Genomic DNA, 576,716 nt, shown 5'->3' on the forward strand with positions numbered 1-576,716 from the left:
GCAAGATGTCTTGGATCTGATCATACAACTTCTCGACTTCATCGTCATATTTTCTATCTGCAGTCGGGGCATAGATTTGAAGTATGTTAGTTTTAAATGGTTGAGTATTTATTTGGAGTAATATTATTCTATCCGACACTGGTACGAAATTGGTCACATATTTACTCAGTTCTGATGTTACTAATATACCTACACCATTTTTGTGATGCGGATCTTCTGTGCTGTTACCGGAATAATATAATACACTTCCGTCCTTTTTACAAGTTCCTGACTCTGGCCATCTCATTTCGCTGATTCCCAGTAGGTCTATTTTCATTCTTTTCATTTCTTGAATTGCGTTGTCAAGTTTCCCAGCCGCAAATAGACTTCTAACATTCCATGTGCACATTCTAAAATTAGATTTCTTTATTTTTAGGATTTCTTCACGAGGTTTTCGCATGTTTACGACCGGAGAGGCCTCGTGGTATAAACATGTTTCTCCTCTCCTGCCGAATCTTGGCCTCCGCTTTCCATGATTAGTAACGGTTTGCAATTGAAGTGTCAATTCTATGGTGATTTTCCTGGGGGTGCTCTATTAGCCGTTAATGCAGTGGTTCCCCTTTGCCTTCTGCATTCTTATGCCGTTGACCATTATTTGTTGATTCATCCGTCTTCGGGGCCGATTTCTCAACCCCAGGACAAAAGAGTGCCCTACCACTCACCAACTCATCCGCCCTAAGCCGTTGGTCAGTAAGTGGGGGATTGCTTATAATATCTATGCTTACAAGTGTGAAATTTGTTCTAAGAAATTTAGTCGCGATGAAAATTTGAAAAATCATTTAAGAATACACGCAATGGTGAAACGCCTTACACCTGCAAAATTTGTTGTAAACAGTTTACTAAAGCAAGAAATTTAAAAAATTATTTGAGATTGCACACAGGAGAAAATCCTTAATTAAAAGTGCGAAATTTGTGCTGAGCAATTTAGTGAAGCAGGGCTTTTGAAAGTCATTTGAGAAAGCACACGGGAGAAAAGCCTTACAAGTGTGATATTTGTTATAGTCGAGAAAAGAGAAAGAAAAAGTGATAAAGTGTTTTTAATAATATATCTACTGTTACTATCGGAACGAGTAGATAAATTTTGAACATCTTTACCAGATTAAAATACAATAATATTGCATAGGTACAGCTAATTTTCTTTTGACTCTACAACCCAATGAGACCAATTTAAAAGTTCTGTAAAAAATTTATCATATTTGGATATATTATGTACTTTTATATTATATAATTATTCATGCAACTGGCAGCATGTTGGGAGGTGTTCAAAAATGGTTCACAGCGCAAGTTTAAACAGTTTTACAATACATATTAATTATTTACCATTAGCCATGTGATGTATGTTGCCTATCTTACAGTATCTATTAGTTGAAAAGTGAAATTATTCACGGAACTATTATTATTTGTCATTTGTCAAGTTTAAAATTTGTTTCCATGTCAATGAGTCGTGACCATTTGACATTTGGTGATATAGAATAGAGATTGAAGGTGTTTTTGTTGTGTTTTTGATATCAATCAATTTTAAATTGCCGAGTTATCAGCAAGCGACATAAGACTAACTCATTTCGCTGTTAAGGTAAGCCTATTTTGTAAAGTATACTATTTAAATTTACGCGGATTGTCAAATCATTTTTGTTCAAATTTAAGTCTTAAAACCCTTCCAATATGATACAAGTTTCAAGGGTTTTTGATATTATGTTCCTAGTGAATGGCTTTAATTTAATTTCTTGGAACATAAACAGGATTAGCACAAGGTGATCTTCTATCCAAGATCCCATTCTACTCTCGGCTGGAGAGTGAAATAAGGAGTGGTATAAACAGAAAAGATATTACAATAAGTCAGTTATTCCTTGGATTATAATAACTGGTATAAACAAGGCTACATGTCATGAAGAATGCAGAAGAATTATGGCTATAGTATAATAACTGTAATTCAAAAACTATGGAAATTACAATTAAATTGCTATTGATAACATATCTACCTACATACATACATAATATGTAATCAAAAACCTCTTATACCCATAGGTGTCGAGGTGTACAAGATCTCTTAAATTTTTTCTACAAATTTCTACCATTTCAATTTCATTTCTTCCGCTTTAGGCTTAGTGATTTCGTTCCTACTTCTTGTCTAATGTCTTCGTTTCTTCTTTTGTCTGTCCTAACACCCAGCACTTTCCTCAAATATTTCATTTCACTTATTTGCAGTCGCTTTGTTTTCTTTTCGTCGAGTACCCAGTTTTCTGCCCCATAGGTTTGTACACTGTTTGGTATTGGGACCGTGCAAGTTCGGCAAAGCGACCTCTATTTCTACGCTCTGTACTTTTATTCGCACTTTTAATTATATTGGCCAATTATATTAGTCCTGGTTGCTGGATAATTGTCAAGACCATAGTCCAAAAAAATAATAAGAAGAAAAAATAAGATGCAGGTTATGTTTAGCAAACGTAAACAATTGTATGTAGTAAATAAAATCAGTTATTAAAATGCAGTACTGCAAGCAAAATACAATTAATTAAATTTACCTTTATATAATAATTGCATATCATATCAATATTGTGGAGCAATATATAATTTTTCTGCGTCAATGACAGAAGGTATGAAATATACGTCAATTTGACAATTTCAATTGACAATATGAATTATTTAAGATAGATGCAATATTTCTCCGCGACTCGCGCACTGTCGTTTCTCGTTTCCTTTCCAAGTACTTGCACGCCACGAATAGGACCATTTTTGTTTTTGTTGTTTCTTTTCTGTTCAAGAACTTAACTCTAAATACTTGTATACTTCTATCTATTCGATTCTATTTTCTTCAATATGTTTATTTTTGTTTTGTTTTTTGTTACTACCATCACTTTAGTTTTCTCAGTGTTAAGTTGTATGATTTTAATTCTTCTGCTCACATTGTCATGTTCTTTTGAAGGTCTTTTTCTGTTTTTGTTATAAGCACGCTACTGCTTGCTTCTACTTTGACTACTGATGTTTCTGTATCCTGCAATATATTTTTTTGTTTTTGGCCAGCAAGCTTTTATTACTTCATCCATCATGCTTATAAACAATAATGTGCTCAATACACAACCCTGTCTGACTCCATCGTTATTTTTAAAGATTTTTTAGGTTCAGTTTCTTGTTCTGTTATTGATAACATGAACAGTTAATACTTCTATTCATGATTAGAGTAAAGTCAAAAAAGTTACATAGTTAATGTGTGTAAGTGTAGTTTTCCTGATATCTCACCGAAAAGTAATGAACTTGCTTTACTTTATCATATCCGGATATGTCATTTATATAATGTCTGTCCAATACGAACTACATTAGTTCCATCTTTGTTGGCTGGCTACAAATATTTGAGAGTACACTCATCGGGGCAGTTTCAGCATGTAAGAAGATGTTCCATATTTTGTATTTCTCCACAGCCACAGTTCCCATCATCTTGGTGCATTTCCCCCCATTTTGCCTTCTTTGATTTTCCTGGAGCTACCCCTGTTCTTATGCTATTCATAGTTTTCCACTTTATAAAGCCTAGAGATTGGTCAGTCCATTGAACCTGGCAAAAAGGAAAATATTTGGGCTGTTCATCCTAATCCCGCATTACTCCAAGGAATATTTTCCAAGATTTTAGCTGCTTTAGTGATATTCAAGCTCTGTATAGGGCATGACACTCTTCTACAAACTCCAGTTTGGTTTTTTTCTTATAAAAGACAGTTGGTTTAAACCAGTTTGGTTTTTTCTTAAAAAAACCAGTTGGTTTATACCTTGGTTTAAACCAAGGTTTAACCTGCCAACCCTGTTCATGGGTATTCTTTCATTTTTCCGACTGTACATTTTACTAAGTTGGACAGACTGAAAAAAATAATTTCGTCTTGTTTTAAAAATTTAATGTCACCAAAAAAAACTCAATTCAAACAAAAAAAAAATATATAATTCTTTCAAACAAAGTTCAATAATTTATTTAAATATCTTGCAAAACGGCCATCTTGCAAAAGTTATCTGTCATCACTGTCATGAAATTATTATGACGTCTAAAATTTAAAAAGTTCTTAAATTGTAAATTGCAAGTAAGTGTTAAAACCAATATCAAATTATTGTAGAAAGTGAAATTGTAGGTAATAGTTATTTATGTAACAAGTCAGTAAAGTTACTCTTTATCGAACGAGTTTGATATTCTGATATCGGACGAGTTCGATAAAGGGTCTTTACTGACGTGGTGCATACAAAATTTTATCGCCAATCATAAAAAACATTAACACTTACTTAATTACATCCTAATGAAAAAAGAGTGTGTGTACTTGGTACACACGTAAGACGTTATACTTCTATTATTATAATTTCAATGAAATAAATATATTTTAAACAGTTTAATCGTATTTTTATTTAAATATTAAACCAATTTTAACACTTAAAATAAAATATAAAAAATTAAAAATACCGTTAATAGTTACGTTATTGTTTATAAAGTGTAGTAGCCTTCCGCAGCGCAGTTTTTCTTTTCCCTTGATGAATAGTGGAAAATCTAAGTAAATATATTTGCTAACAAATTATCATCAATATCTGTCACCGTCCTATATATAATCGAATTAACAAAAACACCATTTCATAATATTTTTGCATTAATACAAAACTTAAAAGATAGAATTTTATTAATTTTAGACGAAATAAAAATTCCGTATGACAGTAATGACGATGACAGAATGCTTTTGCATGATGGTCGATTTCGATGTTTAATCGATAGTTGTTCAAGTAATAAATATTGAATAAGTACCTAATTACTAAATCTGCAAAGTTTCCATTTATGTTTTATGAATATAATTGCAAAATACTACAGAATTTCACTTTCTGACATAAATTTAATCAATAATAACGTAAATTTTGTATAATATTTTTAATAATTAAAGTAAATAAATTTTAAGTTCACTCAAATAAATAATCGATTACTGCCATCGACCGCTTACATTCAATCTCAGTTCATTTGATTAATCGCGGCAGGTAAAGTAAAATTCTTCTTTCAGTACAATAATGTGTTACTTTACTGCCGCAAATGGCGTCAAATGAGTACAATAATGAATGACTTTAGTGACGGTTGGCGATAAAATATATTTTAGCATTATCCAAGTTGTCAAGCTTTCAGTAGGTACTTCTTTTTCCAGTTTTTCATTCAGGGATTATTAAAATTAAAGATGATTAATTTCATGAAATAAGATAATCAAATTAAAAATTAATTTATAATTAATGAAGATAATCAAATGACTTAATGAAGATAATCAAATTAAAAAAATTGTGTAATATTATAATAAGATTTTAAATAAGTGACAGATTTTTATTCAATTTATTTTATAGATTTAATATTATTTTTAAACAATTACAGAGCCCAAACCCTTACGTAGTAAACTTTAAAGTGCGAATCTTCGGAATTCAAATTCCAAGTTGATTTCCAATCAAATTATGTTGGCGATAAAATTTTGTATGCACCACGTCAGTAAAGACTCTGTCGACCTGTCTGCTACTCGCCTCGCTCGCTACGCTCGCTCTTCTCGTAATATCAAGACTCGTTCGATAAGAGTCACTTTACTGACTTGGTACATAATTAACTATTTCTACTATTCATTAATATTTTTCTGAAAAAAATTGGTTGTAAATTGATGTAATTTGTGTATTTTGTACTTCCTTGTAAAATGAGTTTCTTGTTTGAAATATTTTTCTTATTTTTATAAATACTTTGATAAAAGAGATGTTTTAAATTCTAGATAGAAGAAAAATCTTAAGATAAACCGCTCTCTATTATTCAAAACTATTTTTGTTTAACTGTTTTGTAGACGTCATTAGATAATATATATTTGTAGACTGATTTGTAAAGGAAAAACATAAGATAAGAAGTACGTAATTTCGCGTCTGTTGTATTTTGTTACTAGATCAAAGATTTTGTAAACATTCGCGCTAAAACATTCCAATTCTTCACGATTTTTAGACATTTACTACGGTTGCCTACTCCGACTGTGGTGGGGAGACTTAAATGTTCGACTTACGTCACAAGAGTACGCAAGCCCATTTTCAAATTTGTTACAGTAATGATCTTCGATCTTTGAATGTGTATTATTTGTGTTATTATTTATCTTATATAAATCCTAGTTTAGTTTATATTTTTGTATTTGAAATTTTGGGTGTTGTTTCACGTAAAAAAATTATTTTGAATTATTCATGAAAAGATATTTATTGTATTTGTACATCGTACCTATTGTAGCAGCTTAAATCACCGCCGCCTACGAAAACTATAACTCTGAAAAATGCCGTTAAGAGTAGAACTTTCAATGAACGCCGCGAAAAATATTATTTTCGGTTATATGGTTGTGAACATTATAATCCCTAATAAAGTGTTAGCAAAAAAATTTATTTTTTGAGGAGAATCAGCAAAAAACATCATTTGGGTTTGTGGGTCCACGAAAATTATAATTACTAAAAAGTTCTCAGAAATAATTGTTTTCGTCGGCAGAAACAGAAACAGAAAGGGAAATAATTGTTTTCGTCAGCATGTATTATGAACTAAATCTTTTCGTTATAAATATTTTGGGAGTTATAATCTTCGCGGACACGCATACAGGGTGAGTCATGAGGAACTGTACATACTCCTACCTCGTATAGAGGCCCCTATGGGAAATAACAAATGACCATTAAAAAGTGTCTGCTCCCATTGTTTAATAATATACAGGGCGAGTTTCGCATTTTGACAGAAATTTGTATTCGTCATAATTTTTGAACGGTCAGATCGATGTGTCTCTTATTTTGGTCAATCGTTACACTATTGCCACCTAATCAACTGATTTATTCAAACTAGAAAAAAATCAGGTCCGGCTTTAAAAAAGTTAGTTCGTTTGGGTCTTAGAAAAAATTTCACCCTGTATAAGCTTTTTGAAAACTCTAATATGAATTTTACAAATTAGAGAAATAGGCAATTAAAATAAAATATTTATTTTTTTCCGCACACGATTGCTTAATTTTTTATAAAAAATCAAATTTGATTATGAATTAAAAGTTTGGTAAAGTCAACCATAGATTTAACAAAATTAACTTTTATTGCCAAAATTAATTTTTTTTGAACAAATATTTAATTTATGTTACCACCAATCAACTGATTTATTCAAACAAGAAAAAAATCAGGCCCGGATTTAAAAAATAAGTTCGTTTTGGTCTTAGAAAAAATTTCACCCTGTATACGCTTTTTGAAAACTCTAATATGATTTTTACAAATTAGACAAGTAGGAAATTAAAATGGCATATTTATTTTTTCCCCACACGATTACTTAATTTTTTATAAAAAAAAAATCAAATTTGACTCTGAATAATTAAAAGTTTGGTAAAGTGAACCATAGATTAAAAAAAAATAACTTTTATTACAAAAATGAATTTTTTTTGAACAAATATTTAATTTATGTTACCACCAATCAACTGATTTATTCAAACAAGAAAAAAATCATTCCCGGATTTAAAAAATAAGTTCGTTTTGGTCTTAGAAAAAATTTCACCCTGTATACACTTTTTGAAAACTCTAATATAAATTTTACAAATAAGACAAATAGGCAATTAAAATGGCATATTTATTTTTTCCCCACACGATTACTTATTTTTTTATTAAAAAATCAAATTTGACTATGTATGCATAAAAAGTTTGGCAAAGGTTTTGCATAGATTTAAAAAAATTAACTTTTTTTACAAAAATTAATTTACAAAAACAACGTTTTTCTTAAAATTAAAAGTTTTACTATTTTTTTTTCGTCTAGATCTAAAACTTCCCGTAACACTTCTTTTGGACTCTATAGTTTAACATAGACGTGATCAAATTGATAAATTTTAAATTTTTCCACCTAATTTTTGCGATTTACAAGTTTGCAACTTTTACAAGAAGGAGACTGAAAGTCTACAACAATTTTCATAGTCTTCACAATGGTAAGAGGTATGTGCTGTAAAAATTTCAGAAAAAAAATTAAAATGGAACAGAGTTGTAGCGAGTTAAACCGTGAGTTCATTTTTTTTTTCAATTTTAGGTTAAAATTCCGATTTTGACAAATTTGATTTTTTAATAAAAAAATAAGTAATCGTGTGGGGAAAAAAATAAATATGCCATTTTAATTGCCTATTTGTCTCATTTGTAAAATTCATATTAGAGTTTTCAAAAAGCGTATACAGGGTGAAATTTTTTCTAAGACCAAAACGAACTAATTTTTTAAATCCGGACCTGATTTTTCTCTAGTTTGAATAAATCAGTTGATTGGATAGTAACATAAATTACTTATTTGTGCAAAAAAATTAATTTTTGTAATAAAAGTTATTTTTTTTTAAATCTATGGTTCACTTTACCAAACTTTTAATTCATAGTGAAATTTGATTTTTTTTATAAAAAATTAAGTAATCGTGTGCGGAAAAAAATAAATATGCCATTTTAATTGCCTATTTGTCTAATTTGTAAAATTCGTATTAGAGTTTTCAAAAAGCATATACAGGGTGAAATTTTTTCTAAGACCCAAACGAACTAATTTTTTTAAAGCCGGACCTGATTTTTTTCTAGTTTAATGAATTAGTTGATTAGGTGGTAATAGTCTAACGATTGGCCAAAATAAGAGACACATCGATCTGACCGTTCAAAAATTATGACGAATACAAGTTTCTGTCAAAATGCGAAACTCGCCCTGTATATTATTAAACAATGGGATCAGACACTTTTTAATGGTCATTTGTTATTCCCCATAGGAGCCTCTATACGAGGTAGGAGTATGTACAGTTCCTCATGACTCACCCTGTATAAAAAACAATTGCATCGCCAACACTTATCAAAGAGTTACTTTTTTCACTGGAAATGTATTAGGAATCACATTAATCATAGGTACCAGCGAAATAAGAACATATATTTATAAGGTAGGTTAAAACGTTAAAATTTCAGTATATATTAACGTAATAATAATGTTGATGAGATTTTAGAATGCTAGGTAATGTAATGTAATGCCAAGTAATTCTAATTCACATAATCCTAGCTGACCTCTAAGGACGGTATGTATTCAATAGTTGATCCAGTATTGGTGGAAATTCAGTATAAGCGACAAATTTTCAGTGTAGAGTGGAGATAGAAGTCCTAGATTTCCGTAAATATTGCATTGACCGTTGGGTAAACGTGAACAACCGATCCTGATTAATTTTAAGTAGCAAGCCACCAAAATATCAAGAGTTTTCCACACTTAGGTATTATATGTATTCACTAAACGTCTTTATTTCACAAATATGTTTACTATTTTCCATACATCAAAGACATAAAAATACCGATTAATCGCATTAAGATTCAAATTACTGTACCCTCGTGACGTAATCGCGGGCTTAATGTTCATTGGTTAGTCGGAGTAGGCAACCGTAGTAAATGTCTAAGAACCGTGTCAATTCTTACTTTTGTTCCAGCGTCCACCTTTGAGAATGGCGGAAAGTAGTAATGGGGAATTAAGTGATGAAGATATTATTATTAATGATCAAGATGGTCTTCCAAATGTACATCCCAACCTAATAGCCGAAGCTGAGATTGATAGCCCAGAACAACATTCTGATGACGAATTCGAGGATTTGCCGTCGTCTCTTATTGTTACAAATATACATGACTCAGTTTTTACCACCCCAGGTAAGATATGATTATTTATTATCTACTTTTTTAAAAATACATTTTTTAAAATTCAACAAGACTTATGCGCAGCTAATTCAAAATTCATTTTTTGATGAAAATTATCAGTTTGTGCCATACGTATACCTATTATACAGTGCGGTGGAATAAGTGTTGCCCCCCCCCCCCCTGTTAACTTGTTTATTTTAAGATATAAGCAAAACGCTCAGACCGGTCGATTTTTAAACTAACCATAGTATATTATAGCATCAACGTTTCGAACTTTACGCGTTCCCTCTTCAGGTGGCAGCCATAACTTTGATTTTTTTAAACGGGAAAGTACATCATGTGACCCCTCATTTAAAAGCTCTTAAAATACTGATTTCAAAAATGTATATTACGTTAATCCTGTTTGAGAGCGTAGGCGCAAAATTTCGGTCGAATTCTTTCTAAATGCAATCATTTTTTTCGAATCCTGAAAAAACTAATAAATATTTTTGAAAAATTTAAACGCAGAATGAAATATTACAGTATTCTCGATGGTCCAAAGTCCCTGAGAACTCCTATAATGTTTATTTTAATAAGTCACAGTGGTGAAAAAAAGAGAAAATTTAGTGTGATTTTTAATTTCAACTATATCATTCAAAAGAAACTTTTTGTTTATTCTAAGGGACTGTCAGCCTTCCGTAATAATCTAATCTTTCATTCTGCGTTTAGATTTTTCAAAAATACTTATTAGTTTTCTCAGAATTCAAAAAAAATGCGTTTAAAAAGTGTTTGACCGAAATTTTGCGCCTACGATCTCAAAAAGGATTCAAGTATTATACATTTTTGAAATCAGTATTTCAAAATCTGTTAAATGAGGTGTCACATGATGTACTTTACCATTTAAAAAAATCAAAGTTATGGCTGTCACCTGAAGAGGTATCGCGTAAAGTTAGAAACGTTGATGCTATAATATACTATGGTTAGTTTAAAAATCGACCTGTCCGAGAGTTTTGCTTATACAGTACAACCTGCCATATCCGGACCTGTCATATCCGGACCTCCCCATATCCGGACGGTTCTGCGCCGTCCGGATCTACCGAAATCTACCGAGAAAGGCAGTCCTGCTGTTGGACAACGCACTAAAAGAAGAACTAAAAGATGGCGGAATAATGTATTATAGAATCTAAAAAACGTTTCTATCGACGAAAGTTATTGACGGCGTTGATTACTGGAATGTATGAAGGAGAAAACGTTTCAGATACTATAAAAGAAGTAGTGGTCTTGATATCCGGATTTTTTCATATCCGGATCGGTCTGTTGACACATTGATCCGGATATGGCAGGTTTTACTGTATTCTTAAAATAAACAAGTTAACATGGGGGGGGGGTAACACTTATTCCACCGCACTGTATATGTGTATATGTAGGTGAAGGTCAAATTATATACTACTACTACATGTCGGTTTATAATAGACTACAGGCCCATGTCCAAAAAATGGATGGGTCATAATATGAACCACCACCCAGATAGCACAAGTACGTTTTATGGACATCCAATGGACGTACATCTGTGTACATTGGAGCGTCCAATGGACGTCCCGCTAAGGTACAATGGACATCCGATGGACGTCCAACGAATGTCCAGAGTTCACAAAATTGGACGTCCATAGAACGTCCGCTACAAACGTACATTGTGCGTTGTATTGAAGCTTTCAGTGTACACCTTATGTACATTCAATGTACGTCTTATGGACATTTGTAGGGCACTTTTCAGAAAGAAATCTAGTATCCATAATTTTGTGAATACATAGCAAAAAGCCTTTATAGGAAATAGTTCCTTATAATACTAAACTTATACTTAAAAATATTACACAAAAGACCTTTTTATTTCTCTTTACTATAACTTCATTATAATATATACTTTATTATAGGAACTAGGAACTTCATTAATGCACGACTGCACTTGCACGATAAACAGAAAACACAAATATATCACAGGATGTATTTTCATAAAGACGAGATTCAGATAATGACGCCCTAGGAAGCATGCACATTAAAAGAGGTTTAATCTCTGTTCTGTTTCTGTTCCAAACTATTTTTAGAGTCAGTACTGTTGTTGTATATTACAAGCGCGTTTGCCATTCTGTGAATTATCATAAATAAACCATCCTTCAGTATTCCACAACAATTAACAGCGATAATCCCCTAAAAGTACCTGCCTAATACTACCTTTCACGACCGATAGCGCGAAGAGCGACAACGTTGTCAAGAAGATTCCCATTTAGTTTGTATTGGGACTTAATATAATAGTCGCGTTTTGTGTAAAATATCCATGGACCACAAATGGATGTCCAATGTACGTTGAAATCAAACGTCCAATGGACGTCCCGTAATGTACGTACATAGTACGTCCAGTTTTGGTCCATGGACGTTTGGACGTTAAATGTACGTTATATGGACGTACATCGGACGTTGTGTGCTATATGGGCAGGTGACGTATATAGGACGATATAAGAGCATAAAATAATAAGGTTCAGCACTATGCCGTCACTTGTAAGCTGTCCAACTGAGTGCTGGTGAGAGTTATTCAAAAGTACAGGCAGAGTGAGTACATTTTGGTCATATATTTTTGTACGGCATTTTTACCATCGATAGATCCATGAAAAATAATAAAAAAGCGCGCAGTGCCGCAAATAAATGGTGCGCTACAAAGTTGGTAATTTTTTTTTATTTTCTGACAATTTCCAGGGTAAATTTGGTCATTTCATTCTGTACGGCATCAGTTTCATACTGTTTCAATACAGCTGCTAATCCATTATTCCGCAACGCCGTAAAAAATCATGCGATAAAGGCAAAATCGAGGGTTGCAATCCCCTCGCTTTCCTTGGTGATTAATTTATTTTGAAAGTATTTTATGCATAGATAATATTTTTTTACATGCCGTACATTTGCCGTAAAGGTTTGTAGGGGAAAAACTCAAGGAAAAGTTCATAGAACGAAATGTAAGAAAAATCCATATAACGAAATGTAAGGTGAAATTCATGACGATATTTTTTATACGCATTTAGATAGTTTATTAATTTGTACTTAATGCAATAATTTATAAAAAGTTAATTCCGTACAAATCTGAAAGTTCATATTGATAAAAAAGTAATAGTAAAAGTAACAGTATAGTTGTTTTATTTATTCACATCATTACAATGAAACAAATCAATTATATGCATGTATGAATAATGTTTGAAGTATATATTAAACCAAAAAGTATACAAAACTGTTGACACTGGGATTTACAATTTCAATTCTTGGATATTATATACATACCCTTTCACTTCAGTTAGACGTCATAATAATTTTATCATATTATCAATTGTTCTCTTCAAAAATATGTTAATACCGTACAGTATGACAGTATCAGATGACCATAAAGTAGTAAACCCTTAAAATGGTAGCGTCATTTTCATCAGCCTAAAAGATATGATCTGCATTAAAATGTACGGCATCATTTTTTCCTAATTTATTTATCTTAATACTATTTAAAACAAGGGAAAATGTAGAAAATTGCTATATTTTATTAATCTATGAATATTTAAACTTTTGCAATAATTTAAAAAATTTCTGTTTTTGTATTTCTTTATAATTTTTTTAGAACAGTTTCTTTTGAACGGCAATACTATATACCATTTGTATTTTACAATATCATGTTAAAAATAGTTAATGATTTTACAGCTTTATAAATCAAGTATACCATGAAATTAAGATAATTATTAATATACATTCAAATGAACAATAATTTTTTGACGGCATTATTTTTAATAGTACTTTTGAGTACATACTAGATATTGTTTTGGAACTGAAGCCGTACTTTTTCAAATCACCCCCCGGACCACGGAAAGAGAGGGGATTACAACCCTCGATTTTCCCCTTGTCGCATGATTTTTGTACGGCGTTGCGGAATAATGGACTAGCAGCTGTATTGAAACAGTATGAAACTGATGCCGTACAGAATGAAATGACCAAATTTACCCTGGAAATTGTCAGAAAATCAAAAAAATTACAAACTTTGCGCACTATTTTTTTACGGCACTGTGTGCTTTCTTATTGTTTTTCATTGATCTATCCATGGTAAAAATGCCGTACAAAAATATATGACCAAAATGTACTCACTCTACCTGCACTTTTGAATTCTCACCAGCACTCAGTTGGACAGTTTACAAGTGACGGCATACTACTGAATCTTATTATTCTATGTTCTTATATCGTCCTATATATGTCATTTGGTGGTTCATATGACCCATCCATTTTTTGGACATGGGCTTTTAGTCTATAACGTTTTCCGAATTCAAATCGCCACTTTGTCCGATTGCTCCATAGTTCCTCTTCTATGTTTCTTTCTCTCATCTCTTTATTTATTCCTTCCCTTTAACTTGTTCTCGGTGTACCTCGTTTCCTCTTTCCTTTTGGTTGCCATTTTAGTATTTTCTTTATTATTCGTTGTTCATGTATTCTTTGTATGTTTGTTTGATTCCCATTATTTCTCTAATGCGTTCGTTGGTAATCCTTTCTCTTCTAGGTCTTTGTTGATTCTGATTTCATAAATCTATGAAACTTTCACCATTGTTGTTCGTGGTGTCTTCAACGTATTTTTCTACTATTTCATCAACATCGTTTCCTTCCTAATCTAATGTTAATATCCTTCATTAATACTTATTTATTACTTATTTTACCCCCGAAACGGAGTGAAACTCACCCCCAGGGTAAAAGCACACATCGGCACAATATCACTTATTAATTTTGTTTGACATGTTATATGCGCGCATGTCAAATTTCATGTCATTCCAAGTGGTTTTTTAAAATTTAGAGCAAAAACCGTGAGTAAACGTACTATAAACCATTATTTTTGCAATAATTTATTAATAACAAAGTCGGAACGTGGTTTAAGCTTTCACAACTAGTGACAATCGATTTAGCTTATAAAAATACTATGAAAAAGACTACAAACTTGCTGTAGATAACGCATTTCGAGCTTTTCGGCGAATAAACAATTATTTTGTTATTAACAAAATAAGAACACATTTTGAGTAATTGCGACTAGTCGCATTCGATTCAGCGGCCAAAAATACACCAGAGAAGACCTATCAATTTATTTACAGGGCTTCTAATAATTCCTGAAAAACACCTAATTTTACCATAATTTGTTAATAACAATTAAACGCACCACATTTGGGCTTCCAGACCACTTCCATTGGATTCAGCGACCCAGAAAACCTATAATACCACCATCAAATCGCGGCGACCTAAAAGTGTACACGGGACCTCCTATGTTGCGACTAGACTATTATTGCGTATACGCTAATAACTGTTAATTTAATTTCATGGATATATTAGATAGTAAATATGTGTCTTTTCTTTAATATTAATCTTTATAACTTCCCAAGTTGTTATGAACTCTCTTAGTCTTCTGTGAATCATCAAAGAAATTCCCTTTGAGCTATACATTTTTTTGTAACTCCACTGATCAAATTATATACACAAACCCGTTTTAGTTTTTACAAAACTTTTTTCTTTTCAAAATATTTTTAAGGTTTCAACTTTTTTCTAAATATTTTTAAGGTTTTTCAAGATGCAGTTAATTGTACTTTAGAAACTGATGAATTGTTACATTATTACCAATAGACCAGGGCGCATCTGTAAAAATATTAGTACATTTGGACGTTGAGGGGTGACTCAAATTTTTTTGAAGAAATTGCTTGAAAATAACTTAAATAATAATATTTGAGTTATCCTCCCTTTCAAAAAGGTCCGGAACATTGTTTAAATAATCAAAATGTCAAAAAATGAAGTAAAAATTCGATTTTTTTCTTGGTTTTTTGATTATAACTTTAAAAATGTTCATTTCCGAGAAAAGTTGGACAGACATAAAAGTTGCGTAATTAAATTTCCTACAATATAGAATTGGTTGAGAATTTAAAAAATAGTCACCCTTGTTGCAAAATAGCAATAATTGCGAAAGAAAACATACAAAAACAAGTATTCGCATTTTACGTTTTTCAACCATTTATGCTACACTTAGGACCCTCAAATTTCACCCAGAAAAACTTTATGATACAGTAAACAATACTGCACATTTCATTAAGATCGGTTCAATAGATTTTGCAAAATAAATTTTGCAATCCAGCTTTCGCAACAAAAAAAAAATTCATTTTTTCAAAATTTTACAGGACTGAAAATAAAGCAGATAGCAAGTTGAAATTTTTGTTGCGTATAGAAGTGTACTGTACCTTTCATTTGCAATTTGCAAAATTAAAATCGATTAACTACCACGGCGTCAGGATTTTTTTTAAATAAACATTAATTATTGGTGCTACGCGCAGGACAGCGGATAGTTTGCTCTGATTGGGCATTCCAATGACCTTTGATAATGATTGATACATTTTACTTTTTATTACATTTCGATATAAATAAATAAATTTGTTTATTGCAAAATAAAAACACATACTCTATCCTTTGAAATAACACTTTTCTTAGCAAAAACTTTCTTTGTTCATATATTTTAACTTAGAGAATAAAAGTTTATTATTTTTAAACATATGCCATTGTTTAAACAATATGTCACAAACAATAATAAAATTAGTTTGATTTTTGTGGAATTAAAATATTAAAATACAACAAAATATAGAGTAAGAAAATAATATATTAGATAAAGATTGGAGGAAATTTTGGTGGAAATCAACTTGTGTGAATCGAACACGGCTGTCCTGCGCGTAGCACCAAAAATTATTGTTTATTTAAAAAATTTCCTGACGCCGTGGTAATTAATCGATTTTAATTTTGCAAAATTGCAAATGAAAGGCACACTTCTATAAGCAAAAAAAATTCAACTTGCTATCTGCTTTATTTTCAGTCCTGCAACATTTAAAAAAAATGAATTTTTTTGCGAAAGCTGGATTGCAAAATTTATTTTGCAAAATCTATTAAGCCGATCTTAATGAAATTTACAGTGTTGTTTTACTATATCATATAGTTTTTCTGGGTAAAATATGAAGGTCCTAAGTGTAGCATAAATGGTTGAAAAACGTAAAATGCGAATACTTGTTTTTGTATGGTTTATTTTCGCAATTATTGCTATTTCGCAACAAAGGTGACTATTTTTTAAATTTTTAAACAATTCTATATTGTAGGAAATTTAATTACGCAACTTTTATGTCAGTACAACTTTTCTCAGAAATAAATAGTTTCAAAGTTATAATCAAAAAACCAATAAAAAAATCGAATTTTTCCTTCATATTTTAAAATTTTGATTATTTAAACAATGTTCCGGACCATTTTGAGTGGGAGGATAACTCAAATATTATTATTTGAGTTATTTTCAAGCAATTTCTGCAAAAAAATTTGAGTCACCTCTCAACGTCCATCTCAAAACAGATGCGCCCTGGACTACAATGTTTTATGAGTTTTATTAACTTTTCCATTAACTGTTTTTAGACAAAAAGCGTGATTTAGAAGAGTTATTTAAAAAGTACGACCCAGATGTAACCTTCCAATGGTTGCGAAGTTTCCGAAGATTACGGGTGAACTTCAAAACTCCCTACGCAGCCGCCAGTGCGAGAATTGAACTTCACCAGTACAAAATCAACGAGTCAGTTATAACCTGTTATTTTGCTCAACCGGTCACACCGGTGAAAAATCCGAATTTGCAACCGCCAGCTCCTTACAAACAGTTCCTAATTTCACCACCCGCATCACCGCCGTTAGATTGGGAGCCCCGCGCCGAAGGAGAACCCATCATCAACCACGACTTGCTGGCTGCGCTAGCTACCCTCACTCCTGGTGCCACTCATGAATTGCATCCTTCGTCTCCAGGACAACCAGCTATAGTCGTCCATACGGCGTTGGGGGCTGCTGCAGCGGCGGCGACCGGCGCCAAACCTAGAAATACAGCTATTCCTGATCGAAGTTAAAGATCGGGATGTCAATAGGTAAATGGAGTTATATTGATACAAGATAAATTTATTTATTTTACTAAAGACTAAAAGTTGATCTGATAACGATTAGAGAAATTGTGGCACCAATTTATTTATGGTTCAGTTTGAATTGAGTGTCATCTATTTATTTTTATTTTGAGAGTTGTAATATTATTACTAAAAATTTCTTTAGTAATGAATATCAGCGTAAGAATAAAATATGCTAAAGTGACATGCTCAATTACTAAGCCTATCGTTTTATTTATTGCGTCTGGGCAATTTATAGAATTTAATTGGATTTATAGATGACCGAGTTTTATAAATGTTTTCCAGTATACGCGGTGTAGCTGTAAAATACCGAAATAGTATTTTAAAATATTATATTTTTATATTCATCTTCAGTCATGCATAAATATTTATACATATAGTTGTTCCATTTTATCTTTTTCCACGCGTCACGAATCATGTTCAAACAAGTTCAATCAAAACATAAAGTGAAACGTACGTCGATGTGTGGTATCATTAATACATAATGTCAGTGGTAATAATTAGGAAATGGCGATTATCCCGTGGACGTATTTTATAAAGTTATTTTATTGAAGTGTTTAATCTTTTTTCGCTATTGAGAAAATTGATCGACTCAACATTAAATAGCATTAACATAGAGATAAATGGTGCAGGATGCTGCAGTTAATACTCAATGGAAAGATCGACGGAAAAAGAGGAATTGGTCGAAAGAAATATTCATGGCTCCGAAACCTTCGTCAATGGACTGGCTTATCAGCAGATCAATTGTTACATGCCGCACAAGATCGAGAACGATATCGGCAAATTGTTATGGAAGCTACCCACGCCTAAAAATTTGGGCACGGTACTTAAGGAAGAAGAAGAGATAAATATAGAATGGTAATAATAGTATCCGGCTCGAAGGACCATGAATAAAATCGGCTCGGCTCAACTTCTATCGCCGATAGTGAACACCAAATTAAAGATGATAGAACTTTATTTAACACGACACTTATAGCCCGGGAGCAATACAAAAGTAATAATCTACTTGCTCTTACTGTCTTACACTGATTGGATGAATGATAACAATGATAATGATGATCGAGACTACATCTTGTCTCTATCAAGTGAATCGAAAGAATAAATAATTGGTCACATCTTAACTCTACGAAGTGATTCGAATGAATGATTATTAATGTACGCTTTTCTCGGTGACAGTATTTTTCTGGGTCAACCCCACGTGCCGAATATAATTACAAAATATTGAAGAACAAAGAAATTGTATTCGATCATCAAACTTAATGTGCCATGTCCAAATATATTGTTTATGATTTGCAATAGTAACTAAATTAGCAGCCCACACATGTTTTAATATAATAACACATTGCTTTAGTATCATATACAGAGTGATAAAAACATTGTTTAATATCAGATATGAAAATTTAGTATTTGATATTAAACACAAAGTAAAACGAAAAGTTATATCAACGACATGCCATGTTGTTTATCCTTGTTTGTTTAACTCATTGTGGTTTCTATGGACAAGCAGCTTAATTTTGCGATACTCGTTTCTGTGAGTAAAAAAGAAACTAATCTAAAAAGTAATTCGTGAATAATTTCATGCATGGAAAAATTAGAGTGGAAATACTATTAAGCATATTTAACTTATTAGCATACTTAACTCATTTTTAGAAAATTTGATAAAGTCGGTTCGCTGAACTCAGACAAAACTGGCTAGTGATTCTAGTAGGTATTTTTTTTTGTTTTTGACCAATTTTGCCAAAACTGGCAAAATTACTAATTATTTAGTAATTATTAACTATTTAGTAATTATTTTATACTTATTACTAGGGAGCGGATTTATATGCGATGAATTTTGATGAAATATGCTCATATAGATGCAGTAAAAAATTACGAAATATGCGCAAGATATGCACAAAAATTCAAAAAATGCGCATTTCGAGAAACTACAAATTTTCTGTTCTATTCTAATCTAGGGGGTTCTTTTATAGGGGGAGAGGCAATCTTATTTATTATCTTTCAAATAAAATCATTATTTTTTATATAATATGCAATTTATTCACATTTTTTACAAAAACTGATACCAATAGTTACCTATTTAAAATTAAATAACAATATCACTATATATACATCTTCGATTATAATTCACTACAATGAGTTTTTCCAAATTTTTTACGAGGAAACATTTTCTTTGATCAGATAAAATATTTTTATAACTTGAAAAACTCCTTTCAAGATCAACAGAAGTAATTGGGGCGTATTTAAAATAACTTGTTAAAGCTGAAAATTCTGCACCATACCGAAATCAATTTCAAAATTTCCATTAAAAATTTCGCACATGCCCTCCAAAGTTTTAAAGCCGTTTAAAGACGGGATCTGATCTAAAGCATGAATATTTCAATTTCCGTTAGAAAATCGTAAAACTATGGTTAAAGGTGTAATTTCTCTTAACAATAAGGGATTTAAAAGAATCACCATAATTATAGGTACCTACTAAATTGGGATACAAATTGTACTAAATATAATAAAAGTAAATAAAATTCGGATTTCCCGGCAATCCTTCTTTCCATCCTTCATCATTTTAACATCCTACAATCATTTTATAACGGCGTACTATAAGCACTATGAATACTTTGTGTAAAGATCAAGCATTTTCTAAGAAAAAATGAAAAGGCAGTGAATAAGCCGTCTCTCTTCAGGTAGTTCTCGAATTGATAGAACAGCCAGTGCGGGGAAATATTTTGTGTCGAATTAAAAAATTTAAATTTTTTTTGGACTTAAACGTTTTTAAATAGGCACAAAATATGCATGTTTCTTTAAAAATATGCAAAATTTAGTAAAGTTCTCAAATATGCGAAATATGCATGCAATATGCATTTAGCATAAAATCGGCTCCCTACTTATTACTTACTAAAATCACTAGCCAGTTGTGTCTGCGGTTAGCGAACCGACTAATCCACGTTTTAATCTTTCAAAAAGTTGTTTTTTTATTTTTTTTTTCTTCGAAATTCTGGCGTTTCGATTAGTCAACTACGTACCAATGTAAAATTAGGATCGTAGACATTAAAAAAACGAATTTATTAAAAAGGTTATTATTTAAAAAATTATTATGTTACTAGACTTTCAAATAGTCGTCTTCTAAATTATTCGTCATGTAACTTATTGGATATGGATATAGGACCTTCGTCCAGGCAGTCAGCTAATGAATGCAGATTGGTAAATCACATGTGCTGATTGAATGTACGCTTTTCCAATTGCACATGTGCTGATTGAATGTACGCTTTTCCAATTGAAACGCATCTTTGGTCAGAGTCAGGTTAGCCTTGGAAACAATTGTAATAACTCAACTGACGATGTGCAATGTTAGTTATGTTAGTCAGGGTTTTCAACCATTGCAAATTAATGCGTGATTGTAAACAGTGTAATGGGAACTCATATTTTGCGTATCCAACTGTCAAGGAATGGTGTCGAAAATTTAAGGGTGGAAGAGAGGAGACGAATACTAAGCTGTTACCAGGTGAATTGAGTACTGCATCAATAGACAGCCTAACAAATAATAAAAGTGCCGGAGAAAGCGGAGTTCCAGCAGAGATATTAAAGGTAGGAGGAAATATACTGCAGCAAAAATAGCTGGACTCATAAAGAAAATATGGGACAACGAATAAATACCGGAGCAATGGAACACAGCACTCATCTGCCCAATTCACAAGAAAGGTGATAAGACCATATTTGAAAATTACAGAGGAATCGCACTGTTAGAAGTGGTGTATAAGGTATTAGCAAACATTATAAAACTAGATTGAAAGCTTATGAATCAGAGATAAAAGGAGAATACCAGGCTGGTTTCAGACAGGGAAGAGGAACAACCGATCAATTTTTTTTGCTAAAGTTACTACAAAACAATAGTTATGAACAAAATCTAGGCTTACATATGCTCTTTATCGATTTTAAACAGGCTTACGACTCAGTCTCACGAAACGGGCTATACGAAGCAATAAGAGCACAAGGAATATCAGAGAAACTGATTAGTTAAAATGACGTTAACCAACACAGTCAATAAAGTCATGATAGAAGGCAGTTTTTCAAATCAGTTTAACGTCAACAGAGGATTAAAACAAGGGGACCCCCTGTCAACAGACTTACTCAATCTAGTACTAGAAAATATAATTAGAAGAGCCAATATCCAGACAAGCGGCACGATTCTTAACAGAAGACAACAGTGTATAGGTTTTGCAGATGACTTGGTGTTTCTGACTCGTTCAAGAATAGAACTTCAAAAAATGTTCAAGCAATTTGAAGAAGAAGCAAAAAAAATATGGCCTGACTATAAACCAAAGAAAAACCAAGTATATGGAAATGAGAGGAGAAAATGCTGAAGAAAATAAGTGGATTACTCTAAGTACAAATGACAAAGATTATAAATTTGAGAAGGTAACTGAATTTGAGTACCTTGGAGTCACAGTTACAAATAGAGGAGACGAAGAGAGAGAGATAGATAAAAGGTAGCAAAGTAGTAGGTTCATTAAACGCACTGTTGAAGGCAAAAAACGTGTCCAGGGCAGCCAAGATCCTAGCGTATGAAACAATAGTGAGACCAACGGTGCTGTATGCATGTGAAACTTGGACAATGAACCAGAAAGTAGAAAAGAAGCTAGAGATTTGGGAGAGAAAATATTGGGAAAACTTTTTGGTGGTATAAAGGAGGCTAATGGGGAATGGCGCAGAAGAACAAACCTTGAGATAATGGAGATGTATAAGAAACCTAAAATAACTCAGAAAATCAAGGCACAGAGAGTTAGATGGTTGGGCCATGTTTTACGAATGCCACAAGAAAGAAACGTCGTAAGAGTTTTATCAGCAGGAGAACAAGGGAAGAAAAGAAGAGGGAGACCACGAAGGAAGTGGTTTGATGCCGTCCGGACTGACCTAGAAGAAACGGGTACAAGAGACTGGAGTGGACAAGTACCGGACCGCAAAAAGTGGAAGGAGAAAATCGTCGAATTTCAATCATTGCAATTTCAGACAATGTTTGTGAGACTATATCTCTCTCCATAGTATGGTACATAAACTAGGTTACAGCAAAGCTTGTGTGCAATGGCGATGAAACTTGGTGTATTCCATTAAATGTATTATTTTGTACCATCTAATATGCTGTCATCGATGCAATGGAAATGCGCAAATTCTCCGCCACCAAGGAATTTTAAATTTCAACCTTCTGCAAACAATGGGGTCATTATTTTACACGACAATGCTTGTCCCCATGTTACCAAAATGGTGAAAGAAAATCTATAACGAAATAAATGGATGGTATTAAACCATCCACCCTATCGTCCTGATTTATCGTTTTGCGATTTTCACATATTTGTGCAACTGAAAAAAAAAACCGTTAAAAGATAGTAGTTTTCAGACGGATGAAGAAGTACAAAACGCCATAAAATAATTCTTTGAGCAACAGCCAAAAGAATGCTTTAAGCAAGGTATACATCGTCTAATGAAACGATGTGTATGATGAGTCGTATTTTGGAATCACATGGAACGTAAAAAAATGAAAAAAATTTAATTCTGAGAGTAAGGGCTTTTTGCATAATAACGGGGGTATCCTCTATCTTAGAAAATATAGAAAATTCTTCACGCACGCAAAACTCATTCTGCATAACCAGTTTTGCATGTTTAAGATAACACATTCAGCAAAACGAGTCAAAAACATAGAACTTCGAAACTTAGTCACATTAAACAAATGTGCTAAGCCCACTTCTTTCGTTGTCATGTTGCCACACAATTGAAAAGTTCTGTAATGGTAGGGGAGCCCAATCGGGGGTTTTTGCAGTTACTCTACCATATATGGACTCTTAATACAGGGGAGTTCGGTAAGGGGGTCCGAAAAAAAATCTATTATTAGAAAAACTCCAAATCGTCAGCTTAAGAAAGGTTAAGATAAGGTAAGCCAAGGGCCTTTAAGGGTCTGTAGTGCTGTTATAAGGTCAGAAAAACTGAACAATATGTGTTTTTTCAAAAATCTATCAAATGATACCAAACACGACCCCCACGGAAAGATGTGGGGGGTAACTTTATAATTTTAAATAGGAACCGGGCGATATTTCGCGAAATGAACTTCAGATCCAAAAACTGAAAAATACGTGTTCAATATGTTTTTAAAATCTATCGAGTGACATCAAACACGACCACCCACGGAGGTGGGTGGTTATCTTAAATTTTAAATAGGAGCACATGTTTTTTATTGCAGATTTGGATTCCTTACGTAAAAATAAGTAACTTTTATTTGAAACATTTTTTCGAATTATGGATAGATGGCGCTATAATCGAAAAAATGATTGTTGTAAATGGAAAATTAAATTAAAAAATGGAAAGTTCCTACTAAAATGGAAAGCACAACTTAACTTTTTTTGGTTTTAGGACCTAATCTTCACAACCCAATAGATACCCATAACGCCCGAGTAACTGCAGATTTAGCATACTTGCCTGCCCTACTATAACTTCTATACTAAATTTACCATCAATTTACAATGTATATACATTGTAAATCCCAAATAATGATTTCCAAAGTTTCTACATTGTAAATTATGATTCGGGAGTGCTCCTAGTAGCATTTAACGTGTCTTGGTTTGTTTATTTCTACTGCATATTGAATGTAAATTTAGTATACTAAGCAGTTTTTACGCATTTTTTATTTAATGTATGTTACAATTCCAAAATAAGATGTGCTTGAAATGTCAGTAGGGGTCCAAAACCTACTTATAATTAAGATAAGTAGGCTTTGGTAGTATAATAACAAATTTGTTTATTTATTTTTCTATAAAGTAACGACAATACATTAACGGTATTAAAGAAAAACTTATTATTATTAACGTTTTGGTTAATAATTCCAGAAGAAAAGCTGTATTCCGATTTATCTTGTATCACTTAGCCGAATACCATATGTGTTTAAAGTGTTGTGTTATTTCTAAATATTGAAATGTTTATTTCAAATCAATTGTTAATAAATGGAAAGTGATCCAATATATCAAAATTTATGTATATATTAAATATTTTCTAAGCTAAAATGAAAAGTACCGATATAGATCAATGCGTAGCTATATAGTGAGTGAGTCAGTCTACTGGGCGTGTTTAGTTGAGACTTTAATTTAACTTATAGTCCATTCACTTACGGTAAAATATTGCAAAACCTCTACATTTTAAAGAACCGCTTGGATTGTCATCAAATTTGAGATACACATAGCTAACATGTCAAAGAAAAAAAGTTATACTCAGCCCTATTCTGTAACTTTTAACAAATCGAACAGAAATGACACAAGTCGAATCGTAATTACCCGAAATCGGAATGTTTGGTATCTATCGCGTTATTTTCGTGTTTGGATTGGCATTCTGTAACTCCCATCCGAATCAGTGTAAATCGAAAACGCCAACTTCTGTTTGACGCATTCAGAAAGTGGTGGCAACCCACACTGAAAAGTGAAATTAGTGTTCTGTGATATGTTTGTTACTGGTGCGGGAACACGCTAAATATAATTCTATTAGTGACGTCACGTTGCCTAGCAACCGTCGATTCTCCCATTATGAAATTCTATTTTGTGACGTCAGCAAAATAGAATTCTATTTGGCGTGCTCTGGGCCCTGGATCTAAACTGAAATATGACATCGTTGCCATATCCTCAATTTTTTCATACTATCACATTACTTAGGTCCGGTTTCACCAACAACGAATAAATCAATGAATAGCTATTCGTCGATTAAAATTGATTAGACGTTTATATTTATATTTTGTTTCAATATAATTTTGATAATTCAAAGTAAAACTGGCCAATTTACTTTAAAAATATTTACAGCGAGATTATCTTGCCAATTTATTCGAAGAGTAAGTATTTATTTGATAAATAACTAAAATAAGTCTTGTGACGTTAGTAAAATCTAGAAATGTCAGTTTATTGGCCGAATAACTTTATTCATAGAATAAAAAACTATTTGTCGTTGGTGAAACCGGCCAATAAAGTTGCATTAAAAAATAGTTTTAAAACACCAAAAAAACAGTTTTGAAAAGTAAATATGTAGCGTAAAGTGTAAATCAATGTAAATACTGGTTACAAAAAGATCAAAAGAGATCAAAATGGGTTTAAAATTAAAGGTAATTAAAATTGTTATAAAAAAAAAGATAAACTGATAAATAAAAAAGATAAATGAAGATAAGATGTATAAATGTTTTTAAATCAAATATAATTTAAATTGATGTTATTAAATTATTATTATTAATTAATTAATTATATGCAATTAATTATATGCAAAAAAATAATAATATGCAATCTTAAGATTTGATTCCAGCTAAAATAACTGCTAAACAACTTTTCCCAAAAATGGCCTTTTTCTATAATTTGTTCAGACAAATTTTTATATAATGTTCAGACTATAAGCGTTGATTGATAAATGTACAAGTATACTGGTATACACGTTCTTATACAATATTATTCTTGTACATTATACCATTGATGCAACTTTTGTTCTATAGCGTTTTTTTACTAAGTTGATACTTTTCGAGTTATTTGCGAGTAAATATTTTAATTTTTTCAACACAAAAACCACGTTCTAGACGGTTTTTCGAAAATAACTCGAACATTATTTTATAGAAAAAAAATCTTAGCAAAAATATAGATTATAAAAAAGTGAAAAAAAAGTTGTGTATATAAGGTCTCTAGACAAAGTAAAAGCACACTTGTAGCTAATGAAAAATAGTGTCATATTCGTCAAATTCCAAATCGAATATTTCAACGTGAAATAACCAAAAAATTAAAAACTTATATGTAATTAAAAATCTTTTTTAAAGTTTTTAATAAAAGCTTAATTTTGTTTTTTAAAAAAGATTCTAGCTTCAAAAGTAAGCAACTTATGCTCAAAATAAAGTTGGTCCCCTCTTTTTTGGTAAAAAATCGTGAAAATCACCCCCTAATTAGCATTTCAAATAAAATTAATTGTTACCGCTTCACTTCAAAAGCCATAAGTAATCGCTAAACAATAATTAATAGTTCAATTTTTAATTTATTTTAGTACATTTGCGTCAAATCTATTAAAATGTGTAACTTAAATTATCAGGTCAACTAAACATACCAACAGTAGACTGATACTAGAGCAGCACTTGTATAAAATAAACTGTCATGATGCTAACTTGAGAAACTTCTCACAATTTCATCTAGACAAACTAATAACGACTGTTAGCATGTACTCATATCTTGAAAGATATTGGTGAATATCTTAAAATGTCCAATTTTCCTTATTTTCGATCTTAAGTTAGTTTCAAATGTGATTAGTTTTGGGGAAAACGTAGTTTGGACTTAAAAATGTTTAAGATTTGCTTGTGATCAACAATAATTTTTATTGAAATTAACAATATAAAAAAGTAATGTTAGACTCGGTTCTCCTCACCATCATCTGACGGCACCACAGTATAAAGAGGGACAGTAAAACCACTCCTCTGTCGGCACTTTGATCTCAAGAAGTAATACCGGCAGTACGCAATTGATAATTCACCAGTGGTGGATGCGGGTTTTCCCTGTTAAAACCCGTACGTTTCTATGCGACTAGCAATGCGAGAGTGGGGCAAAAGCGGCTAAGAACATTGCGCGGTCGCCATGCGCGACTACAGATTTTACTTCTAATTTTTTGGAAAGAGGTTCTACTGTCCCTCTTTATACTGTGACGGCACTATGGCCCTTGCAGGTAGAGATGTTGAAAAAGTATCTATTCGTTACAAAGTACTCGTTACTTACGAATACCGAAAGTAACGATTACTATACAGAGAGGCAAATCGTTACTTTGATTACTCTGATTACTTCGTACCAATCGTATCAGAGCGAGTAACAACTATTGTATCTACTTTGATTACTTTGATTACTCTGATTTGTTCGTAGCAATCGTATCAGAGCGAGTAACGCCTATTGTATCTACAACCAGTACACTTGATTACTTTCTACCAATCGTATCCCAGCGAGTAACGGACGGGACCGGTATTTTACGAGTGTTATCGAATATCGTTATCGGTATGAAGCGTTTTAAGGGTGTAAGGGTGAGGAGAAGATAGAAGATGAAACAGAGGGAGGTATAATGGTATACGTAAAATATATACGTAAAACATGTATGTCATTAACAAAGATGGAATGCGAGAACCCTATATTTTTATCTAGATCTATATCTATACCTATACAAAATACCTATCTACTGAGAAATACGATTCTCGATATGATTACCGGTACTCAAATACAAAAGTAATCATAGTAATCAAATCATTTTTATCCCTTAAACAGATCGGTGAAGGTCGTTGTTATTTCGGAATACCTATACAAAATACCTACCTACTGAGAAATACGATTGTCGATATGATTAGCGGTACCTACTAGAATACAAAAGTAATCGTAGTAATCAAAGTAGCGAATACTGTAAATGATTACTTTATACAAAAGTAACGATTTGTAACGAATACTCGAAAGTAACTATAATCAACATCACTACTTGCAGGACAGGGGTCCAGTCAACTATATTCATCCAATCACCTCTGTTCTAGACTTATCATCATCCTCTTCTTTAACTCCCGGAGATTTTTACGTCATCTATCTACCTAATTCTTTGTCGGTTTCGTAAACGCCCTCTGGTATTTGCTGATATATTCCTTTTTGCCTCTTCTGGCTTGAAATTTGCGCTCGAGATATTCCAAGCATCTCATTCTAGCTGTTTTCAGCTCTGTCGTAAGACTTGGTTCTCCATAAATCTGGTTGACTTCACAAATTATTAGTACGTATTTGCCAGTTAACTCGGTCACGCAGCACCATAAATTCATCAGTTAATTTGGCTCTCTAAGGGCCGGTTGTTCGAACGCTAATCAAAAATAATCATTATCAAATATTTAATTACTGTCACCAACTGTCAATGCCAACTTTGATTGGGTTGCTGAAAACATAATTATTGATTACAATTATGAAATTAGTTAATCAATTATGTTAATAATTGTTATGTTAATTGATTAACTAATCTCATAATTATAATAATTATGTTTTCAGCAACCCAATCAAAGTTGACATTGACAGTTGGTGACAGTATCATTGTTGATTGGCGTTCGAACAACTGGCCCTTAGCAGTTTAACTCTGATGCGTCTCGTTTCGTTAAGACTCACGTTTTCCGACTATAAGAAACTAATCTTAGTATTCTTATTCTTCCTCTTTGTAAACAATTCTGCTTGTTAATTGACAGAGTAATATCTCTATGGAAAGTTGTCATTCTATCTTTTGCACGGTCTGTCGATACTACGAATTGGTCGATTTTAACCATAAGGGTCTCCCCATTCTTCATTGTCCGTGCTCCATTCTTTTTTCTGTTTAATGCCCACTCGTTTATACACTGTGCCTACGTTACATTTTCTTAGCACATTTATCTCCGCATTTTCCAGTAGCATCTATCTTGAGAATGTGTCGGGTTTTGTTTCTGACCCTGTCAAATGCTTTCTTAAGGCCCACAAAACATAAATATGCCGGTTTGTTGTATTCTAGCGATTTCTCTTGAACCTGCGTCATTATAAATATATGCATCGGTGTATATGCATAGTATAAATATATGCATAGCGTCGGTGCATGATCTTCCCAACCGAAAACCTTGTTCTTCTTGCTAATGATATAATTTCATTATTTGTTTGTTATCACTTTGGTTGTTAATTTTAATGTTGTGGTTAGTAAGTTAATTCCTATGTAATTCTCCGGGTCCGATTTGTCTCCTTTTTTGAAAAGGGGTATTAGGATGTCCATCAGTCCATCTCCATTCTTGTGGTATTCTGTATTATTCTATTATTTTTTGTATTAGTTTTAGTAGGTATAGTATTTTTACTACAAAAACGATATTACGTAGGTCAAAATTTTTGACGTAAGAGAACTGTCAAAACATTAGAATGTGACTTTTGATTATTGCCATGTTTATTATAAACATTATATTATAAAATGAAAAGTCACATTCTAATGTTTTGACAGTTCTCTTACGTCAAAAATTTTGACCTACGTAATATCGCTTTTGTAGTAAAAATACTATAGTTGTTTATTCAGATCTTGTCCTCCATACGTTAGGAGTTCGTTCGATATTCTGTCCTCTCCTGGAGATTTTCTATATTTTAATTTTCTTAATGCTTCCTTTGTCTCTCGTTCTTGGATGTTTATTTCTTCCTTGTTGAATATGCGTGGCATTATTGTTTATAAACCTTCTAAACTTTCTGCAAAAACTAATGTGTCCTTAACATATCTAATGCTATTGATCCTCCTCAGTCGTTTCCTCATTGCTGAGTGTCGTGAGTCCCTATAATACGAGCAACTATCTCTTTCCATCGGCTTCTGTCCTGAGCTTCCCTCATGGATTCAGAGAATGTTTTTCCACTGGCTTTCTGTACTTGATCCGTCCATCGAGTAGGTGAGCGACCTCTACTTCTGCGCCCTTCAACGTGTCCCGAAATTATAAGTCTCTCAAGATTATCATCACTTCTTCTTGCAATATGGCCGAAAAATTTTAAGACGGTGGAGAGGCAAATAGAGGAAAGTCCAGTCTGAACATTAAGCTCTTGGAGGATTGAGTGATTTGTTCTGTGTTCCGCCCATGAGATCCAAAGCATTCTTCTCCAGCACCACATTTCAAAGGCGTCAATCCTTTTTCTGTCGTCCGATTTCATTGTCCATGTTTCGGATCCGTAATTAAATGTGGGAAAAATTAAGGCACGTACTAATCTTATTTTGGTGTTCTTCGACAAGGAGCGATCTTTCCAGATTTTCGATAATCGACTCATAGCGTTTTTGGCCATGCCTATTCTCCTACGTATTTCTGTTTCACAAGATCCTGTATTACTGATGTAGGATCCTAGATAATTGAACTCGTTAACCACTTCAAACTGGTGCAAGGCTCCTGTTGTCTGAAGTGAATTTGAATAATCTATCATAATTTTTGTTTTTTATTGATCTTGAGACCACATCTATTGCTTTCGGCTTCCACTAGCTGCAGCAGGCTGGACATTTCTTCTTCGGATGCGGTTATTAATGTTGTATCATCTGCATATCTGAGATTTGAGATCTTCTTTCCTGCGATAGAAATACCGTCATTCCATTTGTCGAGTGCTTTTCTCATATATTTCCCATAGAAATTAAAAAGACTTGGAGATAGAATACATCCTTGTCGGACTCCTCTACCTATTTTAAAAGGATCGGACTTATGGTTTTCAATTCGTATTCTGGTTTCACTGTTCTCATATAGGCTTTTCACCAGAGCTCACAGATGATCAGGAACCCCCATCTCATCTAGAACTTTCCACAAAACTGTCCAGTTTACACAGTCAAATGCCTTCTGATAATCTAGAAAGCAGATGATCATCGGAATTTTGAATTCTCGTGCTTTCTCAATGAGTTGTCGCATATTAAGAATTTGCTCCCTTGTGCCTTTACCCTTCACGAAGCCTGCCTGTTCTTGTGGTATTTGTCTATCCAGGTATGTCTGCATGCGACACTTGATGATTCTCAACAGAATTTTACTTGGGTGTGAAATTAGTGAAATGGTTCGGTAGTTACTACATTTTGTGGTTACGCCTTTCTTATGAATGGGAGTAAATAGTGCGGTACACCAATCACTGGGCCATTTGCCGATTCTCCATACATGATTGCACAGTCTCCACATTAATTGGAGACCATGTTCACCCATGTTCTGTAAAAGTTCTGCCGTGATGTCATCGCAACCAGGTGATTTATTTCTTTTAAGGTGTTTTATGGCTTCATCGACTTCAGAACTTAGAATATCTGGTTCTAGGATTGTTGTTGAGACTTGCAGTGCTGTTATATGATTAATGTTAGTTTCAGCTTTGTAGAGTTCTGTGCAGTATTTCTTCCAAATCTCCAGAACCGCATCCATATCGCTTACCATATTACCTGTCTCATCCTCTATAGCGTAATTTCTGGGTTTGAATTCCCGAGCCAGTAACTTTACTTTCTGAAAGAGATCTCTTGTTTCATTTCGATGTAAGTGGATTTCTACTTCCTGGCAAATGTTAGACACATATTTGTCTTTATCTTTCCGGCAATTTCTTCGGATTTCTCTGGATAAGCTTCGATAGTCGTTTAAATCAAAACTGCCAACTTTAAGTTGCCTTCTTTGTTCTATAATTTCCATGTTTGGTCACTGATCCATGGTTTACGACTGTTGTTTTTTATGGGTTGGCGACTTTGCTTAGCTGTATCTAATATATCTCTTTTAAAACCTCCCCAGAAAGTCTCGATATATCTATGGGGGTAGTACTTGTCTCAGTTAGCACTGGGTTTATTCTTTCTTTGAAAGTTAAATGTTCAGTCTCTGTAAACCTGGGAGTTCTAGGAGTGGGCTTGTGTTTGTTTCTAAAACGTATTCGGAATACAGCTACAAGGAGTTGGTGGTCGCTTCCACAATCTGCACTATGTGCACAATGCACAATGCTATTGATACACTCTGTTAATAACAAACAAGGACAGCATGCACCTTGTCTCACTCCTATATCTATCGAAATTGCCTCTCTCAACAGATCATCTAGTTTAATACGGTTAGTTTTGGTGTAGTAGATATTATAAATGATTCTTATTATTCATTTAAACGCCTTCCTGTCGTTGATAAAAGAAATATATATGACGCAGTTGACATCCATGCATTTCTGAAACAGTTCACATATATCTTAAACATTAGTCAGTCTAAACTAAATATTTATATGAAAAATTATGTAGACATTTTTAGACAAACTAAAACATCCAATCCATTGGAATGTAAACTGGCACTCTTAGCACTCAATTCTAACAAATAATAATCGAAATTTTTAAAACTGCCTATTATAACGAATGTGGTTAGCACTTTAAAAAGCAAGACTAAAACGCTAGAGGTAAGGTTTAGAATCACATAGAAATCGAGTATTTCTTTGATAATTATCCGCTTAATTACTGAAACTTTGCGACATAATATTTATAATAAATAAAGTATTTTATTGAAATATGACTTACTCAATTCTATGGCTCAACATAGTTGGGCCCAAAAATAAAATTTCATTGAAATTTACTGTACAAGTGACTATTTGCTGTAGCCACAATGTACTAGAGAATGTTATTAGGACGGTTTGAAGAATTCAAACTATATAAATATGTGTTTTGGTCGTGCTTGCAATAATTAAATAATATCAGTCCTTATGATTTATGGTTTTGATGGGTAGTGGTTATTCGTATCATTCTATTAACGTTCGGACTGTACATAGTGATTGCACCAACGCATCGGAAGAGCCTACTTCACTGAACCATCTTGTTTGTCTAGGACTAGCGGTTTAGGCCCACAACAATATCTAATTTCACATTTCTTCCCTTGAAATCTAGTCCCTTAAAAGACTTGTGACCTCGCAATAGCACTTACGTGTACTTAATACAATTAACAGCGCAAATTCACCTTTCCATTGATAGTTAAAATGATTCTAACAATGTTAATTATCATAGTTAATACATTAATTCAATTGGTGTAGAATGTAGAAAATGGGGCGGCCAATAGAGCCTGATACACTGCGACCTTTGCAGATCTATTGTGTTTCCCCCTTCTTTTAAAGCACTTCATCTATAGTCTAGCCGCTGAAAAGATGGACTGATCACGTGAACGGCACACACGCTTACATGTTCCTTTCCCGATGTCACCACTTTTCCCACGTTTACACCGCTAAACAAAACCGAATTTTAAGCTTTGCCTAACGAAATTCACCATCGGAAGTGCAAAACACAAATAGTGACGGTGTAAACAGTTCTTAAAAGGTCTGGCTTCGAACGACCGGTCGGTGCTTGCACGCGACCTTGGATTCCATCTTTTAAGCGACTCCAGTATAGCTGGTCCTCTTAATGAGACTCAACAACCTTGATAGTGGCCTTTTCATGTAGCCTGGTGCTTCCGGTTTTCCTCCCCGAGTTCTAGAAACCGCACTCGTGCGAGACCTTCGCAACGACACAGAACGTGTAGAGCGGTTTCCTCTTCTTCCAGTCAGAACCGACAGGTGTCCTCTTCTGTCAGGCCTATGAGACTCAAGTGTCTTTGAGTCTACAGTGTCCAGTCAGCAGACCCACTATCATTCTGACAGTGCTGCGAGTGCTCGAAAGTAAGTCTGCTGTAAATTTAGCCGAATGTCCTTTGATGAACTGTTTGGCCTGTCTCTGTCCTGGGGAGTTGTTCCACCATTCAAGAGACTTCTGTTGCATCCATTTGTGTATAGCTGCAATTTTTATCGTATTTGCGATTCCAAAGAAGGGTTCCGGACCAACCAGTGGCGTAGATGCGCCTTCTCGGGCCAATTCATCGGCCTTCTCGTTGCCACGATGACCCTTATGTCCCGGCACCCAGGAAAGTATCAACCTGTTTCGACTTACTACCTGCGAGAGGACATTTAAACAGTTCCATACCAGCCATGAATCGACCAGTACCGAAATGAGAGCCTTTAGAGCCACTTGACTATCCGAATAGATCACGATGGAGTCGTTATCTAGATTTCGGCTGATTAGTTCAATAGCGCACCTTTGTATTGCAGCTACTTCGGCTTGAAATACGGTCGCGTATGTTCCTAGACATACCCGGACTTCCATCCTTGGTTTTATGTCACTTGATGTAACAAAGGTTTGGTTTTAAATAGGAGTTAGAGAGATCGCTTTACAGCGTCAATCACTTCACGGTACGTGATTTAGTGTCGTTTACCAAGGAATCCGTATAACACTAGGTTCTTGTCACCCTCTCTTCCTCCCTCGATCTCTCAAGATCACGTCACTTTTTATCATCATCATCATCATCAGTAGCTCGACAACCCTTTTTGGGTCCTGGCTTGTTCCAGGATTTTCCGCCATTCTGTTCTGTTCCTTGCTTTGTTGTTCCAGCTGGTAATCTTAAGTGTTTTCAGATCTTGTTCCATGTATCTAAGTTTGGGTCTTCCCTTTGATCTTCTCCCTACTGGTGTCTGCCTCATTATATGTTTTGGTGTTTCAGTCTCCAACATTCGTTCAACATAGCCCATCCAGCGCACACGTCAGATCTTTATGGATGTTATGACGTCGGGTTCGTTGTATGCTGCGTGTAGTTCAAAATTATATCTTCTGCGCCATACGTCATTTTCTTTGGCCCCCTTATATATGTGTCTAAGGATTTTTCGTTCAAATGTACCTTTGACTTTTGACTCTCTATCACGTGACTTATAGCAAACGTAAAAATGCGGAAAATTATTAAAACATTCTATATAATAACATTTTGACAAATTTAAACAAAGTTTACCACTTAGTAACATATTCTCTAGTTAAAATGAGTGAAAAATAATTTCGACCACGAATCAAGTAATCTGTTAACCGAGGTACACAGTACCAAGAGGCGCCGCTAGGAGAACACTCCAGTCGCAGATTACTTATATGAAACGTTGTCATTTTGTACTCTATCACAGTGTATGGTATGACAAGAAAGAAAATAATCGTTTCGTTTTCATTCAATTCGAGTCTCTTGCCATCCCCTGACACCTGATGTTTCGGAATCTATTCCTTGTCAAAGAGGCTTTGCAAGAAGACTGTAAAGAATTGTTGTAATGCTACAACCATCATAGACGAAGTACATTCAAACCTCGATATTTGTTGACTTATAACATAACATGAATAACTATAATTGGCGGTTATACATACCTTCTCAACAAATTTCTCTTAATTTTTTGATAACCATTTCCGGAGTGGAAATCGAAACGTCAAGTATTTTTCTAAGTAAAATATGCAATGGATCGTGATAGTCGTGACGTCAAATCAATGTTGACTACTCTGGAAAAGTTTCCAAACAAAGCAAAAATTCACACGTGGTGTTTGTTTTGGTTTTTATAATTGGAATATATTGCTTGTAAGATGTTTAATTTTTACAAAATGGTAATGTGTTGGGTACCCGTGATTGTAATCAATGCTCATAGTATATTTCCCACCATATTTCCATATAGGACTGGTTAAGAACCTGAAGAAACGCAGTAAGTACTATGTAGTGTGTAAATCCTTGATTTTGTGTAAGGACATTTATAAAATTAAAAGCAATATGATTGATATGACTAACAAGGATTGTGTCTTTAGAAAAAATGTGCAGATGATTGTTAAAACAAAATAAAATTAAAAATGATTACACAAATCACATGTATATACAATTCACAGACGTCAAACTTTTGCTTTGTTCTAAAACTTTTTTGACGTTTTGACGTCACACTATCACCGTCCCTTTGAAAATTCGAGGATATAATAACGCAAATATTCACTTGGTACATTATAATTTCATTAAAATAAAATTTATGAGTGCTATTTAATTTTAGGAAAGTATTATTTTTGCTAGTTTTTTTTAATTACGAAAAATATGCATTTTTAAAAATAATACTTTTTGAGCAGCTGTAACTACATATAAACATGAATATTAAAGTTCGAAACTCGAAACATATTTTTTTTATATTAAGTAATAAACAGACATACAATTTTGATAAGGGTTTGATGATTGCATATTTTGTAAATTAATAATAGTTCAATTCCATATTTACGCAATAATCGTAGTACAAAAATCTTAATAGGATTAACAGGCTAACAATCATATCACATAAATAACTTAGGTAAATGACTGAAAAGGTTGTACAACATGATTAACCGATAAATATTTGGTTAAAAAATTAATATACAACACTAATACTTTCAAGAAGAAGGTGCATTACTCTGTTATATCAAATCTACAATCAAATGCAAGCAGGAGTACAAACATTGACTTATAGTCCAGGGTAATAAGGTTTTTTCCATGACACTTGAACAGCCAGGGTACTGAAGCGTTTTTTCGACAGGTAATACCTATAAGAGCAAATTGTAACTATTTCCTGCGTAGGATCTGGCGACCATTTTTATTTATAAACAATTAAGTGTCATAAAATGGCATTTTTCACATTTTTTTTTCAAATCAATGGAAAACAGGGAAACTTATGGTTTTTTTAGTACAAATATCTTCGAGATTATGGAAAATGCTTTAAAATGACGTATTACAGAGTTTGATATACTCATTTAGTGTCAATATAATTGCGAAAAAAGGTCGGAATTACAAAAAAAATTATTTTCGCAATAACTGTTGTAAAAACTAGTGTACAACTTTGAAATTTTTGTCAAATAAGGGTTCTTTGGTGCTTAATATGTGATAAAAATTTCAAAGCGATTCATTCAATTGTTTAAATTTTATACAAATTGTTTATCCCAGAGAGCATTTTTTTTGCAATAACATAAGTCAGAAGAAAATGACGTTAGAACCATTCCACAGGTGTCAAATGAAAGAGCATGAGCTGTGTTTTCAACTTGGTTTAAAAAAGTGAATAAAAAATGCACTTATTAGTAATAAATAATTATGCAAAAGTATCTTAATATTTCCTTATAAACTTTTTATTTTGTTATATAAGAAATTATACATATTTATTACAATTGTTTATCAATTATGATATGGATAACATTACTTGGTAGTTGTGCACTTAAAACAGGGTACAAAGGTTAATTTTTTTGGAAAAAGTTATTCAAAAAGTTTATAAAGAAAAATTGACGATACATTTGCATAATTATTTAATACTAATATATGCATTTTTTATTCACTTTTTTAAACCATGTTGAAAATGTAGCTCATGCTCTTTCATTTGACACCTGTGGAATGGTTCTAAGGTAATTTTTTCTGACTTATGTTATTGCAAAAAAATGCTCTCTGGATAAACAATTTGAATAAAATTTAAACAATTGAATGAATTGCTTTGAAATTTTTATCACATATTAAGCACCAAAGAACCCTCATTTGACAAAAAATTCAAAGCTGTACACTAATTCTTACAACAGTTATTGAGAAAATATTTTTTTGCAATTCCGACCTTTTTTCGCAATTATCTTAACAATAAATTAGTATATCAAACTTTGTAACACGTCATTTTAAAGCTTTTTCCATAATCTCGAAGATATTTGTACTAAAAACATCATAAGTTTCACTGTTTTCCGTGGATTTGAAAAAATGGGGAATGTGCCATTTTTTGACAGTTAATTGTTTATAAATAAAAATTGCCGCCAGATCCTACGCAGGAAATAGTTATAATTTGTTCCTATAGGTATTACCTGTCGAAAAAACGCTTCAGTACCCTGGCTGCTGAAGTGTCACCAACAGGGTATATTTTTGTCTTATTACCCTGGCCTATTACGTTATTCCAGTCCAGTGTTATCATTCAACGTAATTTAAATATCTAAGTTGATTGCTATTTGGTTTTGTAATGGACAAAAGAATAAAACATGTATGTCAAGATAAATATTATAGAATGTCGACAAAGTTCTTAGAGGAGGCCGGTACAGAATCCTTCAGCTTATCATGAAAGGAAAAATTGAGTTCCACATAGGAATTGGAAGGAAGCAGATGGCGCATGGCGTGGCTCAAGAACATTCGCGATTGAACAGGAAGAGGCATTAGCTGAAGACCGTGAACACGCAACAATGTAATTGTCATATTACTCGTATGCACGCCAATGGTGAATATAAAATTCTTAATTGTATGCCAAAAAATGCGCAATAACTACCTCTTAAAACCTACCAAATTTCATTTGCATATCTCAACCAGTTTTAGAGCAATAAATAAATCGTCAGTTTGTAAGAAAAAATTCAACATCCCGTATCTCGGAAACGAAGCATTTGCGGACCTATGTTTATAAAGCAAACGGTCATTATTTTTGCATGCAGAATTACTCCTTAAAGTTTGTCGCACTTATTTAGAAACACCCTGTTTTGATGAAGAACGTTGCTAGTTGTTAAAGTACCTAACTTTTTTTATTATCGTACATAAGCGAATGAATCAAAAAGCATAATGTTAAGAAAGCCTAAGGCTACAGTCGAGTTTTAATTTCAATATTTTATATACCCAGAATATTCCACAGGGTGTTCCAAACTTTGAGGAAAAAACACACAATCATTGTTACACCCGGTACACAATGACACTTATCTGTTTAGCAACAATATTATTATATCGATATTCTTGAAGAATAAAGCTATAACATAATAAAAAATTAACTAAAATCGGACAACAGGTTTAGGAAATACAAGACATCAAAAATGTCCCATTTTAAGATGGTGCGTTAATTTTGATGCTTAGTGTATTTCTCGAGAGGTAGACTGCCAGCTATCTCTCCATCTTTTTGGTGGTCTCCCCGGTAGACACTTGCCTGCTGGTTTTACTTCTAGCGCAATTCTTGGTAGTCTGTGCTCCTCCATTCTTTTTACATGACTGAACCATTATCTTCGTCTTTGCCTACCTCATCTGACTACATCTTGCACGCCACATTGTCCCCTGATGATGTTGTTTCGTATTCTATCTCTTCTTGTCTTCCCTGCTGTTGCTCTTAGTGTCTTCATTTCGGCTGTTCGTAGCATGCTGTTGGTTTTATTGGTGTCTTCTCTTGATTCAATGCCATAGGTCATAACAGGTCTGATGCAAGTTTTATAAATTCTAACTTTGCTGTCCATTCTCATATATGGGTTATTCCAGACCACATCTAGTTAGGAGAGTTAGTTAGGAGAAAATACAATACTTCCATTCACTCACGTATAATGCCATCTAAGCAAAAAAAAATTGTTATCGGAATAATAACAAACAATGTCAATACATGACATATACCTACAAACTGATGCAAGAATCTTGAAAATCGGAGTAAAAATAATATAGTAAATTGTCAAACTTAATCAAAGATTTTTAGTGGCTGGATTTTGTGCCGGTGAGTGTATGTAGTATGCGTTGAATCTCCTCCATATTTTTGACTAACCCTTTCACTCTGAATTTAATGAAGATTTAATATTATTTCCATGTCTTTACTTTAACATGAGAAACAATTTACTAGAATAAACACAAATATCCACACTGTAACGAAACACATAAAATGGAGCAATTGCAATATGGAAACAAGAAAAGTTAAAATATGCGAAAGGTATGCAATATGAAAGACTTGTATGAAAATGAGACGCAATATAGATAGAATGGAAAAAACCCAAATATGAAGAGAAGGTGCCTTTCTAAACAATGGCAAAATGAACACTGTGTCAACGTATAAGATAAAAGTAATCCTTGAGTCTTTACAAACCAACATATAAAAAGTAAAAGAAGGGTTAAAATATGCATATCAAAAATATTGTAATATCCCAATATTTACGTCATACCCTATTTGATCAGCAGAAACAGAAAGGAACTAACTCAATAACAAATTGCATTTAATTTTAGTGAATTAACCAAATGATTTTCTTGGTTTGGCATTCTCGACTTCAAACAGAAATTAAAAGCATTTCTATTGTCAAATGTATTTATAACACACCAGAGAGAATACGTAGGTACTCCATTTTCAGAGCACGGAGCAACATTTTGAGTGCTCTGTTATTTTTGTTTAAAAGTTTGTGCTCCGGCTACACCACGACATGTTTCACCCTAAGGTGGCACATCAGATAGTGATATATGTAAGATAGAACAGGCAAGCATCTCACCAATAGTACTCGGGTATCTCACAGAGGAAATACGGCTCAGGGACCTGCTTTTGAGTTTATTTTTGATCTGTCTGATAAGCGTCAACTAGTGCGAAAAATGTATAATTCAATGTGGCCGGATCACGAATTACAAAAATGTAATTCGTCAATTTAATGGAAAATTAGGAGTATATTCTAGTTATCTCGGAATGGGACGTTTCGATGCCGCCGGTTCATCGCCGGCCGTTTCGATGCCGCCGGTTCATCGCCGTCATATCTCGCATTTCCTAGAATTCCTAATTAATACTAAAAATAACTAATAATTGTAACTGTCGAAAATTCGGAAATATATCAGATAGCGATTAATTGACTGGCGATGAATCGGCCGGCATCGGCATCGAACTGGCGGCATCGAAACGGCGGCGATGAAACGTCCTATAGGCTATTGATTATATTCAAAATAAGATAGCTAAAAGGAACTACAACGTTAACGGGGTTTTATTATTTCATTTGGTCAATGGACATCTATATATGAAAAAACCGCGGAGTGCTACCATTTAAAGGGGTGCGTTTTTGAGAAATGGGTGAATTAGTCCCTGGGCACAGGTTACATTAGGGTAAGTTCTATGCATTTTTGGTACAAACATACCTACATAAAAATTGTTCCTGGTTAAATTTCCTATCTAAATATCACTTTTTAAAGTCAATGATACTTTTTTTTACAAAAATATATTCAAAAGAAAAAGCACAAAGAAACCCAAAAGAAAGAAACTTTGTTTTTTGTCCCATAACTTTTGTCCACGAGGATATAGGTATAGACGTTGCTTAACAGAAAAAAAAACTACATATTTCTTCTTTAAAATGTTGTTTAGTAGAGGTCATTAGTATTTGTAGTTTTCGAAATATGATTTTTTAAAGTGCGCCACTTACAGCAATTTTGTGCAATTTTCCTTGTTATTTCACAAATATTGTTCTGTAACTTTTTTCTACGTAACTTTAGGTATATGCAATGGTACACGTAATAGAAATAGAAATCAATTAGCTTTAAAATGGTCTACTGTATAACGTTGTACTACTTTTTTTTTAAGAGATTATTATTCTACAAAGTTTTATACTTTTAACGATTTTTTATAATATAATATAAAAATAAAATTATATTATTATATGCTATATTATATTATATATTATATAATAACTAATATAAAAAAATATTATTTTTTACATTTTTTACGATTATTTTTGAAATTTCTCATTATAACTTTTTTTCTTCTACATTTAGGTATATATTATATAATAAAAAAAGCTTACTTTTTTTTACTTTAAAATGGTGTATTACAAAAAATTCTAGGATTATTTTTGAATAAGATATTATTTTTCAAAATGTAATAAGTACTTGCAACGATTTTTGATTTTAGGATTATTTTTTAAATTTCTCATTATAACTTTTTTTTTCTTGTACATGAATATACTATACATTGCTCAATAAAGAGGGCTTACTTTCTGTTCTTTAAAATGGTGTATCATCTATATTTAAATAATGGAAACCGAGTGATTCTTTGATATTTTTTTACCTGTATTATTTAAAATTATTTCTTTTACAAAAATTACATAAACAGTTAGTCTTATAAAACATCACTTTAGTTAAAATTATTTAAACGTTGACATTTAAAAAATTTCAAAATCAAAGTCCATCTCTTTGTTAGCATTAGCTTCAATATCTTCCTCTGACACCTCAGTTATCTTAGAGTCCCACAATTAGTACCTATGCACATGCACCCTTTGCAGAATATTGAAAAACGAATTCCTATCTTCCTACAACCGCAGATTTTTGTACATCCTTTCGTACATTTACATGCTATTTTTTCAAGCAAAGCTTGTGGTGCAGGAGCTTTGACAGTAAATATTGGAATTAATCCATATTTTGAAGTTTGCCCGGCCGAGTCAAGTGGATCCAAAGTGTTACCTATAAAAAATAAGATTCCATACATTCCATAATACCACAAGTTGCGTAGAAAAAAGTTACAGAACAATATTTGCGAAATAACAAGGAAAATTGCACAAAATTGCTGTGAGTGGCGCACTTTAAAAAATCATATTTCGAAAACTACAAATACTAATTACCTCTACTAAACAACATTTTAAAGAAGAAATATGTAGTTTTTTTCTGTTAAGCAACGTCTATACCTATATCCTCGTGGACAAAAGTTATGGGACAAAAAACAAAGTTTCTTTCTTTTGGGTTTCTTTGTGCTGTTTCTTTTGAATATATTTTTGTAAAAAAAGTATCTTTGACTTTAAAAAGTTATATTTAGGTAGGAAATTTAACCAGGAACAATTTGTATGTAGACGTGTTTGTACCAAAAGTGCATAGAACTCACCCCAATGTAACCTGTGCCCAGGGACTAATTCACCCATTTCTCAAAAACGCACCCCTTTAAATGGTAGCACTCCGCGGTTTTTTCATACATAGAGATTCATTGACCCTATGAAATAATAAAACCCCGTTAACGTTGTAATTCCTTTCTATAGTGCATAATCAATAGCCTACTAGACCCAGTTATCTTATTTTTTTATTATTGTACTATTTGCCATTGACATGACTCACACATAAGATTTTTACAATATTATTACACCTGTTGGGTCAGATAGAGTAGTTATACATATTATGTGGACGGCAAAATTTCGAGGTGTTTTTTTAATATCCATTGACCACAATTCGACAGTCTAAATAAGAGAACCTTAGGTAAATCCAGTAGTAATAATCGATAAAAGCGTAGCAGTGGCCTTATGTTCCGCATATACATATAAGATCCTTTTCTTTTGGGAATGTTAAAAAGAGACATTCATTAGTTTACAATATTTTATGATATCTTTACGTGATGATAGGTTCCTTTTTGCTTACTGCTGTGTACTTTCTTACAACATATGCAATTTATCATCAGATTATTACAAATTTTTAAAACCGTATAATAATACAAAAAATTGTATTGTTTCTAGATTAGTTCATTTACATCATTTATATTTATTTAAATCATTGCATATTTTTCGTACGTGGGTTCTCATTAGGTGAATCAACCGCTTTTTTGTGATATAGTTTTAGACAAATTAATGTAGAATTATTATTTATTTTCGTTCTATGAGAACATGACTCAATTGTAAATATGACTAGTTATCTAAGTGAGCCTAATTTACAGAATTTTTGTTTTAATGAACACAACCAGAGTAGACAGTGTGAACCACTTTATTTTCTTTATGAATAAAATATTTGAATGTGTTTGATTACCAGATTTTAGTCAATATAGTGTAACGAATAAGAATATTTCGGACCTACTCAGTATAACGGTTCCACCTCGGCAGCATGTTCACGAAGCATCTGCTAGATGCGAGGGGCGAGGAGTTCCAGAAAGTATTAAGCATCAAGCATCAACTAGAGTTGGACGGACGACTCTCGACTTTTCTCGCGCCGGCGTAATCGTACTTTCTGGAACTTCTCTCGTCCCTCGCATCTAGCCGGTGCTTCGAGAACACGCTGCCGGGTTGGAACCATTATACGGGGTGGGTCCGAAATAATCTTATTCGTTACAATAGCAAACATTGCTAAGTTGGGTTACAAGTTTTTTCATAGTTTGCTAGTTCCAAAAATTGTATAGTTTTCCAACCTTTCATGAAGAAATTATGAGATACTGAATGAAAGCAATACATTATCAAAATTAATATCATTAAATTTTGTGGTAAGGTTGCGCGTGGTAAGGTTCTTTTCAATGTAGCTAAGGGAGAATAAAACACATCTTTACTGAACGGATCCACAGTTTATTCTACTTTTTAAATTCTGTTCTTTAATCGAATGCAGAAATGCATTGTTTGCAGTCACACAAGTCGCAACTCGTGTCTCAGAATTAGGACACTTCTCATGTACACAATAATTATAGAATTACTAAATATTACACACAACGCAATCTGACCCAATTAAATATTATATAATATTTGATATTATTTAAAATTAATTAACCTTTCTAATATAATATATAAAAATCTTAATAATTACTCTCATCAGTCACAAAGGCTCAAAGTGTCGACAGAGTAGATTAATGCGAATATACAGCAGCAGAATTAGATTCAGTTCATCTCGTATTACCGTCTTGGTTAGATAGAGGCTAAGACCACAGTTCACAGAGATGTATTCGTATCACACAATCTTGGGGTTTGTTAGAACCAGTGTCTTCATCCCAGGACAAAGACTACTACCGTTGAATCATAACTTAGAAGGAGCGAAACCCTATGCATCATTTTGTTCCGGTGTCATCTGCCTGCAGAGTGGCGCACCTAGTGTAATTTTGTGGAACTAACACTTATTTTACGTGGCCCGTATTCAAAATTTTAACGCAGCAGTAGCTAACGGATTGCTGCATCTATTTGAGAGCATACTCCCAGTGGATAAAGAGCAGCGCGAAATTTACCTGAATGCCCGCACATTCCCGGACCCACAAAACTGTTAGCGACAGCTACATCTCGAACTCATCAAGTCGTACATAAATGCCCATGTGGTTGAATGTGTTCGTGTATATTTATCAATCAACGGTACTACTTTTCCCTCCCTTAACTATTTGAAAAGAAAACAAGCCTATGCAAATAATATGAATAGATAATGGGCTATAGATAGATACGTAATGAGCAGTAGATGAACTGCTATTAATTTATACATTAAAAAGTATTTTTGGAATTTGCAGAGAATGAAAAATGTTGTCTGTCTCTTATTTACATGATAGCTCTAAGTTTATAACTCAAATATTAGAGCAAAGATTCTTGAACTCTACTATTTGATTACTTACGTATATTTTATAGGTTATGGATAAAATACCAGTTATTTTAGGTTTGCTGAACAATCCATTGTCATCGTTTACTTACATTATAAAAACGAGAATTTAAATATATAAATGAAAGGTTTTGAAAACAAAATAACAAAAAGAATAAATACAAAGTTTAGTTTTACTTTACTGTCATTTTTTTATTTGTTAATGGAAACATTTTTTTATTTATTTCTTGTGCTAATATTCTGTAATTAGTGCAATACTTGTTTTTTTATTTATTTAAAACAATGTTAAGTTCATCTTTTGTTTTATTTTTTTAATACCTTCCTTTCCCCGTCGTTAGGCACTACGAGCCAGCGGTTAGCTGTTTTCCCTCATTTCTACGAGACAGCTATTGGTGTATCAAGCACCGTTTAAATGTGATTTTACAACTTTTAAAAGGGTTATCGATGAGTCAGGCAAGGAGGTATATTCAGTCCACTACTGTTTATCTGTGTAATTGACGAAGTAATTAAAAAGTGCTGGCCAAAAACAAAAAAAAACATAGGATACAGACACCTACAACAAACCCACATAACAATTTCATGTTCTTAGTAGATTCATAGAACATACTTTTCAGAAGAAGTATATGCTGAGAATATGCGTAGTTACCATTACGAATGTGCAGAGCAGATGCTGAGTATATACTACATTACAGTACTTGAACGTTCTATTTATATACTTAGAATGTACTACCGCAGTTCTTTTCAGTATATACATACCAAGAATATACTTTTTAGAATATTCCAAGGAAGTGCTATAAACCTTCTATTTATATATTTAGAATATACTACTGCACATCTTTTGTAGTATGTGGGAAGAATATACTTTAAGATTATTCCAAGCAAATGCTATATTGCTCAGAAGTATGTTTTCAGCATCACCTAATCTCATCCTAGGTTCTACCAACTATCATATTTACATATTCAAATTGCATACGAGAATGTAATTAGTACATTTTACAATATTACTTAAAAAGTAAGTAGGTACATATAAATTTTAGTTATTTATATACTTAAATATTATATAGGTAAGTATATAATATAATAATATACTTACTTAAATTATATTTAGGTATTATGTGCATATCAAAATAAACATGCTGAATTTATAAATATAATACCTAAATATAAATATATAATATTTAATGAAACTAAACTATAACTAAAATTTATATATTTTGTACTTAACTACTATTTAAGTAATATACAGCGTGTCTACTTGAGTTGGAAACATATGGGAAACTTTTTTATTATTAATTTTACGAAAAAAAGTTATTCTTTATAAAAAGTTCTGCATGCCCCAAAACCTAAGATTCAATTATCAGATATCAAATTTTCTCAACATTATACGAGCTATGTCAAAAAATATGAATTTCGGCTAAGGGTAAAGTACCTTTATTTCTCTCAATATCGAAAATTCTTATTATGAAAAGTTGTTTGGAAATAAAAACCAAGTTTAAATATGTAATTACATGCTTCTAATTGGAAAAAAATATTTTCCAAATTTTTCTCAAATTTATTGATAGGTACTAACTTCGTTTTTATTCATTACACATACGATAACTCTTTTATTATTACTTTTACGAAAAAAAGGTATTCTTTATAAAAATCTCTGTATGTCCTAAGACAGAAGATTCAACCAACAGATATGACATTTTATTAATTTTATACGAGTTATGTCAAAAAATATGAATTTCACTCAAGAGTAAAGTACCTTTATTTTTCACAATATTGAAAACGGTTATTAAAAAAGTTGTTTAGAATTAAAAACTATGTGTCAATATGCAATTACATCCTTCTAATTGAAATACTGTGAAATATAAAGGTGCTATAATATTGAGCGAATTTCATATTTTTTGACACACCCGTATAAAATTAATAAAAGTTGATATATCATGGTTGTGTCTTAGATTTTAGACCATGCAAAGTTTTTTATGAAGAATAACTTTTTTTCGTAAAATGAATAATAAACGAGTTATGATATTTGTAATAATTAAAAACGATGTTGGGTATCCATAAATTTGAGAAAAATATTTTTTTTCAATAAGAAGCATGTAATTGCATATTTCATCTTAGTTTTTAATTCCAAACAACTTTTTATCATAAGAATTTTCGATATTGAGAGAAATAAAGGTACTTTACCCTTAGCCGAAATTCATATTTTTTGACATACCTCGTATAATATTGAGAAAATTTGATATCTGATAATTGAATCTTAGGTTTTGGGGCATGCAGAACTTTTTATAAAGAATAACTTTTTTTCGTAAAATTAATAATAAAAAAGTTTCCCATATGTTTCCAACTCAAGTAGACACGCTGTATATTGAGTTACCAAAATGAATTTAATATTTTCAAGCACCACAAACAAAATAAAGATATTATGTATGTTCCTAGTCCTATAGTTCCTAGTATACTTTGTCGTTCGTCTTCCGCCTAAGAGCATCAAGCATAGATTGGATACAGATACAAATGCAAATAATGCCTGTGCCCGTTTAATGTTTGTGTTTTCATTTTCATAAAACCTTTGTTATTTCCTACGCAGGTAGAATGAGAAGGGTCATTTCCGTTTGCATTATTCCGATCTTTTACGATCTGGTGATGGTGTATTCTTTCCAAACTTTAAATTCCAACGATGAAAAAATACTCATGGTAAAATCAAAATGAAAACAATTTTTTTTTCTTTAATACCAATTAATTTTTAAACTTTTTTACCATACTTACAATTAAACCAATTTTGAGAAATGAATTCGTCTGGGATACCTATGCACATACATAAATTTTATTAATTAATATAAAAATAATAAGTTGATAATCTTCAAGGCTAACATTCTTCCTGTACATACATATTTTTTTGTGATATTTTAAAAGTACATACGTACAAGTATGTGTTAAGCACTTACGTTTAAAGTATATTCGATGAAGGTATAATCCAAGAATGTACTTTTACGAATATTCTGAGATACTACGTACACGAATGTGCTCAGTATGTTCGGTACGAGAATATTATTCTTTAAAGTATATGCAAAGCACATGAAATTTGGAATGTTTTTTATGGTACATGCTACGCTTGTACTACGCATGTACTAAAAAGAATATACTCTGTCGAATGTTGGTAGTATATGCTTTGAACATGATGCGAACATTATTGTTATGTGGGAACAACCTGTGTATTTGCAGACAATATTATTATTGTGACAAAGACTGAAAAAGCTCTGGAACAACTTAATAATAAATATGGAAAAAACCAAAGTGATGGCAATATCCAACAAAGAAGTTAAGGCAACAAATTAGAACAGGTAAAGTTCTACAAGCAAACTAAGAGAGTCATTAATATTTAGCTCAGCGGGGTGCTATTCTTCAAACTGTGAAATTCTATCAACAAGGGATCTACCTATTTTATGAAATGTTTTAAGTATACATTTCCATAAACAGTATTAGTATTAATAATACATTGTGAAGTAAAAAGAGATGAAGCTAGGAGAGGTGGAAACTATCGATAGGAACCTATAAATTTACATTAGGGTCAGTAAGGGTAATTGGAAACTACTCCCTACCGCTACAAATGAAATATTGCAACAATATCACATACACCGAATTACAATTCCATCTTTGCTTATTGTGTGGTATGTTATTCATTTGTTTACAAGCCAAGTGTTAAAACAGTGACAATATTTTACAAATTTTATCTCCCTGTATTAGGTACGTATAGTGATTATATCATTTATAGCTACTACAAGAATATTTATATTGCCTACAATTTTATTTACTACAAGGAGTAAGTACAGTACATGTTCATAATTACCCCCTTAAATATTGGCATGGGGTAAATGAAAACACCTGCTAGGGATAAATGGAAACAATGTGAGGTAAACGGAAATAAATTTTTTATGTTAAGGTTACAGGTCTTGCCATTTTTAAAATGTACATACCGAAGAGAGAAACAACGAAATAATTTAAAAATGAGGTGGCAGGCGTTAAAACAAAAAAAAAAATAACATATAGGGAGGCTGATGCTTATTACAGTATTCCACATTGCGTTATTTAGAACTGCATAAAGGGTACATAGAAACATACCAACTGATCAGATGGAACTAGTGTGTCTACTGAATGGTCAGCCACTTTAAAGCTTGAGATGGTTGTTTACTTTTACCCCCTTTTTTAGTTTTTTTCTTCAAATTTTTGGGGTAAACGGAAACTTTGAATATCTTATTTTTTTGTGACTTTTTCTTACTAGTTTTAAAGACATTCTACTGTAGACTTATCGTATAATAGCCAAAAGCTTTAATTTTATTATAATATGAAACAGTATATTTTTAAATAAATTTCAAATGCTTAGATGGCATGATATTTCAAATAGGTTCATTCCTCTCACATAACATCCACGTGGGTTAGAGTCCGGTGTTGCCCTGGGTAATATCCAGGAATATTTGCAACATCCAACTATTTTAAAATGTAGTATAATATAAGATCTTATAACTTTTAAAGGGTTTTACCCATAACTTTTTGGTGGCTCACGCATGCATGCTATTGGCTTAACACTGATGATGGATTACTTGTTAATCCGAAAACGTTTTGTTCTGTGACATAACCCTTATTGGGGTCTTTTAAATGTACCTTTTATGGTATACAGCCAGCTACAAGAATTTTATTTTCCTCGTGGATTTTTATTTCAAATAGTGTTTCCTATTACCCTGACTGACCCTACATAGTTTCCCACCTTTAGACGTATCGAACGGGTATGGTAACTGTCATACACGTCTAAATGTTTACACGTTTATACGTTTATATCAATAATTTACACCTCTACTAGTTTCATCTCTTTTTATTTCACAATGTATGTTTTCCATCTTTTGATATTTTGCCGGTTATTAGAGCGCTCATCACTGTATACCCATTCGTAATCATATGGGTATCATGCGTGCTCCTTATGGATCATGATATCAAGATCTACATTCAGGTTAAAAAAAATCGATCCACTGAAAATTTGGCCATTTGTGATGTCTCGAATTTCCTAAACATGTTGTCCGATTTAAGTGATTTTTTTACCATGTTATAGCCTTATTCATTAACAATATCGCTGTAATAATATTGTTGCTAGACAGGTAAACTGTCATTGTATACCGGGTGTACGAATCAAACTGTGTTTTTTTTTGCAAAGTTGGCATCACCATGTGGACTATTCTAGCGTTTATAAAATACTGAACTGAAATTAAAAATCAACTATAGCCTCAGGTTTTCTTAACATTCTGTTTTTAGATTCATTCGCTTATGTTGGATAATAAAAAAGTTAGGTACTTTAACAACTAGCCATGTTGTTCATCAGTACAGGGTGTTTCTAAATAAGTGCGACAAACTTTAAAGGGTAATTTTACATAAGAAAATAATGAAAGTTTGATTTATAATCATATGTCCGCAAACGCTTCGTTTCCGAGATACGGGATGTTCAATTTTTTTTTTACAAACTGACGATTTATTTATTGCTTAAAACCAGTTAAGATATGCAAATCAAATTTGGTGTGTTTTAAGACGTATTTATTGCACATTTTTTGACATATAATTAAGAATTTTATATTCACCATTGGCGTGCATACGGGTAATATAATCGGTCATAATACCCGTTTGCGCGCTAATGGTGAATATTAAATTTTTAATTTTTTGTCAAGAAATGTGCAATAACTACGTCTTAAAAACCACCAAATTTGATTTGCATACCTCAACTGGTTTTGAAGCAATAAATATATCGTCAGTTTGTAAAAAATTGAACAACCCGTATCTCGGAAACGTAGCGTTTGCGGACATATGATTATAAAGCAAACTGTCATTATTTTCATGTGTAAAATTACCCCTTAAAGTTTGCAGGAACTTATTTCGAAACACCCTCCTACTGATGACGAACATGGCCAGTTGTTAAAGTACCTAACTTTTTTATTATCCAACATAAGCGAATGAATCTAAAAACATAATGTTAAGAAAATCTGAGGCTATAGTTGGTTTTTAATTCCAGTATTTTATAAACGCTAGAATAGTCCACAGGGTGATGCAACTTTGAGAAAAAAACACAGTTTGTTTCGTACACCCGTTATACAATGACAGTTTACCTGTCTAGCAACAACATTATTACAGCGATAATGTTAATGAATAAGGCTATAACTTGGTAAAAAATCACTAAAATCTGACAACAGGTGTAGGAAATTCGAGACATAAAAAATGACCAAATTTTCAGTGGATCGATTTTTTTGCACCCGAGTATATATCTTGACGATAATAATGAGAATTTGCAGTATAACTCTGTATAACGGTTGCAGTAGTACTGAAAGTGTAGAAGAGTAGTCAAAAAATAAAGAAATTGACTTTATAGTAATTCAAGAACTTTTGGAAACGATCACAATATGAAAGAATCTTGAGTTGAATTCAAAATATCTGAAACGTAGCTAAGAAAACAAGTTATATATAACAGTTTAAAAAAATTTTGCTGTAATAATAATTGTGAAAACTATAGAGCTATCAATCTATTGAATAAGATCCATAAAATATATTTCAAAATAAACTAAATCATTTATGAAAACCATTTTTGAAGAAAAACAGTTAAACACAGTTCTTATAAAGGCGGATGTAGGTATGTACTCAATATATACAATGTTAAAAGATTTGCACAAGTACTAGCAAGAAAAAATTTATGGGAAAAATCAACTTAACAATTAAAGTATTCCTCTTAAAATCAATACACGTTTGCATTGTAACAAAACCATTTGTCGAACTATTTATGCCAATTCAGTGTTTCTTCCTTCGATTTCAGCGTAGTTTATTTTTGATTCTTGGTAATGCAAAGAAATCACACGGTGCCACGTCAGGACTGTTTGGAGGATGGCCCACAAACTCAACGTTGTTCGCCTTCAAATACTTGAATGTTATACGAAACGTGTAAGAGCTTGAAATCACTTCCTCTGTCGATCCATCGTTGAGAATATGTCAATAGAATGATTTCTAATAGGTAGCTAATGGGAAATGAGAAATCGTAAAGAAACACAGAAATATTCAAAAATAAATGATTTATTATATTGTTATATTGACATATAAAAATATACCTATATCATTTGTTTACAAGGCATCTACAAAATGGAATCTAGGTATCTAATACTACGGCAGTACAGAGTCTTCGGGTATTTTTTAAAATAATAGTTTAATAAACATATACAGCTATATAGATAGGCACCATATTCAAAAATCACTATTCATTTAAATTCATTAAAATATTCACTACTTAAAGTTATAGAAGTAACGGAACAACCATTTAAACCTATAAGTTTCAAATTTGAGAAAAATTCTGTTAATAATAATAAATAAAACATTAATAATAAATAAAAAAGGTTACAGAAACCAAGAAGAATTTGGCTTTAACGGGGGTTTTGGTACTCTGGAAGCTATTTTCTGCTTCTAAGTATCCATATAAAGATGCAGAGACATGATGTGGGATGTATTTATGTGTTTAATAGATTTTTCAAAGGCGTTAGATAAGATAAAGCACGAAAAACTTACAAATCTTATAAAAGATGTAAAGGACCCCGCAGAAACCTTATGGGCTATGGCTCTCTGTCAAATGCTTTGAAACTTTGGATTTTTGTAGTCCTTGATGTGTAGTGTGTAGATCAAAAGACTCAATGGGCGCGTAGCTCCAAAAAATCATGGTTTTAAGATATAAGCCTCTGAAGTTATAAGTACAGTGAGGACGTTTGAGTTGGAATAAATTCATTTTCTCGAGAATGGTCGATTTTTATTTTTAAATTATAATTTTTTTACATATATATCATACTAGTGACAGTGACGTCATCCATCTGGGTGTGATGACGCAATCGATGATCTCTTAAATAAGAATAGGGGTCGTGTGATAGCTCATTTGAAAGGTTATTAAATTATCTATTCAATAATATAAACATTAACAATATTATTTACAGGGTGTCCAAAAAATTTTTTGAATTAAATTAATTGAGACAAAAAGAAGAATGTACTTATATCATTTATTTAATTCGAAATACATTTTACTGTTGTCCGAAACCAGAAAAAAATGTTTATTTGATAAATAAATGTTGTTTTTCGCTTAAATTCAATATTAACCCTTAAACGCCTAACCTTTTTTAGGTTCCATGTACGCCCCAGGGTGGGTAAAAAATGTCCACCTCGAAAATAGCTAATATATTTATTGAGAGTTGTTGGAAATGGATTAAAACTTAAGAATCTTATGCTTAATAAACACAAAATCTTCTAAAATATTAATATAAACAATTTACAAACCTTACAACAAAATTACAATGTACATCAAAATTAACATATCAGTAAAAGCCAGTAATTCAGAAAAGTCGATTTTCTCCACATTCTTCCTTTCAACCTTCTCATTTGGCGGATAATTAGTCATGTAGATTATGTAATTATACGTCGATAATTATATGGATTATCTTCCTACCAACGAGAAATTATATACATAGAAACCTTTAGTAACAAGTTTTACCAAGGGTGTACTTTTTATGCCCACCCATATTTAACTCTAGATGCTACTTTTATTTTCAAAAATATCGGTAGAACAAAAATAACATTCGATAAAGGGCAGTCTTTTTAACAATAAATAATTTTTAAAAAAATTTTAAACACGTAATAAATATGTTACATGGGAATAGGCACTAGGTGCACATTTTTTACCTACCCTTGGGCGTTTAAGGGTTAAAGCTGCCACCCACCTGCCTCTTAGCAGTTTGAACATTTAATTTAAGCGAAAGAGGTCGTGTGATAGCTCATTTGAATAGCTCATTTGAAAGGTTATTTAATTCTCTATTCACTAATAGAAACATTAACATAATTATTTATACAGGGTGTCCAAATTTTTTTTTGAATTAAATTAATTGAGACAAAAAGAAGAATGTATATAATTAATTTAATTCAAAATACATTTTACTGCTGTTAGAAAATAGAAAAAAATGTTAATTTGAAAAATAAACATGCTTTTCGCTTAAATTAAATGTTCAAACTGCTAAGAGGCAGGTGGGTGGCAGCTTTAATATTGAATTTAAGCGAAAAAAATATTTATGTATCAAATAATCATTTTATTCTGTTTTCGGTAAACAGTAACATGTATTTCGAATTAAATAAATTATATACATTCTTCTTTTTGTCTCAATTAATTTAATTAAAAAAAATTTTGGGCACCCTGTATAAATAATTATGTTAATGTTTATACTATTAAATAGAGAATTGAATAACCTTTCACATGAGCTATCACACGAACCCTATTCTTATTTAAAAAGATCATCGATTGTGTCATCACGTCTAGATGGATGACGTCACTAGTATGATATATATGTGAAAAAATTATAATTTAAAAATAAAAATCGACCCGATTTGTAATTTATCTCCAGAGTCGCCCATTCTCGAGAAAATGAATTTATTCCAACTCAAACGTCCTCACTGTACCTATAACTTCAGAGAGATCTTAAAACCATGATTTTTTGGAGCTACGCGCTCATTGAGTCTTTTGTTGTACACATCAAGGACTACCAGAACCCAAAGTTTCAGAGCATTTGACAGAGAGCCATTTCCCATGAGGTTTCTGGGGGGTCCTTTAAAAGATATCCGAATCATAACAAGGTATTGGCACCAATTGGCAAAAATGAGAATCAATAAAGAGGAGTTGATAACATGAAGGTTTAAAGAACTGCAGGATCTACTACAAAGAGTGAGTGAAGTATCTGGAACTTACTAATTAAAACTCAAAATGGATGGTATGGGAAAAATAGAACATCTTCAGAAAATTTAATGAGACACCTATAAAATATGTAGAGAAGTTTACATACCCAGGAACAAGAACAACTCTCCACAATGAATGGAACATGACAGCGTAGATTATTTCTACGTAGGGATATTTCCCTACGATTAAAAATCCGATTATTCAAATGCTACGTATTCATAGTTCTACTATATGGGGTGGAAGCATGGACACTGAAAGTACAAGTAATGGAAAAACTCTTCTCGAGTAAAATTCCCCGAAATGGGCGAAATGGTAATATATGTAGGTATAGAAGAATTATCCGAATAGCTTGAAGAGATTATACAGGGTGTCCCGAAAAGATAGGTCATAAATTATACCACACATTCTGGGGTCAAAAATAGTTCGATTGAACCTAACTTACTTTAGTACAAATGTGCTCATAAAAAAAGTTACAGCCCATTGAAGTTACAAAATGAAAATCGATTTTTTTCAATATCGAAAACTATTATAGATTTTTTATTGAAAATGGACATCATCATTCTTATGGCAGGGGGTATCATTATGGGGTATCATTCTTATGGCAGGAACATCTTAAAACAAAATTATAGTGAAATTTGACCACCCCATAAAAATTTTGTGGGGGTTTTGTTCCCTTAAACCTCCCAAACTTTTGTGTACGTTTCAATTAATTCATTATTGTGGTACCATTAGTTAAAGACAACATTTTTAAACTTTTTTTGCCTCTGAGTATTTTTTCGACAAGCCAGTTTTTATCGAGATGCGGCTTCTTTTTAATATATTTACATAAAAGTTGTATGGGGGTTTTGTTCTTTGAAACCCCCCAAATGTTTGTGTACGTTCCAATTAAACTATTATTAATTGTGGTACCATAACTTTTTTTGCCTCTTAGTCTTTTTTTGATAAGTCACCTTTTATCGAAATGTGACTTCTTTTTCAAAATATACCTATTAATGTAAATTATAAATAAATTTTCAGATTATTAACAAGCCTCTATAATCGAACTTAACCATATACAAATATGTGGTGGATTCGACAAATATTCAAAATATCTCGATAAACACTGTCTTATCGAAAAAGTACTAAGAGGCAAAAAAGTTTTAAAAACATTGTGTTTAACTAACGGTGCCACAATAATAGTTTAATCGGAACGTACACAAAAGTTTGGGGGGTTTAAGGGAACAAAACCACCATAAAATTTTTATTTTCGATACATGAAAAAAAATCGATTTTCATTTTTTAACTTCAAAGAGAACTACTGGAAAAAATCGAAATCTTTTTTTGGCTGCTTGAAGAGCAGCCACGGAACAAGACACACAGACGCCCTACGGACGTCGGTGTAGTGCCGGATTAACCGCATTCCGGCTAAAACCTACCACCACTGCTTACATAAACCTAACTATATTATCGCTGTAATTTTAATTTCTATTGGTCAGAATCTCTATGAACGAAATAATATAATAAATACTAGATATTAACAATAATTTATTCGGAAGTGTTGACCATATACAGGATGGTGCAAATGTTTGGAATAAATTCGTTATTTTGTAAACCAACAGCTTTCAGGATAAATCCCGAGACAAGTCTAACTTTTTTTGTGCGCACTATATATTAGTGGAGTCACTGAAGGTGGATATGAGCTATTACCTCCGATTTTGTTGAACATCCATCGATTTGCATGAAAATTGGTGAGTGGTTAGAGGATATCTCTAGGAACAAAGGTGACATGGTGCCAACTTGCGCTTTTACCCTGGGGGTGGATGCCACCCCTTCTTGGGGGTGAAAATTAGTTTATTAAAAATAATACCATAAGTCGATAGAGGGACAAATTATAAGCAAAATTTGTTATATAAAGTTATTAAAATAAATCAACACTTTTTGAGTTATTAAAGACCAAAGATTTTATTTTTTCGTAAAAAAATGCATGTTTTAAATCGGGTTTTCACGTATAAATCAAAAACTATAAGCTTTTACAAAAAAGTTATTATTACTGAAATTGAAGATAATAAAAAATTGAATATATTCCTCACATATAGAACTAAACTAATGTTAGTTCAAACTGAGTTATTGGCAATTGAATGTGTATTTTTTTCGACGAGTACTCAAATCTAAGTATTCAAGCTTAAATAACGGGAAAACGATGCAATGTATAAAATATTCCTGCTAAACATTTGTCAAAGTACTTTGTAATACCTATCAAATGAGCTTCAGAACAAGGTAATAGCGTCAAAATTAAGCAAGTTATAATGAAAATAAAAGAACCGTTTCGATTTTTTAAAATAAAATTCATAAACGAAAATAAAAGAACATACGCCAATTCCACAAAAATTAAAATTTATAGTAATCCTTACAAGAACTTCTTTATATTAGCATAAATAATGTTTTCGATAATTTTGACCGATTTAGACACCTTGAGGTATCCTCTAATTACTCACCAATTTTCATGAAAATCGATGGAGGTGAAAACCTTCAATGACTGCACTACATTGTATATAGGTAAGTGAGGTTCAATTAACCTATTTTTGACCCCAGAATCTGTGGTATAATTTATGACCAATATTTTCGGGACACCCTATAAGAGTATAACGAATAGGAAAGTACTGTAAAGAATGAGTAAACAACAGAAAATTGCATTTACAGTGACAAAACGAGAACTTGAATACTTCGGTCATGTCATAGGACACAGTAAATTCCGCCTCAAGCAACTCATCCTCCATGGAAAACTAGATGGAAGGAGGGGTCGGGGTAGAGGAAGAAATTCTTGGATGCAAAACATACGCCAACAAGATACGAACTGCAGGAGAAGAAGTTCCATTAGACCGGGAACATTTCCCAAGCAATCATAAAGAACTTGATAATAATCTTACCCAGAAGCATGCCAGTATTTTTGAAAGCTCAGTTAGGTTCATTGAGCTCAGTATGGTTCATTACATGTTATAGGTAATTAAGATACCTACTGAGAACAGTATATGGCCCGGTGCTGGAGGAAGACGGCACATGGAGAATCAGGAGAAACGACGAAGTAATGAAGGGTATGATATTGTAAGATTTGTGAAAAGTCAAAGACTATCATGTCCAGAGACAAGAAGATGCAAAAACAACAAAGAAAAGAATATATTACAATGGAAGATAAAAAAAAACGGAAGGCCCAGAACGAGATGGCTGGATGACGTGGAAGAAGACCTAGTACCGTGAATACAGGGTGTAACAAAAATACAGGTCATAAATTAGATCACATATTCTGGGACCAAAAATAGTTCGAATGAACCTAACTTACCTTAGTACAAATATGCACATAAAAAAAGTTACAGCCCTTTGAAGTTACAAAATGAAAATAGATTTTTTCGAGTATATTGAAAACTGTTAGAGATTTTTTATTGAAAATGGACATGTGGCATTCTTATACAAGGAGCATCTTAAAGAAAAATTATGGTCAAATTTGTGCACCCCATAAAAATTTTATGGGGGTTTTCTTCCCTTAAACCCTCCCAAACTTTTGTGTACGTTCCAATTAAATTATTGTTGTGATACCATTAATTAAATTCAATATTTTTAAAACTTTTTTGCCTCTTAGTATTTTTTCGATAAGGCAGTTTTTATCGAGCTGCGAGTTCGTTTTTAATATGTTTACATAAAAATTTTATGGGGGTATTGTACCTTTAAACCCCCAAATGTTTGTGTACGTTCCAATTAAACTATTACTGCGGTACCATTAATTAAACAGAGTGTTTTTAAAATTTTTTGCCTCTTTGTATTGTTTCGATATGGCACCTTTTATGGAGATGTAGCTTCTTTTTTGATATGGTTCAAAATATACCTAAAATGTAAATCATAAATAAATTTTCATGTTATTACCAAGTCTCCATAACCGTACTTAACCATATACAAATATGTGGTGGATTTGACAAATATTCAAAATATCTCGATAAAAACTGACTTTTCGAAAAAGTACTAAGAGGTAAAAAAGTTTTTAAAACATTGTGTTTAACTAATGGTACTAGAATAATAATTAAATTGGAACGTACATAAAAGTTTGGGGGGATTTAAAGGAACAAAACCCCCATAAAATTTTATGGAGTGTCCAAATTTCACTATATTTTTTTCTTAAGATACTACTGCCATAAGAATGCTACGTGTCCATTTTCAATAAAAAATCTCTAATAGTTTTCGATATATTGGAAAAAATCGATTTTCATTTTGTAACTTCAAAGGGCTGTAACTATTTTTATGTGCACATTTGTACTAAAGTAAGTTAGGTTAAATCGAACTGTTTTTGGTCCCAGAATATGTGGCTAAATTTATGACCTGTATTTTTGTTACACCCTGTATAAGACAATGAAGACAAGAGAGATTTGAATGGAAGGACATAGCCAGACAGGCAAAGACCCATCCAGGGTTACGATGCCATAAGAAGAAGAAGAAGAAATTTGTTATAATTGGATTTTTTATTTGCTTAATTTTTTTAACTTTAAACCTCATTTAGATCATCATAATATCAAATTAACTAAAATTTGCTACATCATAAATAGAGTGCCAATATTTTTGTCTAACCGGGATTTGTACAAAAATAGCTTATGTTAATTGTGGTGAGTCGGACCTTGGATTTTTATAAAAACGCAATATCAGCTATACAGGGTGTTTCATTAATAATTGTCCATATAGTAACTGGAGAAACCTTAGCACAAAATAGGAAAATTTAACCTAAAACACTTAAATAAAATGTGGTTCCTTCCTGAGTTACAGAGTGTTTTATCTAAAAATTTAAAAACTATTTTTGCTCAGTATTTTACAACTATTCGAAGTATCCTTTTCATACTTAACAGAAAGTGTGACTACTAGACACCCTACTAAATTATGATAAACAAACGTTTCTAGCTACTACTAGAGGCGTACGACAGGGGATGGTGTATGGTTGACCCTTCTCAACTTCGACGCCACTAGAGAAATTGCTATTTTAGTGCCACTTTTAGATTCTTCAATACTTTTTACGTAAATAATACACTCTTCATTGGTAACGATAAAGTCATTAGTTTTCGAGATATTTGAAGTTAAATATGAAACTGCACAGTTATTTTGATTAATTTATGTTTATGATAATATGATTCATATGATTAAAATTTAAAAATTATTTGTACCCAGTACTTTAAAACTATTTGGCGTATCCTTATTATACTTGGCAGAAAGTGTAGGTACTGTACACCCTACTAAATTAAGATAAATAAACGTTTCTAGCTACTACCAGAGGCGTACGACAGGGGATAGTGGCTGGTTGACCCTTCCCAAATTCTACGCCACTGACGAAATTGCTATTTTAGTGTAATTTTTTGATTTTGCAATACTTTTTATGTACATAATATACTCTTCATTCGTAACGATAAAATGATTAGTTTTCGAGATATTTGAAATTAAAAATGAAGCGATACAATACACTGATCAAAATAACCGTGTCATTTCATTTTCAACTTCAAAGATCTCGAAAATTAATAACTTTATCGTTACGAATGAAGAGTATATTATTTTTATAGAAAGTATTGGAGAATCCAAAAATGGAACTAAAATAGCAATTTCGCCAGTGGCGTAGAATTTGGAAAGGGTCAACCATTCACTTTCCCCCGTTGTACGCCTCTGGTAATAGCCAGAAACGTTTGTTTAACATAATTTATTAGTTTGTACAGCACCTATACTTTCTGCCAAGTATGAAAAGGATACGTAGAATAGTTTTAAAATGCTGAGCAACAATAGTTTTTAAATTTTTAGATAAAACACCCTGTAACTCAGTAAGGAATCACATTTTATTTAAGTGTTTTATGTTAAATCTTCGTATTTTGTGCTAAGGTTTCTCCAGTTACTATATGGACAATTATTAATGAAACACCCTGTATACGTTGTCCGAAGCATTAGTCACATTAACTCTACTTTCGTAACGGACAATTTTCTATTTTTTATGATTTAAGTAACGCACGGTAAGCTCTACGGCCCCAACTATATTTTAAGACGTTTATAATAAAAAATTAATAAACACAAATAACACAATTAATACGCTTATAATCTAAATAAACACAATAAACATAAACTTAATTTTAGTTTTTACATCGGTTTTACACAAAAAATGCTTACGTTAAAAATTAAAAATTAGACGCACCTATAAAAATAATAGATTCAAAATTTTTTGGCTTCTTTTCGGAATAGCTGCTATTGCAAAAAATAGATTCAATATTTCACTACAGAAGTATAAAACCTTTACGTTTATTCAATGTTCAAAAATATTCATTCACGTGCTGTAATATTATAAAAAATTATTGTCTCCCATTCAGTATAATTTTTAATGTATCGGCACTATAATTTCTATGTTCAATGCATCTTACAACATATTTTGTGCCCATTTTTGTTGTATTTGTTCAATGCATCTTACAACATATTTTGTGCCCATATTTGTTGTATTGTCATGTGCCTGAAAATTGCCTAGCAGTGCTCGGGCGCCTAAAACCAGTCCTTGATGGCCAGAAAATATACCTGGTAGAGAATACGACCTGCAACATTTAATCTCGCGTAAACAACTCTCTATCAGCAGTCTGGTATTCGAAACCTTTCTATTTGTTCTGGAAGACCCATGAAAACACTCTCGAACGGCCAATACTGTATAGTGTATACCTACATACAAGAACTTTGTTCTGTAGTCAGTCGTATAAATAAATGTCAAGAGCTATAACCTCGATGTAAAAGTGATAAAATAAATTATACAAAGTAATAAGAGATAAATTATACGTATTAGTTTTAATACCTATATGTTTTAGTGTACTATAAATTATTGTAAATAATAAAAGCAATACAAATTAAGTTTTAAAAAATATAAATAAAGTATAGAAAAGAGTTCTATAGCGGTACGCTTTAATTACTATTTTTGCTAATTTTATTTTCTTAATTTTTAATAACTTTTCTCAAAACGAAATAATATGGGTCATAAAAATTCACATGTAATATACAAACCAGATGCTAAGAAGGACACGGTTTTACGAAACGAAATGTATCCGTAACCATATGTTTTTGGTGTGTTCAGTTTAATAAACTGAATTCCCCATAAATTAATTACCTTATCAGACCTTATGTCAATAACTCACTTTGGACATGCTCGAAAACGTTTCCTAAAACTGCAGAAATGTTTCAACTTTTAAACGCAAGATCTAAATAATTTATTGCCTTTATGGTCAGATGGTAGAAACACAAACAGATTAGCGTCTGTGGTTTCTTTCAGTCACTCAGTCGGTTACACACCCCAGCAGCCATCGGTCGCTTGCTGGGTCGAAACAATAACAAACCCTCTTACGAGATGTATAAGCAAAACACATTTTTTTACCAAAAATAAATAAGTATATGATTGACAACTGTTTGCGTTTTAATTAATATTATATTATATAATTGTTTCCGTCAACACACACACACACACACACACACCTACCGGAACAGTTCAGTATCAACAGGTATGTATATTTCTTCGTGTAGTTGTGTTACACCATATTTTAATAATTCCACTGCTATTATCATCTTCTGCTGACTTTGCGCTTTATAATAATTTATTCTCTTTTTGAACTTTTCTATTCTTAAGTTTCACCATTTTTTCACTGATATACAGTCGGAAAAATGAAAGAATACCCATGAACGATCACATCAATCACTTATTTTGTATTTTCTGTCTTTTTCTTTAACAAACATTTGTTATTTATAGAAAAACAGCAAATACAAAATAAGTGATTGATGTGATCGTTCATGGGTTCATTTTTTCGACTGTATATAATATTTATTCATAATATTCTTTCCATATTCTAGCCGCACTTATCCATGCTCTATTTCAGCTTCTCAATTCAGGTTCTGTAGTTCTCTTGTTTTAATCCGTTGATTGTCTTGACTTTTTTTTATAAAATTGTTCTATTATAGAATTTTTCGTCCGTCCCAGTATTTTGTAACTTCATTTATTAAGTCGTTTTCCACTTTATTTGTTGCATCTTTTTCACAATTTTTTATTGTACTCTAATCTGAATTGTTTATGCATTTTTTTAATTTTTATATTTTGTTCTCAAATTTCTCTCTCACATTTTCTTTTATTTCTGTCCTTGCTTCATCTTCTGCTTCTTTATTTTCTTTTTATTTTTGCTCACCCTGTGCATTATCTTTTTCTTTCGCTTTGATTATCACTTTTTCTTTTTCTTCTCCTAGTAGTTCTCGAGTACTGTTGTGTTCTTCTGTTTGATCTAGTCTCACTCCATTTGTACCGGTTAGTACCTCTATTTTTCTGAAAGCGTAATATGTTGGTAGACTATGAGAAGTGATAGTATGTTTCCAACGATGATTTTCACATTTATTATTATTACTACGCTGTATAACAAAATAATAATTTCAATTCGTAACGAGTGTTTCCATTAATTATCGAAAATGAAACGAATTGATTATAGCAGTAAACAAAGTGATAAAACTGTAATGGAAATTTTCAGCCCATACTATGCGATAAAATGATGGAATCAATTATCAAGGGGTGGCCTATGTCCAAATATGTTTAGAGCTGCGATAGATACCTAAAATAATTTATCCAATTGATGTTCTGGTTTTGAGTATATATTTTCTAGTGGATATTAAGTCTATTATTGTTTATATTAATAACCAAAAACAAATGAAATTAATGAAAACAGTATGAAAAATCTAATAAATTACATACATATTAAAGCGAATTCAGTTTGAATTTTTAAACATTGAATAAACTACAAAAAATAAAAGTGTAATAAAATTTTTGTTTTCGTTTAAATAATATCTAGTACTTCGATTTTAAATTTCCTAACAAGCATATTCTTAACACTTGTGTTAAAAAACGTTTACAAGAACATTTTAACTATAAATTATAATAAACATTTAGCACAGCTAAAAACCACTTCATCGAAGTGCTTGCATTTGTTCCGTTTCAGTCTTCGAAGGCTTTCGCAGTGACCTGTCTCGTTTCTCGCCACATAGACTCGAGAAGGTAGTATCTCCAACTCCGAATTCTTCTCCCTCCTGTAACGTTTGCGGCATGGGTTTGTTTAACGTTTCTGGGAGGAACATCACCAAAAATCCTGATATCAACGACACCACAGAAAAGATCATGGCAGGTATTTTGGGATCGAAAGAATCTAGGAGACTCATTAATGGAATTGCAGCACCTGCGCCTCTGGCGCACATAGCACCCAAGCCCATGACGAAGCTCCTTACCATAGTAGGGAACAGTTCAGCCGAGAAATTGTAGATTATGGCGAAGGAACTGGCAATTAAGAACTTTCCAGTAAACATAAACGTCATGGATGCAGCTCCGGCTGTTACGTTGGCTGCTATTATACAACATATTGCTCCTAAGATCATTTCTACTGCAGTCAGAGTTCTTCTTCCTAACCTAAAAATACAAATTATTTGTAGTTTAAAATAATTGCTGCAAACACTATAAAAACTTAAATGTCGGTCTGTTTACTTAGCCCAAAAAAATAACACGGCAATTGGCGGCAATAATGTAGCGCTGGAAAACTACATGATTTTGTTTTGTTTCTAAATAGAAGTCTATTGGAGCTAAATCTACAAATCTATAGGCTATTTGAAATATATTAGGTTTAAAATGCAACTCCGCTTGAATTAGTTTTGTATAGATTTATTAGCAACAGAACTATTGCTGGTTGCAAGCCCGGATAAAAGGGAAAATAACCTACAGCCAGATTAACACCCTACTGATAGACTATATGCCCATATAGCTTACAGAAATAGGATTATATTATCCCAAATGCAAGAATGTAAATTTGTCTCTGAAAAAGTAGTTAAACAATATGTCAAACAGAGTACAATAAGGTTGTGTCTTTGTTGTATTTGTCCCATGCCAACTCAAAATTGCCAGTAAACTAAAAAAGAAGTAGAAGAATAAGATTATGTAATGGTCGGCAGTTGCTCATGAGAGCAAAAAGTTTATGTTTTTGTTGTATTTGTCCCATGTCAACTCAAAATTGCCAGTAAATTAAAAAAGAAGTAGAAAAATAAGATTGTGTAGTGGTCGGCAGTTGCCCCTGAGAGAAAAAAGTTTAATGTCGATAGTTTAGTTGTTGTATTTGTCCCATGCCAACTCAATATTTATACTAAACCAAAGAAGAAAAAGAAGATTGTGTATTGATAGGCAGTTGTCCCTAACGTGAAATTTTTTTATCTTGCTATGTTTGTCCCACACCAACCAAAATTGCCAGTTAACTAAAGAAGAAGAAGAAGATGAAGCAAATTGTACAATGTACTAATTGAATCGCTTATTGTATAAAGGGAATAAGTCCACTTCTGTACGAAATTAAAGTGAGATATACATTTTGTTATACCAACGTCGACGAATCGATGATTCTATAAAGGAAATTTGGGACATCTGGGATATTAGTGCACCCTAATATGTCTGTCTAGAGTTTGGCATTCGATCCGACCATCACTTGTAACACCGTTGCCGTATCCTCTATTTTTTCATACTATCACGTTACAATTTTTTGTGATATACACGAGCGAGACACCCTCAAAAAAGCGCTTAGTTTTCGAGATACTGACCACGGAGGGGTGAATGGCTAATTTTATTCTACTTTATATTTTCGAGGGTGCTGAAAACGAAAATGAGGTTTATTTTGAATTTTATGTGGGGGAACATTGTCAAAATCGCAATTTTAACCTAAAAATAAAAAAAAAATTAAATCACGTTTTTTGCGTTTACCACGCTACAACTCTGTTCCACTTTAATATTTTTTTCTGAAATTTTTACAGTATATAGCTCTAACATTTCTGAAGGCAAAGGTACCTGCTTCAAGTTTTTATTCTTATCATGATAAAGGTTATGAATTTTTCAAAAAAAAGGTGCGGCTTTGTGCATTGCAAAGTTTAATCGCAAAAGTTGTGTGATGAAGTTTAAAATTCAGCTTCTTAATCACGTTTATTTGAAAGTAGAGAGTACAAAGAAGTTTTCTGGTAAGTTTTAGATCAAAATGTTTTATAGAAAAAAAAATAGTGCAACTTTTAATGTCGACATTATAAATCCCCAATATAACGCTTATTTTTTGAGGGACAGACAATCTAGGTCTAATTTCTCACCTTTAGTACTATCCTTGGATTATAAGCTTTCATTTGACACCTCATTTGTCATTCTAACTAGTATAATGACGGAGAAGTAAACGTTCTTATTCTATTATTCTTGTAGGTACATTTAACATTGACTGAAATTATGAAAGAAATGGCATGGCAACACTGTGACGCACAAACATAAGATTCAGCTGTGCGTTTCATAGGGTGCACTAATATCCAAGATGTCCGGAAATTTGTATCTCTCACCATACGCGAAATATCGCACGATAAAATACAGTGCGTCCATAAAGTAACGCATAAATTCGTTATTTCGTAAATCGGCGACTTTAAAAGGAAAAATCCCGAAACAGGTCGATTTTTATTTTTAAATTACGATTTTTTGGCATATATATCATGCTAGTGACGTCATCCATTTGGGCGTGATGACGTAATCGATGATTTTTTAAATGGAAATAGGGGTCACGTGATAGCTCATTTGAAAGGGTATTCAATTCTGTATCCAATAATATAAACATTAACATAATTATTTATACAGGGTGTTCAAAAAATTTGTTTCTGTGTTTCGGGATTTTTCCTTAAGGTGATACAGTAGCGATCAACAGGTAGCAAAAACTCGTTCCAAGATTGCGGCTGTAATTTTGAATATTTTTTCGAGATATTTGGCACACGTATTCGTAATATAATAAAGAATGGCGGTACAGAGCCCAATTTGAAAAATATATTAATATGTGGAAATTACTCTGTAATTAAATACAATATTAAAAAAAAAACGAGCCTGTACCGCCATTAAGAAGAACAAAAAAATACACTTTCTTTAAATAAACTTTTTTATCCGATGCCTAGATTTTGTGTCATTTTGGAACTACTAAAATTTTTTATTTCATTAGTAGTTCCAAAATGACACAAAATCTAGGCATCGGATAAAAAAGTTCATTTGAAGAAAGTGTATTTTTTTGTTCTTCTTAATGGCGGTACAGGCTCGTTTTTTTAATAATGTATTTATTACAGAGTAATTTCCACATATTAATATATTTTTCAAATTAGGCTCTGTACCGTCATTCTTTATTATATTACGAATACGTGTGCCAAATATCTCGAAAAAATATTCAAAATTACAGCCGCAATCTTGGAACGCGTTTTCGCTACCTGTTGATCACTACTGTTTCCTCTTAATATCGCCGGTTTACGAAATAATGAATTTATGCGTTACTGTATGGACGCACTGTATTTGTTGAGCGTATAAAGAGAACTAGTCCGGGACTGATTACCTTTATACAATACTTCGTGTGGCGCCACCATCCACCATCGTTTGTGGCATTTTGTTTACAGAGTCGTTTATTTTATTACTTCGGTTAGCTTTCGTTAGTTGGTCTTACGATGTATTTTAGGTCTTGTGTGTAATAATAAACCTTTTTTTATAAATAAATTAATAATTTAACTGTAGAAAAGCAGCACTATTTCGTCTTTTGTTCATTATTTGTATGAAGGAATCAAGTCCCAGGGCATTCACCAGTCTCATTTTGATATTTTGAGAGATAGATCTGTCTTTCCAAAGTTTAGTTAGGCGATTCATCGCATTTTTTGCCATACCAATACGCCTCCGAACTTCTGCTTCACAGTTACCATCGTTAGTTATACTAGACCCGAGATAGACAAAGGTGTTTACTATCTGGTATTCCTGTAACATGTTAGTCAGTTGAATAGGGTCGAATCTGTCGACCACCATTATTTTTGTCTTAGCTTTATTGATTTTCAGACCAACTTTATTGCTTTCGTACTCAACTCTTCGCAGAACATCAACCATTTCTTGCTCGTTTGCTGCTATAAGTGTAGTGTCATCAGCAAATCTTAAATTGGAGATTTTCCTACCAGCTACTCTTACTCCACCGGCCCATCCTTCTAAAACCATCCTCATGACATGTTCACCATAAATGTTAAATAAGTCAGGTGACAACACGCATCCTTGTCTAACACCTCTCTCGGTCTTGAATTGGTTTGAGAACTTCTGATCTAGTCGTACTGTCGCTATATTAGACTGGTACAGATTTTTAATAAGTGTCACCAGATGCATTGGTGCACCCATTTCTATTAAAATTGACCAGAGATTTATCCAGCTTACACAATTAAATGCTTTTTGGTAGTCAACGAAGCATATAATCATAGGTACTTGAAATTCTCTAGACTTTTCAATGAGTTGTCTCAGGTTCAGCATTTGTTTCTTTGTACCTTTACACTTTACAAACCCCGCTTGTTCCTGAGGTATTTGGTAATGTAGATAGGTTTTTAATCTGTTTTTGATGATATTCAACAAGAATTTACTAGCATGTATTATTAGTGACAGTGTGCGGTAGTTTTCACATCTGGTAGTAGTTCCTTTTTTGTGTAGTGGGATATAAATTGAGCTACACCAATCAGATGGCCATTTTCCTGAATTCAAAACAGCGACACAGATAGAATGGATGATATGTAATCCATTGTCACCTAGTAACTGTAGTATTTCACATGGTATTGAATCAATGCCTGGGGATTTAGTTCTCTTTAGTGATTTAATTGCATCTTTGACTTCAGCGAGTAAGACAGTAGGTTCTCTAGGGTAGTCAGAAGGCCACTGATTTTCTGCTGATACCTCGTTATTTTTATATAGCTCGCCACAGTAGTTTCGCCATGTTTCCAATATTTCATCGGTATCGGTCTTTAAATTACCTTCCTTATCTATTACAGACCACGTTTGAGGTTTAAATTCTCTGGTAAGTAGTTTGATCTTCTGGAATTAGTCCCTCGGTTCATTTCGACAGCCATGTTCCTCTATCTCTCTGCATATTTGAGAGATGTAATCAGCTTTATCTTTGCGGCACTGTTTTTCATTTCTCTCAATAACGCTCTGTATTCATCGTTTGTTCTGTCTCTAGTTTTATGTTCTTTTCTGCGTTGAATCACAGTCCACGTATTATCGGATATCCATGGCTTACGGCCAGTGGAAACCGCTGCCTCACAGTCTTTTGCATCCTCGATTACCTTATCTTTGAGATAGATCCAAGTGCTCTCAGGGTCACTATCTACTTGGTCTAAAGAAAGAGCTTCTTCTAGGTTTTGCTGGAAGTAATTGATTTTTGATGGATTTAGAGACATGACTTTTCTCTGGGGTCTTCTTTTGGGGACTTTAAAACGAAGTTGAACGTTCAATACCAGGAGTTGATGATCGCTTTCACAGTCTGCGCCAGGATATGTTTTACAGTTGATGGACGACGACTTCCATCTTGATCTTATTAGGATGTAGTCCATTTGATTCCTTGTTCGTCCATTTGGGATGCGCCATGTGTATAATCTCCGTGGATGATGTTGATATAACGTGTTTGTAATTGTAAGATGTTGTTCTACACAGAACTCCACTAGACGGTCGCCATTCTCATTTCTCTGTCCCTGTCTATTTTTGCCCAGCACTCCTTCAATATTTTCATTAGATGACCCCGCTCTGGTCATTATGAGTGATTTTAATGCCTGTTTTAGCGATGGAATTTTTTTTCTGGAAAGCCGTCCGTGCATTCACCCCGGTCGCACTGCAGCTTTTCAGCTTATTGTGCTTTCTTCCATTTGTTCTTATGACACCCAATCCAATATGGTAGTGCTTTTCACTAGCCTGTAAAGGTCCATTAGGTTAGTGCTATATACTGTCGGACTTGGTTTGCAGTCTCCATATATTGTTTGTCTCTTGCGGTCCAGCGATGGCATAGTATTTACCAGAGAGAATATAACGACGTAACGAAATGTGGGACTTCTGTAGCACAAATTCAATAAATAATAATAATAATAATACTTTCTGCCATAAAGAACAATACAAATATACTGTTGAACACAGTAGATGACAAATAAATATGATGCGACTAAATGTGCAAATACGAATGAAAACATATGACAGAACTAAAAAACATCAATACACCAAAAAAAGTTAATAGCCTGCAGGATGCTTCAACAGAGTATTTATTTCAAAAAGGATAACGTAAATAAGCAGAAAGCTAGGTAAAAATTAAACCAAATATCTGAGATTTAGCTGAAGAAGTTTTTGGCGAAAAAATGATTGTTTTCAGGGAAAAACACTTCATGGTTCTGCACAAAAGTAAACAAAACAGCTTATCTGCAATACATGCCAACTAAGACACAACAAAGAATACGATATATGACACAACAAGTATAAGAAGACAAAAAATCACTGGCAATGTTTTTCAAAACAAATGGAGCATTATTTTTGAAAAGAGAGTATGAAACTTTATAAGAGACATAAATTGACTATTTAACCTTCGGATGACCAAGCGGGGGAAATTGTGACCCCAGCGTTTGTTTTTCTTTAATAAATTCAAAAGTATTTTCAATTTTTAACTCATTATTTTTTTATTTGACTTTAATATCATTCTAGATGTCCTCATATTTTGAAATAAAAAAAATTCCCTATATTTTACGAATAAAAAATATATTTTGAAGTTGATGTTTAGTAAAATAGCGTCTATTATGTGTAATTACAAGTAGTTTTACGCTAATGACGTCGACTTTGTAAAGTAACAAGACACTTACTCAACATACACACTACACATGACACTAATACTCATGTTGTGACTGGTTGAATGACATAGAGTCCATGCTAAAAAAAAATTAAAAATTAAAAAAAACACTGTATTTTTTTGTTAATTGTCATTTTTGACCTGGGGTCATTCCCCCCCCCTTGGTCATCCGTGTAACAAAAAAAGGTTGGTCATCAGAAGGTTAAAGAAACTTTATACATATGGACAATAAATGGCCCTAGAACCAGAAGCAACAGAAAAAACAAGCCAAGAAATTAATATAGGTAGGTACATAGCGAAAAATCACGAAACGCAAAAGAAAAACTGCAAGAATTTACTAAAAAAATAAGCATATAAAACAGTAAAATACCGCAAGCATGGAGGAATAGCGAACCAATTTATCAATACAAAGAAAATGACCAGACACCAGACAAATAATACTCTGACACTCACAACTAAAATTGGGCAAAACTGAATAAGCCAGAGGCAGATGAATAACGAGGTTTTCTTACTGGTAGATGATATACAGCGACATGATCATTCATAAATCCATTCGCCATAAAATAAATTACCGAGAAATCATAACAATATAACGTTTCATGCCGGATCCACAGGAAGAAATCATTCGAACGGATAAAACTCTAAGATTTAATTCATCTTTTGTATACATAATAGAGAAATTCTCTTAAATAGCATAATAACTATTGAAAACATCTTCCAAAACAATAATTTATTGAGCTGTTAAGAAATCAAATCAAGAAATTGTAAAGCTAGTCTAAGACCAATAATGGCATATGCATTAGAAACCACACTGGATACAGCCAGAACCTACAGACTATTGGATTCGGCTGAGATGAGAACACTGAGAACAATTGCAGGAAATGAGTAATGTAATATGAGAACGAAATATATAATATATTATAATAAAGGGTTATACCTTTATTATAATATATTATAAAGAATATATTATAAATATATATATATATATATATATACAGGGTGGTTCACCTTATTCGCCTCGGTCTCTGTACGGAAAACCACTTGATATTTTAAAAAAAATTCTTCATAGAAATATACAGGGCCTTTAATACTACAACCTAAAAATAATGTGAATTATACAGGGTGCTCCAAAAAAGAGTGGTATATCAAAGTTATATTTTTTCTTATGGAATGCACTATATCTGATGACATTACTGAATTGACCTTAAAAAATAAGCTATACTTTTATAAGGGTTCCCTATACCTAAATACAGGGTGTTTTGATTTATTTCGATTTTTATGAAAATGTAAGGTTTTAGAAAAAAATAAATATCTACGAATCTAAGAATCAGTAACAAATTCCTTCTTGGATCTTAATAATAGACTATTTAGCATACTTAAACAGATGCTTACTGCAACAAAATTTCTTACAGGGTGGTCAAAATATGAGATTGTTTTATTAACAAATTCAAGCTGTAATAACTTACTTATTTTAAATAGAACACCCTGTATCTTACTAGTCTATCGCGTAGAAAATTTACTTAGCTTTCAATTTATATCAGGGTTTCCTATACCTATCTTTTACAGGGTGGTCAAAATATTAGATTGTTCTATTAACAAATTCAAGCTGTAATAACTTACTTATTTTAAATGGAACACCCTGTATCTTACTAATCTATCGCGTATAAAATTTACTTTGCTTTCAATTCTTATTAGGGTTACCTATGCCTATCTCCCTTCATTTTTGAAATATTTAAAGATTTCCTAATTTGTAAGCTTTAAAAATTAGAATTAAGTACCTATGTCGTGGTGATGTACAACACATCACCAACACCGGCAATATATGTACTTAAATATCTTAGTCAAGATACTTTCGTTAATAGATAAAATTCATATTTTTATCATTTAATCACACAGAGTGTTCTTATTTTAAATGGCATACTCGATATTCTATTCTTTATAATGGAAGATATTTAAAATCTCTTCAATTCCATGTAAACATTCTCAATGCACATGTTATTCTGTAAATGTTAATTCCCATGTTATTCTGTAAATACCCATTTTTACATATTTTTGTACAATAGGCTCGTTTTCGTCATAGTAGCCATTGCATTTAATTGTCTGTAATTGCGATTCAAAGATTCAAACAAAAAGTGGTGTTCTTAAATTTATTTAATAACCATTGGTTTAAGATATGGAAAATACTTATACGGAATGAAATATAATTTAAGTATCTTCCAGAATGCGGCATCTAATATAGGGTATGCAGTTTAATATAAACATATTATTCAATGTCACATGTAGGCCAAAATCAACTAAAATAATACAACACTCTGTGTAATTACATGATAACAATGAAAATTTTATTATTGACAGTATCATGTCTAAGTATATTGCCGGTGTTGGTGATGTGTTGTACATAATATGTAACCACGACATATTTACTTAATTCTAATTTTTAAAGCTTGCAAATTAGGAAATCTTTAAATATTTAACAAATGAAGGGAGATAGGTATAGGGAACCCTAATAAGAATTGAAAGCTAAATAAATTGTCTACGCGATAGGCTCGTAAGATACAGGGTGTTCTATTTAAAATAAGTAAGTTATTGCAGCTTGAATTTGTTAATAGAACAATCTAATATTTTGACCACCCTGTAAAAAGATAGGTGTAGGAAACCCTAATACAAATTGAAAGAAAAGTATATTTTCTACGCGATAGACTAGTAAGATATAGGGTGTTCTATTTAAATTAAGTAAGTTATTACAGCTTGAATTTGTTAATAGAACAATCTCATATTTTGACCACCCTGTAAGAAATTTTGTTGCAGTAAGCATCTGTTTAAGTATGCTAAATAGTCTATTATTAAGATCCAAGAAGGAATTTGTTACTGATACTTAGATTCGTAGATATTTATTTTTTTCTAAAACCTTACATTTTCATAAAAATCGAAATAAATCAAAACACCCTGTATTTAGGTATAGGGAACCCTTATAAAAGTATAGCTTATTTTTTAAGGTCAATTCAGTAATGCCATCAGATATAGGGCATTCCATAAGAAAAAATATAACTTTGATATACCACTCTTTTTTGGAGCACCCTGTATAATTCATATTATTTTTAGATTGTAGTATTAATGGCCCTGTATATTACTGTGAAGAAATTTTTTTAAAATATCAAGTGGTTTTCCGTACAGACACCGAGGCGAATAAGATGAACCACCCTGTATATATAAATACCAAATAAATAAAAATTTAAATAAATGGTAAAAAACAGCACACATCGTTTCTATCCTGGTTACGAGTTGGTGTTCAATAGGATGATACAGCGCTGTTTTTTACCATTTATTTAAATTTTTATTTATTTGGTATTTACATCTTAGCGTTAGGCAGCGCTCTCTGCCGAACCCAGAATGTACGCATCGTTCTATACGGTACAAGAGATAGCAGGAATCTTCTCTTTTTGAGATGACCTGCGGCACTGCCATCAGAGTAGATGGCGCTCTTGTACTGCCTCACTGAAATTGTGAATTTACCCTGACACGTCGAGTCTATTCTGGTTACGAATTCGTGTTCTCCTCGGATGGCTGATGAGTGACGAGAGTCCGAAACAGCGCTGTATCATCCTATTGAACACCAACTCGTAACCAGGATAGAAACGATGTGTGCTGTTTTTTACCATTTATTTAAATTTTTATTTATTTGGTATTTACATCTTAGCGTTAGGCAGCGCTCTCTGCCGAACCCAGAATGTACGCATATATATATATATATATATATATATATATATATATATATATAATGATGTTGGATAATCGAGTACAAATATAAAAATAAATAAGCAAAATCATTGGCTAATACTCGTAAAGTGAATGTGAATTTAGTTGGAAATACTTATATAAAATGATGAAGGGTCATCATTCCATACATTTCTGTGCAACTATATACACCGGTGTTTCGGCCTATTTGGGCTTCGTCAGTATAGTGTAGCAAGTTAAAAAAGTTGTTTGTTAACTTATTAAATGACCCTTCATCATTTTATATATTTCCAACTAAATTCACATTCACTTTACGAGTATTAGCCAATGATTTTGCTTATTTATTTTTATATATATATATATATATATATATATATATATATATATATACAATAAAAAAATATATTATAATTATATTATAAAAAAAAGTTTTCGACCAATGCGCGCTACCGGTGATGACATATGGTGCAGAAACATTATCGCTCACAAAGAAAAACGCACAAAAACTAAGAATAGCGCAGAGAAGAATGGAGCGATCAATGATAGAGGTCACTTTGCGAGACAGGATTAGAAACGAAGATCTACGAGCTAAGACCAAAGTCATAGACGTCATTGAAAGAAGCTGTAACTTAAAATGGAAATGGGCTGGACACGTTGCCAGAATGAAGGACGGAAGATGGACTCGCAAACTAGTTGAATGGAGACCAAGAGCCGATAAACGTAGCAGAGGAAGACCACCAATACGATGGCAAGACGACTTACGAAAGACAACAAAAAACTGGATACAAAAAGCACAAGATAGAACACTTTGGAGACAAACAGGGGAGGCCTATGTCCAGCAGTGGATTGAGAGAGGCTAATGATGATGATGATGAATACCTATTAGTACAAAAAATTGAATACTAACAAATTAGAATGGAGGAAAACGGAGTAGCTAAAATAGTAAGAAGAAATTCATTCTCAACACTAACCAAAATTATTAACAGTCAAAATGAAAATATTGTTACAAAACCAAGTAAGTAATCCAAACAAGCTTTTTTGAACACATACATTGAACACCTTCATAGTGCAGCCGATATGTGAAACAATTGTGCATTTAATGATAGAAGTATATAATTTGGACCACATATTCTACACATATAAAGGTTCAAATTTAGATACGAGGCCATCTCATATTTTGTCTTTTACAAAAATGGCGGACATTAAAAATGGCGACTATACATATGTGATTAATAGCACGATAACTTTTGAACGAGACGTCAGATTTTAACCAAATTTGGTATATAGGTTCCTTTTTTGATGCATAAGATCGAGGCCTTGAGCGGTAAGAATCGCTTTACCAAAAGTTGTGTTTTCCTGGTTTTTATGTAAAAATATATTGTTTTTTTTTTCAATTATTTCACTCTGTATGTATTCATTTTTCAAAAAGTTAATACTGCCGTTGAAAAGGGCGTTAAAATATTTTTTAGGAAATATTTTGAACTTTTTAGTTATGTTAATTACCATTGAATAAATCGTATACATAAAAAAGAACCGATATACCAAATTTTGTTGAAATCGGACTTTTCGTTCAAAAGTTATCGTGCTATTAGTCACATATGTATAGTCGCCATTTTGAATGCCCGCCATTTTTGTAAAAGGCAAAATCTGAGATGGCCTCATATCTAAATTTTAACCTTTGTATGTGTAGTATATGTGGTCCAAATTGTATGCTTCTACCATTAAATCCACAAAAATTCTTATAATATTTGCACGAATCTGCCGCACATAGGTACATGTGAAGATAAGTTATGTATTTATTACAAGGTAATTAACATAACTAAAAAGTTTAAAATATTTCCTAAAAAATATTTTAACGCTCTTTTCAATGCTGGTATTACCTTTTTAAAAAATTAATATATACAGGGTGAAAGAACTGAAAAAAAAACATATTTTTAGATAAAAAATCAGGAAAAACACAACTTCTGATAAACCGATTCTTCCGGTTCAGGGGCTCGATCTTATACATAAAAAAAAGAACCCATATACCAAATTTGGCCGAAGTCGGACTTTTCGTTTAAAAGTTATCGTGCTATTAGTCACATATGTATCGTCGCCATTTTTGTAAAAGGTAAAATCTGAGATGGCCGCGTATCCAATTTTGAACCTTTATATGTGTAGTATATGTGGTCCAAATTATATGCTTCTATCATTAAATGCACAATTCTTATAATATTTGCACGAATCTGCCGCACTATCAGTAGTTCAAACATACATATGAGACATGTACCGCCTCTATCACAGCAAACATAAAACTAAAATTTAAGATTAATTATTTAGAAAATTTGAAACTTTTCTTAAATTTAAAGTATTTAAAAGTATTTCTTACCTATCCATCAAATAAACAGTCAGTATATAACTCGGTATTTCAACAAGTCCCATAATGAACATATTAATGAAAGGATTCCCTTCCATAGAGTTGGTAGTTAGGGACAATCCATAGTAGACTAAGCTATTAGCGAACCAGCATAGTAGAACATTAAAGGTCTTTTTTCTTAGATTCGGTGTTCTGAATAGATCTCCGATGCTTCCAGATTCTTCACTAGTTCTTACTTCACTCATACCCTTGCTAACGAATTCCGCTGTATCTAGACTGATTGGTGAACCGTTCATTTTAAGTGCTTTCTTCACTATTTCGACAGATTCTCTAATTCTTCCGTTGCTCCATAACCACCTGTAAAAGATTTTATGTTTATGCGAATATAATATTTTATGTATAAAATCATGACTTTGGTACAAGAAGTTCGCTTTAAAAATGAAAATTGCGGAATGTGATGCATATTGTAGAGTCCCCTTCGTCTTCTTTATTCGTCGTTTCCTTGCCTTATAAATGGCAAAAGGCAGAGATTAAGGATGTTACCAGAAAGTGGTTCCACGAGGGTCGCCCCCAAAAACCGATGCCTAACTTCACGCGGAACTTTGATAATATGAGAATTATAAAAAAAATGCATTGAAATCCAGATCGCGTAATTTTTTTAGCATTATAAAGTGAGTACAAAGACATATATATTTTTTTGTAATTCCATCTTCAATTTACCCTACACTTCTCGTAGCCTATATCGATAAGAGTCGTATTTATTTTGGACGGCGCGGCGCCCGTTCCACGAGAAGTTTCAGATTTATTTGGTTTCGCTTCGATCCAGAAGTGTTCATGTAGCCCCACTGAAGACGTCTGGAGAGACAGAAATGTAGGTCTGGGGATGGCGCATCACCTCTGAACCGAATTGAATCATTAGCTGTTTTTTACTTTTTTTGAAGTTTTATATTTTTTTAAGTTATTCTATACTCACCTTGGTGATTCATCCATAAGCCAGATATGTCCAACTAAAAGTAAAGCATGGCAACCATAAATGATTTGTAGAATTTGCCTATCTTTTATTAAGGCTCCCCATCCGGCAACTAGCATAATTCCTACAGCAAAAACTGCTTGGAATGCGACTCCACACATCGATCGTTTGCTTGGACCAACTAACTCCATTGTAAGTACAAAGCCTAAAGTAGAAAAGTATTAAAGTACTAGAAAATTGGAATACATAAACAATAATCAAGCGAAATTGATACTACGAGGGTCATTCGTAAAAAAAGGTTCCCTAGGCCGCTAAGAAAGAGTGCGACGTGCTGAGAGAAATCTGGCAACATTGCCTTACACATCAACTCTCTCTCTCTCTCTCTCTCTCTCTCTCTCTCTCTCTCTCTCTCTCACACACACCACCACTTTTGCCTCGCCGCATTGCTCAGTGTCGGTCTGGCAGCCTTCGAAGATAGAAGTTCCGGTCGCCGTTACCGCCAATGTTAAATTTATGATGCTATGATACGTTTTTTACATGCAAAATGGATTTCACTTATTGACATTTATCGACATTTAATTAAAGTTTATGGGTGAAAGTATCTACATATCTTTTCAACGCTGACGGAGGGGCAGCGCCGAAAAATCTTTTAATTTTCTAAAGCTAGTTATTTCACAGTTGATTACTGTGATTGTATAGAGAAACATACTGCGGTCGGTCAAGCGAAACGTAGAACAGGGGTTACTGACAGCTTGTCAAAGTTGCTTACCTGCGGAGGTAATTAAATCCATTTACTAAGGCCGAAAATCAGTACACACATTCTAAATTGAATATAAATAAAAGTTATTATAGTCGGTCAGCTGTATAACGGGACAGAGTCGGTCGATCGGCCCCAATGAATGTACAGGGATATTAACTATATTTTGACCCCCTTGTAAACTGCTTTATTTACAGGATTAGAAAAAAATGTAAAATACAAAAGTTATTCGATTTTTTAATTATGGTTTTTTGACATATATATCGTACTAGTGACGTCATCCATCTGGGCGTGATGATGTAATCGACTATGTTTTTAAATGAGAATAGGGGTCGGGTCGTGTGCTAGCTCATTTGAAAGGTTATTCAATTCTCTATGCAGTAATATAAACATTAAGATCAGTATTTATACAGCGTGTCCAAAACAAACTTTTGAATTATTAATTAAACAATTAATTTAATTAAAAATAATTTTTTTGGACACCCTGTGTAAACAATCATGTTAATATTTATATTACTCAATAGGGAATTGAAGAACCTTTTAAATGAGCTAGCACTCGACCCATATTCTCATTTAAAAAAATTGTCGATTACGTCATCACGCCCACATGGATGACGTCACTAGTACGATATATATGTCAAAAAATCATAATTTAAAAATTGAATAAGTTTTGTATTTTACATTTTTTTCTAATTCTGTAAATAAAGCAGTTTAGAGGGCGGTCAAAATATAGTGAATAACCCTGTACATCCATTGGGACCGACCGACCGGCTCTGTCCCGTCATACAGCTGACCGACTATAATAACTTTTATTTATATTCAATTTAGAATGTGTGTACTGATTTTCAGCCTTAGTAAATGGATTTAATTACCTCCGCAGGTAAGCAACTTTGACAAGCTGTCAGTACCACCTATTCTACGTTTCGCTTGACCGACCGCAGTATGTTTCTCTACACAATCACAGTAATCAACTGTGAAATAACTAGCTTTAGAAAATTCAGAGAAATTTTTCAGCGCTGCCTCGATTAATATTTCCTTAGAATAACCAAAAAGTTTCTTTTGGATGAGATATTTGAAATTAGAAGTCATACTAATTTTTTTTGTTTCACGCCTGTAACTTATTAAAATAAACATTCTAGAAGTTTTCAGAGACTTTCGGCCCTCGGTAATGAAGTATAGTAACCTTTGATTCTGCGTTTAAATGGTTCAAAAATACTTACTAGTTTTCTCAGGTTTCGAAAAAAATGAATACATTTAAAACATAATATTGAACATTTTGACAGGCGACATTTTGCGCCTGTGCCCTTAATTATAGTCAGAAAAAATTAGATCAGGTACCCCTTGCTTGTTACCATATTGTTAACATACTAAGTTACATATTAGTCTGGACAGATTATCGGAGAACAGGCCATTTTTGGGAAAAGCTATTTACCAGCAATTTTATTGCTGGAATCGAATCTTAATAATGCCGGTTTTTCCAACAAAATCTTTAATTATCAACTAAAATTTTAGATAAGTAATTGTTTATTAATAATTAAATAACTTGGTAGCATAAAAGCTCTTTTCGTATAGATTATAATTCCAGAAGCAGATGGAAATTGAATGAAAAGTTTAGCAACAATTGAATTGTTAATTAAAAATTTACGGTCGCTATAATAACCACAATAATTATGATACATAAGAATAACTATGATTCTTGTATAAAAAGACACTGTACTTAACAGAATTGAAATTGGACTATTTAAGCGGCCTCAGGAATATTGTAAAATTATTAACAATTTTTTGGCTTATAAACAAATAGAATATCTCGGGAAATATTAAATTAAATTAAATCACGAAAACGGTAATGGAAAAAAGCGACAGGACAGGCACTTCTTTTAAAAGAAAAACGTTTAATTGTGATGAGTGGTTCCTGAGATACAACCGGTCAAAGTTGACCGGCATTTACGGCAAAGATATAAACAATAGGAGAAAATGTAATCCTAAAGTTTAAAATTGATATACGTTAAAAAAAAGCAGTTTCTCGGCTTCCCATGGAGCAATTTTGTTCATTCTTTGTTTGTTCCCAAGTAACTCAAGTTGCTTGTAAACTCAAGTAAATGTCAAAGTTGCTTTTGTTTTGTTATAATAAATTAATTTATTTATTATAACAAAATTTTTAATTTGTTTAAATAGAGATTGTTTAAATAATTATACAGCTTTCAAATAAGAATATTTGTGTTTTTAACGTTAAAAGGTACACTTACAGTAAGTCTATCTAAAAAAAGTCTACAACTGGAAAAATATGTAGTTTTCTTTTCTTATAAGTAAAATAATCTCTTATAACAAAACAAAAGCAAGTTTGACATTTAGTAATGCGTTAGTTTAGATGGCTCTACTCGAGTTACTTGGGAACAAAAAAAGAATGAAGAAAACTGCTCCACGGGAAGCCGAGAAAATGCATTTATTTAACGTATACCCATTTTAAACTTTGGGATTACATTTTCTCCAACCTAATTTTTGATTGGAATTTTGCTATTTTTGGAAATATATATGTTATCATTATTTTAAAGATATGAAAATTGGTGTGAAGAAAGAGGATAAAAATAAAAAGGTGAGGGTTCGAAAATTATTATCCTATTGTTTATATCATTGCCGTAAATGCTGGTCAACTTTAACCGGTTGTATCTCAGGAATCACTCACCACAATTAAACGTTTTTTCTTTTAAACGAAGCGTCTTGCCGCTTTTTTTCCAATACCGTTTTTATGATTTAATTTAATTTAATATTTTTCGAGATATTCTATTTGTTTATAAGCCAAAAAATTGTTTATAATTTTAAAATATTCCTGAGGCCACCTAATTGTCCAATTTCAATTCTGTAAAGTACATTCGATAGGTACAGTGTCTTTTTATACAAGAATCATAGTTATTCTTATGTATCGTAATTATTGTGGTCATTATAGCGACCGTAAATTTTTAATTAACAATTCAATTGTTGCTAAACTGTTCATTCAATTTCTATCGGCTTCTGGAATTATAATCTATATGAAAAGAGCTTTTATGCTACCAAGTTATTTAATTATTAATAAACAATTACTTATCTAAAATTTTAGTTGATAATTAAAGATTTTGCTGGAAAAACTGACATTTTCCGGGAATTATTTTCGTCGAAGTAAATCCAGAAAAACACGTCTCTATGCAGAATTTAATTACGGTGAATTTTTATTTGGGTGTTTTTGGTGTAAAGTTAAAATCTTTGGAGTTATAGAGCAAAAACTGAAAAAAAACACGATTTTCGGGCACCATTTTGTTTATAAAAAAAGTAGCACACTATCTGCGGACTTTGCTTACCTATATTATTAATATATACAATAATAAAATTCTATTCCAGCAATAAAATTTGCTGGTAAATAACTTTTCCTTGTATATTGCTAATTAGCCCAGAGTATATTCAATATAGGCTTGGATCCCGCGTACCAAAAAAAGTTGATTAATAGCAGGCTGAAAATTTGTTAATAGCTTACTTAACGGTGTCTCGTCGAACAAACTTTGATGTATGGAAACACTGGAACAGGGGAAGTTTTAATTGTGGAACAGGTTAAAAATTTGGAACGTCAGACTACGAAATCGTCCCATGTATTTTGCCGGATAGAACTTCCAATTGATTTGTTACTCTTTCATTAAACTCTCATGCAAAAATCAGACTGGTATTTATCACCAACTGGGCATTTTAATAAGTCCGACACGTAGAACATGTCAAATGACAGGTGATAAATAGCAGTCTGATTTTTGCATGAGAGTTTAATGAAAGGATAACAAATCAATTCTAAGTTCTGTCGGACAAAATACATGGAACGTTTTCGTAGTCTGACGTTCCAAATTTTTAACCTGTTCCACAATTAAAAATTCCCCTGTTCCAGTGTTCCCATACATCAAAGTTTGTCCGACTAGACACCGGTAAGCTATTAACAAACTTTCAGCTTGCTATTAATCAACTTTTTTTGGTACGCAGGATCCAGGCCTAATAATTTTTATCCATTAAACAGATCGGTGCAGATCAACGTTATATAGCATTTTATACCGTCTTATACTATACAAAATTGTATATGAATACATTTTGATTTACGTGTATTGTAATTTTATTTGATTAGACTTTTGTATGAGAACAATAAAGCAATCACTAAATTACAAAATAAAATTGTAACGGTCACGTTACGAAAGTAGCTCTTTAATAATTATTATTATTATTTTCCCTCGGTCTCTCATTTAAATTCTCGTATAGGACCACTGAGGTGACGTCATACCTCGGTGATGGAACGTACTCCACCTATCGAGAATGATTTCGTTTTCTGAGAGAGTTTGACGTTTACCTTGGCGGAGAAGCGCCTCTCGTTCTTTACTTGACTGTTGGCTGTTGTGTCGAATAGAGGTACCATATAGAATGGCGGATGATTTCATCCAACTTATTTTATAACATCAAGCAATTTAAAGTAAAGTAAAAAGTTACCACCAAGGATTGTCTGGAGTGAGGAGACATGTGGGTGACAACTCCTGTTGGAGTCTAAATAGGAATCCTTCGCCATTTGGGAGAAACCCTACCATGAAGTCATAGACCTTATTTGACCACCTAGAGAAACCACTACAGCCACAGTCAAGTCATCATGGGAGTATGTCTAATTGGGAGCAAGCTATGGGAGCGTTCCAGCTCAGTTTTCGTCTTGGCACCTGGGCCTACAGGAGTCATGGGTCGCACCATCCTGGTGCATCATTTTCTAGGATGCAACCGCAACCTTTTTAGGAATCATTGGGATTCGTTTGGAAACAATTAGTGTGTTTTAGTAACTATTGTTTTTTTTATATTTCAGACTATCTGTTAAATACACTATGTTTTTTCCAGATTTAGGTTACCTCTGGTTTTTTTTTGACATATTTGTATATTAGATTATTTGGTTCCCAAACTTTGTATCTACGGTAACTTCTTGTGCACAGGAATAAGCGTAGAGAAAATTAGGTTTTTAATACTTTATTATTGCTTTGATATTGGTTTATGTAATTCGGGTAAATTTATATTTTAATATTACTAGCTTGTTTCCCAACTATTTTACTGTTATTTGCTTTATTCCATTTGTTCGGTTAATTTATGTCATCGTCGGTATTTATCTCAACTTCATTTCTATTTCATTCCTTATACTTAACTTTATTTATTCATTACTGTATTTTCCCTTAGTGAGGCTTGGGCCTATTTATTTGTAGTATTTTCATCTTTGTCAGTTTCCTTTAGTTGTACGTAGCAGGCGTACTATAACCATTTGGTAGAAGACTTATGTAATTTTGTACCCTATATGTTATTGAAAGGTACTTATACCTGTAATTTTGTAACAGGTAACATTGTTGTTATCTTAGGTTGAACATAACTTTTGCAAACTTTTGTCATGTTAGAGTCACATAATATGAACTTGTTTAACTCAGAGATTGTTAAAAATCTGGTAGTTCATTTTAATAAATGTTTATTTATTTTGTATATCATTTATTTTTATTACTCCTTTATGTTCATTATTACAGGTTTAATATATTTAATATTTGACAGCAGTGTAAGATACCTGGGAGAATGATCGAAGATCATTTTCATGGCGCCCATGATTTGTTAGATTTATTTATTTTGTTCGTCTTTAGCAATTATCCATCTTCATTCAGTTTCAGTACATTATTCTTATTTTATTATTTCATCTTTTAGTCATCATTACTATCTATATAGAGCTACTGTTCTTCGACAGGCATGCAAACGAGCCGTATCCATCCTTGAGTGTCAAGTGGTTTTCTTGCATCTCTTGCTAGCCAACTCTATTCAGTTTGCCTCTGTCTCTTCCCACTTCTACTTCTATCCCTTCTAATCCCCATTTCTTCAGTACTACTGAAAAGTAGTAAATTTTTTTCCTACTGCAGCTTCTCAACGTAGAAGCCACTTCACCCTTTTCTTTACACACCCCACATTCTCTTCTTTTCAGCCACAACTATTTAGTTACCTAGTTAGTTTTTCTTTTCCTTACTTCTGTTGGAGTATATCACTCCAACAGAAGTTCATTTTGTTATAAAATGTCTATTCATCGCGGTGTTTTCGGGGTAAACTTAGAAAAGCTACAAAATAAGGCTACATATTTGCTATACCGCTATTTAACCTATTTAGCGAATATGTACCTAATGAGAGTGGTTTTTTGATGAGTCTTAAGACAATTTATAGATGGAATTATGGTGTCTAATCGACGGTTTGACACAATGTTTATCGCCCAAATTGAAGGTAAACGTACACTGATACTTCACAAATTAATCAAAGTCAGTGAAGAATATAGATTATTAATTAATATACCCAAGACAAAAACATTGATAATTATCAACAAAGCCAACAAGAGAATAATGTGTACTTAAACTGTAATCGATAATGTTATATATCTGGATAATTCCATCAAGAACAAAATAACTGTAAACCGAAAAATCAACAACGTATTCAGATGTGCAGAATAGTTTTATCCATTTTGGAAAACTACAAATATACTTAACGAAAATACTAAGATTAATCTAGTAACAACTTTTGTTTCCCTTTTACATATTTATACACATATGCACCCAAAACTGCATCGTTAGAACGCCCGTTAAAAACGACACATTTGGGCATGGTGTTTGAAGAAGAATTCTTGGAATAATTGGGATAGCTAGAAATACAAGTACATCAGTTAATGATGAGGTGAACAACATACGAGGCTCTATGGCTTCGTATTAAGTTCGGATAAAATAAATCCTGAAGTTAAATAAATAAAATTGAACAAAATCTCCAGATCCCGCTGATCATCCTGACCTGATTATATGTGAATAGAGATGTCAGAGATGTATCTTTTGAAACGAAGCTACGGTAGATAGTAAATTAAAAGAGTGAGAAACAAGCAAATATTAAATTAAAGGTTATAAGATCTAGGTTATAAGAAACTAGGAAGAAATGGAGGAAGACAGAAGACACCTAACCTAACAGTTATATAAAAATGGAATAGAGTAAGTAGCACGGCTGATATGATAGGGATATTAAATGACAATGTAGAAAATGTTGCTTGTAGCCTATAAGAGAACTTGATGATCTTAAAGAAAATTTTCGTCAAAATCCATATTGTTCAAAAATAGATTGCTGTACTTCTTATGAGTTGTAACTCTTATGAGTTGTAACTCTTATGAGTTGTAACTTCATAATATAACAAGACATGAAGCGTCATTTGCAATTTACAGCAGTCAGAATGGAAAGAAATTTTCAAATGGGACCCCAGAAGAGTAGAAATGCCATTAACAATGATAAAATCGTATGAATTAAAAACTTCTTTGACGGAGATTACACTATAAATGACCAAAACCATAAGATATTAATAATCACTTACTTTTAAAAATAGACTTCACCCTAATGCTTCTAAAACCAAAGTAGCCAACTTCCACCTAAACAACAATCTGCCGTCAAGAATACTTCAGGTGCATTTTGATAATACACGATTCAACCACAATAAACATCCAAAATATCTAAGCGTGACTTTGGACAAACCATTAGGCTTTAGAGAACATTTAAGTACACTTTCCGAGCAGAAAAAACTACAAATATCATTCAGAAGCTCTGCGGCACAACATGGTGCATCGGCATCCACACTCAGGTCCTCAGGCTTAGCTTTTTGTTTATTTTGTTGCTGAATATTGCGCACCAATATGAATAAACAGTGACCACGTTCAAAAGATTGATGTCCCGCTAAATAACACCACGAGAATAATCTCTAGAGTAATCAAATCTACACCAACCCATTGGCTACCAGTGCTGAGCGACATTCCACCATACACCTTCGCCAACTCAATCTGTTAACTAAAGAATATAACAAGATCATTAGCAACACGGCGCAGCCGATTCATAACTATATAGAAGATGCCAAAGTCGACTGCGTTCCAGAAAATCTCCAGTACAAACCGCAGAATCGGCTGCAGCCACCGGATTAAACATGATCACCAAATGGATCCATGCATGGTCGGAAGCTCAACCAAATACAGTTATACCTTGCATCACAGAGACACCTCCTGGATTTGACCTACCACGTAACACCTGGTGCACACTTAACCGCATCAGAACTCAACATGGTCGATGTGCGTATATGTTGCACAGATGGGGTAAGTACCATCACCGTCATGCATCTGCGGCGAGGTTCAATCTATCAAGCATACAACGGAGGAGTGCCACCAGTTGTTTATTGTAATCTTACAAATGTGTAAAACGCTAAATAAATAATTACTTACCTGGTATATAAGCGCCAGCCGATCCAAAAATACCATATAAATATCTAAGAACTAAAAAGGATATGTATTCAGGGGTGAAGGCTACACTAACACCCAATATTAATTGCAAAATAGCCGACCAACAGAAAATTGGCTTTCTACCGTATTTGTCTGCCATTTTTCCTAATACCACAGCACCTGTAAATACTCCTATCATGTAAATAGATTGCGCTAAGGCTCCCATCCACCTAAAAATAATGTATTTCTGTATAAGTTTTAATGTTTTTAAACAAAAAAAAAGACAATAACCAGACAAACATTTCGTACTATAAGTTTTTTTACTTATACAAGGTGTCCCAAAAGTAGCGGAACGGTCGAATATTTCGCTTACTAAACATCGGATCGAAAAACTGAAAAACACGTTTTCAATCATTTTTAAAACTCTATCCAATGGCATCAAATACGATCCCCCACTCCACCGCTTAGAGGTGGGGGGGGGGGGGCAACTTTAAAATCTTAAATAGAAACCCCTAGTTTTCATTGCAGATTTGGATTCCTTATGTAAAAGTAAGCAAATTTATTCGAAACATTTTTTCGATTTGTGGATAGATGGCGCTATAATCGGAAAACACCGTTTATCGTGATACCCAGGGTCGTAACAGAGGCCCCCGCAGCGTAAAGCTTGCGGGGGGGGGGGGGGCAATTGAGCAAGGGCCCCATCTTGTCGTCCGATATTATGTAAAAATCTGTTATAGGTATTATATGATTTTACTTTGTGTGTTTAAATTTAAAAACGTAAATTTCTAAATAGGCGTATTCGGCAAGTGAATTATCTCATATCTAGAAACTTAATCCTTTCCGGTTTCACGAACTTTTATGGGTGACGACAATAAACTATAATGCTTTTTACGTGACTATTGAAAGATTTGAGAATTGTGATTTGCCGAATTTTAGAACAATATTTCTAAATCTAGAAATGGGTTTTCTCTTTAATCTTTACCTACGTTTAGTATTTCGATACAATTATCCAGAGGCGTAACAGAGGCCCCCGCAGCATGAAGCTTACGGGGAGCCCCAATATGTCAAGGGCCCCATCTTGTTGTCTAATACATATATGTAAAAATGTGTTGTTATATTATTTGTATACATACGTTTTTTAAGCAGTGCAGTATTGAAAATGAAGTTGTCCATCCGAATTAATAAAATTTTAGATATATTCGCTGATAGTAGATAGTGGACGAAGAAAGTTGTTCATCTCATAGAATAATACTAATGTAATAATTTATTAATTTTTGTTCCACTTCAAAGTTGGATTTATGCCGTTGATTGCTTTTACTTCGTGGAGTGACACCACTGCGTGGGGTGAAAAACATACGTTTAAAATAAGTCCGGAAATGTATAAATTGACTAACTATAAGCAACTTTTGTTTTATAGAGTTTCTTTATCTATGTTAATACTTTTCAAGTCATTTGCGAGTGAAAATGTTTATTTTTCAACAAAAAAACAACATTTTCAGACGGGTTTTTCGCAAATAGCTCAAAAATAAGTATTTATCCAATTAAATATTAGATATCGAAAAAATATTTGTAGCAAAAATGTAGCTTATAAGATAAAAAAATGTGTACTTATTCATGAAGTCTATTGACATAGTAAAAGCACAGTTAAAGCTCATGAAAAATTATTCTTATTCGTCCAATTCCAAATCGAATATTTCAACCTGAAATAACCAAAAAATGAAACAATTTTCGGGAAAAACTCATAAAAACTTTTTTAAATGTTTCAAAAAAAAGCTTTATTTTTATTTTTTTATAAAAGTTTCTAGCACTTTTTAGTTACACAACAACTTTAAAAGTTTACACTTTTTTGGTAAAAAAAATCGTGAAAATCTGCCCTTACTTCGCACCCCAAATAAAATTTATCATTAGCGCTTTACCATTTACTTTAAATATTTATTGTTTATACAATGATTTGTAAGGTTGACCGGTTCGAAGTTCTTATTTTTGAAAAAATTTGGTTTCATAGTAAAAAAAAAGTTTTTTATTTTGAAAAATGCCTTTTTTTCAAAATAACTTAAAAAATATTAGTGATACGAAAAATCTCAAAGTAAAGAAATGTAGGTCTTGCTTTTATAAATATTTTGGCTTTATTTTGTTTTTCTGTAAGACAAAAATTGGTTAAGATCTGGCTGTTTCAAATTTGCATATACACGTGATTAGTGACTCGTTCAAGCCCTTTCAACTAGAATCCTTTTAAAAATAAGCACTTTGAACCAGTGAAACTTACAGGTCATATAAAAAAGTTAAGTAATTTGTAAGGCCATAATGATTAGTTTCATTTGGGGTGCTAAATAGGGGGAGGTTTTCACAATTTTTTTACCAAAAAATGGGATTAACTGTATTTTGAGCGTAACTGGCTTAGTTTTGATGCTAGAAACTTTTGTAAAAAATAAAGCCGCTTTTAAACACCATAAAAAAATTCTAATGAGTTTCCCCGAAAAGTATTTCATTTTTTGGTTATTCACGTTGAAATATTCGATTTGGAATTTGACGAATAAGAAAAACTTTTCATGAGCTACAACTTTTCTTTTACTGAGTCGACAGACTTCATTTTGTTTCATTTTTTATCAGCTAGATACGTTTTTGCCTTTTTGCTAACAATATTCTTTTCGATCGAATACTTACTCTTTGAACTATTTGCGAAAACTCGCCTAAAAACGTGGTTTTTTTGTTGAACAATAAACAGTCTCACTCATAAATAACTCGAAAAGTCTTGAGTTGACCAATTCGGTGATGACACTGAAAATTACACGGTTGTAAATTTTACGTTGATTTACTTGGCTGTAACACATATAGGTATTTGTTACACATGTCGCATTTAGTAATTTTTTAAAGGGGTCCCATTTCCAATTCTGCGGGGGCCCCGACGGAGTTTGTTACGCCACTGGTGATACCATAGATAAATTATAGAAACGGTCTAATATCTCGAGAAATACACTTCCAAATGAAAAACCTGAAAATACGTGTTTAATATTTTTCAAAAAACCTATCGAACTACACTAAATATGACCCTCCACCCCACCCCCTAGAGGTTGGGTAAGGGGTAACTTTAAAATATTAAATAGTATCCTCCATTTTTTATTACAGATTTGGATTCGTCATGAAAAATTAAGAAACGTTTATTCGAAACATTTTTTAGAATTGTTGACAGATGGCGCTAAAACTGGAAAAAGACGATTTAGTTAGCGGTATAAAACGGGACACTATTTAGCATCTATTGGCCTGTACCTATCCACTTTTTAAATTAACACATCTAAAAAAGGAAGTGAATTGTTGTTTTCGTTTTCGATTTTGAATTTGATTTATTCTTCTTTCGACGATTTGATTTTTCTTCGTATAAAAATAAGATTTAACTTACGACATTCCACAAGAAAACAGTTTCAAAACATCGTATATCTATTCTAAGTATTCCCTGATTTGTGTATTTATTCATACTGGTTCCCTATGCTTAGAATAATACTAAGTTCATTAAAAATGTATATCTAAACATTTTCAATAATATCTTGTTGGAACTTTTACCACGCTGAGAATATGAGTTGTGAATTATTTAAAATTCTCTCATCTTAATTTCCTGGGCATCCTGTTTGATTTATAAAGGACATCGCACACATCTTATGGAAAATATAATGTCACTCAAATTCAATAAAATTTATACGAATAGATTCGTTTTAAATTAACGGTCAAATCTTATCATTGCGACAACTCTTAATTATGATTAATTACGGCGCAAATTGCAATTAAAGTTTATCGAAATCACATTTTTTGAGTCAGTAAAACTGTCAGTTACAATCACTATTGCTCTGGGTGCTATTCAAAAGAGCTTAAACCCCGCTGGGCCTAAGCGGATTAGTGAAACTAATCCGCTGATTTATGGAGTACCGACAATTTGGGTATTATAAAATATTTTTTCTCTCTCTAACTTATGTACGTATCCATTTGATTTCAGATTTATTTATATCAATTTCTGCTCTTATTATTGAAAATATGGAGTTGGCGCAATGATAAGATTTGACCGTTAATTTAAAACGAATCTATTCGTATAAATTTTATTGAATTTGAGTGGCATTATATTTTCCATAAGATGTGTGCGATGTCCTTTTCCCTATGCTTAGAATAATACTAAGTTCATAAAAAATGTATATCTAAACATTTTCAATAATATCTTGTTGGAACTTTTACCACGCTGAGCAGATGAGTTGTGAATTATTTAAAATTCTCTCATCTTAATTTCCTGGGCATCCTGTTTGATTTATAATTTTTGGAAATCTCGGGAGGTTGTAACCAAAGAAAATATTCCACCTGTTGTCAATCTGATGGTATGGGAACGATATTTATTGTCATTTTCTGTGCTACTTCGATTGATAATTTACTTTGTTTATTAAGTTCATGTTTCTTCTAGGATTTGTTTGTTTTGTTACTTTGGATACATTTTAATGACACGCAAAAAACGATGTTATGTTTTATATCATCAAGTCATGAGAATCGCAGATGATAATTTATGGTTTATTTTATATGACGAAATAAAAAATACATCATCTGATGTGTTACATGATTTTACCCCGGTTGTATATCACTTTTTGTGTAAAAATAAATAAATCGAGAAAATTCGACTTACTTAATGAATTTTAATTTTTAATAAAATCTTTTACTCTGGTAAAGATTCTTCATACTTTGTTTATTAGTTTTTCTTTAAATTTTTTAAATTTGTTTGTTAGATCTACGTATTGTTCAATATTCTACTGTTTTTTACTTATATGCAAATTGGCCCATTCCATCCTTGAATTTTCTAGTGGTCACTCTCGTGTATTAAGCCTATTTTAAAATCACTTCATTATTAATTCATTACATCTCTTACAGCCTTTTGCTGTATCCTTCTCCTAATTTTTGATACATTGATGCCCAATCAGGAAGAATCCTTCTAATAGTTTTGTTACAACTTGCTTGTTATTCCCGGGTTCACTGACTCTTGAGTACACATTCATTAAAATATTTAATTTTTTTCGAAATATAATAATAGAATTTTTTTTAAAAGTGGTACAGGATATGCAACCAAAATTTACAGAACACCAAACCACACCAAAGAGTCATATTTAAATTGCCTTCCAAACCACAACCTAAATATCAAAAAGGGAGTTATCAAATGAGACATATCAAAAACAGAGACTTGACAAATCACAGATATGTAAGCATGCCTGGGACAATGGGTACAATGGAAAGATTCATCAATAATCAGGCGATAAAGAGACATGAATAATAAACAAATTAAAGAAGCAACTCTCATACTCATACTACTTAACGAAGAAAAATGTGTAGCAAACCCATCAGCAGAATGTAACTGGCTCAGGTTGCCTATACTAAAAGAGGAAGTCAGCAACAAGAATATACTAATATTAACGAATTAATAAAAAGACTGAGACACATCATCTACAATTATACATATGTAATACATATAAAATACACACTACATAGACATAGAGGGTGCGCCAAACATCTGGTTTTCTTTGATTACGGCTAAACTATGGGATATACAAAAAAATGTTTTTAATAAAACTAATGTATATCAAAACCGTCTATAATCTAAAATTATTTTAGATTATACAGTGTGAGTCAGAACGACGGTATGAACCAAAGTTGTATTTTTTTAAATGGAACACCCTATATATTAAATCATTTTTGAATATAGTTTTTAAAAATATGAAAAATGTGAATAAGGTCTTATAGGCCTAAAGTTAATAATTTTCGAAATATGTATTTACATTTTTATTGAGAAAAATGGTAATATTTATAGGGCTGTGGATTATGTTTCCAAAGTAATAAAAATTTAAGTGGTAGGTCAAAGTTTTTATAATATAGTGTCATTTTTAAATAATTTAATATCTTTTACTTATAGCCATAACATATACAGTGTGATCACTATTTGCAAATTCAAAATTTTCTCATTTTTTTTAATGGAGCACCCTGTATATTAGTATTGCATTTTGTAGTAAATATTACAACCTTTTTTTGGTATGAGGTTGTTTGTACCGGGTGTCCCAATAAGAATGGCTCTCGGCCATATCTCAGGAACCGTTTATAGTAGAGCTTTGAAATAAAAAATTTTATAACAAAAGTTGCCTCAGGAAAAGCCTGGAAATTATTTTCATAATTGTGTGTCCACCGCTAGAGGGCGTAATTGAATATCAAAAATAAAAAAATCTAAATTTTACAAAATTTTCCTAATGAAGGGGCACTGGAAATCCGATTATTGTATTCTTCATCAAATTCTGCGCATATTTGATTTAACAAGTTTAACTCTACCTTTGCAAATAAGAGGTGGGGGTGAGTGGGAACCTTGTTATGAAAAAATGGCTGTAAGTCCGGTTCTGCTAAATCAAATTTTGAAAACTGGGTCTTGTTGAAGACAGATCTTTTTCTTCAATGTAAGCGTGATAATTTTGAACCATCCTAATAAGTAATAAGCCAGCTGGGAGGCGTTATTTAATTTTTTTTTCAGAAATCTAGTTTTCTTTGGAAAATATTAAATACAAACATGCATTTTTAATACCATATTACAAAATTAGACAAAATTAGCAACCGAATAGCGAAAACCGCATGTTAATACCTTTTTTCTATCTCGAGATATCTTACAAAACGTGTAAATTTAAAAACATACCTGTTACTGTCACCGGTAAACGAAATTCATTAAAATTAGTGTGCTATGGAAACAACAAAGAAACATTTTCCAGCTGTCAACGTATATTAGGTCTTTTCAACGCTTCTCATTTGTTTCGAGCCTCGTTCATATCTCGAATATTAATATTATACACGGATTATACGGCATATGACAGAGGCTCGAAACAAATGAGAAGCGTTGAAAAGCCCTATTACAAAGAAATAAAAACAACTATTTAGTGATGACATAAACGTTCAAATTTTTGCCCATCATTTTCGTTGCAAACATTTACTCTTTCAAGAGTAGATTGAACAGCAGTCTCAATTTCTGCTCTCGATATGCTTTGAATGGCGTTTAGTATTCTCTGGATAAAGGCGGGTTGACATTACTAGTGAATAACGAACGTGGCTCACGCTTACGTATTTTGCCCGTGCTATTGTTAGATATTTAATTATCTATTTTCAAACTCGAGCAGTACATTTGCATAAATGCAATGCATAGATACAAATGTACTGCTCGAGTTTGAAAATAGATAATAAAATATCTAACAATAGCACGGGCAAAATACGTAAGCGTGAGCCACGTTCGTTATTCACTAGTAATGTCAACCCGCCTTAAGGGCGAGTTGACATTACTAGTGAATAACGAACGTGGCTCACGCTTACGTATTTTGCCCGTGCTATTGTAGAAATTTTATTATCTATTTTCAAACTCGAGCAGTACATTTGTATTTATGCATTGCATACAAATACAAATGTACTGCTCGAGTTTGAAAAGAGATAATAAAATATCTACAATAGCACGGGCAAAATAAGTAAGCGTGAGCCACGTTCGTTGTTCACTAGTAATGTCAACCCGCCTTATTGTATTCTAGAGTAGTGTATGATGGGCAACAATTTGAATATTTAGGTCGTCACTAAGTAGTTCTTTTTTTCTGTGATATATTTAATTTTAATAGTATTGTTTCTCTTTATATTGTTGTTTTAATTAATTATATTTTTATACGTTGACATCTGGAAAATGTTATTTTGTTTTTTTTCCACAGCACACTACTTTTCATTAACTTAGTTTACCGGTGATAGTAACAGTTATGTATAAAATTTACACGTTTCTCGAGATATCTTGAGATAGGAAAAAGGTATCGACATGCGGTTTTCGCTATTCTATTGCTAATTTAATCTAATTTTATAAAGTATGATTAAAAGTGCATACTTGTATTTAATATTTTCCAAAGTAAACTAGATTTCTGAAGAAAATTAAATAACGCCTCCCAGCTGGCTTATTACTTATTAGGATGGTTCACAATTATCACGCTTACATTGAAGAAAAAGATCTCTCTTCAATAAGACCCAGTTTTCAAAATTTGATTTAGCAGAACCGGACTTACAGTCATTTTTTCATAACAAGGTTCCCACTCACCCCCACCTCTTATTTGCAAAGGTAGAGTTAAACTTGTTAAATCAAATATGCGCAGAATTTGATGAAGAATACAATAATCGGATTTCCAGTGCCCCTTCATTAGGAAAATTTTGTAAAATTTAGATTTTTTTATTTTTGATATTCAATTACGCCCTCTAGCGGTGGACCCACAATTATGAAAATAATTTCCAGGCTTTTCCTGAGGCAACTTTTGTTATAAAATTTTTTATTTCAAAGCTCTACTATAAACGGTTCCTGAGATATGGCCGAGAGCCATTCTTATTGGGACACCCGGTACATAGCATGTTTGGTTTTGTAAATATTTAAAAAAGAACTATAGATTTTACGTTTCGCGGATATTTTATATCCGCGATTATTTCATTCATGAGATTCTGACCAATAGAAAGCTACAGAAATCAAAATTAAAGTGATAATTTTTGATAATATCCCGTCGTCAAGTATATTACGTCAGATGTCCTTCGTTGCTACGAAAAAATACATTCAGTGACATTAATGACAATTAATGTTTTAAAAGTTATAAAAGTTATGACTTTCAACCGTCAAATATTTATAACAACTGTGTGTTTATTTGTACTAATTTGTACTTACATAAAAAAATTACAATAAATTTTTGGTTTTGAACAGTTTTATTCATGAAATAATCGCAGCAAATTGCACTCGATCTCTAAAATTATTATCGAATTGTTGCCCTCGTGACACTTTAAAACTGTCAAAGTGTCACTCGGGAAAAATTCAATCATTTTAGAACTCTTGTGCAATTACTACTGACAATTTTAGTTCAATTTTTTTGCAAAAAAAATATATTCAGATTTTAGAAATATACACTAAAATATCAAAGATAAAAATAAAAACGTAATTATAGATTAAAATAAAACGTACGTAAGTGCAACTTAATGGAATTTAATAACTTTAAAATTATGATACAAACAATTTGTTACTATACTAATAAGTAATTATGATGGATAAATTAATTATTACATTAAACAACCAATTTTAAAATATACCCTATAAATTTTTCTACCCTAGTAACTTTATTGTACCCAATTTTGTTAGTTAAATTGTATTTACGAGTAAGATCAGTTAATAACTTTTTAATTTACCTACATCTAAGAACGCATAAAGTATGCTTTGAAACAAATGAAGGTTATAGAAGTATATTATGAAGTAAATAGTATTTATGTAGTCGTGTCACAAAAGCTGGTAATAATTTCTAATGGTTTAGCCCAAAACAAATGTCATATCCATCAATTGTTCGGTTGAAAAATTAAAATGTAAAATATAAACAATTGTTACAAAAATTTCATCTGCAAAAGTATTACCAGCTTTTGTGACATCAGTTAATACTAGTAGCGATCAACAGGTAGCCAAAACGCGTTCCAAGATTGCGGCTGTAATTTTGAATATTTTTTCGAGATATTTGGCACACGTATTCGTAATGTAATAAAGAATGGCGGTACAGAGCCCAATTTGAAAAATATATTAATATGTGAAAATTACTCTGTAATTAAATACAATATTAAAAAAACGAGCCTATACCGCCATTAAGAAGAACAAAAAAATACACTTTCTTCAAATAAACTTTTTTATCCGATGCCTAGATTTTGTGTCATTTCGGAACTACTAAAATTTTTTATTTCATTAGTAGTTCCAAAATGACACAAAATCTAGGCATCGGAGAAAAAAGTTTATTTGTAGAAAGTGTATTTTTTTGTTCTTCTTAATGGCGGTACAGGCTCGTTTTTTTAATATTGGATTTAATTACAAAGTAATTTCCACATATTAATATATTTTTCAAATTGGGCTCTGTACCGCCATTCTTTATTATATTACGAATACGTTTGCCAAATATCTCGAAAAAATATTCAAAATTACAGCCGTAATCTTGGAACGCGTTTTGGCTACCTGTTGATCGCTACTGTACCACCTTAATAAATAATTTGGCTAATACATCTAACATCCATTTGTTTCATAGCATACTTTATAATTATGTACATATAAGTAAATTTAAAAGGTAAAAAAATTTAAAGTTTAACTGATCTTACTCGTAAATACAATACAACTAACAATTAATTTGGTACAGAAAAGTTGTTGTGGTAGAAAAATTACTAGGGCAGATATCAAATTTGGTTGTTTATCTAATTTAGTAACTAATTTATGCATTCATTAGTATGGTAAAATTGTTATAAAATGAGTTAGGTGAGCTAACTAAATGACCATCAACGATTAAGAATTTATTCTTAATTACATGACAATAGGAAAACATTTTACTTGAATATGACTTGTATAACTGACATTATTATATTTTCTTGACATTGACATTACATAACTTCAATTGTCAATACTGTCAAATACATAAAGTGGCAACCATAGAGCAATATCCACTTTCAATATTGTATATTCTAACACTCTCCCTCAATATGAAAAGTAGATAAGCTAAACATTAGACCGTAACAAAACAAACATTATTCTAAATTTAAATGCTGGCAAATTAACTGCAATTTCTTTGAATTCAACGACTTGGTCAACATATCAGCCACCATTTCATTCGTCGACATATATTTTAATTTAATATCATTGTTAGCTACTTTTTCACGAATAAAATGATACTTGACATGAATATGTTTAGTTCTCTTATGGTATACTTGATTTTCCGATAACTTTATGGCACTTTGATTATCATTAAATATAACCATCGGAAAACCTTCAAACAAAAACTTACAATTCACATTGTTTTCAAATATTTCTCTACATAAACACGTTAAATATAACGATTCTTTTGCTGCCTCAGTTATGCCAATATATTCAGCTTCAGTTGAACTTAAAGCCACGGTTCTTTGCTTTTGACATTCCCATGAAATAGGACCACTAGCCAATGAAAAAATATATCCATAAAACGACTTTCTATCTGAACTGTTATTGGCCCAATCTGAGTCAACAAAGCCACTTAAAGAAACATTCGACTTTCTGTAATTAATTCCTACAGTTCTTGTACCTTTCAGGTATCTTAAAACACGCTTGGCTGCTAACCAATGTTCTTTCGTATGATTCTTATTAAACTGGCTAAGATAAGTAACAGAGAAAGCTATGTCAGGCCTTGAACAAACTGCTAAATACATTAACGAACCAATCAACTCCTGATAAGGACATTCATAAAAAATTCCTTCACTCGAAAGCTTAACATTAGGTTCTAAAGGAGTATTTACAATGCTACAATCAGTCATTTCAAATCGTTTGAGTATTTTATCAATATACTGTTCTTGACTTAATTTCAATTCAAACTCTGACCTACCTCTCTCCATCTTCATACCCAAACAATGTGTAATTGGACCCAAATCCTTAATACGAAAGTTTCTATCTAATTCATTTGTCAAAACTTTAACCTCATCACGATTATTGTAAAAAACAAAGAAATCATCTACATAAAGTGCTACAATAAGAATTGAATTCTCACTATTTTTAACAAAAATACATGGTTCAATTTCACATTGCTTAAAATTCAGCTTTAACAAAATTTGGTATGCCTTTTTATACCACAGTCTCGAAGACTGTTTGAGACCATATATAGCTCTCCTGAGCAGGCAGACTTTATTTTCCGAGTCTGGTTCATTAAAACCTTCAGGTTGAGCCATATATATGGTTTCATCAATTTCACCATTCAGGAACGCAGTCTCCACATCTAAATGAACTGTATCTAGATTTAATTCAACAGCCATCGCTAACAAAAGCCTAAAATTACTAAAACGAATGACTGGAGAATACGTTTCTGAATAGCCAACCCCATATTTTTGGGTAAAACCCTTTGCCACTAACCTTGCCCTGTACCTTACTACGTCACCCTTTTCATTTTTCTTTATTTTAAACACCCATTTATTCTGAACAATATTTGTATTTGCAGGTTTATCAACCAATTCCCAAGCATTATTCATTATGAGAGCTGTCAATTCATTCTGAATGGCTAATTTCCATTCATGGCTGTAACTACTTGACAGTGCCTCAGAAAGGCTTGTAGGCTCAAATTCATTTGACATAGTAAGCATGGCAAGATCAGGTACATTTTCCAGGTCTTTATTTAACAAAAAATCATTAAACAATTTTGGTATGTTTCTAACACGCGTAGGGTAACGCCTAAATTCTTCAACACTATCACTATTTCTTTCTTCTCTATTCACTTCTCGATTTTCACTCGCACTTTCTACACTTTCAGTATTCTCAGATTGCACAATTTCATTCATACCAGTTTTCACTTCTTCGGAGTTTTCATGTACACCAAAACATTCCGACTGATTCTGGTTCACTGATTCGGCTTTAACCTCAAAAATTCGCAAATTACATGTAACCTCAGGTTTAAATCGTACGTCGTGGCTCGATACAATTCTTCTTTCAGATGGAATCCATATTCTAAAACCATCCCTGTCATTCACGTAACCAACTAAATAACCATGTATCGCCTTGTCATCAAATTTACTGCGAAAATTTTTGTTTACGTGAACATAACATTCAGTGCCAAATATTCTTAAATGTTTCAAACTCCCAACTGGCTTTCCATACCACAATTCATAGGGACTTTTATTCTCAATTGATGATTTTCCTGTGTGATTCAGAAGATACACTGCAGTATTACATGCTTTTTCCCAAAATTCTTTGGACAACTTGCATGGGTTTAACATGGAACGAGCACACTCTACAATGGTACGGTTTTCCCTTTCAGCAACACCATTCTGCTGAGGTGTATAGGGTGGAGTGATACAATGCTCTATACCTCTACTCGCAAGAAGTTCAGATACATTTCTATTGTCAAACTCTCTCCCTCCATCACATCTCAGTTGCTTTACAACATGGCCATTTGTGTTTGCTTCATTTAAAAATTTTTCTAAGAAGGTACATACTTCACTTTTGTGTTTCATAAAGAAAACTTTCCGAAACTTACTAAAGTCATCTTTAAAACATACGTAATAACGTGCTTTTCCCAGTGATTCTATAGACATGGGTCCATTCACATCTGCATGGATCTGTTCACCAGTGACTTGTGGCCGATTGATCCTAGTTTTAAATGGCAATCTATGCATTTTTCCAATTGCACATCCATCGCAAAAGCTTTCTTTGCACCCATCAATGTCTATATTCATTTTCTTCAAGACCTTCTTTACGTGTTGCTTATGCTGATGACCAAATCTTTCATGATACACTTGTAACATATCTGTTGACTCTACTAAATTTGCTTGAATGGGATTGGTCGGTTTCACAACACGTATATCAAGTACATACAGGCCATTACTGAAGTACCCAGTCATTACAGATTTAAGAGTAATTTTATTATGTAGATTTACACTTTTTTCGTCGAGTACTGTAACGAAACCCCTTTGTGCAGCAGCTTTCACAGAAAACAAATGAGCACTTGCTTCAGGAACATAAAAAACATTATTCAATTCAGCATATTTCCATTTATTATTCAGATGCCTTTGAATTTTCACCGTTCCTTTTCCATGTGCTAACATACATACCTACATCCTTCTTACCAAGTGATATCTTTTCAGGTTCAGCAAACTCTGTATAAGATGAGAAATATTGCTTTTCTGTAGTGATATGATTTGTGGCTCCACTGTCACAATACCATTTCCCAGCTTCAACACAATTGTTAGATGATGCACTTAAAACAACAGACAAAAAAGCAGCATCAATACTTTCATTCTCATCTAAATTCTCAGCAGATTTTTTCAATGGACACTCTCTCGCCCAATGGCCTAATTTCTTGCATCTGTGACAAGAAAATTTTTCTTTTGCACGATGTACATTTTTCTTTGACTTTGTAGTAGTTGCACATTGGCTCTGTTTGTATTTTTCTGTCGGGCTAGTGCGTGCAACATACGCAAAAGATTCTGTGGTACTTTGGTCACGTAATTCAATGGCACACAATTTCTCAATCAATAAATTCAAAGTTTGATTCTCTGATGGTATCGTGTCCCACAAATCTTTGAAATTATCAAAGTCCTTACCCAAAGTTGATAAGATCCGACCATTTAACATTCTTTCGGATAAAACATTTTCATCATGCTTCAGCAATTCATCATTCAAATCTACAAACAGTTTCTGCAACTTCGCAACATGTGTGCTAATATCTTCTTTTTCATCACGTTGGACTCTAAAAAAGGCTTCAATTAACATGTTTAACCGTTGCGTACTGCTACGTTCAAATCGCGCACGTAATTTGTCCCATATTTCACTAGCATGAGAACATGTCAACACCAGCTCGGAAACAGTTTTTCCTAGCGTACCTGCTAACAAACTTGCCGCTTTTGCATCGTCTTTTAACCATTGTTGATGCTTCTCTACTTCCAATGAAGTTGAATTTCCAGCAACCTCGGGACACTTACACGTACCGTTCACAATGTCTTCAAGTGCATACGCTCGTAATAACATCGAAAACGTGCCATTTCCATTTTGCCCAGTCTTCAGGACCCTCAAGTTTATCGACTTGAATTTTATAATCGTTATTGCTGGTCGCCATATTTTTTCACCTGTTCACAGTTCACGTGAATTGGGCCCGTAACCTGTTATAAAATGAGTTAGGTGAGCTAACTAAATGACCATCAACGATTAAGAATTTATTCTTAATTACATGACAATAGGAAAACATTTTACTTGAATATGACTTGTATAACTGACATTATTATATTTTCTTGACATTGACATTACATAACTTCAATTGTCAATACTGTCAAATACATAAAGTGGCAACCATAGAGCAATATCCACTTTCAATATTGTATATTCTAACAAAAATATTTTTTGTAAAATAATCTTAAGTTATTAAATCCAATTGAATTGTACTAGTATACGATTTATTTTAATCTTGAATTACGTTTTAATTTTCATATTTGATATTTTGATGTATGTTTCTAAAACCAGATTATATTTATTTTTTTGCAACAAAATTTTTTAATAAAAATTCCGCAAAAACTTAAAATCTATAGTTTTTTTTTAAATATCTACAAAACAAAACATGCTAGGTACATACAACCTTTCCTTTGGTATAAGGTTTTTGCTACAAAAGGCAATACTAATTGAACAGGGTGTCCCATTAAAAAAAATGAGAAAATTTTGTATTTGCAAATAGTGATCACACTGTATATTTTATGGCTATATGTCAAATATGTTCATTTATTTAAAAATAACAGTATACTAAAAAAACTTTGACAAGTCATTTAAATTTTTATTACTTTGAAAGCCTAATTTACAGCCCTTTGAATATTCCCATTTTTCTCAATACAAGTGTAAATCAAAAATGAATAACCATTTTCAATGGCTTGCAAATTGTAGAAGCCTCGGAGGTGTAACCAGAGAAGGTTCCTATTGTTTTCATTCTGGTGGGATGTAGAATAGCAGTATGTTGTTTTATATGCATTAGAGTGAAAACTTAGTCTTTTTACAAGTGTAAATATTACAAAAGTTGTTATCTTTAGGCCTACAATACCTTATATAAATTATTAATATTTTAAAAAAATATATTTAAAAATATAGGGTGTTCCATTTATAAAACACAACTTTGGTTCGTACCGTCGTTTTGACTCACCCTGTATAATCGAAAATAATTTTAAATTATAGACGACTTCGATATACATTAATTTTGTTTAAAACATTTTTTGTATATCCCATAATTTAGCCGTAATCAAAGAAAACCAGATATTTGGCGCACCCTGTATAATACATAAACACAAAATGCACAAACGCATAATAAGAAAACAAATAATACACACACACAAAATAATCTCAATTTGATAGATATCATTCTGAGGGTAATAGCTGCACCCTCAGAATTTTTAACTAGAAGCATAGCTATTTGCCTACAAAATACAAAATCGAGGCCAAAGTAAGTCACCAATAAGTTTGAAAAGCATAACCGCTAAAGCAACTTTCGTTTATAACGAATAAAAACGAGTTTTTGAAATAATCTTTTTTGAAAACGATTTCCGTAGTGGGAATCGAAACGTCAAACATCAGTATGTAATTTTCAATACGACCAATTGTGGCTTAATCCCATATATTGTAAATATGATATTTAACAATTTATGCAAGGTACAGTAACAACAACAGGGTGCAACTTTCATAGTAAAGTAATGGAAGAATAAAAATATTGAATTAAACGTAGAATTACAGATTTAAAACGTAAAATTAAATATATATTCCTTATATATTTGTATGTCACCGATTTTCCTTATACGTCCTAAATTTTCCACGAGGAAAAAGTTTTCCTGTAGTTGGCTGTTTACCATATCCCTATACAGGGCTACATCACAGAACAGAACTAGTTTTCGATCGGATAACCGATCATCATCAGTGTTTACCTAAAATGTGTATAACCTGATAAGATAATGCAAAGTATTTAAAATTTTGACTATGATTTTAAAAAGTTGTGAAATTAAAACATCCATGTTGAATTTCACATTTCATGAGTAACCTATAACTTTTTAAAATCATAGTCAAAATTTTAAATACTTTGCATTATCTTATCAGGTTATACACATTTTAGGTAAACACTGATGATGATCGGTCATTCGATCGAAAACTAGTTTTGTTCTGTGATGTAACCCTGTATAGGTATTTTAACAAATATACCTTTTATAAAGGATTTTATAGTTTTTTTTCCTAAATTTTGTTCTTTTTCTTGAATTTTTGGTTCATGTTTTATATCTTCTTATTCTTCTATTGGCATCATAACCTTCGATGGGTCTGTGCCTATCTGGCTGTTCTCCTTAATTGTCTTACATTCATAGTTGTCAGTTCGTGTTCCACATCATCCGACTATCTGGGTTTGGTTCTTTTTTTTTTCATGTTCCTATCAGCTTCCATTGTAATCTTTTCATTGTTGATTTTGTATCTTCTTGTCTCTGGACGTGCCCCAGCAATGACAGTCTCTGACTTTTAACAAATCTTAAAATAGGTGTCCCTCATTAATTTCATTAATCTCGTCGTTTCTCCTGATTCTCCGTGTGCCGTCTTCCTTTTGCACCGGACCGTACACATTTTTCAGTATATTTCTCTCGAACGTCTTGAGTTGCACATCACCTTTTTTGTCATTACCCAGGTCACACAATCATAGGTTACTCTTCATCACCATCTTCTTCTTATGCAATCCACTAATGGATGTTCGCGATCACGTTTGACCATTTTTCTCTATCCCTTGCAGTATGTATTAGATCTCCTATGTTTTTTAGTCCTGTTTTCTTCATGCCCACTCCCCTTCTTCCTTCGATTTTTTCCTTCAATTAAGGTTTGCAGAAACTGATATCTTTCATTTCTAATTATGTGTCCCAGGTATGCCGTTTTTCTCTGTTTAATTGTGCACACCAGTTGTCGTTCATTCTTCTCAGGATTTCTTCATTTGTTATTCTTGCGGTCCAGGGAACTTTAAGGACTCGTCGATAGATCCACATCTCAAATGCCTCTAGCTTATTCATTGTGTTTATTTTTAAAGTCCATCCTTCCATGCCATATAGGAGCACCGACCATATATAGCATTTTGTGAATCTTAGTCTTAGGTTTAGGTCAAAGTCAGAGTTCGTAAAGACGTTTCTGAATTTCATGAATGCACTTCTGGCTCTTTCTATCCGACATTTAATTTCCATATCCGACATCCAGTCTTCACATAGCCAGGTTCCCAGGTACTTAAACTCTCTTACGCGCTCTACATATTGGTTGTTATATGTTAGTCTTGCATTTTGATGTTGACATAATTGACGGCTGATTATAAGGAACTTTGTCTTTTTTATGTTGATGCTAAGTCCCATGTTCTCGCTATGCTCTCCAATTTTATAAGAAGGTTTTGGAGGTCTTCTATATTGTCTGCTATTAAGACCGAGTCATCCGCATATCGTATATTATTGACCCAGGTACCATTTACTTTGATGCCGCTTTCGCATTCCTCAAGAGCTTCCTGGAAGATACTTTCTGAATATAGATTGAACAGTAGTGGGGAGAGAATGCATCCCTGTCTTACACCTCTGAGAATTTTTTGAGCTTGCGTTGTTTCATTATCCACCTTGACGACAGCTGTTTGATTCCAGTAAAGAGCCTCTATGCAACGAATGTCTTTTTGATCTATGTCGAGTTGTTTTAGTATATGTACGAGTTTATGATGTTGTACTCGATCGAAGGCTTTTTCATAATCTATAAAGCACATCATTACATCTTTCCTTTGATCGTAGCAGTTCTGAGCTAGCACTTGGGTTGCAACTAGTGCTTCCCTGGTACCCAGGCCTTTTCGAAATCCAAATTGTGAGCAACCAATAACCTTATCGCATTTTGTGGAGATTCTGTAGTGAAGAACTTTGAGGAATATTTTTAAAGAATGGCTCATCAGACTTATCAGTCGGTGCTCTTGACACTTTGTTGCGTTGTTCTTTTTTGGCAAAGGGATAAAGGTAGATACAAGCCATTGGACAGGGAATTTTCCTTTTTTATAGATTTGGTTGAAAAATCTTTGGAGTATCGTAATTCCCTCTTCATCTATCAATCTGAGTAACTCAACAGGAATTTGATCAGGTCCAACTGCTTTCCCGTCTTTCGAGGTATTTACTGCTCTATTAATTTCTTCAATTGTGATCTCGGGACCAGATAGGTTGTTAATATCTATCACTTGTTCCTGAACGACTTCTATCTCAGGCCTCTCGTCTGCAAAGAGATTTTTGATGTATTTTTCCCATATGAGTTTCCTCTCACTATCATCTTGTGCCATTTTTTCTTGTTCATTTTCTAAGTTAGAAAACTTCTTTTTTCTGTATATTCCAGCTACCTCCTTTAGTTTCTTATGTAGATTGTGGTCATCATGTTGTTTTTGTAACTGTTCCATTTCCTCACACTGTTTCTTTAGCCACTTATTTTTTGCCGTTCTTATCTCTCTTCTTATGCGTTGTTGTTGTTCTCGATATTTGTCTCGGTTCCCTTGGTTTTTATGTTTTCTTCTTTCTTCGAACATTGCCAGGATTTCGTCAGTCATCCAACTTTTCTTTTGTATTTTTTGTTTATAACCTAATTCTTTTTTAACTGTATCCGTCATTGTTTCCTCTATGGCTCTTCATGTGTTATTCAAATTAACTTCTCTTTCTAGTTCTACTTTTGTATTCTTTGTTAGTTCTTTGTTTAATTTCATACTTAATTCTCTTCTGGTATTCTCATCTTTAAGTTTAGCATAGTCTATTGTTGGTTCTGGTTTAGGTCTCCTCATATTAGTGGTTTTTATTTTTATTTCTGCTAAGAGAAGGACATGGTCTGATGGAACATCGGCGCCAGAGTATGTACAAGTTCTAGTTATTGATGATCCAAATATTTTGTTAACCATTATGTAATCGATCTGGTTTCTAACTATACTCTCGGGGCGATCCGCTGGGGCTTTCCATGTATATAAGCGTCTAGGTGGTAGCTTGAACCAGGTATTAGATATTTTCATATCTTTCTCTTGGCAAAATTGATATAGTCGTTCGCCTCGGTCATTTCTCTCTCCCAGGCCGTACGGGCCTATTAAATCGTCGTCTCTACCTCTCCCTATCTTGGCATTAAAGTCGCCCATTATGAGGTTTACTTCATGTCTCTTCACGTTACTAATTGGCATTAAAGTCGCCCATTATGAGGTTTACTTAATGTCTCTTCACGTTACTAAGCAGTTGTTTAAGTTTTGCGTAGAACCATCATTGGCTCTATAACCCATGCTTGATCTTGGCCTGTTCCAGAAACAGCTTCCATTCCTTCCTATCCTTCGTCTTGGTTTTCCAATTTAGTACTCTTAATACTCGAAAGTTGTTTTCTACCTGGTCCTTAAATATAATAAATAGTATTCTGGGCCTGCCTCTTCTCCTCACTACATCTGATCTTTTGTTTAAATGCGTTTCGACAGCTATATCTCATTAATTCTCTCTAAGTGACCTAGCCACCAGAGCCTATTTATTTTGATGGTTCTACCAATACTAGCTGTTCGTCAGAACAGCAGAAACGAAATTATCAGACTCAAGGGAAAAATGGCAAACTAACATCCAATAGAGAGGAAATGCTAGAGATAGTGGAAGACTTCTATAAAACACTATATACAAATAAACTTAAACCCGACAGAACATACAGAACAAAAAATTATGAATCAAGGTTCAGAGGATATTCCCGAGATAACAACGGCTGAAATCTATCATGCTTTAAAGAAAATGGAAAAATAACAAAGCACCAGGAGAGGATGGAGTAGTGGCACACCCGCTAAAAATCGTAGGCTCTGCTCTCATCAGGGCAATCAAACACATTTTCAATATATGCTTAGAAAACCACGCCATACCAGCTGAATGGAATAATTCTATAACGCTCCTCATACATAAGAAAGGAAATGAAACAGACCTCGAAAACTATAGGCCAATTAGTCTTCTAAACCACCTGTATAAATTGTTTGCTCGAATAATCACTGCCAGAATTGAGAACAAGCTAGAAACATGCCAACCGAGAGAAAAGGCAGGTTTCCGCCCTGGGTATGGTACAAATGACCATCTAACTTGCCTAAAGGTCCTAATCGGAAAACTGTGGAGTACAACCGGCCGCTAGTTCTAGTATTTGTTGACTACAAAAAAAGCCTTTAACACTATCGAAATTGTAGACATCTTAAGAGCTTTGAGACCTTGTAGAATCGACTACCGATATTCCAACATTATTCAACATATATATGCAAATGCCACAACAGCAATAAACCTCTATACCCAAACTCAAAAAATAAAACTAAAAAGGGGAGTTAGACAAGGAGACAACATGTCACCAAAACTATTCAATGCCGTAATGCAGTATGCATTCCAGATGTTAGAATGGGAAACAGAGGTTTGAATGTCGATGGCGAAAGGCTAAACCACCTCTACGATTTGCAGATGATATAGTTTTAATAACCGACGACTTAAAGGAAGCCTACGAAATGCTGCAAGAACTACAACGAGTTTCTCAAAAAGTAGGGTTGGAAATAAAATTTGGGAAAACTAAAATGATGACCAATTTAGTACCTAGCGGACCACTGACACTAGAAAACTGCCATATCCAAACAGTTCACAAATATATCTATCTGGGCCACGAAATACAAATAAGTAGAGACAACCAAACATGCGAATTATCTAGAAGAATAGCTTTAGGATGGGCAGCGTATGGCAAACTAAGTGGCGTGTTCAAGGAAAACATACCAATAAAGCTAAAAAGAAAAGCATTTAACCAGTGCGTACTTCCGGTGCTTACTTATGGAGCTGAAACACTGACATTGACTAAAACGTCAATAAGAAAATTACAAGTAGCACAACGAAAAATGGAAAGATCCATGCTTGCCCTAACTTTGAGAGACAGAATACGAAATGATGAGTTACGGCGAAGAACTGGAGTGGAAGACATCATAAAGCGCATTACGAAGTTGAAGTGGAAATGGTCAGGACACGTCGCAAGACAGAGAGACAACAGATGGACAAGGAAGATCTTAGAGTGGCGGCCAAGGGCGGACAAACGAAGTCGTGGAAGACCACCTACCAGATGGACCGACGATATTAAGAGAATAGCGACAAACTGGATTGCAGCTGCCCAGGACAGAGAAGGGTGGAGACATCTTGAGGAGGCCTATGTCCGGCAGTGGACAAATTTGGCTGTGTGATGATGATGATGACCAATACTAGGCTCATTATAAAGGCGGTAAAGCTCAAAATAGCGTCTACGCCATCATAGGTTACTATACTAAATTTACAATCAAGATGCAGTAGAACTAAACAAACCAAGACACGTCAAATGCTACTAGGTGCACTACCGAATCATAATTTACAATGTATATACAAACTAGTTTGGCCTAGGCCAAACTAGTCTATCCTGATATAATAAAAACTCACACTTCAGGATAAACTAGTACGGCCTAGTCTAAACCAATTTAGCCGAGTTGAAAGTAATTTAGCGAACATGTAAGGACTTTTACATGCGGGGAATTCCCAAATCACGTCCCAACAGGGATGGCAAAAAAATTATACATCGATATATTGGATCATATTATGATACATCGAAAGAAGATATGGATACATGCTATAAAGCAATATATTCTTGTATAATTAAATAATATAAAAAATAAATAAAATGATGAGGTTTTCTCCAAAAATTCAAAGAAAAGGTACACTTGCGAATAAAATCAAGTACGAATTAATATTGTTTTCACCAATTTTGAAAAAATGTGAAAACGTTGAATTATCCACGTCCGTCTGTCCGTCTGTATGTATGTCCGTTAACTCAACTCCTCCGTCATTATACCAGATAGAATTGTAACCTTTCAATCAGCCGATTGAACGCTACACCAAGCTCCGCTTGGTATTTGTCCCTCGTACTATATATTTCTACAAGCGACCCTACTATCGTCAAATGAATTTCTTTAATTCTTTTAAGGTATTTAAACCGATACAATTTTGAAAAAATGTGAAAACGTTGAATTATCTACGTCCGTCTGTCCGTCCGTCCGTCTGCCTGTCTGTCCGTGAACTCAACTCCTCCGTCATTATACCAGGTAGAATGACAAATGAGGTGTCAAATGAAAGCTTATAATCCAAGGATGGTACTAAAGGTGAGAAATTTTACCTAGGCTGTCTGTCCGTCCGACCGCTAATATAACTCAATATTATTGTTTGTTTGTTACAAATAATTATAATTTTAATAAAAATTATTATTTTTCCAAGAACAAAGTATTTTATTCAATTTATTATTTATATTAAGCCGTAGGTACTAGTTCGCTGAATTACTTTCTTCTTCTTGGCTTTTTCCCATTATGAGTTTGCCGTTTTCGTCTTCCATAGCACTCTATTCTCACAGTCGCCATCTCTGAGGTCTCTATCTATCATAGCATTTCCTATGTGAGTTTTCCATCTCACAGCATGTCTTCCTCTCCGTCTTTATCCCCGCGGGTCCTAGTCCAGTAATATTTTCGGCCACCTGTGCTCCGGCATTCTTTGTATATGCCCGTACCATTTCAGGGCTCTACTTTTACTGCCACAACTTTTTTGTAATTGAGCATTCTATTTCTATTCTGTTTCATATTTCCTCTGTTCTTTTTATCCTACCTGGTGTAGACACCTTCTCATAAACTCCAATTCAACTGTTCGTATTTTATCTCGTATTATTGTTGTCACTGGCCATTCTTCCGCTCTTAATATTCAGCACTATGCCCTAAAAATTCCTTTTTTGTTTTCTTTAGTTAGAGTGTTCTTCCATATCACTCCATGGAGTAATGGAGTGCTTTCGTGGCTTGTCTTCCCTGTACTATTTTCATTTATATATCTTTCATACAAGTGTCATCTCGGTTTATCATTTACCCTAAATACTTAAAAGTCTTACAACTCTTAATAATGTCTTCTAAACTTACGTTTAAATCAGCAACCAATCTGTAATCAATTACTTTCGACTAGATTAAATTGGTTTAGACCTAGGCTAAACTAGTTTATCCTGATATAAAAACATACACTTCAGGATAAACATATATATATATATATGTAATGAAACTACATATTATACTTTCATCATTTTAATATTGCTGTGCTCCAAGATGTCATCTCAAATTGGAATTTCAAATTGGAACGCAGTCAGCCAACGTTAGAAATTCGGAACACACTCCTGGCCTGCCGAACCGTCACTAGCTGAGAAGAGATTGGATTGACAGACGTCGTCATTTATGAAATGTCAAGCATTTATGAAACTTTTATTTTCACTTATTTGTAGAAATAATCATAGATTGGGAATATTGACATTAAATGTCGTTTCTTTATTCTAGGTAAATATTGTAAATGTTGTATTAAAACATGTTTTAATAAAATACTTTATTCTAGAGCAACACAGCTGTCCTTATTCCTATTTTTCAAAAAAATTAAATGAAGTTCAAAAAAGAAAAAAGGCCATATACTTGGAGTGTTTGGCCATTAAAGAATGTGTTAGGTATTGGCAACATTACTTAATTGGTAAGAAATTTACTGTTTTTTCTGATCATAAACCATTAGAAAATATTAATATAAAATCTAGGACTGATGAGGAACTAGGAGATCTAACATATTATTTATCACAATATGATTTTGATGTTAAATATTGTCCTGGGAAACATAACTTAGAAGCTGATTGCCTTAGCAGAAATCCTGTCCTAGGCCCAGATAAAAATACTGAGGAACAGTTAAAAATTGTAAATTCAATAACTATCCAAGATATACTGGAAGATCAAGAAAAAAATATAGACATACAGGAAAATAAGTATAAATTAATAAATAAACATAATGTTTATTTACATATATATATATATATATATATATATATATATATATATATATATATATATATATATTTTTTTTTTCTTTTTTATATAGGATATATATAGGATATATATATATATATATATATAATCGGTTCATGGGGTGTAATGCTAGTTCGCCTCCATGTGGTGCACCCTGGGTAACGCTAAATGAACTAGCAAAAATTTGGCGGCAGACGAACGAAAAACAAAAACAATATCCTGCCAACATCACAGATCACAAACAGAAATCTTATCTATACGTAAACATACGATGGGAACAAATAAAGGTTCTTCTCAGAACCAACTGACTAGAGATCTCGGACCGTGTATCCGAGTCTGTCACCTTAACATCGAGGGCATAAGCCAGGCAAAATGCCAAGTGTTGCAAAAAATCCTACACGATAACGACATTGACCTGGTTGCCATACAAGAGACCCATACTGAAGACAAAGTCCAGCTTGATTTAAGGGGAAAGATACCTGGCTACGATTTACTGGGAGCCACCTATGATAAACATTACGGCGTCGCAACCTACATTCGCTGCAATATAGAAAATGGTTTCCTACTTTCTGCTTCCAATGAAAATAATATACATGAAGTAGTCACCAAGATTGGAGATATTACCGTAGTTAACATATACAAACCTCCAGCCACTACATGGAACCCAGAAGTGCTAAAGACTCATCCACATCCTACTATATACATCGGCGACTTCAACAGCCACCACGAAATGTGGAAGTACACCACGAATGATGAAAATGGGGAGGCACTAGTAGAATGGTCCGAAGAGCAAAACACATACCTAGTTTTTGATGCCAAAGACAGAGGAACATTTAAATCAGCTGCATGGAGAAAAGAATATAACCCAGACCTATGTTTTGTCTCAAAAGATACCAATGACAGACCACTAACAACTGCGAGAAGTGTCTTTGCAGACTTCCCACATACTCAACATCGTCCGGTGCTTATCACCATCGGAATATCAATTCCAATAATTAGATCATATCTAGACCCAGGTGGAATCTTAGAAAAGCAAACTGGAAGAAGTTCTCTGAACAACTAGACCGGACCTTGAGCTGGGTCCCTCCAACCAGCAAACATTATGAGAGGTTTGTGGGCGCAGTAATAAGCACTGCCAAGAAAACCATCCCTAGGGGGTATCGCAAAGAATATGTGCCTGGATGGACTGAAACATGTGAAGACTTATACACGAAGTTTCTCGAAAGTGGTGACCGAGAAATAGCCGATGAGCTTTTACACAACATCGATACAGCTAGACGCCAAAAATGGATAAAGACTGTCGAAAACCTTGACTTCAAAAAATCAAGCCGGCAGGCATGGTCCTTGTTGCGGAAAATTGGAGGAGCTAACCAGCTGGAATCCAGAGAGTCTAAAATGTCTCCTAACAAGGTTGCCTCCCATATAGTATCTCTATCCAGAGCTCCACGAGATCGAATACATACTACCAACGTGAAAAGAGACTTAAGGGCATTAAAACAAATGAACAGAACGAACTCCGAATATTCAGCAAGAATACTTATTTCTGAAATCACACATGCGCTGAAAGAAATGAAATCAGGTAAAGCACCTGGCTTTGATGGTATCCATCCAGAGTTCTTGATACACAGTGGTGCATACACGAAACAGTGGCTTGCAATGTTCTTTAATGATATACTTCAGTCAGGTAACATTCCTTTCTCACTTAAGCGAACAAAGATAATTGCAATTCCGAAACCGGGCAAATCAAACGATAAGCCAGAAAACTACCGCCCCATAGCTCTACTCAGCATGGTATATAAACTATTAGAAAAGCTTCTCCTCAACAGAATTAGTCACAGGATACTAGAAAATGTCCCCATTGAACAAGCTGGCTTCCGCCCTCATCGAAGCTGTACGGACCAAGTGCTGTCATTAACAACTTTTATAGAAGCTAGTTTTCAAAATAAACAAAAGACAGCAACAGTATTAATAGATCTAACAGCAGCATATGATACTGTTTGGAGACAGGGATTAATATATAAACTGGCCCGCATTATCCCCTGCAGAAAGATAATTAACCTCATTGACAACATGCTGACCAACAGAGCCTTCCAGGTTATAATGGGAAAGGAGACGAGTAGACAGATGAAACTTAACAATGGTCTTCCACAGGGTTCTCTCATTGCCCCTTTACTTTTCAGCCTCTATATTGCTGACATGCCTGAAACCGAATCTCGGAAGTTTGGATATGCTGACGACTGGACCCTTGCAACAAGCCACCAATCTTTAGAAACTACAGAAATCACTCTCACGAATGACTTATCCATCCTCAGCGAATACCTTAAGAAATGGAGACTACAGCCAAGTACTACAAAAACTGAAGTATCAGCTTTTCATCTAAACAACAAGTTGGCAAACAGAGAATTGCGAGTGTATTTTAATAACAAGCTGTTAAAACACAATAAATACCCGAAATACCTTGGGGTTACTCTAGACAGAACGCTCACATTCAGAGAACACCTGACGAAAACAGCAGCAAAATTGAAAACACGCAACAATATAATACAGAAACTCTGCGGCACTACATGGGGGTCCACAGCATCAACATTAAGATCCTCTGCTCTTGGCCTGATATATCCGGTGGCAGAATACTGTGCTCCAGTGTGGCTAAATAGCAGGCATACCCACCTGGTCGACACCCAACTAAACCGTACTATGCGTATGATAACAGGCACAATTAAGCCCACCCCTACAATGTGGCTACCTACCCTTAGTAATATAGCACCACCCAACCTACGCCGCGAACATGCATTGGTTAAAGAATATAACAAAATAATGGACAGTCGCCAGCTTCTAGTCCACAACGACATCCCCGATATTCTTGGAAACCGTCTCCGATCCAGGTTACCCCCTCTACAATCTGCTCAAGCGCTGCAGCAATCCAACTTGGACTTAAATACCCGATGGAGAGAAGATTGGGAAAGTAGGACCGATCCGCATTACCATAGTCTACCGGACATTATAGGGAAACCTGGCGAATTTGAACGTCCCCGTAAGATTTGGGCAGCCCTTAATCGAATTCGAACAAACTGTGGAAGATGCGCCGACTCCCTCCACAGATGGGGTAAACTCCCCTCGCCTTCTTGTGACTGCGGCGCTGCAAGACAGACGATCAGTCACATTGTTCAGGACTGCCCACGCAGAGCATACACAGGCGACCCTATAGACTTTGTAATGGCAACCGAAGGGTCAATCGAATATATAAAAAAATTGGGCATCTGTTTGTGATGCATTGTATAATGCATAAATCTGAATATATTCTGTGATATACTTAAGCCATACGCTAAATAAATAAAATCGGTTCATAACGTTCTACGACGTCTTCCGATTCCCAATCGCCATTGCTCTCGATCGTAGCACATGTCTTCGTTCAAGCCTCTTTCTCTGATTTCCCTATGGATTCCTTCTATCCAGCTTTTCCTAGGTCTTCCTCTTTTCCGCCGTCCTTTTGGTGCCCATCGTAGCACTTGCTTGGGTAATCTGTCTTCTTCCATACGTTGTACGTGGCCAAACCATCTTAGTTGCTTTGTTTTTATATCGTCCATTATTGTATGCTTTACATCCATTATCTCCAATATTCTTGTATTTCTGTTTTTTTGTATTCTTGATATACCAGCAGATCTTCTCCAGAAGTCCATTTCAGTTGTTCTGAGCATATTTTCGGATTTTTCTTTAAGTGGCCAAACTTCGCTGCTGTATGTTATAATGCTCTTAACAATGCTGTTATAGATGTTACGTTTATTTTCTTTGGAGATACTTTGGTCCCATAGGATTTTGTTCAATAATGCGATAGCTTTCCTTCCTTGTGTGCACCTTTCTTGGATATTCTTGTCCAACGTTCCATCTTGTGTAATTTTAAGACCCAAGTATTGGGATTAAACCCAAGGATAAACTAGTTTGGCCTAAAGTGTGCGTCTTTATATCAGGATAAACTAGTTTGGCCTAGGCCAAACTAGTTTGGTCAAAACGGCAAACAGCTGTATGTTTTCAAAAAACTTTTGATAGTGTGTAAAAAATATTTTATTATCAGCTAAGTACTTTCGACACATAACGTGCCATCATCAGAGCTTCGTTCTCTTATAAAACCTTCATAGAAGAGCAATTGCTAAACGACACAATAAAAACATGGATACTGGGCAAAAGCCACAGATATAGGGTATAATAACCCTTTAAAGTGAATAAAATCACATCTAAATTCTTTTATTAATTAATAAGACAACATGACTGAGTCAAACCATTTTAAAAATGGTTTTCTAAGAAGGTTTTATAAGAGGACGAAGCTCTGATGATGGCACGTTATGTGTCGAAAGTACTTAGCTGATAATAAAATATTTTTTACACACTATCAAAAGTTTTTTGAAAACATACACCTGTTTGCCGTTTTGACCAATTTAGAAGTGTGTACAAGTCTTGCAGTATTTTCCAATTCAAACTAGTTTGGCCTGAAGTGTGTGTATTTATCCTAGGCCAAACTAGTTTATCCTGATATAAATACACACACTTCAGGATAAACTAGTTTGGCCTAGGATAAACTAGTTTGGCCTACGCGCGATAGGACAAACTAGTTTGGCCTAGGTCATACTAGTTTAAACTAACGCGCTTAGGACAAACTAGTTTGGACTAGGCCAAACTAGTTTGTCCTGAAATCAGGTTTGGCCGGTAACATATACATTGTAAATCCCAAATCATGATTTCCAAAGTTTATTCTGTAAATTCTGATTCGGGAGTGCTCCTAGTAGCATTTAACTGTCTTGGTTTGTTTATTTCTACTGCATCTTGATTGTAAATTTAGTATAGGGGTCTAAAAATGTTCTGTAGAAAAATATTTTGATTCTTTTGTCGAATACTTTCGATGTTATCAATCTTTTATTAGCATAGTATGCACGATTCCCACTGGAAGTACGTGCATTAATTTAGCTACTTACGGAATTCTTTTGATTGATTTCTGTGCCCAGATGTGTGAAGGTATTCAAACGTTTGATGGTATGTATAGGTGGTGTCTATTGCGATATTCTTTTCATTGTCAGGTGTTCTTTTGACGGTCATGTATTTGGTATTTTATTGTTTACTTTATGTTATATATCTTGCTAGTCCTTTATCCACGATCAAGCTTGTGGAGAAAACTGTGTTCCTGTTGTATCCTCCCGTTCGTAATTCCAGCTCATTATAGGTATATTACTTATAGACCAGTAAGGATCTGCGAAAAAACGTCTATTTTTGGATGTGAGAGGTGGCATTCGGATTTTTGCAGATAAAGTTAGGTGACACCTTCAGTAATAATAATTGACTTATGCTCCTTCTCAAATATGCCCGGAACATTAATAAAAAAATTAAAATATTTAAAAATTTCGAAAAACATCGATTTTTTTTCTGCTTTCTTTGCTTATAACTTTAAAACGATTAGTTTTGGAACAAAGTCGTAGAGAAATAAAATAAAGATAATTGAATTTTGTATGATATACGACTGGTAAAAAATGTCTTAAGGTATTACCTTTTCTGCAATATAGCAATAAATACAAAATAAGGGGGCGAAATAAGTCTGTTGTTATTCAATATTTTTTAACCACTTTGGTGGCACTCAGAACCTTAGTAATTCGCTTATGAAATTCTTTGTAACATACTTAAATCGTGTACCAAATTTCATTAAAATCGACCTAATAAATTTTGCATAATAAATTTGCAATCTAAATGTTGTTAAAAAAGTTCAAATTTTTTAAAATCTTTCTGAATAAAAAGTAGACCATTTAGAAGTTGGCTAATTTTTTTACATACAAAGAGGTGCTCTACCTATCTAATACACTTTACAGAATTAAAATCGGATTGTTTAAGGGGCCCCAGCAATGTTTTAAATTTATAAACAATTTTTTGGCTTATAAACAAATAGCTTTGTTTAATAATAAAAAAATTAATTTTTAGCAATGCAAATAATTAAAACCGGTATAATTTGACTTAAACTTTCAAATGCTGTCAGCAGAATTGCTATTTTATTTTTTAATCAAACGTTATTCGCGTTCAAAAATGGCAATTTCTCGATTTTTTGAAAGTTCCACCGCGTTTATCTCGAAAACTATGCATCCTACGAAAAAACTTGTAGGAACATTTTTTGCTTAGAATTACCCAAGAAATACAAAAAAATGTTTTATTTTGCGAAAAATCGATTTTATGTAATTCCTCAAGTTATTTGTTTATAACAATCTTATCGACATCCGGATCAACTGTTACCCAAAAAATTCGTGTTCTACGGGTCAAAATACATAAAAAACTTGGGTAAGTCCATCTAAATAAAGGAGCCCGTAGCACCCCCTCCTGGCCACAGCACTAATTTGTTTATAAGCCAAAAAATTGTTTATAAATTTAAAACATTGCTGAGGCTGCTTAAATAATCCGATTTCAATTCTGTAAAGTGCATTAGATAGGTGGAGTACTTCTTTATATGTAAAAAAATTGACAAATCTTTGTTTGTTCTAGTTTTTGTTGTGCAAGATTTTAAAAAATTTAAATTTTTTAAAAAAAGTTTAGATTGCAAAATTATTATGCAAAATCTAGTAAGTCAATTTTAATGAAATTTGATGTACGGTTTTAGCACATTACAAAAATTTTCTAAGCGAATTAGGAAGGTTCCAAGTGTAACCTAAGTGATGGAAAATAATTGAATAAGGACAGGCTTGTTTTGCCCCCTTCACATCTGATAGAAAATTTAATTATCTTTGTTTCATTCCTGTAGGACTTTGTTCTAAAATGGATAGTTTTTAAGTTATAAGCAAAAAAAGTAGAAAAAAAAACGAAATTTTTTGAAATTTTTAAATATTTAATTTTTTTTGTTAATGTTCCGGGCATATTTGAGAAGGAGCATAAATCAATTATTATTAACGAAGTTATCACCTAACTTTATCCGCAAAAATCTGAATGCCACCTCTCACATCCACCTAAAAACAGATCCTTATTGGTCTATTATTGAAAATAAAATGGAAGCAAAAACATCGAATAAAATTTTATGTAAGTAGGTATTTCAAGTTGCTATGCTAAAAATGTTCCTTGCTTAGTACAACAGATACTTCAATGTTAAGCGTAGGTACATTAACTACGAATAATCAGTTTAAAAAAGTGAAACAATGATATAACAAAGATGCATTCTTCTTTTTTAACATAAAAATAAATATTTTAATTACTTTTTTACTTATTTTCAAGGCTCTTGTAAGAGGTGGGAGTTTTTAAAATAATATATTTTGTACGCTATTTTTAAAACTTATGTTCACGTGTATTACAAAACATGCGCCAATTTCAAGTAAATGAATGTTAATGCATGTTTAAATTACTTCTGGCATTCAGTCAAATTAGTAATGTAATACCTGATTATTCATATCCTCAACAAATCGTTTGTCTGTGTTTTTAATTTTTATAGAAATATACTTACTGCCAGTTTACAGGAATCGCTAATTTATTAACTGTTACATGTAAAAGCGACACAATGGTAATAGGTTCTTTGATGTTGGAAACTTTGCAAGAAAATTTAACTTCAATAGTCTTCAAATGTCTTTTTCTAAAACTTTTCTGTAAGATGTAACTTTTTAAGTTAAACGTTTTCAGCACCATCATCATCATCATTGGTGCTACAGTCCTAGTTGAGTCTCGACCTTTCTAAGCCTATTTCTCCATATTCTTTGCAGCTTGATGCCAGTTTGTCATACCGATTTTCCTGACATTTTCATCCTATTCATCCACTTATTCTTTTGGCTTCAATTATGTCTATAGATCAATTTCCATTTCTCTCCAAATATATTCGTTCAATAGAGACCAACAATGGAGACCAAGAACAAAAAATAAGAGAAGTAGAGGAAGCCCTCAAACCTTAACAAATTTTTGTTTTAGAGACTTGACGGCAGTCAAGATAAGGCCGGGGAAGGGAAGGGTGTCAAGAGCGATTACGTTCGCATCGGCGTACCTTCCATATGATGCACCTGGTTCTCCTCCAACTAAGGAAGTGGAGCAGCTGGTAAGAGACTGCAGGGGATCCAGAACCCAGCTGATCATCGGCTGTGATGCTAATGCACATCATACAACGTGGGGAAGTACGAATACGAATGTAAGAGGTGAATCTATACTCGAATTTGTCATGGAAAACGAGCTGAACATAATAAATTCAGGTAATAAACCGACTTTTGTGACTAGGGCTCGAAAGGAGGTCATAGACATAACGATAGCCACCAACTACGTTAGCAATAAAATTACAAATTGGCGTGTGTCTGATGATGCGAGTTGCTCGGATCACAGACACATACAATTTGAAGTAGGGGAAAAACATGTACCCTAGAAACCTATCGTAACCCTAGGAAAACTAACTGGGAGGCTTATAAAGCAGACCTGGAATATAGTTTAAAACAGACTAAGGATACGATAAGAAATACAACAGACCTCGAAATGGTTGTGGAGCAGCTGCAAGACACAATCATCTCGGTGTATAATGACAACTGTCCTTCAATCAATAAGGAATCCAACAGGAAAGTGCCCTGGTGGAATGAGGGACTTAAAGAATTAAGAAGGAAAGTTCGTAAAAAATTCAACAACGCAATGAACAAGAATATCAGTTGGGATGAATACAGAAAGGCCCTAACTGAGTACAATAAAACTCTGAGGAAGCAGAAAAGAGAATCATGGAGAAGGTACTGTGAGGATATAGAAAGAACTCCAGAATACGCCAGACTCCATAAGATTCTCTCAAAAGGACCTCAGAGCCCGATATATACTCTCCAAACAGAAAACGGAGAGTACACAGAAACAGGGGAAGGAACTATTAGAGAACTGCTGAAAGTCCACTTCCCCGGTTCCCAAGTTACAGACTTAACTTTGGAGAACTGCCAGAAATCAGAACTAGATACCCCTCTGTGGGAATCCAAGGAGAAATGGCAGGCAGCAAAGAAAGTAGTAACTGGGGAAAAAGTAAAATGGGCATTACACTCATTCGAACCTTATAAATCGCCAGGATTAGATGGGATTTATCCAGTACTGTTGCAGAAGGGATCCGACCTTCTGGCAAATAGAATATGTACAGTGCTTCGGAGCAGTTTGGCTCTAGGATATATTCCAAAGGCATGGAGAATGATCAGAGTAACTTTTATACCAAAACCTGGAAAAACTGGACAGGATGGGGCAAAGTCTCTGAGACCAATAAGTCTTATGTCTTTTCTGCTTAAGACGCTAGAAAAACTGCTAGATAGGCATATACGGGATGGCGTATTGGAAAACAGACCGATACATAAGAACCAGTATGCATATAGAGCAGGAATGTCAACAGAGACAGCATTACATCAGCTTGTATAAAAAGCTGAATATGCTCTCAAGCACAAAGAGGTACTATTAGCGACCTTTTTGGACATAAAAGGAGCGTTCAATAACATATCCTTAGAAACAATCTCAAGAGCATCGAGGAGAAAAGGGATCGATGAAATTTGTTGCAAGTGGATAGACCACATGCTACAACAGAGACTCGTATATACGTCCATTCTAGGGGAGAGCATTATCGCCCAGGTCCGACGAGGGTGTCCGCAGGGAGGTGTTCTGTCCCCGCTAATATGGAACCTTGTCATGGACGATTTGCTTGAGTCCCTGGAATTGAGCGGCCATGAAACCCTGGGCTATGCAGACGACTTGGTAGTCCTTGCTCAGGGAAAATTCCAAAACATAGTAAGGGAACGCATGCAACAGGCCCTTAATATTGTCACCAAATGGACTGAGGAAGAAGGGCTGAGAGTCAGTCCTTCCAAAACAGTCACAATTGCGTTCACCAGAAGAAGGAAGCTGGAGGACTTAGGGCCTCTGATCCTTAATGGTGAACAATTGGAGCTGTCTAAAGAGGTAAAGTATCTAGGGGTTATACTGGACCCAGAACTTACCTGGAACCGACAGCTTGAAAGAGTAATTAAAAGAGCGGAGGCGACATTAATGCTGACCAGACGCACACATGGAAAAACATGGGGACTCTGTCCGAAAATGGCGTACTGGACATATACAACGATAGTGAGACCCATGATAACATATGCATCCTTGGTATGGTGGACAAAGATGCAGCAAAGAACCGCTATAAACAAGATAAGCAGGATACAAAGACTTGCATGCTTGGGAATAACGGGAGCAATAAAAACAACACCGACGGCGGCACTGGAAACCCTGTTAGACCTACCCCCTCTTGATATATTTATCAAAGGGGAAGCGAGGATGGGAGCATACAGGCTGCAAGGAAAACCAAGGGATAAATACGAGAACCTTGGGCATAATCAGATTTGGAACCATGGTGGGGTAAGTATATCTGATACATACACTGACCACATGGTACCAAAATACACATTTAATAGGAACTTCGGAATAGAAATCAATGACCGAAGGGAATGGAACAGCATCAGTAGCAAAATCAGGGGAACGATCTGGTATACAGACGGATCAAAAACCGATGAAGGCACTGGAGCCGGTATTTTTAGTGAAACAGAGAATGTAGGACTCAGTTTCTCACTAGGAACATACACAACTGTGTTTCAAGCGGAAATGTACGCAATTCTGCAGTGTGTCGCAATGAACAACTTGAGGGCCTATGAAAATAGACGGATCAATATACTCACAGACAGCCAAGCATCACTGAAGGCACTAATGAGCCCGAAAGTGACGTCAAGGCTGGTATGGGAATGCCGGCAAGAACTGGAAGAACTGGCCGAAAGAAATAGTGTAACTCTATTCTGGGTGCCAGGACACACCGGGATAGACGGTAATGAGAAAGCAGATGAGCTGGCAAGGAACGGTTCATCAACTTTATATTTTGGCCCAGAACCTGCTCTAGGAGTACCTAAAACAATAATTAGGGGACAAGTCAGGGAATGGGTCAAAAACAAACACAAAGAATACTGGGGGAACGTACCTGGTCAGCGACACGGGAGGCCCTTAATAAGGGAACCCTCAAAACGTAGAGCTGAGGAACTAATAAAATTACATAGGAGTCAGCTCCGCATAATTACAGGTCTTCTCACGGGTCACTGTGCCCTAAAAGGACACCTGAATAGAATTGGGCTGTACGAAGGGAACCTTAACTGCAGACTGTGCAATAGGGGAACTGAAACAGCACATCATGTACTGTACGAGTGTGAGGCTTTGGATCACAAAAGGCAGGCTATTTATGGACAACCAAAATTAAGTCCAGCAGAATATGCCACCCAACCCATGCTAGGGATGTACAATTTGGTACGTGGAACCAAGCTTGTGGATTGGGTGACATAAAAGGTAGGATGGTTGGCACAATAAGCCCATGAGGCTGCAGTGCCATCGGAGGCATATGTCAGACGACCTCCAAAAAAAAAAAAGCCCTCAAACCAGATAGACTGATGACATCAAGCGACTGGCTGGTCACGAATGGATGCAAAAAACCAATGAACAGAAATGAATGGAGTAGCTATTGATGATGGTGATAGTATGAAAAAATATTAGCCATGGTACTCCGTCAAAATAGCCCCGTCAAAAAAGCTCCGACAAAATAGCCCCGACATAATATCCCGCACACAAAATAGCTCCGACAAAATAGTCTGCAGACAAAATAGCCGCGGAATAATAGCCCGCCGACAAAATAGCCCCGACAAAATAGCCCCGACCAAATAGCCCCGACCAAATAGCCCCGACAAAAAAGCTCCCTTCAGAATTCATCATGAAATAATCCCTTAAAAATACATTTTTTCGGAAATGGTAATTATCCTCTATTCACATCTTAACTAAATCTTAACCACATTAAATAAAAATGGCCTTTTCAGAGAACTCAAGTCCTGTCTTCTCTGCCTCTTGGAAGTTTGAACAGTTAATTTAAGCGAAAATCAATGTTTATTGGTGATATAAACATTTTTTTCTGTTTTCGGGCAACAGTAAAAATTACATACATTCTTCTTTTTTTGTCAAATAATTTAAATTAAAAAAAAGTTTTTTGACACCTTGTATAAATAATTATGTAATTGTTTATATTACTAAATAGAGAATTAAATAACCATTAAAATGAGCTAGCACACGACCCCTCTTCTCATTAAAAAAAAATCATCGATTACGTCATCACGCCCAGATGGATGACGTCACTAGTATGACATATATAACAGATTATCGTAATTTAAAATGGATGACGTCACTAGTATGACATATATAACAGAATATCGTAATTTAAAAATAAAAATCGATCTATTTCAGGATTTTTCCTTAACGTGGGCTTTTTTGACCGGGCTTTAGCTTAGGCCTTCGACAAAGTTTGGCATGAAGGTTTAGTCTACAAACTCAAAATTCTTATGCCTAAACAATATTCAGAAATTTTACAATCATATATATCTGACAGATATTTCAGAATTAAGCAAGAAGACGTGTACACTGATCTAAAAGAAATCAGAGCAGGAGTCCCTCAAGGAAGCGTATTAGGTCCTGTTCTCTACCTGTTATATACATAGGATATACCTGAAATGGAAAATGATACTATAGCCATATTTGCAGATGACACCGCTATCTTAGCAGTAGGTGATACCAGCGAAGAAGCAGCAGAAAAATTACAGTTGGCAATAAATAAAATACACAACTGGACTAAAAAATGTAAAATCAAATTAAATGAATCTAAATCTATTCATGTCAATTTTACAAATAAAAAAATCGAAAACATTCCAATTAGAATAAATGATGCCCAAATACCATATGCATCTTCTGCAAAATATTTAGGTATCACACTTGATACCAGCTTCGCTGGAAAGTCCACATTAAAAAAAAAAGGGAAGAATTAGGTATCCGTTACAAAAAAATGTATTGGCTGATGGGAAGAAACTCTGCATTGTCCACATATAACAAAATACTTCTATACAAACAAATACTTAGACCAGTATGGATGTATGGTTGCCAACTCTGGGGCTGTGCCAATTCAAGTAATATTCAGATTATCCAGAGATTCCAGAATAAAGTATTACGGAACATCGTTGACGTTCCTTGGTATATCCGAAATGTCGACCTCCACAAGGATCTTGAGATGGAAGATGTAGACAAAGTTATCAAGAAGATGGCAGGTAGTCACGAACGTCTCCATAGTCATGTAAACATCGAGGCTATCCAGCTCCTCGATAATACTGGGCTAGAAAGAAGACTCAAACGAAGAAAACCATTTGAGTTAGTGTAAAGTGTTAGTGTAAAAGCAGAGCATAGTGTTGTATTGTGTGTTAGTTTTAGTTTTAAAATTTCATACTTGTTAAAAAAAATAAGAGGACACCATAGGGTTAAGATCTTAGATTATGTATCATTTAGTAATATAAGTTAAAGAAGAACTGATACTTGGTCAACTGATGACCAGATTTCAGTAGTCTAAACACAGCTTGTGTTTAATAAAAAAAATATTTTACTTACCTTCTATCACAGATAAACTCCCATTCGATGGCTCTTGAAGTGCCATAATAGGTATGATCGTAGACGAAAGAACTACACTTATACGGCACATTTGTCGTGCTGTTTATCAAAGAACATTTGTCGAATTTTCCAACAGCAGGGTCCAGCAAAGGAAAATGTTTTGTCATTTCTGTGAAGTTCAATTTTGTATATGTTTGGTTTACGTCGTATCCGGGAATTTCACACCTACAAACAAATTTTTATGTCTTTAATTATTAAGGATCAATCTAGATTAATACAAATTTACTTTCAAAAATTATATCTAATTGAATATTTTCACAGCCAACCTTATAAAATTTCACGTAATTTTTGTTGCAATTAATGTTTGGCTTAAAAAATCAGAATGTTTTGGGTCAAGAATGAGAGAATAACTCACAAATTATAGCACTAAGGATCTAAATTATTAAGGATCAATCTAGATTAATACAAATTTACTTTCAAAAATTATATCTAATTGAATATTTTCACGGCCAACCTTATAAAATTTCACGTAATTTTTGTTGCAATTAATGTTTGGCTTAAAAAATCAGAATGTTTTGGGCAGAATGAGAGAATAACTCACAAATTATAGCACTTAGGTATAGGGAATGCTGAGAAATAAAATAGTAGGTACCATAAAAATATCACTTTATTACAATACTGAAATACAGGATGTTCCATATAAGAAAACTTAGAAAATACTCATTCCGAGTATATTAATAATTTTTAATAATAGTAGATTATATCAAAAATTGTCCCGAATAAAGTACGTGCCTCCTAGCGGCGGGATACGGGCAACAATACATTGGCATATAGGGCAGTCCTTACAGTAGGGATCCTGGCCTATACAGAAAAATGCAGGCGGGTGTGGGGTAATCATGCACTTTGGCTGCATTGGTGGTGTATTGGCTAAACGTGCAGGGCAGGGTATGGTGCTGATAGAAAAGGCATTCAGGCATCAAATATCCAAACAAAATCTTTTCAGGCCATAATAATGAAAAGACCTTCTCCAATGATCTAAAAAAAACTTATACTGAAATGATGGCATCTCCTGAGGTAAAATGTGCCGGAAGTAAATGAGCCTCCGTTCGGATTTCCGGGTGAGGACTATCTCAGGGGGAACACCATTGCAGGTTAGAAAAATCAGGATAGGGTCGTGGAATCTTGGTAGTCTTACAGGTAAGAGTCTGGAGTTAGTGTATGCGCTCAAACGAAGGAGAGTTCAAATTGCTTGCATTCAAGAAACTAGGTGGAAAGGACAAAGGGCAAAAGAACTAGGTGAAGGATACAAATTGTGGTATGCAGGGAATAGTAACACTAGAAATGGAGTTAGTATAATTGCTGATAGTGAAATGAAAGACAACGTAGTGGAAGTTGTAAGAACGAGTGATAGAATGTCAGTGAAATTTGTAATTGATAAAGAGGTATTAAATGTTGTTTGTGTATGCTCCTCAAACAGGTCTGGATGAAAATGAAAGAAGAGCTTTCTATGACCAATTAGGAGACGTCCTGAGTGATATTCCGTCAGAGGAGAAAGTTATAATAGGAAGTGATTTCAATGCACATCTGGGCCAAGCCAAGGCAGGATACGAAGCAATACATGGGGATTAGGCTTTGGAACTACAAATGAAGCTGGAGATGATATGGTTGAATTAGCAACAGCACTAGATATGGCGATTGTTAACACATTCTTTAAAAAGAGAGAAACTCAACTTATTACGTACAAAAGTGGAGAACATCAATCCCAAATAGACTATTTCATGATAAGGAAAGAAGACATACGTGAATGTAAGGACTGCAAGGTAATAGTTAGTGAGACAGTAAGCCAACAACATAAGCTGCTTGTTCTGGACATCGAAGTAAAAAGTGAAACTAAACCAAAATATCGGAGAGGACCACAAAAAATCAAGTGATGGATGCTAAAAGATGAGAAAGAAGGTCTATTCAGGGAAAGAATAGTAGAGAAAATATGTTGGAACATGAAAGGAAGCCCTACTACAATTTGGAGAAAAAAAAATGGCCAGTAGTATTAGAGAAACTGCTATTGAAATACTGGGGAAAGCGTCAGGAAAAAAGTTCGAGGATAAAGAGACTTGGTGGTGGTCAAACGAAGCTTAAGAAAAAATAAAAGAGAAGGGAAAATTATATAAAAAGTGGCAAGAAACCAGATCCAACACAGATCTTCAAAACTATATGGTTACGAAAAAGGAAGCGAAAGTAGCAGTAGCAAAAGCTAAAGCAGAAGCGTATTCAAACCTATACGATCAACTTGATACCAGGGAAGGCGAAACGAAGATATATAAAATAGCCAAACAGAGAGCAAAGAAAGCAAAAGATTTTAATCAGATTAGATGTATCCGAGATGAAAATAATAAAATACTAGTTCACGAAAAGGATGTCAAAAACAGATGGAGAAAGTACTTTGACAGCTTATTAAATGAAGAATTTGACAGACAGCCTGTGGAGTCAACGGAGACAGTAGCAGCAATGGTCACCAAAATAACAAACGAGGAAGTGGCTCAAGCGCTTCAAAAAATAAAGAAAGGAAAAGCAGTAGGACCAGATGATATTCCTGGGGAAGTATGGAAATCATTGGAAGAGACAGGAACAAGGTGGTTAGCAGGTTTATTTAATAGAATTATGGAAGTTGGACAAATGCCAGACGAATGGAGAAGCAGTATACTAGTACCTGTCTACAAAAACAAGGGAGATATACAGCAGTGTACAAACTACAGGGCTATCAAACTGCTTAGACACACCATGAAAATATGGGAGAGAGTAATTGATAGACGGATACGAGAAGAGACCGACATATCCGAGAATAAATTTGGCTTTATGCAGGGCAGATCAACAACAGACGCAATTTTCATTATAAGGCAGTTGATGGAAAAATACAGGAGTAAAGAAACAAACGCTCATATGGTATTCATTGATCTTGAGAAAGCATATGATAGAGTTCCTCGAGAGATTCTGTGGTGGGCACTCAATAAGAAAAGAGTCCCTGGTGCATATGTAAAGATTGTGAGGGATATGTATGAGGGAGTAACGACTACTTTTAGGACAGGTGTGGGAGCGACTGATAAATTTCATGTGAAAGTAGGATTGCACCAAGGCTCGGTGCTGAGTCCGTATTTATTCTCATTAGTTTTGGACCAGATAACAGCGAAACTACAGGGTAACATTCCATGGTGCTTAATGTATGCTGATCATGTCGTGTTAGTAGGAAATAGTGAAAGAGACTTGGAACAAAAACTGGAACAGTGGACACGAGCTCTGGAGGAAAAAGGTTTAAAACTTAGTAGGACAAAGACAGAGTATTTGGAATGTTCATTTAAAGATGGAGGTACTACAAATAAAATGGTATCTTTGGATGGTGAACTGATTGTAAAAAGCAATAGTTTTAAGTACCTGGGATCGGTATTACAGAGTAATGGAGAAATAGATGGAGATGCATGCAGTAGAATTTGGGCAGGATGGATGAAGTGAAAGGAAGCGAGTGGTGTGTTGTGTGACAGAAAAGTTCCAATGAAGCTGAAAGGAAAATTCTATAAAGCAGCCATAAGACCGGCTATGATGTACGGAACTGAATGTTGGGCAGTGAAAAAGAAAGAGGAACAACAAATGCATGTGGCAGAGATGAGAGTGCTTAGATGGATGAGTGGAGTGACAAGAAATGATAAAATTAAAAATGAGTATATTAGGGGAAGTCTAGGTGTGGCACCAATTGATGCCAAAATGAGAGCATAGGTTGAGATGGTTTGGTCATGTTCAACGTCGAGACGTTAATCATCCAATACGAAGAGTAGCTGAAGTGCAGATTCCTGGAAGGAGTAGGAGAGGAAGACCAAAGAAAACGTGGGAGGAGACGATTAGGCAGGACATGTTGGGGTAAAGGGGATTAATATTGATATGACCCAGGATAGAATTGTGTGGAAAAATGCAATTAGGAAAGCCGACCCCGCATAGGGATAAGGCAAGGAGAATGATGATGATTAAAAATCACTTGAACATAAATAGAACTTTTGATTTCAAATCAGTACAATTCTAGGTTGTCCCATCCTACAGGGTGTGAATGTTGCTATGAAATTTATAAAAAAAGGTAATTATCTTTTAAACTACCCTGTATAATATTACAACACCTCATATTTTAAGAAAGAAGACGTCGAGGAGAATCCAAAAATTTAAAAATATACAGAATGTCACCTTAAAAAAAAACGAAATTATAAGCAACTTCCCGTATAACCGGAAGTAGAAAATAGATGAAAGTATTTTAAATAAATTCTTCACTCTTCAAAAACCCCTTAATTCCAATTTTCATGATTCAGTTACTTTTAGTTCTCGAGATATTTCTGATTGGCCTTTTTTTCTGCCTCACCCTGTGTATTTTATTTAGTTTGATAATAATTACTCTAAATTAAGTATTAATATTATAGTTTTCCACTGTCTTTAATTGTTTTAATTGCTGGTGAAATTAAAAAAAGAGGTTTTCTAATGATCCATAATTTATCGTATCTAGTAATTATGGGTATTATCTGAGTTCAAATGTGAAAATACCTAGAAATATTGTAACGTTATAAACATCACGCGTTTGTTATTTTTCTTCTAATAATTATTATTTTATTCCAATTTATTTTGATTTTATTCATCTATCAACTTTTTATTTTATTTTATTATTTTTCTTTGAAGAATAAATAGCGCTCAATTTTTATTAAATAAATATTCCCTTTAATCATTCTCTTCTCTGGATACTCTCTTCTATTTACAATTATTTACAACTAATAAAATATAATTTTACTTCATAAACCTATTAGTCCAGGGCGGATCTGTTTTGAGATGGACGTTGAGAGGTGACTCAAATTTTTTGCAGAAATTGCTTGAAAATAGATCAAATAATAATATTTGAGTTATCCTCCCTCTCAAAAAGGTCCGGAACAATGTTTAAATAATCAAAATGTCAAGAATTGAAGAAAAAATTTGATTTTTTTCTTCGTTTTTTAATTATAACTTTAAAAGTATTCATTTCCGAGAAAAGATGTACTGACATAAAAGTTGCGTAATTCAATTTACTACAATATAAAATTGGTTAAAAATTTAAAAAATAGCCACCCTAGTTGCAAAATAGCTATAATTGCGAAAAAACCATACAAAAACAAGTATTGGCATTTTACGTTTTTCAACCATTTATGCTAGACTTTGGACCTTCATATTTCACCCAGAAAAACTGTATGACACAGTAAAACAATACTGTAAATTTCATTAAGATCGGTTCAATAGATTTGGCAAAATAAATTTAGCAATACAGCTTTCGCAAAAAAAATTCATTTTTTCAAAATATTACAGGACTGAAAATAAAGCAGATAGCAAGTTGAATTTTTTTTTGCTTATAGAAGTGTACTGTACCTTTCATTTGCAATTTTCAAAATTAAAATCGATTAATTACCACTGCGTCAGAAAATTTTTGAAATAAACACTAATTTTTGGTGCTACGCGCAGGACAGCGGTGTTCGATTCACGCAGGTTGATTTCCACCAAAATTTCTTCCAATCTTTATCTAATATATTATTTTTTTACTCTATATTTTGTTGTATTTTAATTTTTTAATTCCACAAAAATCAAACTAATTTTATTATTGTCTGTGAAATATTGTTTAAAAAATTGCATATGTTTAAAAATAATAAACTTTTATTATTTAAGTTAAAATATATGAACAAAGAAAGTTTTTTCTAATAAAAGTGTTATTTCAAAGGATAGAGTATGTGTTTTTATTTTGCAATAAACAAATTTATTTATTTATATCGAAATGTCATAAAAATTAAAATGTATCAACCATTATTAAAGGTCATTGGAATGCCCAATCAGAGCAACCTATCCGCTATCCTGCGCGTAGCACCAATAATTAATGTTTATTTAAAAAAATTCCTGACGCTGTGATGTTAAGCGATTTTAATTTTGCAAAATTGCGAATGAAAGGTACGGTACACTTCTATATGCAAAAAAATTTTCAACTTGCTATCTGCTTTATTTTCAGTCCTGTAACATTTTGAAAAAATGAATTTTTTTTACGAAAGCTGGATTGCAATATTTATTTTGCAAAATCTATTGAACCGATCTTAATGAAATTTACAGTATTGTTTTACTGTATCATAAAATTTTTCAGGGTGGAATATGAAGGTCCTAAGTGTAGCATAAATGGTTGAAAAACGTAAAATGCGAATACTTGTTTTTGTATGTTTTTTTTTTCACAATTATTGCTATTTTGCAACAAGGGTGACTATTTCTTAAATTTTTAACCAATTCTATATTGTAGTAAATTTAATTTCGCAACTTTTATGTCAGTGCAACTTTTCTCGGAAATGAATACTTTTAAAGTTATGATCAAAAAACCAAGAAAAAAATCGAATTTTTCCTTAATTTTTTGACATTTTGATTATTTAAACAATGTTCCGGACCTTTTTGAGAGGGAGGATAACTCAAATATTGTTATTTGATATATTTTCAAACAATTTCTGCAAAAAAATTTGAGTCACCTCTCAACGTCCAAATGTACTAATATTTTTACAGATCCGCCCTGGTCTATATTTTTATTAGTCGAATCTTCAATAGTTTCTTCTTTATATTGGATATTGTCTTGTCCCCTTCTTTGTTGGGACACACCAACTACCCAACTACCAATACATCATGGCCAGAGAGCCTACAACCTACAAAACTTCCTACATGCTATCAGGACGGATCAACATCCACATGTGAAATCTACATACCTACAGCAATACTTAGTAATACAACCTATATGAAGAATGCATTCAGCCTTTTCTTCAGAAGAGACTATTAAATATTTATTTTTATCATAAGTATCATTGTTAATCCCGGACAAAGCTCTCGGGGAGGCTTTGTCCAGGAGTGGATGCAAACAGGCCGAAGAAGAAGATCACTGTTAATTTTATTGTAAAGCTTAGGCAAGATTTGCTTTTTATTAATATTATTAAATTTAATTTTTTTACATTTAATAAATATGATTTTAATAGTAGAATCGTTTATTTGTCCCTGCCAAATTTCTTATTCTACAGTTTGCATTAAGTGAAGACGTCCCTACACCTGAGAAACGGAATGGGACGTTTCGATGCCGCCGGTTCATCGCCGGCCGTTTCGATACCGCCGGTTCATCGCCAGTCCATTTCATCGCCGTCATATCTCGCAATTCCTAGAACTCCTAATTAATACTAAAAATAACTAATAATTGTATATATATAACACCGGTTTATAGCGTCCTGCGCCTTCCGGTTCCTATTCTCCAGCCGCGTCGATCTGTCCAATCTCCTGGTCGGAGATCTCTCTCAGACATGGCTTTCTGGATTCCACTTATCCAGGTTGTTTTCGGTCTGCCCCTTTTCCTTCTTTCCGGGGGTTGCCATTCCATTATTAGCTTTGGGAGTCGATGTTCCTCCATTCTTTGTACATGGCCATACCAACAAAGTTGTTTTTGTTGGACTTCTTCAATTATGTTTGTTTTTCTATTCATAACATCTCGTACCCGTTCATTCGTTATATGTGAGACTCTGGAGATGCAGGCCGATCTTCGCCAGAAGTCCATTTCCAGTGCAAGCAACTTCTGTTCTGTTCGCTTATTCAGTTGCCAGGTTTCACATCCATACAGTACCACGCTTTTAAAGATGCTATTATAAAGCTGTGTTTTCTTTTCTTTTGATATGGTTTTTGACCAAAGTAGCAAGTTCAAAGCTCCTATTACCTTCTTTCCTTTCATAATTCTTTCCTCTATTTCGAATTCTGTCCTTCCACTTTGTTGGATTCTCGTTCCAAGGTATACATAATCAGAGCTTGGCTCGATAACCATATCATCCTCTAGATGTAACTCACTTTTCTGTCCTCCTATACACATATATTTGGTTTTCTTCATATTAACGTATAGGCCCCATTTTTTGTATTCTCGAAACAGCCGGTTTGTCATAAATATTAGATCACCTTTATCCTGGGCAATCACCACCTGATCGTCAGCAAAATGCAGTGTGTATAATGTTGAGTCGTCGTTTAGCTGTATCCCCATTCCAGAACACGATTTGCGCCATTTATGCAAGACCTCATTTATATAGATTTTAAACAGTGTTGGCGATAAGCTGCATCCCTGTCGTAGTCCCTTATTCACCATGAAGCTATCGGATAATCTGCTGTTGATTTTTATGTTTGCTTGGATATTGTTATAGAATTGTTGCACTGCTTTTATTAAAGTTATATTAATAGGGGATTTTTCCAGGACTTGCCATAATTTACAAAGTGGTACGGTATCATATGCCTTAGTTAGATCAACGAATAGTAGATGTATTTCTCTGTCTCTGGCTACTTTTTTTTCATTGAGTTGGTTGAGCGTGAAGATGTGGTCGATACAGGATCTTCCTGCTCGGAATCCTGCTTGTTGTTCGATCTCTATAGGTATAGGTGCATATTCATTTTCTATTTGAGCTTTTAAAGTTTTCCCATATAATCTGCTAAAGGTGCTGGTTACAGTAATACAGCGATAGTTCTTGCAGTCTTCCTTGTTACCCTTTTTGTGTATTGGAGTTATCCATCCTGTTTTCCAATTTTCTGGTATAATCCCACTAATAATTGCCACTAATAATTGTAACTGTCGAAAATTCGGAAATATATCAGATAGCGATTAATTGACTGGCGATGAATCGGCCGGCATCGGCATCGAACTGGCGGCATCGAAACGGCGGCGATGAAACGTCCTAGACCCCTGAGAAAGGGCTAGTCGGAGACGTAACAATAAAATTGAAATCGCAAGTGTGTTTTTATGGGCAGGGGACGATTGCGCCGATGGTACCTTCTATAATCCGGTTTCGATAAAGGGCTCATAAAGGCTCATTTATTTTACGACGGGACGTGGATGGCACATGCCGTAGAACAATAGACGGCGCACGTCCCCGTTGTCCTCCGTTCCGTTGTGCTATAAACTAGCCAATGCTTTTCATAATATCACACGATTCTGGTGCTGGTTACAGTAATACAGCGATAGTTCTTGCAGTCTTCCTTGTTACCCTTTTTGTGTATTGGGGTTATCCATCCTGTTTTCCAATTTTCTGGTATAATCCCACTAATAATTGCCACTAATAATTGTAACTGTCGAAAATTCGGAAATATATCAGATAGCGATTAATTGACTGGCGATGAATCGGCCGGCATCGGCATCGAACTGGCGGCATCGAAACGGCGGCGATGAAACGTCCTAGACCCCTGAGAAAGGGCTAGTCGGAGACGTAACAATAAAATTGAAATCGCAAGTGTGTTTTTATGGGCAGGGGACGATTGCGCCGATGGTACCTTCTATAATCCGGTTTCGATAAAGGGCTCATAAAGGCTCATTTATTTTACGACGGGACGTGGATGGCACATGCCGTAGAACAATAGACGGCGCACGTCCCCGTTGTCCTCCGTTCCGTTGTGCTATAAACTAGCCAATGCTTTTCATAATATCACACGATTCTTCAACTTGCCCCGTAAGACCGCCATGCCGTCCACGTCCCGTTGTAAGATAAATCAGCCTTTAAGCCATGGGCACGATTGCGCCGGTTTCAGATTTAAATCTCACAGCACAATCATTATTAGGTAGTCACGTATACCTTTAATCTAATTAATTAGTTGTATTTATCTCAAAGAATAAAAAAAATTGAAATACATTTTTATATTTTAGTTCCATTTTTAATTATACAGGGTGTAACAAAAATACAGGTCATAAATTGAATCACATATTCTGGGAACAAAAATAGTCCGATTGAACCTAACTTACCTTAGTACAAATGTGCACATAAAAAAAGTTACAGCCCTTTGAAGTTACAAAATTAAAATCGATTTTTTCTAATATGTCGAAAACTATTAGAGATCTTTTATTGAAAATAGACATGTGGCATTCTTATGGTAGTAGTATCTTGAGAAAAAATTATAGTGAAATTTGGACAACCCATAAAAATTTTATGGGGGTTTTGTTCCTTTAAACCCCCCAAACTTTTGTGTACGTTCCAATTTAATTATTATTGTAGTACCATTAGTTAAACACAATATTTTAAAAACTTTTTTGCCTCTTAGTACTTTTTCTAAAAGTCGGTTTTTATCGAGATATTTTGAATATTTTTCAAATCCACCACATATTTGTATATGGCTAAGTACGATTATGGAGACTAGGTAATAATATGAAAATTTATTTATGATTTACATTTTTAGGTATATTTTGAACCATATTAAAAAAATAGTAATATTCTTTTTCTCATGATCATCTTTCAGTGCGTCAAAGTTTTTCGATTTCTTTCTAACGTTTTAAATTGTATATGACAGAAAAAGAGGCACGTCGGTGATTACTTTGGTAATTATTTCTAGTTCGGTGATTATTCTAGTTGTTGATAGATGGCGCCGTAATAAAAAAATATTTTTTTTTAATTAGATAATAATATTACAAATATAATCTGTATAATTTATAAGACTATACAAATCAAAGAAAAAACCATTTTATAAATGAAAGAAACATATTTGATTTGTTTTTATTCCAAATTGAAAATAAAATGTGACAACTGTCAGATTTAACTAAAATGTCATGTTAGAACAAATGTCATAAATGTGTATTATCACGGACTTACCCTTTTTCCTATCATTTGTTACGCACTGAAAAATGATCATGAAAAGGACAATATCTCGATAAAAAGTGCCTTCTCGAAAAAATACAAAGAGGCAAAGAAGTTTTAAAAACACTGTGTTTAACTAATGGTACCGCAGTAAAAGTTTAATTGGAACATACACAAACATTTGGGGGGTTTAAAGGAACAAAACCCCCATAAAATTTTTATGTAAACATATTAAAAAAGAAGCCGCAACTCGATAAAAACTGAATTATCGAAAAAATACTTAGAGGCAAAAAAGTTTTAGAAATATTGAATTTAACTAATGGTATCACAATAATAATTTAATTGGAACGTAAACAAAAGTTTGGGGGGTTTAAGGGAACAAAACCCCCATAAAATTTTTATGGGGTGCACAAATTTCACTATAATTCTTTTTTAAGATGTTCCTGCCATAAGAATGCCACATGTCCATTTTCAATAAAAAATCTTTAATAGTTTTCGATATATTCGAAAAAAATCGATTTTCATTTTGTAACTTCAAAGGGCTGTAACTTTTTTTATGTGCATATTTGTACTAAGGTAAATTAGGTTCATTCGAACTATTTTTGGTCTCAGAATATGTGATTTAATTTATGACCTGTATTTTCGTTACACCCTGTATAACATAACGTAATTCGTCTATTATTGCATTAAAGTGAGACGGTACAGTGACACAAGGAAGACATTAAGATATTACGTCATCATGGGAGATGGCGCAATCATACCCACGGATTAGGGACCATTTGAGTTAGTTCGGCGCAATCGCGCCCTCAGCTGAACATACCTCAGTTAAAATTGGCACAATCGTCCCATACAGCCTTTTACAATACCGTTGTAGTAGTCATTAAAACAATTTGATTTTTATTGTCCAATTTTGCATTAAAAAATATATAAAAAAAATTCATTTTTTTTTCTGCATTAGGACTTAAGTTTAACTTTTAAACTTATCTAAGAGATCCCGATTTCCCTCTGCTATCAAGAAGATAAATGTTAATCTGCTTATCAATTTGAAACTGTAATACTATGACTCTCACCTATGATCTGGAACTGCTGCAACTGTGACCAATGTTAACATATTCAGACCAGCTGTTAATGCAGACAAAATATGTAAGGTGAACTGCCATGCTTGGTATTTTCCGAAGTCACCTGCAAAACAAAGACAAATATTAAAATCGGAACTTTTTGTACTTATTGTTTTGTCATACGAATGTTATTTGTAATGTTTACAATGATTTGAATTATTAAATTCGGATAAAATCTGTATTAAATCATGAATATTTGGTAATTTATGATGATTTTAGAAGTGCGTTAACACAACATAACACTGCAGCTGATCAACTTCATTCTACTGAAAACAGTAGAATGAATTATTTAAGAAAGAAATACAGCGTAGGGTAAAAAATGAAACGAAACATTTTGTATTATTTAGATGAGACCTGGTTGATACTCATGACACCATGACAAAAAAGTTGGATCAATAATAATAAAAAATGTTTAAATGCAATACCTTCCAACAAAGGACAAATGGTTAGTATTTTATATTGGGTTGTGTCTTAAGTTAAAGATGCAGCTTTAACGCAAAGTATGATAAACGCAAAGAAAATCACCCCAACGCATTGGCTCAACAGACGTTCCGTCCAGCGTAGATTAAGATAAGAAGATTTACGTGATCTGCCGGTTAGAAGTTCGAATCTCAGTACTGTTCGATAGTGGAGTGTTGTGTAGTAGTTTCCCAAACCCCATCTTACCTAGATAAGTACAAGAAAACTGTCACTGGACAGTTTTCCTAAATGTTTTGTTACTGTCATTAACATTTGCTTATTGTAAAATTTACCGATTGCAATTATCCATTTTTGATGTGCATTGCATAAATTTAAACTGGTTTTCGAATATTTATGTTGTTTCACGTTTCCGTCTGTTATTCTCTTCTATTTTTTCATGGTATGACTAAGTAGTTTTATGACCCATAATTTGTATATAAATGAACATAACGTTAATGAATTAAATACATTTGAAAATAATACACCTATACCACAATAAAAATCATTTACACTTGCATTTAATGCTCGTTTCTAATTAACCAATTGTCTTTAGTAATGCATTTTTATGCAGAATACTGCATAAAGTAGGGTTTCTGCATAAAGTATGGTACTGGTTTCGGAGTCAGACAGCCAGCGCCGAGTCGGTGTGCGAATTACCACTCATACTTAGGTGTCTGCGCACAGGTGCCCTTTGGAGAGGCTCGTCTAAATACGAAGGATTATTCGCAAACCGACTAGGCGCTGCACAGTGGTTCCAAATGCCGAAAACGTAGTCATGAACCTTTAAAAGCGTTTATTGTTCATGCACTTCGGAATTATTTTCGTTTGTAAGGGTTTTTGGCATCGCTGATTACGAATCTGACATTATTTTTTCTGAAAAACAAAATGGCGGATTCAACATGGCGGAAAGAAATCGAAAATATCAATCAAAACGCAATTTTTTTTATTAAATTTGGTAGTTTAAGGTCCCTGATTACAAATCTAACATTACTTTTTTTAAAAACAAAATGGTGGATCCAATATGGCCGAAATAAATTCTAAAATTTTATTTTAAACGCATATTTATTTAAAATTTTATATTATAAGGGTATTTTAAAATTGATGATTACCAATACATTTTGTTTATGAAGTACAGTATCCAGAAACTATTACTTATGTACAATCGCCCAAACATACTCAACAATCGCCAGAATCATGTAATATGCCTCATTTCCCACTTTTATATTCAAACAACTGCGAGCAATGCATAGGCAGTTATAGGCAGCTAAATTAAAGTGATTCTGTATCTTCTTACTATATACTTTAAGATTAATAAAAATTAGTCGCAGAATTATGCAGAATTTTGTACTTTTTGAATGTATCTTTATTAAAGTTTAATTATTTCAAGTATATTTTCACTCTTTATGCATTAACAAATTTAAGATATTTATTGTTACTAAATCTTAAGTTAACTTACATCTTACATTACTACATACTTGAAAAAGAAGAATCTGCTTTACACCGATAAAATTGATAAACTATAAAACGTTTTACAGCTTTTTCAATATAAGCGTTCTTTTCAGTTTCTCTGCCGGCCAAAATACTCTCGTACATGGCTCACTTGTTCCTGAGCTATGAGCCACAATATATCCAGTCTGATCCTTATACGTGCGTATTACGACTCTACGATAGTATGAGAAAACAAATGTAAACATGAAAACCCCTAGATAGGGACATTTTTCTTCGTCTCATGACCACGTTTTCAGCATTTGGAACCACTGTGCGCTGGTCTTTGAAGTCAGCGCCGAGTCTGTGTGCGAATAATACTTCGTTTTTAAACGACGTATATCCCATAGAGTCTTACCATCGATTTTTCGAAGGGTTTTCATCTCCGCTGTTTCGTGTCATTCATTGGCATATTGTGTCATTCATATTGTCATTCATATTGTGTCATATTGTGTCATTCAGGCAACCTGCGCCTCTGTTTGCTCTATTCACTTGATCTTCCACTTCTGTTTCGAGCTTTCCGTAGCTAGATAGTGTGATGCCTAGATATTTAACTCTATCACTTGTTCTATTATCTGACCTTCCAGCTCCAATTTATATCTTATTGGATTTGCTGTTATAACCATGCATTTTGTCTTTTTTGAGTAAATTAACATGTTAAATTTTCTGGCGGTTATGTTAAATTGGTGCAGCATACGTAGTAAATCATCTTCACTTTGAGAGATTAGTATTGCATCGTCTGCATAGCAGATTATTTTCAGTTGTTTTTCTCCCATTTGGTATCCTTTTTTCGCTCTTACATTTGCACCTTACAAGCGTGCACCTTGGACGAACCATTTGGGTAGGTGCAAGGTCCACGCTGGGTTCAGAGTCAGCCAGCGCCAAATCGGTGTACGAATTTATCATTTATATTTAGTTGTCAGCGCGCAGGTGCACTTAACAATAGGTACACCAGCGCTATAATAATTATTATAGCGTAATAATTATAATTATATTAAGAAAAATAATCCTCCGTATTTAGGCGGGCCTGTCCAAAGTAGTATGGTCATTGGAGGAGTATAACGAAGGAGAAAATTGGTCAAGTGGAATAGTAGAAAAAGTAATTTAATCAAATGATCACTCCAATTTTCCGAAAATTCAAGAATATTCGAAAAAACGTATTGTACATATACTCAGTGACATTAGAAGTGTTACACCCAGAAGGAATCATTTCTGGAACTTAATTTTTTGGCAACATCATAATTTTCATCAAGAATGAAACGATAACATTGGCAAGAATTTTATTGACATGTAATCAAAAAAAAATAGTAATGTGTTTGGCGACCCCCTAGCTGAATACACTCCTGTACAAGTCTAGGCATTGACAAAATGAGATGATCGGTGTCTGCTTGTGGCACCTCGTTCCAAGCAACTTGAGTTTCATGGATTAACTGTACCAGAGTCTGTGGAGGATGGTGCAAAGTGGACAGTCTCCTCCCCATCATATTTCACACATATTCGATATGATTTATACCCAGTGAACAGGGTAGCCACAGCAAAAAATTATCCCCAGCTTCTTGGAGAAAGTCCATGGTTCGACGAGCAACATGGGGACGCGCGTTGTCTTCCTGAAAAAAGGCGTTTCGACAGCCGTCTAGACAAGGCAGTAAAGTGGTTTGTAAGATGTCATCAACATAACGCGCATCTGTCATACTGCCTCGAATAAACAAAAGTGGTAATTGGCTACCATAGGCAATAACCCCCCAAACCATTACTCCATTTGTCCTGTGTAGATGTCTCTCAACAGCAAGTCCGATATCTCGTCGCTCTGCACGGCGGCGTCTTACCATCTTACGACCATCATGCATACCTAAACAAAACCGCGATTCACCGCTGAATGCTGCATTATGCCATTCAGCCACCCAATGCTGCCGTTCTCAGCACCAATTCAAACGTTGATGACAGTGATCCGCAGCCAAAGGAAGCACTCGTCGTGAGCGGAATGAAACCAGTCCAAAGGCTCGAATGCTACGGTATAGGGTACGTTTATTAGGGTACGTTACATTGGTCATCGATTTGACGCGTAGCAGCAAAACGGTCTCGCAGAGCCAGGAGTCTAAAGCGCCTATCTTGACGCCCTGTGGTACGCCTCGGTTGACCAGTTGGTCTTCTTCCTGTTCCTCTACCTTCGTTTGTCCACACACGACACACTTGTACAACTGTCATTGCCGTACAATTAACAAGACGACCAATTTCGCGATACGACAAACCCATATCTCTATAGGCAATAATTCTACCCCTGTCAAAAACGCTAAAATGGTGGTAATTTGCCTCGAACTCGAGGCAAATTCTTACACTGAATACAATTAAACTGAGGAATAATAACTAAAAATTTATGTACCAACAGGTCTTCCTACATTGGTCTTTTCACAAAAAAATTTAAAGATAAAACTTTATTTTTACAAAAACTATAAAAGATAAAACAGTGATATTGTTATCATAGCATGCTTTAAATACAGTGCGTCCATAAAGTAACGCATAAATTCGTTATTTCGTAAACCGGCAACTTTAAGTAAATATCCCGAAACAGGTCGATTTTTATTTTTAAATTACGATGTTTTGGCATATATATCATACTAGTGACGTCATCCACCTGAGCGTGATGACGTAATCAGTAATCTTTTTAAATGAGAATAGGGGTCATGTGACAGCTCATTTAAAAGGGTATTCAATTCTCTATTCAATAATATAAACATTGACATAGTTATTTATACAGGGTATTCAAAAAAACATTTTTTCAATTGAAATAATTGAAACAAAAAGAAGAATGTATGTAATTTATTTAATTTAAAATACATATTACTACTGTCAAAAAACCGAAAAAAAAATTTATTTGACAAATAAAAATTGATTTTCGTTTAAAAAAATGTTCAAACTGCCAAGAGGTAGGTGGGTGGCAGCTTTAACATTAAATTTAAGCGAAAAACAATATTTATTTGTCAAATAAACATATTTTTCCTGTTTTCTGACAACAGTAAAAAGTTTAAATTACATACTTGAATTAAATAAATTATATACATTCCTCTTTTTTTTCTCAATTATTTTAATTAAAAAAATGTTTTTTTGAACACCTTGTATAAATAATTTTGTTAATGTTTATATTACTGAATAGGGAATTGAATACCCATCCAAATGAGCTATCACGTGACCCCTATTCTCATTTAAACATCGATTACGTCATCATTCCCAGATTGATGACGTCACTAGTATGACGGAATTCCAAAAAATCGGAATTTAAATACAAAAATGGACCTGTTTCGGGATTTTTCCTTAAAGTCGCCGGTTTACGAAATAATGAATTTATGCGTTACTTTATGGACGCAATGTTATTATTATTATTATAAATCAAATAAGGGCAGAGGAGCGAGCTCCTATTATGCCCAAAAACAAAGAGAAATATCATTTTACAACTAACACAAATTAAGAATAAAGTTAAAAATTAACAAACATCAAATAAAAATATTGAAACAATAAAACAATGTCGCCCTAAAACAATTCAATCCTGTAAAGCTCCCATAATGTTCAAAACAAAGAAAAATATCGTTATAAAACTAATAAAATTTTTAAAGATTACAATTTCAAACAAAATTTTGAAACAATAAATAATGCCGTCCTAAAATTATTCAGTCTTGCAAAGAAAATAAAGAATTATCAAGTCTATTTTTAAAAATGTTAACACTAGTTGCCGATATGGTGTCTTCATCTAAGTTATTCCAGATGTTAAATATTCTGTTTGGTAAAAAGTTCATTCTGGATCTTGTTGTCGTCTGTTCCCTCTTTAATTTATATCGATGACCTCTTAATCGTTCGTCTAGATTTAGCGTAAATATTGTGTTAAGGTTTCCAAAATTATATTTTAAAATACGGAAGGATATAATTAGGTCACCTCGAAGACGTCAATGTTCAAATGTTGTTAGATGAGCCAAGGATAGTCTGTCTTCATAATTAGGTCTTACACGGCCAAATGCCAGTCTTGTGGCTTTACGTTGAACATTTTCAAGTAAGACTTTATCACGGTTAAGATCTGGACTCCACACTGGTCCTGCAAACTCAAGAATAGGTCTGACGTATATAGAGTAAAGTTTACTCATTGAGGTTAGAGATATTCGTGTAAAACATTTGCGGATTAGAAACAGTTTAGAATTTGCACGTTTACACACGGACACTATATGGTCAGACCAATTTAAGTTACTGTTAACTATCACTCCAAGATCTTTGTGGGAGGTTACTGACTCTATGGGATGCCCATTAATAAAGTACGGTAGTAATGGGTTATTTTTGCCAATATGTAGTATGACGCATTTTTCAATATTCAGTGGAAGTAACCACTCTGAGGACCATTTGAATATTGCGTCAAGGTCGGTTTGAAGAACATGTTGGTCAATAATTGGATTCACATATAATTTAGTATCATCTGCGTAAATGGAAACCTTACTGGATACAACAAGAGGAAGATCACTAGTGTATATACAAAATAGTAGTGGTCCAAGTACTGATCCTTGTGGAACTCCACTCTTGACTGGTTTGTCCAGTGAATAAGCTTCCCCAACACGAACTCGGAAGTACCTGTCTGATAGAAAATTTTGAATCCAAAAGTTTAACTTTCCGCGGATACCATAGTGATCCAATTTTGCTAGTAATCGACGTTTGGGAACACGATCGAAAGCTTTGGAGAAATCTAAATAGACTACATCAACAGGATGTCGATTGTTTAAAGATGAAGACCAGTCACTTATACAATGAAGTAAGTTTGTGATCGTTGAACGACCCTTGATAAAACCATGCTGCTGGTGAGGGATGACATTTTCTTGAAGGAGGAATTCAGACATAGCTTCAGAAATAATGGATTCCATGACCTTGCCGACAATAGGAACTAGGCTGATTGGACGATAATTATTGCAGTCAAGTTTATTTCCTTTCTTGAATATAGGAGTAACCGAAGCCAATTTCCATGACGAGGGAAGAGAACCCTGATTAAAAGAAGTATTCATTTTAAAGGATATAGGTATGGCTACAGACTCTGCACACTGTTTAAGGAAAAAGGAAGTTAGTCCATCTAATCCAGGTGATGAATTATTGCGTAGTTTCGACAAATGTTGTTTAATAACATCTGGAGTGAAAGAGATATTATCAAGAGTTGTAAGGAGACGTGGACTCATTATTTGAGGAATGGTGTCATTTGGTTCGTCTGTAAAAACCTGAGAAAAAAATAAGGATAAACATTCCGAAGATTCATTATTAGAAGAACATATGGACCCATCATCTTTTTGAAGTAATGGTATGGAGACTTTAGAAGATAAAGATGTGCGAATGTACCGATAATTTTTTTTACTGTTACCACTAGATATGATAGATTCTTCATATTCTGTTCTTAGTTTTAGCAACGATTGTTTGACTCTGTTAGAAAAATTACGGTGAGCGAGAAAATCATACAGGGAACCAGTAAGTTTATACGTTCGCCAAAGCTTTCGTTTATGTCGAATTAAGCGGATAGCTGAGAGGTTAATCCAAGGTTTTAATCGATTTTTGTATATTTGTCGTTCAGTTGTATTATCAGAAATTGTTTTAATAGCAGTATGAAGAAAAGAGTCCCACATTGACGATGGATCTGGGTGATTAAGAAAAATAGATTGCCAGTCTATCTGGGACAAAACAAAATTAACAGTAAAGAAATCAGTAGTGGCATACGTTACGAGATTATTTTTGCAAAGTGGTGTTAGATTAAATTGATTGTGAGCAGTAATAAGTGAGTGGTCAGAAATACCCACAGGAGAGGACACATCAAGTGTAGAAACTAATTGATCATCATTTGTAAAAAATAAGTCTAAAATTGAAGGATGATTATTAACTCTAAACCTTGTAGGTTCAGTTATTAGTTGGATTAAGTTTGAGTTCATGACAAAGTTTTTAAACAAATTTTGGGAGTTAATAGTGTCAGTTTTGGAAATAATGGGCCAGCTAATCTCAGGAAAATTGAAATCTCCAACGACAATGAGATTTTCAAGGGATGATAATTCCTCAAGTTTGTCAATAAGCATATTGTCCTCAGTAAGTACTGTATCCGGAGGTCGGTATATGCGACTATATTAAATGTAAAAGAATTGTTAGTAACAAGTAAATGGATAATTTCTATACCTGGCAAGTCTATTGTTTTATTAGTTATTGAAAAAATATTAGTAATTTCATTTGCTAAATAGATGCATACTCCTCCCCCCCGACGAGTACCTCTGTCTCTGCGAAATATAGTAAAATTATCAATGTTTACAATAGTATCGGGGATTGAAGAATTAAGCCATGTTTCTGTTAGGAGAATAATATGAGGATTTAAAAGTTGAACAGTACTTATAAATTCATTAAATTTGGATAAAAGAGAGTTTAGATTTGTATACATAAGAAGCCAATCTGTAAATTTTGGTGCAAGAGAATTATGAACGAAATGTCACGATCTTTGGACTGCCATTCATATATTTAATCGTAAGGTCATTTTCTCCATTACTTTTACGGGTTTCAAGTTCAGTTCGAATTTCCTTTAATCGAAGTTGCTGCATAGGTGTCTTGTCATCAATAAAGGAATAAGTTTCGGTGGATTTGTTTTCTAAAAGTTTATTTTTGTTACGAAGAATTTGTCGAGTGTGGTGTTCAGAACCCATTATCACCTTTATCATGCGAGGATAACGTCCATTTTGACTGGGTTTACCTACTCTATAAAATGTTACAGGGCTTTCTAGACATCCGATAACTTTCAGGGCCAAATTAATTTTATTTTTATCATGATCTTTCTTACTCTGTGCGTCTCCTGTAGTTTCAGGAACGCCCCTAATCAAAAAAATTTTTGAACGTGACATGCGGTCAGTGGCTTCATTGACAATGCTGTCAGTAAATTCAGGTTTTGCAATCGAATCAAGTGTATTTAATTTATTATTTAGTTGAGATAATTTAGTATCGAAATCTTCAATTTTCTTGTTAATATTCGTTGTAAACTCCACTAGAAGACTCTTGATTTCAGCAATACTTCCAATGCTTGAACTACATGCATTACAAAGTATACATATACCACGTACTTTCTGTCTTGTTACTCGATCATCAATCGACAAATCTGTACAAGAGATATGTATTGGTTTCTTACAGCCATCACACTGGAGTTTTCCATCGGAGCTGGAAGTTAGTTTAGAACAATTTGCACAGAATGATGTATTGGGAATGTTTCACTTTGTGTTATATAATGTATAGTCATTTTGCTGCCAAAAAATTAAGTTCCAGAAACGATGCATTCTGGGTGTAACACTTCTAATGTCACTGAGTATATTTAACAGTTTACCAGAACAAATAAAAACACATTTAAAAATTGTTGTGTTATTAACCTTGCTAGCGATGTGAAATTGAGTAGCAAATCACCTTCGCGTGCATTTAATTTATGGAATGGTAAATATGTTTGGGTTGGTGTAACTCTGAGAAGGTAAATGTGTAGATTAGGGTACCATAAATTTTACTTAATATTTTCCGCTACCTACACTCGATTTAGGAAATTTTCTAAAATTGTGTATAAAAATAATCTGTTGAATTTCATTATTTTACGAATTGTAGTAGATACCAGTAGAGACCATAAAATGAATATAAAAAAGACCAACTACTTGATAACAAAGAAAACAAATACAAACAAACAAACATTTGGGAAATGTACCTACCGATAGAAAGAATTGATAAATACAAATACCAAGGAACCTGGATTTCAGACAATAATGATCAAACAACAGAAATAAGGGCCAGCATAGAAATACAAAGAAATGCGTTTATAAAAATGAAAACAATTCTCAGCAACAGGGACCTTAGATTAGAACTGAGACTAAGAGCTCTGAGATGATACGTGTTTTCGATAGTATGGACTTGAAAGCTGGACATTGAAGCAAGAACACATAAATAAGGTACAGGCCTTTGTAAATGTGGTGTTATAGGAAGATTAGGGATGGACTCGAGGCGAGCCGAGCCAAGCTTTTGAGAATTCGAGCCGAGCTCGAGATAGAAGCTCGACTTGAAGTTCGAGCTGCAAGTTGAGCTCGTGGCTCGTGTCGGCTCGCCTCGAATATTTCGAGCCAAGCCGAGCCAATTTTATTCCAGGAAAAAATTCCATATTTTACGGACACACTGTATATTGAAAATACATGTCATATTTGTAGTTTAAATTACTTATTCTCAAACAAAAGTATCAGTCGTACAATATTTCAGTAGAATACAGTAAAACACTCCCTGGTGGAGTTGGTATATTTTAATAAAAAATTAAAATATTTAAAAATCCAAAAGGATTACGTTCAAAACGTTTTCGGACTTATCAGTCCATCATCAGTGAACTCCCTGTCCTTGCAAAATAGCCACAATGCCAAACACTGGTTAGTTTAAATGTTCCAACTACATAGCAAAAATTATAAAATAGTTTGGCTTAAAGTGGATGCCAATGGATTACTTCCAGCAACATGATGCTCTACTGCTCTACGTTAAAATATTTTTTGATAATAGTCTTCATTGAGCTACGTTTAGTCTGTCAAATCTATTCAAATCTTTTCATCTTTTCATAAAAACGATCCTGAAGTACCTAACATTAACATGATATTCACAAACGTTATATCAACGTTCAGAAATCACTCAATACGTTTTGTCACATGACACATAAACATTTGAGGCATACGAATTTAAGTACTGTTTATTTTGCCGCATACCGTATTAAACAGAGTCGGTGCCAACCTATCTCCCTGTTTTAGCCCTTTAGCTATCTGGAATGGATCTGTCAATTCATTTTGAACTCGTACTTGCGCTTCTGTGTGAGTCGTGGTGGCTTGAACTAACTTTACCAATTTCCTTGGTAATTATACCAAAGTCTTGCATAATTACATATATATTTTATCTCTATGTATGTTATCAAAGGCTTGTCGAAGATCTACAAAGATTTGGTAGATAGGCATACCTATTTATGTCGTGCTCCCAGGCTTTAACTAATATTTGTTTCACGTTAAACAGTTGGTCAATAGTAGAACGCCTTGTATATTATTACAGAAAATATAAGTTACAAAGATAACGTTGGAATAGCAAAGTTTGTCAAAAAACATATAAACGAACTTTTAACAAAATTGTCAACGTTAAGACTAACATTAGGGGGACTTTTCCACAAGATTGTATTTAGTAGTCTTTTATCATTCGCTCTCTGTACACGTCCTGCCCATATTATACGATTTGTCTTGATGTATCGTAAAATGTTCGTCTCTATAGTGCTTGGAGTTCTTGATTGCATCTTTGTCTCTAGTCTCCTGTTATTTCGTCTCTACAAGGCCCAAAGATCGCCCGGAAGATCTTTGGTTCTAATAATAATAATATTTTGTTGCTTTGAGCGCAATTTTAATTTAAGTAGCGTCGTTAGGCAGTAATACTCCCTATTCCCTGATATGGTCTTTGCTGCTACATCTTTTTCATAACTGTTTTGGACGTTGTATTCATTGTATTTATTTGAATTTCATTAATTTAAATTGTATTTGTTTGTTTATTTTTTAATCTTTGTTATTTTACTACTCGACTAAAACTTTTTCTCAATCGAGAAACTATTTGTAATTTAATTAGTATCTAGAAATCACAAAATCTGTACAATCCTTGTACGTTCATTACTGACCCAGAATGATGAAATCAGTTCAAGTTAATATAAAACTGAATCAATTTCTACTAACAATAGCCATGTAGATACAAATTTACAATGATTTTTTAATATTAAATTAGAAAGTAAGCCTAGTTACCTAGACCGTTACTTGTTCAGTTTAAACTTGACACGTTTTTATGCAACTATGTTAACTCGCATTCATTGCTATGGTTATAATTAGATGGTAATGAATTATGTACTTCAAAAACTTTGTTTCCATTACCATTCAAAATACTGAATGTGAAAGCAAAACAATGTTATACAGGAAAACATAAAAAATGTAAAAAAAATTTTATTTTATATTTTGGTCTTGGTTTGGAATCTTTAGCCACTTAATTACATATAAATATTAGTGTTCATTCATTCATACCAGGGAAGCACTAGTTGCAACCCAAGTGCTAGCTCAGAACTGCTACAATCAAAGGAAAGATGTAATGATGTGCTTTATAGATTATGAAAAAGCCTTCGATTGAGTACAACATCATAAACTCGTACATATACTAAAACAACTCGACATAGATCAAAAAGACATTCGTTGCATAGAAGCTCTTTACTGGAATCAAATAGCTGTCGTCGAGGTGGATAATGAAACAACGCAAGCCCAAAAAATTCTCAGAGGTGTAAGACAGGGATGCATTCTCTCCCCACTACTGTTCAATTTATATTCAGAAAGTATCTTCCAGGGAACTCTTGAGGAATGCGAAAGCGGCATCAAAGTAAATGGTACCTGTATCAATAATATACGATATGCGGATGACTCAGTCTTAATAGCAGACAATATAAATAGAAGACCTCCAAAATTTTCTTAATAAAATTGGAGAACATAGCGAGAACATGGGACGAAGTTCCATATAATCAGCCGTCAATTATGTCAACATTAAAATGCAAGACTAGTATATTTATAACAATCAAGATGTAGGGCGCGTAAGAAAATTTAAGTATCTGGGAACCTGGCTATGTGAAGACTGGATGTCGGATATGGAAATTAAATGTCGGATAGAAAGGGCCAGAAGTGCATTCATGAAATTCAGAGACGTCTTTACAAACTCTGACTTTGACCTGAACCTAAGAATAAGATTCACGAAATGCTATATATGGTTGGTGCTCCTATATGACATGGAAGGTTGGACTTTAAAAATGAACACAATGGATAAGGCATTTGAGATGTGGACTTATCGACAAATCCTTAAGTTTCCTGGACCACACGAATAACAAATGAAGAAATCCTGAGAAGAATTGGTACAGAACGACAACTGATATGCACAATTAAACAGAGAAAAACGGCATACCTGGGGCACGTAATTAGAAACAAAAGGTACCAGTTTCTGCAAACCTTAATTGAAGGGAAGATCGAAGGAAGAAGGGAGTGGGCAGGAAGAAAATGTCATGGCTCCGTAATGTCAAACAATGGACTGGCTACATAACATAGGAGACCTAATACATACTGCAAGGGATAGAGAAAAATGGTCAAACGTGATCGCGAAGATCCATTATTGGATTGCATAAGAAGAAGAAGAAGTTCATTCATACAGGATTGTACATGGATGACAGTTTTCACACTCAAGGGTTCGTCAGAACGACTTATTCATAACACACAAAACATAAACCACGGTTAGGTACGTAGGTAACATATAGATACATATAATATGTACAAAGGAAATGTCCATTCGCGATGTTAAGTCACAACGACGACCTCTCGTGAATTTCGGCTGAACTAGCTTTGAGGGTGTCTTTAATGTCAAACGCTGAGCGCACATGCATTTGAAATAAGTAGGTAATATTCATTATTTATTTTTACATGTCTCTTTTATAAATTTTATATACAACATCAACGACAACTTTTACTGAAAGATGAAGATTCCATGTTAATAATTTTATATTGCCCAATAATTAATTTAAAACATAAAAAAAATAAATAATGAATATTACGTACTTGTTTCAAATGCATGTGCGCTCAGCGTTTGGCATTGAAAATACCCTGAAAGCTAGTTCCACCGAAAATCACGAGAGGTCGTCATTGTGACTTAACATCGCGAATTCAAACTATCAATTTTTCATTCATACCTTTATGATTATTAAGATTACAAGGAGAATTTATTAACATAAGATTCAGTAAAGGAAGATGGAGCTGGAATGCATATGTTACGGTTGATGCTGGGTCTAGATAGAATACTAGAAGGGACCGGATCAGGAACGACTTAATTAGTCGTTCGGCCCAGTTCCATTTCAGGGTGGCAATTCGGGAAATTACATCGGTAACTCCTGTTCTTCGTCTTAAGTCTTCATTTCTAACTCGGTCACGAAGCGATATACTCAGCATTGACCTTTCCATTTTCCTCTGGGCTATTTGCAGCATTTTAGAAGTTGTAGCTGTTAATGTCAAAGTTTTGGCACCATAAGTCATCACAGGTAACACACATTGGTCAAATGTTTTACGTTTTAAAGAAATTGATATATCGCTTTTAAAGATGTCTTTGAGTTTTCCATATGCTGCTCATGCTAGGTTTATTCTTCTTCGTAGTTCGCATGTTTGGTTGTCTCTTGTGATCTTTATTTCGTGTCCAAGGTATATATATATATATATATATATATGTATTTTTCCACTAGCTCTACTTCGTTGTCTCCAATATTGATATTTCCGCTAGGTACTAGGTTTGTCATGAATTTTGTTTTGGAGATGTTTATTTTAAGACTTACACTGGCACACACACTAACTGAAGTTCATGTAGCATTGTACATATCTCCTTGAGGTTGTCAGAGAATAAAACTTTGTCGTCTGCGAATTTCAAATTTGTTAATCTTCTACCGTCAATATTCAGGCCTCGCTCTTCCCAGTTAAGTTTTTTACAAGCATATTCTAATACTGCGGTAAACAGTTTAGGCGATAAGGTATCGCCCTGTCGGACTCCTCTGCCGATTGAGATATGGTCCGTGTTTTTATGTGGTTTCACCGACATAGTTGAGTTCTTGTATGTATTGTAAATTAACCTTGTGTATCGGTAGTCAATGCGGCATGCTTGTAGTGCTTCCAGAACTTTGTCAAATTCTACCATGTCAATGACTTTATGGAAATCTACAAAAGCCAAAACGAGTGGTCGATTGTATTCGATAGGCTTTTCTATTACCGTTTTAATGCTCTGTAGGTGATCATTCGTTCCAAATCCGGTACTCTTCTTAAAAAAATTCAAGAACAAAGACTGCAATGGTTTGGACACGTTAGACGTAGAGGACTCCTTGGATGAACAAAACGTATGTATTAGAATTAATGACATGATCATAAATAACCTGAGATACGCTGATGATTCAGTCCTTTTAGCCAAATCACATGAAGACCTACAGATAATGCTTAATAAAGTGACCGCAGTAAGTGAAGAATATGGACTATCGCTCAACATAAATATGCAAGACGGAATATATGATAATAACAAAGACAACTCCGGATGTTCGTGAGATATATATATATATATATATATATATATATATATACAGAATCAGCATATTGAAAGAGTAAGAGAATTCAGATACCTATGTATAACCATTACTGAAAGCAATTACAGGTCTCAAGAAATACGAATCAGAATCGAACAGGCTAGAAGCACATTTGCAAGAATGAAGAGGCTCCTCTACTGTCGGAACTGAAACTTTGAGTTAAAAATACGACTGTTGAGGTGCTATGTGCTATCCGTATTATACTACGGGATGGAAGCGTGGACACTGAAGAAAAATGACGTGAGGAGACTGGAAGCATTCGAGATGTGGATGTCCCGAAGAATACTGAAGATCTCATGTGTAGATAGAATAATCAACGTAGAGGTAATGAGACGTATGTATAAGGAAAGTACTTCTAACAATTAAGAGAAGAAAACTGAGATGCATGGAACATGTGATGAGTGGAGATAAATATCTAATACTCCAGGTCATTATGCAAGAAAAAATCCAGGGAAAAAGATCCTTAGAAAGGAGACGTAACTCATGGCTGAAGAACCTTAGGGAATGGTTTGGATGTAGTAACAACAAATTATTTAGAGCCGTGGTCTCAAAAGTAAAAAATCGATCTGATGATTGCCAACCTTCGAAGCGGAGACGGCACTTATGCCTGGTTGCACCAACAGATCTTAAGCTCCAGCTTAGCTAAGCTCTACTTATAGATGGGGCCTCCTTGAGTATCACTTACGTTGCACCATAATTTTAGATTCTTACCTTATTATCAATCATATAATATATTATTATATTATGGTATTCTTATTGTAATATGTTATAATTATATTATATTAATTCTTGTGATATTCTCGACTTAAGTTTAAGATCTGTTGGTGCAACCGGGCATTAGAGAAGAAGACGTAGAAATGAAAAATATGTGGGACGAAGAATAGAGCTGTTAGAAGTTGATGGAAGGAGAGGTAGAGGAAAATCAAAAAGACGGAAGGACTGTGTGGCAGGGTACTTGAGAGAGAAAGCCTTAGGTAAAGAATATATGATGGACATAAATGAGTGGCGAGGAAGAGTAAGGAACAGCGACCTCTGAAAAGGGAAAAGCTGAGGAAGAAGAAGAAAGAAGAAGACGTGTCCCGATAACGTTGGATAAGGAAATATTTGCCTGCCAGATATTCTCTGCATAATGAGAGTGGGTTTTCACTGTTTTCAGAGGCTAGAACTAGTGTGCCTTCATTTAGAGTACTTTTCATCAACACTGCCACATTTTTCAAAGCTTTTCTTACGGTTTTAACTATTTATAATGGGAAATAAGCCACAATATTATTAAAAAAAAAAGAATGCGTGTGTACTTTGTACGCACGTACAGTTGAGTCCGCGAGTCTTTACCCGTGCGTCATTAATACCTGGCGAGATAAAACACATACTTTTTATTTAGCATCATTCTCTTCCACGCATGAAATTAATGACAAACCAGCTGCCGCCTGTTATTACGTAAAAACACATGTTATTTTTATGATCGATCTAGACTCAGTGCATTAAAAAGAGATAGGTACAAAGAAAGAAGATTGGGGATGTTTTCACATATTTTAAGTACAATTTCTGACGTTTTGGTTTGTTTACTTTTGTGGCTGTCAGTTTGTTGAATTTTTTGCTGTTATTTTGTCGAATTTTTGCATTTTGAAGTTTTTTATAGTATACAAACAGTTGTTTTCACAACTAATTTTATATTGGAGTTAAAAATTTTGTAATAAGTTTATGTTATTTTACGATAAATTTTGACAACGTACAAAGCTAACCTCATTGTTGACACAGTTGAATGCTTGTGTTTAAGGTTACGCCAAAGTGAATAAAATAACAAAAAGAAAATATGTTATTGAATTCTTTTATAAATTGTTTCTTTATTTATTAATCAATGATAATAAAATAATTTATTAAGCTACTTCAAATGTAGCTGTAATTATGCACCAAAATTTTAAAGCAAAACTTAAATTTGACATTCTATTTATTTGATAACGTCAAATTTTATACTATAACCCGTGATCGGAATAATATCCACTTGCCGTTGCGTTTAGTAAATTTCCGACTTATTTCGTATGCTTTAAATGATGACGCACGGGTAAAGACTCGCGGACTCAACTGTAAGAAGTTATACTTCTATTATAATATAATTTCAACGAAATAAATATACCTACTTAACAGTTACAATACAAAAAATTAACAATAATTACCAAAAATGAACCAAAACTTAATGCCAAGTATTAAAAAAAAAAGAAAAAAGTATGAATCGTCCGGGATTTGAACCCGCAATCTCGCGATTTTTTGATCTCTGGCCCAATGCTCTACCAACAAGGCCATCAAGCCGCATGCTACTTACCTTTCAGATATACATAATTATACATCACGGTGACAAGTGAAATATAAAAATAGATGTTTTATTCTTTTACGCCCAAGGAAGACAAATCCAAAGACACAAAATTATAATAAAAAACCTTTTAAACCACCTTTTTCAAATTGCGCAAGTTGTATTATTAATATTAATGTTAATAAATGAAATATAAATATTTTGACGTTTCACAATTTGACAATTCACTTTTAACTGCAGTGCCTTAAAAATTTTAAAGCACTAGTGCCTTAAAGTAGCATTTTTAACGCTCCTATGGAGTCCTAAAAATTGCATTTTTAACACGTTTGTAGAAAAATATATTTAAAAACACTAATATATTCTTTCCACACCTTTTCTGGACTGATACATACATAAATTAAAACATTTTAAAGTATAACTTCAAAAATATAATATGAAAACTATTTAAAAAGGCAGTATAACTATTAACTAACCTTTGTTTGTTGTTTCTCTTCCCACAAATTTTAAAACGCAACAACCATACATAACCAAACCGTCAACCGTCCAAACCACAGCTGCGCTACAGCTGCCATATTGGATAATTTTTGACATGTCATTTGAACATCCAATCAGAACAAAGTTATAATGCGCATGCGCCCGGATCGTAGGATTTAACATATAAAAATTCACCCTCATATCGCGCGTAAAGAAGTATAACTTCAAAAATGTTTTTTATTAACGTTTCGACGCCCAAATCGGGTGCCGTTGTCAAAATACAAAATACTACTAGTAGTATTCAGTAGTATTTTGTATTTTTGTTGTCAAAATACAAAATACTACTAGTAGTATTCAGTAGTATTTTGTATTTTGACAACGGCACCCGATTAGGGCGTCGAAACGTTAATAAAAATCATTTTTTAATAATATGGTGGCTTATTTCCCATTATAATTAGTTAAAATTGTAAAGATGCCACAAGAAAATAGCTTCAGAACAACATTTACTTACGGTAGGGGAGCAAAGTATGCTAAATCTGCAGTCACTCGAGCGCTTTGGGGACCTAATGGATTGTGAAGAGTAGGTCATAAAACCAAAAAAAGTTAAGTAAAGTTTTTCATTTTAGTGGGGACTTGTCCATTTTTAGTTTAATTTTCCATTTCTAACAATCGTTTTTTTAGATTATAGCGCCATCTATCTATAATTCGAAAAAATATCTCAAATAAAAGTTACTTATTTTTAGGTAAGGAATCTAAATCTGCAATAAAAAATGGGGGCTCCCATTTAAGATTTTAAAGTAACCCCCCCCCCCATACCACTTCTGCGGGGGTTGTGTTTGGTGCCATTCGATAAATTTTTCAAAAATATTAAATAAGTGTATCTTTCAGTTTTTCGATCTGATGTTCATTTCGCGAAATATCGCGGGATTTGTATTTAAAATATTAAATTTACCCCCACCCCTCTCCGTGGGAAGTCATGTTTGGTATTATTCGATAGATTTTTGAAAAATATTGAGTACGTATTTTTTACTTTTTCGATATGTCATTCATTTCCTTACGCCCCGTTCAAATCGTCAGATTTTTTAAATATACACTGTTTTGCATGTATTTCACTTACCTTATCTTACTCTGACGATTTCGAGTTTTTCTAAGAATATATTTTTTTTCGACCCCCCCCCCCCTCCCGCTTAACGAACTACCATGCATTAAGAGCCAATATATTATGGTAGAGGTACATTTTCAGGTTACAAGGTTTCTCCCCATGTAATAATCTGACGCGCTCGAGTAACTGCAAAAATCCCCGCTTTGGCTCCCCTACCATTACGTAAATTAGTTACGCTAGTTGACCCAAACAACCGTAATCAAATAATGAAATTTGGAAGTGGTTATTTTTTAATAATTATTATTATTGTATTATTATGTTATACCATCTGGTCTGGTAGGTGGTTCCGGTACTTATTAAAACACTGTTGTCGAGTTTTTTATTTGTCCTATTACGCCAGTCAATGGGAGCAAGAATAGGATAGTACCTTCGAATTCTATCCTACTGCATGGATTTTAATAAAATGTTGGGAATAGCCTCTACTTATCTCTCTGTTCAAAATCTACCCTATGCCGATGTGTGCTTTTATCTTGGGGGTGGTTCCCACCCCTTCTTAGGGGTGGAAAATTTTTTGGTTACAATAACCACGGAAGTCGCTAGAGAACCTAATTCTAAGCAAAAACTGTTCTATAATATTTTTTTAAACTCGATACTTTTTGAGTTATTCGCAGTTGAAATTGGCCATTTTCATTGAAAAATGACACCTTTGCGGACGGTTTTTTGCGAATACCCTAAAAACTATGCATCTAACGAAAAAACTATATAATATTTTTGTAGCTCATGAAAAAGCAAAGAGATTCGTTCTTTCATAAATCTTCTACTTATAATACAAAAAGAGATATGGTAGGTGAGAAGAGTTTGTTTTTTTGGTGTATGCTCAAATCGGTGTACTTAAAAAAAGATAACTTGAAATAACAGAGAAACGGTGGATTTTACGTGTATAATGATACTAATACCTTTTGTAGTGCTTGAAAATACCTTTAAAACGAGCAATATTAAATGTCGATCACATTCAAACTATGCGAGATATGCTGCAAAAAAGTTGAAAAGTTGAAGTATTTTAAGAAAAAATGAGAAGTATATCTAACCCCTCATCCATCAGAATTTAAATGCATCGGCTTCCTTCTACAATACTTTTTATTATAGTGTTGTTTTTATGTTTAAAAAGTTGGACGGGTTTAAAATGAATGGTTTTTGAAAATAAAAAATATGAAAAAAAAATTTTAAGAAACGCTTTTCTTTAGTTACGAGTGACTCAAATTAAAAATATTATAAAAAAATCAATTAAAAAGCAAAAAATAAAAAAAAATTGAAAAAATCTAACACGTTCGTCAAAGAAAAGCGTGGCGCATCTTCAACGAATAAACGGTTTTCGCCCCACGCTTTTCTTTAACGAATGTGTTAGATTTTTTCATTTTTTTTTTATTTTTTGCTTTTTCATTGATTTTTTTTATAATATTTTTAATTTTAGTCACTCGTAACTAAAGAAAAGCATTTCTTAAAAAATTTTTTTTCATATTTTTTTATTTTTTACTTTTTAGTCTTACACTTTTCAAACATTACAATATATCGTCATGTTTCTTAAAATATGTATAAAACATATTATGATGTACTAACATGAAAAGTAGTCGGAATCGGCAAAAAATTTGAAACTTTATTGTTTATTAATGAAGCATAACGTAAACAATTAACGTAAAAAGTGCAATTATGTATAGTTCATATCATTAGCTACAACGCGTAAAAGTTTCAAGTTTTTACATTGTAAAAAACAAGAGAATTTAAGCATTTTCCATTAAAATCGTTTTTTTTTATTTAAACAATTAATAAACATAAAAAAAATTTATTGATTATTCGTGTATTGTTCCCGCGAATGCATATGTCTGCAAATTTTCATTCATTTGCATTGGAGAAAAGGCACTCAAATTAACGGCTAAAGATTTGACACAAACTATTGAACTAAATAAAAGCGTTTAAAAAATAGGATCAAATTATAGAGCGCATTTTTAAATTTTCTTAAAAATCTTCTTTTCCTCCATGTACTAACTTGTAGTAACTTGAAAATGATAAGAGATACAGTAATGAAAAATAAAAACAAAATTTTTATCTAAAAAGACCCTACATTTTGTGCAGTATCTTTTTTTCGTATCTCTTATCATTTTCGAGTTACATGTAGAAAAAGGAAGATTTTTAAGAAAATTTAAAAATGCGCTCTATAATTTGATTTTATTTTTTTCAAAAATCATTCATTTTATACCCGTCCAACTTTTTGAACATAGAAATAACACTATAGTAAAAAGTATTATAGAAAGAAAAACGATGTATTTAAATTCTGCCGGATGAGGGGTTAAATATACTTCTCATTTTTTTCTTAAAATACGTTAGTCACCAATTTTTTGCAGCATATCTCGCTCAGTTTGAATGTAATTGACATTTAATGTTGCTCATTTTAAAGGTCTTTTCAATCACTACAAAAGGTATTAGTACCATTATACACGTAAAATCTACCGTTTTTCTGTTATTTCAGGTTAAATACACCGATTTGAGCATGCACCAAAAAGACAAACTCTTCTCACCTACCATATCTCTTTTTGTATTATAACTAGAAGATTTATGAAAGAACGAATCTCTTTGCTTTTTTATGATCTACAATAATATTATATATAATTTTTTCGTTAGATGCACAGTTTTTAGGGTATTCGCAAAAAACCGTCCGCAAAGGTGTCATTTTTCAATGAAAATGGTCACTTTTCAACCACGCATAACTCAAAAATTATTGAGTTTTCAAAAAAAAAATTATAGAATAGTTTTTGCTTAGAATTAGATTCTCTAGCCATTTCCGTGGCTATTTCAACCAAAAAATTTTCCACCCCCGAGAAGGGCTAGGAGCCACCCCCACGATAAAAGCACACATCGGCATAGGGTAGACTTTGTTTCTCGATCTATTCCCTACTTACTGTGAAAATATCCAGTAAATCGATGTAGTAGGATGGAATTCGGAGCCAAATACCCTCATTGACTGCCCTATATTGTTTATTGCGGCATGGAAACTTGTTTAATGATATGAAAAATACAAATAATCAAATATTTGAATTGGACAAACAATGCAGGATAGAAAATAATACTATTCAATGAAAATATTTGTTACACTTAATGAGCTAGGAAATGGGCCATAGTTCGTTTAGTAGAATTTTGTGTAAAATATGTTTATCTTTGTATTTTCTCTATGCAGGATCGGCTTACTAGATGAGGTCTATTTGATTTGAGGTTTATATCAAACGGAAGTAAATATATGTACATAGTCTATACTTTATTTTTAGGGCAGTAATATGAAAGGTGTTCAGTCTGATTCTGAATTATATGAGCCATAAAAGTCATCTTAACTATGGATAGGACTGGCAGAAGGACGACGAAAAGTAGACCAATTTATCGAACTAAAAAGTGACCACCAACTATTCTACAAAGGAGATGAAAATCAAGCAGTAGGCGGCATAGACTTACTTATTAATAAAAAAGGATCACATAGTATAAGGCTATATCGAGAAGAGATTAATCAGTAGACATCCAAATTTAACCAACGTTATACAGACATACAGACATGTAGACTTTCAATTGTTAATAAGATAAGCGCAAAGCAGAGAAGAATTTCCAGAGGTCATCGCCAATCTTCGCTAGAAGGGGGCATCCAAAGAAGAAGAGTGAGTGTAGAATTATTCAGGCCTATGCCCTGACATCAGATCATATAGATGATGAAGTAGAGCAATTCTACGAAGCAATTAATGAAGCGATGATGGGAATCAAAGCAAAATACGTAATCTTAATGGGCGATTTCAATGAACAAATACCTAAAGAAGAAAACCTAAATAAAATTTAGGACCTTACGGCCCCTATGGAATTTGAAAAAGAAATAAAAACACAAATACTAGTAAATTATGCAAAAAAAAACAACATGTATATAATCAATATATTCTTTAAAAAGCCAGAAAACAAAAGATCGATCTGGCAAAGCCCAAGTGAAAAAAAATAATGAAATATACTATACAGGGTATTTGGTAAAGAATGATCCATAGCTTAACCTTAGATTCCTGAGCTTAAAATAGGTCGATTTAAGCTAACTTACCTTAGTACGAAAGTTGATAATAACCGAAATACAGGGTGTCACAGTTAAACTTTTATTTTATTTATTCTTGAATATTTCCTGAAAGGTATGAGCTAACAATACGAAATTTTATAATCGGGGATTTTTGGGACGACAAATCTAAATTCGCCACAAAAAATAATGTATTACCCAGAGGGCGCCATATACGTCTATCAGTGCTCATTTAATACGTTCAGTTTTTTCCCCACTCTACATACTTTTTGAATCAAAATTTTTATTCTCTTAATATTTTTACTTAAAAAAGATATACTACATTCATCTCGCTAAACTCAATGGTTTTCGAAATAAACGCATTTTAAATCTGCGATGCAACATAATAAAGTTGTTTGCATAATAATATCATTGTAGTTCTACCCGAAAGAAAAAGCTTAAAGCCATAATAATTTCCAAAAATGTATCGCAAATTTCTTCTAATGGAATTTGCGATGCAATAACATAAATATGAGAACTTGCACAATTATTATGGATTTAAGTTTATTTTTCGGGTGTAACTATTATTATCCAAAAAATATTATGCATCGCAGATTTAAAATGCGTTTATTTCGAAAACGGTTAAGTTTAGCAAGATGAATGTAGAATGGGGAATAAAAAAATTGAACGTATTACATAAGCGCTCAAAGACGTGTGTGGCGCCATCTAGGTAATACATAATTTTTGGTGACGAATTTAGATTTCTCATCCCAAAAAAACCCATGCTTACCAAATTGGCAAATTTCATGTTATTAGCTTATGCATGTCAGGAAATATTTAAAACTAAATAAAATAAAAGTCTAACTTTGACACCCTGTATTTCGGTTATCATCAACTTGCGTATTAAGGTAAGTTAGCTTAAATCGACGTATTTTAAGATCAGAAATCTAAGGTTAAGCTATGGCCCATTCCTTACCAAACACTCTGTATATTATGCAACTACAAAAAAACGTAACATTAGATATAGTAGTGCTTTACTTTCCTTTCTTTTAATTTCAAACATTTTATTAAGAGCGCAGGCGAAAAATTTCGGGCAAATGCTTTTTAAATGCATTAACTTTTTTCGAATCCTGGGAAAACTAATAAGTATTTTCAACGCAGAATAAAAGATTACATTATCACAAAGGGCCGAAAGTCACTGAAAACTTCTGTAATGTTTATTTTAATAAGTTACAGGGGTGAAAAGAAAAAGAGAAAATTTAGTGTGATATTTAATTTCAAATATCTCATTCAAAAGAGACTTTTTATTTATTCTAAGGGACTTTCGGTTCTCGGTAACAATGTAATCTTTCATTCTGCGTTTAAAATTTTCAAAAACATTTATGTGCTAGTTTTCTCAAGATTCGCAAAAAAAGAATGCATTAAAAAGCATTGGTCCGAAATTTTGCGCCTATGCTCTTAATATAGAATACTTTTAGATAAAAAATATTCATTATAATTGTGTTTTATGTCCAATAACCAAACGAAATTGCTTTACTTTTTGCTTTTGAGTTTGATTACGATGCGGTTTTTAGTGATTGTACTTTCTACTCTTCATTGTTTTTACTTGTAAGACATTAACCCCAGACCTCGCATTGGTTTGGCAGAAATAATTATTATGTAAAAATATTACTCTAGTCCATTGAAATGTTACATTTAGGGTTGCATTTCTTAGAGCAGTCAATTTTATTTTTTTAATTTGTAGTGGGGTTCAGTAGAAGCTTAAGTTCAAGTTTTTGGGGTCGCCACCCTTGTCCCCTGGCCGCCATCTTGGAAAAAGTGGTGTTTTGCGCTGTACGGGCGAACAAAAATAAGAGAACATTTTGTAAGAAGTTTTCTTTTGGAGGTTATAGCTTTTTTTCGTTCATTTTACAATAAAATAACATCATAGCGATTTTATAGAGGATTTTTCAACGAACAATTTCCACTACAATGAACAAGTTGTTTAATTTTACTTATTTATCTAGGTTTTACAGCACTCCAAACTTGACCAGATTCTCGAATTCTCATAGGAATACAATAAAAACAAAACCTTGGGCTTAGTTTCCTACCTATATATTTATTTATTATGATTTTAACATTCCTATGCTATGCTATTATTAAGCTATTTTTGACCCTTTTCCCGGCCACCTATGAGGTAGGGTCTGGAGGCGCGTTTTTTGTGTGGTAGGTATCCCCAATAGGCATAATCCACGGACAATTTCTAGACAAAATAATATTATTTATTAATATATGTTGAAAAAGATCTATCATAGTTATTATTTTTTCATTTTTTTCGATGGTCCAGGCTGCGAGTCAAGATCTGAATCAGTATCCGAGGTGAATTTTTGTGGTATAATGAGAGTTAGAGTTGGCAATTCATCTACCAATTCATTTTCTACAATAATTAATGTTGATATGTCCACGATGTTGCTGCAACTTTCACCACCACAATAGAGGCACACTGCTGAACATTTGAGGTCTGCTTTTCGGCAACTACATGCACTTCCAGTTTCCACTGCATCTGCTAAAGATGAATTTCATAAGCTCGGGGGTACCTACTGGAGGCTTGGAAGTTTGGATTGTTATCCAAAATTTTCCATGCTTCTTCCGGCCGCAATTTCTGGATCACAATGTTTACCGAGCCATGAATGAATCTGGTGATACACTCGGAGTCTGTGGAAACGGGCTGCATCTTGTGTTGGAGGAAGTAAGAAGAGATTAAATGCATTTTTTGTCACTGTTTTATCGGATCGTTTGTATCTCAGGGTTTCCAGAGAATCGTCTTTATTTCCGCCATATAAAGAGACGAAAAACGTTCGCCGACAACAGTGAGTAAAGATGGATCGACTTTCCCACTGACAAATAATTTTCCCTAGAGGTTTCTTACAAATAAAATAACCACCACTCATGATGCGCTTTTACAAAAAACACAAAATGCATATCTAATCACAAAAATATAAATATTACCCACAAGACTCTCAATAGTATTATCTATAAAACTCAAAATACTTTTCACAATTTTTAATACGACTGCACGTGTCCAAATAGGTAGCACAACTGTAAGAATAAGTTAAGTAGAGGGGGACCGACTGCTGTGCCACCTAGGATAAAAAATAATAATAATAAAAGTAATAGCAGGCAGATATTCTGTCCGGTACGGAAGAAAAATGACGTAACTGCAAATTTTGTCAATTCCTGTTTATTGCGCAATTAACTTCTAAAGTAGTATGTAAAGATGATACAAAAAGACCGAACTGTAAAAATATGCTGAGCCACTATATAGGGTGGTTGCGTCGTTACTGAAATACGCGCTATGTTAGACCTTGTTTCTTTGATGACGCAACTGGTAGGTAGGGTTGAAAATGGGGAGACTAAATTAAGATAATGAAATTCGAACCAATATCGATGAAAATAAAAGCCATCGTTGTCAAAAAACAAACACCATACCGATGCTCCTGAACGATTACTCTTCATTTAATCCCTATTTTAAATATTTAAAAATCGTTTTTTTGCTCTTTTGTGAATTTGTCCTCAAACAACTTCTTGGGCCTTTTTTATATAGCTTAGGGTTCTAAGTTTTATAGCGGGGAGAAAGGTCAAAAATAGATTAATAATAGCATAGGAATGTTAAAATCATAATAAATTGTATGAATAAAAAAATATTAAGATAGAAAATTAAGACTAACGTTTTGTTTTTATTGTATCCCTATGAGCATTCGAGAATCTGGTCAAGTTTGGAGCGCTATAAAACCTAGATAAATAAATAGAATTAAACACCTTTATAGTGGAAATTGTTCGCTGAAAAACCCTTTAAAAAATTGCTATAATGGTATTTTATTGTAAAATGAACTGAAAAAAAGTTATAACTTCCAAAAGGAAGCTTGTTAGAAAATGTTTACTTATTTTTGTTTATATCTTTTTTGTTGGTCACTTGACGATAAAAAGTAATGGAAACATTAATCGTAGAAAATTTAATTTCTTACATTTTATGTTTTATTAGATTTTCCGTAGGGTTGGTAATTTACGAGAAATAGCGCGAAACCCCTTTTCACCCCTTTTCCAAGATGGCGGCCGGGAGGCAAGGGTGACGACCCCAAAAACTTGACCTTAAGCTTCTACTGATTCCCCTACACATTAAAAAAATAAAATTGACTCCTCTAACAAATGCAAGGTATGGCCTAAAAAATGTAACATTTCAATGGACTACTCAGAATATTTTATTTTGTATTTTGTGTAGTCTACTGAAATGAACTCATTGTGTGACATAATAATAATAATGAAAGTTAGAAAAGAAAATTAAAGTTATTAGCAAATATTTGTTCTTTGTTCTTTGTAAACACTTGTTCTTTGTCTCTTTGCCACTGTGCCCAGAAAAATTTTGTATTAGATTTTAAACATACCTTCCGACTAGCTAGACATCTGAAATTTTTAGAATAGCTCAGAACTCGATGACAATGCAATATTGAACAGCTTTTACATGAATGCATTGAATTTGATTTTTAATTTTAAGCCATTTTAAATGCAAATAATGCAATGACCTTCAGATCCCGTTGTAAAGTACGTTAGTCAATAGCGGATATAGCTCAGTGGTAGAGCGTTCGACTGCAGATTGAGAGGTCCCCGGTTTAAACCCGGGTGTTCCATATTTGTTTTTATTTTTTTTAGTTTACTTTAATTAGCATGTTAATATTTCATATTTTATTAAGTTAATATAAGATTAGCTATATTAAGATACATCACAATTATTATTCTATCGAAACGTGTTTAATTAATTTTTTACCATTTTAAACATTCTCTGTGATTTAAATGGGTTTAAAATCGATTAAAAAATTCTTTCATGACATAGGAATTAAAACAACCAAATAGTGTATAATTTTATATTATATGAGTGTCTCCTATAAATAATAAAAACGTGATACTATAAAACGTTCTTTTTTATAAAAGTGTAGTTTTTTAGAAAATTATCACCGATCTCAATAAATTAAACTCATTGATTAAAGAATCAATAATTATACCAGGGTTAGAGTAAATGGGAAACTAACCGAAAATTTTGAGGGTCAAGGGCATGAGGCAAGGCTGCATACTAACATATTAAGTAGTGATGTTGAAAAAGTAACTATTCGTTACAAAGTACTCGTTACTTACGAATACTGAGAGTAAAGATTACTATATAGAGAGGCAAATCGTTACTTTGATTACTCTGATTACTTCGTTACTTCGTACCAATCGTATCAGAGCGAGTAACGACTATTGTATCTACTTTGATTACTCTGATTACTTCGTTACAAAATGCAAAATTAACAAAAGTAGATAATTATAGTAATCAAATCATTTTTACCCTTAAACAGATCGGTGAAGGTCGTTGTTATATCGGAATACCTATACAAAATACCTACCTAGTGAGAAATACGATTCTCGATATGATTACCGGTACTCAAATACAAAAGTAGCAAAAGTAATCATATTAATCAAAGTAACGAATACTGTAAATGATTACTTTATACAAAAGTAACGATTTGTAACGAATACTCGAAAGTAACTATAATCAACATCACTAATATTAAGCCCAATTCTATTTAAAATAATGCGGAAAGCTACTGAGGACTGGAACGGTGGCGTCACTATTGACAGGAAGATTTCGTCGCCTTAGTACTATAACTTGATAACTCCAAAATTAACATTTTTGAGATAACTAGTTCACAAAATGTATTTTATTTGTCTCCATATTTTGTAAAAACTTGATAATTCGCTTCAAACGGGTTAAATATTTATTTATGATTGACGAAAGTTGATAAAACTCAAATGCCCCTAATATTCAGTGCTAAAACTTGACAAGATAAGTTATCAAGTCATTGTTTAATCGAAATAATCGTGAATACGACATACACTGAATGCTACAACTAGCTAACTCCAGTTATCTAGTTGTAGCACGTGTTTTTCTGAAACCATTGAGCTTACCACGTAATTGCTATCTGTTTATTCAGTTCATGTTAATGCAAAAATTCGGGAATTGTTAGCAGATCTGGCAACCCCCATGGCAAAGGGCTAATTTTCACCAAAATAATGCTTAAAATATTAGTTTTGTTAAAAAGTTCACTTAGATGCAACTTGGCACGACATGCGACATTACCAAATGTTAACATTATGGTAGTGCTAAAAGTTGATAACTTTAATTTTTCATGTTATTTTCCATATTGGAAAACAAACTTGCACCGTATTCCTAAACAGGTCAGTAGCCAAAAAGTTAAGGAACAGTATTTTAGAGCTGCAGAGTGGATTCCGTATTTACCAACATCATGGTAGCAGCACAAATATCTTTAAAATCTTTAAACCCGTTTATCTCGGAACTACTAAAGCAAGAAACCCATTATGAACGGCCGGCACGGCACAGCCCGGCCCGGCACAGGACAGTCCAAATTCATTTGTATAGTTTTAAATGCAACGTAACCCATTATGAGCGGCCGGCTCGGCCCGGCACAGGCCAGCACGCAAACGGAACGGCCAGAATTCTCAGAGGAGAATAAAATCCGTTGAAGTCGAACGGCCTGAACGGCCATTCGGCGCCAGTGCGTCATAATTGTTGGTATAAGCAGATATATTGTTGATTTTTTAATTGAAAGCGCGTTGTCTCTTTTGAAATAAAATAATATGGAAGAACTTTTCATTGAGAGTGTCAGAGAATACCCATTTTTGTATGATGCATCGGACTCAAGTTATCATGATAGTAAGAAAAAGGACAATACATGGGTACAAATATCCGAAAATTGTGATCAATGGACAGGTACGTACATTATCTTTTAACCATGAATTCGTTTTTTAACATGATGCATATTCATTAAAATTGTGTAGTTTATGTCTTTTAAAAACTTTTATCTTATGATAGTTTTTAAAATATATGATCATTTTTCCGATGCCGTGCCGTGCCGGCCGTTACAAATGGGTTTTTGGACGTGCCGGCCTGTGCTGTGCCGTGCCGGGCTGTGCCGTGCCGGGCGTTCATAATGGGTTTCTTGCTTAATTTCGAGTTATTAAGTTATACATAGAATTAAGGCGACGATTTGCAACTTACGCTGGTTCGACGTTTAACTGATTCACTTGCAATAACGGATTGTAGAAGTAAGCTTAACGATGGCTTAATGATAGATTAATGATTAAAATAAACAGAGAAAAAAAGGAGAATCACAATAATTAGCAGAGTAACAACAATCAAAATCATCTAACGATAGTAAACAATATCGCTGTTGTAGATAAATTTGTGTGTCCGGTCTCTTTAATAACTGACAAGGGAAGATGTAGTAAAGAAATAAAGCGCCGCGCGCCGATCAGCAACTACAAAAATCTCTATGAGATAATTGACAAAAATTTGGAAAAGCCATGAAATAACTAGCCATACTGTGATATACTGGGTTTAGGTTATTTGTATTTCGCGAGGAAAACTGCTCATTTTGACATCAGTGACCATCCCACTTCAAATTGTAACATATATCGCTCTCTTGTATGTTACTTCTATTCAGCAATAAAACTAGTTCGTTAAATGTCCGGCTTTTATTTGAAGTAGTAACGTCTCGAGCACGTGTGTGTGTCAGCAGAATAGTTAGCGTTGATACATTACACATACAAAAAAAATGAGACTGGTAAGAAGTCCAATTTTTTTCAGTTTTCACTTATGCATCGGAATGCTGGATCCTCATGGAAGAAGATAAAAAGATTACAGATGTATTTGAAATGTACTGCTGGAGACGAATGCTGAGGATGTCATGGGTAGCACGAAGAAGTAATGAATTTATACTGAACCAGCTAGACATAAAGAAAAGACTAAGAACACAAATATTATAACAAACAATTTTGGGCACGAAGAAATGGTCTAGAAAAATTTATAATTCAGGGAAAGGCAGAAGGCAAAAGAAGTCGAGATAGATCTCCCACACAATATACGGACAATACTGTTGCTACTATTTATTGGAGCTCCATTGTCAGAATGTGCTAGAATGCAGTGTTGCCAGATGAACATTTTTCGTAACAGTAGAATAGGACATAAAAAAACAGGAGAAAACAGGAGATTTTAATAATTTCAAATAAAACAATAAAATGTAGTTAAATTGAACAAAATAACTATCTTATGTCTATTTTTCAAGGCCATTAATTAAGTAATTAATTATTTAATTAACTAAGCAGTAATTAATAGAAGTGAAGCAAGACAGTCCATGACTAGTTTCTGACTGATTCGCATGCGCAGTTCCGTTTTCAAGCGCTTGAAAACGGAACTGCGCATGCGAATCAGTCAGAAACCAGTGATGGACTGTCTCCATGAACAAAGTTTAAATTCAGGTTTCACAAATGTTTAAACTTATTGTCTGATAACGCTAGATAATCTTTCAAATTTAATACCAACATACCATATTCTAGTGGAAAATATAACAGAAGATTTGAGATTGAAAACAGAAGAACAGGAGAAGAAGTATGAAAACAGTAGATCTCCTGCTAAAACAGGAGATCTGGTAACACTGCTAGAATGGGATAAGATAGAGAGAAGTGGAGGAACATTGGAAAAATCAGCTAATAGCTTCATATCACGATACCTGCATCATATCAATAACTGACAGTGACAAAAAAATAAATTTATTAATGTATGCACAGATCCCTTAATACGATTCTGTACCTTCAGTAACCAATGCGTTATAATAGATAATCCACATTTTTTATCATATACCTATTTATAGATACTCTAATATTTTATGTAAATAATATGATATTATGTAAATATGCCCGACGTTCTGAATGCACAAAGATATTTAAAAAATAAAAGAAATGATTGTCCACTCGCGTACCATGTGAACTATTGAGCCAATGAAGTGAACTTTCCAATGGTTTATCAGTCAATAATAATTAAGATTAAAAATAGGCTTTTTAAATAAATTCGTTCCAATTATGAATATATAATATCTAATAGTCTAATATACGATATAAGGTTGATCTGCACCGATCTGTTTAATGGATAAATATTATTTTCCGCAAATCGCCAGGAAATTTTGACATTCCTGTCAAAATTTCTTGAAGAAAAAGTCAGGACTTCCTTACTGTAAGGAAATGATATTTCCGTACAGTTGTTAGTGTTCTACATAAATGATAGAAAATTATTAATAATCCATAAAACGTCTGTATGCATTTTCGTACTTTTCTTTTGATTTCTTTGGCAATAATTCTAATGAAGCAGTATTCACTGCCTCAACCAGCTCTGGAGGAGTCCCAGGAATGGAAATTTCATCATCACTTATCATTTTACTTTCGAGAACACCAGCAATTAAATTTATAAGCGTCAAGTTTGACAATTCAACCTCAATACGTTTCCATAGTAACCCAAGTGATTTTATTAGGAATTTCAAAGCACCATTTATTTGAGAATAAAATTATCGCGTTTTTTTTTAAATCAATCAATATCTGTCGAATTTTAAACGATTTGCGGAAAAATAGTATGTTTACCTCGTAGGAAAAGCCACATTCCTGGACTCTGTGTTGCTAAGTCTCGGCTTGCGCCTCGACTTAGCAATCTTCACAGTCGTCCAGGAATGTTAAGCTTTTCCTACCCGGTAAACAATGTACTATTGATATGTAATTTAATATGTTAACAATTATAAAAAACAAGGGGTGCCCGATCTAATTTTGTTCTGTTCTGACTATAATTAATTAATAATTAAAAAATTACTTCTTTTTATAGATTTAAAGAACAATTCGGCCAGAGCAGATATTATTTTAGATTTTTTGGATTATTCTAAACAAAAAAGGTCTTTTGTAATTTTTCGAGTTGATCGTTTTCGAGTTATAAACAATTTAAAAATGAAAAAAGAACGAAAGATGACGATTTGCAAGGCTTAAAAACATAAGTAAAATTTTTTGAAATTGCGAAGTACCTAAATTGAAGTTTAAACCTTATTCGTCAGTTTTTGTTAAGTATTTTGGACTTATTATTAACCTTCCTCATTAACGATTAAAAAAATATATTTTTGAATAAAATATGGCAAAAATTCTTATGGGTACCTGATTGAAGAAGGTTTGAACTTGAAGATACTTGATGATTACAAAAATAATATTTTTTGCTTGTGTTTTTGACCTCTGAAAATTGTGATCTTTCATCCTATTTTCAGTTTTAAATTGTTATAACTCGAAAACGATCAACTTAAGAGAAAGATTATTACAAAAGACCTTTTTTATTTAAAATGATCCAAAAAAATCCGAAATAATATCAACCCGGGTCGATTTTTTTTTAATTTATAAAAAAGTCATTTTCTAATATTATTAATTAATTATAGTCAGAACATAATTATATCGGGCACCCCTTGCTTTTCATAATTGTTAACATACTAAATTACATTGTCAATATTTATTCAATAAACAGATCGGTGCAGATCGACCTTATATTGGATTCTTTACATTCGTCCTAATCATGAATATACTATAATATTTATCTAATACTCTAATGAAATTAAAAATATACCAACGTTCACGAAGCCAACGATTGTTAGAATTTAAAATTTCATAAATAGTCTGGTCTACTACCTTGAGAAAGTTTAAAGAAGGCTCGTCTGAAATAGCCAATAATAAGTCGGTTAGGTACATTTCCAACTACGATGTTGCCACTTGTTTCGAGAATTCGGTAATGGTCTGATATTAATAAAATTAGTAGTTTTTTGAAAATGAAAGACAGTTAGAGGCGATGCACAATCTCCAGACAGCTGTTTCTGTCTTAAGACGTCCTCAGTGGAGCTGCGTACACACCTCTGAATCAAAACGAAACCAAGCTGCCTATTTAAGTGGAATTTCAAAAAGTTTAAAATCCACTTTTAGAACGCTAGAGCGACGACATCTCTTAAAGAAATGAGAAAAGTCCCAGATACAAAATTGATTATTAAAATAATAATAATAATTATTAAAATCTGAAACTTTTCTAATTGGAACCCCTTTCTGGTAACATCCTTAATATCTGTCTACAATTTATAAGACAAGAGACGACGAATAAAGGTAGCGAAAGAGACTCTACAATATGCAGTCGCATTCCGCGTTCATTCATCTAGGAAAAAAGGTCCGAGAGAAAGTTCCTAATACTCAAAATCTGAGTAAAGATAAAAGTGAAAATGAAAGAGTTTATGTTTCCTTTCGATTCAGAGGCGATACACAATCTCCAGATAGCTGTTTCAGTGTGCACGCAGCTCCACTGAGGACGTCGTAAGACAGAAACAGCTGTTTGGAGATTGTGTCGCCTCTGAATCGAAAGGAAACATAAATAGACCAGTAAGGATCTGTTTTTAGGTGGATGTGTGAGGTTTCATTCAGATTTTTACGGATAAAGTTAGGTGATAACTTCGTTAATAATAATTGATTTATGCTCCTTCTCAAATATGCCCGGTTAATAAAAAAAATAAAATATTAATTTAAAAATTTCAAAAAATTTCGATTTTTTTCTACTTTTTTTGATTATAACTTAAAAACTATTCATTTTAGAACAAAGTCCTATAAAGATAAAACAAAGATAATTAAATTTTCTATCACATGCGATTGGTTAACAATGTCTTAATTTATCACCCTTGCTTCAAAATAGCAATAAATATAAAATAAGGGGACAAAACAAGCCTGTCTTTATTCAATGATTTTCCATCACTTAGGCTACACTTGGAACCTTCCTAATCCGCTTAGAAAATTTTTGTAATGTGCTAAAACCGTACACCAAATTTCATTAAAATTGACTTAATAGATTTTGCATAACAATTTTGCAATCTAAACAAAAACTAGAAAATACAAAGATTTGTCAATTTTTTTACATATAAAGAAGTATTCCACCTATCTAATGCACTTTACAGAATTGAAATCGGATTATTTAAGCAGCCTCAGCAACGTTTTAAAGTTATAAACAATTTTTTGGCTTATAAACAAATTAGTGCTGTGGCCAGGAGGGGGTGATACGGGCTCCTTTATTTAGATGGACTTACCCAAGTTTTTTTATGTATTTTGACCCGTAGAACACGAATTTTTTGGGTAACAGTTGATCCGGATGTCGATAAGATTGTTATAAACAAAGAAGGAATTATATAAAATCGATTTTTTGCAAAATAAAACATTTTTTTGTTTTTCTTGGGTAATTCTAAGCAAAAAATGTTCTTACAAGTTTTTTCGTAGGATGCATAGTTTTCGAGATAAACGCGGTGGAACTTTCAAAAAATCGAGCAATTGTAATTTTTGAACGCGAATAACGTTTGATTAAAAAATAAAATAGCAATTCTGCTGACAACATTTGAAAGTTTAAGTCAAATTATACCGGTTTTAATTATTTGCATTGCTAAAAATTAATTTTTTTATTATTAAACAAAGCTATTTGTTTATAAGCCAAAAACTTGTTTATAATTTTAAAATATTGCTGAGGCCCCTTAAATAATCCGATTTTAATTCTGTAAAGTGTATTAGATAGGTAGAGCACCTCTTTATATGTAAAAAAATTAGCCAACTTCTAAATGGTTTACTTTTTGTTCAGAAAGATTTTTAAAAATTTGAACTTTTTTAAAAACATTTAGATTGCAAATTTATTATGCAAAATTTATTAGGTCGATTTTAATGAAATTAGGTACACGATTTAAACTATGTTACAAAGAATCTCCTAAGCGAATTACTAAGGTTTTAAGTGCCACCAAAGTGGTTAAAAAATATTGAATAACAACAGACTTATTTTGCCCCCTTATTTTGTATTTATTGCTATATTGCAGAAAAGGTAATACTTTAAGACATTTTTTACCAGTCGTATATCATACAAAATTCAATTATCTTTATTTTATTTCTCTACGATTTTGTTCCAAAACGAATCGTTTTAAAGTTATAAGCAGAGGAAGCAGAAAAAATCGATGTTTTTTGAAATTTTTAAATATTTTAATTTTTTTATTAATGTTACGGGCATATTTGAGAAGGAGCATAAGTCAATTATTATTACTGAAGGCGTCACCTAACTTTATCTGCAAAAATCCGAATGCCACCTCTCACATCCAAAAATAGACGTTTTTCGCAGATCCTTACTGGTCTAAAACTGTATTTCATTTTTACTTTTATCTTTACTCATATTTTGAGTATTAGGAATTTTCTTTCGAACCTTTTTTCCTAGACGAATGAAAGCGGAATGTGACTGCATATTGTAGAGTGCTTTTCGCTTTCTTTATTAGTCGTCTCTTGTCTTATAAATTGTAAAAATCAGAGATTAAGGATGTTACTAGAAAGGAGTTCCAATAAGGAAAGTTTCAGATTGAAATAATTACTTATTATTATTTTAATAATGAATTTTGTATCTGGGACTTTTCTCTTTTCTAGTAGTTTTTTATTTTATAGTTTATTGAAAACAGAAAATTAGGTAACTTTTGTATGGTGATAAGACTTCATTTGCTTTTAATTTGCTTTTAATGTGTTAGCTCAAAGATGCATGGACATGAATGTGGATGTGCATGTTTGTTACGTTGCCTTTGAGAAAGCTTTTGACAAAAAAGACATGAAAAATTAGTCCAAATTCTAAAGACAAAAAACATAGTCAAAAGGGACTTACGAATAATAACAAACCTTTACTGGAACCAAAGAGCACAAATTGTAATAGATAACGAACCCAGTCCAGAAATTGAAATCAGGAGAGGAGTTAGGCAGGGATGTATTATTTAGGCAGGGATCCATTACTCTTTAATGCATATAGTGAAGCCATTTTTGAAGAAGCATTGCTACCTCAAAGTGAAGGAATCATAATTAACGGAAGATCTATTAACAACATAAGATATGCAGATGACACCGTGATTATGGCAAGCTCTGCTGAACAACTCTAACTACTACTAACCAAAACAAACAATTTCTGTGAAGAATATGGACTAAAAATGAATATAAAAAAGACCAATTACATGATAATAACTAAGAAAACAAACATACAAACAAGCATACATTTGGGAAATGTACCGATAGAAAGGGTTGATAAATACAAATACCTAGGAACCTGGATTTCAGAGAAAAATGATCAAACAACAGAAATAAGGACCAGGATAGAAATAGCAAGAAATGCGTTTGTAAAAATGAAAACAGTTCTCTGCAACAAAGACCTTAGCTTAGAACTGAGAGTAAGAGCTTTGAAATGCTACGTGTTCTCGATATGGACTTGAAAGGTGGACATTAAAGCAAGAACACAAAAATAAGCTATAATCATTTGAAATGTGGTGTTACAGAAGGATGCTTAGAATAGCATGGACACAGAAGAAAACGAACACGGAAGTATTGCGAGAAATGGGTAAAGAATGCGAAATAATAAACACAATAAAAATAAGAAAGTTACAATATCTGGGACACGTAATGAGGGGACCGCGATGCTAAGACTGATAATACAGGGAAAGATAAGAGGCGGAAGGAGTATAGGAAGGAGAGTGTCATGGTTGAAGAATTTGTTTAAATGCAGTTCTATAGAACTCTTTAGAGCAGCGGTAGATAGAGTAAAGATAGTGATGATGATATCCAACCTCCGATTAGGAGACGGCACTTGAAAAAGAAGACTGCATTAAAAATTCATTAAACACGTGATAATTTCTGTTAGAAAATCTGTATATTTTTCACGAATCCTATTTAAAATTATAATGAACAAAAACATTCTAAGAAACAAGAACTATTCCAATTCTGGGGAGATAATGAGATGAGCATTAAGTACAAGCAAGTGTTATAAATCTGGGTGACTTGGCATCGAGGCTTGAACTTGAACGATACTGTCAAAATACGTTCCCTATTAAAATATAAAAATTTAGTGTAACAAAGTGAAAAATAAACTAATACAAACAAACTATAGTGAATTTAGACAGACGACAGTGCTCCCGATAAAAATAGTTCGTCAAAATTCAGCAGAAACTAGTGAGTAAGCATTGCAAAAAGCATAATAACCTCTCAAACAATTAATAAACAACAAACAACAGACAAAAACATTCCGATAAGAGGTGAAGTTCCGTCGAAAATAAAAGCGACGTTGCCGGCTATTGAAAAATTTCTGCAATAAAGCCGAAACATTAATACGAAAATCTATATCTGAGTAAAACTTTAAAGTGCTGAGAAGGGTTGACGCTCCGCCAAGTCGATTGGGCTGACCCCCTTACCGCGGTACAATGGAGCAGATATTAGAAAAATTAGAGAGAATGGATGAAAGAAATGTAAGAATCGAAAGCAAAATAGATAAAATGCAAGTAAACCTGGATAAATTAAATAAAGAAAACGAGCAGTTGAAAGCAGATAACCAAGCAATGAGAACTAAAATCACGGAACAAGAAGTTAGAATTGAATTACTGGAAAGACAAGCCAGAAGAAAAAACATAATAATACAGGGGGTCGAAGAAAAAAAAACAGAAAGCGAACAAGAGATGATAAATAAGATAAAGGGGATAATGAAAAAAATCGACGTACAACCAAACCTAGATGAAGAACTGGTAGAGATGAGAAGAATAGGTAGACAAGGTGATCCCCAAAATGTACCCAGACCCATCTTATTAGAAATGAAAAAGGAATCTACGAGAATGGAAATTCTGAAGGCTGCTAAAAACCTAAGAGGAACTAAAATATATATCAATGAGGACTTCCCGAAAAAAATACTACAAGAAAGGAAGCATCTTCTCCAGCACATGAAAATGGTACGCCAGGAAGGACACACAGCCGCACTAAAATACAACAAATTATGGATAAATGGTGAACTGTTCTCACTGGAGCAACTAGAAGGCATGGATGTAAATTACTGGAGGAAACCTGAAGAGAAGAAGAGTAACGCTAGGACAATAAACGACAGATCCCCCCTATCTGATGATATAGATCCACGCGGAAAATTGATAAAAATGACGTCAAAAAACTAACAAAACATATAACAAAAGACGGCGACAGTATAACGGAGTTGGCAATGAATACGGACATGAAAATATTTTGTAAGAAAAGACGCAAAAACAAAACAAAAACAAATAAAATAAAAGACAAAAACAGGAAAATAAGAATAGGAACGTGGAACATTAAAACACTTCTAAGACCAGACAAAATGGAAGAGTTGGCAAAAGAAATGACAAAATACAGGATGGAAATACTAGCGCTACAAGAAATAAGGTGGGCAGGAGAAGGGATGATCAATAGAAGAAACCACACAATGTACTACGCAGGAGAAAGCAAACAGGGTCGCAATGGAACCGCCTTTCTAGTTAGTAATAGCGTAAGAGACAAGATTATTAACTTTAAAGCGGTTGATGGAAGAATATCATATATAAGAATGAAAAATAAACAAGCAAATTTAACATTTGTTAATATATACGCACCTACAGAGAATGCTCCCGAAGAAGAAAAGAATGAATTCTATGAGAAACTTGAAGAATTGTACGAAGAAATACCAAAGAACGACATACTAATCCTATTAGGAGACTTTAACGTAAAGATAGGGAAAGAAGACACGAACAAAGAAATCGCAGGAAAAGAAACGATGCATCAAAATACGAACAACAATGGCAGGAGAATATGTAATCTAGCAGCAGCAACCAATACTTTTATTATTAGCACCCAATTCAAGCACAAAAAAGAGCACAAAGTAACGTGGCTAATACCTGGAACGACAGACGGAAACCAAATAGACCACATCCTAATTTCAAAAAAATGGAGAACAATTGTACAGAATGTGAGGTCCTACAGGGGAGCCAATGCTGATTCGGATCACATTTTGGTGATAGGCGACATGAAATTGAAGATACTTAAAGACAAAAACGACAGAAAGAAAAGAAAGAGGTGGAATAGGTCAAAACTAAACAGAGATAATGCAAACAGAAAATTCTGCACTAAGTTGGAAGAAAAACTACTAGTCCTAAAACCATCGGACATAGATGAAACATGGGAAGACATAAAAGATAGTATTTTAACAGCAGCAGAGGAGACGATAGGACTAATGAACGACAATAAAAGAAAAGATTGGTACGACGAAGAATGCGAGCAAGCTAGTAAAGGCAAGGACCAAGCAAGACACAGGTGGTTGGCCACAGGGAAACAAGAAGATCTCCTACACTATAAAGAGAAAAAGAAAGAGTCAGACAAATGTTGCAGAACTAAAAAGAAGAAATGGATTGAAGACTTACTGCTGGAACTCGAAGCTAATAGTAACGATAATGCAAGACTATATAAACACATAAAAGCACAGAATAAGAAGAAGATTCCGGCAAATATTGGAAAAAAGGAATGGGAAACACACTATAGAGAATTGTTCAAAAAGAAAGGCGATGCTGAAAATGCAGAAAATTAAGAACAAACAGTAAATAGGAATGAAGAACAATCAGAGCCTCCCTCATACAACGAAGCATTGGCGACCATAAACAGATTAAAGACAAGGAAAGCAGCAGGACCAGACGACATTATAAATGAGTTCTTCAAGAAAGGGGGAGAGGAACTAGCCCACAGAATCCACAAGCTGATAGAACGAATATGGGAAGAAGAACGCATGCCGAACGACTGGAATTGCGGTCTGATAACACCAATCCCTAAAAAAGGTGACAAGACGAAATGCAGTAACTACAGGGGAATCACGCTATTAAATACAATGTACAAAATATGAACTAATTTGATCAGACAAAGAATAGAAAAAGAAACGAGAACAAAAATAGGTGAATACCAACATGGATTCAGAGAAGGTAAGTCAACAATAGATGCAATACACATTGTAACGCAAATCGTCGAAAAAAGTTACGAGCATGGAATAGATCTACATATACTGTTTATTGACTACAAGCAAGCCTTTGACAGTGTAATAAGGGAGAAGCTAATTAATGATATGAAGCAACTAGGCATTCAAGAAAAACTAGTAAGTCTCACGAAAATGACGATGAAGGAATCCAAAGCACGAATCTTAACAAGGGAAGGCCCGTCAGATGAAGTACAAATGGAGGTAGGTGTCAGACAGGTAGACTCCCTATCAACAACATTATTTAACATTGCCATAGAGGGTGCAGTAAGAGCAGCCAAAATTAGGGGAACAATTATCGAATCTTCAGCCCAACTGATAGCGTATGCAGACGATATTGCACTGGTTACTAGAGATTTAAAAACCATGCAGAATATAATATTAATACTAGATAAAGAAGCAAAGAAGAGAGGGCTAGTAATAAACCAAAGCAAAACGAAATACCTCAAGTGCTCAAGAGAGAATACGAACATCGAGAAAGAAATTAAGCTTGGAGCATATACATTTGAAAGAGTACACCGTTTCAAATATCTGGGAGTGATGGTGAATGGCAGAAATGATAGAACGGATGAAATAAATGAACGCATCCTGCTGGGTAATAAAACCTATTGGAACTACCAAAAATTCTTGAAAGAAAAACACATTAGTAAGACAACCAAATTAAAAATTTACAAGACTGCAATCAGGCCAGTGATCACCTATGGTGCAGACACGATGTGCCTAACACAAAAAGATGAAATGAGATTAGAAATCTTAGAGAGAAAGATAATTCGACGAATAATGGGACCGGTGAGGATAAGTGTAGGCGAATTTAGAAGATTAACAAATGAAGAAATTAAAGAAGTCATCCAGGGTGAAGACATAATCAAGTTCGTGAAGGCGCAGAGGCTCAGGTGGCTGGGACACACAGAAAGAGCTAACCCAGACTCTACGCTAAAGCGAGTAACTGGCTGGAGACCAACAACAGGGAGACCAAAGGGAAGACCCAAAGCAAGATGGAGAGATCAAGTCTTAGGAGACATAAAGAAGCTGAGAATCTACAATTGGAAGGAGCGTTGTAAGGACCGGAAAGAATGGAGAAAAGTTGTAGACAAAGCCAAGTCACACACGCTGCTATAATAATAAAAGACAACAGCGGACTGATTCTCCGCAACAAATGAATCAGAGAGCCCAAAAGGGCGGCAAACACTCCGCCAGGAGTGAATAAGCCATGATGATGATGATAGTGTTATAGTGAAGTGTTATAAATGGCCCATACACTTATTTTAAAAAGTGAAAGATCTATTTAACCCTTTTCTTGGCAAACCGATATATAACTGTGAAAATTGTGTTTTCTTTCTATTAATGCCCTTCTAGAATTATTTAAAAATTTATGAAATAAATATTTCACCTTTAATTTATTCGTAAGTACCAAATTTGAATTTGTTACAAATTGCATGGACCATGCATTTTCTAAGGTTTGAACCGATTTCTCAGAACAAAGTTAAAATTTCTTTTATCTGAGTTCAAGGGAGTGCTCCCGCGTCACAACACCCCCTCACCCCATTAAATTTTAGGAAAATAAAATTTTTTAAAAATAAAAAAATTGTTTGTAATTTTAAAATAGAATTATTTATTTATAAAATATAGATATTATATTCTAAATAAAATCCTTTTAATTTAGGTAACCCCTTATTTGTGATGATTTGCGTATAAACAGTTTCCTTTGTCATTCAGACAAAGTCGCCTACCCCTTCACATTTTGTGCACTAAAAGGAAGTAGTGCCAGACTTACAAAACATAGAAATAATTTTGTCTACCCTTTTTTTAAACCTATCTATCTGCAAAATAAATAAAATTGCGTAAAAATATTGCAGAGATAAAAAAATTAAAAATCTACATTGAGAAAAAAATATAACCGTAACTTGGCAATGTAACAAATTTGTTACAAATGTTTGACGACGGTTTTTGATAGTTCAATCAACAAAAAAACAACTAAAACGTACACGCTCTATTTATAGGATAATTGAACAATATAAAACACTCATCAAATAATAAAAAACACCCTATTTTTTATAAAAAAATTAAAAGTTTGTAAAAAGAGTGGAGAACCTTCTCGAAAATGCAACAGATGACAGATGGCATCAATTACAAGTTGTCAGAAATCGGTAATAATAAAAATATAAGTTAACTATTACCATCTACGGACAGTTTTATGTTATTAGTACAAAATGTAAGTAACAGAATGCATCTCAAGTCACATTGCCAAGAAGAGGGTTAAAGAATATTCATCTTTCACCCTGTCCGATTATCGAACATTGGCGATTATACTGGCAATCAGGGCCGCGTTTAGGTCAGATGACGTCCTAGGCAATTCTCTAGTAGCCGCCCTTCAAACATGTACCATTTTTGCGAAAAAAAAAATACAAGCGGAATTTTTTATTTAAATAAGAATGTTAGGTTCTTCAAATAATGTTTGGAAATGTGTTAAAAATATTCTTTATTTTATATCAGGCGTAATATTACATATTACTATTATAAGTATGTTTGAGCGTTTTGACCTGTGCCCAATGCATGCGTTTTAATGCATGATACGTAGAAATTGCCTGTTTGTAGGCGCGCCTACTCGTTCGATTTTAAATGAGAGATGCATTGAAAACATTACTCAAGCACTATGTGTTTATAGCTTTGTTTAATATTAAAAAAATTAATTTTTAGCAATGCAAATGATCAAAGCCGGTATAATTTGACATTAACTTTCAAATGCGGTAAGCAGAATTGCTATTTAATTTTTTAATCAAAAGTTATTCGTCATTACCGGTCCCCGACGGTCGGTAACGCACCGTATTCACGTCAGGCTACCGGTCCCTGAGGACCGGTAATGCACATTTCCGTGGTTTACATATTTTGGGATCGCAGTCAACCTGTTAAAACAACAGTTATATTCATGAAATAATCTTACCGAATTACTCTCGAGCTCAAATTATCGATTTGTTTTGCCCTCATGACACTTTGACATAATTTAAAATAAATTAAAACGGTCAAAGTGTCACTCGGGATACAAATTGATAATTTTAGAGCTCTCGTGTAATTACTACTGATAATTGGTTGAAATAGGGCTTTTCATCGATTGTCATTTGTTTCGAGCTTCTGTCATGTGTCACATAATATTAATATATCTACGTCATACGTCTTTGGTTTGTATCATTGGTATATATAATAATGTATGACGTAGATATATTAATATTATGTGACATATGACAGAAGCTCGAAACAAATGCCTGTGAATGAAAAGCCCTATAGAATTATCTTGAAATAATATTTAAAAGTCAAATCAGTAGACAATAGGTGCGTTCGCGGGTACAGTTGACAAATTGTCGCCGACAATTTCTTACCTCACTTAATATAAATAATACCGTTAATAGATAAATATACAAGGTATATTAACTTTTAATTAATATTAATAACTAATTATTAAATTATACTAGGTAAATATACTTTGTATATTTATCTATTAACGATATTATATATCATTTTAAAGTGCGCATGCGTTTTGCTGCTAATTTGTCGCCGACTAGTCGCCGACAGGCTCCCGCGAACGCACTTAATGACAATGGTTTTGAATCGTCGTCATGGAAACCAATATCGTCGTCATGGTAACCAATTTTATTGAAAGTTTGGTTTTGAAAATCTTGTCATTATGTGTATTAATTTGTCTGGTTTCACTTCTAAATAAAAATTGATATAACTCTATTTGTTGTGGCTTTTTTCCAAACGTACGGATCTAGAAAAAATATTGTTACTAACTAATGCCGAAAGTGTCTTTCCGCACTAGTTAGGAAAATAACTATTTTGCGGAACGGTAGCTGCATCATTTTTGGTTAACGGTTTAAAACATTTTTCAATGCAATTTTTTATGGATAGATGCCAATAAAGGCCCAGTGACTCGCGGGCCGGTGGGACAGTCCGGGCCTGCCAGCATAATATACGATTTGTGTTGATCTATCAACCTAATAAAATTTTTCGCACTCACGGGGTATTTTATAAATACAATTTCCTGTTCTGTACTGTTTATTGTTAGATTTAAACCCAGACAGATGCCAGATATTATTATTATGATCAGAAAGAATTTCGTATAAACTGTTTAAACTGTTGTTGTTTTTCCTTATCTATCTTTCAAGTTAATGTTTATACAGTCTATTTATTTAGGCTGAAGCTGAAGTATAATCGACTTTTTTATACAAATAATAAATTTTAATCAACTTTTTTTGTTAAACATGGATTTTATTGGTACTTAATGAGTAATTTTGGTTCCATTACACTAGGATTTTTTGATACCGTTTTTATTCAACATTGATTGATTAATTGGAGTGGTTTAGATAATATGTAGGTACCTATGTGCTGGTTTTCAAAGAGTATAAAAACGAACACAAATATTAATACCTCATTCCCTTTGCCATCCTATAATCTGTTTTTATTTAGCTTATGCTATTTTGACACACATTTATGTGATTACAATAAACAAGTTGAATTAAAATTCATCATCATCATCGTCATCATCATCCAGGTTCTTCTCTTGACCACTGCAGGACATAAGCCCCCTCATCACCTATCCAGGTAGTTCTGTCTTGTGCTAATTGCATCCATCTACCATCTATTCTTTTATGTCGTCTGTCCAGCGTGTTGGTGGTCTACCTCTGCTACTCTTGTCCATGCAAGGTCTCCATTCTAACAGTCTTTTTGTCCATCTGTCATCCTGCAGTCTCGCTATATGTCCGGCGAAACTCCATTTTAATCTGGTAATTCTTTCTATATCTTGCACACCCGTTCTTTGGATTATTTCTAAATTTCTCACTATTATATTAGTATTAGTATTATTAGTATTAGTATTATATGGATCTTTGCAATAGCAAGTCCAATCCGCAAGTCTTATTCCGTAATATTCAGAAAGTACATTAGGTGTCCCTTAACGCAATCATAGATTATTTAGACTGTTTCAACAATTAATATAACGGAGTATTTGAGGCATTACGACAATTACTTACTTAGAAAATATTATTTACAATATTTGTAAACAGACGAGACGTAACGAAATTTTTGGTGGCATTTCCGCAAAACCTTTTGAGCGTATTATGCTGGTAATTATTTTTACTACAAAAACGTTATTACGTAGGTCAAAATTTTTGACGTAAGAGAACTGTCAAAACATTAGAATGTGACTTTTCATTATTGCCGTGTTTATAATAAACATAGCAATAATGAAAAGTCACATTCTAATGTTTTGACAGTTCTCTTACGTCAAAAATTTTGACCTACGTAATAACGTTTTTGTAGTAAAAATACTATAGTTGAACAGGCCTGGTTAAAAATATAGCATAAAATAACATAAAATGATTTATTTGGAAATACTTACGACAAAACAATAATACTGAATGTTGTAGAATATTTCGAGGATATACCAGCAGAACGCACTAAGTCAATTTTTTTAGTTATTCAACTATTAATGCAGACGTATATAAAAAGGTATGCTCTATATACTGCAAAGACACATTAAGTCGTACTTATTATAATAACAGAAAAAATTTTAATACTAAGTCAGTTTGATTGTTTCATTTACTAGCAGAATGCATTAAGTACTCTTAATGCAGTCTGCTTGTACTATTTTTGCGAAAACCGAACATACAACACTATATTAACTTTGACTTAGAACATTCTGGTTGTACAATCTGTATACCTATCGTTAGGTTTAATCAAAAGGTTAATGCATGAAAAAGAAAAACCTTTTTAAGAGAAAGTAAATAGATTTTAAGTACAGCATCTAGAGACTTGCAACTTTTTGCATTGTGTTCAGGATGATCGGGAAAATGTATCCAATAGAAAAATGAATGGAAATGTATAATTGCATTTTAAACTGCATAAATTGTATCCAAAAGTGCATAGACATGTCAAGATAATTAAGGGCCAGATTTTGTCACTCGGGGGCTTTTGGGGTCGCTGAATACGAATTCGCCATCAACACCGACCCTCGGGGTACCTAGGGCGCAGTGTCACTGCTAAGACACATCATCTTCTAGAGTTTAGAGGGTTTTCGGCATTAAATTGATGCAAATAGATTACTCAGGAAGTCTTTGGGTGTGCTGAAGACGAATACACCTTCAGAACGGACAGCTGGTGTCTATGGTCACGCCATCTTCGAAGTTTCGAGGGATTTCGGCACTTGATACAAGCAAATAGATTACTAGGCGGTTTTTGGGGTCACTTAATACGAATACGCCATCAGAGACGAATCCGGACCACCTGGTGACCAAGGTCACTGCTAAGGCATGTTACCTTATCGTTTTTGGAGGGTGTTTGTTCATCGGGGGTCGGTTCTGATGTCGTATTCTTATTCAGCGGTCCAAAAAATCCTCGAAAAATCGTTTGCATCAATTTGCGGAGAACCCACGAAACTCCAGATCATGTGCCATAGCAGTGAGCCTGGGCACCATGTGCTCCGGTGGTCGGTTCTGATGGCGTTAACGACAAAAGAACCATCGAGTGACAAAAACTGACCCTCAATACACTTATTTGGATATGTTTATGCACCTTTGGATGCATTCTTTGCACTTTTAAAATGCAAGTATGCATTTTCATCCATTTTTCTATTGTAGATTTTTTTCTGACATCATCTTGAACACAATTCAAAAAGTTACAAGTTTCTATATGCAGTATTTAAAAATCCTAAATGCCCTGGTCTAGATAAAGAAGACTAATCATCTATTTGCTTTTACTCTGGGCTAATTAGCAAAATTCATGGAAAAGTTATTTACCAGCAATTTTATTGCTGGAATCGAATTATAAGATCCTATATATTAATAATATAGGTATGCAAAGTCCGCAGATAGTGTGCTACTTTTTTTATAAACAAAATGGCGCCGACAAATCGTATTTTTTTCAATTATTGCTCTATAACTCCGAAGATTTTAACTTTACAACAAAAACACCCAAATAAAAATTCACCGCAATTAAATTCTGCATAGAGATATGTTTTTCACGATTTGCTCCGACGAAAATTTTCCTCGGAAAATGCGGGTTTTCCTAACAAAAACTATAATTTTCAAATAAAGTTTTAGGTAAGTAATTATTAATCAATAATTAAATAACTTAGTGACATCAAAGATTTCTTGGTATAGATTGTAATTCCAAAAGCCGGTGAAAATTAAACGAATATTTTAGCAACAATTAAATTGTTAATTAACAATTTACGATCGCAATAATAACCAAAATAATCATGATACATTGATCAAACTTATAAAGATTATAAAGATGAGATGCTTGTTTAATATTTTATCGACAAAATATAAATTTTTCTTTTTTTTGCATAATCTTTAAATTTTGAAAAAAAAAAATAGTTATAATACGTGGGTCTAATTAGTAAAGTACAAAGAAAGGTTATTTACCAGCAATTTTATTGCTTTAATCGAATTATAAGATCTTATATATTATTAATATAGGTATGCAAAGTCCACAGATAGTGTGCTACTTTTTTTATAAACAAAATGGCGCCGACCAATCGTATTTTTTTCAATTATTGCTCTATAACTCCCAAGATTTTAACTTTACACCAAAAATACTCAAATAAAAATTCACCCCAATTTAATTCTACATAGAGACATGTTTTTCCCGATTTGCTGCGACGAAAATTTTCCTCGGAAAACGTGGGTTTTCCCAACAAAATCTCGAATTTTCAAATAAATTTTTTGGGCCAGTAATTATTTATCAATAATTATATAGCTTGGTGAAATAAAAGCTTTCTTGGTATAGATTATAAATTCAGAAGCCGGTTAAAATGAAACGAATATTTTAGCAACAATTCAATTGTTAATTAACAATTTACAGTCGCAATAACAACCAAAGTAATCACGAGACATTGATCAAACTTAGAAAGATTATAAAGGTGTGATGCCTATTTAATATTTTGTCGACAAAATATAAATTTTTCATTTTTTTGCATGATCTTTAAATGTTTAAAAAAAATTGTTATAAACAAATTATCATTTCTTAGAAATTGTTTATTATATTCTAATTTTAAAAAATACTTAAAATGCGTATTTCATAGGTCTTGAAAATGAATGCTTTAAAAAATTTTTCCAACCATTTGCAAAAAAGTTAGAAAACAGCAAAATAAATATACGATATCTCCATTGTTTATAATTTGTTTTAATTGTTTCAAAGCTTAAAAGTGAGTCTATGGTACAATCTAATTACTCACAAAGAATGTCAAAAATTAGTGCAATGCTTATATTTTAATCAAAGATTAAAAATACTTTTTTTTGTAATTTTTAGCGCGAAAGTAGGCTTGATACAGAGCCGGAGATAAAATGTTCACTCGAAGCGACTGACACGCTTAAACTCGCGCGAGTTGTGTATGTGGGCGGGTAGCTACGGTACTGTATTATTCTACTTTCGCGCGTGTAAATTACAAAAAAATATATTTATAATCTTTAATTAACATATAACCATTAAGCTGAAAATCGATATTGTTTTATAAATAATTAGCTTGTACTTTAAACTCACTTCTACTCTTTGAAAGAATTTAAAAAAATTATTAACACCGTAGTAATAGTATGTTTATTTTGCTGTTTCATAACTTTTTTGCAAATGATTGCAAAAAAGTTTTAAAGCATTCATTTTCAAGATATTTGAAATGCGTATTTTAGCTATTTTTTAAAATTATAATATAATAAAAACTTTCTGAAAAACGTTAATTTGTTTATAACTATTTTTTTCAAAACATTTAAAGATTATGCAAAAAAATAAAAAATTTATATTTTGTCAACAAAATGTTAAACAGGCATCTCATCTTTATAAGATTTCAAAGTTTGATCAGTGCATCATAATTGTTTTGGTTATTATTGCGACCGTAAATTATTAATTAACAATTGAAGGGCTGAGTGGATGAAGGAGGTATGTAACATTTTTACAAAAATCTAGTTATTCTCGTAGATGAAGGAGGTATGTGTTAATATGTTTTGTGGAACTAACAGTAGCACTCTAAGAGCCATATTAAGAGAAATACTAATGTCCAGAAGGAGGTATGTATCAACAACTACTTATATTTGTAGTGGATGAAGGAGGTATGAAACATAAATAGCACATACCTCCTTCTTCCACTAGTGTCCTGATCAAGTTCTGTAACATACCGCCTTCATGCACGTAACAGCTAGCTGTGAATGAGCTGTTCACCATTTGACAAAAACGATTGTTGTGATTAACACGTGTTTTGCGAATTTAAGTTGTGTTAAGTAATATTGCTCACATTGATAATTGAAATGACTTCAAGGGGAAAGATAATGTTACAGTTAGCTTTAAATGATAATATTTTAACTGCCAGCGAGAGTATTGACAAAAATATAATACAAACCATGAAAAATGAGAATTCTAACCTACAAATGCCAATTTCATCAACAAGTAGTGACTATTCTACAGGCAAGAATGAAGTTCGCCAAGAAGAATGTAGGTATCTTTTTTATAAAATATGAAATTCACGTAGGAATATTTTGTTATATTCAATGGTACCTATTTTTTATTGTTATAGGGAAAGTGCCATATACTTTCACAATGTGTCCAAGTGTTAACTTGGAGGTAAACAGTTCTGCTCTGACTTCAAATGTATAGTTTAATATCTTTTGTTTTTTTAATCAAACAGATATTCGAAATTACAAGTAATACTACAGTTTTCCTTATGTAAAAACTGACATTAATTAAAATTAAAAAATCTAACAAAATATTTCCAACTGTTATTATTATGAATATGGAAATTAACAAATTTGGCAAAAGTTTTATGTCATGACTTGGTCAACTGTTTTGTTATGATTATTATGTAATTTGTCATAGCAAGACACGACTTATAATGTGCTAAGGGTAGATTAAGGGCCTTATAACTACTTCAGTAAATTGACTATATCTTTTGTTTTTCAGATGATGGAGAAGACAATAACTACGATTCAAGTTGCGATACCTTATTCGGGGATAACTCTAGTGATGAATACGTGCCAGATCCGGAAGATTACATCAACTCATCATCAGACAACGAGATTGATAATGAGATGGTAGATGCACAGAGTAATAATGAACCGATGGAAGAAGAGAATGATATACTAATGGAGGATAATAACATACTAGTAAGTCAGGCAAAATCTAATGAAAATATTGTTGGACAAAATGAAAAAGAGCATATATTGCCTACAGTCCATCGCAAAAAGAAACATTTCCAACCAAAAATAAAAGTAAGTAGAAAAAGGCAACGAAATGTTGATGAATGGAAGAAACGAAATGCTACACTCTGCAGGCAAAGAGGAGAGGCCTACACAAATTATAAAGGTGAGTTGAAACCTGCTAAGAATATTGTCAAAGGTACTAATTTATGCCCCGAAAAGTGTCGCCGACAGTGTTCCCAGGTATTTACAATTGAAGACAGGGAAAAAATTTTGTCATCGTGGTACAAACTGGATATAAATGCTAAAAACTCTTTTCTGTATAATAGTATCAAAATAATCCCCACACACCGACAAAGAACTGGAGCTTTAAAACACAAGACCGCCTCATTCCAATATAACGTAACATACGGGGCAAAACAAACTATTACATGTAAACGAGCTTTTGTTTCGTTATACAACATTAGCATGAAGAAGGTTGACTTAATCCAAAAGCAAATTAAGATGGGTTTAGCTGCTCCTCTACCAGACAAAAGAGGAAAACACTCAAATAGACCCAATAAAATTCAAGATGATGTTGTAGCTTATATAATCCAGCATATTTCAAGTTTCCCTTCAGAATTATCTCATTATTCAAGAAACTGCAATATCCATAAGAAATATCTGTCTCCGCTTTTATCGCTTCCTATTATGCATAAACTTTATATTGATACATGTAATGCAGACAAAGTCCAAAATCGATTTAAAGTTAAAGAATGCACGTACCGCAATATTTTTGACAATGAATTCAACTTATCGTTTGGACACCCGAAAAGTGACACTTGCAGCACTTGCGATTCTGGTGCTGCAAATGAGGAACATATTGAAAATTATAAAGCAGCGTTTGAGGCTCAGAATATCGACAGGGAACTAGCCAAAAATTCAGATGGTGTTGCATATATGACATTCGACCTCCAACAAACGATGCCGTTGCCTAGACTCAGTACTTCTAAAGCATTTTACCTCCGCCAAATGTGGTTCTATAATTTAGGCATACATATTATAACTAAAGAAGTTGATAAAACCATTTTTTGTACATGGACTGAAGACCAAGCATGCAGGGGTAGTAGTGAGATCGCTAGTTGTCTTTTAAGAACCATTGAAGTTGAGCTGGCACTTAAACAAAAAAATCATTTAATTATTTGGACAGATTCGTGTGCAGGGCAGAACAAAAATTTCCTAATTGTGTGTGTTTATGAGTATCTTATACAAAAAGGAATATTCCAAATAATCGACCATAAGTTTCCTGAAGTAGGTCATTCCTACTTGGATTCAGACCGGGATTTTGGCCGAATTGAAAAAAGATTAAGGAAACATCAAACTATTTGTACTCCACAACAATACCGTGAAATTATTGCATCTGCCAATAAAAAGAATAATATGGTTATTGATATGCAACATCATTTCAAAGACACCGAGAACCTTCTAAATAAAATGCAACTGATGAATAGAAAAAAAGATGTTCTAAATGAAAAAGTATATTTCCGTGATGGCATTAAATGGATCCGTGTAGATACCTATGGGTCCTACCTCTTCAAGGAGAGTTTCGATTATGGTACTCCTTTTAAAAAAGTCAATATTTTTAAAAATTTGAAAAAGCCCTCCACACTTTCCGAAGATTTTGACATTCCAAGACTTTTCAGGAAAACCGGTGCACTATCAAAAGAGAAAATTGATAACTTAACACAACAACTTCCCTTCGTTCCAGAACAACACAGGTGGTTCTATGAGCTTATTTTCCGTGAAAATAATGAATAAACTTAAGGGGTGACAATTTTCGATATCCTTGGTGTTATTAAAATATGTATACGTATTAAAAATAAATATTATTTTGAATATCTACACAACAGTATTTTCAATTGTATGCATATAACCTGTTTTATCCTTTAGACAAAAATGAAATATACAAAATATTTGTGGAAGAACGAGGTATGTACACAACATCTTTTTTTTTTGTCTGGTTAGCAGATATTTAAACATTTTCTCAACTTCCATATTAATTTCACCACTCATGAGAACAGTATGATTATTTAAGCATTTGAAAACCAATAACTACAAAAAAGTTCTACAATGAAAACTTTGGGGTCAAATATCTCAAAACTTACTTTTTGTTACATACCTCCTTCATCCACTCAGCCCTTCAATTGAATTGTTGCTAAAATATTCGTTTAATTTTCACCAGCTTCTGGAACTATAATCTAAACCAAGAAGGCTTTTATGTCACCAAATTATTTAATTATTGGTAAATAATTACTTATCTAAAATTTTATTTGAAAATTAAAGATTTTGTTGGGAAAACCCGCATTTTCCGAGGAAAATTTTCGTCGGAGCAGATCGAGAAAAACACGTCTCTATGCAGAATTTAATCACGGTGAATTTTTATTTGAGTGTTTTTGTTGTAAAGTTAAAATCTTCGGAGTTATAGAGCAATAATTGAAAAAAACACGATTTTCGGGCGCCATTTTCTTTATAAAAAAAGTAGCACACTATCTGACTTTGCATACCTATATTATTAATATATAGGATCTTATAATTCGATTCCACCAATAAAATTGCTGGTAAATAACTTTTCCCAAAAATGGCCTATTCTCCGATAATCAGCCCAGACTATTTTTATATTTTTTGTATCTAGTAATTAAATTTCTGAAAATTTCTATTGTTTTTTTTTTATTTTTATTTTTCAAGAGGATTTTTTAATGTCGAAATTCTAGTTGTCTAAGATTATAGGATAAAACATTATAGTGGTAAAATTGATGCAACTAAAATTAACATTAAAATGGGATTAGTTGTGTGTCTACTTGTGTAAAATAGTAACATTACGAACAAGCAGAATGCACTAAGTCAGTTCATTATTTATTAAAAAAATAATTACTAATTAACCAAAAACAATAACTGTTGTTGTAATTTGTAATATACCATATTCTTTAAAATACCATTACTATTTCTATACAAGTAATAGAATTAAACTAAAAGTAATACTTTTTGTTTAATTTTGATTTATATTTAAAAAATTTAAAAATTTTACTAAAACTTGATTTTCTCAAAACAGTGATTTTTGACTTAGTGCAATCTGCTCGTATACCCTCGATTTGGTAAAATAAAAGCAATATAGACAAAATGAAACGTATCTGCTTTTGGACACGTTACACCTGTCGTTGTTGTATGTAAGATTTTATTACAGTCCTTACGTATTATATAGTCTAAGAGCTAGTGAACCCTCCGACTAACGGTCGTCCTGTAAGGCTAGAAATTTTTCTAGTGATAATTCATAGCACACCAAGGCTAAAAACCATGACCTGGCAGGCATCAGCGGTGCACGTGTATCTACCAGGTGCATCGAAAAGTGCAAATTTAGGGGGTAAAATAAACTTTCTCCTGTAAGGTTTAAATTTAAGTATGTGTTTGAGTAAGTCATTTAGAAGAAATGTGTACAATGACAGGCGATTCTGAAGAGCATAAGACCTTGCCAGGCGAGGGGAAAGATTAGGGGTTTTTCCTAAAATTATTCTTTTTGCATCGAACAATTCTTTTTAGATTTTTTGAATCATTTCAAACTGAAAAGGTCTTTAGTGATTTTTCTCTTAAGTTAATAGTTTTTGTTATATAAGCGATTGAAAATTTTGAAAATTACGAAATCAGCCATTTTCAACCCTAAATCGGACATTTATCTAAAAATTTCAAAGTTGCCAAGGTAGGTAGATATTCTTTAAACATTGATTGATGAAATCTCAAAGAGTTTTTTGCAATACAATATCGGAAACGCCTTTGTTTTTTAATTGCTAATCAAGCGGGCGCGACACTGTAGTATAAGTAAGGACGTTTGAGTTGGCATAAATTCATTATCTTGAGAATGGGCAAATTTCAAGAGAAATCCTCAGACAGGTCGATTTTTATTTTTAAATTAGGACTTTCTGGCATATATATAATACTAGTGACGTCATCCATATGAGCGTGATGACGTAATCGATGATTTTTTTAAATGAGAGTAGGGGTTGTGTGATGGCTCATTTGAAAGGTTATTTAATTCTCTATTCACTAATATAAACATTAATATAATTATTTATACACTTGATTAAATTGATTGATTGAACTTTGATTAAATTTGACAAATAGAAGAAACATTTTTTTTGTACACCCTGTATAAATAATTATGTTAATGTTTATATTGGTGAATAGAGAATTAAATGGCCTTTCAAATGAGCTATCACACAACCCCTACTCTCATTTAAAAAATCATCGATTACGTCATCACGCTCAGATGGATGACGTCACTAGTATTATATATATGCCAAAAAGTCCTAATTTAAAAATAAAAATCGACTTGTCTGAGGATTTCTCTTGAAATTTGCCCATTCTCGAGATAATGAATTTATGCCAACTCAAACGTCCTCATACTACAGTGTCGCGCCCGCTTGATTAGCAATTAAAAAACAAAGGCGTTTCCGATATTGTATTGCAAAAAACTCTTTGGGATTTCATCAATCAATATTTAAAGAATATCTACCTACCTTGGCAACTTTGAAATTTTTAAATAAATGTCCGATTTAGGGTTAAAAATGGCTGATTTCGTAATTTTCAAAATTTTCAATCGCTTATATAACAAAAACTATTAGCTTAAGAGAAAAATCACTAAAGACCTTTTCAGTTTGGAATGATTCAAAAAACCTAAAAAAAATTGTTCGATGCAAATTTTAGGAAAAACCCCTAATCTTTCCCCTCGCCTGGCAAGGTCTTATGCTCTTCAGAATCGCCTGTCATTGTACACATTTCTTCTAAATGACTTACTCAAACACGTACTTAAATTTAAACCTTACAGGAGAAAGTTTATTTTACCCCCTAAATTTGCACTTTTCGATTCACCTGGTGCACGGCACGGTTCACACGTGCACGGCTGATTCCTGCCAGGTCATGGTTTTTAGCCTTGGTGTGCTATGAATTATCACTAGACAAATTGCTAGCCTTACAGGACGACCGTTAGTAGAACACGTCGGAGAGTTCACTAGCTCTTAGACTAATATGAGCCTTATTACAATTCAGAGTATTGTTAATGAATGTATTTAAAATTTTTCTAGATCGCCTTAGGCCAAAATTTCAACCCGAACGTAACTAATAATATTGCAAAACGATTTTATCTGTAAAAAATAATTATATAATTTTGATACACTATATTATAATTAGAAAAATTATCTGTGAGAATTTATTTACTTATTTTAATCATAATTAAAGATAATTAAATGCTACTTTTAGAAAATTGAAGATTATGATTACAAAAGTTATATCATTATTAGTCCTGTCGCCAGGGGGGGTACAACGGCCTCCTTAATTCAGATGGACTTACCCAAGTTTTTTTTATATATTTTGACCCGCAGAATACGAATTTTTTGGGTAACAGTTGATCCGGATGTCGATAAGATTGTTATAGACAAAGAACTTGAGGAATTACATAACAGCGATTTCTCGCAAAACAAAACATCTTTTTGTATTTTTTGGGTCATTTTAAGCAAAAAATATTCCTACAAGTTTTTTCGTAGAATGCATAGTTTTCGAGATAACCGCGGTTAAACTTTCAAAAAATCGAAAAATTGTAAATTTTAAACCCGAATAACTTTTGATTAAAAAATAAAGTAGCAATTCTGCTTACCGCATTTGAAAGTTTAAGTCAAATTATATCGGTTTTGATTATTTGCATTGCTAAAAATTTATTATTTTATTGTTAAACAAAGCTGTAAACTGTAGTAAACACCTAGTATGTGAGTGATGTTTTCTATGATTTCTCATTTAAAATCGAACGAGTAGGTAGAGTAGCTACAAGTGCAAGCGAGGCAATTTCTACGTAGCATGCGGTAAAACGCATGTATTAGGCACGGGAAACCTATGTGTTTATAGATTAGTTTAACAATAAAAAAATTAATTTTTAGCAATGCAAATAATCAAAGCCGATATAATTTGACTTAAACTTTCAAATGCGGTAAGCAGAATTGCTACTTTATTTTTTAATCAAAAGTTATTCGGGTTCAAAAATTGCAATTTTTCGATTTTTTGAAAGTTCAACCGCGATTATCTCGAAAACTATGCATTCTACGAAAAAACTTGTAGGAATATTTTTTGCTTAAAATGACCCAAAAAATACAAAAATATGTTTTGTTTTGCGAGAAATCACTGTTATGTAATTCCTCAAGTTCTTTGTCTATAACAATCTTATCGACATCCGGATCAACTGTTACCCAAAAAATTCGTATTCTACGGGTCAAAATATATAAAAAAAACTTGGGTAAGTCCATCTGAATTAAGGAGGCCGTTGTACCCCCCCTGGCGACAGGACTATATGTATAATTTATGGATAAGCTGCCGATATAGAAAAAAATTAATATCAAAAAAAATTAATATCAAAAAAAATTATTCTTACAATTTATACGATATTGATGGTGGGTATTAACCATTATACAGGGTGTTTTAAAAAGGTATGTCATAAATTAAATCACGCATTCCGGGGACAAAAATAAATTGATTAAATCCAACTTACCTTAGTACAAAAGTGTACACAAAAAAAGTTAGAGCCCTTTGAAGTTACAAAATGAAAATCGATTTTTTTCAATATATCGAAAACTATTGGAGATTTTTTATTGAAAATGGATATGTATGATTCTTATGGCAGGAACATCTTGAAATAAAATTATAGTGAAATTTGTCAACCCCATAAAAATTTTATGGGGGTTTTGTTCCCTCAAACCCCCCAAACTGTTGTGTACATTCCAATTAATTCATTATTGTGGTACCATTAGTTTAACCAACGTTTTTAAAACTTTTTGCTTCTTAGTATTTTTTCGATAAGCCAATTTTTATCGAGATGCGGCTTCTTTTTTAATATGTTTCCATAAAAATTCTATGGGGGTTTTGTTCCTTTAAACCCCCCAAATGTTCGTGTATGTTCCAATTAAACTATTATTGTGGTACCATCAGGTAAACACAGTGTTTTTAAAACTTTTTTGCCTCTTGTCCTTTTCTTGATGAGTCACCTTTCATCAAGATGAGGCCTCCTCTTCAAAATATACATACCTAAAAATGTAAATTATAAATAAATTTTCAGATTATTAACAGGTATATCATAGGTACTTAACCATAATATACAAATATGTGATGGATTCGACAAATATTCAAAATATCTCGATAAACACTGGCTTATCGAAAAAGTACTAAGAGGCAAAAAGGTTTTAAAAACATTGTGTTTAACTAATGGTGCCACAATAATAATTTAATTGGAACGTACACAAAAGTTTGGGGGGGGGGGGGTTTAATGGAGCAAAACCCTCATAAAATTTTTATGGGGTGCACAAATTTCACTTTAATTTTTTTTTAAATGTTGCTGCCATAAGAATGCCACATGTCCATTTTCAATGAAAAATCTCTAAGAGATTTCGATATATGAAAAAAAAAATCGATTTTCATTTTGTAACTTCAAAGGGCTGTAACTTTTTTTGTGTACACTTTTGTACAAAGGTAAGTTGGATTCAATCAATTTATTTTTGTCCCCGGAATCCGTGATTTAATTTATGACATACCTTTTTGAAACACCCTGTATTATGATGCTCTTTATCTTTCGCCTACTAATTGATTGTATCCTTCCACGTTTTTTTTTGCTACTGCTTCTTGTTACTACTAGGCTATCTCAAAATATTTTAGATCTGGTTTGTTCTTTCTTTTTTTTCTTCTCTATTCCTAGTCTTTTTTCAGCGTCGCAGAATAAAATGTCACTTTGTGCGTCACCTCAAGCTAATGTTAGATTATGTCTTTACCAGTTTTTGTTTGGTATTGGTTTGGAATATAGTTTCTATGAAGATAATAGAACATGATTCTTCTTCTTCTTAAAGTGCCCTCTTCTCAATAGAGATTGGATACTACTATAATTGCAAACACTTTTGTCTGACTTCAGCTGTTATTATTATGTACCTGTTAAAAATAACATGAATATAGAAAATAATAGAAAAATAAAATTTTGATACTGAACATTTCTATTTCAAGTTAAAAGATGTTGTCAAACCAAACACAATAAATACCTTAACGACATGGGCGCAAAATGTCGCCTGTCAAAATGTTCAATGTGTTTTAAATGTATTCATTTTTTTTTTCGAATCATGAGAAAACTCATAAGTATTTTTGAAAAATTTAAACGCCGAGTGAAATATTACGTTATTATCGAGGGCCGAAAGTCACTGAAAACTTCTATAATGTTTATTTTAATAAGTTACAGGGGTGAAAAAAAGAGAATATTTAGTGTGACTTTTAATTGTCGAGGACCGAAAGTCCCTGAAAACTTCTATAATGTTAATTTTAATAAGTTACAGGGGTGAAAAAAAGACAATATTTAGTGTGACTTTTAATTTTAAATATCTGATTCAAAAGAAACTTTTTGGTTATTCAGGACTTTCGGCCCCTCGGTAATAATGTAATCTCTCATTCTGGGTTTAATTATTTCAAAAATACTTAGTTTTCTCAGGATTTGAAAAAAATTAAATACATTTAAAACATGTTGAACATTTTGACAGGCGACATTTGCGCCTATGCCCTTAAATATGTACATAAAAAGACAATAAATACGAATTTTTAAAAAATGCTGAGCAGACGGCCGGATTTTATTTTTTGTTAACACTCAAAATCGACCATAGGAAGCATTTGTGATAATTTGTTATTTGTTAGCCTTTGGTTAATTCGATATTTTCTTTAAATTTACACGATTTTATAAAATATAGTAGTCTTAACCGTAGTCAAGTTAACATCTTTCTTGACGACATTGAAAGCAAATATGGTGAATTCATATTTTATGCGGAAATAAGGTAGGTTAGTCAAGCAAATGGACTGAATAAGTAGATTATAGAAATAAATAATTCTAATTAGTAATGGGACTTAGCCTTGTCATAGGCTAAGATAGGTCATGTGACTTGAATAAAATCAGACTCCGATGCAAATAAAGTCTATTAAAAGTGTAATTAAAGTCAAGCAATTACATTCGCATTCACTAACATAAGAACAAAATATTTTCTGATAATCTTTGTTTCTCATTTAGTCTAGTCGGTATATGGGCAAAAAAATTATTTAGTTTATTTAGCTTAGACGAGATCTGTTGAAAATTTTCGTTCTAACAATATTTTTGAATTTTTCAAAACTTTTAGTAGGAGTCAATTTGAATTCTAGTTATAAACAACCTTACGAAGACATTTCTACAAACATTTCTACTCTAGAGAAGGGAAATGACTGGGCTACATGCCAAAAGCACGCAGGCTCATAAGTGTAGATTTTATACCCAAACCTGGCAAAACCCGTCAAGAAAAAGCTAAGTTGGTGAAGCCGATAAGTTTGATGTCATATTTGTACTGAAGACTCTAGAAAAACTGCTCGATACACAAAACAGGAATGGTTGGGTACATTTCTCGATATAGCGGGATCATTTGACAACATCTCCTACAAAGCAATCACAAGAGCCATCCGCCTTAAAGAATAAACGAAACAACATACAGGTAAATCGACTGTAGGTTGCCTAGCCTACAGGTAGCCTGTGGCTGTGCGCAGGAGGCAGTCTTATTTTCCTCTCATGCAGAATCTGACCATGAGTGGCTGGAGTCATGACAAATTTAATTGCACGATGATGAGATAGAATTCAATAGGCTCCGACCGCAGTTAAAGAAAGAACTTCATATGTAAGGCTTACCATGAGTTCCAGAAGTCCAAAATCATGAAATTTATCAGGAGAAGGAGAAATTTAGAGAGATTAAGTCTTTTAAACCAGAATGGTCTAAATCTGGTGAATGAATTAAAGTACCTTAGGGTAATGGTAGACTCGAGGCTTACTTGGAATCAGCATAAAAAACGAGTAATCACGAGAGCAGTGACCACTTAAATGGTTAGAAAGTCACACATGAAAAATGTGGGGTTTAAAACCAAACATATTATATTGGATTATAACATGGGAGTAAAATCAACAATAACATAAGCATCAGTGGTATGCTGGCCAAAAGTGCAGCCAAAAAATACCATCCTCACATTAAGCAAAGGTGCACAAACTTGCTTACCTTGGAATTACAGGAGCTATTAACAGTATGTGGTATGACGACCTCACTAGACCCGCCTCTGTACATAATTTTAAGGGGACCGGAGAGAATGGGATATTATAGATTGCGAGAAAGCAATTTGGGATGAAAATAAATATTGAAAAAACAGAAGCTTTAGTAATATCGAAAACTCAAGAAAATATAAATGTAAAGCTGAATAATGAGACCATTACACAAGTAGAGGACTTCACGTATCTAGGATCAACAATGATTGGGCAAGGAAATATAGAACCAGAAATAAACAGCAGGGTAATGAGTGCAACAAAATTATACTATGCACTAAATAATAGTTTTATTAGGAAGAAAGAAGTAAGCCTGAAAACAAAAATGAAAGTATTTCAAACTGTATACGAGCCGGTGCTACTCTACGGTAGTGAAACGTGGACAGTGAACGACAACATCCGTAGTAAAATTCAAGCATGCGAAATGCGATATTTACGTGCGGTATCCGGGGTGACCAGACGTGATCGTATAAGAAATGAAGACATACGTGAAAGGTGCGGTGTTGGAAGGACCTTAGACAGACTTGAAACGAAACAGTTATCGTGGTTCGGACATATGGCGAGAATGAGTGAAGGTAGAACTGTAAAGAGGGTATGGAAAGCGGCATCTGACAACAAACGACGAAGAAGCAGGCCAGCAAGAACGTGGAACGCAAATATTGGAAAGGCTTGCATAAAAAGAAATATTGGGTGGAGAGAAGCAGAAAGACTAGCTACTGACCGAAAGGCATGGAGACGTTTGATTTCTACACTTACCTCGACACCGTAAGATACAAGAGGACGGCTTAAGTAAGTAAGTAAGATTGCGAGAAAGCCTGAGCAACATAATGAAACGATTCAGAATCATGAATCAAATTCGGGATACCATATGGATGATCACTTCTTGTCATCTGGTAGCCAGATATAGGCCTAAAGTACCTCTACAAAGAAAATTAAATTGGCACGTTTTGATGGAGGGGCTATCCCCATCACCATAACTTTAAAATAGGCTCTCCTAGTTGTAGGCTATTGATTATGTATATTAGAAAGGAACTACAACGTTAACGGGGTTTTATTGTTTCGTATAGTCAATGGACCTCTCAGTATGAAAAAACCGCGGAGTGGTACCATTTAAAGGGGTGCGTTTTTGAGAAAAGGGTGAATTAGTCCCTAGGCACAGGGCGAATTAGGGTGAGTTATATGCACATTTGGTGCAAACATGTCTACAGGAAAATTGTTTCAGGTTAGATTTACTATAGAAATATCACACTTTAAAGTCCAAAATATTTTTTTTACAAATATATATTCAAAAGAAAAGCAAGAAAAAAACACGAAAGTTAGCAATTTTGTTTTTTATCCCAAAACTTTTTTCAATGGGGATATAGGTATAGGCATTGCTTCACAGAAAAAAAACTTACATCCTTTTCCTTTAAAGTGACGTTTGGTATAAGTCCCTATGATTTATAGTTTTCAAATTATGATTTCTTAAAGTTCGCCACTCACAGCGATTTTGGGACATTTTCCTTGTTACTTCGCAAACATCATTGTTCTGTAACTTTTTTCTATGCAGCTTTAGGTATATGTAATGTTTATACATTTAATAGGAAGAAAAATAAATTATCTTTAAAATGGTCTATCGTAAAAGGCCGTGTGACTATTTTTAAGCAAGATGGTTGATGGTTTTTCAAAGTTGTATACTTTTAATCATTTTTGATATATTTTACGATTATTTTTAAATTTCTCATTATAACTTTTTTATTGTATATTTAGGTATATATATTGTGCAATAAAATAGAAAACTTATTTTATTTACGTTAAAACTGTATATTGTAAAAAACTCTAGGACCATTTTTAAACCAGATATTATGCTTTTTCAAAATGTCACATACACATGCAATAGATCCCACTAAGCAGGAACCATATGGAAAACTTTTTTATTATTAACTTTATGAAAAAAAGTTATTCTTTATAAAATTCTCTGCATAGTCAAAAACCTAAGATGCAATCACCAGATATAAGCTTTTGTCAATAATGTACGAGGTATGTTAAAAAATATGAATTTCGCTCAAGAGTAAAGTAGCTGTATATTTCAAAATATCGAAAAGTGTTATTAAGAAAAGTTATTTGGAATTAAAAATTATGTTATAATATGACATTATATTCTTCTAATTGAGAAAAATTAAAAATTTTAAAATTTTTCTCAAATTACGGATACCCTTGGATATCCTACGGATATCTTGTTTAAAAATAGTCCTAGAATTTTTTGTAATAAACCATTTTAAAGTACAGAAAATATACTTTTTTATTTCACAATGTATATACCTGAATGTACAAGAAAAAAAGTCATAATGAAAAATTAAAAAAAAAAATCATAAAAAATATCAAAAATCATAAAAGTATAAAATCTTGAAAAAGCGCAACTTGCTTAAAGATAGCCGTAAAACATTATACAATAGACCATTTTAAAGGTAATTGACTTCTCTTTCTACTAATTGTACCATTGTATATACCTAGTAATGTGTAGAAAAAAGTTACAGAACAATGTTTGCGAAATAATGGGGAAACTGGCCCAAAAATGCTTTAAGCGGCGAACTTTGAAAAATCCTATTTTGGAAACTATAAATCCTAGAGACCTCTACCAAACGTCATTTTACCGAGGAAGGATGGTAGCTATTTTTCGTTAAAGCAATGCCTATACCTTTATTCCTGTGGAAAAAAGTTATGGGGCAAAAAACAAAATTGCTTTCTTTTGTGTTTTTTTCTTGTTATTCTTTTGAGTATATTTTTGTAAAAAAAATATTTTTGGCTTTAAAATGTGATATTTCGATAAAGTTTAACCTGAAACAATTATCCTGTAGACGTGTTTGTACTAAAGTGCATAGAACTCACCCTAATTCACCCTGTGCCTAGGGACTAATTCACACCTTTCTCAAAAACTCACTCATTTAAATGGTAGCACTCCGCGGGTTTTTCAAATTTAGAGGTCCATTGACCATATGAGATAATAAAATCCCATTAACGTTGTATGTAGTTCCTTTTAGCTCTGTTATTTTGAACATAATCAATAGCCTATTGGCCCATTTTCATTTTTTAAATTGCGTTTGAAAGATTGATCCTTTATATGGAAAAATAATTTTGCCCAGCTAAGGTGAATATTTTTTTGCAAACTTGCAATTTTTTGTGGGCACTGGATTGCAAAATTATTATGCAAAAAACTATTAAACTGATCTCAACGAAATTAAGCACATGTTCCAGCCGTATTTTAAACTTTTCTTGGCCAAAAATGAAGTCTTTACGTTATAATATACCTAAAGGGGTCGAGAATATTTAAAGAAAAACCTCAACTTTTTGCCTTTTTCCGCAATTCTTGTTATTTTTTAAACAGTAAACATTAAATTTTCAAAAATGAATAACCATTTTCAATTTCGTTGCAAAACGAAAATACAGCCGAACCATATTCCAGTCCAATCAGAGAGTGCTGCAAGCACCTCTACCGGTTTCGAAACTTATTAGTCTCTCATCAGGAGGCACATATGCTGCTCTACCTGATCCAACCAAAACAAACCCCAGCGTGCAGTCCCGAATTGCAACGAACGAAATGGCATAGATGCCCTAGCGGCAACTGCTAGCAAAAGACTAAGTTTTCACTCTAATGGCATATAACATATCCCACCAGAATGAAAACAATGGGAACCTTCTCTGGTTACACCTCCGAGGCTTCTACAATTTGCAAGCCATACGGATGCTGAGACTAAGGAAGATGAGGGAATTCTACAATTTACAATTCACGTCACATCTGCTCAGCGCGGTAAAGTTCCAACGAGACTGGTTCCCTTCATACTCCACACAGAGTAAATGTAAATCAAAAATGAATAACCATTTTCAATTTCGTTGCAAAACGAAAATACAGCCGAACCATATTCCAGTCCAATCAGAGAGTGCTGCAAGCACCTCTACCGGTTTCGAAACTTATTAGTCTCTCATCAGGAGGCACATATGCTGCTCTCCCTGATCCAACCAAAACAAACCCCAGCGTGCAGTCCCGAATTGCAACGAACGAAATGGCCTAGATGCCCTAGCGGCAACTGCTAGCAAAAGACTAAGTTTTCACTCTAATGGCATATAACATATCCCACCAGAATGAAAACAATGGGAACCTTCTCTGGTTACACCTCCGAGGCTTCTACAATTTGCAAGCCATACGGATGCTGAGACTAAGGAAGATGAGGGAATTCTACAATTTACAATTCACGTCACATCTGCTCAGCGCGGTAAAGTTCCAACGAGACTGGTTCCCTTCATACTCCACACAGAGTAAATGTAAATCAAAAATGAATAACCATTTTCAGTTTCGTTGCAAAACGAAAATACAGCCGAACCATATTCCAGTCCAATCAGAGAGTGCTGCAAGCACCTCTACCGGTTTCGAAACTTATTAGTCTCTCATCAGGAGGCACATATGCTGCTCTCCCTGATCCAACCAAAACAAACCCCAGCGTGCAGTCCCGAATTGCAACGAACGAAATGGCATAGATGCCCTAGCGGCAACTGATAGCTTTTCATTCTGGTGGGATATGTTATATGCCATTAGAGTGAAAACTTAGTCTTTTGCTAGCAGTTGCCGCTAGGGCATCTATGCCATTTCGTTCGTTGCAATTCGGGACTGCACGCTGGGGTTTGTTTTGGTTGGATCAGGGAGAGCAGCATATGTGCCTCCTGATGAGAGACTAATAAGTTTCGAAACCGGTAGAGGTGCTTGCAGCACTCTCTGATTGGACTGGAATATGGTTCGGCTGTATTTTCGTTTTGCAACGAAATTGAAAATGGTTATTCATTTTTGATTTACATTTACTCTGTGTGGAGTATGAAGGGAACCAGTCTCGTTGGAACTTTACCGCGCTGAGCAGATGTGACGTGAATTGTAAATTGTAGAATTCCCTCATCTTCCTTAGTCTCAGCATCCGTATGGCTTGCAAATTGTAGAAGCCTCGGAGGTGTAACCAGAGAAGGTTCCCATTGTTTTCATTCTGGTGGGATATGTTATATGCCATTAGAGTGAAAACTTATTCTTTTGCTAGCAGTTGCCGCTAGGGCATCTATGCCATTTCGTTCGTTGCAATTCGGGACTGCACGCTGGGGTTTGTTTTGGTTGGATCAGGGAGAGCAGCATATGTGCCTCCTGATGAGAGACTAATAAGTTTCGAAACCGGTAGAGGTGCTTGCAGCACTCTCTGATTGGACTGGATTATGGTTCGGCTGTATTTTCGTTTTGCAACGAAATTGAAAATGGTTATTCATTTTTGATTTACATTTACTCTGTGTGGAGTATGAAGGGAACCAGTCTCGTTGGAACTTTACCGCGCTGAGCAGATGTGACGTGAATTGTAAATTGTAGAATTCCCTCATCTTCCTTAGTCTCAGCATCCGTATGGCTTGCAAATTGCAGAAGCCTCGGAGGTGTAACCAGAGAAGGTTCCCATTGTTTTCATTCTGGTGGGATATGTTATATGCCATTAGAGTGAAAACTTAGTCTTTTTTTTATTAAATTTTCAATTTCTAGCTAGTCAAATATTATGTAAAATTGAAAAACGAAACTTGTATGTTGTATGTATATTTTTTTTTTGTTGGAGCAATATCTGTCGAGTTATAGACGAACATATGGGGGCAAAAAGCAAAATTTTCATTTTTTGATTATTATTGATACAAGGTACATCTTGAACAGAGGCGGCTTTACCTATTGTGCAGGGTGTGCGGTGCACCGTTAAAACGATTAATGAATAATAACATTGGCAATTAGGCGCAATTTATAGATTGCCGCCCGCCCGTCTGTCCGTCCAACGCTCCAATGGACGGGCGGCAATCTTTTGATTCGTTTGAAGACATATCGACAATGATTTCGAAATAGGTTGTGGAACCTATAAAGGTCAAATTGCTTGGGACTTGCCGGGCATTTCAAAGGCGTTTGTACACGTGTCGCGGGGTAATTTTGCGAAATAAGCGTTGACGGAATGGATTATGTATTATATTTAAGTTAACATGTAAATATAAAGTGAAGCGGCTTTTCTTTTGATTAAAATTATTTAAAAGGAAGATTTTCTTTTATTACTACCACAATTATTGCGACTTTCAGCGGAGTCAGAGCTTCTTAAAAATTATCCGTATTAACAATTTGTTGTTGGTTTTTTTAGTAATACTGAAAATACGTAGTTCATCGTAGATTAGATTCGGGTAGGTTATTCTGACGCTGTGAATACCTATTGGCTCCCGACATCATTTATATTGCATTATTTGCATCTGGATTTTGTGTACATTATAAGCGTACATAACACCCTCTGTACTCTATGTACTAGTACTAGGTAGGTACCTATTCGACTATTCCATTTTGACTGCGCGACTACCAAATAGTCCTCGGGCCTACATATAAAATTATTATTTATGACCAAACCGTCGAAACTTTTTGTACTTGTTATTTGGGTGGAGTCGGACAAATTTGGAGCTTGGCGCATTATGGTAATGGGGCGTTTGTCAAGCTGTCACGAAGTTGTTAATTTTATGCAAGAAAAAAATTTATAACCACATTGGTCATTTTATTTTAATCAATGGTTTTTATCATATAAACAGCGAAAACAATTTTGTCGGACAAAAATATTGGGCCACATGACGCGTCGGACACGCTAAATATGTCAAATTTATGAAAATAATAAATTTTTTACCACATGGCTAATTTTAAGAGAATCTACCATAAAACATTTTTACAATAATGTGGTAACCTTGTTCCTGGAATTTTTTTATTTACAACCATTTTTCTCACAAAAATAGGAGGTTATAAGTAATTATATTCTAAATAAAAAAATCAGTGTCCGACAAAAATATTGGGGCAAATCCACAGTCGGACAAAAAATTTAATTTTTATTAGTAAACTATACTTTTAAACTATGCTGTGTTCGTGCATCCTTTATCTTCACAACCATTTTCCCGACAAAAGTAGTAGGTTACAAGTAATTATATTCTTAAACAAAAAATGTAATTGTCTGACAAAAATGTTGGGGCAAACATACAGAAAACCTCATTCTTTTAGGATATCGACGCCCCTTAAGAGGAGGCATTGTCAAAAAAAATTTAAAACAGTTTTTCTCGGTTACTTTTGAATCTATTTAGCTGAATATTGGTACACACACTAAGTACAACATTTAAAAGAGCGTGACGTGGAGTTGTACCCAAAATTTTCCAAAAAAATTTTAGACAAGAGGGAAAATTTTGGAAAAATTTTGATCTGAAAATTTGTGTACATACTCCTTGAACAATGACGAACATCGTTCTGTAGTTTCTTTTCTCGAATTTTCAAAAATAATTCCGACAAAAAGGAAAATTTCGGAAAATTTTTTGAAAATTTTGGACCCATTATTTTTGTCCGACAATTTACACATGTAAAAAAACAGTAGACAATAAAAATGACATCTGTTGTACTAAATAAAAAAATTCCAGGAAATTGACATCTTCGGAGCATTCGACTGCGAATTATGCCCCGTGCAAATTGTCCGACAAGGTTATCACTTTATTGTAAAAATGTTTTATGGTAGATTGTGTTAAAATTAGCCATGTTCTAATAAATTTATTATTTTCCGACGCGTCATATGGCCCAATATTTTTGTCCGACAAAATTTTTTTCGCTGTTTATATTATGATAAAAACCATTGATTACAATAAAATGACCAATGTGGTTATAAATTTTTTTCTTGCATAAAATTGATAACTTCGTGACAGCTTGACAGACAAACGCCCCACTACCATAATGCGCCAAGCTCCAAATTTGTCCGACTCCACCCAAATAACAAGTACAAAAAGTTTCGACGGTGTGGTCATTAATAATAATTCTATATGTGAGCCCAAGGACTAAAAGGGCGCCAGGGCATCAACTGTACACGGGCGCTACATGGGCTAGAGCCGCCTCTGTTCTTGAAGTGAATATAACGTCTATCTAATTCCAAACAAAATCTGGCTTAATCACTATGATTTGGTTAAGATTTAGAAACTATTTTTGAATAACGACTTACACTGGAATCATTTTTCTGATTAGCTCTATTAGTCCAGGAACCGAAGCATTTCACCTCGCAATTTTTACAGAATGGATCGATTTGCTTGAAAATTTGAAAATAAGTAGTGGATAGTTCAAGGATCAAAATCTATATGATGCCGAAAGGCGCTTTTACCATGGGGGCGGTTGCCACCCCATCTTAGGGGTGGAAATTTTTTATTATATTTTGACTGCAAAAGTTGATAAAAATATTCATTCTAAGCAAAAAATGTTCTATACATTTTTTTGATAAAATTAATACTTTTCGATTTATTCGCTATCGAAAGTGTTAGTTTTATACAGAGAAAATCGATGTTTTTTGATATTATACTCATTTACCATTTACTCAATTTTTGCCGTAGAAAAAATTTTTTCAAACCAAGTTCTTGGGAATTAAATAACCTACAATTTCATATAAAAACATTTTTTCGTATATCTGATGCTAATGTTTCTATTCTGAAGAAAATGGCATTTTTTGCCAAACTACAAAAAGTCGTTATTCGCTTTTAACTCCAGTTTTTTTAAAACTAATCATTCTAAGCCAGTCAAACTTCTAAAATTTATTAATAATACATAAATAAAGAAGAATGAATAAGGCCAATGACTAAAAGCAAGGCTAACTTACATTATTATGCTTCCAATTGGATTTCTTTTTTTTTTTTCTCAAAAAAATATATTGATTTTTTAACCGTAACCTTTTTAATTTTTATCTTAGAAAGTTTAGTAAAAAATAGTTTTGTAGGTTTTTACAAGATCTATAAGACTATTAATATTAAATTCTTTTAAAATCCTCAGTCGCAAAAAGTGGTGACTTTGAAAAGGTTGGTAAAGGTGATTTTTGCATGTTATTACAAGATTTAATTGTCAATAGCTCACTCAATTTTTACCGTAGAAAATATTTTTGCAAACCAAGTTCTTGGGAAGCAAATAGGCTACAATTTTATATTTAAATATTTTTTCGTATCTATGATGATAATCTTTCTATTCTGAAGAAAAGGAAATTTTTTACCACACTTCAAAAATTCGATATTTGCTTTTGACTCCATTTTTTTAAAAACTAATCATTCTAAACCAGTTAAACTTCTAAAACCTATTAATAATACATAAGTAAAGAAGACGAAATAAGGTCAATGACTAATTTTATTCAGGGTGGTGATTAGGGGTTTGCTTTCAATCACTTTTTCGCTGAAAAATATAGGGTCTGACATTCTTTTCATTATAAGCCACTTAATTTTTGAGCTAAAGACTTTGTTTTATTTCTGGAGATAGATATTTTTAAATACTTCAAATTAGTTTAAACAAGTTATCCTCGAAAAATGCATAGTTTTCCCGTCTTTTGACTTTGAAACTACAATATTTAGCATTTGACGAAGAAGAGCTAACATATAATAAAGTATAGCTCGATTACTATTGGTCTTAAAGAAAATTTAAAAAAACGGTTTTGTTTATTTTTTCAAAAGGTACATTTTTGTTAAGCAAAGTTGTTTTGACAAAACGAAAACTTTTTGAGTTATTTGCAGAAAACTGATTAAAAACATTAATTCTTTTAATATAAAACTAACACTTTCGATAGCGAATAAATCGAAAACTATTAATTTTATCAAAAATACGTATAGAACATTTTTTGCTTAGAATGAATGTTTTTACCAACTTTTACGGTCAAAATATAATAAAAAATGCCCACCCACCAGATGAGGTGGCAACCACCCCCATGGTAAAAGCGCCTTTCGGAATAATATAGATTTTGATCCTTGGACTATCCACTACTTATTTTCAAATTTTCAAGCAAATCGATCCATTCTGTAAAAATTGCGAGGTTTTGTCCTATTTTAAGCTTCATTACTTGGACTATATACAATATACGTAATTTTTTTCAAATTAAACAATTTTTGTAGCAATATGTTTTCAGATACTAGTACTTATCTACTACTACTTCGTCACTTAATTAGTACAATGATGTAAAAATAGTTAAAACAACGTTTCCATTACGTAAAATTTCCGAAAACGTAAACACAATATTTTTATTTCAATATATTTTTGGTTAAATGTGACCTACAAGCATGTGCTCGTGGCACAAAAAAACGAGGAATTTTGGCAAAAGTTATTTATGGGGCATAACAAATCAAGTTGGTATAAGCAATTGTTAAAATTCGATTTTGAGGTGATGTAGGTCTAGTGCACGATAAGCTAGACAAGGATTTATGAAGTTTTTATTATTATTTGCACTTGTACTCTGGGAGAAAAACAACGTAAAAAAATCTGCTATGCAGACGATGCAATACTAATCTCTCAAAGTGAAGATGAAAGATGATTTACAACGTATACTGCCCCAATTTAATATAACCGGCAGAAAATTTAACATGATCATTTCCTTAAAAAAGAGAAACAAAATGCTTTGTAATAACAGAAAATCTACAATGGAAAATCAAGTAAACAGAGCAAACAGAGTTGCAGGTTGTCTGAATGAAACAATATGGAGAAATAAAAATGGAAAAGATATGAATGACAGAATTTACAAAACATTCATCAAACCAATAATGACAGACGAGGCAGAAACACGACCTGGCATACAGAGGATAAAAGTAATGCTAGAAACAGCAGAAATGAAATGAAAACTCTTCGACAAATCGATGGTAAGACACCATGAGACAGAGCTAGAAGTACAGATGTTAAAATAATATCGAAATCCTACAAATATTCCAGTCCAAAGTACTTAGGATTATCGTAAATGCTCCATGGTATGTATGTAGCGTATGGAACTATAGTCGATTCGCTAATATGAGACACAACTGTCTCTATACCTATACTGCAATCACAACAAAAATGCACTATATAGAATTAAACAAACCAAGACGCGTTGAATATTCGAGGAGCACTCCCAAATCAAGGTTTGGGAGTGCTTCTCGTGCTTGTTTAGTTCTAGTGCATCGTTATTGTGATTGTAGTGTAGACAGTTGTGTCTCATATTAGCGAATCTACTATAACAGTGTTATTGCTCGTAATCTTAAAATGGAATCTGTAAAAGAAGAAATATCCTACTTCTCCCAGACGTATCACGAACGCATAGAAAATCACCCCAACGCATTGGTTCAATTCCTAATGAGACGTCCCGAAAATTAAGATAAGGAATTCATCTTCCATGTGATCTTCTTGTCAGATTTTCGAACCTTAATTCTGTTCTATTGTGTAGAGTTGAGTAGTAGTTAAGTTTCCCAAACCAAACCCTTGATAACTAAAAGGAAACTGTACTTTACAGTATTCCTAAATGTTTTGTTACTGTCATTAATATTTGCCTATTTTGCTTGCAAATTAAATGGGATGTTTATTCCAAAAAAAAAAGATTTGTGTTTTGTTTTTATAATTGTGATAAATTTCGTCTTTTTAACGTTCAGTTTTAGTTCACTTTTCTCTTTATCATCTAGTACCCGATCCAGAAGTGTATGTAATTATTGTCAATTAGTATTGTCCTATTAGTCCAAGAGGCAGCGCTGAAAAATTTCTCTGAATTTACCAAAGCTATATTCCGTTCGCAATTTGTTAAGAGCACGAAATGAGGGTCAATGCCATAAAACGGCCGTAAGTGTCGTAAAATCATAGGCGGAGGTTCCTGAGGTATTTATTAATGTGTTTAAAATCAAAATGTTTATCAATATTCTATTTTGAATAAAATAACGTTTTTAATAATTATTTACTTAGCAAAAAAAAATTAAAACGTTCAACGCTAATGTTTGATAATTTAACCCTTACAAATTTTGTAAATAAGATTATCTTTAGAGATCTCTTTGCATATTTCAATACTAAACCAGAGAACAATAACCACAGAGAAGCGACACGACCGTACTTAAAACGTGTAGTGTTTTTGTAGACGCATGCGCGAACCTGGTTGCTTTAAGTGTTCCCAACACATGCTAATTCCAGCTAATTCTGTCGCTCTGGTTGTTTTACGATAGTCCGTAGGCGTGTATGGTGAATACTCGACTTAACAAGTTTGTTTGAGAATTTATATAATAATTTTAATAGTTGAAATGTCTGGTTACTCGTGTGTGGTTCGCGGATGTTCCTCTGCGACAGGAAGAGGAATAAGTTTATTTAGATTTCCTAAGAATAATAACAGGTAATTGTTATTGCTTTGTAATTTATACATATTAGTTATTAGGTTTGTAATAGTCTTAATTTGACTTGATTAAATATTATTGATAATAAATCATGACGAAAGTGATTCATTTTCTTGTATACATTACCACTAAGTAATGCATAAAAAAACTAAACTTCGTTCTGCCAAGCAACGGATATTTCAAAAAATAATAAATTTGGTGTCAGTGTTTGTATTTCATAACAGACGCAAGTCTGCAAAGGGCCAACCAGGTCAAAACAGATGTTGTCCGGGTGTCGTCGCATTCCAAGATATCCTATTTTTACGAAATAAAAATATATAAAGAGTTCTATATACACGACAATTTCTGATCTGATTTAAAGGACGCAAAAAAATACTATTCAAACTAAAAATTGTTGGAGACATAATTGGGGCGATAATTTTGAAAAACTTAAAAGTATAGCAGAACAAGACTTCAAAATTGCAAAAACACGGTTGCAAATTAACAAACTTACATTAAATTATGAAAAAATTAAATACTTATCTACCTTCTGCAGTGCAGTATACAAAAATATTGCTAACTTTTAATTCGTTAAATATAACAAAGATTAAATATATCGATCGGAGTATACATCTAAATCGTATTGTATATGATTTGTTAACATTTTGTTTTTTGAATGTACCTGATATCTTTAGAAACAAAGAAAATAGACGATTTTGTAGTTTAACATGTCTTTTGTGGATGCAAAGGTACAAAGGTATACATCGATATTATATTGTAGTCTTGTGTTTTATATTTCACAACGTATTATATTTTCCGTTTTTTGCGTTATTTTTTCGGGTATTAGCGCACTTATCACCGAATATTATAGTACAGGTCCCCGTGCGTGACAAGCTTTAGGTTCTTGACGTTCGGCAATATTTGTACTGCTTAGAGCTATTTAATATATTAAAACTATTATTATTACTATTATTTAAAATACAGAGATAAAATTCAACTTCAAGAAAAATTGTCAAATTATGAAACATGGAGAGAATTAAATGTAAAATGTCTTCATACTTTTGCTCCAAAGATATCAGAGAACAACGAATCAATATAAAGTCCATATCCAAATATATAGTCCATGAAATTTAAAAATATCGTTCTATCTAAAAATCTATAAATTCTTTGTTTAACATTTGTAGTGCCCAAGCATGGATAAAAGCTTGTAACAGACAAGATTTGCTATTTAAAATGGATTCACTATATAATAGTTATAGGATTTGTGAACTGCACTTTGAAGACAAGCTTATTTTAAAAGGAAATACAAGAAAAACATTAGTCCCTGACGCAGTACCTACAATATTTCCATGCAATATAAGCAATATAATTGACCACGGTGAAGATATTCAAGAACCACCAAAAAAGATTATCGTTTTAGGTTTGTGTACATTTCAGTTCAAAATAGTATATTGTACAACAAGTGAGAAAAAACACATATTTCTCACGAGCGCAGAAGTTTGTTGGCACGAGCCGATGGGGAGTGCCGCAAAAAAAGCGAGGGAGAAATAAACTTGCGTGCATAGAAATCCGCCCATTGAAAAATTTGGTCATTTTTGATATCTCGTATTTCCTAAACCTGTTGGCCAATTTAAGTGATTTCTCAATATGTTGTAGCTTGATTCTTAAACAATACCGCTGTAATCATATTATTGCTAAACAGGTAAATTTTCATTGTATACCGGCTGTACGAATCAAACTCTGTTTTTTTTTCTCAAAGTCGCATCACCCTGTGGAATATTCTAGCATATATAAAATACTAAAATTAACACCAAACTACAGCCTCAGGTTTTCTTAACATTCTGTTTTTTTATTCACTCGCTTATGTTGGATAATAAAAAAGTTAGGTACTTCAACAAGTAGACATGTTCTTCATCAATACAACTTTAAGGGGTAATTCTGCATGAAAAAATAATGACAGTTTGCTTTATAAACATATGTCCGCAAATGTTTCATTTCGGAGATAGAGGGTGTTGATTTTTTTTACAAACTGACGATTTATTTATTGTTTTAAAACCTGTTGAGATATGCAAATGAAATTTGGTTGGTTTTAAAAGGTACTTATTGCACATTTTTTGACATACAATTAAGAATTTAATATTCACCATTGGCGCGCATACATATTGTATGCACGCATATCTCGACCGGTCTTCAAACAATAAATAAATCGTTAGTTCGTAAAAAAATGCAACACCCCCTATCTCGGAATCGAAACATTTGCGGACATACCTACTTTTATAAAGCAAACTGTCATTATTTTTTCATGCAGAATTTTTCCTTAGAGTTTATCGGACTTATTTAGAAACACTCTGTATTGATGAAGAACATGTATAGTTGTTAAAGTACCTAACTTTTTTATTATCCAACATAAGCGAATTATTAAAAAGCAGAATGTTAAGAAAAACTGAGGCTATAGTTGGGTTTTAATTTCAGTGTTTTATAAATGCTAGAATATTCCACAGGGTGATGCGAAATTTGAGAAAAAAAAGATCAAAAATGATCAAATATTTAGGTGGGCGGATTTCTATGCACGCAAATTTATGTCATTTTCTCACGTGTTGTACACTGTATTTTTTCTATGGATGCGTTGTTATCAAGAGTTCAAACTTCAAAATAATTTAGGTGCTTTTAGGTATATTATATGCCTAAATTGAAATAAAATACATATACATATATCATCATCATTCTCTTTGCCTTATCCCTATGCGGGGCCGGCTTCCCTAATTGCATTTCTCCACACAATTCTATCTTGGGTCATATCAATGTTAATCCCCTTTACCAACATGTCCTGCCTTATCGTCTCCCCCCAGGTCTTCTTTGGTCTTCCTCTCCTACTCCTTCCAGGAATCTGCACTTCAGCTATTCTTCGTATTTGGTGATTAACGTCTCAACGTTGAACATGACCAAACCATCCTAACCTATGCTCTCTCATTTTGGCATCAATTGGTGCCACACCTAGACTTCCCCTAATATACTCATTTCTAATTTTATCAGAAGACGAAAGACTAAGTTTTCACTCTAATGGCATATAGCATATCCCACCAGAATGAAAACAATGGGAACCTTCTCTGGTTACACCTCCGAGGCTTCTACAATTTGCAAGCCATACGGATGCTGAGACTAAGGAAGATGAGGGAATTCTACAATTTACAATTCACGTCCCATCTGCTCTGCGCGGTAAAGTTCCAACGAGACTGGTTCCCTTCATACTCCACACAGAGTAAATGTAAATCAAAAATGAATAACCATTTTCAATTTCGTTGCAAAACGAAAATACAGCCGAACCATATTCCAGTCCAATCAGAGAGTGCTGCAAGCACCTCTACCGGTTTTGCAACGAAATTGAAAATGGTTTTGATTTACATTTACTCTGTGTGGAGTATGAATGGAACCAGTCTCGTTGGAACTTTACCGCGCTGAGCAGATGGGACGTGAATTGTAAATTGTAGAATTCCCTCATCTTCCTTAGTCTCAGCATCCGTATGGCTTGCAAATTGTAGAAGCCTCGGAGGTGTAACCAGAGAAGGTTCCCATTGTTTTCATTCTGGTGGGATATGCTATATGCCATTAGAGTGAAAACTTAGTCTTTTGCTAGCAGTTGTCGCTAGGGCATCTATGCCATTTCGTTCGTTGCAATTCGGGACTGCACGCTGGGGTTTGTTTTGGTTGGATCGGGGAGAGCAGCATATGTGCCTCCTGATGAGAGACTAATAAGTTTCGAAACCGGTAGAGGTGCTTGCAGCACTCTCTGATTGGACTGGAATATGGTTCGGCTGTATTTTCGTTTTGCAACGAAATTGAAAATGGTTATTCATTTTTCTAATTTTATCCTTCTTTGTCACTCCACTCATCCATCTAAGCTTTCTCATTTCCGCCACATGCATTTATTGTTCCTCTTTCTTTTTCACTGCCCAACATTCAGTTCCGTGCATCATAACCGGTCTTATGGCTGTTTTATAGAATTTTCCCTTCAACTTCATTGGAATTTTTCTGTCACACAACACACCACTCGCTTCTTTCCACTTCATCCATCCAGCCCTAATTCTAATGCATGCATCTCCATCTATTTCTCCATTACTCTGTAATAACGATCCTAGGTACTTAAAACTATTGCTTTTCACAATCATTTCACCATCCAAAGATACTATTTTATTTGTAGTAACTCCATCTTTAAATGAACATTCCAAATACTCTGTTTTTGTCCTACTAAGTTTTAAACCTTTTTCCTCCAGAGCTTGTCTCCACTGTTCCAGTTTTTGTTCTAACTCTCTTTCACTATTTCCTATTAACACTACATCATCAGCATACATTAGGCACCATGGAATACTACCCTGTAGTTTCGATGTTATCTGGTAGGTACTGAGAGGAGTTGCACATTATATGGTATCCATAGAAAAATCATATTTTTCTAAAGCAATATTTTATGATATATTTTTCATGCTAAGGTTTTTTTAGAGAATATTATTGTTTCCCGATCCACCGCAGAATTGAAAGAAAGAGATAAGTTTATTTCAAATGCTGAATGTTCACCTGCTATTATTCAAGGTAACTATATAATTTGACATAGGTGAAGTTGAAGTTAGATTGAATTCAACTTAGTTACAAGAGGTTGTAATACCAGACAATAATTTATTAATTAATCTAGACATAGTAAAAATTATTACAATATTTTACAATTATTTTTTGGCAATAACCTCTCAACTGTAATGGATTCAATAATGCGTACATTTCACAAACGATAAAAAATAGACCGTCGTTAAATCAACGTATGTTTTAGGCCCAAGTTCGAGTACATATGGTGATACATTATTGTTACCTACAGCTGCCACACAGACAGACAAAAATTTAAGCAATAGATCACCGCGAAAAGAAAAACTGAGACTGAAGATAAGACGTTTGCAAAGAAACAGAACCAAGTTGTTTGTGAAGCAAACACATAATAATTCCCGTAGAGATTTTTTTAAAATGTGTGACAAATTTTTGGATAAACCATTAGCAGAAATTGTAAAATCACATGTAACTCAAAAAGGAAAAAAACCAACGTCTCGGAGATACAGTCAAGACATGAAGCAGTTTGCCTTGGGATTGTATTTTTTAAGTCCAAGAGCCTATAAATACATTAGCAGTTTATTAACCCTTCCAACAAAAAGAAGCCTACAAAGAATTACGCAAAACATCCCGTGTAAGCCAGGTTTAGATAATGATAAAATTTTTAAAGCTCTTCAACTAAAGACCAAAACCATGCTAGATCAGGATAAGCATTGCCTACTCTGCATCGATGAGATGGCTATAAAGTCAAATCTTTATTTTGACCTAGGTTATGATGAAATAGTCGGATATGAAGACACTGGGGATGCAAAAGAGTATTCTTTATGTAAAAATGTTTTAGTAATCATGATCAAAGGTATTTATTCATCCTGGAAACAACCTGTTGCATTTTTTTTTGTTGGAACGCAGTTAAAAGCAAATAGTTTAGTACCTATTATTGAAAAATGTTTGTTAAAATTAAGTGATGTAGGTTTGTATGTTGACGGCATTGCAAGTGACATGGGTTCAAACTTCGTACAATTAACAAACATATTAGGAGTTTCTCCTGACAATCCAGAATTTGAATTGAATGGAAAACCGCTTGTTTACATTTTTGACCCATGTCACTTGATTAAAGCGACTAGAAATAATTTTCTTAAACACACTTTTAATTTTAAAGGTAAACAAACATCTTGGATGTTCGTTAGAGGCTTTTATCACCAAGATAAAAAACAATTCTATAGGTGTGCACCTAAACTAACAGATTCACATGTCAATCCCACAAGTTTCCAAAAAATGAAGGTGGCTTTAGCTACACAAATTTTTAGTCAAACAGTAGCTTGTGGAATGAATACATACATGTCACTGAATGCACTTCCAGCAGACGCTATAGGTACGATAGAGGCGATACAATTCTTTGATAAACTTTTTGATTTATTAAATTCATCTTCACTGAGGCATCAAAATAAATTTAAGAATGTGTTTGATGGATCTCAATTTCAAATAGATTTTCTCGAGGAAGCGCTTGCATTGTTGAAAGATATTAAAGTATTTAAAACAGACGGTAAAGAGATAACAAATAAATTAAAATTTATTAAATGTTGGAGAATAACTATTAACAGTTTGTTAAAATTATGGGGAAATCTTACAAAACAAAATTTCAAATATTTGAAAACTCGACGTCTTAATACCGACTGTATTGAAAATTTTTTTGGCAGTGTTAGACAGCAGAGTGGAAATAATGTAAACCCGACTGCCATTGAATTTAAAAGAGCATTTCGTAAGCTGTTCTGTCAAAATTTTTTCCATTCAGAAGCAATGAATTGTAAGGATGATTTAAGTGAATTGTTGCTAAATATAAAATCTACAGACATAACTAAATTCATACACAAAGAAGACAAAGGTGTCAAGTGTCAAAAAGCACTAGTGCTTCCTGACAATGACTACAGAAAAGAAAATTTGTGTGTTGTGAATGCATTCAGTTATGTTTGTGGATATTTATTGAAGAAATGCCTTGAAATTCACTACTGCAATACTTGCAAAAAATTTGCAATAGCAAGTCAAGAATTGGATACCAGTAATTTATTTATTCATTTCAAGGCATTCCACAAGGAAGAAAATATTATTGGTCATTTATACTCACCACCAAAAAATTTTATTGAATTTGTTTATATGCTAGAATGTCATTTTAATGCTAAATTCGAAACTATTTCCCGAGACCAGGGTGTATCAAATAAAATATTTTCTTCAATGCAGGAAATAAACTTTGATCATCCTTGTAAAAAATTTCCGAATTTGTACTTAAAAAAATTATTTATAAGATTGAAAATTTTTTATAAAGTTAAATCCATTAACAATGAACTTAAAAGTAAAAATAAAAAAGAAAAAGTAGACAGAAAGAGAAAAATATTAGAACATGTATAATTAAAATTTGTAAGTTCATATTCACCAATACATATTTGTACCTGACTTTAAGCTCTTCCATTGTATCTTTGCACATGCATGAAATTATTCACGCATTACTTTTTATAGTAGGTCTATTTTTTACTCAATCCATACTTCATGAATGTAAATATGTTTGACAGTACAAAGCCCTTGAAAATTGAATGGGTGTTGGGTTTTGGCTTGACACAATTACCGACCTGTTGCCTGATACATCCAAAAAACTTTTCTAAACAATCTTTATTTATGCATGTTGTTTTTAAATACATTAAGTCCAGCTTTGAAAACTTTTCCCAGAGCTTTATATCACTACTTAATTTTTATTTTTATATTTATAACTTTTTTCTGAAAGCTTTATAACACTCCTTAATATTTATAATAATTTTTATTTTCAAACATTTATGAAATTTAATTTTTTTGAGATATCTTGATTATCCGAATTAATTATTTTAAGTTCACTCAAGAACTGCAAACTATCATTTTAAAAATTAATTTGAAATTTTTATCCATAAAAAACAATTTTTGTATTTATTGAGGTTTCGTAAAGAATTTGAATTTAAAATATCAAACAAATTGTCGAACCTTTCTATGACCTCAATAATTATTATACCAAATGCATCTGCAGGAACAGCGCCTAAAGTCATGTATATGTTCATTCAACAAGCTACGCTGTGTCTAAAAAGTTAAGCAGCCAACTTAAATCTCATCTTCTCAAAATTGGAAGGGTGTAAATGAGCATCTGTCAAGTTAGGGGAGCATCTAGAAAATTAAGTTTTGTCTTGTGCATAAAAATACTTTTTAATGTCATCTTCCCATCTCATCTGGGGTCGTCCTCTTGCTCTCTTTCCTGTCCATGGCCTCCATTGTTGTATCGTGATATTCCATATAATGTACGTTTGTCTGGCGTTATGACCTATGAAACTCCATTATAGCCTGGCTATGTGTTGTCCTGCGTCTTTGACTTTTGTGGTATTTCTTATCCAATTTTTTGTTTTTTAATTTTACTCCTAACATTTCTCTCTCCATGGCTCTTTTTGTCTTCTCATTATTGTATCCATGTTTGCTTTGGTCAAGGTCCATGTTTGGAATGCATATCTGAGAATTGGGAGTAAACTACATAATTTAGCTAATTCTAAAATGTTTGATCCCATATCACTTGAAATTGCTTCAACATTCAAGTTAATGCTTGATAATTTGATAACACAATCTTCAATAATAGGTTTAAGATCTCTTGATTGCACTTGCGATAAAACAGAAAAAAGCCAAAGGCTGCTTTCATAGAAAATATAAGCCTTTGGACATAATGACCAAAGCATTTGGACATATTGATGGATTTGGGACATGAGAGATGGAAAAAAATCATTTCATCACTATTTCATCGTTACCTATCTGTCATAAAATAGGTTAGATTTGAGGGACATTATTTCATCGATACATAAAATAAACCTGGCATACATAACAGATTTTCTCTTTGAAGACTTATTTTTTTAAGAAGTGTCAGTAGTTTGCACAGGTAATTATAGGCTCAAGGGCTAAAAAATATAGTGTTAAAGTAAATTGTTTTATTTCTGCTGAATACCTATGTGAAATACGATTTTTTCTCTTTAAGTTTACATGTGATTTAATTAGTTCATTTAATTAATAGATTGTTAAGAAACATATCACACATTTTTAAACGCTTTTATTTACTTCAATAGTTTGCATCAAATCTTTAGACGTTAATTTGACTGACTTTTCTTCAATGCAAATGAATGAAAATTTGCAGACATATGCATTCGCGGGAACAATACACGAATAGTCAATAAAATTTTTTTTATGTTTATTAATTGTTTAAATAAAAAAAACGATTTTAATGGAAAATGCTTAAATTCTCTTGTTTTTTACAATGTAGAAACTTCAAACTTTTACGGATTGTACCTAATGATATATGAACTACATAATTTTACTTTTTACGTTAATTGTTTACGTTATGCTTCATAAATAAACAATAGAGATTAAATTTTTTTGCCGATTCCGACTAATTTTCATGTTTGTTAATCATATGTTTTATACATATTTTGAAAATGTTTGAAATGTGTAAGACTATGTGTGTTTTATAATGTTTGAAAAGTGTAAGAATAAAAAGTAAAAAATAAAAAAATATGCAAAAAATATAGCACTACAATTCTAAAGCCTCAAGAAGGTGACATAGATCATTTTTATTCACAGTCTAAGACTCGACACCATACAGTAAGACCGAGAACACGTAGCAGCGAAGTAGCCGGATTCGCAATGCTAATTTTAGATCTCTTGCCAATGATTCTTAAAACCTCGATCAATATAAAATATTTACCACGATCAAATGCCTTTTAGAAGTCAATAAAAATAAAAAAAAACAGTAGATATGGGTATAACAGTATGCCAACGAAAATATGTAATCCGCTATTCTGTTGGCAGCTATTTTGGATTTTCTATAATGAACTCTTTATTAGTAGTCAGGCCCTTTCATTTGATACCCATATTGAAGTAGTTGTGAAATTAAATAATATGTAATCCACCATTTTTTTGGCGGCCCTTTTGGATTTTCTATAACGAACTCTTTATTAATAGTCAATCCCTTTCATTTGATACCCATATTGAAGTAGTTGTGAAAAAATATGTAATCCGCCATTTTATAGCGGTGGACATCTTGGATTTACAATGACACTGAATGTATGTAGTGTATGTAATGTTACAAATCGGTGTAATTGTAACGATTCATATAAGACTTTTTTGATTATTGTTTAGATTGTCGCATATTTATATTTATAGAAATATACTCTTACAGTACTTCTTGGGTTTTTATTCGTTTTCTCCGATATTCGACTTAAAAGGAAAAATGTACTTTTGATAGGTTTCCAAGACAAGAACAATATTGACATTCAATTTCAACATAAAGTTTCTTGTTATCGATCACGAACATTTGTCACCCAAAGAGAATTGGAACTTTCAGAGTTTGTGACATTTCCGTGACCGTTACAATGGCTGTGTTTTTTTTTCGATAACCTATATTAAAAAATATAATTTATTAGGAAATACCTCGACGAACAAATTATATCTTGTATCAGCCCAAGCCAAAAACAAGCAGTGAATGTCACACTTACCGTAATAAATAGATATATTTTATTATTGGTCTTTCAATGCCAAAATCAGGATAAACAAAAAGGTATTTTCATTTATGGTTCCAATCCATATGATTTTCAGTAGTAATTGCACAAGAGCTCTGAAATTATTGAATTTTTCCCGAGTGACACTTTGACAGTTTTAATTTAAATTATGTCAAAAGTGTCACGAGAGCAAAAATTCTATATTAATTTCAGAGTTCGAGTGCAATTTGTTGCGATTATTTCATGAATAAAACTGTTTAAAACCAAAATTTTATTGCAATTTATTTATGTAAGTACAAATTAGTACCATTAAACACACAGTTTTTATAAATATTTGACGATTGAAAGTCATCACTTTTATAATTTTTAAAACATTAATTGTCATTAATGTCACTGAATGTATTTTTTTGTAGCAACGAAGGGCATCTGACGTAATATACTTAACGACGGGATATTATCAAAAATTATCACCTTAATTTGCATTTCTGTAGCTTTCTATTGGTCAGAATCTCCTATGAATGAAATAATCACCATTATTTTGCATTGTGCGATATATTTGCAACCTTTTGTAAATCAAAAATAATTCCATTATTATAAAGAATGCCAACAAAAGCCGGCCCTGTACGCAACTTTTTCTTGGTGAGATATTTTATATTTATTGAAAGTCAACATAAATGTTTAATTTTATTTACGAATTTATATTATGTGATATGCCCACTGACTATTGCTTCGATGGCCGCTCTGGTTGCTTTCTGGTTGTTGTCGGCTTAGCCACGAAAGATCAAAGGCGTGTCGTTTCTCTGTGGTTATTGTTCTCTGACTAAACCTTCAATGTACATTATTTAATATTAAGACGTGACTTATGAAGAAACTTAAAATTTTGACTTCTGTACAAGTACAATAATATGCAATACCTTTGGAATTCATACCTGAAGCTGAAGAAAGGTATAGAGATACCGTCTTTGGCGCTTTGGCCTCGCCTCTTAGTTTATATTCGAAACTTGAATTGAAAGGGTGTTATTAGGAACGAAAACAATTTTTTTGTTTAGTACGTTTTTGACCGCATTTAATCGAATATTAATTTCTTTTGCGAATTTTGTGCAGTGCGTGAGTAGTGTTTTTGAAGTTATACTTCTTTACGATCGTGAGTGAAATTTTTTAATTCCCTGGCGCAGGCGCATACAGACAGTATGTAGTTCGTTGCTAATCTTTCAAGATAGGTATGTATATATCAGCGCAAATAAGTCATTAAAAGAATATATTAGTGTTTTTAGTAAATGTATTATTTATTATAATTTTTGTGTCTTTGGATTTGTCTTCGTCGGTAGTAAGATAATAAAATATCTAGGTATAACATTTTTATACTTCACTTGATCTATTTGTCACCGTGTTGTGTAATTATATCCGAGACGTTACTGGTTACTTACAAGGGGCTCGATAGCTTGGTTAGTAGAGCATTGAACCAGAGATCGAGAGGTCCCGGATGATTCATATTTTTTTTTAATTTTTGGTTGTTTTAATAAAAAATTTTTGAAAGTGGTAGGTAAGAAAGTTAGTTTAATACTTAAATAAAATACAACTAACCTGTTAAGTATATTATTTATTTCGTTGAAATTATATAATACGTACGTACAAAGTACACACACATTCTTTTTTCCATATTCCTACAAACATATACTTACCTTTCGTTCGTGCTTGTTTTTGTTATTGCTTGCGATGGCTTCATCATCATCAACGTCATCAAGTTTTACACCGGTGCTATTGCGTACAGTCAGTAAGTCTGTCTATTCACCAAGAGAGAAGACTATTGTTCTGAACGTTCACGATGCTCTGGTTTTTCAGAATCCCACAAACACTGTTCGGAACATAATCGAGAGTTGTGCCAACACGACGCTCGTAGCAGCGTTAACAATATATAGGTTCCTATCAGAAAGAAAAAAACAAGGTATAACTAACCTAAACACGAATGAACACTTGAAGAGGGGAAAAAGCCTGTTGAAATTAATGAATTTGCCAAAAATATTATTCGAAGGAAAATTCACGGATTTTTTTTCAAAAAGGAAATACCCAACCTTAACAAAATTTTACAAGAAGTTAAAGACGATCCTGATTTGCCTAATATCGGACGAACCAAACTGTGGGAAGTTTTAAAAGAATTAAATTTCCGGTGGGAGAAATCAGACCGAAAATCAGTTTTGATTGACCGCGAAGAGATAATATGTTGGAGAAGACATTATCTAAGATCCATACGAAAATTCCGGGCTGAAGGAAGGCCAATCTACTATCAGGACGAAACTTGGGTAAATGCAGGTCATACTCTAACAAAAATTTGGTCAGATAAAAATATATTAAGCTCCAGGCAAGCGTTTATAGAAGGTTGGTCTACTAGTATTTCCCCACCCTCTGGTAAAGATAGTAGATTAATAATTTCTCACCTTGGCAGTGAAAAAGGATTTCTTAGGGACGATTTGTTGGAATTTCAATCCAAAAGCACAAAAGATTATCACGAGGAGATGACAGCTGATGTTTTCGAAGAGTATTTTGAGCAGATGATTGAACATATACCACCAAATTCAATTATAGTATTAGACAATGCACCTTATCATTCAAGACTAGTAGAAAGACTTCCAACGACTGCGTGGAAGAAACAAGATGTCCTTGACTGCCTGAGGAATAAGTCTCTGACTTAAGAAGATGGAATGGTTAAAGCGGAACTTTTAAAAATTGCCCGGCAACACAAATCTAAGTACAAGAAATATGTAGTTGACAAAATGGCGGAAAGGCGAAACATCACAGTCCTTAGACTTCCACCCTACCACTGTGAAATAAATCCAATTAAACTCATTTGGGCCCAAAATGAAAGGTTATGTGGCTAGAAAAAAATACATCATATAAAATACAAGCTGTGCGTGAATTGTTATATGAGTCTTTAGGACATATTACAGAACAAAACTGGCGAGATGCAGTAAGACATGTAATGGAAGAAGAACAAAAAATGTGGGATCTTGACAACATAATTGATGCGACTGTAGAGATACAACCGATAATTATTAACCTGCAAGACGACTCGGATTCCGAAGATGATACTGTTTATTTTGAATTTGAATAGTTTTGTAATCCTAATTTAGTTTAGTCATATAGTCGAAAAAAAAAAGTGAGTTACCTGGAAAGTTTTCCGGGAGTTTTAGAAATTGGTTATTTTGTGGATTTTATGCTCTTTTTGAATTTCAACTTTGCTACGTCGTATCTCCGCCGCTCGCGTCGCCATATTGAAAATGTGGCGCCAAATAACAGACATCCTTTCCGACGCATTTTACGAAAAAATCATTTATGCACAAAATGAAACTAGAAAAAATGTCCTACTAAATTTCGGTCTGCGATATCTCGATCGATGCTTAGGACGAAGTCGTTCGTGGTATATCAGGAACTGCAAAACGAAGGAGATTGCTCTAAATTTGTAAATTAATAAATACATCATATGTGGATTAGGCCTACAGGGGAAACCACAATAAAAAAAACGCGCCGCTTACTCTACCAATGAGTTTTTTTTTCAAAACGTCTATTGAAATATATTTTGCAGCGCTCGTACGCCAAATACGATTAATTTTATGAAAAAATTAAAATTATGTAAATTGTGGGAAATTTTTTCTAGTTTAATTTTTTACATAAATGTTTTTTCGTAAAATGCGTCAAAAAGAAGATATTCCCAAAACACTGTTATTAGGCGCCATTTTTTAAACATGGCGGCGGAGATACAAGGTAGCAAGGATACAAGGTAGCATATAAGGTACCGAAATCCATTAAATTACCAATTTTCAAAACTCCCGGAAAACTTTCCAGGTAAAACTACCAAATGATTGGACTAATTTGTATAATTTAAAAATAGGTATTAATTAAATAAATGTACATATGTTTTACAAATTGCAAGTAACTTTTTATTTTTGAATTGTTTATTTTTGAATAAAATATAGAAATTTTATTAAAACAAAAATACAATTTACCTACTATATATATACGTAGTTACCGTTTAAAAAATATATTTATTTAGTTTAAATAAAAAATGTTTTAATTATATACTCTACGGCCCTGGTCAATCATCTGCACCCAAAATATACCTACATAATCCGATTTAACTTTTACAGATCTATTGTATTCCTTCAGATACAAGGTGGGTTAGTCGAAAACATCTTAAACTGCCAGTTTTAGGTTGGATTCCGTTATTATAAATCATTTTGCCTACCCTCTCTGTATTTAAGCCCACTAATGAGGGTTAAACTTGTACGTGCCTGTACTGAGCTCTTAAGAAATTGCGGACAGAGTATAGTTATTTCACAGTTGATTACTGTGATTGTGTAGAGAAACATACTGCGGTCGGTCAAGAGAAACGTAGAACAGGTGGTACTGACAGCTGGACAAAGTTGCTTACCTGCGGAGGTAATTAAATCCATTTACTAAAGCTGAAAATCAGAACACACATTCTAAATTGAATATAAATAAAAGTTATTATAGTCGGCAAGTTGTATGTATGACGGGACAGAGCCGGTCGGTCGGCCCCAATGAATGTACAGGGTTATTTACTATATTTTGACCCCCATCTAAACTGCTTTATTTACAGAATTAGAAAAAAATTTAAAATACAAAACTTATTCAATTTTTAAATTATGATTGTTTGACATATTTATATATCGTACTAGTGACGTCATCCATCTGGGCGTGATGACGTAATCGACTATTTTTTAAATAAGAATAGGGATCGTGTGCTAGCTCATTTGAAAGGGTATTCAATTCCCTATTCAGTAATATAAACATTAATATGATTGTTTATATAGGATGTCCAAAAAAAATTTTTTAATGAAATTAATTGTTTAATTCAAAAAATTTTTGGACACCCTGTATACATAATGATCTTAATGTTTATATTACTGCATATAGAATTGAATAACCTTTCAAATGAGCTAGCACACGACCCCTATTCTCATTTAAAAAATAGTCGATTACGTCATCACGCCCAGATGGATGACGTCACTAGTACGATAAATATATCAAAAAATCATAATTAAAAAATCGAATAACTTTTTTATTTTACATTTTTTTCTAATTCTGTAAATAAAGCAGTTTACAAGGGGGTCAAAATATAGTGAATAACCCTGTACATTCATTGGGGTCGACCGACCAGCTCTGTCCCGTCATACAGCTGACTGACTATAATAACTTTTAATTTATATTTAATTTAGAATGTGTGTATTGATTTTCAGCCTTAGTAAATGGATTTAATTACCTCCACAGGTAAGCAACTTTGACAAGCTGTCAGTAACACCTGTTCTATGTTTCGCTTGACCGACCGCAGTGTGTTTCTCTACACAATCACGGTAATCAATTGTGAAAAAAATAGCTTAATAGTGAAAAAAATAGAATAACTTTTGTATTTTACATTTTTTTCTAATTCTATAAATAAAGCAGTTTACAAGGGGGTCCAAATATAGTGAATAACCCTGTACATTCATTGGGGCCGACCGACCAGCTCTGTCCCGTCATACAGCTGACCGACTATAATAACTTTCAATTTATATTTAATTTAGAATGTGTGTACTGATTTTCAGCCTTATTAAATGGATTTAATTACCTCCCAGGTAAGCAACTTTGACAAGCAGTCATACCACCTGTTCTACGTTTCGCTTGACCGACCGCAGTATGTTTCTCTACACAATCACGGTAATCAATTGTGAAAAAAATAGCTTTAGTAAATTCAGAGAGATTCGGCGCTGCATGCTGCATCTCCGTCTATATCGACATATTGTTTAGTATTATTGATGTTCCAACGTTTATATTCCGATTTTTATTTCCACGAGTGATTTTTGCTGGTGAGTACATATTTCCTTTTTCCCTAGACGACATCTGTTATAAATCGGTAGTAGTGCAGCCAATCGGCTATTGTACATCTTCCATTCCCTTATAATACCATTCCAGTATTCTGGAACACTACCAGCTTATACAGGTCCAGGTTACTATACAGGGTGTCCCAGACTAAATTAGCCACGCTATACCTCTTAAACGAATAGAGATGTTCGAATTAGACAAAAAGTGATATATTCTACTTGTAATAAATACACTTTAATATGGCGTACAAAAAAATCATCCCCTAAATATTCATCCCTTAGTTACAAACCATAACTTTCATTTTTTTAATAGCACCCTATATATTTTTTATAGTTTTTAATGTGATCTTTTATTGTCTATTCAACACATTTTTTGAAAATACAATCGGTTCGTAAATAACCAAGAAATTATCAGTTTATTTTTGTTGATTGTGTGTCCCAGACTAATATATCCAGGCTATATTTCTTAAACGAATAGAGATTTTCGAATGGGACAAAAACTGATCTATTCCATTTGTAATACACTTTCATATGGCGTAGAAAAAATTCATCCCCTAAATATTCATCCCTAACTTACAGGGTGCTATTTAAAAAAGAGTTAGGGGTTGTAACTAAGGGATGAATATTTAGGGGATATTTTTTTTACGCCATATTAAAGTGTATTATAAATGTAATAGATCAGATTTTGTACCATTCGAAAATCTCTATTCGTTTAAGAAATATAGCCTGGATAAATTAGTCTGGGATACATAATTATTAACAAAACTAAACTTATATTTTTTTGGTTATTTACGAACCGTTTTTTTAAATGTGTTGAATAGATGATAGAAGACCACATCCAAAACTATAAAAAAATATATAGGGTGCTATTAAAAAAATTAAAGTTAGGGGTTTTAACTAAGGGATGAATATTTGAAGAATACAGGGGAAAAACAAGGAATGTCACTTTTTCATGAATTTTGGTTTTCTAGCCATATGGTCGCAAAAACTGAGTAGTATCGACTAGACTATCGATTCAGAACAATAACCAGAAAGATAAGTCTATATAATTTTTTTAAGAATTTGTATCCAGGCGAAGGACCAGGATTGTCCGCACGCCACTGGACAAAAATAAGGAATGTTAGCAGTTTTTTGGTGCATTATGAAATTAATAACTTAATATAGATTAATATTATATTAAGATTATAGACCAATAATTGCTAGAATTCTTCTAAAAATCTCCTAAGTAGTTGTTAGATATCATAAGAATTAAACATTTAATGGTGTTTATCTCAATATGTATAAAATGTGACATTCCTTGTTTTTCCCCTGTACTCTTCATTTGAGGGATGATTTTTTCTACGCCAGATTAAAGTGTATTACAGGTAGAATAGACCACTTTTTGTCTAATTCGAAAATCTCTTTTCGTTTAAGAGATATAGCGTGGCTAAATTAGTCTGGGACACCCTGTATAGTTCATTTGGTTGTCTACAAAAAATATTTGCCGCCTAAGATCTAATACCTTGTAGTAATGCAGGATATAATTGACTGCTTCAGATTCTCTGCAGCTCAAGTCTCCATGAAACAATCCTAGTGTATACAGATGTCCCTTGACTGGCGCATGCCCAGTAAGGAAGTCTACATATACAGTTGAGTTCCTGAATCTTTACCCGTGCGTCATCATTTAAAGCATACAAAATAAGTCGATGATAAGTCGGAAATTGAAATTTACTAAACACAACAGCAAGTGACAGTAAGTGACTAGCAGTTGCGTTTAGTAAATTTCAATTTCCGACTTATCATCGACTTATTTCGTATGCTTTAAATGATGACGCACGGGTAAAGATTCAGGGACTCAACTGTATATTTTGTCATGTAATTAACCGGGTATATTTTCCCAGTAAGAGTTATGGTGTCTTAGGATCAAGACTTTTTTCCGGTCATGGACGATGCTTTTTGGCACTTCCACTGCCGGCTCTGGACCTAAGTATTTTGTAGCCGATACTTTTCTGGCAAGTGCATCAGTTCTTTCATTGCAGTATATTTCCCAGTAACCTAGAACTCATAATAGTGCGCCACTGTTATGTTCCGTCAGTTTGTCGAGTTCCTCTCAGCATACCCACAATTTTAGCATTCCGGCATCCATTCCAAAGCCCTTATAGCCCAGTAAATGACCGTTTTGGACTGTAATTTTCAGGGTCAACTCCGAATTGCATGACAATTTGGATTTAGGTTCTACTTGTCCTAGAGTTCAAAGTTGAACTTGTGCCGTTGGTTACTTTTGCTTGGGGGGTGAAAGTCATCCCTTTTCAGGGGTGACAAAATATACCTTTAAAATATGTCAGGAAATGGATAAATTGACTAAAGCTAAGCAACTTTTGTCCTACAGGGTTTTTTAACTGAAATAATACTTTTTGAGTTATTTGCGAGTGAAATTGTGTATTTTTCAACAAAAAAAATTACGTTTTCAGGCGGTTGTTCACAAATATCTCAAAAAGTAAGTATTTTATCGAAAAAACTATTCTTAGCAATAGTGTGGCTCATGAGAAAACGAAAAAAAAATGTGTATTTATGAAGTCTATAAACTCAGTAAAAGCAAAGTTGTTTCTCATGAAAAATACGTTCTTATTCGTCAAATTCCAAATCGAATATTTCAACGTGAAATAACCAAAAAATTAAGAAATTTTCGGTAAAAATTTTTTAAAATTATTTGAAGTGTTTAAAAAAATCTTTATTTTTAATACAAGTTTCTAGCATCAAAATTAAGCAAGTTACGCTCAAAATAAAGTTGGCCCCTTATTTTTAGCACCCTAAATAAAATTAATCGTTACCGCTTTACCATTTACTTTATATGTATGTGTATTGCTGCTTAAACGATCTATAAATGTGACGGGCTTGAATGGCTTATTTTCGAAAAAAAATAGGTAATACAGTAACAACAATTATCTTAAAATTTTTGAAAATATGCAATTTTGTCAAAATAACTTAAAAAGTATTAGCGATACCAAAAATCTCAAAAAGTAAAAAAATGTAGGTTTTGCTTTTATAAATATTATGCTAATTTCAATTTGTTTTTCTGACACACAAAAATTGGTTATAATATGGATGTTCAAAGTTTGCATACACTCGTGATTAGTGACTCGTTCAAACCCTTTCAACTACAACCCTTTCATAAATAAACACTTTCAACCTGTGAAACTTACAGATCGTATAAAAAATATGTAAGTAAAGTAAATTGTTTGTAAAGCGGTAACGATTAATTTCATTTGTGGTGCTAAAGGGGGAGATTTTCACGCTTTTTTCCAAAAGAAAGAAGCCAACTTTATTTTAAGCTTAACTTGCTTAGTTTTCATGCTAGAAACTTTAATAAAAAAAAACAAAAATAAAGCTTCTTTAAACACTAAAGAATTTTAATAAGTTTTTCTCGAAAATTGCTTCAGTTTTTGGTTATTTCACGTTGACATATTGGATTTAAAATTTGAAGAATAAGAACGTATTTTTCATGAGCTACAACTTTGCTTTTACTGGGTGAATAGACTTTATTAATAAACAATTTTTTTTCGTTTTCCCATGAGCTACATTTTGGCTAGGAATATTTTTTTCATTAAAAGACTTACTTTTTGAGATATTTGCGAAAAAGCTACTGAAAATGTAGTTTTCTATATGTATATCTAAATCTCTATGCCTTATGAGTTTTCTTATAATTTATTCCCGAATCGATTTCTAATATTTTTAATATCGACACATTTTTTGTTCACGTTGTTGTTACAGCATTGCTTGTCATTTTTTGTTTCGAACAAGAATTTAAATTATTGATGAACTCAGAACGATTCTTAAGACAACGAACTCTACAATCCGTAATAATACTTGAAATTACCATTTCCTAATTACACGTTTGGCCAAACCTGTCTGATTGATTCATGTCATGTAACTGTTAAGTCTGCAATTCAACAAGGTAAGATAGATCTCGTACAGTTGATCCGCCGGTTCTTTGCACATCATCATTCGTATTACATAGGAAATAAACCAAAACATGTGAGCCAAACGTAGTACGTCGGTTTTATAAGAATTAGAAAATTGCTAATATTACAATGGACCTTTTTATACTTCTAGTCCAGAAAGCCACTGCGCATCCGCTAGGAAAAATATTCTAATTCGGATTTTTTGCACAATCTTACTCAAAAAGGACTCCTTTTAACTTTGCATGTTGCCAGGACCAAAAGGTGGTCAAAAATTTTTTAAACGTTTTTTTTTTGTTTTTTGTCCCAAAATTATTTTTTTTGCATGGAAAAAAGTTTTTTTAGGTTTTTTGGATCATTACAAACAGAAAACGTCTTTAGTGACTTTTCTCTAAAAATGATAGTTTTTGACATATAAGCGATTAAAAATTGAAAAATTGCGAAATCGGCAATTTTTAACCCTCAAAAACTATGTGAAAAACTGAAAATTTGAATGTTGCCAAGGTGGGTAGATATTCTTTAAACATCGATTGACGAAATCCCGAAGAGTTTTTTGCAATATAATATTCAAAAGTCCTTTGTTTTTTAATTGCTAATCAAGCGTGCGCGACACTATTTTCCACCGACAGTATGGTGCAAATGAAAGGAATAAATTCGTTATTTCGTAAACCGGCGACTGTAAGAAAAAATCCCGAAACAGGTCGATTTCATTTTTAAGTTATGATATTGTGGCATATATGGTATACTAGTGACGTCATCCAGTTGGACGTGATGACGTAATCGATGATTTTTTTAAATGAGAATAGGGGTCGTGTGCTAGCTCATTTGAAAGGTTCTTCAATTCTCTATTCAGTAATGTAAACATTTACATAAATATTTATACAGGGTGTCCTTCTACTTCTTTTTTTGTCAAATTATTTAATTTAATAAAAAAATTTTGGACACCCTGTATAAATAATTATGTAAATGTTTATATTACTGAATCGAGAATTGAAGAACCTTTCAAATGAGCTAGCACGCGACCCCTATTCTCATTTAAAAAAATCATCGATTACGTCATCACGTCCAGATGGATGACGCCACTAGTAAACCATATATGCCACAATATCATAACTTAAAAATAAAAATCGACCTGTTTCGGGATTTTTCCTTAAAGTCACCGGTTTCCGAAATAACGAATTTATTCCTTTCATTTGCACCATACTGTCGGTGGAAAATAGTGTCGCGCACGCTTGATTAGCAGTTAAAAAACAAAGGACTTTTGAATATTGTATTGCAAAAAACTCTTCGGGATTTCATCAATCGATGTTTAAAGAATATCTAGCTACCTTGGCAACATTCAAATTTTCAGTTTTTCACATAGTTTTTGAGGGTTAAAAATGGCCGATTTCGCAATTTTTCAATTTTTAATCGCTTATATGTCAAACACTATCATTTTTATAGAAAAGTCACTAAAGACCTTTTCTGTTTGGAATGATCCAAAAGACCTAAAAAACTTTTTTTTCATGCAAAAAAAAATAATTTTAGGAAAAAAACAAAAAAAAACGTTTAAAAAATGTTTGACCACCTTTTGGTCCTGGCAACATGCAAATTTGTTAAAAGGAGTCCTTTTTGTGTAAGATTGTGCAAAAAATCCGAATTAGAATATTTTCCCTAGCAGATGCGCAGTGGCTTTCTGGACTATTCTCTTTTATTTCATTTATTGCATTTTGAAAATTAGGTAGGTATACATTTTTTATGAACGTGCTTTTCCAATTTTTGAAAACCTATGGGTTGTCCAGTCCAATAACATCTACAATAAATAAATATTAAAATCGTAGTAATAAGAAATTAAATTGTTTTTATTAAAATAAGCAAATATATGGTGCTGACAAAAAGGGGGCTACAAAAAAGAATAGTATCTAACAAAAAGTGCGATATGAGAAGACTAAAATGTAAGGAATCAACAGAGACAGTCGCACGGATTCTGTCAGAGAAGCTAAGGGCCTCCATAGAAGGAATGCAAAGAGCAGTCGAGACCAAACTGCACGAAAGCAGTCGTGTTGCGGTTAGGCTCGACTGCAACCCGACTGCTCCCAGCTGTCCGGTTGAAGTAGTGTACGACTGCACACGATTTCTTAGGTCAGAAACATAAAAAAGAACGATAAATGCATATACATGGGGAATCTCAAATGTGAATTCCACAACACATCAATTTATCTAGGTAAAGATCAAACGAATCTTAATTCCTAGTACTTAATTCGTGGGTAAGAAGAATGGAGGTAACTAACACAGTTAAGATTTAATTTCGCTTCAGAGATCACCACCACCTGTTTACATATACAGGGTGTCCCCGAAAATAGTGCGTTCCTTAAAGGTATAGGTAGAAGGCACCATGTAGAGCAAAAAAGTCTTATAACATTTTTTTCTAAATGCAACCGTTTGGCTAAAAAACTAAAATACATTTTGGTATGCAAATTGAAATCTGACAACTATGTATACAAAAATCTAAACATACAATCCCTGCTCAATTCATTAGACTCGCCCTAGAAATATCAGTTTTTTTCATTTGAAACACCTTAAAAGTATGTATGTTCAAAGTCATACGAAACTCCTTAGCCTTAATGGGTTAAATAACAATTACTTAATAATTGTGCTACATAATTAAGTTACAAATGGTGAAAGTTTTTGATTGTATTGTGAATACTTGACAGATGGCAATAGAATGGGCAAAAAGGGCGCAATGTTTCATTTTTTTTTAAACTTTAGTCTTTTAGTTAAATTAGTGATTGGTGTTCAATTTTCGTAAAATTTGCAGTTGTTGAGTGTTAATATTGTTCTATGTGAACGTTAGTTTTTAATTTTTTTAATTTATTTTAAGATGTTAATAGAAATATGTTAATTTCTAAAAGATGAATATCTTCGATTGGCATTTTTTCATAAGGGTGATTGTAAAAATCTTTTTGTTGAGCAAATCTCTTCCGTTGCTGCTCTTTTAGAAAATATCGAATGTTGTCAAAAGGAAATAGCAAAAAATGCGGTGTATCTTATTCTTAAGTTCGAAGGTTGAGTCAAAAACCAACGGGAAACATCATGTTACATCGATTAGGAGGGGTTGGTATGGCAGAAAGATTTCAGTTACTTCCAGAGGGCAACGATTTTTAATGAATTTGCCTGTAAAACACAGAAGAGTCACCCATATCGATATCCGGAATGAGTTGGAAGAATCAGAGTGTTCAGTATCGGAGTCCACTGTACGCCGAAATTTGTACAGTGTGGGATTCAAATGTCTTAGGCCAGTTAAGGAACCAACTAAACAACCCACTATCACCACAAATGCTCAAAAGGCTTAGTTTTAGTCAATTTGCATTAATATTTTATAGTCATATAATATTTACGCAAATTGGCCGAAACTAAGCGTTTCTTGAGCATTTGTGGTGGTGATGGTTTTGGTTCCTTAACTGAAAAAATTCCAATCGAAGATATTCATCTTTTAGAAATTAACATATTTCTATTAATATCTTAAAATAAGTTAAAAAAATTAAAAACTAACGTTCACATAGAACAACATTAGAACAATATTAACACTCAGCACTGTAAATTTTACGAAAATTGAACATCAATCACTAATTTGATTAAAAAACTAAATTTGAAAAAAATCCAATCATTGCACACTTTTAGCCCATCCTATTGCCATCTATCAAGTTTTCACAATTTAATAAAAAAATATACCAATTTTAGCTTAATTATGTAGCATGATTATTAAGTAATTGTTCAGTATCACTTTCAAGATACTTCAAGGTGCTTGAAATTAAAAAAACTGATATTTCTCGGGTGAGTCTAATAAATTGAGCAGGGACTGTAGACAATCACAACTCAAAAATAGTTGCAGCATTTCAGCCATAAGTATTTACATTAAACCCTGTCTTCATCCTAAACAAACAAATTCTTGTTTTGTTGGATTTTCAAACATGGGGTGGTACAATTATTTTGCAGATGTACCTGTCTGACCTACATTTTTGTGGTGTCAATAAACTAAATCACAAAGAGTTCTTGTACAGTGATGCCAACTTAGTTAATTTTATGAAAATAAAAGTTCGCTTATATGGCGAACAATGTAATTTTTTTTGGAAACGGTTAACTTTAGAAAAAAATGTTATAGGACTTTTTTGTTCTCATTGTGTATTATATCCATACCTTAAAAGAACGCACTATTTTCGGGGACACCTGTATATGTTTCAAGCTCTTGATCTCATCAGAACAGCTCGTGGTGTGCTCTGTTTCAGTTTCAAAGCACAGTTTCAGAGCACACAACGGGCTGTTCTTATGAGACCAAGAGATGGAAACATCTGTAAAAAGATGGTGGTAGTCTCCGAAACGAAATTAAATCTTAACTGTCTTTATTTACAAACGAAAATAATTTATTGTAGTAAAGAAAGAAAGACGTTCTCACAAACAATTTATTTTACAACTGACGACCGGTTTCGCTGTCTATAATTTGCACAGCATCCTCAGGTCACGGTTAAAGTAAAATTAAATGCTATAAACAATAAAAAACCAGAGTTAGTTAAGCAGTCTAGTTTAAATCAAAGAGTAATGATCAAGCCAATTTATATGATTAAAACTCTTTGATTTAAACCAGACTGCTTAACTAACTCTGGTTTTTTATTGTTTGTAGCATTTAATTTTACTTTAACCGGGACCTGAGGATGCTGTGCAAATTACAGCGAAACCGCTCGTCAGTTGTAAAATAAATTGTTTGTGAGAACGTCTTTCTTTCTTTACTACAATAGCACCAATAGTATGGACTCACACATGCAATCCATTCATTATTTGAAAATAATTTGCTACAAACTTATGTCAAAACAAAATTTATAAAATAAAGTTTTCACTTAGTCTTTCAAAATTTATAATTGTCAAATGTCAATAGATAAATCAATTACCGATCATCGTCTATGGCTATTCTATGGCTGTCTTTGTTTAATGCGAGATGTTGTATATCAACAACTTGGCAGCTTAAGATAATCGTTTTAGTTTCTGTGACTAAGAAAGAGACATAAGTATGTAATATAAAAAATAATTCGTGAATAATGTCATACTTGTGCAAAAATCCTGCGGATCAACTGTAATGACGTATTAAAGGCATCTACCATTGAGACATTTTATTTTCGCAAATAAATTTTTTTTGTCTAGTGACTACGTTGTTACATTTTTAGAATGAAAACAAACCGTTGCGTTGGGAGATATAAAAATAAAGCAATGTTTAATAATAAACCAACCGCATTCAGTATATCGATGTACGTTCAACATTCAAACGATAATTTGCTTACTTTCATTAAGAGGATGGGTACGTATTTTCGGCTGCAATGCTATTCAAATGGGGATTCATTTTTTTCGAATCCTGAGAAAACTAATAAGTATTTTTGAAAAAATTAAACGCAGAATAAAAGATTACGTTATTGGCGAGGGCCGAAAGTCCCTGAGAACTTCTTTAATGTTTATTTTAATAAGTTACAGGGGTGAAAAACTAAGAGAAAATTTAGTGTGATATTTAATTTAAAATATCTCATTCAAAATAAACTTTTTATTTATTCTAAGGGACTTTCGGCCCTCGGTAATAATATAGTCTTTCATTCTGCGTTTAGATTTTTCAAAAATATTTATTGGTTTTTTCAGGATTTCAGGATTTCAGAATATTTCCAAATCTATCTTTGTCATACAACGCACTCAGTCGAATAGAATATTGTCAGCATACTGTCAGTCAGACAGTGGTGACAATCAGTGACAATTTTAAATATTTGACATGTCAAGTAGAATGACGTTCTAGTAATGTTTACATATCCATACCAGTGTGAATTTTACTACACGTAATTTGCCGTGTAAAGACAGAAAAAGTAGGGACACCCGTAAAATATTTGCGAATTATGTACCGATGGCCTTAAAGTAAACCATAAACATTTAATATTTTCTTTTTTTTTTGTTCTCTGAAAAATTTGGGTTCTAGTGTTTATTTATATTATAATTATACGGAATGCTTTGAATAATTAGACATACATAAAAAGTTAAATAAGATTTATTTGCAGGCATTCGACAAATTAAATTATGTACTTAAAAGACAAAACTGACGGACGGACAGACGGACGTGGATAATTCTTCGTTTTCACATTTTTTTCAAAATTGGTGAAAACAATATTAATTCGTAATTGATTTTATTCGTAAATGTATCTTTTCTTTTAATTTTTGGAGAAAACCTCATCCTTTTATTTATTATTTTTTATATTATTTTTTTTTATATTATTTTTTTTATATTTTTTATACAGGGTGTTTCATTAATAATTGTCCATATAGTAACTGGAGAAACCTTAGCACAAAATACGAAGATTTAACCTAAAACACTTAAATAAAATGTGGTTCCTTACTGAATTACAGGGTGTTTTATCTAGAAATTTAAAGACTATGTTTGCTCAGCATTTTAAAACTATTCGACGTATCCTTTTCATACTTAGCAGAAAGTGCGATTACTATACACCCTACTAAATTATTATAAACAAACGTTTCTAGCTACTACCAGAGGCGTACGACAGGGGATAGTGGATGGTTGACCCTCCACAAATTCTACGCCACTGGAGGAATTACTATTTTAGTGCCATTTTTATATTATTTAATACTTTCTACGTAAATAATATACTCTTCATTGGTAACGATAAAGTCATTAGTTTTCGAGATATTTGAAGTTAAATATCAAACGGCACAGATATTTTGATTAATTTATGTATGATTCATTATATTAATAAAATTGAAAAATTATTTGTGCCCAGTACTTTAAAACTATTTGGGGTATCCTTATCATACTTGGCAGAATTGCTATTTTAGTGTAATTTTTTGATTTTCCAATACTTTTTATGTAAATAATATGCTCTTCATTCGTAACGATAAAAAGATTAGTTTTCGAGATATTTGAAATTAAAAAGGAAGCGACACAATACATTAATCAAAATAACCGTATTGTTTCATTTTTAACTTCAAAGATCTCGAAAACTAATGACTTTATCGTTACGAATGAAGAGTATATTATTTTTATATAAAGTATTGGAGAATCCAAAAATTGAATTAACATAGCAATTCCGCCGGTGGCGTAGAATTTGGAAAGGGTCAACCATTCACTTTCCCCGTCGTACGCCTCTGGTAATACCCAGAAACGTTTGTTTAACATAATTTAGTAGTTTGTACAGTACCTATAATTCCTGCCAAATAAGAAAAGGATGCGTCAAATAGTTTTAAATTGCTGAGCAAAAATAATTTTTAAATTTTTAGATAAAACACCCTGTAACTCAGTAAGGAACCACATTTTATTTAAGTGTTTTAGGTTAAATCTTCGTATTTTATGCTAAGGTTTCTCCAGTTACTATATGGACAATTATTAATGAAACACCCTGTATACAAGAATATATTGATTTATAGCATCTATCAATATCTTCAGTCGATGTATCATATGATAATATGTATCATAATATGATAATATACAATATATCGGTGTATAATTTTTCTTGCCATTCCTATTGGGACGTGATTTGGGAATTCCCCCAATTTTGGATTTGGCCTAGGCCAAACTAGTTTGGCCCGAAGTGTGTGTATTTATATCAGGATAAACTAGTTCTTCCTAGGACAAACTAGTTTGGCCTAAGCGCGATAGGACAACGTTTATCCTAACGCGCTTAGGACAAACTAGTTTGGCCTAGGCCAAACTAGTTTGTCCTCAAATCATGATTTCCAAAGTTAATACATTGTAAATTTTGATTCGGGAGTGCTCCTAGTAGCATTCAACGTGTCTTGGTTTGTTTATTTCTACTGCATCTTGATTGTAAATTTAGTATAGTTAGAAAACATACCTTATTGTAATATCATTTAAAAGCTTATCGGAACAACCGCATCAAAACAATTAACACACATGTTAATTTTTAGCTACACTTTCGTCACAAAAACAGCCATGTGCAATACCGTAAGTAAAAGCTTCATGGAAATATTTAATTTTCAAGGTAACATTTATGCAAATGAAATATTTAAAAATGATAAAATCGAGGAAATCTTGGAAATAATCAAAATAATGTAATTAACGCAGCAACAGAAGCAGTTGGAGAGAGGAAAGTAACGAACACTATCATATCAAAAAAGAAAACCAAATGGTATAGATAGGAAGTGAAAACAAAATGTGAGCAAAAGAAGGAAGTCTTTTTGTAATACAGAACACTACCAACACAACAGTCATATAATCACTAAACACTTCTAAATCACTTCTCAAAACAAATGGAACATGATTTACTGAAACGAATGGAACAAAAAATACTACAATAAATGGAGATCGAGCATTCTAATACCTTTCTTCAAAAAGGGGGACAAATCGGACACGGAAAAATACAGAGGAATTAATATTAAACTATTTGACACAACACTAAAATTAACAACCAATGTGATAACAAATAAACTTCATGAAATTAGGTATAACACTAAAAAGGTTTTAGTTCGGGAAGATCATACACCGACGCTATATTTTTATAATGAGGTGCCTAAGTGCAAGTAGTGCTAATGGCAAGAACTGAAGGGAAACTGCTGTTTACTGATACTACATAACTGCTAGAACTGCTAGTACATAATAGGTATATGGAAATGGGACATATGAAAAAACACCACTGAAGACTACCACAAACAATGAGAGTAAAGAGTATTGCTTAAAAAAAGTTGACGGTTTGAGTATCTAGGAGTAACTCTAACAAATAAAGGGAAAAAAGCCAAGAAATTGAAAACAGAATTTCGAGAGGAAGGGAGACTACCGGAGACCTACACAAATTACTAAGATCAAAAAATATTTCCAGAGGGCCAAAATTGAGACTATACCGAACAGTAATCCAGCCCACAGTCTTTTACGGAAGCGAAACATGGGTCATGAACAAAAACAAGAAAATATGTTGAATATCTGGGAGCGGAGTATCCTAAGGAAGATATTCGGAGGAGTAAAAGACGATGAAGACTTTGGAGGAGGCGAACAATGCAGAGAGACTTAGTTCGTTATGTTATCTTGAGAGATTGGCTGACGGAATGTGGGCAAAGGACTCGTTGTTGAGAGGGGACGGAAAGGGGAGAAGAGGACGACCAAGAAAAAAGTGGTTAGAAGCGTATAAGGAAGACAAGAATAAAAAACCGCTAAATGCCGTAAAAATGAGTGGCGCATACAATATTCCAGCTACAAAAGATTAGATATGAATATTACGTGACGCGAAAATGTATTTTCATTTTGGTGCAAAACAAAATTCTAGTTTTATTTTAAACGATTTTTTCATAATATTTGCCCAATTTGAAGTAAAACGCGCCACAAAAGAGTAACTTTGATACAGTTTGAATTTTGAAACTCTTTTGTGGCGCGTTTACTTCAAATTAGGCAAATATTATGAAAAAATCTTTTAAAATAATACTAGAATTTTGTTTTGCATCAAAATGAAAATACATTTTCACGCCATAGTCCATTCTTTCACGGTTTTTGCTCTAAATTTTAAAGAACCGCTTGGATTGACATGAAATTTGGCAAACGCATAGCTTACATGTCAAAGAAAAAAAGTGATATTGTGCCGACGTGTGCTTTTGCCCTGGGGGTGACTTTCACCCCCTCTTGGGGGTGACTTTCACCCCCTCTTGGGGGTGAAAAAATATATGTCCAAAACAACTCCGGAAATGGGTAAACTGACTAATTTTAAGTAACTTTTGTTCTATAGAGCTTTTTCGCCAAGTCAACACTTTTCGAGTTATTTGCGAGTGAATATGTTCATTTTTCAACAAAATAACCACATTTTTAGACGGTTTTTCGCAAATAACTCAAAAAGTAAGTATTTTGTCGAAAAACCAGTTCTTAGCAAAAATATAGCCTATAAAAAAGTAAAAAAAAATGGTCTCTGGATCTCGTAGAACCAGAGTTATAGCCAATGAAATATAGATTCATATTCACCAAATTTCAAATAGAATATTTCGACGTGAAATATCCAAAAAATTAAGCACTTTTTGGGGAAAACCCATTTTAACTTTTTTAAAGTGTTTAAAAAAGCTTTATTTCTGTTTTTACGAAAAGTTTCTAGCATTAAATTTAAGCAAGTTACGCTCAAAATAAAGTTGGTCCCTTTTGTTTTTGCAAAAAAAAAATCTGGAAGACCACCCCCTAATTAACAACTTAAATGAATTTAATCGTTGCCGCTCCATAAATTATTTTACTTATATTGTGTTTATATGATCTGTAAGTTTCATCGATTCAAAGTGTTTATTTTTGAAAAAATTTGGTTTCAAAGTAAAATTTTTAAAAATTTAAATTTTGAAAAATATGCTTTTTTTCAAAATAACTTAAAAATTGTTAGAGATACCAAAAGTCTCGAAATACAAAAAAAGTCAGATTTGCTTTTCTGAATATCATGTATTTTCTTGTTTTTCTGTTAGACAAAAATTGATCAAGATTTGGTGTTTCTAAATTTGCATACATTCGTGATCAGTGACTCGTTCAACCCCTTTTAACTACAGCCGTTTCAATAATAAGGACTTTGAACCGATGAAACTTACAGATCATATAAACAATATATACACGAGTCAAGAAACTTGTGAAGTCGTTACGATTAAGTTCATTTAAGATACTAATTAGGGGGTGATTTTCTCGATTTTTTTACCAAAACCAAAAGGGACTAACTTTATTTTGAGCGTAACTTGTTTAATTTTGATGCTAGAAATTTTTTTTATAAAACAAATATGAAGCTTTTTTTAAACACTTTATAAGTTTAAATGAGTTTTCCCCGAAATGTGCTTCATTTTTGGTTATTTCACGTTAAAGTATTCCACTTGGAATTTGACGAATATGAACCTATATTTCATTAGCTATAACTTTGCTTCTACTAAATAAAAAAACGTGATGTATTCACTATTTTTTTAAATTTTTTATAGGCTATATTTTTGCTAAAAATGCTTTATCGACAAAATACTTACAATTTGAGTTATTTGCGAAAAACCGTCTAAAAGCGTGGTTATTTTGTTGAAAAAAATGAACATATTCACTGCCAAATAACTCGAAAAGTATTGACTTAGTGAAAAAACTCTATAGAACAAAAGTTACTTTAAATTAGCCAGTTTACCCATTTCCTGACTTTGTTTGGACGAATATTTTTTAACCCCCAAGAGGGGGTGAAAACCACCCCCAGGGCAAAAGCACATATCGGCACAATATCACTTTTTTTCTTTGACTTGTTAGCTGTGTGTATGCCAAATTTCATGTCAATCCCAGCGGTTCTTTAAAATTTAAAGGTTTTGCAATATTTTACCGTTAATGAATGGACTACCACGTAATATTCATATCAGATTTTTTGTAGCTGGAATATTGTATCCGCCACTCATTTTTACGGCGTTTAGCGGTTTTTTATTCTTGTATCATGATTTTTTCAAAGTTATTTATAAATTAAATGTATAAAGTTGAATGCAATGTTTCTCGATTACACATTAAGCTATATAAATGGTCGCCTTTGTCGCATTATCTCCCAAATGATCTAGTCCATCGAATGTACACTAGATTTTTTTTCTATTCGAAATAGATTGAAAAAAATATTGGGATGGCCGGTAAATGAACTCGTATTGCCCGTTGCCAGATCAAATTAGCGTCGTAATCACTACAACTACATAAACCATTTAGGGAATAATCGTTAATTGGCTTAAAAACGGCTTAACCGATTTTATTCACTAAACATGAGTTTGAAACGTATTGACAAGTAGTATCTTATTAATCTAAGGTCAAGTATACTAACTGAAGTTATTACAGGAATTATTGAGCTTGAAAAACCGTTTTTCCCATAAGAAATAGATTTGATCATACTTATGAAGCCTATAACTTAAAAATTCGAATTTTCCCGGATATAAGGTATATACTGTTAGATTCGTCTAGAATCCTTGTACAAACGCTCAGTTATTGGCGTAATTCGTAGGTTGAAATTTTGAGTAATTGTCGAAAAACCAAAATTTTCAAAGTTTAGTTTTTCAGTTTTTCGGCTATACTGAGCCGTGTGTATGTCTGATCCTGACAGCTTAGACACCATTTGAAAGCTTAACTCAACGCTATTGATTTGGTGTATCTACTGTTCTCTTGTCTCTTCTTGAACCGAAGATATATACCGCCAAAAAATATGCCGTTTTGTACCTACCAAGTCCTATAGCTGGCTTATGGGTAGTCAAAACTCACAAACTACACCGGTTCTGAATCGGCCCTCACCCCCTCTTCAAACACAGAAAAAAAATTCAGATCGGTTTAACTTTTCCACACACATACATACATACATATCCACAAACAGTTTCCCTTTTTTTAAATAAAAATTGACTCATATTTCTAAGCTCGGTAACTTTTGAACGGTATAACCGATTTTTAAAATTAAACATGCGTTGGAAAGGTAATGATCGCTTCTATTAGAAGCCGCAAAGGTCGGAGTTAAATTTTCGAAGATTTTGGGAGTTTTGGGGACGAGAACGAAAAACAGACCCTAAATAGGAAGGGCCGTAAAATCCACACCCTTGGACCAAAATGGATGGTTGACATATGAATGGGCGAGTCTTTTCCTGAACTTTAAGATGGGAGTTGGCCCAATTTTCAATTCAGTCAGATTTAGAAAATCGAATATTTCGTGTATATATAGTGTTGCGTATAGGGGGTGTAGGTGTGCGCCACTGGCGAGAACTGTCGTTCTCTGGTAACATGGAAACAATCGGGATAACAATTTGGAGAACTGCGGCCATGGACAGGAGAAGAGGACGACGAAGAAAAAAGTGGTTAGAAGCGTGTAAGGAAGAGCTGGAAACAATCGGGATAACAAATTGGAGAACGGCGGCCATGGACAGGAGAAAATGGAAGAAAACCGTGGAGAAATTCCAAGCCTAGGGCCTTTAAGGCCTGTTGAGCTACAAATATACCTAAGTGCAAGAAGAATCCCCTAGAATACAATAAACCGGCATATTTATGTTTCGTAAACCTGAAGAAGGCATTTGACAAGATCAAATTAAAGAACGGTATCCACTTTTTGGATGCAAGATAGTTACCTCTAAGTCTAAGAATAATCAAAACGACCGAAAATATATACATATGTATACCAGAACAATAGTTACAATAAAAGTAGAAGTGACAACTAACCAACCCAATTGAGGATGACATTGATATTAACGCTATGGAATATAGAATTTGAATTCAAACAAGAAGTAATAATATTCAAAAGAAATGTACCTATACTATATTTACAATCAAGATGCAGTAGAAATAAACAAACCAAGACACGTTAAATGATACTAGGAGCACTCCCGAATCATAATTTACAATGTATAAACTTTGGAAATCATGATTTGGGATTTACAAATGTATCTCCATTGTGTTTCAATTTATCAATCAAAGATAGAATAAAAATTTTAATTTTTTTAATATAACGCGGGCACATAAATTTGATACACCCTGTATATTGATTTGTAAATATTTATTAGAAGTTAGCTTTCAACGCAAAATGGTTTCTCCTTAATGAATTTTTCCATGAAGAATATTAAAAACATTTTTGTAAATAAAAGTGAAGTGAAAGTTATTTAGGATTAGTATTTTAAACCGATTGTTTATTACGGGAAAGATAGAAGCCATAGGTAATTCGTTCTTAGAAAATTAAGGTAAAGAAAGTTTGGAATTTTAACCTTTTTGTTTAAACCCGAGTAAATATTGTAGAATTTCCCGAAAGTAATTAGTATGAGTGGGTTTTCGAATGAAAAAAAGAATGGGGAGAGAGAAATGTTTCTGATTGGCTTGGAAATTTGGAATGGGGAAAGTTTTGTTTGAATGTTAAGACAGTTTGGAAAAGAAAAGAGCATTGTGTTACCGGCATTCGAGAAGAGCAGTCAAAAGTTTTCGTGAGTAGTTCAGAAGCAAGTACTAGTGGTTGTTTTTTGATAGTGAGAGTAGCTGAAAGTGGAACGAGAGACAAATCAAATCGAGAAGAAATACCTCTTTGATTCTGTAAAGTCCAAGAGAGTAAGTTACAAGAATTATCGTTATTAAAATTATTTGTGACACCAAGTAAAAAAGATACTTGGGTCTCAGGAGATTATTGTTGAGAGAAAGAGAGGAGAGAGTTTTGGAGTTTATTGAACGAGTACTGGCAAAGAGAGGCCTGGCTTGTGTTTTGGAGAAATAGTTGCTGGTATCCTGCTGGATTGTTTGCTGAGAACGGAGAGGGCTTTGATTGGTAGCCTAACATAATCAACAATGAGGAGCTGTTTGGGTCAAGAGGAGACATCATTGTGTGTGAATCAAAAAGGTCAGTCAATAACCTATGTGATAGATTTTCTTTATAATCAGAAGTTAAAATTTTTACGTAAAAGCATATGCATTTAAGATTCCAACATTTCAAAAATTTAATAGGAAGTATAAGTAATTTGCGAATACCAAATTTGTTTGTTTAACTTGTTTTTTATTAATGGTATCAAGAACAAAGCGATAAATATTTGTTTGAATTACATTACAGTCGGACAAATGAAAGAATACCCATGAACGAACATATAAAACACGCTGTATTTTCCTGTCACCGTGTCACAAAGAAAGTTGCACAGCGCAAGTACATGTAATAATAATTATTACATGTACTTGCGCTGTCCAATTTTTTGTGTGGCATGTTGACAGAAAAATACAGCGTGTTTTATATGTTCGTTCATGGGTATTCTTTCATTTTTCCGACTGTATGTAATTTATATGGTAAATTTTTCTTATGGACAGTTATGCCCACAGAATTTAATTGATAAATTTACAGAACATTGCTTTTGATAATAAAGGTAATTGTATGTTTTTATTTATGATTTTTCTATTTATTTCCTTTTCCTATTTTATCCCGATAAGGATCAACTAAGAGATACTGAAACCACGAGAGAAGATAAGTATAACATAAGATAATTTAGACATTTTTTTTATATTTATAAAAAGGCACCCTGAGATTTTTTTATTAATTTTTATTAATTTTATTAGTTTTATGTATGATTTGTGACAATTAAATAATTAATCAAATAAATAATAATTAATATCAAAGTAATAGAAAGCAGATCACAACAATACATAATACATTGTAAATTATGATTCGGGAGTGCTCCTAGTAGCATTTAACGTGTCTTGGTTTCTTTATTTCTACTGCATCTTGATCGTAAATTTAGTATAGGTATATTACAGTAAGTAATGGAGATAATCACAAAATTGCGTAGCTATTGGTAGAAAAAATTAGCGCAAAATCAATAGACCTGGATCCCGCGTACCAAAAAAAAGTTGAATAATAGCAAGCTGAAAATTTGTTAATAGCTTAACGGTGTCTAGTCGGACAACCTTTGATGTATAGAAACACTGGAACAGGGGAAGTTTTAATTGTGGAACAGTTTAAAAATTTGGAACGCCAGACTACAAAAACGTTCCATGTATTTTGTCGGACAGAACTTCCAATTGATTTGTTACCATTTCATTAAACTCTCATGCAAAAATCAGACTGGTGTTTATCACCAACTGGACATTTTAATGAGTGGAACACGAAGAACATGTCAGGAATCATGTTGGTTAGTAATATCAGTCTGATTTTTACATGATAGTTTAATGACTGGGCGGGTAACAAATCAATTGGATCTTCTGTCCGACAAAATACATGGGACGTTTTCGTAATCTGACGTTCCAAGTTTTTAAACAGTTCCACAATTAAAACTTCCCCTGTTCCAGTGTTCCCGTACATGAAAGTTTGTCCGACTAGACACCGTTAAGCTATTAACAAATTTTCAGCTTGCATTAATCAACTCTTTTTGGTACGAGGGATCCAGGTCTACAAGTGATTAAAATAGAAATATAACTTCAAGGATTCCTATATGTTTCAAGAAACTATCAACACAGGAAATTGATGTAAGATCTGCTGTATATTGTGTTCTTTATGCAAAAACGTTTGGAAAAAAATTCACATAATATTTTCAAACGTCAAATTACAAAGAATTAATTTTATAATAGGTAAAATGTTAACAATAATATAACAATATAAGGTATGGCATGTACCTTGTTAAACAAAAAATTGCACCATTACTTTCACTTAGTATGAATAAAATGTGGTCTAAATTAGTGATTGAAGGTGATGTAAAAATCTTCAACTACTTCTAATTTTTGCTTACATACATAGTTAGAAAATAAACACCTTATTGTAATATCATTTAAAAGCGTGTCTGAACAACTTAATCAAAACAACACACATGTTAATTTTGAACTACACTTTCGTCACAAAAACAATGCTATAGCGTAAAGGCTTCCTGGGAATAATTAATTTTCAAGGTAAAGTTCACGCAAAATAGACTGTGATAAACGAGCCAAATATTTGATTCACAAATTATAGGAGAAAGGTATTAAGGTATGTAAATACATTACCCAATGTTCCCATTAGGGACTCCAGATCATAAGGGCCGTCTAGTTTTTTCATATTCCTTGGAAAATTGGGAGATTTCAGTCACGTTTATTCACTAAAAGAACTTTTTCGGAATTTAGCCGGCACTAACCGCAAAAATAGGAACCTTTCACACCGTATGAACCCGCAACATTTGAAATTCTGTTTCCAGTTTCGTGAGTTTTGTTATTAAAGCGACGTTGTCAGATCTATACAGAAATATTCCTTGCTTTTGAATTTTTTTTTAAACAGTTTTCGTTGATTTTATTACTGATACTGTTATTTAATTATTAATTATTTGATTATAATACGGATTATGCTACGGATACGTGAAGAAACCGAAATATCCGATAATCAATTTGGCTTTATGCAGGGCAGATCAACAACAGATACAATTTTCATTGTAAGGCAACTGATGGAAAAATACAGGAATAAAGAGACCAACGCTCATATGGTATTCATTGATCTTGGGAAAGCATACGATACAGTTCCTCGAGAGATTCTGTGGTGGGCACTCAATAAGAAAGGAGTCCTTGGCGAATATGTAAAGATTGTGAGAGATATGTATGAGGGAGTAACGAGTAGTGTTAGGACAGGTGTGGGAAAGACGGATAAATTTCAGGTGAAAGTAGGATTGCACCAAGGCTCGGTGCTTAGTCCTTATTTATGCTCATTAGTTTTGGACCAGATAACAGCGAAACTACAGGGTAGCATTCCATGGTGCCTAATGTATGCTGATGATGTAGTGTTAATAGGAAATAGTGAAAGAGACTTGAAACAAAAACTCTTAACAGTGGAGACAAGCTCTGGAGGAAAAAGGTTTAAAACTTAGTAGGACAAAAACAGAATATTTGGAATGTTCATTTAAAGATGGAGTTACTACAAATAAAATGGTATCTTTGGATGGTGAAATGATTGTGAAAAGCAATAGTTTTAAGTACCTATCTAGGATCGGTATTACAGAGTAATGGAGAAATAAATGGAGATGCATGCAGTAGAATTAGGGCTGGATGGATGAATCGGAAAGAAGTGAGTGGTGTGTTGTGTGACAGAAAAATTCCAATGAAACTGAACGGAAAATTCTATAAAACAGCCATAAGGCTATGATGTACGGAACTGAATGTTGGGCAGTGAAAAAGAAAGAGAAACAACGAATGCATGTGGCTGAAATGAGAATGCTTAGATGGATGAGTGGAGTGACAAAGAAGGATAAAATTAGAAATAAGTATATTAGGGGAAGTCCAGGTGTGGCACTAATTGATGCCAAAAGGAGAGAGCATAGGTTAAGATGGTTTGGTCATGTTCAACGTAGAGACGTTAATCACCCAATACGAAGAATAGCTGAAGTGCAGATTCCTGGAAGGAGTAGGAGAGGGAGACCAAAGAAGACCTGGAGGGAGACGATAAGGCAGGACATGTTGGTAAAGGGGATTAACATTGATATGACCCAAGACAGAATTGTGTGGAGAAATGCAATTAGGGAAGCCGACCCCGCATAGGGATAAGGCAAAGAGAATGATGATGAATTATTTGATTATAATAATTATTAATTATACTTATAATAAATTATCTATTTAATTACAAAGTAATGGGGAAATAGATGGAGATGAAGTAATACAGTTAGGTAGTGTGTAGGTAGTTATTAATCAATGGTTATGGCGAAATAGATTAAATAGAAGGAAGAGAGTTATGTGACAGAAAGATTCCAATAAAACTGAAACTTCCTCTACTTTCTCATAATCCTCAGTGCCCTTCAGGGCGTCGGATGTAGAGTTCCGACTCTTATCTTTATTCTATTATATTATTTATTCTATTCTTTATTCTCTATTCTTCATTTATATCTATTTGTTCCATGCACTTCTATTGGTGGCCAGGTTCTTCATATCCCTTCATATCTCTATTCATGTCTTTTTTGGATTTGGTCCATCCAGTCTTCCCCGGCCTTCCCTTTTCTTTTGTTTCTCATTTTGGTTTCTTTTTTTTTATTTGGTTTTTCTTTGTTAGTTTTTTTGCTCCATTCGCTCTGTGAAGCCATAGTAAAACATGTTATTATACGTAAATGTTAATAAACAAACGGTACATTCCAATATGTTTATGTTTCTTATTATCTCCTGTAAAAGCTATTATTTTATGTTTAGCACTTTAAAATTGTCCTAACCAAAGTAACCAAATGAGTAAGCAAATCTTATTAATAAATTCCACGGACGCACTTTAAACCTATTTGAAATTAAAATAAATAAGGTAGGTACATATATTAAAAATATTAAAAATAATATTTAATAATATTGAAAATATTAAAAATAATATTTAATATTAAAAATATTAAAAATCATGTTTCGTTTATAGGTCTGGATCCCGCGTATGAAAAAAAGTTTGTTAATAGCAAGCTGAAAATTTTATAATAGCTTAAGGGTGTCTAGTCGGACAAACTTTAATGTATGGAAACACTGGAACAGGGGAAGTTTAAATTGTGGAACAGGTTAAAAATTTGGAACGTCAGACTACGAAAACGTCCCAAGTATTTTGTCAGGCAGAACTTCCAATTAATTTGTTACCCTTTCATTAAACTGTCCTGCAAAAATCAGACTGCTATTTATCACCAACTAGGCATTTTAATGAGTGGAACACGTAGAACATGTCAAATGACAGGAATTATGACAGGTGACAAATAGCTGTCTGATTTTTGCATGAGAGTTTATTGAAAGGGTAACAAATCAATTGGAAGTTCTGTCCAACAAAATACATGGGACGTTTTCGTGGTCTGTTCCAAACCTGTTCCACAATTAAAAATTCCCCCGTTCCAGTATTTCCATACATCAAAGTTTTTCCGACTAGACACCCTTAAGCTATTAACAAATTTTCAGCTTGCTATTAATCAACTTTTTTTTCATACTCGGGATCCAGACCTATTAGTTTTTATGGCACAGCTGATAATACCCAACGAAATGTCCTATACAAAAATCACAATAAAAATGCACTAGAAGACTAGAAATAAACAAAGCAAGACACGATGAATGTTATAAGGAGCACTCCCAATTCATGATTTACAATGTAAGTAAATCCCAATTATGATTTACAAAGTTTATTCATTGTAAATCATAATTCGGGAGTGCTCCTCGTAACATGCAACGTGTCTTGGTTTGTTTAATTCTATTGCATCTTTATTGTGATTTTAGTAGGTATGTATAATTTTATTGTCTCAATGTTGTTCTGAAGCTATTTCCTTGTGGCGTTTTTATGATTAACTATTTAGATGGGAAATAAGCCACAATTAAATTGAAAAAATAATTTTATTAACGTTTCGAAGCCCAAAGCGGGTTTCGTTGATTTGGGTTTTTGAATTGAAAATCAACGAACCCCGATTTGGGCTTCGAAACGTTAATAAAATTATTTTTTCAATTTAATTGTGGCTTATTTCCCATCTAAATAGTTATTGTCTCAATGTTGTCAATTTGATTTGAATTTTTTTTCGACACTCTGTATAATTATCTTAGTTAATGTTTATGTTAATATTATATTTCTGAATAGAGAATTGAATTGCTTTTCAAATGAGCTAACACGCGACCCCTATTCTCTTTTTAAAAAAATTATAGATTACGTCATCACGCCCAGGCGGATGATGTCACTACTAGTTTGATATTTATACAGCGTGTCTACTTGAGTTGGAAACATATGGGAAACTTTTTTATTATTAATTTTACGAAAAAAAGTTATTCTTTATAAAAAGTTCTGCATGCCCCAAAACCTAAGATTCAATCATCAGATATCAAATTTTCTGAATATTATACGAGGTATGTCAAAAAATATGAATTTCGGTCAAGGGTAAAGTACCTTTATTTCTCTCAATATCGAAAATTCTTATGATAAAAAGTTGTTTGGAATTAAAAACTAAGATCAAATATGCAATTACATGCTTCTTATTGAAAAAAAAATTTTTTCTCAAATTTAAGGATACCCAACATTGTTTTTAATTATTACAAATATGATAACTCGTTTATTATTCATTTTACGAAAAAAAGTTATTCTTCGTAAAAAGCTTTGCATGGTCTAAAATCTAAGACACAACCATGATATATCAACTTTTATTAATTTTATACGAGGTGTGTCAAAAAATATGAAATTCGCTCAATATTATAGCACCTTTATATTTCACAGTATTTCAATTAGAAGGATGTAATTGCATATTGACACATAGTTTTTAGTTCTAAACAACTTTTTTAATAACTGTTTTCAATATTGTGAAAAATAAAGGTACTTTACTCTTGAGTGAAATTCATATTTTTTGACATAACTCGTATAAAATTAATAAAATGTGATATCTGTTGGTTGCATCTTCGGCCTTATGACCTACAGAGCTTTTTATAAAGAATACCTTTTTTTCGTAAAAGTAATAATAAAAGAGTTATCGTATGTGTAATGAATCAAAACGAAGTTAGTATCAATAAATTTGAGAAAAATTTGGAAAATATTTTTTTCCAATTACAAGCATGTAATTGCATATTTGAGCTTAGTTTTTATTTCCAAACAACTTTTCAGAATAAGCATTTTCGATATTGAGAGAAATAAAGGTACTTTACTCTTGAACGAAGTTCATATTTTTTGACATACCTCGTATAATATTCAGAAAATTTGATATCTGATGATTGAATCTTAGGTTTTGGGACATGCAGAACTTTTTATAAAGAATAACTTTTTTTCGTAAAATTAATAATAAAAAAGTTTCCCATATGTTTCCAACTCAAGTAGACACGCTGTATATGTCAGAAAATCATAATTTACAAATAAAAATCGACCTGCTTCGGGATTTATTTCCAAAATCGCTCATTCACGAAATAATGAATTTATTCCATTTGGCTTTGACACACTGTATATTATAAATTATAACAACTAATATGCTCGATCTACTTTGGATGATATTAAATAGACACCAGTGTGTGTCTCAGAACTGTGTAAGTCTGAACTAGGAACTGTGTTTCTTAAGGATCTTATCTTCTTTTTCCGAGCCTATCTTTAGGGTAAGAACAGAACAAGTAGGTCGAGGTGGAGGTGTAGGTCGCGGTGGATGCTACTAGTTAAGCCACAGTCGATGTCGATAGCACGTAGCAAGGAGGTCACCTGCGCTGTCAGTCGAGCTAGAATCACTATCAAGTGAAGTAGTTTAATGAAATTTGAATGACAAAAAGACTGTGCTTTTGCGATGTTGTGTCAGTCAAGTGATGATAGTAATGAAATGATAATCAGATCCTCCTTCATATTTAAAAAATTTACTGAATTTAATTACTTTAGAAATTCAAAAATAAATTGAATACAAAAAAAGAATGTGTGTGTACTTTGTACGCACGTAAGAAGTTATACTTCTATTATATGATTTCAATGAAATAAATATACTTTCAACAGGTTATTTGTATTTAAAGATGAAACTAATTTTTACTTATTACTTTCCAAAAATTTTTATTAAAACAATACTAAAATAAAAAAAAGTTAGATAACACACGGATTTGAACCAGGGACCTCTCGATCTCCGGTCGAACGCGCTACCACCGAGCTAAACTCCCTTTGCTTTGACAGCTTACAAGATTTCTCATACATACTGACAAATTTATTAGACCAAGTGAGGTATAAAAATACTTTAACATTTAAAGTAAATATACTTACTATTATTATAAAATATTTTATTCCCGAGGAAGACAAATCCAAAGACACAAAAATTATAATAAATAATACATTTACTAAAAACACTAATATATTCTTTTAATGACTTATTTGCGCTGATACATACATACTTTGAAAGATTAGCAACGAACTACATACTATCTGTCTGCGCATGCGCCAGGGAAGTATAAAATTTCACCCTCGATCGTAAAGAAGTATAACTTGAAAAAGGGATTATATAAAAATATCAACTCAGATAGCGCAGGTAATGACAACTTGGCTTCGAACGGACGAATCACAGGGACGCATCCTTGTAGGCCGCGCAGTAGACAATTATGTAAAACAAACTATTTTTATTTTAAAAAGCATCGATGTAAACCTCCTGAATGGCATCGCGCTAAACCTCCACCGGGACTTACCTGCTCTGTTCTCTTCCATTCACTACAATGTGTTTGTTTTACATGGATATCGACATCAACCGCGACCTCCACCTCCACCTCCACCCTAAGGGTAATAACAGAACAAGTGGGTCGCGGTTGGAGGTGGAGGTGAAGATCGCGGTCGATGTCGATATCCATGTAAAACAAACACATTGTAGTGAATGGAAGAGAACAGAGCAGGTAAGTCGCGGTGGAGGTTTAGCGCGATGCCATCCAGGAGGTTTACATCGATGCATTTAAAAATAAAATGAGTTTGTTTTACATGGATGTCTATACTGCGCGGCCTACAAGGATGCTTCCCTGTGATTGGTCCGTTCGAAGGAAAGTTGTCATTACCTGCGCTATCTGAGTTGATCATCATCATCATCATCATCATCAACCCGTACGCGTCCACTGCTGGACATATGTCTCCCTTAGCTCTTTCCATTTATCTCTATTTTGTGCGGCTTGCATCCAGTTACCAATAACATGCTTCAAATCATCGGCCCATCTGATTAGTGGGCGTCCTCTGCTCCGTAGTGCTTCTTCTCGCGGCCTCCGCTCGACAATACGTTTTGTCCATCGGTTGTCTGGCAATCTGGCGACGTGTAAAAATTTTTTGAGGTTATGTACACTCAACCTACAGGTCTATAAAAAATAGACGTGTTTTATAAAAGCCTTAACTATGCTTGTGAATTTTTTGAAATTGTAAAATTTATTGCGTCCCACAAAAAAAAAATAAAATCGAAAAATAAAGTTTTTGATGGTGGGAGCAGGGAGAAGGGGGTGGTGGGTTAAAATTACGATGAATCTTATGTCTTAATCACATAGAACTTAAAAAAATGAAAAAAATTAAATTCTGGTAATGAGGGAGATTATTTTTTAATTTATGTATCCCGTCCATAAGTGGAAAGTTTGATGCGCCACTGTAGACGCATGTGCCACTGAAAAGTGACGGCACAGTGCTCAAACGTTTTATTTTAGGTTCTACTATTTAAGTTATAGGGTCCCGTCGTGCCTAAAATGATTAAGAAATTTCACCTATAGCGGCTCTTAGTCTAATAGAACTCACTCTAATTCACCCTGTGCCTAGGGACTAATTCACTCCTTTCTCAAAAACGCACCCATTTAAATGGTAGCACTCCGCGGTTTTTTCAAATTTAGAGGTCCATTGACCATATAAGACAATAAAATCCCGTTAACGTTGTAGTTCCTTTTAGCTCTCTTATTTTGAACATAATCAATAGCCTACTGTAACAATACATTTCAAATGACTGTAGCTTATTTATGTATTCTTTTTTCAGTGTCCAGCTTTCAAGAACACATTGTAGTATCGAAACCACGTAGCATATCAGAAGTTCAACTAGTACTTCTAATCAGTTCTTTATTGCAGATAATAATTGTTTTCGTTTTTACAAACGCATTTCTTGCTATGTATTTCTATCCTGGGCCCTTGTTTCTATCGTTTGATCATTATTTTATGAAATTCAGTTATTTCTATAAGAAAGCATAAAACTGAAATGCCAAAATTAACCAGTTTTCCAACAAATCTATTATAATTATCTGAAGATGTTTATAATGGAAATATTTATGAAGAGAATTAATTGTATATCGATGCGACAGACGCCAATCTGTCGTTTCCGGTGTTATAACAGAAAGGTTTTTAAAATGTCGCCTGTCACGGTTTACAAAGACCCTGATTACTTAGTTGTAAACAGATAAGATTGTAGAAATACCTCCGTAAATATTTTTGTACAGTTTTGATGGTTTGCCTAGTTCCAATATCACCGAAACGTTGAGACGTTGATAAGTTAAATATTTATTTCAGGTTAAAATATAGATTTATGGACCATAACGTTTAGATAATATGGTTTATCGCCAACCGTCACTATAAAGTCATTCAATATTGTACTCATTTGCTGCCATTTGCGGCAGTAAAGTAACACTTTATTGTACTGAAAGAAGAATTTTACTTTACCTGCCGCGATTAATCAAATTAACTGAGATTGAATGTAAGTGGTCGATGGCAGTAATCGATTATTTATTTGAGTGAACTTAAAATTTATTTAATTAAATTATTAAAAATATTAAATGGGAATAAGCCACAATTTTACCAAAAAAAAAAGATTTTATTAACGTTTCGAAGCCCAAATCGGGTTTCGTTGTCAAAATACAAGATACTACTAAAATAAACAAAAGTGTTGTTGCTAAGTAAAAAAAAATCTTCTAAAAATTTATTTAATCTGACTCATTTATATTGGCAATTCAGACGTATATTATTATTATACATTTTAAAGTAGAAGACTTTAAAATGATATCGCCAATATTTATGAGTTGCGTTCCTGGGACGACTTTACTAAAAGATAGTTCATTCGATTACATGCAATCAATCCCAACTCAAGAATATCCGTAAAAAAAATAGCATGTGATCTGTCTTTAAAAAGACAACCAAATGCAACGATGACAGTAAAATTCTCGCGTTAGAGATTCCATAGTAAATCACGAGGGAAAACCAGGAAAAAAACCTCGTGATACTATCCCGACATCGTAAGTATTTGGTCTTACATTTAATTTACTTTCAAAAAACTAATACCAAATTCTGACTTTAATATGTTTAAATTATAAATAATATTAATAATACATAGATATACAATAAGTAATACTAAAATATAAAATTTGTACTAACTCGATATGATATTGACTTACTAATCGTGGTATTGTCTTTCTATTGACTTCATTTTTCAGTATGGGTAACCACATCCTACTGCATTCTACCGAGGAATTTGCGACACAATTGGTTTCATTTAGCATAATTAGAGCCGCTTCTTTAATTTTTCTCTTTTTACTATCTGATTCTTTCAGGACTATACTTGAATCTCTCCACTGAACTCTATGTTCATTATCCCATGCGTGCTGACATATTTGAGATCTATAAAATTCTCTATTTTTAATATAAGACTGATGATAGAATTATTTAATATAAGATGAAGGAATCAGATAGTAAAAAGAAAAAAAAATCAAAGAAGCGGCTCTAATTATGCTAAATGAAACCAATTGTGTCGCAAATTCCTCGGTAGAATGCAGTAGGATGTGGTTACCCATACTGAAAGAGGAAGTCAATAAAAAGAAAATACCACGATTAGTAAGTCAATAACATATCGAGTTAGTACAAATTTTATATTTTAGTGTTACTTATTGTATATCTATGTATATTAATATTATTTATAATTAAAACATATTAAAGTCAGAATTTGGTATTAGTTTTTTGAAAGTAAATTAAATGTAAGACCATATACTTACGATGTCGGGATAGTATCACGAGGTTTTTTTCCTGGTTTTCCCTAGTGATTTACTAATGGAATCTCTAACGCGAGAATTTTACTGTCATCGTTGCATTTGGTTGTCTTTTGAAAGACAGATCACATGATATGATTTTTTTGTGACGGATATTCTTGAGTTGGGATTGATTTCATGTAATCGAATGAACTATCTTTTAGTAAAGTCGTCCCAGGAACGCAACTCATAAATATTGGCGATATCATTTTAAAGTCTTCTACTTTAAAATGTATAATATACGTCTGAATTGCCAATATAAATGAGTCAGATTAAATAAATTATTAGAAGAATTTTTTTACTTAGCAACAACATTTTTGTTTATTTTAGTAGTATTTTGTATTTTGACAACGAAACCCGATTTGGGCTTCGAAACGTTAATAAAATCATTTTTTTGGTAAAATTGTGGCTTATTCCCATTAAAAATAGTTGATTATAAAAATGCCACAAGGAAATAGCTTCAGAACAACATTAAAAATATTGTACAACATTTACGTTATTATTAATTAAATTTATGCCAGAAAATGAAATTCTGTAGTATTTTGCAATTATATTTATAAAACATAAATCAAAACTTTACAGATTTAGTAATTAGGTATTCAATATTGATACCTAACAACTATCGATTAAACATCGAAATCGGCCATTATGCAAGAGCCTTCTGTCATTACTGTCATAAGAAATTTTTATTTCGTGTAAAAGTAAAAGAATTCTTAAATCTTTTAAGTTTCGTATTAATGCGAATATAGTATGAAATAGTGTTTTTGTTAATTCGATTATATATAGGACGGTGATAGATATGTAGGTTTGTAGGTACCTACGGATAATTTGTTAGCAAATATATTTATTTAGATTTTCTACTATTCATCACGGGAAAAGCAACTTTGCTGCGGGAGGTTACACTTCATACAAAATGACGTAACTATTAACGGTATTTTTAATTTTTGGTATTTTACTTTAAGTATTAAAATTAGTGTATTATTTAAATAAGAATACGATAAAACTGTTTAAAATATATTTATTTCAATGAAATCATAATAATAGAAGTATAACGTCTAACGTGCGTAAAAAATACACACACTCTTTTTTCATTAGAAGGGCGTAATTAAGTAAGTGTTAATGTTTTTTATGATTGGCGATAAAATTTTGTATGCACCACGTCAGTAAAGACTGTTTATCGAACTCTTCTGTTACTCGCCTCGCTCGCTAACACTCGCTCTGCTCATAATATCAGACCCGTTCGATAAAGAGTCACTTTACTGACTTGGTACATAAATAACTATATTTGGTACAAATTTTTCAAAATGAATTGAAACTGTCAGTATTATTTACTTAAAGGGGCAATTCTTACCAATACGAGAATTGGGGGTTCGGACAAATAATCCCGAACAAAAAATCCCCACAAATTATCCCTGGACAAAAAATCCCCAGACAAATAATCCCGGACAAATAACCCCCGGACAAAAAATCCCCACAAAAAAATCCCCGGACAAAAAATCCCAACAAAAATCCCGGACCAATAATCCCCACAAATTATTTTGGACAAAATATCCTCACAAACAATTCCGGACAAAAAATCCCCAAGAAATATTTGCTGCTGAAATAGTTCTCTCAAAGTTTTTCCGTGAATGCAAACGACTCAAATGTTTTTCAGCCTCAGTGCATAAGAGTTATAGCAATCACCATGAAACCGAACGAAAATAATAGACCTGGATCCCGCGTACCAAACAAAAGTTGATTAATAGCAAGCTGAAAATTTGTTTATAGCTTAACGGTGTTTTGTCGGACAAACTTTGATGTATGGGAACACTGGAACAGAGGAAGTTTAAATTGTGGAACAGGTTAAAAATTTGGAACGTCAGACTACGAAAACGTTCCATGTATTTTGTCGGACAGAACTTCCAATTGATTTGTTATCATTTCATTAAACTCTCATGCAAAAATCAGACTGGTGTTTATCACCAATTGGGCATTTTAATTAGTGAAACACGAAGAACATGTCAAATGACAGGAATCATGTTGGTTAGTAACAGCAGTCTGATTTTTGCATGAGAGTTTAATGAAAGGGTAACAAATCAATTGGATGTTCTGTCCGACAAAATACATGGGACGTCTTCGTAATCTGATGTTCCAAATGTTTAAACTGTTCCACAATTAAAACTTCCCCTGTTCCAGTGTTCTCGCACATCAAAGTTTGTCCGAGTGGACACCGTTAAGGTGCTAACACATTTTCAGCTTGCTATAAATCAACTTTTTTTGGTACGCGGGATCCAGGTCTATAATGATTAGCGGTTAATATTAAGCAAGAATTGTAATTTCGATTATCAAATTTTGAATTCCAATTCCATGTCGAAAGTTCCAAATTTTACGTGACAAAATAGTGTGAGTGGGGATTATTTGTCCGGGATTTTTTGGGGATTTTTTGTCCGGGGATTATTTGTCCGGGGATTTTTGTGGGATTTTTTGTCCGGGGATTATTTGTCTGGGGATTAGTTGTCTGGACATTTTTTGTCCAGGAATAATTGGTGGGGAATTTTGTTCGGGATTATTTGTCCGGGGATTATTTATCCTAGCTTCGAGAATTGAACAGAAGAATTTACTGTTTTGCGGTTAAAATAAAATAATATACCATACCTAATTTTTTTATTTCTGCCTCATTTCTTTATTATATGTATTGTACAGTGGAACCCCGATAAGTCGGCCTCAGATAACCCGGACTGATTTTCATCAGACAAAACAAACATTTTTTCACTTTGACTGAATTTTTACCAAAAAATAAACAATACTATTTTATAAATTTTACCATATTCTCCGGGTAACCCGGATTTTTGATAACCCGGATCGGCGGCGGTCCCGATTAATCCGACTTATCGAGGTTCCACTGTATTTAGTAAATATCTTGCTAAAAGCTACAGGTAAAGACCAGGAATACCAAACGAATTACTGAAATATTGTAGAGCAGCAATGACACAAAAATTAACAACATTAATTAACAAAATTATAAACACAATAAAATACCGGTAGAACGGAGAACAAGCGAACTGATTCTACTATTCAAAAAAGGAAATAAAAAGCAGCCAGAAAACTACAGAGGTATCAACCAACAACAGGGTTTTCGTACTGGAATATCGTGTACAGATGCAATATTCGTCTTAAACCAAATTACTGAGAAATCACTATGCTTTAGTTACGAATATTGGAAAAGTGATATGGTTTGTTCCAACTAGCGGTCAAACCAGTCAGAAACTATCAGCGAATAGTCGACCAGCGCGAGTAGAGGGGATAGCACCGATGACTGTATTATGTTCACTGGCACTGGCCAACTGTTTGCTGACGACTTCTGACTATAGAGTATAATAGACCAGCATTTCTTTGTCTGATTGACTTGAAGAAAACATTTGACAGAGTAAGACTCAACCATCTTATGTACAATAGAGAAGTTCCCCTAGATATCATAAAACTATTGAAAATATCTATCAAAACAGCAAAATGGAAATGGAAGTCAGAATAGATGGACAACTTACAGAACCTGTAGAGATAGACATAGGTAGCATAAGATAGGGAGATTCATTGGGCTATATGTTCTTCAATTTAATCATGGATGAAATCATCAAAAGCGTCAACAAAGGAACAGAATACAGAATGGGAAACACAAAAGTAAAAATACTTATGTAGACGACGCAATATTGATTCTCAGAAAATTAAAACAATAGTAATCAGTAAAGAACCAATCAGATGTAAAATAGAAATTTATGGCATCAGTACTGAACAAGTAATGGAAATAAAATACCTTGAAATTACATTGTCCAGCTACGAAGACCTGGACAAAGAAGTAAGAGATCAAGTACAAAAAGCAAATAGACTGACACAAAGATTACCTACTAGAAACGGCAGAACTAATAGAGTACTGAGAAAAATTACAGCATACAACGAATAACGTATAGTGTATAAACGAAAGTGACAACCTTCCATAAAGGTATTCCAAGCAGTGGCGGCGCCTGGTGTAAAATATTGGGGGTGCACACATAATGTTAACATATAAAAAGACCTTGAGACCCCATTTCCGTAGGTAAAATTTTTTGAGTGTCTTCAAATTATAAAAATCAGAGGACCTTATTAAAAATTACAATAAATAATGTATTTTATTGACTTAAAATTATAATTTAGTGTTTAAATGTTACAAGGAAGTTGTAACGAAAGTCAGTGGCCTCTTATTTTTTAGAAAAATTATTCACAAACAAACTCAGTAAAATATGGAATTTCTTGAATCATTTTTTTAAATTGAAAACATTGCGAGTGCAGTTAATCGATTCTGGCCCATATCTATTCTAAGGAAAGTTTTGATACGTTTCAATGCAGAGAGACATCGTTCTGTTTCTGCAGTTGTCACTGGCATCGTAACAAGTACATAATTGGAGAATTCAAATTATTTCAGAAAAATCGTCTTGTAAATTATTTTCAATCAAAAATTTAGTTAAGTGGACTGAGCCGGATAGTTAAAATCGTATCTTCTATTTTATTCATTATGCTTCCTCTTCTCCAAATATGTGCTTCACAGCTACACAATTTGTAAGTTTTTACACAAATCTCCATTTTAAATAATCATTTATAATCCCGACGTTTGCACTTTGGTACATTCTTAATTAACAAATTAGACCAGTAAGGATCTGTTTTTAGGTGGATGTGAGAGGTGGCATTCAGATTTTTGCGGATAAAGTTAGGTGATAACTTCGTTAATAATAATTGATTTATGCTCCTTCTCAAATATGCCCGGAACATTAATAAAAAAAAAATAAAATATTTAAAAATTTCGTTTTTTTTTCTACTTTTTTTTGCTTATAACTTAAAAATTATTCATTTTAAAACAAAGTCGTATAAGAATAATACAAAGATAATTAAATTTTCTATCAGATGCGATTGGTTAAAAATGTCTTAATTTATCACCCTTACTTCAAAATAGCAACTAATATAAAATAAGGGGGCAAAACAAGCCTGTCTTTATTCAATGATTTTCGATCACTTAGGTTACACTTGGAACTTCCTAATTCGCTTAGAAAATTTTTGTAATGTGCTAAAACCTTACACCAAATTTCATTAAAATTGACTTACTAGATTTTGCATAATAATTTTGCAATCTAAACTTTTTTTGAAATCTTGCACAAGAAAAACTAGAACATAAAAAGATTTGTCAATTTTTTCACATATAAAGAAGTACTCCACCTATCTAATGCACTTTAAAAAATTGAAATCGGATTATTTAAGCAGCCTCAGCAATGTTTTAAAGTTATTAACAATTTTTTGGCTTATGCTTATGTGGCCAGGAGGGGGTGCTACGGGCTCCTTTATTTAGATGGACTTACCCAAGTTTTTTTATGTATTTTGACCCGTAGAACACGAATTTTTTGGGTAACAGTTGATCCGGATGTCGATAAGATTGTTATAAACAAAGAACTTGGGGAATTACATAACATCGATTTTTCGCAAAATAAAACATTTTTTTGTATTTCTTGGGTAATTCTAAGCAAACAATGTTCTTACAAGTTTTTTCGTAGGATGCATAGTTTTCGAGATAAATGCGGTGGAACTTTCAAAAAATCGAGAAATTGCAATTTTTGAACGCGAATAACGTTTGATTAAAAAATAAAAATAGCAATTCTGCTGACAGCATTTGAAAGTTTAAGTTAAATTAAACCGGTTTGAATTATTTGCATTGCTAAAAATTAATTTTTTTATTTTTAAACAAAGCTATTTGTTTATAAGCTAAAAAATTGTTTCTAAATTTAAAACATTGCTGAGGCCCCTTAAATAATCCGATTTTAATTCTATAAAGTGTATTAGATAGGTAGAGCACCTCTTTATATGTAAAAAAAGTAGCAGACTTCTAAATGGTCTACTTTTTGTTCAGAAAGATTTTAAAAAATTTGAACTTTTTTAAAAACATTTAGATTGCAAATTTATTAAGCAAAATTTATTAGATCGATTTTAATGAAATTTGGTACACGATTTAAGGATGTTACAAAGAATTTCCTAAGCGAATTAACAAGGCTTTAAGTGCCACCAAAGTGGTTAAAAAATATTGAATAACAACAGACTTATTTTGCCCCCTTATTTTGTATTTATTGCTATATTGCAGAAAAGGTAATACCTTAAGACATTTTTTACCAGTCGTATGTCATACAAAATTCAATTATCTTTATTTTATTTTTCTACGACTTTGTTCCAAAACGAATCGTTTTAAAGTTATAAGCAAAGAAGCAGAAAAAAATCGATGTTTTTCGAAATTTTTAAATATTTTAATTTTTTTATTAATGTTCCGGGCATATTTGAGAAGGAGCATAAGTCAATTATTATTACTGAAGGTGTCACCTAACTTTATCTGCAAAAATCCGAATGCCACCTCTCACATCCAAAAATATACGTTTTTTCGCAGATCCTTACTGGTCTAAATTTGGTTTCGGCATTTTTAATTTTTCTTCTAAATATAATGAAGAAAATTTAGAAAATTTAATTGATTTTAAATATTCCACGCTAACATTTACATCCACAAATCCTTATAGTTCCGAAATTCGAACTTCACGAAAGCAAAATTTAAACATACGTGTGCCGTGCACGTTGAAAACACCTTAAGATCATGCCATAAGATCACATCCGACTTGTGATCCTATGGCCATCTAAACTTGTGGGCTATAGCGGGTAGCGGGGCGGGTGGTGAGTTGTATTTTGCGGTATGAAAAGTCATTGGTATAGGAACCACCTTGAGAGCGGTGAACGCGGGGTTCTGTCTAAGGCCTCGCATCCGTGAAGTTTCTCTTTTGAAATAGAATAAAAATAATTAAATGTTACCTATTAGATACTTATAAACTCCTTGAATCTGTTATTTCGAATTTAAATTACTGTATAGTTAGATTAAAATGTTATTTATATAATGATAAATATTACATATATGAATGTTGATGTGAAAATAATTTTGGGGGTTCACGTGCACATGTGCACTTATGGAGAAACCGCCACTGATTCCAAGGCCATATTGCCTTTCTTTTTGCATGTTTTATTTTGATATATAGTCAATATAAACAATACTGGTTGAGGCTGTCCCTTTTTATGATGACTTTGTGGTCAGATTCTCAACACGTAGGTAATATGTGATGCTTCGGTTTTTTGTGCAAAAGCTTGTTGTTCTTTCAATTCTTTTCTTAGCTTTTTTTCTATTAGTCCAGTGCTTAATCGCTTATCAATTTCCAGCAAATAACGTAAATATTCAACGTAGATATTCTATTCAGATGTGAGCAGAAATGGAACTACTGGGATCAACAGTACCTACACGGTACTGTACTTAACAATTTGTAGCATTTGTAGAATATGGAATTGTATGCTATAGAAAATTTTTAAATGTTTATTAGAAACTCCACAATACTAGAACCAGTCAGCAGATCTACTGAGATTATAAAAAGCATCAGGAAGGGAAAGCCGGACATGTAATGAGAGCTCCCAAATGTAGATTGCTACAAAATATTATGCAAGGAAAAATAACAGGCAAACGCAGTCCAAGAAGAAAGAAAGACCTTCATGGTTGAAGAACTTGCTATGGTATTAATACAAACATGCTAGTTAGCGTAACAGGGAATAAAATTAAGATAGATATGATGGTAATCAACATTCTGAAAGACATGGCACATAAAGAAGAAGTAGTGGTAGGGGAGCCCAAACGGGGAAATTTGCAGTTACTCGAGCGCGTCAGATTATCATATGGGGAGAAACCTTGTACCCTGTAAATGTACCTCTACCATATATTGGCTCTTAATACAGGGGAGTTCGTTAAGGCGGATCCGAAAAAAATCTGTATTTAGAAAAACTTGAAATCGTCAGATTAAGATAAGGTAAATAAGGTATATGCAAGACAGTGTACCTATATTTCAAAAATCTGACGATTTCAGCGAGGCGTAAGGAAATGGGCGAGTCACAAAGTTTCACAAAAAAAGCGGATATTTCGCGAAATGAACGTCAGATCGAAAAACTAAAAAATACGTGTTCAATATTTTTCAAAAATCTATCGAATGCTACCAAACACGACCTCCCACGGCGAGGGGTGGTTGGTAAATTTAAAATTTTAAAGATGAAAGATGAAGTTTGTTTTCAATCCTAATAGTAAAGTTAATAATATTTAAAATATTAAAAACATTACTAAAATATTTTTAAATTGAAAACTTATTGGTACACTTTCCTGGTGACAACCTCCAAGGCTTCTACAATTTACAAGCACATGGATGCTGCAGTGAAGACAAAGGGAAGGAATTCTATACTATGCAATTCACATCCCCCGTCTGCAGCTTGGTAAAGTTCCAACGGAAAATGCACCTGGTTACTCTACGGAGTAATACGACATCCACGTGCTTGCAAATTGTAGAAGCCTTGGAGGTTGTCACTAGAAAAGTGTACCAATAAGTTTTCAATTTAAAAATCTTTTAGTAATGTTTTTAATATTTTAAATATTAGTAATTTTACTATTAGGATTGAAAACAAACTTCATCTTTCAACTGCCAGATGACGCTAGTCACCTAGTACCTTCACTTCAGTTGCAATGGGTGTAAAAAGCTCTCGGTGCTGGTCAATTGGGGTATGGAGAACAGTGCCTACGTTCTCTCCGATGAGGCTCCAATAAGAGCCGAAAATCGCGATTCAGGGGACTGGAATGCGCTCCGTATTCTAATTGAAAAGTAAGATTGTTTTGCCTTCGCATTGCAACTGAATAAAAATGGTATACATTTTTATTTTATAGTCGTATTACTCCGTAGATTAACCAGGTGCATTTTCCGTTGGAACGTTACCAAGCTGCAGACGGGGGATGTGAATTGCATAGTGTAGAATTCCTTCCCTTTGTCTTCACTGCAGCATCCATGTGCTTGCAAATTGTAGAAGCCTTGGAGGTTGTCACCAGGAAAGTGTACCAATAAGTTTTCAATTTAAAAATCTTTTAGTAATGTTTTTAATATTTTAAATATTATTAATTTTACTATTAGGATTGAAAACAAACTTCATCTTTCAACTGCCAGATGACGCTAGTCACCTAGTACCTTCACTTCAGTTGCAATGGGTGGGAAAAGCTCTCGGTGCTGGTCAATTAGGGTATGGAGAACAGTGCCTACGTTCTCTCCGATGAGGCTCCAATAAGAGCCGAAAATCGCGATTCAGGGGACTGGACTGCGCTCCGTATTCTAATATTGAAAATTAAGATTGTTTTGCCTTCGCATTGCAACTGAATAAAAATGGTATACATTTTTATTTTAAAATTTTAAATACGAACCCCGTGATATTTCGCGAAATGAACATCAGATCGGAAAACTGAAAAATACAGGTGTTCAATATTTTTGAAAAATCTATCGAATGACACCAAACAAGACCCCCGACGGAGGTGGGGTAGGGGTTACTTTAAAATCTTAAATAGTTGCCCCCAATTTTTATTGCAGATTTGGATTCCTTACTTAAAAATAAGCAACTTTTGTTCGAGACATTTTTTCGAATCATGGATAGATGGCGGTATAATCGAAAAAAACGATTGTTGGAAATGGAAAATTAAATTAAAAAATGGAAAGTCCCCCACTTTCTGGAAAACTTAACTTAACTTTTTTTTGGTTTTAGGACCTACTCTTCACAACCCAATAGGTCCCCATAACGCTCGAGTAAGTACAAATTTAGCATACTTCCACCCCCCCCCCCCCCCTACTATAGATATGTAGTCAATTTTGGAGCTACAATCTAAGTAGCATCTGCAATAATAAGATCTGCAAATAGGTCTACCATTGCGTCCATTGCATATCTAATATTTAATTTTTTATGTAGGTACCTAATAAAATTCGTTTGTTAACAATGTTTTTAAAAGGAATAAGTAATTTCACTTGCATAAATAGGTAGTTGTGTTCACTAACAAACATGCTTATTTGACCTTCACATTGTAAAATTTTGCATGACATAAAAAAATAAGCGTTCAATTATTATTTATTTTACGAGTTTTGTTGATTAAATTCAGGAAGAGCAGATCTAAAATCTTAAGTGATGAATAAATGAAAAAAATGGTCTAACAACATTTGTAAAATCTGTATTTTCTCAGTTGTTATCGCTAGGAAAGAACAATAGAAAAATACTAGAAATGTGCATTGAATGTAGTCGACATACAAACTCATGTTAAAAATAATTACTGAATATTGATGTTTTTGTTTTACATTTTCACAAAAACGTATTGCTAATGCTGTCATGTAATCATGGCAATGTTTTATAACTATTTTAACTGACGTTTTTTTATTTATGTGTTTATACTGTGAGGCATAAGTTGGATAATAGCTTAAAGTTAAGTAAATAATTATACAATAAAATTGTGTCCCACTGTACCCATAAACCAAACGAATTCATCCTTCTAAATGGAGAAAGAGTAAACAATATAAGATATACCGATGACATCATGGTGATAGCAGATAGTTTAGAGGGACTTCAGATACCAATTGACAGTACAGAATCAACGAGTACAGTAAACAGTACGGACTAAACATTAATACCCAAAAAACGAAATACATGATTATCAGCAAGGTGAATATAAACGGGGCTGATCTATGCATAAATGGAACTCAGATAGAGCGTGTAAAACAGTGTTGCTACCTGGGAACTATTATAAATGAGCAGTGGAGCAATGTACAGGAAATAAGATGCCGCGTAGGAAAGGCAAGAACGGTCTTAACAAAATGAGCGCCATCTTCAAAAGCCACAACATATCCCTAAATACAAAAATGAGACATTTAAGATGTTATGTTTTCTCTGTATTATTGTACCGAGCGGAGGCATGGACGATTACAGACACCGCTATTAAAAAACTTAAAGCAATTGAGATGTGGCTTTATAGACGAATGCTGAGAATATCATGGACAGCGAGGATCACGAACAAGGAAGTTCGAAGGAGAATAAAGAAAGAACCGGAGATTGTGTTTACCATCAAACATAAAATTGCAGTATCTGGGACACGTTATGAGAAATCAGCACCGTTATTTCCTGCTGCAGTCCATATTGCCAGGTAAAGTCAAAGGTAAGTGGGGACCCGGTAGAAGGAGAATGTTGACAGGAGTAGACAATTGACACTAGTTTTTGGTTTTGTTTTGTTTATTTATATAGGGGGAACCCGGGGTGGAACGGGGTACCGGGGCAGAATGGGAAACCGACGTGATATTACCTACAAACGACATAGACGCGCGAATATCAAATATCACACAAAACGCTTAGTTGGTCACGTCGAGTCGTATGAAGTAGTCGTCAATCTGGGAGTAGGCATGGTTGATGTTTTATCGGAGATCAGAGAATAAACCTGTAAATTCTAATTTTTTCGTTGTGTCGCTAAGGTAATTATACTGTTTACTATTCTTTTTTTCGAAATTAACCTTACATGTTTGTTTCAATATACTTTTAGAATGCTTTTAGCTCTCTAAAACTGTAGTAATGACTCGCGTCCAATGAACATAACCTATTATAACACTAATGTTTCTGGGAACGATTGTCTGGGGCACAATGGAGTATACCGTATACCCCATTCCGCCCCCGATTATATTTAGTATTGATAAATATTTTTCTTCTCGTATTTTCTCGTTTGAAATTCTCGTATTCATTATATTTTTTATTGATCGCAGATGGTACGTAACTACAAAAAGAAAACCACCCGGCAGTCGTAGTCTACAGTCTACCGATGCTATGAAACAAGCTGTAGATGCGGTTATGAGTGGACAAATGGGATATGTGGCTGCGTTTAATCGGTTTGGTGTCCCATCATCAACGCTGGAGCGATATGTTCAGAAAAGACGGGATAATCCAGACGCTGTCATTGATAAAACGTCAGGAAAGTATAAAACTGTTTTCACTATTGAGCAAGAGCTTGAGCCTGTCGTTTATCTGAAAGATATGCAAAAACAACTGTTCGGCATGACTATGAAAGAGTTTCGCCGACTAGCATACCAGCTAGCAAAAAATAATTACTGTAAGCATAACTTCAACAGAACATCGGAAATGGCAGGAGAAGACGGGTGTAAAGGTTTTTTCAAACGTCACCCTGATTTAAGCTTAAGAAAACCCGAAGCAACTTCTGGAGCACGGGCTATGGGATTCAATAGAGTAGCAGTATCGAATTTTTTTAATCTGCTTAATGAAATTCTGGACAATCACGAATTAGATGCCACTAGAATTTTCAACTGTGATGAAACGGGTATTAGCGTGGTTCCCAAGCAGTTTTCGAAAATAATAGCTGTTAGAGGGCAACGTCAAGTAGGTGTCTTAAGTTCTGCTGAAAGAGGCACCACTGTCACAGCCGAAATATGTTCTCAGCTGCCGGATGTTACAAGCCCCCAATGTTAATATTTCCGCGAAAAAAGAAACAACGTGAATTTGAAACAGGTCTCCCACCAAGAGGTTGGGCTGAAGTTAGCGACTCTGGTTGGATAACTGCAGAGATTTTCGTAAACTGGCTACAACAGTTCATTCTGTTTTCTAAAGCGACGAAAGAACACCCAGTTCTGTTACTTCTTGACGGGCATACGTCACACACAAAGAACTTGGCCGCAATAGATCTAGCACGTGACAATGGTGTGTTAATATTGTGCTTCCCTCCTCATTGCTCTTACAAAATTCAACCATTGGACGTTGCATTCATGAAACCCTTGAGCTTGTAGTATGAGGATGAAATAAGGAAGTGGCTCAGGTCGCATCTGAGCCACTTCAGTGGCTCAGCTTTTCGACATATCAACACTTTTTGGCCAGGCTTTCTTAAGTGCAGCAAATATGAGAGCTGCCATTAATGGCTTTGAAAAATCTGGTATCTGGCCATCCAATATGAATAAATTCACCGATAATGACTTTCTACCATCAGCAACAACAGATCAACAACAGAACAAAATCCTGTTGACAGTACAATCCAGGAAACATCGCCGGCTATGCCAGAGACAACTGACTCAACGCCAACTACGCCAGTACAGAAGCATTTCTCCTCACCCCATGTTCATCCCATACCTGTAGTTGATAATCCTGTCAAAAATAATCGATCCGTACCGACAATTGATGAAAATCTTCCCCCACCAGTGAATGTCCCTAAACCCGGATGTTCTTGGATGCCCGATTCCCCTGTTCGTACTAATGCCGACACACATTTTTCAGTCACGTCGCCAAGAGACCTAATTCCGTTGCCAAAAGTTAAAGCCGGAACAAAAAGAGCTGTAAAAAAAAAGAATGTGTGTGTACTTTGTACGCACGTAAGAAGTTATACTTCTATTATATGATTTCTTAAAAATAAATATACTTTAAACAGTTTGTTTTAATTTTTTTTTAAACACCAAACTAATTTTGTGCTTACCGCTTTCAAAAAAATAAAAAAAAGTATAGGATTGCACTGGATTCGAACTCATGACCTCTCGATCTCTGGCCAAATTAGTCGAGGCATTGAAGCACAAAAAAAAAGGCCTTACTCTCGATTTTTGGCGCAGTAAGACGGATTTTAATGCAGTTTGGTGCGTTGGATTCGTGAGAATGTCAGGAAATTTTGTGAAAAATTGTAATGAATAAGAAATCTGAAATTGCATTTATGCATAAGAAAAATTCATTTCAAAAGTGCATTTTGAAATAGGCAATTATTATAAATTTGCAACCCAGTAAATAGTTGGGCAACATCCCGATTAATCATTTTAATTATTTTTAATTATTTTTAATCATTTATAAGTCCATATAATAATAGTCTAAGATGTCAATAACCATTAATAATAAACAAAAAAAATTTCTTATGTGGGAATCGAACCAAGTACTAACAGGTCCGTAGCTAAATACACATACCGCTAATCTACGCAGACACTTGCTAGACAACGGCGATATTAGGTATAAACAAAACAAATTGGTAAGTAAAAATTGTAAAGAAAATTACTACATACTTAAATGTATTATAAAATTAATATATTCCTAAATTTTAGAAGAAACATTCGTAAATAGGTATTATTAATATCTATTAATGTTACTAAATGAAATATAAATATTTTGACGTTTCACAATTTGACAGTTCACTTTTAACTGCAGTGCCTTAAATTTTTAAAGCACCGGTGCTTTAAAGTAGCATTTTTAACGCTCCTATGGAGTGCTATAAATTGCGTTTTTAATACGTTTGTAGATAAATATATTTAAAAACACTAATATATTCTTTCCACACCTTTTCTGGACTGATAAATACATAAATTAAAACATTTAGTAACGAACTCCATACAGCCTGTGTGCGTAGATTACTAAAATTTCACCCTCAATGAAATCGCGCCTAAAGAAGTATAACTTCAAAAAGGAGTATAACTATTAACTAACCTTTGTTTGTTGTTTCTCTTCCCACAAATTTTAAAACGCAACAACCATACTTAACCAAACCGTCAAACGTCCACACCACAGCTGTGCTACAGCTGCCATATTGGATAATTTTTGACATGTCATTTGAACATCCAATCAGAACAAAGTTATAATGCGCATGCGCCCGGATCGTAGGTTTTAACATATAAAAATTCACCCTCATATCGCGCGTAAAGAATTATTACTTCAAAAAGCGTGGAAAGACTGCTGTCCTTACCGCCTCACCTTATAAGGTTGAACTGGAAGAAACTTTAAAAAAGATGGAAGCTATAAAGGAAGCTAACGAGAAAAAAAATTAAACAGAGATTAATGTTTAAAAATGATGAAAACAAACCCAGAGAAATTGAAACTCAACGAAAAAGGAAAGAAAATAAGAACAAACAGGTTAAATCTAAGGCAAAGAAACAAAAAATATCTGAAACTGAATCCGAAAATAGCGCAGAAGAAGAAGATACGGCCTGCTTGTATTGCCATGATGAAACAGGCTGGAAGAATCACAATCTAAATATCGCAAAAGTCCGTCTCTGTCGTTATAGATAGAAGTAAGACGAAATGTACTTCCCAACGCGTTTCTCTTGGGCCACCCACAAGAAAGCGGAAGGATTAATATTTTAAGAAATTCTAGACGCCTAAGCTGATAATTTAGCTATTGCAGGCAGTAAAATTACAAAGACACTTTAGAGCTCGAAGACAGCTTTCCTAAGAATTATTTACTTTGCACAGGATATGCCTCATAAAAAGAAGAATAGGAAAGATTGCTAAGTGTTTGAGTGATAGAAATCTCAGAATTCCACAAGGTTACAACGCAGTAACTTTCGTGGGAACCCTTAAACGGTTACAAAAAGGACACTCGTGGTGATTGGCCGAAAAAGAAACGTATGATCATAATAAGGCTGGTCTAAACATTATTTCCCAGCTATGTGATTGGTACGAAAATTTCGGAATGATGATTATTGGTCAATTAGGTGATAGCTGTGAAAAAGGGAGGTGAATATAGAGAGCAGAGAGGAATCTTGTCGGAGATTAGGACAAGAAGGAAAAACTTAAGTTCTAGCGGTCATGCAGTAAAGACCTGCATTTTTTCTTGTCTGTGCCTAAATAGGCAAGATGGAATCTTAAAGATTCTGTAGTGAAACTCGCAAGTGCGATATGTTGTCTTAAATACCATACCGGTATATTCTCTGTGTTGTGTCCGGTACGATAAAATAATAGTTTTCTTAGTACAGCGTGTAATATTTTTCGTTCAAACAGAATTTAGTTCAACATTTGCGGATAAGACTTCCGTTTAATATGTCTCATATAAACCGCACTTAATTCAATCTTCGTGGAACGCCGTTCCATTCTTTTTTAAGACAATGGTCTAAATAAAATATGTTTAATTATCAAGTCAGTGAGAAGTATCACTCATAATCATGAATACAGTTATTTTCTTTTCATAAAACAAAAAGAACTATGGAATTTTTATTTTTCGTATAATATAATAACAACTATGTAACAGTACTTTAACTCTAAAAATGAAAGTGAAAAGTGAAAGTGATTTCGTCGTATCCACAACTCTGGCGAGCTAACCTGATTCCAGCAATTCAACAACAATGGATCATCACCAGGTATTTTGCAATAAACTGTTTCGTTCCTTTTTCTTTTTTTTTGAACTTTTAAGATGAAACGCGAAAGACTTATTTTTTTATTTTTCTAATCAACTCAGTTTAATGACTATTTTCTATCTAAATAAATGGTAACTATGTTAAAACTTATTTCGTCTTTTTCTGTTCGCACAATCCATCTATGTATCCTTATTGTATTAGGAAACGCAGCCTACTACAGACAACAAGGGTAAGTACCATTAGTAGTCAAAGGGATACCATTTTTTTCGTAACATTTTTGTAATTTTTATATAGATAAATAGTAATAGATTCTGATCTATTAATGGCGCCCAAAAAATTAATAATTTCTTTTCTTTAACTTAAATATTGTTGTATGAACTCACACCCTAAAATCTCTTGATGATTAGAGCCGCCGGTGCGATTTTAAATTATGTAGCACGTATTTTTTTAAGTTTATGTACATCACATGTTTAGCTAATTTGCCGTGCTTCATAAAATGGCGCCCAACGTGGGGCTATCTTTTGTCTAATTCTTATTAGTTTGTTTTCTTATTTTGTCCACGTTGTTCTGCTCACTATTGATTCATAAAATAACGCTAAGTTTTTCATATAACTCTTAATTAGTAATGTCACAAAAAGGCTTTTTTATTTTTAACGCAACCTAAGTTTTATTCATAAAACGGCGACCGCACCTAGAGGTTTCTGTCATTTTTTTGTTTCTTTTTGCTCCGTGTTAACGAGTACTTAAAAACAACGTCATTGCATTCCTTTTTTTGTTTTACACGTAAATGGTATTTTTCCCAGCACTAATTTAAAATGTGGCTCCTTGTTGTCTAAAGGTGTCTGAATAGAGATTTTATACTGTTTATAAAATTTCGATGGATGCGCAGATAAGAAATAAGATAGTAATGTAAATACGAAAAGAGAAAATTCCAAAGGTAAATAAAATAATAACTGCTAGTTTCCAATTCCAAGTTTACAGTAAATTTTGAGTTTAAATATTTTTGTTGAATTTTTTTGCATAATTTTTGAAAGAATATAATTCAAAATGGAATCCTCCGTGGTTCAATACTTAAAAAATGACGAAATTGATTATGAATTGTTTATACGAGGGGTTAAGACTAATAGTCCTGTCGCCAGGGGGGGTACAACGGCCTCGTTAATTTAGATGGACTTACCCAAGTTTTTTTTATGTATTTTGACCCGTAGAACACGAATTTTTTGGGTAACAGTTGATCCGGATGTCGATAAGATTGTTATAGACCAAGAACTTGAGGAATCAAATAACAGCGATTTTTGGCAAAACAAAACAATATTTTGTATTTTTTGGGTCATTTTAAGCAAAAAATATTTCTACAAGTTTTTTAGTAGGATGCACAGTTTTCGAGATAAACGCGGTTGAACTTTCAAAAAATCGAAAAACTGCAATTTTTAAACCCGAATAACTTTTGATTAAAAAATAAAATAGCAATTCTGCTTAGCGCCTTTGAAAGTTCAAGTCAAATTATGTCGGTTTTGATTATTTGCATTGCTAAAAATTTATTGTGTTATTGTTAAACAAAGCTACAAACAACTAGTGCGTGAGTGATGTTTCTATGATTTCTCATTTAAAATCGAACGAGTAGGTAGAATAGGTACTAGTGCAATCAAGACTATTTCTACGTTACATGCGTTAAAACACATGTAAAAGCACGGGAAACCCTACGTGTTTATAGCTTTGTTAAACAATAAAAAAATAAATTTTTACCAATGGAAATAATCAAAACCGATATAATTTGACTTAAACTTTTAAATGCGGTAAGCAGACTTGCTATTTTATTTTTTAATCAAAAGTTATTCGGGTTCAAAAATTGCAATTTTTCGATTTTTTTAAAGTTCAACCGCGTTTATCTCGAAAACTGTGCATCCTACGAAAAAACTTGTAGAAATATTTTTTACTTAAAATGGCCCAAAAAATACAAAATAGTGTTTTGTTTTGCCAAAAATCGCTGTTATTTGATTCCTCAAGTTCTTGGTCTATAACAATCTTATCGACATCCGGATCAACTGTTACCCAAAAAATTCGTGTTCTACGGGTCAAAATACATAAAAAAAACTTGAGTAAGTCCATCTGAATTAACGAGGCCGTTGTACCCCCCCTGGCGACAGGACTATAAGAAAAATCTTAGTGACAAAAAAACAATGCTTCGTAAATTACTTAGTAAAAAGGCCGTTATTGATTTAGAGGAAAATAGGTTAATATTCAACGATGAGAAGAAGCAGATAGACGAAACTGCTGTTGACATCCGTAGTTTAATTGGAGATTTCGAAGGAGACGTTAGAGATTCGGTCTATCGTAGGGCAAAGGCTCATCTTACGCATTTATCTTTTAGAATAGCTAGGTTACCCGTAGAATTTGAGGAAGAAGAAGAGTATAAGGCAGAGGCTTCTGCAGATTGTTTACTTTTAGAAGGGCAATTAGATGACAAAGTCGTTCCTGTTGGGCCATCAGTTTCTTCGAATATAATTCCTTCACAGCCGGTCGTTAATATTCCAGCTCCCGTCGTTCAGGTGTCGCATCCAACTAATTTAGCTGATTGGAACATTAAGTTTAGTGGAGATTCTAAAGGAGTTTTCCCTTTCATAGAAAAAGTTAGAGACCTGGCTGAATCCCGTAATGTAGGACAAGAGGTTCTTTTCAGATCAGCTGTCGAGTTATTTACAGGTAGCGCTGCTGTGTGGTTCAGGAGTGTTCGTAGTACCGTTTCTTCATGGAACGAATTGATTGGTCTTTTGAAGGCTACGTTTCTTCCCCAAGACTACGACGAGGATTTATGGAACCAGATAAAATCCAGGAAGCAGAAGAAAAATGAGTCGTTCGCTTTATTTCAGGCACAGGTTATGTCTTTGGCAAAACGACTGACGGTGCAGCCTTTAGAGAAAACTATCGTGAAACACTTGAGGCAAAATATTATCCCTGAATATATTCCGTTGATTGCATTAGTCGATACCAATACTGTTGAGGAGTTGTCTGCTGTTATTCGTAAACTAGAGAATAATGTGGTCGTGCCTAGTGTCAAGAAGGAAACGTCCGTCGCTTATGTTAATCATGAGTTCCCCGGTCCCTCCAGAAAAGCCAATGTTCCTAACGGAAAAACAAATTTTAAAAATAATGACGACCGTTCGGCTCCGCGAAATTCTGAGGCGAAAAACCTTAGTAAAAGTATTTCGAATAAATCGAAAATGATCGTTTGTTTTAATTGCCGAAGACGCGGGCACAATTTCAACGACTGTAAACAGCGTTTTGATAGATATTTTTGTTTCCGATGTGGCGCAGATAATGTTACGGTAAGGACATGCCCAAACTGTGTCAAACCTTCAAAAAACGAATAACCAACACCCTTAAGTTCGGTAAGAGTGTTCACAATAAAATTTCAAACCCCGAACATTCATGTTTTGCGGCCGATAATAAGTTTCCAGAAAATTTTAATGTCTCTGATTGGTACAAATGGCTAGGTACAGTAAAAAATTTTTATAAACATTCGTCAAAATTATCTCCGGTCATTGCTTCAAAGCCATTCGATAACAGACCTTACTTGGAGGTTCAAATTCTTTCGCAACCCTTTACGCTTTTATTAGATACCGGGTGTTCCACTACTGTAGTCGGATCCAAGGGATTGGATTTTCTTGAGAGAAACAACATTGAGATCGATTTACCGTGTAGTCAGAATGTGTCTTTAGCCGACGGATCGAGTAAAAAGGTTTCTGGTATTGTAGATTTGCCGTTTGTGGCGAATGGAATTTGTCATGTGATTAGTTGTCTTGTAGTGCCATCGCTACCAATAAATTTTATTTTAGGAAGTAACTTTATTTCAAAATTTTCTTTAGCGATAAATTTCGAACAAAATAAATGGAGTGTTAGAAATCCTTGTTGCGAGATAGTAACTTCAAAACCTGAAGGCGATGTTTCGTTCCCACAATCTTTGTGTTCAATTGATTCTCTTGCCGCCGAGTTAAGACCTCTTGCGGATGCTGTCATCCATAGTTTTCAGGAGGTAGACAAAAAGAATGGTATAGGAAGAACAGATAAGATCAAAATGACTATCGATACGGGTGACGCAAAGCCTTTTCGACAACGTCCTTTTCCTATGTCGCCATACATGTCAGATATTTTAAATCGCGAATTAGATGAGATGCTCAAACTTAAAGTTATAGAACCGAGTAACAGTCCTTGGTGTAGTCCAGTCTTGCTTGTAAAGAAAAAGACAGGCGAGTTTAGGTTTTGTTTTGATGGCAGGAACCTTAATGAAGTTACTCGTCATGACACATATACTCTCCCCAATATTGACCGAATTTTGTCATTATTGCGTAACGCTAAATATATAAGTTCGATAGATTTGAAAAAAGCTTTTTGGCAGATCCCTCTTGATCCATCTTCGCGAGAAAAAACTGCTTTTGCTGTTGTTGGCCGTGGATCATTTCAATTTACTGTGATGCCTTTTGGTCTTTGTAATAGTGCTCAAACCCAGCAAAGATTAGTAGATCAAATTTTTGGACCAGAATTCGAACCTTTTATTTTTACTTACTTGGATGATATTATTGTTTGTTCTTCCACTGCTGAGGAACACGTTGCCTTGTTAGGACAAGTGCGAGATAAACTAAAGGATGCTAACCTTACGATAAATGTAGACAAATGTGAATTTTTCAAAACAACTCTGAAGTATTTAGGCTATGTCGTTGGTGATAACTCTCTTCGGTCGGACCCCGACAAAATTTCCACTATGGTTAATTATCCCCGTCCAACTAACACAACGGAGATTAAACGTTTTATTGGTCTTTGTTCTTGGTATAGACGCTTCGTCAAAGATTTTTCTACCCTTGTTTCCCCTATCAATGATCTTTTGAAAGGAAGGAAAAAGAAAGAACCTATAGTTTGGACATCAGAAGCTGAGAATGCTTTTATCGCCATAAAGGAAGCTTTAGTATCTTCCCCAGTTCTAGTACAACCCGATTATTCTCGTCCCTTCACTATTCAGTGTGACGCAAGTAACACCGGTCTAGGAGCTGTATTGACTCAAGAAATAGACGGTGGAGAAAAGGTGATTTCCTATGCTAGTCGGTCTTTGACAAGAGCAGAACGTTCGTATGGAACCACCGAGAAAGAGGCCCTTGCAGCTTTGTTTGCTGTTGAAAAATTTCGTCCTTACGTAGATGGTGTTGAATTTACTCTCATCACTGACCATTATTCGTTGTTATGGCGTAGAAATTTAAAAAATCCCACAGGCCGTTTAGCTCGTTGGGCTATGCGTCTCAAACAGTTTGATTTCCGAATCGTCCATCGTAAAGGAGCATGTCATAAGGTGCCTGATGCACTTAGTAGGATTCATGAGAATGATCAAATTGCTTATCTTGAAGTTGATGCTGATCGCATCGATCCTTGGTACGATGATTTGCGTACAAAGATTTTGTCTAACCCAGAAAGTTTTCCACAGTGGAAAGTAGAGAACGACCTCATATACAAATTTATTCCGGCTTGTCTTCCTTTTAATTCAAATTTAATCGAGTGGAAAGTCCTTGTTCCCAAACCTCAACGTGAGGATGTTATTAAGTCGTGTCATGATCCTGCAACTTGTGCCCATCCTGGTGTTTATAAAACTCTTGCTCGAATCCAAGAAAATTATTACTGGCCAAAAATGCGAAGAGATGTTGTTAAATATGTCCGTGCCTGCAAAACGTGTGGAGCACAAAAAGCACCAAATATGGCGCAAATGGGTAAAATGGGTAAAGAGAAAAAAGCCGAATACCCATGGCAAATTATCGCCGTTGATTTAATAGGCCCTTTAACCAGAAGTAGAAACGGTTTTACGTGGTTGCTGGTGGTCTCAGATTGGTTTTCTAAGTACACTTTGTTACATCCTCTTCGCAAGGCTACTGCTTCAAATATCTGTAAATTTTTAGAGGAACAGGTGTTTCTCATATTTGGAGTTCCACAACATCTTATGTGTGATAATGCCTCTAATTTAAATTGTAAAATAATGAAAGATCTTTGTGAGAGATATGCAGTCCAAAAAATCTGGTTCTCTGCGGTTTATTCTCCCCAAGTAAATTTTGTTGAAAGGAGCAATCGTACTATTGGTACGGCAATCAGAAGTTATATTGACGAACATCGCGATTGGGACAAACACATACATGAAATTCGGCAAGCCATGAACACAGCGAAACATGAAGTAACCAAATATTCACCGGCATTTTTAAATTTTGCTAGACACGTACCGTTGTCTGGAAATTATTACGGTCAAATACCCCATGATTTTGTTGATATAGAAATCCTACCGGGTGATCGCGATAATTACGCGTCCGAAGTAACGGGAATAAAAGAAGTTTTCACGGCCGTGCGTAAAAATTTGTCTCGTGCATATCAGAGAAATGCAAAAACATATAATTTGCGTAAACGCGACGTACAGTTTAACGTTGGCGATCAAGTTTGGAGAAAAAATATGGTTTTATCTAGCGCCCCGAAACATTTCATGGCAAAATTGGCTCCCAAATATATTTTATGTACCATAATTAAAAAACTATCCTCGTTAGTTTACGTTCTTAGGAATCCAGATGGTTCCAATGCTGGAAATTGGCATATTAAAGATTTAAAAGCTTATTCATCCGTCAATGTTTCGTCAGATGTTTCAGATCTGTCCGATAACGAATAGAAATGTATATTCCGTTATTTACAGGGCGATATGAACCAACTTTAAATATAATTTTTTAGATATTTTTGATTTTTTTATTTTATAGTACAGGTGCTTAAAGTTTTTTTGAGAGAAATAATTTTTTTGTTTTGTGCACCAAATTTTTTTATTAGTCGAAATTCTTAAATTTTGGAAAGTGTGATTTCAAATAAATGATTTTGGACATATGAATTTTTGATCTGAAAGCCTATTATAATCTAAATACTTCGGTAATTTTTTTAGCGACACCCCATTTCCTCCGTGGTCCGTGTTAAAGGAAAAGTCGCGCAAATTGCGAACTTTTTCCTGGAAGGGATTTGTTTCTCTTCCAACAAATTTTGGCGTGGGATCAGTAATGCACTGATACCCTAGTACGTAGTACGTTGAATACAACTTTGCTTCGGCAAAACCGTCCCCAAGTGCCTCGTTCCCTTCAGGACGAGAGACGCGCATTAATTTTTTTTAGAGCTGTCTCGACAACCTTTTTTTTTGATGTGTGGTGTAGACCAATAGTAGGGAATTGTCCCGCTGCGGTCAATGTTTATCTATTTGATATATTTTTTTGATGTTGTCGCGAAGGAGACGAGCCTCTGGAAGTAGTGTAGGGGATTCCGCACGTTGATCTCCAGAGCAACTCAGTTTGGCTCACACCCCAGTTCTTTGAACTGTTTTACCTAGTTATAAGAATAAAATTTTTTTTGTTTTGTTGAAAGGACATATTAAAAATCCTTCTTCTAATGTTTTTATGTCGTGCGTTAGTCCGATATAGAAGTAAAACTTTCTTTTACATAATAAAAAGTTTGAATTTTTTTATTTTTTTATTTTTTTTTTGGTATCCTTCCAGGATATACTACCTTCGCTTATATGCAATCCAGCTTAAGCTTAGGGCAAATGTTTTTTATATTTTTTTTGAAAAATGTTTTTTATTTTTTTGGTATCTAGATTGATATCAGAAGTCCTTAGTACAGTTACTAGTGATAGTTCGTAATAGAACCTATTTGTTTTGCCTAAGTTTATTCTTACTTCAAGGACCTATGAATTTCAGCCCCCTCTATTAAAGTATGTTGTCTAACCCCCTTTACGGTATGGATGGCCAGACACTGAGAAAGGCTAGGGATGAAGTGAGCGGATTCCCGCCAGTTGACTCGTCGGAATGAGAAGCCATTCATAATCGCAATTTAGCCACAGACCTTAGGTGATGACTTCCTATGTCATTTCCTAAAACTTCCGTTTGGTTGTGTAACTTTGAATAATAGACTCTACCGACTATGACCCTACCTTAAGTTGACCCCACCGAAAATGTTCCTATGATAGGCGTATGATACGCGTTAGTTATCGCTTGTTCTGGTTACCACAACGAAGTTAAAATATCAATATTTTCCTAATCCCCCCTGTTCTTGAAAGAGTAGTAAGTTTCTGAAAAGCAATGTGTCCATTTTTCCACAATAAACTAATTACAGGCTTATCTTTATAGAATTACAAGGTCCAACTTAGAACTATCAGTAACTCCGTTTTTTTTTGTTTTATTGTCCGTAAGTAATAACTGCCTATGGCGTTATTATATTGTGTTATCTCTGGAATAAGTCATGAATGAGAGACTTTATGCATCCAAGTCAAGGATAACATGTTAATTTTTTATGGCGTTAATGATACTAAGACATCATTATTCTTATGTTATTCGTGGTGTTAGTCTAGGTTGAAAGAAACCTATGCATCCGAAAAAACGTTAACATATCTTGCCCTATTTTTGTGTTTTTATTTTTTTGTGTCTACGATGACGAATTGCGTCGTTGTATTCTTGTGAATTTTTTGTGTTATGATTAACGCGTCCATGTCTAGATTGTAAGACATGTATTGATCGTTAGAGAAAGCCTAAGGCCTCTGAACGATATTACGATATGGTGACTAACAAATGTTGGTTTTCATTTTTTTTTTTGCTGTTTCATTTTTTTTTGTTTGTTCCTTTTCCGATTTCAAACTGGTTAGCACGAAGTTGAAATCGTGGGGAGGCAGTGAAACAGGCTGGAAGAATCACAATCTAAATATCGCAAAAGTCCGTCTCTGTCGTTATAGATAGAAGTAAGACGAAATGTACTTCCCAACGCGTTTCTCTTGGGCCACCCACAAGAAAGCGGAAGGATTAATATTTTAAGAAATTCTAGACGCCTAAGCTGATAATTTAGCTATTGCAGGCAGTAAAATTACAAAGACACTTTAGAGCTCGAAGACAGCTTTCCTAAGAATTATTTACTTTGCACAGGATATGCCTCATAAAAAGAAGAATAGGAAAGATTGCTAAGTGTTTGAGTGATAGAAATCTCAGAATTCCACAAGGTTACAACGCAGTAACTTTCGTGGGAACCCTTAAACGGTTACAAAAAGGACACTCGTGGTGATTGGCCGAAAAAGAAACGTATGATCATAATAAGGCTGGTCTAAACATTATTTCCCAGCTATGTGATTGGTACGAAAATTTCGGAATGATGATTATTGGTCAATTAGGTGATAGCTGTGAAAAAGGGAGGTGAATATAGAGAGCAGAGAGGAATCTTGTCGGAGATTAGGACAAGAAGGAAAAACTTAAGTTCTAGCGGTCATGCAGTAAAGACCTGCATTTTTTCTTGTCTGTGCCTAAATAGGCAAGATGGAATCTTAAAGATTCTGTAGTGAAACTCGCAAGTGCGATATGTTGTCTTAAATACCATACCGGTATATTCTCTGTGTTGTGTCCGGTACGATAAAATAATAGTTTTCTTAGTACAGCGTGTAATATTTTTCGTTCAAACAGAATTTAGTTCAACATTTGCGGATAAGACTTCCGTTTAATATGTCTCATATAAACCGCACTTAATTCAATCTTCGTGGAACGCCGTTCCATTTTTTTTTAAGACAATGGTCTAAATAACATATGTTTAATTATCAAGTCAGTGAGAAGTATCACTCATAATCATGAATACAGTTATTTTCTTTTCATAAAACAAAAAGAACTATGGAATTTTTATTTTTCGTATAATATAATAACAACTATGTAACAGTACTTTAACTCTAAAAATGAAAGTGAAAAGTGAAAGTGATTTCGTCGTATCCACAACTCTGGCGAGCTAACCTGATTCCAGCAATTCAACAACAATGGATCATCACCAGGTATTTTGCAATAAACTGTTTCGTTCCTTTTTCTTTTTTTTTTGAACTTTTAAGATGAAACGCGAAAGACTTATTTTTTTATTTTTCTAATCAACTCAGTTTAATGACTATTTTCTATCTAAATAAATGGTAACTATGTTAAAACTTATTTCGTCTTTTTCTGTTCGCACAATCCATCTATGTATCCTTATTGTATTAGGAAACGCAGCCTACTACAGACAACAAGGGTAAGTACCATTAGTAGTCAAAGGGATACCATTTTTTTCGTAACATTTTTGTAATTTTTATATAGATAAATAGTAATAGATTCTGATCTATTAATGGCGCCCAAAAAATTAATAATTTCTTTTCTTTAACTTAAATATTGTTGTATGAACTCACACCCTAAAATCTCTTGATGATTAGAGCCGCCGGTGCGATTTTAAATTATGTAGCACGTATTTTTTTAAGTTTATGTACATCACATGTTTAGCTAATTTGCCGTGCTTCAATGATTACTACTCTAAGTCCAATGAAGGCTGGTGTTCTTGTAGCATTTGTAAGAAATAGGCACATCTAGCATGTGCTGGTTTAGATAGTGACGATGATGAAAGCGTTCTCGTCTGTGAACTTTGCCAATGATATTAGCTATAGTATGGGGCACCCCATTGTGCCCCGGGAGGTGGGGCAGAATGGGAAATTTCCCTTTATTTTTGTAATGCACACTTTTCTCAGAAACTTTTGTTTTTTATAACTTTAGATATATTTTCCTTGTAAAGAAATAAATAAATAAACATAAGATTTGTCAAATGATGGTGTAGTTTCATTAAATATCGCACAAATTACTATCAAACTTAGGTACCCCGTTCCACCCCGGGCTCCCCTAAATAAATAATTAAAATAAAATATCAACCAATTGTTTAGTCCATGTTTTAATTATATTGCAATAAACCAAACTCTAAGTGATTTACTGAAAGACGAAAAATACGTTGCGCGTCGGCCTATAATAGGATATAGGATCACCACGGATCGAGATGACCGATATAATTATTACGCTCACTGTGCGAAGTGAGCCTTTTTTACTGCATGTACACTGTCACGGTACCTTCAAGATGCCACTGGTACCATTGATTCCACTCGAAATCTTCGAAGGCGTTTAAAAACATTTCATTTGGTATCTAGACGTCCTTTGAGACTTGTACCAAAGAATACCCCAACCACTTATACACAGACGAGTCTAGATTTTGCCGATTTTAAGATAGCCGTCGAGTACCTATATGTTGGATAAGACCAAGGGCGTTGATTGATAAATATACAGATTTGTACTCTGTACATACTCTTGTATTTATACTCTGTATATTTATCAATCGGAAGTCTTCTCATGTAGAAGAGAATGAAGTAGAGAATGGAGTAGAAGCTCCAACCATAGAGGAAGTTCTCGAAGCTATTAAGACCCAGAAAAACAATAAAGCTCCGGGAGTTGACGAAATACCAGCAGAACTGTATAAGGTAGGTGGCGACCACCTAGCAAGTCACATCCACGCGCTCATCAAAGACATATGGCAAGAAGAGAAAATACCCGACGGCTGGAAGAAAAGTATAGTATGCCCGATCTATAAAAAAAGGAGACAAACTCCAGTGCAAAAACTAACGTGGAATCTCTTTACTATGTACAGCATATAAAGTCCTCAAGTATATTATAAACCAGCGGCTCCAACCACTAGCAGAAAATATTATTGGAGAGTATCAGACGGGCGTCCGACGGGGAAGATCGACACTGGATCAAATATTTACAATCAAACAGATCTTGTGCAAATCATGGAAACACGATATTGATGTTCAGAACGTGTTTGTAGACTTCAAACAGGCATACGGCTCAGTCAAAAGGAACAAACTATACTATATATTGGCTGAATTGACAATACCACACAAGCTAATAAGACTCATTAAGGCCACAATGGACGAAACTCAGGCATGTGTACGAATACAGAACCACCGGACAGACTATTTCAAAATTTCGCAGGGGCTACAGCAGGGAGATGGACTGGCCCCAACATTGTTTAACCTTTCACTGGAGTATGCGGTTAGGCAAATGCAAACTGGACGAGGAAACCTACTGACCAACCGAATGGTTCAATTGGCCGCTTATGCCGATGATATTAATATTATGAGTAAAACATCAACAGGAGCACAGGAAACATACGCAGAGTTAAAAACACAAACAAAAATGCTGGGTCTGGAAACTAATACAGAAAAAACAAAAATAATGACTCAGGCGAGAAGAAATATAGCCCCACAAAACATTATACATGAAGATGACATTGAAACGGTTGGAAAGTTTACATACCTGGCAGTAGAAATATATGCCGACGGATCAGAAAATGGAGAAATACGGAAGAGAATAACGCAGGCAAACAGAGCTTATTTCGCCCTCTCCCATTTATTTCGGTCTAAAAGTGTCCACCGAAATACAAAGATGAGAATCTATAAAACCTTAATTCGACCAATAACATGCTATGGCAGTGAAGCCTGGGTCCTGAAAGAAACATCCAAAAACAAACTCGACACATTCGAAAGGAAAGTACTGAGGAGAATACTAGGGCCTGTGAGGGAAAGCGGAATCTTCAGAAGTTGATACAACAACGAGCTTTATCAACTCTATAAGGAAACACCCCTGTCAGACTTCATTAGAATACAAAGATGCAATGGGCCGGACATGTGATAAGAATGGGAGAGGACAGGCTACCAAAAAGAGCACTGAATGCTAGAATGCAGGTAAAGAGACCGACTGGAAAGCCAAGAAAGCGCTGGGAAGACACAGTAAACAGCGACGTACAAGCCCTTTTAGGAGTCCGTGTATGGCGAAGAGCAGCCACAGACAAGCATGGGTGGAGGCAAAAAATAAAGAACACCAAGGCTCAATTTGGGCTGTAGTGCCGTAGAAGAAAATATTTATCAATCAACGCCAAGGGTACCAAGAAATCAAAGTCCGTTTCAGTAGAAGAACAGATCTTCACTTTTTCCAGGAGACTATGAATGGTGAGATATAGAGACGGGGCTTATTAAATTGGTTAAATTTCAGACTGGTTAAATTTCATGCAACCATTGGGGAAGAGTTTTTTCTCGACAATACCTAATGCCTAATGCTCGACCACATAGATCTACAGTTTTCGAAGAAAGTAGAGATTTGCATTGAATTCCTAATTTGGCATTACTTCCGCTCTCCAGATCTCAATCCCAGTGAACATGCTTGAGACAAGCTACAAAGAAGGTTTACAGATCATGTAGGTGTACTCTTCACAGAACTTTCAGCAACTTCGAGAACTGTTACCGCTTACCGCGGTTATATGGAAAAATCTGTATAGAATCTCTTCATACTTTAATAGATAGTATGCCACGTAAAGCAATAATTGATGCCAATGGTAGATAAAGGATTTATCTGTTAAAAAGCATTGAATAAGAAATTGCTCGTTTTCTAATTAAATAATAAATCTCTGCTGTTAAATACATTATTAAAAAATACCCAGTGGCTTGCAAGTTCAGAAATGCAATCTAACATAATATAAAGTACCTACTACTCTTGATCCTAAAAGCGTTAAAGTCAAAATTATTAAACAGTAGCAGCTATTTTCAAAACAATTCGAAAAATTTTTATGCGAATCGAATAAGTTTTAAACGTATAAATAATTGCTTCAATGAATTATGTCCATATTATTTAAAAATCACTTCATTTACTTTATTTTTATGTTTTTTATCCAAAATAATATTCGTTAAAATATTAGACAAATAGGTATCTCTTTGTAAGTGTCTGCATATGCAGTCGTGTCCATGAATGTGCTAAGAAGTAAATTTTATGCAAATTGCAATAAATAGGTAAATGTACAATTTAAAAGGTACGACTAGTACACAGATTCACATTCAACTGAATACTGAAATACTGCATATTTTGTTAACGCTAAGTACCAGTGTCCTATTAATAGATCAGTACAATAAATCTTATAATGACAATTCAAAGATTTATATTTTAGAGATTTATTCATGAATATAGTTTATAGTAACCATTAATCAACAAGAATAATCCAGTGAACGATAAGAAAGGACCGATATGAAAGTTTTATTTTAAATGTATAGGTAGATCTAAACGAAGTCAGAAAATTTGTCCGATGTTTATAATTTTTTTATTGAAAGAACCAGTAGCGTCCTGATAGATCAGCGGGCCCTAGTTCCATTTGGAATGCGGGCCCGCCCCCAATAAAAATACGCATTGTATATCAAAAGATATTAATAAACATTAAATATAAATCATAATATATCATAAAATAAATCATGTGTGTTGTGTGTGAAAAAATGGCTTGGATGCGGGTCCGTTAGCCACAGATTTTTATTTTATTTTTACCTCAATAAAATAAATCATATTTTTCATCGTACATAATATATATACAATAAATCATACATATTGTGCCGATGTGTGCTTTTGCCCTGGGGTGAGTTTCACCCCTTCTCGGAGGTGAAAAACATACGTTCAAGATAAGTCTGGAATTGGACAAATCTTCAATTTTTCAAGTCAATACTTTTCGAGATATTTGTGAGTGAATATGTTCATTTTTCACCAAAAAAAAAAACACCGTTTGAGACGGTTTTTTGAAAAAATATTCTTAATAAAAATATAGCCTATAAAAAGTGAAAAAAATGGTGTATATGCGAAGTCTGTAGACCCAGAAGAAGCAGAGTTGTAGGAAAAGAAAAGTAGGTTCTTCGTCGAATTCCAAATCGAATATTTCAACGTGAAATAACCAAAAAATTAAGCGATTTAGGGAAAAACTTATCACAGCTTTTTTAAAGTTTAAAAAAAAGCTTTATTTTTGTATTTTTTTTAGTTTATAAGTGTAACGCTCAAAATAAAGTTGATCCTTTTTTTTGGTAAAAAAATCGTAAAAATCGCCCCCTAATTAGCATCCCAAATGAAACTAATCATTACCGCTTCACAAATTACTTGACTTATGTATTGTTTACATGATCTGTAAGTTTTATCGGTTCAAAGTGCTCATTTTTGAAACAAATTTAGGTTTAAATTAAAAATTTTGAAAAAGCATTTTTTAACCAACCTACTTATTCTACAAGAATAATTATTTAAAAATTATTGGTGATACCAAAAATCCCAACTAGTAAAAAAATATTGGTTTTACTATTGTGAAATTTTTTGCTTTCCTGAAGACAAAAATTGGTTATATAAGATATGGCTGTTCAAAATTTGCATACACTCGTGATTAGTGATTCGTTTAAGCCCATTTTTGAACCAACGAATCTTACATATCTTATAAACAATACATAAGTAAAGTATCTATGTAGGTAATTTGTGAAGCGGTAACGATTAATTTCATTTCGGATGCTAATTAGAGGGCGATTTTCACTATTTTTTTACCAACCAAAAAAAAGACACCAAAATTATTTTGATCGCAACTTACTTACTTTTGATGTTGTAAACTTTTTTAAAAAACAATGTAATATCAAAACAGTAACTTAATATTAATTCTATCGTTTTTCATACTGACATGACTGATCAATTTACGCCAGCCGTTTTTATTAAATAATGAAACTCAAAAATTTTCTACATCTAATATCGGAAAACTAAAGCAGCTTTTGAAAAATGAATATTGGAATGAAATTTATATCAACAAAATAGATTCTCAAATTGTATATTATGATACATTTATAAATAAGTTAAATAATTACATACAAACCTCTAGGGAGATAAAATGGTTAAATAAAAATATATATAAAAAAAACCTTGGATAACGGTGGGGTTGGTTTTTTATCAAACGACGCGACGAGATTTGGTTAAAAAGAAATTAGTGTCTAAATATATCCTTATTATCCTTACCACTACATATTGTCTATATTGTTTTCAATTTTTTTTATGAATAGTCATTCTTCGTTTTTATTTATAGGTACCTACACAAAAATTAAAATTTATTAAGCAGTTACATTTCCTAGTGTGTACTTGTGTAGTTCACAATGTCCCCATCAAATTAGAAATAAAAAAAAAACGAAAAGCGCGTTAGAGCGGGCCCCTGCGTGGCCTGGGCCCTGGTTCCGCGAAACCTGCGGAGCCATGCTCAGTACGTCACTAGAAAGAACAGTGTTGGAAATATATTATATTAGAAATATATTTATATTAGAAATTTTTTCTTTAAATTTAAACAAAGTTTAAGAGTTAAAAAATAAAATTGTCAGTGATCTATAAATAGTACGCCTGATTACACCTAGTGTGTTAAAGAAAAATTCAACAGAACAAAAGGGAAAACAACAAAGTGAACAAATGGGAAAATCACATCGCGACTCGAAAACTCGAAACTATAAAGGCGGATATACATATGCGCTCTGCTCGGTGTGCGAGCCGCTCGCGCGCAGCGTATTCGTCAGATTAGTACGTGTTTTCAAATGACGCACAAACGGCACGCACACGGCGCACCACGATCTAAATTCTGTCGGTTTTTCAACAAACGCTTTGATGGTTCGCAGTACGTATTTGGACGGGTTTGCGAGTGGTTTGTTGGTTTTGGCGCGCATGAGTTGAATATTTGTTAGTAATGGAATGGCGGAACTGTCGGAAGGAAATATCTAACTTATTGATGTTTACCGTGGAAAATCATTATTGTGGGATCCTCAATAAAGAACCATTTAATTTAAAGAAACAACTTAAATCCGATCTGAACGGAAATAGAAGCTGAAATAAAAAAATGTACATGCGGACCTTTTTAAAAAATGTTAGTTAGTTCATTGTTGTACTAAAAATAACATGTATTAAAAATAAGATTTACTATTTTATTTGGACATAAGCCACAATTCGAGTTTGAAATCAAGTTTACTTGACCTTTCGACTTTCACTTCGGAAATAGTTATCAATATCAAAAAAAACATTCATAAGCAGATATATATATATATATATATATATATATATATATATATATATATATATATATACCTCCGTGACTGTGTTGGTCGTCGCCCTGAAAGGCAGGGTCTTCTGACATTGTTGTCACAAATGGTAATATTGCTCCTGTAGTGATCTTTTTCCAAGTTAAACTATTATTCTTCTAACTTGGCTATACTGTACTGATGACGACTAATGAGTCAGAAACACGTGTCTGCAGTTGCATTCCATCTTTTTATATTGTTAATTTTGTATTCACATTCACATTGCGAGTTATTTGCCAATGATTTTTCTTTTCTATGTTTATAGTTGTACTCGCTTACTTAACATCCTTTATTATATATATATATATATATATATATATATATATATATATATATATATATATATATATATATATATATATATATATATATATATATATAACCGAAATGGTGGATGTGTGAATTGTTCGTAAGGGGATTTTTCCACATTCTCTATTTCATCTATTTATATATATATATATATATATATATATATATATATATATATATATATATATATATATATATATATATATATATATATATATATATATATATATATATTATGTGTCACCGGAAAGCGAAATAAATAGGTAACGCACGACTTGGAGAACCTATAGTTTTCTAACTTCTTTCTTTCTAACCACGTGTCAGGTGAAGCAACGCAGTTGAAACAAGCGGATATATTATAATTGTGTCGCCGGAAAGCGAAAAAGGTAAGGCACAACTTGAAAGAGCCTATAGTTTCCTAACTTCGTTTCTGGTGAAGCAACGGAGTTGGAACAAGCAGATATATTATAATTGGGTCACCGGAAAGCCAAAAAGGTAACGCACAACTTGGAAGACCCAATAGTTTTCTAACTTCGCTTCTGGTGAAGCAACGGAGTTGGAACAAGCAGATATATAATAATTGGGTCACCGGAAAGCCAAAAAGGTAACGCACAACTTGGAAGACCCAATAGTTTTCTAACTTCGCTTCTGGTGAAGCAACGGAGTTGGAACAAGCAGATATATTATAATTGGGTCACCGGAAAGCCAAAAAGGTAAAGCACAACTTGGAAGAGCCAATAGTTTTCTAACTTCGCTTATGGTGAAGCAACGGAGTTGGAACAAGCAGATATATTATAATTGGGTCACCGGAAAGCCAAAAAGGTAACGCACAACTTGGAAGACCCAATAGTTTTCTAACTTCGCTTCTGGTGAAGCAACGGAGTTGGAACAAGTAGATATGTTATAATTGTGTCGTCGGAAAGCGAAAAAGGTAACGCACAACTTGGAAGAGCCTATAGTTTTCTAACTTCGCTTCTGGTGAAGCAACTGAGTTGGAACAAGCAGATATATTATAATTGGGTCACCGGAAAGCGAAAAAGTTAACACAGGGCTTAGAAGAACCTATAGTTTTCTAATTTCGTTTCTAGTGAAGCTACGCAGTTGAAACAAGCAGATACATTACAATTGTGTCACCGGAAAACGAAAAAGGTAACGCATGACTTGGAAGTACCTATAGTTCTCTAATTTTGTTTCTGGTTGTAGGAACAAGCAGATATATTATGGTAGGGGAGCAAAGTATGCTAAATGTGCAGTCACTCGAGCGCTTTAGGGACCTATTGGGTTGTGATTATTAGGTCCTAAAACCAAAAAATGTTAAGTAAAATTTTCCATTTTAGTGGGGACTTCCCATTTTTTAATTTAATTTTCCATTTCCAACAATCTTTTTTCCGATTATAGCTCCATCTATCCATAATTCAAAAAAATGTTTCGAATAAAAGTTGTTTATTTTTATACAAACAATCCAAATCTGCAATAAGAAACGGGGGCTACCATTTAAGATTTTAAAGTAACCCCCCACCTCACCTCCGGGGGGGGGGGGTCGTGTTTGGAACCATTCGATAGATTTTTTAAAAATATTGATAAAGTGTATTTTGCAGTTTTTCGATATAATGTTTATTTTGCGAAAGATCGCGGGATTTGTATTTAAAATTTTAAATTTACCCCCAAAACCCCTCTCCGTGGAGGGTCAAGTTTGGTATTTTTCGCTAGATTTTTGAAAAATATTGAACACGTAGTTTTTAGTTTTTCAATCTGACGTTCATTTCGCGAAATATTCGCTCTTTTTGTGAAACTTTTTGACTCACCCATTTCCGTACGCCTCGCTCAAATCGTCATATTTTTGAAATATAGACTTTTTTGCATGTACTTAACTTACCTTACTTTATCTTAATCTGACAATTTCGAGTATTTTTAAGGATAGATTTTTTTCGGACCCCCCTGAACGAACTCCCCTGTGTTAAGAGCCAATATATGGTGGAGGTACATCTGCAGGGTACCACGTTTCTCCCCATATGATAATCTGACGCGCTCGAGTAACTGCAAAAATCCCCGCTTGGGTTCCCCTACCATTATAATCGTGTTGCCGGGAAGCGAAAAAGGTAGTTCCGGAAATGTTCCCAAACTGTGGCTTATTCCACATAAAGTAAATTGCATAAGATGACATAAGAAAATAGTTTCAGAACAATACCAAAATAAGATGTAGTAGAAGTACAGGACAGAGACATGATTATCTACAATTACTAAACGTTCGTAAGTTTCCTCTGGATCGCGGAAGGTTCGTCAAAATGAAAAATTTTAACGAACAATAACCGCGCCACGAACGCGCGGCGCTCACACGGCGCGGAGTTCGCGGAGCGGATATCTGTCTCCGCCTTTACGTAAAGATATAGCAAAAACGCGAAAGTCCTTGAATTGAAATTAACAAGCTAGAAGAATTTGCCATATTTGTTTCAACATTAAAAAAAGTCATCTAGAATGTGCGTAGAAGATTACTTTCAATTAGAGTGAGACACTCCGTAACTCAATATGTCATAAAATGTCCTAATTGTGTTGACCACAATTTTATTGACCATAAGCAAACACCATTAGTACATTTGATTGATCTCCTGTACTTACCTGAATTACGATTATGCTGTAAGCAAATAAAATTTATGATATATAACTGCAATATATTTCTCAAAGAAATATGTCACTTCAGTTATGTTAACCCAACACGTTGCCAATTTTTCGAAAGATCCGATAAAGATATGAAATGTAAAAAAGGTTATCCTTTTCCCTTACGCCTTCTGCGTATTTCCGTTTACGTGTCCATTTCAAGACATTGCGGTTTTGAAACGGACACCGAAACGGTGATACATATCTAGTTCCAAAAAGGTGTTGATTTGACAGCGTCAACCCCCGAAATGTGCACGGGTTTGTACCGAAACATATGGCGTTGGAATTCTACAAATAAGTGCAGAGAACTAATAGGTCTATTATCATTTGCCGTCTAATTTTTCGCAACTATAAACTCCATCGGATATTATATCATTTATTTGTGAAAATAATATTATAAGAAGATCTCGAAAAATTCGTGTATGTACAGCCTACATCGATCGTTCGACACAAAGATAGAGGCTTACCTTGTAGTGGAAGAATTCAATCAGGCAGACCTACAAAAGTGAATCCCGAAAAAGAAAACATAATATTTCATTAAACATTAAAAACAATGAATCTGTTGCAAGAAACATTAATACTATTGTTATAATGTACGTTTGTAAAAAAAAATTACTTTCAAATAAATGTACCTATTTGTGTTTCATACTACATACTGTACATGCTTCAAACATTTTTACACTATTATTTATAACAAACCGACTCCTTACTACCAGTACCTCCTATATACCAATTTTATGCAAGATGATATATTTACATAAAAAAATTATGATTTTTCCCTCGATATCTAGCGTTCCTATTGTATGTTGCTTAGAATTAATCATGAACTTGGTTTTCTTAACGTTCATTCGTAGTTCATATTTTATACTGACTTAATATATTTAGGTACTAATCGTTGCAGTGCTTTTAAACTGTCTGCAAAAATAGCGGTGTCGTCTGCGAATCTTATGTTTTTCAAGATTTTTCCGTTTATTGATATATCCTGTTTTTTCTCTGATATTGCTTCATTAAAAATAGCTTTAAAAATAGCTAAATATATATTTGCTGAACAATAATTGTTTAGGTGAAACTAAAATATGTTTTTAATATAACACTTTTAGTACCTACCTATATTGTTGTGCATTACTATAAAATGTATACGTATCGTAATAGTTTATTTTGACATGATATTTTGGCACTACTTTGAGTTTTTTGAACAATTATAAAGAAAAAAAGAAGGTAACTTTGGTAACAAAAACAAAATTGTTTTATTTCCACAGATCCAATGAATGATAATTTGTTATTCTGCAGATAGGTGTTATTTGTGATAAACAGTTCAAATAAAATAAAATAATGTTACAACTTAACACGTATTTGTGATAATTTTACGCGCGAAGTTCTTTTACAAACCAGTGCGCATTTCAAAATTAAACGTCTTGAAATGGACACGTATTTGAAAGCAGATTATGCTCTGCCGTTTACGTGCCGATTTCAAAACTACCCGGTCTTGAAATGAACACGGAAACGTAAATACGCGTCCCTTCTTAACTGCTTTCTTTGTTAATGTTCACTAACAGTGTGAATATTTTCTTCCCTGCGTTATCTTTTTGCACAAAAAAAACTATTAAATAATATTAGTAAGCGGAATAGAAAGAATAGAAAAATAGAAAATAAAAGACTTTCAAGAAGCACATTTAATAATGTTGAATTTAACGAAAGCATAATATGGCACAGTAGCCATTAATAAGTTGAGGGAAGTTCTAGAGAAAACTATGATAATATTGTTTAATACGTCGTCTATCTATGTATTGTTATGCTCTGTATTTGTGTATTTTCTCTCTGTTATGAGATTGATCAACATCTTATTAATTCAATTAATTAATTAATTATTTTAATTGCTACTCATGGAAACAAAACCAAAATTTAATAAAACTTTCAAATAAAATATATTCTCAGGGCTAATTGATTTTAATGTATCACCTTTACTTTGTCGCTTCTAGTATTCTAGAAGTATCTAAATACACTCAAAATCACATAAATTTTATAAATATTATTTATTTATATTCTATACCCTAAATATAAGATTCAAAATGTATGCTAAAACTTTATTCTGTTGTCAAAATTTCTTATCTAATAAAAATAATCTTTAATTCTACTATCTCCTTTTTCTTTTAACAAATTTTCATTTAAATGATTCGGTAGACTGTTCTTATTATTATAAAAAAAAAACAATATTTAATTTACCTTTTAAATAGATTATTTATCTCTTCTATGAATTTATGAATGAATAAATTGTGCTGTAAAACTGTTAAATTGACAAAAAACAAATATGGTATGTATTATACAAAAACCCTTTTCTTTTCACAAATATTCTGACTAACCTTTTTTATCTTCTTTACTTCTTCTCATGGGTTTTGTTGTCCTCGGTTCTCCCACACGTGCTCCTCGGATGCTACTACGGTCTTTCTCTTCCAAACTGTTTCACAAAACAAAACAAAAACAGCACTCGCTCGGAATATCTCCTCTATTTAGTCTCCGACTCGATACAAACAATATCAATCTTTATAATTCCAAGATTTTTTCTCTCAGCTCGATATCTTGTGCAAAATTGATACAAACCGGCTACTCGTTCCAGACAGAAACTGGAAGCTATTCGGACACGAGAAGATTGTACTTCTCAACTCGATCGCGATTTCGTCTCAACAGGAATCTGCTTACTCGGCCACCAAATTCACCAATTTACACAAAATTACTAATTTTCAAACTGGACTGCTCCCTCCCGATCTTAATTACACAGTAAATCTTTTTCCTTCATCAATCTGAGACTCAACCACTCTGTTCTCCCTCCATCCATCTATCTGCCAATCATAACATTCTCTCTACACATTACCTACCTACTTTCATTTCTTAAGAACAAATAGTGTTGTATACAAATTTTCTGACTCGTCAAATTTCCAAGAGATATTAAAATTAGTGTTTTTCTTACATTTTAGAAAAACCCTATATTCTAAAACTAAACAAATTGTTTACCGTCGTTTCTCTCTAGGAAACCATTAAGAAACATTCTATTGTCTACTCCAACCGCAAGTACATTCACTTTCTAATCCGACCGTATTTTAGTTCATTGTTTAATTTGTATAAGTCCGTTCGTAGGATCTTTACCACTAAACATTTTCTCTTTCCACGAAACACTGCTTACGCCTAAATCATATTATTTACAAATTTTGGCTATATACAGGTCAATGAAAATTTACGATCTCGTGGTCTTTGTCATAAAATTAATTCTCTAAATTTTCCCCATAAAAATTATTTAACAGTATATAAGGATTCTTTACAGCTGTGGCCACCTTCCTTCTTTCAGCCAACATCTCCAGTCCTTTCTATTCTGCCATTCTCCATCTCTAAGGTCTCGTCTTTTCATGGCCTCGTTCACTTCATCCCTCCGTGATCTTAGGGGTCTATATCTCTTTTTCTCTTTCCTATTGGGCTCCAATCCGAAATCTTTGATATCCACCTTGTACTATCTGCTCGTCTCACATGTCCATACCAAATCAAATTAAACGTTTTCTTCGATGTAGCTGAGTATGCTTTGTTCTACTACCATTTTTCGTTTTATCTCCTCATTTCTAATGCGATATCTATTCTTGTCACTCTGCAGCTTCTTCTCATGAACTTCATTTCAGTTGCTATAATTTTGGACCTGTTTCATTTGTTTATTACACAATTCTCTGCTCCATAGGCCATTCATTACCATTACACTACCTACCAAGGTGTTATATATTCTCTTCTTTGTATTTCTGGTAATCTGTCTATCTCACAGTACCTCGTTCATTTGTTTAATATATGTTCCTGTCTGTGCTAATCTGCTGGTTATTTCTTGCTCGGTGGTTCCATTCTTTGAGAGTATGAATCCTAAGAGGTATTTAAAATTTTCAATGTCGTTAATTTTCCCTATCATCGTCCATTTTCAAGTTTCTGACTGGTTCTTGTTCTGTTGTTAAGTATTCGGTATTTTCTAGGTTTATTTCCAGTCCATTTTTTGTGTATTCCTCTTCTAATTTTCGAAGCATATAGCCGAATATATAGCCATTTCAACTTGAGTCGTTACCACTTGGTCCTCTGCAAAACTTAGGCCGTCCGCACATGGGTCGATCGAAGACACGTCTCAAAGTTCGCGCATCTTGCTCGTCTTGTACGAACCCTGCGGCACAAGCAATTGATTTCCGCACACTTAGTCGATTCAGTTTGTTCACATCTTCCAACCAGGCTAGGAAAAACGCATTTTTTATATATCAACCAAAACGACTATTTCTATCTGTGACAAGTACGGTATTGTTATATTTTTAGTATAATTTATATACAATGAGCATTATACACTTGCAAGCAAAAAAATCGGGTCACTCGATGAGTTATACCTACACGTTAGATGTCTCGAATTTCATAAACCAGCTGTATGTAATAATATTGTTGCTAGAAAGGTAAATGTCATTTTATACCGGGTGTAACAATCATACTGTTTTTTTCTTAAAGTTCGGAACACCCTATGAAATATTCCAGCTATATAAAATATTTAAATGAAAACTCAATTGTAGCATTAGGTTTTATTAACATTTTCCTTTTTGATTCATCTGCTTATGTTCGATAATAAAAGAAATAATGTGTACTTTTATATTACAAATGAGGTAAGTATGCTATTTGGTCTTGATCAATATCATTCCAAATCTCGAGAGCTACTGTTAATACCTCTACTGTTTTCTCTTTATTGTCTTCTGCCAATTATGTCCCGAAAATGTTCGATCCGGTTAAGATCTGGACTGTGCGATTGCCAATTCAAAGTCAGAAGATTTACCTGTTGTAAATATTCGGTTACAGTTCGTAAACGTGAAGTCTTGCATTATCGTGCATTAGCAAAATATTTTTACCAATATAAGGAGCCGATAGCATGGTAGCTAAGTCCTTCGCTATGTAAGATCAAGATCACTGCTTCAGTGTTTTTTGCTATTACTTCTACAATGAATGATCATAACATTCACCGATCTTTAAAAAAACTTAATTTAGCGAAATAGTCAACAAAAAATGGAGGAAACAAATAAAATAAACTTAGCACCATGACTGGAAACGTGCATCTCACTTGAAATTTCTCGTGCGCTACCGATCGCAAGGGACGAGAGTCGTACAAGACGAGGAGATTTGCAATCCTAAACGCCCCATCTACGGAGCTCAGTGCCACAATGAAGGAACTTGAGTGGCGGGGAGAGATCTACGCGACTGGAATTGAGTCGACTACTTCGAGCGTCGACCCATGTGCGGACGGCCTTAATGTGTACAAGAAGTTGTTCCAGATTGGTATTCACATCTCTTTACATTTCCTTTTCCATGATTTTAATATTTGTTCCAGGAATATCTTGAACAGGGTCGGAGCAGATGCAGAGCATCCCTGCAATACGCCTTTTGTGGTCTTAAATTCGTTGAAGTATTTATTGCCGGTTTTAACTCTTATTCTGTTGTTGGTGTAAAGGTTTTTTACGGCTTCTATTCTATTTATCTTATTAGCTTTCTTCGGTCCAACTTTGGATATAGGCCTCCCCAATCCTTTTCCATTCTTCTCTGTCTGTCGCTAAGTCGCTACAGTTATCCACCTAGAGCCCACATGTTTCTTGATATCATCTGCCCATCCCATTTGGGGCCTCCCTCTACTTCGTTTATATTCCCACGGTCTCCAATTTATAAGAATTTTGTTCCATCGGTCTTCTTTTTGTCTTATAGTGTGTCCGGCAAATATCCATTTCAATTTTGCAACTTCTTGTCTAACATCTCTAACTTACGGCTTCTATTAACGTCTGTTATTCCGATTTCCTTCATCCTGTTCCATAGTTGTTTTCTGGAAACCGTGTCATATGCCTTTTTTAAATCGATGAATGCCTTATGTGTATTTGTCTATTTTTTGCCATTTTTCTCTCAATTAATTATTGAAGTGTATGTGGTCTATGCAAGACCTTCCTGCCGTGAACCCCGCCTGATCTTCTGCGATTTTATTTGAGGTAGATTTTTCCAGTTTTTCTTTTAGTATTTTTCCATATAATCTGCCCATACATGCTATCACACTGATGCCTCTGTAGTTCTCGCATTAGTCGCATTTCTTCTTATCTCCCTTTTTATGTATCGAGGTTATAATATATAATATGTGCTTTGGACAATTTATTATCTATTCATCTGGTAGGTATTTCGTTCAGGTTTGTAGCGTTACTCAGTAGGTACCGGCAAGGCCGTCGAGAGGGATGAGCGGGCCCCGGCAAGAAGTGACGAGCGGGCCCCCGGCAAAAAGTGAAGAACGAAAAAAATTGTTCTTTTATAGAAACAAAATTATCAATAGTAAAAATATGTAATAAGAAACATTTCAAATATAAATTTTATTAAATTGTGATTAATTTAATTGTGATGTATTTGTAATAGTGAAAATATTTATAATAGGTACAGGTGCTTTTCGAGTTATCTGATTGGCAAAGATGTGTATAACTTTCGAAAAATTGCAAAATCATTCTCAATGCACAAAGTTGATAGGCGAGTTAACCAATCCTGGTTCATTGTAGATATTACAGCACTCTTTATGCGGGAAAGAAAACTAAAGGATCTTTTTGCTTCTGCAACTGTCACCGACAATGTGCAAAATATTCTTAACGCAATAACGACGTCTGTAAATAAGATGAGATGTTTAATTTTATTAAGTAAATCTATTGGAGAAATTGCAGGGAAAGATTCAAGGAAGGCGCAGCATAGAGAATGGTTTGCATGCAGCTCAACTGAACTCTTTCGGGCTGTAGTGTCAAAAGTTAGAATAGCAATGATGATTGCCAACCTTCACGGAGATGGCACGTAAAGGAGAAGATTGGAGAAAGTTGAGATTCACGAATATTCGCTCTCAAATGAAAAATTGCATCTATCAATTTTTCACTGATGACTTCTTTATAAAACTCGCGCAATATATCAATTTTTTAAATATTCTCGTCATCTTCATCTCGGAATGCCCATACAATGTTCAATAGCGAATGAATTTCATTGGCCGCATTAAATATTCTGGTTAAATTGCTTATTATATGACAATATTAAATAGTTCACAGCGAAATATTTGCGTCGGGCTCAAAATTATCAGTCGCATCACTACTAGGCCCAGAAAATTAGCAAATAATCTCACAGGCTTCTTGAGTCGTTTTTCTTTATTTGATGGAAATTGTGGATTTATTCCATATTTGCTTGTAACTAATTTAGATTCTTCAAAAACGGAAGACCATCAATTTCTGATTTTTTGTAAATCTTTTAGAAGCCCTGATATATTTTTAATCTCCAATATCCATAGTTATCTGACTGCACTGCAGCATTTGACTTCTGTGATTTATTGCTGTTAAAATTTTACACCAAATCAATTAAAGGTCATATTAAATATAGCCGAGTATTAATTAAACGGATTATGGACATAAAGTGAAGAGCAAAAAATCGAGAAAAATTACGTCTTTGGTCTGGTCGACACGGGCCCCTTGCATCGCCGGGCCTCGGTAAAATGTACCGGCTATACCGCCCTCTCGGTGGCCCTGGGTACCGGAGCTAGGGTACAAGGTGCCCGCCTGCAAAACTAGCATAGGCGCTCTTTGATTTTCTTTTAATTAGTATTTTTTATAATACCAGCCATAAAAAGGTCATTTTGATGCCCTCCAAGAGGAGCCGCCCGCCTGCACTGCATTCCTTGCAGGCCCGTTATCGCCGGCCCTGGCGTTACTGAAGAGAATAAATTTTAATGAAGTAATTGCAAAATATTTGAAGTAAACTAAAAACTACGTTAATGAAAAAATATATATATGTGTGTTAATTCCTACGATTTGGGAACTTGGCTTTAAACATACTGAAGCGAACACATGAAGATAAAATGGGCTATAAACAAATTCTTTCAATTATTCTATCGTAATTTCAAATCTGCCTCAAGCTGACTTAAATATTTTTAATATTTTCATAAGAGAATGGAAACATTGCAAACGTGATAAGTAGATCCAACCAAATATTCATGCTGTAAGGTACGTTGTCTAATTTCAGGTGTACCGCTGAGATATAGTGATCTCTGACATTTTAGGTTGCCTACCTTAAGTATATGTTGGCAATTTTGATTGTTTTATGTTTTGAAAGGTCGTGGGTGATTTGTCAACGAGTGACGTTTAACAAAATTGCAAAAACATTTTGTCCATACTCCATATGGTTAATTTTGTTTACTACTAAAGTAATTTTCTTTAAATTATTTGAATTCTCCAGTTTGATTGAAAAATGGCAGATTGGGAAGAGGTCAAACGTTTAGCTGCCGATTTTCAGAAAGTGCAGCTGAGTTCTACGACTCAAAAGTAAGATTCTTTTGTTGATTGAAGGAGTATTATATACCTACAGCTTCATTAACTATTCTGAATTATTTTACATTTACATTGAATTTTATCAATTACAATGTTAACAAAAATGTAATATGTAATATTCTAAGTTAAATTAGTAGGTATCTACAAAATCATTTAGAACTTTAACCCTAAAATACAAAAATATCTATTAATACAATTATTATTATTGTCTATTCAAATTTAATACGCAAAAAGAAAACATTTTTTACTAAACTGTCTTGGCAATATTTCTTAGTTTAAAAAATATAAAGAAGTCTAGATAAACGTAATTATTAACATAATAAGCAAAGTAGGAAAGATTGCTAAATATTCTTTACAGTGAGTGCACCCAAATTGCTAAACCTTGTGTCTATTTAGGCATTGATTTTTCTTACTGCCATATAACAGTAAAGTAACATGCTATTTGTCTATTTTTTGTGAGCTTATTTGCTAGTGCTGGTAGGAAAGAAGACAGCTGGGAGAGAAGAACAATGAATTAATAGCTTTGTACAAAGAACCTACCATCACCAGGTTCGTCAAGTCAGAAAGAATCAGATCGTTAGGACATGTAGAAAGAATGGCAATGAAAAGAATGCCTAAACTAGTTATGACCGGAAAACTAATTGAATCATTTATTGTTGAAAGGGGGTAAGCACTCTCTTTCTAAATCTGCGTCATTTGGTGTTAAATATAGATTCGTGGTATAAACTACAGTGGTACCTCGACATACGAGGATAATCCGTTCCATAACCTTGCTCGTATGTCAAATTGCTCATATATCAAAGCAATTTTCCCCATTGAAATTAACTGAAATGTTATTAATCCGTTTCAATCCCAAAAAAACCACCTTAGTTGTTTTTGATAAGTGTTTTTAAATAAGAAAATAGTTTTTACAAGAAGAAACATTTATTTATGAGGTGAGGTGCTTACGGAAGCGCTAATTTTCGTCAGTTGTCTTCACTATTTTTGTCACACTTTGCTCATTTTCATGTGCAGCTCGTTTAAAAAACTGTCCAAAGAGATTTGTTTCTTCCTCCCTTTCATAAATCGCTCGTGCCTTCTCACATATGATGCTTTGTGTTAAGGTTCCTCCTTGAAGCTGCTTCTCTGCCACCCACACCATCAGTAGTTTCTCCATCTTTTCATGGAGAGAGGTCCGGAGCTTGGAAATAATTGTAACGCCCTTAGCTGGATTATACCATTTATCACCTCCTTCAAGTTAGAAATAGGTAGTCAAAAAGAGGCATGAATTTTAATAAAAGCTGTTCCTCGTATCTCAAATTTTGCTCTCATCTCAAAGCAAAACATCGGCGGCTCGTATCTCAAAACACTCGTATATTAGGGCGCTCGTATATCGAGGTACCACTGTATATCCATGCAGTGCATCGGTGCTTGCTTCCTTTCAACACCAAATGACGTGGATATAGAAAGAGAGAAGGGTTTTTAACTATAACTCGAAAAGTACAAAATAGCGCTTACCCCCTTTCAAGAATAAACGATTCAATTGGTCCCAAAAGAAGAGGTATACTCAGAATAAGGTGAATTGATAAAGTGGAGGAAGACCTTAATCACGTGAAGGTGAGGGACTCAAAAAGAAAGGCATAAAATAAAAGTGAATGGAGAATTATTGTTTATCAGGTCCTTCAGAATAGTTAAGAATTTTGTACTTACAGTAGACTCCCGTAAGTTCGGCCACCTCGGGACTGGACCCTAGGCCTAACTAACCGATGCCTACCTAAAAAATGCCCATTTATTGTTTGTACTGATCTAATAGCAAACATAAAACACTTGCACATTCTGTAGAATACAACACAGAGGGATACTCTGACATATATTTAACACATATGAAAGACAGAAGGTTACAAAACAAAGTTACAGAACTCTAAGTAGGCCTAATAAAATTTAAAAATATTACTATACATTAGTGGTTTGGATTTGTAATGATTTTTTATTTTCAAAGTCACGCCACTTTTTAATAAACATTATATCGATGGCAGTTGCTTCTTTTTGCTGTTTGATATAGGTAGCTGCCAGTTTCAAAGCTGCTTTATCTTCAACGTGGCTTATTTTATTTTCTTCATCTTCCTCTTCTATCTAAGCAGCATCTGCGTCAATATCTTTCTGATTTTCCTGGCGAATGGCATACTCGGCAATTTCGTCGTCGTTCAAAACCTTGTTGTATAGCTCCTTTTCAAACTTAATCCACTCCAAAACATCTTCTTCAAAAATGGGACCACAGTTCGGTAGTTGTGTTTACTTGGTTAATCTTATCTTCTATATTTGGCCAAAGTTTTTTCCAAGACTTTAACAACATAAACGTGGAAACTCTCCCAATGTATTATCGGTTGCAGAAATCAGTGTGGATGGACACATATTTGTTCAGGGAATAGTTCGTTTACGAATTTGTACCCAAAGTAAAAAAAATTTGACAAAATTAAAACTGCCCATCAAAGCACTTCTACTTCCTAACAATGTGCTTACTCACCAGGAAGATATTCAGTGTGACGATGAAAAAGAAGTTAAACTGCTGTTCCCAGTCTTCAACAGCCAATAGATCAAGGGACCATTAAGTGCTTCCAGAGGAAGTATCGCCGAAAACTGCGATGACAATGACAAGTAGTAGTCATTGTGGATGCTCGAAGCATTTGAACAAAAGGCGACCATTATCGTCTCTTTGGTGACTTTAAACTCTGCAGCAGATGTTTCTTTCAGGGTGCAAAGGTTTTTCTGGGCAGAAGTTTAAAATTTAACCCAGGTTCGTCGACGTTGTCTATTTGCTCTGGGCTCAAGTTTAGGTCACCGCTATTGGTGGCCGCTACAGGCAGAGAGCCGGCCGGAGTAAGCAGAGACCGAACTAACCGAGGCCGAACTTACGGCAGTCTACTGTATATACTTTGTACTTATATACAGTTTGAGTTTTGTTTAGAATAATTGATTTTTTTTATTATTTAACCTCCCAATTTATTTACAATCTGTAAAACAAGTTACAATGAGTAAATGTTGTGACCACTAGTGTAGGTGACTTGGAGAAAATCATTTTCTTTACAAATATTTTACATAGATATAAAATTGTTTGTCTCTGGGAATTACGACACATACATATAACTAAAATCGCGATGGTAAATCACTAGGTGTATTTCATCCAAGTCTTCGTCTGACTGGTTGTCTCATCAGGTTTCTGGCTAGTACATTTGGATATTGTGTCAGTCTGTCTTCGTATTTCTGTGCGAAGTTAGTAATTTCTTCTTTTACTGTTGCAATTTCTAGATCGCATCTAATAATATTACTTGCAACATACCATGGGGCATTTGTGATTATTCGAAGAACCTTCGACTGGAACCTCTCCAAGATTTCGATATTGGAGTTTGATGCAGTACCCCAAAGTTGGATCCCGTAACTCCATATTGGCTTCAAAATTGCTTTGTAGACAAGTACTTTATTTTTCATCGAAAGTGATGATTTGTGACCAATCAGCCAGTAAAGATTGTGTAATTTGAGACCAAGTTGTTTACGCTTCATAAAAATGTGTGTTCTCCAGTTTAATCTTTGGTCTAGGTGCATTCCAAGGTATTTGACAGTTGCTTGCTGTTTTAGTTGATGTCATGCTACTATACATTACATATTATACAGGGTGAGTCATGAGGAACTGTACATACTCCTACCTCGTATAGAGGCTCCTATGGGGAATAACAAATGACCATTAAAAAGTGTCTGCTCCCCTTGTTTAATAATATACAGGGCGAGTTTCGCATTTTGACAGAAATTTATATTCGTCATAATTTTTGAACGGTCAGATCGATGTGTCTCTTATTTTGGTCAATCGTTACACTATTACCACCTAATCAACTGATTTATTCAATTTAGAAAAAAATCAGGTCCGGCTTTAAAAAATTAGTTTGTTTGGGTCTTAGAAAAAATTTCACCCTGTATACGCTTTTTGAAAACTCTAATATGAATTTTACAAATTAGACAAATAGACAATTAAAATGGCATATTTACTTTTTTCCCCACACGATTACTTAATTTTTTATAAAAAAATCAAAGACTATGAATTAAAAGGTTGGTAAAGTAAACCATAGATTTAAAAAAATTAACTTTTATTACAAAAATTAATTTTTTTTAACAAATATTTGATTTATGTTACCACCCAATTAACTGATTTATTTAAACTAGAAAAAAATCAGGTCCGGCTTTAAAAAATTAGTTCGTTTGGGTCTTAGAAAAAATTTCACCCTGTATATACTTTTTGAAAACTCTAATATGAATTTTACAAATTAGACAAATAGGCAATTAAAATGGCATATTTATTTTTTTTTCCACTTGATTACTTAATTTTTTATAAAAAAATAAAATTTGACTATGAATAATAATTAAAAGTTGGGTAAAGTGATTTAAAAGTAGATTTAAAAAAATTTACTTTTATTACAAAAATTAATTTTTTTTAACAAATATTTAATTTATGTTACCACCCAATCAACTGATTTGTTCAAACTAGAAAAAAATCAGGCCCGGATTTAAAAAATTATTTCGTTTTGGTCTTAGAAAAAATTTCACCCTGTATACGCTTTTTGAAAACTCTAATATGAATTTTACAAATTAGACAAATAGGCAATTAAAATGGCTTATTTATTTTTTCCCCCACGATTACTTAATTTTTTATTAAAAAATAAAATTTGTCAAAATCGGAATTTTAACCTAAAAATCAAAAAAAAAAGAATGTGTGTGTACTTTGTACGCACGTAAGAAGTTATACTTCTATTATATGATTATATGATTATAAACGAAATGAATATACTTTTTATTTATATTTTATTTAAATATTAAATTAATTTATACTTACTACTTCTCAAACATTTTTATTAAAACAGTGCCAAAAAACACATTAAAAATGCCACAAATGATTTCTGAACATTAATTGTCGGAAAAATTTTTAACTAAATACGTATTTTCTGAAAATAAAATTATATGATAAATATACTTACAATCATAAAATGTATAAAAACAAATAAAAAAATAAAAGTTTCTATTGGGATTCGAACCAACTTACCACGCGGCTGGTATTTGCTTTGTATTGGGATTCACCCGCATTAAAACTTCGCCACAGAGACAGCTTGTCATTATGTGCGAAGATCGTCTAACTAAACAGATTAACCTTTTGACATTTTTAACTTATGTAAATCAAATTATTTTGATTTTGAATTGAAATGATTTAGAATTGAAAAAATACAACAAAACATAGAGTAAGAAGACAATATATTAGGTGAATATTGATAGAAATTTTGATGGTAATCAAATTATGTAAATAAAAGTATTACATACTACTTATGTATTTTGGTAGGTTCAAGGTAGGTATCGGAGCCCGTATAACGACTAATAAATTTCGCAATCACTTGCGTTGTGCAAAGTGGCTATGTTCAAATATCATAACAAAATTTGATCAACTATTTATAAAACACTTACCAGTGAAAGATTCTTTAGCTTTGAATAAGCGAGATCTGCGGCACTCATACTAGGCACAGTTTGATGAGCTTTCACATTGGCATGCAACAATCATCTCTTCTATGTAAATAGGTCCAAAAATATAACATGAAAACTATTTAAAAAGGCAGTATAACCATTAACTAACTTTTTGTTTGTTGTTTCTCTTCCTACAAATTTTAAAACGCAACAAGCATACATTATAACCAAACCATGCACAGTCCCACAGCTGTGCCACAGCTGCAATATTGGATAATTTTTGTCGTGTCATTTGAACATCCAATCAGAACAAAGTTATAATGCGCATGCGCCCGGTCGCTAGGTTTTCCCATATAAAATTTCACCGTCATTACGCCCGTAAAGAAGTATAACTTAAAAAAAGATGAAATCACGGTTTAACTCGCTACAACGTTCCATTTAAAAAAATTTTTCTGAAATTTTTACAGCACATATCTTTTACCATTGTGAAGACTATGACAATTGTTGTAGACTTTCAATCTTCTTCTCGTAAAAGTTATGAATTTAAAAAAATAAAAGGTGCAGATTCGTGAATTGCAAAGTTAAATCGCAAAAATTAAGTGAAAAAATTTAAAATTTATCTATTTGGTCACGTCTATGTTAAACTATAGAGTCCAAATAGACGTGTTATGGGGAGTTTTAGATCTAGACGTGTTATAGAAAAAAAAAAAAAAAATGGTGAAACTTTTAATTTTAAGAAAAACGTTGTTTATTTTTTTTTATTTTTATGGTAAAATTGCGATTTTGACAAATTTGATTTTTGAATAAAAAATTAAGTAATCGTGTGGGGAAAAAATAAATATGCCATTTTAATTGCCTATTTGTCTAATTTGTAAAATTCATATTAGAGTTTTCAAAAAGCGTATACAGGGTGAAATTTTTCTTAAGACCCAAACGAACTAATTTTTTAAAGCCGGACCTGATTTTTTTCTAGTTTGAATAAATCAGTTGATTGGGTAGTAACATAAAAATACAGTGTTAAATCAAATATTTGTTTAAAAAAATTAATTTTTGTAATAAAAGTTATTTTTTTTTAAATCTATGGTTCACTTTACCAAATTTTTAATTCATAGTCAAATTTGATTTTTTTTATAAAAATTTAAGTAATCGTGTGGGGAAAAAATAAATATGTCATTTTAATTGCCTATTTGTCTAATTTGTAAAATTAATATTAGAGTTTTCAAAAAGCGTATACAGGGTGAAATTTTTTTTAAGACCCAAACGAACTAATTTTTTAAAGCCGGACCTGATTTTTTTCTAGTTTGAATAAATCAGTTGATTACGTGGTAATAGTGTAACGATTGACCAAAATAAGAGACACATCGATCTGACTGTTCAAAAATTATGACGAATATAAATTTCTGTCAAAATGCGAAACTCGCCCTGTATATTATTAAACAATGGGAGCAGACACTTTTTAATGGCCATTTGTTATTCCCCATAGGGGCCTCTATACGAGGTAGGAGTATGTACAGTTCCTCATGACTCACCCTGTATAATAGCATGACATCATTAAATCAATTTCTAAATATATCCTTCCATATATTTATTTTTCTTAACATGTATGCGAGTTGGTGTGTTATGAATAGGCTCGTATCCAACTTGGTGTCTATGCATTTTGGATGTATCTTAGTCACGCGTGACGTTGCGACCCTGACAGAAATTAGAATTAAACTAATTTATCTATTGAGTTGACCAACTATTACTACATATATAAACAATGCTATTATTTAGCATCTTTTCTATTTTTTTTTTATAGAAAATAGACAAAAATAAATTATTTAATATCCATTTTGGATACCAGAAAAATATACTGTATTAATGCAAAAAATAGTTGAATAAAGGTATATTACTTAATATTCTATAAAATTTGTAAAAATATAAAATTTGGTGGACCACAAATTTATTTTATTTATTTTTTTTACTTTTAGGTTGTCTGAAAGGAACTGTATACAAATTATATCATGGTTGATAGATCAAAAAATGTTAGATCTGATATTTACCAGCGATGGCAAGGAATATCTTACACCTGCTCAGTTAGTATTAGATATAAAGGGAGAATTGTACGATCACAGTGGTAGAATAAATTTAGTAGAGTTAGCTAAAATCATAGGAGTAGATTTGGCACATATTAATGCTCACCTAAATGATGTTTTAAAAAGCAATAAGGATATCCAGTCAGTATTGGGACAACTTATTGATAGCTCATATATACAGAGAATAGCCGGAGAAATCAACGAGAAGCTGGTTCAACAAGGGCAGATCAGTATTAGCGATTTAACGATTCAATATGACCTTCCCGCTGACTTTCTCCAGAACCAAGTAGTAGAAAAAAATTTAGGAAAAATCATATTTGGAAAACAAGACAAAAACGATCCCAAAGTCTTCTTCACCGAGTCTTTTATTGCCCGAACAAAAGCTAAAATCAAGGGAGCTTTGACAGGCTTAACTAGACCAACTCCAATATCTTCTATTTTAAACCAAATTGATATCAGTGATAAGTTGTTTTTCTCTCTATTTGATCAAACTGTTAGTTACGGATCTTTAACTGGAAGGATGGCCGGTGCTCAGTATATCCCAAATGTTTATGCCAGGTCTCAGGTAAGTAAGAAGCATTCTTTCCAAAACAATAAATATTTTTTTTTAAACATTTTATATTAACATGTATAAGGAGTTTTTATGTATAAAAGGAATTTAGAGCTCCTGATACCTTCTTCTTCTTCAGCCTGTTTTGCATTCACTTCTGGACAAAGGCCTGCCCATGTGTTCTCCGCTCTTCTCTGTTTTGTACTATTTGGTGCTAGTTTCTCTCCACTTTGATATTCTAATCACAGTTTTTGTGATCTTTCTCTACTATGACTGTGTTTGTATGGTCTCCAATATACCGGGTGTTCCAATAAGAATGGCTCTCGGCCATATCTCAGGAACCGTTTATAGTACAGCTTTGAGAAAAAAAATATTTATAACAAAAGTTGCCTCCGGAAAAGCCTGGAAATTATTTTCATAATTGTAGGTCCACCGCTAGAGGGCGTAATTGAATATCAAAAATTAAAAAATCAAAATTTTACAAAATTTACCCAATGAAAGGGCACTGGAATTTCAATCATTGTATTTTTCATAAAATTCTGCGCATATTTGATTTCACAAGTTTAAGTCTACCTTTGCAAATAAGAGGTGGGGGTGAGTGGGAACCTTCTTATGAAAAAAGGCTGTAAGTCCGGTTCTGCTAAATCGAATTTTGCATACTTGGTCTTGTTGAAAACAGCTCTTTTTCGTCAATGTAAGTGTCTTATTTTCGAAATAGCCTAATAAGTAATATGCAAGCTAGGAGGCGTTATTTAATTAGTTTCAGAAATCTAGTTTTCTTTGGAAAATATTAAATACAAGTATGCATTTTGAATCCTGTGTTACAAAATTAGACCAAATTAGCAACATAATACCGAAAACCGCATGTCTATACCTTTTTTCTATCTCGAGATATCAAGAAATGTGTAAATTTTAAACATAACTGTTACTATCACCGGTAAACGAGGTTAAGGAAAAGTAGTGTGCTATGGAAAAAAAACAAATAAACATTTTATAGATGTAAACGTATATAATTAATTAAAACAACAATAAGACAAACAACACTATAAAATATAACAAAGAAATAAAAGCAACTACTTACTTAGTCTTAGTGACTGCCTAAATGTTCAAATTGTTGCCCATCAATTTCGATGCAAGCATTTACTCTTTCAAGAGTAGATTGAATAGCAACAGATTTAGCTGTTTTAGACTTTTATTTATGGGCACGGATTAAAGACCTTGTTTTTGCCGCTAGGCCCACTACGCGAGAAACATGATCTAGAATCTAGAGAATACGAAACGCATTGCGAAAGCAGAAATTGAGACTGCTGTTTAATCTACTCTTGAAAGAGTAAATGCTTGCATCGAAAATGATGAGCAACAATTTGAACATTTAGGTCGTCACTAAGTAAGTAGTTGCTTTTATTTCTTTGTTATATTTTATAGTGTTGTTTGTCTTATTGTTGTTTTAATTAATTATATTCGTTTACATCTGGAAAATGTTTCTCTGTTTTTTCCATAGCACACTACTTTTCCTTAACTTCGTTTACCGGCGACATTAACAGTTGTTTAAAATTTACACGTTTCTTAAAATATCTCGAGATAGAAAAAAGGTATCGACATGCGGTTTTCGGTATTATGTTGCTAATTTGGTCTAATTTTGTAATACAGGATTAAAAATGCATACTTGTATTTAATATTCTCCAAAGAAAACTAGATCTCCGAAACTAATTAAATAACGCCTACTAGCTGGCATATTACTTATTAGGCTATTTCGAAAATAAGACTCTTACATTGACGAAAAAGAGCTGTTTTCAACAAGACCAAGTATGCAAAATTCGATTTAACAGAACCGGACTTACAGCCATTTTTTCTTAAGAAGGTTCCCACTCACCCCCACCTCTTATTTGCAAAGGTATACTTAAACTTGTGAAATTAAATATGCGCAGAATTTTATGAAGAATACGATGATCAGTGCCCTTTCATTAAATAAATTTTGTAAATTAATTTTTTAATTTTTGATATTTAATTACGCCCTCTAGCGGTGAACCTACAATTATGAAAATAATTTCCAGGCTTTTCCCGAGGCAACTTTTGATATAAATATTTTTTCTCAAAGCTGTACTATAAACGGTTCCTGAGATATGGCCGAGAGCCTTTCTTGCCACATATCCTACCCAGCTCTATTTCATTTGCGCAATTCCAATTACATCTTCCATTTGTCCACCTTCGTTCTGCATCACACATTCTCATTTCATATATGTTTTTTCAGAGAAACTCCTAGCATAGCTCGTTTGGTGGCCCTCTCTGTTGTTTTTAATATCATCATCATCATCATTCAACCCGGATCTTTCCACTGCTGGATATAGGTCTCCCTTGGTCTTCTCCATGTATTCCTGCTTTGTGCTGTTTGCAACCAATTTTTGTTGATCCGTTTTAGGTCATCAGACCATCTTGTTTGCGGACGACCTCTACTCCGATACACTTCTTGTCTTGGTCTCCAGTGTATTATTCGCTGTGTCCATCTGTTATCTGACATTTTAGTTGCGTGCTCCGACCAGTTCCACTTAAGGGTCATAATTCTTTCTATGGCATCTGTCTATGGTTCTCCGTCTTATTTCCTTGTTCATAATCCACTCCCTACCAGGAATGCCTAACATCGAGCGTTCTATGGCTCTTTATGTAACACAAATTTAATTTCTTATTTTCTTGGTTTATGTGTTAAGTTTCTGCACCATATGTAAGTACTGGCAACACGCACTGATTAAAATCTTTTCTTTTGAGACACATAGGCAGTTCTGACTTCAGGACATAGCTCAGCTTGCCGAATGCCACCCAAGTGAGGAAGCTAGGACAAATAATCCCCGGACAAATAATCCCGGACAAAAAATCGCCACAAATTATCCCCGGACAAAAATCTCCGGACAAAAAATCCCCACAAATTATCCCCGGACAAAAAATCCCTGGACAAAAAATTACCTGACAAATCATCCCCGGACAAAAAATCCCCACAAAAAATCCCGGACAAATAATCCCCACAATTTTTTTTGGACAAAATATCCCCACAAAAAATCCCGGACAAAAAATACCCACGAAATATTTGCTGCCGAATAGTTCTCTAAAAGTTTTCCCGAAATTTTACCAAATTTCGAATTCTAATTCCATGCTGAAAACTTCAAATTTTACATGACAAAGGAGTGTGAGTTTTTTCAAAAATCCTGGAAGATATGAGGAATGAACTAAGGCCCCGTTCCCATGACAGGCGCTTAACGCGCGATTACAACTATATACATTTTACTTGAGACAGTTCACATGCCAACGCTCGTTTTAATGACCTAAAACGTGCGTTAGCATGTGAACGGTCTTAAGTAAAATGTATGTAGTTGTAATCGCGCGTTATCAAAACGCGCGTTAAGCGCCTGTCATGGGAACGGGGCCTTAGTTCATTCCCCATATCTTCCACGATTTTTGAACAAACTCACACTCCTTTGTCATGTAAAATTTGAAGTTTTTAGCCTGGAATTGGTTCGAAATTTGGTGAAATTTCACCAAAACTTTTAGAGAACTATTCGGCAGCAAATATTTCGTGGGTATTTTTTGTCCGGGATTTTTTGTGGGGATATTTTGTCCAAAAACATTTGTGGGGATTATTTGTCCGCGATTTTTTTGTGGGGATTTTTTGTCCGGGGATTTTGTATCCAGGGATTTTTTGTCCGAGGACAATTTGTGAGGATTATTTGTCCGGGATTATTTGTCCGCTGATTATTTGTCCAGACCCCCAAGTGAGTCCTATGCGGCGGCTTAGTTCGCACGTTTCATTATCTCTTCCTATGCGTATCTCATGCCTTAAGTACTTATAAGAGGTGGTTTCTTCGATATGCTCGCAATTTACTGAAATCTTTTCGCTTAACACAAGATTTGTCATGATTTGTGTTTTTGTGTGGTTGATTTTTAATCCAACTTGTAGGGAGGCTAGGTATAGTTTCTGCGATACAGCATTTTTCGATTTTTTTTAAGTTTAACCGCGTTTATCTCGAAAACTATGCATTTTACGAAAAAAACTTGTAAGCACATTTTTGCTTAGAATGACCCAAAAAAACACAAAAAAATGTTTTTTTTGCGAAAAATCGCTTTTTATCTGTCCGTAACAAAGGGGGGGGGGAGGGGGTAACAAGGCACCATCGCACCTTCCGGTAAGATTCAGTTTTTCATTGTTCAAGGTCTCAGGTAAAAGAATCCCATCATAGTTGCCGGTCCTCAGGTTTTGCATACTCAAATACTTACAGAATCCGGTCTATTGGTTATCTTCGAAAAGTATTGAATAGAGAGATATCGCAAAGATTAACGTTAATAACGTGTCAAGGCGCAAATAACGGATAACGGTCTATTTCAACACAGGCATCAAGAGAGTTATCGCAAATGTTTAGGGGAGGGGATTAACGTTTTTATGACAACAGGCATTTTGAATTAAATGTAACCTAGAAATTAATGTTGAGGAATACTGTAAATGTTTTTTATTGAAAAATGAATTTGGATATTGAGCAGGTTGACATGCATTTTAATTTTAATGATTTAACCAACAATAAATATAAATAATCAGTATAAAAATAATATAAAATATCTGAATAACTAATATCCTAAGCACAAAAGTAGTCTATTATAGACAAAATAAGAACACAAGCATTTATCAACACAGCAAACAATTTACAATTTTTAGTTTATAAAATTTGTATTCTACAAAATTATTTTTATATTTCATCCCAAATGAGAAATTAGCGTTAACGTTATTACCGTCCCTTATTTCGACCTAAATAGCGGGACACGTTATCCGGTATGTGTCACATTCACTCTGCGCTTGCGTACATGTCAAAATAGCGTATTCCGCTATTAGCGTGCAGTAAAAATGCCTTTGCGATATCTCTCTAATGTAACTTCTTTTGTACTCGTATGGCCATTTCTCCACATTTTCTATACCACCTTTTCAATGCCTGACCTATATGTTAAAAAGTGTAGGTGATAGACCACATCCCTGCTTGAGGCCTTTTTTAATTTAATTATTTCTGTAGTTTATATTAACGCTTAATATTTTATTGCAGAATGAATGGGTCAGTCATTTCTACAAGCAAAATAGTTACCTTGAGTTTGACGCGCTTTCACGTCTTGGTATAACTGACCAAAAAACATACATTAAAAAACAGCTTGCCAATCAGGATTACCAAATTCTCAATTCTTGCGTAGTATCCAAAACCATATTGGATCGCGTAGAGGCTGATATTGATGAGTGCATAGCTAGCAAGTCATTCATAGATTTACAGATTAATTTGCCGTCAGTATTTAATCAAACAGATCAAGAAATGATTCTAGACTTAGTATTAAGTAACCAAAAACGTTCTCAAACCGTTCTGTTGGAGAACTACGTCTTTAGTAAAACATTCATCGAGAAACTAGTTAAAGATTGTGAAAATTTAATTCAAGAAAAAGCAAAGAATGTTGTAGAAAGTGGAAAGTATCAGCAGTATCATATCAGTCTACAAGCATCTTCAACTAAATCGCAAAAAGTAGAGGATGTAGAAGAAAAGGTTGACAAGAGAGAAGAAAGGAGGAGGAAAGCAGCTGGTGGAAAAAGCGGTGGGGGAACTCAAGGCAGAGAGACGAAAACTAAGTCTACAAAAAAGTTATACAGAGCCGCTCAAAGAAACAACTCGGAGAGTGATGGAGATGTGGCTGAAAAGAAAATAGTGTTGGAAATTATTAAATTTGATGATATTAAAAGTAAGTACATAGGTATTATATTTAAAGCAAAGTTGCCACTTTTGTTTCATTATATTCTTTTTTTATTCGGCCAGTGGCTGAAGATCAGATTATAGTGTAACGCATAGTGTGTGTGTTGAGTAGATGTCTTGTTACTTTAGTAAAGTCGACTTCATTGTCTTTACAAAGAGACGCTAATTGTATCCGATCGTTTGCGGTTCCTCCGATGAGTACCGATCCCACGAGGATAGAAATTATTTTTGTTTATTAAACAAGAATAAAAAACCGCTAAAAGCCGTAAAAATGAGTGGTGCATACAATATTCCAGCTACAAAAGATCTGATATGAATATTACGTTTTTAACTATTTATAATGGGAATAAGCCACAATATTATTAAAAAATGATTTTTATTAACGTTTCGACGCCCAAATCGGGTGCCGTTGTCAAAATACAAAATACTACTAACATAAACAAAAATGTTGTTGCTTAGTAAAAAAATTCTTCTAATAATTTATTTAATTTGACTCATTTATATCGACAATTCAGATACATATGATACATTTTAAAGTAGAAGACTTTAAAATGATATTGCCAATATTTATGAGTTGCGTTCCTGGGACGACTTTACTGAAAGATAGTTCATTCGATTAAATGAAATCAACCCCAACTCAAGAATATCCGTCACAAAAAAATCATAGCATATGATCTGTCTTTAAAAAGACAACCACATGCAACGGTGACATTAAAATTCTCGCGTTAGAGATCTCATAGTAAATCACGAGGGAAAACCAGGAAAAACCTCGTGATACTATCCCGACATCGTAAGTATTTGGTCTTACATTTAATTTACTCTCAAAATTAATACCAAATTCTGACTTTACTATAATTTTGTTTAAATTATAAATAATATCAATAATTATAAATTGAGTTGGGGTTGATTTCATGTAATCGAATGAACTATCTTTCAGTAAAGTCGTCCCAGGAAGCAACTCATAAATATTGGCAATATCATTTTAAAGTCTTCTACTTTAAAATGTATCGTATCTGAATTGCCGATATAAATGAGTCAAATTAAATAAATTATTAGAAGATTTTTTTTACTAAGCAACAACATTTTTGTTTATGTTAGTAGTATTTTGTATTTTGACAACGGCACCCGATTTGGGCGTCGAAACGTTAATAAAAATAATTTTTTGATAATATTGTGGCTTATTCCCATTATAAATAGTTAAAATTGTAAAATATTACGTGGCGCGAAAATGGATTTTCATTTTGATGCAAAACAAAATTATAGTTTTATTTTAAAATATTTTTCCATAATGTTTGCTCAATTTGAAGTAAAAAGAGCTTCAATATACAAACTGTATCAAAGTTAATCTTTTGTGGCACGTTTTACTTCAAATTGAGCAAATATTATGGAAAAATATTTTAAAATAAAACTATAATTTTGTTTTGCATCAAAATGAAAATACATTTTCGCGCCAATATTTATATTTCGCGCCACGTATGCACCACTCATTTTTACGGCGTTTAGCGGTTTTTTATTTTTGTATCAGGAGTTTTTAAAAGTTATTTATAAATTAAATGTATGAAGTTAAATGCAATGTTTCTCGATTACACGTTACGCTTTATAAATCGTCGCCTTTGTCGCATTATCTCCCAAATGAACTAGTGTCCATCAAATGTACACTAGATTTCTTTTCTATTCGAAATAGATTAAAAAAATATTGGGATGACCGGTAAATGAACTCGGATTGCCCGTTGCCAGATCAAATTTAGCGCCGTAACCACTACAACTACATAAACCATTTCGGGAATAATCGTTAACTGGATTATACTTCTGTAGCTTAATAACTTCTAAACGGCTTAACCGATTTTGATCACTAAACATGAGTTTGAAACGTATTGACAAGTAGTATCTGATGCATCTAAGGTCAAGTATGATAACTGAAGCTATTACAGGAATTATTGAGCTTGAAAACCCGTATTTTCCCATAGGAAATAGATTTGATCATACTTATGAAGCCTATAATTTAAAAATTCTAATTTTCCTGGATATGGGGTAAACACCGTTAGATTCGTCTAGAGTCCTTCTACAAACGCTCAGTATTGGCGCAATTCGTAGGTTGAAATTTTGAGTAATTCTCGAGAAACCAAAATTTTCAGTTTAGTTTTTCAGTCTTTCGGCTATACTGAGCCGTGTGTATGTCTGATCCTGACGGCTTAGACACTATTTGAAAGCTTAACTCAACACTATTGATTTGGTGTATGTGCGGTTCTCCTCTCGCTTCTTGAACCAAAGATATATACCGCCAAAAAATATGCCGTTTTGTACCTACCAAGTCCTATAGCTGGCTTATGGGTGGTCAAAAGTCACAAACTACACCGGTTCTGAATCGGCCCTGACCCCCTCTTCAAACACAGAAAAAAAATCAGATTGGTTTAACTTTTCCACACACATAGGTACATACATACATACATATCCACTAACATATACACAAACATTTTGCCCTTTTTAAATAGAAATTGAGTCATATTTCTGAGCTCGGTAACTTTTGAATGGTATAACCGATTTTTAAAATTAGATATGCGTTGGAAAGTTAATAATCAGTACTATTAGAAGCCGCAAAGGTCTGACTTAAATTTTCGAAGTTTTTGGGAGTTTTGGGACAACGAAAAACAGACATTAATTAGGAAGGGCCGTAAAATCCACACCCTTGGACCAAAATGGATGGTTGACATATGAATGGGTGAGTCTTTTCCTGAAGTTTAAGATGGGAATTGGCCCAATTTTCAATTCAGTCAGATTTAGAAAATCGAAAATTTCGTGTATATATAGTGTCGCGTGTAGGGGGGTTGTGCGCCACTAGCGAGAACTGCCGTTCTCTGGTAATTTTTAATAAAAAAAATTTCCTACCTGGCTGGGAATCGAACCCACCACCCAGCACTAAACCTACCAATTGTCCGCAGCAAGTTGAATCGCTATGCAACTTTTTGCATTCGATTCGGGAAAGTATCAAGAAAGTTTGTGAACAAAGTTTATGGTCGTAAAATGAGAATTGCAGTTTGTGCAGAAGGAAATGCATTGTAGTGCATAGAAAATAAAAAAATTGCAACGGGGTTTCGACGTCGCTGAATACAAATATAATAACGACGATGGACCTCGAGGTACCTTGTACTCATGGTGGACCACGTCTCTTGGAGTTTCACGTTAATTTTATTCCAAACCAGTCGACAGATATTACTCGGAGATTTTTGAGGTCGCTGAACACTAATATGATAACGACGATGGTCTTTGAGCTACCTGGCGCCCAAGGTGGACATAATCCAATGGAGTTTTATGTTGTTAATTTCATTCTAAATGAGTCTTCGACATTCATTACTCGGAGGTTTTAGAGATCGCTGAACACGAACATGACAATGACGATGGTCCTCGAGCTACCTGGTGCCCAAGGTGGAACTCGTCTCTTCTTCTTCTTTAAGTGCCATCTCCGCGGCGGAGTTCGGCAATCATGATAGCTATTCGTATTTTAGAGACGGCTGCTCTGAAAAGTTCATTTGATGTACATCCGTATCACTGTCTCAGGTTGCGCAGCCACGATATTCTGCGTTTCCGTATGCTTTTCTTTCCTTGAATCTTTCTCTGCATAATCAATTGGAGCAAGCTGTATCTCTCTCCACGTGTAATATGTCCTATTCCAATTTTCTTGTTGTGGTGGTATCTAGGATTTCCATTTCCTTATTCATCTTTATCATAACCTCTTTGTTTGTGACGTGTTCTGTCCACGATATTTTCAGAATTCTTCTGTACACCCACAGCTCGAATGATTCTAGTTTTTTCATTGATGCAGCACTCAAGATCCAAGCTTCCATTCCGTAAAACAAAGTCGAGAAAACGTAGCATCTAGCCAACCTAACTCTTAGCTCCAACTTTAAATCTCTTGTGCAGAGCACTTTTCTCATTTTGTTAAAATTTGCTCTAGCCTTTTCTATTCTGATTTTGATTTCCTGTAAGTAATCTCCTGTGGAGTTGATCATTGTTCCAAGGTATGCATATTGGTCGACTCATTCGATATTGGATCCGTTTATGAAGAGATTTTCGTTATTTCTTTGAGTTTTCGATATTCTCATAAACTTTGTCTTCTTGACATTCATTGTTAGCCCGTATTCTTGTCCAAACTCTGCTATTCTGGTCACCAGCCTCTGAAGATCCCCAATATTTTCAGCTAAGATGACAGTGTCATCCGCATATCTAATGTTGTTAATGGCAACTCCATTTACCTTTATTCCAGCTGTTTCACCCTCAATAGCTTTTTTCAAGATCTCTTCCGAGTAGGCATTAAAAAGAATTGGCGACAACACGCATCCCTGTCTCACTCCACGTCTAATTTCAATTTTCTCTGACAGCTGATCGTTAACACTTTTTGCTCGTTGCTTATAGTATAAATTCGATATAATCCTGAGGTCATTGTAGTCCAGCTTCTTTGATTCCAGGATATGCATTAATTGTTCATTTCGTACTTTGTCGAATGCTTTATTATAGTCAATAAAACACGCATATATATCTTGATTGACGTCCAGGCACCTTTGTACAAGTATGTTAAGTGAAAAAAGAGCTTCACGAGTTCCCAGGCCTTCGCGAAACCCAAATTGCATATCATTAATGTCTATGTCCAGGTTATGATATATTCGGTTATGGATGACTTTCAGTAGCAACTTTAACACATGGGACATCAAACTAATGGTGCGGTAGTCGCCGCATTCTCTTGCGTTTTTTTAGGGAGGCAAATAAAGATCGACGTCAACCATTCTTTGGGTAATGTGCCTGAGCTATAAATTTTGTTCCAAGAGTACCACTAAAACATCAATATGCTGTTCATCTATAATTTTTAAAAGGTCGATAGGAAGCATGTCAGGTCCTGGACTTTTTCTGTTCTTCATTGTTTTTAACGCATGTATTATTTCTTCCTTTGTAATATGTGGACATATTTCTCGGTAAGTAAGTTCTATGTGTTCCAGGTACTCTCTTTCATCATCGAACAGTTCATCGATGTATTCTGCCCAACGTTGTACTTTCTCATCGGTCTCTGTTATAGCAACCCCGTGTCTATCCAGAAGTGCACCAGTGAGTTTTTGTTTTCTTAGTCCAGCCATTTCTTTGACTTTCTTATGTAGGTTAAGTAGATCGTATCTTTGTTGGAGGTCCTCGATCTTTTTGCATTTCTCTTCAAAGTGTTTTTCTTTTGCCTGCTTTATCATCTTCCTTATCTCGTGGTTAATCTCCCTGTATTTATTGTCATCTTTGTTCTTATATTGTCTCCGTTCATCATATTCAGTATCTCGTCGTTCATCCATTCCTCTTTCCTCCTTGTCGAAGTCTTTACAAGGTTCTAGCATGCAATGTTTTAGTTGCTCCCAGTGCTCGTCAATGTCATTGGTGTATATGTTCAGCTCTCTACAGTTCGTATGCAGTTCGTGTTGAAGACATTCTTTTACGTTGGGTTCTTTAAGCTTGCTTATGTCTATTGTAGCAGTTCTCTGATGTATTTTAATATTTTTAAGTGTGAGTGTAATTTTGGCGATAAGTGGGTTGTGATCTGAGGCCACGTCTGCTCCGGGATATGCTTTTACGGCTTTAACAGCATTACGGTATCTTTCGTTTATCATAATGTAGTCTATCTGGTTCCTAACTACTTTCTCCGATGAATCTGCGGACGATCTCCATGTATACAGTCGTCTGTTGGGTAGTTTTAAAACTGTGTTTGTAATAATGAAGTTCTGCTCTTGGCAAAATTGTAGTAGACGATCCCCTCTCTCATTGCGATTTCCCAGACCATATTTTGCTACACACTTTCCGCTTTGCCCCTTTCCAATCTTTGCATTGAAATCACCTAGGACTATCGTGATTTCTCTACTCTTTGTTTTTTTCAGTGCTTCTTCGATATGCTGGTAAAATAATTCTAGTTCTTCTTCATTGGCATTCGTCGTAGGAGCATATACTTGTATCAGGTTCAACGTGGCGTGAGATGTCTCTAATTGTAGTAACATTACTCTTTCTGAGATGGGGACAAACCCTCTCACTGCTCTATTAGATATTTTATTAACAATTATTGCCACGCCGTGTCTATGTTGGTTGTCATCGCTACCTGAATAATATATTGTAGCTTCTGCTGTTGAGAAGCAGCCTGAGTTAGGCCACCTGGCTTCACTGATACCCAGTACATCAATATTCAACCTGTTCATCTCTTGAATGATATGAACTCGTCTCTAGTTTCATGTTAATTTAAAATTTAGTGAGCAGCATCAAGTGAGAAGGGGGGAGGGGGTCACCAAACTTGCCAAGGGCGTTCTGCAATTTCATTCTAAATAAATGAGTTGACAGTCATTATTCGGTGGTTTTTTGAGGTCGCTGAAGATGAACATGGCAACGACGATGATTCTGGGTCTATCTGGTGCCTATGGTGGACCTACATACTGCAGTATACTGCGTAAGAAATAATTTTACGCACTGTAGACATTTTGAACAATGAAAAAAAGGTTTCTCAATCAACTACACAAAATTGAAAATTGAACTAACCCAGACAACGGTACAGAGTATTATCGGTGGTTTCTAATGACAGTTTTTTTCATAAGTAAATGTTTCGTCGATTTTTAGGTCATTTAATATGATACGATTGTAACTAATTTTAAAATATGAAGTTTAAAGCTATCTACAATTTTTATAAACAACTCTTTTGTATCAATCAATTACTAATTCATCACTCTGTATATATTTTGATTAAAAAAATCAACATTAATTATTTTCAGATACTTTGCAACTTCCGCTTGAAGAAGAGGGCGTACAGGACGATATCTTAGATGAAATTGTGAACCATTTGCTTCCAAAATTAAACGAAGATGCCATACAAATTGCAGCAAACATTTTCGCTACTACCGTTACCGATCGCACGGCTAATCGTCGTCAAACTCACAATGAAATTCAAAACAAGCTTAATGCGTTGATTGGAGATGTTCGATTATTTGATAAAGGTATTTATAACAAAGAATACTAATTCTTGAGAGGCCACATTAACGCTTCATCAATATTACTTCGAGAGATAGTATCATACCCCTTTTCGACAGTTCTGCGAAACTTTGGCAACAGTGGCAATATTTGACATTATCTAATATCAATATTGTGACAATATACTGATAGGCGCGCTAAATGGAAGTAATAGAAAACAATTTTATTATTAGTAAATAAATATTTATAAAAATAAACCAAAATGGGTGAAAATTTTATGTTAACATAGGTATTTGCACAAAATAATAACAAAACAATGATAAATAATCATTTCGTTGGGAAGCGAAACAAGGGCCGTTTTATTTTATTTAGTTATTTTTACCAAAAATATACTTACCTATAAGTAAAACTCACAATAATTAACAATAATCTATTTTTTTTAATAGTTCAACAACTTAGTTCTATTACTTACACAAAAATGTAATAAATTAATTATAAATAAACACTACTTCCCTAGGGATCAACACTAACGAATTCTTAAAATAATACAATACTGCACTGAACATATATCGATACCGATAACAGAACAGATAAGATAATCGTGCTATTACACTTAGAAATCTGACGCAGGTTTGTCAAAATGACAGTGACTATTTCTCTATATTCCCTAATCAGTTATTAGTTATAATATGTTCGATTTCTTGTTAGAGATAACAAATTTTAGTAGTTCCAATGTGACACAAAATCTAGTCATGGGATAAAAAGTGTATGTGAAGAAAGTGTATTTTTTTGTTCTTCTTATTGGCGGTACAGGCTCGTTTTTTATCTCTCTCTTTTCCTCCTCCTCCGTTGTTGTTGTTGAGAGAGAGACTCTCTTTTCTCCTCCTCCGTTGTTGTTGTTGAGAGAGAGAGAGAGTCTCTCTCTTTTCCTCCTCCTCCGTTGTTTGTTGTTGAGAGAGATCTCTCTCTTTTCCTCCTCCTCCGTTGTTGTTGTTGAGAGAGAGTGTAAGACTAAATTGAGTTATTTTCCCGTTTAGATATTGTCATGATGTTACTTATATTATTAACTTTATTTTAATAGAAAACATTCAATTTATATCCTTTATTTTTAATTTACTTACACACTAAAATAAACTTAGGTGCATAGAAATCGGCCCAATTAAAAATTTGGTCATTTTTGATGTCTTATATTTCCTAAACCTGTTGGCCGATTTAAGTGATTTTTTGAACATTTTATAGCCTGATTCTTTGACAATATCGTTGTAATAATACTATTGCTAGACAGTTAAATTTTCATTGTATACCGGGTGTACCAATCAAACTGTGTTTTTTTCTTAAAGTTCGCATCACCCTGTGGAATATTCTAGCATTTATAAAATACTGAAATTAAAATCCAACTAAAGCCTCAGGTTTTCTTATCATTCTGTTTTTTGATTCATTCGTTTATGTTGGATAATAAAAAAGTTAGTTACTTTAACAACTAGACATGTTCTTCATCAATACACGGTGTTTCTAGATAAGTGCGACAAACTTTAAGGGATAATTCTGCATGAAAAAATAATGACAGTTGGCTTTATAAACGTATGTCCGCAAATGTTTCGTTTCTGAAATACGAGAAGTTGAATTTCTTCTTACAAAGTGACGATTTATTTTATTCCTTTAAAACTGGTTGAGATATGCCAATGAAATTCGGTGGGTTTTAAGACGTAGTCGTTGCACATTTTTTGACATACAATTAAGAATTTAATATTCACCATTAACGCGCATACGCGTTTATTGAGCGTATGCACGCTAATGGTGAATATAAAATTCTTAATTTTATGTCAAAAAATCCGCAATAAGTATCTCTTAAAACCCACCAAATTTCATTGGCATATCTCAACCAGTTTTAAAGCAATAAAATAAATCGTCAGTTTGTAAGAAAAAATTCAACATCCCGTATCTCTGAAACGAAACATTTGCAGACATACGTTTATAAAGCAAACTTTCATTATTTTTTATGCAGAATTATCCCTTAAAGTTTGTCGCACTTATTTAGAAACACCGTGTATTGATGAAGAACATGTCTAGTTGTTAAAGTACCTAACTTTTTTATTATCCAACATAAACGAATGAATAAAAAAACAGAATGTTAAGAAAACCTGAGGCTATAGTTGGGTTTTAATTTCAGTATTTTATAAATGCTAGAATATTCCACAGGGTGATGCGAACTTTGAGAAAAAAACACAGTTTGATTGGTACACCCGGTATACAATGAAAATTTACCTGTTTAGCAACAATATTATTACAGTGGTATTGTCAAAGAATCAGGCTATAACATGTTCAAAAAATCACTTAAACCGGCCATCAGGTTTAGGAAATATAAGACATCAAAAATGACCAAATTTTTAAGTGGGCCGATTTCTATGCACGTAAGTTTATATGCTAACACATATAATTATTTATATCTAATTACTTTGTACAATTTATTTAACATGTATCAATATCCGCGCGCCTAACATCTATATATAATATTATAACTAAGTCAGTTCCACATAAATTCTCTCTTATATACCAGTACTTTTTTTTTTGTTTTGTGTTATGAGAATACCAGTACGGTTATGTTTCGAAAATCCCATCGACTGCCGTGGAAGCAGACAGCCTTTTTCGAATCCACTAGAATGTGCGAATATTAATAAATTAAACAAAAATGTTTTTTAATTTATTAATATATTGTATTTTCACAACGACGTCCGATGTGGACGTCGAAACGTTAATAAAATAAATTTTTTAGTTAAATTGTGGCTTATTTCCCATTTAGAATAGTTAATCACATAAGCATAATCGGAATGATACCAAATAGAGCAGTAAGGACGACGAGAGACGGGGAAAAGTGATACAAGTTCAAATTTTTCATAAAGTCTACTTGCATAGCCTCTTTGAAAAAGGGGTAGACCCCGAAACACGGTGTCAGAGGATGGCAAGAGACTCGAATTGAATCAAAACGAAAACGATTATTTTCTTTTCTTTTTCATAAATTGAGTTATCAACACTACGATATTAATAATACTCGTCTTTGTCTGGGAACCCAAAAGCCAGCATTTCAACTATTCCTTTATTTAACTGAAATATTATATTTATTTTTTATAAATATAAAACCAAATAAACTTTATTGATAAATAAATAAAATTTTATTAATTTTTAAATGAAAATAAACCAATAAACTGTCACTGTCATTGAAAATTATAAATGTCAAAATTCATGTAATCAAAGACATTCTGTATTCTTTATTCTTGTTTAACTTATTGTGATTTCTATGGAAAAGCGGCTTAATTTTGCGATACTAGTTTCTGTGAGTTAAAAAGAGACCTAGTATAAAAAGTAATTCGTGAATAATTTCATACATGGGAACAGTTAGAGTGGAAGTACTATATTATTCTATACGTCATTGGTGTCAATTAATAAACATCTAGAATGTAGAGGTTAAATTAACTGCGTATTTTTTAATATAATTTTTTTGAAAATACACAAAATTAAAATAATTATTACTAATATCTTATTTTTTTTAGGTTTAAAACTTTTTCCAGCTGATTTGCAATCACAGCTAGTGAAGTATCTTCTAAAATCCCTTTGCACGGATATCGTTACGGAAATCTTGAATTATGTGTCAGCAGAAGAGAACCTGAACTCCTTAACAGATAATTTCAACCAAGATCAGAGAATAAAATTTGTAAACGAATTACCCAAGGAATATCAAGAATCTCTTTATTCGGTCGTTAAAACTTTGTCTGGACAGAGCATTGATGACTTTTTGACAACGGCTGAGAGTGCGTTGGTATCTTGCAGTATGATTTTGAAGAAAATCGACAAGAAGAAAGATCGTATTACTGTGCTTAATCACAAACATCAACTTTTGGACGAACTAAACAAATCTGAAGATTTAGCTTTAATTCTACATCTAGCTACGGTTGCTATTTTTACGGCTGCTACACAAACGATGCTGCATTGTAGCGGTAGGCATGTTGCGGGGGTGCTGTCATTTTTAAAGCAATATTTGACAGAAGAGCAGACCTCAGAACTTACTTCATATCATGGTAAATATTTTTTTAATTAATTTTAAATAAATATTTTTTTAAATGTTGAATGGGTTGCATATGCGAGTTCATTTTGAATGAAGTAAAAGACAGACTTACTCGCAATCATTTATTGTTAACTTCCGACGACCGGTTTTGCTCTCTATAATATGCAGAGCGTCTTCAGGTCAACGATTACAAGTAAACTAAATGCTACAAATAAAAACCAGAGTTAGAACAATGTATGGTTGTAAAAAGATCCATAAGATCAAGCCAATATTTAATATACATTAAAACCCAGACAAATACGTACAGTATAAATCAAAGAAAAATGGAACATAGCTTTTTAAGACACAGTGTTTGAACTGCATTTGAGATAGTAGACCAACATAAAAGTTCCAGACATTAAAACCAGAAATCATAGCAACATTAACATTGGCATGTAGAAAATATCTTTGAACCAGAACCTCCTACTTCTATCTCTCTTTTTAGGAGTTTACTAAAATAGCGAGCCCAGCCGAATGAGCCGAAAGTAGATAATCGGACTTGAGGGTCCGCACCGCGCCAAGGAATAGAACCGAACCGAACCCACTACATGCACAGACAAGGCGATTGCAGATCCTTCTATTAGCTTTCTATGCATACGCGGTACGAATGGGTTATTATTTTTATAAGTTTATGGACATGATACTATAAATAACGTTATTTATACTATCATGTTTATGGATATGTATTTAAAACATATCATTTAACCTAAAATATTTATTTTAATATTTATAGTGCTAAATATTTCATGTGTACCTATTTATGGATAATGATTGGCATTATACATAATATTATGTATATTTTTCTAAAGCTATTTCTTTTTGTCGTTTTTTGTAATTTATTATTCTAAATGGGAAATAAGCCACAATTTAACTTAAAAAATGATTTTGTTAACGTTTCAACTTCCACTTCGAAAGTATTAATAAATTAAACAAAAATGTTGTTGCTTAGTAAAAAAAATTCTTCTAATAATATAATTTAATCTAACTCATTCATATCGGCCATTATTAGAAGATTTTTTTTACTAAACAACAACATTTTTGTTTAATTTATTAATATTTTGTATTTTGACAACGACGTTCGAAATAAAAGTTAATAAAATCATTTTTTAAGTTAAATTGTGGCTTATTTCGCATTTAGAATAATAAATTACATAAACGCCACAAAGAAATAGCTTCAGACAATGTTTTAGGTGAAAAAATATGTTTTAAATACATATCCATAAACTTATAAAAAAAATAATCTATTCGTACCGCGTATGCATAGAAAGCTAGCTAGAAGGTTCTGCAATCGCCTTCTGCGTGTAGTCAGGTCGGTTCGGTTCTATCCCCACCCACTCTTCTATGGGTTCTATTCCTTGGCCCTTAAATAGGAACCGGTCCTATAATAATCCTTATACCTGTTTCTGACCTAGAGGTGGGCTAAACTAAATATTTGCAATCAAATGTAACTGATCGTAATTTTTATCTGTGATTGTGATTTAACAGAGCAACAAAATAGTCGTATTTTAAACTCCTAATTAAAAATGTTGTCATTATGGACCATCGTAAAATTCAACAAGTGTTATTATTTTGTCTAGGTCATGATTATAAAATTAGATTTGCTAGAATGCATAAAAAAAATTTTATTTAAAAAGTAGTTTTTTGTAATGAAAATAATATTGCATTAATAAATAATTTGATGTTTTTTTTTCATTGTCTTAATTGTTAATAGAAAATCTAACAAGAGCATAGTCGCCAAATTTCGGGCCAATGCTTTCTCAATGCATTCATTTTTTTCGACTTTAGAGAAAATTAATAAGTATTTTTGAAAAATTTAAACGCGGAATGAAAGATTACATAATTATCGAGGGCCGAAAGTCCATTAGAATAAAAAAAGTGTCATTTGAATGATATATTTGAAATTAAAAATCACACTCAATTTTCTCTTCTTTTCACCCCTGTAACTTATTAAAATACACATTAAAGAAGTTTTCAGGGACTTTCGGCACTCGGTGATAATGTAATCTTTTATTCTGCGTTTAAATTTTTCAAAAATACTTACTAGTTTTCTTAGGATTCGAAAGATATAAATGCATTTAAAAAGCATTGGCCCGAAGTTTTGCGCCTACCCTCTTAAAAACTAAATACAAAGTAAACTTTAAATACCAGTATTTGCTACAAATACTTATTAGTTACTATTTGTTACTTTTAAATTAAAATTTCAGAATAGCAACCTATTAACCTTTTTATAATTAACTCGAGTTCTTCAATCAGAAATAATTAGACCAGCTTTGGAAAATAACCGTTCGCAAGGCACTGATGTTCCAATGACACTAAGGCGTTCTTAAGCTACTTGTGCGTGATAAGGAAAAATATATTTTTTTCTCTCCACCATTTTAACGAATCTTTATTTTCTTTGCAACCGATCGCATTCTCTAAATCTTTGCATTTCTATTATTGCCCTGCTTGTCGTAGTGCCTCGTGGCTGATCCTGCGATCCCATAATATCATCCGGATCTGCAGATGTTTTCTCATGGTCTAATAAAATTTGAGTCGTAAATCCTTTATCTTTTTTTCCATTCCAAGTTTTTCTGCAATAAGAGCGATTCTATTTTCTGTGCTATTTCCGAATTTGTTGGATCTTTAAAAGGAATTAGTTGAAACCTTATTGGGCCAAGAAAAGTTGAAATCGACAGTTTATCGACTGTTTAATAAAACTCCACTCATACATTGTTGAACTAGTGTTTACGTACATATTTGTTATGCATATAATAGCCTTAACAATTTCTTCTAGCTGAATAAATCTTTTCAACATATAAAATGTCGAATTACAACGTGTGGAAACATCTTGCAGTAATTTGAGAGGATTCCCATTTCCTGGATTTTTTTAAAATCTAAAAGTTTAGCAGTTGCTTGTAGAACTCTTTTTAAAGTGGCTTATGGTATTTTTTATTTTGGTTAAATTTTTAATGATTTCCTCATATCACTTTTGATAACAACATCTGAGGTGGAAGTCGAAACGTCAATAAAATCATTTTTTAAGTTAAATTGTGGCTGATTTCCTCATCCTTTAAGCCATCGTTCACAATAAAGTTTATTTATTGTGTGTGCAAAGCATCCAAAATGTTTCATTTTCATATCATTTTCTAAGTTTTATAAGACAGCTTTATCTTACAAATATTGCATGATGCATAATAATCATCCACTTCTATAAAAATGTTCCATAAACTACTAAATTTTTCTATTTTTGTTTGGCACTAGTGGCATGGTATGCGTTCTAATAGCAAACCCAATTTTATAATAGTGACACCTAAACAGAATAATAACACGTGTAGAATTTTACGATGGTCCATAGTGGTAACACTTTTTATTAGGAGTTTAACATACGAATATTTCGTTGCTCTGTTAAATCACAATTGAATCGGTCATTGCGAAAACAATCTAAGTCCATATTTTGGGTAAAATGACGACGCTTTTCAACGCCATGAAATTTACATTTAAACATATAAACATTTAAACTTTTTTTTGCCTTTCAGAAAGATTCATTTATAACCCATAATACTTATATAAAATATAGTTTTATCTCGGAATATCCAGCTATTAATGCAAATATTTTTACGTTTCCTGAAAAATTTACACATTGTAACATGTATTGTTTTCGCAATGACCGATTCAATTACAGACAAAAATTACAATGAATAAAATATCACTGTATCGTAATTTAGCCCACCTCTAGACTCGTTCGGCTGATTTAAAACAGACTGAAATGGTAAATGTACGTGGGCTTTTGCATTTGCGTAGCTTAGTTCAGAATCCAGCAGTCGACTGAAGTATTGGACTTGTATAATATAATAATTATTTGAAAATATTTTGTTGGCCAACCGCCTAGAGCCGAAATACATGTATTGGCTATGATCCCTGTAAAGCTCGCTGTACCTGTATGCACGCACACATACTGGCAATAACAAACGTTCTTATGCCTGCCAACATATGCAAATGTATGCAGTCTGTGATTATGCAATGTTCACGTGTTGTACTTACATGCCGCTACAAGGGGTTATTTCTATAGTCTTCAATAACATGGTTTATCGCTCAAATTATAATAATGGGGATTTGATTGGATAGACGGAAAATGTTGCATAGGTTAACAGGTATATGGGCAAGTTATTTGCGAAAAACCGTTTGAAAATGTGTTTTTTGAAAAATGAACATATTCACTCGCAAACAAATACTCAAAAATTATTGACTTGTGAAAAAACTCTATAGAACAAAAGTTATTAGTCAGTTTATCCACTTCCGGACTTATTTTTAACGTATGTTTTTAACCCTCCGAGAAGGAGTGGTACCTACTTATCCCCAGGGCAAAAGCACACATCGGCACAATATCTTTTATTTGACATGTTAGTTATGTGTATGCCAAATATCATGTCAATCCAAATCCAAACAGTTCTATAAAATTCGGAAGTTTTGCAATATTTTACCGTGAGTGACTGTACCGGGTGTCTCAATAAGAATGGCTCTCGGCCATATCTCACGAACCGTTTATAGTACAGCTTTGAGAAAAAAATATTTATAACAAAAGTTGCCTCGGGAAAAGCCTGGAAATTATTTTCATAATTGTAGGTTCACCGCTAGAAGGCGTAATTGAATATCAAAAATTAAAAAATCAAATAGGCACATTGTTTATGTTCCTTTCAGAGTTGTGACTGCATAGCTTCACTGAGGAGGCATGAGGATGCTGAAATAGCTATATGGAGATGGTGGTCCAACTCTGAATCGAATATAAACAAAAACTGCCTTTATTTTTTCCATTTTTACTCAGTTTTGAGTATTTAGAAACTGTCTTTCGGTCCTTTTCCTAGACGAAGAGAAGGTAAATGCGTGGCCTAAGTGTCCTCTATTTGCTTTCTCCTATTTTCGTTATCTCTGTGATTATATATTGTAAAATCCGGAGATACGGGATGCAGCCAGAAAGCAGTTTATTAACGAAAAGTCTTAGATTTAAAATATTGTTTATTATGTTTTTATTTCAATTATTCTAATTGTTTAAAAAGTAGTAAACTTTGTATCTAGGGCTTTTCTAGATACCATGACGGGACCTGCCCATAGGTCGGATAATCAAAAAGTCGGTTAAACCGAAAATCTTTAAAACCACCATCAGAAAGACATTCCATATGTAACTCTATTAAAAATATATATATTTTATGATCTATAAACAAAAAAGTAGTATGTAAATATAGTCCGTCCGCTATAACTTTTCCCATGGGTCACGATTCATTTTCAAACAAATTAAGTCAAAACATAAAGTGAAACGAACGTCGATGTGTACAGTAAAACCTCGATATAACGGACCTCTTTTTAACGGACTTCGGATATAACGGACAAGAAAATCCGGTCAAATGAAGACCACAGGAAAATAACTTGATAAGTCACATTTTTGGTTTCGTTTAGGACAACATTTTTAAAGTTTAAAACTCTGTGATTATGTTAAAATACATCTTACAATCAATTAGAAAAAAAATTGATATATTTGTTGATGCTTTACGTTTTAGTTTTTTAAAATTACATATTATATATTGCATATTAATTACCTGGACTTATCAACGTTTTCCCCTGTTTGAAATGGACATGTCAAGTTCTTTTCCTGTATAGGGTTTCTTTAAACACTGATATCTTTTAACTTATCAAGTTATTACTCTGTATTGTGTTACTCTTAGAAACGATGTAATTAAAGCTACAAAGTGGTATTAAAAACGAGACTTATCAAGTTCTTTTCCTGTGGTCTTCAAATGTGAAAAAAGATTAAAAACGTCTCTGTATTTTACAAAGAATTTCAATAAACTTTTTATTATAGCATAATGTGGACACATTTCGAATCATAAAAAAACAACAAAAATATCAAAAGTGCAAACAGAACTTCAAAAAAAAAGTTTTGTGATTTATTTTAAACCTATTTTTATATAACGGACTTTCGCCTTTAACGGACACCCCGTCCCCCCAATTAGTCCGTTATATCGAGGTTTTACTGTATATACATATGTAATTAACAATATCACTCAAGACAAATTATGAAACTTGTATGACCTCTAATCTAAAAATAGTATCATCCAAAAAGGAGTAGGGTCGGTCGGTTAAGCCGACGCACGGTCGGTTAAGAGGGCGTCTACTGTATGCATTTTTAATCCTGTATTACAAAATTAGAACAAATTAGCAACAGAATAGCGAAAACCGCATGTCGATACCTTTTTTCTATCTCGAGATATCTTAAGAAACGTGTAAATTTTAAACCTAACCGTTACTGTCACCGGTAAACGAAGTTAAGGAGAGGTAGTGTGCTGTGGAAAAAACAAAGAAACATTTTCCAGATCTCAACGTATATAATTAATTAAAACAACAATCAGACAAACAACACTATAAAATATAACAAAGAAATAAAAACAACTACTTAGTGACGACTCAAATGTTCAAATTATTGCCCATCATATTTGATTCAAGCCTTTACTCATTCAAGAGTAAATTGAATAGCAGTCTTAATTTCTGCTCTCGAAATGCTTTGAATAGGGTTTCGTATTCTCTGGATCATTTTTTCTCGAGTAGGCCTACCTGCAAAAACAAGGTCTTTAATCCGTCCCCATACCTAAATAAAAGTGAAATACCAAACCGTCCCCACACCAAACAGTTAAATTTGGTGATAGTCAGATAATTGGACCCTTTCTTTTCGATAATGCTATTATTGGTGAACGCTATCAACTTTTTTTAAGGAATGAATTGCCTCTTCTTCTGGAAGATGTATCGCTAGCAGTTTGTAGGTTCATGTTGTTTCAGCACGATGGTTGTTCCGCGCGTTTTTCCAGAGTAGTAAGAGATTTTTTAGATGAGTCATTCGCTGATAGATGGATAGGATGTGGAAGCCTATTTTTTGGCTAGGCAGATCACCAGATTTAACTGTTTTAGACTTTTATTTATGGGGGCGGATTAAAGACCTTGTTTTTGCCGATAGGCCCCCTACTCGAGAAAACATAATCCAGAGAGTGAGAAACGCCATGCAAAGCATTGCGATAGCAGAAATTGAGACTGCTTTTCAATATATACTCTTAAAGAGTATATACTTGCATCGAAAATTATGGGCCATAATTTGAACATTTAAGTCATCACTAAGTAGTAGTTTTTATTTCTTTGTTATATTTTATAGTTTTGTTTGTCCTATTGTTGTTTTAGTTAATACACGTTGACATCTAAAAAATGTTTCTTTGTTTTTTCCACAACACACTACCTTTCCTTAACTTCGTTTACCGGTGACAGTTACAGTTATGTTTAGAATTTACACGTAAGATATTTCGAGATAGAAAAAAGGTATCGACATGCGGTTTTCGCTATTCTGTTGCTAATTTGATCTAATTTTGTAATACAGGATTAAAAATGCATCCTTGTATTTAATATTTTCCAAAGGAAACGTAGATTTCTAAAAATAATTAAATAACGCCTCTTAGCTGCCATATTACTTTATACATTGTTTCGAAATTATAACTCTTACATTGACGAAAAAGAGCTGTTTCAACAAGACAAAATTCGATTTAGCAGAACCGGACTTACAGCCATTTTTTCAGAACAAGGTTCCCACTCACCCCCACATCTTATTTGCAAAGGTAGACTTAAACTTGTGAAATCAAATATGCGCAGAATTGTATGAAGAATACGATGATCGGATTTCCAGTGCCCTTTCGTTAGGCAAATTTTGTAAAACTTTGATTTTTAAATTTTTGATAGTCAATTACGCCCTCTAGCGGTGAACCTACAAATTATGAAAATAATTTCCAGGCTTTTCCCGAGGCAACTTTTGTTATAAATATTTTTTTCTAAAAGTTGTACTACAAACGGTTCCTGAGATATGGCCGAGAGCCATTCTTATTGGGACACCCGGTACAATAAAATGAATAATGTTCCAATTTTTTTTCAGATTTTGTAACCTTAATGTTGAGCGAAGGATCGGAAGCAGAAAACGCAAAGGAAAAGCTAAAAGAAAAAGTTCCTGTAGTCAAAAAGATAGCGAATGAGTATAAAAAACCCGGCAGTGAAAAATCATAAAAATGAATTAATAATGTAAAGTTGAAGGTACCTGCTTGGTAAATTTATCAAGATGTTCAACTTTCTGTGATATGCCACTCTATATTATTAAAAAAAGGCAATTTTTGACGGAAATGACAGATTTTTTCAGTCGGTGTCTAATATAAAAATGTATATAAAAGTAACGGAGATATAATGTAATATACATCGTTGTTTTAAGTTCTGTGTTTTCTTTATTATGCAAACCTTAATCCTAGAGCCATAAGATGTGCCCGGTGTGGCCTAATTATTCTATTATAAATAATAGATATATTAATTTCTGTAAAATTCTTTGAAAAATAATTGTTACAAATCTTTGTAACATATCGATAATTATAATTATTTGCTTATACGATCTCAATAGGTATCTATACTCCTTCTCAGAGGCATCTTTCAGTGCGTCACAGTTTTTCGATTTCTTTCTAACGCATTAAGTTAGAAGTGACAGAAAAAAGGTATGTCCGTGATTAAAATCATTTATAACATTTATTCTAGTTGTTGATAGATGGCGCTATAATCGAACAAAAAATGATTTATGTATTATCTACAGGGTGATTGATTAGTAGGGTAAAGCTCAATAGCTCCGCTATAGTAATAGATAGCAATAAAAGTTAATAACAAAAAGTTTAGCCACCTTTGAGCTTCACATTACAAAATTAGTTAGAATATTACAGGGTGTTCGATAACACAGTGGCAGACCAAACTTGTTTTTTTTTTTTTTTAATGGAACACCCTATATTTTATTTTAAATTCGAAATCTTGTTAACTTCTCCATCACAAAAATATAAAGGTTTGTAATGTTATACAGGGTATTTACAAAGTTATAACTAATTTTGTATGAAAATCGTAACAAGTTCAACTCCCTGTATAAATAAAAATAGGCACAACAGCAATGGTTTATTAATGCCATATTTTTTTATTTATTGTCAAAATTTTTAAGAATTATTGATATTGCTAATTTTCTTTATATCAAATACAGCGTGAGTCAAAACGCAAGTATATTATTTTCTCAGTAATTTTAAATGGAACACCCTGTATCACTATTGAAAAATACCAGTACCGTACTTTAAGTTTTAGATAACATTCCCTATGTCTAAATTTATTAGTTTTCGAGATATTTTCATTTTTCAATGGACCAGTAGCGTGGCCACCCAAATCACCAGAATTTAATAAACTGGACTGATGGACCAGTAGCGTGGCCACCCAAATCACCAGAATTTAATAAACTGGACTGATTTTTTTGGGGTTACGTTAATAATGAAGTTTATAAAATACCTCCAACAACAAGGGATGAGATGAAAAATAGAATACAAAGTGTATTTCAATGTGTTAATTTACAGATGCTCCGTAGAGTAAGTAGCTCATTCAATGATTGTTTTTAGGCGTACATAAATGTGTTAGGAGATAATTTTGAACACCTTATGTAATTAAATATTAAAAATATTTTACTAAAAGTAGCATCTAATTTTTTCAAACATGTTTTTTGCAAAATGTATTACTGATAAATTATGTTTCGTTCTTTATTTGTTACATTGTTACATTTACGTACAAAAGTAGTGTTTAATTGTCTTCACAAAATATTGTATTTTGTGTTTGTGTGTTTTTTTGTAAAATTTATTACTAATTTTCTACTAGTTACTAGTTTTTGTTTGTAAAATGTATTACTAATAAATTATTTTATTTCTTTATTTGCTACAGTGTTACATTGATTACCGGATTGATACTCGGCAATCTTCAATTGTTTTAGTCATGGCTTACTTAAAATTTAGATAAATTTAAACACCTAAAATAATTTGCTCCGAAAAATGAAAATATCTCGAAAACTAATAAATTTGGGCATAGGGAATGTTATATAAAAATTAAAGTACGTTAATGTTACTTTTCAATAATGATCTAAAATACAGGGTGTTCCATTTAACATTACTGAGAAAATAATGTACTTGCGTTTTGACTCACCCTGTATTTGATATAAAGAAAATTAGCAATATCAATAATTCTTCAAAATTTTGACAATAAATAAAAAATATGGCATTAATAAACCATTGCTGTTGTGCTTATAACTTTGTAAATACCCTGTATAACATTACAAACTTTTATATTTTTGTGATGGAGAAGTTAACATGATTTCGAATATAAAATAAAATATAGGGTGTTCCATTTAAAAAAACATAAGTTAGGTCTGCCACTGTGTTATCGAACACCCTGTAACATTCTAACTAATTTTGTAATGTGAAGCTCAAATGTGGCTAAAATTTTTGTTATTAACTTTTATTGCTATCTATTACTATAGCGGAGCTATTGAGCTTTACCTTACTAATCAATCACCCTGTATACGACTATAATCTCACAATTTATAAAACTATACAAATCAAAGAACATACCTTTTTATAAATGAAATAAACACAATTGATTTGTTTTTATACCAAATAACGATTCTGACAACTGTTAGTTTTAATTAAAATGTCATGCTATGATATATGATTCTCTACATTTTTAAAATTATATATTACATCATGAATGACACACTAAAGACTGAGAAGAACTTTAAATTATAGTCGTATAGATATGTAATAGGTAAATACTCAGTAAATCGATAAAGCTAAATCTTTTTTTTTTCGATTATAGCGCCATCTATCAACAACTGGAATAACTGTTATACATGTGTATGTATCAGGGACGTGCCTTTTTTCTGTCACCTGCGTCATACTGAAAAAAGCCTCTAAGAAGAACCATATCTTTGATAACATGTGTGTGGTTGTTTGATTTCCTTCGCTAGATATTTGACTTTTAGAAAAGTTCTCTAAATTCTTGGCTGTCAGCATATTCTAACTCTGTTCTCTATTCCAAACATTAGAGTCAGTACGGTTGTATATTGCAAGCGTGTTTGCCATTCTGTGAATTATCATAAATAAATACTCCTTTAGTAGTCCACAACAATTAACAGCGATAATCCCCTAATAGGCCAAGGGGCAGCGCTGAAAAATCTCTTTGAATTTACTAAAGCTAGATTTTTCACAGTTGATTACTGTGATTGTGTAGAGAAACATACTGCGGTCGGTCAAGCGAAACGTAGAACAGGGGTTACTGAGAGGGTATCAAAGTTGCTTTCATACGAAGGTAATTAAATCCATTTACTAAGGCTGAAAATCAGTACACACATTCTAAATTAAATATAAATAAAAGTTATTATAGTCGGTCAGTTGTATGACGGGACAGAGCCAGTCGGTCGGCCCCAGTGAATGTACAGGGCTATTCACTATATTTTGACCCCCTTGTAAACTGCTTTATTTACAGAATTAGAAAAAAATGTAAAATACAAAAGTTATTCGATTTTTAATTTATGATTTTTTGACATATCGTTGCTTCAAAGCAACAGTAGGATATGTACATATCCTACTGTTGCACGAGTGCACCGTATATGCGTATATACATACACATCGCATCGGTCCAATATGACTTAACTGGTTGGTCGGTCCACTCGTGCAACAGTAGGATATGTACATAACCTACTGTTGCTTTGAGGCGACGATATATATCGTACTAGTGACGTCATCCATTTGGGCGTGATGACGTAATCGACTGTTTCTTAAATGGGAATAGGGGTCGAGTGCCAACTCATTTGAAATGTTATTCAATTCCCTATTCAGTAATACAAACATTAACATGATTAATTATACATTAATTATATTAATTATAATAATTCAAAAAATCTTTTTGGACAACCTGTATAAATAATGATCTTAATGTTTATAGTACTGTATAGAGAATTAAATAACCTTTCAAATGAGCTAGAGCACGACCCCTATTCTCATTTAAAAAAATTGTCGATTACGTCATCACGTCCAGATGGATGACGTCACTAGTACGAAATATATGTCAAAAAATCATAATTTAAAAATCGAAAAACTTTTGTATTTTACACTTTTTTCTAATTCTGTAAATAAAGCAGTTTACAAGGGGGTCAAAATATAGTGAATATCCTTGTACATTCATTGGGGCCGACCGACCGGCTCTGTCCCGTCAGCATATTTACAGATGCTTGCGTGTGTAGACACCAGAGTGTTAAAATCGGTTAGGGTTTGTAAAAACAGTACATTTACAGATGCTAGCGCGTGTTGACACCACGGTCGTCCACGGTGTTGAAATCAGTTAGGGTTTGAAAAAACAGTACATTTACATATGCTAGCGTGTGTTGACACTATGGTGTTGAAATCAGTTAGGGTTTGGAAAAACAGTACATTTACAAATACTAACAGATTTGGACACCAGAGTATTGAAACCAGCTAGCGGTTTTAGTGTATGCTAACGGCTATATATATTGACATTGATTTTATATACCTACTGCTGTTAAAAAATATTTAAGTGATTTAGGTATTATTAAATAATTAAACGTTGTTGGAATATAAACAATAATATATTAACACAAAAGAATAACATAAAAAATAATGTTGTTCTGAAGCTATTTCGTTGTGGCATTTTTATAATTAACTATTTAGATGGGAAATAAGCCACAATTAAATTAAAAAAAATAATTTTATTAACGGTTCAACTCCCAAATCGGGTGTCGTTGTCAAAATACAAAATACTACTAAATTAAACAAACATGTTGTTGCTTAGTAAAAAATTCTTCTAATAATTTATAGGCTATTGATTATGTATTTTAGAAAGGAACTACAACGTTAACGGGGTTTTATTGTTTCATATAGTCAATGGACCTCTAAATATGAAAAAACCGCGGAGTGCTACCATTTAAAGGAGTGCGTTTTTGAGAAAGGGGTGAATTAGTCCCTAGGCACAGGGCGAATTAGGGTGAGTTCTATGCACGTTTGGTACAAATACGTCTGTAGGAAAATTTTTCCAGGTTAAATTTACTATCGAAATATCACATTTTAAAGTCAAAAATATTTTTTTACAAAAATATACTCAAAAGAAAATCAAGACAAAAACACGAAAGATAAGAATTTTGATTCTTGCCCCATAATTTCTTTCCACGGAAATATTGCTTCATAGAATAAAAAAAATTCCATCCTTTTTCTTTAAAATGATGTTTGGTAGAAGTTTCTATAATAATTTATAGTTTCCAAAATATGATTTTTCAAATTTCGCCACTCGATTTTGGGCCATTTTCATTGTTACTTCGCAAACATTGTTCTGTAACTTTTTTTACGTAGCTTTAGGTATATGCAATGTTGCATTTAGTAGGAAGAAAAGTCAATTACCTTTAAAATGGTCTATCGTAGAAGCCTGTATGACTATTTTTAAGCAAGATATCGTTTATCAAAATTTTATACTTTTAATGATTTTTGATATATTTTACGATTATTTTTAAATTTATCATTATAACTTTTTTGTTGTATATTTAGGTATATATACATTGTCCATGTAGTTGGACATATGGAAAACTTTTTTATTATTAACTTTATGAAGAAAATTATTGTTTATAAAATGCTCTGCATTGTCTAATACCTATAGTGTACGAGGTATGTAAAAAATATGAATTTCGCTCAAGAGTAAAGTACCTTTATATTTCACAATATCGAAAAGTGTTATTCAGAAAAGTTATTTAGAATTAAAGATTATGTTATAATATGCCATTATACCTATTCTTCTAATTGAAAAAAAATTTTAAATTTTTTTTTCAAATTACGGATACCCTTGGATATCCTACGGATATCTTGTTTAAAAATAGTCCTAGAATTTTTTTGCAATACACCATTTTAATGTAAAGAAAATAAGTTTTTTATTCCACAATGTATATATCTAAATATACAAGAAAAAAGTCCTAATGGGAATTTAAAATAATAATCATAAAAAAAAATCTTTGAAAGTATAAAATCCTGAAAAAGCATAACTTGCTTAAAAATAGTCATACGACCTTATGCAATAGACCATTTTAAAGGTAATTGACTTGTCTTTGTACTTAATGTACCATTACATGTACCTAGAAATGCGTAGAAAAAAGTTACAGAACAATGATTGCGAAATAATGGGGAAAATTTCTCAAAAATGCTGTGAGTGGCGTAATTTGGAAAAGCCTATTTCGAAAACTATCAATCGGAGAGACTTATACCAAACGTCATTTTAAAGAGAAAGGATGGAAGTTTTTTTCTCTGAAGTAATGCCTAAACCTATATTTCTGTAAAAAAAAGTTATGGGGCAAAAAACAAAATTGCTGTCTTTCGTGTTTTTTTCTTGCTTGTATGTTAAAGATGATTTTGTAAAAAAAATACTTTTGACTTTAAAATATGATATTTCGATAGCAAATTTAACCTGGAACAATTTTCCTGTAGACGTGTTTGTACCAAAAGTAAAGAGAACTCACCCTAATTTACCCTGTGCCTAGGGACTGATTCACTTCTTTTCTCAAAAATGCACCCATTTAAATGGAAGCACTCCGCGCTTTTTTTTTCAAATTTAGAGGTCCATTGACCATATGAGATAATAAAATCCCGTTAACTTTGTAGTTCCTCTTAGCTCTCTTATTTTGAACATAATCAATAGCCTATTATTTAATCTGCCTCATTTATATCGGCAATTCAGACATATAGAGAGGGGCTAAAATATGGAATAAATTCATTTTCTCTAAAATGAAAGACTTTGGAGCTTTGGAGAAAAATTCCGAAATAGGTGGATTTTTATTTTTAAATTACAATGTTATGGCATATATTTGATACCAGTGACGTCATCCATCTAAGAGTGATGACGTAATCGATGATTTTTTTAAATAGGAATAGGGATCGTGTCGCATCTCATTTGATAGGTTGGTTAATTATCTATTCAGTAATATCAACATTAATGTCAACATTTATACAGGGTGGCCATAAAATAATTTTTGAATTAAATTAATTGACGAGAAAAGGAGAATGTATGCAATTTATTTAACTCAAAATACTTTCTATCGCTGTCAGAAAATAGAAAAAAATGTTTATTTGGCAAATAAACATTGCTTTTCGCTTGAATTAAATGTTCAAACTGCCAAGAGGTAGGCGGAAGCAAGGGCGGATCCAGGGAGGGGGCCATGGCCCCCTCCGAGAATTTAAAAAAATATAAATTTAAATATTGGCAGTTCAAATATTCTTAATAGCTTCAAACATATATAATATGTATAAAACAGGGGATAAATATGTTTTCTGGACTAGAATTGATTAAAAGCAGTAACAGAAGTTTCAAGAATGACATAGGATGTTTTATAAATCAAAATATAGATAAGTGCCAATTATTAGAACGATCTTGGCAGCTATCAGAGTCCTATCAATTTCCATATTCTATACACACAAAGAATAAAAAAGAAATGAAGCGTTACTTGGATCACCAGAACTTACAACAAAGGAGTTGGTTGGTATTTTCGAACAGTCAAAAGGGATTGTTTTACAAGTATTGAATTTTATTTTTCTAATGAAAAATATGGTCATAATAAAGGGATGACAGCCGAAAGCCTTGTCATGAAACCTTAAACATCTTTCGCCAAACTCATGGGCAAAGACGGAGCCATACAAATCCATGAAAAAACATCATATCACAAGGAGTGCGTTGAGGTATAGGTGGATTTTCTACAAAGTTATCACAACCCGCAAAAGTCAGTCAAACCAGAAAGACCCTCAAAGGTCTAAACAGATACAAGAAAATAAAGAAAGACTACGACCAATAGTAGAGTCTATAGTGTTCTTAGGTCGACAAAATATTCCTCTAAGAGGCTGTCGTGGTGATGGCCTTCTGCTTCTCGACGAAGGTGCTGGACCTAGCAGTGAGGGAAATTGTTAAGATTTAAAATCACATCAGAAGATAAGACTATTTAACGACACCTATCCACAGCAGCATATATTAATTAGTAACACCAGTCAAAATCAATAATTAATAACATGTTGTTGTGAAGAAATAATTGAACAAAACATGAATCAGGTTCAAAGTGCAAATTATTACTCTGTCATATTTGACGAAATATCCGACGCGCGACGTATCCCACGTAGAACAGCTTTATCTAAATTTGAAATACATACACAATAACAACATTGGTGAAAACTTTGTCAAGTTAATTGACGCGTATGAGAACATAAAAACAATTATTAGTGAAAATCAAGAAAAAGGGGAAGAACAAGGCCTGACAGAGTGACAGGAGAAGCACTGGAAAAAATAGTATTAAAGTTGTTGAAAGAACTGCACTTGGATCCGAAGAAATGTGGATGAATCGGTAACAACTTTAATAATACTTTAATAACGATGCCTTTTGAATGTCTTTATAGAACTCAAAAGTGTGTAAAAAGTGCCTTCAAACTCACCATTTTAACCGTAATTTTTAAAAATTACCCCCTGGCCCCAGCCCCAGGTACACCTCCCCAAAAAAAGTTCATGGCCCCTCCCGAAAATCGGTCCTGGATCCGCCTTTGGGCGGAAGGCTGTTTATGATTTAATTTAAGCGAAAAGAAATGTTTATTTGTGAAATAAACATTTCTTTCTATTTACTGACAGCAGTATAATGTATTTTGAGTTAAATAAATTAATGTTGTTCTGAAGCTATTCCCTTGTGGCATTTTTATGATTAACTATTTAAATGAAAAATAAGCCAAAATTAAATTGAAAAAATACTTTTATTAACGTTTCGACGCCCAAATCAGGTGTCGTCGTCAAAATACAAAATACTACTAAATTAAACAAAAATGTTGTTGCTAAGTAAACAATTCTTCTAATAATTTATTTAAGCTGACTCATCATTTATATTGGCAATTCAGACATATATTATATATTTTAAAGTAGAAGACTTTAAAATGATATTGCCAATATTTATGAGTTGCGTTCCTGGGACGACTTTACTGAAAGGTAGTTCATTCGATTACATGAAATCAACCCCAACTTAAGAGTGTACGTCACAAAAAAGTCATAGCATGTGATCTGTCTTTAAAAAGACAACCAAATGCAACGATGACAGTAAAATACTTGCGTTAGAGATTCCATAGTAAATCACAAGTGAAAACCAGGAAAAAAACTTCGTGATACCCCGACATCGTAAATATTTGTTTTTACATTTAATTTACTCTCAATTAATATAATTTATAATTTAAACATATTAAAGTCAGAATTTGGTATTAGTTTTTGAGAGTAAATTAAATGTAAGAAAAAATACTTACGATCCAGGTTTTTTCCTGGTTTCCCGTTGTGATTTACTATGGAATCTTCAACGCGACAATTTTACTTTAATCGTTGCATTTGGTTGTCTTTTTAAAGACAGATCACATGCTATGATTTTTTTGCGACGGATATTCTTGATTTGGGGTCGATTTCATGTAATCTAATGAACTATCTTTCAGTAAAGTCGTCCCAGGAACGCAACTCATAAATATTGGCAATATCATTTTAAAGTCTTCTACTTTAAAATGTATAATATATGTCTGAATTGCCAATATAAATGAGTCAGATTAAATAAATTATTAGAAGAATTTTTTACTTAGCAACAACATTTTTGTTTAATTTAGTAGTATTTTGTATTTTGACAACGACACCCGATTTGGGCGTCGAAACGTTAATAAAAGTATTTTTCAATTTAATTGTGGCTTATTTCCCATATAAATAGTTAATCATTAAATAAATTACATACATTCTTCTCTTTGCGTCAATTAATTTAATTCAAAAATATTTTTTTTGGTCACCTTGTATATTTTATATCACATAAGTATAAAAATAATGATATTTTTGATTATATTACTGAATAGAGAATTAAACACCCTTTCCAATGAGGTGACATACGACCGCTATTTCTATTTAAAAAAAATCATTGATAACGTAATCATGCTTAGATGGATAACGTCACTAGTACGAAATATATGCCAAAAAATTTTAATTTAAAAAGAAAAATCGATCTGTTTCGGGATTTTTCTCCAAAGTCGTCCATTTTAGAGAAAATGAATTTATTCCATAATTTAGCCCCTCTCTGTATATATAATCCATTTTTTACTAAGCAACATTTTTGTTTAATTTAGTAGTATTTTGTATTTTGACAACGACACCCGATTTGGGCGTCGAAACGTTTTTTTTTTTCAATTTAATTGTGTAATTTCCCATCTAAATAGTTAATTATAAAAATGCCACAACGAAATAGCTTCAGAACAACATTATTTTTTATGTTGTTCTTTTGTGTTAATATATTATTGTTTATATTCCAACAACGTTTAATTATTTATTAATACCTAAATCACTTAAATATTTTTCCACAGCAGTAGGTATATAAAATCAATGTCAATATATAGCCGTTAGCATATATAACCACTAAAAACGCTAGCTGGTTTCAATACTCTGGTGTCCAAATCTGTTAGTATTTCTAAATGTACTGTTTTTCCAAACCCTAACTGATTTCAACACACGCTAGCATCTGTAAACGTACTGTTTTTCCAAACCCTAACTGATTTCAACACCGTGGACGACCGCGGTGTCAATACGCGCTAGCATCTGTAAATGTACTGTTTTTACAAACCCTAACCGATTTCAACACTCTGGTGTCTACACACGCTAGCATCTGTAAATATGCGTCCCGTCATACAGCTGACCGACTATAATAACTTTTATTTATATTCAATTTAGAATGTGTGTACTGATTTTCAGCCTTAGTAAATGGATTTAATTACCTTCGTAGGAAAGCAACTTTGATACCCTCTCAGTAACCCCTGTTCTACGTTTTGCTTGACCGACCACAGTATGTTTCTCTACACAATCACAGTAATCAACTGTGCAAAATTTAGCTTTAGTAAATTCAAAGAGATTTTTCAGCGCTGCCTCTCCGTCTATAAAAGTACCTGCCTTAATAGTACCTTATACCTTATTCACTGTCGATAGCGTGAAGAGCGACAACGTTGTCAAGAAGATTCTCATTTAATTTGTATTGGGGCATCCTTCGTGCGCTGAATCTCATGTCTGACATATGCTATAGTTGTGCACACATATTTTTAATATAATTATGCGTTTTATCAGTAGGTATGTGTTTTTCTATTTCTACATCTCGAAACCTCAATCGGCCAATCGCGTCTACTGCTGGACATAGGCCTACCTCAGTTCTTTCCAGTGTTCTCTACACTGGGCCGTTTGTAGAAAGTTTCCCGCTACTCAATTTATGTCGTCGGTCCATCTAGTCGGTGGTCGTCCTCAGCTTCTTTTATAACTTCTGGGCCTCCATTCCATGATTCGTCGTGTCCACCGTCCATCTTGTGTTCTAGCTAAGTGCCCTGCCCAATTCCACTTAAGCGTCGTAGCTCTTTCGATGACGTCTTGAACTACTGATTTTTGCCTGATTTGTTGGTTTATTATGTAGTCCTGTCGCCAGGGGGGTACAACGGCCTCTCCTTTATTCAGATGGACTTACCCAAGTTTTTTTATGTATTTTGGACCGTAGAACACGAATTTTTTGGTTAACAGTTGGTCCGGATGTCGATAAGATTTTTATAAATAAGAACTTGAGGAATCATATAACAGCGATTTTTCGCAAAACAAAACATTTTTTTGTATTTTTTGGGTCATTCTAAGCAAAAAATGTTTGTACAAGTTTTTCGTAGGATGCATAGTTTTCGACATAAACGCGGTTGAACTTTAAAAAAATAGAAAAATTGCAATTTTTGAACCCGAATAACTTTTGATTAAAAAATAAAATAGCAATTCTGCTTACCGCATTTGAAAGTTCAAGTCAAATTCTATCGGTTTTGATTATTTTCATTGCTAAAAATTAATTTTTTTATTGTTAAACAAAGATATAAACGCCTAGTGCTTGAATGATATTTTCAATGCATTTCTCATTTAAACTGCATGCATTGGGCACGGGAAACACTATGTGTTTTATAGCTTTGTTTAACAACAAAAAATTAATTTTTAACAATGCAAATAATCAAAACCGATAGAATTTGACTTGAACTTTCCAATGCAGTAAGCAGAATTGCTATTTTATTCTTAAACTAAAAGTTATTCGGGTTCAAAAATTGCAATTTTTCGATTTTTTGAAAGTTCAACCGCGTTTATCTCGAAAACTATGCATCCTACGAAAAACTTGTAAGAACATTTTTTCTTAGAATCACCCAAAAAATACAAAAAAATGTTTTGTTTTGCGAAAAATCGCTGTTATGTAATTCTCAAGTTCTTTGTTTATAACAATCTTATCGACATCCGACATCCGGATCAACTGTTACCCAAAAAATTCGTGTTCTACGGATCAAAATACATAAAAGAAACTTAGGTAAGTCCATCTGAATTAAGGAGGCCGTTGTACCCCCTGGTGACAGGACTAATGTGGTCTCGAAGGTTCACGTTCAGCATTGCAAGGATTTTTACAAGTCTCTGCTCCATAAGTTTGTACAGGCATAACACATTGTTTATAAACCTTTCGCTTGAGACACGTGAGAATTGAACCTTTTTTATAATATGGCTTAGTTTGCCAAATGTTGCCCATGTAAGGCCTATTCGCCTCTGTATTTCATGTGTTTGATTGTCTCTGCTTATTTGGATCTAGTGTCCCAGATATTCGTAAGTGTTTATTAGTTGTATAGTATTATTGCCAATAGTTATATTTCCACTCATTACGAGATTTGTCATTAGTGTAGTTTTCTCACAGTTTATTTTTAATCCTGCTCTCTCAGACAGAGTTTTAAACGAATTTATCATAGAAACTATATCCTGTAAGTTTTCTGCTATTAATATATCATCCGCAAACCTCAGATGATTTAATCTCTCTCGGTCTATATTGATGCCCTTATCTTGCCATTTAGTGTTCTTAAGTATCTTCTTCTTCTTCAGGTTCCTTCCCCTATCGGAGGTTGGAAATCGTCATCGCTATTTTAATGTTATTGGCCGCACTTCTGAATAATTCTAATGAGCTGCAACCGAACCACTCTCTCAAATTTCTTAGCCAGGATATTTTGCGTCGTCATGGGTTTCTCTTCCCTTGTATCTTCCTTTACATAATTAACCTAAGTAATACGTACTTCTAGCCTAAGTAATACGTTCTTAAGTATAATGTAGGTGAAATATTGTCTCCTTGACTTTAGGGTAAGAACAGAACAAGTAGGTCGAGGTGGAGGTGTAGGTCGCGGTGGATGCTACTAGTTAAGTCGCGGTCGATGTCGACAGCACATAGCAAGGAGATGACCTGCGCTGTCAGTGAACCACTATCAAGTGAAGTAGTTTAATAAAGTTTGAATGACAAAAGACTGTGCTTTTGCGATGTTGTGTCAGTCAAGTGATGATAGTGATGAAATATCAGCTGTAAATAATCAGATCCTCCCTTATATTTCAAAAATTTACTGAATTTAATTACTATAGAAATTCAAAAATAAACTGAATGCAAAAAAGGGATTATATAAAAAGTATCAACTCAGATAGCGCAGGCAATGACAACTTGGCTTCGAACGGACCAATCACAGGAAAGCATCCATGTAGGCCCGCAGTAGACATCCATGTTAAACAAACTTATTTTATTTTCAAAAGCATCGATGTAAACCTCCTGGATGGCATCGCGCTAAACCTCCACCGCGACTTACCTGCTCTGTTCTCTTCCATTCACTACAATGTGTTTGTTTTACATGGATATCGACCGCGACCTCCACCGCGACACACTTGTTCTGTTCTTACCCCAAGGGTAAGAACAGAACAAGTAGGTCGAGGTGGAGGTGTAGGTCGCGATGGATGCTACTAGTTAACTCTCGGTCGATGTAGACAGCACATAGCAGCAAGGTCACCTGCGCTGTCAGTCAAGCTAGAATCACTATCAAGTGAAGTAGTTTAATGAAATTTGAATGACAAAAAGACTGTGCTTTTGCGTTGTTGTGTCAGTCAAGTGATGATAGTGATGAAATGTCAGCTGTAAATAATCAGATCCTCCTTCATATTTCAAGAATTTACTAAATTTAATTATGTACTTCAAAAATTCAAAAATAAACTGAATACAAAAAAGGGATTATATATTATAAAAAGTTTTAACTCACATAGCGCAGGTAATGACAACTTGGCTTCGAACGGACCAATTACAGGGAAGCATCCTTGTAGGCCGTGCAGTAGACATCCATGTAAAACAAACTCATTTTATTTTCAAAAGCATCGATGTTAACCTTCTGGATGGCATCGCGCTAAACCTCCACCTCGACTTACCTGCTCTGTTCTCTTCTATTCATTACAATGTGTTTGTTTTACATGGATATCGACATCGACCGCGACCTCCACCGAGACCCACTTGTTCTGTTCTTACCCTTACTTATCGACCTAAGCTGAATTTTTCCTTCTTTTTGTAGTAGTGTACTTGATGTAGCGTTCTCATAGATGTTTTTGATTAGTGACGTATACCGTGTACCTGTAGTATATTCGGCTTTTCTTTAGTGCTTCCATTTCTGTTTCAAACTCTACACAATCAAAAGCCTTCTCGTAATCCACAAATACAAGACCCAGTGGTATGTTGTACTCCATGCATTTTTGAATCAATATCTTTATGGTATGCAAATGTTCATTGGTGCCATATCCTGCCCTGAAGCCTGCCTGTTCTTTGTCTTCTTCTTCTTCTTCTTCTTCGCGCGACTAGGATTACTCCTGTTTGTCTGCCTCATATTCTGTTTCAGTTGTTGTTGACTGTACATTGTCTTTCCACCTTTCCGGCGGCCTTCCAACGGGTCTTCTGCTATACGGCTTGTTGTTTTTACAGATGTTCGCTAATCTATCTGGTTCCATTCGGTTTACATGTTCGTTCCAGTTTTTCTTTCTTGTTTTTATCCACCTGTTAATATTTTGAATTTTGCATCGTTCTCGTATACTTCTGTTGCTTTATCTGTCTCTTAATGATATGCCCGCTATTGATCTTAATACTTTTATTTCGATATTGTTGATTTGTTGTTTCATCTTTCTTGTATCGGTCCTTGTCTCCGCTGCATATGTTAGGATAGGTCTTACTGTTGTCTTGTATACTTTTATTTTGCTTTCCGTGGTCAGATATTTGTTTCTCCATATGGTTTCTCGGAGGCAACCACTTACTCTTGCCGCTTTTGTTGCTTGTGTTGTGATCTCTGTTCTTATATCCCTGTCACTAGTGATCTCTACTCCTAGGTAATTGAATTTCATTACTTACTCTACAATTTTGCCGTCTATTTCTAACTTGCATCTACGCGGCTCTTTACTTATCACTATACATTTAGTTTTTTCTACTGATATTCTCATATTAAGTTTATTTGCTGTGATATTGAAAGTGTGGAGCTGCCTTTGTAGGTCATCCTCGTTATCAGAAATTAGTACTGCATCATCGGCATAGCATAGTATCGTGATTTTATGCGCTCTCATGTGGTATCGATGTCGTTTTCTTACTTCGTGAATTATTTGATTCATTACCATATTGAATAACAATGGACTGAGCGAGTCTCCTTGGCGGATTCCTCCTTTCAGTTCTATGCGTTCTGTTTCTCCTGTTGACATTATAACTCTGGTCTTGTTAATTTCATTAATTAGCCTTATTATCTGGTGGTCTATTTGTTCAGCTTGTAATACATTTAAGATATCATTTCGCCTCACCCTGTCAAAAGCACTTTTTAAATCTACAAAGCACATGTATGCTGGTTTTCCATATTCAATAGACTTTTCTACTATTTGCCTGATAATAAAAATTGCATCTGTTGTGCTGCGGTTCTTCCGGAAGCCTTGTTGTTCATCTGCCATGTTCGATTTTTCCTCGATTTTATCTTTTATGACTGCCGTCAACAATTTTAATGTGCTGTTGATCAGACTAATGCCTCTATAATTTTCAGGATTTGAAAATGTTCTTTGGACTGATAGAAATCAAGTTTAGGTGTTAGTCTCTTCGTTAAGATTTTCATAAAGAGTTATTTGTACATGTTTGTCAAGAGGCTAATGGGTCTATAATTTTTTAATTTAGTAATGTCACTAAATGTTTATGTGTAACAAGACTATCACTGCTTTGTTCCAGTCTTTTGGAATAGTACCCACATGTAAGCATTTATTAAACAGTTCGCTTACTGATTTTAATAGAATTTCTCCTCCTTCTTTTATTTCCTCAGTAACGAGTTCATCACCACCAGGCGATGATTTGCTCTAAATATTGACATTATATTATTTGTTGTGGAAATTAGAAAATCATGTATGGCTTCTGATTTTTTTATTTGGTCCACAAATAATTGTAATTGCATTAGTTTTTAATTCTAATCTAACAAACACTTACAAGGATTGTATATTCTAATAAATATATTATGTATTTTATTAATATCATAAGATATAAGTCATTTGTAAACTTAAATACTAGATACCTAATTACTTAATAAGAAACTTAACTAAAAATATAATAAAATATATTTTTTAGTATACAAAATACTGTGCTAAAGTGTGCTTCATAGTATAAAGAATCAGTACCTCAAAGTAAGTTTCAAATTCTAATCTTACAAAAATATAGGATTCAACGTATAAAAAAATATTTTGAAAGCTTATTTACATATATTTACATAAGTGTTTCTAAATAAAATTATTTTATTATTAGGAATTATTCTAATTATTAAAACTACATATACAGTCGGTTCCAACGAAAATTTGACCCCCTCAGAAACTCAGAAACCAAGAGCTTCTTCAAAATAAAAAAAACACGTCAATTTTTAATGGAAGGGGGACGAATTTTCATGCAAAATTCATGCCCTCAAATGTAACCCCCTACTGGCCCGCATCGACCCCCACTTTTTTTTTAAATAGCAAGTGTGGTCGAGTGGCATATTTGAAAGATAATTTTTTTTCTGTTCTATTTTTTTATTTACGTAATAAGTTTGAAGATAATTTTGGACTTCACAAAGTTATTATAAATTAGTTAAATCCAAAATTATCTTTAAGGTTATTTCGCAAATTCAAAAAAAATTAGAGGGGCCTGTAGAAAAAACAAATACCTTTTAAATGATGTGCCACTCGACTACACTTGCAATTTAAAAAAACTGGTGGGCTGATGCGGGACAGGGAAAGGGGGACGAACTTTGCATGAAAATTCGTTCCCCCCTCAAGACAAATTGACCTGTTTTTTTTAATTCTGAAAAAAACTCATGGCTTCTGAGTTACTGCGGAGGGGGTCAAATGTTCGTTGAAACACTCTGAATGTAATAAAACATTGACAGTCTACAGTCTACAAGATATTCTGCTTTTTTTTGTATAAAATACGACTTGCAAAGAAATGAAAACAGAATCTAGATAAAATTACTAAAAAACAATACAATACTTTTAAAGGGTATAGAATATAGAACCTCTGCTTTACAAAGCAACCAGTGTAGCTCAAGTTTCATGTCTTTTATTTGTGACCCATGTCTCGCTTGCATATAGAAGAGTGGGTACTGTGATTGTATTATATACATGTATTTTTGTTTCCTGGCTGATTTTCCGTTTTCCCAGTATCGTATTATGAATCGCATAATATATTTTCGTAGCTTTCTTTGTCCTATTTGCAATTTCTAGGTATAGCTTTCCGTCATTCGATATTATCGTGCCCAGGTACTCGTAGGTCGTCACCCTCTCCAATTCTTGTCCTTTACAAACACTCGTGTTTCGCCTTCAATCTCCTGCTCCTGCTGATCTATTTTCATCATCTTGCATTTGCTGATGTTTATTTCTAATTTCATTTTCTCTATTTCCTCAGTCCATACATCAGTTGCGTTTTATACGATCAAATAAGTTAATATATAGTCCACTAAAGCATACACATTGTGATCCGGCTCGAAGAACCAAAATATATATGCTTTAGTGGACTATATATTAACTTATTTGGTTATAAATATATAATATGACCGGTTGGTGGTCGGTGTTGAAGTCTTCTCTATCGAAGTAAGGTTCGTTAGTCGTAAGCGGGACAAGGGTAGTAAGCTGTGTTACTGTCTCTAACAGAAGGTCATCTATGTTTCAGAGGACTGCATCTTGGACGTTTTGGCTTTTCATTCCATTAAAACACAAGTTTAACAAATTACTGTTGTTTGTGAAATATATCAAAACATCAACTAAAATAATATTTTATACATAATATTTAACATTTTATTACTCAATCATAGATCAATATTACATTTTAGATAAAATATCTTAATATTTAAAACTTACTTATTGGCAGCAAAGTGAAAAATGAATTAAAACAAATTAAAATGTCAGTGTTGTCATGTTGTGAGATAGATTTGTTACAAACAATTTGTGTAGTTGGACTAATTCGTACCATACATTTGTTAATACATACCTATTTCTATTTAGATTTATTTGATAATATAGTGATATGGTTGGTTAGTCTGAATGTTTTTGAAGTAATAAGGCAATATACATAGAGGAAACGGTTATAAACATACATGAGAGGGGTTAATAAATATTCGTGATTTTTAGAATAATAATAAATTATTCCATAACTATTTCATAAATAAAAAACAAGCAAAAGCACTAAAATACAATAAACTAGGTATTAAAAAGTCTTACTAAAATATAAAAATTGTCTTTGTGATAAGAGTTTTGGTGATATTTGATTGATAAATGAATTTTTTTATTTATATTTATAATTCATGTTATATTTAATGACTGGTAATTTCTTACAATAAACGAAAAATAACATGTCATATTAGAAATAAGACAGATGACTGAAATACCAACAAACGAATAATACTGTTCCATTATTTTCTTGGCAAAGCTTCATTATTTTCTAACTATACTAAAATCACAATCAAGTTGCACTATAAATAAGCAAACCCAGACACGTTAAATGTTACAATAGTCCGTCCTTTAACGGTAAAATATTGCAAAACCTCTAAATTTTAAAGAACCGCTTGGATTGACATGAAATTTGGCATACACATAGCTAACAAGTCAAAGAAAAAAAGTTATATTGTGCCGATATGTGCTTTTGCCCTGGGGGTGGTTTTCACCCCCTCTTGGGGGTGAAAAATATTCGTCCAAAGAAAGTCAGGAAATCGATAAACTGGCTAATTTTAAGTATCTTTTTTCTATAGAGTTTTTTCACTAGGTCAATACTTTTCGAGTTATTTGGCAGTGAATGTGTTCATTTTTTCAACAAAATAACCACGCTTTTAAACGGGTTTTCGTAAATAACTCAAATAATAAGTGTTTTGTCGAAAAAAAATATAGCACGTAAAAAATTTAAAAAAATGTTGTAAATATCAAGTCTTTACACCTAGTAGAAGCAGAGATATAGCTAATGAAAAATAGGTTCATATTCGTCAAATTCCAAATGGAATACGGTAACGTGAAATAACCAAAAATTAAGCACATTTCTGGGAAAACATTTACATCTACAATTTATTTAAAGTGTTTAAAAAATCTTTATTTTTGTTTTATAAAAAAAATTTCTAGCCTCAAAATTAAACAAGTTATTCTCAAAATAAAGTTAGTCCCTTTTGGTTTTGGTAAAAAAATCGAGAAAATCTCCCCCTAATTAGTATCTTAAATGAACTTAATCGTTACGACTTCACAAGTTTCTTGACTCGTGTATATATTGTTTATATGATCTGTAAGTTTCATCGGTTCAAAGTCCTTATTATTGAAAGGGCTGTAGTTAAAATGGGTTGAACGAGTCACTGATCACGAATGTATGCAAACTTAGAAACACCAAATCTTAATCAATTTTTGTCCAATAGAAAAACAAAAAAATACATGATATTCAGAAAAGCAAATCGGACTTTTTTTGTTTTTCGAGATTTTTGGTATCTCTAACAATTTTTAAGTTAATTTGAAAAAAAGCATATTTTTCAAAATTAAAATTTTTAAAAATTTTACTTTGAAACCAAATTTTTTCAACAATAAGCACTTTGAATCGATGAAACTTACAGATCATATAAACACAACATAAGTAAAATAATTTGTGGAGCGGTAACGATTAATTTCATTTAAGTTGCTAATTAGGGGGTGGTCTTCCCGATTTTTTTTTGCAAAAACAAAAGGGACCAACTTTATTTTGAGCGCAACTTGCTTAAATTTAATGCTAGAAACTTTTTGGGAAAACAGAAATAAAACTTTTTTAAACACTTTAAAAAAGTTATAATGGGGTTTCCCCAAAAAGTGCTTAATTTTTTGGATATTTCACGTCAAAATATTCTATTTGAAATTTGGTGAATATGAATCTATTTTTCATTGGCTATAACTCTGGTTCTACGAGATACAGAGACCTAACACGTACACCATTTTTTTTACTTTTTTATGTGCTATATTTTTACTAAGAACGTTTTTTCGACAAAATTCTTACTTTTTGAGTTATTTCCGAAAAACCGTCTAAAAATGTGGTTATTTTGTTGAAAAATGAACATATTCACTCGCAAATAACTCGAAAAGTATTGACTTGGCGAAAAAGCTCTATAGAACAAAAGTTACTTAAAATTAGTCAGTTTACCCATTTCCGGACTTATTTTGGACATATATTTTTTCACCCCCAGGAGGGGGTGAAAGTCACCCCTAGGGCAAAAGCACACATCGGCACAATATCACTTTTTTTCTTTGACATGTAAGCTATACGTATGCCAAATTTCATGTCAATCCAATCGGTTCTTTAAAATTTAGAGCAAAAACTGTGAAAGAATGGACTACAAGTAGTACCCCAAATCATGATTTACAATCCCAAATCACGATTTACAAAGTTTATACATTGTAAATCATGCTTTGGGAGTGCTCGTCGTAACATCATCATCACCAATGACGCAACACTTCGTGAGTCTTTGCCGCGTTTACTATTGTCTTCCATGTTTGTCGGTCCTGTGCCACTAATTTCCATTGTCGCACTCCCATTTTCTCTAGATCTTCTTTGACTGCATCTTTCCACCTTTTTCTAGGCCGCCCTATAGACCTTCTTCCATCTGGCCTTTCCCAGAACACATTGTTTATAAGGTCTATAAACTACTAAACCATCTGAGCTCGTTATTGTATCTGCGCCTCCATTCGTTTGTCACGCTGTCTCTGCAAGGGCCATATATCATTCGAAATATTTTACGTTCCGACACCAGAAATTTATTTACTTCTCTTTTTGTTAGCGTCCATGTTTCGCTTCCATACGCAACTGCTGGTCGTATTATGGTCTTATATATCTGGATTTTTGCAACCTCGTGAAAGAAGTTTTGACTTCATTAGATGTTGCATTGCGAAGAAAGATCTGTTTCATGCCATTATTCTCGTTTCAACTTCTCGCTCTAATTTGTTGTCATTTGTGATTGTTGCTCCTAGCTAGATATTTAAATTCTTTAACCACTTCGAAGTTGTGATCGTTTATAGTAATGTCTTGCCTTATTCGCCGCCGTTCTTGTTTTGAGACGACCATGTGTTATGTTTTGTCTTCATTTATTTTTAGACCGATGTTTAATGCAGCTTCTTCAAAGCTCGAGAAAATATCCTTCATTTCTAATGTTGATTGTGCTACTGCGTCTACGTCATCGGCAAAGGCGAGTATGATTTTTGTTCCCTGAGCAGTTACGTCTGGTTTGATTTTGTGATATATTTTCCGCAAACAAGGAACTCGTCGTAACAGTCAACATTCAATTGGTTTATTTATTTTTAGTGCATCTTTATTTTGATTTTAGTATAGAGATGAGAAAAAGCCCAGTTCCTAGAAACAGTTCCCGTAAGAATTTTCTGAACGAAATAGACCGTTACAAATACACTTGAGTGTAAAACAGTAGACTCAAAAGCGAAATTTGAGATTACACCACCTATTTCAATGTAAGAAGTATGAAAAAAAATATGATGTGTAAACAACAACTTTATTATTGAACTTACAAAGACTGCTATTACATTATTTAGATAACGCATTATAAAAACAATATGCAATAGCAAATATTCATCATAAGAACGACCACAAGAAAGGCAGAGAGAACAGAGAAATCATCAATTATAAAATGAATTTCTATATTGTTCAACATTTGATATTACCACCTCTACTCCTAATAAATACTGTTTCCAATCGATCTCGCAAGGATCGGATGACTTTTCTAATAAATTCTTGAGGCATTGCCTTCCATTCATCATTAAGCGCATCTCTCAATTCCATCATGCTCCCTGGTGCATAATTGCCCGGATTTGAACCCGGATTGCCTGAGTGAAAGCTTGGAGCCAAGTAATCAAGGCTATTCAAACTTGTAAGTAACGTAGATAAATATTTGACATAAGTTGTAGCGTTTTTCCATCAAGTTTCATATTTTACCTTTTCTTGTCTAAAATCCCCGGTTTTGGGCCAGCTGACACATCATTTGTTAATAAGCTTTGGAACACCTAACTAAATAAAAAGAAATCAGCCATGCTAAAATGCTCCGGTCAAATTTGACACTACCTCCCGGGCTAACACTTTCACTCGCAATAACTCGAAAAATATTGAACAAAAGTTGTAGTCCACAGTACATCGTTTTTTTTTTCGGAAGATGATTAGAAAAGTCTTAAAAATGTTCTTAACTGTTTCGTTTGAGCGAGTCTACCACTTTCTGAAAAATTTTAGAATGCAAGTTGGGCGCGTTTCCGCGTCCCGCGCCATTAACATATTTACGTTGTCGGTCTAACGAAACTCGGCTGTAAATTTGTCGAACAAGAGATCGACAATCTTTATTAATTAAATATAAGTATTTTAAACTGAAAATTAAGAAAGATGAAGTTAGTTTTCAATCCTAATAGCAAAATTAATAATATTGAAAATATTAAAAATATTACTAGAAGATTTTTAAATTGAAAACTTATTGGTACATTTCCCTGGTGACACCTCCAAGGCTTCTACAATTTGCAAGCAAAATGGATGCTGCAGTGAAGACAAAGGGAAGGAATTCTACACTATGCAATTCACATCACCCGTCTGCAGCTCGGTAAAGTTCCAACGGAAAATGCACCTGGTTACTCTACGGAGTAATACGACTATAAAATAAAAATTGTATTCATTTTTATTTTGAAAATTAAGAGTTTTGTAATATCAAAACTACCGTGCTAAACTTTATTGCACGTTAAGAATCGAACATTGCGATGATAGCCCCATGAATTTCTTATGAACGATAGAAGCGCGCCGATGCCACGCCGTACTGATTAAAATGAATCGTATATCGGCAGTAGAGTAGCCACCCGTGCCGAGAGGTTTGTCAACACTGATCTCCACAAGCGTAATGTTCTATTCTTAACGTGAAATAAAGTACAGAATGATATATTGCGGGTGTCGGACTCTACGATTTTGTTATCATAAAACTCTTAATTTTCAATTTAAAGTACTTTATTTAAATAATAAAGATTGTCGATCTCTTGTCCGACAAATTTACAGCCGCGTTTCGTTAATCCGACAACGTAAATATAAAAACGCGTCCAACTTGCACTCTGAAATTTTTCAGAGAGTGGTAGACTCGCACAAACGAAGCACTGATAATTAAGACTTTTGTAGTCATCTTCCAAAAAGGATGATGTACTGTGGACTATTGCTTATAATTAGTCAATTTAACCATTTCCGGACTTATTTTAAACGTATGTTTTTTACCTCCCAAGTAAGTAGAATCAAAAAATTCAAATTTTCAAGAAAATCCGTCTTGACGCTGATAATTACACTCCAAATCGGTCATTTACTGGGCTATCGGTGTGTAGATGTACTGTTTATGACAACTTAAATTTTTTCAATCTTTATTGGTATAAAATAAAATAGAACAAAAATTAACAAAATTATTACATTATTGCATATTATTATTGATGAGAGGAACAACTTTCTTCGTGCACTACTATCAGCGAATATATCTACAATACATGTCTATCTGATGGACAATTATATTTTCAATACTACACTGCTTAAAAAAACGTTGCGTATGTATGCGTAAAATAATATAAAAATGACAAATTTTTACATATCTTAGACGACAAGATGGGGTCCCCCTCAAGCTTCAAGACTTAAACATGTAGGTAATCCATCTCCTGTATAATAGAGAAGTTCCTGTAGAATAGATAGACAACTTACAGAACCTATAGACATGCGCAATGGAATAAGGCAGGGGACTCATTGAGCCCAATTCTCTTTAATTTAATCATGAATGAAATCGCCAACAGCATCAACAAAGGAAGCGGATACAGAGTGGGAAACAAAGAAGTAAAAATACTCTGTTATTCAGACGACGCAATATTGATAGACCATGCGGCGGGGGCCTCTGTTACGCCTCTGGAAACTACTACCGATAATAATTGTATCGAAGGCATCACCAATAAATCCCACGTATGCGACCACATGTTCCTCCAAAATGTCTCTGATGTAACGATCCACCGTTAAACCTCCTCCACCAAACACGAAAACTAACTCGGTTGTTCCATCTATGGAAATGCCTGCCCAAAACATACAAAAACCGCCTCCATATGACACAGTTTCTCGTATGCAACATTGAACAAATCACTTTCCTGGCCTTCTATAGACTCGACGCCTCTTGTCGTTGCCAGGTAGGCAAGTCCTACTTTCGTCGGAGAATAATACCTGACTCCATTGGTAGCCGTCCCAATCCAGATCATCGCGAGCAAATTCTAATCGCCTTTGCTTCTTGGCTGCAGTTAGTTTGGAACCCGTACCTTCCCTTTTTGGTGTCAAGTTGGCTGCCTTCAGTCTCTTCCTGACTATCCAAACGCTGGTAATAACACCTCGGACCTCACTAAGCTCTTCTTTGAGATTAGCACCAGTCAAATGTCGATTTCTCAGGGATTTTGATATAAGAAATCGACCATTTATCTTCCTTGTTATTCGTTTATGCCCTCCTTCTTGTCGGCGGACATAATAACCAGTATCTTGGTACCGACGATAAACTCGGGACACAGGTGACTGGCTTTTTAGTCGATTTGCCACGACCCTTTGGCTCAGGACTTCTCTCAATAATTCTACTGCTTGACGGGTGTGGTATCCATCTGTAATACACTGGCGAACTTCGTATAAAGGCCGGTGAAGCATGAAGCCACCTTATAAAGTAAAGTATGCAGGTTACTTGTATACAGGCTAGGAACTGTGCTAGGAACAAACAAAAACCTATTATAAAACTTAACAAGAACCAAAAAAGGTCTAGCGGGTGAGCATAAGCAGCGAGAAAAAGATTCAAGTATGTACTTGTTAACCTAAGTGTATTCACAAAAGATATTTAGATAGCAGTGTGGAAAGGTAAATAGGGTCACAAAACTAAACTGGTTTATCTACAAATACAACCTAGTTCAAAGTTGTTGCGTAGAAGTTGCTTTAAAAATATAATTAGTTATGTATAAATACACAATATGAAACTACGAAACTAAGCCAAAAATACATAATATGCCATCGTTGCATTTGGTTGTCTTTTTAAAGACATATCACATGCTATGATTTTTTGTGGCGGATATTCTTGAGTTGGGATTGATTTCATGTAATCGAATGAACTATCTTTTAGTAAAGTCGTCCCAGGAACGCAACTCATCAATATTGGCAATATCATTTTAAAGTCGTCTACTTTAAAATGTATAATATGTGTCTGAATTGCCGATATAAATGAGTCAGATTAAATAAATTATTAGAAGAATTTTTTACTAAGCAACAACATTTTTGTTTATTTAGTATTATTTTGTATTTTGACAACGACACCCAACTTGGGCGTCGAAACGTTAATAAAATCATTTTTAGGTAAAATTGTGGCTTATTTCCCATTTGAATATACTTGAATACATAATATGGTTATTTAAATAACTAAACGTACTAACATTTTGTTTATTGGCATTTTATAAGTTGATATTATGAAATCTATGTTTTCAAAAATCATATATTTTGTCTCTGTCTTTTTTTGAAATTGATTATATCAGGTATACAGTTCAATTCAGGTTTCTGATATATTAACACAGCTATAACACCTATCACTTAAATTTTTTTTGTAATGTGCTTTAGTCCACAAAAGCCATTAGTCCTAATTTAAAATATCACATGCGGTAATTTAAACATCGATTTTGCCACAGACTATTTGCTACTTATCCGTTTTTTACAGAATGGTGTATTGAGTACATGTCTGAGGTAGAATAAGTTCGAAGTTAGTCCAACCTATACCTACTGGGTATACTTTTTGGCTACATTATGATACATCTCGAATGTAAAATATTTCCTTTTGCAATCTTATGTTAAACATGTAGCACTTTATCGCTTAATGGAATGGGAAGGAACTGAATGGAATAAAAATTCTGAATCTTTTTACATCTCCATATTATAAACAAATTATTAATAAAAGTACTGTCACATTTCTGACGCCTGATGTAAACAAAAACACAAATTATTGGTACATATATTTACCATTGTTGCTAAAGGCCATTTTTCTATCCTACTGCAAAAGTATATCTGTCCAGTACTGGTACAAAAGATCTTTGATAACATTAGACACCATACGACTCGCGTATACTTGCACTAATCGGAAGGTCGTTGAGCGGTAAAACGATCTACCAGTGGGCATTGATGTAGGGTACTTTACCACTATTATTGTTATAACAATTTTATTTAATTTAATTAGTTTATTCATTGAAAAATGGGACAAAAAATATGTTGGAATTTACTTAATACTCAACTATAAATTATTATTTTTGTTAAGTGCTAGAATAGTCTTCATGGGCGGACCACTTCTCCGAATGCATAAAGGTCAATTCGATATACCTCTTGCGTAGAATTGAGAAAAAGTGTCAAGTTACATATTTATGGATGTGAGAACTGTGCAAGTTCTGTGTTTTTGGTATTCAGTCTGTTAGAATATTTTGTAAAGGAAACATCTTAATTTCTTTGTTTGTAATAATTATTGTAATAATACGGTTCGGTTAAAATAAAAATAGATTTTACTTTTATTTGTACCTTTTATTATCTTATATTTCTAATAAAATATTGTAGTGGTGTAAAATATATCGTGAAAAACATTTTGCTACAAGAAAGGGTTAACATTATTGATTTCTAAGAGTTATTTCAATCTATTTAACATTGTTAACACATCTAATCTAATTTTCTTACGAACTTGACAATTACTTTCCATGAGTACAAATAGAAATTGAGGAATTGCATGCTTCAAGAATGTTAAGCATTGCATGTTGTTTTATATTTATAAAAATGAGATATCTTTGGTTAAATAACTTTTAACATCGAAGTAAAACTCCGTTTACAATAGGTAGCTAAAATTTTAATTTAGAATTAAAGTTTTAAGAAATCCCCTATCCACATAAATATTCAAAACGTTTTCGAACCTATCAGTCCATTCTCAGTGAACTCATTTTACTTGTTAAACAGCCCCAGAATCAAACAGGAAGCTAGGACAAATAATCCCCGGACAAATAATCCCGGACAAAAAATCCACACAAATTATCCCTGGACAAAAAATCCACACAAATTATCCCTGGACAAAAAATCCCCAGACAAAAAATCCCCGACAAATAATCCCCACAATTTTTTTTTTGGACAAAATATCCCCACAAAAAAACCTGGACAAAAAAATCCTCAAGAAATATTTGCTGCCGAATAGTTCTCTAAAAGTTTTCCCGAAATTTTACCAAATTTCGAATTTGCACAAGTTAGAATAGGGTGAAATATATCAAACGCTTTCTGCGTAAATTTTGGACTGAGACAGGGAGATCCGTAGTCCCCATTTTTTCTAACCTGGCCTTAGAATATGACATGAGAAAAATTTATCCAAAAATAAAACCAGACATAGCTGCTCGGGGACAGGCCAGATGGAAGAAGGTCTGTAGAACGGTTTTTTCTTATCCTTCTTGTATGTAGGCTTTAAAGCCTGTTTCTTCTTTAATATTAGCCTCCTAAATTGTTTAAATTATCGCACCATCTTTGTTTTGGCCTGCCAATACTTCTTCGTCCATTTGGTGACTTATCTCGTGCTATTCGTACTATCCTATCCTCTACCATTCTACTAGTGTGTTCGGTCCACTCCTGTTTCCGTTTTGTCACCCATCCATTTATATCTTCTACATTGCATGATCTTATGTTTTCGCTTCTGTTCCTATTCAACAGATTTTCCCTGATAGTCGTCGGAGTATTTTCATCTCTGTTGTTTCTAGTAGTCGTTTCGTTTTAGATGTGTCAGGTCTTGTCTCCGCCGTGTATGTCAATATAGGTATAAATGCTGCTTTATAGATTCTTGCTTTTGTGTCTTGTCTTAGGTGTTTGTTCTTCCAGATGGTGTCATTAAGAGATCCCGCCGCTTTACTTGCTTTTAAGCTTTGTTATCATACCTCCTCTTCAACATCTCCGTAAGTGGTTATATATATTCAAAGTTATCTAAACTCTGCTTCCTGCTTTATTATTTTCCCATCAATTTCGATTTTACATCGTAGTGGGTATTTAGACGTTTTCATACATTTGTTTTTTCTGCTGATATTAAGTATCATATTGTATTTCTTGGCTGTTGTATTGAAGATGTGTGTTAATCTTTGGAGATCGTCTTGTGTCTCGGCGATTAATGCGGCGTCGTCTGCATAACATAATATTTCTATTTCTTTGTTCCCCATTCTGTGACCCATGACCTTTACGTACTGCTTCTATTATTTTTTCGATTATTTTAAAGAGCAGTGGGCTTAACGAGTCGCCTTGTCTGACTCCGCTTTGTACTGGTATAAACTGTGTTAGTTTTCCATTTATCTTTGCCTGTATCCGATTATGTTTTCAATGGTTTGTATAATATTGATTGGTATGTTTCTTCTATGTATACAGTAAGTGTAAGACGTCTTCGACTTGGATGCGATCGAAAGCCTTTGTCAGGTCTATAAAACACAGATATGCTGGTTTATTGTACTCGATGGCCTTTTCTGTGATTTGTCTTAGTACAAATACGGCGTATATGCAGGATCTACCGGATATGAATCCTTGTTGTTTTCTGATAAAGTTGTTAGTTCATTGATTTTGTTGGTTAGCTTAAGTGCGGTGTTCAGTAGATGTATACCTCTATAATTGTTGGGGCCTTCTTTGTCTCCTTTAGGCCGATGTCAGATTATGCGTTTTGACCGGATACGTTTCCGCCGCATCCGGTGAAAACGCATAGTGTGAAGATCGGTCCGGTTGCGTTGGAAACGGATGCGTTTTGAGTCATCGGTACGCGCTTACAAACTGCACCAGACTAAACGCATAGTGTGACAGGTCGGTTCGGTTGCGTTGGAAACGGATGCGTTTTCACCGCATCCGGTCAAAACGCATAATGTGGCATCGGCCTTGGGTAGAAATCTATACCAATGATTTGTAGGTGATGGTAAATGCTCAGACGCCCACTGGTGCAATATTTACCACCCAAACAAACAGAAATTTGAAAATAATTTAGCTTTTTTATCAAATAGAAGCTAATAACATACTTATGTAGGTATGTAGATACTTATTATCATAATTTGATTTCACAACTTTCAAGAATCTTCGTCTTGAAAACAAAAAATTGGTAATAGTGGACAGTCTAAATAAAAATTTAAAATAAGCACAGAATTTCGATTCCCCTTAAATTTTTATTATAAGTAAAAACACTTAATTGCCATATTGACCTAACAAAAAGTTGATCAAAATAAAATTTTTCGGAAATATTTTACATCCAAACTTATCTCAATTCGTTGTTCAACATCCCATATCAGTAACGTATTTATATCATTTAATTCAGCAAACGAGATGATATTCAGGGAATCCCTCTAGGACCGGGGTCATCTGGACTAGGACTGTCGTTTCTCCTGGATCGGACTCTCACTACTTGTCGGTGGGTATTTTCTTCATTTTGTGGCGTCAGAGTGCTGGCTCCGTAGTTTAAGTCCTGACCAGAAGAGGCGAGTCTGACCTTTTCGGAACTGTTGTCTTCTTTTACGGTGAATAAAAGTCCCAAGTTCAGTTGCGGAATGTCGTAGAATACTGCTAGTGTTAACATCATTATGGTTATGCCCATGAAAAGGTAACCTAAAAAAGAAAAGTTATGATTAAATTTAAATTTAATATAACCTAAAAATGTTTATTTTATGTTAACCCAAGATAACTAGGGCCTAAAAAGGTCCATGGATACGCCATCAGAACGGATCCCGGAGTATCTGGTGCCCGAGGTCACTGCTAAGAGTGCTAAGACACGTCATTTTCAGGAGTTTTGAGGGATTTGGACACCAAAATTGATGCAAACAAATTGCTCGGAGGTTTTTGGGGTTGTTGAACAAGAATACGCCTTGAGAATCGACACCAGGAGCACTTGGTACCCAGCCACTGCTAAGGCACGTCATCTTGTGGAGTTTCGAGGGTTTCCGGCTACGGGTTTAGTCAGAAATTTGCGAAGTTTTAAAAAAGCATTTTTGGTTTGTTCTGTTCTGCTCTTTATTTCAGTCTCAGTGTCCCAACTCTCGTTCAGCAGACAGCCCAAGTATTTAAACTAACTTATTCCGATTTCATCTCCAGCGACATATGAGTTTGCGTTTAAGTAATTATTTCTCTCTACAGTCATTGTTCTTGTCTTAGTTTAGCGCAGTTTTTGTCTCATGTTTGCGGTACTATTATCTAGCAGAAATGGACCCTAAAGTTGCAGCAATTTCCAAAGCTACAGTTGCCGTTTGGATAGCCAACCTTCGAAAGGATATGGCTCAATAATAAGAAGTAAATCATTATTAAATATTACGATTAAACTTTTATAATTGGTAACAACTGTAACGTATGTCTTAAAAGTTTTGGCACAAAATATTTATCGAAATTTTTGTTAATGAAAGGAATGGCCCATTCTTCTCTACTGGAAGGTCCTGAGCGGAATACAGATCAATTTTTCTTAGTTGTTGTAAATTTACCGTCTTAGTGTTCTTCATCTTGGGCTTCCCAGCCTCCATGATAAACTTTCCTAGACAATAAAGCTCCAAAAAAAATTGGGCTGCGGCAAGTTTGGAAGATTATCGTTTTTGGGAACAAAGAGTATTTGGTGTTGTACAGAAGCCAGTTTTGGGTATTCCTTTAGCAATAGTAAGATGCTAAGGCTGAAGGAGTTGCGCATGAGAGTATTTAAGGCATTTACGTCTCTTTAGACATGTAAGACCATTCCCATTCCTCCCCAATTACAACGATATCGTACTTTTCAAAGATCTGTATTGACGAGCCAATCTTCTAGTTTCTTTTCCAAGCTGGTTTTTTGCTCTTTTCACCAATCTCTCTGACTTCTGTGCAGTAAATACACGTGGTCTTCCACATTGTAGTAGCTTCAGCCATGGTATTCCCTGCTTGCACTCCGATATTGTTCTATAAAAGGTTCTGTGTTAATTATTTTCATTCTGAAATATTCGACAGATTTCAGCTTTAAGTGCCCGTCCAACCAACTTGTAGATACTTTTTTTTATTTGTAATTTCAAAATTGCAAAATTCAAAATAAATAAAACTTAACTGAAAGCAGACAATATAAACAAGCTTTTGTTTCCAAAGACAACTTGATATTATTTTGTTTTTGTTAACCCGGGACTAGTCGCGCTCACTTCTGTAACGTCGATAGTCGCGTGTGAGATTCTATCTCAAAATACGAATTTAAAACAAATTTTTATTTTGTACTATTTTTATCTACTTTTTATATTGAAAATATATATTTCTAACAATTTTATTACCTGTGTTAACGGCCACCTGCCAACATCGGCCACCTGTCCTAACGGCCAGTTTAAAAATTTCCCCAAACCAATTATATGTAGACTACAAAAACTGGCAATACCGTCCACCTTTCTATATCGGCCAATAGTTCTTTCATTTTTAGTGGCCGTTACTGACAAATTTTACTGTACAGTAAAACCTGTGTTAACGGCCACCTGCCAACATCGGCCACCTGTCTTAACGGCCAGTTTAAAAATTTCCCAAACCAATTATATGTAGACTACAAAAACTGGCAATAGCGGCCACCTTTCTATATCTTCCAATAGTTCTTTCATTTTTAGTGGCCGTTACTGACAGGTTTTACTGCATTACGAAAAAGGATGAAATGTGAGATTCTATCTAACGGCGCGACTACTCGCGGGTTAAAGCTAATTGGCTCTCCCCAAAGCCATAAATTCCACAAAAAGAAGAAGAAGAAAAAAAAATATCCCTACGCATTACTACACCCTTCCTCGAGGCACTTACGAAATTTTTTCAAAATTGCAAAATTTTTCATCAAGTTATCGCGAAAAAGGATAAAAATTGAGATTCTATCTCACCGTGCGACTACTCGCGGGTTAAAATTAAAGCCAATAGTCTAAGAGCTGGGAGCGGATTTTGTGCGTGATAAGTAATATGGAAAAAATATACGGGGATATGTTGAATAAGTTGTGTACATGACTTTCACCAACGGCCGGAAACCAGAGTTGGGGCCGAGGGTAGTTATAAGGGGTCAAAGTCGCGGATTTTATTATTTTTTTATGACGCTCATGATCGAGATAGTGCACCAAAATTTGGGAATAAGTAGGTTATGACGTACCTAAGTAAAATCTCTAGGGGCTCAACGCTGCGTGGCCGACAAAGGGGTGGGGTAGGGGTGAATATAAAAAATATAAGGGGTTTTTTGCGACGTTCGTGATTGAGATAGTGCACCAAAATTTGGATATAAGTAGACCATGACATAAATAATTTAAATCCCCAGAGCCGGAAACCAGAGTGGGGAAGGAAGGTAGTTATAAGGGGTCAAAGTTCCGTTTTTTATTATTTTTTTGTCACGCTCATGATCGAGATAGCTCGCCAAAATTTGGGAATAAGTAGGTCATGACGTAACTAAGTAAAATCTCCAGGAGTGGAACGCTGCGTGGTCGACAAAGGGGTGGGGCAGGGGTGAATATAAAAAATATAAGGGGTTTTTTGCGACGTTCGTGATTGAGATATTGCACCAAAATTTGGGAATAAGTAGACCATGACATAACTAAGTAATATCCCTAGAGGCGGAAACCAGAGTGACGGACGAGGGTAGTTATAAGGGGTAAAAGTCGCGGTTTTTATTATTTTTTTTTGTGGCGCTCATGATGGAGATAGTGCACCAAAATTTGGGAGTAAGTAGGTTATGACGTAACTAAGTAAAATCTTCAGGGGCGGAATGCTGCTTGGGGTACAAAGTGATGGTAGGCAGGGGTGAGTATAAAAATATATGGGGTTTTTTTTGCCGTTCGTGATTGAGATAGTGCACCAAAATTTGGGAATAAGTAGATCATGACATTACTAAGTAAAATCTACAGGGGTGGAACGCTGCGTAGGGGACAAATGTTGTGCCGGGTCACAAAAAAAAAATAATACACACTGCAACTTTGACCCCTTAAAACTACCCTCATCCCCAACTCTGGTTTCCGGCTCTGGGGATTTTACTTAGCTAAGTCATGGTCTACTTATTCCCAAATTTTGTTGCACTATCTCAATCTAGTACGTCGCAAAAAACCCTTATATTTTTTATATTCACACCTACCCCCACCCCTTTATCGGCCACGCAGCGTTCCACCCCTGGAGATTGTACTTAGTTACCTCATGGCTTACTTATTCCCAAATTTTGGTGCACTATCTCGATCATGAGCGTCACAAAAAAAATAATAAAAACGGCGATTTTGACCCCTTATGCCCAACTCTGGTTTCCGGCTCTGAGAATTTTACTTAGTTATGTCATGGTCTACTTATTCCCAAATTTTGGTGCACTCTCTCAATCACGAACGTCGCAAAAAATTCCCTTATATTTTTTGTATTCACCCCTGCCCCACCCCTTTGTCGGCCACGCAGCGTGCCACCCCTGGACATTTTACTTAGTTACGTCATGACCTACTTATTCCCAAATTTTGGTGCACTATCTCGATCATGAGCGCCACAAAAAAAAATAATAAAAACGGCGAATTTGACCCCTTTTAACTACCCTCATCTCCAACTCTGGTTTCCGGCTCTGGGGATTTTACTTAGTAATGTCATGATCTACATATTCCCAAATTTTGGTCCACTATCTCAATCACGAACAGCGCAAAAACCCTTTATATTTTTTATATTCACCCCTACCCCCACCCCTTTGTCGGCCACGCAGCGTTCCGCCCCTAGAGATTTTACTTAGTTACGTCATGACCTAGTTATTCCCAAATTTTAGTGCACTATCTCGATCATGAGCGTCACAAAAAAAAATAATAAAATCCGCGACTTTGACCCCTTATAATTACACTCAGCCCCAACTCTGGTTTCCGGCCGTTCGTGAAAGTCATGTACACAAATTCAACATATCCCCGTATAGTGTTTCCATATTACTTATCAAGCACAAAATCCGCTTCTATCTCTCCGACTACAATGAATTTTGTGCCAAAACTTTTAGGACATACGTTATAATTTTCTTGGAAAAACTATTTAGTTCTCATTCTTGCACAATGTCAACATAACACTTGACATATCAAAGTCTCTGATAACATATCTGCTATTAAGTTCAACTGATTCAGTGAAAGAAACAATAATGTAAATGATTATAAACTAAATATTTATACGGTGTTTACGAAACTTGTTTATCTTTTTGGAATTAGTTGTTTTTAAAGCATATTGGGGGTAGGTAGTCTTATATCACATTTTTTATTACATATGCATAACGGTTACTAAACGCGGTAGTACCATATCCATATTAGTATTGGTCTTCTTCTTCTTCCTATTTAATAAATAGGCTCATGCCTGGTTTACTTCGGTTTTTAGCCTCAATTGACTTTGTCTGACCATCTTTTCCTCGGTCGTCCCAATGATCTTCCATTTAGTGATTTTTCTCTTGCTATTCGTACTATTCTATTTTCTGTCGTTCCTTCTATGTGTTGATTCCATTGTAATTTTCTTCTTTTGGTCCACATGTTTATTTCTTCTACACTATCTCCTATTTCCTCACTTCTTACTCTGTCTTTTAGAGTTTTGTTTGTTATTTTTCGTAAGACTTTCATTTCTGCTGTTTCCAGCAATCTTTGTGTTTTCGCCGTATCTGCTCTTGTTTCCGCTGTGTACGTCATTATCGGTCTTATTGTTGATTTATATATCTTGGTTTTCGTTTCCTTTGTGAGGTATTTGTTTTTCCAGATTGTGTTGTTGAGACATCCTCCTGCTCTGTTCGCCATGTTCACTTGTTTTTGTACTTCTTCTTCGACTTGTCGGTAGCTTGACAAATTTTATTCCCAAGTATTCCGTTTCCATCACTTGTTCTATTATTTTGCTATTTTCAACCAGTTTACACCGTCTCGGTTCCGCTGTTATCACTATCGATTTAGTTTTTTTTGTTGAGATCACCATGTTGTATATGAGCGCCGTGTCTTCGAATTCTTTAATTAATCTTTGTAGGTCATCTTCATTAGTAAAGGTAGACAGGGTATTATTAAAATTCATTAGTTAGCAATTCCCTGGAGATCCCACAAACCTGTTTCGTCACTGCTTTCATCATTATCATTCAGAAAATTGCTTGACATAGGCCTCCCTCAGCATCTTCCAATGTTCTCTACACTTGGCCGCTTGTAGTCAGTTTCCTGCTACTCTTTTCACGTTGTCGTTCCACCTAGTAGGTGGTCGTCTTCGCTTTCTTTATAGTTTCTGAGCCTGCATTCCATGATGCGTCTTGTTCACCGTTCATCTTGTGTTCAAGTTAGGTGCTCTGCCTAGTTTCAGTTATCACTTAAGCGTCGTGATTCTTTCGTTGACGTCTTGACATCTTTACCTGATTTGCTGGTTTTTTATGTGGTTTCGAACGCTCATGCCCAGCATTGCACGTCTTCTATCGTTGCGTCTTACTGCCTTACCACAACATAACAAAATTTTATTTTAATATCCTTGGTCAGGGCCGCCGCTACCATATGTGCAATGCACACGGACGCCATCCTTTAGGGGAGCCAAAACCCAGGGTCAAAAATTGCAAAAAAATTTCAAAAAAAAAACAAAAATGAATTTTAAAATAAACGTTGAGAAATTAAATAGGATTAGGTATAAATACACACGAAATTTTATTAGTAAAAATTTATTATCCAGGTACTGCGGATTCCTATTTGCGAGAACATGCCAGAAATCAGGCGGTAATTTCTTGATATTTTCTATGTTCATAATCCTGCTGCTGTTCTTGAAGAACGACTGACTGACGATCAGGATAATAAGGATATCGACTCCAATGATTTGTTTAATGAAATTAAAACATTAAAGCTGTTTTTCTGTCTCGAATTTCCTAAACCTGTTGTCCGATTTAAGTGATTTTTTTAATACGTTATAGATTTATTCTTTAACAATCTCGCTGTAATAATATTGTTGTTAGACAGGTTAATTGTCATTGTATACCGGGTGTACCAATTAAACTGTGATTTTTTCTCAAAGTTCGCGTGACCCTGTGGAATATTCTAACATTAATAAAATACTGAAATTAAAACCCTATTGCCTCCTGTTTTTTTAACAGTCTGTTTTTTGATTTATTTGCTTATGCTGGATAATAAAACAGTTCGGTACTTTAACAACTAGCCTTGATTTTCGTCAATACACGTTGTTTTTAAATAAGTATGGCAAACTTTACGGTGTAATTCTGCATGAAAAAATTATAACAGTTTACTTTATAAATGTTTGTCCGTAAATACTTCGTTTTCGAGATACGTGGTATTGAAATTTTTTTTACAAACTGACGATTTATTAATTGCTCTAAAACCGGTTAAGACATTCAAATGAAATTTGGTTGGTTTTAAGCGATATATAGTTATTGCACATTTTTTGATATACATTTAATATTCACCATTGGCGCGCATACGGGTAATATGAGCCTTATTATACCACCTACCCTACACCGACCACCTGCAATACCTGCCGTAAAAAAAAATAAAAAAACATGATCCAAATACCTTAAGGGGCGCAAAATCCTTTTTTGCACACAGGCGCCAGTAGCCCTTACGTGGGTCCTGTCCTTGGTAGTATTTTTATCATCTCTGCTGTTAATTTGTCGCTACCTGGTGCTTTTCCGTTTTCAATCTCTTAGTGCTTCTTTTATTTCATCTATGGAAAGGCCCTCTATCGAAAGATCATCATCGTTATCAAGGCTTTTCATTCCATATGGAATATTTGCCGCTATTATTTAGAGCCCTCTGATAATCACTCCGCATTCCACTTGTATGTTGTCAAAGTTTGTTGTATGACTTAGCTTTCGTTACAATTTTCTTCCACTCATTTCGATATGTGCATAGTTCCCTCCAGTTTCTCACTTTCAGGATTTTGATCTCCCTTATGACCTAGTCCTACCATCTCTCTTTGGGTCTTCCCATTGGTCTTTCAGTTTCTGGCTTCCATTTTTTTAATTAGAAGGTCGTGTTTTCTACTCTCTATGTGTTCTAGCCATCTCGGTATCTGCGCTTGAATAAATTTAACTATATCTTTTCCCTTCATTATGTCTCTTAGTTCTTGGTTAATTCTTCTTCTCATTTCTCCGTTTTCCATTCTTATAGGACCCATAATTTTTTTAGGATTTTCCTTTCGAAAAAACCACTGTTGGACCAACTGTTGGTCTGTGCTAATTGAAATGGCAAGTACCTAGTTTTTTCGAGCAAGGAAGCATGTTGCTCTTTAGGCACATACATAATTTAATCTTTTAACATCGACTAGTAGTCACAATATTTTATTAAAATTTATAATGTAAGCCATATATTCTGAAGTTACCACCTTCATTGGTGTGCTAGTTACAACTACTTTGCGGAATGCACTGAAGATCTTCTGATCAGAACGAAAACGTTTTGCAATCCATGTGGATGACTTTTAGATAGTTTTTAAATAAACGATTTTATACCAAAATACAATTTGAAGTTTTTACTTCTGTATAAGTTTTTTTAAACTGTGGTATACAGCCAACTATTGGGATTTTCCCATTGATTTTATTTTGTTTTTTCTTCGTTAATTTCTAGACATCCTTTCTGTGCTTCATTTGCCAGGGTTGTTATTTCTTCTGTTAATCTTTCCTTGTTTATGGAAATATGGAAATACTTATTATCCAACGAAAGGTAGAAGACTGAAGATCACGAGGAAGATCCCAACAAGATGAATCTACCAAATTTATTACAAGAATATGCAAAAGGCCTATGCATGAGCTAAAAAAGATGACCAGAGACAGAGATCTTTGGAGACGGACAAAACACTACATTACCATGACCAGTACACTTTCTCCGGGGGATCAGGACTGAAGAGAGAGAAGTTATATTCGTATTTAACAGATCTTGAAAATACTCGCTCCATCTCTTCTTCTTCTTCTTCTTGTAATAGGACTATGTCCTGTTTCTTCTGTTACAGTCTTTGCTGCGATCCGGAGCTCCAACTCTCGTACCATCGTTTTTTGGGTCTTCCTATGGGTCGCTTGGTGTTGGGCTTCTGTGTTTTCGCCCAATGCGCCATACGTTCAGGGTCCATCCGATTTACGTTGTCTCTCCACATGCGTCGTCGCGCTCTTGTCCATCTCACTACGTCTTGAACGCCTAGCTCTCTCAATGTGTCTTTGTTTCGTATTCTATCTCTGAGTGTGATACCTCTTATGGATCTTAGGGTTTTCATCTCTGTTGTTCTCATTATTTGTTTGGTCTTTATTGTCTCGGCCCTTGTCTCAGCTGCGTATGTCAGTACGGGTCTAACACATGTCTCATAAATGCGGACTTTGCTTTCGGTGCTCATATATTTATTCCGCCAGATTATATCCCTCAGGAAACCAGATATTCCCGCTGCTTTCGTTGCCTGCTGTTTTGATTCTTGCCACAGATGCCTGTCGCTAGATATTTCCAAACCTAAGTATCTGCAATCCATTACCTGTTCGATTATATGGTCGTCCACTACTAATTTACATCTAATTGGGTTCCTGGATATTACCATCGATTGGGTTTTCTCTTTGGATAGTGCCAGGTTATACTTTTCGGCGGTTATTTTGAATTTTTGTAGTAGGCGTTGTAAGTCATCTTCGTTTTCGGCTATTAAGATTGCATCATCTGCGTAGCAAAGTATTCTCATGGTTCGGTTACCCATTTTGTATCCCTGATTCATTATGTTAACACTACCTATAACTTCATCCATTATTAAATTAAATAGGCATGGACTGAGGCTGTCCCCTTGTCTAATGCCTGCATTGATTTTGATTTCTTCCGTGAGCCCGTGTGTGGTTTTAATTCGTGTTTTGTTGGATCTATTGAGCTCTTTGATTATGTTTCTATATCTCTGACCTATGTTTCTCTTTTCAAGGATAGTGAGCACATCCTTTAATCGTACTCTGTCGAATGCTTGTTTCAGATCTACAAAGCATGTGAACATGGGCTTGTCGAAATCTATTGATTTCTCAACTAATTGTCGCATTATGAAAATAGCGTCTATTGTAGATCTGTTTGGGCGAAAACCCTGTTGTTCTTCCGATACACCGGCTTTCTTATATATTTTTTGGGATAGAATTTTTGTCAATAGTTTTGATGTAGAATTGAGTAGTGTAATTCCTCGGTAGTTCGTAGGATCTGTCTTTACGCCTTTCTTGTAGATGGGTATTTTTATACTCTCTCTCCATTCCTCTGTCATGTTGTTTACAACATGACAGTTTTCTCTGTCTGTTGTACTGTCATGTTGTTTACAATTTTTTGGAATAATGTTGTTATCTCTTCTATTATTTTTGTACCTCCGTATTTAATTAATTCATTTGGTATATTATCCGGACCTGGTGATTTTCTATTTTTTGATCTTTTGATTGCTTCGTTTACTTCTTCTTGGGTGATGTTGTCATCACCCAAGAAGAAGTAAACGAAGCAATCAAAAGATCAAAAAATAGAATAGCTCCATCTCTTCATTATTTTATTTATATCTGTTAATATTTTGCCTGCTTTATTTTCTTCTAAATGTGAGAGATGTTGGCGACCACATTAACCCATCTTATTCTATTCACAGCAGCTCGAAATAGATCAGTTGACGTTAGACCAGTCCAATTCCTAAGATTGGACAGCCAGGATATACGTCTACGTCCAGGGCCTCTCTTCAGAGACATGTTAACCGTAGACAAGGCATACTGAGCAAAAAAGCGTAACGTGCGGCAGTCGATCGGTGGTCTATCTATCTCTTTTTACTAAGCGATACCGCTCATATGACGGACAAAGATGACTAGACCACTCAAAATGAATATTGCCCAATGGCGTCCTTGATATTGGCGTTACACCTCGATGCACAGAGCGGCCCATAGCTAGCCTAATCTACAGGTTATTATATCTATGCCTCTCTTGCCCTCAATCTTGCCTTGTAGAATCAACTGTAGAAGTCGATATTTATTATTACGCATAATTTCTTTGTCTTTTCTTAGCCTCTGGAGAATAGTTGTGTTAGTTGTGTGGTGTATATTTGAGATCCTCAACATACGTCGGCGTCGGTAGCACCACATTTAAAATGCCTCTAATCGTTTTATGGCATCTTTTGTAAGACTCCAGCTTTCTACTCCATAGAGGACGACACTACAGACGTAACATTTGAGAATTCTTATGCGTATATTGATACTTAAAGATAAGTTGCAGATAATCTTCCTAACACTGTTAAAAGAGCTTCTGGCTTTTTCAATATGAGTTTTTATTTCGTAGCTATGATTCCAAATATCCTTAATACTGCATAGCCCAAATAGCCCAATATTGCCCAAATAGCGTATGTTTTCTCTCTAACGGTGTATAGTTTATTGTAATTTGGCGTTTATGTTGGTGTTCTTACTAATGAGCAATACTATCTTCTGATTCCTCCAGGCCTCTCTAAAGATGTTTTCAGAGTAGGCATATGTTAAATAATGCTTGTGAAAGTATGCAACCCTGTCTAACTCCTTTTTCGACTGAAAATCTCGGACAGTTTATTTTCTAATTGCACTGTTGCTTTTTGTTGGATATATAAGTTTGAGATCAGTCTTATATCCTTACCATCCACTCTTGATGTTTTTAGAATATCGATTAGTTTCCTATGTGGGACTTTATCAAATGCCTTCTGGAAATTCATGAAACATGCATACATCGCAGTTGACATTCCTTGCTCTATGTATTAGAACTTGCAAACTGAAAAGTGCTTCCCTCGTCCGAGTCCTGCTCTGAATCCAAATTGAACTTCACTCAGGTGTTCTTCTAAGTTGGTGTATATGCCTTCTTTATCTTTTATGTTATTTGTTTGTTATATTTCTTCATTTCGTAGTAGTTTTGAATTGCTGACATTTTATTGTGGTTTACATCTTAAGCATCTTGCAACGTTCATGAAAGATTTATTGTTTAATAATTAATAATCAGTAATCTAAATATCCGTTACTTACAATCAAGTTAGAAAATTATCGTTTAAATGGGTATGTAGTATAAATAGCAATTTTTTGTTGTTAATTACATTTGATAACTCTAAGCAGATAACGAAAAATTGAAGTAATTTTCCGTTCAAGAAAACACACTGCATAGTTTTTCATAACTGCGCACAATCTTCTTCTAAGTTCTTTAAAGTGGTATTTTTTACATTCATATTCAAAATATTTTCGACCAGAATGTTTGTTTTATAAATAATAATTAGAAAAAAATCATATTGCCTAAATGTTGATGCATAACTATTTATGGATTGTAGAATCGTTTTTGATTTCACAATATCATCATCTTTATACACATCATTGAATCCTTCAGAATTATTGACCTGATCTCTTGTGTCTTACATTCTGTTATCATTTGTTGCCTTTTTACTTTTTCTTTTTACGATTTATAGTCTGGGCAGTCGGTGAATAGGCCATTTTTGGGAAAAGTTATTTACCAGCAATTTTATTGCTGGAATCGAATTAATAATATAGGTATACAAAGTCCGCAGATGGTGTGCTATTTTTTTTATAAACAAAATGGCGCCCGAAAATCGTGTTTTTTTCAATTTCTGCTCTATAACTAAAAAGATTTTAACTTTAAACAAAAAATACTTAAATAAAAATTCACCCTCATTAAATTCTACATAGAAACGTGTTTTTCCCGATTTACTTCGACGAAAAATTTTCCCGGAAAATGCGGGTTTTTCCAACAAAATCTTTAATTTTCAACTAAAATTTTAGATAAGTAATTGTTTATCAATAATTAAATAACTTGGTAATATAAAAGATCTTTTCGCATAGATTATAATTCCAGAAGCCGATGGAAATTGAATAAAGAGTTTAGCAAAAATTGAATTGTTAATTAAAAATTTACGGTCGCTATAATAACCACAATAATTATGATACATAAGAATAACTATGATTTTTGCATAAAAAGACACTGTACAAATCTAATGTAGTTTACAGAATTTAAATTGGACTATTTAAACAGCCTCAGGAATATTTTAAAATTATAAACAATTTTTTTTCTTATAAACAAATAGAATATCTCGGGAAATATTAAACTAAATTAAATCATGCAACCGTATTGGAAAAAAAGCGGCAGAACGCTTTTTTTTTAAGAAAAATCGTTTAATTGTCATAAGTGGTTCCTGAGATACAAGCGATCAAAATTGACCGGCATTTACGGCAAAGATATAAACAATATGATCATAACTTTCAAACCATCACCTTTTTATTTTTGTCCTCTTTCTCTACACCAATTTTCATATCTTTAAAATACTTATAACATATATTATTATAATAAAAACTATCGACATTACGAGTGAAAATTGCCAAAAATAGCAAAATTCCAATCAAATATTAGGTTGGAGAAAATGTAATCTCAAAGTTCAAAATCGGTATACGTTAAAAAATGCATTTTCTCTGCTTCCAATGGAGCAATTTTCTTCATTCTTTTTTTGTTCCCAAGTAACTCGAGTAGAGTCATCTAACTAACGTAGATATTATTAAATGTCAAAGTTGCTTTTGTTTTTTTATAATTAATTAATTTATTTATTATAACAAAAATTTTTAATTTGTTTAGATAAAGATTGTTTAAATAATTATACAACTTTCAAATGAGAATATTTGTGTTTTTAACGTTAAAAGGTACACCTGTAGTAAGTTTATCTAAAAAAAAGTCTGCAACTGGAAAAAATATGTAGTTTTCTTTTCTTATAAATAAATTAGTCTATTATAACAAAACAAAAGCAAGCTTGACATTTAGTAATGCGTTAGTTAGATGGCTCTACTCGAGTTACTTGGGAACAAAAAATAATGAAGAAAATTGCTCCATGGGAAGCCGAGAAAACGCATTTTTTTAACGTATACCGATTTTGAACTTTGAGATTACATTTTGTCCAACCTAATTTTTGATTGGAATTTTGCTATTTTTGGCAATTTTCACTCGCAATATCGATAGTTTTTATTATAATAATATATGTTATGAGTATTTTAAAGATATGAAAATTGGCATGGAAAAATAGGACAAAAATAAAAAGGTGATGTTTCGAAAATTATGATCCTATTGTTTATATATTTACCGTAAATGCCGGTCAACTTTGACCGGTTGTACCTCGGGAACCACTTATCATAATTAAACATTTTTGCTTTTAAAAGAAGCTTCCTGCCGCTTTTTTTCCAAAACCGTTTTCATGATTTAATTTCATTTAATATTTCCCGAGATATTCTATTTGTTTTTAAGCCAAAATATTGTTTATAACTTTAAAATATTCCTGAGGCCGTTTAAATAGTCCAATTTCAATTCTGTAAAGTACGTTAGATAGGTACAGTTTCTTTTTATATAAATATCGTAGTTATTCCAATGTATCATAATTATTGTGGTTATAATAGCGACCGTAAATTTTTAATTAACAATTCAATTGTTGCTAAACTGTTCATTTAATTTCCATCGGCTTCTGGAATTATAATTTATGCGAAAAGAGATTTTATATTACCAAGTTATTTAATTATTGATAGATCTAAAATTTTAGTTGAAAATTAAAGATTTTGTTGAAAAAACCCGCATTTTCCGGGGAAAATTTTCATTGAAGTAAATCGGAAAAAACACGTTTTTATGCAGAATTTAATTACGGTGAATTTTTATTTGGGTGTTTTTGGTGCAAAGTTAGAATCTTTGGAGTTATAGAGCAAAAATTAAAAAAAACACGATTTTCGGGCGCCATTTTATTTATAAAAAAAGTAGCACACCATCTGCGGACTTTGCATACCTATATTATTAATATATAGAATCATAAGATTCGATTCCAGCAAAAGATTGCTGGTAAATAACTTTTCCTTGTATTTTGCTAATTAGCCCAGAGTATTACTCTTCTTTTACACTTCGTTTTTAATTTTGTTTTGCTTCTCATATTCTATATCGCATCCTTTACTGAGCCTTCTTTACCCTTGTTAGTGCAGAAGCTCTCATCTCTCATCTCTCAATCTTCTCATTCTATATTCTATGGTTCTCTCTAGTTCCCTTGTAGCTTGTTTTTATCTCAGATTTTCTGGTATTAATATCAACTTTACCTAGATAGCTCTTTTAGGTGGGCACGTGGTATTTTAATGGCACAGCAAAGAACGTTTTGAACAATTTTTCATATGAATGGATACATCATTAATGGTGGAAGAACTAATATCACAACAACAAGAACGTCGTGAATTTACGTGAAGAGGAAAATAGTTCAGAATACAGAAGTCATTTATTAGGATTCGAAGTCTTTTATCCAAAAAGTTGTTTTTGGTAAAAAATCAGTTATTATCTCTCTTTATACATGTGTGAGATTCGTTATATTATAGGTCAATAAAAATCAGATTCTTCTTCTTCTTCTTAAAGTGCCGTCTCCTCAATGGAGGTTGGCTACTACAATTGCGAACTCTTCTCTGTCTTTATGTGATTGCTAGAATAATACGTTCAATTGCAAAATCAGAATAAACGTAGACTTCGTCAAATAAAGATGCCTCCTTATCCTCACTTATCTTCTTCTTCTTCAGCCTGTGTTCGTCCACTGCTGGACATAGGCCTCTTCCATTTGCTTCCATCGATTTCTACTCTTGGCAATTCTCATCCACTGTTTGCCCGCGACTTGTTTGATATCATCTGCCCACCTCTTCTGCGGTCTGCCTACTAATCGCCTGTTCTCTCTTGGTCTCCAGTTTGTTAGTCTCTGTGTCCATTTTTCGGGATTATCTCGGGCAACATGTCCGACCCATTGCCACTTGAGCCTTGCTATACGTTCTGCGACATCAGTAATCTTTGTTCTTTCACGAATGTCGATATTTCGAATTTTGTCTCTCAAACTAATCCCTAGAATGGCCCTCTCCATCGCTCTTTGAGTTGTACTGAGCTGCTCTAAGGTTTTCTTTGTAAAGGCCATGGTCTCCAGTCCATATGTAGTTACAGGCAAGATACATTTGTCATAAACTCTTCGTTTTAGACACATTGGTATATCTCTATTCTTCAAGATAAAGCTTAACTTGCCGAAAGCTACCCAAGACAATTGTATGCGTCTTTTTATTTCGGCTATTTGGTTTTCTTTGCCGATTTTAATGGTATGTCCAAGATATATATATATAGTGGTCTACATTTTCAAGACTGACGTTGTCAATAACAAGATTAGTTTGTACATTACTCATTATTTTTGTTTTCTGAAGATTCATTTTGAGACCTATTTTATTTGACTGCTGGTTTAGTTCCTTCATCATTTGCTCCAGTTCCTTGATATCTGTACTGAATAATACTATGTCGTCCGCAAACCTCAAATGACTCAAATGTACACCATCAATGTTTAGACCTTTTTCCTCCCAGTCGAGCTGTTTGAATACATTTTCCAATGCTAAGGTAAAAAGTTTTGGTGAAATAGTATCACCTTGTCTAATACCTTTACCAAGGCGTATTTTTTCGGTTTTTTGGTCTTCATTGATTTTGATGTGGAATGTGGCCTGTTCATAAATGTTTTTAATGAGTGTAGTGTACCGTGAGTCTATTCGAGCATCCCTGAGGGCTGACAAAAAGGACCAGGTTTCAATACTATCGAAAGCCTTGTGAAAGTCAATAAATGCCATATGTAAGGGTACATTATATTGTGTGGTTTTTTCTACCAGTGTTCTAACGGTTTGTAAGTGATCGTTAGTACCAAACCCTTTTCGAAATCCCGCCTGTTCAACCGGTTGATATAAATCAAGTTTTTGTGTTATGCGGTTGGTTATTATTCTTGTTAGAAATTTGTATAAATGTGACAACAAACTTATAGGCCTGTAGTTTTCAATATTAGTATTGTCTCCTTTCTTGTGTAAAAGTATTATTTCGGCGTTTTCCCACAGATTGGGTATTCTTTTCTCTATCAGACACCTATTCAGCAAGACTTCCACAACCTCTACAACGGTGTTGCCACCCATTTTTAACATTTCAGACGTTATATGATCCTCGCCAGGAGCTTTTTTATTCTTCATTTGCTGTAAGGCATGTCTAATTTCCGAAGAAGTTATTTTAGGGAGAGTTTCCGAGCCGACGTTTAGAATTGTTCTATGGTCTGTTCCGGGGTTCTGTATAGTGGATGTATAAAGATTCTTGTAGAACGTTTGTATTTCCTTCAGTATTTGAGTTTTTTCTGTCACCGTATTCCCCTGTTGGTTTTTGATTTTAGTTATCTTCGATTTTCCTTTAGTTAAATTTGATTTCAATACTCTCATGTTGCTATTGTCTTCGATGGTTTGCAATATTTGTTTTGTTTTTTAAGCCCGCAAGTCTGACCTTATGCTCTTTTTAACTTTATTGTTGATAGCCTTATATTCTGGTAATTCTTTAGATGTTCTTCTTCTTTCTTCCATTAAATCCAGTGTTGTTTGTTTAAGTTTCGTTTTTCTCGGATTTTTATTTTTACCACAGATCTTTTTTGTAGTTGATGTTATGTCATTCGTTAATTTTTGTGTTATTTCATTTATATCTTTCGTATTGAATACTGGTAAAGGTCCTAGTTTCTTTTTTAGTTCACTTTGATATTCCTCTTGATTCATTTCGAGTGCTTCTATGTTTGGTAATTTATCCTGTGTTAATAATTTTCTTCTATCGAATTTCGTATTTACTTCTATTCGCACCCTAACTAATCGATGGTCACTACCAGTGTCGACAGAATTTAGTACAGTAACATCTTTAGCAATGTTTTTGAAGTTAGAGAGTATAACTCACTTATCTACTAATATTGAAACAATCTGCACATGCTAACAAATAATGGTTTTTCACCGGTATTATTAAAACACTGTAAATTATCTTCACTTTGAGAGATTAGCATTACGTCGTCTGTATAGTAGATTATTTTAAGTTGTTTTTCTCCCATTTGGTATCCTTTTTTTTGTTCTTATTTTTTTTATTTCATCCATGATCAGGTTGAACAATAGAGGACTCAGGGAGTCTTCATGTCTTACCTCATTGCCAGCTTTAATTGGGTCAGTTAGTGCTTCATCTACTTTTATTTTTATTGTGTTGTTCTGGTAGATATTTTCTGCCTGGGGTAATAGGGATGTTCACAAAAAATTAAAAAGTCATTTCAAACATGTAAAACGATTAAGAAACACCCTAGGAATAATTGTCCAAAATTTCAACAAAATTGAAAAAGCCTTTCTATAAAAAATCTTTATTAGAAATCTAGCATTATTTTAAATTTCAAGAACGCTTCTCTATTGGCCTGACGTCACTAGTTGCATACCCCAAGCGCGCGCCATTCTCATAGTGTTACTGTTTACCTGTTTGACGTTTCAGGTCATTTTTTATTTTGTTCTCTTCTTGTTTTATCAGGGTTAAAGTGGAGTTTTATAGTGAATTTGTTTAGTTTAAAGTGGATAGACTGTTTGTAAGGACATATTCTAGGTTTTACAAAAATAAACAAATAAATTGGAAGAAGGTTTTCAGAAAGCCGATTCCTATAAACTACCGACTGTAGTGTAGATGTAACAATGGTGTATGATTTATTGGCATCTTGTAAAAAAATAAATCTACCACAGCTTTACTGAGTGTATATTCCATATAATTTTCCATGTCTTCTTTAAGCCAAAAAAATAAATGCTTAATACTCCACAAAAAAAAAATAGAGAAAGTTGTATGCATGCATTGTACGCATGCATATTGTATACATACATTGGCTGGTTATTACTTTACCTTGGTTAGGTGTATTAAAAATATTTTTATTCTTCTTCATGTGCCTTGTCCGTTGTGGACGTTGGCTATCATCATGGCAATTTTAATTTCATTTGAGGCGTTTCTGAATAACTCGATCGATTTTTGTCCAAATCATTGGCGTAAGTTTTTAAGTCATGAGTGTCTTTTCTTCCGGGTCCACGTTTGCTCTCTATTTTACCTTGCGTTATTAGTTGGAGTATACGATATTTATCATGCCTCATGAGATGACCGAAATATTTAAGATTTCGTTTCTTAATTGTAAAAGAGATTTCTTTTTGTTTTCCCATTCGACGCAATACCTGTACGTTGGTGTGGGTCGCCCAGGATATTTTGAGGATACGTGGGTACACCCACATCTCGAATGCCTCTAGCTTTTTCATTAATGTTTCCATTATTGTCCAGGCCTCTGCGCCATATAGCAAGACCGGAAATAATAACATTTTAGCAGCCGCATTTTTAGTGGGAGAGATATTATGTCGCAATGGGTGAAAATATTTCTCATGCATGTTGTTAAATGTTGCTATGTCCTTTTCAACTCTAGATCTTATTTTGGTTGTTTCGTATTTCGAGTTGACAACTGTTCCAAGGTAAAAAATATTTTTGAACTTGGGTATTATACATTTTCATTTCAACCAATCTTTTCACTAAATTATTAATGATTTCAATATAATATAAAGTCATACCTACATCCACATGTAGTTATTTCAAGGTTTACTTTTACTGTATGTATTATTAGAATCCCGTTTCTAGGAATATCCCAGTTTAAGGAATACAAATTTGAGGTCCCGAAACTTTTTCATTTACTCTTTAAGGGGGTAGGTGCAAAATCTTGGTCCAATGCTATTTAAATTCATTGAAAAATGTAAATGCAGAAAGAACAATTACATTATTACCAAGGGCCGAAAGTCTCTGGAAAATTTCTATAATGTTTATTTTATTAAGTTAGTTCTTTAAGTTAGTTATTTTAAGTTCTAGCTGCAACAAACCATTTCTTTTTCTGTTTTAAATTGGCTGGAACGGTAATAAAAATCTTGTCAGAACTGTTTTTTGATATATTTACACACCCAGGAACAAAACACCACTTATTTGGCTTTATTTTTAATAATTAAATACGTAAAAAACTGCGCACATTCAAATACACTGAGTAAATAAGTATACAAAACTAGACGTCGATCAAAGACGTTACGACTGCTGACGTCACAGACCGTAGCCTCGCTGCAGGCTACCGTTTTCTAGCCTCCAAGAAAATCAACATTATGAACTCATTTATCTTAAAAAATATACATTTTTAAACAGTTTTATGATTGTTACGTTTTTATATACCTTGTAATCTATTGAATTTAACTATATTTAAAAATTAGTGAACATCCCTATTGCCGGGTGGATCGAGTAGCTCTGTGGTTACCACAGCCCGGATACAATGTGGAGGGTGATTGGCAAGGTTAGCAACCTACCAATCGTAAAAACGAATATTGCTCAAAGAAATAATGTGAAGTCTATCTCAATATTTTATTATACAATTACGTTTCTTGGCTTTTGCAGGAACAACGCCGATCAATTTGAACAAACGTGTAAAGGAATTGACATATTTTTAAAAGAATTATACTTACATGTAGTAGCTATCTTATAGAGCGGACGGTAAGGTTGATCGGCAGAGTCGCCAGGTATGTAGTCTCCTAAACCTATCGTTGTCAAAGAAATAAAGCAATAATATATAGAGTCTAGATAATCCCATTCTGGTTCTATTGCGGCGAAGGCAGCAGCTGGAAGTAACAGGAAGATGCATACTAGAATAAGCACTGAAAAAAAGTAAAAAATAATAATTAAAAAGTCTATTATACCTAACAATATTAAAAACTTTATTAACATTAGATGAAAGTCAGACGGTAGTATGTATCTGTTTTATATTTATTATTTTAATGTTATTCTAATATTGGTCAACTTTAATAAAAAATGACTACAACAAGAATTTGAGCGTCAAGTGGCTATAGATAGATTATTGTAGTTAGGTTCAATAATCTGACTCCATCTTTGGGCTCATTCTACCAATGGTAGAATGAGTCCAAATTGGTAGAATGAATGGTATTTAAAACCAATGGGTACTAAATTCCATCTAAAAAATCAACGGTTTTACTTTAGATTTTAGTTCTGTGTTGTGGTTTCATTGAAGCTTCAATCTTCTAGTCTAGTGCTTAGAGGAGAACTGGGAATATATAATACACGAGCAAGAAATATGATAACAGTTTCTTAATATGTATTAAAAATTATCTCGCTCGTTCTAGTAGAGACATTATGTCTTGCCTGTGTATTTTAACACATTTCTCAGATCTAAGTGGGGAGAAGTATAACGAAGAGGTTAATTTCGACCGACCTCAAATAACGGTTGCAACTCGGCATAGCCTAGAAAGTTCTCGATGGAACAGCTAACATATGAGAAGCGACGTTCAAAATATCGGTGAATAGAGGTGGACTGTTCTAGATATCATATATTTGTATATATATAACACGCGTTCAAACTTCTAATAAATAGTCTTTAATAAATAAACTTCATTCTTCATAAATTATTTAAAAAATTTTTATTAACTTTTACCGACTTACCCATTATTATGAGATGCATTATCCTTATGTTTAGAGGCTGATATAAATGTCCAAGTCTTGAATTTAGCCATTGCAGCAGTCCAACAGTGGGTACCAACAGTCTTTCCACGAGAGCGGATAGCAGCACTAGCGTCAGAGGAATGCCGACCATAGCGTACACCATGCAAAATATTTTGCCCATTCTGCTTAGTGGCGTCACGTGACCATAACCTTTAAAAATGATTTGTTTTAAAATGCAGAAACCTTATTTATTAGTGCATATTATACTATAATATAGAACAGACGATGGAAATATCTGGAGGAGGCCTATGTTCGACAATGGACAAATCAGGGCTGATTGATGATGATGATATACTATACTACATTCATTCCCAAGATAAGATCAATGTCACACCCATAGGAGGGTGTGTCGTGTTGTTACAGCTTGTCATTGGTTAGAAATTAATTTACAACTTACAAGAATAGTAACGAATCGCCTTGAAAAAAAACGTGATTTCTACCAGCCAATGGAGCAAGCGGGATTTCGTACCGGATTTGGAACAAATGATCACCTACAGAGCATTAAAACGGTAATAGAAAAGGCTATCGAATACAATCGACCACTCGTTTTGGCTTTTGTAGATTTCCATAAAGCCTTTGACACAGTAGAATTTGACAAAATTCTGGAAGCACTACAAGCATGCCGCATTGACTACCGATACACAAGGTTAATTTACAATACATAGATACAAGAACGCAACTATGTCAGTGAAACTACATAAAAACACGGACCATATCCCAATCGACAGAGGAGTCCAACAGGGCGATACCTTATCGCCTAAACTGTTTACCGCATTACCGCAGTACTAGAATATGCTTGTAAAAAACTTAACTGGGAAGAGCGAGGCCTGAATATTGACGCTATAAGATTAACAAATTTGAAATTCGCAGACGACATAGTTTTATTCTCTGACAACCTTAAGGAGATATGTACAATGCTACATGAACTTCAGTTAGTGTGTGCCAGTGTAGGTCTTAAAATAAACATCTCCAAAACAAAATTCATGACAAACCTAGTAACTAGCGGAAATATAAATATTGGAGACAACGAAGTAGAGCTAGTGGAAAAATACATATACCTTGGACACAAAATAAAGATTACAAGAGACAACCAAACATGCGAACTACGAAGAAGAATAAACCTAGCATGGGCTGCCTATGGAAAACTCAAAGACATCTTTAAAAGCGATATACCAATTTCTTTAAAACGTAAAACATTTGACCAATGTGTGTTGCCTGTGATGACTTATGGTGCCGAAACTTTGACATTGACAGCTACAACTTTTAAAATGCTGCAAATAGCCCAGAGGAAAATGGAAAGGTCAATGCTGAGTATATCGCTTCGTGACCGAGTTAGAAATGAAGACTTAAGACGAAGAACAGGAGTTACCGATGTAATTTCCCGAATTGCCACCCTGAAATGAAACTGGGCCGGACACGTCGCCCGAATCAGTGATGGGAGATGGACGAAGAGATTACTTGAGTGGAGGTCGAGATTTGACAAAAGAAGTAGAGGAAGACCACCTACTCGTTGGACTGACGATCTCAAGAAAATGTCTAGAAATTGGATGCAACGTGCTCAAAATAGAGCACAATGGACAAAAATGAGGGAGGCTATGTCCAGCAGTGGGCGCAAAGGGCTGGATGATGATGATGGTAGTATCAAAAGCCTTTTTATAGTTTACCAATATAGTACAGGCTTAAAACCAGCCTGTTCGGAAGGTTGATAGCTATCTAGTTCGTTCACAAGCCGTTTCATGAATAGCTTGTATGTATGGGACAGCAAGCTAACAGGTCTGTAGTTCTTTAGATAATGCTATGTCACCATTTTTAAGCATTATGATTATTATTGAATTAAGCAATTGGAAGAGGGTTACATCTTTTTTTATACAAACATTGATCATTTTTTCAAAATATTTATCAATGCTTTCCTTGCTTATTTGATTTGTCCAAAGACTATCTCATTTTCTCCAGGTGATATATTGTTTTTTATATCAGATTACAATGGCTTGATTAAGTTCAATAAATCAGTACCATTCAATAGAATGAACTGCTTATTACAAGCCATAGAAAATAAAGGTTCAAAAATTTGGTGGAAGAGAATTTAACAAGAAATATTGTTGAAGCAAGTGTACATTGATATGATCCAAAAGAACGGAAGATGATGTCAACTTACTTCTCAGGAAAGTAGGTATGAGGTATGCTCCGAAAAATGAATAGACTACTATATAGATTTAATAAAATAAAAAGGTGGAGGAAAAAGAAAAGGAGAATTAGGTTTTATATAAATATTAAGGCCGCTACACACCTTCAGTTTTAACTGCACAGTTTCAACTGATCGGTCGAACACAGTTAAAACTGACATCCATATGGTCTACACACGTTCAGTTTTATCAGTTGAAATAATTTTTCGATTGAAGTCACAAGTTACCATCAGAGTCACCATGGTTTCGTCGGATGACGCTATAGCAATTATTAGTCTATTATACATTTTGGGAAAAGAGAAAACAAAAAAGAAAAAAAAGTGGTGTAAAGTGGGTATTAAAAAGAAAATAATATTCGCATGATTATGATAATTTCCTAAAAGAGCTCAGAATTACTCCACAAGACTATAATAACTATTTAAGAATGAATAGTTGACACAAAATTACACAATTTGATTTTTTAAAACATTGAAAAAGCTTCCACATGTCGATTTTTGAAAGTTAAGAAGACAATTTGGTGCTTTACGAACTGCAAAATAAGTGAAAATTGTTATATGTTAATAACTTTTATTAAAAGTAATGTAGAACTTTGGTGTTTCACCCTAAGTTGGATACTGGGGTACTTAACAAACCCTCAAAATTTGAGAGCGATCCATTAATTATTTTAAAAGTAATTTTATTTGTTTATCCCAGAGACCTTTTTTTGCAATAACATAAAATAGACAGAAAATAATGAAGATAGGGCAATTCTGCGGATGTCAAATGAAAGTAGAAGACTCTTATTATCAATATGTATTAAAAAAGTATAAAAAATTATTTATTATAGTCACAAATCCTAATGCCAAATTTTTGAAATTTTGTAGTTTATAAACATTTAGAATAACTTTAACAATATTGTTTGTAGAAAATCTTTTTACATATTCGAAAAGCTGTATACTACAAAAATTTTCAAATGGTAACTAGCAACTACCCAGGTTTTTTACACACCTTCAGTTTGAACTGCAGAGTTTTAACTGAACAGTTGAAGATATTTTATGGAAGTGCTCTTAATTGTTGAATACGTTATTGATAATTTAATCATACTGTGAATTACTACAAAATCATCAAACATAGATAATTATTTACGCGCATATGAATAAAATTTGGTAGTGTCAGCTAAATATGAAATACTATTTAAAATAATTTATATTGTGGTATAAAATTATATTACATAAAAAAAATCTAGCAAGGTCGAACTTATTTTATCTTGTTTCGATTGTATATTGGGAAAAAGATAAGAAAATATTATTATTTAATTCTAGAAAGTGGAGTTTCTCGGGTTAGGGGACAAATTTATATCTAAAATAACGTTTCGAGGACAAAGTTAACTAACTAACTTCGGGAGACAAAAACTTTTGATTACTTTGGTTTTAGGGTCAGTAAGGCTTCGTAAATTACGGTTGATGAAATTACAAACGTAAATTTGCAAAGTGAGTGACAAGTGAAATTTTTTGAAATACAACACTGGCCAAATTAGCAGAATTCACGAATTTTTTATGACTACCTTCCATTCTTAACGATTTAATAGCCGGAATTTTGTAGCAAATATTTCAAAAATAAAAATATTACTTTGTTTTTTCACAGAAAGCATAACTTTTTTTTTTATAAAAGTTGTGAAAAAGATATCTGGAAATAAATGATCCGCCTAAAAAATATATCAGTCTCATAAAATTGATGTTGTAGGTTTCAAAATCTCCAATTAGAGTAAATGGAGAACTGACTTCCTTATTTGACATCAATGTGTGAGTAAAGATAGGGGGACACACTATCAACTATGATGTTCAACCTAGTTCTTGAGGAAGTCATCAAAAAAACCAATGTAACGGGCCATGTAAATACCAAAACAGTATATTTATTTATTTAGCGTATGGCTATATTACAGTTTTTGTATACAAATAAAGATAACAATACATTATAAATAATAATACATTTTTATAAACGAAAGTTTAGTTGGGAAATACAGTCGACTCGCGTTAATTCAAACCTGCGATAATTCGAATCTCTCTATAATTCAAAGTTATCACGAGTTCCCTACATAATCTCTTTATATTTCGAACTAAATCAATACATTTTTATACACTTGGTAATTCGAACGAAAAACATCATTGCTATATAACAAAATGACGCGTTAATTCGAACTCATCGGCGTCCAACACTCGACAATTCAAAGTTGGATGATGAAGAACCAGCAATAAAACCATTAGTAGTTGACATCAGCGGTGTGAGTTTTTCTGACTTTGTTCAAGTGGATGAAGATGTTACTGTCTTAGGTTCACTAACCGATGGCGAAATTTTATCTGCGACAGATACGAATGAAAAAAGTAACGATGAAGATGAGTACGATACATCAGAACCTTTGGCAGAGGTGTCAGTTAAGGAAGCAAGATCCTCATTCGATACCTTACAAACCTTCTGTCTACAAAACGAAAGTGATGAAAAAATTATTGAGTAGTCTGAGCAGCAGCAATGTGTTTTGAAGCAAACCAGTATAATACAGTTCTTTCCAAAGATTGATGAATTCCTCTAAACCTCTAATACCTCTAAACTTTTGTCATCGTTATAGAATATGTAGCAGTTAATAAATAATCAACACTTAATAATTCGAAGTTTTATTTATTTTCTCTCACCAATTTCGAACCATTTGATATTTCAAACACTCAATAATTCGTAATATTTTAAGAGTCCCTAGAGTTTCTAATTAACGAGAGTCGACTGTATATTCAATTGACTCATTGGTCGCCACTAAAAAATCTGACCGATTGCCACTGTAACGATTTGATGGGGCATTCCTCCATCAAATGCTTAATCGTTTTTCTCTCAGCACCGCAATCGCAATTTGGAGAAGGTATTTTTTCCCATATAAAAAGTGAATCAGAGCACCTACCACAGTTGGTTCTAATTTTATTTAGTGTCGCCCAGATCCGTCTTGGTTGATTGAAACCCTCTGGCTTGCTTGTAATACATGACATATTTCGGATGTCAGGTGAGCATTCTTCTCCCAATCTTCTTGCCAGCGGTCGGTTATTTCGAAATTCCTTTCAATTAGTATCCTTGCAGAATTCAGAGAGTTTTTTTCTTGAACGAAGCCTACTTATGTCTCTGTCGTTAATATCAACGTGAGAGCGGAGCACAGAATCGGCGTTAATTTTTCTATACTCCCTGACAAGGACATGCTCTCGACGGATGTTTGAGGGGGCTATGTGGCTTAGTGCTGGTAGCCAATACGTTGGCGTGGCCTGGATTGTATGGTATGTTAAACAGTAAATGGTTAAGTTCAATTAGATAGATAGATAGATAGATAGATACATTTATTTCCTTTTAAAATTTTACAATTTTATGGAAAGGGTGAGAACAAATACTTCGTTCCTTTTTCTCATCCCAAGAAACACACAATATGTTTATTTTAGGGATAAACAAAAGAAAGAAATAAATAAAAAAAAAAAAAAAAAAAACAACGAGTTATATAAGAATTAATTAAAGATACAAAGTATAATTTACGTATTTAACTATTCATTTATGATGAAAGACCTAAGTTTTAGAACATTCCAGATATAGCTAGCTATTATTTTAGCTGAATATACTGTAATGTTATTTAAGGTATGAGTTACAGTATCAATATCGGCTATATAATTAATGGATGATTGTTTCATACAAGAATATATTGGACAATCAAAAAGTATATGTTCAATTGTTTCTAACTCCTTATTGTTACAAATAGTACAGATTTCATTAGGATTAATTTTATATGTAGAATCCTTATAAGTGAACGTTAAGCAGAATGAATTACATAATCGAAGCTGTGCAATAGTTCTTGTAATCTGGATGGGCATTTTTAGGCATAAGTATTTTTGACTTAATTCGGAAAGAGCTAGGTGTTTATATAAGGGGAGAAAATTGGATTGCTGACAAAGAGAAATATCTAATTCTGAGAGCTTATTTTTAAATTTGATTAACAAGGCTTTTCTATTCAGTTGTAGGGAATGAAGGGAGAGATTATTCCAAATAGGTTCAGCATCAATAAAAGTAAAAAGTGATTTTACCTGCGCTGCCCAGTTATACCTGCTATCGGTCTCCATCAGTTGTAGTTGACGAAAAAAGCACATTTTGGGGTAACGGGAATCGTCCATCATATAAATTTTCTTTAACCAGTTTAGTGTCCACTTGAATATATTATACAAGAGTTTGACTCTGCCGCATTCCACTCTGACTATGTAACCGGGTGTGGATATGGGAAGCATAAGAATTCGTTTTAGGAATTGTACTTGAACTTGTTCGAGAACATCTACATAACGGAGTGCCCATACAGAAATACAATTGGAGATTGTACTTGTTACTAATGCATCAAAAAGTTGTAGCCTCGTTTGCATGCAGTCAATTTTAAGTTTAGCTAGAACAGGTATAAGTGCTCCAGTTGCTTGTTTAGCTTTCGCATTACTCACATCTGCCATTTCACGGAATAGAGACGAAGAGGCAAAAGTCACTCCAAGGTAATTATAGGTGTTAGTTAATAGAATGGGATATTGATTGAAAGTGAATTTAATATTATTTTTTAAGTTATAAGGACCCCTAGAGAAACACATAATTTTAGTTTTAGCAGTATTGACAGTAAGTTTGTTTTGTTTGCAGTAATCCTCCAACATTTTTAATTTTTTTGATATATCGATCTCCGAGTGACCTAATATTACCAAATCGTCAGCGTATAAAAGCATAAGAATTTCATTTACGTTATTAACATTGATGCCTTCTGCTCCGCGGCTTTTAAAAAAATCTTCGATGTCTGCAAGAAATAACGCAAATAACAAGGGACTGAGGACTTCTCCCTGTAACACGCCCTCACAAATGTTAAACGATTTAGTATATTGCTCGTCAGCATTAACCCTAAAGGTAGCATTAGAATAGAAAGATTTAAGTAGAAGTACAATTTTAGAGCTAATACCTAAAGCAAAAAGTTTAGACCAGAGCAACGCGTGGTTAATGCAATCAAAAGCCCGCTTAAAGTCAACAAACAATACAAATAGCTTGCGCTTTTTAAATCGGAGACGAAATTGAATGATGGATGTAAGAGTATAGACATTATCGTAACAACCACGTTCTTTACGAAAACCAGATTGGGATTCGGGAAGTATATTAAACGATTCTACCCAATTGACTAAACGGTTCAAAACAATTTGCATGAATACTTTAGTAATGCAGTTTACTAAAGCAATTCCCCTGTAATTGGAAGGATCGTTAGAGGGACCTTTTTTGTGGAGCATTTTTAGAGTAATTTTCGACCAACTATTAGGAAAAGTGGAAGTGTTGAAGATAGTATTGAAAAATGAGTTAAGGTATAAGATCCAGTTATTTGGTAAGTATTTGTAAAACTCATAGGGAATATTATCAGATCCTGGAGCTTTGTTGTTTTGACAGGAATTTAAAGCTAAGTAAATTTCATTGGTGGTAATAGGATTATCAAAATACGGATTCCTCGCATCGAAATAGAGGGTTGTGTCCACTATCCCGGCTCCCATAATTTCAGAGTAGAATGTTTCCCATGTTGCAGCAGGTAAAGATATGTAACTATTTGAAATATTTCGAGCTCTTTTAATATGAAACCAAAAAGTTTTTGAATCAGTAGAGTTGGAAATATTACCAATAATATTTTGTTGAAATTCAGTTTTTTTTACTTTTAATAATTTTTTATACTCTGCTTTAATAATTAAGTATTCGTTTTTAGTTTGATTTGAGAAATTGTTTTGTTGACAAATTTTGAGTTTACTTTTAACTGATTTCTTTAGATCTCTACATTGACAATCATACCACGGTTTGTGTTTATTAGGTCTGTTAGGAGCGATTATACTTTTTGACAGCCCAAGATTATCAGCTGTTTTATAAATATTATCCAACAGGTTTTTGTTTGCCATTTCGACATCATGAATTATGTGCACCCCCGCCGAATTTTGCATGTTTAGTTTATAAGACAAAACTAAAGATTCGTTTAACTTAAAAATAGTTTTATTTTTTATTATAGTTTCTTTCATAGGTGAAAGATACGTTTGAGTTATAAAGCATGAAACAGGAAAGTGGTCTGATAAAGTACACGTTGTATTTACGTAAACATCATTAACAAAGTGCAAATGTGAGTTATTTACCCAGACTAAATCTATTGTACTCTTGCCCATAGGGCCGACGAAAGTAAATTTTGCAGGCCGATCAGAAATACACCTACCATTTAACAGACAGAACCCGTTAAAATTCATGAAATCAAGAAGGCATCTACCTTTTGCATTAATTACAGTATCTAAACTTTGTCTCTCGTCAAAAAAATTTGTGTTTTCAAATATTTCAGGAGGGGATACGTCATTGTCTGAAACACGGGAGTTAAAGTCTCCTCCAATAATTATAGGTGTATCATTAAATTTCTCTAAAATATTAGATAACACCTCCTGAAATAGTGACAATAAATATTCAATACTTAGACTAGGTTTAAAATAAACGTTACAGACTACAAATTTATAATTATTGCTAGATATTAAACAAAAGATCCACCAAGGTGATTTATCAATACAAACAGAAGAAAGGTTGGGATTACAAAAAATTGATAGACCACCGCTAGCCCTACCCAAGGATTTTTCTTTTATGGCAACTGAACTGGCACATGAGTAAGTAGATAAATAATTTGAAAATTTTATATTTTCGGTAATAACCCATGTTTCCGATAAACAAAGAATGGGTATATCATTGAAATCACTTAAAAAGTCATTAACACTATTAATTCCTTGTGAGTTCCAAAAAACAATGTGTACTGATTGCTATTCAGATTTCGAGGAGGCAGGTTTTACAACTTTTAGGCCAGACTCTCGATTAGGTGAAGACTCTTCCTCGCGAACTCTTTTGTTGGATAGTATTTGAACGATTTGCGGAACTCCATAAACATATTTAATAGTGAGATTTGTTTCAGTTTTTAATCGTAACTCTAGTTCTGCACGTAAATCATTTAGATGTTGACGCTGTTTAGGTGTCATATCAGAGATTATCTTAACTGAAGGATATAAATTACGAGAAATATTCTTCTTGTTTCTCAAAACGTCCAATGCAGCCTTAGGAGTCCCAAAAATAACACGATAAAGACGAGGTTTGTTATTATTAGTATTTTTTCCAAGACGATAGCCGGACTGGATACAATTCGCAGAATTCGGAGATAAGTGCGTAATTACTTCTTTAATTATGCGAGCGTCATCTTCGGGTGATCTTTCAGGAATTCCTAGGAGTAGGACGTTCTTTTCCCGCTTCAAACGCTGAGTAGTTTCGTAATATATATCATCTTGTGACGGAGTTGTAGAGTTCACTAGTTTTTCCAAGGAACTAACTTTTTCACGAAGAAGATTATTTTCATCACGAAGAGCGGATACATCCTTCATGCAGTTTTCAAGCATTTGTGATTGTGTAGAAAACTTGTTATTTAATTCTGTCACAGAATTTGTGAGAATGGATAATTTGTCCATAAGTAAATCAAACTGATGGTTGCTGAGTAGCGAGGCTGAAGACATAGATGGCTCATTCTGAAGAGTAATGTTATTCGGAGAGGCTCTACAGGTATTACAATGCCAGTTCTCAAATGATACGGATGTTTCATTGCAACCATTTAATTCTGATCGAGCACATCTTTTATGGCATAATTTGTTGCAACTTAGACAAGAGACCTGGCTATCGATCTCCATTAACAAATTATTGCAATATAAGCACAGAGATTTTGAAGACATTCTTCTAATGAGGTGCAGGTTTATGTTTTTTTGAAGTTGTTAATTAAACTAATGTATGTAGTAGATCCAAAAAAGACTTACTGTTTGATTAATTAAAAACAATCAATGGCACGAAACTATATATTTTAGAGAGCAATTGTAAACACGTCTGTACACCACGGACTTTCAGTTCTCACTCTAATATATATTTATTTATTTAGCGTATGGCTATATTACAGTTTTTGTATACAAATAAAGATAACAATACATTATAAATAATAATACATTTTTATAAACGAAAGTTTAGTTGGGAAATACAGTCGACTCGCGTTAATTCAAACCTGCGATAATTCGAATCTCTCTATAATTCAAAGTTATCACGAGTTCCCTACATAATCTCTTTATATTTCGAACTAAATCAATACATTTTTATACACTTGGTAATTCGAACGAAAAACATCATTGCTATATAACAAAATGACGCGTTAATTCGAACTCATCGGCGTCCAACACTCGACAATTCAAAGTTGGATGATGAAGAACCAGCAATAAAACCATTAGTAGTTGACATCAGCGGTGTGAGTTTTTCTGACTTTGTTCAAGTGGATGAAGATGTTACTGTCTTAGGTTCACTAACCGATGGCGAAATTTTATCTGCGACAGATACGAATGAAAAAAGTAACGATGAAGATGAGTACGATACATCAGAACCTTTGGCAGAGGTGTCAGTTAAGGAAGCAAGATCCTCATTCGATACCTTACAAACCTTCTGTCTACAAAACGAAAGTGATGAAAAAATTATTGAGTAGTCTGAGCAGCAGCAATGTGTTTTGAAGCAAACCAGTATAATACAGTTCTTTCCAAAGATTGATGAATTCCTCTAAACCTCTAATACCTCTAAACTTTTGTCATCGTTATAGAATATGTAGCAGTTAATAAATAATCAACACTTAATAATTCGAAGTTTTATTTATTTTCTCTCACCAATTTCGAACCATTTGATATTTCAAACACTCAATAATTCGTAATATTTTAAGAGTCCCTAGAGTTTCTAATTAACGAGAGTCGACTGTATATTCAATTGACTCATTGGTCGCCACTAAAAAATCTGACCGATTGCCACTGTAACGATTTGATGGGGCATTCCTCCATCAAATGCTTAATCGTTTTTCTCTCAGCACCGCAATCGCAATTTGGAGAAGGTATTTTTTCCCATATAAAAAGTGAATCAGAGCACCTACCACAGTTGGTTCTAATTTTATTTAGTGTCGCCCAGATCCGTCTTGGTTGATTGAAACCCTCTGGCTTGCTTGTAATACATGACATATTTCGGATGTCAGGTGAGCATTCTTCTCCCAATCTTCTTGCCAGCGGTCGGTTATTTCGAAATTCCTTTCAATTAGTATCCTTGCAGAATTCAGAGAGTTTTTTTCTTGAACGAAGCCTACTTATGTCTCTGTCGTTAATATCAACGTGAGAGCGGAGCACAGAATCGGCGTTAATTTTTCTATACTCCCTGACAAGGACATGCTCTCGACGGATGTTTGAGGGGGCTATGTGGCTTAGTGCTGGTAGCCAATACGTTGGCGTGGCCTGGATTGTATGGTATGTTAAACAGTAAATGGTTAAGTTCAATTAGTTACCACTATAAACAGCCCGGATTAACCGATAATAGTATAAAAGGCCCGGTTTCAGGTAAAATTTATTTTAGGCTTTATTATGGGAGCACCGTCTAGTCAATGTTAATTGCAAAAGACCAACTCTGTCTACCTCGGTGGCTTATCGCTCCGGGTGGGTCTTAACAATGGGCCAGGTCAGATAAATTTAATAATATTTACGACCGCACTAATTGAACTCAAACCATTTACTGTTGAACAAACCTTACCTTATATAATACGCAAAGCCTGGTTTAGTTGGGCATCAACACGTCTGGTGTGTGGGCTGTTGAGCCATATCGGTGCGCAGTACTCTGCAACAGGATACACGAGTCCCAGCGCTGTCGACCTAAGTGTAGTCGCTGAGGAACCCCATGTGGTACCGCATAACTTTTGTAGAATACGGTAGAATATTGTTGTGACTTCTATCGAGTGTCACACCTAGATATTTTGGGTATTTAGTATGATTGAGGAGTCTGTTTTCAAAGTGGATTTTTAATTAATAATTAGCCAATCTGTTGTTTAAATGAAAGCATGATACTTCCGTTTTGGAGGTATTGAGCTGTAATCTCCAGTGACGGAAATATCTCCCGAGGGTAACCAGGTCGTTTGTTAATATTTGCTCAGTAGTTTCCAATTCTTCATGGCTCGTAGCAAGTGCCCAGTCATCTGCATACCCGAACTTCTTTGATGTGGTTTCAGGCATGTCTGCTATATAAAGGCTAAAGAGTAGAGGGGCCAGCACCGATCCTTGCGAGATACCATTGTTCAGTTTCATTTGGGTACTGGTCTTACCGCCCATGATGACTTGAAAACTTCTATTGCATAGCATTGTATAGGGCTTTTCATCGATTGTCATTTGTTTCGAGCTTCTGTCATGTGTTACATAATATTAATATATCTACGTCATACGTCTCTGGTTTGTATCATTGGTATATGCCAATAACGTATGACGTAGATATATTAATATTATGTGACACATGACAGAAGCTCGAAACAAATGACTGTGAATGAAAAGCCCTATTAATGACATCAGTAATCTTTCTGCATGGAACCGCTCGTATTAATTTATATTACACCTTGTCTCCACACGGTATTGTACGCTGCTGATAAATCAATGAAAACAGTAGATATTTTTAGTTGTTTTTGAAAGCCTGTTTCTATATAGTTAGTCAGCGCTAGGACTTGGTCTGTGCAGCTGTCCTGCTTGTCTTGTGGCTTTTCCTTTTTCATTTCATTTCGTGATATTCATAACTATTGTGATATTGCCGATAACAAAACAGTACAAATTACTGCATATGCGGACGATGTAGCTATCATTAGTAGGAGCAAGCAATGACTAATGGAAGCTATCAAGGAAATTTATCCTGACGCATGAAAAAGAGAACTTAAAATAAACTAAAGAAAAACGAAGTACATGACCGTCCAAAGAACACCTGACAATGAAAATAATATCACAATAGACAACTATAATATAACATTGAACGTGTGGATGCCTTCACGTATCTGGGCACAGAAGTCAATAAGAATTCCGTAAGTAGCGAAATTAATGCATTTATTTTCAGTGGGGCTCGTACATACTATGCTAATAAAATATTGATGTCATCGAAATGATTAGACAAAAGAACCAAAATGACTATCTACAAAACATTGATTAGACCCGTAGTAACCTATGGCTGTGAAATTTGAGTAATGACAAAAAAAAGGTGAAGCCTAACTTAGATACTGAGAAAAGTATATGGCCGGTGCAAGAGGAAGACTGCACATGGAGAATCAGGAGAAACGACAAATTTGATGAACTGAATGGAGAGTATGATATTGTAAGATTTGTGAAAAGTCTAAGACTGTCATGGTTGGGATATGTCCAGAGGCAAAAACAGCAAAGAAAAAGGCCGATAGGAAGACGAAAAAAGAAAGGCCCATAACGAGATGGTTGGATGACGTGGAAGACGACCTAAAAATAAGACAATGGAAGAGAAGGGCACAAGAGAGATCTGCATGGAAGGACATAGAGAGACAAGTTAAGACGGTTATGATGCTAAAAGAACATAAATAGGACACCGTAACACTCTTTATGGAAAAGTGGCTCCGGTCAAATTTAATGAAGGTTCGGTCAATTATAGTTCTCAGTGTGTAGATTAAAAAAGTCCATGGGACCTAGGTCTGAAAAACTATTATTCTGAAGCTACAGCCTTCTGAAGTTATTGGATTCAGGTGCTCAGTTTGTGCACTAATTTACGGTCAAGTGACCGAAAATATTTATTATTGAAAGAAGAGAGAAAACTCCTTTTCTTCACATTTTCTATCGCACTTCTTCAATTTTCTGAGGAATTTTCAGAGGTTTTCTTAAGACTAAAATTCGATGCATCTATTTTTGACCACGTATATAAGCAACACGTAAATATGCATGAAGAAAATGAGTGTCTCTTCTTTCAATAATAAATATTTTCGTTCACTTGACCGTAAATTAGTGTACATAACGTGAACCGAGCACCTGAATCAAATAACTTAAGAAGGCTGTAGTTTCAGAATAATAGTTTTTCAGACCTAGGTCCCCTGGACTTTTTTAATCTACGCGACGAGAACCATCATTGACCGGACTTTCATTCAATTTGAGCTGTGCCACTTTTTCACAAGGAGTGTTGCGGGGTCTTTTGCAAAGTTCAAATTTTTTGGAATACACCACTGGTCAAATTAGCAGAATTCACGAATTTTTCTATAAACTATGGAAACAACCATGCATTGATGTACTTTTAATGTATCTATTCCTTTGTAAAGTGACATTTAGTGAAGTGAACTGTGCCTTTGACTTAAAACCACCCAAGAGAAGATACAGGACTAGTACAAGGTATTCTTTTTGTAAACTTTTCATTTTCTTTTTGGTAAACATGATATCTTTATGTAAAATCGCAAGGGATCACAGATCTTTTTAATTTTTTTTACTTTGTTTCAATAAAAAAGTTTGGTTCATTGCAAAATATTATTTTTTTATTGTCTTTTCCCTTTCTCTTGTTTCGTAAGTACAACAAAGATTTAGCTGAGTAAAGACATAGATAAGGTAAGTCACGCCATTTATATATTTTGTATTGACTAGGTTTTTGTTTAATTTTTAATTTAGCTATCTTTTTTTTACGTTTCTATTTTTCAAGGAAACCAGTGGCGCCCAATATTTTATTTATTTTTATGTGATATTCTTATTTGATTTTTCTATTGTTTTTTATTTCCAAGCTAATAAGAGCATATTAATAACATTCCGTTAAGAACCACCCCCATATATCTTCCATTACTGAGCAACCGAGGACATGTTCTTCAAAATATGTAACACGTTACATCCCCTTATATGACATATCAAAATCTTGTCAAATTCTATTTTCCATTATTCCTACAGGGTGAATTTCGTCGTATATATTTTTGTCTCGGCAACGTGTTAATAGTGTTATATCACTTCATTTGTTCTAAATTAATTTCTGATGTTAAATGTTATCTCGCAATCGACAATTTTTATTCTCCTATTAAGTACAACCATATAAACCAAAACCAAACGCATTTTTGAAATATGTGCTTTGAAGTCATCTATTACTATATCGAAGGAAAATAACTCTTTCTTGACATTGCCTTGGTCCTAAAATATGTGGTAATGTTCCTTAGAAAAGGAATTAACTGTCTCAACGTTTGGTAGAGATTAAAATGAAATCCTACCAACTACTAAAAATGCATTTTTAGTTTCGATATGTTTAAAATGCAGGATTGCATACAAATATTTGATCGCTTAAAAAGTATATAAATTTTTACTGCTAAAAGTTTCGTAACAAACAAGAAGTTTAGCTCGTTAGCTCGTGCAGATTAAAGATTTAGGAATGTCATAAAATCCGGATTATGGTAAATTATGGAAATTTATCTTTTCCTATTAAATTTTGATCCTATCTAAGGTTTATGCGTCCTTGTTCTTTAGATTTATTACGTTAGGTGAGAAGTATCGCTAACTTATTAATTATTAAGTTTAAAATTTAATAACAATGTAAGAAAACCAAAATTATATAAATAGATAAAGTGTAGTATATTATTTTGTACAAACTGTTTTATGTATTACTTTTTTACTTTTTTTACTTTTTTTAACGATGCCTTTCTTATTTCTTGTCTCTGTGCTCTTATAAGAGAGGTACCTCTAGCAATAATTCTTCTTCTTCTTCTTCTTTTTGTATAGACATGACTGTCTGTTTTTTCAATGTGGCTCTAGTAAGTTGTCGTTCCATCGTTTTCGTGGTCTTCCCACTGATCGTCTTCCTATTGGGGAACCGTCTCTCGCTGTCCTGACTACCCTATTTGTTGTCATTCGGCTTATGTGGTCGTTCCATTCTATTCTTCTGTTTCTTAGCCAGTTATTAATGTTATCCACCTTGCATCTCCGTCATATATCTGTACTCCTTGCTCGAGCAATCTTTTTGTCCTCTCTATGTCGGGTTGTGTTTCTGCCGCGTATGTCATTATTGGTCAGATGACTGTTTTGTAAATTCTGTCTTTCATTTCTTTTCCGATATTTTTATTTCTCCATATTGTGTCATTCAGGCAACATGTGGCTCTTTTTGCTCTATTCACTTGATCTTCCACTTCTATTTCGAGCCTTCCGTAGCTAGATAGTGTGATGCCTAGATATTTAAACATTTGTATTTCTAAATTTATTACTAGTTTTTGACACGTGAAATTTTGGAAATCTTATTTTTAAACCAAACTGAACATTATTACGTAATAAAAAAATGTGCAAGTTCCCCATTGTCTTTTTTTTGTTTGTTTTTAATATTTTCATTTCTTTATTCATCTTTCTTAGAACTTCTTTGTTTGTTACGTATTTTGTCCGCGATATTTTCAGAATTCTTCTGTACACCCACAGCTCGAATGATTCCAGTGTTTCTCATTTATGTAGCATTCAAGGTCCAAGCTTCCATTCCATAAAACAAAGTCGAGAAAACGTAGCACCTAGCCAACCTAACACTTAACTCTAACTTGAAATCTCTTATGCAGAGCCACTCTTCTCAGTTTGTTAAAATTTGCTCTAGCCTTTTCTATTTTGATTTTGATTTCCTGGAAGTAATCATTTGTGGAGTTGATCGTTGTTCTAATATACAGAATAAGCCAAATAAAAACGGAACATATGCAGTTAATACAGTGTATCGGAACTACGTTTGAAATATTCGACCAATATAAAAGTTTAACACACATAAATCATAGCAACTCAACTACCTGTCTCCTTTTAGGCTAAGGCTACGACCAGACAAGCGACAATTTACGGCGCCATAAGAGCAGTAAAATGAAGCGCGAAAATTGGTCCCGCGGTGAGTGTAGTGGATGGCCAGACTGAGCTGTAAAATATCGCGCAGCAACATCGAACGGGTCCATCTTCAGCGTCGTGTCGCAAACAAATGGACCTAGGTCCAAATTTGTAGCTCATCTAGCCACAACCACGACCAAAACACTGTAATTACATCTCGCGACACGCAGTAATTTACATCCCCGTCTGGCCACGCTTTTTACTGCAGTTACCGCCGCTTCATTTTACTGCTGTTACAGCGCCGTAAGAGCAGTAAAATCGGCCGTAAAAATCATGACCAGACGGGGATGTAAATTACGGCGTGTCGCGAGATGTAAATACAGTGTTTCGGTCGTTGTTCTGGTTAGATGAGCTACAAATTTGGACCCAGATCCTTCTTACCAGGACCCATTTTCGCGCTTCATTTTGCTGCTCTTATGGCGCCGTAAATTGTCGCTTGTCTGGCCGTAGCCTTAGCCTAAAAGGAGACAGGTAGTTGAGTTGCTATGATTTATGTTTGTCAAACTTTTATATTGGTAGACTATTTCAAACGTAGTTCCGATACACTGTATTAACTGCGTATGTTCCGTTTTTATTTGGCTTATTCTGTATGCGTATTGGTCTACTCGGAATATTGGAAATAATTGTTAAGGCTGTATGACATTATGCATTTTCTTGTATCATTTCTAATATCGTTTCTGATATTAGAAAGTTATATACATTTTCTTGCATCGTTTCTTGTACGTACGTTTTGTGCCCTGTATGACACTATGCAAGTTCTTGTATCGAAAATTGTATGAAATTCGGCACGTGATTGGTCAAAATTTTGTTTGTCACCCTGTGTCACGTTACATTGGTATGGTAACGTATGGTAGTACTGCGTCTACAGCTGATTTTAAGGATTTTATAAAATTTATAGACTTTTAAAAACTTATGAATTTAACATTTTAATGTTAACCAGAATTTTTATGTTGACTGTTTGAGGTTGATTATTTGTGTTTTTATTTTGTTTTGATATTTGCGCTAAAATATTTGCATTAGAATTATCTTCAGTTTCATCCAAATTAGGAACTATTGTATTTTCATCTATTAAAAAAATTATGCAACATGAAATTCAAAGTTATAGTTTGAACTTTATTAGGAGCTAAATATATGGTTATTAGTAGAACAGAGGTCCATTTATTATTAAGTATCAATAAAAGATTTATAAATATATACCTACCTACAAAAACACAAATAAATTCATCAAGACATAAGATCCCATTTTCAGCCGCCATTCCATTATGACATTTAGTTGTTTTGCCAGCAGGTTTTACGTTTTTGCTCTTTGCGCAGAAATTGGCGCAGTTCTTGTACAAGAATCTGTGTCTGACACAAATTCTTGTATCGTTTCTGATATCGTTTCTTGTATCATTTCTTGTGCGTACATTTGTGCCCTGTATGACACTATGCAAGTTCTTGTATCGAAAATTGTATGAAATTCGGCACGTGATTGGTCAAAATTTTGTTTGTCACCCTGTGTCACGTTACATTGGTATGGTAACGTATGGTAGTACTGCGTCTACAGCTGATTTTAAGGATTTTATAAAATTTATAGACTTTTAAAAACTTATGAATTTAACATTTTAATGTTAACCAGAATTTTTATGTTGACTGTTTGAGGTTGATTATTTGTGTTTTTATTTTGTTTTGATATTTGCGCTAAAATATTTGCATTAGAATTATCTTCAGTTTCATCCAAATTAGGAACTATTGTATTTTCATCTATTAAAAAAATTATGCAACATGAAATTCAAAGTTATAGTTTGAACTTTATTAGGAGCTAAATATATGGTTATTAGTAGAACAGAGGTCCATTTATTATTAAGTATCAATAAAAGATTTATAAATATATACCTACCTACAAAAACACAAATAAATTCATCAAGACATAAGATCCCATTTTCAGCCGCCATTCCATTATGACATTTAGTTGTTTTGCCAGCAGGTTTTACGTTTTTGCTCTTTGCGCAGAAATTGGCGCAGTTCTTGTACAAGAATCTGTGTCTGACACAAATTCTTGTATCGTTTCTGATATCGTTTCTTGTATCATTTCTTGTGCGTACATTTGTGCCCTGTATGACACTATGCAAGTTCTTGTATCGAAAATTGTATGAAATTCGGCACGTGATTGGTCAAAATTTTGTTTGTCACCCTGTGTCACGTTACATTGGTATGGTAACGTATGGTAGTACTGCGTCTACAGCTGATTTTAAGGATTTTATAAAATTTATAGACTTTTAAAAACTTATGAATTTAACATTTTAATGTTAACCAGAATTTTTATGTTGACTGTTTGAGGTTGATTATTTGTGTTTTTATTTTGTTTTGATATTTGCGCTAAAATATTTGCATTAGAATTATCTTCAGTTTCATCCAAATTAGGAACTATTGTATTTTCATCTATTAAAAAAATTATGCAACATGAAATTCAAAGTTATAGTTTGAACTTTATTAGGAGCTAAATATATGGTTATTAGTAGAACAGAGGTCCATTTATTATTAAGTATCAATAAAAGATTTATAAATATATACCTACCTACAAAAACACAAATAAATTCATCAAGACATAAGATCCCATTTTCAGCCGCCATTCCATTATGACATTTAGTTGTTTTGCCAGCAGGTTTTACGTTTTTGCTCTTTGCGCAGAAATTGGCGCAGTTCTTGTACAAGAATCTGTGTCTGACACAAATTCTTGTATCGTTTCTGATATCGTTTCTTGTATCATTTCTTGTGCGTACATTTGTGCCCTGTATGACACTATGCAAGTTCTTGTATCGAAAATTGTATGAAATTCGGCACGTGATTGGTCAAAATTTTGTTTGTCACCCTGTGTCACGTTACATTGGTATGGTAACGTATGGTAGTACTGCGTCTACAGCTGATTTTAAGGATTTTATAAAATTTATAGACTTTTAAAAACTTATGAATTTAACATTTTAATGTTAACCAGAATTTTTATGTTGACTGTTTGAGGTTGATTATTTGTGTTTTTATTTTGTTTTGATATTTGCGCTAAAATATTTGCATTAGAATTATCTTCAGTTTCATCCAAATTAGGAACTATTGTATTTTCATCTATTAAAAAAATTATGCAACATGAAATTCAAAGTTATAGTTTGAACTTTATTAGGAGCTAAATATATGGTTATTAGTAGAACAGAGGTCCATTTATTATTAAGTATCAATAAAAGATTTATAAATATATACCTACCTACAAAAACACAAATAAATTCATCAAGACATAAGATCCCATTTTCAGCCGCCATTCCATTATGACATTTAGTTGTTTTGCCAGCAGGTTTTACGTTTTTGCTCTTTGCGCAGAAATTGGCGCAGTTCTTGTACAAGAATCTGTGTCTGACACAAATTCTTGTATCGTTTCTGATATCGTTTCTTGTATCATTTCTTGTGCGTACATTTGTGCCCTGTATGACACTATGCAAGTTCTTGTATCGAAAATTGTATGAAATTCGGCACGTGATTGGTCAAAATTTTGTTTATCACCCTGTGTCACGTTACATTGGTATGGTAACGTATGGTAGTACTGCGTCTACAGCTGATTTTAAGGATTTTATAAAATTTATAGACTTTTAAAAACTTATGAATTTAACATTTTAATGTTAACCAGAATTTTTATGTTGACTGTTTGAGGTTGATTATTTGTGTTTTTATTTTGTTTTGATATTTGCGCTAAAATATTTGCATTAGAATTATCTTCAGTTTCATCCAAATTAGGAACTATTGTATTTTCATCTATTAAAAAAATTATGCAACATGAAATTCAAAGTTATAGTTTGAACTTTATTAGGAGCTAAATATATGGTTATTAGTAGAACAGAGGTCCATTTATTATTAAGTATCAATAAAAGATTTATAAATATATACCTACCTACAAAAACACAAATAAATTCATCAAGACATAAGATCCCATTTTCAGCCGCCATTCCATTATGACATTTAGTTGTTTTGCCAGCAGGTTTTACGTTTTTGCTCTTTGCGCAGAAATTGGCGCAGTTCTTGTACAAGAATCTGTGTCTGACACAAATTCTTGTATCGTTTCTGATATCGTTTCTTGTATCATTTCTTGTGCGTACATTTGTGCCCTGTATGACACTATGCAAGTTCTTGTATCGAAAATTGTATGAAATTCGGCACGTGATTGGTCAAAATTTTGTTTGTCACCCTGTGTCACGTTACATTGGTATGGTAACGTATGGTAGTACTGCGTCTACAGCTGATTTTAAGGATTTTATAAAATTTATAGACTTTTAAAAACTTATGAATTTAACATTTTAATGTTAACCAGAATTTTTATGTTGACTGTTTGAGGTTGATTATTTGTGTTTTTATTTTGTTTTGATATTTGCGCTAAAATATTTGCATTAGAATTATCTTCAGTTTCATCCAAATTAGGAACTATTGTATTTTCATCTATTAAAAAAATTATGCAACATGAAATTCAAAGTTATAGTTTGAACTTTATTAGGAGCTAAATATATGGTTATTAGTAGAACAGAGGTCCATTTATTATTAAGTATCAATAAAAGATTTATAAATATATACCTACCTACAAAAACACAAATAAATTCATCAAGACATAAGATCCCATTTTCAGCCGCCATTCCATTATGACATTTAGTTGTTTTGCCAGCAGGTTTTACGTTTTTGCTCTTTGCGCAGAAATTGGCGCAGTTCTTGTACAAGAATCTGTGTCTGACACAAATTCTTGTATCGTTTCTGATATCGTTTCTTGTATCATTTCTTGTGCGTACATTTGTGCCCTGTATGACACTATGCAAGTTCTTGTATCGAAAATTGTATGAAATTCGGCACGTGATTGGTCAAAATTTTGTTTGTCACCCTGTGTCACGTTACATTGGTATGGTAACGTATGGTAGTACTGCGTCTACAGCTGATTTTAAGGATTTTATAAAATTTATAGACTTTTAAAAACTTATGAATTTAACATTTTAATGTTAACCAGAATTTTTATGTTGACTGTTTGAGGTTGATTATTTGTGTTTTTATTTTGTTTTGATATTTGCGCTAAAATATTTGCATTAGAATTATCTTCAGTTTCATCCAAATTAGGAACTATTGTATTTTCATCTATTAAAAAAATTATGCAACATGAAATTCAAAGTTATAGTTTGAACTTTATTAGGAGCTAAATATATGGTTATTAGTAGAACAGAGGTCCATTTATTATTAAGTATCAATAAAAGATTTATAAATATATACCTACCTACAAAAACACAAATAAATTCATCAAGACATAAGATCCCATTTTCAGCCGCCATTCCATTATGACATTTAGTTGTTTTGCCAGCAGGTTTTACGTTTTTGCTCTTTGCGCAGAAATTGGCGCAGTTCTTGTACAAGAATCTGTGTCTGACACAAATTCTTGTATCGTTTCTGATATCGTTTCTTGTATCATTTCTTGTGCGTACATTTGTGCCCTGTATGACACTATGCAAGTTCTTGTATCGAAAATTGTATGAAATTCGGCACGTGATTGGTCAAAATTTTGTTTGTCACCCTGTGTCACGTTACATTGGTATGGTAACGTATGGTAGTACTGCGTCTACAGCTGATTTTAAGGATTTTATAAAATTTATAGACTTTTAAAAACTTATGAATTTAACATTTTAATGTTAACCAGAATTTTTATGTTGACTGTTTGAGGTTGATTATTTGTGTTTTTATTTTGTTTTGATATTTGCGCTAAAATATTTGCATTAGAATTATCTTCAGTTTCATCCAAATTAGGAACTATTGTATTTTCATCTATTAAAAAAATTATGCAACATGAAATTCAAAGTTATAGTTTGAACTTTATTAGGAGCTAAATATATGGTTATTAGTAGAACAGAGGTCCATTTATTATTAAGTATCAATAAAAGATTTATAAATATATACCTACCTACAAAAACACAAATAAATTCATCAAGACATAAGATCCCATTTTCAGCCGCCATTCCATTATGACATTTAGTTGTTTTGCCAGCAGGTTTTACGTTTTTGCTCTTTGCGCAGAAATTGGCGCAGTTCTTGTACAAGAATCTGTGTCTGACACAAATTCTTGTATCGTTTCTGATATCGTTTCTTGTATCATTTCTTGTGCGTACATTTGTGCCCTGTATGACACTATGCAAGTTCTTGTATCGAAAATTGTATGAAATTCGGCACGTGATTGGTCAAAATTTTGTTTGTCACCCTGTGTCACGTTACATTGGTATGGTAACGTATGGTAGTACTGCGTCTACAGCTGATTTTAAGGATTTTATAAAATTTATAGACTTTTAAAAACTTATGAATTTAACATTTTAATGTTAACCAGAATTTTTATGTTGACTGTTTGAGGTTGATTATTTGTGTTTTTATTTTGTTTTGATATTTGCGCTAAAATATTTGCATTAGAATTATCTTCAGTTTCATCCAAATTAGGAACTATTGTATTTTCATCTATTAAAAAAATTATGCAACATGAAATTCAAAGTTATAGTTTGAACTTTATTAGGAGCTAAATATATGGTTATTAGTAGAACAGAGGTCCATTTATTATTAAGTATCAATAAAAGATTTATAAATATATACCTACCTACAAAAACACAAATAAATTCATCAAGACATAAGATCCCATTTTCAGCCGCCATTCCATTATGACATTTAGTTGTTTTGCCAGCAGGTTTTACGTTTTTGCTCTTTGCGCAGAAATTGGCGCAGTTCTTGTACAAGAATCTGTGTCTGACACAAATTCTTGTATCGTTTCTGATATCGTTTCTTGTATCATTTCTTGTGCGTACATTTGTGCCCTGTATGACACTATGCAAGTTCTTGTATCGAAAATTGTATGAAATTCGGCACGTGATTGGTCAAAATTTTGTTTATCACCCTGTGTCACGTTACATTGGTATGGTAACGTATGGTAGTACTGCGTCTACAGCTGATTTTAAGGATTTTATAAAATTTATAGACTTTTAAAAACTTATGAATTTAACATTTTAATGTTAACCAGAATTTTTATGTTGACTGTTTGAGGTTGATTATTTGTGTTTTTATTTTGTTTTGATATTTGCGCTAAAATATTTGCATTAGAATTATCTTCAGTTTCATCCAAATTAGGAACTATTGTATTTTCATCTATTAAAAAAATTATGCAACATGAAATTCAATGTTATAGTTTGAACTTTATTAGGAGCTAAATACATGGTTATTAGTAGAACAGAGGTCCATTTATTATTAAGTATCAATAAAAGATTTATAAATATATACCTACCTACAAAAACACAAATAAATTCATCAAGACATAAGATCCCATTTTCAGCCGCCATTCCATTATGACATTTAGTTGTTTTGCCAGCAGGTTTTACGTTTTTGCTCTTTGCGCAGAAATTGGCGCAGTTCTTGTACAAGAATCTGTGTCTGACACAAATTCTTGTATCGTTTCTGATATGGTTTCTTGTATCTGTGTATGACACTATGCATTTTTTTGAGATATCAGAAACGATATCAGAAACGATACACGAAAATGCATAGTGTCATACAGACTTTAAGAACAATAAATCTGCGCAAGACCGCATACCTTGGACATAGAACAATAATGGAAAATACAGCCTAGTGCAGATCATCATGCAGGGTAGAGTGGATGGATAAAAGAAAAAGTCATGGCTGCGAAATATTCGCATCAGGGCAAATATGAATGCAGAAGAAATATTACACACTGGTAAGAACAGAAAAACTTTTTGAAATCTGGTTACTAACCTCCGTTAATTGGACAGCACACAGGAAGAAGAAGATAGTTTCTTTGGAAAATATTTTTTTGTTTTTATGTAAAGAGTTAGACATAACGAGACATAACGAGTTAGACGTATCTCTTTCTCCAACACCTCTTTTTATCGGTAAGTGGAAGATATTTTGTTAAAATTGGATCCATGTTTTGCATTTATTTTGTTTACAATAATTAAGTTTATGTTCTAGATTATTTTACCTATTGTTGTCACAACGGTGCTGGCGAAAAACAACGACTGTCCAAAACTCCAGTTTGGCTCACCCGTTGCATTTTTGATAGCTGACACTCCTCTATTGCTGGCTTGTATAATTTCTTTAATTAGGTCTTCCAAATCATTATCTGTAACAATAAAATAATGTTATCCTAAATGTGACGGGTTATCACACAGAATTATCGGAAGAAAAAATATATTTTAATCGGTTTGTTGTTTATAAAATATTGGTAAATAAGTATACCAAACAAAGCTATTTAGTTGTTATTATTTTAGGAGATTATATACTGTCACCGCGCGTGACAAAAATTTGTAAGATTATTTCATTCATAGAAATTTTGACCAATAGAAACCTACAAAAATCAAAATTTCAGCGATTATTTCATTCATAGGAAATTATGACCAATAGAAAGCTACAGATATAAAAATTAAACTGATTATTTTTTGATGATTTTAACTTCCAATCGTATAGTAAGATATTTGATCACGTGTTTAATTCTGTCCAATCAGATTAAAGTTGTTCTGAAGCTATTTCCTTGTGGCATTTTTATGATTAACTATTTAGTGGGAAATAAGCCACAATTAAATTGAAAAAATAATTGTATTAACGTTTCGAAGCCCAAATCGGGTTTCGTTGTCAAAATACAAAATACTACTAAAATAAACAAAAATGTTGTTGCTAAGTAAAAAAATTCTTCTAATAATTTATTTAATCTGACTCATTTATATTGGCAATTCAGGCGTATATTATACATTTTAAAGTAGAAGACTTTAAAATGATATCGCCAATATTTATGAGTTGCGTTCCTGGGACGACTTTACTAAAAGATAGTTCATTCGATTACATGAAATCAATCTAACTCAAGAATATCCGTCACCAAAAAATCATAGCATGTGATTTGTCTTTAAAAAGACAAACAAATGCAACGACGACAGTAAAATTCTCGCGTTAGAGATTCCATAGTAAATCACGAGGGAAAACCAGGAAAAAACCTTGTGATACTATCCCGACATCGTAAGTATTTGGTCTCACATTTAATTTACTTTCAAAAAACTAATACCAAATTCTGATTTTAATATGTTTTAATTATAAATAATATTAATAATACATAGATATAAAATACGTAATACTAAAATATAAAATTTGTACTAACTCGATATGTTATTGACTTACTAATCGTGGTATTTTCTTTCTATTGACTTCCTCTTTCAGTATGGGTAACCACATCCTACTGCATTCTACCGAGGAATTTGCGACACAATTGGTTTCATTTAGCATAATTTGAGCCGCTTCTTTGATTTTTCTCTTTTTACTATCTGATTCTTTCAGGACTATACTTGAATCTCTCCACTGAACTCTATGTTCATTATCCCATGCGTGTTGACATATTTGAGATCTATCAAATTCTCTATTTTTAATATAAGACTGATGTTCACTTACTCTAACATTTAATGGTCTTGATGTTTCACCTAAATAAAATTGTTCGCATTCACAAGGTATTTTATAAATGCAATTCTTTGTTCTTTCTTGTTCATTGTTAGGTTTAGTTTTAGATAGAATAGATCTCAATGTGTTTGTTGATTTGAATGTTGTTGAAATGTTGAATTTATTTCCTATTGTTTTAAGTTTCTCGGATAGTCCTTTTATATATGGTATTGATATTTATCTCGTATTATTTCTTGTGAATGTTGTAGGATCCCGTTCTAAGTTGTTCTGTTCCATTCGATCCAATCTTGACAATTCCTTATTTATAAACGATAAAGGATAATATTTTACTATGGAATCTCTAACGCGAGAATTTTACTGTCGTCGTTGCATTTGTTTGTCTTTTTAAAGACAAATCACATGCTATGATTTTTTGGTGACGGATATTCTTGAGTTAGATTGATTTCATGTAATCGAATGAACTATCTTTTAGTAAAGTCGTCCCAGGAACGCAACTCATAAATATTGGCGATATCATTTTAAAGTCTTCTACTTTAAAATGTATAATATACGCCTGAATTGCCAATATAAATGAGTCAGATTAAATAAATTATTAGAAGAATTTTTTGACTTAGCAACAACATTTGTGTTTATTTTAGTAGTATTTTCTATTTTGACAACGAAACCCGATTTGGGCTTCGAAACGTTAATAAAATTATTTTTCAATTTAATTGCGGCTTTTTTCCCACTAAATAGTTAATCAGATTAAAATTATACTGAGAATTATCTACTGTAGAAAATTACCGATAGAATTTTTTTAAGTAAATTGTTTCTGTTTAATGTCAACCAGTTTCCTAGTTTTGAGAACTGTCACATTTAAGAAAATATCCATAATATACGTATTAAAAAATAATCTTACGAATATCACACAATAAGAATAAATAAGAAAATAATGCTTCATTTTTACTCAAATTTGTTGTCATTGGGCAATAGCCACTAGAGCCCTGCGGGTTCTCGTGTCTATTGCCAGACAACAAATTTTCGAAAAACTGTCGCATTATTTTCAATTTATTCTCACTCTCTTATGAAATTATACCCGATAATTTTTGATTATTTCATTCATAGGAGATTCTGACCAATAGAAAGCTACAGAAATAAAAATTAAACTGATCATTTTTGATAGTCTCCCGTCGTTAAGTATATTACGTCAGATGCCCTTCGTTGCTACGAAAAAATACATTCAGTGACATTAATGACAATTAATGTTTTAAAAATTATAAAAGTGATGACTTTCAACCGTCAAATATTAATAACAACTGTGTGTTTAATTGTACTAATTTGTACTTACATAAATAAATTACAATAAAATTTTGGTTTTGAACAGTTATATTCATGAAATAATCGCAACAAATTGCACTCGATCTCTAAAATTAATATAGAATTTTTGTCCTCGTGACACTTTGAAATAATTTCACTCGCCTTCGGCTCGTGAAATTTTTGAAAGTTTATTATAACAAAACAAAAGTAAGTTTGACATTTAATAATGCGTTAGTTAGATGGCTCTACTTGAGTTACTTGGGAACAAAAAAAGAATGAAAAAAATTGCTCCATGGGAAGCCGAGAAAATGCATTTTTTAACGTATACCTATTTTGAACTTTGAGATTACATTTTCTCCAACCTAATTTTTGAATGGAATTTTGCTATTTTTGGCAATTTTCACTCGTAATATCAGTGCCGGTTTAACCTAACTTCGGGCCCTGGGCACTAGAGATTTAGGGGCCCCTTCATTGCTATTCGTTGTCAATTTTTTTAACAAAAAAACACATGCATTAACCTGCATTAACTATAAACGTTTATTGTAAAACCCATACATTTTTAAAAAGTTTAAAAAAGATTTTTAAAACCAACGAGGAAAATAGCAAACGTAAAAGATATTCCAAAAAATACAAAAAAACAGTTCAATAACAAATCAAAAAACAAATATAAAAAAAGTTCTACAGAACAACACATGACAAACAAAAAAACATATTCTAAAAAATATGACATATTCTAAGCCTAAACATATTCTAAGACAAAAATTAGCTCACTTTTTTTCTTGACTAGGCAAGAAGTTAGTTAGGCTAGTTAGCAAACTGCCATATTAATACTATCAAAATATAGCTGATCCACTTCTACATTTTTTACAATAGGATAGTGATAATGCGTCTAGGTTTTCTTGATCCTTTGACCTTCAATATATGTATCTTTATTGTTTTTAAAGGCAAAAAAGACCGCTCGCCTGACGCATTAGAAATTGGTATCGTCAAATAAACTTGCAGTAAAGTTAATTGGCAAAAGTTGCCTTTACATCCTGGCTGGATGACACCAAATTTTCAAATGTTTATTGAAATTTTGGCGTAACGTTATATTATAATGAATAATTTTATTAGGCAAGTTCTCTTTGGTTTCATCAACATCTTTTTTATATTCCTCGCATAAAATATTAATTCAATTTTTGATTTCTTCTTTATTTAGCGTAAAAAAAATCTAACAGCTGATGTAACATCTTTGTAGCATTATATTCTCTTTAAAAGACCGTAAGAAATATTGTGGCATGTAACATTAAATAGGTACTTCAATTCTGAATATCTCTTGCCCCTTAAAAATTTTTTCACTTTCAACTGCTTCATCGAAAATTGTTTTTTTTTTGTTTTTTGAGGGCCAATTCTATAGAATATATTTGAGATTATTGCCTTCCCAAAAAAATATTTTTTGGCTTCAATTTCGCTTATTTTATTTCTTACGTCTCCAACAAAACTCAAATGTCATTAATTCTACTCCAATTGACACGTCCAAGTTCACAATTTCTAATGTTTTGCTTGTTGCATTGACTCGTTTAAAATCCTTGCCCAAATCAGTGTCAATAGAGTATCCAAGTTAACCTATCTCAAAGGTATCCATTTTATTATGCAGTGTCTTGGCTTCACTTCTAACTGCTGATTTTTTGTCTCTATTATTGCGTAACTGGAAAAATATGTTTGATGCATCCGTAGTTTTTAAGTAAAGCATTTACAGCGTCACAAGTTTCTACATGTTTTGTTTTCATTGCTTCCAGGAATTCATTACAAGTTTGGTCAGACAGATAGCTAACTGAACCTTTTTCTTTATTCGCATTCCGCTGTAAATGCTGAGCTAAGAAGTTGTCAAAAGCAAAGTATACAAGACAACTTAAGTAATTTCCCTTATGACGACTCTTTAAATTCTCATGGAATCAACGAAAAGCTAGTCCTTGAGAAGCAAGTAATTTAATGGTGACAACCACTCTTCTCAATAGTCAGCTTCGTGTTCTACTTGCTCTTTCAAGCCAACGTCGAACGTCTATAACTCCAATTTAACTGATGATCCATCTAACTCCAACTAATGATCTTGTTATTAATGTAACAATAGAGTTCAGATGAAATTTAATTTCTTCGTGAGATTTGAGTAAACTATTCAAATATTTCTAGTGGGTAAAATATGTATATCCAAAATCAGTTAAACTATTTTTTTTTCAATCGAAAATAATTTGCACGGGTAACAATAAACAGCTTTAACACTTCTTTTCGCCTCCATTGGATTTTACTCTATAAGAGTTGCTTTCATTTAATCTTCTATAATAAGCTTTGTCTCCAGCTTCATACATTTTTTACAATTTTCTAAGGAATCGCTCTTTGGTTTAAAAGTTGTCACAGTTCTTATCTATCAGTCTTAAAATCAGACCATATCGAAATCGCAGGTATTTCGTAGTCTTTTTCTCTATTTAAAAAAATATGGTCCTCGATTATTTAGCGGTTTTTAATTTGTTATGAATAAAAGGAAGCTTCCCTACGGGCCCCTTCGGGGTCCGGGCCCCTGGGCTCCCGCCCCAAGCGCCCAATGGATAAAACGGCACTGCGTAATATCCATAGTTTTTATTATAATAAAATATGTTATGAGTATTTTAAAGATATGAAAATTGGTGTGGAGAAAAAGGACCGAAATAAAAAAGTGATGGTTTAAAAATTATGATCCTATTGTTTATATCTTTGCCATAAATGCCGGTCAACTTTCACCGCTTGTATCTCAGGAACCACCCATCACAATTAAACGTTTTTTTTTATTTAAAAGAAGCGTCATGCCGCTTTTTTTTCAATACCGTTTTCATGATTTAATTTAATTTTTCTACAACCGTGTTAAAAATGCAATTTTTAGCACTCCATATGAGCGTTAAAAATGCTACTTTAAGGCACTAGTGCTTTAAAATATTTTTAAGGCACTGCAGTTCGTATTGACCGTATAGGCAATTTTGATGTAATGTCAAAAAAATATAAAAATGGAATATCAGTCAAGTTCAAGTAAAAGTTTTTGTAGATATTAACCTGTAATTACATTTGTAGAAAAAATATTGTATGATATGCGTGTTAAAAAGTACATTTTTAAGGCACTCCTGTGAATTGCAGAACTCACTATCGCTCATTCTGCAAACTTTCACATGCGTGCCTTAAACGTGTACTTTTAACACTATATCATAAATAACTATTATTACTTCCCGAGATATTCTATTTGTTTATAAGCCAAAAAATTGTTTATAATTTGTTCTACAACCGTGTTAAAAATGCAATTTTTAGCACTCTATACGAGCGTTAAAAATACTACTTTAAGGCACTAGTGCTTTAAAATATTTTTAAGGCACTGCTGTTCATATTGACCGTATAGACAATTTTGATGTAATGTCAAAAAATATAAAAATGGAATGTCAGTTAAGTTCAAGTAAAAGTTTTTGTAGATATTGTCCTGTAATTACGTTTGTAGAAAAAATATTGTATGATATGCGTGTTAAAAAGTACATTTTTAAGGCACGCATGTGAATTGCATAACTCGCTAACGCTCATTCTGCAAACTTTCACATGCGTGCCTTAAACGTGTACTTTTAACACTATATCATAAATAACTATTATTACTTCCCGAGATATTCTATTTGTTTATAAGCCAAAAAATTGTTTATAATTTTTTCTACAACCGTGTTAAAAATGCAATTTTTAGCACTCCATACGAGCGTTAAAAATACTACTTTAAGGCACTAGTGCTTTAAAATATTTTTAAGGCACTGCAGTTCATATTGACCGTATAGACAATTTTGATGTAATGTCAAAAAATATAAAAATGGAATGTCAGTCAAGTTCAAGTAAAAGTTTTTGTAGATATTGTCCTGTAATTACGTTTGTAGAAAAAATATTGTATGATATGCGTGTTAAAAAGTACATTTTTAAGGCACGCATGTGAATTGCAGAACTCGCTATCGCTCATTCTGCAAACTTTCACATGCGTGCTTTAAACGTGTACTTTTAACACTTATATCATAAATAACTATTAAAATATTCCTGAGGCCGCTTAAATAGTCCGATTTCAATTCTGTAAAGTACATTAGATAGGTACAGTGTTTTTTTATACAAAAATCATAGATATTCTTATGTATCATAATTATTGTAGTTATTAGAGCGACCGTAAAATTTTAATTAACAATTCAATTGTTGCTAAACTGTTAATTCAATTTCCATCGGCTTCTGGAATCATAATCTATACAAAAAGATATTTTACGTTATCAAGTTATTTAATTATTGATAAACAATTACTTATCTATAATTGTAGTTGAAAATTAAAGATTTTGTTGGAAAAACCCGCATTTTCCGGGGAAAATTTTTGTCGAAATAAATCGGGAAAAACACGTCTCTACGCAGAATTTATTTACGGTGAATTTTTATTTGGCTGTTTTTGCTGTAAAGTTAAAATCTTTGGAGTTATAGAGCAAAAATTGAAAAAAACACGATTTTCGGGCGCCATTTTGTTTATAAAAAAAAGTAGCACAATATCTGCGGACTTTGCATACCTATAATATTAATATATACAATCATAAGATTCGATTCCAGCAATAAAATTGCTGGTAAATAACTTTTCCTTGTATTTTGCTAATTAGCCCAGAGTATCATTGTAGTTACACATAAACACCATTGTAGTTACATCCTAATAATTTCCAAAAATGTATCGCAAATTTCTTCTAATGGAATTAGCGATGTAATAACATAAATATGAGGACTTGCATAATTATTATGGTTTTAAGTTTATTTTTCGGGTGTAACTACAATGATATTATGCAAAAAATTATGTTGCATCTCAGATTTAAAATGCGTTTATTTCGAAAACGGTTAAGTTTAGCGAGATGAATGTAGTATATCTTTTTTAAATAAAAATATTAAGAGAATAAAAATTTTGATCCAAAAAGTATGTATAGCGGGGGAAAAAAATTGGACGTATTAAATGAGCGCTGAAAGACGTATGTGGCGCCCTCTGGGAAATACATCATTTTTATTAACGAATTTAGATTTTTCGTCTCAAAAAAACCCGTTTACCAAATTTTGTGTTGTTAGCTCATGCCTGTTAGGAAATATTCAAGAATAAATAAAATAAAAGTTTAATTTTGACATCTTGTATTTCAGTTATTATTAACTTTTGTACTAAGGTAAGTTATCTTAAATCGACCTATTTTGAGCTCAGGAATCTACGGTTAAGCTATGGCCCATTCTTTACCAAACACCTGTATGTAGACTGTAGAGGACTGCATACCGTATCCACACAGAGCACGGATCACCAACGTAATGGATCGTGCCTATCTTCTTCTTCACGTGCCATCTCCGCGACGGAGGTTGGCAATCATCATGGCTATTCTAATCTTAGATGCTGCTGCTCTGAATAGTTCGGTTGGTGTGCATCCGTACCATTCCCTCAAGTTACGCAACCATTCTCCTTCCTACACTTCTCTTGCCCTGGATTTTCCCCTGTATAATCAACTGAAGTATGCCTATCGTGCCTATAGGGCCTGGTATTTTAGATGCAATATATTGGAATTTTGTTTATCTATATTAATTGCAATATTTTTGCAATTATTATCTTTTGCTGGTAGCATCTGCTTCTCTAGACAAGTCTTCTTAACACACACGTAGCTCTGTTTAACAAACATTTCATATCTGTCTGTATTTTTAAAAAGTTCGAAAACAACCTGAACTTTTATTAAAGAAGTTGACATGAAGTCTGTTAGCAACAGAGTTATTTTAATCGTGAATGATACTGAGTGATGTAATCTATTTTTTTACAAGAAGGAATGTGTCTATAAACTACTATGTTTCACTATGTTTGATAACGCTTGACCCTGCACATTACCCCCCGTTTTTATGCAATATTACTAGCAGATTGTTCTAGAAGGTTTTTGTACTCATTCATTATGTGACTTATTTTATTTTAGTCTGTAAAAATTGCTGAATGTCGGAAGAGTCAAGCTTGGCACGCACTGGGAGCTATACTAATATCATTATAATTCATATATTACAGAAATATCGCCCCCTGCATATACGGAAGCAAAATATATATTTTTGTAGGTATGATACTCTCGGGGTAACCTGAAACCCCTAGAGAGCGCATCCCCAGGTGGGGGATAGGGGAATGCCCGACCTGGTTTACCGGTGGGTAGGAGGGAAATAAAATACCTCCCGTGGACCAACAGGTAATTTACTGAATTATTGCTGGTATAAGCAATCCCCCACTTACTGGCCAACAAGCTTTGGGCGAATGAGTTAGAAAGTGGTAGGACCCCCTTTTCTCCTGGGGTTGAGAAATCGGCCTCGAAGGTAGAGGAACCAAAATCATGCAACGGCATAAGGATATAGAAGACAAGGGAAAACCACTACATTAAAAAATATCCCAAAGTATATCTTAAGAAAAAGCACTAATGAAGAGTCAAAACAAAACGGCACCAAGTGCCTGACCTTTCTTAAATGGGACAGCATAGCAGTGCGAAGAATCTCTGGGTGGACAAAAAAAAAAAAAAAGAATGTGTGTGTACTTTGTACGCACGTAAGAAGTTATACTTCTATTATATGATTTCAACGAAATAAATATACTTTCAACAGGTTATTTGTATTTAAAGATTAGACTAATTTTTACTTACTACTTTCCAAAAATTTTTACTAAAACAATACTAAAAATAAAAAAAACGTTAGATAACACACGGAATGGATCCAGGGACCTCTCGATCTCCGGTCGAACGCGCTACCACCGAGCTAAACTTCCTTTGCTTTGACAGCTTACAAGATTTCTCATACATACTAACAAATTTAATAGAATAAGAGGTATAAAAATACTTTAAAATTTAAAGTAAATATACTTACCATTATTATAAAATATTTTATTCCCGAAGAAGACAAATCCAAAGACACAAAAATTATAATAAATAATACATATTTACTAAAAACACTAATATATTCTTTTAATGACTTATTTGCGCTGATACATACATACTTTGAAAGATTAGCAACGAACTACATACTGTATGTCTGCGCATTCGCCAGGCAAGTATAAAATTTCACCCTCGATCGTAAAGAAGTATAACTTCAAAAATAAATCGTATTGCAACGTGGAATGTACGAACATTATATACAATAAAACTGGACAACTTGCAACAGAAATGAGCAGACTTGAAATATAGATAGGTACTTGGCCTCAGCGAAGTACGACGGTCCAGTGCTGGACAATCAGCACTAGGTATAAAAATATCATAATAAAAATAAATATCATAACGACATTATTATTACTCGGGTAGCAGTACTGATGAGCACAAAAATAAGAAAAACATGGTATCTAAGCCACATACTTCGAAACGAAATAAATACTTTCTGCTACACGTCATCATGCAAGGAAGAGTAGATGGAAGAAATCTTGGCTAAGGAATATCAGAGATTGGACTAACCTCAGTGTTGAAGAGATATTTTAAGTTGCAAGAGATAGGGAATTCGTTAGAAGACGGCACAATAAGAAAAAGATACGTTGACGAATATGCTTAGTCGAACGATATTTTATATTTATATTAGGACATTTATTGTTTCCCGCTATATCCATCACTTCTCAGTCTACCAAACCGAAGTACGGTTTGTTGTGTTTTCTTAAAAGGGCAAATTAAAGCAACTTAAGTATTTACAATGTACATGTACATCCTCAGATGAACTGTAAATCCAATCTAACAAGAAATTAGCACTACTTGTTGCCATAGTTTATTTACGAGATACTAAATTTATATTGTTTTCACCTAATTTTGAAAAAATGTGAAATCTTTGAATTATGCACGTCCGTCTGTCCGTCTGTCTGTCTGTCTGTGATCACAACTCCTCCGTCATTATACCAGCTAGAATGACAAATGAGGTGTCAAATGAAAGCTTATAATCCAAAGATAGTACTAAAGGAGAGAAATTTGACCTAGGCTGTCTGTCCGTCTGTCCGTACGACCGCTAATATAACTCCTCCGGCATTATACCAGGTAGAATGACAAATGAGGTGTCAAATAAAAGCTTATAATCCAAGGATGGCACTAAAGGTGAGAAATTTGATCTAGACTGTCTGTCCGTCTGTCCGTCTGACCGTCCGACCGCGAATACAACTCCTGTTTCATTATACAAGGTAGAATGACAAATGAGGTGTCAAATGAAAGCTTATAATCCAAGGATGGTAATAAAGGTGAGCAATTTGACCTAGGCTGTCTGTCCGTCTGTCCGTTCGACCGCAAATATAAGTCCTCCGTCAATATACAAGGTAGAATGACAATCGAGGTGTCGAATGAAAGCTTATAATCCAAGGATGGTACTAAATGTAAGAAATTTAACATATAACTTTCGGTTTTAGAAATGCGACCAGAAGTACTGTTTGAAAGCCACCGGAATAGTATAAGTGATATATTATTCGACGCGCCTTCGCAAGACGAGAACAAATATATACTTCCGGTTTCATGACTGTCTGTCCGTCTGTCTTTCCGCTCGCAAATACAACTTCTCAGTTATTAATACAGAAAGAATGACAAATGAAGTGTCGAATGAAAGCTTAGGTATAACCCAAGAGAGATATTTGACATCGGACTTCCGGTTGTAGAGTTGCAACCGTAAGTACCGTTTTAAAGTCACCGAAATAGTTTATGCGATATACCATTCGACGTGCCTTAGCAAGATGAGAACAAATATAAAATTTTAGTTTTTATATAATTTCCGGTTAAAAAGTTCTAACCAGAAATGCGATTAAAGTGGAAGAAATAGTACATGTAACACATCAATCGAAGCGCATTGAAAAGTTGAGTTTTAATCTTTAGTTCCGGTTATGGACTCATTTCTGCTTAAACAATGTTTAAACAAAATTAGTAAAATCGTCTATTAATCGAAGCAAAGTTACACGAAGAGTTCAAATATCGACTTCCAGTTATACTTTCGATTACTTTGGGTAAAAACATAGGACTTACGAAGTCCAATTACTCGTTATATTGTGAAATATATCTGGTGTCGTCTGTGCTTTACTCTCTTAACAAATAAAATAAATTAATACAGCTTTTTTCCTTTCGCAACGACATTAATAACATGTTCCTTAGAGCGGAAAAGGTGACAGGAGTATATCCAGTTTTGAAAAGAGGGGCCAAGGAGAACGCGCGGCCAACTAGGGTGGAAGATGATGTTAAAGCAATAAAAAGCTTAACATTTATAACAATCGAATTAAATATAGAGGAACCACAAAAGTAGAAATTCAAAAAAATATATAATGAATACGTACACGGCATAATATTTCTCGCTGCATTGGATGTTCCACTCCAAAACGTACAGTGAAAATCGAATATTCAGATCTACAGGGTGTTTTAAAAACAGTCACCGTCACTAGAACAGGTAAAGAACTGATAATAATTGGGGTTTGCTTATTAAACAATGTTTGTAATGCCATCCGTTTTCAAGATCCAGGGCGTTGAAGAAAAAAATTACATATTTTTACCATTTTGCCGAATCTACTGGCATTTGGTGGGTTTTAAGGGGTAGTTACTGTGAATTTTTTGACATACAATTACGAATTTTATATTCAAAATTGTCGCGCATAGGGTAATGTTCGGATTTTTTTCAGACCATTACCAAAGAAAAAAAATAGTACGCCACTGAGATATTTTAAATTAGAAATAATTTTTGAAGTGCTCGTTCAATTTGTGACAAAAAATCTATCTCCACTTTCTCGAAAAAGTATTCTAATAAGTTTCTATATGAATGTATATTCGTAAAATCGTAGAAGATGTGTAATTTTTTTCTTCAACGCCCAGTATATTGAAAACGGATGACGTTACAAAAGTTTTTTACTAAGCAACGCCCAATTATTTTTCATTTTTAACCTATCTCCACCTTTTTTTGCAACACCCTGTAGAAACTTAATTAGAATTCTTTGGAAGCGTTAAGAAATTTTATTTTTTGCTTGAAGACGGCGCGTCGTATGAAAAAAAGGGAAGACAGGTTTTTTGTCATAATTGAACGAAAATTTTTTAATTTTAAATATCTAAGGGGCGTGTACTATCTTTCTCTTTAAATAAATGTGACCATTACCCGTATGCACGGTAAATTATAGAAACGGTCTAATATCTCACGAAATACACCTGCAAATGAGAAACCAAAAAAACAGATATTTAATCTTTTTCGAAAACCTATCGAATAACACCAAACATGACTCTCCAACCCACCCCCTGGAGGTGGGGTGGGGGGTAACTTTAAAATCTTAAATAGCAACCCCCACTTTTTATTGCCGATTCGGATTCGTCATAAAAAATTAAGCAACATTTATTCGAAACATTTTTAAAATATCTGATAGATGGCTCTAATAAATCGTATTTGTCCAATTAAAGCGCCATCTATTAACAATTATAAAAAATGTTTCGAATAAATGTTGCTTAATTTTTCATGCCGGATCCGAATCAGTAATAAAAAGTGGGGGTTGCTATTTAAGATTTTAAAGTTACCCTCCACCCCACCTCCAGGGGATCACGTTTGGTGTTATTCGAAAGATTTTCGAAAAAGATTGAAAATCTGCTTTTTAGTTTCTCATTTGGAAGTGTATTTCGTGAGATATTAGACCGTTTCTATAGTTTACCTATGGTTTTAACTATTTATAATGGGAAATAAATCTAACCTATGGTATCAGGATAAATCGCTTTTCCCAATTATAGCGCCATCTATCCACAGTTCGAAAATATGCCTTGAATAAAAGTTGCTTACTTTTACGTAACGAATTAAAATCTGCAAGAAAAACTGGGGGTTTCCATTTGAGATTTTAAAGTTACTCCCCACCCCACCTACAGGAGGTGTAGTGGGGGTTGGTATTTGGTGTCATTGGATAGATTTTTGAAAATGATTGAAAACGTGTTTTTCAGTTTTTCGATCCGATGTTTAGTTCGAGAAATATTCGACCGTTCCACTACTTTTGGGACACCTTGTATAATGACATTGTTATTTTATTTTAAATAGGTAACTATTGGTACCAGTTTTTGTAAAAAATGTGAATAAATTGCATATATAAAAAATAATGATTTTATTTGAAAGATAATAAATAAGAACTCCGCTCCCCCTATAGAATATAGAATAGAACAGAAACTATATGGTTTCTCGAAATGCGCATTTTTTGAATTTTTGTGCATATCTTGCGCATATTTCGTAATGAATTACTGCATATATATGCGCATATTTCATCAAAATTGATCGCATATAAATCCGCTCCCTACTGATAAATGATAGGAAAATGTAGGAGTGAATAAAAGAAAAATTATAACACAACTCCGATGTCTGAAGAGATAGGTACATATACAGGGTGTTTGGTAAAGAATAGACCATAGCTTAACCTTAGATTCCTGAGCTTAAAATAGGTAGATTTAAGCTTAGTTACCTTAGTGCCAAAGTTGATAATAACCGAAATACAGGGTGTCAAAGTTAAACTTTTATTTTAATTATTTTTGAATATTTCCTGACAGGCATGGGACAACAACACGAAATTTGGTAAGTGGTGCTGGTATTATACAATCTACTAAATTATGTTAAACAAACGTCTCTGACTGCTACCAGAGGCGTACGACGGTGGAACGTGAATGGTTGACCCTTCCCAAATTCTACGCCACTGGCGGAATTGCTATTTTAGTGCAATTTTCGATTTTCCAATACTTTATATGTAAAAAACATACTGTTCCTTCGTAACGATAAAGCCATTAGTTTTCGAGATATTTGAAGCTAAAAACGAAGGAGCATAATACATTAATCAAAATAAGTGTGCCCTTTCATTTTTAACTTCAAATATCTCGTAAACTAATGACTTTATCGTTACGAATGAAGAGTATATTATTTGCATAGAGAGTATTGGAGAATCTAAAAATTATGCTAAAATAGCAGTTTCATCAGTGGCGTAGAATTGGGGAAGGGCCAACCATTCACTTTCCCCTGTCGTACGCCTCTGGTAGTAGCCTGAAACGATTATTTAACATAATTTAGTAGGGTGTACACGTACAGTGCCTACACTTTCTGTCAAGTATCACACGGATATGTCAAATTATTTTAAAGTATTCTTTTTTTTTTTTAATAATTTATTCTTTATTTAAAACTTAGAGAACTATGTGTGCCCGGTACTATAAAACTATTTGACATATCCTTATGGTACTTGGCAGAAAGTTTAGGTACTGTACCCTATTAATTATGTTAAATAATCGTTTGTGGTTAATACCAGAGGCGTACGACAGGGGAAAGTGAATGGTTGACCCTTCCCAAATTCTCCGCCACTGATGAAACTGCCATTTTAGCATAATTTTTAGATTCTCCAATACTTTCTATGCAAATAATATACTCTTTATTCGTAGCGATAAAGTCATTAGTTTTCGGGATATTTGAAGTTAAAAATGAAAAGGCACACTTATTTTGATTAATGTATTATGCTCCTTCGTTTTTAGCTTCAACTATCTCGAAAACTAATGGCTTTATCGTTACTAATGTAGAGTATATTTTTTACATAGAAAGTATTGGAGAATAAAAAAATTGCACTAAAATAGCAATTCCGCCAGTGGCGTAGAATTTGGGAAGGCTCAACCATTCATGTTCCCTCGTCGTACGCCTCTGGTAGAAGCCAGAAACTTTTGTTTAACATAATTTAGTAGATTGTACAATACCAGCACCACTTACCAAATTTCGTGTTGTTGTCCCATGCCTGTCAGGAAATATTCAAAAATAAATAAAATAAAAGTTTAACTTTGACACCCTGTATTTAGGTTATTATTTTTGTACTAAGGTAAGTTAGCTTAAATCGAGCTATTTTAACCTCAGGAATCTAAGGTTAAGTTATGACTATGACCCATTCTTTACCAAACACCCTGTATAAGGATTTGAGAAAAATAAGACAAATAACTAATTTGTAATATGCCTTGAGTTGGTCTGTGCCCATTGAATTGGCAAGTACCCAGTATCTTCGAGCAGGGAACCATGGCACCCTTTTAGCATGTGTTCCACTTTATCCATTAACATCGACTTGTAGTCATAACATTTTAACATATTACATTATGTAAACCATATATGATGATGTTAACACTATTTGCGGTGTGCTAGTTTCAAAATACTCGGCAGGATGCACTGAAGATGTTCTGTTTAGAACGAAAACGTTCTGCAATCGATGACATTTTATAGTTTTTAAATAAACGATTTTATACCAGAATACATCTCGAAGTTTTTACTTCTGTATTGGTTTTTTAAACTATGGTATACAGCCAACTATTGGGATTTTCCCATTGATTTTTTTTTTAATTTGTAATAATTGGGAGTGTTATATTGTGTGTTTTTGTTAGCTCAATTCAGTTTCAATTCAATTCAATTCAATGTGTAAATTTAAAAACTGGTAACTATCGTTAAGTTTTATTATTCATTGATAATAAAATGTTTTTTTCTACAACCGTGTTAAAAATGCAATTTTTAGCACTCCATACGAGCATTAAAAATGCTACTTTAAGGCACTAGTGCTTTAAAATATTTTTAAGGCACTGCAGTTCGTATTGACCGTATAGACAATTTTGATGTAACGTCAAAAAAATATAAAAATGGAATGTCAGTCAAGTTCAAGTAAAAGTTTTTGTAGATATTGTCCTGTAATTACGTTTGTAGAAAAAATATTGTATGATATGCGTGTTAAAAAGAACATTTTTAAGGCACTCGTGTGAATTGCAGAACTCGCTATCGCTCATTCTGCAAACTTTCACATGCGTGCCTTAAACGTGTACTTTTAACACTTATAATCATAAATAACTATTAAATTGAGATAAGTCATTCAAAATTATGCTTCATAAATAATAATTATGTTTATTACTTATTATTACAAGTTTTTTAAATGTGGGAGTTTCCAAATTAAAATACACAAACAATTGGCCGAGATAATTCCAAAAAACCCTTATTTTTGCAGTAATTTATAAATGTTAATAACTTTGTTTTCTTGTATAATGACAAGTAAGATAACTATTTAAAATTCTGGCCGTTAAAGTGTGCCAAATTTAAAATAGATCGACCAAATAGTTGACCTTCTTCTTCTTTTAGTGCCTACTCCACTAATGAAGGTTCGCTATAACCATCACAAAATCATCTTTATCTTCTGCTTTTCTTAAATGCGTCTTAACCCATTCCAGTCGCGAATGTTTTTCAGCCAGGATATTTATCGTCTACCAGGACCACTTTTATCTTCGATTTTATCCTTTATAAATAAATTAGTAATAAATAGTTTACAGAATATTCAATCTGTTTATGCCGGACGGCGATTATTTAAACAAATTGTACTTGCCTACACAGTGACTCTACAGGTATTTTGTAAATTTCAATCCATTCTTTAGGCTTCGGTTTTAAGGGGTATAAAAAATTCAATGTTTTTTGAAAGTTTGTTTTTATGTCATACGCTGGAGATAGGCTCAATATAAAACTGGTAAAAAACACTTTCCAAAAAAAAAACAACCTACTGTGACCAATAGGAAACATTATAGCATTTTTTTTCTAAAAATCACCCGTAAAAAATTATAACCCGTTAAAATGACGGTACTCGTAAAATACCGACATGGAAAAGTGGAGGGGAAAACTGTCCGTGCAATATCTCGGCTTATTTCTTGTTATTGGTCATAGAAGGTTCGGTTTTTCTTGGAAAGTGTGTTTTTCACCAGATTTCCATTGAACCTATATATTAAAGGTATTATAAATATTAATAAGCCAAAATGTTAGTCCTTTTTCAAACTGTTTTTTAATAACAAATTTCATCAAATATTGAAGTTTTTAATATACCTTTAAAAGGAAGCCTCAAAGATTCTGTTGCGATTTAAAAAATACCTCTAGGGTGACTGTTTGGGCAGGTGCATTTATTAAAAAATTCACTCTCCGGTATAAACAAACAAGAATAAAAAACCGCTAAACGCCGTAAACATGAGTGGCGCATACAATATTACAGCTACAAAAGAGCTGATATGAATATTACGTGGCGCGAAAATGTATTTTCATTTTGATGGAAAATAAAATTTTAGTTTTATTTTGAAAGATGTTTCCATAATATTTGCTAAATTTGAAGTAAAACGCGGCACAAAAGAGGAACTTTGATAAAGTTTGTATTTTGAAGCTCTTTTGTGGCGCGTTTGACTCCAAATTTAGCAAATATTATGGAAACATCTTTTAAAATAAAACTATAATTTTATTTTCCATCAAAATCAAAATACATTTTTGCGCCACGTAATATTCATATCAGCTCTTTTGTACCTGGAATATTGTATGCGCCACTCATTTTTTCGGCGTTTAGCGGTTTTTATTCTTATACAGGAGTTTTTCAAAGTTATTTATAAATTAAATGTATAAAGTTGAATGCAATGTTTCTAGATTACACGTTAAGCTTTATAAATGGTCGCCTTTGTCGCATTATCTCGCAAATGATCTAGTGTCCATCGAATATACAGTAGATTTTTTTTCTATTCGAAATAGATTGAAAAAAATATTGGGATGGCCGGTAAATAAACTCAGATTGCCCTATAAAATTCAGCGTCGTAACCACTACAACTACATAAACCATTTCGGCGATAATGGTCAAATGGATTATACTTTGGAGCTTGATAACTTCAAATCGGTTTAACCGATTTTAATCACTAAACATGAGTTTGAAACATATTGACAAGTAGTATCTGATGAATCCAAGGTCAGTATGATACCTGAAGGTATTACAGGAATTATTGAGCTTTAAAAACCGTTTTCCCATAGGAAATAGATTTGATCACATTTATGAAGCCTATAAGTTAAAAATTTGAATTTTACCAGATATGAGGTATACATCGTTAGATGCGTCTAGAGTCCTCCTACAAACGCTCAGTTATTGGCGCAATTCGTAGGTGGAAGGCGTATTTTGAGTAATTGTCGAAAAACTTAAATTTTCAAAATTTAGTTTTTCAGTTTCTCGGCTATACTGAGCCGTGTGTATGTCTGATTCTAACCGTTTAGGCACCTTTAGAAAGCTTGACTTAACGCTATTGATGTGGTGTATTTGCGGTTTTCCTGTCTCTCCTTGAACTTAAGATATACCCCCAAAAAATATGCCGTTTTGTACCTACTCAGTCCTATAGCTGGCTTATGGGTGGTCGAAAGTCACACACTACACCGGTTCTGAATCGGCCCCGACTCCCTCTTGAAACACAGAAAAAAAGAATGTATGTGTACTTTGTACGCACGTAAGTAGTTATACTTCTATTATATGATTTCAACGAAATAAATATAACTTTTATTAAAAGAACACCAAAAATAAAAAAAAGAAGGAATATGAATTGTCCGGATTTGAACGCGGGACCTCTCGATCTGTAGTAGAATGCTCTACAAATGACCTACCACGGCTCTGTTTAAATCACTTAGTGAAGTATAAAAATAAAAATGGTTTAATAATACTTATTATCTTACTCCCGAGCAAGACAAATCCAAAGATACAAAAATTGTAATTAATAGATTTACTAAAAACACTAATATATTATTTTCGCACCTAATTTGCGCTGATACATTATATAAATTGAAAGATTTAGCAACTAACTCCATACTGTCGGTGTGCGCAGGCGCGTGGGATACTAAAAATTCACTCTCAATCGCGCCTAAAGAAGTATAACTTCAAAAATTCAGATCAGTGTAACTTTTCCACACACATACACACATACACAAACATTTTCCCCTTTTTAAATAGAAATTGAATACAATTTCTGAGCTCGGTAACTTTTGAATGGTATAACCGATTTTCAAAATTAAACATGCGTTGGAAAGGTAATGATCAGTACTATCATAAGCCGCAAAGATCGGACTTAAATTTTTGAAATTTTTGAGAGTTTTGGGGAGGAGAACGAAAAACAGACCTCAAATGGGAAGGGCCGTAAAATCCACACCCTTGGACCAAAATGGATGGTTGACATCTGGATAAGCGAGTCTTTTCCTATACCTTAAAAATGGGATTTGGCTTAATTTTAAATTCAGTCAGATTTAGAAAATCGAAAATTTCGTGTATATATACAGTGCCGCATGTACAGGGGTTGTGCGCCACTGGCGAGAAGTGCCGTTCTCTAGGATTGAATAAACAAATTCAATAAACTAATCAGTCAATATATTTGAAATTTAGCATTCTTTTACCTTAAACCTTAAATATCTGTACGAGTGCAAGATTTTTTTCAGCTTTTTTTCTTCCCTGACTGGGGTATTATACTGCTACTTTATTTTACTTAATGAAAATTAAACAAAAATTGTTCCAAATCCATCAAGCCGTAAGCAACGAATATTTTTCTTTCCAAAAATAACAGGATCATTCTCTAAGCCCATTAACCTCGAAGCTGGTGAATGCCGCGTAATTTCCCTTCATAGAGTCCATTTATTCTTGTTCTCATTAACCGGTTTAAAATTAAAGCTAGTATTTAGTTTTATAGAGTCTGCGATTTTCATTATTCTTTTTCTTTTACAAAACTGTTTAGTAAATAAAAAAATACTGTACTTTTTAGAGGTCCTCCTCTATCTTTTCTCCTTCGTAAGGATGTAGCAGCTACACGTAATTTGTTTGATTATTTCTCTCTCTCTCTCTCTCATTCGAGTGCATTTTTGAGATACTCCAACTAGTCCAGGAACAAAAGCTTTTCACCTCGCAATTTTTACAGAATGGATCAATTTGCTTGGAAATTTGAGAATAAGTAGTGGATAGTCCATGGATCAAAATCTATACGATGCCGACAGGCGCTTTTACCATGGGGGTGGTTGCCACCCCATCTCGGGGGTGGACATTTTTGAAGTTATACTTCTTTACCGGCGATAGAGGGTGATTTTTTTATATGTTAAAACCTATCAGCCCGGCGCATGCGCATTATAACTTTGTTCTGATTGGATGTTCAAATGACATGTCAAAAATTATCCGATATGGCAGCTGTGGTTTGGAGGTAAAGGTAAAGGTAAACAAATGTATAATATATTAGTTTTATTGTTGTGAGGACAGAAACAAAAAAGTTTATAATATTGTAGTGACTTTTAAATAGTTTTTAAAAGCAACAGGTACGTAATAATTGTTAATGTATCATGGGTATAAACCTACCTATTTGATCTGCCAAAATACATAGTATGTAATACTTTTATTTATATAAATTGATTACCATCAAAATTTCTATCAATATTCACCTAATATATTGTTTTTTTACTCTATGTTTTGTTGTATTTTTTCAATTCTAAATCATTTCAATTCAAAATTAAAATAATTTGATCAATTTTCAAAATATCAAAATATCACAAGTTTAATCCGTTTAGTTAGTCGATCTTAGTAAATAATGACACATAGTGTCCGTGGCTAAGCGGAGAAGGCGAATGAATTCCAATACCAACCGCTCTTATCAGCGCTGGTTCGAGTCCCAATAGAAACTTTCTTTTTTGTTTTTTTTTAATACATTTTATGATTGTAAGTATATTTATTGTATAATTGTATTTTCAGAAAATCCGTATTTAGTTAAAAAAAATTTCGACAATTAATGTTCAGACATTATTTGTGGCTTGTTTAACGTGTTTGTGTGTGTTTTATTCTTTTATTATTTTAATTTTTGGCACTGTTCTAATAAAAATGTTTGAGAAGTAGTAAGTATAAATTAGTTTAATATTTAAACAAAATATAAATAAAAAGTATATTAATTTCGTTTAAATCATATAATAGAAGTATAACTTCTTACGTGCGTACAAAGTACACACACATTCTTTTTTTATTATATTTTGACAGCAAAAGTTAATAAAAACATTCATTCTAAACAAAAAATGTTCTATACATTTTTTTAATAAAATTAATAGTTTTGGATTTATTTGCTATCGAAAGTGTTAGTTTTATATCTAAAAAATCAATGTTTGTCGATGGTATACCCATTTACGATTCACTCAATTTTTGCCATAGAACAAATTTTATGAAACCAAGTTCTTAGGAATTAAATTACCTACAATTTTATATTTAAACATTTTTTTGCACGATTGATCATTTTTGACTGTTTACCGTGACAGATTTTACGTCAGTAGGTGACATTTACTAGCAACTCGACGGTAAGTAATCCAACTCGACGGTAAGTACTCCAACTCGACGGTAAGTAATTCACTTACCGTCGAGTTAAAAAATCTCTCAATTTTAATTTATTTTTTGAAATAATCAAGAAAACTAACGAATTATTTATTAATATTGAAACTTATGGTACAATTTGTTAAATTATTTAATGAAATCCCACTTGTTTGGGCTGTGGTTTCACTTCTAACAGAAACTCCTGCAGAATCCATACATTAGTAGTATCCAACATTTTTCTCTTCAAATACGCGATCAAAGTTGAAAACTTGGAAATATCAATGCCATCATAAAGAAAAACGGTGGATTTAATCATTGAATATTCTGCCCAGAGGCTTCTAGGAGCTTTCAACTGCATATGTCTTTGAACGAAATATGCCAATAGAGTCTTTTCTTCGATTCTTAAATTCTTGCCTTCGCACCATTTTTTAAAACTTTGGTAGGTATTTTGATAACGGATTTTGGATTTTTCGGGAATAATTGCGGAACACCCTTCTTCCCAAGCCCGTTCAATTTCTTCAAATTCACTTTCGCTCATATTTTAATTTATAATAATCAAAATTGTACTTAAAATTATTGACAACTAAATAAAAACTCAATTCTCCATTGTTGTTATGCACCCTAGTTACTACCTAACAACCAAAGTATCTATCTTGATAAAATGAATGAAACTACTCAATATGACGAAAAAGTTTAATTTTATAATTAAATTTATAATGGTATCAATCGTGCAAAAAACGTTATAAGCATGTCGAACGTTAAGGGTAACCGATCTCAGACAATAATTGGAGTCGTCGCCCCGCTCCTCCTCCAAACAATTGTCTTCGATCGGTATAAAACCCTTACCGTTCTCCATACTTAATATACTATTAATTTTGAGGGAAAATAAAATTCTAGTTTTATTTTAAAATATGTTTCCATAATATTTGCTAAATTTAAAGTAAACGCGGCACAAAAGAGGAACTTTGATAGAGTTTGTATTTTGAAGCTCTTCACCTGAAAAAAAAATCACCGATTGCGTCATCACGCCCAGATGCATGACGTCATTAGTATGATATATGTGCCAAAAAATCGTAATTTAAAAATACAAATCGACCTGTTTCGAGATTTATTTCCAAAATCGCCCATTCATGAAAAAATGAATTTATTCCAACCTTTATGTGCTTGTATATTTAGTTCATTCTTTCAAGGTAAAATATTGTAAAATTCTAAAGAAGCGCACCGTTTTTGACGAAATTTTGCGAGTATTCGAGTATAAATTATGCGAGTAAGCTTAGCTTATCTTCCTGTTCAAAAGTTATATGATTAATTTAATTTCTTCTTGGGTTTTTTAAATAAGAAAATCGTTTTGTGTCTTTAATAACTCGGGTGGTTTCCATCCGAATCACTTTTATCTTAGTTTATTTTAAAGCCCTTATTAAATACTTTTAAAACATTGTGAGCATTTTTTAAAATGTAATCTCTTTACTTTATTTGATGATAAAAGTTTCAATTGCAGGTCAATTCAAATAAAGTCTCACCTTCATCAGCTTGTAACCCGTATAGCCCCGATAAAAATAAAAAAAAAATTATTTGGTATTTCTAAAAGTTTCTTTTTGATTTGTATGACTTTTTCGTGAAAGTGTACAGTTTTCGAGATTTTTTCAAAAATCCACCCAAAAACATGCAATTTTTAGGAGCTTTCAAGCGTGAATATCTTAGAAAAATATTAACTTACATACCGAGAAAAGTATAATATCTATATGATGTTTTATTATAAATTGAATTCTCTATCGATGTCGGGAGTTATTTAAATGTTAAATTGTTTCAACCCCGTGAATGGGTGACACTTAACCCTGAGATAAAAGCACATATCGGCACAATATAACTTTTTTTCTTTGACAGGTTCCCTATACGTATTTCAATGTCATGCAAATCGAAGCGGTTCTTTAGATCCTGAGCAAAAACCGTGAAAGAATGGCGCATATCTTTATTGTTGTCTGTTATACATAGTTATTTATCTTTCCTTTCATTTATTTTGCCTTCTTCTTCTTTATGTGCCGTGACCGTATTAAAACGTTGGCCGACATCATGTTTACAATTTCCTGACACATTTCTCTATCTACTGCTGCGCGAAATATGTTTTCCACCTACCTCTACCGAAAGTATACTTTTCCGGACCTGATTGTAGGGAGCAAAGTTGTACTTTTTCTCCCTAGGAAGGAAAATATTTTTCCTCCCTAGGGAGGAAAAGTAAAAGTGACGTCATGATATTTCATTCATGAAATATAACTTATTGACGCCCTGTACAATATCTATTTTCTATTACGTAAGTATCTATATATTTTAACGTTTATTTATAAAACACCCTGTATTTTGCAGAATTATAAAAAACAGTAAATTGTTATTTTGATTTAACAATGTTTACATTATTAATTTGACTTATAATTTGACAGTTGACAGTTATATTGTACCTACTTTTTAGTTTTAGTTTTAATAAATTTTGTTGTTTAGTTACATAAATAAATTAAATAAAAATGAAAAATTACTTGTTATTAATTTGAGGAAGGTGGAAAAACCATATGTAAAACTTGGGAGTAAAGTGCCTTGTTATACAAATAGCTATTCCTACTGTGGAACCACACCATTGTTTAATATTACGCAACCATGAAAATTTATTTCGACAAATCCATCTCTTTCCCTCCTCTTTTCATTGTATTATGAGGCGAAGAGATCCTTTTATTTAGATCCTCTACTTATAAGGCAGACGTATTATGTTTTTCTTCTCTTTATGATGTTTATAAGCAGACGTTATAAAACCCAAGATATACTTATAAGTACTAAATATACATTCAAGATGCAGTATAAATAAACAAACCAAGACACGTTAAATGCTATTAGGAGCACTCCCGAATCATAATTTACAATGTATAAACTTTGGAAGTCATGATTTGGGATTTACAATGTTGTATACACATTGTAAATTATGATTTGGGAGTGCTTCTAGGAGCATTTAACCTGTCTTGATTTATTTATTTCTACTGCATCTTGATTTTAAATTTAGTAAAGGATCCGTCGATAGCACCACAATTCGAAAGCTTCTAAATTGTTTAGTATTGTGATTTTTAACGTCCATGTTCCTCAACCATACAATAGGATAGGGATAGACCACACATAATATTTCAGAGCCTCCTTGCAAATGTTCATCGATAGGTTTCTATTACATAAAACTGGTTTCCAGATCATAAAAGTCTCCGTTATATTTTAATCCTGGTTATTATCTCTTCATCAGAGTCACAATTTAACCAGCTGGCAAGGTATATGAAATCGTTTATCAGATTAATCTCCTCTCCATTAGGACAAAGCAGAGCTTGATCTATATTAATCTTTCAACTACCATCCACTTTGTCTTTGAAATGTTGTTTTTAAGGCGTCTCCGATAACTTGCTTCACTGACTAGATTTACTAATGTATCTTTTCAGTTTCACTTTATTTTTAGTTCTTCTTATTCTGATGGTCTCTGCCTATTGTGTTGGTAACACACACTTTATTAGTGTTGGAGTATCTCAAAAAATGCACTCGAATGAGAGAGAGAGAGACAGAAATAATCAAATAAATTACGTGTAGCTGCTACATCCTTACGAAGGAGAAAAGATAGAGGAGGAACTGCAAAAAGTACAGTATTTTTTTACTAAACAGTTTTGTACAAGAAAAAGAATAATGCAAATCGCAGACTCTATAAAACTAAATACTAGCTTTAATTTTAAACCGGTTAATAAGAACAAGAATAAATGGACACTATGGAGGGAAATTACGCGGCATTCACCAGCTTTGAGGTTAATGGGCTTAGAGAATGATCCTGTTATTTTTGGAAAGAAAAATATTCGTCGCTTACGGCTTGATGGATTTGGAACAATTTTTGTTTAATTTTCATTAATTAAAATAAAGTAGCAGTATAATACCCCAGTCAGGGAAGAAAAAAATGCTGAAAAAAAATCTTGCACTCGTGCTGATATTTAAGGTCTAAGGTAAAAGAATGCTAAATTTCAAATATATTGACTGATTAGTTTATTCAATTTGTTTATTCAATCCCAGAGAACGGCACTTCTCGCCAGTGGCGCACAACCACCGTACATGCGGCACTGTATATTTACACAAAATTTTCGATATTCTAAATCTGACTGAATTTAAAATTAAGCCAAATCCCATTTTTAAGGTATAGGAAAAGACTCGCTTATCCATAATGTCAACCATCCATTTTGGTCCAAGGGTGTGGATTTTACGTCCCTTCCCATTTAAGGTCTGTTTTTCGTTCTCCTCCCCAAAACTCAAAAATTTCGAAAATTTAAGTCCGTCCTTTGCGGCTTCTGATAGTACTGATAATTACCTTTCCAACGCATGTTTCACTTTGATTTGAATCGGTTATACCATTCAAAAGTTACCGAGCTCAGAAATTGTATTCAATTTCTATTTAAAAAGGGAAAAATGTTTGTATGTGTGTATGTGTGTGGAAAAGTTACACCGATCTGAATTTTTTTTCTGGGTTTCAAGGGCCGATTCAGAACCGGTTTAGTTTGTGACTTTCGACCACCCGCAAGTCAGCTATAGGACTGGGTAGGTACAAAACGGCATATTTTTTGAAGGTATATATCTTAGGTTTAAGGAGAGACAGGAAAATCGCAAATACACCAAATCAATAGCATTGAGTTAAGCTTTCTAATGGTGCCCTAAGCGGTTAGAATCAGACATACACAGGGCTCAGTATAGCCGAGAAACTGAAAAACTAAACCTTGAAAATTTTAGTTTTTCGACAATTAGTCAAAACTTCCACCTACGAATTGCGCCAATAACTGAGCGTTCGTAGGAAGACTCTAGACACGTCTAACGATGTATACCTTATATCTGGTAAAATTCGAATTTTTAAGTTATAGGCTTCATAAGTGTGATCAAATATATTTCCTATGGGAAAACGGATTTTAAAGCTCAATAATGGCTGTAATACCTTCAGGTATCATACTTGACCTTGGATTCATCAGATACTACTTGTCAATATGTTTCAAACTCATGTTTAGTGATTAAAATCGGTTAAACCGTTTTGAAGTTATCAAGCTCCAAAATATAATCCATTTGACCATTATCGCCGAAATGGTTTATGTAGTTGTAGTGATTACGACGGTGAATTTTATAGGGCAATCCGAGTTCATTTACCGGCCATCAAAATATTTTTTTCAATTTATTTCGAATAGAAAAAAAAACATCTAATGTACATTCGATGGATCCTAGATCATTTGAGAGATAATGCTAGAAAGGCGAGGAAAGCTTAACGTGGAATCGAGAAGAATTACATTCAACTTCATACCTAAATAACTTTGAAAAACTCCTGATACAAGAATAAAAAACCGCTAAACGCCGTAAAAATGAGTGGCGCATAGAATATTCCAGGTACAAAAGAGCTGATATGAATATTACGTGGCGCGAAAATATATTTTCATTTTGATGGAAAATAAAATTCTAGTTTTATTTTAAAAGATGTTTCCATAATATTTGCTAAATTTAAAGTAAAAACGGCACAAAAGAGGAACTTTGATAGAGTTTGTATTTTGAAGCTCTTTTGTGGCGCGTTTTACTTCAAATTTAGCAAATATTATGGAAACGTCTTTTAAAATAAAACTAGAATTTTATTTTCCATCAAAATGAAAATACATTTTCGCGCCACGTAATATTCATATCAGCTCTTTTGTACCTGGAATATTCTATGCGCCACTCATTTTTACGGCGTTTGTAGGGATGGCGGTTTTTGACAAAACACCGGTTTTCGGTTATACCGGTTTTTTTTGCTTACCTGCGTTACCTTTGCGGTTTAACCTGGCGGTTATAACCGGCCAAAAAAACCGGTTTTTGGAAAAACCGGTTTTCGGTTTTTTTAATCCAATAGGTTACAAAGTTATTACATTTACAATACACTTTAGTTTGCGATACTCCATTCGACTCGATATCAATATGATCAAAATTAGTATATACTATCGAAAGAACATATATTACTTTTAACACGTTTGTGTATCTGTAGAATAGGTACATTTTAACTCATTTAATACATCCTGTATGAGTGTATTGTTTTGAAAACGTAGCGAAATTCTTGGAGATTCGTATTCGTAATCAGTAATTCGATATTCATAGTCAGAGCATTATTTTTGGTAATCAGAAAAAATCATTCACCCACTTTCAATGTCAAGAGTTAAGTGTGAAAAATAGATGATGTTTGCTTCTAATTCAACCAGATCACTTCTTATGTAAATATTATGATTGCAAATACCTTTTCAAGGAAATATTATAATAAAACTTAATAATTGTTTCTGGCTGATGTGAGATTGCACTTTCAGTTTGCTTCTGTATTTTATAAAATAAAATAAAATTTGAATTATGGTTTTGTTTGGAATAATTACTTGAGAATAATAATTATGATTGGGATCCGAAATAATACCTAACCTAATCCTAATCACCGTAAAAACCTAATAACCGGTTTTTTACTTTAAAAAGAAAAAACCGGTTATAACCGGGACAAAAAACAACCGGTAAAACTGGTTATTGCGAAGAAAAAAAACCGGTTTTAGGTTTAAACCGGTAGGTTTTTCCCATCCCTAGCGTTTAGCGGTTTTTTATTCTTGTTGTACAATAAATATATTATACACGGCTCACTAAAATAATTAGTTACGCCCCTGTACTACTGATTACTTAAAATTCAAGTAGTATTTATGTAACCTTTCTGGAAACTCCAGGTTATTGTTGAGACTCGCATTTGAACCCCTCGCCGGGGCAGATCGTCAAAAGCTTCCTAACGAGAATCATCTCTAATCTATCGACGCTCCCGCTATTCGTAAAAAGGCCGCATTTTACCGGCTTTTTTTTGCTATCGTTTTATACCGCTCAGATAATTCAATCTGCTCAGTATTATCGACGATGATTTATTTAGCGTATTAGTGAGTGCCTTACAAATGAACCAAATGGATTATGGAATTCAATCAGAGCTCTGATGTGACACGTCATCAAGGAATAAAACTGTAAGTACTCTACATGTATGTGAACATAACTTATTAGTCGTGATACTGTATGCATTTTGAACCATATACCTCTCGTAGCAAATATTCTTTGTGCCATTTATGCAGATAATACTTTAAATTACATATGAAAAATCGTTATCTACTCTTAACCAGCTTACCTATGGGAATATACTCTATAACCGTACAATAAGTATAGGTTACTATTGTTAAGGATACTTTACGTATTGCCTAAACATTTCTGTTCCATCGAGCCGTATCATATTAATTATTTATTAATTAAATCCTCAAGGTCCTTCGTATTTGCATATTTTGATAATCTCTATTCTGAGAATAACGGTTTTTCATTTATAGTGTCTTTCTGTTGCATTTGGAAATTTCCAAGCCACGCCGCCCCGGCACAAAAATAAAATATTCCTCTCTTTCTGCACTCAAATTCTCAGTATTTAACCCAGCACGTCTCTACAATAGCTGGTAGGTTGTTAAGCCCGGTCTACACGTGCAATTTCAGAAACTACTTGCTTTGTTCAAATAAAGGAGTCGTTTTGTTTGTATGAAAAAATATTTGCATATATTACATTATTTTATTTTCGTAAATATATTTTTCTGTTTATAGTATACAAAAAGTGTACTCATTTCTTGGCTGATAGTACGGGTGTTATAATTTTAACATTGTTTGTTCAACCTTTTGATTTAAATTAAATTTATAATTTTGAATCCGATTAAGCCTGGTTCACAGGTTACAAAAATTATTAAAAATAATTTTGTTTTCTTGCATAAATTGTAAGTTTTTGCTACATTTAGCTTCGCTTAAGCTCATTTTACACTTCTAGAAAACTATAGAAAATAAATAATTGTTTTTTCCTTCAATTTAATTAATTTAAATACTTGTTAAGGGTGTCTCACACTTGCTGAAAAATACCCATTTTGGAAAATTGCATATATTTTGAAATTTTATAGTTTTGCATTTCATATACTAATCTGCGCTCATACAGGGTGATACTATTAAGCCAATCTCACACTATTAAACGTGTAATATATAATATATTGTACATATTCTCTCATTTTCGCATCGATTTATAGGTTTAGACATTTGCAAATAATCTATCTAATCTCACATTCTCGCAACATGGCTGACCGATCAAAATATAACCGACAGAGGCTCACCGCAAAACTTGATATAACCAAGTTGGCTGATTCGGTTCCCACAACTCTTAATTCTCTAAACAAATATAAAATTCGTGAAATAATTTCACAACTCAAACATTCTTACGGACTTTTCCGCGATGCTCAAAATGTGCTGGAGACGATCCCCGAGGAACCTACCCCCTCTACTGATTCCTCTGTGGTTTTTGATAAATATTTGGATACAATTTCTCTATTGGAAGAAAGGTTAGAGGTCATTGAAAGTTCTAATGTGACTGCTACCCCCTCCCTCCAATTTGACCCTAATTCTTCTCTAACCTCACAGTCTATGGCTAGGCAACGAACAGTAAACCTCCCTCGTATTCAGTTAAAACCATTTAGTGGCTTAGTTACTGAATACAATTCATTCATTGAGACCTTTGATACAATAATAGGATCTGATACTACATTAAGTGATCTGGAAAAACTCATTTACCTCAAAAGTTTTCTAACTTCCGAGCCTTTGACGCTTCTCGAGCATATCCCACTCACAGGTGACAATTACAAAATAGCCCGGGATAACCTGACACAAAGGTACGCCAACTCTAAATCGCTTATCAAAACTCTCATCTCTCAAATTCTTGATGCGCCTCCTATTTCTGGAAACGCAAATCACTCACAATTAAGAAATTTTCATACGGTCATGTCAAATAATTTCAAGGCCCTATTGAACTTGAATAGGCCCCCTTCAGATCTCTTGCATTTACTTCTCATACATATCGCTACTCAGAAACTCGACGCACCTACCATTAGGGCTCTTGAGTTCCAATCCGGTGGTAGCCAAGCTACCCCTGATTTTGTCCATTTTCTAGGGGAAATCGAGACACGCGTTGTTCATCTTGAGAATATTCAATCTCAATCAAAACCAAAATCGACTACTACTTCCAGACACTCTTTACACCTAGCCTCAGACACTTCTACCAGTAACCTTTCGCCTCGCTTAGGTCCTAAGAAATGTTCCTATTGCAACGACTCTCACTCGATCTACTCTTGTCCTCAGTTCAAGCAGTTGAATTCTAAAGAACGTTTTAGTTTTGTCAAACAAAATAAATTTTGTATTAATTGTCTTGGGTCTCACATGCTCGATCAGTGTAAATCCAAATTCTCTTGCATAGTTTGTAAATCTCGTCATCACACGTTGCTCCATTTCGACAAAACGGGTCATAGTAACCCTTCCGCGGCTGTTGGCCAACACAACTCAAATAATCATAATAAAACCGCTATCTCAAATAACTCCCATACACAGGGTAATTCACAACAGGGGCCCTCACATGTTAGAGCTCCTGAAACGGAAGTTAATCTTCAAAATTCGACTCCACATTCAATGGCTCTATCTGCAGCCTCGCTTGATAATCATTTGGTGTTATTAAGCACACTCCAGGTCTATCTTGTCGCTCCTAGCGGCAAGAGGGTCTTCGCAAAGGCACTTTTAGACTCGGCCTCACAGGTTTCATTTATTAGTGCTGACCTCGTAAAGGAACTGTCACTCACCACTAGAGATGGAAAATTACGGATCAATGGAATTAACTCCACCTCATCCTCGTCTCAATCTATTGTAGATACAACAATTTTCGCTGTCGCTAACGACGTTCCTTTTGACATCTCGTGCTCTGTACTCCCAAAGATAACAAATCCGCTTCCTCAAATTTCTATTTCGGCGAGCAAACTAAACATACCCTCAGAGATACCATTAGGTGATCCGATGTTCCATGTAACATCCCCAATTGGTATCCTGCTCGGTGCAGACCTGTATAACGATATCATTCAACCTGAAATAATTCGTTTGGGAAAAGGTCTTCCCGTTCTTCAACGCACTCTACTCGGGTACACGATATCAGGGTCAGTTCCAGACTTTGCTCTTAAGTCGAAAAATACTAAAAAGGCTTTGGAATTTTATTCAAACTCTCTCGTTACTTGTTGTTCTCATAACACTCCTTCCGCCGTAAATGAGCCGGTAGTGTCCAACGAGGAACTATCCGATCATTTACAAAAATTCTGGGAGCTGGAAGAAGCCGCTCCTCAGAACACCGATCTCATTAATGATCACCCCGCTGAAATTAATTTTGTAAAACATGTTAATGTTCTCCCCAATGGACGATATGAGTCCACACTCAATCTCAAACTCCCTATCGAAGATATAGACATGGGAAATTCGTTTCTCTCGGCAAAAAGACGTTTTCTCAGTCTCGAGAAACGTTTTCAACTCAACCCTGATTTATTGGAAAAATATCAGGACATTATATCGGAATATCTCAATAACGGACAAATAATTCAAGTGCCGTTAAAAATGCTAAATGACTCAGGTAAACCTAATTACTTTCTCCCTCACTTTCCCGTTTTCAAATCCAACTCTACTACTTCCACTCGTATAGTTTTCGATCCAAACAATAAATCGTCTACGGGAATCTCCCTCAGTGACGTCATAGACAAAGGTTATGTCGTCCAACATGAACTTTTTGACATTCTCGCTAAGTTTCGTCAGTTTAAATTCGCACTAGTAGGCGACATCAAGGCTATGTTCCTACAAATCGCCATTTGTCCCACTGAAACATTTCTGTTAAATTTTCTCTTTAGGGACAATATTCAGCAGCCTTTACGGTGCTATCAATTTCAAAGATTACCCTTCGGGCTCCCAAGTAGCCCATTTATCGCTCAAAGAGTTATCAAGCACATCGCTGACAACAACAAACATACCCACGAACTTGCTACTAGTGTTCTGCAAGAATCTATCTATATGGATGACCTGATCAGCGGTGCTGACAGTCTTCATGAATTAAGTTATCTTTTCGAACAATTAACTTCTTTGCTAGAAACCCATGGTTTCCTCCTCCACAAGTGGAACTGCAGTTCTTCAGAATTTCTGTCTCAACACAATTTAAATCCCGTCTCTGAAGTCAGTCTTAACTTCACGGGATCTGATAAAGTCTTAGGCATATTCTGGGATTCAGAACGCGACCACTTTTCGTTTAAAACTCCTATCTTCAAATTGGCTAATGTTGTTACTAAACGTACTATTCTCTCCTACATTGCTACTTTGTATGACCCGCTAGGATGGTTATCCCCTGTCCTTGTGAACGCTAAGCTCTTGATACAGGAAATATGGTCCCAGAAATTGGACTGGGATCAACCCATTGACTCACCCATCATTATGAAAAATTGGCAAAACCTCTTATCGACATTCAAAACTATAGAAGAGGTCAAGGTACCTCGATGCTTACTTTTACAAAAGAAAGTTGTTGATGTTCAATTAATTATTTTCACCGACGCATCGGAAAAAATATACAGCACTTGTGTGTATCTCAAAGCGACATACTCAGACTTTTCTGTATCGTCGCGGCTTATCGCTTCTAAAAACAAAATTTCTCCGCTAAAAAATAAACTCACCATCCCCAAATTGGAACTTTGTGGAATAGTGTTGGGAGTCACTCTGGCTCATAGACTTTTTCACATCTTCAAGAAAAATTTGAGTATATCTTCATCTCATCTCTTTGCTGACTCTACAATTGCCTTGTCTTGGATACTTTCTAAAAAACACATTTGGAACATTTTTGTACAAAACAGAATTCAAAAGGTCAATTCCTTGTTGGAAACTTTTCCTTGTGATTTCCATTTCGTCAGAAGTCACGAAAACATCGCTGACCCCGCTTCCAGAGGGATAAATGTCTTTGATAATCCCCAGACCACCGAAGACTGGTTATGCGGACCTAGCTTTATTAGAGACAATCCCATCGATTTTTCTCTTCATCAAATTCCTCATTTTCAGGATGATCTTCCTGAATTAAGGAAGTTAGTTGTCTCAAACATAGCAACAAATCACGAACTCAACGACACCTTTGAAAATCTATTCGCTAAATCTTCTTCTTTTCGTAAAATTCAAAGAATTGTCGCTTATCTTTTTAGATTCATCAGTAATATTAAAAAGAAAATAAATAACTCTCCACGAGATACGGATATATTGACGCCACCCGAAATGGAGATCGCTGATCACGCGATCATCAGGTATATCCAAAGTATCTACTTTAAAAAAGAGATTCTTGAATTGAAAAATGCTAAACTCGTGACCAATAAAGCCATTCGTAAACTCAACCCCTTCCTACAACATAATGATGGGCTGATTCGTGTGGGAGGACGTCTCCGACACGCCCCCATATCGTATAATCAAAAACACCCCATTCTACTTCCTTCTAAATGTCGAGTTGTAGAACTAATCTTGACTCAAGCTCATCATAAGTTATTACATTCAGGCGCGCAAACAGTACTTTCGTATGTCAAAATGAAGTACTGGCCAATTGACGGATTAAGACAGATTAAACGCTTAATTCGTAAGTGTGTAAACTGTTTCCGATTCATGACACCCAATTCTGTTCAACAGATGGCAGATATGCATCCCGATCGTGTACTCCCCACTAGACCCTTCCAAGTCGTCTCAGTGGACTATGGGGGGTTCTTCTTAATTAAGTCCTCACATTTGAGGAAGGCACCGCTTTACAAAGCATACGTAGCCTATTTCATTTGCATGAGCACTAAATGTGTTCATATCGAACTCGTCACAGGATTAAGCGCAGAAGCCTATATTCTTACTCTGAAAAGGTTTATTGCCAGAAGATCCACGCCCAGTATTATTTGGAGCGACAATGCCACAAATTTCCATGGGGCAAAAAATGAAATGCGCGAATTCTATGATTTTTTCTTAAATCAAAATAATTCGGAACAGATTAAGGAATTCTGTACTCAAAACTCCATAACTTTCAAGATGGGTGTTCCCCGCAACCCCCATCAATTCGGCCTCCATGAGGTAGGAATAAAGAGTGTGAAGTATCACCTCTATCGAATTATAGGAAATTCCCACTTCACCTTTGAAGTGTTTAACACAGTATTATGCCAAATCGAGGCTATTCTAAATTCGAGACCCATCACTAGGATGTCGTCTGACGCCAATGACTTCGCTTTCCTATCTCCAGCTCACTTCTTAGTTCAAAGAAGTTTAACCGCGCCCCCTGAACCAAGTGTTTCAGAGATACCTGAAAATAGGTTGAATCTTTTTCAGCGTATTAGTAAAATTCAACAGCAATTTTGGAAATTGTGGAAAAAAGACTATCTTTGCCTCCTGCAGCAAAGAAATAAATGGACCGACCCTACTGACCCTGTCAAGATCGGGGATTTGGTTCTGTTGAAGGAGGATGGTACTCCTCCACTCTTATGGCCAACTGCCAGGGTAATAGATGTATTGCCTGGTAAGGATGGTCTAGTTCGTACTGTCAAGATTCACACTACTCACGGTGATTTTCTTCGTGGTATTACGAAAATCGCTGTGATTCCCCTGGAAGATTAAAATCTATCCCTAGGGGGAAAACTTATCGTTTTCCTCCATTTTATCGTTGTTACCCCTTGTGTATATAAACTCTAATTTCTTCAAACATTTCTTATCGTTGTGCACATCTTTGCCAATCCCCTCTCTTCGAGGTGATATAGGCCATCTCTCTCGCCTGTCGCCCCCGGCAATATGTACAATAAATATATTATACACGGCTCACTAAAATAATTAGTTACGCCCCTGTACTACTGATTACTTAAAATTCAAGTAGTATTTATGTAACCTTTCTGGAAACTCCAGGTTATTGTTGAGACTCGCATTTGAACCCCTCGCCGGGGCAGATCGTCAAAAGCTTCCTAACGAGAATCATCTCTAATCTATCGACGCTCCCGCTATTCGTAAAAAGGCCGCATTTTACCGGCTTTTTTTTGCTATCGTTTTATACCGCTCAGATAATTCAATCTGCTCAGTATTATCGACGATGATTTATTTAGCGTATTAGTGAGTGCCTTACAAATGAACCAAATGGATTATGGAATTCAATCAGAGCTCTGATGTGACACGTCATCAAGGAATAAAACTGTAAGTACTCTACATGTATGTGAACATAACTTATTAGTCGTGATACTGTATGCATTTTGAACCATATACCTCTCGTAGCAAATATTCTTTGTGCCATTTATGCAGATAATACTTTAAATTACATATGAAAAATCGTTATCTACTCTTAACCAGCTTACCTATGGGAATATACTCTATAACCGTACAATAAGTATAGGTTACTATTGTTAAGGATACTTTACGTATTGCCTAAACACTTGTATCAGGAGTTTTTCAAAGTTATTTAGGTATGAAGTTGAATGTAATTCTTCTTGATACCACGTTAAGCTTTCCTCGCCTTTCTAGCATTATCTCTCAAATGATCTAGGATCCATCGAATGTACATTAGATGTTTTTTTCTATACAACTTTTTTGCATACAACTTATGAATAAAATCCATACCACTGGGATGCACAACATGCAAAATTTAAGTTTTCGAAGAAAAATATTTACATATAGGTATATAAAATTATTTAATAAATAAAGATGGCAGCTTTTAGAAATTTTTTGAAATCTAAAGTTCTGAACTAATTTTCGTCGTTTGAAAATACAAACTGTCAATTTAAGTATTTTCAAGCATTTTGCCTCTGCTTTTAGTCCCCCCTGTCGAATTATTTTCCTCTTATTTATTCCGCTGTTATTCTGTAGATTTCCGTAACATTTGTTATTTGTATTTATTTACTGATAGATAGGTAAAATTAGTAAAGTTGTATTTAAACGTTTTATATTATTTCTTAATTACTAAACCTGAATTCGTTTTTCCTTTGTTCCTTTTAAATACGATATATCATATAGTTTATCTTGTCTTTATTTATTTCTAATTTTACACCGCTGTAATGAGTATGACATAATTTTTACACCTAATTTTACACCAGTTTATCAAGTTCATAACAAAACAAAGAGATTAGAAATAGTATGAAATCGTCCAAAACTTTTCCACAAATGTTTTAATAGATCATGACTCATTTTAAAGGAAAATTAAACTAGCGACCTACTATGATAAATGTTATACCTAAATAATATTATGTCTCATATATTATATACGTTAAAAAAAAGATATTGCTATTGACAGAGAAGAGAAAAGTCATTGACACATTATTATAATCATCTTTGAATCACATTTAGATTCATATCCAAAATTTTAATTCAAATTTTTATAACAGAAATCTTACAACCAAAAAAAATAACTGCAATAGATGACACTGGTATTTATATAATTGATATAAATATACAGGGTGATTGATTAGTAGGGTAAAGCTCAATAGCTCCGCTATAGTAATAGATAGCAATAAAAGTTAATAACAAAAATTTTAGCCACCTTTGAGCTTCATATTACAAAATTAGTTAGAATGTTACAGGGTGTTCGATAACACAGTGGCACACCAAACTTATGTTTTTTTAAATGAAACATCCTATATTTTATTTTAAATTCGAAATCCTGTTAACCTCTCCATCACAAAAATATAAAGGTTTGTTATGTTATACAGGGTATTTTCAAAGTTATAACCAATTTTATATGAAAATCGTAACAAGTTCAACTCCCTGTATAAATAAAAATAAGCAAAATAACAATGGTTTATTAATGCCATATTTTTTAACGCATTGTCAAAATTTTCAAGAATGGTCGATATTGCTAATTTTCTTTATATCAAATACAGGGTGAGTCAAAACGCAAGTCCATTATTTTCTCAGTAATTTTAAATGGAACACCCTGTATTTTATATCACTATTGAAAAGTACCATTACCGTACTTTAATTTTTAGATAACATTCGCTATGTCTAAATTTATTAGTTTTCGAGATATATTCATTTTTCAATGGACCAGTAGCGTGGCCACCCAAATCACCAGAAGTTAATAAACTGGAATGATTTTTTTGGGGTTACGTTAATAATGAAGTTTATAAAATACCTCCAACAACAAGGGATGAGATGAAAAATAGAATACAAAGTGTATTTCGATGTGTTAATTTACAAATGCTCCGTAGAGTAAGTAGCTCATTCAAGGATCGTTTCTAGGCGTACATAAATGTGTTAGGAGATAATTTTGAACACCTTATGTAATTAAATATTAAAAATATTTTATTAAAAGTAGCTTCTAATTTTTTCAAACATGTTTTTTTGCAAAATGTATTAATGATAAATTATGTTTCGTTCTTTATTTGTTACATTGTTAAGGCGGGTATACATATGCGCTCTGCTCGGTGTGCGAGCCGCTCGCGCGCAGCATATTTGTTAGATTAGTACGTGTTTTCAAGTGGCACACAAACGGCTCGCACACGGCGCACCACGATCTAACTTCTGTCGGCTTTTCAACAAATGCTTTGATGATTCGCAATACGTATTTGGACGGGTTTGCGAGTGGTTTGTTGGTTTTGGGGCGCCTGAGTTGAATATTTGTTAGTAATGGCGTGTTAGGAAGGAAATATCAAACTTATTGATGTTTACCGTGGAAAGTGAAAATGAGATGATGACATTGAATATATTTAAACATGTTAGCTTGCAACCCCCAACTTGTAACCAACTTGCAACCATCTTGCAACCAATTTGCAACCAACTTGCAACCAATTTGCAACCAATTTGCAACAAACTTGCAACCAACTTGCAACCAACTTGCAACTCAACTTGCAACCAATCGGAATGAAACCAAACACTTCTCGATGAGAATAGGAGAAGCTACTCCCGACGTCGGCCGATATCGGATCTGATCTGATCGGAGAAAAACGGATCCAATGTAGGCACCCACATTTAATACTAATTATCTACAATTACTAAATGTTCGTAAGTTTCCTCTGGATCGCGGAAGGCTCGTCAAAATGAAAAATTTTAACGAACATTAACCGCGCCACGAACGCGCGGCGCTCACACGGCGCGGAGTTCGCGGCGCGGATATGTATTTCCGCCTTAACATTTGCATACAAAAGTAGTGTTTAATTGTCTTCACAAAATATTGTATTTTGTGATCGTGTGTTTTTTTGTAAAATTTATTACTAATTTTCTTTGTTTATTTGTTGCATTTACATAAAAAGATAGTTTTTAATTGTTTCAAAAATGTTGCATGTAGTGGTTGTGTTTTTGTTTGTAAAATGTATTACTAATAAATTATTTTTATTTCTTTATTTGCTACAGTGTTACATTGATTACCGGATTGATAATCGGTAATCTTCAATTGTCAATTCAGTCATGGCTTACTTAAAATTTAGATAAATTTAAACACCTAAAATAATTTGCTCTGAAAAATGAAAATATCTCGAAAAATAATAAATTTGGGCATAGGGAGTTATATAAAAATTAAAGTACGTTAATGTTACTTTTCAATAATGATATAAAATACAGGGTGTTCCATTTATCATTACTGAGAAAATAATGTACTTGCGTTTTGACTCACCCTGTATTTGATATAAAGAAAATTAGCAATATCAATAATTCTTAAAAATTTTGACAATAAATAAAAAATATGGCATTAATAAACCATTGCTGTTGTGCTTCTTTTTATTTATACAGGGAGTTGAACTTGTTACGATTTTCATACAAAATTGGTTATAACTTTGTAAATACCCTGTATAACATTACAAACCTTTATATTTTTGTGATGGAGAAGTTAACAGAATTTCGAATATAAAATAAAATATAGGGTGTTCTATTTAAAAAAACATAAGTTAGGTCTGCTACTGTGTTATCGAACACCCTGTAACATTCTAACTAATTTTGTAATGTGAAGCTCAAAGGTGGCTAAAATTTTTGTTATTAACTTTTATTGATATCTATTACTATAGCGGAGCTATTGAGCTTTACCCTACTAATCAATCACTCTGTATCCGTACAAAGAAAAGCAAAGGATACAGCATACAACTCATTATCAAAAGAAAGTGAACACGGGCACATGAAAAACACGTCTTCAAAAAAGAAGAAGCGGCCGTGACCAAAATCATCCTAAGGAAAGCCTTTATGCCAGTAAGAAATAACGGAGCTATTGGTTCTGAAGCAATACAAATGAAATTCTCAAATGTGGCATCGAAAAACTTTTCGTTTGATCAAAAAATTGTTGCAGAGTATAAATTAATGGATATTCCATTATATACATACATCTCAATAAACAAAATAGATTCTAACAAAGAATGCCATAACCACGCCATAAGCACAGTATAAAGAGAGAAGTAAAATCTGTAGTCGCGCATGGCGACCGCGCAATGTTCTTAGTCGCTTTTGCCCCACTCTCGCATTGCTAGTCGCATAGAAACGTACGGCTTTTAACAGGGAAAACCCGCATCCACCACTGGTGAATTACCAATTGCGTACTGCCGGTATAACTTCTTGAGATCAAAGCGCCGACAGAAAAGTGGTTTTACTGTGGAACCTCTATACATATACTGTGCCATAACTATCGTGAAATCTCAGTAACTAATGTACACTTAGACGTTTATATGGAATGATATTATAGAGCTTATGAAGAATAATACTGCAATTAAAAAGAGAAACAACAAAGTGGATTCAGGGCTTGCAGGGCTGCAGAAAATAAAGCAGCAAAACTATATAGAAGATGTGGAATAGACGATATTTGACCGAAGAATATCCGGAATGGGAACTTTCTCAAATCCCATTCAAAGGCTCAGCATTGGAGCGGACAGCAAATTGTGTACTAGATTATAATAATAAGGTGATAAATACAAATAGCTAGGAATAATATTCATCGAAAAGGCACATATGAACAAGAAATTAAGACCAGAATAAAACAAGGTAGAAAAGGTATAGAATCCCTTAAAGGGATTTCTGGAAACAGAATATTAACAAAGAAGAGAAAGTTTAGTATCTATAACACTTTAGTAAAAAATATGCTATGATGCGGATGTAAAAGGGCGCAATTAAATTAACAGGGCAAGTATCTAACAAGGCAAAGGTTTCGAGAAGGGTCATCATCTGACAATCCCATCAGCTTTAAGTACCTATTTAGCTTAGAGTGTCCTGTTAGCAGTCCTACTATCACTTTGATTGATTTTCTGTCTTGGCTTATTAGGTCACAACAACAAGGTTTTAGGTCGAGAAGGTGCACTGATGCTATATTTATAATCGAGGCAAGTTCAAGAGAAATCGTTAGAATACAACAAACCGGCATATTTATGTTTCATGGACTTTAAGAAAGCATTTGATAGGGTCAAATTAAAGGAGGTTATCCATTTGTTATACTCAAAAGAGGTACTAGGAATAACTAAAACGATCGAAAACATCTACCAGAACAACACAATAAAAGTAAAAGTGGAAGATGAACTAACTGACCCAATTGAAGCCGGCAATGGTATAAGACAGGGGGATTCCTTGACTCATTTATTGTTCAACCTGATCATGGATGAAATAATAAAAAACGTAAGAACTAAAAAAGGATACCAAATGGGAGAAAAACAACTTAAAATAATCTGCTATCCAGACGATGCAATACAAATCTCTCAAAGTGAAGATGACTTACAACGTATGCTGCACCAATTTAACATACCCGCCAGAAAATTTAACATGTTAATTTCCCCAAAAAAGACAAAATGCATGGTTATAACAGCAAATCCAATAATATGTAAATTGGAGCTGGAAGGTCAGATAATAGAACAAGCCATGGAGTTTAAATATCTGGGCATCATACTATCTAGCTACGGAAGGCTCGAAACAGAAGTGGAAGATCAAGTGAATAGAGCAAACAAGTTGCCTGAATGACACAATATGTAAAAATAAAAATATCGGAAAAGAAATGAAAGGCAGAATTTATAAAACAGTCATCAGACCAATAATGACATACGCGACAGAAACACGACCCGACACAGAGAGGACAAAAATATTGCTCGATACAGCGGAGATGAAAACCCTTCGAAAAATTGATGGTAAGACTCTATGGGACAGAGCTAGAAGTACAGATATACGACGGAGATGCAAGGTGGATAACATTAATAACCGGGTAAGAAACAGAAGAATAGAATGGAATGACCCCATAAGCCGAATGACAACAAATAGAGTAGTAAGGACAGACAGAGACGGTTCCCCAATAGGAAGACGATCATTGGGAAGACCACGAAAACGATGGAACGACAACTTACTAGAGGCACATTGAAAAAATAGACAGAGTCATGTCTATATAAAAATAAGAAGAAGAAAAAGAGCTTATTAGGTCTGCCGTAAATTTTGGCGGTAGGGGTTGACAAGACAAGAATTCTTGTCTTGACAACAACTTCTTGTCTTGACGTTTTTTTGACATTTTATATCGTGTCTTGACTCAAGAAATTTCAAGATCTTGAAATTTCTTGATTACCCGGTCCGGTGATTCCCCGGCGACCTTTTTATTGCGTTGCGTGCTAACACGGCCACTGGGGGTGTCCCGATCGAAAATCTAAATAAATGCAAAATATTAGATAAAGAATGGGTTCTGATCAGTAAATTTTGTCAGTATCTGAGAAGTTTTAAAACACTTTCTTCAATAATCGAAGGCTCGAAGGGGAAAAATATTGCACACTCCCATTGGTGGTAATTGAAGTAAACTTTTAGACAAACTGGAAATATTCGGCTCATTAACTTGATAATTAAATTGATAAAGACGCTACCGATGAGTAATTAATTTACTTCGTTCAAGCTGCGAGAGATAAAATACTAAAACATTATAACAAAACTAATTGGATATACTGGATAGTTCTTATTTTGGATCCTCGGCATAAAGTAGAGGCATTTTCCTATTCATCTTGGAGAAAGCTTCTACAATCAGAGGCAGTACAAAAATTTGAAGAAATATTTAACGCTATTTTAATAAATCCCAGAATGATCTACAGAATCCACTTCCAGAGCCAGCACTTAGTCTGAAAACAGAAGATAACGAATTTGATTCAGATATTACTTATTTAAGAACGCTAACAATGATAACAACCTTAGAAGTATGAAATTGAAAAATACATAAATGAGCCTAGGTCAGAATATACTGGTCTGAGAATATACTTGATTGGTGGAGGTGGAGAAGACACGAAAATGTCTACCCGTCATTATCGAAAATGGCCAAGGATTTTCTCGGAACGCCAGCAACATCTGTACCTGCGGAAATGCTATTTTCAAGAGCAGCTTTAACAATAACAAAGCCAAAAAATCTGTTAGGCGTTGACTCCATGAGAAGTGTTATCTGCCTTAATTCATGGCTTATCAATTCCGATTTAAAAATGTGCTAAATTTGTTATTTAAAATCAAATCTAGTTTGCAATTTTATTTTCAACAGGATTAGGTAAGTATCATTAATTATTATTTTTAATTTACATTTTTGTAGTAGGTCTGTATCCCGCGTATGAAAAAAAAGTTGATTAATAGCAAGCTGAAAATTTGTTAATAGCTTAAGGGTGTCTAGTCGGACAAACTTTGATATGTGGGAACACTGGAACAGGGGAAGTTTTAATTGTGGAACAGGTTAAAAATTTGGAACGGTCAGACCACGAAAACGGCACATGTATTTTGTCCGACAGAACAGACTTAAACTCTCCGAACAGAGATTAAACTCTCATGCAAAAGTTGCTGCTATGTATCACCAAATGGGCGTTTTAATGAGTGGAACATATAGAATATTTCAAATGACAGGAATTATGACAGGTGATAAATAGCAGTCTGATTTTTGCATGAGAGTTTAATCTCTGTTCGGAGAGTTTAAGTCTGTTCTGTCGGACAAAATAAATGTGCCGTTTTCGAGGTTTGACCGTTCCAAATTTTTAACCTGTTCCACAATTAAAACTGTCCTTGTTACAGTGTTCCCATATATCAAAGTTTATCCTACTAGACACCCTTAAGCTAATAATAAATTTTCAGCTTTCTATTAATCAACTTTTTTTTCATACGCGGGATCCAGACCTATAAATCGTTTTAGCAAAAAAAGTGTTTATTAAATTAAAATATGTTATGTTAAAATAATGTTATCTTTTTCACAAATAAATACGTTTTAGAGTTTTCATTATTAGTCAAGATATTTCAAGATTTCTGGTTTTCTTGACAAGAAATCTTGGTATTGACATAAAATTTCTTGTCCTGTCTTGAAATCTAAAATTACTTCTTGTCTTGATCTTGTCTTGAAATCAAGACAAGATCTTGAAATTTTCAAGAAGTTGGCGACCCCTATTTGGCGGTTGTTCGTCGAACTGTTTTGCCTGTCTTCTGGTGAATTCCTCCACCATTTCAGAGATTTGTGAGCTAACCACTTTCTTGTAGCTGTTCTTGTTACTGCCTTTGCAATGCCGCAGAAGGGTTCCGGTTTATCGAATGCCATTGATTAGCCTTGTTTGGCCCCTTATTCTGTGTTTTAATTGCCGTTATTATACCCGTGACACGGTACCCAGGTTACTATAACCAGCTACGGTCCTAATTTATTTAGGACACCCACAAAAAAACTACAACATACGATAATTAGCAACTTAACACGGAACAATATGAAATCAGCCCATATATATCTGCATATTATCTGACGTGATTCATATAAATAAAACTTATTAAATTACTTGGGAAATCATATCTCGACCTCCTGACTTATTTGTACTGTAGTTTATAAAATAAGCAGGTTTCCAAAACATTACTCAATATTGGATTGATAAGTGTATGTTATATTTTTTATTAAAAAGTCTCTTAAATTAAGTTCAATTAAAACAACAAAAGTTCTTTCTTCATACACTGCTTAAAAAATATGGGAACATACGTCTTTATGCTTTTCTAATTTTTATATAGTTTACCAAAGAAAGGGAACATAAAAATAATGCGGAGACACAAATAAAAGTTTGGAAAATGCTAAAGGGTAAAAACTTATTAACAAATAAAAAAGTTTAAATAAAATACAAACAGAAGAATGAACCGAATGCAGAAAAGAACTATAGAAGGGGGTACTATTTTGTTATACCTGAAGAAGAATAAATAGAAAATGAAGATTAATCAAACATAAAAAACGGAAAAAGAAATCACAACAGGGTAAACAGGGAATAGCATAATGTAGAGGAAAAACAGAAAAGCTCCAGGACTCCAAATAAACTCCTGAGACATGAAGATGAAACGCTGATCAAAAACAGATTTGCTTGATTGCGAGATGCATGACACTCCTGTAGATGAAAAGTGTTTTATTGGAGTTAATTCGAATGAAAATACTCGTAGAAAAATCATGGGAATAGAAATAGTTCGTGCAGGTTTTGGGATGGGAATAAGAAATAATGAAGGAAATAGTGTGATTGACTTTGCAGTGGTATGGGATTTGTGTGTGTTTAATATGTTCTTTATGAAGAACTTCTGTTCTTCATAGAGCTGAAATGAAAATGTTGTGGATGATGGATGCTGGGAAGTGGTGGATTCTGGGTAAGAACAAAGACTAATGGTTTGGTCACGTTAGACGTAGAAATGAAAACTATATAAGATGAAGGATAGAGCTGGTAGAAGTTGATGATTTCCAGCGACCCATGGAAATAGAAAAGGTGAGGAAGAAGAAGAAGAATACTAGGGAATATAAAAATTCTATCTGTATTCTATAAAGAGAAGAATCCAAAAGAAGCTTAGGCAGGAATTCGTATAGCACAGAGATACCCATTAAAAAAATAACAAAAATGCTAGAAGCTACTGAAATAGACTATTTGAGAAGGGCAACCATAAGTTTAATAATGGGAGAAGTAATACACATCAGAATAGAAATTATGAAACTAAAGCCCATAATATTATGACCTCAATTATGGACAAAACAATCATGAAATGGAATCGGAAACATTTGATAAAAGAACAGATGATGACATGAAGATAATGGTATCAAGTATACAGAGAGAGTCTGTAATTTGGAATAAATTCAATATCTCAAATACTAATTGTTTTTTTGAAAAATTCTCAGACCCGTCGATTAGTATTTCAAATTGTCCTTTTTGACATACAATAATAATGTATACAGGGTGTCCCAATATAGAGATATGACATCATCGCTGATTTTCTTAAATAGCAACACTGTCATTTTAATAGATATTTTGATAGGGTGTGTAAAGTTATACACAACTGCAAACTGTCAAATTTTTATTCTCTGCCATTTACAAGATAATAGAGAATAACAAAGTTATATCTGTAATCCGGAATAAATTCATTAATTAAAATACTAATTGTTTTTCTGAAAAATGCTCAGACCCGTCGATTAGTATTTCAAATTGTCATTTTTGACATACAATAATAATGTATACAGGGTGTCCCAAATTAGAGATATGACGTCATCGTTGATTTTCTTAAATGGCAACACTGTCATTTTGATAGCGTGTGTAAAGTTATATACAACTGCAAAATTTCAGATTTTTATTCCCTACCATTTACAAGATAATAAAAAATAACAAAGTTATGAAAAACAAGTAAGTAATCAAAAAATAGTAATTGAATTTAATTATTTCAATTAAGCAAATGCTCATAACGTTGCCCATTGACAATTTGACAATAATTGAAGGCAACATTATGAGTATTTGCTTAATTGAAATAATTAAATTCAATTATTATTTGATTACTTGTTTTTCATAACTTTTGTTATTTTTTATTATCTTGTAAATGGTAGGGTATAAAAATGTGAAATTTTGCAGTTATGTATAACTTTACCCACGCTATCAAAATGACAGTGTTGCCATTTAAGAAAATCAACGATGACGTCATATCTCTAAATTGGAACATCCTTTATACATTATTATGGTATGTCAAAAATGACAATTTGAAATACTAATCGACGAGTCTGAGCATTTTTCAAAAAAACAATTAGTATTTTAATTATTGAATTTATTCCAAATTACAGATATAACTTTGTTATTTTCTATTATCTTGTAAATGGTAGAGAATAAAAATTTGATATTTTGCAGTTGTGTAAACTTTACACACCCTATCAAAATAGCTATCAAAATGACAGTGTTGCCGTTTAAGAAAATTAACAATGACGTCATATCTCTAAATTGTGACACCCTGTATAGATTATTATTGTATGTCAAAAAGGACAATTTGAAATACTAATCGACGGGTCTGAGCATTTTTCAAAAAAAAACAATTAGTGTTTGAGATATTGAATTTATTCCAAATTACAGACTCTCATAAACAAATCTATTGAAACTGGAAATCTGAAAAAAATCTTTCTCCTGCTACATACGCATTGAGTTATGGTGAATGTATTCATAATCTTACTTAATATTAAAAACTAAATATATTCTTGTTCTCATGATCATTTTTCAGTGCGTCATTAATTATGACTTCATATACTGTATTGGGCGTGTCGAGACTTATTTCATGTAATTATTGACGAATCTGACAGATGCCAGAATCGTACTTAGCCATAGGTGAAAAGCTTGTGGAATTAAACTAATTAGTAATTTAGTAGATTTGATTTTTACACAATATGTTAACGTGTAGGTACATATTTTTTATAAAGGGGAATAAAATTAAAAAGTAAACAATATTGTTAATTAAATTTATAGATATGGAAACATTAAAAAATGACACAAAACTATCCATAAACTGTTTTTATCTTCTTCTCTAGGTGCTGTCTCCGCTTCAAAAGTTGGCAATCATCGGAGAGATCTTTATTTCTGAAACCGCGGCTCTAAATATTTCATTGTTATTACATTGAAACCAGTTCCTAAGCTTCTTCAGCCATGAGTTACGTCTCCTTACTATGGATCTTAATCTTGCATAATGACCTGGAGTATTAGATATACATCTCTCATCACATGTCCCATATATCTCAGTTTTCTTCTTATTTGTTAGTTCTTCTCGTTCCTTATGCGTAAATCTCATTACTTCCACGTTGGCTATTCTATCTACTCATGAGATATTTCGCACTCTTCGGTACATCTCGAATGTCTTTAGTCTCCTCACGCCAATGACTAACTTTTAACGAACTAAATTCTAAACCAAAACACAAAATAATGCACAAAAACGTTGTGATACACAAGGGAAGTCGAATTCGAAATTTCAAAATGACAGGTACACAAAATACTGACCTGAATAATAACCGTCACTTGACTCTTTGACACTTCTAAAAAATGGCCAAAATGGACAAAGTTTTCGTCAAATGTTCGTAATACGTGTATATTATTGGCTAGAAAAAACGCGCATTCTAAATATCAACGAATCAAACGTAGGTTAGGAATAGACATCTTATGTATATAACCATTGTAATGCTGCATTATTTTTGTGTTTAATCACGGAGCTACCGTTTTTTCCGTCTCATCTAACTTAATGCATTAGAGAGAAATCGAAAAACTGTGACACACTGAAAAATGATCATGAGAACAAGATTACCAGAATTATTTTATATTCCTACATACAATTTTATTTTTTCAATAATTTTATAAAATTTCTAACCTGATACGTTTGGGTTTGCCTGAAGAAACTTCTGAATAGACATTCTGACTGTCAATCTTGCCGCTCTTTCTTCGGGGTTTTCGAAATAGGAGAATACCATCGCCCCGCTACACAGGAAGAAAACGTAGAAAAATAGGTAAAAGGAAAACAAATATGTAGATTTGCACATTCCCAAAATTCTCAAACCCTGATATTCTGAGGTTGCAGTCGGGTGTGCGATAGGGATGAGCACCTCTTTTTCCTTTTCGATTAAAGGAGTGAGGGTGATAGATCCATAATGTTTGTAATCCATTTTTCGAAGATTTGTAATACTAAAAAGTTTATTATTTACTCTATATATAAATTAAAAGTTTGTGTTATAAATATTCACTGGGATGTGAGAAATGTTTATTTCTTAACTCAAAAACGTAAACGAAATATTGCATAGTCCGGTCTTTCATTTTGAAAATTTTGGTTGAAACGATCACAAATTATTTATCACTACATTACACGATATGAACAACACTAGTTGCCGTTAACAACTAAGGAAAGCATGGCAGAGTCTTGGTTTTATATTGTTCTTATCGTTTTGTTAATAGTAGATTACACAAATTTGTTTTCAGTCGGTCACTTAAAGGTTAAATACCTGGTTAAAAGATGTTGATAGTGTGTTGATAAAGTTTTATGTCAACAAATGCAGACTGGAGATTGTAGTTATGTTAAGGCCGTTTTTGGTAATAAGTTAATATCAAAACAATATTAGTAATCATTAGAACATGCACATCGGAAAAGTTTGAGGATATTTTTATAAACAAATTGGTTTTGTTTTGTAATTTATTTATACAAATAATAATAATTGTTTAGTATGAGAAGGTGGTGAATATAGAACAAAATGGATAGTAGCGTCCATTATTTGGTAATCATGAAACTGAAAACAATAAAAGAAAAGGAAGGAAAATAAATGAAAAATAAAAACGTATAAACAAAAAGAAGAAAGATACAGAAAAATATATCAGGAAAAATTAGATAGCATGTTAAAAGATAGAGAAAGGACTCAAATATAGTGGGAATTGGAAGTTCTGTCCGACAAAATTCATGGGACCTTTTCGTAGTTGGATGTACATTCGAGCATTTTGGTCTATATATTACAGGATTCAAACGTCGGACTACGAAAACGTCCCATAATTTTATCGGAGAAAACTTCCAATTGATTTGTTTACCATTTCATTAAAGGTGATTAAAGTCTTATGCAAAAAGAGACTGCTAGTTATTACCAACATAATTGATGTTATTTGATATGTTCTACGTGTCGGACTTATTAAAATGCCCAACATTTTTGTCGGACAAACATTTTTTCATATTATGTTATACAGGGTGTTTGGTAAAGAATAAGCCATAGCTTAACCTTAGCTCCTTGAGGTTAAAATAGGCCGATTTAAGCTAACTTACCTTAGTACAAAAGTTGATAATGACCGAAATACAGTGGAACCCTGATAAGTCGGCCCCCGATAACCGGAAGTCTGGCTAACCCGGACCAATTTTTATCAGACAAGCATTTCAACAATAAAAATGTATGTAATATAATATTTGAGAGATAATGGGTATTTGTGTAATTTGAACTACATATACGATAGTAAAAATGACTCGTGGCGTACGACGTTCATTTTCTGGGGTTATCGGAAACAACATCCTCGTATCCTTGATTTATTTCAAACTCTCTTAGCATTGTTTAAAAAAGACTAAAAGACTATTAAAAATTCTTTTTTAAACAATGGTCTAGTCTTCACTGTTATTAAATAACATAACATCGTTGCGATTGAGACCGTATTGTGTGTAGTACAGTCGTATTGTTCGCTTTCGTTCTGTAATCGTTCGTAAACCTATTCAGATTTTGTGTTGGCGTGTTTTTTTGTCTACGTAATGGCAACAAAACGTAAAAATGTTGTAGTGACAATGGAAAAGAAACTAGAAGCATTAGGTAGAATCGATAAAGCCGAATCTTTAAACACAATTGCAGCAGCATATGGTGTCGGTAAATCCACAGTATCGGATTGGAAGAAAAATAGACCTAAAATCGAAGAATTTTGTTCCAAAATGATAACAAAAGACAGTTTGGACAATCCGTGCAAAGCTAATAAAGCTAAAAATGAGACTCTCGACGACGCTTTGTATATGTGGTTTTGTGCGGAACGCGAACGTGGTTTACCAGTGTCTGGACCAATTATTCAAGAATCAGCACTCAAGCTGAATAAAATGTTGCCTGATTATGAACCAAATTTCACTGCGAGTCAAGGTTGGCTGGATAGATGGAAAAAACGTCATGGAATACTTCAACTATCATTTTATCACTGGATCACTGCACCTTTGTGCATATACATTTCATGTTATTTCAATTATAACGGAGTTTATCTGTAAGTATACCGTATTTTATTAATTTTTGCCATTTTCTTCGGCTAACCCGGATTTTCGATAACCCGGATCGGCCGCGGTCCCGATTAATCCGAGTTATCGAGGTTCATCTGTACCGGGTGTCAAAGTAAAACTTTTATTTTATTTATTCTTGAATATTTCCTAACAGGCATGGGATAATAACACGAAATCTGGTAAGCGGGGGTTTTTTGGGACGAGAAATCTAAATTCGTCGCCAAAAATGATGTATTGCTCAGAGGGCGCCACATACGCCTTCGATCGCTCATTAAATAGGTTAAATTTTTTTTCTCTTAATATTTTTACTTAAAATAGGTATACTACATTTATCTCGTTAAACTCAACGGTTTTTGAGATAAGCGCATTTTAAATCTGCAAGGCAACATCATTTTTTGCATATTATTATCTTTGTAGTTACACCCGAAAAATAACTTCAACCATAAAAATTTACAAAAAAGTTTCGCAAATTTCTTCAAATGGAATATTCGATGCAATGACATAAATATGAGAACTGGCACAATTATTATGGTTTCAAGTTTATTTTTCGGGTCTAACTACAATGATATTATACACAAAAATATGTTGTATCGCAGATTTAAAATGCGTTTATCTCGAGAACACTTGAGTTTAGCGAGATGAATGTAGTATACCTTTTTTAAGTAAAAATATTAAGGGAATAATAATTTTGATTCAAAAAGTGTGTATAGTGGGGGATTAAAAAAACTGAACGTATTAAACGAGCACTGAAAGATGTATGTGGCGCCCTCTGGTTAAAACATCATTTTTGGTGACGAATTTACATTTCTCATCCCAAAAAACCCTCGCTTACCAAATTTCGTGTTTTTAGCTCATGCCTGTCAGGAAATATTCAATGATAGATAAAATAAAAGTTTAATTTTGACACCCTGTATTTCGGTTATTATCAACTTTTGTACCAAGGTAAGTTAGCTTAAATCGAGCTATTTTAACCTCAGGAATCTAAGGTTAAGTGCCCATTCTTTACCAAACACCCTGTATAACGTTGGCTATTGAATAAACAGCCTGTTAGTTTTCACAATTACAAACTTGTCGGCATGACACGTTTATCACGGTTTACAATTAAAGCCCCCTGTTCCAGTGTTCCCATACATAAGTTTGTGCGACTCGACACCGTTAAGTTATGAACAAATTTTCAGCTTGTTATTAATAAATTTTTATTGGTACGCGGGATCCAGGACTATATTTATTTCAAGAAGATTATATAATTTTGTCATCTTCTATATTATACGCCTGGACTATTTCAGATTTCATTTAACCAAACCACAACCAGTTTTAATATTATGATCACCAGCACGTTAAATTTTGCCCGAAACAACCGAAAACCATAATTATAATTTCACACGACTGCTCTTATTATCCATGTGCACTTGACAATGAGCTAACAAGTATTAACTGCCGCACTACACAAATTTGCAAGTAAATAAACTGTTATAATTATAATAACAAATAACATTGCATTTCAATAAGTGGCGTAGCTGACTGGCGCGCAGGGCCCGCAAGGCGGCCCTTAAAGCCTTTATGCTCAATACTTCTACATTCTTTAAATTGGGGACCAAAACATATTTTCCTAATAATAAGTATCAAAATAGGGAATTTGGAAGAAAGTAATGAAGCGGGCAATGGACCTAACAGGCCGTTCCCACTTGTCGTGTGTCAGATTCGTATATTAAATCGGATGTCGGCCATCCTATTCACACTTCAAATAATCGGTTGTCGCTTGTCGCCAAGGTCGAAGCTGATGAACATTCTCCGCGAGGGAACTGTGGTAACAAAAAAAATGTATAAGAAAATCAGCATTTTTAAAAGTGCCGGTCTTTACCTATTATTTTTTATGGTTCTCAGATATGGTACTTTAGACCGTATCTACTGGAACTTCCGATTAAAATACGGATCCGACACACGACAAGTGTGAACGGCCTGTAACTCTTACTCTTTCCGGTTGAAATTTAGCGTTTCGTGGACATGTTGGTAGTTTAGATGAAAGTGAATCCCAAAAAGGTAATTTTTGTAGGTTTTAATTTCATTTACTAGCTAAATATGATCCTGTTTTAGCTAAATTAATCGATAAAAACAGTACCTAACTTAAAAACAAATTACTTGAGCCCCCAAATTAAAAACGAAGTTATAAATTTGGTGGCTCAAGAAACTGAAAACAAATTGATTAATTTAATTAAAAAAAGTTGTTTTTATTCAATAATTCTTGATACCACTCAAGATGTTTCAAAACACGATCAGCTTAGTTTTATTTTCCGGTATGTAAAAATAACTAAATAACTTGCGATAAAAATAATTCACCTTCCAAAGCAAGTTGTTGAAAGTTTTTTGGGATTTATTCGCATATTAGACCAAAGAGCACAAGGTCTTGTAAATGAACTTTTAAAATTTATACAATCAAAGCACCTTTCCATACACAACTGCAGAGGAAAGGGGTATGATGGGGCAAGCGTTATGAGTGGTGTTTATTCAGGCGTACAAAGGCGCATAACTGACATTTAAAAAACAGCTTCCTATGTTTATTGTATTACATCCCATAATCTGAGCCTAGTGTTGAATGATGCTGTTGCTGGTGTACAGGAGTTGGGTTTTTTTGCAATATAATTAAGAGATTATAATATATTTTTTAGTGCCAGTATTAAAAGATGAGATGTACTATGTACTATTATAACTTTGTATTCATCGTGTTACATCGCCAATACTTAGAAGGTGATGTGAAACCCGGTGGTCATCCAGACATGATGCTGTTATGACTATGCGCCGAGCTTTTCATTGCTATATAAAAAAAACGATGAAAACTTTGAAGTTAATGCATTATTAGAGCATATGAATAATTTTGAATTTGCCGCTAACATTACTATTCAATCTAAAATACGTAACTTCATTAATCTAACATCAAAACTTTTGCAATCTGAAACGGCAGAGTTAACGGTCACCCTTCAACTTTTTGAAAAATATTGGAAATATTCTTCGAGAAATGAGAAATTCGTTTTCCGAAACTTTAGCAGAAGCAGCAGGAATAGCAGAATAGTGGGGTATTATATAGAAATTTAAAAATAAACGGATAAAACGTATAAAAAAATTTTACGATGAGCTCAGTTGCGACAAAAAAATAACTTGCAGAAAAAAAAGTTTTGAAGTTATCTAATGTTTTCAATGTAAAGTTAGATAAAATGTTGCAACAACTTACCAATAGGTTTGTCGGATTAAGAGACATGTATAATAGGTTTTCATGCCTATTCCCAAAAAATCTATTAACACTAATAACTGATGTAGACTTATTATAAATAAAGGCCAAATAGTGCCATTTACATATATTTTAGTAATTATACTGTTATTAGTTGTTATTAGTTGCACGACAAGCTGATGGAGATATTAACCAATATTGGAATAAACACCTGTGATTTAAGGATTATCAGCAATCTGTACTGGAATCAAACATCATCTATCCGGACAGAGGCAGGAGAATCCGACGATATCAATATCAAACGTGGGGTCCGTCAGGGATGTATACTATCCCCACTGCTGTTTAACATCTACTCTGAGGAAATCTTTCAAGAAGCATTGGATGATGTTGAAGCCGGAATTAGAATTAACGGAGAATGTATCAATAACATAAGATACGCAGACGACACTGTGGTATTCGCTGACAGTTCTGAAGCCCTACAGGAGTTAATGAGCAGAATCGCAGAAGTCAGTCAGAGATACGGACTTTCACTAAACACTAAGAAAACCAAATGTATGATGATCTCTAAGAATGAACAGCAATTTGGACGAATCAGTGTGAATGGTCAACAAATAGAAAGAGTAAAAACATACACCTACCTTGGTACGAACGTCAATGAAAATTGGGACCATTCTATAGAAATCAAATGTAGGATAGAGAAAGCAAGATCTGCATTTCAAAAAATGGCAAAGTTATTCAAATGTCATGATTTGTCGACGCTCATAAAAGTCAGATTACTACGATGTTATATATTTCCTTTACTGTTGTACGGAGTTAAGTCGTGGACTCTCACAGACGCCACCTGCAAGAAAATTGAGGCATTTGAAATGTGGCTTTATCGTCGAATCCTGAAGATATCTTATACCGACCACATTACTAATGAGGGTGTTTTGCTGAGAATGAAAAAAGAAAAAGAGCTGTTAATCAAAATAAAAACAGCCAAAATCGAATACCTCGGTCACATCATGAGGAACAGTGAGAGATATGGACTGTTGCAACTGGTCTTGCAGGGAAAAGTAGAGGGAAAGCGAGGACCAGGAAGGCGAAGGATTTCCTGGCTGAGAAATCTACGAACGTGGTTCAACACAACCACTACAAATCTTTTCAGAGCAGCAGTGTGCAAAGTGCAGATTGCCATGATGGTCGCCAACGTCCGAAACGGATAGGCACTACAAGAAGAAGAAGTTGTTATGTTTATAATGCAGGGTCCCACAATTGCCGCGGGAGGGCCCCCCAATCTTCAGCTACGCCACTGATTTCAATATGGATGGGAAAGAAGGTTTATATATCCATTTTACTAATGAACATAATTTTCAAGACTAGTGACTTTTAATAGGTATACTACTAACATCTTAAAGTGGAAATTGTGACAACAATTTGTAAGTCATCGTGTAAAAGCTCCGAAGTCCTCAGTTTTAAGGTGTAGTATCCAAATTTATTTGACTTACAGCCACCCTTCTAGAAAAAATAAGGAATTGGACTTCGCAAGTCCTAGGTTTTCACTAAACGTGACCGGAAGTAGAACCGAAAGTCGATATTTGAACTCGTCGTGTAACTTTACGTCGATTCGAAGTCATTTTTGTCAAACTTCCGGTCATAACTTTTAACCGGAAATGACATCAAAACCGGAATTAAATATTCAAGCACGACTTTTCAATACGCGTCGATTGATATATCACATGGACTATTTCTGCGACTATAATGTGGCACTTCCGGTTACCACTTTTTAACCGGAAGTGATATAAAAATTGGAAGCATACAGTGAGGACGTTAAATTCATTATCTGGAAAAGGGGCAAATTTGGAGAGAAATCGTGTGACAGGTCGATTTTTATTGAAGTTATACTTCTTTAGGCGCGATTGAGAGTAAAATTTCATAATACTGCGCGCACGCGCACACAAACAGTATGGCGTTTAGTTGCTAAATCTTTCGAGTTATGTATAAATATACCAGAGCAAGAAAAGGTGTGAAAAGAATATATTAGTGTTTTTAGTAAATATATTTATTACAATTTTTGTGTCTTTGGATTTGTCTTCCTAAGAACAAAATTAGTTTGGTGTTTTAAAAAAATTAAAACAAACTGTTTAAAGTATATTTATTTTTAAGAAATCATATAATAGAAGTATAACTTCTTACGTGCGTACAAAGTACACACACATTATTTTTTTTTTTTTAATTACGACTTTTTGGCATATATTTCTTATTTCTGTATAAGTAATTTCCGTATACATATATAAATATACTATATTCTTATAAATTTTTGGCATATATTTCCGTATTTTTTCAAATGAGAGTAGGGGTCGTGTGATAGCTCATTTGAAAGGTTATTTATTTCTATATTCAGTAATATAAACGTTAATATAATTATTTATACAGGGTGTCCAAAACATTTTTTTAATTAAATTAATTGAGACAAAAAGAAGAATGTATGTGATTCATTTATTTCAAAATACATTTGAGTGCTGTAAGAAAACAGGAAGAAATGTTTATTTGACAAATAAACATTGTTTTCGGTTAAATTCAATGTTAAAACTGCCACCCACCGGTCTCTTAGCAGTTTGAACATTGCATTTAAGCTAAAAGCAATGTTTATTTGTGAAACAAACATTACCTGTTTTTTTGACAGCAGTAAAATGTATTTTGAAATAAATAAATTGCTTACATTCTTCTTTTTGTGTAAATTATTTTAACCAAAAAAATTTTTTGTACACCCTGTATAAATAATTTGTTTAATATATGTATAATGTTTAATATATGTTTAATGTATAATATGTTTATATTAAGAGTAGAGAATTAAATAACCTTTCAAATGAGCTATCACACAACCCCTATTCTCATTTAAAAAAATCATCGATTACGTCATCACGCCCAGGTGGATGACGTCACTAGTATGATATATATGCCAAAAAGTCATAATTTAAAAATAAAAATCGACGCATTCTCAGGATTTCTCTCCGAACTCGCCCATTCTCGAGATAATGAATTTATTCCAACTCAAATGTGCTCACTGTATATTTGCTTTCATATAACTAGGACGCGTCGAATAATATACCGCTTGTACCATTTCGGTGACTTTAAATAACGGAGGAGTTGTGTTTACGGACGGACAGAGAGACATTGATAACTCAAGGTTTTTACATGTTAATGTTCTAAAATGTACTATACTCTATACTCACGTATGGTTTACAGACGTGGACACACACCAAGGCTAATATGGATAAAATTGTAAAGGCACAAAGAGCGATGGAAAGATCAATGGCTCGTAGTGACACTTATAGCCAAAAAAAAACAAGTAAATGGATTAGAAGCAAAACCAAAGTAAAAGACGCAGGAGAACATGATGCCAAATTAAAATGGAGCTTTGCAGTACACAATGTCCTACTGTAGGATTAAAGATATATATATATATATATATATATATATATATATATATATATATATATATATATATATATATATATATATACATCGTCGTACATCCTCATTTTTGTATTTAAATTTATGTTATGCTGCCATAAGACAGGGTTTAGGGCTCTAGTATCCTTTCTAGCCTTCGTCACTCTATCATCTATACTGGGTTCCGTTCTTCCACTATTTGTTAATTTAATCCCTAGATATATATATACAATCGGTTCTATAGCGTTCTACGCCTTCCGGTACCCAATCGCCAAGCCTGTCGATCTAGCCAGTCATTTTCTTGAAGATTTCTTTCTGACATGGCTTTTGTAATTCCTTGTTTCCAGGAGGTCGGTGGCCTTCCTCTTTTCCGTTTTTCTGGCGGTATCCATCTCATTGTAATTTTTGGTAATCTTTCATCTCCCATTCGTTGGACGTGTCCATACCAGGTAAGTTGCTTTCGTCGTACCTCGTCCACTATTGTTTTCTGCTTACCTACTTTTTCTCTGATCTGTCCATTTCGAACATGGTCCCATCTCGATATTCTGGAAGATCTTCTAAAAAAATCCATTTCAGTGGTAAGCAGCTTATTTTCGGATTTTTTTGTCATTTGCCACACTTCGGAGCCATACGTTAAAATTGGTTTCAGAATAGCGTCGTACATCCTCATTTTTGTATTTAAATTTATGTTATGCTGCCATAAGACAGGGTTTAGGGCTCTAGTATCCTTTCTAGCCTTCGTCACTCTATCATCTATACTGGGTTCCGTTCTTCCACTATTTGTTAATTTAATCCCTAGATATATATACTCTGTACAACCCCTGATGTAGTCACTTCCGTCAAGATCTAGGTCCTCCTGTTGTATTTGGTTACCGATGTGTAGATATTGTGTTTTCCTTATGTTTACCTCTAAACCCCATTTCCTGTATTCTTCCATCAATTTTCTGGTCATATATTCTAAGTCTTCCTTATCTTGGGCAGCTACCACCTGGTCGTCTGCGTAGTTCAAAGTGTATAATGTTATGTCTCCGATTGGTATACCCATAACACTGCATTTCTGTTTCCAAAGTCTGAGAGCACCGTCGGTATATATATTGAAAAGAATGGGAGATAAGCAGCACCCTTGTTTAAGGCCTTATGTTACTTGGAAGCGAGGTGACTGATGGTTACCTCTCTTTACCCTTGACATAGAATCTTTATAGAGGCATTGTATGGCTTTGATGACAGTTGCAGATATGTGTGTATTGTCCAAAACCTCCCACAATTTTTTCACGGGCACTGTGTCATATACTTTCGTTAGGTCGACAAAAAGTATATGTGTGTCTTGTCCACGTTCTAGTCTTTTTTCCATAACCTGTGTTAGACAGAATATATAATCAATCGTAGATCGGCCGGCCCTGAAACCACACTGTTCTTCGGATTCATAGGGTTGATATTCTTCGCAAATAATGGTTTTCAGTATTCTGCCATATAAACGGCTCATTGTGATTGTTACAGTTATTCCCCTATAATTGTTGACATCACTTTTACTTCCCTTTTTGTGTATTGAAGAGAGCCAGCCCTCTTTTCAGCTTTTCGGAACTTGTTCTCCGTTAATAATAGGTCTGGATCCCGCGTATGAAAAAAAAGTTGATTAATAGCAAGCTGAAAATTTGTTAATAGCTTAAGGGTGTCTTGTCGGATAAACTTTAATATATGGGAACACTGAAACAGGGGCAGTTTTAATTTTGGAACAGGTTAAAAATTTGGAACGGTCAGACCACGAGAACGACACATTTATTTTGTCCGACAGAATAGACTTAAACTCTCCGAACAGAGATTAAACTCTCATGCAAAAATCACACTGCTATTTATCACCAAATGGGCGTTTTAATGAGTGGAACATGTAGAATATTTCAAATGACAGGAATTATGACAGGTGATAAATAGCAGTCTGATTTTTGCATGAGAGTTTAATCTCTGTTCGGAGAGGTTAAGTCTATTCTGTCGGACAAAATAAATGTGCCGTTTTCGTGGACTGACCGTTCCAAATTTTTAACCTGTTCCACAATTAAAACTGCCCCTGTTTCAGTGTTCCCATATATCAAAGTTTATCCGACTAGACACCCTTAACCTCTTAACAAATTTTCAGCTGGCTATTAATCAACTTTTTTTTCATACGCGGAATCCAGACCTATAATTCTGTGAAGGAATTCTGTGATTATTCGGATTAATTTCTTTGAACCTGATTTTATTAGTTCTGCGGGAACATTGTCAGGGCCAGGTGCCCGACCATTTTTTAATTGTGAGATAGCTTTCTGTACCATGTCTGTTTTTATTGTTATTTCTTCACCTTCTACTATTACTGGGTTTGATTCTTCTTGTATGTATTGTGGGCGGTCTTCAGTCAGCAAAGATTTATAATGCTGTTCCCATGTATTTGTTGTTATGTTGTCAAGTCATACATTTTCTGTTGTATCTGATCTCAGTGTTTTGATAAACCTCCACGATTCTCTACTTCTCCTACCACCTATATATTGTAGCGGAAGAGAAATCTTGGCCGATCCCCGTATAACAGTAAACACCTCGAGAATGACGTAATCGGATGTGCTAGGCCTCGCCGGAGAATTCTGGAAGGTACGTCACGTAGGCGGAACAAGCCGATAGCTCGAGATGGGAGTCGATTGTTCCAGAATAACAACTGGGTATAAATACGGGCATATTTTGTAAATAAGTTTAGTGTATAAGATAAATTCGTCTGTAACTTATATAAATAAAGTCGTATATAAATTACGAACCGCTAGTTTTATTGTAATTAGAAGTAATTACACTAATCACGCTACAGTTGGTGTCGGTGTTCGGTAAACTTAGTGCGATATAAATAAGTGAATTACAGAGAGACTTTAAAAGACTTTTGAACTTTATTCGTCGGGAATAACCGGAGTGCGTTGATTGTTCGGTATTCGGAAAGACTTAAAAGACATTGTGAAAAGTACGTGTGTGCCGACTAAAGATGTTGCTAGAAGAACTCTCGCTAAAACAGCTCCGTGAACAATTAGAAGAGTACGAGCAAGATGCCAGTGGGTCCAAGAAAGTCCTGAAAGCACGACTCGAGGAGGTCCTCAAGAAGAATGGAGAGGACCCAAAGACGTTCCACTTCCAGACAGCAGAACAAGCGATCTTATCGAAATTTGAAAGTGTTTCTCAAGTAATTAAAGAAGTTAGTAGACAGAACAACGAGAAACTTGAAGAAGTTAGTAGAAAAAGCGACGAGAAATTCGAAAACGTTGCTAAAAGATTCGACGAGACTTCTCAAAAGATTGATGAAACTTTTAAAGAGGTCTGTAGGCAAAACAACGAAAAACTTGAAGAAGTTTGTAAACAGAACAATGAGAAATTTGAAGAAGTTTCTAGAACATTCGATAAGATACAGAAAAGTGTAGACGACAATAAAGAAATGTTAGAAGAGAAGATCAAACAACTAGAGACTATGGTAACCAATACGAAAGTTCTACCTTCAGTTAATGCAGTAGTTTTGGCCGTAGAAGAGAAGATCAAAGAATTAGAGAGCATGATAACCGATACAAAAGTGCAACCGTCAGTTAATGCAGTAGCTTTAGATCCTGTAGTGAAAGATGAACTACCGAGAGACGAAATGTCGCATAATATGAGATTCAAATTACCACCATTTGATGGAAAGTCCTCTTGGTCCATATATCTTAGACAATTTGAAGCTATTGCGACCGCCAATCATTGGACCGAACAGGAAAAGGCTGTTTCCTTGACTGCTGCTTTGCGAGGTGATGCTGCAGATATATTAAGATCAATTCCTAAGGGTCAAGAAAATTGCCTTTTCCTGTTCGGTCCAATGATTGGCGGTCGCAATAGCTTCAAATTGTCTAAGATATATGGACCAAGAGGACTTTCCATCAAATGGTGGTAATTTGAATCTCATATTATGCGACATTTCGTCTCTCGGTAGTTCATCTTTCACTACAGGATCTAAAGCTACTGCATTAACTGAAGGTAGAACTTTCGTATTGGTTACCATAGTCTCTAGTTGTTTGATCTTCTCTTCTAACATTTCTTTATTGTCGTCTACACTTTTCTGTATCTTATCGAATGTTCTAGAAACTTCTTCAAATTTCTCATTGTTCTGTTTACAAACTTCTTCAAGTTTTTCGTTGTTTTGCCTACAGACCTCTTTAAAAGTTTCATCAATCTTTTGAGAAGTCTCGTCGAATCTTTTGGCAACGTTTTCGAATTTCTCGTCGCTTTTTCTACTAACTTCTTCAAGTTTCTCGTTGTTCTGTCTACTAACTTCTTTAATTACTTGAGAAACACTTTCAAATTTCGATAAGATCGCTTGTTCTGCTGTCTGGAAGTGGAACGTCTTTGGGTCCTCTCCATTCTTCTTGAGGACCTCCTCGAGTCGTGCTTTCAGGACTTTCTTGGACCCACTGGCATCTTGCTCGTACTCTTCTAATTGTTCACGGAGCTGTTTTAGCGAGAGTTCTTTTAGCAACATCTTTAGTCGGCACACACGTACTTTTCTGGTGTGGGGTAACACGATACAAAAGTGCAACCGTCAGTTAATGCAGTAGCTTTAGATCCTGTAGTGAAAGATGAACTACCGAGAGACGAAATGTCGCATAATATGAGATTCAAATTACCACCATTTGATGGAAAGTCCTCTTGGTCCATATATCTTAGACAATTTGAAGCTATTGCGACCGCCAATCATTGGACCGAACAGGAAAAGGCTGTTTCCTTGACTGCTGCTTTGCGAGGTGATGCTGCAGATATATTAAGATCAATTCCTAAGGGTCAAGAAAATTGTTACCAGACCTTGTTCACTCGTCTAGAAAAACGCTATGGAGATGCCCATCTACAACAAGTATACAAAGCACAACTGCGAAGTAGAAGTCAACGAGCAAGTGAGAATCTGCAAGAATTTGAAGCAGATGTGGCTCGTGTGGTGCGGTTGGCTTATCCAGAGGTGCCAGACAGCGTTTTAGAAGAAATTGCAGTAGATACCTTCGTCAATGGGCTGAAAGATAATGAACTACAGAAAGCTTTACGACTAGCAAGGCCGAAAGTTTTAGATGAAGCACTTGCTATTGCATTGGAACACGAAACGGCTAGTCAAACTTCACGAGGCCATAGAGTAAGAACCATTGAAGAAAGTGACGAACACAACGATGAACGTCTGGAGGAAATGATACGGAGAGTATTAAGTAATCAGATGCCAAAGAGACGCGAGCCTAGATGTTGGAATTGTGGAGACGTAGGCCACATTCGTCGTAATTGTAAGAAGATCGTACAGCCGTCGGAAAACTAGAGCGGGTCGATACCAAGGGGCAACTGCCGACCTCGAGAACTAGAGCCCCCATAGTAACTGTCAACCTCACGTCCTCCGGTGGAATCCACAACTTATACATCGAAGGTCGTATCAGTAATAGATGTAGATCATTTTTGGTGGATACAGGTGCAACGAGAACTATCGCACGTCCAGATGTAGTACGAGACCATAATAAATTATCACCTGCAACAGTAAAGCTTAGAACAGCGACTGGTGAGCTAATTAATACATATGGCGAGGCTAATATGTCAGTATCCATTGGCCAGACCACAGTTGAACATCAAGTATTAATTGCCGAGATCTCCGACGAATTCATATTGGGGATGGACGTACTAAGGAAAGTGGGGGCAATATTGGATGTTCAAAATGGAGTTCTCAAGATCAATGGTGAAGAGTTGCCCTTTCACGACGACAAAGAAGATGTCATCCGCTTACTAACTACATGCGACGTAACCATACCCGGTAATAGTGAGAAAATTCTGATGACCATGCTTGATGGACACTGCCGAGAGGGAAGTTTAAGGATGGTCGAAGATGTAGAAAATGTCGAGTTCCTAACGGCGAAAACTTTGGTAAAAGTTCGAGATGTCATCCCTGTAAGAGTTATGAATTTAAGGGAAACTGCTATTAAGTTAAGTAGAGGAGCTTTGATCGGACAGTGTGTTCCCGTGGCTTCAATTTGCTCTATGAATACCAATGAGAAATCATCAAAGTCAAAGTATCCAAAAGACCTTGTCGAGATGATCATTGAAAGATGCCAAGACCTTGACTATGAACGAACGGAAAAAGTAAGGTCTATGCTGATAGAGTATCAAGATGTTTTTGCTATTGATAAGAAGGATAAGGGCAAAACAAGCATAGTAACGCATAAAATAAATACCGGAGACGCTCAGCCAATCAGACAACGGCCTAGACGACTTCCATTTGCGAAAAGAGATGAGGCCGAAGAGATTATCAAGGATATGGACAAACAAGGAGTAATTGAACCATCGAACAGTCCATGGACATCACCAGTAGTTCTGGTAAAGAAGAAAGATGGTTCAACGCGTTTTTGTATCGACTACCGCCAGCTCAATGCGGTAACAAAAAAAGATAGTTATCCTTTGCCCAGAATAGACGATACATTGGATACTCTCTCCGGTTCTCGTTGGTTTTCCACACTCGATTTAAAAAGTGGATATTGGCAAGTAGACATGGAGCCAGCCGATCGGGAGAAAACCGCATTTTCGATAGGATCAGGGCTTTGGCAGTTCACGGCTATGCCGTTTGGTTTATGTAATGCCCCTGCCACATTTGAAAGATTAATGGAGGCCGTTTTAAGAGGTCTAACATGGAAAACATGCCTGGTTTACTTGGATGATGTAATTGTGGTTGGAAGGTCCTTTGATGAACATGCCAAGAATCTAATACACGTCTTTCAACGATTGAGGGCAGCGAACTTGAAGTTAAGTCCGAAGAAATGTCACATGTTTCGACGAGAAGTTAAGTACTTAGGACATATTGTATCGAGTAATGGTGTAACAGCTGATCCTGAAAAGATTGATGCAATTAAAGATTGGCCAGTACCAAAAGATAAACATGAAATTAGAAGTTTCCTTGGCCTATGTACATATTACCGACGATTTGTCAAAGGATTTGCCAATATCTCCAAGCCCCTAACAAAGTTGACGGAGGAGGGCAAAGAATATACATGGAGTGAAGAGTGCCAAAAAGCTTTCGAACAACTACAAATGGCTCTGATCAGTGCACCGATATTAAGCTACCCGGGACAGGCAGGAAAATTTATTTTGGATACCGATGCTAGCAACAGTGCTATAGGAGCTGTTCTCTCCCAAATCCAGGACGGACAGGAAAAAGTCATCGCTTATTTCAGCAAAGTCCTGTCGAAACCGGAAAGAAACTATTGCGTTACCAGAAGAGAACTGCTGGGTGTAGTGAAGGCTTGCGAACATTTCCATAAATACTTGTATGGCAGAAAGTTCCTTCTTCGCACCGATCACGCTGCTCTAAAATGGCTCATACAATTCCGTAATCCAGAGGGCCAGATGGCAAGATGGTTAGAACGATTACAAGAATATGATTACGAGATAGAACACAGGGCCGGAAGAGTTCACTCAAATGCTGATGCCCTTTCGAGACGACCATGCAGTGCGAATTGTAATCACTGTGCCAAATTAGAGGAACGATTTTGCCCCGTGAGACGAACCACCGTAATTAATGAGCAATGGCAGCCCCAACAGTTACAAGACGCCCAAGAAGATGATCCATGTATAAAAAGAGTATTGGATTGGATGCGGCAAGGTGAGAGACCTAGTTGGCAGAACATTAGTGCATGTAGTCCAGAAGTCAAGGCCTACTGGAGCCAATGGAATTGCCTGGTACTAAAAGATGATCTTCTGTACAGAACCTTTGAGAACGATGATGGTACAGAATCTAAGCTTCAGTTAATTGTACCTAAAAGTAAAGTGTCAGAAGTATTGCGTCAGTTGCATGACGGTACATCAGGTGGACACTTTGGTATTACGAAGACTCTGCAAAAGGTTCGAGAACGGTTCTATTGGGTGAACTGTAAAGATGATGTAAGAAGATGGTGCCGAAAATGTGAACTGTGTGCATCCGGTAATGGTCCGGTTGGTAAAAAGAGAGCACCCATGAGACAGTACAATGTTGGAAGTCCTATGGAAAGAGTAGCTATCGACATTGCAGGTCCATTTCCAGAAACCGATGCTGGAAATAAATACATCCTGGTAGCCATGGATTATTTTACAAAATGGACTGAGGCCTATGCATTACCAAATCAAGAAGCTGCTACCGTTGCAGAGGTACTTGTTAAAGAATTCTTTAGCCGATTTGGTGTTCCCTTGGAGATCCACTCCGACCAAGGGCGAAACTTTGAGTCAGCTCTTTTCCAAAACGTTTGTAAATTGATTGGTGCCAATAAGACCAGAACAACACCCCTGCATCCTCAATCAGATGGGATGGTCGAGAGGATGAACCGAACGATGGGTAAACACTTGTCCAAAGTTGTATCTGAACATCAGCGAGATTGGGACCAACACATTCATTTATTCCTGATGGCCTACCGCTCGGCCGTAAATGAAACTACAGGTCAAACACCAACCTGCCTGATGTTGGGTCGTGAAGTTCGGTTGCCCTGCGACCTAGAGTTTGGCTGCGGACCTTCCGAGGAACATGTTGCAGGCGAAGACTACGTTGACCGCCTGAAATTACGAATGAACAACATTCATGAACTTGCCCGACAACACATCCAGATAGCCAGTGACAGAATGAAAGATCAATATGATTCTCGATGCAAGAATGAAAGCTTCGAAGTAGGTGATCTTGTCTGGCTTTATAATCCGCAACGTCGTCGAGGCTTATGTCCTAAACTGCAAAGACAATGGGAAGGTCCATATGAAGTTAAGAAGAAAATAAATGACGTAATATATAGAATTAAGAAGTTGCCAAACGGTAAACCAAAAGTTATTCACATAAATCGTCTTGCACCATATGCTGGCTCAAATGAAACAGAAGAAGCACGAGTCCTCCAACAGGAGATGAAAGATGTCGCACAGCCAAGTTTTAATCAATTTATGTCAAATTACGCAGCGAGAAAGAGTGCTAGATTCGGCGTGACCACAGAAGTTCAGCAAGATCTGTTTGGTGTTCCAGAAAACGTCTCTCTGGCCCACTGTGTTGCCCAAGACCTCGAGATGACTAAAGGAATATCGTCCGTATTCAATAGAAAGTTCGGCCGCCTGGACGAGTTAAGAAATCAGCAGCCTAAAATTGGAAGAGTACTGCGATTGGAAGATGGTCCTCGATCTTTGCTGTATATGGTGACCAGAAAGTCTTATACGGACACGCCAAGCTACGAGAACATATGGCGTGCTCTAACTAATTTGAAGAAAATCGTGTGTAATTATGACATCAAAAATTTGGCTTTACCAAAAATAGGCCATGCAGTAGAAAATCTGGATTGGAAGATTGTGAGAAGCATGCTTGAAGTGGTCTTCAGAGGAACTGGTGTACAAATCACTGTGTGTTGCATGAACCCGAAGATGTCGTACCCTTCAAAGACAGTAGACTGTTATTTCTTCTTGAAGGGTGTATGCAGAGCTGGAGAGTCGTGTAGATTCCGCCATCCTGGGCCTTCATTTAGAGTTGCTGATCGAGACGCTTAGATCTTAAGAGGGGAGCAGTGTAGCGGAAGAGAAATCTTGGCCGATCCCCGTATAACAGTAAACACCTCGAGAATGACGTAATCGGATGTGCTAGGCCTCGCCGGAGAATTCTGGAAGGTACGTCACGTAGGCGGAACAAGCCGATAGCTCGAGATGGGAGTCGATTGTTCCAGAATAACAACTGGGTATAAATACGGGCATATTTTGTAAATAAGTTTAGTGTATAAGATAAATTCGTCTGTAACTTATATAAATAAAGTCGTATATAAATTACGAACCGCTAGTTTTATTGTAATTAGAAGTAATTACACTAATCACGCTACAATATGTTTCCAACTCATTACATTTCTTTTCCCATGAATCATTTTTTATCTGCCATACGTCTTGTTTAAATTTTTTGAGGGCGTTTCTGTATTTTTCCTTGTCTTCTATCCGGCCAGTGTTTAACCATTTTTGGTATAGTTGTTGTTTATTTTCTTTTTGTGTTTGTAGATGTTCGTTCCACCAGCTATTACCTTTATGTATTCTATTTTCTTTTATACCTAGCGCCTCTTTGGCGGCTTGGTGTATACTTGAAATAATGTGTTGGTGTACGTTTTCTATGTTTTGTGTCAGTGTTCCTTCATCCAATATATTATCTAGTCGGCTTCTGTATAGCATTTTTGTACTGTGGTGTTCTAAACTTTCTAGATTATATCGAACCGCTTCAATTTTCTCTCCATTCCCTGAGTCTGAGACACCCTGTTTCTGTTGGGCCCATGAAGGCAGTATTATTTTGGATTTTATCAAGTAATGGTCACTTCCAGTTTCTGCTCCTCTGTATGCTCTAACATCAAGGATTCTCAGTTTAGTTTTTTGGGCCACAATTAGATAATCAGTAATCGATTTTAAATTGCTTGTTGTTTGAATCCACGTGTAAGTATGTATATCTTTGTGTTTGAAGAATCCGTTCATGACTTTTAGTTCATTTTGCATACAAAGTTCTATTAAACGCTCGCCATTATTATTTAGGATTTCTTCTCCATACCTTCCAATGACATTATTTCCTATTTTTTTGCCCACTCGTGCATTCATATCTCCTAAAATTAAGAGCTCCCGACTTTTACCGATTTGTATTATGGTGTCTTCTAAGGTTGCGATATATTGTTCTTTCTCTTCCACTTTAGCATCATCAGTCGGTCCGTATACCCCTACAATTGATAAACGACGCCCCTTTACGGTCAAATTCGCTGTTATTATTCTATCGTTTATTGCTTGCCAACTTGTTATATGATTTTTATACTTCTTATGAATGAGTATGGATACTCCTCTTTTGGCACGTTCATCCTTTCTGACTCCACTATATATGTGTACATATTCTCCTTGTCCTTTCTTCTTGGTCTCAGTTAACACTAGAATGTCCATGTTCATTTTTAAACTTTCTTGCTGAACTTCTGCAGTCTTTCCTTTAATACCCTGTATATTCCACGTTCCAACATTCAATATCCGTTTTCGTTGCCAATTTCGTTTTCCAGAATGTCCGTCCTTTTTCCGAGGATTTACTTTCGGGTTTTTTGCAATATACTTTTTCCGAGGAATGAGGAGCAAGCCCATTGCCTCAACCCCCAAGCTTGGAGGACCAGAGTTTTGAATTTAGAGTGACCGTCTCTTAGGTAATTGCCTTCACCATGGCTAAGGAGTTCCACCTACCCCATTTAATTTTATATCAACCCTAAAATCGAGGGTCGCCACTTCCGCCATACACACCGTACCGAAGATGTTCTTCTCCGCCGTGGATACCGTTGTGGTCTTCATCCGTGACCCTGGACAAGGGACCCTAAACAGGTACTAGTTTCCCGGTTCAGGAAACCCCTGGAATCTGCGGAAGGCAGGGATTGATTCACTTTCCCTGATAGGACTGCCAAAGGAGTTCCTACCCGCTACCGGAATAAAGATGGAATCACGAAATACCACAATGGAGACCATGGTTAGGAAGGAGAAGCAGAGCAAGGCCACAAATAAGATAGACTCAGTGCCGGCGCTAGGGTATAAGGTGCCCGCCTGCAAAACTAGCACAGCCCCTCCCATACACACATACACACAGATACTCGTACAACCCCAGCCTCGGGGACATTATGTGTGTTCTAATGGAACAGTGAGAACCACATGTCCGAAGATCAAACCGGTCCCACTGCGTAACCTGAAGTGGTACCTATTTGACCGCCCATAACCTGGAGTGGTATCTATCTGATCACCAAGTTATACTATCACCCCTCCCCATCGCAGTACATAACGAATGAGCAGGCTTTGTACTGAACGTTACCTTGGATGCCCTGGAGAGAGGGACATCCTCTGTATTACTTTATGTGGTTAAACCACCTAATTTTAGGGGTAGCTAGAAGAGCTTTTCTCCCTATTAATGACTTGATTTTGGACTTGTGTCCTAAAAATGTGTGTTTCGGGCAGCGCGGCACCGACTTAAGTCGGTGTCCCGCTATCCGCAAATGTCCCCGGTAAATAAAGTTCGGTTACTGTTTTATTGGACCCATCATCTGGCAAAACAACGTCACTTTAACTTTTTTAAGAAATTGGGTAAGAGGACTAAGATGATTTTTTTGTCATTTCTTCTTTTTCGGCTTTTCTGTTTCGATTTGTGTCCCAGATATTTTTCTGAATCCATTTTTATTTATCTAAATACAAATAATAGGTACATAACTTTAAAACCTCATTATGCATATACACAGATGCTTCTAAACTCGAAGATCAAGTTGGTTCGTCTGTGACTGTCACCAACGAAGTTATAGCTACCTACCGTCTTCCATAGTACTGCAGCATCTTCACAGCCGAACTATATGCTGTCATGAAAGCACTTAGTTGTCCAACCAACAAAAGCAAAAACCTTGCAATCTGCACTGATTCACTATCCTTCATACTATCCATCAAGGACTTTTACTCCCAAAACCCACTAAATCAAAATATCCACAATGCATGCCTGATGCCACCTATTATTAGATAAGAACGTATCGGTTAGCATTATTTGGACTCCATCGCACGTGGGTATTACAGGAAACGAAAACGCCGATCAAGCGGCCAAAGAGGCATCCCGTTCTGACATTCCAATGGAGAGGATACAACTTGGTGTAGATTTACAACATAAATTAAACCAAAAATGTGCTTGAGAGTCTGACGAATAGAACAAACTCAAAACTCCATAATACTCAACCCAGAATACCTGCCATAAAAATACCAGCACTTTGTAGAAGAGACAAAGTTGTCATGAGAAGACTAAGAATTGGACATTGCCGTCTTACACATGGCTACCTGATGAACCACGGAAATCCTCCTTGGTGTCATACATGCAACAGTCGTGTCACCGTCAAACACATACTAGTTGAGTGCCAGCTATACACGAACACCCGAAGACAGCATAAACTGGATGAAGACCAAACCGCCACTCTTAGTGATAATATTAACTTTAATAATGTGATAATGTTTCTCAAAGACTCTCGGTTATACTACGTCATATAAATGTTTTTTTATCATTTTGCGTAAAAAATTTTTTATCATTTTATAATTTCTTAATTTAAATTCTTAATTTTCTTGATTCTTGTAATTTAAACATATTGTAAACCTTACTTTTGTAACCGTGTCAATGGCCTGCGTTGCTCAGACACGTTAATTTAAATAAAAAACCTCATTATGCTTCTGCAGTTATGTGAAACTGTAATTTAATAATAGTACTGAGTACTTAACAAATATAATTTTAAATTAATTGAATGCAACACTAGATTCTTTAACTGCAGAGTACAACTGACAAACTAATATTTTGTATTATTATAATCACATGAAATAATACTGAATTTAAAGAGTACTAAATTAAATGTTCTGTAAAATGTTTATTTTAAATATTATGTTTTTATGGGACTAATACTTAATGGTACATAATAGGTACTTAAATTGGACAGACCGCAAGAAAACAGTGTCACAATCTTGTTTATTTTACTAGAAATCATTCATTTCCTCTCATAACTGCTGATAGAAAACTAAACTTGCAAGAAATTTGAAGAAAATAAACAAAGCATGCTCATCAAGAGCAAAGTTGTTTGGTTGAAATATGATATCTTTGATCAATAAATTATATTACTACATGGTAAGAATTCTATGCGGCATTGCATATTTTTGTATATTTTACAATATGTGATATTATGTAAAGCTAACAAACACAGATTAGTGTATTATGACGAATTTAAACCATATTTAAAAAATGAATTTTTCTATTTTAGTATTTTCCATAACACCAGCAGAAAAAAGCTCATTTTGGAGCCCCCCAAACAGGGGCGTCGCCTGCAATGCATCCCTTGCAGGTACCTTATCGCCGGCCTGGATAGACTGATAATATTAAGAGGAAAGGAACATTTTGACGCCTGTCAAAATTTTCAATGTATTTTAAATGTAATAATTTTTTAAGAATCCTGAGAAAACTAATAAGTATTTTTGAAACATTTAAACGCAGAATGGAAGATTACTTTATTACCGAGGCCCGAAAGTCCCTTAGAATTAATAAAAAGTTTCTTTTTAATGAGATATTTGAAATTAAAAATCACACTAAATTTTCTCTTAGTTTTTCACCCCTGTAACTTATTAAAATAAACATTATAGAAGTTTTCAGGGACTTTCAGCCCTCGATAATAACGTAATCTTTCATTTTGCGTTAAAATTTTTCAAAAATACTTATTAGTTTTCTCAAGATTCGAAAAAATGAATCCCATTTAAATAGCATTGAAGCCGAACGTTCGTACCCATCCCATTAAGAAGATTGGAAGACACAACTGGAAACAAGTGGCGTAAAATAGAAAACACTGGATTGAATTAGGGGTGGCCTATGTCCAAAGTTGGATTAATTAAAGCTGAAGAAGAAGATCTAAAATTAGAACGAAAACATGCATTGTTTCGGAAAAATTCAAACAAGCTTATATTTTTCTAAGACTGTTTTTGTTATTTTATATACATGTTAAAGTAAAAAGTTCTACTCGCGGATTTGGCCGCTAATTGTTTATTAATTGTTAAACAATAACAATTGTTTTGTATTAATAATTTTAAAAATATCGTTAAATTCATCATTTTACTTTGATCAAATATGTTTCTATTTTGTTTTTGATTATACTGAATCCGAATATGGCATTGCAATTTGAAAATTCTTATACAGAAGCCCTTATATAGTATGTCTGCGTAGGTATGCTCTGGATAGTCAAAAATCTAAAACTCAACCATCAGATATCAAATTTTATCAATTTTATACGAGTTATGTCAAAAATATTAATTTCGTTAAAGAGTAAAGTAATTTTATATTTCAGAATATCAAAAAATGCTATTATGAAAAGTTGTTTGAAATTAAAAACTATGTTTAAACATACAATTACAATATTCTAATCGAAAATTTTTTTTTAATTATTTCTTAAATTATGGATACTCATCCTCATTTTATTACAAATATGATAACTATTTAATTATCACTTTTACGAAAAAAAGTTATTCTTCATAAAATGCTCTCCCTGGTCAAAAATCTAAGATACAACCATCAGATATTAAACTTTTTTAATTTTATACGAGGTATGTAAAAATATGAATTTTTCTTAAGAGTTAAGTGCCTTTACTATTCACAATATTTTAATTAGAAGAATGTAATTGAACACTAAAACAAATTTTTTAATTCCAAACAACTTTTCTTAATAACAATTTTCGATATTGTGACATTTAACGATACTTTACTCTTGAGTGAAATTCATATTTTTTGACATACCTCGTATAAAATTTATTAAATTTGATATTTGATAATTGCATCTTAGATTATGTACGATGCAGAGTATTTTATAAAGAATAACTTTTTTTTCGTAAAACTGATAATAAAAAAGTTATCAATAGGTTCCAAGTTACGCAGACATACTGTATAAGAGCTGAAAAAATTTTTTTGCTGAACATTTATTATTTTTGAAGTTTATTATTAAATGTATTTTAGGTAAGTTTTACAGAAAAACGTTTTTATCACTTTCTATAAATATTTTTTTAGCTGGTAATTTTCGGTTTTTGTATTACATTTTTGTTATCTTTCTTAATTTTCTCAAAAAGAAATAGTCTATTTCATTTCTAAAGTAAAATAATTCAGTGCATTTTAAAGATTACATCCTAAGCTTTAAAAAACCACTTATAAAACTGTAATAAATCTGTTCAAACTTGAGTAATACCGTCTTAAAATGGTGGTAATTCTATAAAACTACGAAGATTTCAAAAATTACATTTGTTAAGACGTCATATCATTTGGATTAAATTTTTGAGATTTTTTTTTGAATAAAACATCATTTAGTACGATACTTGAAAGGTAAGTTGTGCAAAATTGAGGATTTTATAAGAAAAATTGTATTAGTTCTGTTACGCGATTGACTCTACTTGCTCGATCTTGAAATCATATTCTTGAAGTCGTTCAATCCATCTGGCTATCTGACCCTCTGGATTCTTAAACTGCATTAACCATTTAAGGGCGGCATGGTCGGTTCGGATTAGAAACTTCCTTCCGTAGAGGTATTGATAGAAGTGTTCCACTGATTTTACTACTGCTAGAAGTTCTCTTCTCGTGACGCAATAATTTCGTTCAGGTTTTGAAAGCACTTTACTAAAATATCCAAGGACTCGTTCCTGTCCTCCTTGGATCTGCGACAGCACTCCTCCAATTCCCACATTACTTGCATCCGTATCTAAGATGAACTCTCCTTCTGGCAGTGGATACCCTAATATTGGCGCTGTAATTAAATGCCTCTTCAAAGTTTCAAAGGCCGTTTGGCAGTCTCCATCCCAGCAATAATCTCTTGCTTCCTCTGTAAGTCGCGTTAATGGCTTAGCGATATCTGCAAACTTCTTAATGAACCTCCGGTAGTAAGTACATAGTCCCAGAAAACTTCTCACTTGATGTTTATCAGTTGGTTCAGGCCATTCCTTAATGGAATCGATTTTTCCTTTGTCCACGGCCACTCCTTCTTTGCTGACTATATGGCCTAAATAATTGACTTTACTTTGAAATAGCTGGCATTTCTTGGGATTTAACATTAACTGGGCAGCTTTAAGTCGATTAAAAACGTTTTCTAAATTCTTCAGGTGGTCTTCAAACGTCTCCCCCAAAACGATTATGTCGTCTAAATACACCAGGCATGTTTTCCAAGATAACCCTCTCAACACATTTTCCATCAGCCTCTCAAATGTCGCAGGAGCATTACAGATTCCAAACGGCATAACGTTGAATTCCCATAATCCAGATCCTGTCGTAAAGGCCGTCTTCTCTTTGTCCACTGGATCCATTTCTACCTGCCAATATCCCGACTTCAAGTCCAACGTAGAAAACAATTTACTTCCAGCTAATGTGTCCAACGTGTCGTCGATCCGAGGCAGAGGATAACTATCTTTCTTGGTAACATTGTTCAACAAACGGTAGTCCACACAGAACCTCGTAGTTCCATCTTTCTTCTTGACCAGGACCACCGGAGAGACCCATGGGCTCGTAGAAGTTTCTATCACCCCGTCTTTCTTCATTTCTTGAACAATCCTTTCAGCTTCCTCTCTCTTCGCCTGTGGTAATCGTCGAGCTGATTGACGAATTGGCCTAGCGGTACCAGTGTCAATTTTATGTTTGACAACTGTCGTTCTTCCTGTCTTTCCTCCTTTCGGTACGAATATGTCACGATATTGCCTAATAAATTCCCTTAATTTCCTTTTCTCCACTTGATTCAGAGATTGGCCTGCAACTGCAACCATTTGGTCGAACTTGTCGTTGGAATTATCTGATGTTGTTGTCTCTGACGGATTATGGACGTCACGGGTACACAAGTTCCTACTTTTGTCTCCTTCTTGATGGTCACCGGGTAGTCATTGACATTAATCAATCTCACGGGAATTTCTTTAGCAGAAGTAACCAATTCCTTTCCAATTATGATTCCTCGGCCAACCTCCTCGTCGTGGTTCCATGGCTCCATCATAACAGGCGTTCCTTCTTCTACAGTTCCCTGTAGCCGCGCTACGATGATCGTTTCACTCCTCGCAGGCACAACTGTATCTTCTTTAATGGCTGCTAGCACAGTTCTGTCATCATGTGGATGAAGAAATACCTCCTCGTTGCCAACTTTGATTACCCTATTCTTAAAATCCAATTGAAATCCATGCAAATTCATTACGTCCATTCCTAATATAACATCTTCTTCGATATCTGCAACTATGACAGTATGGACGAACTTTTCTGCTCCAATCCCTAATTGTATCTGGATTTCTCCATGGGTGTTGGCGTTTTCACCTGTGGCAGTCCGCAGTCGCAACCTCGTTGGTAAGAGTTTCTTACGGCTGTTTAAAACTGACGGTCGTATAATGGTCCTGGTCGCTCCGGTATCCACCAACAATGTATACTTTTTACCATTTATTTCTCCATCCACATATACACTATCTTCACGACATTTCAAAGAAGCTATTAGTATGAGAGGGTCTTTGGAAAAGTTGCGGGTCGAAGCTGCCCCCCTAAGGCCGACCCGTTCTAGTTTTCCTGCTGGTGAGTCTCTTGACTGTTATTGTACCTAGGGTACTTACATGAACTCTGTACGTGTCCCATTTCCCCACAATTCCAGCACCTTATGGTCTTTGTTTTCTTGTATGAAATGCCCTTTATCATATTGACAATCTGGTCGTTTGTCTTCATCCTCTTCCTCTTTCACAGTACTAACTTTATTGTACCCGCCAGAGGCCTGGGTAGCTGATTCGTATTCGAGGGCGGCAGACAAGACATCAACCATCGTCTTGTGACGAGCTAATCGCAGTGTTCTTTGCATTTTATGATCACGAAGGCCATCAATGAATGTTTGAACAGCCAACTTTTCCATCATGTCTTCGGGAGCTGTTGGATATGCATATCGTACCAACCTGGCAATATCGACCTCGTATTCTTGAAGAGCTTCATCTTTCTTTTGTCTTCGATTTTTAAACTGCGACTGATAGACATGCTCTAAATGTTCGTGCCCGTATCGCATATTCAGTCTCTTTTTCAGCTGCTCGAAGTCATCTGTCTCCTCTACGGCTATGGTCTGGAGGACATCCAAAGCGTCGCCTCGAAGAGCAATAGTGAGGTTTACAGCTTTTTCTTTTTCGGACCATCCGTTCGCTCTGGCCGCCGATTCGAACTGTTTCATGTAGTTGTTCCATGATGACTTTCCGTCGAAATTTGGCACCTTAACACGAGCATGACCTACACTCCCTTCAACTATCGACCGTGGCTCCAATTTGTATTTGGTTTCATCATTTTTAATGTCTGTTAAGATGGGTTCCATACCTTTGTCTACTTTTTCCGTTTCCTCCATTTTCTTTTCTATTTCCTTGATCTTTTCTTCAAAAGTAGATTTTATGGACGATATCTTGTCGTCAAAATCCGAAGTGACTTTAGAGATCTCGTTAGTCATTTTGCTGTCAAGGGATGAAATATCACCCGAAACTTTCGAAATTTCACTAGAAACTTTGTTCTCTAACGATATAATGTCTGTCGAAACTTTCAAAACATCCGAGGAAACTTGGGAGATTTCACTAGAAACTTTTTTTTCTAACGATGTAATGTCTGTCGAAACTTTAGAAACATCGGAGGAAACTTTCGAAACATCCGAGGAAACTTGGGAGATTTCACTAGAAACTTTGCTCTCTAACGATGTTATTGACGAAATTAAAGCAGCATGCTTGTCTTCAAACACGTAAGTTTCTGGATCATGACCCTCTTCTTTTAGTGCGTTCTTCAGACGTTCAACTAGATCAGCCTTTTTGCCAGTAGAACTCAGGTCCCTTTCTTCCAATTCAAGTCTCAGGTCTGCAATTGTTAGCTTACACAAGGAAGGCATGATCACACACTTTATTTATTACGATTTATATTTTATTTATTTTTAAAGGTTCCACACTCTATTTAAACCGAAAATTTACTTTGAATTTATTTATTTCAAGTATCCCACTTCTGACACCATTTTGTTACGCGATTGACTCTACTATTTTATTTATTTATATCTTTAGGCACTAAGTTTAATTTAAATAAAGGAAGACTTACTTATATTATTTTATTTACATCACTTATTTATTTTAATAATTACAAATAACACCAACTAACACATCTAATTTATTTACAACTCAAATTTATGATTTAATTAACTAAACATAATAACTTCGATAACTAATATATACATTTCATTAAACCCGATTTCGAATACAATTATCTCACGCGTCGCGGCTCGTTCGTTGACTGACTGGCCTGTGATCGGATTCCTGTTCTTAAATACTCTGGCAGCGGTCGCCTCGAATCGCCGTGGAAGATCTGGCCTTTACTCGTAACGCGGAGAAATATCGAGAAGAATTAGGCCGGGTTGTGAGGCGTCACAGTTCACACTTTTAAATCATTTTTAAACAAAATTAATGTAAGGCTCACTTTCCGCCCCCACCGTACTTATGCCCATATATTTTATTTCTTTTTATTATAACCATAAGATAGCCTAATTATTCTTCTTTTAGGTTCAATTTGTAAAATTTCATTTGATCCATTAGTTAAAGAATTAAGTTAAAATAACTCAACCGTCCACTTCGCCGTACGCTAGTTTACAGTGCGCCAATGTTTGTGAGATGGGTGACTTTAGCGTTATAAATAAAAAATTCAAGAAGATACAGATTTAATTTTAGAAAATTCTTTATATAAGGTTTTTCTTGTAAAATTTTCTGAATTTTTCAATGGTCAAATCAGTTTTGTTCTAAAATTTATATTTTCGGAGTTATTTAAAAAAACATCAAACTTTGTAGTTCATTTTTGTTTAATAAAAAATGAAGCACCCACTTCTCGCGTAGAACTTTTTGATATGTTGTTTATTAAACATTTCTTAATAAAATTACAAAAAGTTCTATCTTGTTTGATTTTTTCCGAAGTGAAAATCTATATGCACTCCCCTATAAAAACAATAGCAGGAACAAATTGGGAGTACGTTGCTCAGGATAGAAATCAATGGAAGGAATTGGGAGAGGCCTATGTCCATAAATGGACGATAGAATGCTAAGAAGAAGAAGAAGAAGAAGAAGAAGAAGAAGAAGAAGATAGAATTGAATCGAAACGCGACCGTCTATACCTTATATTTATTTTTTTAATGTATCTTAATAAATTTTAAACACTGTTAATGATCTACTTGATTTTGTAATTAATTGCAATAATTTTTGAATGCAAAATAAACATGTATAATTTTTGATTGACCTTATCATTCTCTTTCGGGGTATAATTAGTGCTAATCTTTCTCAGTTTGATATAATTATTTTTTATAGACCCTTTACTTGTTTTTGTTATTAGTTTAATTGTGGAATAAATCAGTTGTGATTTACCGGTTATATCCAGCATTATGTTTAGAGACCAGGGCATTTAGCTAGGGTTACCATAATTTAATAAGGCCAAATCCGGACAGAGTAGTCCAAGGAAAAAAACATATCCTTACCCTTGCCTTTTGACACCCCCAAAGTTAGTATTGGTATTATCAGCAAACTACTCTTGAATCAATAGAGTACTTTTTAATACATTTTAAAACATGTTCTATTATAAGATCAGATGTTTCACCTGGAAGTTCATCAAAAAATAAAAGTTTCACGTTGACACTTTTATTTTGCTTAAAATAACGAACACATACCGGAGTTTGATTTCGTTTCTGTTTGAACTATCAATTGTAATCGTAATAAAATTTGCATCTTTGAGATCTTCGAGTAAATTAATATGTTTTTTAAATATTTTTTTAGTAAAGAAAAAAATCCGGACATATTTCATATCCGGACGCCAATCCGGACATGTCTTTCAAATCCGGACTGTCCGGACGAAATCCGGAAGTATGGTAGCCCTACATTTAGCACAAAATAAATCGATTTTTATATACAGCACCTAGAGCCTTCCATTGTGTTTAGGATGATGTCAGGAAAAATATCTCCCATAGAAAAATGTGTGGGAATGCATAGTTGCGTTTTAAATTGCATAAAATGCATCCCAAAGTGCATAAACATGTATAAATTAAGGACCAGATTTTGTTACTCCGGCATTTTAGGAGTCACTGAAGGCGAATGCGCAATCAGAACGATCTCCGGAGCACCTCGTGCCCAGGTTCACTGCTACGGCACGTCATCTGAAGTTTCGAGGCTTTTCGGCACTAAATTGAAACAGATTACTTGAAGGGTTTTTAGGCTCGCTGATTAAGAATACGCCATCAGAACTGACCCCCGGTGCACCTGGTGCCCAAGAACCCTCCAAACTCCAAAATATAACATGCCTTAGCGTTGACCTTAGGTACCAGATGGTCCGGGGACAGTTCTGAGGGCGTATTCATATTCAGCCACACCAAAAACCCACTAGTAATCTATTTGCATAGTTTGAAGGTTTTTGTCCTTGACAAAGGTTTTTGTCAAGGACAAAAACCTTCGAAACTCCAGAAGATGACGTGCATTAGCGGTGACCGGTGGCACCAGGTACTCTGGGGATTAGTTTTTATGCCGTATTCGTATTCAGTAACCCCAAAAACCTCTCGTGTAATTTGTTTGAATCAATTTAGTGCCGAAATCTCTCGAAACCCCAGAAAATGCCGTGACCGTAGACCCCAGGTACTCCGGGTGTCGGTTCTGATGGCGTATTCGTTTTCAGCAACCCCAAAAACCTCCAGAGTGATCTGCATCAATTTAGTGTTAACCCTCGAAACTCCAGATGACGTGCCTTAGCAGTGACTCCGGGCGGTGCCGCCCAAAATCCCGACAGCCAAAATCCCGACAGCCAAAATCTTGACTTCCAAAATCCCGACACGCCAGAATCCCGACACGCCAGAATCCCAACACGCCAAAATCCCGACAGCCAAAATCTTGACGTCCAAAATCCCGACACGCCAGAATCCCGACACGCCAGAATCCCAACACGCCAAAATCCCGACAAACCAGAATCCGGACAAATTAAAAATCCTGTCAGATTTTCAAAACTCTAATACATAGTATCCATCCATTTTTGTTACGTTACAGTATCTATTATTTCAAACATGAAATTTATTTATATTTATATAATTTAGCTAATACTAATATCATCTACTTGAAAATGAATTAAAGCTGATTAATTCGCAAATAATTTTTCCAATATTTATTTGAAACTTTATTGTTTATTTATAAAGCATAATGTAAACAATTAACGTAAAAAGTGAAATTATGCATAGTTCATATCATTAGCTACAATCCGTAAAAGTATCAAGTTTTTACATTGTAAAAAACAAGAGAATTTAAGCATTTTCCATTAAAATCATTTTTTTTATTTAAACAATTAATAAACATAAATTTTTTTATTGACTATTCGTGTATTGTTCCCGCGAATGCATATGTCTGCAAATTTTCATTCTTTTGCATTGAAGAAAAGGCAGTCAAATTAACTTCTAAAGATTTGACGCATACATATATTCTTAATAAACCGAAAATACGGGAAAGTTCACTTCTAAACTTTTGTTTAAAATATTGTGCTGCTTTGATATAGACACGTTTACAAACTTTAAATTTATTTTGTCGAAATTTGGTCTTTGCAGTTCGCTTATACGCTTCCAAGTTCCTGAAATCTTAATAAGCAGTTTAAATACTTTGAGCTTCTATTTAAACAGGCTTCAACGATGTAATAATTATTGGTTAAATTAGGTTAGATTATTAGTCGAAGCTCCTGCCAAAATAAAAATAACGGGAAATTAAAAATGAATGGTCAAATGTATTGAGCCTTACACTATCCAATCCTTATTACTGTGTTTACTGTGTTTACTGTGTCAAATACTTTCTCACAGTGGCGTGCTGGCCATATAAATGAAACGGTGCAATCACCGAGGGGCCGCGGCCTCTTGAGGCCGGTCAAATAAGTTTTTTTTACAAAATTATCGGAAGTATCGAAAAACGATGGGATCAAGACAAATCGTCTTATAATGATATAAGCACTCTACATCCTAAAAATTTTGACAATAAAAAGTATTACCACGTACCACATCAGTAAATCATCAGTTACTGAAAAATTAAGAAACTTTTATCCTACCACATCTGCGACTGCAATTAGAGAAGAACTCATCGATTTTACTGAGATAAATGGATTGTATTAAAAAATAGGACTTTGCAATATGCTCAGTCTACAGAAAATAATGAAGGATGATATTATTAATCTAAGTGATAATGAACATGAAGTAACAAATAACAATGTTGTTGATACCGTGAAAACTTTCCCTCCATGTGGTACTAAAAAGTGTAAAGATTGTGTAGCTTGCTGTTACGCTGTTTTGCATGAGTATAACTGATATCAGTGTGCTTATCCAATAGTATAAATATAGTATATAGGTTAAATATAGTATATAGGTAAGCATTTATTAACTCTTTCAGTGATACAAGTATCTTGTGAAAGAAGCTTTTCAACATTGAAATACAAGATCACTTGGAATCATTTATGCTAATGGCTAAAAAAATGAAATAATCTACGAATCTACTCAAAAATCTACTTTAATACGGAAATTATTGATCGAGAGTTATTTATTTTATAAAATAATTGCAAAAGAATGTTTAGATTATTAGGTACGTTGTATTAACATTTTGATATCGTTAAATTATAGTGTTTGTACTGTACTTGTATGTATTTGTACTCTCTTGTATAATAATTGAGTTACTAAAATTCAACTTAATTCATAATTGAAAAATTCTCAAAATTTTACTTTACTTTTACATATCTTAATTACATTAAATTCATATATATTTATTCAGGAAATTATAGTTTCTGCCTTACTGAAAGGAATGTTGTTATACACGTGGTAATATTATAAAAAGACATACTAAATTTTAAAAAATCAATGAATTCAGTTTTATGTTTGAGTTAAAAGTAATTTATATTTTTTTTAAAATAACGAAAAAAGTCCTGATAATAGAATGCAAAATAAGGATGAGAGGCCGCTTTTCTATAAAATCACCGGGCCGCTTGAAAAGTTCCAGCACGCCACTGCTTTCTCATAATCCACATATTAAGACGAGGGGTTTGTTATATTCTATAAATTTTTCGATGAGGCTTTTAATAACTTGTAAATGGAAACATTCATTCATTAATCATCAAAAATCCTAATCTAGCCGTTAATAAAAAATGTACATATTATTACAAGTTTAGTAGTTTATCTTATGTAAAGAATAACTAAACCATAGTAAACATTATAGGTTAAACACTTTAAATACGATTATAAATGTGGACTTTAAAAATGTGGAGTTTAATATTGACTGATGCATGTTGATCGTTTATCTATCCTAAATTTATTTAAATGTTTTTGTCCTGTTTTAAACTCTATAAATTTACTTATTTTATATTTTAAAAATGACCTACCTCATCTGCTTTAATGTTTTAGTTTGCATCATTACCAGCTTTTCTTAAGTTTACTGCAGGGCATAGGCCTCCCCCGTTGGTATCCAGATTGCACGGTCCTGTGTAGTATGGATCTAATTTTTCGTAATTTTTTGAAGATTATCATGCCACCAGAACTTTTACAGAACATGGGTGAACATGGTCTCCAATTAATGTAAAGACTGTGCAATCATGTACGGAGAATCGGCAAATGGCCCAGTGATTGGTGTACCGCACTATTTACTCCCATTCATAAGAAAGGCGTAACGACAAAATGTAGTAACTACCGAACTATTTCACTAATTTCACACCCAAGTAAAGTTCTGTTGAGAATCATCAAGTGTCGCATGCAGACATACCTGGATAGACAAATACCACAAGAACAGGCAGGCTTCGTGAAGGGTAAAGGCACAAGGGAAAACAAATTCTTAATATGCGACAACTCATTGAGAAAGCATGAGAATTCAAAATTCCGATGATCATCTGCTTTCTGGATTATCAGAGGCATTTGACTGTGTAGACTGGACAGTTTTGTGGAAAGTTCTACATGAGATGGGAGTTCCTGATCATCTGTTAGCTCTGGTGAAAAGCCTATATGAGAACAGTGAAACCAGAATAAGAATTGAAAACCATAAGTCCGATCGTTTTAAAATAGGTAGAGGAGTCCGACAAGGATGTATTCTATCTCCAAGTCTTTTTAATTTCTATGGGGAATACATAATGAGAAAAGCACTCGACAAATGGAATGGCGGTATTTCTATCGCAGGAAAGAAGATCTCAAATCTCAGGTATGCAGATGATACAACATTAATAACTGCATCCGAAGATGAAATGTCCAGCCTGCTGCAGCTAGTGGAAGCCGAAAGCAATAGATGTGGTCTCAAGATCAATAAACAAAAAAACAAAAATTATGATAGTAAATTATTCAAATTCACTTCAGACAACAGGAGTCTTAGACCAGTTTGAAGTGGTTAACGAGTTCAATTATCTAGGATCCTACATCAGTACTACAGGATCTTGTGAAACAGAAATACGTAGGAAAATATGCATGGCCAAAAACGCTATGAGTCGATTATCAAAAATCTGGAAAGATCGCTCCTTGTCGAAGAACACAAAAATAAGATTAGTACGTGCCTTAATTTTTCCCATATTTAATTGTGGATACGAAACATGGACAATGAAATCGGACGACAGAAAAAGGATTGACGCCTTTGAAATGTGGTGCTGGAGAAGAATGCTTCGGATCTCATGGACGGAACACAGAACAAATCACTCAATCCTCCAAGAGCTTAATATTCAGACTCGACTTTCCTCTATTTACCTCTCCACCGCACCGTCTTAAAATTTTTCGGCCATATTGCAAGAAGAAGTGATGATAATCTTGAGAGACTTATAATTTCGGGAAACATTGAAGGGCGCAGAAGTAGAGGTCGCTCACCTACTCGATGGACAGATCAAGTACAGAAAGCCAGTGGAAAAACATTCTCTGAATCCATGAGGGAAGCTCAGGACAGAAGCCGATGGAAAGAGATAGTTGCTCGTATTATAGGGAATCACGACACTCAGCAATGAGGAAACGACTGAGGAGATATGCCACCGTGTAGGTGGTCTTCCTCTGTTTCCTTTATAACTTTCTGTTATTCCTAAACTTGCATATCTACTTTCCGTCCTACGTCCTTGTAGTCATAAATTTCAACCTGCAGTCTCTTTAAAACATATGTAACACTAGTTCCCTTTCGTAGGTTTTCGTTTGTGATCTAGTCTTTTATTTTTACTCCTATCTAATAGAGTTGTAAAAGTTTGAGTTGAATGTTTGGAATTGACTTGAGTCTGACTTAATTTCAAGTCAAACTCAAGTCAATCCTTCTGAAAAATAATTCAATGTCCTGTCAAGGACATTCAAGTCAAGTCAAACGGGTCAATGGTTACTGAACGAACTGGTTACGAACTGTTTGTCAAACAGTTTGAAAAAGTTTAAAAAATAAAATTTGTTAATAGGTATACTTTTTTGTAGAGATAGAAATGTTACTTGCCAATAAAGATAACAAAATTAAAAATACAATCTCAGTCCCATATAAAAATATCTTAATACGGGAAGCGACTCCTCAAAATAGAGTCGTAAATTCAAGAAAATGATTCATTTACGCTTAAAATTTCTCGCTGGCAAATTTTTATTTTATCGGTAATCGGTGATAGTTTTATATATTCTATTCACTTTTCTATATTCTTATTTGAGTGTTACTAGATTACAACAAAAAATTCCTTGGATGGTTCTTTTGGATGGTTTTTGACAGAATAGGTTCAACGAATTTGTTGTGACTGCATCCGATGTCGTTTTAAAGAACTAGTTCCATTATTTGTCATTTTATAACGCTGTTCTTTAGTTTTACATAACTTACACTTTGTAATTTTCATTATTTTGCAATCGCCTGCCGCAACATCAAATAAATCAGTATATTTCTTTTTCTTAATTAATTCTGTTTCGTCTTCAGATTTTTTTCTCTTAACTTTTGCAGTGGGAATATCTTCAAAATCAGACTCAACTTGTTCTGGTACGTATTTTGAGCCGAAAAATGTTCAGGCTCAGACATTATCGCACAAAACACTCACTTCAAAACGAATGTAACAAACAAGCCCAACATAAATACTTACTTCTAAATAAAAATATGAACTATACCTACCTAATTTGCGGAGTTGCAGAGTATAGGTTCAGACTTATCCAAATAAGTAAAAAAAGGTTCTCTCAATTAAAATTGGAAATAAACACGTTACGCAATATGATATTCAAACTTCAAACTGTTTGAAGAAGTTTGATTTTAAGTCAAACCTAAAGATATCGAAATCAAGTAAAGTCAAACTTTTTTACAAAAAAAGTTTTTTCAAGTCAAGTTTGTTGTTTAGAATCAAACTAGTTTAACTTGATGCATCTCTACTCCTGTCATTGAACGCTCTATCCTTCTTTATGATATTCTTTGTAATAAAGCTTTGTTTTTGTTATGGACAGTGTTTCCGCACCGTTGGTCATTACTGGCAGAACACACTGATTACCAATAATCAGTGTGTGAGAAGAGTTAGTGAGTCAGTGAGAACATCACTGATTAACAGAGTAATCGATATGTTGCTGTGTGTAAATACATTTTTAAGAGCTACATATGCTGCTTATCCATATGCTAGTATTCTTGATACCTCACCTGTTTGGCTGTTTGGTTGTCTATTCTAATTTCGTGTTCAGGGTATTTATCAACAAGTTCTACTTCGTTCATTTAAATTTTTAAATTGTTAATGGGCACCACGATCGTCATGTATTTGGTTTTGGGGTTATTTATTTTTAAAAAATATTTGCAGGTTCTTTGCGGTTCTTTAACATTGTGCTGATTTCGTCTACGTCATCTCCCATCAAAACTATGTCATCAGCATAACTTAAGTGGTGCAGTCAGGAAGTGCAATCTTCCTCGTCGAATAACTTATCCCTTTATGATTGCAACCAAGGGCTTTAACTGTACGTTCTAGGGCACTTATCAGAAATTTTAGTGATAGTGTTACGTCCTGTCTGACACCTCTTTGAATTTTTATTTCGTTACTGTTTTTGTGGCACTTTATTACGTTTGTAGCATTACTTTAAATATTGAGAATACTATTACTATATAGAGAAGCAGGGGTGTAACAGAGGCCTCCGCAGCGTGAAGCTTGCGGGGGCCCAATCGAGCAGGGGCCCCATCTTGTCGTCTGATATTATGTAAAAATCTGTTATAGGTATATGATTTTACTTTGTGTGTTTAAATTTAAAAACGTAAATTTCTAAATAAGCGTATTCGGCGAGTGAATCACCTCATATCTAGAAACTTAATCCTTTCCGGTCTCACAAACTTTTATGGGTGACGACAATAAACTATAATGCTTTGTACATGACTATTGAAAGATTTGAGAATTGCAATTCGCCGAATTTTAGAACAATATTTCTAAATCTAGAAATGGGTTTTCTCTTCACCTACGTTTATTATTTTGATACAATTATCCAGAGGCGTAACAGAGGCCCCCGTAGCATGAATCTTACGGGGGCCCCAATATGTCAAGGGCCCCATCTTGTTGTCTAATATATCTAAAAATGTGTTGTTATAGTATTTGCATACATACGATTTTTAAGCAGTGCAGTATTTAACATGAAATTGTCCATCCGAATTAATAAAATTGTAGATATATTCGCTGATAGTAGATAGTGCACAAAGAAAGTTGATCATCTTATAGAATAATACTAATGTAATCATTTAGTAATTTTTGTTCTATTTTATTCTATAACAATAAATATGAAAAATGTAAGTCGTCATTAACAATGCTTGAATACACCAATGGCTCAGTAAATGACCGTTTTGTAGTGAAATTATCAGCGTCACGACGGACGTATTTGCTTGACAATTTGAATTTAGGTTCTAGTTACACTCCACTTCAAAGTTGGATTTATGCCGTTGGTTGCTTTTACTTCGGGTAGTGACACCCCCCTTGGGGTGAAAATCATACGTTTAAAATAAGTCCGGAAATATATAAATTGACTGATTATAAGCAACTTTGGGTCTATAGAGTTTCTTTATCTATGTTAATAATTTTCAAGTCATTTGCGAGTGAAAATGTTTATCTTTCAACAAAAAAACAATGTTTTCAGAGGGGTTTTTCGCAAATAACTCAAAAATAAGTAGATAAAGGCATAATTTTTATTTTCAATTCAGAGATCATTACCCTCTTTCTATGGCCATTTCGAACCCCTTAGTTCTCATCAGGAAAGCTACCGTAATGATGCTCTGAAAAGAAAATAAAAATCTTTGCCATTTCTGTCAATTATAAAATATAATTAACATTCAGACGCTATAGCGACATCTATTAACAACTTGTCGAAACCAAAAGACTCCATTTTCAAACAAATAAATGTTTAAAAATAATAAAATCTTTGGATTTCTTAGTTCGGAAACAGATTCTCTCTTATACCTATTCCCCATCCTTCTAAAATTTGCAAGGAATAAAGGGTGATGAATGCAGAGACGTGGGGGTCTATATAGTTGCACTCCACAACACATCTTTTCATCGAGGCAAAGATCAACGAAACTGTCTCCTTGTACTCAATACGTGAGTAAGAACGTAGGTAGATAAAGGCATTATTTTTATTTTCAATTCAGAGATCATTACCCTCTTTCTATGGCCATTTCGAACCCCTTAGTTCTCATCAGGAAAGCTACCGTAATGATGCTCTGAAAAGAAAATAAAAATCTTTGCCATTTCTGTCAATTATAAAATATAATTAACATTCAGACGCTATAGCGACATCTATTAACAACTTGTCGAAACCAAAAGACTCCATTTTCAAACAAATAAATGTTTAAAAATAATAAAATCTTTGGATTTCTTAGTTCGGAAACAGATTCTCTCTTATACCTATTCCCCATCCTTCTAAAATTGGCAAGGAATAAAGGGTGATGAATGTCTTTTGGTTTCGACAAGTTGTCAAAAATAAGTATTTATCGAATTAAATATTAGATATCGAAAAAATATTTGTAGCAAAAATGTAGCTTATAAGGTACAAAAAATGCTGTACTTATTCATGGAGTCTATCGACTCAGTAAAAGAACAGTTGAAGCTCATGAGAAATTATTCTGATTCGTCCAATTCCAAATCTCATATTTCAATCTGAAATATCCAAAAATGAAGCAATTTTCTGGAAAAACTCATAAAACTTTTTTTAAATGTTTCAAAAAAGCTTTATTTTTATTTTTTGTAAAAGTTTCTAGCACCAAAACAATACGAGTTACGCGCAAAATAAAGTTGGCTACTTTTTTGGTAAAAAAAATCGTGAAAAACTATCCTTATTTCGCACCCCAAATAAAATTTTTCATTAGCGCTTTGCCATTTATTTTAAATATTTATTGTTTATATGATCTGTAAGTTTGACCGGTTCGAAATTCTTATTCTTAAAAAAATTTGGTTTCATAGTAAAAAATTTATTTTTATTTTGGAAAAATGTCTTTTATTCAAAAAGTATTAGTGATACGAAAAATCTCAAAGAGTAAAGAAATGTAGGTCTTGCTTTTATAAATATTTTGGTTTTATTTTGTTTTTCTGTAAGACAAAAATTGTTTAAGATATGACTGTTTAAAATTTGCATATACTCGTGATTAGTGAATCGTTCAAACCCTTTCAACTAGAACCCTTTTAAAAATAAGCACTTTGAACCGATGAAACTTACAGGTCATATAAAAAAGTTTATTATTTGTTAATATATTTTGAGCGTAACAGGCTTAGTTTTGATGCTAGAAACTTTTGTAAAAAATAAAGCTTCTTTTAAACACTTTAAAAAAGTTCTAATGAGTTTCCCCGAAAAGTATTTGATTTTTTGGTTATTTCACGTTGAAATATTCGATTTCCTATTATTTTTATTAAATGAGGTTAGAAATTGTCGGCAACAATTTGTCAACTGTACTTGCGAACGCACTTAATGCATGTGGTCTTTAACTATAGCCGTTCAGACATCGGCTTTAAGTTGTTATTTAAAATAGTCCTTATTTTGAAGATCCCACATTAATATGAAGAGTAAACAGTAGCGCGTCATCAATATTTTTGTTTTTCGAAAGTTCTGCGAACTTTCAACAGTGAGGCAACAGTGCGTCGGTAATTCGACACTGACAGTGACATTATACTATGAAAAACAATAATTTTTATTGTTTGCACGCTGGGGTTTGTTTTGGTTGGATCAGGGAGAGCAGCATATGTTCCTCCTAATGAGAGACTAATAAGTTTCGAAACCGGTAGAGGTGCTTGCTGCACTCTCTGATTGGACTAAAATCTGGTTCGGCTGTATTTTCGTTTTGCAACGAAATTGAAAATGGTTATTCATTTTTGATTTACATTTACTCTGATTGGAGTACGAAGGGAACCATTCTCGTTGGAACTTTACCGCGCTGAGCAGATGGGACGTGAATTGTAAATTGTAGAATTCACTCATCTTCCTTAGTCTCAGCATCCGTATGGCTTGCAAATTGTAGAAGCCTCGGAGGTGTAACCAGAGAAGGTTCCCATTGTTTTCATTCTGGTGGGATGTAAAATAGCATTAGGTTGTTTTATATGCCATTAGAGTGAAAACTTAGTATTTTTGCTAGCAGTTGCCGCTAGGGCATCTATGCCATTTCGTTCGTTGCAATCCGGGACTGCACGCTGGGGTTTGTTTTGGTTGGATCGGGGAGAGCAGCATATGTTCCTCTTGATGGGAGACTAATAAGTTTCGAAACCGGTAGAGGTGCTTGCTGCACTCTCTGATTGGACTAAAATATGGTTCGGCTGTATTTTCGTTTTGCAACGAAATTGAAAATGGTTATTAATTTTTAATAATTTTTATACTCATAGGCGTCCTAAATGTTGCTGAGTCAGTCACGTCCGATTTCTTGTTATAGAAAATCGATTTTTAGTAGATCCAATGTGACACAAAATCTAGGCATGGGATAAAAAGGTTTATTTGAAGAAACTGTATTTTTTTGTTCTTCTTAATGGCGGTACAGGCTCCTTTTTGCAATATTTTATTTAGTTATAGAGTAATTTCCACATACTAATATATTTCTCAAATTGGGCTCTGTACCTCCATTCTTTATTATATTACGAATATGTGTGCCAAATATCTCGACAAAATATTCAAAATTACAGCCGCAATATTGGACCGCGTTTGTTGCTACCTGTTGATAGCTACTGTTGCCTCTTAAGGATTTACCACGGTAAGCATCAATATGGTTGATAATATAAATTAATATATTTCCTTTCGACCACTCCATTACTAACAAGTATTCAACACAGACGCGCCAAAACCAACAAACCTTTTGCAAACCCGTCCAAATACATATTCCGAACCATCAAAGGATTCGTTGAAAAACCGAAAAAAGTTGGATGGTGGTACGCCGTGTGCGAGCCGTTTGTGCGCCACTTGAAAACACGTACTAATCTAACAAATATGCTGCGCACCGAGCGGCGCGGATATGTATATGTATACATACCTTTATACGGGTTATTATGGGTTATTATGCGTATTATTTACCATCTAACTCTAACTAATTAATATTTTTGGGTATTGCACTTTCATTTTATATTTAACTGATAATATTAAATTTAGATCATTGTAATTTATTTAAAATTGTAGAAAACAATCATAATCACTAATGTATAAAGATTGTATCTCTCTCGTTCCATCCCTCCTTGCGGAGTATTGGGCACTTATGCGTTTCTTGGCCAAAAGTGTAAGATTGCTGTCTGGCCGGGACAGCGCATCTTCTTTTGTTTTTATTCTCTGGATAAATTGTGAACTAATTCCCTTCACTCTCTTCTATCTTTTGCTCTCTTTTTGACTTCGTCCCATCTTAGTCCAATTTTTTCGTGTTCTCTCGTTGTTGTTCTTTTCCAGCTGTTGTCTGGTCTGCCTCTCTTTCTTTTCCCCTCTGGTTGGTATTCAAGTACTTGTCTTGCTATGCTGCTTTGGTCTTTCCTCAAAGTGTGGCCGATCCATTTCCATTTTTTCCCTTGACTGTAGTAGAAATGTTAGTTTGCTTTGTCCTTTCCCATAGCTCTGTATTAGTTATTTTGTTTGCCCAGTATATTTTCAGGATTTTTCTTAAAGATTTGTTTACAAATGTTTGTAGTTTTTAGTTGTCTTTTCGTCCTGTTTCCGTGTTTCTGCTCAATAGAGCAGGATACTTTAAATGCAACTATTAAAGATTTTAATTTTTGTTGTTTCCGATATTTCGTTTGTTTGCCAAATTCTATTTAAAGCGTTGAATGCGTGTTGAGCCTTTGTTATTCTCATCTGTATATCCTTTTTACACCCCCCGCTCCTTTCCGTGGCAGATACCAGATATGTGAACTTGTCTACCTCTTCTACTTCTTTACCGGTTATCAATATTTTATTATTTGGATGGTTATTATTTTTTAGAAGTTTAGTTTTCTCTGTGTTTATTCGAAGTCCGATCGTGTCGGAGTACTGTGCCAATTTGTCAATTTTTGCTTGCATATGATTTCGGTGTTCAGTTATCAGGCAGATGTCATCTGCAAAGTCGAGATCTTCTAACTGTTTGAATAGGTTCCACCTGATGCCTGTTCGATCGTCGATTACTTTTCTCATTACCCAATCTATCATAATAAGGAATAGGGTAGGGGATAGTACATAACCCCGTTTGACTCCACTTTCTATGGATATTTCTTCTGTTACTTCACCGGAATGTTCTAGTTTGGCTTTGTATCCTTCGTAGAAGAGTTTAATAAAGTTTATGATTTTTAGTGGTATCCCATATAATCTAAGGATTTTCCACATCTGTGCCCTATTTACACGGTCAAAGGCCTTTTCGAAGTCGATAAAACTCACATCTATATCTTTATTCCATTCATTTATTTGTTCCAAGATAATTCTAAGGGTGCAAATGTGATCAATAGTGGAATGGTTGGAACGGAAGCCTGCTTGGTTGTTTCTCAGTTTTTTATCTAGTTGCATTTGCTCAGGTCTCCTTTTTTGGGTATTTTTATAATCAATCCCTCTTTCCACTCCTTTGGCAATTCTTCGTCCGTCCATATTTTATTCAAAAGTGTATGTAGCATCTTTACTGACTGCTCGGTGTCTGCTTTTATTATGTCAATGAGTATATTGTCGATTCCTGCGCCTTTGCCATTTTTTAGAAGTTTTAGGGTGTTTCCAATTTATTCCCTTGTAATTTCTCCAATATTCACTTCTAGCTCTGGTGATTCTACTTCATCTTCTATGATTTGAGTTATTTCATGCTTAGCATATATCTCTTCGAAGTATTCCTTCCATCTTTGTATTATTTCTTTCTCATTTTTTATTCTATTTCCTTGTTTATCCTTTACTTTTCGTATATTTCGTTGTGCTTTTCCTGTTAATTTTCGTATGATTGTATATTGTGTTCGTAAGTCGTTTTCTTTCGCTGCTTCTTCTGATATATTTAGCATCTCATTTATACACTTTCTTTTATCTTTTCTAGCTTGTTTTTTTACTTCTGCGTTTTTGCCTTGTATTTCCTTTCAAGTGCCCTCTCTTCTTCCGATCCTTCCTTTTGTAGAATTTCTTCTTTGATTTTTTTTCTTTCTTCTATCAATAGTAGACTATCTTTAGTATCCATTTTTTATTTTGTCTTCTTTTTAATCCGATTGTTTCTTTTGCTGTATCCATCATCACTTCTTTAAAATATTTCCATGTTTCTTCGACTGACTCTCCAGTTTATTGTGATACTGTTCGGTTAATTGCCAGTTTCTCACTGAATTTATTTCTTATACATTCTTGTTTTAGGGCATCAACGTTGTACTTGTTTCTTCTGTTGATTTTTTGGTTTTTATCTCTGGCTAATTTCATTTTTAATCTCGCTTTGATTAGCATGTGGTCTGACCCCACATCAGCACTCAGCACCTCTTAAGCTCCTGACATCTTGCAGCCAGCTTCTCCATTTATATTCAATCATTATGTGGTCTATTTGGTTCATGTATCTCCCTCCTGGTGATTTCAATATTTCCTTATGTATCCGCTTATGTTTAAAGATACTTTCGCCTATTAAAAGTTCATTTTGCTCACAAAATTCGATTAATCGATTTCCATTGTCGTTTCTCTATAAAGACCGACAAAAGTTGGATGGTGGTGCGCCGTGTGCGAGCCGTTTGTGCGCCACTTGAAAACACGTACAAATATGCTGCGCGCGAGCGGAGCGCGCACCGAGCGGCGCGCATATGTATATGTATACATACCTTTATACGGGTTATTATTGGTTATTATGGGTATTATTTACCATCTAATTAATACTTTTGGGTATTGCACTTACATTTTATTTTTAACTGATAATATTAAATTTAGGTCATAGTCATTGTAATTTATTTAAAATTGTAGAAAACAATCATAATCACTAATGTATAAAGATTGTATACCTTTCAACTAAAGCGTGGGGTCAAGCAAATATAATTCATATTGATAATAAAATACGAGCGAGTGAAAAAGAACAAATTGAAGGCAACAACCCGACTGCGTGAGCCCTGCAGTGCACAATCACGCTATGAGCAGCCTGTGGTTAGGTTCACATGTAAATTTTGATCTGAATAATTTATACAACGAAAACAATTTAATGAACTCCTAATGCATCGTTATCTTATTAGCGTGTTGTCTACAAAGAGTTTAACCGAATAGCGTACTATGAACTTGAATGCTTCGTGGGTTTTTTAATAAAAAATGTAAAATTTCATAAATGTATTTTCTTCTTCCTGTGCCATGCTCAATTATCGTGCATTGGCTATATGGCTATCAAATTTTCCATACTAATTTTATTTACTGCAGCTTGAAAAAGGGTCGCAGATGAACTATTAAACTATTTACATAAGTTTCTAAGCCATTGCCATTTTCTCTGACCTAGCACCTAGCCCACTTCCAGAGCTGGGCAATACCCGGGTACAAGTACCCGAATTTTGTACTCTAAGTACATTTTGGGTACTCAGTACCCAGTACCTGAGTACATTTTCAATAAAGTACGTGGTACTCGTACCCGTAGCGTATGGGTAAAATACCCGGTACCCGCGTTTATTATATGAGTACATTTTCCGAGTACTTTTTGCAAGTCTAAACTTGTCGCTGCATGTGGGACAGCAAATTAATGGCAACACGCAAAACGCCGTTTTCAGTACCAGTCCATTCGCAAAGTCAAGCAAACGCCTATTCTCTTATGCAATAATAATTAATAGCCCTGCAAGAAATGCTCTGAAGAACTGAGGAAACTTTGAAAAATTAGTTATCTTAAAAGCCAATAAAATTAATCAGTGAGTGTGAGTGGTGTTATACTAATTACTAGGGAGCGGATTTTATGCTAAATGCATATTGCATGCATATTTCGCATATTTGAGAACTTTACTAAATTTTGCATATTTTTAAAGAAACATGCATATTTTGTGCATATTTAAAAACATTAAAGTCAAAAATAAAATTTTTAAATTGGACCCAAAATATTTCCCCGCACAGGCTGTCTAATTCGAGAACTACCTGAAGAGAGACGGTTCATCCACTGCCTTTTCATTTTTTCTTAGAAAATACCCGATCTTTACACACAAAGTACTTATAGTGCTTATAGTACGCCGTTATAAAATGATTGTAGGATGTTAAAATGATGAAGGATGATTTACCGGGAAATCCTAATTTTATTTACTTTTATTACTTATAGTACTTTTAGTACACTTTGTATCCCAATTTAGTAGCTACCTATAATTCTGGTGATTCTTTTAAATCCTCTATTGTTAAGAGAATTTACACCTTTCATAGTTTTACGATTTTCTAACGGAAATTGAAATATTCATGCTTTAGATCAGATCTCATCTTTAAACGGCCTTAAAACTTTGGAAGACATATGCGAAATTTTTAATGGAAATTTTGAAATTGATTTTGGTGCAGAATTTTCGGCTTTAACAAGTTATTTTAAATACACCCCAATTACTTCTGTTGATGTTGAAAGGAGTTTGTCAAGTTATAAAAATATTTTATCTGATCAAAGAAAATTTTCCTCGTAAAAAATTTGGAAAAACACATTGTAGTGAATTATATTCGAAGATATATATAGTGATATTGTTGTTTTATTTTAAATAGGTAACCATTGGTATCAGTTTCTGTAAAAAATGTGAATAAAATGCATATACAAAAAATATTGATTTTATTTGAAAGATAATAACTAAGATTGCCGCCCCCTATAAAAGAACCCCCTAGAATAGAATAGAACAGAAAATTTGTGGTTTCTCGAAATGTGCTTTTTTGAAGTTATGTGCATATCTTGCGCATATTTCGTAATTTTTTACTGCATATATATGCGCATATTTCATCAAAATTGATCGCATATAAATCCGCTCCCTACTAATTACACTAAAACCTGTGTTACCGGCCACCTGCCGAAATCGGCCACCTGTACTTACGGCCAGTTTAAAAATTCCGTAAACCAATTATATTATGTATATTCGCTTATTTATGACCTACTATTTACGGCCACCTTTATAATACGGACTCGGCCAAGTATTCATATATTTTTAAAGCAAATTTTATAGAAATTGAATGTGAATGTTAGCCAAAATAATTTTGTCTATTTGTTGATGGAAATTCCCAGTACTATTTATTAGGACCTATTGTATCCACCTAAACAGGAGATTAAATAACCTTCATCGGGTCGGTGGTCACAATAAGTTCTTAAAATCCTATAATAAAATATCGTAAAAGTGTTATAAAAGAGAAACGTTTGTAACTATGTATATATAAGTATGATTACAATTCACAAAAGTTGGCCGAAAAATATGGTGTAAAAACTCAAATTATCAAAGGATATAAAAAAATAAGAGTCCACGAGTCTTTACCAGTGCGTCTTCATTTAAGCCTACGAAATAAGTCGGAAATTTACTAAACGCAACAGCAAGTGACAGAAAGTGGGTATTATTCTGATCACGGGTTATTTATAGTATAAAATTTGACGTTATCAAATAAATAGAATGTCAAACTTTAGTTTTGCTTTAAAATTTTGGTGCATAATTACAGCTACATTTGAAGCAGCTTAATAAATTCTTTTATTATCATTGATTAATCAATAAATAAACAATTTATAAAAAAATTAATAACATATTTTCTTTTTGTTATTTTATTAACTTTGGCGGAACATTAAACACAAGCATTCGTTAACTGTATCACTGTACACTGAGGTCCGTTGAGGTACTGAGAGTTTTGTACGTTGTCAAAATTTATCGTAAAATAACATAAACTTATCGTAAAATTTCTAACTCCAATATAAAATTAGTTGTGAAAACATCTGTTTGTATGTATACATTAAGAAATTTCAAAATGCAAAAATTCGACAAAATAACAGCAAAAAATTCAACAAACTGGCAGTCACAAAAGTAAACAAACCAAAACGTCAGAAATTGTACTTAAAATATGTGAAAACATCCCCAATCGTCTTTCTTTGTACCTATCTCTTTTCAATAGGGCTGTTCATCCACAGTCATTTGTTTCAAGCTTCTGTCATGTGACATATAATATTAATATATCCACGTCATACGTTATTATACAGGGTGCCCCAGATTAATTTAGCCAGGCTATATCTCTTAAACGAATAGAGATTTTCGAATGGGACAAAAATTGGTCTATTCCATTTGTAATACACTGTAATATGGCGTAGAAAAAATCATCCCCCAAATATTCATCCCTTAGTTACAACCCCTAACTTTAATTTTTTTAATAGCACCCTGTACATTTTTTTTATAGTTTTGGATGTGGTCTTCGATCGTCTATTCAACACATTTTTTAAAAATGAAATCGGTTAGTAAATAATCAAGAAAATATCAGTTTATTTTTGTTAATTATGTGTCTCGGACTAATTTATCCAGGCTATAATTCTTAAACGAATAAAAATTTTCGAATGGGACAAAAACTGATCTATTCCATTTGTAATACACTTTAATATGGTGTAGAAAAAAAATCATCCCCTACATATTCATCCCTTAGTTACAGGGTGCTATTAAAAAAATTAAGGTTAGGTGCTGTAACTAAGGGATGAATATTTAGGGGATGATTTTTTTACGCCATATTGCAGTGTATTACAAATGGAATAGATCAGTTTTTGTCCCATTCGAAAATCTCTATTCGTTTAAGAGATATAGCCTGGCTAAATTAGTCTGGGACACCCTGTATATACCAATGATACAAACCAAAGACGTATGACGTAGATATATTAATATTATGTGACACATGACAGAAGCTCGAAACAAATGACAACCGATGAAAAGCCCTATGCACTGAGTCTAGATCGTTCATAAAAATAACATGCATTTTTACTTAATAACAGGCGGCAGCTGGTTTGTCATTAGTTTCATGCGTGGAAGAGAATGATGCTAGATAAAAAGTATGTATGTGTTTTATCTCGCCAGGTATAGAACTTTTCATCGACTGTCATTTGTTTCAAGTTTCTGTCATGTGTCACATGATATTAATATATCTCTGTCATACGTCTTTGGTGTGTATCATTGGATATACCAATTACGTATGACGTAGATATATTAACATTAGTTATGGTGTCCGGTGTTAGAGTGGTGTCCGGTCATTAAAATGGAAAAGTGTTCCAATTGTAAAGGTGATTTTGATATGAATCAGATATTTTCCTGTGATAGCTGTAAAAATCTATTATGTATGGAATGTGGTGATCTAACGGCATCAGAGATCAAGTGCTTACAGTTAAAAACCAAACGAAAATTGAAATTTTATTGTGATGCCTGTGAGGAAGGTTTTTACAAAGTTCCAATGCTTATTAAGGAGGTTGCTGAGATGAAAGAAAATCTTAATAAATTATTATATCAACGTAACACTAGTACTGCCAGTCCGGTAAACACTGTTGATAATTGTAGTATGGAGAATGTTATTTCGGAGTTGTGGGACAGACAAAATAGAGCAAATAATATAATTATATACAACATCAATGAATCGAACAAAAACATTCAGAGCGAACGTAATAAAGAGGATAATGCAGTGGTTAAAAAGGTTTTGGAAAATTTTTCAATAGAAAAAGACAATCTAAAAGTATTTCGCATTGTTAAATTCACGGTCAACAAAGCTCGGCCAGTTAAAGTTATTTTAAAATCTAATGAAGATGTTAAACAAATATTAAAAAATAAAAAGGATATTAAAGTTCCTGGAGTAAAAATTTCGGCAGATGAAACTAAGCTTCAAAGAGAATACTTCCAGAAAATAAAGAAAGACCTTGAAAACCTCACTGCAGCAGGGGATAATACCAAAACTATTAAATACGTTAATAACAAACCCACTATTGTTAATAATAATGGACTTATTAGAAGAAAAAACTAAAATATGACCCTAGTATACGTCTTAATACTGATATATTATATTTAAATGCCCAAAGTCTTCTATGTAATAAAGATCAAATTGAAGGATGTTTGGTTCCATATGACCCTAAATTAATCTTGTTAAGTGAAGCTAGAATAACCAATGACATTGAAGATGTCGAAATTAACATTGAGGGGTACAATGCAGTAAGATGTGATTCGACGAGTCGTCATACTGGTGGTGTTAATATCTATGTAAAAAACTGTTTTCACTACTCTGTTTTTAAAACTTTTACTCTGGAGGGAAACTATTGGTGCAAATTTATAAAAATAGCAATTGGTTCGTCTCTAATGGTTGTTGGTTTTCTGTACCACTCTCCATCTTCCTCTGATGCACTATTTCTGGATAAATTTGTGGAAATTTGTGAACTTTTTGCATCTGATTCTTTATGTATTTTAGTAGGGGATTTTAATTTGGATTACTTAAGCAACAGTTTTTATACTAATAAAATTAAAAATATACTAACAATGTATGGGATTAGCCAGCTAACTGCTGAGCCCACCAGAATTACTAATGTAAGTAAAACTCTTCTTGATTATGTGTTAGTCTATCAAAATAATTGCGTATCTGATGTCCATTCTTCACCTGCAATTACCGATCATTCAGTAATTTCAGTGAATTTTTCAAACTGTATTAATAACTTTACTAATTTATCAAGATCTTTTAGGAACTTAAGTAGTACTAATATGAATAAAATTAAAACTGATTTGATTTCATACCGTTGGTCTTTGGATAATGTTGATGTAAATATTTTATACCAAGAGTTACATGATACTTGTGGTAGAACATTAAATAATGTAGCTCCCATCCAAACGTGTAGTTATAGGAGTAACTTGCCATGGTTTGATAATGAAGTAGCCAATAAAATTAGAGCTAGGGATAGCAGCTACAAGGTGTTTAAGAATTCTTTGGATCAAGAGAGGGATAATAATTGGTTAACTTTTAAAAAACTTAGAAATGAGGTTTTGAATGTGTTGAAAGTCAAAAAGGACCAATACTACTTTGATAAAATTGACAGAAATAAAAATAACTCTAAATTAATGTGGAAGACTTTAAAAAAATTAGTTAACAGGAACGGTCGGGATTTTCCAAATAATATAGAATTTGAGTTTAATGGTCAGAAAAGCGTATGTCAGGATAAGGTGGACATTGCAAACAATTTTAATGTGTATTATGTTAATAGCATAGAGGATATAGTTAACAGTATGGAATTACAAGATTGTTGGATTAACTTTAATAGTAATTTATAATATGCCCTTTACAAAATTTAAATTAATATCACTTTCTGACCTAAGACACATCATTAACACTCTTGATAGTAAGTACAATCCACAAGACATTCTTTGTAGTAAAATGATTAAAGAAGTATTTGAAACCATACGTCATGTTATTTTAAATTTAATTAATACTTCCCTAGATGGTGGCATTGTTCCATCTGACTTAAAAATAAGTACAGTTGTTCCTATCCCTAAAGTGACAAATACTATTAAGTCGAGCGAATTTAGACCTATCAACATGTTACCGGCTTTGGAGAAAGTATTGGAAACGGTTGTATACGAGTAAATTCTTGATCACATAGATTTGAACCATATTTTAATTAATCATCAATCTGGTTTTCGTAAGAATCATTCATGTGAAGCGGCTGTTCAACTCTCAATATCTAAATTTAAACAAGAAATAGATAGAAATAATTATACAGTTGCAGTTTTTCTAGATCTTAAACGAGCGTTTGAAACGATTGATAGATACATTTTATTGGATAAGCTAAAAACCTATGGCATTAATGGAGCTGTTGTGAATTGGCTAAGGAACTTCTTAACTGACAGAAAGCAAAGAGTAAAAATTTCTGATTTATTATCCGAAACTGTCAGTAATAACGTTGGTGTACCGCAGGGTAGTGTACTTGGACCATTGCTTTTTATATTATATTTAAATGATATAAATTTGTTTGTAAACTGTGAATTTATTAACCTTTTCGCTGATGATACCCTTTTGGCTTGTAGCGATAGTTCTATTGAAGGGGCGGTTGACAAAATGAATCACGTTTTATGTTAAGTGTCTAAATACTTAAAACTTAATAAATTTAAATTAAACGTAAGTAAGACAAAAGCCATGACAGTTACATCTAAATTTAAGTACAGGAGTCTTAATACTAACAATATGGTGTTAAACATTGATGGGGAACCACAAATTAAATATCTTGGTTTTCAATTAGATAATACTCTATCATTCGACAAGCATCTCGAGTATACGTGTAAAAAACTAGCAAAAAAATTGTATTTCTTTACAAGAATTTCTAAGAATTTGTCACTTCAGTCAAGGATCACTGTATATAAATCGATAATCCAACCTCATTTTGATTTTTGTGCATCCATCTTATATCTTTTAAATCTTAACCAACTAGCCAAATTACAAAAATTACAGAATCGTGGAATGAGGATCATTTTACGTACAAGTAGATTAACACCTGTCACATTGATGTTGAATACTTTGCAGTGGTTTTCGGTATCGCAACGTCTTTTTTATTTGACCATGATATTGATTTTTAGAATTGTACATGGATTCGCACCTAAATATTTTCTCGATCTTGTTAGTTACAATTCAGATATTCACCCTTATTTTACGAGAAATTCTAATAATATTTACATCAGCAGAACCAATACTACAGGTGCTATGAACTCACTTCTCTATAAGGGTTTTGATAATTTCAATAAGTTGCCAACGGAACTCGAAGTTGAAGACCTCAATGAAAGGAAAATTTTAAAGAATTATGTTGCAAATCGTATTTAATGTCTCATGTGGCTTTACTTCTAAATGTGTTTTTTAACTGCGTGTAGTTTAATGTAATATTTTGAGTAATGTAGTATTTTTAATGCTTGTATTGTAATGGAATATTTTAAGTGTTTTTATGTTTTATTTTTATTATTATGACTTGGATATTGTATCTTAATAACACTTTTCTATTGTCAAATAATTTAAATTGTATATACATATTATAAAATATCTCAATTTTAACTGTATATTAGGGTTACCTAATTTTGAATAAATTCTTCTTCTTCTTCATTATGTGACCCATGACAGAAGCTCGAAACAAATGACTGTGAATGAAAAGCCCTATTAATGACGCACGGGTAAAGACTCGTGGACTCAAGTTGTAGTTTCCGTTTATGTATAGAATTATATTTGCTTTTATTAACAAATTAAACAAAGTTCCAATTATCTTTTATGTATTTATGGACTACCGTGGATAGCGATAAAATTTAATAACAAAAATTGTAGCCAACTTTGAGCTTTATATTACAAAATTAGTTAGAATGTTACAGGGTGTTCGATAACATAGTGGCCCAAACTTTTGTTTTTTTAAATGGGACACCCTGTATTTTATTTATAATAAAATACAGGGTTTGTTATGTTAAACAGGGTATTTACAAAGTTATAACCAATTTTCTATGAAAATCGTAACAAGTTCAACTCCCTATATAAATTAAAATAAGCACAAAGGCAATGGTTTATTGATGCCATATTCTTTTATTTATTGTCAAAATTTTCATAAAATGCTAATTTTCTTTATATTGAATACAGGGTGAGTCAAAACGAAAGTGCATTATTTTCTCAGTAATTTTAAATGGAACACCCTGTTCAACGTCGAGACGTTAATCACCCAATACGAAGAATAGCTGAAGTGCAGATTCCTGGAAGGAGTAGGAGAGGAAGACCAAAGAAGACCTGGGGGGAGGCGATAAGGCAGGACATGTTGGTAAAGGGGATTAACATTGATATGACCCAAGACAGAATTGTGTGGAGAAATGCAATTAGGGAAGCCGACCCCGCATAGGGATAAGGCAAAGAGAATGATGATGACCCTGTATGTTATATCACTATCGAAAAGTACCATTACCGTACTTTAATTTGTATACAACATTTCCTAGGTCTAAATTTATTAGTTTTCGAGATATTTTCCTTTTTCTATGGACCAGTAGCGTGGCCACCCAGATCACCAGAATTTAATAAAAAACTGGATCAATTTTTTGGGGTTAGTTTAAGAATAAAGGTTATAAAATGCCTCAAACAACAAGGGATGAGATGAAAAATAGAATACAAAGTGTATTACAGTGTATTACAAAGTATATATAAGTGTATTACAAAGTGTGTTAATTTACAAATGCTTCGTAGTGTAGGTAACTCATTCAATGACCGTTTTTAGGCATGCATAAATGTGTCATTTTGAACAACTTATGTAATTAAATATTTAAAGTATTTTATTAAAAGTAGCTTTTAACTTTTTCAAAATGTTGTATTTTGTGTTCATGTTTTTTTGTAAATTTTTTAAAATTATTTTTCGTTCTTTATTTGTTACATTGTTACATTTACATACAAAAGTAGTTTTTAATTGTTTTCACAAAATGTTGTATTTTGTATTTTGTTGTATTTTGTGTTTGTGTTTTTTTTTGGTAAAATTTATAACTAATAAATTATTTTTATTTCTTTATTTGTTACACGTACATACAAAATAGTTTTTAATTGTTTCAAAAATATTTTATGTTGTGGTGTTTTTTTTTGTAAAATTTATTACCAATAAATTATATTTCTTTCTTGATTTGCTACATTGTTACAGTTATTACCAGATTGATAATCAATAATCGTAAATTATCAGTTTTAGACAATTCAGTCATGGCTTACTTAAAATTTGGAAAGATTTAGACCCGTAATTAATAATTTGCTCTGAAAAATGAAAATATCTCGAAAACTAATAAATTTAGACATAGAGAATGGTTTATAAAAATTAAAGTACGGCAATGGTACTTTTTGATAGTGATATAAAATAGAGGGTGCTCCATAAAATTACTGAGAAAATAATGTACTTGCATTTTGACTCACCCTGTATTAGATATGAAGAAAATTAACAATATCAATAATTTTTAAAAATTTTGACAATAAATAAAAAATATGGCATCAATAAACCATTGCTGTTGTGCTTATTTTATTTATACAGGGGGTTGAACTTTTTCACTTAGAATACGGAGCGCAGTCCAGCACTCTGAATCGACGATTTTCGACTCTTGTTGGAGTCATCATCGGAGAGGCGTAGGCCTGCTACTCCATACTCTAAGTGACCAAAACCGGGAGTTTATCCCCCACACCGCAACTGACGTGAATGGACTAGGTGACTAGCGTCATCTGGCAATTGAAAGATGAAGTAGTTTCCATTCCTAATAGCAATATTAATAATATTTAAAAATATTAAAATATTACTAAAAGATTTTTAAATTGAAAACTTGTTGGTCCATTTCCTTGGTAACACCTCCATGGCTTCTAAAATGTGCAAGCCAGATGGATGCTGAAGCAAAGAAAACAAGAGGGAATTCAAAAAACTTACAATTCACGACCCCGTCTGTTCAGCTGGTAAATTCCAACAGAAAATGGACCTAGTTAATTAAAGAAGTAACGACCAATATAAAAATAAAATAAAAATTCCATTTTTATTCAGTTGCAATGCGAAGGCAAAACAATCGTATTTTTCACTTAGAATACGGAGCGCAGTCCAGCACTTTTAATCGACTTTTTTAGACTCTTGTTGGAGTCTCATCGGAGAGAACATAGGCCTGCTACTCCATACTCTAAGTCTATGTGACCAACACCGAGAGTTTATCCCCCACATCGCAACTGACGTGAATGGACTAGATGACTAACGTCATCTGGCAATTGAAAGATGAAGTAGTTTTCAATCCCAATAGCGATATTAATAATATTTAAAAATATTAAAATATTACGAAAAGATTTTTAAATTGAAAACTTGTTGGTCCATTTCCTTAGTAACACCTCCATGGCTTCTAAAATTTGCAAGCCAGATGGATGCTGAAGCGAAGAAGTCAAGAGGGAATTCAAAAAACTTACAATTCACGACCCCGTCTGTTCAGCTGGTAAATTCCAACAGAAAATAGACCTAGTTACTCAAAGAAGTAACGACCAATATAAAAATAAAATAAAAACTACTTCATCTTACAAAAATAAACCTTTTTTAAACACTTTCAAAAAAATTCTAATGAGTCTTCCCCGGAAAGTGTTCCCTTATTTGGTTATTTCACGTTGAAATATTCAATTTGGAATTGGACGAATAAGAACCTACATTTTATTAGCTACAACTCCGCTTCTACTGGGTAAACAGACTTCATGCATACCTACACCATTTTTTTACTTTTTTATAGGCTATATTTTTACTAAGAATATTTTTTTCAATAAAATACTAACTTTTTGAGTTATTTGCGAAAAACCGTCCAAAAACATGTTTTTTTTTGTTATAAATGAACATATTCACTCGCAAATAACTCGAAAAGTATTGACTTAGTGAAAAAATTCTATAGATCAAAATTTGCTTAAAATTAGCCATTTTATCCTATTCCGGACTTATTTTGAATGTATAATTTTTCACCCCCGAGAAGGGGTATTCCCCCCATTTTTGTAAAATAAAGGAGATGTAGAATTGTAAACTTTTTGTTATATAATAATAGACAATTTTATTCCCAAATTTTCATCCTTTTTTTTATTTTTTTTTTGGGTCAGGTTGTTCTTTCATCTGGCTACCTGGCCTATTACAGAAAATAATGAATTTAACCCTTAAACACAGACGTCTAAACAAATTGACACTTCGTCGAGATATTAAATTTGATAGCTTTGCTGATTATCCGTCTGTAAGTTACATTGTCTTTTTAGTTCTGAGAATAAAGTCGTTTGTCAAAGCATTCTGTTCCTTTTGTGAATAGTTATTTGCTTGTTAGGTTTCGTAATTTTGTAGGTGTCAGGTGTCAATATACGTCTTGTATATAAATAAGCATCAGGTTGCTTGTTTAGCATCGAATTGATTTAAATCTTGTATTTAGGTTGAACTAATAAGTAACGAATAAGGGCCTGCATGATCTAAGATGATAAGAGGTGCAGATCAATATTACCAGAAAACTGTTATGAAAAACAATTCAAAACAAGTAAATGATATTAATTCTGTTGCAAGTACGGTAGGTTTATTTATTTATTTATTTAGTGTATGGCCACAGTTGAGTTTAGTATGTAAAAAAGAGGACAATACATTTCAGACAGTAAATAACAGTAATTAATTTTTACACGCAAATCTTTTGTTGACAAATATACTCAATTTACAAATGCCCTATCATATCTGCCAAGACAGTTTATTGGAGTTAGTCTAATTTTGCCTCATTATTGTGCGCTCTGGATCTGTGGTTTATTTTAATTCTCCACGTATCATCAGTACAGTGGGTTTGCCCAAGTAGCACCGAACGGGTTTATTAAGTCTTTTAAGGATGCTTTAAAACTGCAGAATAAAACTAAAATTAAAACCATTTGGTTTTTAAGTAAACCTTAAGGTTGCAATAAAACCGCTTTCAGCATAAAAGGGCCCACTCTGAAAGGGGTCAATAAAACCAAAAATAAAAACCTTCTTAAAACTTTGTTTTCTTAAGCAACTGGTTTTAAAGCTGATGTGAAGGTGCTTTTAAATCATAAAGACACTTTAAGTGCAGGCAGTTTTATAGCAATCTTAGATGGAGACTTTTAAAGACAATTTACCATATTAAATTATTCTTTAAACCCATATACCGTCGGATTACTGCCAAAATCAGATAAGTGCATTTTTTTACCATGTTTGAGTTAAGTGCATTTTCGTAATTAAAATCCGTATATAAATGTACTGCGTAAAACACATAAGTGTCGGACAATGGAAAAGAGGTAAATTATGTAGGCTTGTTTTGGCAATTACTCATTTTTGTCAAAACTGTATAACTGAAACAAGTTAAGTGCACATTTAACGAAAAGTACAAATTTCATACGCAAAAAGAAAATTAATTCTTCTAGAAAAACCGGTTAGATGCCATTTAACTTATTTTTGCTGTTGAAGTGTAGTAGATTTTTATAGAATGACTATGCGTATAAAACAGATAAGTGCAATTATCTTGTTTTTACAGTTTATTTTATCCTTACTTTAGCATGCCCAAGTGTGCAAAACCAGATAAATGTCATTTAACTTTTTTATGTGAATTATCTGACGAAAACTTGCACCGCCAAACTAAATTAAAACGACACTTATCTTGTTTTTGCTGCAATGTTATTTCATCATCGCCATCGCAATGTTATCATCCCTCATCGCAGAGGGCTCTGTAAACATTGTAAACATAACCTTAAATATTAGTGTACTTTGTATGCATATCGGTGCCTGAAAAGAATTGTGTTATACTTAAAGAAAGCTATGAAAGAGTCCAATTTTGTATGTGCTACATTTGACTTGCAATGTGTGCTTCAAATACCGAGTAGCGACGTGAATCCAATGTACTACAGTCGAAAAATTTGCACTTGTAATCTGACAGTGTATGAGCTAGCACCGCCAAATAATGCGTTTTGTTATAGCTGGACAGAGCTTCATGGGAAAAGGGGTAGCTTAGAAATTGGCACCTGCCTCTTTACTTATATTATCAGTGTTTTCCGACACTTACAGTGGACAAAACAGGAACCAAAATGTTAGTGCTTTGTTACTCTATTTGGTTCAAAAAAATCCCAACTTGATGATTATAGAGCAAAAGTTTCTGGAATGTGGACACAGCTACATGGAAGTGGACAGTATGCACAGTGCCATTGAACGAGCCCAGAAGTATGTTCCTGTGTATACAATACATGATTGGCTAAAAATATTTCGCATGGCCAGAACAACATCATCAAAAAAGAAACCCTTTGTTGCGCAGGAACTCAAATATAAAGATTTTCTTGACTTAGAAGGCCTTTCTAAGCTTATTAAAAATAAAACGAGAGACATGAAAAACGAAAAGGTAAACTGGTTAAAAATTAAGTGTTTTCGATACCAAAAGGCTAAACCAGGAATCCTTGAGTATAGGTATGATCATACCTCAGAATACAAAGAGATAAACGTTTTTGGGAGAAGTCGAAAAATACCTAATTTGAAAGAAATAACGCTAAAGGACGCGTATACGAAGATGCGACATATAAGTTAAAAAATAACAAGATTTATTGAAGTTGTGCAAATCGGGTGTGATTCCAGATGAATTTCACTCATATTATTATAATTTACCGTCCTCCGACGATGTTCAAGACAATATTCCTGAACCAGCACTTGAAGATAGTGATCCTGAAGTTGACATTTAAGTTAAAGATACTTTAAGACAAGTTTCAAATTACACCAATCAGTTCAGGCAAAATAGGTTAAGTACAGATTTTTTTTGCAATTTTTTAAATTCTTTAACATTTCCTAATTTTTTTTCTGATTTTTGGCGTCAATTATCTTCACAGTACCACAATATATGTTATTTTATCGGTTATTAAATGTTTCCTTTCATGTAGTTGTTTTACTGTAGGCTTAAACTTAAACTTGATTTTCACAAAACTACCAAAATGTAACTTATCTGGTTTTGGCAGTAAACCGACACTCCATATAGGCCAACAAATTTTTACATGTGTGATAAGAAGTAGATAGGTATTTTGTAACTATAAAATAATAAAAATACTTGGTTATTTCGGACTGTCAAGGTAGAAAAACATTTGCCCACCCAACTTTATTGATAATGTTAACAAAAATAGATCTAAATAATTCACGCGCCCTAAAATTTCTGACTTTTGGCGATTAAAAAAATAAAAATAATAAAAAAATTTAAATCCGAAAAATATTAATTTGAAATAAAAATAATTTTATCTACAATAAAATTTTAATGCTTTAATGTTAAAATAAATCGAATTTATGTCTTTAGGATGCTTATTTATAGTTTTTGTGTAAGCCTTATATTGTAATCTATCATGGCTTTCAGCATCTCCAGAAATAAATATGGCCGAAACCCAAATAAAGATATTTGGTCTATCGACAGATAATTGTTAAGATCAAATGGTTTTTTTATACCTTTCCAAGAGCATAAATATAAATATCCTACATACAAGCAAGGTTGCCTTGCAAATGCCACTCGGTTTTAATGTGAATCTAACTAAAATCGAGGCGTCGTAGTGCTGTGTGTGTTTATTTTTCTTTTAAAATGACCAGTTCGTTTATATTTTAAGTACTTGCTAGGTACTTATTTCTTCCATACTAACTGTACTTCCACTTTTACAACACACTAGACCACTGTTTCTGTTTCGCTCTAAAACAAATGGCCGACCATTTTGGACATGAAAGAAGAGGGGATGAGTTTAGTTTTATTGTTTCTAACAAGAAGAATAGTTAAGTGTTTACGATAAAAAAATTAATTCAGTAAAGAGCGTTTGGTTTTAATATACGCTAATAATTTCTAAGAAAGCAACTTTAAAGAAAACAAAAACTACAACTAAAAAAATAGTTTTAAGGCATATGTTTTACTGACATAATAGTCTTGTGATCAAGTAGTTTTAATAATAGGTTTTATAAGTCACATTAGGAGAATCTTTAAAATTGCAATAAAACTGAAAGGTAACAAACTAGAATCTAATAAAACCAAACAGTCCGGATGTTCTTCTTAAAACTGATTAGTTTTAAAGTGAACTGAGAATAAACCATTTTAAAACTACAATAAGATTACTATTAATATTAATTAGTCTTATTTGATACCCTTATTAGATACTTTAAAACTAGTGACAAATGCTTAACAGTTTTAAAGTTCTGGCAGTATATCTACAAGGTAACTTTAAAACCATTATCTTCTTATTTACCACAATAAAACCGTTATAAACCTTAAATAAAACTAAAAGGTTTTTATTGTGCTACTTGGGTGGTCATCAATGATTGAGTTAGTACACATTTCAGATCCATATATTATGATCCCTGGCTTAGTAACTGTTTTGTAAATGCTTTGATTAGACTCTCTATTCCGTAATTTGCTTTTCATTAAATCTTTGTATTTTTCCACAAGTTCTACTATTTCTACATGTGGAGACTTGTGGAACTTGTGGAAAAGTATGTGTATTTGGGTCACGCAATAGGGTTAACACAAGACAACTAAACATGCGAGCTACTCAGAAGAATAAGTTTACTGCATTGGGAAAAACGAGAGACGTGTTTAAAACAAATATACTAATCCATTTAAAAAGTAAAGCTTTTAACCAGTGCCTCCACAAGTCCTTATTAACAGATTTTCTTTTAATTTGTATAAACATCTCGGACAAATCTCATTGTTATCTAAATTCTTCAGAGATGACACTGTAAAATTTTCAATAGGAAATATTTGCAGGGAACAAAGATACAGCGAGGTAAATAAGAAAAATCAGCAAAATTGATTTTTTGCATTTTTGAATAAAATTTGATTTTTAAACATGTTCCACCAATTTTAGATAAAAATAAACTTCATATTCGGATTCAGCGACCTCGAAAACATAAAGAATGACTAAAATTTGACATTCACCTATCATGGTCGATTTTTCGATTTTTAAGCCTGAAATTAGGGGTGTACCACTCGCCTATTAATAGAATTTCAGAGTTAACCTCATTTTCCGCGACAAATTGTTCAGAAGTTTGAGTTTTTTCTGCTTATAAAAAATTTGTATTTTTCGTAGGTCAAATTTTGTTATCCTTTTTAGTATGGTATAACTAGATCCAAACCCAGACATCCAAAGTGAAAGTTATCCTCCAACACCAAATTGTTCTATATGGTCCACATAATGTTCAGAAAAAAGTCACACCATTTTGAGCGTCGGGTTTGTGGGGGGGGGGGGGGGTGAGGGGGGGGGGGGGAGAAATCGGTAAGTTCCTAGTTTTTTTTTCGTCAATATTTCTAAAATCATGCGGTTTAGCATGAACAACCTTCTATTCAAAAATGTTCTGCATTAAATTTGAAGCAAAAAAGGTTCTATGCATAATGCTTCTAAAATGAACGGTTCCAAAGTTACGGAGGTAGTATAATATACCTAATTGGTCCAAAAAAGGCCTAACCCAGACATTAAAAGTAAAAGTTTTCCTCCAACACCAAATTGTTCTATATGGTCCAGATATTGTTCAGTAAAAAGTTACACCATTTTGAGCGTCCGGTTTGGGGGAGGGGAGATAAGGGAGAAATCGGTAAATTAGTAGTTTTTTGTTTTTCGTCAATATTTTTAAAAATATGCTTTAGCGTAAACAATGTTCTATACAGAAATGTTCTACATCAAATTTAAAACGAAAAAGGTCCTATACATAATTGTTATAAAATCAACGATTCCAGAGTTACGTAGGGTGAAAAGTGGAGGTTTTCGATACTTTTATATATTTTGGGCAATTGATAATATTTTTACTGATTGAAAGAAATTTCTTTAACAGGGTTTGCTATTTCAGTGGCCGATGGTATGTTAGTAATAAGCCCTTGAAGAAACGTCAACCTCAAAAACCAAAATCATCATCAATTGCCCAAAAAATATAAAAAGTATCGAAAACCTCCACATTTCAGCCTCCGTAACTCTGGAACCGTTGATTTTATAACAATTATGGATAGGACCATTTTTGTTATAAATTTTATGTAGAACGTTTTTGTATAGAACATTGTTTACTCTTAAACATAGTTTTAGAAATATTGACGAAAAACGTAAAGAAACTACTAATTTACCGACTTCTCCCCCATCTCCCACCCCCCCCAAACCGGACGCTCAAAATGGTGTAACTTTTTACTGAACAATATGTGGACCATATAGAACAATTTGGTGTTGGAGGATAACTTTCACTTTGGATGTCTGGGTTATGTCATTTTTTGGATCAATTCTATCATACTATTTTAATTATAACGCAAACAAAATAATGTGAAAATGCGGAAAACTTTTTCTCTTAAATAATGAAGAAGTTGTCCAGACTGAATAGCTTTATCTTTTTTATTTATTTCATTTGAAATTAAAAAGGTTTCAAACTTACATTTCCAGTTTCCCATTTTCAGTAAGATTACCCGTCATGACCTTTGTCGGAACACTTCTATTATCATTCATTTAGCTGCTGAATAATTTTTTAAATTTTCTTATTCCACAACAAATTTACCTACCTGACTGCGCCATGTTAGTCTTTTATTAATTAGAAAGTTAGTTTTTAATTATATATTTCAATTAAAGACTTTTATTTAGAAATAAATCATACTTCTTCTTCTTCTTTTAGCCCATTTCTATCCAACTTTGGACATAGGACTTCCCCAAATCCTTCCATTTTCGTCTGTCCTTGGCTGCGCTTTTCCAGTTAGTTCCTGCATCTTTTACAATATCGTCTTTCCATCGCATCTGAGGTCTTCCTCTGCCTCTTCTTCCTGTCCACGGTCTCCAGTTTTGAATTTCAGCATTCCATCTTTTATCTTCCTATCGCATTGTAGCCCGCAAATCTCCATTTTAACCCTGTTACATGTTCAGTTATATTTTTTACTTTTGTTTTCGCTCTTATCCATTTGTTTGTTGTTCTGTCTTGTAGTTTTATTCCCAACATGGATCTTTCCATTTTTTTTGAGTTATTTCAATTTTGTTTATTATGTTGGCCTTTGTTAATGTCCATGTTTCTGAGCCATACGTCAGAACAGGAAGGATGCACTGGTAAAATACACGGGTTTTTAGGTACTGTTGTATCTTTGTGCTTTTTAGTATCCAGCTTAACTTTCCAAATGCTGCCCACGCCAGTCGGATTCTTCTCTGTACTTCAATTGTTTGGTTCTCTTTATTAGCTTTGATTATTTGACCCAGGTATATATTCGTCAACAACCTCAATATTGACATTATTTATATTTATATTTATTCTGTCGTTTGTATTTGTCATGATTTTGGTTTTACTCATGTTCATTTTTAATCCTATCTTCTCTGATGCGTGTGCTAGTTGAGTCGGCATTGTGGCTAGTTCTTCTTGGTTGGTTGTAATAAGGACAACATCATCGCAATATCTGAGGTGATTGAGATTCTTTCCGTTTATGTTGATACCCATGTCTTCCCATTACAGTTTTTTAAAGACGTCTTTCAGAGCTAAGGTGAAGAGTTTTGGGGATATTACATCTCCTTGTCTTACGCCTCTACGTATTTCTATGAGATTAGTTTTGTTTGTTTTATTTTCCAATTCGACTGTCACAGTTGCTATTTTATAGATGTTATGTAAGAGTTGCCTGTACCTGGAGTCTATTCTGCTGTTATTTAGAGCTTTTTTATCGCCCATATCTCAACACTATCGAACGCTTTTTCATAGTCAACGCTAAATCATACTTATTGCCTCTTTATTAACGGCGATAATATATTAGTCAAACAATACCCTAACATATGCCTGTGGAACAAGCGGGATTTTTACTAAACTACAGCTGCATAGACCAAGTCTTAGCACTGAATGTAAAAGATCACTGATGTCATTAATGCAATGCTGTATAACAGATGTTTGGACAGACAATAATTCATCATGGGCGATATGACTAGTACCAAAAGAAAGACAGTGAAGTCGACTTTACTACGTAACAAGACATTTGCTCAACACACACTACACATTACACTAGGTATCTGATTGCAAAATCAACTGTACCATTACTTGTAGCATTAAGTTAAAAAAAATTACGTATATAATAATTGTAAGAATTATTCTTCTACCCTACATGATCGTACATCTTTTTAATTCCATTTTATAAATTAATACAGTGTGACGATTTAATTTATTTTTGTTAATTTTTTTATCTGATATTCGCCTTAACAAGTTAATTTTTTGAGCATTTCACACAAAATTGTTTGTCCGAACACAAGAGGCTATACGAAAATACAGAAGAGGGAGAACTATTGGTTATTTTAATGTCACCATGACATTTATACATTAAAATTTCTCAAAGTAGCCCCGTAACATTTCAACATGTTACTTTATTCTAAATTGCAATGGTTAAAAGTCTTCCGAAAGTAATTTATCACGGTGTCAAAGTATTTCTAAAGTCGGTGAAAAAAAGTGTCGCAGAAGAAATAGCCCTAAGCCAGCAGAGGGCGAAAATTCGATATAGCAAAGAAAATCCAGGAATCGAACCGAAAGAAAAAAACCGTATGTCGATTGCCGAAGCTAAACTAATACTAAATGTTAGCAAATTGTGCCCAAAAGAAGTGGAATATAATTTTAGGCATTTATTTGATGTAAACAGTGAGGGTAAAGGTGGATCTTTTTATTTACAATCAAAAATTCTACAAGCAAAGAAGGTGTTAGATATGGAACTTAAAAAATGTGATGAGTAATCATAATGTTTGTTAATACTAATCAAATTGCTGCAAAAGTTTAGACATAAAATATATTTTGGTAGAAAATTGTATAAATTGAAAAATATAATAACTTTTTTTTTATTCGTAATGGTCTGTCTTCCTTTTTTTTATGTAATTTAATCAAATTTTTCTTTGGAAATAAACCATAATTTAATAAAAAAAAAAACAAGAGAAGGATCTATGTTATTTTTTTCTGAAATCTAGTATTAGGGTTATCCCTACTTTTTCTTTCTTTACACGGCAAATCACGTGTATACTGAATTCGCTCTATTCGCTGACCGGAAATTACTACAAAACCAACGAACCTGCTCATAGCCAATATAGGTCTGGATCCCGCGTATGAAAAAAAAAATTGTTTAATAGCAAGCTGAAAATTTGTTAATAGCTTAAGGGTGTCTAGTCGGATAAACTTTGATATATGGGAACACTGGAACAGGGGCAGTTTTAATTGTGAAACAGGTTAAAAATTTGGAACGGTCATACCACGAAAACGGCACATTTATTTTGTCCGAAAGAACAGACTTAAACTCTCCGAACAGAGATTAAACTCTCATGCAAAAATCAGACTGCTATTTATCACCTGTCATAATTCCTGTCATTTGACATATTCTAAATGTTCCACTCATTAAAACGCCCATTTGGTGATAAATAGGAGTCTGATTTTTGCATGAAAGTTTAATCTCTGTTCGGAGAGTTTAAGTCTGTTCTGTCGGACAAAATAAATGTGCCGTTTTCGTGGTGTGACCGTTCCAAATTTTTAACCTGTTCCACAATTAAAACTGCCCCTGTTCCAATGTTCCCATATATCAAAGTTTATCCGACTAGACACCCTTAAGCTATTAACAAATTTTCAGCTTGCTATTAATCAACTTTTTTTTCATACGCGGGATCCAGACCATAATAATTCTTCTTTTTTTAATGAAAGATTAAGTTGATTTGAGCAGTTTATAGTGTGAGGTAGGAATTTTTGTGTTGTATGTTGCCTATTCCGAATGTGTCAAATTGAATCTCGGTAGAGCGAATTCAGTATAGTAAAATTCTCACTAGTATGGATATGTACATAAACATTACTTGACAATGACATTATCACCATTAACTTAAGGTGGGTTCTCACTTGTCAGTTTCGCTGACGCAGTCTAACTGATTCAGTGATACTGAACAAATAATGAACATGAGAACATATTTTCATTTTAAATGATCAGTACATTCATACTTTCAGTTAAAGTGAAAAACAGGTCTACTTTTTATCATTTTTGACTGATCATGATCGCATAATGAATAGAAAATGAACCGGGAGAACATAAATTTTCGTAATTTGTTTATTGTTGCAAGTTTTGAGAGAAATTTTGGAACATTTTTTTGTAGAATCTCTTGAAATTTGTCTTCGTTCGTAAGTGGTTTGTATATGAATCAGAATCTTCCAAACCTAATTATTTCAATATAGTTTCACTAACACCCGCGAAATATCCAGAACCAGACGACCTGACCCACTATCTACGACGTTTTCTTTTCTTTTGATTCACTAGAATATTCTGTAATTCACGTACTAATTATTGTAAACATACTTCGCGAAGAGGTGGTCTCAATTTTTTTAACCACTTTCATTAGTTACCACGATATAAAATGTTTGGACTAACTGCGTACTGAATGGAGCAAAACATGAATCGTGTGAATGCAAACGTCGCTTTTTATTTTTCATTATTAATGAATCAGTCATACTGCGTCAGCGAAACTTAGTGGGAACCCGCCTTAAGAGATGACTTTTGAAGTTGGATAACTGTTACTTGTATTATAGCTTAAATTATTAATTCAGTTAATTAATATGATAATTGTTTCACTAGCTATGTATTCAGTGATTATCTATAATAATTTATATACTATGCAATAAAAACTAATAGTTAATCGAGAAAAGAGGAAAAGTGATAAAGTGATTTTTTATAATATATTGTTACTATGGAACGCTTATATAAATTTTGAACATCTTTAACAACAAAATACTTGGATCACAGAATATACCCTGGTGTATTCTCTGCTTGGGATCTTCCATAAATAATAAACAATAAATAACTTTTTATTAATTTCAGGTCTTAAATCAATTATTTATCAAATACAGTATCAATATTATATAATAAACAACTCAAAATATTCCTGAAGCCGTGTCGAATATCTAAGTGCCGACTGAGTGCGTTGTATGACAAATATAGCGAATGTTCGATTTGGAAAATATTACCACGGACATGGTGTTCATTTTTTTCTGAAAAAACTAATAAATATTTTTGAAAAGTTTAAACGCAGAATTGTATGTGTTTTGTGTTTTATTGGCACTGGTTTTCACAACCAACTAGCCAGATTAAACGCAGAAGGAAAGACTAAATTGAAGACCTAATTGGAAGAAGGAGGTATGTAACATTTTCTAAAATTTTGAGTTTCTTAGTGAATTACGGTGGTATGTAACTTCACTATCATATGACACTTATACTGTACCTCTAAAAAGCTTAATACGAGATATTGTAGTGGATGAAGGAGGTATGTAACATGTAAACTACGATTCTTGAATGGAAGAAGAAGGTATGAAACATTTTTCGTCGTTTTCAGATTTAAATTGTTTATAACTCGAAAACTATTAAATTTGGAAAAAAATTACAAAAGACCTTTTTTGTTTCCAATGATCAAAAGAACCTAAAATAAAGTACCCGTATTAAAAAAATTAATTTTTTAAATTTGTTTAAATTTTTTTTAATAAATGTAGCTAAATAACTTCGAAATTATGGCATTTAGGTATAGGGAATATAACACAAAAAATAATCAGCATTTCTTAAGGACTTCAAAACGCAAAAATATATAGGGTACTCCATTTGAAATAAAATTCATTAGATTTCCAGAAAAACGGAAGTTCCGACAACAATGTAATTGTCACTATTATATCGGCCGCATTAGAAAACCCTTTGTCACCAAAATCTATAAAAAATCGTGCAAGCCGTTTCCGAGATAATTTAGGCTTTCCATACATAAAACTCACTCTGTATAATATACTCCATTTAATAATACAAGGCAAGGTAGACGGAAGAAGAAAGGCCAGGCCGAAGAAGAAAGGCCAGCTCGAAGAAAAAAGGCCAGGTCGAAGAATAAAGGCCAGGTCGAAGAAAAAAGGCCAGGTCGAAGAAGACCGTCATGATTTAGACACCTGTGAGATTGGTTTAACAGATCCTCTGCATCCCTTTACCGAGCTGCTATCAAAAAAATTTCTATAGCCATTTTGATACCCAACGCTCAATAATCGAGCACATGAAGAAGAAAATTATTTTGTGTTCAATTACATAAATTTCTGTAAAACTGATTATAGAGTATTATTTCATGCCACATACCCCCTTCATCCATTCAGATAAAGGATAGTTATACAAACTAAAATTAATGGAAGAAGGCGGTATGTACAGTTTTTATTTATTTGTAGGAAAAATACTAAAAATAAAAACAAATTATCAACATTATATGTAAATAAAACCAAATAACACAAACAATATTTTCCTGATAAAAGTAGACGAATAAAAACTTTAACTGCCCATATCTCAAAAGGTAGGCTTTGTAACATACCTTCTTCTTCCACTTATGTCTTCAATTATTATTAGCCAGGGCCGAAAGTCCTTAGAATAAATAAAAAGTTTTGTTTGAATGAGACATTTGAATTTTCTCTTAGAAGTTTTCAGGGACTTTCGGCCCTCGGTAATAACGTAATATTTCATTCTGCGTTTAAATTTTTCAAAAATACTTATTAGTTTTCTCAGGATTCGAAAAAAATTAATCCCATTTAAATATCATTGGAGCCGAAAGTTTGTGCCGATCCCCTTAAGGCTTTTTTATATGCTAACAGTTTCCAGACAGATACAACTTACCTTATAAATAAAATAAAGTAAATTTCTAACGAATAAAAGATTTATTTTTTAAAAAAATAAAAAAGATCAAGGCAGGTTTTGTTTATATTTGATTCAGAGTTGGACCACCATCTCATATAGCTATTTCAGCATCCTTATGCCTCATCAGTGAAGCTCAGAAGTCTCAACTCTGAAGGAAATACAAACAATTCTGCCAATTTAAGGCAAACCATCGCAATGCAATGAACCCACCTCTGAGACGCAATTTAGCGACATCTCTCGTATTACGAGGAAAACAACGAAAAGCCCCAGATGCAAAGTTTACTACCTTTTAAAGAATTAGAATAATTGAAATAAAAATATAATAAACAATATTTTAAATCTAAGACTTTTCGTTAATAAACTTCTTTCTGGCTGCATCCCGTATCTCCGGATTTTACAATATATAATCACAAGAGACGACGAAAGTAGGAGAAAGCAAATAGAGGAAGCTTAGGCCACGCATTTACCTTCCCTTAGACAAGGAAAAGGACCCAAAGACAGTTTCTAAATACTCAAACTGAGTAAAAATGAAAAAGATAAAAAAGATCAAGGCAGGTTTTGTTTATATTTGATTCAGAGTTGGACCACTATCTCCATATAGCTATTTCAGCATCCTTATGCCTCATCAGTGAAGCTCAGAAGTCTCAACTCTGAAGAAAATTCAAACAATTCTGCCAATTTAAGGCAAACCATCGCAATGCAATGAACCCACCTCTGAGACGCAATTTAGCGACATCTCTCGTATTACGAGGAAAACAACGAAAAGCCCCAGATGCAAAGTTTACTACCTTTTAAACAATTAGAATAATTGATTTAATTTATTTTTTAATTTGTAAGTACACAAAACTCTTACAGGCGATTCTTCAGCACAATAATACAGTTTACAAGATTTTAATGTTGCCATGAGGTTACAAGAGCCACGGTGGTAAACCAGCGACAAATAAAAGGTGTATCGAATGTTGATGAAGAGCTGCCGAAGTCCCGAGGAATTATATAAGGGTTAATAGAAAATGCACAATAAGTATATTGGCTGAAATACGAGCTGGGTAAAAAATACTGTTTTTAGAAAAGAAAAAACAGTACATACATTTTATCTGGATTAACATCGATATACATGATGACTCAGGAAATTACGAACTTACCAGTAATGTTGCGTATATCATACTCCACCTTAGGTACGAGATGGTGCAGTGCCATCTCCATAGAGTCTTGAATTTGCGCATACCGTATCTGATGTATCGGACTGTTAACAAATAGACCATCCCTAAGGTATCTTTCTAGAAATTTCAGTACCAATGTCATTAGACTTATCAGCCTCAGGGATTTGTCCCTTTCTTGCCCGGTTTTTCCAGGTTTGATTTGGTATCTACTTTCAATCTTAAGTTAGTCTAAGTATGATGCACAATTTTTTGTACAGAAAATAATACAGGGTGTAGAAAAAAGTACAGGCCATAAATTAAATCATATATTCCGGGACCAAAAATAGTTCGAATGAACCTAACTTACCTCAGTACAAATATGCACATAAAAAAAGTTACAGCCCTTTGAAGTTACAAAATGAAAATCGATTTTTTCGAATATATCGAAAACTATTGGATATTTTTTACTTGAAAATGGACATGTGGCATTTTTATGGCAGGAACATCTTAAAGAAAAATTATAGTGAAATTTGTGCACCCCATAAAAGTGACGGCGCTACGGTAAAACATGTGTATACGATTCGTATCGAGTGTTCGTAATCCCACAGCAGGTTTCACATCCGTAGAGTAGAATAGACATGACTATTTGACCGAAATATTTGGATCTTTGTCCTTGTAGTATACTCGCCAGATCTCCAAACAGGGTTGAGCTGCTGAATGACTGTTGAGCTTTTCGTATTCCCATACAAATATCGTCTTCTGTACCTCCGTTTTCTGTTATGACACTTCCAAGATACGTAAAGTTTTTCACATCAATCAGCATGTTGTCGATAGTAAATATCGTGTTGTTCCTTGATTTATCCTCATGAACTTGGTTTTACTAACATTGATTTTAAAACCTATTTTATTGACTTCAGTGGAAAATGTTTCCAATTGGTCAGTCACATCTTGGAACCTTTGTCCTAACATGCAGATATCGTCGACGTATTCTAGATCGCTAGGCGTATGGTTAACGTCCATTGTATCTTGTATCTCTCTTGTGTCGGAGTCTAGTTTGGAAAGAACATAGTCTATAGCTATCTATGTTAAAAAGAAACGGAGAAAGCACGCATCTCTGTCGAATGACAATTTAGCATTAGGTAATTTTGTTTGTCTTTATCTTCCATTCATGAAAACGTAGGAAAACAGTGTATTCGATCAATTTAACATCATTTGTGAGAACGTTAGACATTTTATGTAGAGTGAAGATAATATTTCCTATTAATAGTCCAGGAACCGAAGCATTTCACCTCGCAATTTTTAAAGAATGGATCGATTTGCTTGAAAATTTGAGAATAAGTAGTGGATAGTTCAAGGATCAAAATCTATTTGATGCCGAAAGGCGCTTTTACCATGGGGGCGGTTGCCACCCCATCTTATGGGTGGAAATTTTTTATTATATTTTGATTGCAAAAGTTGATAAAACATTCATTCTAAGCAAAAAATGTTGTATACATTTTTTTGATAAAATTAATACTTTTCGATTTATTCGCTATCGAAAGTGTTAGTTTTATACAGAAAAAATCAATGTTTTTTATTTAAATCATTTACCATTCACTCAATTTTTGCCGTAGAAAAAATTTTTTCAAACCAAGTTCTTGGGAATTGAATAACCTACAATTTTATATAAAAACATGTTTTCGTATATTTGATGCTAATCGTTCTATTCTGAAGAAAATGACATTTTTTACCAAACTACAAAAAGTCGTTATTCGTTTTTAACTCCAGTTTTTTAAAAACTAATCATTTAAGCCAGTCAAACTTCTAGAATCTATTAATAATACATAAATAAAGAAGAATGAATAAGGCCAATGAATAAAAGCAAAGCTAACTTACATTATTATGCTTCCAATTGGATTTCTATTTTTTTTTTCAAAAAAATATATTGATTTTTTAACCGTAACCTTTTTAATCCTTATCTTAGAAAGGTTGGTAAACAATAATTTTGTAGGTTTTTACAAGATATATCAGACTATTAATATTAAATCCTTTTAAAATCCTCAGTCGCAAACGTGGTGACTTTGAAAATGTTGGTAAAGGTGATTTTTGCATGTTATTACAAGATTTAATTGTCAATAGCTCACTCAATTTTTACCGTAGAAATAATTTTTGCAAAGCAAGATCTTGGGAATTAAATAAGCTACAATTTCATATTTAAATATTTTTTCGTATCTCTGATGATACTCTTTCTATTCTGAAGAAAAGGGAATTTTTTACCAAACTTCAAAAATTCGATATTTGCTTTTGACTCCATTTTTTTTTAAACTAATCATTCTAAACCAGGTAAACTTCTAGAACCTATTAATAATATACAAATAAAAAAGACGAACTAAGGTCAATGACTAATTTTAATCAGGGTGGTGATTAGGGGTTTGCTTTCGATCATTTTTCGCTGAAATAAATAGGGTCTGACATTCTTTTCATTATAAGCCACTTAATTTTTGAGCTAAAGACTTTTTTTCTGGAGATAGATATTTTTAAATACTTCAAATTAGTTTAAACAAGTTATCCTCGAAAAATGCATAGTTTTCCCGTCTTTTGACTTTGAAACTACAATATTTAGCTTGACGAAGAAGAGCTAACATATAATAAAGTATAGCTCGATTACTATTCGTCTTAAAGAAAATTAAAAAAAAAACGGTTTTGTTGATTTTTTCAAAAGGTACATTTTTGTTAAGCAAAGTTGTTTTGATAAAACGAAAACTTTTTGAGTTATTTGCAGAAAACTGATTAAAAACATTATTTTTTTAATATAAAACTAACACTTTCGATAGCGAATAAATCGAAAACTATTAATTTTATCAAAAAAACGTATAGAACATTTTTTGCTTAGAATGAATGTTTTTACCAACTTTTGCGGTCAAAATATAATAAAAAATTTTCACCCCCGACATGGGGTGGCAACCACCCCCATGCAAAAGCGCCTTTCGGCATCATATAGATTTTGATCCTTGGACTATCCACTACTTTTCAAGCAACTCGATCCATTCTGTAAAAATTGTGAGGTTTTGACCTATTTTAAGCTTCATTACTTGGACTATAGATATTTTACACCCTTTTTTTCTTTTTTTTTTTTTTAATTTTGTAACATTTTACACAATATGTAGGTAATTTAAATTCGCGTCTGTCAAATTTGGGAAGTTTTAATCAAAGTTTAATCTCAGCCAGGACTATCTTCCATCTATTAAGGAATTTAGAGGCTCATTTATATTTTAATATTTAGCGCTCCCGACGGAATGTACAACCCATTTCCAGAAGTCAAGATTGTTTCATTTGCTGGTTATAACTCAATTTCAGCTAGGTATTAATTAATTTCTCAGAATTTCTGAAAATTATGCATATCAGCTACTCAAGTAAAGGTTACTAAAATTTACAAATAAACTGACCATATTTATTGTGAACACCTAGAATAAGTTTTATTTTGTAAAAAAATATTTTAAAAACTTAACTCTACAATATTACAATGAACTAATCGGCTATTTCTTGTAACAATACAATTATACAGTGTGACAAAGCCAAATGGAATAAATTCATTAGGTACTTCGTAAACTGACAACTTTAAGGAAAAATCCCGAAACAGGTCGATTTTTATTTTTAAAATATGATTTTTTGGCGTATATATGAGAACACAGAGTCGTGTGTTAGCCTATTTGAAAGGTTATTCAATTCTCTATATATACGCATTAACATAATTATTTTTACAGGGTATCCAAAAAATTTTTTTTTAAAGAATAATGTATGCAATTTATTTAATTTTGTTTCACAAATATCTTCGGCATTTTAATAAGTCCGACACTTAGAACATGTCAAATGACAGGAATTATGTTGGTGGTAAATAGCAGTCTGATTTTTGCATGAGAGTTAAATGAAAGGGTAACAAATCAATTGGAAGTTCTGTCTGACAAAATACATGGTACGTTTTCGTAGTTTGACGTTCGAAACCTGTAACCTGATCCACAATTATTAAAACTTCCCCTGTTCCAGTGTTCCCGTACATCAAAGTTTGTCCGACTAGACACCGTTAAGCTATTAAAAAATTTTCAGCTTGCAATTAATAAACTTTTTTTGGTACGCAGGATCCAGGCCTATCAAATTAAGAAATAATTTTGAACTTGATTATCTGCTTTATGTCCAGACCGGAACACTAAAATTTTTTCTAACGTAACCTAATAAATTTCGCCCAATTGTTGTTGCCATTAATATTTGAATTTGGCTCAAAGAATCACGAATAACTAACTGACAAATTAAAGCAATTGGATAAAGGAAATGCATAAGAAAAAATAAAGTACCATAAAACAGCATTTCGTTACAATACTAAAATACAGGATGTTGCATTTAAGAAAACACTCATTACAAGTTTCGAACAACCCTGTATACCAAAATTAAATATTTCCATAATCATTCTCTTTGCCTTATCCCTATGCGGGGTCGGCTTCCCTAATTGCATTTCTCTATACAATTCTATCTTGGGTCACAGTATATAGAGGTTCCACAGTAAAATCACTCTTCTGTCGGCGCTTTGATCTCAGGAAGTAATACCGGCAATCCGTAATTGGTAATTCACCAGTGGTGGATGCGGGTTTTCCCTGTTAAAAGCCATACGTTTCTATGCGAATAGCAATGCGAGAGTGGGGCAAAAGCGACTGCCAATATTGCGCAGTCGCCATGCGCGACTACAGATTTTACTTCCAATTTTTCGGAACAGTAGTTCTACTGTCCCTCTTTATACTGTGCTTGGGTCATATCAATATTAATCCCCTTTACCAACATGTCCTGCCTAATCGTCTCCCCCCACGTCTTCTTTGGTCTTCCTCTCCTACTCCTTCTAGGAATCTGCACTTCAGCAATTCTTCGTATTGGGTAATTAGCGTCTCGACGTTGAACATGACCAAATCATCTCAACCTATGTTCTCTCATTTTGGCATCAATTGATGCCACACCTAGACTTCCCCTAATATGCTCATTTTTAGTTTTATCCTTTTTTGTCACTCCACTCATCCATCTAAGCATTCTCATTTCCGCTACATGCATTCGTTGTTCCTCTTTTTTTTTCACTGCCCAACATTCAGTTCCGTACATCATAGCCGGACTTATGGCGGTTTTATAGAATTTTCCCTTCAACTTCATTGGAATTTTCCTGTCACACAGCCCACCACTCACTTCCTTCCACTTCATCCATCTAGCCCTAATTCTACTGCATGCATCTCCATCTATTTCTCTATTACTCTGTAATACCGATCCCAGTTACTTAAAACTATTGCTTTTTACAATCAGTTCACCATCCAAAGATAACATTTTATTTGTAGTAACTCCATCTTTAAATGAACATTGCAAATTCTCTGCCTTTGTCCTACTAAGTTTTAAACCTTTTTCCTCCAGAGCTTGTCTCCACTGTTCCAGTTTTTGTTCTAAGTCTCTTTCACTATTTCTTACTAACACGACATCATCAGCATACATTAAGCACCATGGAATGTTACCCTGTAGTTTCGCTGTTATCAGGTCCAAATCTAATGAGAATAAATACGGACTAAGCACCTAGCATTGGTGCAATCCTACTTTCACATGAAATTTATCAGTCTCTCCCACACCTGTCCGAACACTAGTCGTTACTCCCTCATACATATCCCTCACAATCTTTACATATTCACCCACCACAGAATCTCTCGAGGTACTCTATCATATGCTTTCTTAAGATCAATGAATACCATATGAGCATTTGTTTCTTTACTCCTGTATTTTCCACAAATTGCATCTGTTGTTGATCTGCCCTGCATAAAGCCAAATTTATTCTCGGATATTTCTCTGAATAGAGCTTCTTTCTCATCTTTTAGCATCCACCACTTTATTTTTTGTGGTCTTCTCCGATATTTTGGTTTAGCTTCCCTTTTTATTTCAATGTCCAGAACAAGCAGCTTAGGTTGTTGGCTTACTGTCTCACTAACTATTACCTTACAGTCCTTGCATTCACGTATGTCTTCTTTCCTTATCATGAAATATTCTATTTGGGATTGATGTTGTCTACTTTTCTATGTAATAAGATTAGTTTCTCTCTTTTTAAAGAATGTGTTAACAATCGCCATATCTAGTGTTGTTGCTAATTCAAGCATATCATCTCCAGCTTTACTTGAAATTCCAAAGCCTAATCCCCCATGTATTGCTTCGTATCCTGCCTTGGCTTGGCCCACATGTGCATTGAAATCACCTCCTATTATAACTTTCTCCTCTGACGGAATATCACTCAGGACGTCTCCTAATTGGTCATAGAAAGCTCTTCTTTCATTCTCACCCAGACCTGTTTAGGAGCATAGTATGCTCCTCAAACACAACACAACTATTACACACACACAACATTCAATACCTCTTTATAAATTACAAATTTCACTGACATCATTCTATCACTCGTTCTTACAACTTCCACTACGTTAACTTTCATTTTACTATCAGCAATTATACTCCATTTCTAGTGTTACTACTCCCTGCATAACACAATTTGTAAACTTCACATAGTTCTTTCGCCCTTTGTCTTTCCACCTAGTTTCTTGAATACAAGCAATTTGAACTCTCCTTCGTTTGAGCGCATCCACTAACTCCAGACTCTTACCTTTAAGACTACCAAGATTCCACGACCCTATCCTGATTTTTCTAACCTGCAATGGTGTTCTCCCTGAGATAGTCCTCACCCGGAAATCCGAACGGAGGCTCATTTTACTTCCGGCATATTTTACCTCAGGAGATGCCATCATTTCAGTATAAGTTTTTATATTATTGGAGAAGGTCCTATTAGGGCATTATTATGGCCTGAAAAGATTTTGTTTGGATATTTGATGCCTGAATGCCTTTTCTATCAGCACCATACCCATGCCCAAAATTAAATATTTCCATAACTAATAATTTTGGAAATAGTAGTAGACTATAATATTAAAAATAGTTTGGATATAAATATAGGGTAATTAACTAGTTTTGATGGGAAATAAGTCACAATTTTACTAAAAAAATGATTTTATTAATGTTTCGACGTCCAAATCGGATGCCGTTGTCAAAATACAAAAAATATTAATATTTTTTTTATTTTGTAAATATTTTGTAAATATTAATATTTTTTGTATTTTGACAACTACATCCGATTTGGACGTCGAAACGTTAATAAAATCATTTTTTTAGTAAAATTGTAGCTTATTTCCCATCAAAACTAGTTAATTATAAAAATGCCACAAGAAAATAGCTTCAGAACAACATAAATATAGGGTGTTAATATTGCTACGATATTAATAAAAAACGTAATTATCTTTTAAACTACCTTGTATAACATTGCAAAACCTAATATAAAAAAAAACGAGAACATAGAGGAGAGTTCAAAAATGTAAAAATATACAGGGTGTTCCAGTAAAAGAAGATAAGTTTGTTCTACCCTGTCAATACGGATCACCCTGTACATTTGAAACTATTTTTAAATTACTGTCCTATCAATGTCCCAACTTTTACCTTAACAATTTTTTCGTATCTCTTACGACAAACGAGTAATTGGACTACTTCGCACTAATGCTGCGCTCTGTATTGGGATCGTGCAAGTTCGGAAAAGCGACACCTGGTTTCTAGCTCAGCAACATTTTTAGCACTTTTAATTATATTGGCCAATTATGGTCCTGGTTGCTGGATAATTGTCAAGGCCATAGCCCAAAAAAATTATAAGATGAAAAAGTAATATTAAGGTTATGTTATTAAAAGGTAAACATTTGTATGTAGTAAATGAAATTAATTATTAAATGTAGTACTGCAAGCAAAATACAATTAATTAAACTTACTTTTATAGAATAATTGCATATTTTATCAATATGTGGAGCAACATATAATGTTTCTTCTTCAATGACAGTAGGTATAAAATATACGTCAATTTGACAATTTCAATTGACACTACGAATTATTTAAGGGAGTTGTAAGATTTATCCGCTATTTGCGCACGATCGTTTCTCGTATCCCCGTATCGCGAATTTGACGATTTAGTTATCTAATAATTATGAAGATGTTATTCTGAAGCTATTTCCTTGTGGAATTTTTATAATCAACTATTTTCAATGGGAAATAAGCCACAATTTTACCAAAAAAATGATTTTATTAACGTTTCGACGCCCAAGTTATTTTCCGACTTGGACGTCGAAACGTTAATAAAATAATTTTTTTGGTAAAATTGTGGCTTATTTCCCATTGAAAATAGGTAATTATGAAGATATTGCTATAATTTTTAAAATTGAATAGATTTATTAAACACAAAAAAAAATAGATAACTGGAACTCGTATTAAATTATCGCAAATATTTACTATAGAAATAAAATTTGGTGGTGTCAGCTAAAATTAGAGATTCGTTAAAATACTTTCTGGTACGTTTATTTTGAAATTTCAAAATTGTGACAAGGTCGCTCTTACTACATTTTATTTTGCGTCTATTACACATGCTCATATATAAATATAATAATATTGAAAAGAAGATAAGCAAGTGTTATTATTTAATATTAGAAAGTCCAGTTTTGTCGACTATTTTAAAAATTTCTGTTTAAAATAAACATTTTAATAGAAATATAGAATTTAAAAACGTAAAATCGGAAAAATGTAGGTGACTGGAATTATATCAACGAAAAAACAAAAACGTACAATGTACTATGTTATCTTTAGACGTAATTTCAAAACAGATCACAAAACCGCGGGAACGTATGTGAACATGAACTGCATGTAGTTGCAATCGCACATTATCAAAATGCTCGTAAGGTATGTACACTTTAGAAGACCAAAAATATTATTTTTTTTCAAGAATTTTTTTCTCAGAACCTTTATTAAAAATGAATATAAAACTTTTTACATATTAATATCAAATCTCTTAGAGAAAACTCTTAGAGAGTACAAAACCTATATCTTTTTTCATTTATGCACGTACACTAATATTGTAGAGGGCGCAAAAGTCGAGGCCTCGAAAAATGATGGCGGACAGTTAATCTCAGGATTGGGATATCTGAAACAAAAAAATCGTACGGCATTTGAAAAAGGAAGGCTTCACGTGATAATTTACCACAATTTGACCAAAAACTAAAAAATAAATATTTCTTAACCATGAAAAACTGAAGAAAAGCGGGCGATTTTTTCAGAAAAATGTTTCAAATTTCCGTAAAATATTTTTCTTGCGGACTTTTTTACTAACGGTAGTAAATTATCACGTAAGAAGCCTTTCTTTTTCAAATGCCGTACGATTTTTTTGTTTCAGAGATCCCAATCCTGAGATTAACTGTCCGCTATCGGAACCACTTTTTTTCGAGGCCTCGACTTTGGCGCCCTCTACAATATTAGTGTATGTGTAAAAGCTAGCGAGTGAGCGAGTGTCGATGACAAACAAAATTTTACACCCGCTCAGTAGCCAACTAGCTAGCGAGAAGAAATCAAATCATCAAATTTTAAAATATTCGTTCTCAACATATTCCTATAAACCAAAGGATCTTCGTCCTTCAATTATTTCAGTAAACCGGGGGAGGCACCATATTTATCTCGTTTTCCTATCCATGATTCTTTCAATTTTCTTTTCTGCTTTAAGTTTTTCTTTAGATTTCATTGTAAATCATTCTTGATTGAATTAGCTAAAATAACTACATCCGCGCGAACTAATTCCGTTGACATTTTTTCTGAAACTACAAACACTCAGACACTCTATTGGCAACCAGTTTACTAGCAGTAATGATGCCACAATGCTAGCTTACAAGCCAACACGCCAGCGAATAGAAAGTAAATTAGCCCGGCTTTCCATTTTGCTCTCAGCTTTTTTACAATCGGATACTTACTAGCAGATAGTAAAAAAGTTCGCTAACACAGTGCTACTGTGAAAGTATAAGCTACAAGCCAGCGAGTTCGCTAGCAGTGTCATCGACGATTTACTAATTTTAAACCTACTGTTTCTATAAAGTGATTTAGTGGTTATTCTTTTTCTTCTTCGTCTCTTTGTGTAGACATGCCTCTGTCTGTTTTTCAACGTGCTTCAAGTAAATTGTCGTTAACTCCATCACTTGATCTATTATCTAACCTTCCAGCTCTAATTTAGATCTTAGGTGATTTGCTGTTACAACCATAAATTACATTGGCGTATCATACATTGTAAAGCATTTTCACTTTACGAAAGTATCGCGTCTTCGGCAGAGCAGATTATTTTAAGTTATTCTCCCATTTGGTATCCGTTTTTAGTTCTTACATATGTATTTGACTGGAGACTTCAGGCATCCATGGTTTTTCTTGTCATATTAACTCTATTCTTGTCAAAAAGTATCAATTTATTGAAAATGCTCCTCTTAAAAACTAAACGTAACGCCTCTGTTTTGCTAGCTTTAACATTTGTTTTTCTCCAGTCAAAAAATACCTTGAAAGGCATTTCCAAAAAGTTTGTGTTTATCTAGTATTTGAATTGTTGTTGGTACGATTTAACAGCGATAAGTATTTTTTAAATTTGTTCGAAATGGTCTATTATATCGCAGCACGCGTTGAAATTGTTACCAACGCCTGTATTTCCCTCAAAGAGGGAGTGTAAAAAACGTGTTAGGACTGAAGCGGCAGAAGGAGCAATTTTAGGACATGTTAATGTGGAAATTCAAGCACTAAAAAATACCTCAAGCCTCAAGAATTTAGCTTTTCGCGCACTAGTGTTTTGAAACATTACACATCCCTACAAAATACACTTACGTACAAGAAATTAATGAAGATAATCCAGACAGGCGACTACGATTTTGTGAGATTATTATTGAAAAAATAAATAGTGACTCAAACTTTCTATTTAATATTTTTGTTTTTCGGATGAATATTAATTTTTTAATGGTACTGTATATCGACACAATAGGGAACTTGCATAAAATTTTAAATTCTAAAAAAATGGTATAATAAATGGTATAATAAATCACAACAGAACATAATTTAGAACCTGTATCAAAGATAAAAAAAGTTTTGTTTGTCTTTCGTTTGGCCCCTAAAGACGACTAAAAATTCACTTATACCAGCCAGCCCAAAACGCGTCGTGACGTCACGGGGTTATATGTTTACATTCTACACCAATTGTATATATATATATATATATATATATATATATATATATATATATATATATATATATATATATATATATATATATATATATAAAACAAAAGATGAGAAGTTATTGTGGTTTAACGTATATTTAATAATTTATAATTTATAATTTATAACATAATATTTATAATATTTATAATATAATAATTTATAACGTATATAACGTAATATTTCGTAAGGGGATTTCTCCACATTCTCTATTTCACTTGATTAATATATATATATATATATATATATATATATATATATATATATATATATATATATATATATATATGAAACTTAAAGCTAAAATCAATATCAACAAAAGAATTAATATTAAAATTAAACTCACCAGGCTTCCGGGTTGAACCGCGTCGTTGGTTTCTAGGCCGAGCTTTCGACGTCCTCTCTGACGTCATCTTCAGGGCTTCCGGGGTCTCAGTCTCCTGAGGCTCCAGACACTACACTCACTACTCACTACTTCACTACTCACTGCAATACTGTTGTTGCTGACGCTGGGGCGGTCATTTATACCGTGGACTGGTGTGACTGACGTGGCTGTCGATGACGTGGCGGAGTGGGAATTAGCGCGAAGACGATTTGGAGAGGCGCGAAGATTTTTGACGGCGGGAATTGTATTTGTAGATGGAGCGGACGATGTTTTCTTTAGGAGGGGTCTCCAAGTCGAAGGTAAACGGATGCCGTCATCTCTTTTATTGAGACAATTTGGCTGTTTTTCGATTTCTATGGCTTCTCGGATAATTCTTTGTTTATAGAAGCGGATGGGGGCTATGGTTCTGGAGTGTTCAAAGTCAATTTTGTGACCTGTATGAAGATGGTGTTGGCCTAGGGCTGAAACTGAATCGGAATTGCGAACAGATATGGAATGTTCATAAATCCTATTTTGGATTCTACGATTGGTTTGTCCTATGTAAGATCGGGGGCAGTCTGCACAAGGAATTTCATAAACTCCGTGTTGTTCATTTGGAATGTTGTCTTTGACGGATTGGACAAGAGATGAAAGTTTTTGTTGGGGGGTAAATACTGTTTTTATTCCTCGTGGTTTAAGAATTCTGTCGATTTTGTCAGTAACACCTTTGATATAGGGAAGAAAAGCTTTCGTATGATCATATATATATATATATATATATATATACAAAATATGCATAAGATGGAATGCAACCACAGACACGTGTTTCTGACTTATTAGTCGTCATCAGTATGGTATAGCCAAACAGGAGCAACGCAACCAATTTGTGGCTGTAATGTTAGAAGGCCCTTAGGATTCGAGAGCAACAACTAACACATCCACGGAGGAAGCTACAGCTACCTGAGGAAAGTAATGCCAAACGTTTAAAACGTTTTAAGATCAAACAAGGAGAGGTTAACGCGAGTTAATAAATATCGGCATGGCTCGCAACAATGAAAATACAAAATATGCATAAGATGGAATGCAACCACAGACACGTGTTTCTGACTTATTAGTCGTCATCAGTATGGTATAGCCAAACAGGAGCAACGCAACCAATTTGTGGCTGTAATGTTAGAAGGCCCTTAGGATTCGAGAGCAACAACTAACACATCCACGGAGGAAGCTACAGCTACCTGAGGAAAGTAATGCCAAACGTTTAAAACGTTTTAAGATCAAACAAGGAGAGGTTAACGCGAGTTAATAAATATCGGCATGGCTCGCAACAATGAAAATACAAAATATGCATAAGATGGAATGCAACCACAGACACGTGTTTCTGACTTATTAGTCGTCATCAGTATGGTATAGCCAAACAGGAGCAACGCAACCAATTTGTGGCTGTAATGTTAGAAGGCCCTTAGGATTCGAGAGCAACAACTAACACATCCACGGAGGAAGCTACAGCTACCTGAGGAAAGTAATGCCAAACGTTTAAAACGTTTTAAGATCAAACAAGGAGAGGTTAACGCGAGTTAATAAATATCGGCATGGCTCGCAACAATGAAAATACAAAATATGCATAAGATGGAATGCAACCACAGACACGTGTTTCTGACTTATTAGTCGTCATCAGTATGGTATAGCCAAACAGGAGCAACGCAACCAATTTGTGGCTGTAATGTTAGAAGGCCCTTAGGATTCGAGAGCAACAACTAACACATCCACGGAGGAAGCTACAGCTACCTGAGGAAAGTAATGCCAAACGTTTAAAACGTTTTAAGATCAAACAAGGAGAGGTTAACGCGAGTTAATAAATATCGGCATGGCTCGCAACAATGAAAATACAAAATATGCATAAGATGGAATGCAACCACAGACACGTGTTTCTGACTTATTAGTCGTCATCAGTATGGTATAGCCAAACAGGAGCAACGCAACCAATTTGTGGCTGTAATGTTAGAAGGCCCTTAGGATTCGAGAGCAACAACTAACACATCCACGGAGGAAGCTACAGCTACCTGAGGAAAGTAATGCCAAACGTTTAAAACGTTTTAAGATCAAACAAGGAGAGGTTAACGCGAGTTAATAAATATCGGCATGGCTCGCAACAATGAAAATACAAAATATGCATAAGATGGAATGCAACCACAGACACGTGTTTCTGACTTATTAGTCGTCATCAGTATGGTATAGCCAAACAGGAGCAACGCAACCAATTTGTGGCTGTAATGTTAGAAGGCCCTTAGGATTCGAGAGCTATACCATACTGATGACGACTAATAAGTCAGAAACACGTGTCTGTGGTTGCATTCCATCTTATGCATATTTTGTATTTTCATTGTTGCGAGCCATGCCGATATTTATTAACTCGCGTTAACCTCTCCTTGTTTGATCTTAAAACGTTTTAAACGTTTGGCATTACTTTCCTCAGGTAGCTGTAGCTTCCTCCGTGGATGTGTTAGTTGTTGCTCTCGAATCCTAAGGGCCTTCTAACATTACAGCCACAAATTGGTTGCGTTGCTCCTGTTTGGCTATACCATACTGATGACGACTAATAAGTCAGAAACACGTGTCTGTGGTTGCATTCCATCTTATGCATATTTTGTATTTTCATTGTTGCGAGCCATGCCGATATTTATTAACTCGCGTTAACCTCTCCTTGTTTGATCTTAAAACGTTTTAAACGTTTGGCATTACTTTCCTCAGGTAGCTGTAGCTTCCTCCGTGGATGTGTTAGTTGTTGCTCTCGAATCCTAAGGGCCTTCTAACATTACAGCCACAAATTGGTTGCGTTGCTCCTGTTTGGCTATACCATACTGATGACGACTAATAAGTCAGAAACACGTGTCTGTGGTTGCATTCCATCTTATGCATATTTTGTATTTTCATTGTTGCGAGCCATGCCGATATTTATTAACTCGCGTTAACCTCTCCTTGTTTGATCTTAAAACGTTTTAAACGTTTGGCATTACTTTCCTCAGGTAGCTGTAGCTTCCTCCGTGGATGTGTTAGTTGTTGCTCTCGAATCCTAAGGGCCTTCTAACATTACAGCCACAAATTGGTTGCGTTGCTCCTGTTTGGCTATACCATACTGATGACGACTAATAAGTCAGAAACACGTGTCTGTGGTTGCATTCCATCTTATGCATATTTTGTATTTTCATTGTTGCGAGCCATGCCGATATTTATTAACTCGCGTTAACCTCTCCTTGTTTGATCTTAAAACGTTTTAAACGTTTGGCATTACTTTCCTCAGGTAGCTGTAGCTTCCTCCGTGGATGTGTTAGTTGTTGCTCTCGAATCCTAAGGGCCTTCTAACATTACAGCCACAAATTGGTTGCGTTGCTCCTGTTTGGCTATACCATACTGATGACGACTAATAAGTCAGAAACACGTGTCTGTGGTTGCATTCCATCTTATGCATATTTTGTATTTTCATTGTTGCGAGCCATGCCGATATTTATTAACTCGCGTTAACCTCTCCTTGTATATATATATATATATATATATATATATATATATATATATATATATATATATATAATTTTAAATTAGACATTATAAACGTCAGTAGAAAATACAGTTATGTGACGTTTACATTCTACACCAATTGTATATATAATTTTAAATTAGACATTATAAACGTCAGTAGAAAATACAGTTATGTGACGTTACAAGTTTTTTTGATGGTTTGAACTATTCATAGAAAACTTGTACTTTTACAAAATGGTTTTATTTTCAATAGTAAACCTTCTTTCCTTTCCTTTAAAAACTGTATCAAACTCTAATCTCAACAAACTGGTATATATTATTACAATGACATACGATAAATGTCATTAGAATATAAATATTTTTCCTTTATTCCCCGACGACGAGCTGGCCAAATACCCAAGTAGATGGAGGCCCATAAGCTAAAGAAGAAGAAGAGGAATATACGTAAATATAACCATAAACTAACCATATAGTTAAACTCTGTGACGTCACGGGTTTTTTGAACTATTTTAAGATACAGGAGACTTTAAATTTTTACTTTTAAGTTATTATGAGTTCTTGAAGAGTGAAATTTTGGAAATCTCATTTTTATACAAAACTGAACATTATTATGTAATAAAAAAAATGTGCAAGTTCCCTATTGCCGTTAATGGGCTGATGAAAATCATAGGGTTTTCCACGAAACAAACACACAACAGCCATTGAAATTAAAAGTATGGTCAAGCATTTATGGGGATCGTATTAGGCATGAACAGGACACGAAAATTTGATTGGCAGTGATAATCAGACCCATGACTTGAAGAGAAGAGACCTATCTTGGTTGGGCAGCATATGGAAAACTGAGAGAAACTTTTAAAAGTTAGCTGCCTACATACCGGAAGAGAAAAGTATTTGATCAATGCGTCCTCCCAGTTTTGACATACGGAGCAGGAACAATTATGTTAAATTTACAATTAAGATTCAGTAGAAATAAACAAACCAAGACACGTTAAAAGCACTCTCGAATAATAATTTACAATGTATATACATTGTAAATCCCAAATCATGATTTCCAAAGTTTATACATTGTAAATTATGATTCGGGAGTGCTCCTAGTAGCATTTAACGTGTCTTGGTTTGTTTATTTCTACTGCATATTGAACGTAAATTTAGTATAGGTACCTTAACAAAAGCATCGGCTAACAAACTGAGAGTGACTGAGAGAAAAATGGAGGGATCCTTGTTAAGAATAGCTCTGCGGGACAAAATAAAAAACGAAGAGATCAGTAGAAGAACTAACGTGACTGACGTCATCGAAAGGACTGCCAGACTGAAATGGAGATGTACAGGAAGGCCTCATGGGCAAACACACACGCTAGAATGACAGATGGGCAATGGACATGGAGACCAAGGGAAGAAAAGAGAAGCGTCGGTCGACCACGTACAAGATAGACTGGCGATTTGAGAAGACTAAATAAAAACTGGATGAGAGCGGCGCAGGATGGACGGAGTTGGAAACACGGGGAAGAGTCCTATGTTCAGCAGTGACTTTTGAGGCTGGATGATATTGATTGTTGGACCATTCCTTTTACAACAATTTCAACGGAGAAACAATTATTAGAGGACACAGTGGATCATGGGAGAAAGTGCAATAAAATAGAAAAGGAATCCGACGGGAAAGTATAATATCTACTGACGCACAATTTATGTTTATTAATAATCAAATAGATTTTTTAAATATATAATAATATTGTTTTTCTACAACCACTATTCAAAAGGCACTTTTCTGCACAGTTTTATGTTAACAAAGTTGATATTTTCTCACATTATAAAATATATGACATTAGCGTGCAGAAAAGTGACGTTTCTGTGCCGGAAAGTTCTTTTCTGCACAGTAGACTACCTCATTCTGAGTAACGTTATATAGATATTCTGTTTACATCTGTGGTTAAAGTGTAAACAAATATAACCTGTAAGACAATTATTATATACTTAATTATCGAATAGAAATTTAATTATGGATGTTACAACTGTTTTATTTTACAATTTTATTCTTAATAAATATTTTATAAATTATCAATTAACCAATAAGGATTTAGCAACCTCCGCAAGATACGTCGAATGAAGTAGGTTTGGCGTAAATCCGTGACTGCATAAATATAACGTCAAATGTGATACTATTTTGTAATAATTATTTAAAATAGTTTCAATTCAAACAAATTAAGGTAGTGCATTAATTTTTTAACTGATTTCTGTGTAATTTGTTTAGGTATAAGGAACTTAAATTGATTAGTATTAATTAAACACAGTTTAAAATTTATAATTTATTCTTATAATAAATCTTCGATTGGAAATTGTGATTTTTAGTTTTAGTAAAATATGTGGTTGTAGAAAAAGTATAGTGTGTAACACGTACAGAAAGGTAATTTCTCACTCGTTTGAATTGCGTCACTCGCTTGCGCTCGTACCGCAACTTTTCAAACTCGTGAGAAATTAGTACCTTTCTGCACTTGTTACACAATATACTATTTTTCTACGAGCGTGCAAAAATGTCTACTTTCGCGCACGCATTTTAGTTTAGAAAGTTTTACTTTTCCGCACGCATTTAACTTTTCCGCACGCGTTTTACTGTTCCGCACGCGTGTTAATTTAGATATGTTAATATGGCCTTAAAGTAATTATAATACATGCAATAAACTAATATTTAGATATTATTTACTAATTTATTTCAAACATATTTTATTGTGTTCATGTTTTAATGAAATTAACGCGAGAATTCGATGAAATAAAATAATTTTGACATAATATTCGAAAGTCAAATCAGTAGACAATAACAGTGGTTTTGAATCGTCGTCATGGAAACCAAGATCGTCGTCATGCTAATCAATTATGCTGAAACTTTGGTTTTGACAACCTTGTCAAAGAATTAATTTGTGTATGTATTTTCATATTAATTAAATTAATTTTTTAAGATTTGGTCATTTTTTAAAGACTCGTAGAAAAAATATTGTTCCTAACGCTTGCAGAAAGTCTCTTTTCCGCACTCCACTGCTTGCCGAACTCCCGCTTCGCGTCGTTCGGCAAACTGCAGTCGCGTGCGGAAAAGTATGACTTTCTGCACTTGTTAAGAAAATAACTATTTTACTATACATAGATAAAAAAGTAAATAAAGCTGCAAAACAATTTAATTCATTGATTCAGATTTAAAATCGCGTCGAAGTAATTTAATTATTATAAATTGTGTTAAAGTTGCATTGAAATAGTATGTAATTATTTGTTTGAACACCTTTTATAAAATAATATCTTGTTTTGCAACAACTAATTGCTATAAATTAAGTTTAAATACTGAATTTTAAATATTTATTTATGATCAACAATTCGGTAACCTAGGACAAAACTCTAAAATAAAATGTAGGAATTTATAATAGGGGAGCCCAAGCGGAGATTTTTGCAGTTACTCGAGCGCGTCAGAAAATCACACGGGGAGAAACCATGTACCCTGTAAATGTACCTCTACCATATATTTTATTGGCTCTTAATATAGGCGAGTTCGGGGGGGGGGGGATACGTAAAAGAATCTATCCTTAGAAAAACAACTCGAAATCGTCTGATTAAGCAGTGTATATGTGATTAAAAGCAGTGTTTATTTCAAAAATCTGACGATTTGAGCGGGACGTAAGGAAATGGGTGAGTCACAAAATTTCTCAGAAAATAAAGCGAAATAAATTATCATCAAATCGAAAAACTGAAAAATACGTCTTCAATGTTTTTGAAAAATCTATTGAATCATACCGAACACGCCCCCTCCCCATTGAAGAGGGTTGGGGTAATTTTAAAATATTAAATAGGAGCCCCGCGATATTTCGCGAAACGGACATCAGATCTAAAAACTGAAAAAAACGTGTTCAATATTTTTCGAAAAATTTTTGGATCGACACCAAGCACGACCGTCGATGGAGGATCTTAAATAGGAACCACCATTTTTTTTATTGCTGATTTGAATTCCTTACGTAAAAATAATTAACTTTTATTCGAGCCACTTTTTCGAATTATGGATAGATAACGCAATAATGGGAGAAAACGATTTTTTGATAAAAAAATTAAAAATGGATTAAAATTAAATTAAAATGGAAAATTAACTTAACGTGTTTAAGTTTCAGGATCTAATCTTCACAACCCAATAGGTCCCCATAACGCATTAGTAGCTGCAAATTCAGCATCCAATGCTCCCCCACTATTATTACCTGCTTAGTAACTCTTAAATTCTGTTGAAAATTTTTTAAAAACTCTGAATATGGTCGTGTAATATAGTAAATTAGTTGTAATAATTTGTTAATTATATTCTTTAAATTAAATTAGCTTTACGTTAAATTATCTTTTAAACCCCAATCATTTATGTATGGAATTCATTAAAGAGGGGCACATTTTACAAAATAATTATATTGCAATAAAACAGTTTATTACACATTGAGAAGGAAATATTGCCAATAAACTAGAGGTTATAATAACTTACGTAAGTACTAAACGCACTCGAATACGAACATAAACGTTCAGAGGTTTGTTATTGGTTAGGCAATTTAAACACTCAACCGTAGAGGGCACCTCTAAAATTCAGAGCTACTCAAATACTCAAACGTAATAAGAGGTAAAACATTTGTTATGAGGTGATTTCGCAATTGGTTGTACATATTTATTATGTCACCAATAAGAGAGCATATGATGCGTCGGACACGCTAAGTATGTCAAATTTATGAAAATAATAAATTTATTAGCACATGGCTAATTTTAACAGAATCTACCATAAAACCTTTTTACAATAATGTGGTAACCTTGTCGGACAATTTTCACGGGGCTTATGCGCAGTCGGATGCGCCGAAGATTATATTCTAAATCCAAAAATATAAGTGTCAGACAAAAATATTGGGGCAAATCGACAGTCGCACAAAAAATTCAATTTTTTTATTAGTAAACTATACTTTTAAACTATGCTGGGTTCGTCGTGCATCCCTTATCTTCACAACCATTTTTCCGACAAAAGTAGTAGGTTACAAGTTATTATATTCCTAAACAAAAAATGTAATTGTCTGACAAAAATGTTGGGGCAAACGAACAGAAAACTTAATTATTTTAGTTTATGGACGTTCTTACGAGGAGACATTGTCAAAAAAATTTTTAAAACAGTTTTTCTCGGTTACTTTTGAATCGATTTAGCTGAAAATTGGTACACACACTAATAAGTAAAACATTTAAAAGGGCGTGACGTAGAGTTGTGCCCCAAAAATTTTTCAAAAAATTTTCCGACAAGAGGGAAAATTTTGGAAAAATTTTGATCTGGAAATTTGTGTACATACTCCTTGAAAAATGACAAATATCGTTCTGTAGTTTTCTTTTTCGAATTTTCAAACAAAAAATTCCGACAAGAGGGAAAATTTCCGAAAAATAATTTGATATTTTTGGACCCATTATTTTTGTCCGACAAGTGATCTAATATACATTACACATATAAAAAAACAGTACAAAATAAAAATAACATCTGTGGTATTAAATAAAATAATTCCAGGAAATTGACATCTTCGGCGCATCCGACTGAGCCTATGCCTTGTGAAAATTGTCCGACAAGGTTACCACATTATTGTAAAAAGGCTTTATGTTAGATTCTGTTAAAATTAGCCATGTGGTAATAAATTTATTATTTTCATAAATTTGACATATTAAGCGTGTCCGACAAAATTGTTTTCGCTGTTTATATGATAAAAACAATTGATTAAAATAAAATGACCAATGTGGCTATAAATTTTTTTCTTGCATAAAATTGACAACTTCGTGACAGCTTGACAGACAAACGCCCCACTACCATAATGCGCCAAGCTCCAAAAGATAGGCAAAATGCCCTCACTCTCAGAATTCAATTTTTTTACGTTCTGTGCAATTAAAAAATGAAAAATGAGATAACGCGGATTTTTAGCTCGCCACCCCCCTTACCCCTCCCTCCAGAGCCAAAAACGTAGATTTTTAGATTTAATTTTTTTTAGTTGGGTTGTAATTTATTTAAAAATTTCAAAAAATGCACACGTGTAGCTGAGGCTTTTACAAAACATGTACATTTTTTATGGATCCTTAGGTCGAGTGTACATAACCTCAATTTTTTTTTAACTATTTTAAAACCTATAACTTTTTTTTGGAGGAGGCTGCAGGTCCAATTTTTTTTGAATTTTGTGTATTTTATCAAAAGCTATCTCCCTGATTTTTTCCAGATTTTTCCGTCAGTTGCGCCATCTTGAAAAATCCGGAAAACTGTTTTTTTAGGGGGTTTTTGGGGATTTTCTCCATTTTATAGACTGCAACATAGATCAATTCAAGGTTTTGTTAATATATTATGTATAATTTGAAATAACTGAGTATATTAGGATATTAGGATATTCAAAAATTGGGCGAAACACTTTTAAACCCCCAAAAACCATGTTTGTTTAAAGTTTTGTAAGGATTTTTGCGGGTCTAATTATTTTTTTGAGGTCGATACAGCCTGAATACTTTTATTTATTTTTACGTTCTATATGATTTTAAAAAATTAGGACTCAACTCAATTTTAGCCCACTTCCCCTATTCCACTTCCCCCATAGCCAAAAATGTCAATTTTTCAATTTTTTTTTAAGTTGGTTTGCAATTAAATTATAAATGTTGTTCTGAAGCTATTTCTTTGTGGCATTTTTGTAATTAACTATTCTAAATTGAAAATAAGCCACAATTTAACTAAAAATGATTTTATTTTCCATCTGTAATGCGATAGAGAGGATTCGATAATCTGTGACGCACTGAAAAAATGGTTTGGGACGATCTATATAAATAAGTCAGATTAAATTAAATTATTAGAAGATTTTTTTAACAAGCAACATTTTTGTTTAATTTATTAATATTTTGTATTTTGACAACGACGTCCGTGGCGGGCATCGAAACGTTAATAAAATCATTTTTTAGTTAAATTGTGGCTTATTTCGCATTTAGAATAGTTAGTAATTATTAAATTATAAATTATAAAAAATTCACACGCACAGCTGAGGCTTTTAGAGAACATCTATTTTTATGGACCCGAAGGTCGAGTGTACATATTATAACCTCATTTTTTTATTTTTTAGTAGGTACGTATAACTTTTTTTGGCGATGGCTGCTAATTTTTTTTTGTGTTTTGTGTATTTTACAAACCATCTACGTTTGGCTCATAATGCAAATAGTCCCCGCTGTATGGTTGTCCGGTTAGGTAAATTATTCCGATTAATTTTTTGCACAAACTTACTCAAAAACAGGTCCTTATAACAAATCCACAAGGTGCCAGGCAGTACCGCGGTAGGAAAATTGTATAAACATTTTTTTAAATGAATTCAAAAAATCAATTTTTTCACTTCGGACAAATTTGTTTTAGATTCTCTGGATCAAGCTGAGCAAAAAAGGTATCTTGTGATTTTTCTATAAAATTTACTGTTGTCGAGTTACATGCAATTTCAAATTTGAAAAACGCGAAAATGGCCATTTTCAAGGCTTAATAACTAGATTAAAAATTATTATTATGAAAGTCATAAAGTGACCAACTCAAAGTTTAAAGACCACCCTGAAATAGTCTAAAGAAATTTTTGTCATTATTTTATTACTAATTATTATTTTTAATAATTAAAATTGAGCGCTAAGCATGTATTGAAGCGGCCGTCCGCGAGAGAGAGAGATGTACAATGTTCATTGTACGTTTTAAAAAAATATCGATTGGAAGTCAAAAATATGTTTTAAAAAAATAAAAAAGGAATTTTGAGGTTATATTTATTGTACACTCGACCTACACGAGTCTATAAAAAATAGATACGTTTTGTATAAGCCTCATAAAAATTTTAAATTAATTGCAACTTTAAACAAAAAAAAAAAAAAAAATAGAAAAATTGACGTTTTTTGTGGGGACAGGGGGAGGGGGTGGTGGCCTAAAAATGCGATTAGTCTTATTTTTTAATCCCATATAACGTAAAAAAATGAAAAAAAAAATATTCAGGCTGTATCGATCTCAAAAAATATCATTAAGCCCGCAAAGACCCTTACATAACTTAAAAAAAAACATGGTTTTTGGGGGGTTTAAAGGTGTTATGCCCAATTTTTGATACTCCTTAAATACTCATTTATTTCAAATTATACATAATCTATTAACAAAACCTTGAGTTGATCTATGTTGCAGTAGAAAATCCCTAAAAACCCCCTAAAAAAACAGTTTTCGGGATTTTTCAAGATGGCGCACCTGACGGAAAAATCTGAAAAAAATTAGAGAGATAGCTTTTGATAAAATACACAAAATACAAAAAATTGGACCTGCAGCCCCCTCCAAAAAAAATTTATAGGTTTTAAAATGTTAAAAAAAAATTGAGGCTATGTACACTCGACCTAAGGGTCCATAAACAATGGACATGTTTTGTAAAAGCCTCAGCTACACGTGTGAATTTTTTGAAATTTTTAAATCAATTACAACCCAACTAAAAAAAATTAAATCTAAAAATCTACGTTTTTGGCTGTGGGGGAGGGGTAAGGGGGTGGCGAGCTAAAAATCCGCGTTATCTCATTTTTTAATTGCACAGAACTTAAAACAATTAAAAAAATTGAATTCTGAGAGTGAGGGCATTTTGCCTATCTTAACGGGGGTACCCTTTGTCTGACTCCACCCAAATAACAAGTACAAAAATTTTCGACGGTGTGGTCATAAATAATAATTTTATATGTGAGCCCAAGGACTAAAATGACGTATGGTGTATACATACAAATGCTGAAATGGAAAGCAAAACAAATCTAGAAAGTATAATATCTACTCATGCACTGTTTCTGTTTAATTTTTTGATTTTTTACATATAGGTGTGATTCATTAAGAATGTCCAATTTTTGAGTTGTAGATTCTAGACCTCAAAACATTAGGATTTAACCCAAATCACTTAACCCGCCGTTACACGCGTCTTCTATTGTGACGTGGTTGCACGCGTATGAGCGTCGCCCTCACCTACATCAATTCGACTTATTTCGAGGAAGAATGAATGTCAACATGTATAAATATAAAATGGGTTGTACTCACATATTATAGAAAGTCTCGTAAACCAATTTTTTTATTAATTTAACAAAACAAAAGTAAAAATAATATAGATCAAAAGCAAGTTTTCTTAATTTCCAATTTCAGCAAGCCACTGAAGAAATTAACGTTCTTTACGAGAATTCATTTTACTAAAAATACAAATTAAAATAACAACTGTTCTGAAGCTATTTCTTTGTGGCATTTATGTAATTAACTATTAATATTTTGTATTTTGATAACGACGTCCGAGGTGGAACTCGAAACGTCAATAAAATCAATTTTTCAAGTTAAATTGTAGCTTATTTCCCAATTAAAATAGGTAAATTTAAAAATGGGTTCTTAACCAGTGGCGCACCTAGAATTTTCCTCTGGAGTGGAGGAAAAGTTTCTTTGAGATAACAGAAACGTGATTTCACCGTAATTGCACGCGCAGTGAGGAATTCCCTCACTTGAAGAGGAATGTCTCTTCTTTCAACTATCACACAGCACACTGACCGCCTGAAATATTCTATAACTTTTTCATACCCTCTCATGAACCATGCTAAAGGCATTCCTGGGTGCTTAAGGTTATCGTATTAGTTTACACAATTTTATTGGTTATAAACAAATATGGTGAGGGACTCCCTCATAGCGCGTGTAATGGCGGGTTAAATAAAATGTGGCTCGTTACTGAGTTACTGAGTTAATTTAAATTTTTAAAAACTATTTGTACCCATTACTTTAAAACTATTTGACATATCCTTGGCATACTTGGTAGAAAGTCTAAATAGTACTCTACACCCTACTCAGGGGCGTAACAAAGACCCCCGCGGCGTGAAGCTTGCGGTGGGCCCCAATCGAGCAGGGGCCCCATCTTGTCGTCTGATATTATGTAAAAATCTGTTATAGATATATGATTGTACATTGTATGTTTAAATTTATAAAAGTAAATTTCTAAATAGGCGTATTCGACAATCTTATATCTAGAAACTTAATCCTTTCCGGTCTTACGAACTTTTATGGATGACGACAATAAACTATGATGCTTTGTACGAGACTCTTGAAAGATTTGAGAATTTCAATTTGCCGAATTTTAGAACAATATTTCTAAATGTAGAAAATGGTTTTCTCTTTATTATTTACCCACGTTTAGTATTTCGATACAATTGTCCAGAGGCGCAACAGAGGCGCAACAGCATGAAGCTTACGCGGGGCCTCAATATGTCAGGGGCCCCATCTTGTTGTCTAATATATGTAAAAATGTGTTGTTATATTATTTGCATACATACGTTTTTTAAGCAGTGCAGTATTAAAAATTAAGTTGTCCATCCGAATTAATAAAATTGTAGATATATTCGCTGATAGTAGATAGTGCACGAAGAAAGTTGTACATCTCATAGAATAATACTATTCTTTTTCTCATGATCATCTTTCAGTGCGTCACAGTTTTTCGATTTCTCTCTAACGCATTAAATTGTATGTGACAGAAAAAAAGGCACGTCTGGGAATACTTCGGTAATTATTCTAGTTCGGTGATTATTCTAGTTGTCGATAGATGGCGCCATAATCAAAAAAGAATTATTTATTAAATAAAATAATAATATTATCAATATAATCTGTACAATTTATAAGACTATACAAATGAAAGAAAATACCATTTTATAAATGCAATAGACACAATTGATTTGGTTTTATTCCAAATTGAAAATAAAATTTGACAACTGTCAGATTTAACTAAAATGTCACGTTAGAATAAATGTCATAAATGTGTATTATCACGGACTTACCTTTTTTTCTATAATTTGTGACGCACTGAAAAATGTTCATGAAAAGGAGAATAATGTAATCATTTAGTAATTTTTGTTCTATTTTATTCTATACCGATAAAGATGAAAAATGTAAGTCGTCATAAACAATGCATGAATACACCAATAGTTCAGTAAATGACAGCTTTGGAGTGAAATTATCAGCGTCACGACGGAGGTATCTGCTTGACAATTTGGATTTAGTTTCTAGTTACACTCCACTTCTAAGTTGGATTTATGCCGTTGGTTACTTTTACTTCGGGGGGTGACACCCCTCCTTAGGGTGAAAAACATGCGTTTAAAATAAGTCTGGAAATGTATCAATTGACTAATTATATTTTTCAACAAAAAAACAACGTTGTCAGACGGGTTTTTCGCAAATAATTCAAAAATGAGTATTTATCGAATTAAATATTAGATATCGAACAAATATTTGTAGCAAAAATGTAGCTTATAAGATACAAAAAATGATATACCTACTTATTCATGAAGTCTATCGACACAGTAAAAGCACAGTTGAAGCTCATGAAAAATTATTCTTATTCGTTTAATGCCCAATCGAATATTTCAACCTGAAATAACCAAAAAATGAAGCAATTTTCGGGAAAAACTCATTGAAACTTTTTTAAAAATGTTTCAAAAAAGCTTTATTTTTATTTTTTATAAAAGTTTCTAGCACCAAAACTATACGAGTTACGCTCAAAATAAAGTTGACCCCTTTTTGGTAAAAAAAAATCATGAAAATCTGCCCCTATTTCGCACCCCAAATAAAATTTATCATTAGCGCTTTACCATTTACTTTAAATATTTATTGTTTATAATGATATGTAAGTTTGACCGGTTCGAAGTTATTATTTTTGAAAAAATATGGTTTCATATTAAAAAAAGTTTTTTTATTTTGGAGAAATATGGCTGTTTAAAATTTGCATAAACTCGTGATTAGTGACTCGTTCAAGCCCTGTCAACTAGAACCCTTTTAAAAATAAGCACTTTGAACCGGTGAAACTTACAGATCATATAAAAAAGTTAATAATTTGTAAGGCGATAATGATTAGTTTCATTTGGGGTGCTAAATAGGGGGAGATTTTCACAATTTTTTTTTACCAAAAAATGGGATTAACTGTATTTTGAGCGTAACTGGCTTACTTTTGATGCTAGAAACTTTTGTAAAAAATAAAGCTTCTTTTAAACACTTTAAAAAAGTTCTAATGAGTTTCCCCGAAAATATTTCATTTTTTGGTTATTTCACGTTGAAATATTCGATTTGAATTTGACGAATAAGAAAAACTTTTTATGAGTTACAACTTTTCTTTTACTGAGTCGATAGACTTAATTTTCTTTCATTTTTTTATAAGCTAGATACATTTTTGCTAACAATATTCCTTTCGATCGAATACTTACTCTTTGTGGAAAAAAGTGGTTTTTTTGTTGAACAATAAATATTTTTAATCATAAATAACTCAAAAAGTCTTGTGACACTGAAAATTATATATGGTATCGCCATATTTTACGTTAATTTACTGGGCTGTAACACATATAGGTATTTGTTACACACATACATTACGCATTTAGTAATTTTTGAAAGGGGGCCCCATTTCCAATTCTGCGGGGGGCCCGACGGCGTTTGTTACGCCACTGACCCTACTAAATTATGTTAAATGAACGTTTCTGGCTACTAACAGAGGCGTACGACAGGGGAAAGTGAATGGTTGATTCTTAAAATATGCTACGCCACTGGCGTATTTGCTTAATCAAAATAACTGTGCCGTTTCATTTTTAACTTCAAATATCTCGAAAACTGATGACTTTATCGTTACGAATGAAGAGTATATTATTTACATATAAATTATTGGAGGATCAAAAAATTGCACTAAAACAGCAATTTTAAACCCGTGTTGAGCTGCCCCCCCCCCCCACTTGCCAAAATCAAAAAATAAATAGCCCTGATTTATGAGCTATTTATGAGCTCTCATATTCCGCAAACTAAAATTTTTGAGCTCGTTCCACTGAGCAGGAATTTGATACTTTAGTGGGGGGGCTGAGTCAGCCCCCCCACTACTTAAAAATAGGAATATTGAATCGGTTTTTGCGGCAGAATTACGAGCTATTTATGAGCTCTTGAAATTATATAGTTTCGATTTTTGAGCTCATCCCCTTCACCCCCAAACAACCCTTTAATTGATTTAACTTAAGAGAAAAATGCTGAGAAAACTTAAAATATATCGTATTGCGGATATAATTCCTATAGCTTATATACTCTAAGAATAAACTATTAAATCACGTGCATTTCGATTATTGAGCTACAACCCCTTCGCAAGAAAACCACCCTATCTTCCCGGCTTAAGAGAAAGTTGTACTTAAAATGCATTAAACTAATTATTTGGCGACTACATATCATTGAATAATTTATAAGCTTCCAAATTACGCGCGTTTAGATCAGTAAATTGCAATTTATTTTGTATAGTGCAGTCACTGAAGGTAAAAATGAACGATTACCTTCAATTTCGGTGAACCTTCATCGATTTTCACGAAAATTGATCAGTGGTTAGAGGATACGTCAAGAAACAAAGGTGACATGGTACCACCTTGCGCCTTTACCCTGAGGGTGGATACCGCCCCTTCTCGGGGGTGAAAATTATTTTATTAAAAATAACTGCACAAATCAATAAAAGAACAAATTAAAAGCAAAATTTATTATATAAAGTTAATAAAATAAGTCAATACTTTTTACAATTATTCGTAAAAAAATTCATGTTATAAAGCGGTTTTTCGTAAATCACTGAAAAACTGTAAGTTTTTACAAAAAAGTTAATAGTAGTTTAATTCGTATCATAGGCGTAACCAGGATGATCCTAAGGGGGGTTACAACTACCTGAAAGGGCGGGTTACAACTAATGGAAGGTCTTTGAGGGCTATGGTGTTAAGCTTATAGAGCTCAAATCACATCCCAATGGGGGGTTACAAACCCCAAAACCCCCCCTGGTTACGCCTATGATTCGTATAGCTTATATTCTAAGAATAAACTCTTAAATCACGCGTATTTCGATTATAGAGCTACAACCCCTTCGTAAGAAAACCATCCCATATTCCCGGCTTAAGAGAGTTGTACTTAAAATAATTTAAATTAATTATTTGGCGACTACATATCGTTTAATAATTTATGAGCTTGCAAAATATACGCATCTCAATTATTGAATTGCCATTTTCTTTCTATAGTGCAGTCAGTGAAGGTAAAAATCAACTATGACCTTCGATTTCGGTAAATCTCCATTTTAACCTGGGGTATATGTCACCCCTTCTCGGGGGTGAAAATTACTTTATTAAAAATAACCCCACAAATCGAGAGAGGAACAAATTGTAAGCAAAATTTGTTATATAATGTGATTAAAATAAATCAATACTTTTTGAGTTATTAAAGATCAAATATTTTAATTTTTGTGAAAGAAAATGCATGCTTTAAAGCGAGAGAGAGAGAGAGAGAGAGAGAGAGAGAGAGAGAGAGAGAGAGAGAGAGAGAGAGAGAGAGAGAGACATACTTTATTGATACAATGTACCAAAAGGCCATCGACCGAAGTCTTTCAGCCAGGCCTTTAAAGCGATTTTTCATAAATAACTCAAAAACTGTAAGTTTTTACAGAAAAGTTTTCATCACTAAAATTCAAGTTAATAAAAAATATTATAAATTGCCTACTTGAAAAACCCTTTAATGTTAATTTAAAGTAAGTTATTGGTAATTAAATGTATATTGTTTCTGCGATTATTCAAATCTAAGGATTCAAGCTTAAATAACGGGAAAGAGATGCATTTTATAACACTTAGGTACTAAATACTTGTCAAAGTACTTAGAAATACCTATCAAAAATGAGCTCCAGAAAAAGTTGATAGCATCAAAATCAGCTCACCAATTTTCGTGAAAATGAATGGAGATTTACCGAAATCGAAAGTCATAGTTGATTTTTACATTCAGTGACTGCACTATAGAAAGAAAATGGCAATTCAATAATTGAGATGCGTATATTTTGCGAGCTCATAAATTATTAAACGATATCTGGTCGCCAAATAATTTATTTAAATTATTTTAAATACAACTCTCTTAAGTCGGGAATATAGGATAGTTTTCTTGCGAAGGGGTTGTAGCTCTATAATCGAAAGGCGCGTGATTTAAGAGTTTATTCTTAGAATATAAGCTGTACGAATTAAACTACTATTAACTTTTTTGTAAAAACTTACAGTTTTTCAGTGATTTACGAAAAACCGCTTCATAACATGCATTTTTTTCACGAATAATTAAAATCTTTGATCTTTAATAACTTAAAAAGTATTGACTTATTTTATTAACTTTATATAATAAATTTTGCTTTTAATTTGTTCTTTTATTGATTTGTGCAGTTATTTTTAATAAAATAATTTTCACCCCCGAGAAGGGGCGGTATCCACCCTCAGGGTAAAGGCGCAAGGTGGTACCATGTCACCTTTTTTCCTTGACGTATCCTCTAACCACTGATCAATTTTCGTGAAAATCGATTAAGGTTCACCGAAATTGAAGGTAATCGTTAATTTTTACCTTCAGTGACTGCACTATACAAAATAAATTGCAATTTACTGATCTAAACGCGCGTAATTTGGAAGCTTATAAATTATTCAATGATATGTAGTCGCCAAATAATTAGTTTAATGCATTTTAAGTACAACTTTCTCTTAAGCCGGGAAGATAGGGTGGTTTTCTTGCGAAGGGGTTGTAGCTCAATAATCGAAATGCACGTGATTTAATAGTTTATTTTTAGAGAATATAAGCTATAGGAATTATATCCGCAATACGATATATTTTAAGTTTTCTCAGCATTTTTCTCTTAAGTTAAATCAATTAAAGGGTTGTTTGGGGGTGAAGGGGATGAGCTCAAAAATCGAAACTATATAATTTCAAGAGCTCATAAATAGCTCGTAATTCTGCCGCAAAAACCGATTCAATATTCCTATTTTTAAGTAGTGGGGGGGCTGACTCAGCCCCCCCCCCCCACTAAAGTATCAAATTCCTGCTCAGTGGAACGAGCTCAAAAATTTTAGTTTGCGGAATATGAGAGCTCATAAATAGCTCATAAATCAGGGCTATTTGTTTTTTAATTTTTGCAAGTGGGGGGGGGGGGGCAGCTCAAGACGGGTCAATTTTAACAGTGGCGTAAAATTTGGGAAGAGTCAGCCATCCACTGCTGTCCCCTGTCGTACGCCTCTGGTAGTGGCCAGAAACGATTATTTAATATACTTTAGTAGGGTGTACAGCACTTATACTTTCTGACAAGTATGACAAGGATATGTCTAGTAGATAGTTTTAAAGTACTGCATATTTATGTATTGTATTTAAAATATATTATTTACATAGAAAGTATTGGAGGATCAAAAAATTGCACTAAAATAGCAATTCCTGTCAGCAGCAAAAAAAGGATCGTAAATATGTGTTATATTTTTTATCAATAAAGTTTGTATATCCTATATCATAACGTTTCTTATTAAACCAATACCTTTATAGTTAACCTAGCAATATATACGAGTACATGACAAAAGAACATCCTTGCAAACGCCGTCACATGCAACGTGTCGTTCTATCAGAGAAATCGTTTAAAATGATAATATTTTAACTAAATGAAAAAGTACAACGTGCAAAACTTTGTGCTGAAACACAATATAATTTTGATAGAAATGAACCGTTTACAAAAGATATAGTTGTCCTAAAGCATTATTCAGCATATTATGCAAATATATGCATCCAAAAGCAGTTTTTTGTGTCTCCTGAAATATTTTTATTTTGGCACTTGCAACGTTGTTCAAATTGTTCAACTTAAAAATTTCACAAGAAAATTGCTTCAGAACCTCGTTAACCCTTTTCTTGGCAATCTAACAGAAATCTAACATGTTCATTTTAGGTCCTAGATGAGTTCTGCGCGACTTGTGGTGCATTTTGTTAATGACTTTTGTACTAATAATATAAAACTGCCACTAGTTCTCAATAGTTGGCTTATATATTTATTGTTACCGATTTCTGACAACTGATATTATCTGAGGGGTCTAACTGCAAAACTCACATTTTCCACTTTTTTCAAAAATGACTTTTTAATTGATTCCAGCTGTACATGTTGAACTACATAATTTCTAGTATAGGATTATAACCAAAACTAATAATATCCCTTAGAAAATCAAGTATAAAAACACCGGTCATTTTCAAAACTCACATTTTCCTCCCTGCAGTCCAATCAGAGGCACGCATTTTGGTCACGTGATCTATGTGTTTAAAACATTGTGTGGTTGGATATTATACAAGCTGTGCAGTAGTGAGTTGCTTTTGATATTTTAGTTAGAAATTTATAATTAATTAGTACCTTATTGTTATTCTATATTTTTAAATAAGTCTTTTATAAAATGGAATTAAATGTAACTCCAGTTAATACTTCTAACAAAGAGAAATAAAAGAAACAAGAATACAAAAACGGTAATAAACAAAACTCACATTATCCAACATTTAATGTGGAATTTCTGCCTTATTAGGCTAGTTATACATTTTATAATCTATTAAAATGTTGCTTATGTTACACTATTTACAAAAAAGAAATAACAAATGAGAAACAGTTAATTTTTTAAATTTTTTAAGTTTTTTTTAGTTCCTGTAAAATTTGAAAAAGTGGAGAATGTGAGTTTTGCAGTTAGACCCCTCCTGTCTATGCTAACCTTTTGCATTTTTGAGAAGGTTTTCGACTATTATTACAAACTTTTAACTTTTTATAAGAAATAGTTTTTTTATTTTATTTTGGTGATTGTTTTATATTGTTCAATTATACTATAAATGGATAGCGTACGTTTTATTTTTTTTTGTTTATCGAATTATAAAAAAAAACGCGTAAAAAATTTGTAACAAATTTGTTACATTGCCAAATATACGGTGATTATTTTTTACTTTTTACAAATGTATTTTTTTTTTCATCTTTGCAATATTTTATGCAGTTTTATTTGTTTAAAAGAAGTATAGACAAAATTATTTCTATGTACCCCAAACCAGGGGCTGAATTACAAGATTAGAATGAGTAATGATTCTGAGGTTCAACGTCAACTACGTGATATTGAATTGGACGACGAAATTAACGATTAATTGCTGCGACCGACAATTGTGAAGTAATTGGCGATGATTTTTATTTTGGTGAAATAATAACTGCTTAAAATCCAGAGAAAGTTGAAGAATCGAATGAACCGTCCACATTACAAAGACAAAAACTTGGCAATGTGACATATTTGTAACAAATTAAAATTTATTTCATACATTTTTAAATAATTCTACTTTTTCTTCTTCTTCTTCTTCTTCTTCTTCAACCTATGTTCGTCCACTGCTGGACATAGGCCTCTTCCATTTGCTTCCATCGATTTCTACTCTTGGCAATTCTCATTCACTGCTTGCCAGCGACTTCTTTAATATTATCTGCTCACCTCTTCTGCGATCTGCCTACTCCTTGCCTGTTTTCTCTTGGTGTCCATTTTGTTACTATCGGTGTCCATTTTTCGAGATTATCTCGGGAAACATGCTCAACCAATTGCCACATGAGCCTTGCTATACGTTCTGCGACATCAGTAATCTTGTTTCTGTCACGAATGTCGATATTTCGAATCCTGCCTCTAAAACTAATCCCTAAAATGGCCCTCTTCTTCGCTCTTTGGGTTGTACTGAGCGGCTCTAAGGTTTTCTTTGTAAACGCCATGGTCTCCAGTCCATATGTAGTTACAGGCAGATGCATTTGTCATAATCTCTACGTTTTAGACACATTGGTATATCTTTATTCTTCAAAACAAGGGATAATATATTTAAAGGGTATATCTTTGAAGAATAAAGAAGAGCGTTAATAGAAAGAAAACACAGTTTTCACATTTTTATTTTTGTTTGCCAAGAAAAGAGTTAAACAGAGTTTAGATTGAAATGTTTTTTCAAATATTTTATTGGGGGAAGTCTACTGTGACAAGAGAAAAAACAGGCCGATTTTCCGGATTTTTTTTTGTAACAAAATATTACTCGCACATTAAATTAATTTAAACCATCATCTTTATTATATAGGGTGTCCCAAAAGTAGTGGAACGGTCGAATATTTCGCGAACTAAACATCGGATCGAAAAACTGAAAAATACGTGTTCAATCATTTTCAAAAATCTATCCAATGACACCAAACACCAACCCCCACTACACTTCCTGGAGGTGGGGTGGGGGGTAACTTTAAAATCTCAAATGGTAACCCCTAGTGATTCTTGCAGATTTGGATTCGTTACGTAAAACTAAGCAACTTTTATTGAGGACATTTTTTCGAACTTTGGATAGATGGCGCTATAATTTGGAAAAACGATTTATCCTGATACCATAGGTAAATTATAGAAACGGTCTAATATCTCGAGAAATACACTTCCAAATGAGAAACCAAAAAACAGGTTTTTAATATTTTTCGAAAACCTATCGATAAACACCAAAAATGACCCTCCAACCCACCCCGTGGAGACGGGGTGGGGGTAAATTTAAAATCTTAAATAGCAACCCCCACTTTTTATTGCAGATTCGAATTCGTCATGAAAAATTAAGCTACATTTATTCGAAACATTTTAAAAAAATTGCTGATAGATGGCGCTAATAAATCGTATTTTTCCAATTAAAGCGCCATCTATCAACAATTCTAAAAAATGTTTCGAATAAATGTTGATTAATTTTTCATGACGAATCCGAATCTGTAATAAAAAGTGGGGGTTGCTATTTAAGATTTTAAAGTTACCCCCACCCCACCTCCAGGGGGTGGGTTGGAGGGTCATGTTTAGTGTTATTCGATAGGTTTTCGAAAAGTATTAAAAACTTTTTTTTTGGTTTCTCCTTTGAAAGTGTATTTCTCGATATATTAGACCGTTTCTATAATTTACCTATGGTATCAGGATAAATCGTTTTTTTCAATTATAGCGCCATCTATCCGTTCTAGTTCGAAAAAATGTCTTTAATAAAAGTTGCTTACTTTTACGTAACGAATCCAAATCTGTAAGAAAAACTAGGGGTTTCTATTTGAGATTTTAAAGTTACCCTCCACCCCACCTCCAGGGGGTGTAGTGGGGGTTGGTGTTTGGTGTCATTGGATAGATTTTTGAAAATGATTGAACACGTATTTTTCAGTTTTTTGATCCGATGTTTAGTTCGCGAAATATTCGACCGTTCCACTACTTTTGGGACACCCTGTATATTCAAGTATTTGTAAAAAAATTTAAGTCGAAATATTCAAAATTGCCGTGGTGGCACTCCTTCAAGCGCAGGTCCGTTTTTTTTAGGTGCCCAAACGGTGTACATGAAATCTCACGTCTGGGTGATCTGAAACAAAAAACAAAATATGGTTATCATCTACATTGTATTGACTCTCGTCTGACGAAGAATTTTTTTGATATCGTTTTTTGTTTAATTGTTATATACAATATTAACATAAAATTTGGGGAAAAAATAGAAAAAAATTTCAAGAATTTTTTTCGGCGTCAAAATTTTTAATCAACAAAATCCTCCGTCAGACGAGAGTCAATACAATGTAGATGATAACCATATTTTTAGGGATTTTACTTAAATATACCTTTTATAAAGGATTTACTGCTTTTTGTATTACATGGTATACAGCCAACTACAGGAAAACTTTTTCCTTGTGGAATTTTTATATTTTGTTTTTTTTGTTTCAGATCACCCAGACGTGAGATTTCATGTACACCGTTTGGGCACCTAAAAAAATGGACCTGCGCTTGAAGGAGTGCCACGGCGGCAATTTTGAATATTTCGACTTGAAATTTTTTTTACAAATAGTTGAATATATAATAAAGCTGATATTAATTATTACTTATATTAATTTAAAAATTAATATAAGGGTATTTAAGGATTTACCTAATAAATTTGCTGGAAATTTGCGTATACGATTACCTGTAGTATTTCTTGGTATTAAAGCGCTGTAAAGTAAAATAGATTATCCGCTTGAATGACGGAAAGAGGGTAAAAGAAACACGCCGTTTTAGCGAAAACGGTAGAGATGACTCAACAGAAATTCAAGATCTTATAAAAACCCCAGACACCATTTTTGTTATATAAGAAGTCACTTTAAATTTTATTGAATTATTACCCTTATGTCTTTATAATAAAAATATTTTTTAAGTTGAATATTTTTCATCTTATATTTCAAAATAAAAATTCTTGTTACGTTATCGGCATCTCGTATTGCATTATCACCTCAGTCTCTTTGTGAAAAGATAAATAATTTCACATAAAAATCTTCCTTGGCAAAATCCTGGTAAAGTTTCTAAATCAAAATATTACAATTGACCAAGATAATTGCAAAAACTCTTATTTTTGAAGTAATTTATAAATGTTAATAACATTGTTTTTTTTATAACATGTGATATAACTAATTGAAATTATGTAAAAATCACAGAAAAATAAATAAATTAATTTGTTTCATAAAAAAATATTGAATTTTTTCAATTTTCAATTTCATTGAAGTTTTTACACTCTGTGAATAAATGGTTTTAAAATAAATTTTAAAACGAACCTTTTTATACATTACAAGAAAAATTTATAATTATTAATATATATATATTTATATAAATAATATACTGATTTAATTCATCAATCAAATTTAAGAGGAAACAGTAGCGATCAACAGGTAGCAAAAACGCGTTCCAAAATTGCGGCTGTAATTTTGAATATTTTTTCGAGATATTTGGCACATGTATTCGTAATATAATAAAGAATGGCGGTACAGAGCCCAATTTGAAAAATATATTAATATGTGGAAATTACTTTGTAATTAAATACAATATTCAAAAAACGAGCCTGTACCTCCATTAAGAAGAACAAAAAATACACTTTCTTCAAATAAACTTTTTTATCCGATGCCTAGATTTTGTGTCATTTTGGAACTACTAAAATTTTTTATTTCATTAGTAGTTCCAAAATGACACAAAATCTAGGCATCGGATAAAAAAGTTTATTTAAAGAAAGTGTATTTTTTTTGTTCTTCTTAATGGCGGTACAGGCTCGTTTTTTAATATTGTATTTAATTACGGAGTAATTTTCACATATTAATATATTTTTCAAATTGGGCTCTGTACCGCCATTCTCTAATATATTACGAATACGTGTGCCAAATATCTCGAAAAAATATTCAAAATTACAGCCGCAATCTTGGAACGCGTTTTCGCTACCTGTTGATCGCTACTGTTTCCTCTTAAATACATATTTCTTGCATAACAATAATAAAATTCAAATCTTATGGAAGAATTTAACTAATTGATTTTTAAATAGTATTATAAAATAGCACAGTTCTTAATTATTATTCTATCGAGAAATCGCAATTAAAAAAATCAAGCGCGTGTGTGCCAGAGAATTTGAGATATTGCAAATTTTTTCAGCGCTCTTCAATTTGAAGTTCCATTCTAAACAAAACAGGCGCGCGCTCGGCAGGCGGTATTTTACGAGTACTATTACTTTAATGGGTTATTTGAACAATTTTCTCTAAAATGTATAATATTTTATAGGCAAAAAATGATTTTTTCATTTTTATGATTGTTTAAAATAACCAAAGCAAAATCAGGTGTTCATCTTCAAGAATTAGCCATCTGCTATCCCTCGTATATCTTTTATAACCTTCTAAAACCTGCATTAGATTTTTTCACTTGTTTTTTTTTCTTTACTGGCCTAACTATTTTTGTTTTTTTGTGTGATAATATGAGTGAGATTTGTTCCTTAAATATTTTTTTGAGATATTGCTGTCAGTCTTACGCTCATTCGTCTTCTTCACAAATAAATATACCTACTTCGGTTATTTGTTTCACACGTTGTTCTTTCTCGCCTACCCTTTCCAGGAACTTCCAGGTAATAAATAATTCCATATACATACTAAATGATTTTCTGAATCGATATAAAGTAAACTTTCTGTATTATAATTTTTATGGCATGCATTCGCTCTTCTTTTTCTGTCCAACAGGTTGTTGTTAATGTAGTGTCTTTCCGTTACAGATACAGTGGAACCTCGATAACTCGGATTAATCGGGACCGCGGCCGATCTGGGTTATCGAAAATCCGGGTTAGCCGGAAAATATGGTGAAAATTAATAAAATACGGTATACTTACAGATAAACTCCGTTATAATTGAAATAACATGAAATATATACAGTAAAACCTGTCAGTAACGGCTACTAAAAATGAAAGAACTATTGGCCGATATAGAAAGCTGGCCGCTATTGCCAGTTTTTGTAGTCTACATATAATTGGTTTGGGAAATTTTTAAACTGGCCGTTAGGACAGGTGGCCGATGTTGGCAGGTGACCGTTAACACAGGTTTTACTGTACTTATATGCACAGTACCTACACATCTAAATTACTAAAAACACGCAAACACAAACCTAAGCAAACGGAAGCAAACAATACAAGATTGTACTACACATAATACAGTCACAATCGGAACGATGTTATGTTATTTAAGAACAGTGAAAACATAAGACCATTGTTTAAAAAATAATTTTTTAAATAGTCTTTTAGTCTTTTTTAAACAATGCTAAGACAGTTTGAAATAAATAAGGAATAACAGGCGCTTGTTGTAACGGAATGTTGTAAGGAATAACGTCGCTCTGATGCCGGCGCCGTGTGCCATGAGTCATTTTTACTATCGTATAGTTCAAATTACACAAACACACATTATCTCTCAAATATTATATTACATACGTTTTTATTGTCGACACGTTTGTCTGTCGAAAATCGATCCGGGTTAGCCGGACTTCCGGGTTATCGGGGCCGACTTATCGCGGTTCCACTGTATTAGATACTAACATGTTTAATCTGACTTTATTCACTGCTGCTGCAAATTCTGTTATATACTTCCAAGCACAAAATTAGGGCTGTAGTTTTTTTTACACGTTTTACGGTTTTAACATAGTTTACTAACTGATTGCTTGCAAAAAATGTTTTGTTGTTCAAAGTTTATTGAAAGTAATGACAATAAACAATGTTTCCTGATGTGCTACGTAATGCAAATAAAAAAAAAACAATTATACTTTGATGTGCCTTTCGTCGGAAAAAAAAATTTTAAAGACTTTTCAGTAGTGAGTACTTCCTCTTCTGGGAGTCACAACAGCCTGCAAACGACTAGCCATACCTTGGATGAGATCAGATATTATAAAGACCTTTTCTTATAAATGAACACGTAATTGGAGGTTACGGAAAAATATGAGAAACCATAGAAACGACAGCAGTAGAAGACATAGGAAAAAAGAGAAAAAAAAAACAAGTGGTGCGACCAGAAATATGAACAAAGTTTAAAACTAAAACCAATAAAAGAATAGAGCTACTAATAAGACAGACAGATGAAAGTAGAGAAGCTCGTCATAGAATTAGAACAGAAATGAGGATAGTATATTGAGAAGGGAAAAAACCATACCTAGAAAATTGGATAAAGCAGTTTGAGAGCAACCAGAGAACCGGTCAGTCTAGCAGTTTTATAAGGAAATAAAACCACTAAAGGACAATAAGATAAATAGTCCAGGAATCATAAAAGATGATAGAGGACAATTTCTTACGGAGAACGTAAACATAAAAGAACAATGGAGGGAATGTTTTAAACAACTACTGTTAAATCTTGATGAGTCAACAACAACATTCGAACAAATACAGTACCACTCAGCAGTACCCGAAATATCGTTACCAGCGCATGAGGAAGTAAAGTCAGCACTATTTTCACTAAAAAATAACAAAGCCCCAGAATTCACGCAGAACTGATTAAAAAAGGAGGAGAACAACTTCATGTACAAATACATCACCTTATAAATGAAATATGGCAAAGCGAAGAAATGTCGACAGAATGGCGGGAAACACATAGTACCCGCCCACAAAAAGGGAGATAAGCATGCATATATCTAATCTAAAACAAAGATGTATATATAAATTTTTGTAGATTTTAAACAAGCGTATGACTCTGTAAACATGCATATACTGTGAAAGATAATGGTGGAAATGGGAATATCCATAAAGTTGGTAGGATTGGATTAGCCCAGATGTGTGTGCAGAATTCATCTGCACTTATCAGAATTGGCAGCAGTAGATCAGATGAGTTTTAAATCAAAACGGATCTAAGACAAGGTGATCCTTCACATACCAGGCAACAAGGTAGTATAACAATAATGGGAGATTAGTGCACAAAACCGGCAAGAGTGGAGGAAAATAGTAAAAAATAAAAACCTTATCTTGTAAAAGGTATCTTTAAAATCCTTAAAAAGGGCTATATCACAACAAAACGTTTTCGAAATCAATATTCCATCATCAGTGTTATCACCTAAAATAAGTATAACTCTATAAGTAAACCAAACGTGAGGTTAAATTTTAACAAAAGTAAAAAAGTGAATAGATAGTTATACTTACAGGTTTACATGCTTTAAGCTACCAAAATATGCGGGTAAAAACCCTTGAGTTGTTTTTAAACAGTTGAGGTTACATTATATTATCCGATTTTAAAGAATGTTAAAAATATTTCCAGATTAATACCTGGCATCACATGACATCAACCATATTGGCTGAAAAGTTTGTAGGTGGGACCTTACATGTCAGAGTTCTACTTCTTCTTCTTCTTCTACTACTTTAGTTTATTGGCCTCCTCCTAGTTTATTGGCAGAGTTTAGGTGACAACTGAACCGGAATGGCTATCTGAAAGGTGTCAGCACTAGATTGTCAATGTACCTTAACAGAATGTAATAATATGTGTAGTTGCTTCAGCCAAAGAATTTAAATTTTATGTTAATATTTAAAATAATAACAGTAGTGAAAAACATTTGTTGGGATTAAAATTAATCTACCCTGAATCCCAACAAATGTTTTTTCACTTCTGTTATTATTTTAAATATTAACATAAAATTTAAATTCTTTGGCTGAAGTAACTACACATATTACATTCTGTCAAGGTACATTGACAATCTAGTGCTGACACCTTTCAGAGAGCCATTCCGGTTCAGTTGTCACCTAAACTCTGCCATGTAAGGTCCTACCTACAAATTTTCCAACCAATATGGTTGATGTCATGTGATGCCAAGGGTTAATCTGGAAATATTTTTAACATCCTTTAAAATCGGATAATATAATGTAACCTCAACTGTGTAAAAACAATTCAAGGGTTTTTCCCCGTATATTTTGGTGGCTTAAAGCATGTAAACCTGTAAGTATAACTATCTATTCACTTTTTTACCTTTGTCAAAATTTAACCTCACGTTTGCTTTACTTATAGAGTTATATTTATTTTAGGTGATAACACTGATGATGTAATATTGATTACGAAAACGTTTTGTTGTGATATAGCCCTTTTTATGGATTTTAAATATACCTTTTACAAGATAAGGTTTTTATTTTTGTGATTTATGGTATAACGACCAATACTCATTTAGAGTTGTGGAGCCAAGAAAGAAGAAGAATTGGAGGTTATACTGATTTATATTTATTTTATTTGGCAACGTTATTCCTCTGTAATTATTGTACTAGGATTTTATCGCCTCATCATCAAAGCGCAGCTGTTCTTGTCCCTGTTCGATGAGTTTCAGGGTTTTTGTTCTTGTTATAGCTAATGGATTGCTTTTTACTCCTGATTCGTGATGGCGTTGTGGAATTTCTACCATTTATTCTTCTCCTTGGTATGCACTATTTAGGGGCCGTCCATTAATCACGTGATGTTCTTTTTTGGCATTTTTGAACCCCCCCCCCCCCACCCCATTGGTGATACATGGTGAGGTTCAAGACTTACCCCCCTCCCCTATATCACGTGTATTTTTTAGGATCTACAAAAAATCTATTTTTTTAATATCTATAAAATACACGTACAGTAGATAGATAAGTATCATCTAATTTTTTTATAAAAAATTAAAGACTACAATAATAACGTTTAGAGGTAGACAGAAAGGTTGCAGGTTCTTTTTGGCTGACAAAAATAATGAAAAAATGCGAAAAACATTTTTGTACTAAATTAGTATTAAATACTAAATATATTATACATAAACATTGTTTAATGTACGGTATACTCGGATCACAATGAGCAAGACTTTCACACAACACCAATAACTGGATAAGCATCTAGCAAGTCAGTTGTTGGCACAGTGCTTTGTTGAAGATCAACATCAGTTTCATCAAGCCACTCGGCATCATTATTTTCGCGCACTAGGCAGAGAATCTTCTCGATCTACCGTTCGATCGTGGCGTGAGGATGCAGGAAGGACGAACATTGTGCATCTCTAGAGTGTTATTGCTCAGATTCAGTTGCATGTGACAAGTATTCACATGCGCTTTAGCTTTTTTCTTTGTACAGAAGTCTAGTGCATACCGCTGACATGTCCTTTCAAAAGTATCTGATGATCCTTCTGCAGGCTAAGGCAATACAGGTCATAAATCAATTTGCCGAATCCTTCATACGTTGGAGTAATTTCGAGAGACCGTCGCAGAAGAAATGGAGCATGATGGATCTTGTCATCTTGCTCTTGAGGCTCTGGAATATAATATATTATTATGGCCTCTATTATAGGCCATCGGACGACTGCAAAATCGGGTAAGGAGGTATAACGAAGCGTTCCGAAAGAATGAATCGTATAGAACTCCGCATATTATATACCTAAAGCAAATATTGACTTTCTCACACATGCTCGCTATACCATTGCTGGGAAGACAGATCTGGAATAAAACTTTTAACAATGTTATCTGGCTTGACATACTCTGCTACGACGCCATGGCCGCCAATAACCATATTACTCCATACTTCTGAGAGAACTTCACCAGCCTTCTAAAAGTTCTTTTTTCAAGGTCATGATCTTTTGTTCTCTCTTATTCATCCAAATTGGTTCCATAAGAATCATGGCGGAAGTGTAAGTCCAGATAATTTCCGGATGAAAGGCGCAAAACTCTTCTCTCAACGCGATTGAACGCGCTTATACCAGGTGCATTTGTAAAGATAAATATTGCTCTAAACTAGACTCTAGATCATGCTTGACAAAGTTGTGTACGGCATGGGCAATACTTTTGAAGTATTGATACATGAGCTAAAATATTGAGTTTGTTAATAGAATAATATAATATTTTGATCACCCTGTACAAAATTTTGTAACAACAAATGTCTGAATGTTTGAATATGTCAAATACTCTATTCCTAAGATCCAAGAAGAAATGTGCCTCCGATTCTTACATAGATTCGTAGATATTCAGTGCCAAAACAACGGAATAATTTCCACCACTTTACCAATTTATCAGATAGTAGATATCATACATATGTTAAGACTAAAAACCCATATCGAAGACGGCAGAGTCCTGACCAGTATTCCTAAGTGGAAACATCTGGTGGTGCATTCAAAACAAAAGAATTCGTAGAGTCCTTTCTTATCTTAGGAAGTATCCCGTGTCGCTACAGAAATTTGGGTGGAACCAAAGACAATGTGTTGTTGGTTAATATAATATTAGAATGAGAAATGATTTTTTTTATTAGTGACACCAATGCCACTTTCGATGTTTGTGTGAATTTGACGAAAAAATAAATACATGTAACGCCACTTTTCAGTTGAGTTTCGGGCATTTTCCTTAAAAAATAAATACACGTGATATTATTACTAGACCGCCCTCCCCCTTGTGATGTTTCGTGATTTTTTATGAAACCCTCCCCCCTTTCGAGTCTCACGTGATTAATGGACAGCCCCTTACTAACTATGTTGGCTCTCTCTCTCCTGTCGTTTCCCCATTACCGAAGATCGTGATTTCTTCCAATATTCCTAACAATGTTTCTCCATTGGTCTCTATCTTCAGCTGCTCTAAGAGCTTCGCAGAATGAGTTTCCAGCTGAATGCTTTTTTTGGTCATACCATCTAGTTGGTGATCGTCCTCTTGATCTTCTCCCCGGAACGTTTCCAGAAACAATTAATCTCTCCAAACTGTCGTCACCTCTGCGAACCACGTGACCAAATAATTGCAGAATTCGTTGCAGACATATTGTGGACAGCCTTTTTTTAATATTGAGTTGGTTTAGAATGGAAACGTTTGTCCTATGAGCTGTCCAAGGTATGCGCAGCATTCTTCTCCAGCACCACATCTCAAAGGCATCAATTTTTTGGCGCTCGCATGCGCGAAGAGTCCAAGTCTCTGCTCCGTATAGAAATATTGAGAATACAAGGGCATTCACCAGTCTCATCTTGATATTTTGATAGATAGATCTGTCTTTCCAAACTTTAGTTAGGCGACTCATCGCATTTTTTGCCATACCAATACGTCTTCGAACTTTTGCTTCACAGTTACCATCGTTAGTTATACTATACCCGAGATAGACAAAGGTGTTTACTATCTGGTATTCCTGTAATATGTTAGTCAGTTGAATAGTGTCAAATCTGTCGACCACCATTATTTTTGTCTTAGCTTTATTGATTTTCAGACCAACTTTATTGCTTTCGTACTCAACTCTTCGCAGAAGATCAAACATTTCTTGCTCATTTGCTGCTGTAAGTGTAGTGTCATCAGCAAATCTTAAATTGGAGATTTTCCTACCAGCTACTGTTACTCCACCGGCCCATCCTTCTAAAACCATCCTCATGACATGTTCACTATAAATGTTAAATAAGTCAGGTGACAACACGCATCCTTGTCTAACACCTCTCTCGGTCTTGAATTGGTTTGAGAACTTCTGATCTAGTCGTACTGTCGCTATATTAGACTGGTACAGATTTATAATAAGTGTCACCAGGTGAATTGGTGCTCCCATTTCTATTAAAATTGACCACAGATTTATCCAGCTTACACAATCGAATGCATTTTGGAAGTCAACGAAGCATATAATCATAGGTACTTGAAATTCTCTAGACTTTTTAATGAGTTGTCTCAGGTTCAGGATTTGTTCCCTTGTACCTTTACCCTTTACAAACCCCGCTTGTTCCTGAGGTATTTGGTAATGTAGATAGGTTTTTAATCTGTTTTTGATGATATGCAACAAGATTTTACTAGCATGTGTTATTAGTGACAGTGTGCGGTAGTTTTCACATCTGGTAGTAGTTCCTTTTTTGTGTAGTAGTGATAGTCTGTTAGTAGTAGTGATAGTATGTTGGCTGTATCCCATATATTGAACGGGCCATTAAAAAATTTCGTTCTAACATTACATTCAAATTTTTAAGTTGATCTTCATCATCACCAGCTATTCATTCCATCGTCGGATGTAAGCCTCCCTTAGGTGCATCTATCCATTTCTGGTCACTATCAGTTCACCTGGTTTGAGGTCTGTTTCTACTTTTCTTACTTGCCCTTGGTCGCCATTTAAGAATTCGCTTCGACCAATCGTTGACGTCCATTCTTCCTGTGTGTCTAGCCCAGTTTCATTTTAACATAGCAATCTTTCAGACCACATCAGCTACTTTGGATCCTCTTCTTAATGTTGACCATTCTCCCTTCCGTACCTCTCTGAGTCATTTGAAGTTTGCGGACTACGCTGTTGTTAAAAGTCTATATTTCAGTTCCATAAAAATATGTCAGAACCGACAATACATATTGATTGAAGATTTTTGCCTTTGGTAGTATTTGGTACCTTTTAGTAATCTCTAATTAAAAGCAGTCTATTGTACGGAGCAGAAACTTGGCGGATAACCGGAAACAACAGAAGAAAACTGGAGGCAGTAGAAATGGACGCTTTTAGAAGATCAGTAGGAGTGTCACGCAGAGAGAGAATACGTAATGATGAGATAAGACAGCGAATGGGGGTTGACGGCTCTCTAACAACAGATATAGAAAGAAAACAGCTGATATGGTACGGACACGTCCAGAGGATGGATAACTCAAGACTCCCTAAAATAATTATGCAATGGGTACCACCAAACCGCAGAAAGAGAGGAAGACCCAAGAAATCTTGGTGAGAGGGAGTAACGAAGGCGATGAGCGCAAGAGATCTTAGAGAGGGCCAATGGGATGATATAGTGTCATGGAAATTAGGCATCGGACAACGTCGCAAGACGTTTTAAAACCGATTGATATATACATATATATATATATATATATATATATATATATATATATATATATATATATATATATATATATATATATATATATATATATAAAAGCTTGGACAAGTAAAAAGTGTTTTCTTTCACCTAGAACTTGCTGAATTCCCCAATAATAAACCTTGTTTTATATATATATATATATATATATATATATATATATATATATATATATATATATAGTATTTGGTAAGTTTAATTTAAATACTGATTGTAATCGACCAAATGATGCCCATGCTAAAGAACATCTGTTTAAATCAGCCTTTAGTTTAAGCTTTGATATTTCGATTTTTTGTCCTAAGTATATACGACTCGATTTTTTCTATATCAATGTTTTCCAGAGTTATATTCTCAGTTATATCTATTAGATATTCGTTGGTTACATTTTTAGTTTTCTTTAGACTTATTTTTGGACCTGGGCAGAGAGCTAAACAGTCAGCTAGACCACTCAAAAAAAATTAGAAGACGCATTGAAATAGCAAGGCCTGGATTCACGAACATGCGTAAAATGCTCTGTAACCCCAAGCTATCAGTCACAATAAGATTTAGAACACTAAAGTATTATGTGTGGTCTCTATTACTATATGGCTGTGAGACCTGGACATTAAAACAGTATGACGTCAACAAACTGAATTCATTCGAAATGTGGATGTACCGCGGAATGCTAAGAATAAGCTGGACCAGCAGAATTACAAATGAAGAAGTATTGGAAATAATGAACACACGTTCTCACCTGGTCAATACAATCAAAATTAGAAAGACGTCATACCTAGGACACATAATGCTCCATAGGGAATTTGAGCAGCTCCAGGTAATATTAGAAGGCAAAATCGAAGGTAAATGGGGTATAGGAAGAAAGAAAAAATCCTGGCTCCGAAACATCAGAGATTGGACCCACACGACAGGGAATTACTTAATCCATCAAGCCCAGAACAGACAGAAATTTGCCATATTGATCGCCAACCTCAATAGAGAAGGCACTTAGGAGGATGAGGAGACTTATTTTTAATTCTATTTCTTTTGATTTGGTATTTAAGTCTAGCAGCATTTCCTGCAATTCTTATCTGTCTTCGCTATTAGCGTAACATCATCGGCAAATCTCAGATGGTTTAGGTTTTCGCAGGCTATCGTCACTTCTTTATTTGTCGATTCCAAAGTTCGAAAAATATCTTCGATTAGAGCTAAAGTGAATAGTTTAGGTGAGATAGAATCTCCCTGTCTAACCTCTCTCTGTAGTTTTATCTTTTCTGTTTTTTACTTTAATTTTTTTTCAAGTAAGTTTAAGTTTAAGTTTTTTTAAGTTGATACTAATGATTATACACTTAAGTTGTATTCTGTGATTTACCGAGAAAATTAATGTTTTATTTAACAATGCAATACGAATTTCGTGCTCCAAACACAATAGTGCTTGAATAAATAATTTCGAAACGTTTCACACATATTGCAGGATTGTCCTTTGACGTACATTGGCGGGTGTAGATACTCTGCTCTATTTCAATGAATATCTCTATTTCAATGAATGTCCACTGATTTGTGGACAAACAGTTGTTTATCTAACCGCATACTAAAATATTCGTTACTGTACGTATAAATGCGGTCTGTTAGAATGTACTTACATATATGTATATAATTATACAGCGTGTTTACGTAAGTTGGAATCATATGGGAAACTTTTTTATTATTAATTTTACGAAACTAAGTTTTTCTTTATAAAAAGATCTGCATAGTTTAAAATCTAAGATTCAACCATCATTATATCAAATTTTATCAAACTTATACGAGCTCTGTAAAAAAATTTCGCTCAAGAGCAAAGTACCTTTTTATTTCACAATATTGAAAATTGTTATTATGAAAAGTTGGTTGGAATTATTATGTTTTGATGTGCAATTATGTCTTTCTGATTGAAAAGACAATTCATTTTTTTTAAATTACTACTACGACGGAGATCGCCAATCATCATCGCTATTCGGACTTTAGAGACGGCTGCTCTGAAAAATTTATTTAATGTACATCCATACCATTCTCTTAAGTTACGCAGCAATGATATTCTACGTCTCCATATGCTTCTTTTTCCTTGGATCTTTCCCTGCATAATGAGTTGAAGCAAGTTGTATCTCTCTCCACGTATAATATATCCGAGATATTCCAATTTTCTGGTTTTGATTGTATTTAAGACTTCCATTTCTTTATTCTTTCTCAGAACCTCTTTGTTTGTGACGTGTTCTGTCCACGATATTTTTAGACTTCTTCTGTACACCCACAGCTCGAATGATTCTAGTTTTTTCATTGATGCCGCACTCAAGGTCCAAGCTTCCATTCCATGAAACAAAGTTGAGAAAACGTGGCACCTGACTGGCCTATAAATGGCAACATTGCTTCCCCGCTGAGCACCTAATACGCCTGATTAACGACAATTCATTCAGTCATTCATCATTCTACAGTGGTAATGCAACTTATTCTCTTAATCAATGTTGCCGATTTTAGCACTTCAGTGGGACATGTCTAATCAACCACTAAACAGCCTGTATCATTAATTTTTTTGTATTATAATTTCATAAACATATGAAATTTTAAGTAACGCAATATATCTACATCTCTTCCTTTCTCTCTCTCACTTTAGTTTACAATTATTTGTGTGTTGACCTTCTGTAAGATTTTCCTCCATTTACGTGGGTCCCTTATACCTATCTGCTCTACAATATACGTATCCATATCCGTTTGATGAGCCGTTCGTTAAAGCCTCTCTGCACATGTGTTGCCACTTTCTGGGCATATAATATTTTGTTGAATATACTTTTGTTTTGTTGTGATGTCATTACAGAATAAATTCACTTTAAAAATACTGACTACAGTAGAATTGCGCAAACTATTTAAGCGGAGGGCCACACAAATTAAAATCATTTTCTAGGCTGGCCGAAAAAAATTAATAAAACAAGTTTTTATTATAGTCACCGTGGGGGTCACCGTGTCCCTTTCAATTCTGATGGACAAACTCAACGGTTTCTTATGGATTTTTGGCTGCTGATTACGAATTTTGAGGGTGGATTTCGATCGAAATGGTCAAAAAATTTTTATAAACAATTTAATTGTTTATAAGCCTCTGGCTCATAAACTAAAAGAGATAAAAAAAAGGTTTCAAATAAAATTTGTTGCTCAATAAAAAACGAAGAAAAAACGTTTACTTAACATAAATCCAAAAATTAGAACTCAAGATATTGTAAAAGTAGTGCACAATGCAGATTGCAAATTGCAAAATAAGTATTTTTCGAAGCTTTATCGATCGTAACTCAGCTTTTACGCATGCAAATGAGACTCGGAAGGTTTCATTTTAAAGCTTACTTAATAGGCTTCCAAGTAAAGTTTCTTAAATTACTTTATCTTCATTTGTTTTAAAGTTATACCCGTTTGAAGTTATAATTTTCTTAAAAGAATTGTACATTAATTTGTTTATAAGGGTTTCAAGCAAATTTGAGCTATATATTTATACTTTAATTAATACTAATGATAGAACAACTCAAAAGGAACAATTTGAGCTTACGAAAATGTTCGTAAGTTTATTTTTGGCCAAGATATCGATATTTTAATGGCGCGCTATGAGACGCAAGATCGGCTCACAGTCAAGTAAGTATTTTTCGACGCTTTATCGATCGTAAGTCGACTTCTGCGCTAGACCTGGATCCCGCTTACCAAAAAAAAATTGATTAATAGCAAGCTGAAAATTTGTTAATAGCTTATCGGTGTCTTAGTCGGACAAACTTTGATGTACGGGAACACTGGAACAGGGGAAGTTTTAATTGTGGAACAGTTTAAAAATTTGGAACGTCAGATTACGAAAACATCCCATGTATTTTGTCTGACAGAACATCCAATTGATTTGTTACCCTCTCATTAAACTCTCATGCAAAAATCAGACTGCTATTACTAACCAACATGATTCCTGTCATTTGACATGTTCTTCGTGTTCCACTCATTAAAATGCTCAGTTGGTGATAAACACCAGTCTGATTTTTGCATGAGAGTTTAATGAAATGGTAACAAATCAATTGGAAGTTCTGTCGGACAAAATACATGGAACGTTTTCGTAATCTGACGTTCCAAATTTTTAACCTGTTCCACAATTAAAACTTCTCCTGTTCCAGTGTTCCCATACATCAAAGTTTGTCCGACTAGACACCGTTAAGCTATTAACAAATTTTCAGCTTGCTCTTAATCAACTATTTTTGGTACGCTGGATCCACGTCTACGCGTGCAAATGAGCTTTTCAAGATCTCATTTTAAAGATTAATTAATAAATTTTATTA

At 33.5% G+C, this 576,716-nt stretch overlaps 6 protein-coding genes and 1 non-coding gene across 8 annotated transcripts; 5 read left to right on the top strand and 2 right to left on the bottom strand.

Moving 5' to 3' along the window:
- The first annotated feature begins 1,477 nt into the window (after positions 1 to 1,477).
- Positions 1,478 to 45,264, top strand: LOC126885964 (protein sarah). 2 transcript variants are annotated; one of them, XM_050652801.1, is made up of 4 exons: positions 1,478 to 1,612; positions 9,475 to 9,688; positions 17,138 to 17,631; positions 45,031 to 45,264. In XM_050652801.1, exons 2-3 carry the CDS (start codon positions 9,490 to 9,492, stop codon positions 17,611 to 17,613), a joined length of 675 nt encoding a protein of 224 aa, XP_050508758.1. In that variant the 5' UTR covers positions 1,478 to 1,612; positions 9,475 to 9,489; the 3' UTR covers positions 17,614 to 17,631; positions 45,031 to 45,264. The 2 variants fall into 2 exon arrangements, with proteins under 2 accessions (XP_050508758.1, XP_050508757.1); XM_050652800.1 differs by lacking the exon at positions 45,031 to 45,264 and having other exon boundaries at positions 1,479 to 1,612; positions 17,138 to 17,848.
- Positions 45,265 to 52,069: 6,805 nt separating this feature from the next.
- On the bottom strand, positions 52,070 to 246,085 carry LOC126885966 (organic cation transporter protein). The gene is made up of 7 exons (XM_050652804.1): positions 245,893 to 246,085; positions 136,138 to 136,249; positions 124,425 to 124,649; positions 86,575 to 86,801; positions 77,533 to 77,734; positions 76,572 to 76,916; positions 52,070 to 64,221 (listed from the first exon to the last, which is right to left on the bottom strand). Exons 1-7 carry the CDS (start codon positions 245,942 to 245,944, stop codon positions 63,729 to 63,731), a joined length of 1,656 nt encoding a protein of 551 aa, XP_050508761.1. The 5' UTR covers positions 245,945 to 246,085; the 3' UTR covers positions 52,070 to 63,728.
- Positions 163,877 to 163,949, top strand: Trnac-gca (transfer RNA cysteine (anticodon GCA)). Its single transcript has one exon. It is a non-coding gene; the product is annotated as a tRNA-Cys (tRNA).
- A 53,143-nt stretch (positions 246,086 to 299,228) lies between the features above and the next one.
- LOC126885965 (E3 UFM1-protein ligase 1 homolog) lies at positions 299,229 to 332,642 on the top strand. The gene is made up of 6 exons (XM_050652803.1): positions 299,229 to 299,441; positions 306,893 to 307,562; positions 312,623 to 313,298; positions 320,086 to 320,307; positions 323,830 to 324,354; positions 332,317 to 332,642. Exons 1-6 carry the CDS (start codon positions 299,368 to 299,370, stop codon positions 332,442 to 332,444), a joined length of 2,295 nt encoding a protein of 764 aa, XP_050508760.1. The 5' UTR covers positions 299,229 to 299,367; the 3' UTR covers positions 332,445 to 332,642.
- Positions 332,643 to 360,901: 28,259 nt separating this feature from the next.
- On the bottom strand, positions 360,902 to 456,835 carry LOC126885967 (potassium channel subfamily K member 1-like). Its single transcript, XM_050652805.1, has 5 exons — positions 456,311 to 456,835; positions 407,945 to 408,085; positions 382,947 to 383,156; positions 381,959 to 382,147; positions 360,902 to 362,313 (listed from the first exon to the last, which is right to left on the bottom strand). Exons 1-5 carry the CDS (start codon positions 456,600 to 456,602, stop codon positions 362,042 to 362,044), a joined length of 1,104 nt encoding a protein of 367 aa, XP_050508762.1. The 5' UTR covers positions 456,603 to 456,835; the 3' UTR covers positions 360,902 to 362,041.
- Positions 456,836 to 458,134: 1,299 nt separating this feature from the next.
- LOC126886064 (jerky protein-like) lies at positions 458,135 to 461,398 on the top strand. Its single transcript, XM_050652907.1, has 2 exons — positions 458,135 to 458,655; positions 461,380 to 461,398. Exons 1-2 carry the CDS (start codon positions 458,210 to 458,212, stop codon positions 461,396 to 461,398), a joined length of 465 nt encoding a protein of 154 aa, XP_050508864.1. The 5' UTR covers positions 458,135 to 458,209.
- Positions 461,399 to 520,968: 59,570 nt separating this feature from the next.
- On the top strand, positions 520,969 to 521,504 carry LOC126885968 (mitochondrial import inner membrane translocase subunit TIM16-like). Its single transcript, XM_050652806.1, has one exon. It carries the CDS (start codon positions 521,048 to 521,050, stop codon positions 521,390 to 521,392), a length of 345 nt encoding a protein of 114 aa, XP_050508763.1. The 5' UTR covers positions 520,969 to 521,047; the 3' UTR covers positions 521,393 to 521,504.
- Positions 521,505 to 576,716: the final 55,212 nt, after the last annotated feature.

This window comes from Diabrotica virgifera, chromosome 6 (genome assembly GCF_917563875.1).
Source record: "Diabrotica virgifera virgifera chromosome 6, PGI_DIABVI_V3a".
NCBI classification, from domain to species: Eukaryota; Metazoa; Arthropoda; class Insecta; order Coleoptera; family Chrysomelidae; genus Diabrotica; species Diabrotica virgifera.

Bases quoted from the DNA above. Each gene is read 5' to 3' on its own strand.
- LOC126885966 (XM_050652804.1), bottom strand. From the start codon at position 245,944: ATGAAAAAACTAGACGGCCCTTATGATCTGGAGTCCCTAATGGGAACA. The intron at 76,917-77,532 runs GTGAGTATAGAA...AATCTTTTACAG, and splicing joins CTTATGGATGAATCACCAAG to GTGGTTATGGAGCAACGGAA. The intron at 64,222-76,571 runs GTAAGAAATACT...TTGTATTTTTAG, and splicing joins ACTGTTTATTTGATGGATAG to GTTAGGAAGAAGAACTCTGA.
- LOC126885967 (XM_050652805.1), bottom strand. From the start codon at position 456,602: ATGGATTACAAACATTATGGATCTATCACCCTCACTCCTTTAATCGAA. The intron at 408,086-456,310 runs GTTAGAAATTTT...TTATTGTTACAG, and splicing joins GGCAAACCCAAACGTATCAG to ATAATGATTTGGAAGACCTA. The intron at 383,157-407,944 runs GTAAAATAATCT...TCATTTTTAAAG, and splicing joins CACCGTTGTGACAACAATAG to GTTATGGTCACGTGACGCCA.
- LOC126886064 (XM_050652907.1), top strand. From the start codon at position 458,210: ATGGCAACAAAACGTAAAAATGTTGTAGTGACAATGGAAAAGAAACTA.
- LOC126885968 (XM_050652806.1), top strand. From the start codon at position 521,048: ATGGTTAAAAGTCTTCCGAAAGTAATTTATCACGGTGTCAAAGTATTT.
- LOC126885964 (XM_050652801.1), top strand. From the start codon at position 9,490: ATGGCGGAAAGTAGTAATGGGGAATTAAGTGATGAAGATATTATTATT. The intron at 9,689-17,137 runs GTAAGATATGAT...AACTGTTTTTAG, and splicing joins CTCAGTTTTTACCACCCCAG to ACAAAAAGCGTGATTTAGAA.
- LOC126885965 (XM_050652803.1), top strand. From the start codon at position 299,368: ATGGCAGATTGGGAAGAGGTCAAACGTTTAGCTGCCGATTTTCAGAAA. The intron at 299,442-306,892 runs GTAAGATTCTTT...TTTTACTTTTAG, and splicing joins CTGAGTTCTACGACTCAAAA to GTTGTCTGAAAGGAACTGTA. The intron at 313,299-320,085 runs GTAAGTACATAG...AATTATTTTCAG, and splicing joins TAAATTTGATGATATTAAAA to ATACTTTGCAACTTCCGCTT.